The sequence below is a fragment of the Oryctolagus cuniculus genome, chromosome 14 (genome assembly GCF_964237555.1).
Source record: "Oryctolagus cuniculus chromosome 14, mOryCun1.1, whole genome shotgun sequence".
Classification (NCBI taxonomy): Eukaryota; Metazoa; Chordata; class Mammalia; order Lagomorpha; family Leporidae; genus Oryctolagus; species Oryctolagus cuniculus.
In genome coordinates this window covers 43214655-43759689 of record NC_091445.1, presented here as the reverse complement: position 1 = coordinate 43759689, position 545035 = coordinate 43214655, and the positions used below count along the sequence as shown (strand labels likewise).

Sequence of the window (545035 nt, the reverse complement as noted above, 5' to 3'; positions counted from 1 at the left end):
TTTCCATTGGTTCACCCTCCAGCCAGCGCACTGCACTGATCCAAAGCCAGGAGCCAGGTGCCCCTCCTGGTCTCCCATGCAGGTGCAGGGCCCAAGGACCTGGGCCATCCTCCACTGCACTCCCGGGCCACAGCAGAGAGCTGGACTGGAAGAGGGGCAACTGGGACAGAATCCGGCACCCCGACCGGGACTAGAACCCGGGGTGCTGGTGCTGCAGGCAGAGGATTAGCCTGTTGAGCCCAGGCGCCGGCCAACCCTTACCTTTTTTTTTTTTTTTTTTTTTTTTTTTTTTTTTTTTTTTGACAGGCAGAGTGGACAGTGAGAGAGAGAAACAGAGAGAAAGGTCTTCCTTTGCCGTTGGTTCACCCTCCAATGGCTGCCGCGGCCGGCGCACCGCGCTGATCCGATGGCAGGAGCCAGGAGCCAGGTGCTTTTCCTGGTCTCCCATGGGGTGCAGGGCCCAAGCACCTGGGCCATCCTCCACTGCACTCCCGGGCCACAGCAGAGAGCTGGCCTGGAAGAGGGGCAACCAGGACAGAATCCGGCGCCCCGACCAGGACTAGAACCCAGTGTGCCGGCGCCGCTAGGCAGAGGATTAGCTTAGTGAGCCGCGGCGCCGGCCCAACCCTTACCTTTTAATACAAATACATGAGTTCCTCGAAAGGAAGTCCACCATTTCTACAATTTTTTAAAAAGCTAATAAAGCAAACTGTAGATGTTTCCTAAGAAAGTTAAGGGTAAGGAAGAGATCCTTTATCACTTGTGGAAACCTTCACCACCTCAAGTAGTCTGATGTTACAATGATACCTCTCATATAATCCAGTCTCATCTCCATTAGAGTCGGAAGGAAGAGCATCACCCTACGACGATTACCAAGAACTCTCCACCATAGGAGGATATGAATAGGCCTGCTCCCCCTTCCAACTACTTCCTTCCTGTTTACCATATTCCCACTTTACAAGAAAAGCTTTACCTCTCAAGTACCCAGTGTGGGCCTCTAGAGCTGCACCATCCAACACAGTCACCACCAGAAATATGTGCCTATGGAACACTTAAAATGTAGCTGGGCAGAATTAAGATTTGCTGTTCGTGTAAAATACATGCAAGATATCAAGGACTTAGTATAAAAAAAAGTATGTAAAATATCATGTTTGTAATTTCTTAAATTGATTACATGTTGAAAATTTTTTGAAATATTGTATTACATAGAATGTTAGTTTCATCTGTTGCTTTTTCCATTTCTTATATGGCTACTAGAACAGTTTAATTAGCTGTTATATGGCTCACATTGTATTTCTATGGTGGTGCAATTCTAGAGCTTGAAAAAAAAAGGGGACACCTTAGATTTTGCCTTCAGAGAAGCCTCTGATACAAAGCACCAAACACTTGCATGCTGCTTTCATGTCTCTCCTTTTCTTTCCTTAAGAGTGGGTATTTTGGTATTCAAGTAGAGTACTATGATCAACATGTCAATTCAGATATACGGTAGGGTAGAGTGGGAAGGGTGACAGTGCAGGTCAGAGGGACCAGCTTTGTGACATTGGGCAACTAATTTTACTTCTCTAAATGTCAAATTTTCAGCTTTTAATTTTGCCCAAAGGGATGGTACTCTTTGGGGAGGGTCCCAGGAGTACAAAGTAGAGGGTATAGGTAGATGATATTGGGTGTTTGGTATAGCAGTTCAGTTGCCACGTTGGGTGTCCTGGCTCTGCTTCCAATCCAGCTTCCTGCTAATGTGAACCCTGGAAAGCATCAGATGATGGCTCAAGTGCTTGGCTTGGATGGAGCTTGGATTTTTCTTTTCTCTCCTCACTACCCCTACCTTTCAAATGAAAATGAATTTTTTTAAAACAGAAGAAACGTTGGTGGCATCCTCCATCATCCAGGTGACAGACTCATGCATGGCAAGGCTCCAAGCCTTACCCAGCTTTAGAATACGGATGTAAAGGGAGGCACTTTTCTTACAACACTTCCCAAAACAGAGAAAGTGATCAGCTCTAATAACCAGATAATCAATCCTTTGCAATTCAGGTGGTTTTTTTATTTTTTTGCTTTCAGAATATTTAGGGAACTGAGAGTGGCTAGCTGATGCCTGAAAATAATATTTAATGAGAGATTACTATGATATATTGGACATGTAATACAGAAATTCAAAGAATTTGTTATAACAAAATTCTATCTGTGAGAACAGTATTTCTTAATAATTACATCTATAAAACTCAAAATAGGAATAGAATTGAAATTAAATCCCATTTCTAACAATAGCATTCATTAATTTATTTTAAAGACATTATCCAATAAAAGCTTGCTATATATAACTACCAAAATGTATAATTTATTTTGTCAATGTTTATTACTAATAATTAGCCTAATAAAACTTTCAAGTAATTTTAATAAAAGACTTTCATTTTAAAATATATTAAATAATATATATATATATAAAGGAAAGGGAATAACTCAGTGAGAAAAAGGAATGATGTAAAACTATGGTCAGTTTTTTATGTACTGAATCTCTCATAACCATTATTTGTAATCTATTGGGAACCTTGAGTTTTACTTTGAAATCTCAACATTTAAAATACAATGGCAGGGCCAGTGCTGTGACATAGTGGGTAAAGCCACTGCCTGCAGTGCCGGCATCCCATATGGGCACTAATTCAAGTCCTGGCTGCTGCACTTCTGATCCAGCTGTCAGCTATAGCCTGGGAAAGCAGTAGAAGATGGCCCAAGTGTCTGAAGCCCTGCACCCACTTGGAGACCTGGAAGACATTCCTGGCTTCGGATCAGCCCAGCTCCAGTTGTTGCAGCCATTTGGGGAGTGAACCAGCAAATACAAGACTTTTTCTCTCTCTTTCTCTCTCTTTTCTCTCTTTCTCTCTCTCCGTTTCTCTCTCTCTCTCTCCCTTTCTCTCTCTCTCTTTCTCTCTCTCTGCTTCTGCCTCTCTGTAACTCTGACTTTCAAATAAATACATATTTTTAAAAATACAATGGAGGCTGGCGCCGTGGCTCACTAGGCTAATCCTCCACCTGCGGTGCCGGCGCCCGGGTTCTAGTCCCGGTTGGGGCGCCGGATTCTGTCCCCATTGCTCTTCTTGTCCAGCTCTCTGCTGTGGCTCAGGAAGACAGTGGAGGATAGCCCAAGTGCTTGGGCCCTGCACCCACTTGAGAGACCAGGAGGAAGCATGCGGCCATTTGGGGGGTGAACCAACGGAAGGAAGACCTTTCTCTCTCTCTCTGTCTCTCTCACTGTCTAACTCTGCCTGTCAAAAAAAAAAAAAAATACAATGGCAATTACATCTTTCAAAGCTGATAGAACATTTTAGGTGTCAAATTTGAAAATAAACAAAAAGATTTATTTATTTGAAAGTTGGAGTTAGAGAAGGAGAGATCTTCCATCCACTGGTCCACTCCTCAAATGGCCACAACAGCTAGGGCTGGGCCAGGCCAAAGCCTGGAGCCAGGAGCTTCATCCAGGTCTTTGATGGGGGTAGCAGGGGCCTAAGCACTTGGACCATATTCTGCTGATTTTCTCAGGCCATTAGCAGAGAGATGGATCAGAAGTGGAGCAGCTGGGACACAAACTGGTGCCCATATGGGATGCCAGCAGTGCAGGCTGCAGTTTTACCCACCGTGCCACAACACTGGCCTCCAGACCCAGATGTCAACTTTTAAATGTATCAACAGATACACAGCTGTTGAAGCTCTGGAAGATGAGAAGATGAGCAAAGACATTCAGACAACTGCTTTAGACAGCAGCTAGTCACAAGCCCTTCATGTTACAAGTATTGCCACAAAGGACCAAAATCCAAGACACATTCAATCATTGGCTCTGCAACTCCACTCCATCCCCCATGCCGGAGATGGTAGCATAGGGCTCTGTCATCTCCATGAAATGTATTTGGGTTTAGAGCCGCTGTCTAGTATCCCTGGTAGCAGACACTGCCAATCTCACCCCAGTAGGAGTCCTTGCTAAAGCAACTATTCAGGAGTAGACTTTCTTTATACATCTATATCAACAAGTTAGATTGGAATCTAACTAACTATTGAGCTTGCTAACAAGCTGGAAGCACCTTGGGGGAAGTAGATACTCACCATCTTGGTCAGCTGCCACAGGGCAATACCATCAACTGATTGGCTAAAACAACAGAAATCTACTTTCACAGTTCTTGAGGCTAGAAGCCCAAGACCAGGGTGCCAACACAGTCAGGTTCTGGTCAGGGCTCTCTTCCTTGCTTGCAGATGCCTGCCTATGTGCTGTGTGCTCATGTGGCCTCCATGTGACTTTTCCTCAGTGCAAGAGAACATATTGAAAGTGAGCCCCAGGCCGGCGCCGCAGCTCACTAGGCTAATCCTCTGCCTTGCGGCTCCGGCACACCGAGTTCTAGTCCCGGTCGGGGCACCGGATTCTGTCCTGGTTGCCCCTCTTCCAGGCCAGCTCTCTGCTGTGGCCAGGGAGTGCAGTGGAGGATGGCCCAAGTCCTTGGGCCCTGCACCCCATGGGAGACCAGGATAAGTACCTGGCTCCTATCATTGGACCAGCGCAGTGCGCCAGCCGCGGCAGCCATTGTTGGGTGAACCAACGGCAAAGGAAGACCTTTCTCTCTGTCTCTCTCACTGTCCACTCTGTCTGTCAAAAAAAAAAAAAAAAAAAGTGAGCCCCAGTCTCTCTTCCTCTTCTTATAAAAACAATAATCCTAATGGATCAAGCCGTACTCTTATGACCTCATTCAACCTTAATTAAGTCCCATGGAAGCCTCCTTTTGAAATACAGTCACACTGAGGGGCCAGGGTGGGGGAGGTAAGGATTTAACATATGAATTTGGAAGGGACACAAATACTGAGTCCATAACTTTAATTAATCTTTATTTAGGCCTTGTTCCTAACCCAATGGATGGTACACAGTGTTCCTTAATAAATTTTTTGCTGAATTATTATTATTAATCCCTGTGTATTGTAATGGGCACACAGTGTAGCGGGAAAGCTGTGTGACCTTGGGCTAGTCATTTAACCTCTTTAAGTCTCAATTTCTTCAGATATAAAATCTGGATGATAAATCCTATTTTATAGGTATGTTGTCAGCATTAAAATGTGTGATGAGTTGAAGATAATTTGCCTTCCCAATTCATGCAGAGTCTTGTGTTAATGGAGCATACATTGTAGAAACTTAATCCAAATAAACTGTCTGATGGTGGGAACTTTGGAAAGGTTGCTAGGGTGCAGCCCCTAATGAAGCGCGGTGGCTTCAAAAGGAGAGGCCACCTGGATAAGTCTGCTCCCCAGCCCCTCTCTGCTTCCTGGCTCAGCTACCACACCTTCCTTCCTCGGCACTCATTCTACCACTCACCACTCTCATCAGAAGTCAGACCGTGAGGCTGCCTGATGTTGGACTCCGAACCTCTAAACCCACAAGCCAAAATAAACCTTCCTTCAGTAGCGCCCGTGTCAGGCATTTTAGTTCTAGTGCTGAGAAGCTGACGAATTCAGAAAGGGTGCAAGTCAAGGTTCTGGAACAGTGCTTGTGAACCTGCAGCAGCACCTAACACTTGCTCCACAGTTTGCAGTTTATGAAACACTTTTAATACACCAGCCCAGTGAGTTCAGACCTGAACTCCTCTGACACGTCTGGCACTAAGCCTAGAGATCTTTCTGCCATACAAGGTGATCCAAGGCATCACAGAAATTATGTATTTTTTATTCATCATTTCTGTTTTATCAAAAAAAAAATTCATCCAATTGGTCTGATCCTCAGAGTAATCAAGAGCCCAGGCTGAGATTTGCCTGGTAGGAAGAGAGGAATATTGAGTCTTTTATAGCTATTCTCTGTGAAATCCATCTGCTACTTGCAATTGCCTTACATAAATTATTTTTCAGAGGATTTACAACCAGAGCTTTAGGGACAAGTCCAATCATGGACACTAGGTGGCCCCATAATAACCTCTCCTGGGCCAGCTAGCCCAGTAGGTTTTACTCCACATTTACAGACTAAACATCTTTAGCATTTCAGTGTGAGGTGAAAAAATAAAAATAAAATAAAAATAAAAACCTTGCAGGAATTGTCCTTTCCTGTGTAGTAAGAGTCTGTGAAGAAGTTTCTGTTTTAAGGATTGACCTCCTACTGTGAACAGTAAGTACACAGAGGAACAAGGCTCTCATGGCAAACTACAGTTCCCATTGGTGAAGTCAGCAGGCAAGCAGAGGCCCGAGCTGCCTCTCAACAGCTGGTGTTCTTGAAGAAACAGTCTATTGTCTGCCCCAGGTATGTCTCACTAGATTGCTGGGAGGACCAAAAGAATTCTTGTATGAGACTGTCAAGTATGCAATTAAAACCCAATATTCTTCCCACTTCTAAAGCATTCTTTTTCCCAGGAGGCTCTTGCTGGGGACCAGCTGTGGCCTTTATGCTACTCTCCAGGGCTACTCTGACTCCTCTAGGTTACGCTCAAACTCTTACAAAGGACTTTAATGATGAATCCATTCATTTCAACATTTACCAGGACAAACAGCTGAAACTCACAGTCCCAAGCAGGTTTCACAGGTTTCAACCTCTCTCCATTGACTCAGTCCAGTGGCTACACCCTAGAACTCTCATCTGCACATGAGCCAATCCCCCAAAAATTGTCAACTCCACATCCCATTCCTTGTCAAAAGTCATCTTTCCCTTTGTGTCTCCCACATGCTCATCAACTGCATTGTGACTTCCGGCTCCTTTTTCTCTCCCTGTTTCTAAGCCCATTCTCCACCAAACTCCCTCACCTTCTCCCATGCTGCTTGCAGTAATCAAGTGATTCTCTCATCAAAACCTACAACTCCTCAACTGCTAACCCCAAGTGCCACCATCACCCTGGTTCCACTCTGGACCAATGCATTACAATGAGGTAGAAAGCACAGGTAGGCCGGAACCGCAGCTCACTAGGCTAATCCTCGCCTGTGGTGCCAGTACTGCAGGTTCTAGTCCCAGTCGGGGTGCCAGATTCTGTCCTGGTTGCTCCTCTTCCAGTCCAGCTCTCTGCTGTGGCCCAGGAAGGCAGTGGAGAATGGCCCAAGTGCTTGGGCCCTGCACCCAAATGGGAGACCAGGAGGAAGCACCTGGCTTCTGGCTTCAGATTGGCGCAGCACGCCGGCCGTAGCAGCCATTTGGGGGGGTGAACCAACAGAAGGAAGACCTTTCTCTCTGTCTCTCTCACTGTCTAACTCTACTTGTCAAAAAAAAAAAAAAAAAAGCACAAAGAGTCTAGCTGCTGCTCTGCCAGCAGACAGCTCTGCACTCTGAATAGGTTATTAACCCCTCTGAGCCCCAGCCTTGTGAATGTGGGGGTACCAACACCTTCTCACAGGAGAATTAAGAGAGGGAACAAATGAGACATATCTTTTTTAAAGATTCATTTATTTATTTGAAAGGCAGCAAGGGAGGCATGTGAGAGAGACAGAAAGAGATCTTCCATCTGCTGGTTCACTCCCCAAATAGCCGCAACAGTCTGGGCTGGGCCAGGCCAGAGCCAGGAACAAGGAACTCCATCCTGGTCTCCCACATGGGTGGCAGAGGCCCAAGCACTTGGGCCATCTTTTACTGCCTTCCCAGGTGCAATAACAGGAAGCTGGATGGGAAGCAGAGTAGCCAAGACTCCAACTGGCATTCCGATATCAGTTGCCAGCCCTGCAAGCGACAGCTCAACCTGCTGTGCCACAATGCTGGCCAAGTGAAACACATCTCTCTGCTTTTATCTTTCCATCATTCATACTTGTGAATTTTTCCTAGTGACCCGGAGGTATCTCTCTGGAGGGTAAGCAGATGAATGAATTGGCTGAGATTATGAAAATAAAAATGCAAATAACTTCAGAACATACCTTACTTTTTTTTGAGAGAGAGAATTATATTATTTATTTGAAAGGCATAGTTAGAGAGAGAGGTAAAGCCAGAGAGAGGTCTTCCATCCTCTGGTTCACTCCCCAAATGACCCCAATGGCCAGAGCTGAGCTGATCTGAAGCCAGGAGCCTAGAGCTTCTTTGGGGTCTCCCCAGCAAGTGCAGGGGCCCAAGGATGAGGGCCATCTTCTACTGCTTTCCCAGGCCATCGAAGAGAGCTGGATTGGAAGTGGAGCAGCCGGGACTCAAGCCGGTGCCCATATGGGCTTTAACCCACTGTGCCACAGCACCAGCCCCCGTACCTTACTTCTAAAATAGACAATTGAGACTCAAAATCGAAGGCCTGAAGAAAGTAGGTCTTGGGGTCAGCACTGTGGCATAGCGGGTAAAGCTGCTGCCTCTGGTGCCGGCATCCCATATGGATGCCAGTTTCAGTCCTGGCTGCTCCACTTCCAATCTAGTTCTCTGCCGTGGCCTGGAAAAGCACTAGAGGATGGCTCAAGTCCTTGGGCCCCTGTACCCCCATGGGAAGATCGGAGCAAGCCCCTGGCTCCTGGCTTCGGATCAATGCACCTCCAGCCATTGGGGCCATCTGGGGAGTGAACCAGCAGATGCAAGACCCCTCTCTGTCTCTCTCTGCCTTTCCTTCTCTCTCTTAACTCTGACTTCCAAATAAATAAATAAATAAATCTTAAAAAAAAAAAAAGAAAAAGAAAGTAGATCTTACAATTATGCCAGAAGATAGTCTGGAAAGAGAACAAGGGAGGAGCAGGTGTACCTGCCCCTCATTTGCCCACTTAAGTCAGAGGACGACAAGGGCCAGCGGAGGGGAGCCCCGGCTGGCCATGTCTTGAAGGAAATGAGCAGGCAGAGGAGCAGAGCTGAGTTTGACCCCTCAAGAATCCAATAAGCACATAAACCAAGGAAACTAACATGGAGCCCTTGAGCACCCATTAGTGGGGACATGGAAGGAAACGCCATAGCGTGTGTTAAGTCATTTACTCCTCCACACAGCGGCACAGAACAACTCATCCACAAGACCCTCATCCACCTTGTTTTAGTGACGAAGAAATTGCCACACTGAGGACTCAAACCCAGGCCAGATGGTCTCAAAGGCCACACTCTTACCACCTTCCCCATCCTCCCCCGCAAAACCCTTCTCCAGCAAGAGCTAGGGTGAAACAGCCCAGTTAGAATAGTGAGGCTCCCCAGTGGTCCTGCTCCTGCTATGTATTGTCCTAATTCAGCTGGCCTGGCCTTGGCGTGTTTCTTCTTGGTGCACTCCCTTCTCCAACTCCTGCAGCGGGACTCTGAGGCCTTCATCTGCTGCCCTCCGCCTGCCTTTCTTTCTTTCTTTCTTTCTCTCTCTCTCTCTCTCTCTCTCTCTCTTTCTTTCTTTCTTTCTTTCTTTCTTCTCTCTCTCTCTCTCTCTCTCTCTCTCTCTCTCTCTCTCTCTTCTTTCTTTCTTTTCAGGCAAAGTGGACAGTGAGAGAGAGAGAGACAGAGAGAAAGGTCTTCCTTTTTCCGTTGGTTCACCCCCAATGGCCGCTGTGGCCAGCGTGCTGCAGCTGGCGCACCACGCTGATCCGAAGGCAGGAGCCAGGTGCTTCTCCTGGTCTCCCATGCGGGTGCAGGGCCCAAGCACCTGGGCCATCCTTCACTGCCTTCCCGGGCCACAGAGGAGAGCTGGCCTGGAAGAGGGGCAACCGGGACAGAATCTGGCGCCCCGACAGGGACTAGAACCTGGGGTGCCTATTGGGCAGTGGCGCCGGCCCTGCCCTCCGCATTTCTAAGAGTGAGTTTGCCTGTGATTCAGGTAAGATCAATGCCCTTCAGTGCATGCTCTAGGCTTCTCCCGTCCCGGGGCTGATACCTTGGAAGGCACCCATCCTTTCTCCACCCAGATTCTGGGGTTCCGTGCCATGCCCTCTTTCCCTTTCTCATCCTCCAGGATTTTTATCAAGTCCTTTCCCAGTATCTTCAGCCTCCCTCTCTCTGCTAGGTTCTTTCTTTCATTCTATAAATAATGTCTCATCTTCCCTTCAGTTCCCACCCGTAATTGTCCTAAATGTCAGGAATTCCCAAGCACCAGTGCCTCGACTCTTCCTAAGTAGTGATGAAACTTCACTGATTCATGAAAAAAAGGAGAGAAATGAGAATAACATATGGAGTTTTTCACTAAGCTAAAATAATTAATTCTAAATGATTTTTGTCCAGTTATTAGTGCCTTATAAAAAATTTTAAACATTTTTAAAGCTGTGTTTCAGAAATGTGAAGACTTTGCATGAGGATCAAAGAATAATCTTTCGTGGCCAGAATTGTGGTGCAGCAGGTTAAGCTACCACCTGTGATGCCAGTATCTCACATGAGTTCAAATCCTGGATGCTCCACTTCTGATCTAGCTCCCTGCTAATGTGCCTGGGAAAGCAGCAGAAGATAACCCAAGTGCTTGGGTCTCTCCCACGTGGGAGACCCAGATAGAATACTGGGCTCCTAGCTTCAGCCTGACCCAGCCCTGGCTGTTGTGGTCATTTGGGGAGTGAATCAGCAGATGGAAGATCTCTCACTCCCCTCAACAGACACACACCCCAGCCCCAGCCCCAGCCCCAGCTCTGTAACTCTGCTTTTCAAATAAATAGATCAGTTAAAAAAAAAAAACTTCCATTTTATCATGTTACTCACTGGAGACCTAGGGCTTCTTTGATGCTGCGCACAAGCCAATGCAGGCATTCTTACGTGTTTTGGTCTTAAGACATTTCTACATTCCATAAACTCCTAAAAATTACTAAGGACCTACACTAACTCTATTTTCCAGATTCTGATGTTCTGGTGCCTGGGCTTCTGCCAATCCAGAGAGGCTTCCCCTCCCTGGGCTGGCTGATCCCTCCCAAAGGTACCCCAAGCCCCCTGTCAACAGGTGCACCTGCCACACACAAACCAACCAGGCCTCCCCCAGCCCCACTACTCCCTTTATGGCCTCTCATAGGGCTCTGTAACTTTAAGGCAACAGTCAGGTCCTGCCCCAATCAGTCAGGACCGGGGTGACAATGCTGGGACAACCAGAGCCCCCTGAGATTATTCAAACCAGCCAACCCAAAACTCATTCTGCCTCATCTCAACAAACCTTGCCCATCGTTTTCCTCACTCCTTCCCTTCTTGGCTGGCCCCAGTGCTTCCCTGTGTGGCCCTTGGGAACTGTCAGTAACAAACTTCAAACTTCAGTAAGCTCTTGTTCATGTGAGTCCTATGTATTAATATTAGTGCAGTGGATATTAAAATAAGAAATTTAAAGGGCATATACTAGTTATTTTAAAATAATAATAAACCTATTAGCATAAATGAAATGAAACATGATAGCGACATTTTCTGAAACTTAAAAAATGGTAAGAAGAGTAGTAATGTCTCCATTTTGGCAAATCTCCTAATGCCAAATCTCTTATTGCTTAACTGAACGAAGCTGGGATTTCAGGCCACTTCAGTATTCACACAACTGCAGTGTCACCCTCTGGAAACAACACATCTATGGGTATGAAAAAGGCAAATGCATTTCTAAGGCACTAGTTTTGATCTCACAGACCCACTGAAGGGTCCCCACACTCTTGAGAAATCTGACCCAGCCCATCTTGAATATCACAGACAAATCTTTCATCTCCTGAAATTTGCACCCTAATTTGCACTCTTGATTAAATCCTTAAACTAAGAATGTCCACTGCTTCTTTTAAAGTTACCACCTTAAGGCAGGTCCTTTACAAAGCAGAGCTCTGGGAGGTGAGAACCCAGGACACTGAGGCAGGGAAAGAGATGAAGCAAAATGATGTTATGTGCTGTGGTTCAACAAAGAACCGCAGCTCATGGAGCCACACGCGCTCCTATTTCTTATTTGTCACAAGTCATCCCCCAGAGTGCTAACTCACCCACCTTTCTGCATGGTATGGGAAAGTCCTGCAGGGGGCGCTCTGGAAGCCAGATTCCATTCTGCTTACTGTTGCCTTTCATCCAGGCCCAAGTGAGGTAGTGATGTTCGGCGTTGGGCTCAAATCATGACTTCAGCCAGCCTGAGCTGCTCTGAAATGACAGATAGTCAGGGGCCCGTCTGGGAGGTGGGTGGCCCCTTGGGAAGGAAGGAAGCAGTCAGAGGCCGTCTGACCCGGGGATTTTGTGACATCTGTACAAAGGGTCAGAACTACGTTTGCTCCATCACAATATGGTAGTGGCTCTCCTAAAGTGACAACATTTCCTGCAAAAATTAAATCCTATAAAGAAAGGTCTATTTTAATAATCATAAACTCAGGGGCTGGCTCTGTGGCACAGTGAGTTAACACCCTGGTCTGAAGTGCCGGCATCCCATATGGCCGCCGTTTCAAGACTCGGCTGCTCCCCTTCCGATCCAGCTCTCTGCTGTGGCCTGGGAAAGCATTAGAAGATGGCCCAACTCCTTGGGCCCCGCACCCGGTGTGGAAAACCTGGAGGAAGCTCCTGGTTCCTGGCTTCGGATTGGTGCAGCTCCCGCCATTGCAGCCAACTGGGGAGTGAACCATCAGATGGAAGACCTCTCTCTCTCTCTCTCTCTCTCTCTCTTTGCTTCTCCTTCTCTCTTGTGTAATTCACTTTCAAATAAAATAAATAAATCTTTTTTAAAAAAATCATAAACTCAATAACCACATTTTAATTTCAGTTCAGCAACATTGAATAACTGAATGACATAATTCATCTGACTTGAACCTTGACTGATGGCTCTAGTTCTACAACAAATACTATGTTTGATATTCACTGTGTTCAACTCTCAGTACTATTAATACTGCCAATGGAGTGAATTACACTACTGCTTATTTTTCTTTTTTTAATTATTTAATTTATTTGAAATGTAGGGAGACAGAGATAATAAAGACAATGGTTCTGACAGCAGAAGTCACAGCTAATCACCTGTTGTGCCACCCTCTAAGAGCACACAGTGCATCACCTCTCCTTGATCACGAACTCCTTCTTTTATCAATACTGAAGCACCAAGATCCAATGTCAATCATCAGCCCACCCTACCAGGTTCCAGACTACATGTTCACAGTGGCATCCCATGCTTAAACGAAACCCATCATTTATTCTTGCAAACTGCCCTTTCCTTCCGTAGTTCCTGTCTTAGTTGATGATATTGCAATCCACTGATCTCTTAAGTGAACCATTTCATGCAGCCCTTCAGAAATTTGTTTTGTGTGGTAAGCCCTGGACCTATAACAGTAAACACAGCAAAGACCTTTCCTCATTGGTTCTTTTATTCTAGTGAATTGGACAATGTGTGTGTGTGTGTGTGTGTGTGTGTGTGTATGTCTGTGTGGTGGTGGTAAGTTCTATGGGAAAAATTTAAGCAAAGGTTAGTGAGAGACAGATATCCTATTTTAAAGAGGTTAGTAGGGAAGGCCTCAGACATTTCAAAGTTGTATTAGATTTTACTTGATTCTTTTCCATCTATGTCCAACTGGTTACCAGGCCCTCTCCTTGGTCTCCCTGCCTCTGGTGTCCCTCCTCTACCTCATTCTGTCTCCCATACTTTTCTCTGAGTCATTCTTTGAACATTCAAATGACAGCTGCCCATTGACTATTACTGACGTCACATTCTGGTCTCCTCATAAGGTCCAGCCTGCCTTTTATTTATTTTTTGTTTTTGTTTTTGTTTTTAAAGATAGAGTTACACAGTGAGAGAGAGACAGAGAGACACACAGAGAGAAACAGAGAAAGAGACAGAGACAGAGAGACAGAAAGATCTTCCTTCCGTTGGTTCACCCTCCAAATGGCTGCCACGGCCGGAGCTACATCGATCCGAAGCAAGAAGCCAGGAGCCAGGTGCCTCCTCCTGGTCTCCCATGTGGGTGCAGGGGCCCAAGCACTTGGGCCATCCTCCACTAGGCAGGGGTCTGCACAGTGGTCCCAGTGGTCCTGCACAGAAGCTCTATGAGCCCTGGGCCACAGCAGAGAGCCAGACTGGAAGAGGAGCAACCGGGACTAGAACCTGGCGCTGGCCCAATTTATTATTTTTAAATTTTATTTACTTTATTTGAGAGAGAGAGAGAGAGAGAGAGAGCGCTTGTATTAGCTATTTCACTCTCCAAGTGATCACAAAGGCTGGGGCTCAAATGCAACCAAAGCCAGAGCTGGGAACTCAATTCAGGTCTCCCACATGGGTGGCAGGAACCCAACTACTTGAGCCATCACCTGCTGTCTGTCAGGGTCTGCATTATTAGGAAGCTGCAGTAAGGAGTTGGAGCTGGAAATTCAAACCAGGTATTCTGATGGGAAACATGGGTGTCCTTTAATTGATAAGCAAAAGACCCACCTCAGCCTTTAATCTGTAACTTCTACCACTCCCTGGCTACCTATGAACATTTCTGAATCACCATTAGTTCCAAAAAGAGATTGGTATAAAGCGGATTTATCACTGTTTGTTTTCCATCAGTCTCCCCATTACCAAGTGACCTTCCCTTGGGTAAGGAATGTGTGATTATTTTTCAGTCTCCATATCAAGCCTAGTTTCTGGTACACAGTAAGTAACATGTAAATATTTGCTTTGTTAATTTGAAATTAGAAAGAATTTATTGAAATGTAATCTTCTCCTTTTCCCTTTAACAGAAGCTAGCTCTGGCAGAATTTCAGGGCCATCCAGACAGTTGCCCTAAGAGATGCCTGGAAGTATGAGGCTATCCAGACAACTAGGTGAGAGCAAATTCTGTTCCCTGAGTGAAACAATTATCCCAGTGGCCCTGCACAGAAGCTCTGTGAGCCCTGGGTAAGCACTGGTGGTTCTGTGCCGGCTCTGCAATTTTAGTACATGAGCCGGTGCCGCGGCTCACTAGGCTAATCCTCCACCTAGCGGTGCCAGCACACTGGGTTCTAGTCCCGGTTGGGGCGCTGGATTCTGTCCCGGTTGCCCCTCTTCCAAACCAGCTCTCTGCTGTGGCCAGGGAGTGCAGTGGAGGATGGCCCAAGTGCTTGGGCCCTGCACCCCATGGGAGACCAGGAGAAGCACCTGGCTCCTGCCTTCGGATCAGCGCAGTGTGCCGGCCGCAGCGCGCCAGCCATGGCGGCCATTGGAGGGTGAACCAATGGCAAAAGGAAGACCTTTCTCTCTGTTTCTCTCTCTCACTGTCCACTCTGCCTGTCAAAAAAAAAATTTTAGTACATGAGATGGGGCTAACCATGTTTCTGTAACATCCCCATCTCTTTGAAATAGTGTAAAGGACAGTAGCAGCCAGAAAGGGGACTCTTTAAGCCTGCCTTTTTCTTATCCTTAGTCATATGAGAGGTTTTGTTGAAGACTGAGAATTCTTCATAACCCAATGTGGACAATGATTAATAAGCAAACAAAACATATGAAGCAAAATAGTCCAACACGCACAATCAAGAAAGTGAAAATACAACTCACAGACTAAAATACCTGTAAATTCTGTATGTGATGAGACTTGTATACAGAATATGTAAAGAAGTCTTTCACCTCAACAATAAAAGAAAAAATAATCCAATCTTTTTTTAAGATTTATTTATTTGAAAGTCAGAGTTACACAGAGAGAGGAGAGGCAGAGAGAGAGAGAGGTCTTTCATCTGATGGTTCACTCCCCAATTGGCCACTACGGCCGGAGCTGCGCCAATCTGAAGCCAGAAGCCAGGATCTTCTTCTGGGTCTCCCACATGGGTGCCGGGGCCCAAGCACTTGGGCCATCTTCTACTGCTTTCCCAGGCCATAGTAGAGAGCTGGATCGGAAATGGAGAAGCCGGGTCTCTAATTGATGCCCACATGGGATGCCAGCGCTTCAGGCCAGGGTGTTAACTCACTGCGCCACAGCACTGCCCTAATCCAATCTTTTAAAAAATGAGCAAAGAATTTGAATAGACATTTATCCAGAAATAAATGGTCCATAAATACATGAAAAGATGCTCAACATAATTAGTCATTAGGGAAATGCAACCACAATGAGATATTTCCCACTTATCAGGGTATCTCAAAGCCAGCAAGTCTATTTTAGGTGTTATTCAAGAGAACTGAAAAGGATGTTTGCACAAAAACTTGTACATGGAAGTTCACAGCAATGCTACTTGTGAGAGTCTAAAAGTAGAAACAACTCAAATGTCCATACACTGATGAGTAGATGAGTGAAATATGGCCTATCCAAACAATGGAATGTCAATAACAAGTTATGAAGAACTGATTCATGTTACTACATAAACAGTCCTTGGTAACATGCCATATGAAAGAAGCTAGTCGTAAGAGGTCACATATGATTTCCACTTGGAAGAACTGTCCAGAACAGTTAAATCTATGGAGACAAAAAGTAGATTCATGGTTTCCAGAGGCTTAAATCATGGGGAATTTGATAATTAGTAGAGGATTTATTTTTATAGTAATGAAAATGTTCTCAAGTTAGATAGTGGTGATGATTCCAAAACTTTGTGAATATACTAAAATCTACTGAGTTGTATACTTTTTTTTAACTTTTATTTAATGAATATATATTTCTAAAGTACAGCTTATGGACTACATTGGCTTCCCCCCCACCCCGATGACTTCCCTCCCACCCGCAACCCTCCCCTTTCCTGCTCTCTCTCTCCTTCCATTCATATCAAGATTCATTTTCAATTTTCTATATATTCAGAAGATCAGTTTAGTATACATTAAGTAAAGATTTCAACAGTTTGCACCCACATAGAAACACAAAGTGAAAAATACTGTTTGAGTACTCGTTATAGCATTAAATCTCAATGTACAGCACATTAAGGACAGAGATCCTACATGAGGAGTAAGTGCACAGTGACTCCTGTTGTTGACTTTACAAATTGACATTCCTGTTTATGGCATCAGTAATCTCCCTATGCTCCAGTCATGAGTTTCCAAGGCTATGGAAGCCTTTTGAGTTTTCCGACTCTTATCTTATTTAGACGAGTTCATAGTCAAAGTGTAAGTTTTCTCCTCCATTCAGAGAAAGGTACCTCCTTCTTTGAAGACCTGTTCTTTCCACTGGGATCTCACTCACAGAGATCTTTCATTTAGGTGTTTGTTTTGTTTCTTTTTTTTTCTGCCAGAGTGTCTTGGCTTTCCATGCCTGAAATACTCTCATGGGCTTTTCAGCTGGATCCGAATGCCTTTAGGGCTGATTCTGAGGCCAGAGTGCTGTTTAGGACATCCGCCATTCTATGAGTCTGCTGTGTATCTCGCTTCCCATGTTGGATCACTCTCCCCTTTATTTATTCTATCGGTTAGCATTAGCAGGCACTAGACTTGTTTATGTGATCCCTTTGACTCTTAGTCCTTTCATTATGATCAATTGTGAACAGAAATTGATCACTTGGACTAGTGAGATGGCATTGGTACATGCCACCTTGATGGGATTGAATTGGAATCCCCCTGGTATGTTTCTAACTCTACCATTTGGGGCAAGTCAGCTTGAGCATGTTCCAAATTCTATATCTCTTCCCTCTCTTATTCCCACTCTTATATTTAACAGGGATCATATTTCAGTTAAATTTTAACACTTAAGAATAACTGTGTATTAATTACAGAATTAAACCAGTCATATTAAGTAGAACAGACAAAAAAAATACTAAGAGGGATAATGTATTAAATTGTTCATTAACAGTCAGGGCTATGCTGATCAAGTCACCATTTCTCATAGTGTCCATTTCACTTCAACAGGTTTCCTTTTTGGTGTTTAGTCAGTTGTCACCAATCAGGGAGAACATATGATATTTGTCCCTTTGGCACTGGCTTATTTCACTCAGCATGATGTGATCCAGATTCCTCCATTTTGTTGCAAATGACTGGATTTCATTGTTTTTTACTGCGGTATAGTATTCTAAAGAGTACATATCCCATAATTTCTTTATCCAGTCTACCGTTGATGGGCATTTAGGTTGGTTCCAGGTCTTGGCTATTGTGAATTGTGCTGCAATAAACATTAGGGTGCAGACCACTTTTTTGTTTGCCAATTTAAATTCCTTTGGGTAAATTCCAAGGAGTGGGATGGCTGGGTCGAACGGTAGGGTTATCTTCAGGTTTCTGAGGAATCTCCAGACTGACTTCCATAGTGGCTTGACCAGTTTGCATTCCCACCAACAGTGGGTTAGTGTCCCTTTTTCCCCACATCCTCGCCAGCATCTGTTGTTGGTAGATTTCTGTATGTGAGCCATTCTAACCGGGGTGAGGTGAAACCTCATTGTGGTTTTGATTTGCATTTCCCTGATTGACAGTGATCTTGAACATTTTTTCATGTGCCTGTTGGCCATTTGGATTTCCTCTTTTGAAAAATGTCTATTGAGGTCCTTGGCCCATCTCTTAAGTGGGCTGTTTGTTTTGTTTTTTGTGGAGTTTCTTGATCTCTTTGTAGATTCTGGTTATTAACCCTTTATCTGTTGCATAGTTTGCAAATATTTTTCCCATTCTGTCGGTTGACTCTTCACTCTCCTGACTGTTTCTTTTGCAGTACAGAAACTTCTCAATTTGATGCAATCCCAATAGTTAATTTTGGCTTTGACTGCCTGTGCCTCCTGGGTCTTTTCCAGAAACTCTTTGCCTGTGACAATATCTTGAAGGGTTTCTCCAAAGTTCTCTAATAACTTGATGGTGTCAGGTCGTAGATTTAGGTCTTTAATCCATGTTGAGTGGATTTTTGTGTAAGGTGTAAGGTAGGGGTCTTGCTTCATGCTTCTGCACGTGGAAATCCAGTTTTCCCAGCATCATTTATTGAATAGACTGTCCTTGCTCCAGGAATTGGTTTTAGATCCTTGATCAAATATAAGTTGGCTGTAGATGTTTGGGTTGATTTCTGGTGTTTCTATTCTGTTCCATTGGTCTATCCATCTGTTTCTGTACCAGTACCATGCTGTTTTGATTACAACTGCCCTGTAGTGTGTCCTGAAATCTGGTATTGTGATGCCTTCGGCTTTGTTTTTGTTGTACAAGATTGCTTTAGCTATTCGAGGTCTCCAGTGTCTCCATATGAATTTCAGCATCATTTTTTCTAGATCTGAAAGAAGGTCTTCGGTATCTTCATTGGTATTGCATTGAATGTATAAATTGCTTTTGGGAGAATGGACATTTTGATGATGTTGATTCTTCCAATCCATGAGCATGGAAGATTTTTCCATTTTTTGGTATCCTCTTCTATTTCTTTCTTCAAGATTTTGTAATTCTCATCGTAGAGATCTTGAACGTCCTTGGTTAAGTTTATTCCAAGGTATTTGATTGTTTTTGTAGCTATTGTGAATGGGATTCATTTTAGCAGTTCTTTCTCAGCCATGGCATTGCTTGTGTATACAAAGGCTGTTGATTTTTGTGCATTGATTTTATATCCTGCTACTTTGCCAAACTCTTCTATGAGTTCCAATAGTCTCTTAGTAGAGTTCTTTGGGTCCCCTAAGTAAAGAATCATATAGTCTGCGAAGAGGGATAGTTTGACTTCTTCCTTCTCAATTTGTATTCCTTTAATTTCTTTTTCTTGTCTGATGGCTCTGGCTAAAACTTCCAGAACTATGTTAAATAGCAGTGGTGAGAGTGGGCATCCATGTCTGGTACCAGATCTCAGTGGAAATGCTTCCAACTTTTCCCCATTCAATAGGATGCTGGCCTTGGGTTTTTCATAAATTGCTTTGATTGTATTGAGGAATGTTCCTTCTATACCCAATTTGCTTAGAGTTTTCATCATGAAAGGGTGTTGAATTTTATCGAATGCTTTCTCTGCATCTATTGAGATAATCATATGGTTTTTCTTCTACAGTCTGTTAATGTGATGAATCACATTGATTGATTTGCGAATGCTGAACCATGCCTGCATACCAGGGATAAATCCCACTTGGTCTGGGTGGATGATTTTTCTGATGTGTTGTTGTATTCTATTGGCAAGAATTTTATTGAGGATTTTTGCGTCTATGTTCATCAGGGATATTGGTCGATAATTTTCTTTCAGTGCTGCATCTTTCTCTGGCTTAGGGATTAAGGTGATGCTGGCTTCATAGAAAGAATTTGGGAAGATTCCATCTTTTTTGATTGTTCTGAATAGTTTGAGAAGAAATGGAATTAGTTCTTCTTTAAATGTCTGGTAGAATTCAGCAGTGAATCCATTTGATCCTGGGCTTTTCTTTGTTGGGAGGGCCTTTATTACTGTTTCAATTTCTGTTTCAGTTATGGGTCTATTTAGGTTTTCGATGTCTTCCTGGTTCAATTTAGGTAGGTTGCATGTGTCCAGGAATCTATCCATTTCTGATAGGTTTTCCTGTTTGCTGGCATACAGGTCCTTGTAGTAATTTCTGATGATTCTTTTTATTTCTGTGGTGTCTGTTGTTACATTTCCTTTTTCATCTCTGATTTTATTGATTTGGGTCTTTTCTCTTCTTTTTTTAGTTAGTTGGGCCAATGGGGTGTCAATTTTGTTTATTTTTTCAAAAAACCAGCTCTTCCCTTGGCTGATTTTTTGTAATTTTTTTTTATTCAATCCTGTTAATTTCTTCCCTGTTTAATTATTTCTCTTCTCCTACTAGATTTTGGTCTGGTTTGCTGCAGTTTTTCTGGGTCCTTGAGATGTGCTGAGAGCTCATTTATTTGGTACCTTTCCAATTTCTTGATATGGGCACCTATTGCTATAAACTTGCCTCTCAATACTGCTTTTGCCATATCCCATAGTTTTGATATGTTGTGTTGTTATCCTCATTTACTTCCAGAAAGTTTTTGATTTCTCTTTTGATTTCTTGAATGACCCAGTGTTCATTCAGGAGCATGTTGTTCAGTCTCCATGTGTTTGCATACTTTCTAGGGTTTCCTGAGTTGCTAATTTCCAGCTTCATTCCACTGTGGTCTGAGAAGCTGCATGGTATGATTCTAATTCTTTTAAATTTGCTGAGACTTGCTTTATGGCCTAGTATGTGATCAATCCTAGAGAAGGTTCCATGCACTGCTGAGAAGAATGTGAAGTCTGTAGATGTAGGGTTGAAAGTTCTGTAGATATCTGTTAGATCCATTTGGGCAATAGTGTTGATTAAATCTGCTGTTTCCTGTTGATCTTCTGTCCGGATGATCTGTCTATTTCTGAGAGTGGAGTATTGAAGTTCCACAGTACTATTGTATTGGAATCTAAGTCTCCCTTTAAGTCCCTTAACATATCTTTTAAATAGACCGGTGCCCTGTAATTAGGTGCATATACATTTATAATAGTTACATCTTCCTGTTGAATTGAACCCTTAATCATTATATAGTGTCCCTCTTTGTCTCTCTTAACAGTTTTTGTATTAAAGTTTATTTTGTCTGATATTAATATGGCTACACCTGCCTTTTTTTTTCATTTCTGTTGGCATGGAATATCTTTTTCCAACCTTTCACTTTCAGTCTGCTTGCATCTTTGTTAGAGAGATGTGTTTCTTGTAGGCAACAAATAGTTGGGTTTTGTTCCTTAAGCCAATCAGCCAATCGGTGTCTTTTAACTGAAGAGTTAAGTCCATTAATATTTAATGTGACTAGTGATACATAGTGACTTTGCCCTGCCATTTTCCCGGAGATATTTTCTAGTATATGCTTTGAGCTTCCTATGCTCTTTTACTGGTAGGTTTTCTTCCTTTCCCTTCTTTCATATTGATGGCCGTGTTTCTGTGTTTCTGAGTGTAGCACATCTTTAAGTATCTTTTGCAGGGCTGGACGAGTGGTGGCAAAGTCTTTCAATTTCTGTTTGCTATGAAAGGTCTTTATTTCACCTTCATTCACAAATGAGAGCTTAGCAGGATATAATATTCTGGGCTGGCAGTTTTTCTCTCTTAGTACCTGGGCTATATGTCGCCATTCCCTCCTAGCCTGTAGGATTTCTGATGAGAAGTCAGCTGTGAGTCTAATTGGAGATCCTCTGAGAGTAATCTGATGTTTCTCTCTTGCACATTTTAGGATCTTTTCTTTATGTTTCACTGTGGTGAGTTTAATTACGACGTGTCATGGTGAGGATCTCTTTTGGTCATGTTTACTGGGGGTTCTATGAGCTTCCTGTACTAGGATGTCTCTGTCCTTCTCCAAACCCGGAAAGTTCTCTGCTATTATCTCACTAAAAAGGCCTTCTAATCCTTTCTCTCTCTCCATGCCTTCAGGAACTCCTAGAACTCGAATGTTGGTTTTTTTAATAGTATCCTGTAGATTCCCAACGATATTTTTTAGATTTCTAATTTCCTCTTCTTTTCTTTGGTTTGACTGTATCCTTTCCTGATCTCTGTCTTCTAAGTCCGATATTCTCTCTTATGCTTCACCCATTCTGTTTTTAAGGCTCTCTAATGTGTTTGTCATTTGATCTATTGAGCTCTTCATTTCATTTTGATTTCTCTTCACTATCACACTTTCCTGTTCTACTAGTTTCTGCGTTTCATTTTGATTCTTCCTTAAAATTTCATTTTCACAAGAGAGATTTTCAATCCTGTCCAATAAGGATTTCTGTAGTTCAAGGATTTGCTTTTGAAAACTTCTAAATGTTCTTATGATAAATTTTTTGAAATCTGTATCTTGCATTTCTTCTATCTTATCATCTTCATAATCTTGGCTTGGGGTGTTTTGTTTATTTCAAGGCGTCATAGTGTCATCGTTGACCTTGTTTCCTCGATTTTTGTGTTTGTTGGTTGGCATTGTTAATTCTTCTTCCCTCACTGTGAGTTTTTTTTTTTTATGCTATGTCTGTGTTAAGTGGACTGTCTGCTGTTGGAGGAGCCTTGGAGGCTTGAGATGGGTGTGGCCTGAGAGCTCTGCTTGGTTCTTCTGTGTTACGGGTGTGCAAAGGTGACACCCTCAGGTTATGTGTGGTAAATCTCTCTCTATTTATCTATTTATCTATTTATTTATTTTATTTTTTATCCAGGAGGTAAGTAATACCGCATGGCTGAGCAGAATTGATGGTATTTAGCTTCCAATCTCTGGCTTCTACCCAAAGAGTCTGTGCCGGTTCAGTTTCTGCTGCGGTCTCCCACTGGGTTGCCTAGGCTACTGAATTGTAGCCTTAGCTCTCCCCTTTTGTTATGTATATCTAGAGTGGGTCCTGCTCTTTGTCTCCTGCTTGCCTTTGCAAGGTTGGCAGAGAGAGAGAAACTTGTTCGTACCAGTACCCCCCCACACCCTTTTCTTTTTTCTTTTTTTTTTTTCCTTCTCTCCTGTAGTCAGTCTGGTGAACTTTCCTGCCTCAAAGACTGCTTCCCTCTAGATTCTGTGTGTCGTTTCCCCGCCAATGTCTCTGGTTACTGAGCTCACCTCCCCTTTCAGCGCCGATGTGTGGACTCGGAGCCCTGGGCGTCCCTGCTTTCCCCGCTGGTGTCTGGGTGACATCCACTTCCCTTCTCGCACTGGCGCGCAGACCGTGCAGCTCCCGCGGCTCGGCTTCCATGCAGTGGGCAACCTTGCTCTCCCAGTAGGTCCTCCGAGTCACAGTCACTAGATCCGGAAGAGTTTCCTCTGCAATTTTTTCCTGATCCTTTTTCTGAGGCTACTGTAACTCCACTTTTATTAAACTAAATTTTACCGGACTATCGGTGCGCGCCCTCACTATTCCACCATCTTAGCTCCGCCTAATCGAGTTGTATGTCTTTAAAAGGAGAATTTAATGTTTGTATTATGCTGGATCAAAAATTTAATGAAAATGAATATCACCTTAAAAAACTACATATCTTAATTTTTCACTTCGCAATAAACTCACTTGTCAATTTCATTTTCTGTGAATTTTGAGGTATCCTCATAACTAAATAAAGCTTCTATTTTTTTAAAACAAACTCCTTCAAATTCTTAAAAAGTTAACAATATTTGATGAAATAATTTTGTATTATTAGCACTGTCACTGGCAATAGAAGTGCAGAAGATGTGTATAGCAATTTGTGACAGCCGTTCTGACTTAATTGTGTCACACCAGATTCAGCACCATGGACAGGTTCCTGGGGACTGCAATCCTTTCAAAGGTAGCATGTAAAAGGCCCCCTAGATCTGCAAAAGTTACCTAAAAGTGACATTTCTGTTACAACATTTTTTTCTTTTCAGTACTGTATATGTTAGCGGAGCCATGATTACCTTATTTGTACATTTTATAATACATCACCTCATTAGCCCATTCAACAAAATATATTATTATGTGCCAGACACAGAAAAATCACTTGCCGTTCAGTTTCATTTCCTTATCCGTAACTTGTAATTACACAAACATGACAAACTAAGATGATATCTGTGAAATAACTCATCACTTGTATTCATGAAAGTTGTCTTTATTACTGAATTCTTGATCAAGTCATCCCACTGCATTACTGGGAAATTTATTTTATTCTGGGAGCACAGAATATTCTGACATTAAAAAATGAAGGCAAGGGGCCAGCGCTGTGGTGCAGTGGGTTAACACCCTGGCCTGAAGCGCCGGCATCCCATATGGGCGCCAATTAGAGACCTGGCTGCTCCTCTTCTGATCTAGCTCTCTGCTATGGCTTGGGAAAGCAATAGAAGATGGCCCAAGTCCTTGGACCCCCGCACCCACATGGGAGACGGGGAGGAAGCTGCTGGCTCCTGGTTTCATATCGGCGCAGCTCTGGCCATTGCGGCCAATTGGAGAGTGAACCATCGGATGGAAGACCTCTCTCTCTGCCTCTGCCTCTCTCAGTGTAACTCTTTCAAATAAATAAATAAATCTTTTTAAAAAAATTGAAGGCATGTGTCCTGGATATACTCAGGCTTAACATTAATTCAATTCAAAGCCTTCATGCTTACATTCTTGAGTTTGCTTCAGATGAGTGCTTACCTCTGGCGATTTACATAAAACCAGATGTTGTCTTCACAGGAAAAACAAAGCATAAAATATTTGATGAAATTTAAAAGGACCTCTTAATGTCAATTACTTCCTTTGCTCTGGCTTACTAATGTTAGGTAAGCACTCAGAATTTCCATGAGCGTCCCAGGGTACATTACCATAAAAGGATCAACAGTAGCATATAGCACTTTTGTCCTGTGGGGAGGCACACAGAGGAGCCCCTGACATTCTGAGAAGTTAGGAGCAGGATCTTGAGTCCAAGTGTTTCAAAAACCCAAGGCTTTCCATCTCTACCCCATAACAATTCTCTAGTTTCTTCCTTATCTGTCCCTTCAGTGATTACTACTTTTTGGAATTCTAAGCCTGTCTGAAAGGGAGCCATTCTTTGGAAGTGCTCAGAATCTCAACAATCTGCTTCTTTAATGATTTCCCGAGGTTGGCAATCTGGCTTATCTTTCTCCAGTTCATCTCACCTCAACATATATTGCATTTTCAACAACTTCTTTCCCAATTTTATTTACTTATTTATTTCTGGTTAGTATTAGGGTCCTATCAGAAAACAGTAAGCATGCATTATGAGAACACTCAAAAAGAGAGACTGAAAATGAAATTGAAATTTGTTTACAAAATTCATCTATTACTTGTAAATAAGCCATTATCACAAACACTACTATGTCAATTTCCTTCAAGCTTTTAAAGGCAAATCATAATGTCTATTATAATATGGATTTGGGACCATAAATTCAACTCCCACACATTCATAGTATAAAAGCAGCATTTGCAGCTGGCACTGCGGCTCAATAGGCTAATCCTCCACCTAGCGGCGCCGGCACACTGGGTTCTAGTCCCAGTCGGGGCGCCGGATTCTGTCCCGGTTGCCCCTCTTCCAGGCCAGCTCTCTGCTGTGGCCAGGGAGTGCAGTGGAGGATGGCCCAAGTCCTTGGGCCCTGCACCCCATGGGAGACCAGGAGAAGCACCTGGCTCCTGCCTTCGGATCAGCGCGGTGTGCCGGCCGCGGCACCCATCGGAGGTGAACCAACGGTAAAAGGAAGACCTTTCTCTCTGTCTCTCTCTCTCACTGTCCACTCTGCCTGTCAAAAAAAAAAAAAAGCATTTGCAAGCCTTGCTCTTCTCAGTTTGCACCCGAGACAGGTGGATCAGGTGCTGCATGCAGACCCTGTATTTCTAGGCATAACACTCAACTCTGCACATTTCTCTAATTCCTTCTGCTTTTCAGTACCAAAAAAGATGTGTTTTGGGCACCAATGTCCACCAACATTCCAAGGAACCCTTATTTCTCTTTGGGAAATAGCCTTTCCTCCTCTGTGCTCCTATAACCTTGGTGGGACTGTATTGACAGGCAGTAGCTCTCTTGCTACCAGGATTCTAAGGTTTCCTGAGCATCTCTCAGTAGGCCCTTGGGTATACAGAGAATGGACATATCATGAGTCTAGTGCTCTATTCCAAAACTTTGACATTTGAGCCAGTGGTTTAAGTTTGGAAGTAAGACTGCAATTCATTAATGCTGCTAGGAGCAACATAATCAAACTACTATTGCATTCGGCCATTCTTGGGCTTCCTGCTTCCTCTCCCCTGAAGCAGTCTGGATTCCAAGACTACATTTCTGGTTTTCCCAATAATTTCCTTTCCTTTCAGTCAAAATCAGTTCCTGTTGCTTGCAAGAAAAGAACCCTGACCAACTCACTTCTCACTTTTGGGTGGAGCTTCTTGTCATGCTTAAAGACCCTTTACAACAATAGCTGGTACCATGTGCCAGTACCAGCTAAAATGCTAATGTATTTTAAACAGGTCTGGAACACTGGAGAATTATCACAGAGTATTTGCTTTACCTCCACAAAACTAGAGGTTCAGAAAATATAATAAAACACTAGACAAAGGGATTTAGGACATAACTTTCTGGATCTTCAGATCTCCATTTCTTTAAATGCTGGTAATTTGTTATAGAAAGTAAGTTGAGGTTCCAGAATCTAAGAATAAATTAACAACAATCTTTCCCTAAGGTGATCAATCTTTTTGTTTGTTCATGTCAATTCCTAGTCCTAATCTATGTTCTGATATGGGTATGTGTACACTTATACATACACATATACATTTATACAGAGAGATATATAAGTGTGGTGAGGTTTTAGTTTCTGCTTCCTAAATATTGTATCAAAAGTGAATCAAATTCCATACACAACTCTGCATACTGCTTTTTCTACTTCACAATACAATTCATTCTTTTTAACTGGAGGATTTCTATCGCTGACATTTAACGACATGGTTGGGATTAAATCTACCATTTATTTGTTCACTGTTCATTTTGCCTTATTTCCTGGTATTGGTCTGTTAGATATACATCTACATTTTACTTTTTAGTGGTTGTACTTGGGTTGTAATATACACCCTTAACGTATCAAGTCTATTCTATACAATAGTATTTGAACATTATTTTATACCAGTATACTTCCATTTTTCCCTCCTATCCTTTATGCTATTGTTACATCTTTTCTAAAATTTTTAAAAAATTTATTTGAATGAGAGAGAGAGAGAGAGAGAGAGAGAGAGAGAAATACCTTCAATTTGCTGGTTCACTCCCCAGATGGCCACAATGGCCAGGCCAAAGCCAGAAACGAGGAGCTTCATCTGGGTCTCCCACATAGGCAGCACGGGCCCAAACACTTGGGCCATCTTCTGCTGCTTTGCCCAGGACATTAGCAGGGAGCTGGATTGGAAGTGGAGCAGCTGCAACACAAACTGGTGCCCATATGGGATGCTGGAATTACAGGCAGCAGCTTTATCTGCTGTGCCACAATACTGGACCCACATTTTTTATTTCTAGGTAATGAGCCCCACCATACATTTATTGTTTTTGCTTTATTTAGTCATTTTTCAGAGAAGTTTTAAAATGAAATTACTTTCACAGACACCTATAGATTTATCATTTCTTATGCTCTTCATTCCTTGGTATAGATCCAAAGTTTCCATCTGGTTTTATTTTTCTTCTGTCTAAAGAACTTCCTTTACCATTGTGTATAGTACAGATCTGTTGGTGACAAAAACTCTTGGCTTTTGTCTTTAAAAAGCCTTTATTTTGTCCTAACGTGAAATTTTTAAAGGATCATTTTTTGCTAGCTTCAGAATTCTATGTTGGCAGTATTCTTTTTATTTTCAGCAATGTAGAAGTTCCATACTATCGTTTCTTTTTATATATATATATTTATTTATTTTACTTCAAAGTCAGAGTTACACAGAGAGAGGAGAGGCAGGGAGAGAGAGAGAGGTCGTCCATCCAATGGTTCACTCCCCAATTGGCTACAACGGCCGGAACTGTGCCGATCCAAAGCCAGGAGCCAGGAGCTTCTTCCATGTCTCCCACATGGGTGCAGGGGCCCATGGACTTGGGCCATCCTCATATTGCTTTCCCAGGCCATAGCAGAGCGCTGGATGGGAAGTAGAGTAGCCAGGACTAGAACCGGTACCCATATGGGATGCCGGCGCTTCAGGCCAGGGTGTTAACCTGCTGCGCCACAGCGCCAGCCCCATACTATCATTTCTAATATGCATTATTTCTAGAAAGAAATCCGTTCTCATTCTTATCTTTGTTTTTCAGTATGCTACACCCCTTTTTCTTTGGCTGATATTAAGATTTTCTCGGGGGGGGGGGCATTTGGTGCAGCAATGAAGGCATCTCTTGGCATTCCCTGAGTGCCCAAGTTTGAGGCCCAGATATACTTCTTTTTTAAGATGTATTTATTTATCTGAAAGGCAGAGTTACACAGAGAGAGAAGAGGCAGAGAGAGAGAAAGAGAGAGGTCTTCCATCCAATGATTCACTCCCCAACTGGCCGCAACGGTCAGAGCTGTGCCAATCCAAAGCCAGGAGCCAGGAGCTTCTTCTGGGTCTCCCATGCAGGTGCAGGGGCCCAAGCACTTGGACCATCTTCTACTGCTTTCCCAGGCCATAGCAGAGAGCTGGATTGGAATTGGAGCAGTGGGGACTCGAACTGGCACCCATATGGGATGCCAGCACTGCAGGCGGCAGCTTTACTGGCTTTGCCACAGCGCCAGCCCCCCATATACACTTCTAATTCCACTTTTTTTGCTAATGTGAACCCTGAAAGGCAGCTCAACTTAGGTCCCTGCAATCCTAGGAGGCTAGGATTGAGCTACAGTCTTTTGGCTTTGCCTTGGCTCAGCCCCAGCTGCTGCATGTATTTGGAGAGTGAACCAGCAGGTGGAAATATGCTAATTTTTTTTTCTGTCTTTTAAATAAAATGAAAACAAGTAAAATTTAAAAATACTATTTTCTCTTTGTCATTGTTTTTCAATTTGGTTACAATGTGCCTTTTTCTGTGTTCCACTTTGAGTTCCCTAAGGTTGTTGGACTTATGGGTTCAAAAATTTTTAATCAAATTTGATTTTTTTCAGTTTTTATTTCTTGGAATGTTCTCTTCTTTCTCCTGTACCCCTTACTCCAAGTATATTTTTCTTGGTCATCAATAAACCACATGATATCATCCCCTAGTCACTGAGGCCCCATTTGCTTTCTTCATCCTTTTTTTCTTTATTTCAGTTTGAATATTTTCTATTGCTACAATATCCAGTTCACTCTTTTCTTTTACAATGTCTATGATGCAACTAATCTTACTCCATGTACTTTTCATTTCATATATCATATTTTTCATTCTCTAGTTCTATTTGGTTCCTATATTCAATGTCTCTCCTGATTAATTTAAATTATTTTGAAGACCCTTACACATATTGAGCACATTGTAACTGTTATTTCAAAGTCTTGGTATACTAATTCCACTGGTAGATCTTTTTCTTCTGCCTGATATTTTTTCCCCTCCCGGTTATGGGAAACATTTTCCTGCTTCTTGCCTTACATAGTAAATTTTTATGGGATGCCAAATATTGCAGCTTTAGTATTTCAGTTTCCTTTTCTTTCAGCCATCTGACCTTTGCTATCTTCCTTTAGAGACTGGCTTGTTCTGGGATGCAGTTAAGTTACTGAAAACTCAAATTGGTTTGATCCTTTCATAACTACTTTATAAACTTTTTAAGGGTAGGTGGGAAGTAGCCACAAGTTTTAGTCACTACTTCTAAGGTGGGAACTTTCTGGGTCTCTTGAAAAGTCACTTTAGAAGTTTGTCCTATTGAAAGAAAAATATGGAAGTTCCCTGGCTTGACTTTGTCAAGAGAGTCATCAAATCTTCTCTCCACTAAAGTTTCAGACCAGTTACTGTAAGTCAAGGGTAGGTTGACTGCCATTGCAAAGAAGAACCAAAACCATGGTTAAATGCCTAGACATAGAATGTGCTTGTAAAGAAAAGTAGTTATCAGATAGCGTTAATCATTAATGACAAAGATGATAATTCAATATGATACTTGATTCTCTCTATATACAGGGATTTGACAGTCTTCCAACCTGCCACATAGATGATAATGAACTTCCTGGTTCCTGTCATGATACAAGGGTAATAAATACTGCAATAATCTAAGTACACATCCAATAAGGACCTTGGTCTATACAGAGGAACATTAAATCATTTTTACAATTTTTAAAAAATCCTTTAAGTTTTATCTGAGAGGGGAAGGGAGAGGAACAGGGGAGACAGAGAGATGAGAGACAGAAAGAGAGACGTCTCCCATCCACGGATTTACTCCTCAAATGCAGCCAGGGTTGGATTAGGACCAAAGCCCAGACCCAGGAATGCAATGCAGGTATCCCATCTGGGTGGCAAGTACTTGAGCTATCATCACTACCTCCCAGTATACCAGCAGGAAGTAGGAGTCAGGAGCCAAAGCTGGGCATCAAATCCAGACACTGTAATGCAGGACATGGGATTCTTCACCAGGATCCTAACTGCTGAACTAAGCATTAGCCCTATATTGTTGGAATTTTTAAGAGGTTTTTCCTCATTATTATGCATCTTGAATTATATCTAAAAACCTCTTTAAGTAACATTATATGGAAAGGTTCCTTTCCAATTTATATTTTCTTTTCATCCATTTTACACTATATTTGGTTAAAATGTTCTTATCGCCAACTCCCGTTAACATAATAACAGACTTAAAATAAAGAAAATGGCTTTGGAACCACTTCAAATTATTTCACTGTATTTGCTAGAATAACCTTAGGCACAACATCAACAGTATCTGTTTGTGAATGTCCTTTCACCTTTCCACTTAGATGTTCAACTTAGCAACTGAGGCTATTAGAATGAAGCTCTAGGTTAGTTTGTTACATTTACCCACTGCATGAGATATTACTCATCACTTGCTTGTAGGAAATATTTCCTTTTCTCTGCATTTATTTTGAAAACAAAGCAAACTAAAAGCAGATCTCTGCCAGGCACTTGGCTTATCTTAACTGCACTGTTAAGCTTTAAAATGTAGGTAAGTTTAATGTCTCTATCACAGACTGATTCAGAAACAGATTTATTGGGATTATCCCTTTAAAATCATACACCATCTTTCTTATGTATATTTTAAAAATTATTTTTTGGCCAGCGCTGCTGCTCACTTGGCTAATCCTCTACCTGCGGCGCCGGCATTCCGGGTTCTAGTCCCAGTCGTGGCGCCAGATTCTGTCCTGGTTGCTCCTCTTCCAGTCCAGCTCTCTGCTGTGGCCCAGGAAGGCAGTGGAGGATGACCCAAGTGCTTGGGCCCTGCACCCGAATGGGATACCAGGAGGAAGCACCTGGCTCCTGGCTTCAGATCGGCGCAGCGCACCAGCCATAGCGGCCATTTGGAGGGTGAACCAATGGAAGGAAGACCTTTCTCTCTGTCCCTCTGTCTCTCTCTCTCACTGTCTAACTCTGCCTGTCAAAAAAATTATTGTTTATTTATTTGGAAGACAGAGAGAGAATGAATGACTGAATGAATGAATATGCCCTGAGACAGGCTGAAGCCAGGTGCCTAGAACTCAATCCAAGTATCCCATGTGGGTAGCAAGGACCCAAGTACTTGAGATATCACTTGTTGACTCTCAGAGTGCACATTAGCAGAAAACCGGAATGGAAAACAGAGATAAACCCAGGTACTCTCTGGTGAGAGATGTGGGTATCTCAAATAGAAGCTTAACTGCTGCACCAAACATCCACCCTAAAACTATCTTTTCTGATATCTGCTATACAGTCCTTCAACGATTTTCCTCTGCTGTTATTTATTTCAATGTCCAGAAAATCACAAAATAAATTCTAGCCAACTAGAAAAGCCATCATGTTCACCTTTCTGAGGGCCTGGGCACTCTGCTTTGTTTCTTGGCCCTAGCATGTACCTTAACAAATATAACATCCTGTAGAAGCCATAATTGACAAAGACGAAACAATCTCATTACAGGAAACATAAAACTAGCCCATGGCAGCGTTGTTGGGAATTCCATGTGTGAAGTTTCAAGTCATCAGATTTGACCTACGTGTTCATGTTCAAGTGTGGAAGAGCCAATTTCCCACTGCTATGGCACAAAGAGAACAACAAATTAAGGAAGTCGTCATGGAACCTGGAGGAAGCTGACAATGACGGATGTTTGCAACATGAAGTTCAAGTACTGGAGCCAGAAAGCCTTGCAAACAGAGTTAACCAGCTGCAGGCTAAAAGTGTGGCTGAAAATGTGTTTAGATAAGGTTTTAAGGACAAAGGAGACATGTAATCCATTTTCCATCAAAACACTGTAGTAAAGCTTCTAGAGCTTTTGTCTGCATTTTAAAATTTTTTTTAAAGATTTATTTGAAAAGCAGAGAGAGGGAGAGAGAGGGAGATACTGAGACAGAGATCTTACATCTATTGGTTTATTCCCCCAAATGGCTGCAATGGCCAGGGCAATGCCTGGCTGAAGGCAGGTGCCAGGAGCTTCTTCCAAGTCCCAAACATGGATGCAGGGGCCCAAGCACATGGGTCATCCTCCATTGCTTTCCCGGGCACATTAGCAGGGAGCTGGCCTGGAAGTGGAGAAGCCACGACATGAACCAGCACCTTTACAGGATGCCAACGTAGCAAGTGGAGGTTTAACCTGCTATTCCACAATGCTGGCCCCTTGTCTGCATTTTAAAAATAGCACATGAGTATCTTTTCAGCTATTTAAGCAGACCACCACCAACAAAACTGCCACAAAGGGGATTATTCTGGGCAACTGTAACTTCCTTTCTTTCCATCTTCTACTGCAACCATTGAGGCTACTACTTCATAAGGACAACCTTCTATGACTGCTACCCTAAGACTTCCATGTCACAAGGTACTTGTCTTTGTTCTTCTCAAGTGAACTGATTAACATTTCTACCAGTATAGATGCTGGATGATGATTGGCTTTAATTATGTGTGGATCTAGACTAGTTCTTGTGCTATCATGAAAAGTTACTCTGAGTGTACATGGGCTATGAAAAGCCCAACGTGTATCAGACTTGGTTTGAGGCATGGTCCTGCTTGTGTCTGCCTCCCATCCCACACCCTGGCTACAGACGACTTGTACAGAGATGGGCATACGGTTCAAAGGTCAGATTCTACAGCTCAAGATTTTGACCTAGAGAAGTAAGATGCAACTCTTTACACTAGGAAGTAGCAGCACCATTACCTGCCAGGCAAGAAAGTTGTGGATAGGGGTAGAGAAAAACAGAGGCAGAGAAAGGATGAGAGAAGAAGGACATGTATGGCATGAGACAGAGTAGTCCTCAGCCTCTTCGTGGACTGTAACCTAAATTCTTTTATTTTTATTTATTTTTATTTTTTGACAGGCAGAGTGGACAGTGAGAGAGAGAGAGAGACAGAGAGAAAGGTCTTCCTTTGCCGTTGGTTCACCCAACAATGGCCGCCGCGGCCGGTGCGCTGCGGCCGGCGCACCGCGCTGATCCGATGGCAGGAGCCAGGTACTTCTCCTGGTCTCCCATGGGGTGCAGGGCCCAAGGACTTGGGCCATCCTCCACTGCACTCCCTGGCCACAGCAGAGAGCTGGCCTGGAAGAGGGGCAACCGGGACAGAATCCGGTGCCCCAACCGGGACTAGAACCTGGTGTGCCGGCGCCGCAAGGCGGAGGATTAGCCTGGTGAGCTGCGGCGCCGGCCTGTAACCTAAATTCTTGATTTTGTTAAGTCCCAGGTAATTTCCAGTGAAGACTGGCTGTTTCCTGCCCTGGCAGTCAGTAGGGTTCTCCCTCCCACTCGACAATCAAAAGTGCTTCAGCAGACCACACAGTATGTTAGAAGCACATATTTCTTGCGTATTTAGCAAGACTGACCTAGGACTCAGGCAATATTTCCTTCTAGTCACAAAAAAAAATTTAAGCTCATCAACATTTGTCATTCACAACAAAAACACGCACAGAATTAGAATTCATGAATCTGCTCAAAGATCTTAGTGTAGGCATTTAATGTGGGCCTCCTCTTCAGCCACAGCATTTACAAGGCCTGCAATGGCCAGGCCAGCAGTGTTTGTCTTTCATTGAATATTGAGACTGTTGGAGAACCAATAGATGACGGATGGGTCTGGGTTGATAGAGACCTGGCAAAGTCACCTGTAGTTCAAAACTCCCTCTTATCTCCTTTGCCACTGAAAGATGCTTTGCTCTGTGTTGGTGATAAGCTCCTATGGCCCTCATTTTAGCTGTACACCTTGGCCATGTTCTACTGTGCTTCCAATTGATTGCTATCTGGATACACTAAAGTGCCCTGCCATAGCCCTGCTGATGATGCTGTGTCCAGGCCTCCTGCTTTCTATCTGCCACACCAACCTTACCAGTCATTGCATCTTCAACCTGGAGCCTATGTGGAGGTGCCACAGAGCTTGGTCAGGGCAGCTGACAGGTCGAGTTAGGCTTTCTCTATAGGCAAGGGAACGTGGCACATGTATTCTCAGGACATAAGGTTATGCCTGTTTTTCAGAGTCTGTGCCCCACTAAGTAATATTCTCTTCTGAGTCATATTCATAGAACCTATTTATGAGTAAACTCAATGGCCCTGATTAATTTTAACCTCACTAGACATTCAATGTTAGCAAAATTTGGTTTGACTTCTTGAGGCCCTTCCATACGCACCAGAGAAGGGAACATGTCAGAAGCTCCTCTTCCCTAGGAGTACATCTAAAAAGTTGCTCTTCAAGTCCTGGACCAGTAGAAAGAAACTCCAGGGGTGGACATTTGCACAGTGGTTAAGATGTCGCTTTAGATGTCCCCATGCTATATCAGAGTGCCTGGGTTCAAGTCTCTGCTCAGATTCCAATTCCAGCCAGTGCACATGGTGAGAGGCAGTGGTGATGATCTAAGTAATTGGGTGCCTGCTGCCCGCGTGCCCACATGGGAGACCCCAAGTGAGTTCTAGATTCCTGGCTTCAATTTAGCCCAGCTGCTGCTATTGTGGGCTTCTCGAGAGTGAACCAAATGATGCAAGATGGACATCTGCCTGTCCGTCTGTTTCTCTCTCTGCCTTTCAAATGAAAACAAAAATAAAATTTTAAAAATTATATAAAAATAAATTTCAGGGGGAATTAATCACATTGTTAGATTCTTTGCCTCTTTAAGAAGCAGCTGAGCGGGGCCAGCACTGTGGCACAGCAGGTTAAACCATCAGCCTGCAGTGCCATCATCCCATGTGTGCTCTGGTTTATGTCCCAGATGCTCCACTTCCTATCCAGCTCCCTGAAAATGTGCCTGGGAAAGCAGTAGAAGATGGCCCAAGTCCTTAGGATGCTGCGCCTATATGAGAGACCCAGAAGAAGCTTCTGGCTCCTGGCTTCAGATCGGCTCAGCTCTGCCCATTGTGGCCATTTGAAGAGTGAACCAGTGGATGGAAGATTCTCTCTCTCTCTCTCTCTCTCTCTCAAATAAATAAATAAATAAATAAAATCTTAAAAAAGGAAACAGTTGAGTTTGGCTCTCATCAACTTGCAATTTGAAATGTCTTTTCCATTTATAGGTAAACGGTTCTAGTCACAGTTATAGAAGACCCACATCTCTTCGAGTTCAGTAAAGAAAGAAAATGTGATGACGTGTTTTCTTAAGCAAAAAGTTAATGAAATCCAATTGAGGTTCCTGACGACTTCTGAGGGACTGTAAAAAACCTACAAATGTCAGGCCGGTATTGTGGCAGAGCAGGTAAAACTTCTGCCTGCAACAGTGACATCCCATATGGGTGCCGGTTAGTGTCTTGGCTGCTCTACTTCCAATCCAGCTTACTGCTAATGTGCTTGGGAAAGCAGTAGAAGATGGCTCCAGTGTTTGAGCCCTTACCGCCTACATGGGAGACCTCAATGAAGCTGCTGGCTTCTGTCTGGCCCAGCCCTGGCCAGTGCTCCAGATAGAAATCTCTGTCTTTCCCTCTCACTCTGTAAATCTGACTTTCAAATAAATAAATAAATCTTGAAAAAAAAAAAAAAAAAACCTATGAATGTCTTTTCTAAAGTCTTACTGCAGATTTGCACCCTGGTAGTGGAACAATGTGAAGGCAGATCCTGGGAGTTCCTACCGAACAGGCAATTATGCAAATTAGTAAAAGATGACCCCACTGGCACAGGGCTTGGTCAGTAGACTGAATCTCAGATTCAGTCACTTCTGGGCAGGTGACAGCTGTTCCCTCCATCAAGGGGTCTGTGGCTTGGAGAGGAGATCTCAGACCCCATTTGCCTCCTTTTTAGTCAGCTGTCTCTGAGCAAGGTACACACTGCAGCACTCCACATAGTGACTTTGCTTGGACTAATAATAGCAAATAACAATAACAAAAGCCACAAATACCTAACCTAACCCCCTGATCTCCCACTGCAGACAAATCCTAATCAGCCAGATAAACCACATCAGAACCTGTTGATTTTTGCCCCAAACTCATATTTCAGTATTACTAAAGTATGGTGGATACACTTAGGTCACCTTTTGAGATCTTTTCTATGCATCTGCAAGATGAAGTACAGAAGTGTGAGAGTGTGGAAACATTCCTAGCAGTCTGATCTCAGCACAACACTTTTTTTTTTTTAATATTTACCAAAGTGCTAATCAGCAAAGGATTACAAATTTTAAAAATTGATCCTTCCCAATGGGTAGTTATAAAACTACTGGTTTACTATAATTTTCAAGAGGAAAAATTTTACTTCCTGCTTTAAAAAGAAAATCATGTAGCTTTTCCTTTTCCTGTACACAGAGTATCTTTCCAACTCCTTGCCCTTATAGACACACAGAAGAGGCAGCCAACAATGCAATTATTAAAATAAATTGTCTCTCAAGCAGATTTAAGCATTTCATTATTACCAAAAAAAAATTGGCTCATTTACCATTTGCTGACAGACACATGACACATGGATCAAATATACACCAGCAGTGAGTTTTTCTCCTCAGCAATACAGTGTGTTAACTAAAGCTAAAGGCAGCTTCCAATGAGGGAGATGCATTGGCTCTTCATAATTTACCCACAATAATATCAATAATATAATATCAACAACAAACCAGGCCATCCCATCATCTGTGTTCCTTTTTTATTCTGAAGGAGTTATAATCACATCATACAGACTCTTCCAGAACACTCAAGCAGCTTTTCCCTATGCACCCATATCTGGAGTCAGTTTGCAGCAGATGCCTCTCCTCATTCCCCCTGGGGCCTTTCCACCAAGCTCTCAGTTGAATAGAAAAGTCAGTACCCAGAGGAGGTCCCTGTGCAGGCGAAGCTCTGGACAGAGCCTGGACTTGACACACACTGGAACTAGTTCCCAAGTTGTGCACAGATCTCATCTTTGGGGATGGCAGCAATGACAAGAAATGGGGACAGAGTCCAAGATTTTTGTGTTTAATCTAACTCACTTGTTGATGTGCAGTAAGGCCCAGTGCAGTAAAGTCATCTACTGCCCATAGAGCATTCCAGTGTCAGAGTTGTACCTCATTCCACCTTTTCAAACTTGTGAGTGAAACGAAATCATAAGATGCTATGCTGATACTTAACTTCAGCACTCTCTTCCATCTGAGACTTTATAAATTAGGAACAAGAGGATGATCTTTGCATACCAATAGGCTATTTCTATAGGGAAAAAGATTTCCACACTTCAGGAATGCTTATTGAAGGAGGTTCCTGTTTTAAATAAACTACTTGGGCAGAAATAAGAGTTTTTTTTCCTAACATTTTATTTATTTGAAAGCCAGAGTTATGGGGGGGGGGGTCGGTATGTGGGGTGGGGAGGGCAGGCAGAGAGCAAGAGATTCATCTTTCATCCACTGATTCATTCCCCAAATGGCCACAACAGCCAGGCATGGACCAGGCTGAAGCTGGAAGCCAAGGGCTTCTCCTCAGCTCCCACTGCAATGCCTGTGTCACACGTGGCAGCTTAACCTGCTACATCACAATGCAGGCCCCTTGAAAAGAGTTTTACAACCCATCTAGACTAAAATGAAGTACTCAGAGCAAGCTCTTTTTTACTTAAAGAAACCTTCTAGCCTTAAATTTGCCAAGAACCATCATGAATAAGTGAGTGACTCTCACTGGCAGCAGCAAAATGATTTCAGTAGCAATCTAAGACCTGAGGATAGTGACTATCAGAACCAGAAGAATTCTACACAGAAATGTGATTTTTATACAGGGGAGGGCACTTTCCCAGGGACGCTAGCTAGGAAGGTCACCTTTCCATTCCACATGGAGGCCACTCATCCAGGACCTGTTCTCACTGGCTCTGGAGCCACTGCTCCCACAGAGCTCAGGCCTCCTCACACACATCCCAAGAGTGTCCCGTGTGGCCCATCCGAGGGTGCGCTGCACGCTTGTGGCCAATGTGGCTGAGGGTAGGAGTGAGGGCTTTCTCCAGTCACTTATAAATCATGTGGACACTGAGCATCAAGACGAGCCAGATGAGTGCCTGTGTTTTTGGCCTAAAGGAGTATGACAGAATTAAAACAAACACAAATTAAAGGAAGATCCAATTTTGAACAAATAACATAAAAGTGATTGCACAATTCAGACCCACTTGACTTTGTGTCTAGATAAAATCAGGATTTGTGATAAAAAAGGGATCTGAAGGACGTGAGTGGCTCTATTATTCGTCAATTAAAACGAATGAAAACTCCAAATAAATAGCTATAAAGTATACCTAAATACAATGAATAGTATTTGTAAGGTAAACAATATTCAACTATCATAAACAACCTTATAAATGGTTAAAATTTTAGATTCATGAAAAACATGTATTTTATATGTATATATATATTTAAAGATTACACAGTAATTAGTCTTGTTAAGTAGCATGAAATATGTTCTTGTAAAGAGAATCATTCAGCTCTAAGAACTTGTTACTTAAAAGAAAACTGATGCTTTCTGAATCAGACATCCCTTTATTCATATATCCATGGATTTCCACCCACTGGATTAGTGTATCAATTAAAAACACTTACCTTCGTCCGGCGCCGCGGCTCACTAGGCTAATCCTCCGCCTAGCGGCGCCGGCACACCGGGTTCTAGTCCCGGTCGGGGCGCCGGATTCTGTCCCAGTTGCCCCTCTTCCAGGCCAGCTCTCTGCTGTGGCCAGGGAGTGCAGTGGAGGATGGCCCAGGTGCTTGGGCCCTGCACCCCATGGGAGACCAGGAAAAGCACCTGGCTCCTGCCATCGGATCAGCGCGGTGCACCGGCCGCACCGGCCGCAGCGCGCTGGCTGCGGCGGCCATTGGAGGGTGAACCAACGGCAAAGGAAGACCTTTCTCTCTGTCTCTCTCTCTCACTGTCCACTCTGCCTGTCCAAAAAAAAAAAAAAAACACTTACCTTCTTTGATGTGGACTTCCTGCCACATTTAGCATATTCTGAAAGGTCAGATTTTTTTTTCCTCCCCAACACCATCTTAGACGGAATTAAAATTATCTCTTGGATCTCACTAAGGAGAAAATCAACTGGCTGAGAACAATAACAAACATTTCCATTCAAAATCCATTGCAGGAGAAGTCCTGAAAAATGAACATAAACGCCTCTTGATCTGGGCTGCCTTTCTCTTTTAGAGACAGCCCGTCCAGCCCGGCGCCTCGGCTCAATAGGCTAATCCTCCACCTGCGGCGCAGGCACCTGGGGTTCTAGTCCCGGTCGGGGCGCCGGATTCTGTCCCAGTTGCTCCTCTTCCAGTCCAGCTCTCTGCTGTGGCCAGGGAGTGCAGTGGAGGATGGCCCAAGTGCTTGGGCCCTGCACCCACATGGGAGACCAAGAGGAAGCACCTGGCTTCTGGCTTCGGATCGGCGCAGCACCATTGGGGGGTGAACCAACGGAAAAGGAAGACCTTTCTCTGTCTCTCTCTCTAACTGCCTGTCAAAAAAAAAAAAAAAAAAAAAAAAAAAAAAAGAGACAGCCCATCCAGGCAGTCTGTCATGCCCTAGAGTAGACCTTGGGACTGTCACCTGACTCCCCTTTGGGTGGAAACATCTTTGATTCAAGACCATGAAGACTCATATCCAAGAAATTTAAGTCACCAGAGTGACCCTGACTTAACAGTTTCTTAGGAACTTTTCAGATGTGTGTTCATGATTAGAACTCACAAGCCACTCACAATATTGCTCTTTTCAGGAGATGAAGCAATCTATGAGTTGTTGGATTCATTTAATCACCTAGACCTCTTTCATACTGGACTTCTCTTTCAAGCAGAGAGGAAATAGTCATATTCAAAGGGTATGATTTAAAAGAAAGGCAGTGTGAAAATAAAAGAAATTGAAGTACCAGGAAGGGAGCTGGCTCCAGTGAAGCCAGTCTTGAAGAATGGTCTGAGGATGGGTGGTAGTTATGGCTGCACAATGTGAGTGATCCACTGCACTGTACACTTACAAATGGTTAAAATGATAAGCTCCACATTGTACGTGTATCACCATGATAAAAACATGTCTTTAACTAATACTCATACACCTCTAGTAGGAACACATATGGTCAAAACTTGAGAGAGATACTTTTTAGAGTAAAATAAGAAAAGGACAAAGGGCATTATGTTTTCCTTTTTGCTCTAGCTCCCTTGTTTAAAACCTGTAAGTTAAGGGTCAACACTGTGGCTTTGTGGGTTAGGCATCCCATATGGGTGCTGGTTTGAGCACTGGCGGCTCCACTTCTAATGCAGCTCAAGCAGCAGAAGGTGACTCACTGCTTGAGACCCTGCACCCACGTGGTAGACCCAGAAAAGCCTCGAGGCTTCTGGCTTCCAGCCATTTTGAGAGTGAACCAGTGGATGGAAGAAATTTCTCTTTCACTTTCTCTCTATAATTCTGCCTTGCAAATAAACAAAAACTAAATATTTTTTAAAAACCTGTAAGTTAGAAAGAGCTTTTAAATAATAAATATGTTTTAAAAACTGGGGCCTGCATTATGGTGAGCATCTCATACTGGAGTACCAGTTTGTATCACAGTTTATGGCTAATGTGCCTGGGAAGGCAGGAGAAGATGACCCAAGTGCCTGAGTTCCTGCCACCCATGTGGGAGACCAAGATGGAGTTCCTGGCTCCCAGCTGTGGCCTGGCCCAACCCTGGCTGTTGCAGCCATTTGGGGGGTGAACCAGAAGACAGATTCATTCTCTCTCTCTCTCTCTCTGCCTTTCAAATAAATAAATCTTTTTAAAAATATATATTTTTAAATGTCAGTATCTTCAAATCATTATTGGCATTTAAATGTGTTAATTTATCTAAGCTCCTTTTGACTACTTATATTCATTACACAACTATATAAAAACAAAATAAAATTTCTCAATATCTTCACCCTAAAAATTCTTGTTTAGATGTTTTCCCAAAATATAGCAACTATTTAAATGTCTTCTTTTTGCTTTCACTATATTGAAATATTTTCCAGAATTTGGTCTTGACAAAATTCTATTTAAAGAATTCTTGCAGATCGGCACCGTGGCTCAATAGGCTAATCCTCCACCTAGCGGCGCTGGCACACTGGGTTCTAGTCCCGGTTGGGGCGCCGGATTCTTTCCCGGTTGCCCCTCTTCCAGGCCAGCTCTCTGCTGTGGCCAGGGAAGGCAGTGGAGGATGGCCCAAGTCCTTGGGCCCTGCACCCCATTGGAGGCCAGGAGAAGCACCTGGCTCCTGCCTTCAGATCAGCGCAGTGCCTCGCCACAGCGTGCCGGCCGCGGCGGCCATTGGAGGGTGAACCAACGGCAAAAGGAAGACCTTTCTCTCTGTCTCTCTCTCTCACTGTCCACTCTGCCTGTCAGAAAAAAAAAAAAAAGAATTCTTGCTCCACCGCACCCCGCCCTCCAACACACAGGTTAATAATATGTTTGGTGCTAACATTTTCTCACAACAAATAAAAAAGGTGTGTTTTAAGGGCCCTGTTGTGGCGTAGCAAGTTAAGCCACTGCCTGGGATGCTGACGTCCCAGGGCTATGGGCTGCCAGGCCTTGTGAAAGTTTTCCTTTCAGTCCTGAGTTGATGTGGAAATAATTACATTGGGTAAGGAGATCCAGGCAAATGGTAGGTACGTGGACAGGTAGGTACATGAACAACTCAAATGGAGCCAGAAGTTTAGAGAAGAAGTCTTTAAATATTAGTCACAGCAGCCTGGGGCCGGTTGTCACCATGTCTACTAGTGAACAAAAAGGATAGAGTTGATGCTTTTTTGGCCACAGTAAAATATCAACAGGGTAACATCTAACAATTTCAACTAAGTGCCAATGGTTATGCAATACCATAGAAATTTCAAGCAGCAAGGGGCTTCTGAGGTCAATTTAGAACTCTGGTTGAGGGTGGCTATCAAGGTGATGCATTTGATTTGAGCTGATTAATCTTCAACTAGAAAATGACAGTGGACATCTGGCTTAGGTAGTACTGACTGTCCCCATTGCAAAATGGAGCTCCAAGCTCCTGGCTTCAGTCTGATACAGCCCTGGCGAAGCCATTTGGCCAGTGAACCAGCAGATGAAAACTTGTGTGTGCGTGCACTCTCTCTCTTTCTTTCCAATAAAATCTTTAAAAAATTGTGTGTTAAATGCATATACCATAGCATTTGAAACACCTCTCTTCTTAAAGGTTTATTTATGTATTTGAAAGGCGGAAAGAGAGACAGAAAGACAGACAATGAGATCTTCCATCCATTGGTTTATTCCACAAATGGTCACAGCAGCCCACGGCTGGGCCAGGCAAAAGCCAGGAGCTTCTTCCAGGTCTCCCATGTGGCTACAGGGGCACAAGTACTTCCACTGCTTTCCCAGGCACATTAGAAGGGAACTAGATTGGGAGTAGTGTAGCCGGGACACGAACCAGCACCCATATGGGACATCAGCATCCCAGGCAGTGGCTTAACTTGCTACGCCACAACAGGGCCCTTAAAACACACCTTTTTTATTTGTTGTGAGAAAATGTTAGCACCAAACATATTATTAAATAAGTCACCCTTTCAAAAGAATTCGCAGGGCCCAAATCATGGTGAAGCAGGTTGGACCAAGAATTGGGGTGCATGGCAGGTTGGAGCACTTGTTCAAGTCCCAACTCCTCTGCTTCCATTTCAGCTTCCTACTAGTGTACCTGGGAAGGCAGAAGAAGACACCAAAGTACTTGTGGCCCTGTCAACCATTTGGAAGATCAGGATACAGTTCTTGGCTCCTGGCTTCAGCCTGGCCCAAACCTGCTATTATAGCCATTTGGGGAATAAATCAGTTGATGGAAGATCTCACTCTTTCTCTCCCTGTCATTCTACCTTTCAAATAAATATTTTTCTAAATAAAAAAGATTTGTGGCCCTAAAGTGACACATTATTTGCAAGATTTTTTTTTTTTTGGACAAGCAGAGTTAGACAGTAAGAGAGAGAGAGAGAGAGAGAATGAGAGAGAGAGAAAGAGAAAGGTCTTCCTTTTTCCGTTGGTTCACCCCCCAAATGGCCGCTAAGGCTGGCGTGCTGTGCAAATCCGAGCCAGGAGCCAGGTGCTTCCTCCTGGTCTACCATGCGGGTGCAGGGCCCAAGCACTTGGGCCATCCTCCACTGCACTCCCAGGCCACAGCAGAGAGCTGGACTGGAAGAGGAGGAACCAGGACAGAATCCGGCACCCCGACCAGGACCAGAACCCGGCGTGCCAGCACCGCAGGCGGAGGATTAGCCTAGTAAGCCATGGCGCTGGCTATTAGCAAGATTTTAAAAAATTATTTTATATTTATTGAAACTTTTTTTTTTTTTGACAGGCAGAGTGGACAGTGAGAGAGAGAGACAGAGAGCAAGGTCTTCCTTTTGCCGTTGGTTCACCTCCAATGGCCGCTGCGGCTGACGCACCGCGCTGATCTGAAGGCAGGAGTCAGGTGCTTCTCCTGGTCTCCCATGGGGTGCAGGGCCCAAGCACTTGGGCCATCCTCCACTGCCTTCCCTGGCCACAGCAGAGAGCTGGCCTGGAAGAGGGGCAACCGGGAAAGAATCCGGCGCCCCAACCGGGACTAGAACCCAGTGTGCCGGCGCCGCAAGGCAGAGGATTAGCCTATTGAGCCGCGGCGCCGGCCATATTGAAACTCAAAATGCTAGCAAATCTCCAAAATAAAGATTACTAATATAAACTAGAAAAGTGTTTCTAAAATAAAGAGACCAAAACTTAATCAGCCCAAGAAAATAAGTTTTCAGTTGCTACTGTAACACATGACCACAAACTCAGCAGCTTAAACACAAACCTGTTATCTCATCGTTCTGTAGGTTTGACCTGGATTTCACTGCACAGAAGTCAGTGTGTGGACCCAGCTGTAATCCCTCAGGAGACAGTAGCAGATATTCAGTTTCTCTGTCTTGATCTCTGGCCCCTTTTTCTGTCTTGAAAGCCAGCAATGGTGCCTTTCTCTCTGACTGTTCGTCAGTATTTCACACTTCCTTCTGACTCTTCTGATTCTCTTTTCCACTTTTAAGAACATTTCTGAAGACACAGGGCCTACCTGAAGAATCCAGAAGCAGTTTCCTCTTCCAAGGTAAGCAGATTAATACTGTAGTTCTACCCACAACCTTAACTCTCCTTTGCCATTTAATCTGACATATTCACAGTGTCTGGGATTAGGAATGCAGACATATTGGGGGGAATATTATCGTGCCTACTACAATGAGATTTCACACATTAAATACACATGTAATCATACATTAAATAAATCAGAGTTTAATATCTTGTGATAGTTTAATAATTGTCATTCACGTGCCTCAACCTATAGAATTTATCATTTTTATCAAAGTAGAGCATATTAAGCTGATCCAATAAACAGTAACAAAAATGTAGAGATATAGATCAAACTATATAATATCAGGAAGTAGTGATTATTTATGAGTGTCTAGATATATATATATACACAAAACTCTGCATGTACACGTTTGCCTACATAACCATATTTTTATACACATACAAATATATACATAATTTTAAAGTCAGTCAGGTGATTCTAGAAAATTAATATAAAACAAGATCCTGGGAAAGTAATGCTTATAAAATAAAGCCATGTTTATGACAATTCAAGACCAGTTCAAGACGAAATTCTTAAAGAATGATGGAAAAGTTAAACATAAAGACATTCTTTCCAGGTGAGTGGTTTTTCCCTACTTGCTTTCTTTTTTCTGTTCTTGTCCGTATTAAACTTTCGTGTGCTCTTAAAGGCCTGGCATTGGATGAAGAGACCCGACCCCAAGGTCAAACCACAAACCCCCAAATATCCCAGTGAGGCTGCTTTGGAGATCACCGAGAGAGAAAGAAAAAAAAAACGTGTGCCTTGCTCCCTCCTGAATACCTGCAATTCCAGAGAAAAGGATGCAACTCCTGCTGCTGCTACAACTCAAGCTTTGGTTTCTCAGGAATATTTCACTTGCAAGTGAGCCCACTGTCACCAGTGAGAGCCAGACTTAAAAGACAGGAATGTGGTAGTGGCGGTCGTTCTCAGTCAGCAGGGAGATCTCGGGCCACTCCCTGAGAGGCTCCTCTGGGTAGTAGATTGCAAAGTCTCTGGAGCTGAACTTGAATAGTCTGAACACTTTTATCTTGACTTCGAGGGAGTATCCAAGTACAAACATGTCAATCTGGGGACAAGAGGAGAGGGAGGTCACTGATAGAAGTTCAAATTCCTGCCTCCCACCGCAGGGGGGCTCTTGTTCTATAGCTCATGAAATAATCGACTTGTTCACAGACCCACCCATAAACAACCAAGTGGGCAGAGGCAGGAAAAAATGTCCATTGTGTGCAAGGAAGGGTGAAGCGTAGGAACATCTCCCTAGCCTAACGCCAAGAAATCACAGGAAAAAGCCATTTGACAAAAATACAAATGATGACAGAGAAAGGAATGCTCACAATTAAATGCTGCACGGCTTTCCAACCAGTTTTCTATCATTTTAAATCACTTTGTGTAAAAATGTCACATAATTTTGTTCACCTTCTGCAAAAGCAAACCCACACAAAGCAGAAACCCTTATCCAGGGGGCTGGTTCTGAGACCTGTGCCTTTTCCTCATCTCTATTTGCAATAGGTAACCAAGTGCTTTCCCACAGTTTTCTCCTTTTCTGAATGGACTTTTCCCAGCTAACCTCTTCCCAGAACCTGTTCCGTTCTGCGAAGCAGTCCATGGGTCAGAGGCTCTAGGACTCATGCCTTCCAGCCACAGGTGGGCAGAGACAGGGCCACCAGCTCAGAGCAGGGAGTCTTCTCGCTCTTCTTTCCTGCCTTTCAGAGCAATTGAAATGAGAACCACCTCTGTGCAGCTGGTTTTGTTTTTCAAATTTTTTTTAATAGAACTGGTCTATTGTTATCATTATTTTATTTATTTGAGAGGCAGCTCCTCCTCACTGGTTCACTCCTCAAATGCTTGCAATGGTCCTAGGGTGAGGACCAAACCCAGAAACTGGGAACTCAACCCAGGTCTCCTGCACAGACCCCACTACATGGGCCATCACTGCTGCTTCCCAAGGTCTGTATTAGCAGGAAACTGAAATCAGGAGCAGAGCCAGGACTGGAACCCAAGCACATCTATATGAGATACAGTGCATCAAACACAATGGGTTTTATCACCACTAAAAAGGAAACCCCTGAGTGTTCAAACACTGTCAGTATCACCCTTAGTCAAAACCACCAGGTTCTTCTGACCCACTTACCTGCTCTAGGCCACACGTGTCACCTACAGAATTCAGATGATTCATCATGAAGCTCAAAGGGTCAGATGAAGTCTCCCTGGAAAACAGCAGTCTAAAAAGACTGGGAATGACCTTGTTAGTCTTCATTTGTTCATACACCTCAGTGACTTGGTACAGCATGATGAACTTCAAAGCTTCATACAGTTTATATTCCAGAATGGCATCAGAGAAAAGGACATTGCACATACTTCCTCTCTTGTGATAATCTTTAATTTCACTAAATTCAGTCCACTGAAAACAGAGGTAGAAGTGAAATTTAGAAGGATAAAGGTGAATATATACATTATAGCATAATTTTTAAAGTGTTCATGAATTAAGCCAGAGATTAATAAATGAAGAGTGGAACTGAAGCCTTTCATTTTATATCACTTGGCACATATATAACTGTAAGTATATGGCAATGCAACAAATGTTTGTGTCCCCCAAAATTCATAACTTGAAACCTAAATCCCAAGGTGATGGCATTAGGAGGTAGGGGGTCTTTGGGAAGTGATGAGGTCATGAGGGTGGAGCCCTTATCAATAGCATTGGTATCCTTGCGAGAAGAGGCCATAGAAGCACCTAGTTCTTTCTGCAATGTGAAGACACAGCAAGAAGGCAGCTGTCTGTAAACCAGGAAGAGAGCCCTCACAAAAACCCTACTTGGCTGGCACCCTGGTCTCAGACTTGTGACCTTCACAACATGAAAAATAAATCATTATTTAAGTCATCCAGTTTGTAGTCTTTTGTTACAGTAGCCTGGGCTACCTAAGAATATTTACTTACTAAGAATATTTACTACCTAGTAACAACTAGTTTAAATAAAATACTTTAAAAAAAACCCACCCCCTACTAGGTAAAGCATTAAGCAATTCAGATTTCTAAAATGGCTTAGGACAGTCAGGTTCTACAAAGGCCAGTCCAGTGAACAGTGCTCACATTCTTTAATATCCACTGTGCACCAGGCCCCTCTATGTATATTAATGCATACAGTCCTCACAAGAACTGTGCAGAGTATATACTAGTCATACTTCTCTTTTACAGGTAAAAAAAATCTACAGCCCAACAAAGGTAAGGTAGTGCCCAGGTAACCCAGCCAGTAAGTGTGGGCTCAGGGCCCATTCCAATCACCAAATCTGTGTCACTAATCACAGGCAAGAAGAGCTCTAAGTTAAATTATTAAATCTATGTCACTCCCAAGTAATTGATAGTGTGCATTCCAGAAGGGCATTTCTGGGCACTTTGTTTGGGACTTGTACTACATTTTTTCTGGGGAAACTGCTAAAGTTTCCTGGCCACCCATGGAAGCCTCCTGACCCTGTAAAGGGCCTTGTCATCATGGTAAAAGTACCGCACTCATTCCTTATTGCAAGGAGAAAGAACAAGACAAGGAAACCACCAATTACCAGAAGCAGCATTTGTGTTTTCATTTCTTACTCCCTAACACACAGTGATATGCCTGATATTAGACAAAACTGGCTACAATTGGGATGAATATTTTTATTTCTAGTCTTTTTTTTCTTATACTCACCTGAGTTTTCAATAATTCCACACATTTGCGTAATTTCCCAAACACATTTGAACCTGTATACTTCTCAGGACCAAAACTGTATTGCTGAATCCAATTACAACCTTGTGAAAATAGCAATTTTTCAGGGAGCTTGAAAAGGAAGTAGATGACAGAATTTATTAGTATCTCAAAATTTATTGTATACAATTTGAAATATGTCACAGTATAAGATCTCATATCATTTAAAAAGACTGTAACAACAGTTAAGTTTAAAGTATATCATCATTGTTTTCTATTTGTGAATTTAGTGAAGTGATAAAACTTTAAATATAGGATTATGTTCATAGAAACAATCTTTTTGGATAAAATACTTACCCAACTCCCTACATGTAGCCCTTTAGATTTTTTTTAAACCAAACAATACATTATGTCAGCAAACAGGTGGGTTTTAGAATGATGCACTCACTCTGTGGTTCCAACCTGGCTGTTACTAACCAGCTAAGAAATTACTGACCTAGCATGGATTATTTTACTTCTCAGCCCCACCTTCACTATAAATTAAGGGTAATACTGTTCATTTTACAGGGCTTTTGTCAGTATTAAACAAGACTAGGATGTTTGTGTGTAAAAAACTAACGCATCACAGGTGTTCAATACATTCTCCCACCCTACTCAACTTGCTGAGCCCAGGGTCTCTTTGTATTCCTGTCCTCAGAACCAAGAAAAAAATCTGTAAATCACATACCTGAGAGTGCTTGTATTCAGAATATATAATGAATACTCAAAATTTAATAGTAGGACAATATCAAGTGATCAATATCTGTTCACAGTTGATCATAATGAAAGGACTAAGAGTCAAAGGGATCACATAAACAAGTCTAGTGCCTGCTAATACTAACCGATAGAATAAATAAAGGAGAGAGTGATCCAACATGGGAAGTGAGATACACAGCAGACTCATAGAATGGCGGATGTCCTAAACAGCACTCTGGCCTCAGAATCAGCCCTAAAGGCATTCAGATCCGGCTGAAAAGCCCATGAGAGTATTTCAGGCATGGAAAGCCAAGACACTCTGGCAAAAAAAAAAAAAAGGACCTAAATGAAAGATCTCTGTGAGTGAGATCCCAGTGGAAAGAACAGGTCTTCAAAGAAAGAGGTACCGGCCGGCGCCGCGGCTCACTAGGCTAATCCTCCGCCTTGCGGCGCCAGCACACCAGGTTCTAGTCCCGGTCGGGGCGCTGGATTCTGTCCCGGTTGCCCCTCTTCCAGGCCAGCTCTCTGCTGTGGCCAGGGAGTGCAGTGGAGGATGGCCCAAGTGCTTGGGCCCTGCACCCCATGGGAGACCAGGATAAGTACCTGGCTCCTGCCATTGGATCAGCGCGATGCACCAGCCACAGTGCGCCGGCCGCGGCGGCCATTGGAGGGTGAACCAACGGCAAAGGAAGACCTTTCTCTCTGTCTCTCTCTCTCACTGTCCACTCTGCCTGTCAAAAATAAATAAATAAATAAATAATAAAAAGTTAAAAAAAAAAAAGAAGGAGGTACCTTTCTCTGAAGGGAGGAGAGAACTTCCACTTTGACTATGACCTTGTCTAAATACGATAAGAGTTGGTGAACTCAAAAGGCTTCCATAGCCTTGGCAAATCATGACTGGAGCATAGGGAGATTACTGATGCCATAAACAGGAGTGTCAATTTGTAAAGTCAACAACAGGAGTCACTGTGCACTTACTCCTCATGTAGGATCTCTGTCCTTAGCGTGCTGTACATTGAGATTTAACGCTATAACGAGTACTCAAACAGTATTTTTCACTTTGTGTTTCTATGTGGGTGCAAACTGTTGAAATCTTTACTTAATGTATACTAAACTGATCTTCTGTTTATATAGAAAATTGAAAATGAATCTTGATATGAATGGAAGGAGAGAGAGAGCGGGAAAGGGGAGGGTTGCGGGTGGGAGAGAAGTCATCAGGGTGGGGGGGAAGCCAATGTAATCCACAAGCTGTACTTTAGAAATCTATATTCATTAAATAAAAGTTAAAAAAAATAGTAAGACAATAAACACCCTATTTTAAATATGGGCAAAGACCTGAATAGCCATTTCTCCAAGAAGATAAAATGGATGGCAAATACACACACTAAAATATGCTCAACATAATTATTCATTAGGAGAATGTACATCTATTAGAATGGCTAAAAACAAGCAAACAAAAAAGCCTTGCAATACCAAGTGCCTCTGACAGCAGAGCAACCGGAGCCCTCGTATCTTGCTGGTGAGGATGCAGGATGTCTGAGCCACTTTGGAAAACGGGTTGGAACTTTCTTATAAAGTTAAACATACACCTGCCACACAACCAGACATTCTCCCTCTTGGTATTTACCCAACAGAATGAAAACGAATGTTCATACAAATTCCTATATAAGAAGATTTATAACAGCTTCATTCATACTTGCCAAAAACAAGAAACAATCCAGATGTCCTTTGACTGATTAATAAACAGTGTTATAATTATATAAAAAAACATTCAATAATAAAAAGGATAAGCTACAAATTCATGGACAACATGGATGAATTGCAAATGCTTTATATTAAGGGAAAGAGGCAAGGTTCAAAAGGCTATAGGGACTGGCATTTAGCACAGTGGTTAAGTTGCTGCTTGTGATGCCTGAATCTCATATCAGAGTGGCTGGTTTAATTCCTGGCTACTTGGCTTCAGATGAAGTTTTCTGTTAATGCACACCCTGGGGCCAGCAGATAATGACTCAATTACTTGTATCTCTACCACCCACATGGAAGCCCCAGATTTGAGTTCCAGACTCCTGGCATTAGCCTGGTCTACTACCCCTGGCAGTTGTGGGCATTTGGGGAGTGAACTAACAGATGGAAGATTTCTCTCCATCTGTCTGCCTCTATTTTTATCTGCTTTTCAAATAAAATGGAAATAAATAAAAATTTTATAAAAGAAGACTACATATAATATGATCCCATTTATATGTCTTTTTGGAAAAAGCAAAACTACAGGGACAGAACACGGGTCAGTGGTTGCCAGGAGCTGGGAGAAAAACAACTAACTACAAAAGTATCCAAGAAATTCTTTGGAGGTGGTGGTTACACACTATATGCATTCATTAAAATTCCTATAACTGTGGGCCAGTGCTGTGGCACAGTAGGCTAAGCCTCCACCAGTGGCACTGGCATCCCATATAGGAACCAATCTGTGTCCCAGCAGCTCCTCTTCTGATCCAGCTCTGCTATGGCCTAGGAAGACAGGAGAAGAGGGTTCAAGTCATTGGGACCCTGCACCTATGTAGGAGACCCAGAAGTTCCTGGCTCCTGGCTTCAGATAGGCCCAGCTCTGGCCATTATGGCCATTTGGGGAGTGGAGCAGCGGATGGAAGACCTCTCTGTCTCTCCCTCTCTGTAGCTCCACCTCTCAAATAAATTAATAAAATCTTTTTTTAAAATTCCTATAGCTGCTGAATAAAAACATGAATTTGGGGCAGGCATTTAGCTTACTGGTTAAGATGCCTGCATCCCATATTGGAGTGCCTGGGTTCAATGCCTTGCTCCTGACTCCAGCTTCCTGCTAATACAGATTCTGGAAGGTAACAGTGATGATTCAACTGATTGGGTTCCTGCCGCCCTCTAATGTGGACTGAGTTCCTGGCTCCTGGCTTGCCACTGCAAGGACCTGGGGAATGAACCAGTGGACAGGAAAACTTGCATTCTCATTCTCATTCTCATTCTCTTTCTGTGTGTGTGTGTGTGTGTGTGTGTGTGTCTGTCTGTCTGTCTTCTCTGCCTCTCAAATAAAAGTATTTTTAAAAAAATGAATTTTACCAGACCATTTTACTTTTAAAGACAGATAACTCATGAAAAGATGAGGGTGTTAAAAATAGAGTATATCTATCTTCCTGAAATGGTTCATGTGCAAACTGACCTGAGAGATAGAGAATCAATGTTCTTTCAATCTCATGATCTTAAGTACAAAGCTGCCCAGAGAAGACCAGGAGCTTCGGAGTCACAGGTGTCCTCAACATGATACTTCCAGTTGCCAGTGTGAAGACATACCTTAACAATGTCTTTCTCTTTCATCCAAGATGGAAAAGACAAGCCCTGGCTGAATATCTGAAACAGCACTGATCTTAGAGCATCATAGTTATCTTTCTTTACTTGTCTAATACATTTAATATGATGCCTCCAAAACAGCTCCTCATAAGCCTATTAGCAAAAAGAGAGAAAGTTGTTTATTAGTTCCACTGAGCAAGAGGATAATGAAAGCAAATTCAGCAGACACATCAAAAAAGTATATTTTTGTGAGGTGTTCCTCCCACTGCTAAGTGAACAACAGACGCCAGGATAAATTGTGAATACGACTACAGGTGATTTTAAAATGACTCTTAGACATTAGGGTCTGTGTCATGCCATCTTAGATGACAAATCTTGGATACTCAGGGTCAGGGCAGGTCATTTTGGGCTGGGAATGGATGCAAGCTCACCACAGTGAAAAACACTGCACACTTCTATGGTTATGCTAAGGAGAACTTTAAACAAACCTCTCCCTTTTTATTGGCTTTTGCTAGTAACAATACTGGACAGCACTGCTGGAAATATTTACCAAGGTTGGCTCAATGGAAAAATTCCAAAAATCTTCAAAATATTTATATCAGGGTGCCTGACCCCTTCAAGAACAATCCCCAGTGCACATGCAAGTGTTCAATGGGCCCAGCAAGGCTAGAGCCAAGAAGAGCTTATAGCTCAAGTTTCCTGAATTATAGACCTTGAAAGCATGAGCTCTATAATAAGAAAGTCCCCAAGCTAATATCTAGCAACTCTTTAGCTTCTGAATTAAAAGTCATAACCATTTTTCACATCCCACTTGGTAGTGGATGATTTCTGGATTCGGTAATGCAAAATGTAATGTTTCCTGATTTTGACAGAAAATTTCACATCCTCCATCACCTCTATAAGTAGACACACCTTCCTCATTAGTTTGGCACGGGGTGTCTCTCCTTTCCATTCTCTCGCACAATAACTGAGCAAATCAACTTCGGCCTCCACGCTGAGGTTCCCTGGACCAAATAAAAAATTAAAAGGTAGTGAATGTTCCTTTTCCTCTCCCAACATGGGCCCCCTCTGCACCTTACAAATAAGGAAATATAAGATTGAAAATATTTACTTTTGAATTTTCTCTGCAGATATCCGATCCACCTGAAAGATGGAGGGAACAAAAATATCAAAGCTCTGCTTTAAGCAGCCTGGGTACTTTTTGAAATTTAAAGATGACACATGACCTACCATTTCAGCCGGTGTCCTACATACAAATGCATTCTCTGGAAGTAGCAGAGGGTGGCCACCAGAAAGGAGACCGCCAACATCACAGAGCCCTTGGCTATCCTCCAGGCAGTGTGCAAGGCTTGATTTGTAACTAGTGTCCAGGAGTGAACCTGGTCACTTCCTACAAAAATTTAAAAAAAAAATACTATTACATTAAGTATGGTTTAAGAGAAAAATACATACACATTGGAGAATTTTGCCAATAAAGTAGCTATCTTTGACTTGTGTATATATATATATATATATATATTTTTTTTTTTTTTTTTTGACAGGCAGAGTGGACAGTGAGAGAGAGACAGAGAGAAAGGTCTTCCTTTGCCATTGGTTCACCCTCCAATGGCCGCTGCAGCTGGCGCTCCGCGCTGATCTGATGGCAGGAGCCAGGTGCTTATCCTGGTCTCCCATGGGGTGCAGGGCCAAGCACCTGGGCCATCCTCCACTGCACTCCCTGGCCACAGCAGAGAGCTGGCCTGGAAGAGGGGCAACCGGGACAGAATCCGGCGCCCCAACCAGGACTAGAACCTGGTGTGCCGGCGCCGCAAGGCGGAGGATTAGCCTAGTGAGCTGCGGCGCCGGCCAATTTGTATATTTTTAAAGTATTCAACAATTCAATCCAAAAATTAAAGAAACACCTAGGTCTCTCACAATTGCTGTCATGTATAAACATATCTTTGTTTAACAAAATTAAAGAGGGACAATAAACATAAAGAGTATGGGCTTCACAATTTTGAGACCTGAATTCAAAAGGTTCTTCTACTACTTTACCTAACTGTGTGACTGTGGCACCCTCCTTACTTACCCTAAATTTTCTTAGAGTAAAATCAGAGTGAAAACCCTGATTTGCTACAGAAGAATACAAATTTTAAGCACTAGCACAGTGCCTGGCGTACACTTGGTCCTTGCTGAGTATCTCAGCACTGACAGCTTTGTGTGCACTACAGGCATCCAACCAGGTGGCCTATGGAAATGGGGATGGCTCCAGCATTGACTTCTACCCACTACTGTGTTTTTGAGTCATTATAGGCCACAAGTTACTTTAATGACACAGAATGAGTGACTCAAACAGCAGTCACATAGACATAATTTCCAGAAAGTGGACCACTTAAAAGAAGAGTCATGAGATGGATTTAGATATGCTGCTTGTAACACACACTGTGATTCCTGATTTGACAAGACATAAAACTGCTGCGCTCAAATGGTGCACTTGCATTATTTTTCTGTTTGGAAGATTCCAGATCATGTTATATTTGAGCATGTAAAATGCTGAAGTCCAAATGAGAAAGAGGACTCCTGAATAATGACCAAACCACCTGGGGTTCATTGCGAAATGATTTCCTCCACAGCACAGGATCTGATAAAATTCCAGTGATTAGCTATAGGAAAAATTTCATCAATGTGGAACCTACTGCTTTAGGATTTTTGATTATCTGGATATTTGATGTACATCTGCACTTTCAACAAAGAAAGAACTTCCCAGCAAATAAAGAAAAAATTACTAGCAAATAAAGTTTATAATTATATAAAAGGACATTTTCAAAAACAAGTGCTTATCTAATTAGAACAAATTATTAGCTATTCAAACCATTCTATCTTTGCACCACTCAGAAAATTAGTAAGACTTTTTATAAATGTATAAAACAAACAGCTATACTGCCTTTACCTTTATAATTTAATCTTCATTAAATCAGACTTATTTCATAGCTTTGAAAGCTATGATACATGCAAGTAATTATGGTAATACTTAAATTCATAGAACAAGAATTTTGTGAGGAGTCAAGACAGTGTAATAGGGAGGGAGCTTACTGCTCTAGTCTAAGGGAAGATAATTTTTAAGAAGTAGAGAGAGTGCAATCTAAAGGAAGAGTTAGGAAGAAAATGGAAAAGGAAACTACACAAATTAGTGGGACACTGTGAACCCACATGGAGGGTGTGGACGTGTACAACTCAGGACCCCAGCGCCAAGAGCCTCAGCACCAGCTTTGGAGTGAGGTGAGACCAGATTGCAGCCGGCCACTGGCAATAAAGCCGAGGAAAAGCCTGGTGTGAGTCTGGCTTGGAGCCCTGTGGGGGACTGCCAACCTAGAGAGAAAAAAAGGAGGGCATGTTTCTCTCTTCCTGACAATCCAGTACCAGCATCCTGAAACTTGTGGAGAGTGGGCAGGCACCATTTTGGACATATGTAACAGCTGTGCCAGCTCCATGTGCCCAGCAATCTGCTGAGAGGAGATGCCTGAGTCTGGATGGGAGAATTGACAGGGGGCTGGGAGCTCGTGACTGTGGGAGTCTTGTATGCCAGGTCTGCGGAAACACTCTGGTTGCATGGGAGTGTGCAGGGTATGGCTGGGACTTTGGGCAGTCACTGTGGGCAGTTCCACATGCTAAGGGCTCTCTGATTCTTTGGTGAGGGTAATTGTTGCAAGATCCGTGTTCACACTGAGGATTGCATGGGTCCTTTGTATGGATTTTGTGGCAGTGTGGATTAAAATTATACCCACCAGAGCTAGTGCCCAGGCATTGGTGTCCTTTGAGAAGAAGAGGTGAGCATGAGATTATACCAACAGAGGGGAACAAACCTCCCCTCTGATTTAAAAAAAAAAAAAAAAAAAAAACAGGCGATTTACCATACCCAATTTGGGTGTCACCATAGACACTCCCTTCACCCTGGAGCTCTGAACAGAGCTCCCTGACCACAACCAGCACATGCCTCTGGGTATTCACTGAAAGAGCAGACACTCCACTAAGCCTCAGAGACATAGTTCAAAGATAAAAGCCATCACGGCGGGGGGGGGGGGGGGGGAGTATCAAAGTATCACCACAAACAGCTAATAATAAATGCAGCAATTCAAGAAACAAGAAGACAACATGACCCCCCCAAAAGAACACAACAGGGTTCTCTCTCCACCCTCCCCCTTCTGCTTTCCACCACAAGATGTTGCAGTGGGACTGGCACTGTGACATAGTGGGTAAAAAATCTGCCGCCTACAGTACTGGCATCCCATATGGGTGCCGCTGGTTCAAGTCCCAGCTGTTCCACTTCTGATCCAGCTCTCTGCTATGGCCTGGGAAATCAGTGGAAGATGGCCCAGGTCCTTGGGCCTCTGCACTCGAGTGGGAGACATGGAAGAAGCTCCTGGCTCCTGGCTTCGGATCGGCGCAGCTCCAGTCATTGTGGCCAACTGGGGAGTAAACCTGCAGATGGAAGATCTCTCTCTCTCTGCCTCTCCTTCTTTCTCTGTGTAACTCTGACTTTCAAATAAATAAATAAATCTTTAAAAAAATAAAGTTAATAGAAAATAAAACTTAGCAAAAAATAAGAATGGAAATAGTAGAGAGAGGAGGAAAGGTGTGGTAATATGGACCAGAGGGCAGGTATGTTGGGAAGAATCACTTATTTCCAAAGCTGTTTTTATGAAAAGCAAAAAAAGAAAAAAATTGTGATAATTTCCTTTGTAGCTATAAACATTTCTTTAAAAATGGAATGTTACACAGATTTTATAATTTTTTGCTCTAAAAAACTAGATATCTTTCCATAGCAGTATATAATTGTTATTCTTTTCTATGAATGCACAATAGTTCAGTATAGAATGTCCTATGTATGAGCATATTATGGATAAACATTTGAATTATTGCCTATTTTTCACTTTTATAAACAATGCTGTGACAAACATTTTTTATCTAACAATGCTTATGGAGTCAGGGCAGCTGTTTTTAGGGGAGATTTCAAGAGGAGGAAAGTCTGAGTCAAAACATTTTTAGTTTCAGCAGATGTTACCAAAACACCTTCCAAAACAACTTTGCCAATTCACACTCCCTCCACATGTATGAGAGCACCTATTCCCTTCCCTAAGTAATGGCTGGGATTTCTCACTTTCTGCAGTTTTGCCCTTGCTGCCCTGGCTCAGGAGGCTGAGAGCTGTGGACTACCCAGTCACGGTCCTTCTTCTCTGAGAGCACCTGCTGTTTGTCACCTGGGAGTGAGTGCGAAGGGTTTGTGTTACTGAAGTGGGGATGCTACTGCCCTGCCCCATGGGCATGTGCACTCATCTGTCACAGACTCCATCTAACCTGCTGCATTCACTTAACTTGCCAACTACCCTTTGGGGCACTAGATATAAGATCCCTGAGCCAAGGTCACCTCTCCTGAGCATAAGGCCTCTTCTACAGCTGCTGGTCCCTTCCTGGGAACTGACTACATTATGGCTCTCCCAAGACACACACACTCTCCCTCCCCACCACTTACACACATACACACACATACATACGTTATCCTTAAAATCAAACCCTACCTACAATCCAAGAAATGGTGATATAATCAACTTAGCAACCCTAGCACACAAGCCTGTACTTCCCAACATGCCCGTATAGTTTGTTTGGTTAAGTAATTCATGCCAAGAAGGACCAAAAGAGCTGGTGTTGTGGCACAGTGGGTTAAGCTGCTGCCTGTGACACCAGATCCCAAATTAGAGGACCTGTTCAAGTCCTGGCTGCACTGCTTCCAATCCACCTCCTTGCTAATGAGCCTGGGAAGGCAGAAGATGGCCCAAGTACTTGGTCCCTGCCACCTATGTGGGAGACAGGATGGAGTTCCTGGCTCTTGGCTTTGGCCTTGCCCAGCCCCAATCATTGCAGACATTTGGACCGTGAACCAGCAGATGGAATATCTTTCTGTCACTTTGCCTTTCAAATAAATAAATAAATAGAAGAGGAAGAGAAAGAGGAAAAGTAAGAAGGAGGAGGAGGACGATGACAAAGAGGAGGAGGAGGGGAGGAGGAGGAGGAGGGGAGGAGGAAGAAGAGCTAAGGAGCACAATGATGGGGTATTGGTGGGAGGGGAGTTGGTGGGACTCACGAAGTCACTTACAAGATGGCCATTGCCACACAGAAATGCGTAAGATCCCTACAAGCCACTCCCTGATGTTATTAGGAACAGAACTTCTAAGTTAAAGGAGAAATATAATGACTTGGTAGGCTTTGCTAATCACTAAAATCGATGCAACTTCAGCTTCTTCTCTACTCCAGCCTCAGTGTGAATTTCTTCACAGAGTCACCTCATTCACTCCCAGCACCATACCTCAGAGCAGTCAGTAGGGGCCTTGAACACAGCAGCACATGATGTGGGGCAACGGACTTCACCAGTCTAAGCTTCCATTTCTGAAACTGGGAATGAAGACAGTACATGACATTGTCTGGTATGCAGCAGGTGCTCAATGCACGCTGCTTCTCATCACCACCACATAGCAAAACAGGAGGCACAGCCACATCCACCTCTCTAAGCGCTTGTGAGGCTTAAAGGAAATGTAGGAAAAGCACTTAGTATGCTGTCTGATACACCACAAGCAAACAATGAATACTGTTATTACTCTGATCAGCACCTAATTGTGCAGATGAGAAAACTATGAGGGGAAACTATCCTGGCTGGTAAGCAGCAAAGCTAGAGCTCTGAACAGAGCTCCCTGACCACTCTGCTGTCCTGCTTATGAATCATGGAGCCAGGTAACCTTCTAGTCAGTGTTGTCATAGCGAGCAGAATGGAAACTCCTTGCAAACAGTTTTAAAAAATTTATCTCCTGCCTAGCCCAATAACTGGATGACAACTCCAAAATGACAAAGAAGAAAACACAGTGACGAGACACTTTGCAGAAGAGCATCTTGAGGACAGTTCTGATAACCTCAGAAGGTTCACAGGGATCCCCTGTGTGCCACCTGCCTATCTCCCTCTTCCACCAGAGAAGTGGGAACCTGCCTAACGAGGTCCTGGTGCATGGTAATCAGGACTTGGAGGAAGAAGATGAGAGAATCTGACCTTCTATGCAATAAAAATAAATAAATAAATAAATAAGTAAAATGGAGTATGGATGGGGGCAAGTGCTGGCAAAGAATCCTTGGGAAGTGTAGGCTGCAAAAGAGAAGTACTGCTAGGGATCATGGATTTGATCTTCTATCATGCCTGCCAAGATGCAAAAAGTAAAATTCTCTTTTTAAAAAAAAAAAAGTTTGTACTAGGGCCAGTACTGTGGCACGGCAAATTAAGCCATCATCTGCACTACCAGCATCCCATATGGGCACGGGTTCCAGTATTGGTTGCACCACTTATGATCCAGCTCCCTGCTAATAGCCTGAGAAAGCAGCTGAAAATGATCCAAGTCCTTGGGCCTTCGCACCTACATAGGAGACCCAAAAAAGACTCCTGGCTTCAGCCTGATCCAGCCCTGGCCACTGTGGCCATTTGAGGAGTGAACCAGTGGATAGAAGATCTGCCACTCTGTCTCTTTCTCTCTCTTTATCTCTCTCTTTCTCTCTGTAACACTTTCAAATGAACAAATAAATCTTTATAAAAAAAGTTTTTATTTTATTTGAAAGGCAGAAGCATAGAGAGTACATGCTTTCTGCTGGTTCACTCCCCAAATGCCTGCAACAGCTAGGGTTAGGCCTTGCTAAAGCCAGGAGCCAGAATCTCTCAAGTGAGGTGCAGAAGTCCAGGTACTTCCCATGTACATTAATAGGAAGCTAGAACCAAAGTGTGGAGTAGCTGGAACTGGAACCAGGCACTCCGATACAGGATGTAGCCAACCCAAGTGGTGGCTTAACTCACTGTACCACGATACCTATCCCTGAAACTTTTTAATCCTCTGGCATGAACCACTTGGGCAGCAGCGGAAATGGAGCTAGATATTTCTGTTCTATTAGGAAGTATATTTTATTGATTAGACTTCATGCATGCCCCCCAACCATCAGCATTAAAGCAAGCCAAGACTCTAACCCACACAATCAGAAGCCATGCTGCAGCAGTTAGCATGACCTTGAGGAGTTACAATGCTAGGACCTCCTAAAAGCAACAGTGTGAATACCTGAAATTAAGATCCAATCTGTGATCACTCAGACTACATATGGCAGGCAAGACCACCAAGAGGAACTCCAAAAAAAAAAAAAAAAAAAAAAGTGGAGGCCAACTATTTTTTTGGTGGTAAAATTCTACTCAGTGTGTTTTTTTTTTTTTCCATTCTGTACAATGTACCAAAGCTAAAGTAATTCAAACACTGAAACAGGAAACCAAAGAGAAAAAGGAAAAAAAACAAACCCTAAAAACAAAACTAAAAGGCACTGAAGAGTCAGAAACCAAGAGATTATGCAGACAGCAGGTCTACACCCAGGACCTGAGGTTGCCAGTGCCCGGCCGCCCGCTCCCTCTCATGCAAACTCAGCAGCATCTGCTTTGCCTCCAACACTTGCTGGCTGTTCCAGGTCTCAGATGGTTAATTCTTTACTGTCCACTTCCCCATGAACTAGTCACACATCTTCAACCCCATCTACTTCCTTTCCTAATCTTATCCAGGTTCAGCCCCAGTACCATGGAGCTTTCTCTCTGCACACACTTGATGCCATCAACTGTGTGTGGCCTGCTAAGTTGCTTCTCAAGCAAGAGAGGGCTTATCAAGAGCTCCTACATGGTTGGGGAGGGCTTACCTCAGGCCTGGGCTAGATGGAGAGAAAAGTCTTTTTCGGTTTGTTTTTTGTTTTTTTTGTTTTTTTTGTTTTTTTTGTTTTTTTTTTTGACAGGCAGAGTGGACAGTGAGAGAGAGAGACAGAGAGAAAGGTCTTCCTTTGCCGTTGGTTCACCTTCCAATGGCCGCCGTGGCCAGCACACTGCGCTGATCCAAAGGCAGGAGCCAGGTGCTTATCCTGGTCTCCCATGGGGTGCAGGGCCCAAGCACTTGGGCCATCCTCCACTGCACTCCCTGGCCACAGCAGAGAGCTGGCCTGGAAGAGGGGCAACCGGGACAGAATCCGGCGCCCCAACCGGGACTAGAACCCGGTGTGCTGGCGCCGCAAGGCGGAGGATTAGCCTAGTGAGCCACGGCACTGGCCGAAAAGTCTTTTTCATCTACATGTTTGAGGTAGTAAAGAAACAGACAGTAAAATCACTTTGTTTAAAAATTTAAGTTAAAAGCACTACCTTTAATAAACACAGTACATATTGTTAACTAATATGGCTAGAAAAATAAATAATACATTAATACACCTTTGAAACAGTGAGACCAAAGACTTTTCTGTTTGGTGTATTAATTCTGGTCAAATAAGAAATGATGGTCTTCCATTTAGTCAAGCAATATCACAACTACAAGATTGCTATCACTGAGGAAAACCACACCCAGTGGAGGGTTTTTATCGTGCAGGTCATGGCCAGCAAGACATTCAAGTGCAGCCTGTCATGCAGCTACTCCAGCTGGGAGCTGTGGGACCCCACAGGATCAGACACATTCACGCAAGGCTCCTGTTAAATTAAAAACAACATCACCAACACAGGAAACTGCCAAACACCAAGAGGATTTGTGTGTGTGTGTGTGTGTGTGTGTGTGTGTGGTTTTAAGAACATCACAAGTCAGAGCTTGATTTCATCTCACAGGAGTATTAAACAAAACTTACCATTTTAAAGGCAAGTTTAATTTTTCTAACTGCATGTGTGTTTTTTGTTTGAAAATCAGAATTATAGTGAGAAGGAGAGACAGAAAGATCTGCCACCAGCGAGTCCACTTCCCAGATGGCTCCAACAACAGTGTTGGGCCAGCCTGAAGTCAGATCTCCCATGTTAAGTGGCACTCGGGCCATCTTCTGCTGCTTTCCCAGGCTCATTAGCAGGGCACTGGATCAGAAGGGGAGTAGCCAGGATATGAACCAGTGCTCATAGGGGATGCCGGCATAGCAGGCAGCAGCTTAATCCACTGTGCCACACCCTGGCCCTGCACATGGGGTTTTTAAAACCCATTCGGCTATAAAAGCACAACGCCATAGGTGGGACAGCCTACTATCAAAGAGTAAGCTGTAACTCCGTATCTGTGGAATCACAGAATGCCTTGTCCATCCTGCAGGCCTCATTGATCCAGGAGAGACAACTGTTTAGGTGCAGTGAGCAAAGAGCCTGGCTTCACTCCCATTTTGTAGTTTCAGGGCCTCCCTGACACCAAGAAGTCACCCTAATGGTCAATATGCGGGAATCACACATGGCTGAGGGAGAAAGCCCTATCTAGTGTGAACTATCTAGCTCCACTCCCATTACAACCACTCCACCATTTGTCACCCAACCAGTGCTTGTATTCCTTCTAGCTGGGAACTGCCTCACTCCTCTGGGAGCCCATTTCCTCTTCTGGAATGTTTTCTCTTTTTTAAGTCAAAGTCTATCATAATTCTATGAACATAGCTTGAGCTGCTGCGATGGGCCAGGCCCTGTTCAGCAAGCTGATGCCACTGTTTGGAAGGCAGTAGAACATCTGCTCCTGGTACAGATCCACAGATGTCCCTGTTTGTGGCAGTGGAGCACCACGGGGGCCACAATGCCATGGGAAAGGAACACTGCTCAGCAAGAGCTGCGATGTGGGGCTGTGACCTTCAGCAGGCTGGGGAGGATTCTTCAGGATGTAAGGCTGAGCTGAGGACAGAGGATGGACCACAAACTCCAGAGGCAAAGAAAACAAGGTGAGCCCAGGAACACCAGCCTTGAGGCCAGATCAATGGGGCCTGTGGATCCTGAGTGAGATGCCAGCATTCAATTGAAGAGCAGGCAAAGGCCATGAAGGGTTTCAAGTAAGAGGTTGATACATTCGGATTTGTGACCACAGTTCAAACTGTTATTGCTTGGGATCATGAAGCTCCAGCCTCGTTCCTCTCTCATAGGACAACCTTTCAACTCCTCCATAGACTTTCCTCACACTCTGAGCCAGAGAGATTGGATTCCACTTCTCATAGGCTTGGGTTCCAACCAGTGCTAGGTAGAACTGACACTTCCTGGGCACGTCCTCAGCACTCTGTCCACACTGCATCTGTGTATTTGTGCCTGTTTTCTCCATGCTTGCACATAACTTGATGATGAATGCTGTATCATTATTCACTATGCATCTGGTCATCTGATGAGCTGGCAGACAAATGCTTCATTTCTGAGCTGAACAAACTGAAGTTCGGAGAAAACCAAGGAGAAGTCTGAACTTGAATCCAGTGTTCTGGCTTGGGTAGGAAGGAGCCCTTTGATCTACCAGCATTATTGCCCTCCTTCAGTAATTCTCTTCCAAGAATGCAAACAATTCACACAAACTTGAAGTTCTACGTTTTCCATGTGGCATCTTCTTCTAGGTTAGAAATTCTCAATTTTCTCACCCAAAACAAGATAGGGATTGAGGACTCTCTTCAGCATTCTGCTCACTCTTCTCTGAACTCACTCCACACTTCAAATTGGAACACCCATCCTGGCTGTAATGCCATGTGGATAGAATTCAATGAGGTGACCAACTTCTTTGTTCTCAATCATGAGTCAGCAAGTTTTCTGTAATGGTCCAGGGAGCCTCCATCAGCCATGTAGTCTCTGTCTCAATAATTCAACTTTTCCTTCACACAGGGAAAGCAGCCACAGACAATATATTATGGGCCGTGCCCCAATAAAACTAGACTTATAGACACTGAAATTTAAGTTGTATCAGGAAACAGCATTTTTCTTTTGATTTTCTCCCAACCACTTAAAAATGTAAAAATTATTTTTGGGTCACAGTCATTTAAAAATAAACAGCATGGTGCAAGCATTTGGCAAAGCAATTAAGTCATCACTTGGGACACCTGCGTCCCATATAGGCAGTGCATGGTTCATGTATCAGTTACTCAGCTTTGGATCCTGCTAATGTATACCCTGGGAAGGCACAAGATAATGGCTCAAATACTTGGGTCTCTGAAACCTATGTGGGAGATCCAGATGGAGTTTTGGGCTCTTGGTTTCATATTAGTCTAGCCCCAGCTATTGCCAGCATTTAGGGAGTAAAAGAATGAACAAAAAGATCCATCACTTTGTCTTTCAAACAAATAAAACAGACAAACCAAAAAGATGGGCAGCATGCTGAGCCCTATTCTGGATATCACACTGAAATCAATGCAGCCTAGGTCTGTATTGGTAGTACACAGCGGCAAACAGAAACCAAGAAGCCACTGACTCACATTAGCTTTGCTGTCAACTTGCAAGCCTTTGGACCCATGCTGGGCATGTCTCTCATTTCTGAAAGGGAAAGGGGGTCGGAGCTTCTATCCCACTGCCCTCAAGTTTCCAGGGGCTTTCCTCAGCTCTGTTCCTCCTGAGGGTGAGAGACTGAGCTGATGGCAGGTATAGAGGACTGCTCTCTCCTTGGTAGAAAATCCTGGCACTTCAGTTTGGGCACAAGCCAAACAAGCCCATTTTGCCACACATCTAAGATTTTATCAGACGTTGGCCTGACGTTTAAAGATTTCTTTCATCTTGGACTCCTTCCCATGCCTACTTTTCAGTTCAGAACATGAAAAGGCAAGCAAGGGTTATCCAGCGGATGGGTACAGATTCTGTGCATTTGGGTGGACCTCATGAGAATGCACCCACCTGCCAGGGCTTCTGTGGCTGTGCTCTGGCTTAACTCTCAGGCCCCTAATGGGAGACATCTCCATCCGAATACAAACCATTTGTGAATGCTCTGATGGAGGTCCACTCTTTGGATGAGTAACACTTTATTTTTGCCCAGTGGTAATTTTCCCATTAATCAGAATCAGTTGGGTGCTGTCAGTAATGGTAACTAATCCTCTTCACTGTCTTGCCTTCCCTAATTCGGTTTTCCACTCTATGGTTTGTGTAGTGTAGTGTAGTGTGTGTGTGTTGAAAGCATGCACGTATCAGTTCCCATTTCAAACATTTTCCACGGTTTTTCTTATTTGTCAGAAAGACCCACATCTTGGCAGCCAGTGAAGAGAGCTGGAAATGCCCCGAAACAAGTGTGAGAAAGCTTTAAAGAATGTGCCCTCCCAGCCAGGAGCTCCAGGAGCTGGTGCTTCTGTAGCCACTACTGACTCTCGTATCTGTCAGCACTACAAGCCACGTCTCACCCTGAACCTCCCAACCAGCCTTGGGGGCCAACTAAGAAGTTGATATCTGTGTCCACTGGGATTCAGTGTGGTCTGACCAATGGAACACAGGCAGAAGGTTCCCCATCTCTTTCACAAGCACCTCTCTACTCAAGGACATAGCTATGTTTACATGGGCCAGTAGATCTGCTTTTCTAAGAAGAAACCAGTAGCTCCAAAAACAAACTCATCAAATGTCACTGAGCATTGTTACTCAAGACCCAGGGAGCAGCAACATCAATACCACCTAGAGATCTCTTGCCCAGCCCCCTGCTGCTGAATCTGCATTCCACTGGGTTACCAGGTGTTCTGTCTGCACACTGAAGACTGAGAGGGCTGTGGAACAGAGAACCTTTCTGGCTCCACCTGTGGATTGTCTCATTTGTTGGGCTGGGCCCCGGCCAGACATCTGCCCTTCTTTTAAGTTCCTAGATGATTTGCCAATGTTGAGAAACGCTGCTATGGAGGAAAGGCTTCCCCTATCCTTAGTCCTTTCTTTTATCTCAATTGTATCATCAGATGTCAGGTAATTTCCAAAGTTACCTACCATTACAAGGAATCATGCCAGGCTATCTCACCGGTCAAGTAACCCAACTACAAGTAAGCATCACTTCTGTTTTGTGCCCCTTTCCATTTGGGCAACTAGTACTCATTACTGTTGTTTGTCAATGGCTGAGAGCTAATCAAGAAAACCACCTTTCTGAAATTAATGAAGGAATGAGACATTTGACATGGTCTCTAGGGAAAGTAGCTCTTGCATTCTGGTTTGCTCAATACTGTCCTAGCTTTAATGCTGAAAATTTCATGTCCAGGGTACCCCTCAAACCCAGGCAAGCCAAATGGTAGACACTGATAACCAGTGTCCCTTGTGATGTGACCTGATCCCGCCCTCTTCCCTCTCTCCCTCTTGCTCCAAGATGATTGCTACCTTTAACTCCTCCCAGAGTCCAATCCTGCCTCCTGGCCTTGTGTTGTCTGTGCTCTTCCTTCTGTCTAGAACCTACTGCTCTCTCATAGCCTACTTCATTTTGTTTATTTTCCAGCTCTCATCTCAAATATCACTTCTTGGACTTCTCATCACAAATTTCTCTCCCCCAAGCTTGAGTAAATCCCAGTATTCCTCTTATATTCCTCTTTCAAAGCACATGGTGTTCTTTTCCCAGCACTTGTCACAGTTTACACAATCATGTTTGTGTCTGATTAGTGTCCATCTCCCTAGGTAGACAGTAAACATCTGAAGGACTGGCTCTGTTTTCTCTCTGCTCTCTCAGTGCCCAGGCACAGAGGAGACAGCCAATAAACATCGGGTGAATGCATACAATGAATTCATGTAGTCAGGATCCAGTCCATGTGGCTCCATGGCAGAGGCTGCCAGCTTCACCGAGGGTCTGTTCTCTGTTCCTTTCACAGAGACAGGAGCCTGATCTGCAGCTGGACAAGTGGCTACTTGGAAAAGGTTCATTCCAACCTCTCTCAGTACCTGTGTGCATGAATTCTGGAGTAAAAAGGGAAGTACACCTTCAGAAAGATCCATCAAGAGAGGTGAATCCCTTGCCTTCCCACCTCCCTAATAGCTGAAAAGTAAGCATGATGCCTGATGATCCAGAAGATATTCTGGGCCAAAAAGTGACTGTGTGCATGGAAGCCAAGCACTAAGAGAAGCAAAGTGGAAGGCTGGGTGCCTGATTCCATGGAGCCCATCCCAGTCCTGGGGCACCATCTCTGAACTTCAAGCTGAATGAAATACACTTATTCACTTATTTAGATATTTTTGTCTTAGTCCACGGTACCTAAACTTAAGTAAAAGTCTCTATATTGGGAGTCTCCTTCTGATTTTTAAAATGCATCTCAGAAACACTGAACCACCAGTGTATTCTCTCTTCCTTTAATCACAACATGCAGTTAAAAAGCAGGAAGCGAGACTGAAGCAGCCACCTCACAGGATGGTTTCAAGGTAGTGGAATGGGGAGGAACTCAGGGTCTGGTTCTACAGAGCTGAGCCACTCTGGACCTCAACTTCCTCCCCTAAAAACAAACAAAGGGAGGCCAGGCCATTTACCACCACTTCCCTTCCTTCTCCAAAGGCCTCCTGATTTTAATGTGTTTCTGAGTTATGCTGGCCAAACAGTCACTGTGAGGGACACAAAACACAGAATTTTAACTAAGTGTGAAACAACTGACGTCCAACTAAACTCAAAACAAAGCTTAGAGCAAGAAAGATGCCCTAAGCATGTATGGAAGACCCAGAAGATCTTGACAAACGCCAGCAGACATCCCAGACCTTAAAGGTACATTAAACCAACTGACCTGAAAGTACACCTCTAGTACACAGCCCTTTCTACAGGGGTTCCCAAGGGGGTGACCAGATTCTTTGTAAAATACAGCAACATGAAACAAAGGAAAAAGGAGAAGGAGAAGGGGGCGGGGAGGAGGAGCCAGGGAGAGGGAAAGGAAGAACTATACCTTCACATTCCACAATGAGAATAAATGAATCAATGAAGTATATATTGGAAAAGACACTGGAATATTAAAACATGAAGACCAAATGGCAGAAGAAAGACCAGAAAGCACAGGCTGTACAAATCTATCATGGCAATCAGCTAAGTACCCCAAACTGAGTTTAGCAAATATTTAAAAAACAAAACAGAGGGATATGTCATGGATAAAACTGATCTAATAAGCCCTCTTCTAATTCAAGTAATTTGTTTCCAGACTTCAGAGGAAGGAACAGATACACCCAAGTCTTGCATTGTTTCAGCTGTAAAACGGAGGGACCCAACATTTATACTAGTAATTTGTTGGCCATGTTTCCATTTCAAGTTGAGCAGTCAACATAATCCTCGGCTACAACTATACACTTATATTCATTTTGCAAATGCCAAGTAAAATGACAAGGAGCTGACCTTATCACTGACATCAGGGACACTCAGTCCTTCACATCTAGATGGTGGCTGATTACATTCAGCCTCCTCTGCTGGTACTGGCTTACCACTTCTTCCACTTCCCCTTTCCTGCCAGCCATGCTGCCCACCCCACCCCAGCTTCTCATTCCAACTGTCCCAGTGGCGCATTTGGAGGTCACAGAGCGCTCAGATTTTTACAGACAGCTCATAAACAAGTTGAGAACTTCTTGGCACAGATCAAAATATACACCCCTGATACACCAGATGCTATTGTAAGACCTAGGGAGAGATTATCTTAATCCCAAGAAAGAAAGAATCTAACTTTAGAGGTGAAATGGTACAGAGAACATTCTATGCAGTGGCTTAGAGGACACCAGTTGTTCAAAGCACCACCTCCAGTGAGTTTCCATCACCAGCTCCACTGCTCATCCTGAGCCTTTCAGGAGCTATCCACTAAAGCCTGCCCAAGCCTAGAGGGGGCAGGGAACTCATTGCCACCATGACAGTTACAAGAGAGGGTAGGATGTTTCTCTTTTCTTGAAAGCCAACTCTTGAAGTTTAATAAGATTCCACCTATCTCTGATTGGAGGAGGATTCTCTTGAGAAATGCACTACCAATTGCATGATTAGTCCCTCTGCTAAAAGACTAACCCTAATACTTAAGCAACAACAGAGCAAGAGGAGAAAGAGCTAATGAAGTAATTACTATGTGTCTACTTATCCAACAATTCCACAGACTCAGCATCACAGTGACATAGTTAATTCAATACAAAATTAACTATTCAATTCTCAATTTAGAGATTTATTGAACACAGCATTTTATGTGCTGCAGTTTCTGGGATTTTAGTTTGGTACCTAGGAATACCAGCAACAGTACTGACAATAATAGCCCTTTGTCTCTTAGAAATGAACATCAAAATTTTATCATCTCTTAATTTAAACATGATGCCACCTGTCCATTCTGGCTCCAACTAAATGGGCGAGTGGAAAAATGGAATGTGTCTAGAACAATAGGTTATTGGAAAATAAGAACACATGCAAAAACTTTCCTCTGTTGATTTACTGTGAAGAAACATTTGAATGTTCTTCTGTTGAATTAAGTACAAATCAAGTAAGCCTGTCTACAACTTCAATTTAGAAAACAGATTGTCTTACAAAGTAACCCATCATTTATCAGAGAACTCACATGGACAGGAGAAGAAAAGATTTCCTAGCCAAATATTTTGGTCCAACAATGTCTCTAAAAGTTCAGAAAAGACTTTAACAGTCAAGTATAGAGAGCCACACATACATACATGAAGTCCTAGTTCAGTTATGAAAAACTTTTCATTGTCCCTGTTCTGCACCCCAGATCTATGAGAGTTATCTTGTGCTACAAAAATAGTATAAAAATGGTAAATTGACTTTAATTCAGAATCACTTAAATGCAATAAGGTAACTTGAAAAATATGGCATGTTCTCAGGTCAAAGCTAGAAGCTCTTGTTTCTGGATACAGAAGCAGACAGATGGTTATAAGTTGAGCCCCATATTGGCATTTAAATCCTGGTCATCATTTACTAGCTTAAAACCCTGAGCAAACTAAAACCATCATGAACATCGTGGAATAGTGGCTGCAAAGATCATCTAAGACTGCCTAAGGTCAGTGTGTGTCCAGCACCAGCAAGAGAACACCTACACCTACTGTTACTGTGACAAGAATAAAAAGCTCTGGTGCTACAGGCACATAGCAAAGCACCCATTCTACTCATAGACCCAATAAAGCCTTCCAGATGAAGCCAATTCCATTTTGGGACCAGAGTCACAGGAAAGGTCATTTTCAAGTTAATACTTGTACCAATCAAGATTTTCTACTTAAGGACAGGTGTTTGGCCCAGTGGTTAAGATGCCATGTGGGATACCCTGCATCCCAAATCAGGGTGCCTAGGTCTGGGTTCTGGATTTACTTCTGATTTCATCATCTTTGAGCTCCAGGATCTTGGCCCAGCCCTGGCTGTTGTGAGCATTTGGCAAGTGAATCAGCAGAAGGCCTCTCTCTCTCTCCCTTTCAAAAATAATAAATAAAAGAAATAAAAATTTAAAAGAATTCCTACTTAGAAAAAGCAATTTTGGTACTTAACCATCTCATAGAAATTCAGATTAGAAAGAAAAAATTAGGGCCCAACTGGTAGCCAAACAATATCAACTATGGATCACTAGGTTTTAAGTATTCTGTTGTGTTATTAATTGCAGTGGCTTTTGTCTCCCTTAAGCCCTCAAATTATTTTTTAAAGAAGGAAAATAGTTCTCTTTGAGGTCATAGCTAGCACACAGAAAAATACAGCCACTCACTCCATTTCTCTTTGGCACACACTGTCCATTGCCAGTGTTCCTCATTTAAGCTCCTTGAGAGCAAAAGCTTTGAGAGAACGTATTGTAGAATAAGTTCACAATTCTCAGCACACCTTTGCAGCCCATGTTGAGGAGGATGTGCATGGGCCCTATGATCATTTCTTCTCATACCCAACCAGCCACCCAATCATTACTTTTCCCCATTTTCCTACTCTTTCTGTGAATGCATTAGTGCCCACCAGATGAATTTATCAGTTTGCCTAACGATTACCTGTGATCACCCATGGGAACAAATCAAAAATTGTTTATGGTGCGTCAGAAATATCTGCATCATATATAAAGTCAGTCATCCTTGAATGACTTTGGAATAATAAAATCCATGACATTGAAGAACGTTTGTTATTCTTAAGTTTATTTTATTTACTTGAACAGCAGAATATGAGAGAGAGCAAGAGAGCAAGAGACCTTATACCTGCTGCTTCACTCTCCAAATGCCCACAATAGCTAAGGCTGGGCCAGGTTAAGGTCCAGAGCCAGGAACTCAATCCCAGTCTCCCATAAGGGTGACAGGACTCAAGCACTTGAGCCATCTCCTGCCACCTCCCAGGATTTGCATTAGCAGGAAGCTGGACAGGAAGCAGGGAAGGAACTCAACCCCAGGCATTCTGAAATTCCGTGGGCATCCCAAGCTGTGGTTTAGTCTGCTGCACCATGTCTGCCCCAGAGTATACCTTTTAATTAGCAGAAAAGACTACATAGGAGATGGGTAACCTTGTATAAGTGTGTAATTCAGTTTTTTAAAATAGAAAAAATAACAAATACCTCATAGTGTAAGGCAATGATAACAGCAGCAGCTGGGAGGGGGCACTTACTCTAGCAGTTAGTACACAGGCATCCCATCAGAGTACCTGGGTTTGACCCTTGGCTACGGACTCCAGTTTCCTGCTAAAGTAGAGCCTGGGAGGCAGTGGTGATAACTCAAATAGCTGGATTTCTGGCATTGATGCAGGAGACCTGTACTACATTCCTAGGGCAGGCTGTTAGGGGTGCCAAGCCTGCTGATCACTCTCTCTCTGCCTCTCAAATAAAAAAGTAAAATTTTAAATACTAGCTGTTACTATTATTAAATTTTTCAGTTAGTATTATACCTCCCCCAACATATATACAAAATCTTACTCAGAACAGCAGTATAAAACAGGCAAAAGCAGAGGTACTCCAAGATTAGCTGGAGTAGGGGCCCCCATTCCACACTGGGCATTCCAGTCTCCCAGTACAACCATCAAGGAATCCTGTGGCTCCTGAGAGCATGGGTGAAAACTAAAGCCTATTCTGGGCTAACAGTAATTGCCAGGAACTTTTCCTTTCTCTTCACCATGGATGAAGGCTAACGTTACCATTCAACAAAGGAAGATGGCGGTGCTGGAGAGAACAGCACAGGGCCTGAGCCAATCAGGACCATTACTGACCCTTACACTGGCCAGAGACAAGAGGCTCTAGGACAAGTGTGAGGCACACACATTCCCCCTCAAATACACAGGTTCACCAAAGGTGATGAGAACTGAGCTTATTCAACAGTATGACCATGTTTCCTCTGTCTTCCTAGTAAGTGACAGCGTCTGCTCTGGGCTCAGGGGCATGGCTATAAAGCACCTTACTCTTCCCTGTCCACATTCAGCTCTGACAGTATCTTTCCCGTAATATTGTGCATAGTTGTTTAGACAAATGTTCTCAATATCCAACACTTTTAACAAGAAATAGTTAAAATGACTACCAAAACACTCTATCCCTACCTGTTCTGTGAGTTTTCTTCTGTTGTCTGTCGTTTATTGTCAAGCGTTACTTGGTATTTACTTGCTGTTATCTCAAAAGCTAATCTTAGTCTTAAAAAACGGGTAGATTTTAAAAAGCCATCCCCAACCTCGCAATGGCAATTGACTTTAAAAATGTTTTTAGTGTGTGTGTGTGTGGGTGTTTGCCAAACTAACTGGCAAAGAGAAATGAGGCTCTCAAGTCCTCAGAGGTAATGTTTTGGAGGACAAAGTTTTCCATAATCTGATTCTTGAATCACATTCTTCCTCGGCTGCACACCAACTGCAGACCCCACAGGCTGGAGCACAGGAAAGAATTCTCTCTCTCGGCTTCCAGCACTGGCACACCTTGAACTTGGTGCAGAGAAAGGAAAAATTCCTGACGATTATGTTAAGTCCAAAGTAGGTGCTTTTGAGCCTCCCAAACCAGTTTTCTCCAGTTGTGCCCTGACATTTATTTACAACTTTCTCTGCCAAAGAAAGGCAGAGAGAAGAAAATAACATAATAAAAAGTTCAAATGGATACACCCACGGGAAATATTTAGCTAATTCTACAATAAACCAAGGTGCAGAAAGGTTAAAAAAAAAAATGAGTTCATTCATTCTCCAAACTTCTGAGAGTGGGAGGTAAGTCAATCCCAGAATTCTAGATTGGGAGGGGCCCAGCGGATCAGCAGGCTTGGCACCCCTAACAGCCTGCCCTAGGAATTAAAAACTCTTGCTGAGAACACCAACGGCAATTAAGAGGCATTTATAGCACCTGTCAACTGCCCATAAGCAGCGCTGCAGTACCCGCAAGCCAAACTGGGTGTGTGTGAGCAGGCACGCTCCCAAAATTCACTCGTGGGCTCAGCCCTGACGGGGCAGCCAAACGGAGGATCGGGAATGCGCTCCATTCTACGGAAGCTGAGCTCCTCCGCTGAGCTTCTCTGGAGTTGGGGGTCAAGGGCATAGCTGAAGAGTGGGGAGAAAGACACCCTGCACCCGGCGGGGCAGGGGGTGGAGGGGACGGTCAGGGACCGAGTCAGGGCGCGGGGACACAGGGACCTGCGGCCATCCTACGCTGCGGCTTCGTCCTCGGGACTTTGTGGGGTTTGTTCCCCCGACCCTACCCCCTCAAGCCGGAGTTTTCTTTGTTGTTCAGCAGGTCTCGATCACTGAGAAGATGTGGACCACATCCTCTGCCTGCGAGGCGCGAAACGCCGCAACTTCCCTCCAACAACAACGGCACCAGCGACGAGGACCGCGGCCCGGCGGGGCCACGCGCCCCGGAGCCACTCCCACGCCGCGGAGCCGTCCCCGCCGCTGACGGCCACCCGCGCGGCTCAGAGCAACCTCTCCACCCCACCCCACCCCGTAAGGCCGCCCTTCTCCTCCCAGGAAACTGCCTTCGCCGCCTCCTGGGCGTCCCCCACAGCTGGGCCTGCCGCGGGGGCTGTTTCTTCCTCAAACGCCCGCCGCTGAGACCCCGAGGGTGACCGAGGGTAAGGGGCAGTCCCCACGCCCGTCCCGGCGCCTCAGACTCCCCAGCCCGGTCCCGGAGGCACGCCGGCTCCCGGGACTGCCTGAACCTCCCGAAGCCGTCCGGGGTCCCCGCCCGCCCCGACAGTCCCGGCCGCGCCCCCCGCCCCGCCCCGACTGGCGCCCACCTGCGGCGGGGGCAAGAGGCTGCTCCCGCTCCCGCTCCCGCGCCCACGCCCGCGGGGAACTCCTCGGCCCCGCCATGCCAGCCACACGCTGCGCACAGGCGCCCAGCCTCCGCCCGTGGGTCTGTCAGACGCGGCGGCCGCCCGCCGGCGCCCGGGTTCGCTTTCCCCTCAGCCACGGGCTGCCTCGCGCGGGAGGCACAGGGCGGGGACGGGCATCCGCGCTCCCGCCTCGGACGCCAACTGACGCGCCGCGCAGCCAATCAGGGGCCACGGTAGGATGGGGCGGGGCCTAGAGAGAAGAGGCGGGCGGAGCCTCCGCGGGCCGTCGGGGTCGCTGGCGGGGACGCGCGGGGGCGGCCAGGGCTCTGTGGCTCTGCTGGAAGTGGCTGTTGGGTCTCCTGGGTCTGGCCCTCGGGAAACGTCCTGAGGACTCCACCCGGACGGTCCTGCGGCCCCTTTGGTGCTTTTTTTCTCTAAGGCTCCTGGAGTGGGAAGTAGAGCCCTGGGGCGTGGGCCGAAGGGGGAGGGGACCGTTCCCTTTTTTCTGTCACGGCAGCCTTCCCTCGCTGCCCGACACCTCCCGGGTCCCGGGAGCGCCAGGCTGGAGTTCGGCTGCCGCTGTGGGCGCCGCGTCTGTCCGTCTAGGACGGGCGCGTTTCCTCGTGTTTCTTTCTCCAGGGTCAGCAGTACGGAGTTAATGCTGACTTAGAACTGGCGATTCACCCTAGGATTTATTGACAGAACTAATCCTCTTAAAAATGATGTATCAAAGGGAAAAACATTGCGGGGTACCGAACAGTAAAACCACAAAGCGGCTCAAAAGGAAAAAGGCGCTCACAGTTAAGACTCTTCGCTCTGGGATCCCTGGGCAGAGGGAGAATCTCTTCAGAAGAAAAAGGAAGATGTCCTGGGGAACACTTCCCCTTTCTGCAATTGCGCCATCCAAAGACAAACAGACTTGCGTGTGAATGTTCTGGCGCCCTTTGAAAGCGAAGTTCCCTAACGAGACAAAGATGTGGAAAACGCCTGGAATTTTAGGCCGCTGCGCTTTGCAGTGTCTACAAGCAATGGAATCACATTCGCTTTCCTCCCTTTGTTGAGTCTCCGCACAAAGGATCAGGGGGCCGCAGGTCTCCGGCCACTCCAGGGAGAGCAGCAGCAGCAACCACTGGCACTGCGGGGCGTGTGCTTTGGTATTCAGGTAGTGCTCACACTTGCGCAGGAGGCAGGGCCTGCTGTCATCCCGTCTGCAGCCAGGAAACAGGCTGGGTCAGTTCCAGGGCAGAGCTTGAACCTAGGGCTGACCTCTCAACTACTCTCCTTCAGTGACCCGTGATTCACAGAAGATAATAAAAATGTTCCCAAACTCTGCTGCATGTTTAGAAAAAAAATCACTTTTATCCAAATCAGATCTTTAACATCGAGGGGTCATGTTCTTCAGCCATAAACTGCCGCTTGCGTGTATAGAACCGTGTTACTCAAACTAAAATGCTGTGCCTAATTGAATCTAAACAAGGTTATGAGCAGGGACAAGTACAAACTGTCTATTCTAGAAAATAAAATGCCAGGGCTAATTTCTTGCAGTATAATAAAATTTACTTAAGCCCATGAGCCACAAAACAAATCAGGCAGTTCCCGCCCCCTCCTCCCACAACATAATATTTATGAACACAGCTGTTAGAGCTTGGCCTAAAATCCTTTCCATTAATTCACATTTAAGATTCTGTGGTTGGCTGTAATGTTCATTGTTACTCCGAAGGCTAAGTAAGCAGCCTTTTTGTGTGGTACTTTGAAAGACCCAAACCTCAGGACCAGGCTGCCTGGCTTGCCTGCATGCTAGCCATGTGGTTACGCACAAGTTGTTTAACCTTTCTTTGTATGCTTCAGTTTTCTCAGCTGTAAAATGGGGCTTGTAAGAGTTATCTACCTCAAAGGGGACTTATTGGGAATTAAATGACTAACGTGCAAAACCTTAGAATACTGCTTGGCATGTAAGATCAAATAAATAAAAGACATGAATGTAAGCAGAGATTTCTCCTTGGCTACCTGGTCTATAGTGTGATTTACCACATGTCTTAACAATTATGAAGTTACTGATTTCTTAAATTATTTTTTTACGTATTGGGAGATGGGGGAAGAGGGAGAGACTGACAGAGAGCTCCCATCTGCTGTTTACTTCCCCAAATGCCTCTAATAGCAAAGGCTGGGCTGAGGCCAGGGCCAGGAGCCAGAAACTGGGTTTCCCGAGTGAGTGGCAAAAGACCCAAGTCCTTGAGCTTTCACTGCAGCTTTCCAGAGGCACATTAGCAGGGCACTGGCATTGGGAGCAGAGCCAGGATTCAAACCCAGGCACTCCAGTATGGGATACGGGCATCCCAACTGACATCATTATCACTAGGCCAAACACTCAGCCCTTTTTTTTTTTTTTCTTAAATATCTGGCTGGGCCCTGAGCCACTTGAAAACACCGTCACCTAGGATCCCTATCTGTGAATATCTGTGAATAGGTAAATGGACAAAATATGGCGTGAAGCCAGCTAGAGCTCAATGAAGACTTCTGTAGTAACAGTCTCACCATACAAGTACCCAGCTTGAGCAACCAAAAACTAAGCAATGTCCAGAAGCCTCCTGATGCGACTCTGGACACTTCAGAGCATGGCCAGGGGCAAGGGCCACTCTGGTTGGTTGCATGGAAAGTTGTGTTACGGTCCAAATCAGAAGAAAGAAAAGAAAATCAATCAATAGTTCCCAGCAAGTATTTAATTATAGTTTTTGTTTTCATGAAGTTTTTTTGAGCGTTTGAGCTCTAAAAAATGAAATGCGAGCATCCAAAACCATTGAAGAAGACATTGCAAAATGCATTTTCCATTGCTGGGTCAAACCTTTCCTTTTATGCCAGGGTCACTCAGTGATTTCTGGGTCAGGCTAGAACAAGTTGACAGTGGTCCTGAGAGTATTGCAGCCCACTACATCTTGTCTGATCTAGAATTGCTATCTTCATTTCCATTGAGAGCTTCCTTGGGAAACTGACTTTCAGTGAACCATCCTCCTCTAACAGGAAATTTGCAAAGGGAGCGGCTGCGTCGCTTGCTATAATTTGCATACCGTGAATGGCGCCTTACACATGGAACTCACCTATGAGACCAGGACTCTGTACTTGAGTGAAGACAATGACATGAGACTTCCCAGCCTCTTCTCACTTCCAACAGTCCTTATCCAAACTCCTTGTCTTTTTATTTTTTTAAAAGATTATTTATTTGAAAGAGTTACACAGAGAGAGAAGGAGAGGCAGAGAGAGCGAGAAGGGTCTTCCATCCACTGGTTCACTACCCCGGTTGGCCACAATGACTGGAGCTGTGCTGATCTGAAACCAGGAGCCAGGAGCTTCTTCCAGGTCTCCCACAAGGACTTGGGCCATCTTCTACTGCTTTCCCAGGCCATAGCAGAGAGCTGGATGGGAAGTGGAGCAGCTGGGACTTGAACTGTTGCCCATATGAAATGCCGGCATTGCAGGCCACAGCTTTACCCACTACGCCACAGTGCCGGCCCCCAGATTCCTTGTTTTTTATTGTGTGCAATGTAAACTGAAATACAGATAACATAAATTGACCATTTCAGCCATTTTAAAGTGTGCACCTCAATAGCATTAAATATATTCATCTTCACAGTTGTAAACTCCATACACATTAAACCTTCCCCCAGGCCCTGACAACCACCATTCTACTTTTAGTCTCTATGAGTTTAACCATTCTAGGTACCTCATTAATGCCTCATGAATGGATTAATGTCACTATCATGGGAGTGGGTTCATTATTGCAACAGTGGATTTGTCATAAAAGTAAATTCAGCCTTCTGGTCTCTCTCTCTCTCTCTCTCTCTCTCTCTCTCTCTCTCTCTCTCCCTTTCCCTCCCTCCCTCCCTCCTCCCCTTCCTTTCACCCTCTCTTGCTCTTCTGTCTTCTGCCAAGGGATAACACAGCAAGAAGACCCTTACCAGATGCAGGTCCCTTGATCTTGGACTTCCTGGTCTCCAGAACCATCAAATCTCTGTTTATAAATTATCCAACCTCAGGTATTCTGCTATGGCAGCACAAAGTAAACTAAGACAAAGTGTAATATATGTTTTGAATTTTATTGTTAATAAAATAATTGTAAAACGTATTTTGAATGTATAATATAATCAGTCAACTGTATGACAATGCCAGCCTATTGGTCATTTATACTTTAGTATCAACAAGTTCTGGTCCTTTCTAAAAGCTGATGTTGACAGGGAGCACTAAGAGCTTAAATGCTGTCTAGCAGGATAAAGATCAGCTCAGAACAGCACAAGGTGCCAAAAGATGTGGGGGTGGTGTGTGTGGAGAAGAACTTTATGATTTTGTGTAGGTCCAGACCAGAGCCAAGCATTTCCTCAAACTTTTTTCCTGTATTTATTTATTTGAGAGGTATAGCCACAGACAGAGGGAGAGACAGAGAGAGAGGTCTTCCATCTGCTGGTTCACTCCCCAGATGGCTGCAACAGCCGGAGCTGGGCCAATCCAAAGCCAGGAGCCTGGAGCTTCTTCCAGGTGTCCCACTCGGATGCAGGGTCCCAAATACTTGGGCCATCTTCTGCTTTCCCAGGCCATAGCAGAGAGCTGGAGGAGCAGCTGGGACACAAACTGGTGCCCATATGGGATGCTGGTGCCGCAGGCGGAGGTTTAGCCCACTGTAGCACAGCGCCAGCCTCTAAACGTTTTTAACTTTGAGTAGATTAGATGGTTTGGCTCTTTCCCTGACCCCTGCCACCTGCCACGCCTGCAGTCTGCATGGACCTCTGCTCTCTCACCATCTCTGGCCTTGATGTTGCTGCTCGTACTGCCTGGCCGGGCTTTCTGCTCTCTATCCCCGGCTCACCCCCACAGGTGTTTGTGGACTCTGATTGATCTGCCCGTCTTTGAGAGGCACTTGGGGGCCATCCAAGATAAGTGCCCACGCTGGCTTCTCTACCCTCCCAGGTCTTTCCAATATTTCCACTGCCCCCAGTACCTGGCAGGATACTTGTCCAAGTCCTTCTCTCACCACTCTTGACTCTGAGCCCCTAGAGGGAAGGGACAAAGATCTCAGTCTCTTGCAAAATGTGTGTGGGCACTTAGTGGGCACTTACTGAATATGGGAATCTGGCCTCTCTGCAAGGGCTCACGGCCCAGAGTCTGCGAACACCTTCCTTCCGACTCAGCACTCAGATGTCCCTGTGGACAAAGTTGCCTTCCCATGGTGATGTCACTTCCCCTTTCATGTCTGGCAAGCTTGTTAAGACGGCAGGGGCAACAGGACCCTTGCTGCATGAAATGTACAAAGGAAGAGACGATTTTGGCAACTAACCTGGCAGCGATCAAGTAGAACTGTGTGGTCAGCTGTCACTTTGAAAATTTTGGAGATACATTAATGGGCTTAAAGGTCCAGTGAACCAACAATGCATTTTGTGTGTGTGTTTAGTCAAAGAGGAACAAACAGCAGCCTTTGTGGCTTTGTCTACTCCCACCCTGCTGTATTTTTTAAAGTAAATACAGGAGTGGGAAAGAAATCCAGGTTGTTCTTTTTCTCTTACTTTTGAGGATCCCTGGGGCTGGCACATTCTGTTAGTTGACTGATTTTCTGGCCTAATTCTGCTTCAGGGTTGATATTTAGGAGATACCAGCTGGTGGAGGGGAGTAAGTTTTGGAAGCTTCTAGTTCTGGCTCTCAACAGCCACTACTTGAAAGGCAATGGGAAATCACTTATCCTTAACTGTAGAAAGAATAGGATATACTGAATGATTTCTCAGACCCCATCTAATGCAACAGTTACAATTTCAAGATGAAAATCTCCTCAAATAACTTGGCTTAAGCACATGGGGTACATTTAAATGAGTAATTACCAGGCAGCAATGAAAACTTACTGTCTCAAAAATATTGAATGGCATTGGCTATGGTCTGAATGTTGGCGTCCTCTCAGGTTTCCAAAGTTGAACCTTAATCTCCACTGCAGCAGATTTAGGAGATGGGGCCATCTGGAGGCGTCTGGGTCATGAGGGCTCTTCCCTCATAATTGGGGTTCATCATTGTCAGGGGGATTGAAGGGAGCACCCCAGCCCTTTTAGCCCCTTCTGCCATGTGACAACACAGCAACAAGATGCCATCTGCGAAGCCGAGAGTGAGCCCTGACCAAGCTCCAGACCTGCTGGCTCCTTGGCTGTGGACTTCCTGGCCTTGGGAACTGGGAGCACCCACCACATGCACCCTTTCCATCAGAAAAAGCACAGTTTGTCCAGAAGCCTCCAAAAGATGGCTGCTTACGTAACACACACAGAATGGTGCAGAGGAAGCTGGGATAACAATCTCATTTTGTCAACCTTTGTGGCAGTGGTGGGGAGAGTGAAACTAGAGAAGGGAGCCCAGAAGAGCTCAATAGAGCTCAATAGAGCTCAATAGAGCTGGTGTAACATTCACATGACACTGAGTAGAATTCCTAAAGTCAGGCAAAGCTCTTACCCCACACCAGTGGAACGGCACTCATGCAAGCACAGACTACATCTGTCTTGGCCATTGAGCTACTCCAGCTCCTGGCACTTTCCAATAGCTCAATAAATATTTGCATAATGAATGAGTGAGTGTGTCAAAAACATGAGCTCTTGGAAGCTCACTGTTGGAAATTACCGGGTCATGGTGTGATCTACCCTTCTTGTACAATGCACAGCAAAGAAAGAACCCTTTGGTTCACTCACCCACCTCCCACCCCAAACATGGTTTGACATCATACCATATAACAGATACCCGTAGATGCAGTCCTGCCAGCTGACTCTGGCCCTAGGTTTAAAACCTGCTGAAATGCTGCCCATTCATTGATGTCTTTCTTGGCATGTGAGAGGAGAGGCACTGTTTCCATCCCCTTGCCCAGCTTGGAATGAAGCTGATTTAGTGGCTACTTAAAGCCAGAAATTGTGAGCTAGATTAAGATCAGGATAAAGATGAGAGGACACACCACAAATATACATGAGCGCTCTCTACATCCCAGACAGCATGGTAGAGAATTTGTATAGGATTATTCACATGTTACTGAGGAGAATGAAAGAGCTCACATGATGAAGTCTGAGTCCTTTAGAAATGTCATAGGTGAAATAAAATGAGATTTGAAAAGCTGTTATTGGGGGGCACTGTGGCATAGCAGGTGGGGCCGCTGCCTGCAGTGCCTGCCTCCCATATGGGTGCTGGTTCGAGTCCCGGCTGCCCCACTTCTGATCCAGCTCTCTGCTATGGCCTGGGAAAGCAGTGAAGGATGGCCCAGTTCCTTGGGCTCTTGCACCTGCATGGGAGACTTGGAAGAAGCTCCTGGCCATTGTGGCCATCTGGGGAGTGAGCCAGCAGATGGAGAACTTCTCTCTCTTTCTGCCTCTCCTCCTCTTTCTGTGTAACTCTGACTTTCAAATAAATAAATAAATCTTTTTTTAAAAAAAAAGAAAAGAATAACTGTTATTACCAAAAGTTAGAAACTGGTAGGGGGTGGTTAACAGTGGCAGACTTCCTGAGTGTATCCATCACCCTCTCTACCCTAAAACAAACACAATTATAAAAGAATGACAATGACATGGGGGCTGGCACTGTGGGGCAGCAGGTTAAAGCCCTGGCCTGCAGCACTGGCATGCCATATGGGCGCCTGTGCTCCTCTTTCAATCCAGCTTCCTACTAATGTGCCTGGGAAAGCAATGGAGGATGGCCCAAGTCCTTGGGACCCTGCACCTACATAGGAGACCTGGAAGAAGCTCCTGGCCCCTGGCTTTTGATCAGCTCAGTTATGGCAATTGTAGTCATTTGGGGATTGAACTAGTGGATGGAAGACCTCTCTCTCTCTCTCTCTCTGTCTCTCTCTCTCTCTGTCTCTCTGTCTCTCTCTCTCTGTAACTCTTTCAAATAAATAAAATAAATCTTGTTTGTTTTTTAAAAAAAGAACATGGAAAAGCAAAGAAATATCAATAGGTCAAAAACTACAATACAGTTTTGACAAAGTAGATGAAGAAGGGATAACTGAATTAGCAGAAAGAGAAAGCTTACCTCACTATGGAGAAAACCAACAAGAAGAACAGCTGATAATTACATTTATAATGCTTATGAGAGGAGTGCATTCCTGGCACTTCTCAGTAGATACAGTTATGATTCCTACTTCACAGGTGAAACTAAGATGTAAAAGGTTATTTTGAAATTAATCAGAAAACATGGAAGAGTTTTTGGAAATTAAATTATACACAGAATGCATTCAACAGTATCTGGTCCATCCATGGTAAAAGTCTAATCAATGTTAATTGTTGTTTTAGACCATTTCTCTCTGGGTCCATTTATTTTCCTTTATTGTTCTGTATTCTGCCCCAAGGTCCAAGTCAGAGCACCCTTTATCAGACAGAGGGTAAGAATTGTAGTCTTAGATTATCTTACAAACTTGAATCTAGATCTTTCCTTTGAAAAGAATGGACACTGATGTGAAGAGAGGCCAATTCGTGGGCCTGGAGTCATGGAACTATTTACCAAGTACAACCAAGAGTAGAACCCTGGTGCCCTGGCTCCCAAGTCAATGTGCTCCCATCTGTCTGTCTTGGTTCATGCCTTCAGTGGGCATGTACAGTGCGTCTGCTCAGCCCCCTCCTTTTAGTTTCATGTCTTCATAAAAGGGGATGCCAGTCACAGAGGCCATCAGAATGCTCCCATCTCTTCAGGTCAGGAAGGGAACAGCAAGCTACCTAGAGCCAGGCAGAACCTTCGCTGAGGGTGGGGTATGGACATTAGTAGAGATGGGTCACGTTTTGCTATGATTGCTTTGGCCAAAACACAAAATAAACCGTACTCTATGAAGTGTGATGCCAGAAAGACCCAGGCAATTGAGAAAGAAGCACATGAACTTGGTGACACCACTGAGTGTGAGCAAGGGAAATTCATGGATAGCAACTGCACAACAGGCCGAGGGAGCAATCAGTCCAGGCTGGCACAGGAAGCCTGAGGGGTCTGGAAGAGAGGGCACCAGGGAGAAAAATATGGAACTGGTTATTTACTAATGCATGTGAGCCTTGGCAAAATAATGTTCTGGGTCCCTGATAGATCTGATGCCACCCTTGGAAACAAAATCAAATGTGGTACACAGGAAACCTGGCACGGGAACAGAATGAGACATGAACTCCAGGAAGAACTAAGAGTTATACAAGAAGTGAAACATACATTACATTGTACCTCTTGGCTCAGCAATGAGTGACAGTGACAGAATCATAAAAAGGTCCGAAAAATTAGGACATACTATACTGATAGGTTACGGGGAGGGAAAATGTGGGAGGGAGAGTAACAGAGGCAAATCTTCATCTGCTGTTAACCAGAAGCCTAAGACAGTGTCTAAGGTGATAATGAGTAGTCAAGGTATATTACTCAGAAATATGAAAAGAAATACACAAGAATTAGGTAAAAATTGAAATTTTAGAGCAAGAAGACTCAAGGGTTCTATCATTACACTGTATCTTTTTAAACATTATATGGTTTATAAAATCATGTACTATTATTTTATATGTAATTATATATATGTGTATATATAAATATGGTACTTTATATGTGTATATGTATATGTGCATAAATGTCAAAAGGCTATGTATTTTGGAAATGTAGCACAGTTGCCCTGGGAACCCATGTGGGTGGTGGTCACGATGTGAAGAGTGTGTAAATTCTCTTATTTCATTAAAATGAGTCAGAAAATAGCACAAGAACCAAATACAGTGAAACATAAAAATATGAGAGGAGGAGAAAGGAAGAAAACAGAGTTTCTATTAAAAGCACCTCTTCTGGGCAAAATGGCCTAGAAGTGCAAGGAGAGGCCTTTATCACAGTGGTGAGCCTACAGCTTTCAACAAACAGCGAAGCAGCCTGTGGGCTGCCAGGAGCCGGGTTCCACCTATCACCCTGCAGCACATCATGTTCAAGGCAGCACTGAAATCTCAGAACATAAAATTTTAAATACCATACAAATAATAGTCATAAATGTGAGTGCCTGAGCCTGCAGCAGAGAAAAACAAAATGCCTGTGATTCTCACATCTTCTCTTCTCGCCACAATTCCCTGAGCTTTTGTCTATGACCCCAGCTTTTCAAATCCTGCTGGCAATGCAAGGGACATCTGCAACTCTGCCTGTTTAGTCCTGAAGGCTAAGAAAACCACAGGATTACTGCATGTCTTTGTGCTCAGCTGAACTCCAGGGGTAGGATTTAGGAACCCGGTGGTCTAGACTGCCTCTCTACACCTGGAGGGGATTTTCAACCTGGGACACCTTCCTGACAGCCAAAAATGTGAATGAGAATGGTGGGACCCACCCTGTGGAGTGCTTCTTGTACATGAATGGGTAGGGCAGGACCTCAGGGTCACGAGTGGCAGTATCCCAGCTGGAATTAGAGTAAGTTAGCTAGGGAGCTCACTGACTCAATAGACTAGAAGTCCAGGGGGTAGCCTGGTTCCCAACACAACTGTTTTCCAATAGTTGAGACAATGTCATATCATTCCCTCCCAACTCCATCTCTCCATGTCACTGTCACTGTCATATGTGACTCTCAGCACACACACTCTCAGCAAAAAGACTGAAGATGTGGGTAATGAGGGTGTCATGCTAGCTTCCATTTTAGAGCTATGAATCCAAGATATTTCAGAAATAGTTAATGTCAGGGTTAGCATTGTGGCACAGTGGGTTAAGCCACTGACTGCAAAGCTGGTATCCCATAACAGAGCACCAGTTCAAGTCCTGGCTACTCCACTTCAACCTAGCTTCTTGCTAATGTACCTAGGGAGGCAGCAGACGATGGCCCAAGAACTTGGGCCCCTGCCACCCACATGGGAGACCAGTATGGAGTTCCTGGCTCCTAGCTTCTTCTTGACTGTGCCCTGGCAAGTGCAACCATCTGGGGAGTGAACCAGCACATGGAAGATCTCTTTCTCTGTCTCTCCTTCCCTCTCTGTCACTCTTTCACGTCAATGTATTTAAAAAGAATGTCTTACTATCCTCCCAGGTACTGTAGCTAAACTCCACAATTCTGCAGTCTCAATGCTTGGCTCCCTTGTGAAAATCAGAATGGACTTGAATCACATATCTTTCCATTCAATAATTTCAAAACAATAAAAAGTTACATATAAACAACCATGATATCTAAATCGGTGCTACATAACATAAACAAGACTCAAAGAAATTCAGAGCCTTGACGTCTAAAGAGGTGAGGCCCCCACAGTTGAGCCTCTCGTCTTCCCCACTCCCCTCTGGGCTCGCACCACTCACCCCCTTCTTCCTTCCTTCCAACTTTCCCACAGTTCTTCTTCCTGGCCAAAGAACTGAGGGGAAATGTAAGTCAGGTCCTGACTTTCCCGAGCCACCTAGAGGGCAAGGTGTTGCCAGCCACTCAGCAGGTAGAGGCCCTGGTCCTAGCCATGTGGGCAGATGTGGATGGTGCGCCACCCCTCCCACACGGGCATTCCCCTGAGCAGGCAAGGAGCAGAACTGGAGCTTCACTTGTTTTTGTTTTTGTTTTTAATTTATTTATTTACTTGGAAATCAGAGAGTTACACAGAGAGAGAAGGAGAGGCAGAGAGAGAGAGGTCTTCCATCCACTGGTTCACTACCCAATTGGCCGCAACAGCCAGAGCTGTGCCGATCCAAAGCCAGGAGCTTCTTTTGGGTCTCCCATGCAGGTGCAGGGGCCCAAGCACTTGGGTCATCTTCTACTGCTTTCCCAGGCCATAGCAGGAAGTGAAGCAGCCGGAACTCGAACCAGCGCCCATAGGGGATGCCGGCACTGCAGGTGGCGGCTTTACCTGCTACGCCACAGCGCCGGCCCCTCACGTGGTTTTCATGCTAAGGTTGGCAGCATGACCTTTAACTTTCTGTGAGTGTGCCATGGTTCAGTCCATTCAGACTTCTCCCCACCTGTGTAGCGTGCTGCCGCCGTTGTCCTGGTCCTGCACCGTCTACTGCTGGCCTGGAGAGCTGCTTGGGCAGGTGGGGCAGTAATAAGCTCGATACCTGGCCCCCCTTCCTTAGGAAACACAGGGCCAGGATGAAGGCCTTGAGGCAGGCGTGGGGGAAGGGACAGAAGTGACAGGAGTCTCAGCCTACAGGGCCAACGGGGGCCAGAGGGGGGCTGCCCTCACCCAGTTCATGCTTTGGCTGTCAAGATTCCCCAGGAAGCAGAGACCCGTGAGCCATTTCAGCCGGGGACTCAAAGGGCAGAAAGTAGGAACAGGGCAACATGATCTGTTCCTGCACGTCCTCTGGTGCTGCATGGAGCTTTAAATTTTTTTTTTCTTTCTTTGCTTCCTTAAAAGAAGAAAAAAAAAGGCAGGTCTTAGTGACCACAGAAACAGCTCTGGTACTGGGGCGGCTTTGCGGCTTGTGGGCAGGATCGCTACTGTGTCTGTGCCGCCACCTTTTTCCTGCACCCCTCTGCCCCACTGAGGATCAGCACATTCCGGGGGGACCACAGTGACCACCCCACGTTTGCCGACTTTGAAGGTGAGAACCCACACAGGCAGCTACCAAGATATCTGGCCATTTTCCAGGCATGAGGGAGAGCCCAAGACTCACATCAGTTCTCACGGGGCTGGGGTTCCCGATGAGCCCACGCCTTCCGCTTCAGCCGGGTGTCGGTCCTGCCCCCAGGAGCAGAAAGGGGAGGAGCAGCTGGGTGCCAGGCCCTTCAGCCCGGGCTCGGGCAGGTCTGGCATGTAGGTCCCCTCTCCCTCCAAAAGTGCCACTAATCAGAATGTGCTGGGGGCTAAGGGGAGAGGGAATCTCAAGGGGCAAAGTGAGGCTGGAGTAGGGAAGACAGGACCCGCCCCACCTGCAGAATGATGGGGCTGTGTGGGCTGCTGTGTCCCTCTACAGGGCTGTTCCTCCAGCAGCTGCCTTAACGCCCCTGAGGTGGAAGGAGACCCAAGTGAAGACGGCAGAGGGTCCTGCCAGGAATCGCCCAAGGCGATGCTGTCTTCCCTGTACCCTTTGGGTGCCTGGGTTCATCTCCAGCCTGTCTTTCAGGAGTCAGCAACGCCCACTGGGTGATAAGTATGGTGAAGTTGAGATCTGTGCCAGGATATAGAAAGTTAAGCCTCCACCTGCAGTGCCAGCATCCCATATGGGCACTGTTTGGAGTGCCAGCTGCTCTACTTCTGACCCAGGTCCCTGCTAATGTGCCTGGGAAAGCAGTGGAAGATGGCCCAAGTACCTGCACCCTCATGGGAGATCCAGAAGAAGCTCCTGGCTCCTGGCTTTGGCCTGACCCAGCTCTGGCCATTGCAGCCATTTGGGGGTGTGAACCAGCTGATGTAAGACTGATCTCTCTTCCTACTTCTTTCTCTGTATGTCCACCTTTCAAATAAATAATCTTTTTTTTTTTAAGGAAGATGCAGTTACTTCCTGGGTTGAAAATCCAGCAAGTGAAAAATGGCATACCAAAAAAATGCTGTGGCTGCACCTCTGCTCTCCCAGTGAGAGCGAGACATCAGTGGTCAGGCCCAGCCACAGCCATGGCAGCAGCTGCCACACATACAGAAAGACGGCTGTTGGCAGGCTGGCTGGGAGTTTGCTATAACAGACGATTCCAGGGCCAACAGCAGCTCCTCCTCATCTTTATCTTAACCAGCAAACTGAGAAGGAGAGTAAAGTCAACATGAACAAAAACTCCAAAATTTCTTCTGCAGCACCCAGAGCTCTCAGCAAGAATGGGCAGACGTCATTGTAGCCGCTCACCCAACTGCACTGCTGCTCTCATAGGTGGTAACATCCAGAGGGCAGAGCAAGCACTCTAGGGCCTCCAGGAGCCATGTGTGAGGGGGGCATCTCCTTCCTCCATGTCATTCTGACACCAGAATATCCAATCTTAATGCCTCCCTCCATAGGTTACATTCCAGAGACAAATCTCTGGCTGCAATATTAACAATCAAGGAGTTACCTGACTGGACACACAGAAATAACTGGAGGGGTCAGCATTGTGGTGTAGCAGGTAAAGCTGCTGCCTGCAATGCCGGCATCCTGTATTGAGTCCTGGCTGCCTCACTTCCCATCCAGCTTCCTGCTGATGTGCCTGAGAAGGCAGAGAGGATGTCCCGAGTCCTGGGACTCCTGTGGCCATATGGGAGACCTAGAGGAGATTCCTGGCTCCTGGCTTCAAACTGGACCAGTTCCAGCTGTTGCACCCATTTTGGGGAGTGAATTAACACATGGAGGATCTTTCTCCTCTCTGTAAACTGTGCCTTTCAAGTAAGTAGATAGGGGACTGGAGCTGTGGTTTAGTAGGCTAGGATTCTGTCTGTCGCGCCAGCATCCCATATGGGTGCCAGTTCATGTCCCAGCTGTTCCTCTTCTGACCCAGCTCCCTGCTTATGGCCTGGGAAAACAGTGGAAGACGGCCCAGGCACTTGGGCCCCTGCACCCGCATGGGAGACTGAAAAAAAGCTTCTGGCTCCCGGCTTCAGAATGGCCCAGCTCCAGTTATTGCTGCTATTTGAGGAGTGAACCAGTGGATGGAAGACTGTCCTCTCTGTCTCTCCCTCTGTAACTCTGCCTCACAAATAATAAATAATTTTTTTAAAAAGTAAATAAATCTTTAAAAAAGGAAGAATGAATGATCACTGGAGTGCAGCACCAGCCATCTCTAAAGCAAGCCCTCCTTTCCATCTGCTCAACTCCTGCCAGGAAGGCCCCCCAGTGGACCAAGAGATACACTCCATAACTCGGGTGTCCACAGTTCTTACACTATTTGTCATGGAAGAGAGCTGCTTATGATTTTTTTTAAAGACTTATTTATTTTATTTGCAAGTCACAGTTACACAGAGAGAGGAGAGGCAGAGAGAGAAGGGTCTTCCATCTGCTGGTTCACTCCCCAGATGGCCACAATGGCCAGAGCTGCGCTGATCCAAAGCCAGGAGCCAGGAGCTTCTTCCAGGTCTCCCACGTGGGTGCAGGGGCCCAAGGACTTGGGCCATCTTCTGCTGCTTTCCCAGGCCATAGCAGAGAGCTGGATGGGAAGTGGAGCAGCTGGGTCTCGAACCAGTACCCATATGGGATGCTGGCACCACAGGTGGTGGCTTTATCTGCTATACTACAGCACTGGTCCCACTGCTTATGATTTTGCAGGGATGGGAGAGGGTGGGAGTTGGTAAACAGTAGGGTATTTCTATAACAGATATTTCTAGGTTTTATTTCTGAATATTTTGTTGTAACTAAAGGTATCTTGCTATAGTAGACACAACTGATAACTGCAACTTTTAAAATTGTCATTAGTTTCACAGTATTAGCTGAAATATAGAAAAGAACATACATCTAGCCATGCGGGTGTGCTTGCTTGTAGTCTGTAAAACAATTTAAGTTTGTACAGGTTATGCACATGGCCACTGGTATAATATCTCTCTGTGGCCACGTATTTTCTTTGTTTTAAAAAACTGGAATTTGGGGTGGCGCCATGGCTCAATAGGCTAATCCTCCGCCCGCGGCGCCAGCACACCAGGTTCTAGTCCCGTTCGGGGCGCTGGATTCTGTCCTGGTTGCCCCTCTTCCAGGCCAGCTCTCTGCTGTGGCCAGGGAGTGCAGTGGAGGATGGCCCAAGTGCTTGGGCCCTGCACCCCATGGGAGACCAGAAGAAGCACCTGGCTCCTGCCTTCGGATCAGCGCGGTGCGCCGGCCGTGGCGGCCATTGGAGGGTGAACCAACGGCAAAGTAAGACCTTTCTCTCTGTCTCTCTCTCTCACTGTCCACTCTGCCTGTCAAAAAAAAAAAAAAAAAAAAAAGTCTGAATCAGGACCTGGCATGGAACAGGAGTTGCTCAGTGGCTTGGTTATGTCGTGTACTAGTTAAGTCCACATTTGTTACTATGCTAACAAACAGCACTGTAGACAGAAGCAAGAAAAGAAAATGCATCCCATCCACCCAACCTACTGAACATTATGGTGTAGCAACCCAGGAAATGCGGAGGGTCCGTGGTCTCCCTTGGGGCCAAGGGGCTCACGGTGTGCTGCTCTGACAGCCAAGGCCCTCCATCACCAGTTTCATGGGGCACAGCACCAGCCCAGGCAGAGATCCACATTCAAAACTCCAAGGGCAGTTGCTGCTGAATGCATGTCACTTTCACAGCATCATAAATACAAAAACCCTCAAGTCAGGCCCAGCTGTAGTTCTTGTGTTACAGAGAAGCCATATTTAAATACTATCTACTGAAGAGTGACCCCAGCAGGACTGGCCCACTGTTTTAGAGTCTTCCAATTGAAATGCTTCCCAAATTGGAACCACCTGGGGACCTTTGGAAACCCAGAGCCAGATCCCAGGCCACCAGCCTCTGTGATTCTAGGGCAGAGGTTGGAGTGGGGTTGGGATTTCTGTGGCTTTGAGCTTCCAGGTAGTTCTGATGGGCAGACTGTGTGTCAAGAAGGTGTCACGAAAGCTGAGAGACCATTCATATTCTGCAGGTTGTCAGTTTGGCAGCAGGGCGGCAGGGAGTGAATGTCAATCAGGGAATGTTCCTCCTGAGCAGGCCAACATTTCCGGGATGATCATATACATACTTGTTAACAAAACTCTGCACACAAACTGGGCTTGTTGGGAAAACGAACCAGCCAGGGACACCTGCTCACCTAGGCTGTCTCCTTTACCACCCCCACCGGACTGTCACCCCTGCCAGGACTATGGTTTGCTCCTCAGCACAACAGTAAAATGCAATGATGAGCCCTCATAAGTAAGCATTTTTTTTTTGGCCAGAAATTACAGACCTAATGTGCAATAAATAAGAGTATCTTCAAGTAGAAGGTTTTATTAAGTTGGGGTATGACATCTGGGCATTAACTTTGTTCCCATAAATAAAGGCAGTTATGTGCAAGGAGTTTAAAGCTCATCTTTCAGGGGAAGATATTCCTCCTAAAAAGGTAGGGATCTTCAGTCTGGCACTAGCTGTGTTTGTCATAGCAGCCGGGAAGATGAGACATCACTGTGTCTAAAGGGCAAACCTTCGCAATGAAGCAGAAAATCATGTATCCAATTCCGTGCCAGATGTCAGTTTTCCAAAAATTAGAGTTCAAAGAAGCAATAAAATGTTTATTAAGTATGATTATGGGGAGGGGGAGAGGAGCCCAGCCCACCTCCTTCCCATGCAGTAGGCAGCAAGGACTGTGGGAGTGAGGTCCCAAGGGACCAGGGACTTTCTGTTTAACAGAAGTTCACTGTTCTCCTTAATTTCCACGTTATCTAAGTGAGTTTTCTTTTTTTCTTTTTTAAAAATATTTATTTTTTATTTACTTGAAAGGCAGAGTTACAGAGAGGGGAGGAAAGTGGGAGACAGACAGAGAGAATCTTCCATCTGCTGGTTCACTCCCCAATGGCCACAATGGCTACAGCTGAGCTGGTCTGAAGACAGGAGCCAGGAGCTTCCTCCAGGCCTCCCACATGAGTACAGGGGCCCAAGGACTTAGGCCATCTTCCACTGCTTTCCCAGGTGCATTAGGAGGGAGCTGGATCAGATGTGGAGTAGCTGGATCTCGAACCAGCACCCATCTGGGGTGCTGGTGTCAACGGTGGAGGCTTAACCTGCTATGCCACAGCACTGGCCCCAAGTTTTCAAATACATAAATACAAGTTAAATATTCTTGGCTAATGCATTTTTCTTTTGAAGGCAGGCTGGCACTGCTCATCACACACGCACTCTACCAGCATCATCTAGATCCTAATAGGTTATGCTCCGTGGAAGCATCCCTGGCAAGATGGAGAGAATTTTAAGATGAGGGCTGGGAAATTTGGCCCTCCCTCCTCCTGATGGTCTCAGTGCATTCAGGGGCCAAAGGTAGCTGGGCACAACCCAGGCTTTCCTGTAAGTGACGGGCTGGAGCAGCCAGGGTCTTTGCTTACCTTCAGGCACACAGCAGCTGTTTACTGGATGTGCACAGGCCCAGCAGCTCACCAGCCTCAGCGTCTTGCATTCTTCTCCTTCTGTCCTCTGAGTTGAGTTGCACCCTTCCTATGAATCAGTGTTGTCAGCCTCAGCCTGATTATTACAAAATTTTTTATTATTTTATTTGACAGAGTTAGACAGTGAGAAAGAGAGAGACAGAGAGAAAGGTCTTCCTTCTTTTGGTTCACTCCCCAAATGGCCGTTATAGCCGGTGTGCTGCGCCGATTTGAAGCCAGGAGCCAGGTGCTTCCTCCTGGTCTCCCATGCGGGTGCAGGGGTCCAAGCACTTGGGCCATCCTCCACTGCCTTCCCGGGCCACAGCAGAGAGCTGGACTGGAAGAGGAGCAGCTGGGACTACAATCTGGTGCCCATATGGGATGCCAGTGCTGCAGGTGGAGGATTAACCAAGTGAGCCACGGCACCGGCCCCAATTATTGCAAATTTATGATGAAATAATCATATTACCTAAGCCACCAAGCAGTAATTACAATAGAGGGTTGCCTCTATGAAGGCTTGGTCAAATGCTGTTGCTGTAAATAAATGAATTAGTTGACAGGGCTATTAATTAGGGCTGAACAAGGCAATGATGAAGGGAATGAGTAGAGAGCCCAGTGAATCCATGGAAATGCTGAACCCAGACTGCTTGGTGAGTTCTGACTCTGCTGAGAGAGAAAGGCTGAACACGGCAGATGCAAGTACAAGGATTAAGCCTTAGTCTCACACCAAAAAATAAAAAAAGGTAAATAGAGCTGGCATTGTGGTATAGTGAGCTAAGCTACCACCTCAACAACTAGCACCCCCATACTGAAGAGTATTTCAAGTCTCCGAAGCCTCCCTTCCAATCCAGCTTCTTGCTAATGTGCCTGGAAAGGCAGTGTGAGATGGTCCAAGTGTTTGGGCCCCTGTTCCCCATGTAGAAGACCCAGATGGAGTTCCAGGCTCCTGGCTCCAGCCTGGCTTAGCATTGGTCATTACAGCCACTTGGAGAGTGAATAAGCAGATGTAAGATCTGTCTCCGTGTCTCTCCCTCTTTCTGTTGCTCTACCTTTCAAATAAATAAATAACTATAAGAAAAAGAAAAGAAGTGAGGTTGTACCAGGTGTTTAAAAAAATGGGAGAATGAATGGACACTTGCACGCTCTGGATAACATTAAATGTGTCAGCAGCAGGTGTGTTTGCCCCCAGTTCTCTGCTTTAGCTGGCTTTTCTAATTGATGCTGTTCTTGGGGCCCACCTCAGTCCACTTGGGCTGCTGCCACAGAACACAAAGCTTGGGTGGCTTATAAATGAGAACATTTATCTTTTACAGTTCTGGGGGCAGGAACGTCCAAGATCAAGGTGCCAGCAGGTTAGGTGTCTGGTGAGGGCCTGCTTCCTGGTCCACAGATGTGTCTTCCCTACATCCTCACATTGTAGAGGGGGTGAGGAACTTCTCTGTCGTCTTTTATTCATTTAGGTTTCTTTTAAAAAAAGATTTATTTTATTTATTTGAAAGAGTTACAGAGAGAGGTAGAGCCAGAGAGAGAGAGGTTCACTCCCCAAATGACTGCAATGGCCAGAGCTGAGCTGATCCGAAGCCAAGAGCCAGGAGCTTCTTCCAGGTGCAGGGGCCCAAGGACTTGGGCCATCTTCTACTGCTTTCCCAGGCTATAGCAGGGAGCTTGATTGGAAGTGGAGCAGCTGGGACTTGAACAGTGTCCACATGGGATGCTGGTGCTATAGGCCAGGGCTTTAACCTACTGCGCCACAGCACCGGACCCTCTTTTATTCATTCAGTTTAAATCTTTATTTATTTATTCATTCAAAAAGCAGGGAGACAGAGACAACCAAATAGAGAGTGTGCTCCCATTTGCTGATTCCTCAAAGGCCTGCAACAATCAGGAACCTGGAACTCAGTCCCAATAGTCCATGTGGCTTGCAGGGGTCAAACTACTTGAGTCATCACCTGCTGCCTCCCAGAGTGCACATTAGTGGGATGTTGGAGTCAGGAGCCAGAGTCTGGCATAGAACCCAAGCACTCCAATGTGGGATGCATGTGTCTTAACTGCTGGGCCAAATGTCTGTCCCTGGGGTCCCCTGCAAAAGGCTGCAGCTTGAAAACCTAATCAGCCGTCAAAGACCACACCTTCTGACACCCTTACACTGAGAGTTGAACATCAGTGTATGAAGTTGGGGAGGACACAGACACTGAGCGAATAGCAGGTTCTAAGGCTCTTCTCCGGCTCTGCTCTCCCCTGATCTCTAGTTTGGCATTTCCAACAACTGAAAGTCCTTTCCTAGGCTAACTACTTACTAGGCTGAATGGGAAGTGGGTAGTTAGTTACCTGGCTGAATGGGAGGCAGGTGGTTCGCAGTTGTCTTGTTGAATGAGACCTGGTGCTTACTAGTTGTCTTCTTACAGTCAGACAGCAGGGGCTCCCATCACTCTCAGCCGCATGGCTTGGGCAGTTCACTCATGTCTGCAAATCTCATTTTCATCAGGAGAATGGGAGTAATAACACTGCCTACTTCAGAGTACTCTTGTGGACATTAAACGGAGTGGCATGAGAGAAATGCCCAGTGGTATCCCGCACACGGGCAGTCTCTAATATAGGTCACTTATCATAATGATCATTAATTATCAATAATTAATTCAGCCATCCTGACTGGAGGAGAGAAAAAAAAATGAATAAATAAAGGGAATCGGCATGGACACTGGCCTCTCTCTCCACTCACCTTACAAAGCTGAGCAAGACAAAGAGCAGGTGTCATTTTGGACATACGTAAAGTGGCGCCTGCCATCAGCCAAGCAGAAAAACCTGACTCTGGTGGGGAGAAATAACTGGAGGTTAGAACCTAGTGAAAGTGTGGAGCTAACGAACTGAGACTGTGAAAATCTAAGGGTGGGCGAGAGAACTCACCGAGTACACAAACTCGGTAACCTTGGCAACCCGGTGAGACTGCGGAGAAATTTGAGACCACACTGAGGGCTGTATAGACCCTTTGTGTGGTCCTTGTTGTAGAGCAGACTAATACCCACAGAGGCCAGATTTCATACATCAACTACCCTCAATTCCACTCAGCTGTGAGGAATTGCTTCCCTTCTGAGGAGGGAGAGGGAGAGGGAGAGGGAGAGGGAGAGAGAGAGAGAGAGAGAGAGAGAGAGAGAGAGAGAGAGAGAGAACAACCTGGGTGAGTCACCTTTGGCACACCCTTAACCCTGAAGAACCAAACAGAGCTCTCTGGCCACACCCATCACAGCCTCTAAGGATCCATCAAAAGCAGACACTCCACTTAATCTAGAGTCATAGTATAACGAGAAAAAACACCACAGCAAAGAAACAAAAGAATATCTCCACAATGCCAAACAACAAATGCAGAAATCGAGGTAACAAGAACAAGGAAGACACTCTGACACCCCCAAATGAAAAAGACACCCAATTCAAGATTATGAAGATGATGAGATAGAAGAAATGCAAGAAGTGAATCTCAAAAAATTGATAAGAACATTAAGAAGTTCTCAAAAACAAATTCTTGAACTACAGAAATCCTTAATGGACAGGATAGAAAATCTCTCTCACAAAAATGAAATATTAAGGAGGAATCAAGATGAAATGAAGCAACTAGTAGAACATGAAACTGTGATAGTGATGAGAAATCATAATGAAATGAAGAATTCAATAGATCAAATGACAAACACATTAGAGAGCCTTAAAAACAGAATGAGTGAAGCAGAAGAGAGAATATCAGACTTAGAAGACAGAGAACAGGAAAGGATACAGTCAAACCAAAGAAAAGAAGAGGAAATTAGAAATCTAAAAAATATTGTCGGGAATCTACAGATACTATTAAAAAAACCAACATTCGGCTGGCACCGCGGCTCACTAGGCTAATCCTCCGCCTTGCGGCGCCGGCACACCGGGTTCTAGTCCCGGTCGGGGCGCCGGATTCTGTCCCGGTTGCCCCTCTTCCAGGCCAGCTCTCTGCTGTGGCCAGGGAGTGCAATGCAGGATGGCCCAGGTGCTTGGGCCCTGCACCCCATGGGAGACCAGGAAAAGCACCTGGCTCCTGGCTCCTGCCATCGGATCAGCGCGGTGCGCCGGCCGCAGCGCGCCGGCCGCGGCGGCCATTGGAGGGTGAACCAACGGCAAAGGAAGACCTTTCTCTCTGTCTCTCTCTCTCACTGTCCACTCTGCCTGTCAAAAAAAAAAAAAAAAAAACCAACATTCGGGTTCTAGGAGTTCCTGAAGGCATGGAGAGAGAGAAAGGATTAGAAGGCCTTTTTAGTGAGATACTAGCAGAAAATTTCCCAGGTTTGGAGAAGGACAATCTAGTATAGGAAGCTCATAGAACCCCTAATAAACATGACCAAAAGAGATTGTCACCACGACACATTGTAATTAAACTCACCACAGTGAAACAGAAAGAAAAGATCCTAAGATGTGCAAGAGAGAAACGTCAGATTACTCTCAGAGGATCTCCAATCAGACTCACAGCTGACTTCTCATCAGAAACCCTACAGGCTAGGAGGGAATGGCGAGATATAGCACAGGTACTAAGAGAGAAAAACTGCCAGCCCAGAATATTATATCCTGCAAAGCTCTCATTTGTGAATGAAAGTGAAATTAAGACCTTTCATAGCAAACAGAAATTGAAAGAATTTGTCGCCACTTGTCCAGCCCTGCAAAAAATGCTTAAAGATGTGCTACACACAGAAACACAGGAACATGGCCATCAATATGAAAGCAGGTAAATGAAGAAAACCTACCAGTAAAAGAGCATGGGAAGCTCAAAGCATATACTAAAAAATATCTTTGGGAAAATGGCAGGGCAAAGTCACTACTTATCAATAGTCACATTGAACGTTAATGGCCTCAACTCTCCAGTTAAAAGGCACAGACTGGCTGAATGGATTAAGGAACAAAACCCATCTATTTGCTGCCTACAAGAAACACATCTTTCCAACAAAGATGCATGCAGACTGAAAGTGAAAGGTTGGAAAAAGATATTCCATGCCAACAGAAACGAAAAAAAGCAGGTGTAGCCATATTAATATCAGACAAAATAAACTTTAACACAAAAACTGTTAAGCGAGACAAAGAGGGACACTATATAATGATTAAGGGTTCAATTCAACAGGAAGATGTAACTATTATAAATATATATGCACCTAATTACAGGGCACGGGTTTATTAAAAGGTATGTTAAAGGACTTAAAGGGAGACTTAGATTCCAATACAATAGTACTGCGGGACTTCAATACTCCACTCTCAGAAATAAACAGATCATCCGGACAGAAGATCAACAAGGAAACAGCAGATTTAATCGACACTATTGCCCAAATGGATCTAACAGATATCTACAGAACTTTCAACCCACATTTAAAGATTTTACATTCTTCTCAGCAGCGCATGGAACCTTCTCTAGGATAGACCACATACTAGACCATAAAGCAAGTCTCAGTAAATTTAAAAGAATTAGAATCATACCATGCAGCTTCTCAGACCACAGTGGAATGAAGGTGGAAATTAGCAATTCAGGAATCCCTAGAGAGTATGCAAACACATGGAGACTGAACAACATGCTCCTAATGAACACTGGGTCATAGAAGAAATCAAAAGAGAAATTAAAAACTTTCTGGAAGTAAATGAGGATAATAACACAACATATCAAAACTTATGGGATACGGCAAAAGCAGTGTTGAGAGGAAAGTTTATAGCAATAGGTGCCTACATTAAGAAACTGGAAAGGCACCAGATAAATGAGCTTTCAACGCATCTCAAGGATCTAGAAAAACTGCACCCAAAAAAAAAAAAAAAAAAAAACACAGAAAACCAGACCCAAATCTAGTAGGAGAAGAGAAATAATTAAAATCAGAGAAGAAATCAACAGGATTGAATCCAAAAAAAAAAATTACAAAAAATCAGCCAAGCGAGGAGCTGGTTTTTTGAAAAAATGAATAAAATTGACACATCATTGGCTCAACTAACTAAAAAAAGAAAAGACCCAAATCAATAAAATCAGAGATGAAAAAGGAAATGTAACAACAGACACCACAGAAATAAAAAGAATCATCAGAAATTACTACAAAGAGTTGTATGCCAGCAAACAGGGAAATCTATCAGAAATGGATAGATTCCTGGACACATGCAATCTACATAAATTGAATTATGAAGACATAGAAAAACCTAAATAGACCCATAACTGAGAAAGAAATTGAAACAGTAATAAAGGCCCTCCCAACAAAGAAAAGCCCAGGGCCAGATGGATTCACTGCTGAATTCTATCAGACATTTAAAGAAGAACTAACTCCATTTCTTCTCAAATTATTCAGAACAATCAAAAAAGATGGAAGCCCCCGAAATTCTTTCTATGAAGCCAGCATCACCTTAATCCCTAAGCAAGAGAAAGATGCAGCACTGAAAGAAAATTACAGACCAATATCCCTGATGAACATAGACGCAAAAATCCTCAATAAAATTCTCACCAATAGAATACAACAACACATCAGAAAGATCATCCACCCAGACCAAGTGGGATTTATCCCTGGTATGCAGGGATGGTTTAATGTGCGCAAAACAATCAATGTGATACACCACATTAACAGACTGCAGAAGAAAAACCATACGATTATCTCAATAGATGCAGAGAAAGCATTCGATAAAATTCAACATGCTTTCATGATGAAAACTCTAAGCAAATTGGGTATAGAATGAACATTCCTCAATACAATCAAAGCAATTTATGAAAAACCCATTGCCAGCATCCTATTGAATGGGGAAAAGTTGGAAACATTTCCACTGAGATCTGGTACCAGACAGGGATGCCCACTCTCACCACTGCTATTCAACATAGTTCTGGAAGTCTTAGCCAGAGCCATCAGGTAAGAAAAATAAATTAAAGGGATACAAATTGGGAAGGAAGAAGTCAAACTATCCCTCTTTGTAGACGATATGATTCTTTATTTAGGGGATCCAAAGAACTCTACTAAAAGACTATTGGAACTCATAGAAGAGTTTGGCAAAGTAGCAGGATATAAAATCAATGCACAAAAATCAACAGCCTTTGTATACACAGACAATGCCATGACTGAGAAAGAACTGCTAAGATGAATCCCATTCACAATAGCTATAAAAACAATCAAATACCTTGGAATAAACTTAACCAAGGACGTTAAAGATCTCTATGATGAGAATTACAAAACCTTAAAGAAAGAAATAGAAGAGGATACTAAAAATAGAAAAATCTTCCATGCTCATGGATTGGAAGAATCAACATCATCAAAATGTCCATTCTCCCAAAAGCAATTTATAGATTCAATGCAATCCCAATCAAGATACCAAAGACATTCTTCTCAGATCTGGAAAAAATGGTGCTGAAATTTATATGGAGGCACAAGAGACCTCGAATAGCTAAAGCAATCTTGTACAAAAAAAAAACAAAGCCGGAGGCATCACAATACCAGATTTCAGGACATACTACAGGGCAGTTGTAATCAAAACAGCATGGTACTGGTACAGAAACAGATGGACAGACCAATGGAATAGAATAGAAACACCAGAAATCAACCCAAACACCTACAGCCAACTTATATTTGATCAAGGATCTAAAACCAATTCCTGGAGCAAGGACAGTCTATTCAATAAATGGTGCTGGGAAAACTGGATTTCCACGTGCAGAAGCATGAAGCTGGTAGCTGGATCAGAAGTGGAGCAGCCAAGACTGGAATTGGCAGCTGTAAAGGATGTAAAGGGTCCTGCAGGCAGTGACTTTACCCACTATGCCAGCCCCAAGTGTTTACATTTTAAAAACATTTTTATTTAGCCTATTTTTACTTTTTGTTCGAGAGACAAAGTGACAGAGCTCTGCTCCTATGCCATACAGCCCGGGGTGGGAAGTGGAGCAGCAGCCCATGGAGTCTGGCTTTCTTCAGCCCCTCTGCGGGGGGTGAGGAGGGGAGCATGGCACACCAGGCCCTTGGAGGGCCATGAAGGCCTCAGCCATTCTGATCCGGCCCCCGCTGGATGTGACCTGACTCCCACCCTCCCCAGGAGGGTCGGTCTCCCCACCCCGTGGCCCTCAGGAAGCCTGAAGCATGCCTTGGCCCAAGGATTGTGTGACCCACTTCAGGGTTTCGGTGCCTGTAGGCCCTGGGATTTGGTCTCCTTCCTTCCCTGCTTCAGCCTCACAGAGGCGCTCTCAGAGGAGGGGGCGGGGGTTGGGCCGGGGCTCCCACGAGTGACTGAGAGGAAAATTCCTCAGCAGGTGTTTCAACCATAGCTTCCTCCTCAGCTCGCAGCGGTGGAAACTTTCCCGGGCGAGAGAGAAGTGAGCAAATGTAGAGTGACTCAAGCCACGAGCCTCTTCCTTCCTCTTCTCCTTCTTTTTTTTTTTTTTTTTAAGATTTATTTATTTATTTGAAAGGCAGAGCAACAGAGAGGGAGAGACACAGAGCGATTTTCTATCTGCTGGCTCACTCCCCAAGTGGGACTGGGCAAAGACGAAGCAGGAGCCAGGAACTCCATCCAGCTCTCAAGTACTTGAACCATCAGCTGCTGCCTCTGAGGCTCATTGGCAGGAAACTGGATGGAAAGTGGAGCAGCTAGGGCTCCAGGGGGCACTCTGATATGGGATGCTAGTGTCACAAATGGCAACTTAACTCACTGTGCCATATGGTGATAACTATACGTAACTTTAGTAGACGCTGAAAATTTTCCAAATCTCCCCTGAATTGTTCTTTAGAACATAATAAAAGAATCTATAAAGCTGAGTGTAGAAAAAAAATCACTGGAGGACAACAAATGACACCAGCAGCCAGACCTTAGTCTCTAAATACCATTCTGCCAGAAGCTGGGGCTAGCTGTACAAGTCAGCTTTCCATGGCTTTAATGAAATCTTGGCGGCAACCGACCTGATAGAGAAAAGGCTCACCAACTCGCAGCTTTGGAGCTGCCAGTCCGAGATGGAGCAGCCCCAGCGGCTGGGATCCCGGTGAGGACGGTGGATGGCAGTGGTGGAGCACACGTGGAGGACCACAACACAAGCCAGGAAGCAGAGAGATTGCGCCTGGGGGCAAGCTTTTGTCACAGCCCTTCCAGGGCATGGCCACCAGTGACCTAAAGGCCTCTCCCAGGTTCCACACCCTAAAGGTTCTACCCCCCAGGACGCACATGGGCTTTGGGGGGTATTCAACATTCCAGCTGAAGCCCACTACAGCAAGTTTCCTCAGAGAAGTGGCTGACCCCAGGGCTGGGGAGGGGAGAATATAGGAGGAGAGCACCTTGCAGAACCAGAAAGGAAAGAAGTGCTCACAGAGCCACAGAATGGGCACCTGTCCAAGGGACCTGGAGACCACCACAAAGAGCTCCCAGCAGCCAGGGCTGGGACCATCAAGCAACAGATTCAGGCAAGTCCAGTTGACAATGTAATACGCCGTCACTAGAGTTATAAATACCAACATTGCAAAGTGCAGGCAAGCAGTTATACCGAGGGAAGAAAATAAAAGAGCAAATATAAAAATGTGTGTTACAAACAGGGGACAGCCACAAATATCCCAAATGTCAAGAGTGGGCATGTCGGCAGCAGAGTTCTTTCCTAGTTTCCATAAAGTGGTGTTGCTTTTACATAGTTTTAATAAAGACTCACCTTAAAATACTAATAATCACACTCCAATTTCTCTTAAAGTTATAGATTTTCTGGTCTGAGATTTACTTATGAGCCCTCCATACTGCAGACTGTCAAGTATAAACTTATACTCTCCTTTTTTTTTTTTTTAAATCTGTTTTATTTATTTGAAAAGCAGAGTGACAGACAGAAAGGGAAAGACAGAGAGAATGAGACCTTCCATCTGCTGGTTCACTTCCCCATTGGCCACAAAGACTGGGGCTGGACCAGGCTGAAGCCAGGAGCCAGTTCTCCGATGTGGGGAGCAGGGGCTAAAGCACCTGGGCCATCTCTGTGGCCCCCCCAGGCACGTCAGGAGGAAGCCATGGCAGAAGCGGAGCAGCCGGAATGAGTGTAAGATGTATATGTATATACATATACACTTATACTCCATATAAGACGCCAGCATCACAGGCAGTGGCTTAACCCGCTGGGCCACAGCGCCAACCCTATGTTGCTCCTTTTGACACATCGGGAAATTGCACAGGCTTCTCGGAGCTCGCCTCGGAAAACTGCCTGCCATCCCTGTGATCATACAGAGGATGCTCTGCCCAGCGAGGGGGAGGGGCTCACATCATAGGACATCTTTGCACAGGAAGACAAGCAAGCGACTTCACTCAGGTTCCAGAGGCCTGGGGAAAGGGATCGGGAACCTGGGCTGTCACCCAAGAGACAGGCGTGCTCAGGGGCTGCTAGGCACAGGAGAGGCAACATCTCAACATCTCCCAATGAGGAGCACAGCTCTGAGTGACGTCAAATGACAAGAAGTAAGTAACTTGTTGTCACATAAAATACCTTATTGACATGAGGGGAAATCAAGTCCCGCCTGGCTATGCTAACCAGGCTTGCATCGTAAATAAGACAGTCTATGAACTTTGGGGTTTGGCTGGCCTCACTTTTCCCTGTGCTGTAAGTGCTGTGCATCTGGCTTTTAAACCATTAGCACATGGCAGAAAATGCAAATAAACAACTTTACAATCCACTGGGACAAATGAGATCCTTAACTTATGAATTTACCAGAGCTGGATGGTTAGCATTCTAAAGGCAGGTTTTAATAACTTTGATTGATTGACTTACATTTGAGAGGCAGAAACAGAGAGAGATGGACATAAAGAGTTCACATCTGCTGGTTGACTCCCCAGAGGCCTGGGGGCTGGGAACTCAATCCAGTGTGGATGGCAGGGACCCAACTCCCTGAGCCATCCCTCGCTGCCTCTTGGGTGCACATTAGTGGGAAGCTGGGAACAGGAGCAGAGCTGGGACTTGAACCCAGGCACCCGAAGCAGAGCCTTAACCACTGCACCAAGTGCCCATGGCACATTTTGTTAGAGAAATACTTGTAACACTGTGGGTAGCCACTGGGTCCCAGGCCGCCCACAACATCCACTGAATCTATCAGGAGCTGAGTGCAGGCAAGGGGGTGACCTTGCCACAGGGCAAACCAGTAAAGAACCAGGGGAGCAATAACGCAGAACAACCACTATTTCCCCCTCCAGAATTCATGTTCAAAAAACAGCAAGTTAGAGTCATGCAGAGCGAGGACGGTAAGTGACAAAACCTTTTCTCTCCTCTACTACTTTCAAGGGAACTTGTGCAAGAACAACATCTGCTCCTAGATGGAGGCACATACAAGGGCACTTGGAAACATTCATGGAAAATATAATTAAAAGAAAAATGCATTTGTGTGCAAAGAACTTGCAAATTCCAGTGTAGTTTTTTTTCATAATATGCATTTTCTGTGAACTTTTGAGGAATGCTCATATATAAGATTTCAAAATTTTTATAGGAAAATTAATTTCTCTCTTAATTTCCCTTTTCCACAGTTTGAAGTGCACTGTATGTGTGTGCCAGTGGGGGTTGCTGTAGGTATTGATGGGTGGATATAAGAACTATGTGCTCGCTCCTCCATACTTGGCTGCTGTAAATGCCACCTGTTTTGTTTTCTGAGTCACATAACTAGTTTGGTCCACTCTCATAACAGAAACAACAAGGAAATCCACCCAGCCACACGGGAGGAGGAAGTCCTTCTCCATCCCCAGGGCATTACACAGAAATCCTTTGAACTTACGTTGCCCAAGGCTTACAGGACAGGGTTCCTGGAATTCCCTGACAATAGCAATGGTTGTAGTGCTGGGACCCTGCGCCTGACACTGTTCCAAAGCCTTTCATGAGATGATGCATTTATTCTCACAGTAGACTTGGAGCTTCTAGAAACAGGTGGAGCTTGGGCTCATTTCCATCATGCTGGGCCACCTCACAGGCCTTGACCTCCAGCTCACTGGAAGCGTGCAACTCCCTTGTGCCCTCTGAGTCACATGTGTCCCAGACAGGTGAGAAAAGACCCCCCTGCCACTCAGCCTAATCATGAGTCTTCTTCTTTTAAAGATTTATTTATTCTTTGAAGGCAGAATCAGAGAGAGGCAGAATTAGAGAGAAAGAGCGAAGTCTTCCATCCACTGGTTCACTCCCCAAATGGCTACAACGGCTAGAGCTGGGCCAATCTGAAGCCAGGAGCCCGCAGCTTTTTCCGAGTCTCCCAAGTGGGTGAAGGGGCCTAAGGATGTGGGCCATCTTCTGCTGCTTTCTCAGGCCTTAGCAGAGAGGAAGAGGAGCAGCTGGGACTTGAACTAGCACCCATATGGGATGCACCACTGCAGGCAGAGGCTTTAACCCACTGCACCACAGTGCCAGCCCAAAAACAACTGTACTTCAAAAAGTGATGAAGTTTTCGGGTGCATTCATATGTTATAAAATCCAGGAGGCAGGCAAGTGAAACGTCTCCCCATCACGTCTCTGTCACTCAGTCACCCTGACGGCTCCTCTACACTGTGTTTCTGTATTTTTCTCCTGGAGGCTCTCAAATGCCCAAGTGAGCAGGGGCTCCCTTTTCCACTTTATATACAAACAGGGACCTACACTGCATTCCACACCTTGTTTATACGTATGGACATATACAGAGCTGATCATTCCACGTCACCTCTGAGAAACTGCCCCAGGGAACGAGGTTGGCATAACAAATAGAACCCCAGTGGCGGGGAGCACTCCGTGAGACTCCCTGTTGCCCAAGACTACACAGCAGTGAGCTTATTTATTTTCTGTGAATAACTCTTGGGGCTTCTCCAAGCCCCAAAAACTTAAAAGAAGAAAAACAACTGGGGGATACTGATGTATCCTTCACATCTAGGAAACCATGAAACTGGTTGGGGTGGTGGGAGGAGGGGGTTGCTGGAGAACCAAGCTCTAAAATCAAAGATGTGAAAAAGTTCAGATATGGCAAACCCAGTGCCAGCTGCAGCCTTGGCTGAGAGCAGGGCCCTTACAGCCTCAGGGGAGGGCTCCAGCCCCACCCTCCTCTGCCCACCCCCGCAGTACTGGGCAAGGGCAGCCTGTGAGGTGGATGCGTGTGAGCAGGGGTATACCTGTCACCGCAGCTCTCTCCTTCTCCCTCCCTGCCTCTGCTCTGTCACTCAGGAACCTTAACACCAGGAGACTGAGCTAGGGGTGAGGCTGACACTTTGAGGCAGGCTAAAGGGTCAGGAAAGAGCTGCTGGGACGTAGTGTACAGCCAAGTGCCGGAACCTGCAACCATCGTGTGGAAGAGAAAACCACGTGGGGCTCAGGACCTTGTGTTAATGGTGGAGACCCAGGGAGAAGCTTCCAAAGTCTTCCAGCTGAGACCTCGCAGCTCTCCAGGCTCTTCCAGGGCCAGTCTCCACGAGGCCCATGTCCACCGCTGGCCCCCTGCCTGAGGCTGCTGGCTCAGCCCCCCAGCATAGATCCCCATGCTTCTGAATGGTCATGGCTCCCTCCGTCAGATGTAGTGCCTCTGCTGAGTCTGGGAGGGACGGCAGGCCAGTTGGCCGGTGGCTCTGGGAGGCCAGGGCTGGGCTCCTTCTGTTCTGCCATGGAGGTCTCACACCTGCAGGTGGGGGCCGATGTTTTGGTTTTAATGTGGTGTGAAAAGAAGAGTCTTTCCCTGTGGGGGGGGGGGGGGCATGGAGAATGCAGACCCTTCAGGGGCGGACTGAGAGAGGCTGGGCTGCTCCCTGCCTGGGTACTGGGGAGGGCCCTTTGTCTGGCACCAGGTCTCGCAGTCTAGACTTTGAAATCATTAGGATTGTAAAGTCCAGGCTTTACAGGGTCGCTAAAGAGATCCCTATGAGAGAGGATGGAAATGTCCCCAGGACGTCCTTAATGAGCAACAGGGAGCCTGCGTCCAACTGCAAGCACGACTTCACCGCCATTGCTGGAGGAACTTCCCTCAGGTACTAGTGGCCGTTCTGGAAATGACACCCTCACTCCGGAGTGGCCAGCATCCTTGACCCACAGACTCAGACCTGGCCATGGCTGTGCAGAGCCGCTGGGGAGAAGGGGCCGCGCCCATGCCAATCTGCAAACCTACTGGTTATTCCCAGACTGCAGATTGGCAGGGTAACCAGTTGTCTTGATTTGCCCCGCGTGTTAAAATTGGGAAAGCCCCCAGGAGTCCCAGGAGGAACTGGTCCCCCTAATATGACACTAAGACAGAAATGATTTCTCCGCATTTACTTGTGCCCATCCCATCCCCTGGACCCTCCTCTGTGATGTCATCAAGTATGCCAAAGCCTCCTTTGCCTCTTAATTTCTTGGCTCTCTAACAGTAATGAACTTTCTCTGCCAACTGACACTTGCCACTGGTAGGACTTTCGCACCAATCAGAACAGAAAACTCAGAGTATAATTTTGTCTTGCTTAAAGATACTTTTTATAATGCACACTGAGAAAAAGGGATGCTCAAGCCTGAAATGTTTGGATTAATTCTGCACTGGGCCTCCATGTAATTGCAATTTTATCACCAGTGCAATCAAGCAGGGATCCAGAAAGGGATGGGGAGCCCTTTGCTGCATTCTGGGATGTGAATGCCAGCATCTCGGTTATCACTCCCCAGACCCTGGCTGGCTGTGCTCTCTGCTAACACACTTTTCAGTCTCGTATTGAGACTTGAATTCCTTCCAAGTGGCTGTTATAATCTATGGATTAAAAACTCTTTTCCTTTTTGAGGACATTGTTTGATACACTGTGTACAAGTGTTCTGCTCTGTTTATCAGGCAAGATTAACAAAGCACAGAGTGTTTACCTCGCCTGAAGACATATGACAAACACACAGGACAAAGAGGAGAGGGGTGCCCAGCCCATCTGACTCACTGCTGCTCCCCAAGCTCTGAACCCCGGCTCCTAAATCTCCAACCAATTATCTCAGCACGTGTGCACTGGGGGTGCTCTTATCTCTGCCCCTCCCAGGCTCTGCTCCTGAGGGAGGCTTCATTTTTGTGTCTGTCTTCGGAGTCTAATGAAACAGCTAATAGGCAATGTGGACACGCATGGTGTTTGCCTTCCATCCATACTTAAACGAGCACATGCATCCTCTGGGGACCTTGCTCAAAGGCGTGTCCCGATTGAGAGGGGCCTGCCCTTCTGCATCGCTCCTTTTTTCAGGCTAAAATATATTTTAATTTGTATTCATCAGAGATGCGCATACACAAGCACCTGGGCCATCCTCTGCTGTGCTCCTAGGCACATTAGCAGGGAGCTGGATTGGAAGTGGTGCAGCTAGGACTCAAGCCATTGCCCATGTGGGAGGCTGGCTCACAGGCACGGCTTTACCTGCTACGCCACAGCGCTGGCCACACCTTAGTTTCTTTAGCTGATCCTATGGGAGTGCTCCTTTAGTTCAGCTTACACTTCCTTTGCTGGCTTTCAGAACACACCAAACATTTACATGATCAGTGCCCATTGCAGGCAGTGGGGTTCACTAGGCCCTCAGGTGTGGCCTTGTGAGGAACCCTGGAGTATTCTTTGCATGCGGCATCACATACAACAGTGCTACTGTAGTTGGGCCACACCATACAGTTCCCTAAGAGGAACTTAATGAAAGAAAGATTTAGAAGAAATCTTTTTGAAGTAAGAGTGGTATCACTTTCTGAACAATAAGCCCATGGCTTCAGCCCTCTCTCTCCCTCCCACACTTACTACTTTCTGTTCCCTTTTTCTTTTAGTTTTAAAAAACATATTATTTATTTGAGAACTGAGAGACAGAGGAGAGAGAGGAGACAGAGGAGAGAGGGAGAGAGAGGAGAGGAGAGAGAGGAGAGAGAGGTGAGAGAGGAGAGAGAGGAGAGAGAGAGGAGAGAGAGGAGAGAGAGGTGAGAGAGGAGAGAGAGGAGAGAGAGGCACATTCCTAACTGCTGGTCACTCCTGAAATGTCCACAACAGGACAGGAAGGTTCTGACCACACTGCTGAACATATACAATTCCTGACCCTGTCAACTTCTTAAACCCTTCTCAGAAAATATTCTACGGAGACATCTTAGATTTGCCCCATATCCAAAGTTGGGAGCACTTGGGGTATGTTGAATAAACTCTATAGCCTACTGTTGATTTGGGTTGAGCCCCAGTAAACCAAAGCAAAAAAAAAAAAAAAAAAAAATCACTCATGGGAAAATTCCACAACCCCAAACTGAAACTAAATTTATTTGATCTTCTGTGAAATCAGGGGAGAGAGAGAGAGAAAGAGAGGGAGGGAGGGAGGGAGAAGATAACCAAATCCCCAAACAGACCACTCCTAGTGGGCATGCAAAGGCAGCCCTTGTTGTCTCACTCTTAGCAAGGGAAGCATCCAGAACAGCCTGCTGCTCTCCCAGCCCTACTTGGCTCCCTGTGTCTGCCTTCTTCAGCCCTTTTCTGTCTACAGAGCCATGGCTTCTGCTCAGCTAATTTTCTGTTTTATAGGAGATTCTGTCCCCAGTCCAGGAACTGCAAATAAAAGTGAATGCCACCACTCAGCCAGATTTGTTGTGTTTTGTCTTTAGACAGATGTGAGTGCAAACGGGTTACCAGTTGTGTGAGATTTGGAACTCTTGCCTCAAGTTAAGACCTCAATACCACTCTGCCCGATGTCAAGCCCAGAATCTGTCCACTCAGACATGGCACAGAGCGGGGAGTGCTTACTGCTGGTGATGGCAGCTGACCCCTGTGCAGGGGGACAGGTTAAGAGCCGAGCAGGTGCTATCACACTGCTAATGGATGGAAACTTACCTTCTGGTCTCTAATGCAGAGATCTAAGCTATTTGAGTCTGCCATTTTTCTTAACAATTGCTCTGCTTGTCTCCCTAGTATTATCTTCATTATCAGCCTCCCCAGGGCAGCCACTTCACTTAAAACAAATGATGGCCAACCTCCCTATAAAAAGCCAGGCTCCAGGATCCTGGGTAGATCCATTCTGAATGTTATGTAAGTAAGGGCTGTGGCAGTGCATAGGAATGCACACATGGAATTCACTGCAAGGAAATGTCTCTTCCACTTGGTATTGCAACACTGATTTTTTTTTTAATTTTCATTGTATTTGAAAGTCAGAGAGACCCAGAGATAGGCTAAGAATTTCCACCCACTGGTTCGCTCCCCAAATACCTGCAACAGCCAGAGCTGGGCCAGGCTGAGTCCAAGAGCCCAGAATTGCATCTGAGTCCCCCACATGGGTGGAAGGAACCAAAGTACTTAAACCACCATCTAGTGACCCTCAGGGTGCACATTAGCAGGAAGCTGGATTGGAAGTGGAGTAACCAGGACTCTCACTGCGCACTCTGATATGGCCTCCCAAATGTTTGCTTCAACCATCCTGCCAAATGCCTGCCCTTGGATCTTGAATTTTTAAATCAATAAACCATGCTCTTATCTTTCTGGCACCTGGAAAACAAGGACCAGCTCTATGAAAAAAAATATTTCTTCAAGAAAGTTTTTTTCAGTGAACATTTCAAGCGTTTGAATCACAGAAGCAACTGATTTACACAATGCAAGCATAAGTGTAATATTCACAGCTCATATCCTCATAGAAACCTGCAGAGCCACTGGCCTGCAGTCAGCATATACAGGGGTACTTCTAAAAGCGCTTGGAAAACGGAATTAAAATATGTTTACTTTGGTGCAAAAAACTGAAATCCAAGCATAGTGTTTTCATAGCATGCATTCTCCATGCACTTTCTGAAGCCCCCTCATAATGCCTATTGTCCAGTTATTTCTGATTTTGCTCATTCGGCCATACAATTGACAGGAAATCAAGACACATGGACTCTGTGGCTCCCAAGCACCTTGCCTGGGAGTGTTTGGCGCCAGGAGGTCACTTCCTTGTTTGCAAAAAAATCCCTGCTTTGCATCTTTTGTCTCTTGGTGCAAACATTTTAAAAATAAATATGGAAATCAGGTCATTACCCTGTCTTAACAATCCAGCAGTGGTGTCAATTCTCAAGTTCTCAATAGGTGTGTCTGAGAAAAGCCCATTTCTGTCAGTTGTGTGTCATAGTCTTCCCACGTGTGCACGTGGACGCACTCATGAAGAAAGGGGGCGCTGGGTCACCGTGCGGCAGATGCGTATGTTCACCGCGGGCAGCCACTCTGGAAGAGGCAGTTAGGAAAGTCTCCATTTTCCTGGGACTTCTGTGAGAGCCTCTGCCAAGGAAACTCTTGGCCTGGCTGTCCTATTGCAGGGAGGGAGAAGGCTGCAGTCCCGGCCCTGGGGTTTCAAGAGGAGCAGAGCCACAGTCTGAACAAATACCCCAACAAGGTATTTGAATTGTAAATAAGAAATTACCAAAGGAAGAAAGAGATACTTAGGAAGCAAATGTTCTGTCTCCTCGAGTTACAGGAATCACTTGCTCTGCCCTGGGCCCCTGGCCTTGCCCGAGCACCTGGAGCGACCTGAGGTCACCGTGCAGACTTGGCTCACTTTCACGGCTTGGCAGGGGGTTCCCCCCCCCCCCCCCCCCCCCCGTGCTGGGGGACCGCTCCGGACTACGGGGCATCCCCGCTCCAGCAGGTTCTGTGATCCCATTCTCTCCCTTCCTCCCAGCAGACGCTTGCAGAGCAAGGGGGGTTTTGTATAACCCCCTCCCCAGGGCCTTGTGCACCTCTCACACAGGCAGCCAGGGTCTGTCCAGGCCCTGGCAAACCCCTCACCTCCCCCTTTCCATCAGCTCTCCTTTCCTGGGTGTTCCAGTCTGGGTACTGGGAGTCATGCAATGCTACTGTTGGGCAATGAGGATTTTTCAATTAGAAATAGGCATGCGCCAGAGGTCGATGGCAGCAAAACCTGCAGACGGGGACAGCTCCTGGCTGTGTGGTTCCTCCCTTTATTATTTTTTATTTCATAGGCAGAGAGATAGTGAAATTCCATCCACTGGTTCACTCCCCAAATAACCCCAATGAGTGGGGCTGGGCCAGGGCAGAGCCGGGAGATGGGAAATCAACAGAGCTTTTCCACATGGGTGACAGGGTCCCAGTCAATGGAGCAATCACCTGCTGCTTCCAAGGTGCACATTAGCAAGAGGCTGGAGTTAATAACAGAGCCAGGTATCGAACCCAGGCACTCTGATATGGCCAAACACCCACTCCAGGTGCTCTCGCCTCTAACTGACAAAATTGGTCTGTTTTGAAAATAAAGTCGAGCAGTTGTTCTTGTACCTGTTCCTGGAGACTAACATCATGCAGTTTGAAAGCTAGTAAACAAAAGAGAAGCACTACCACTAAACGTCTGTTTCGAGGTGTGCAGTCTCCCATACCCCTCCCAGCTGCAGTGAGAACCCCGCACCTTCTGTCCAAAGCAGACTCAAGACCCTGGAGCTGAAGACACGGAAGTAGTGGAGCCAGGGACCTCAGGATTAGGGAGCCCCAAGCAGTGAGACTCTGGGATTTTTTTTTTAATCTTTTATTTAATGAATATAAATTTCCAAAGTACGACTCATGTGTTACAATGGCTTCCCCCCCCATACCGTCCCTCCCACCCACAACCCTCCCCTTTCCCACTCCCTCTCCCCTTCCATTCACATCAAGATTCATTTTCGATTATCTTAATATACAGAAGATCAGCTTAGTATACCTTAAGTAAGGATTTCAACAGTTTGCTCCCACACAGAAACATAAAGTGAAAAATAATAGATGATTTTTTTTTAAATGATGATGAAATCAGATCAGACCTATTGTCATGTTTAATCCCAGTGAGAGTCAAGTTGGGAATTGATAATTTCTTTTTTTTTTTCTTTTTTTTTTTTTTTTTTTTTACAGAAGATCAGTTTAGTGTACATTAAGTAAAGATTTCAATCGTTTGGACCCCCAAAGAAACACAAAGTGAAATATACTGTTTGAGTACTCGTTATAGCATTAAGCCTCAGTGTACAGCACATTAAGGACAGAGATCCTACATGAGGAGTAAGTGCACAGTGACTCCTGTTGTTGACTTTACAAATTGACACTCCTGTTTATGGCATCAGTAATCTCCCTATGCACCAGTCATGAGTTTCCAAGGCTATGGAAGCCCCTTGAGTTCTCCGACTCTTATCTTGTTTAGACACGGTCATAGTCAAAGTGGAGGTTCTCTCCTCCCTTCAGAGAAAGGCACCTCCCTCTTTGAAGACCTGTTCTTTCCACTGGGATCTCACTCACAGAGATCTTTTTGCCAGAGTGTCTTGGCTTTCCATGCCTGAAATACTCTCATGGGCTTTTCAACCAGATCCGAGTGCCTTTAGGGCTGATTCTGAGGCCAGAGTGCTATTTAGGACATCCGCCATTCTATGAGTTTGCTGAGTATCTCACTTCCCATGTTGGATCACTCTCCCCTTTATTTATTCTATCGGTTAGTGTTAGCAGGTACTAGACTTGTTTATGTGCTCCCTTTGACTCTTAGTCCTTTCATTATGATCAATTGTGAACTGAAATTGATCACTTGGAATAGTGAGATGGCATTGGCACATGCCACCTTGATGGGATTGAACTGGAATCCCCTGGTATGTTTCCAACTCTACCAATTGGGGCAAGTCAGCCCGAGCATGCCCCAAATTATACATCTCTTCCCTCTCTTATTCCCACTCTTATGTTTTACAGGGATCACATTTCAGTTAATTTTCAACACTTAAGAATAACTGTGTGATAATTACAGAATTAAATCAGTCATATTAAGTAGAACAGACAAAAAAACTACTAAGAGGGATAATGTATTAAGTTGTCCATTAACAGTCAGGGCTATGCTGATCAAGTCACCATTTCTCATAGTGTCCATTTCACTTCAGGAGGTTTCCTTTTTGGTGTTCAGTCAGTTGTCACCGATCAGGGAGAACATATGGTATTTGTCCCTTTGGGACTGGCTTACTTCACTCAGCATGATGTGTTCCAGATTCCTCCATTTTGTTGCAAATGACTGGATTTCGTTGTTTCTTACTGCGGTATAGTATTCTAAAGAATACATATCCCAAAAACAAAACCAACAACCCACTTAAGAGATGGGCCAAGGACTTCAATAGACATTTTTCAAAAGAGGAAATCCAAATGGCCAACAGGCACATGAAAAAATGTTCAAGATCACTGTCAATCAGGGAAATGCAAATCAAAACCACAATGAGGTTTCACCTCACCCCGGTTAGAATGGCTCACATACAGAAATCTACCAACAACAGATGCTGGCGAGGATGTGGGGAAAAAGGGACACTAACCCACTGTTGGTGGGAATGCAAACTGGTCAAGCCACTATGGAAATCAGTCTGGAGATTCCTCAGAAACCTGAATATAACCCTACCGTTCGACCCAGCCATCCCACTCCTTGGAATTTACCCAAAGGAGTTTAAATTGACAAACAAAAAAGCGGTCTGCACCCTAATGTTTATTGCAGCACAATTCACAATAGCCAAGACCTGGAACCAACCTAAATGCCCATCAACGGTAGACTGGATAAAGAAATTATGGGATTTGTTTTTGCCGCATGTGTCCCAACCTTGGAGCTGAAGAAAGCAGCAATCCAAAAAAGTCAAGTAGATTGAGCCCTCCCTTTCCTCCCCCACCCCCAAAAAATCCCAACAAAATCTGTTCTTCCTGAAGGACCAGGAAAGGAGTCACCTCATAAGACAAATCCGTACACAGTCACTGCTGTTCTCCAGCCAAACACCGCAAACACAGCAAACCACGGCCTCCATCCCCACACACCCTGTGGGCACCAGCGCAGACCAGGGGGGAGCCCAGGCCCCCGCCAAGGTGCTGTTGCTGAAACCAAACAGGCAGCCAGCACTTTCATCCCTGCCAGTGCAGACCAGGAGCAGTGCCTGCACTTCCCTCCTTCACCCACAGTGGTAACCTGGGGCCTTTCTGCTCCCCCCTGGGGTGGCGTCACAGGAGGCCCTGACCACCATGAATGGGACAGTGACCCCCTTCCTGGCTGAAGTGGCCTCAGAGAACATCAGCCAAATCAGGTCTAGGTAAGGTCCAGACCCTCATTTCCCAACACCCAGGTGTCCCCATGTGAAGAGAAAATCAATCTGTCTTACCAGCCAGTAGAATGTCCATCTGAATAGAAAAGACAAACAGTAGACAGCCACTGTGAAACACCAGGGGATGTTTGAATTACCTGAGAGCTATTGGAAGCAGCCATGAGAAAATCCTTTCAGGAGTAGCTGCAAACACCCCTGAAATACATGAAAAACAGAAAGTCTCAGTGCAGGAACAGAAGATGGAGAGCAACCAAATGAAATTTCAGAACTTGGAAACACAACAAAGAAACTTGGTGATGGGCTCAAGAGCAGACTGGAGTGGGCAGAGGATAGAATCAGGGCTCTTGGAGACAGAATCACAGAAATCACTCAGTCTATTTTTTAAGAGTTATTATTTGCTTGAAAGGCAGGGTGGCAGATGGAGGAGGGAGGTGGGAGGGAGAGGGAGTGGTCTTCCATTCACTGGTTCACTCTCCAAATGCAAAAGTATAGGTAAATATTTCATGTTTGAAGTAAAAACTGTAGCATTGCATGATGTGGTTCTAAATGTAAATAGAGGACATATTTTTTAAAATTACAATATGATAAAAACATACAATGTTATCTGTCCGCTAAAAACAGAACCCCAATTACTAGCAGAGGATTGTAATGAGATTTAGAATAAGGTTTCTAGAATTCACTCAAAGCAGTAAAATGAAGGCAACAGAGGACTCTGATGAGTTTTTTGAGACCTAATTGCAGAGACAAATGTGTAGAACTGATAGAATGCTTCTCACATTTATATATACTTATATGAGATTTAACTTACGGGAAATAAAGCACACAATTCATAAGAATATGGCTCAGTAGGTATTTACACATGTACATTTCTGTGATGTGATCCAAAGAACAAAAAGAATTTTTCTATTATCTATATCCCTTGAAGATCTCTCTGCCACAGGTGTTCTGATTGCTATCATAGATGAGTCAGCCTTTGAAATTCATAGAAAGACTTTGAGATCATTGTAGATTCACACAAGAGAGTGTGAAATGTACCCTTCACCCAGTCACAATATCTGGAAGATCCTTCTCTGCCTCTGTGCCTTTCCAATAAAACGGAAATACATAAAACCCACAGGAAATGAAATCAGCATATGAAAGAGTGATCTGTATCCCCATGTTTCCTGCAGCTCAGTTCACAACAGCTAAGATATGGAATCAACCCAAATGGCTGTCACCTGAAGACTGGATAAAGAAATTGTGGAACATGTACACCATGGAATACTACACAGAGGTTAAAAAAAATGAAATCCAGTCGTTTGCAACAAAATGATGAAACTGGAAAACATCATATTTAGTGAAATAAGCCAGTCCTCAAAGGTCAAATATCATATATTCTCTCTGCCTGTGATAACCAATATAGCACCTAAAAAGTCATCTATACAAGTGAAATTGACACTCTGAGAAGCAATGACTTTGGACAGCCCTTGTCTCAACTGTTGAGGAACAGTTTTTTTTTTTCCATACTATTTGTTGAACTCTTTACTTTATGTTACTCATATATGTATAAAGTGAATTGAACGGCCAGCGCCAGGGCTCACTAGTCTAATCCTCCGCCTTGCGGCGCCGGCACACCAGGTTCTAGTCCCGGTCAGGGCGCCGGATTCTGTCCCGGTTGCCCCTCTTCCAGGCCAGCTCTCTGCTGTGGCCCGGGAGTGCAGTGGAGGATGGCCCAAGTCCTTGGGCCCTGCACCCCATGGGAGACCAGGAAAAGTACCTGGCTCCTGCCATCGGATCAGTGCCAGCCGCGGCGGCCATTGGAGGGTGAACCAACGGCAAAGGAAGACCTTTCTCTCTGTCTCTCTCTCACTGTCCACTCTGCCTGTCAAAAAAAAAAAAAAAGTTAATTGAAAATAGATCTCAGTCAAAATAAGAATGGAATAGAAGGAGGAGGAGAAAGAGGGGTGGGAGAGTGGGTGGGAGGGCGGGTACGGTGGGCGGAATCCTGAAGTTGTACTTACGAAATGTATGGAGTTCATATTCCTTATGTAAAAGGTTTCTGGGGGAAAAAATTAAAATAAATAGTAACACTAACTGCTGGTGGGATGCAAAAAGCCCTTGCATTACTTATATGTTGCTTGTGGGAATGTAAAATGCTACAGTCTGTAGTCTGATAATTCCTTAAAAATTAAATTTCAGTTCCAACATGAACTGTCAGTTATCTTATCCAAGAGAAATTAAAACTTACATTTGCAAAAACCTGTACATGAATGTGCATAGCTTTTTTTTTTTTTCCGACTAAGTCAAAAGCTGGGAGACCTGTTGTCCTTCAATGGATGAATGAGAATGATTCAACTACAGCACATTTGTACTGCAGACTACTAATTATTAACAGAAAGGAAAATCCGCCACTACACACAACCTCCAGGATGAATTTCCAGAGAATTATACTCAGTGGAAAAAAGCTGTCTCTAAAGGGTTACATCCTGTATCACTCCTTTATGTAACATCCTCCAGATGACAGAATCACAGAAATGAGGACCAGGTGAGTGGTTGGTGGGGTTAAAGCAGGGCGGAGCTGCAGAAGGGAGGCAGGTCGTGCTGCTGCTGGGCAAGTTCTGCATCTTGACTGCATCAACGCCGATATCCTGCTCTTGTCAGTGTCATAGCTCATCAGAGGCGATGACTGTGTGAGGGTACACTTCACACACTTGCATGTGAATCCACAGATCTCAAAATAAAAAGTTTAACCTACTCTTAAATCCACACCATATGATTCTTTCTAAGAAGTTCAAAGACCAACTTGTCTATGGGCAACAGCGATCAGAACACTGATCACCTGTGGCAGAGAATCTGTGAGGGATATAGATGATGGAAATATTCTGTATTTTGTGTTGGGTGGCACCACAGGAATCCATGTGTAAATATTTATGGTGTTATATTCCTATAATTTGCATAGTTTATTTCCTGCAAGATTAATTTCATAATCTCATACATAAGTCTGAGAAGCATTCTATCAGTTTTACAAATTTGTCTCTACAATTATCCCTCAAAAATGCACAGCTGAAAGAATCTTCTCCCAGAGATCTAAGATGGATTGTATGCCCATGATTTATACTGCTGAGACCCTGGTGGTTTTCCAACCCTTCGGACTAAAGAGATTGTACGTACTTAAAAAAAAAAAAAACCCTATAAAGAATAACAAACAGAATGCAAGACATTTGATATTTGAGGGAAAAAAACTGAGATAGTAACCATGAAAAATGAAACATCTGAGCTCCTTTTGCCAGTCTTATAGGTGAACTACTTCATCCAGCAAGTGTCCCGTGAAAGGTAAAACACTGCAGATCCCTCGTCTCCCTCTCTTGCTGAGCTTGGAACTGTGTTTGGTCCGATGTCCCAGTTGGTGCATTAGAACACATCTTGTGGGCTGGCATTGTGGTACAGCAGATGAAGCCACTGTCTGTGATGCCGGCATCTCATATGGGTTCTGGTTCAAGTCCTGGCTGCTGCTCCACTCCCGATGCAGCTACCTGCTGAAGGCCTGGGAAAAGCAGCAGAGGATGGCCCAAGGCCTTGGACCCCTGTCACTCATGTAGAAGACCTGGATGCAGCTTCTGGCCCTGGCCACTGCAGCCATCTGGGGAATGAACTAGCGGTTGGAAGATCTCTCTCTCTAACTCTTTCAAGTAAAATAAATCAATCTTAAAAACAAAACCAAACAAAACAAAAAAACAAACCACACCTTGAATTGAACACACCTTGAATTCCTGCTCCCCTCTGAGTCCACATGACAGGAATGGCCTGGAGGGGAGTGTACACGGCAAGGAGTCAGCATTCCATGTCCTGACTTATAGCCTTAGCACGAATGTCATCCTTTCCCAATGGTCTTCCATGCAGGATTCCAGCCAACAGTTGAAAGGAAAAACCCTGCTGTTTATGGTGTATGGAACAAGAAGTCACCATTCCAGAAAGGAAAGCCACACAGAATCAAAACAAGAGAGACAATATTTATTGGTCAGGAGGAAAAGCAACTGTCAGCAGCAGGGGGCCAGCAGAGCTAAGAAGCCACACTGGTGAGAGCCCTGTAGAGGAAAACCTGAACTCCAAGTCCCCCAGGACCCAGTGAACTCTGGTGCCAGGGGCTAAGAGACAGCCACCCACAGGGGGGCTGGGTGGGGAAGAGTTTTCCATATGTACAGGATCTTTGGTTTGTTCACTATATGTTGCCTGAACCCGACTGTTTCATTTTCTTGTCTTGATCTGGACATGAACTTTGCTTTCTGAAGCCTGGAGGTAACAGGTCTTCCTTGTGCTTAGATTCTGCATTCATCAGTGGGGAGGGGACACTCAGATATTCTAACAAGGATGTGCTGTAGCCCCTCAGTCAGCTGACATTCTGGTAATTACACCAGTGTCCTGAGTTTTGTTTCTGCAAACCAGTCTGCAGGAGCCTGGCTGACTCCTATTTCTGGTCCTCAACGGCATATTCCAAATGTAGAATATTCTGAACCCTCCCACCGCAAAAGGCCTCTCCTTCAGATCTCTTGTTCTGATTCAATAGTGATCAATGTAAATAAAAGGTCTAACACAAAAATCAGGCAAATATGTTTAATTTTTTAAAATAACTGATGGCAAAATAAAATATTTACATCACATCATACTGTGTAAACATGTAAGGTCTCTGTACAAAGAAATATACATGCAAAATAATGCAAAAATTTAACTGAAATAATAAAAGAAACAATACACAAATAAAAGTTATGAGGTTACGAATACACATCCAGTTTTGAATCCAATTTCTTTTAAAAAGTTTCTGTACAATTTTACAAGAAGAAACAAACAAAAACCCAACAAAAGAATAAATAAAATACATTGGAAGCTGTGAAGCTTAACGATGCCAGTTTATGGCTCAAAAGACCCAGGTGTCTGGCTGGCTTGGGGAGCAGGCTGGCCTCCTTTTAGTGTACGTCACACAGCAAAGATAAAAAGACATCCAAAAAACTCAAGTGTGCCCAGAATTGCAGCCTCTTTTGTGGAAAGGACTCCCTGCACCAGCGTTGATTCTGCCACAGTGACTCGGGCATTGGGTACCAGCCTCAGAGGGGCCAGTGCTTAATTGGCTTTTATTTCTTACCAAAAGCTCAAAATCCAGCCAATTTTTGTACAGAAAGTTGAACGTCAAAAAGTCTAAAAAGTAGTAAATGTCCAGACTGATTTTGGGACAAAAAAATAATACTTTGGCATTCTGAATAATAGCATAATAAACTTTAAAACATTACCCTATTATCCAGTTTTATATTCAGAGTATGAAATCACTTTTTACAATCTTCAAAACTGACAATTTTCACGAGGAGTTGAGTCTCCTTGAACCGATGGCACAGGGCTGTGACCCTTCCCCCCACCCCCCACTCCCACACACACACAAAACCATAAAGCTCACTATACGAAGTATGTGCTTTTTCTATATATTTATTACAGGTACAACAGAGGTCTCCATAAATAGTTGCATAAAATGTTAAAGCCACAACATTGCACATGATATGAAATAAAACAACAACAAAAAAACCCCCAATGAGTGCATTTACAGTATTTTCATCTGACTGTATACTGCTCAACAATCTGATTGACGGCTTAGGGTGGGAACAGGGGAGGGGGCAGTGGGGCAGGACCCAACCTGATGTCTCCATTTGATGGGCAGACCCTCAGACTCTGAGGAAGAAGCCCCAGGCGGGGCTGGGGAGCAGGTGGGAAGGGCAGGTAGGGGGGGAAATGACAGACCGGAGGCAGGAACAGTCTTATATACAAGTAAGGCCTACATTTCATCAGAGCAAAACAATTCATTCTATTTTATGCAAAAGTTTGAGGTTGAATGCATGTTTCGGAGGCCAGGTCTGGCGTGTGGCGGGGTGCACGCAGACAAGGCGGCTGGGAAGGCATAGTGCCAGGTGGCCACTGGGCACTGGCCAAGGGCCACCACCTGGGCGCTGCTTCCCCAGAGATGTACAGTATCTTTGTTTTGTTCATTAATACCAGTGGTTGAACATAGGCATTGTGTTTTCTTGAATAAATCTTGAAAATGTTAAATTTGCAAAATTCTATTCATGTTCATTTAAAAAAGTTATTTTTATTTTTTATTTTTTTGCAGAAACCTGAATAAAATACTGTGATACAGCAATGCGACCTCTGCCTCCGCAGAGCGTGACTGAAGTCCTCCACCCCAGGCAGCTCACTTGGAATGCAACTTCACACGATCAACACACCGGCAGCTGGTCACCTAGGTTTGTTTTCTTTTGTTTCTCTTCGGAATTCAAATGAACAGCTGATTGGCAGGTGAAAGAGAATGAGAAAGAACTTCAAGATAGGTCAAACTCGAGGCAGAAGCCTGCTCTGTAAGAAGTTTTTAATGCTCCGAATAGGTCGAACATCATTCTGGTGTTTGCGCCGCTCGATGAAGGATGCCAGTCTCGATGTGTCGAGGACGCCTGAGCCTTTGCCACTGCCCGCCTGCAGCCACTGCTCCTGCAGGGCCAGCGCAGCCGAGGGGCGCTTGGCAGGGTCCTCCTGCAGGAGGACGCACACGAACTCCTTGGCCTTCTGGCTAACTCCTGTAAAGTAGTCATCTGGGAAACTGAAGTCCAATCGGCAAATGTTCAGGCAGGTCTCCTCCACGCTGTCATCCAGGAAGGGGGACACGCCGCTAAGAAGCACGTATGTGAGCACTCCAACACTCCATGTGTCCGAGGTCAGGGAGACAGGGTTCCCAAGGATGATTTCGGGGGCTGCGAACTCGGGGTTCCCCAGTAACTGGTGGATGTAGTAGGTCGTGTTGAGTTGGACAGCATCTCCGAAGTCAGCCAGTTTAATTGTTGGCTTGGCTAAACTCTGATCCACCAGGATGTTTTCAGGCTAGAATACAGGACAAGACAACTGTCATTTCCAAAAGAACCCCAAGCTGAAGCACAGTTGTGATGGTCGGCAGGCACCTGCGGGAGGCAGAAGGCACCTGCAGAGGCAACTACAGCAAAGTGTTCAGGTGCAAATCAGGACGAAGCCTTTGGCCCTCAAGCCCGGGGAACAGAGGAAGAAGTGTTGACAACAAAGGGACCGCTGACCCAGCTCAGTGGAAAGCAGCTAGCTAGGGCCTCAGGCGTTGTCTGGGAGGCAGGGAGTTCATCTTCCCTACCAGCTCTACACGTAGAATGTGTCCTTCCTTCCTTTCTAACTGACTGTGGAACCAGTCCTCCACTAGCCCTGCAAAATTCACGGGAACTTTCTGAAAGTTTCATGAAACGCTGGGGGATCTGAAATGTTTACCTAGTATTTTACCGGCTGTGGACATCACTACCTGCAAACTCTTAGAAATGGAGGTCGGGGGTCAGTGTGCCCATCTCCCACAGCCTATATGACCCCAGTCGCCCATCTCCTGCCCTGCCTATGGAAGATGGAGTTCCATGTCCTGCATGGCTGAACTGGGGGCATGGTTGGGCCTGCTCTCATCCAGCCACAGGCCCACCCACCTTTAGGTCCAGGTGTGCGATCCTGCAGTTGTGAAGGTATCGGATGGCTTCCAGAACCTCCCCGAGGTGTGCTCTGATCTTCCCTTCCGTCAGGCTTCCCCATCGCACCACGCAGTCCAGGAGGCGACCCTGGTCAGCCCTACAGGGGCAGGAACACGCGGCTGGGTCACAAGGATGTCAACTTATACACGCTGAGCTAGTGTAAAATAAACACACTGGGCCTCTCCCGGGTGTGCGCAATTGTTTCACGAGTATCTCGGGATTCTTCCCCCATCCCAAGGTGTGACTAGGTAAGGAGGGTGACTTTCTGGACCCTCACTGTGATGATGTGAGCTGAGAATGAGGAATTTCAGTCCTGAGGGGAACTGTGGGGTAGGGCAGTCAGGAACGCAAACCCTGCCCCTGCAGGCAAGAGACAGGGACGTGGCGGGCTGGCGCCTGACACACACGGGCTCTCTGGAGGGATCTGATGAAGGGAGGGGGTCTCCCCACCTCCTGGGACCTTGGTTTTCTCATCTGTAAGACTGAACGAGGTGACAGAAGCGAAGAGCCTGCCAATGAGGCAGCTCAGCAAGTGCTTCATGCTGGACTCACAAAGTCTTCACGTTTAATACTGAAAAATCACACGGCGCTGCCCAGGGAGCAAACACTTTCTGTCAACTCACTGTATCTTCAGAAGTCTCTGAGTGGTTAACTCTCCCCCTATATTGATTGGGAAGCTAGGGCACAGAGAAGGCATGAGACTTTCCCAGTCTCCCGCAGCCTGTGAGTGGAGGAGAATTGGACTGGGGTGATCTGGCCTGGGCCTCTCTGACCACTGACCTGTACTGTCCTCTTTGTTTAAGAACAGAAATTGAGAGGGACGAGAACCACCTGATCTAGTGCTGGGGTGTCATCAGAGAGAATTTGGTAGTAATTTGGCATGAAAACAAATCCTATTAAGAGTGTGGTGAGGCCAAGCCATGGGGTCTTCCAGTGAAAAGAAATGACAGCTGAAAGCAGCAAACTTAGATCAGCACCAATGGCCCTGCGCTGGAACCCCAGTGACAGGCTCCTCCCAAATCCCCAGGGAAGAGGCACAGCTGCCCTAGGTCACCAAGTTTGTGAGCTAGAAAGGTGCCCTCCAGGGCAGGCTCTTTCACACCCTTCACCTCATTTTAGCCCTGCATCATTCCTCCAGGGAACGTGTGACTTTAAAGGACATCAGAGTGGAGAAAAGAGCAATGAGGGAGAGCAGGACAGAAATCAGGCAGAGGGCTGCGGCAAGTCCACAGCCTCCCTGTGTACACAGCTCAGTGCAGGCAGGGCCTTGTGGGCTCCCTTCTACCGCGAGATACATTTTCCATTCCAGGGAGAGGGGCTGGAAAACAAGCCTCCCACACCTAGAGGGAGGTTCTAACCGCACAGCCCTAGGTGGGCAGGCCCTCCTGAGATGTCCGCGGTCACCCAGGGCACTGGGGCTGCTGGCGGAAGGCAGCGAGGCTCACCAAGGGCTGCTTGGGGCTCTGTGGCAGACCTGTCCTGGGAAGGGAGTAAGCATTTACTGTTTCTCTGAGAGACAGAACACCATAAACAAGTGAGCCGCTGGGCTGTGCTGGTTGTCCCACTAATCCTGTACTTTTCCTCCAAGAGCACACATAGACTTTCCAAATGCAGCAAAGGGTGTCTTCCTTGCCAGTGAAAAAAAGAAGGGGAGGATCCCAGTCCTTGACATGACTCCCCAGAAAGAGGAGGGAAAGGACTTTCTAAAAAGCTAAAGACGAGCACTTATTGCAGCCACTGGGCTTGGCTGCCCTGTGCCTCGCAGTACCCACCCTCAGCTATGACAACCAAAAATCTCTGCAGGTACTTTCCAACGCCCCCGGGAAGGGGTCAGTGTGAAACTGCCCCTAGGTGAGAACTGCTTCTCACCTAAGATCATAGCTGTCAAACTTTGTCTTCATAAGACGGAATCGTCCTGAGACCTTACACAGAAGCCCAAGTTCAAGGGCCTCAGAAGGGCTGGCCTGGCTACAGTGCTGGAGCACTTTCTGGATCCCAGTCTGACCCTCCTGTCCTCGTTGGCCTTCCACTGGCAGGAGTCTTGCAAGACAGACTGCCTAGAGCTGAGCTGACGTCCACAGGACACACAAAGGCCAACTCCGAGGAGCCCATCCCATCCCCACCTAGCTTGCCCACCCTGAGCAGACAGCAAAAGAGGGGACAGCCATCAGTTTCAGAGACAGCCTGGCCTCTCTGAAGCTCTGGGAAGCAGTGGATTTCAGGTTGGCCGAGGCCCAGCAGAGCCTGGGTGGCAGGGGCTGGTCTGATTCTGGTGGTGGTTGTCCTGGATTGGGCACTACACAGTGATGTCTGTCCTTCTTTTGCTGTTGCCAGAAGACTCCAGCCCTGCAGTCTCTGACAGTAAAGCATACTTTTAAGAAGTTCTGTGAAGGCGCCGGTGCTGTGGCAAAGCGGGTTAAAGCCCTGGCCTAAAGCGCCGGCATCTCATATGGGCGCTGGTTCTAGTCCCAGCAGCTCCTCTTCTGATCCAGCTCTCTGCTATGCCCTGGGATAGCAGTAGAAGATGGCCCAAGTCCTTGGGCCCCTGCAACCAAGTGGGAGACCCAGAAGAAGCTTTTGGCTCCTGATTTCAGATCGGCTCAGCTCTGGCCGTTGCAGCCATCTGGGGAGTGAACCAGTATATGGAAGACCTCTCTCTCTGGCTCTACCTCTCTCTGTAACTCTTTCTTTCAAATAAATAAAATAAATCTTTAAAAAAAAAAAAGTTCTGTGAGGTCGGCACCGTGGCTCACTAGGCTAATCCTCCGCCTGTGGCACCGGCACCCCGGGTTCTAGATCCGGTTGGGGCGCCGGATTCTGTCCCGGTTGCTCCTCTTCCAGTCCAGCTCTCTGCTGTGGCCTGGGAAGGCAGTTGAGGATGGCCCAAGTGCTTGGGCCCTGTACCCGCATGGGAGACCAGGAGGAAGCACCTGGCTCCTGGCTTCGGATTAGCGTAGTGCACCGGCCGTAGCAGCCATTTGGGGGGTGAACCAACAGAAGGAAGACCTTTCTCTCTGTCTCTCTCTCTCTTACTGTCTAACTCTGCCTGTCAAAAAAAAGTTCTGTGAAATGTAAAAAAAAACCATTTTTGTGCTTAGATAGCAAACAGAAACAACACAAGCACTGGAAGCTTAGGCTAGGGGCTATGGGGGAGCTGGGTGTGCACGCACATTTCTAGAACCAGGATGTAACTGGTGGGGGTCTCAAAGGTGTCCAGGAGGCCAACAAGGAGTGGGTGCTGGAGGTTCTGCAGGATCCCGAGCTCATGGGTGACCTGGTCGCGCTTCATCAACTTCTTGTTCACAAACTTGGTGGCCACTGCTCGTTTGGTTCCTTTCTGATCACACTTCTTGACGACAGAGAATCTGCCCCTGTAAAATAGGTTCCAAAGGTAGTTTTCAGAGGATGCTGAGGTGTGTCAGGGAGGACAGACACTTACTCTAACTGCACTGGACGTGGGGCCACTCTGCTGGGTGGGGACCCATCCCCTGTGCACAGGGCTCTCTCTGGAGAGGCTGCAGGAGCACGGCAACCCCAAACCTGCCCGTGTCTAGGTCCCTGGCGAGTCACCACCACTCCCCTAGAGGCAGCCCTGGTTTTCCTGCACCTTGCCTGGCAGGTCCTGCTGCTTCTGACCACTGACTGTGGCAGAAGTGGGGAATGCTAAGCCTCTGCCTCCACTTTCCTATCCTTCACTGCACCTCAACCCGATCTGATGACCAGGCCTCGAGCCTCAGGCCTGAGTCTAATGCAAAACAGGATGGGATCTGGGAGGGAGAGGTAGGTACATCATATGCATGCAAGGACTGTAAAAGAGCTAGAACAGGGGTAGCCTGGGGTAGACAGGGCCCTACCTGTCCTTCTCTCACCACGGAACAAGTCTCTCTCCCCTTGAATCTAGACAGCCTGGTGACGGGTTCTGATCCATGGAAACAGAACAAGTACAGTTGCTAGTTTCTGAGGCTGGGCCTTATGAGGCTGCACAGGTTTCTTCTGCTCTGCTTGAATGCTCTTACCAGTGTGTGAGGAGGCCCAGAGTGGACATCTATGTGGAAGGAGGCCAGCACTCCCACCAGTGAGGCATGGGCGTGCCAGTGGGCGGAGCCCAGACACAGCAGATGCGCAGTAACCATCACCGTGGTTATAAGACAGCAAGTGTGGGTGGGACTAGCCACACAGCAACATGTGGCAGATACATCCCAGGAGCCACAGGACCCAGCTATGGACTCTGGAATGTAATAGGAACCACTGGTGGAGATTCTTGGAAAGCTCCTAAAGGGGCCAGCCCAGCTGTCCTTGGGCTTTCTGACCTCCTTCTTCCTGCCACACAGGATTCGAGGTGGGAGGGAAGCGGGCTGTGTGTAGTGGGTGTGATGCTGGGTGTGAGTGCTGTGTGGAGTAGGTGTGAGCACTGTGTGTAGTGGGTGTGGTGTGGGGGTGTGAGCACTGTGTGGAGTGGGTGTGGTGTGAGGGTGTGATTGCTGTGTATAGTGGGTGTGATGTAGGTGTAAGAGTGCTATGTGGAGTGGATATGACATGCGGTGTGAGTGCTGCGCAGAGTGGGTGTGATGTGGGGGTGTGAGTGCTGTGTGGAGTGGGTGTGGTGTGGGGGTGTGAGTGTGGTGTGTAGTGGGTGTAGTGTGGGGATGTGAGTGCTGTGTGGAGTGGGTGTGATGCTGGCTGTGAGTACTGTGTGGAGTGGGTGTGATGCTGGCTGTGAGCATTGTGTGGAGTGGGTGTGATGTGGGGGTGTGAGTGCTGTGTAGAGTGGGTGTGATGTGTAGGGTGTTGAGTGCTTTGTGGAGTGGGTGCGATATGGGTGTGAGTGCTGTGTGGAGAGGGGTGTGATGTGGGGGTGTGAGTGTGGTGTGGAGTGGGTGTGAGTGCTGTGTGGAGAGGGGTGTGATGTGGGGGTGTGAGTGTGGTGTGGAGTGGGTTTGAGTGCTGTGCGGAGTGGGGTGTGATATGGGGGTGGGAGTGTGGTGTGGAGTGGGTGTGAGTGCTGTGCGGAGTGGGTGTGATGTGGGTGGGGGTGTGAGTGCTGTGTGTAGTGGGCTGTGAGTGCTTTGTGGAGTATGGTATGGAGTGGGTGTGAGTGCTGTGCGGAGTGGGTGTGATGTGGGTGGGGGTGTGAGTGCTGTGTGTAGTGGGCTGTGAGTGCTTTGTGGAGTATGGTATGGAGTGGGGGTGAGTGCTGTGCAGAGTGGGTATGATATATAAGTGTGAGTGCCATGTGCAGCAGCAGGGTGTGATGGGGATATGTAATGCAGTGTGGAGCACACAGCTCAAGCAGAAATCAGTGGGAGCCTGGCTTCTGATGCATTCTGGAGCCACCCCAGCCTTGGCTGCCCATGCTGTTGACAAATCGGCCACCCTGTGTTGAAACCTCTTAGCTTGTGCAAGAGGGCCCTGGCACTCGTCTAACTGGTATCCTTCCCTTCAATCTCCGTGCACAGCTGATGTGGGAAGGACACATTCACCCCTGTCAGCTGGGACTCCCTGAGAGAATTCAGTGCTTCGAGCAGCATCAGCTATTCGCATTATCCCAGGTCTGTGCGTGGCTAGTACCATCCTAGATGCACAGGGGAGAAGTCAGCCCTGTCCACCACCAGGCCTCAGCTCTCTCCTGGAGCCCTGGCTGAAACTGGCTTCCGTGGCTCCCCAGTGCTTTATAACCAAAGGCAGCTAATCACGGGTTACACTCCCTGCACGAGACATGTCCTTCCCACCTGCTGGCAAGTCACACTGTGTGTCAACCTGCTCTACAGCGGGCTGACCTTCCACTTGCTCTTCCAGAAGGGGCTCGGATGCCCTACCTGCCAAGCTCAGCCACTTCACTGTAGAAGGCGTCAAAGTTGTCCTTCCAGGTCACCATGATCCCATCACTTCCTGGACCTGCAAGAAGAGCAGCATCTCCCCTGAGCTCCTGCTGTGCAGGGATTCGTGGCTACGGGGTCTGCAGCCTGCACTGTCCAAACGGCAGCCATGGCGGCTGCTGAGCCTCTGAAATGTTTCTTCCCTGAGAGATTTGTGCCCTAGATGTGACAGACGTACTCACTCTAGACTCAGTGTGAAAAAAGAATGCAAAACACTTCACTAATGATTTTTTTTTTTTTTTTTTGACAGGCAGAGTGGACAGTGAGAGAGAGAGACAGAGAGAAAGGTCTTCCTTTTTGCCGTTGGTTCACCCTCCAATGGCCGCCACGGCCGGCGTGCCACGCTGATCCGATGGCAGGAGCCAGGTACTTATCCTGATTTTATGCTGTAATTAAATTCTTTGGATATACAAGAATAAATCAAATGTTCTAAAATTCCTGTTTCTTTCAGCTTGTAAACATGTTTTCTAGGAAAAGTTTCAAGTTGCATTTCAACTTCCATTTTGTTTCTAATGAACAGCACTCTACAGACAGCCTTTTCTTATTCACCTAGCCACACCACCTTAAAGCTACATCTCCTTCTATAGCCCAGAAAAACAGTTCATTATCTTCACATAACATTCACAGGGCTTTATCCGGTTGCCAAATCACAGGTAGGCAGAATTTTACTATACACGTGTCAACTGAATATTACTTGTTAGTAATGAACTTAGAAGTACAAATGTCCAATGAATAAAGTATTCTTTCTATAGTCTTCCTGCAAAAAGAATCATTAAGACCCTGAGTCCCAACCAAACAACTTGGCTGCCAAATGGCAGTAGGTGTCCAGGGTGTCCGCAAGCCTTCCACACTGCCTGGCATTCTGGACTCTATACATCTGGCATCTCTCCCCATACCGTTCTGCCCACACATCTGCCCCATGTGTCAGCCCAGCTGAAGCCTCTGCTCTTCCCTATTCTCACCTGAGCTACCTCACCTCTGCCCAGGTTGTCACTGAGAATGCGTTTCCTTCAACCATCCAATCTGATACACCTTCAAGGTCCCTTCTCCATGTACCTTCTCAGAGTCCCGCATGGTGGTAAACCATCTCTGCCACCACACAAGAGCAGGATATTTACCGGGGGTGCTGTGTGCCCCTCGGCCAGCACTGTTGTTCTGGGAGCACTTGCGCCTTTACTTGGCTGCAGATGAAGCCATGTGTGAACCAGTCCTGGAGCATCACAGAAGTCAGCACTACCCACAAAAAAGCCTTAAGCACTCACTCAGGGCATACGCAGGAGGCAAAGACCTCACTTCAGTCACTAAACCAACGACACATTTAACTCTCTGTGTGTGTTTGAATTACTGACAGCCCATTCTCACTCCTTTCTGAAGCTTTATAAAAGGTAATGTCAGCAATTCTTATAGTGCCACTAACTCCTGTGGTAGGCAAACACTTTCTCAATCATAGCTTCTACTGTGTAAAAGAAAAATTACTGATAGAATTTGACTTATAAAGTTATTAGGAACTTATAAAGTTATATGGGCTGTGGCGCAGTAGGTTAATCCTCTGCCTGTGGCGCTGGCATCCCATATGGGCGCCGGTTCTAGTCCCAGCTGTTCCTCTTCTAATCCAGCTCTCTGTTATGGCCTGGGAAGGCAGTGGAAGATGGCCCATGTCCTTGGGCCCTTGCACCCTCATGGGAGACCCGGAAGAAGCTCCTGGCTTCTGGCTTCAGATCAGCGAAGCTCCGGCCATTGAGGCGATTTGGGGAGTGAACCAATGGATGGAAGACCTTTCTCTCTGTCTCTCCCTCTCACTGTCTGTAACTCTACCACTCAAATAAATAAATAAAATCTTTAAAAAAAATCTTTAAAAAAAGTTATTGGATCAGACAATTTTGTAACACCTACAAGATTCTATCAAAAAATCCTGGATTTTCAGGATGGGCATTTGGTGTACTGTTAAGTTGCCACTTGGGACACCAGCACTCCATATCAGAGTACCTGGTCTAAGACGTAAATCTTCTGCCTATAATCCAGCTTCCTGCTAACGAGAATCCAAGGAGGCAGTACATATTGAAACAAATACTTAGGTCCCAGTCATCCTTGGGGGAGAAATGGTTTGAATTCTGAGCTCCTGGCTTCAGCCTGGCCAGGCCCTGGCTACTGGGCATTTGGTGAGTGAACCAAGGGATGAAAGATCCCTGTCTCTGGGCTAGCGCTGTGGCGCAGTGGGTTAAAGCCTTGGTCTGAAGAGCCAGCATCCCATATGGGCACCGGTTCTAGTCCTGGCTGCTCCTCTTCCACTCCAGCTCTCTGCTATGCCCTGGGATAGCAGTAGAAGATGGCCCAAGTCCTTGGGCCCCTGCACCCACGTGGGAGACCCGGAAGAAGCTCCTGGCTCCTGGATTCAGATCAGCTTAGCTCCGGCTGTTGTGGCCATCTGGGGAATGAACCAGTGGGTGGAAGACCTCACTTTCTGTCTCTACCTCTCTCTGTAACCCTCTCTTTCAAATAAATAAAATAAATCTTAAAAAAAGAAAGAAAGATCCCTGTCTCTCTGCCTTTCAGATAAAATGAAAATAAATAAGTAATTAAAAAGTAGAAATCCTGGACTTCTACCTACATGAAGACAATGTTTTTTCTTGCTCTTCTTTTTCTGAAAGGGCGCATTTTCTTTTAAAGAAATGTCTTCATTCAAAGATTACTGATGTACAGAAAAGTGCATAAAACATAAATGTCAATGGGCAAGATGCAGAGCATCACAATGACCAGCAGTCCCCTCTCCACTCCACTTGTCCAAAGCACACCTCCTCTTTTCTCACTAACGGAACCACAGCTGACTTGTGCACACAGAGCTCTCTTGGTTTTGTTCTCTGGGGCACAGGTAAGGAGGGCTGTACGTGTCCTCAGGGCTGTAAGGCTGAGGACTCCAGCCTCAGATTCTCCCCTGCGGCCAGAACTGGAGAGGGGCCCTCTGACAGGCCCCGGGTGGGGCTTGGCTTCCTAAACTTCTGGGAAAGCGACTGGGGCTCTGGGAGGCAGCCAAGGCCCAGAAGAGCTCAGGCCTATGCCCTGGACAACTTGTGTACCCACACAGGAAACACTGACAGCAGAATTATCTGGCTACCAAACATACTAGAACATTAAATTATTATCACGGAGCATAATCTGGACAAAGTACAGTAACCCTAGAAGGGTCTGTACAATAGCTCCCATAAGGGCTGTGCATGGATGTATATGTTTAAAATAATCATATGCTTCCTTCTTGTTTCCCCACTCACACCATTTTCTATCTTCCTAAACTCCTTTAACTTTCATTTGTGATTAAAACAAAAAAAGTTACCTGTACCATTTCTGTGTTATCCTTTAAAAATTAGAAATTCAATGACATTTTACTCTTAGATTCACTTTTTTCTTTCTTACGTCATGATCCAAAAATCAGAACATGCCCTTCCTGAGGTTGAAATATATGGAATTTAGGTAAATGGGATAGAGGTTCTAGACATAGCTGTTTAATGTGTATACACAGAGTGCTCCAGGACTCGATCCCCCTCTTAATTTGGACTTTGTTTTAAAAAGATTTACTTGAATGGCAGAGAGGGAGAGGGTGATGGAGAGGGAGAGAAGGGGAGCGGGATGGGGGGAGGGAGATATCTTCAATCTGTTGGTTTACTCCCCAAATGGCCACAACAGCTTGGCTGGGCCAGGCCAAAGTCAGGAGCCCAGAACTCCATTGCAATCTGTTACATGGATGGCAGGGCCCAAGTAATTGGGCCATAACCCACTGCCTTCACAGGCACATTTGCAGGAAGCTGGATTGGAAGCAGAGTACTTGAAATTCTAATCAGCATTCTATATAAGATGTGGATGTCCCAAGTGGTGGCTTAACCACACTGTGCCACCACAACCCTGGCCCTTTTCATTTCTCCTTTTTCGCTTACATTCTGTGTGAGGCCAACTTGGACTACATCTAGAGTCAGCTGGAAAACTGGATAAAAGGACACACCTTGGGTACAAAGGGCACAGGAGGCATCATGGTCTGCTCAGAGGCTGGCCTCTGCAGGCCAAGTGGCCCTCATCCTTCTCAAAGTACCGGAGTCCCCAGGGGCCTCCCTGGAGCTTAGGAAAGATGCTGGAAGATCACTCCCTCCAAGACTGGCTGCCTCCCCAGCTCTCTTTCGGAGGCCCTGTGAGTGACTTACTGACCATGCCAAGTGTGGGGGACATTTTGGACTTCAGCAGACTCATGAAAGGTGTGCCCCACTGGCGTGGGTACTTACCTAGAACCCTCAGACTGGCTGAAGATGAGGCTGACCCCATGTCGTTCACAGCAATGCACGTGTAGATGCCATCGTCTTCCGTGGTCACACCAATGATCTTCAGAGCGGCCTCTCCCAAGTCACTGCAGAGTCAAGGATACACCAGGCATCAGAAAGGCTCAGTGCCTTTCCAGGTCACAGCAAGTCAGAAGCCCACAGATGGATGAGGAGTTTTTGACAGCCCCTATCACACATGCAGGTGCCCTCAGAGTCTGGGCACAGAGGGTGACCAGGAGACTGGTCATGTCTGCCACAGTGGAGGAGGTGCTCCCAGTCACCATGCAACAAGACTGTGCTCCCAGATGAAACCTACCCCAGGGTGGGTCCTTACCTGTAGGAGATGCTGTAGTGACCATCGTTGTTCAAGGTGTTGTGTTCAGGGCCCTTCCAGGTGATTGATGCCTTGGGGCGGCCACAGACTCGACATCTAAGAACAACGGTCTCCCCTGTCTCACATGTGACCTCACTCAATGGAATGACAAATTCTGGGGGAACTGCAAGAGTAAGGAGCTGGTAAATGCCAGTCCCCTCCTCTTGTCCCTGATGCCCACCACCTGTCTCTAACAAGCTATTAAGACCTAAGCTGCTGAAAACCCACTAACAGAAGCTATCCTTCTATGTTGTGAACACGCCCTGTATACCCATAATCTCCAAGACCAAACGCAAAAGCAGAACTTACCGTCATAAATGTAGTTGGGATTGAGAAGCTGCAATCAAAGAGGCAAACACGTATTAGCCAAAAACAGCAGGCACGTTCTTGATTCCAGCGCTACAGTTACTATAGAATGATGAGCAGAAACATGACTTGGCTTGCCTGGGTATCGATCAAAACAGACCACAGTTTCCCTGCCTTTTGGTGCATTTGAAAGCTTTACGTAATGCCAACTTGGGTGCTTTCTCTTCCTACCCACTGCTTCAGCTCCGAGATGTCCCCACTTTCCATCCCATGGCCCAGCTCAGTCCTGCAGTCCCTCGATCCTTTCCTAACACAGACCCTGACCCAGGGAGCTTACATTCCCTCTTAGGAGATATTTTCTTTTCATCTCCACAAGACCCCTTAGAAGCTGAGGCAATCTGATTACAGAGAGCTACTGCCAAGGGAAGTGGTTGAAGTCAGAATGGACCTGTGTCCCTCATGGTCCCTTCTGTATTTCAAAGCAGGAACAGGAAGTCAGAGCCATAGCTTCTTTACAGTCTGCGTGACTGAGAGTCTTCACTGTGCTGCACCCAGGAACCTATCCAGGGCCTCTGTGCCATGTGTGCACTTGGTGAAGTGTACAGGTGTATTTCTGGTTCTCTGGAGGGTGTGTGCATCCCTGTACCAGCCAGCACAGTCCCAGATGAGCCCTCAAATGAGACTGCAGGATGCTGTGGGTAGGGCAGGAGATTATCTCAGGGAAGCCCGGGCTCTGTGTCTGTGGAGCACCCCACCCTGCCTGACAAGTCTGCTCACAGAGGGACGACACAGGTGGCAAGAGACACACGCACCTTCACAGATACCTTATTGCTGAGTCCTTCCCGTGATTTCCGGTAACCGTTCTCTAACTTGCCTTCCCTTTTGCCGTCTTTATCTTTTTTCTCAGATTTTTTCCTTAAACGGAGTGCTGTGTGCCAAGATGTTGACTTCCTGGCAGGGGGGAGAGAATACACTTTTCATTTTATATTTTTCTAATGTTCAGCAAATGTTACCTAAACGCTTCAGAGAACAGCTGAATACCATCATGCAAAACCTCCCTGTGAGTCGCAGGAATCAAGAGTTAAGCTAACAATTTCTAAAGTCAAATCCTATGGATTAAAATATAAAGGAGTTAATGATGGCTATTTGTGTGTCAATGTGGTTAACTATCCTGAGTGTTTCTGTGAGGGTATTTTTGAGTGGGATTAACGTTTTAATTGGTAGAGCAGTTTGTCCTCCCTGGTGTGGATGGACCTCCTTCATCCAATCAGGTCAATGGTCTCTTGAGCAAGAAGGCATTCTCCAGCACATGGCCTTGGACTTTATCCTCTACCATCTGCCAGCTCTCCTGGGTCTCAAGCCTGCTGGCCCACAATGTAAATCTGGACTTGCCAGTCTCCCTAAGTGCATGAGCCAATCCCCTTTAACAAATCTTTCTACACACACATACACACAGAACACATGGCATGCCCTACTGCTTTTCTCTGAACAACCCAAAATGGGAGCCTAGGAATACAGTTTGAGGAAATAAGGTATAAAGTGGGATTTTGCCCTCAGATATCCTTATAAACCACTTCACTGAGGTATGACTGATATAGCATTCTTGAATAATGGACTAGAATAAACGATTTTTGCACATCAAGGAGAAATAGGACAAAGGACTGTCCTGGGAAGAGGGGAGCACCCCTGTCTGTCATGTGTTGAGTCCAGAGGAGGCTGAAGCTGAGATGCCAGCACAGCTCCTGCTGCCAACTGGGCCACACACGCAGACAAAGCACCTGACTGGTGCCTTTGCGTCTGGTCTCACAGGGACTCCAGAAGACAAAAAAGTCCCATAATGCTGCCAGTCCCCAGAACCATCTGGCTGGCTTCTACCACAGTGGGCATTTCAATGACATTCAGGGAAGGGAAGAGCTCAAAATAGCAAGGCTTTTTTATTTTTTAAAATAATGCTTAATGCATCAAAAGTGGTTTCAAGTTTCTTAACTCAATTAACCTTCCCACACATAAGGTCTGACAGTAATGACTTATGTAGTCCTGTACCTGCAGGTCACACAGTATTTTCCCAGACGTTTCCTAGTGTACACTTGATGGGGAGTTAGGGGTGCTCAGACAGTCCTCAGCCCCCACCAAGGCCTCCAGGGACTAAACAGTGGCATGCCCTATTCAGTGACCTCACACAGCTGCGTGCTTCTGAACACAGGCTACTGGAAGAACCTCTAGGGTTACACATTTGCCGCGATGCATTCGCACTGACAGAGGCAGCAGTATTCTTGCCAACGTGCCTCACCGTTGCCAGCACCTCTGCCTAACTTGGGCTCCTCCCCTGCTGTGGATGGTTTTCCCGTGGGGCACTCACTTGAGAGTCCCGTCGGGGTTCTCCATGATGACTGCGCTGGTGTGGCCCAGGACGAAGCCCGGAATCCAGCCCTCGGCTGCGGGGCACTGGTCAGTGGCGGCTCGGAACACCAGAAACATGTTCTGCTGGTTGCTGGCCAGAATTTGAACGACCTCTCCTTGACAGACGTTGATCTCATCCTCCTTCACTGCCGTGTAATCGTGTGTCACCAGCATGGTGGAGATGTTGCTACTGCTGCTACTTTCACTCTGTAGCGGGAAAGGCCAAGAAAAGAAAGGCAGGGGGGAGCTGAAAGGAAGCCTGGGAACACGAAACCACTTGCCAGTGTGCACCAGGGCACCAGGGCTCACCAGGCAGACAGAAGACACTTCCAACTTTGCCTTCACAGTCTCTCTAGCTAACCTTGTGCCTCTTTTTCATTACTGAAAAACAGGACTTCTCTAGAAAGCAAGTTAGGGACAATCTGAAAAACAGAAATGTACCCTGATGACTTGACTTCTGGAAGCTTGGCATTAGGACAGTCTGATCTTCCTTGGATCCTCCCAGGAACAACTGAGTCCTCACGCTGATGCCGTCTTGGGCCATACCTAACCCCGAGCGTTGAAGTGTCACTCTAATTACGGTATAAATCTACAAGCTGGAAAGAGCAGCTCTTTGGCTGACATGAGATCATGGAAAACTCCCCAAATCTTCCAGATGAAGTGTGCAACAGGGGCATATATTCTAGGATACACCCAGTTTAGCTGCTGTTGTGCCTAGCCATTTCTACCTCTTTTCCCTTCGGAAAGAACATGGGATACCTGGGAAGTAAATCAACTACTATTCTGATCTTGCAGATAGGTGCTCTTCCCCTTTATGCGTCCCTCGGTGGGTGGTCCTCTCATGAGCTTGCCTTCTGCGAGTGTCCCCAAGGTGCTGTTGCCATGTGAACGCCACTGGCACTAAGACTCAAGCTTCAGGAAGAGATCCTCATGAGGAGGTGCTTCCCCTACTCTTATCCTGCAGTCCTGGTGGCACCCAATCTCTGGCCACAGGCACTGTCAGCTCGGAGGTACTCAATATGTGCTGCCTTAGTCAATAAGGCAAGATAGCAAATGCAGAACAAAGGTGATGTCTTAAGAACACAAACTTGGGCCCACAAAGTGAGTGGCGCTAGCTCCTGAGTGGAGGAAATGCAAAAGGCAGTATCCATTCCGCACTCTCACTTAACAAGTAACCAACTGTTCTGGGGGAGTGGATATTTAAAATAAAACAAGACAAAGCTGCCCCACTCTCAGTTCCCATCCCTTGGGGATGCCCACTGTTCACCTATGGTCCCTAAGCTTAGAAGGTACAAGTGGGTGTGTCAGGTTTTAGATTCTGAATACTCACTTCTGTAACTTTAAACTTAGCACATGTACTTTAGTATTCTGAACTAGACAGCAACACCCAAGCTCTGATATCACAAAGCCAAATTTGCTAGAAAAAGTAAACAAAATCCAACTTTCATGGCACACATGCTTTTCGTAATATAGTATATATTAGGTCACATCTCATTTGAGTATCTTGCCACAGTACTACTAGCTATTACTATTTTATGAACCTCTCTGTGTGCTAGGATATGTATGAAGCACTTACAATCAATCTTACTGAATCTTTACAACTACCTGTCAGTGGGCATAACCATGCACTCCCTAGAGAGAGGTCAGCCACTTTGCATGGACCTGCTGGGAGAGGAAGACAGGGCTGGGGAAATTCCAGTGTGTGCACCCACTCAGGGCACAGAGCAGTCACAGCCACGGTGGATCCACACCTACCCCACCCCTGCTCTCAGCACACCACTGCAGAAGGTGTCCATCTAAAGAGGGAATAAGGGCTCAGGCAATGGCTTAGGCACAGCTGCTTGGCTGTAAGTAGACAGAGCGGCAGAAATGGCAGGGAGGTAGGTGGCCTCTGCTGATCCCCCAGGGGGCTGGAACCTCAAACTGGGAGGGGCTGAAGGACAGCTCATTTGAACAGGAATGCTTGAGTCTCAGAGTACACCTTCAAATTCCTTCTTTGGGCTGCTGGTGATTTTCCCAGGGCATTTCTGTAAGTCCTCTGTCTCTGATAATTTCCCTTTCCATACTGCCTAAGAAAAAGTAGGAGGCAGAAATCAAAGGCAACTTCCACAACCAAAAGCTCACTTGAACAGGCACTGCCTGTAGATGGAGCCCTCGCCTCAGGGCAAACAGCCTGGGCTACAGCTAGGCTGTGTCTGTTATTCCTGTCTACTCAGGAACACCCAGAAAATCCCAGCACCAGCTCCTTTTTAGGAGTTGACACAGACTCTGGAAACTTCTGGTTTTCACGGGAGAGTGTCTGCATTAGGATAAGCTGGAGATGCCAACAGGGCCCCGGCTGTAAGGCCACACCTGCACACTGAGTATCCGACGAGGTGCTAGCAGGCACAGACTGCCACTGGGCTGTCTGTATCCTCACCCTTTTCTCTCATGGAGATCTGTTTGGGAGGCTAACTGCCTGCTCAGCACTTCCAGACTAGCCAGCTGGGAGGCTTCTTGCTCTGCAGGATACAGCGGGGGTGCCCCCAGAAGGGGGCCAGCGACAGTCACCACAGAGCACGCCTCCTCAGGCACTTATCTTTGAGAATAAGACTTATACATAGATACATAGAGGTATCAAGAGCCATTTCTTCACTTCTTCCTTAATTGAGTTCAATATAATATATAACCAAAAACAAAAAAGGAAGAAAAGGTAAGATCAAATCAATCCAAATAAGGCATTAATAGAAATCCAGAGGAAAGAGACAGACATGCAGAAGCCAGATTTGTTTTTATACAAAGAGAGACACAGACCCTTTCTCAGAAATGTATTTAAAAATTTATAAAGCGATCAAACATACACTCGTGACAACAGTTCTATTCACTTTCGCATGCCTTCAGGAAAGTGTTACGGGCCAGGCCCCCTGTGTGGAGGACAGGGAAGAAGCCAGGACACCAGGGAAACCCAGCACAGCAACCCCTCTGCTTGGAACACAGCATGACTGACAGCAAAATGAGTCGAGGCCCCGCCGCAGAGGCGCCCCCTGCTGGGCAGACGCACAGGCGCTCCAGGTGGCCCCGGGGCAGTCTCTCTCCTCCGGAGCAAAACGTGGGTGGAGGAAATACTTCCACCGACAGATTCCTTCCCACCATGTGGCCGCCTTAGTTTGCTTTGAGTTGCTGTTGGAAGTTTTCTTGAATTTTTTTCCCAGCAGATGAGTCAAAAATGCTGCAAAGATAACTTAAGGCATAAAAGAGCAAAACCAAGCGATGAGCAAAAAGCTTAAAGTGTACAGATTCCAATTGAAATAAGAGGTAGAGAGCAGGGAAAGGGCCCCTCCAAAAACGTATTGAGGAAGACAGCGCTAAAAGGAAGATCCACGACACTGCGCTGGTCGGAAAACTGAGAAGGCTTAAAGATGCTGCATTCAGAAGGTTAATGGTCTGCTTTCTCTGATTAAGGAGACACGAACAAAGCAGGGAGCGAGTTAGTAGAGACGAGCGCGGCGCTGTCCGTCCGGCCAGGTCGGGGCGCAGGTGCGCTCGGCTGGGGCTGCGCTCAGGCCCGCGGGCGGACTCGCGCGTGCGCACAGAGGCCACAGAGCGTCTACTGGGCGAGTGCAAGGAGAACCGGAGGCGGTGGCGATTACTGCAGCGACGCCGGGGCGCCGAGTTAGTACGGAGGAGCGGAGCGGAGAGCAACGGCGACACAGGAGGTTTAGAAGAGCTGGCGCGGGCCCCCCGGGGCGGGCGCTCTTACCCCATTGCTCTGGGTGGACTGCACGGACTGCTCGCTGGCCGAGGAGCACGTGCTCATGCGGTCCGTGTCCTTGCTGGGGCCCGCGTGGCGGTGCGTCTGCCGCTGCAGGGAGTCACTGTCCCCGGGGAAGGTGAAGGAGCCGGGCCGGCTGGCCGGGGAGGCGGGGATGGAGCCCCAGAAGGAGCCCCCCTTCTGCAGGGGGCTGCTGGGGGGGAAGGGCTCCTTGCCGAAAGCAGGAGGCGAGTTCAGCGGCGACACTGCCCCAGGCCGGGGCTTGCCCAGGGGCAGGGGTCCCAGGCTGGCACGTGCGTCCCTGGCAGCGGCATCGTGGCTCGCCGTGGCCTTCCGGGGACTGTCGAGCACCTTCGTCTTGTGCGTGGGCTCTGCGGCGCCTTCGGGGTCTCTGCTGGCGGGGGGCCTGCCGGCCTGACCAGGACTGGCCTCGAGGGCGCCACTGCTGGGGGGAGGCAGGAGGGGGCCGGGTGCAGACGTACCTGACATCTTGTCTGCCTCTGCCTGGCTGGAGGCTGCAGAGGAGACCAGCACGGGGGGGTGGTGTCTGACGGGCTGCGGGATCCGGGAGGGCCTGCTCCTGCTCTGGTTGGGGCCGCCCATGGCGCTGGCACTGCCTGGGCCGCTGCCCCCTGGGCCGCTGGGGGCTGCGCCCCCGCCCCCACCGCCGCTGCCCCCGCCGCCGCCGCCCCCGCTGTGGTTCCTCTGGTACTCGATTGGTGATGTCAAGGCTGAAAAACAAGAGACGGCCCAAGACAAGTCAGGGTACCAGGGAAAAGCAAGCCGCAGGGCCTAGGGTGGAGGCTAGCCCTGTAAGAGCCATGTCCTAAAGCCCCCTGCCCAAGGAACAGTCTGCTTCCTGGCACTACCTGCCAGTTAAGGAAAGCAATGGGCCCCATATGCCTCCTCCTGCTCCCTGGGGCTAAAGATAGAGCCTCAGCATCCCCACTGCAGGGAAGAACTCCGAGTCTGGCTCTCTGTGGCAGGAAAGGTTAAACCATGGGGTCCCTGGGCAGATAAGAAACCCTCTGAGAGTTAGGCGGTAAGCCCTCGGCCTGTGGGCAGAGAGCTGGTACAGACCACCTGTGTAAACACAGGTTGGACAGACCAGGCAAGGGAAGTTAAAGAGCTCTGTCCCAGCCCCGGACCTGAGTGGTTTAGTTCCATAATCATCTGAAGACCATGGTGGGCATTGTGCCAACTCAGGTGTATGGAAACATGAGCACAAATTTTTTTTTTCATGTGTCATAGACAGTGAGAAAGACAGAGAGAAAGGTCCTCCTTCCATTGGTTCACTCCCCCACTACGGCCGGCGCTGTGCCGATTGGAAGCCAGGAGCCAGGTACCTCCTCCTGGTCTCCCATGCAGGTGCAGGGGCCCAATCACTTGCACCATTCTCCACTGCCCTCCCCAGCCACAGCAGAGAGCTGGACTGGAAGAGGAACAACCGAGACAGGAACCTGGCGCCCACATGGGATGCCAGCGTGCAGTTGCCTCCCACCTGGCTCTTGTCACTGCTACTATCCAGGTTGAGTGGGTGTCAACTTTAACATCATATCCTTATATTTGAAATTTGGGGCAGTTTATTTTATTTTGAAGACATTAGTAAAAGCTTAGAGATTTTCCAATCCTGTGCTATGGACAAGGGTTTAATTACCACTTGAGAGCAACATACTATGAGACCTGCGCTTGTTCACAGCCATAGGATCCAATCATAACTGCAGATGTAAACAGTCATCAGCCAGCAAGTTGGACAGAAACCTGGAGTGCACACCTAGGCAGCCAGCTGATCATGGCTTTGTCAGCAAATGCTGCCACTTTAGATGGTCTAGTGAGTGCTGTATGCCTGACTCCTGAATGTCATGGAAAGTGTGGAGATGGTTTTTTGCGATGGAGAACATTACGACATTCAGCTGGACTCGAGGACTGGGGCAAAGACTCACAATATGGACATGAAGGACACAGAAAAGACAGATTCATTCATCTGTCGAGTTCTCAAAGCTCTTCATCTCTGGATTAAAACTGGAGTGGAAGGTGGCGGTCGCAAGGAGCTGTCACATTTATTACGAGGCAATGCAAGGGTAGTATGGCCACTCTGTAATTCCTCAAGTCATGGAAGGCAGGAAGGCTGAAACCATCTCCTGGTTTTAAATGAAGAAGGGAGTTGTGGGTATGCAGTGCACTGGAGAACATCTCCAGCACCTTTGGCCAGTGCTCTCTTCTCCAACATCCATCTTCCTAGGGCAGGGTCCTACTGCATGTTCTGTGCATGAAGCAGAAGGGATGTGAGAGGTGCATGCTGAGAGAGTTCTAATCTATATACCAAGTGCCACCGACAACCTGTGGGATTCTGGGCAAATTTATTCTTTCACTCTGTGCCTCAGGTTCCTTAGGTGTAAAATGAGAACTGAAACAGCACTTATCACACAGAGTGGTTGTGAATTTGACATGAAGCAATACACAGACAGCGCTTCTGAACAGTGCCCATGTTCTGCCAGTACTATTAACATATAAAGGGAGAGAGAGGAGAAATTAGGGAAAGAAAACGAATCTAGTAACAGAACACACATTACCATTTAAAAAATTGCGCTGGTTTTCTAGAATTTGGTTGATTTCGTGGATCCATGTTTGCCGGACACTTGGACTGGATGAGTGCAAAATGAAGGTCTCCACCACGTCACCTGCCCTTGACGTCAGAGCAAATTTACAGGGGTCATTTTCCACGTTTTCCTCCAGGCAAAGACAACTCACCTTAAAAAAAAATAAAGCATTATTCACAATAGCCAAGAGGTAGAAGCAACCCAAGTGTCCCCACTGACTGACAAATGGATAAACAAAATGCCATCTAAGTGGGCAATGGGATATCATTTAGCTCTAAAAAAAGAGGGAAATTCTGATACATGCCACAACGTGGATGAATCTTGGAAACATCAAGGTCAATGAAATAAACCAGTCCAAAAGAGACAAAACCATAAAGACAGAACGGGGGATGGGGCTGCCAGCAGCTGTGGGAGAGGAGTGGGGATTTTGTGCTCTCGGGGTACTAGCTTCAGTTATGTAAGATGAAGAATCTGGAGATGGATAGTGCTGGCAGTTGCACAGTAACATGAATGCATTTCATGCCACTGAACAGCTGACGGAAATAGTTAAGAAAACATTTGTTGAATGTACTGGACCACAATAAAAAAGTACATTTAACCTTACTGACCAAGTGTAAAGTGAAATTCATCCTCAGTCGAGACTGGAAACAACTGGGGGAAGGCATCTGGCACAGCCGCTAAGACATGGGCTGAGATGCCCTCATCTTATATTCAAGTGCCTTGGTTTGAGTCCTGGATTTGCTCCCCATTCCAGCTTCCTGGCAATGCACACCCTGGGAGGCAGCAGGTGGTGGCTCAAATAGTTGAGTTCCTGCCACCCACATGAGAGACCTGGATGAAGGTCCTGGCTCCTAGCATTGGCCTGGCCCAGCCCTGGCTGTTGGGGGGCAGTTAACCAGGAGATGGGAGCTCTATTTCTATTTCTGCCTTTCAAAATAAAGAACATTTTAAAAGCCCTGAAACAATTACTTCTTGGTTGTGTTGGTGTTTTTACTACCTCAGAAGTCATTATTATGAATCTGTTCAATTCCTTTTTCAACTCAGGGACTTGGCAACTATCTGTTTAACAGCTTGAACAATTAACTGGAAATGTGGGCCTGGGATTACCTGCTTCCAGAACTCTTTCGTGATGACCCAGGATTGATTTCTTATTCATTTTCCCAGGAAAATATAATACCATTTTTAAAAAATCTCAAGTATCAGTAAAATGCATTGCAGAAGTGTGTGTGTGTGTGTGTGTGTGTGTGATATCATGACTAAAAATTGTAGAATAATTCTATACATGAAGAGAATTTCTGTGGTGCTGGAGAAGTTTCCCATCAAGAGACTTGCGGACGGCCGGCGCCGTGGCTCAATAGGCTAATCCTCCACCTTGCGGCGCCGGCACACCGGGTTCTAGTCCCGGTCGGGGCGCCGGATTCTGTCCCGGTTGCCCCTCTTCCAGGCCAGCTCTCTGCTATGGCCAGGGAGTGCAGTGGAGGATGGCCCAGGTGCTTGGGCCCTGCACCCCATGGGAGACCAGGAGAAGCACCTGGATCCTGGCTCCTGCCATCGGATCAGCGCGGTGCGCCGGCTGCAGCGGCGGCCATTGGAGGGTGAACCAACGGCAAGGGAAGACCTTTCTCTCTCTGTCTCTCTCACTGTCCACTCTGCCTGTCAAAAAAAAAAAAAAAAGAGACTTGCGGATAGAATTAGTGGGAGGGTCAGGGGATGGATGGGTAGGCAGTGATGTATTTTGGGACCCGTGGCTCAGATGGCCAGGCTGAAGTAGCTGGGCAGTGGCATGAGACAAGGGCCTGCAGTCCCAGTTAAAGTGAAGGCAGCCTCCTCCCTTAGCTGTTCAGCTCTGAACCTTCCTGGATACCAGTGGACAGAAGACTCCCACTGTGATGACTGTGCCATGGATACACCCACTTGTGTTCAGGCACATGGGAGCAGCTGTAGGTATGCAACAGAAGTTGCCTTGGGGAGCCAGGTGGAAGAGGATGCCATGTCCTAGTATGCTGTGAGGCCTGGATGCTCAGAGGGCCTCAGAGTCTCCCTGTCCCTGATGGGGATGCTGGCAACTTAGGGCAGTGGCTCACTAGGCTAATCCTCTGCCTGTGACGCCAGCACCCTAGGTTCTAGTCCTGGTTGGGGCGCTGAATTCTGTCCTGGTTGCTCCTCTTCCAGTCCAGTTCTCTGCGGTGGCCCGGGAATGCAATGGAGGATGGCCCAAGTACTTGGGTCCTGCACCTGCATGGGAGACCAGGAGGAAGCACCTGGCTCCTGGCTTCAATCGGCGCAGCGCCGGCCGCAGCACACCGGCTATAGTGGCCACTTGGCGGGGTGAACCAATGGAAAAAGGAAGATCTTTTTCTTTGTCTCTCTTTCTCACTGCCTAACTCTACCTGTCAAAAATTAAAAAATTAATTAATTAATTAAAAAAAAAAGAAGGCACCAAAAAAGAAAAGCACATCTCTCTTCTGACCTTGGCCTGTACAGCTGCAGGGGCAGAAAGAACATGGGGGAGGTGCATCTCCCGGGGCCTCAGGCCTTTTCTTCTGCTATTCTCTGATTCACCTTTGATTTGTTCTCGTTACAGATTTACAGCCCTGTGCAACTTTCTTTATGCATTTCTTTGTGGTTTTTCTCCCATTAATGGTGGGTGTCTGGCCCATCTCCCTTCTGGCCCCATGCATGCCTTGAGTGCTCAGTATCTCTTTGTTGAATGAAGAAGAACAAGACTCTAGTTAGTTGTTTTTTCTCGTCACAGAGCAATACTCCAGATGTGTGCTTCTGAACTTTTTTTTAATTTAAAAAAAAAATTTTTTAAATTTATTTGACAGGTAGAGTTACAGACAGTGAGAGAGAGACAGAGAGAAAGGTCTTCCTTCTGTTGGTTCACCCAAGTGGCCGCCACGGCCAGCACTGCACCAATCCAAAGCCAGGAGCCTGGTGCTTCCTCCTGGTCTTCCATGTGGGTGCAGGGGCCCAAGTACTTGGGCCATCCTCCACTGCCTTCCCGGGCCACAGCAGAGAGCTGGACTGGAAGAGGAGCAACCAGGACTAGAACCCGGTGCCCATATGGGATGCCGGCGCTGCAGGCAGAGGATTAACCAAGTGAGCCACAGTGCTGGCCCCCTGAACTTTTTCTTATATGGTCCAGGAGAGGGTGGTGCACATCACTAAAGATGAGGTCTTCCAATCATAAAAAGGAATGGCTGTTGTTACATAGAATGCCGGATTCTTTCCCGGTTGCCCCTCTTCCAGGCCAGCTCTCTGCTGTGGCCCGGGAGTGCAGTGGAGGATGGCCCAAGTGCTTGGGCCCTGCACCCCATGGGAGACCAGGATAAGCACCTGGCTCCTGCCTTCAGATCGGCGCGGTGCGCCAGCCGCAGCGCGCCAGCCGTGGCGGCCATTGGAGGGTGAACCAACGGCAAAAAGGAAGACCTTTCTCTGTCTGTTCTCTCACAATCCACTCTGCCTGTCAAAAAAAAAAAAAAAAAAAAAAAAAAAGAAAAAAAAAAGAAAGAAAAAAAGAAATGGGGTGAATTTAAAAGTTCTGGAATGTCTAGAAGGTTCCTTAAATATTAATAAACTAAACATCAAAGTATGTCATCAATAAAAAGTAAACAGTTCATCAGTATAACTGGTACATGAGAACACACACACACAGACACACACACACACACACACACACACACACACACACTCTCTCTCTCTCTCTCTCTTTACCTTGATACTATTCTTAAACAGGAATCCAGGCATGGAGAAGCCCTTTTTTTTGTCAAGTGGTTCGCTGAATATGACGATCTGCTCAAAAAGGAAGACCCGCCTCTCTTTGCAGCGAGGCAGAAGTCCGGTATCTTGGTCTGTGACCAAGAATGTGTCCTGCAAGAGCAGCTTACCCTGGGCAACAATTTTACCCTAAAACAAGAAAAAAGGGACAAAGGAAGGGGAAAAGAAAACATTGCATTCTACATTATCTGAAGTTCTTTCCTGAAAGTTTTCTCTCACAGAATAATGTATTTTTCTTCTATTAATTTACACTTAATTTTTTCTCTTTTCCTGTAATGATTCTTGAGCCTAAACAGAACAACTGTCTAAATAAATAAAATTCTTGCAAATCTTTGTGTAAACCACTGGCTTCAGTTAGAAAGTGACAGTGGAACCTTTCAGAACAGCACTTCCGGAGGCCTGGTTCTCATGCCAGCACCAACAGCAGCACCTGCCTGACCAAAGGCGCATGCACAGCAAGCTGTGTGCTCAGCAGCCTTCCCAGTACTTCTGTGCATGGTTGCATCTGAGAACCCCATCACTAGGACTTTCAATACTAATTCTTTTGCAAAATAGCTGGCAAGATAAAAATGTCTCCCATCCTCTTTACTCAACAGTCAAATTGGGTGGTGGGGGGGAAGATTCTATCTCTGAATTCTTCTTCAAGATACACAACAGGGAACACCTATGTAACATGAGTGGTCTGGCAATTTCCATGAAAATCTGCTTGACCACGAGGAACACAGTGACCCCGAAGTCAGGCTCCCTGGGATGACAGAAGGGCAGGGTCCTGCTGGCTCCTCCTATCTCCATAGCTACCACAGCTCTGAATGCTGGGGAAAAGAAACGGCTCTCATGGCAGTAGAGGACCCAAGGAAACAAAACACAGCCTGCTTGTTTCTACCAGGAGGCACTGGATTTTGAGTAGAGGAAGGTCCCCAAAAAAGCAAACCCAATGCACTGAAAAGAGGTTGAAAGGAAATATCAATCAAGTTGAAGTAGGGAAAGACAACTGAAACCCAAGCAAGAAGGATCAGTCTTCTACATGTAGAGAGAAAGAGTCCAAGACAAAAGAAACGGAAGGTGGAAGAGCCCTTTAGAAGAACAACAGCTGCATTACGTCAAATCCTTGCAGCCGCCCCACGTTCATCATGTCGTTGCATCGCTTTGGTACTATGCACATGACTTCCACGGCTCTCTGTGGGCGGGAGAAAGCAGAGTGAGAGTTCAAGACCCACTGGGGAAGACTGGTGTGCTAATCCTCAACTGCATCTCCAAGTTCAGCTCCTCTCCCTCCCCGCCCTCTAGGGTGCAGAGGACACAGCGAGACTCCCTGGATAGATCCCTGTCACTCACTGCTCACCCCTTCTCAGGGCCAGCACCTTGTGCTGGGAGACACTCAGGGCCTGGGAGAGCCTGTGGGGAGATTAGGGAAGGCGGAGCCAGTGATGCCAAGTACCTCTAGTTCTGATGTATCCAGGCTAGCCTTTTTGGAATACTTGAGGAAGTCCTGTCAGGGAAATGGAGAGAAGAGAACAGGATCAGGGTGATAAAGGCAACAGCAGATCACGTCCCTCTAGGCACAGGGTTCAGGGCTTTAGCTCTATATTGTCATTAAGTTGTACCAGTGACACAGCAAGAAACTATCCTGTGTGGGTGTCCATCTGCTGGACAGCAAAGCCACACCCGATCTGTGTAAAGGTCTGACCGCCCTCCAAGCAAGCCTCTGCTCCTCCTCAGATCCAGGTCCTATGTTTCACCAGTGAAGGATTCGCAATAAAGCAATCATTCGTGGCATGGAAAAGCATGTGACGTTTCCTTAAATGTGCCTAAGAATTTCAAGCATCAGCCAGGGGTTACTGCTGAGCCAATAGAGAGAAACACACAGGGCTTAAATATTTAGTTTTACCAAAGACGCCAAGAAGATTAGAAAAAATTTAAGGTCGGCCAGCGCTGCGGCTCACTAGGCTAATCCTCCACCTTGCGGCGCCGGCACACCGGGTTCTAGTCCCGGTCGGGGTGCCGGATTCTGTCCCGGTTGCCCCTCTTCCAGGCCAGCTCTCTGCTGTGGCCAGGGAGTGCAGTGGAGGATGGCCCAAGTACTTGGGCCCTGCACCCCATGGGAGACCAGGATAAGTACCTGGCTCCTGCCATCGGATCAGCGCGATGCGCCGGCTGCAGCGCGCCGGCCGCGGCGGCCATTGGAGGGTGAACCAACGGCAAAGGAAGACCTTTCTCTCTGTCTCTCTCTCTCTCACTGTCCACTCTGCCTGTCAAAAAAAAAAAAAAAAAAAAATTAAAAAAAAAAATTTAAGGTCAATAGAGCTGAAAAAAATTCATTAGCATTCCATGGTCTGTGGTAAGGGTACAAGTGTATTGTTACTGACATTTTGATTCAGAACTTGGTGTAAATGAAATATTTAAAAGCAGAAAAACTGGGATTGCCATGTATATTTTACAGACTCTGCTCCCTCACCTGCCAAGTCCCCTGTCCCACCCTCTAATCTTGTTCTCTTCACTAAACGAAGCCCCAATAGAAGACTCTCCACCTCCTGCTTCCTCACCTTCAGCAGCAGCTGGTACTTCATAATTCTCTGCACTGGTTTGATCAACAGATCTGTGAGTTGCAACCTGTGGCCAAGCCGCTGCTTTAAGTCCTGCGGTTTTAAGAGAAAAAAAGACAGTTCAGGCTTGCTGTTCATTACAGGGCAGCCTTTTAGTTCTCAAAAGACATTGTCAGGAAGGCTAAATGCAACACTGTCAGTAATAGTAATAATAAAAAAAAAAAAGGCCACTTTGCACTCTAACTAATTTTACAATTTCTCAGAGTTTCCAAGTAATACACTTTCACCTTTCTGAGTTGTCTGTGAAAGGAGACTTTTATGCCTGTTTAAAGGCCTTCTTTCAATCCCTTCATCCAAACACATTATTTTTTTATTTTGAAGTAAAAGTTTAGATCGTAAATTATTCTGAATTTGTAATGAGGCCTGAGCTAAGCACTGATAAAACTCTTTATTTTTAACAAGGACTCCAGTCTTCTGGATGGCAGGGGACAGGACCATAGACTAAATTGATAATTCTGATTTTCAAGAAAAGAAACACAGGCCCAGAACTCTTGCCATGTAGGCTAATTTCCTGAAGATGGCTTAGTCCCCTGGGATAACAGACATCTTAATTTTTGTAATTCAGCTGTAACAAAAGATTCACAAATGCTTTCTGTATTTTGGGGGGGGGGGGTCTTACCTCAAAAAACGTATCAATGTATTCTGAGACAATGTGCTCAGACTTTGGCTTATTTTGACAATAAACTATGTACATGTGCAACCTTCTCTCCTGAAAATGAAAAAGGCAAACAGATTAAGCAACTGGAAGCACAATTAGAAGGTAAGAGCACACTGACATTTCAGCACCTTTTTAAAGGCAATTATCTTAAAACAAATCTTCATGGCTGGAGCTCTTGGGTACATATTCCAGATTCATGTTATAGTTCAGCTGCCTTATTTGTGGTTCCAAAATCAGTCCATTATTTCTCCCTCCTGCAGACCAAACCCCTCACTATATGGTACCAAATGCCAACAAATACCAGAGGTAGTAGAAGAACACTTTCTACTAAACACAGAATTACTGCCGTCTTTCCAAATCCTGCCAGTAGCCCAGTAAACCTGGCTACTCCTAGTGAGGAAGCAGCAGCTCCTTAATCTCAACTCCTACAGGAGGGGGAAAAGTGGACAAGACTTTTTTTTAACCCACTGATCCTTAGAATGTAGTGTGCCAACTCCCAGGGCTCCCTGAGGCCTGCAGGGGTTCCAGCAGTCACAGCTGTTCTCCAAATAACACTAAGAGAGTGCATGCCTTTCTCAGGTGCTGACCCCATGCTAATGTGCAAACCAAAGCTGGGTGAAACTCCTAACCCCATGGCAAGAATTCAATGCTACAATTTTGCAGTTAAAAAAAAAATGCCAGTTTCACTTAAGAAGATGCCTGTGAATTAATAAAATAATTCATTTTATTCAAACCTAATCATAGGTTTACTGCTATTCTGGTGGCAACACAGAATTCTGGATAACCTTTTGGCTTATATAATAATTGTGTCAAGGGAAACACACTTGTGCAACTGCGTAGTGTGAACTCAAATCAACTGATCTATGAAAAGAATGATGGGGACAAAAACTATACTTAGTACACTTGTAAATCTAGCAGACATATTCTGGAATATGAAAGAAAAAAGTCTGCCATTTTGGTACAAGAAACTGGATGTGCATGTTAATAATGAAAATTCTAGCTTTCAAGTAAAAACTAAAATTTTGGAAACATGTATAATGGTACTTCGGAAAGTTCACGTAAGACGGAATTAAAAGTAATGTTTATTTTGCTGCAAAATTTTCTGTGCATAGGAGGGATTGTTAAAAACTAATAGAAAATGCATACTATGAAAGAACTATGCAAGGACTTCAAGTGTTTTCTTCTATAAACTTTTTGAGATAGCCTCATATCTGCCACGATGAACATGACAAACTTAAAATTTGCTGAAGAGATGGATGATGATAGGAAAAAATTTGACTCTTGGACATTGTGTGATGAAATGTGTCAAGGTATAGAAGACCTGCCTAAGTCAGCGAACTGCTGTCTTTCTAATTTCCCAACACAGGGCAGCACAAGACCTGTGGGGAGACAGGCCTTGAGGCGAGACAGCTCAATGTGACAGCAAGAGAGTTCACTGAAAGGTTTTCAGATTCCATGTTGCAACTAGTTTTTTTTTTTTTTTTTTTTTTTAAAGATTTATTCATCCGAAAGGGTTACAGAGCAACTAGCTTTTAAGAAACTATCACTTACCAGTTTTGGTATAGTATCTAAGCTATCTGTAATGATTAGAAGCGGCTATGAAAACACTGGTACCTTTGCAACTACACATATGTTAAGGATGGATTCCTTTTCATATACTTTAACCAGAAGAAACATCAAAATAGGCTGAGTGCGTAAGCAGATATGAAAATCTAGATATCCTCTATTAAGGAAGGCATGAAAGATATGCAAAAATGCAAAAATCCTTACCATGAATTTTTAAAAATACATTAATTTTTCTAAAAATAATCACAGACTTTAATATTAATACACTTAGATATGCACATGCATTTGGCTACTTTGTTAAACCCACTGCATTATAGGTACATCTTCACCAAATACTTGTCTGCCCACAGATAACCCAAAGTTTTCTGCTTCAGGCTGGGGTCTAGTGCCCTCTGGTTGACCTGTACTGTACTGCCAGCAAAGGAGCCAGCTGGGAGGGGCTAGTGACCAGGAGAGATCATCTGCACACAGAGGAGCAAAGTTCCATGTAACAGGGTACAATCTGATTTCATTCCTAACAGATGCACTCCTGCACACAAGTGATTTTCTTCTTGAATCTGACAAACTAATGACTAAATATGATAGTATCAGAACAGAATAGAGATAATGCTATTGTGCTTACGTGTTTAACAAAAAGGGATCCTAGTTTTTCTGGATCTTCAAGGCACTTCTCTAACTCTCCTAAAAAAAAGCTGAAAAGAGAGGGGGAGATATCAGAACCACTTCCAATTTGCTTTCTAATTTTAGATGCGGGTATACATTTTCAAAATAATCTATTTTTACATGAGCAATTGATATATTGTTAACAAATAAAAGAAACACAGAAACAATTCTGTTAGGCTATAAAGCAAAAAGATTCTGAATTTAAAAATACAAAGGAGAAAGAGTGTTCCTTGACTGGCAACTTGCCCTTCCTTCAGATAATTAACATTTCATCTTGTTGTTTTGAAGGATACAAGCACTAATATCCTTAGCTGAATACTGAGTGAATTTCAATGTTTCAAAGCAACTGATCATTTATTTCTGAAAACTTGGTCTTTATACTTGTGAGTTTCATATTTATTTTATGATACTTTATTTAGAGGCTCAAACTGGCTATCAGAAATAAAATACTAAAAATGTTAGTTGTGGAAGCTCTTTAAAGGTTTCTTAAACCTTCCAGTCATCCATCTGTTAAGATTAAAATTAGGTACCATAAAGGGAACAAAACAGCTGTGGGACACCTGCTCTTCATTTCTTCTGGGTTCTAGTTGTCTTTAAGATGTTTGTCTTCCATAATTATCACTTGAATCTGTTTAATATTTTATTAGCCTGCAGATTGGCATGCCAATTAATGTTCTGTTGAATTGTGTAGCATGTGAGGTTTTGCTACCCGCCCCAGCTCTGCCCCACTGTGACAGACAGAATCTCTGGTCTGTCAGAGACCAGACTGAGAAAGGGAAGAGACTTCTCCACACCATGAAATGCTACCACAAAATGTCCGGGTACATCAGTGTTTCTGCTGCTCCCAAGGCCACACAGGAGGTACGACAAAACGAACCAACAGTCTCCTTCACTGCTGGCCTGACCTGAGGTGCTTCAGCAAGTGCTGAGGCTTTGCACACGATCAAGCACGACATGGATTTTACGTACTCTCTGTGCCAGTCATAGATCTGATGGATGTTGCCAAACACAATCTTGTCTTTTCCTTTCATGTCATCGGGAACACCATCTTCTTTCATAAGTGCCATGTAGCCCTACAGTTGAACATGAAAAATAGATTTATTTCATGGAATAGGTTTGAATTAAGGAGAGGCTTAGTGACTAATAGTTACAAAGGACAATAGAGAAATACACACTGTCTTGTAATCAGCTTTTTATTTAAAAGCAAACAAAAATTCCTCCAAGAAAAATGGCCTTTCTGATTCTTGAAATATATGGTTACATTCATTGCTCTAATTTTCTCTCCCTGAAACATTCCACATTCATAGATCAAAATTCTTCTAAGCAAATGAAACAGTTTACATAAATATAAACGGATTCATATGACAAATAATCTTACCAGCTAGTAAATAGTAAATATTTGGTCTGAAATGGATTTCCTCAGTTTTCACTATTTATCTCATATAAACAGATTTTCTTTTTGCTTTGGATTATTTATAAAATCATAAGGATTCACCAATTTTTTTTTGACAGATAGAGTTATAGACAGTAAGAGACAGAGAGAAAGGTCTTCCTTCCATTGGTTCAATCCCTAAATGGCTGCCACGGCTGGCGCTGTGCTGATCCGAAGCTAGGAGCCAGGTGCTTCTTCCTGGTCTCCCATGCGGGTGCAGGGGCCCAAGCACTTGGGCCATCCTCCACTGCACTCCTGGGCCATAGCAGAGAGCTGGACTGGAAGAGGAGCAACTGGGACTAGAACACGGCACCCATATAGGATGCTGGCACCGCAGGCGGAGGATTAACCAAGTGAGCCACAGCGCTGGCCCCCAATTTTTTTATAAATTAGTTTTAAGAACTGCTGATTAAATATGTCTTTAAAGTATGGTTTAAAACTTCTATTAGGGGCCAATGCTGTGGCATAGCAGGTTAAAACCCCAGCCTGCAGCACCGGCATCCCTTATGGGTGCCAGTTTGAGACCTGGCTGCTCCACTTCTGGTCTAGGTCCCTGATAATGTGCCTGGGAAAGCAGCAGAGGATGGCCCAAGTGTTTGGGCCTCTTAACCCATGTGGAAGACCCAGAAGAACCTCCTGGCTTCTGGCTTCAGATCGGCTCTGCTCCTGCTGTTACGGCGATTTGGGGAGTGAACCAGCAGATAGAAGACCTCCCTCTCTCTACTCTCTACCTCTCTCTGTAACTCTTTCAAAATAAGTAAAAAATAAGTCTTAAAAGAAAACTTCTATTAAACTCTGCTGTAAAAGAATCTCTTAAGCATTCAAGTTACTTATTGTGTTGCCAAAGATGCCTGCAGACAATCAAGTGTGTTGAATCTCTTACACTACACAATTTTTTGTACACTTATTACTTTTAATGGGATGTATACTTCAAAGCTATTGCCTTACTCATATTTGTAAAGCTGAAATATTAAATAACATTTTATACTATGAAACAGCTTTTTGATGAGTTGACTTTATTAATATGTCCTGAACTTAACTGTAGGGATAAGTCTGGAAATGGTTCCTGATTCAGTACAAAAGGCAGTGACCTGGTTATGCCTACGCCATACCTGGCAACTTCCAGTCAATGAAAATAGTGATGCATTTCACCTGGGCAAAGCCATCAGAAAATGATCTGCTGTCACCACATGACAAAGTCTGACTTCAAGTAAACTCAGAATGGTGCTGAATCTGCAGCTGGAATTCATGGACTTTTTCAGCCAGTAATGTTTTCATTTCTGTAGTGATGCCACACTTGTGAAATAATTAAAGGCAAGGTTCCAATCTAATAAATATTATGATTGGATATAATCGTTAAAAACTCACTGGTTAAAAAAAAAGTACGTCAAGATGCACTATGCAAAAAAAAGAACTATTTAGAACTAAATACAGATTATTAAGATAAATGGCTAAATTTTATTTCTTAGAAATACTTCCTTGGGTTTCCTTTTAAGCTTTTATTTATTTTCATTTTATTTGAAAGGCAGAGAGAGAGGCATATCTTCCATCTGCTGGTTCACTCCCCAGATGCTTACAATAGCCAAAGCTCGGCTAGGCAGAAGCCAGGAGTTTGGAATTCAATCTAGGACTCTCATGTGGATGGCAGGGGTCCAAGTACTTGAGCCATCAAATGCTGCCACCCAGGTGTGCAACCTGGATCAAAAGTGGAGGAGCTGTGACTTGAACCAGGCTGGTCAATATGGGTTATGGGCACCCCAAGTGTTGTCTTAATTGTTGTATCAAACATCTGCCCCCTCAAAATGTTTTTTAAAGTTTCTGAGAAGGTATCAGTATTAAGCTGTCTAAACTGATATTTCTTTGGGACAATTCTTGGGGAGATACAAGGTTATTTAGTCTCTGATAATACGTACCTCTACCACATAGCCAAGGTCTCGTACATAGTCACGCTCTGTCTCCACTAATTCTTGCAAAACGTAGCTGGAAAGAGAAAAAAAAAACACAGAGTTTATCATATAAACTCTGTTTTCTAAATGAATTCTTTTTGTACTTGTCTTTTGTCAAAACAGATTCCTGGGACTACACAGTAATATAGTGTCGCTCCCCCTCTTCGTGGAGGAACGACACAGGACCCTGCGCTGTTCTTTCGTCTGCTCGGCCCTCCCCGGGTTTGCTGCTGGTTCTTCCCGGGTTGGCTACTATCCCTTCCACCTCCGTGGAAGGGCAGTTCCCCCTGGCCACATTCCCCACTTCCGCAGGGGAGCGGCACACCGCCGGCCGGCTCTCTCGGGGGCTGCACGGGTGTTCCTTCAGCTAGATGTTCCCCATAGATGTTCCCCATAGATGTTCCTGGTGCATGCCGTCTCTCTCCTCCTTTATAGTCCTCCTCCGCCAATCCCAACTCGGCTGCCCACACGCCGAGTACGCTGCTCTCCAATCAGGAGCAAGTCCTACAGTTAATTGGTTGAACTGGAGGCAGCTGTGCGGAAGCTGTTTACTTCTCTCCCAGCGCCATATTGTGGGAGAGCAGATGCATAGAATAAGTCTTAATTCCAGTAACTCAGTCTAGTCCGGTTTGCTCCCCACAATATAGTAACAAGTTGGTGCATCTGGGCCTTAAATTCCTCATGGTCCCAAATCACAAGTTCAAATGAATGACCCATGAACTCTCCACAAGGCAAAAGATACTGGAACACATGGGTGCCATCAGGGTGAACTGTATTCTGATGAATATATGGCAGCAAAGGGGAGCTTTTATGTAACTGTGTTTGTTACAAATGCAGGACATTACAAGAAGTAGTTTTCTTTTGTTAAAATAATTAAGTTGTTTGAAGTGCAACTGGACACCCAAGAAAACATTTTAATTCAGATGTTTAAAATCTTGGTTCTGAACCCTTCACTTGGGAGTTTTTATGTTGTGAAGTTTAGTAACTATTTAAGGCCATTCAGACTACAGAATATAATCATTTGCTCAGTACAGCAAATAATCTCAATTGGTCTGAAACGTTTCATTCATTTACTCGCTCACCCATCCAGCCATCCAGCCGTTCATCTGACCAACATCCACGTTGTACTTCCCCTGTGCCCAGCACTGAATGAAACCTGCTCTCCACTCTCATTGGCTGACAATTTTCCCTCTTCTCCCCAAAGGCAAGTTTAAACTTTCCACAGTATTTTTCAGGAGGCTTTCTTCTCAGGAATTGACAAACCCTACAACTAAAGTTATGCTACAAAAGTATGTAACTTTCTGGTACTGATTCTGATTTAAAAAAATTTTTTTTACAGGCAGAGTGGACAGTGAGAGAGAACAGAGGGAAAGGTCTTCCTTTACCGTTGGTTCACCCTCCCATGGCTGCTGCAGCCAGTGCGCTGCGGCTGGCACACTGCAATGATCTGAAGGCAGGAGCCAGGTGCTTATCCTGGTCTCCCATGCGGGTGCAGGGCCCAAGCACTTGGGCCATCCTCCACTGTACTCCCGGGCCATAGCAGAGAGCTGGACTGGAAGAGGGGCAACCGGGACAGAATCCAGTGCCCTGACCGGGACTAGAACCCGGTGTGCTGACACTGAAGGCGGAAGATTAACCTATTGAGCTGCAGCGCTGGCCTGATTCTGATTTTATGTTACCTTCTTTTACTTTCACAAATATGTATACAATAGGAAGTAAAGGCACTTCTCACCACTAGTGACAGAAGACATTCTTGTTTATAAAGTATAATATACCAATGACACAACAGCAATTGCATGTATGACTTACTGAGGCCTTCAGAGGTTCTGAGTGGGGCCCTCCCCGCTACCTTCCACTCCTCCCACATACAGTTTTCCAACAAGAGACCTCGAGTCTCTCCTCATTGGGTGAATTCAGCGACGAGTCCCATTCACGTTTTGGAAGGTGATAAAGGAGGGATGCCAGAGAGCATGAGAGCATGTTAGTCTTACTGCCTTCTCTTTAAAGAGCTGGATTTCCGTTCTTCCATCTCATCAATGGGCGAGGAGGAAGAGAGAAGGGAGTTGTCCGAAGGGTTGAAGGAAGGGCTGCTGCTGTCTCCTTGGTCAACAAGGAGTGAGCTAGGACGATCCTCCAGTGCCTGGAAGAAATGAGATTGGCAAGAATGCTCACTGCCCATGATCCACGATAGACTGGAACTGGGTAAGAAAACTTCTAGGCCAGAAAACACAGAAGATGTGTTTGTTAAATTATAAAATCAGCATGATTGTGAAATTAGATAATATTTAATGACATGACAATTTTACTATTAATAAAAAAAGTTAGAAGACCTGGATACAAGAGGAAAGGCAGAATGATGAGGAGAGTAAAACTACATTACATTAGTATTTTCTTTTCCCTATTATCAAATAATTAGACATGAAACAATTTGCTTGTGTCAGAGCATGCCCCCATTTCTGAAGGTCCTACATATTTCAAATCTTGCATTCTGATTACATTCTGGCCAAATAAAAGCAAGAGCATTTTCACAAATGTCTGGATCAGGTCAGTATAGTCCCTGGACACAGTGTGTCTGCCCCTTGTTGCTGAGTACTGTGGCCACATCAACAATCTATAAACAAGTTTGGTTTGCCTTTTGATTATCTGTGGAGTCTAGCTGAAATTAATCTCCCTCCTAAAATTTCCTTTCTCTCTCTCATATAGGAAGTACTTATAATGCTAGTCTCATTGTTTCTCCAAAACTCTCTCCCACACTGGACCTGGACTTCGGTTTCTGCAGGCCAGTGTTTTCATTGTTTAATTAATCTATGAGTTGAATATTGATAACCCCCTCTCTGGATTACTGTGAGATTACTTTCTACTTGGCATGTATTAACTTTGTTTCTCTAACACTTGTCCTCTGCTCTCCCTCATGGTAACGGACTGACTGTGACTTCAGCAGAGCTTTGGGGACACCAAGTCTGTACATGACATGCAGTTTTGTTAAACCGCACAGAGCTGTAAAACACATCAACTGCTGCTCTCATTTATGAGAAACAGGGCATTAAGTTAGTTGAGGACCAGAGTTTGATCCAAAAAACTGCATTTTTAAAAATAAACAAATAGCTATTGACCTTTACTGGAAGCAAACATTCTGCCATAAATAGCACAGAGTGCTTTGTGCTGCTCCGATCAGGTCATTGTTTGACAGAGGGGCTCCAGGCTGGGAGTGAGGGGAGGAGTGAGGCTGTCTCCCATCTGGCCAGCTGACGCTTGTTAGATTGAATTCTGTTCACTTGAACAGTGAGAACAGAAAGAAAAGAAAGAAAAAGGTTCCAGATGTTCCCCTTAGGCAGAGGAAGGAGTGAGGCAGTAATGTTATGGCTGGTTGGATGTCCCTGGGGGTCCTGTCTTCTACACCCAGGAATGGCTGGCTGGACGGGAAACAATGGTGTCTCAAGGCTCCCTTGGATGCTTGTGCTCAGACATGATGTGTCCTGACCAAGGTGGGGACAGATGCACTGACAAGAATGCAGTCCTGACCACAGCCACACGTTCTTGTTCCAGTCATGCCATTCACTCTCTCTCCATGCTGCCCAAGTGCCTATTACACAAATGTGTTTAAGTGAAAAGGCTCTCACCAGGAAAATACTGCCGCTAGACACCTGTACTGGGACTTGGCAGAATGAGGATGATTATTTGTATTTGCCAAACTCTCCGGGTTTGGTTATCTTTCGTGGGTAGGTCCTTTCCAATTTTCTCTATTCCTTTTATGAGGATAGTTCTGCACAGATACTCTATTTTTTCTGAGGTTAGTTTCATTAACTCGTACTATCTTAGGAAACTGCCCATTTTTACCCAGATTTCAAAGAGTTCAAAAATGTTTGAATTTCATCTGTTCATTCCTCCCTTATGCTTTATTGTGTGATTTGTGCTTTCCATTCTCTTGAAAAGGTTGTCTAGTACCTGTATTTATTTAAAAAACAAATTTTTGGGGGCTGGCACCGTAGCTCACTTGGTTAATCCTCTGCCTGCGGTGCTGGCATCCCATATGGGCACCGGGTTCTAGTCCTGGTTGCTCCTCTTCCAGTCTAGCTCTCTGCTGTGGCCTGGGAAGGCAGTGGAGGATGGCTCAAGTGCTTTGGCCCCTGCACCCATGTCGGAGACCAGGAAGAAGTACCTGGCTCCTGGCTTCAGATCAGCATAGCTCCGGCCGTGGTGGCCATTTGGGGGATGAACCAATGAAGGAAGACCTTTCTCTCTGTCTCTCCCTCACTGTCTAACTCTATCTGTCAAATAAATTAAAAAAAAAAAAAACACAAATTTTTGGTTGTATGTACTATTCTATTGTTTTCTAACTCACTACTTTCTGCTTTCATCCCTACAATTAATGCCTTATTTTTCTTTGGTTTATTTTGTTGTTCTTATTATATCTGTAATTATATGTTACTCTGATTTTCATTGTTTCTTGTATCTCCCTTTATATCTTGGTCAATGAAGAGAAGAAAACCCCAAAGCTAAGTTCAAATAGTCACTGTGGCAAGAGGCTACTATTACTCTATCTATTGCCAATGCCCAGAAAAGATGAACAACCTTTAAAATATCCAGTTTCACTAAAAATATGGAGGTAGGATGGGAAAAACTTCCAGGAGACAGGCTTTAGTGTGGCTTTTGTTTGTTACACTGAATTCTTAGCTTTTACAGGAAGATAGGTTCAGTTCCTTGTATAAAACAATACCTAACAGTTGAACATCCCTTTCCCTCTCTTTGCCAATCCAAAAAATTAATATGTAACTTCCAATAAACAATTCAGTGTTCAAATCTAATTATAATATATAATTATAAAGGTGCTACAGCTTGGCTTCAGCCTGGCCCAGCCCCAGCCATTGAGGCCATTTGGGGAGTGAATCAGCAGATGGAAGATCTCTTTCTCTTTCCTTCTCTTTCTTTATATCTCAGCCATTCAAAAAAAAAAAAAAAAAAAGAATAGCATTTGAGGGGCTGGCATTGTGGTGCAGTGGGTTAAGCTGCCACCTGCAATGCTGGCACTCCATTTGAGCACTGGCCAGTCCCAGTTGCTCCACTTCAAGTCCGGCTCCCTGCTAATGTGCTAGAGACAGCAGCAGAAGATGGTCCAAGTACTTGGGCACCTGCACCCACTTGGGAGACTTGGATGAAGCTCCTTGCTCCTGCCTCACCTAGTCCCCACTGTGGTTGCCATTAGGAGAGTGAACCAGCAGATAAGAGATCTCTGTCTGCCTCTCTCTCTCTGACTCTGACTTTCAAATTAACAAATCCTTAAAAATAAAAAAGAATACAATTTGATCAAATCCAATACTGCAAATTTATTCTACAGACATAATCATATACATGGACACTTATAATAGTGAAAAACTGGAAACAAATATATATAGTAAGGGTTTGTCAGGCAGAGTTAGACAGTAAGAGAGAGAGAGACAGAGAGAAAGGTCTTCCTTCTGTTGGTTCACCCCACAAATGGCTGCCACGCTGCGCCAATCTGAAGCCAGAAGTCAGGAGCCAGGTGCTTCCTCCTGGTGTCCCATGCAGGAGCAGGGCCCAGGCACTTGGGCCATCCTCAACTGCCTTCTCGGGCCACAGCAGAGAGCTGGACTAGAAGAGGAACAACTGGGACAGGACTGGTGCCCCAACCGGGACTAGAACCTGTGGTGCCAGCGCCGCAGGCGGAGGATTAGCCTAGTGAGCCGTGGCGCCGGCCTGTTTAAATATATTATAGTATAATCATAGCTTCCTGTGTGCCTCAGTTTCTTAATCTGTAAAGTAGGATAATAAAAGAAAGCACATGCTCCCTCACGGGGATGTTGTAGGAGTATATAAATTAATGCATGCTCAACACTTAGAATAGTGGTTGATTTAGAGTAAGTCCTCAGTGGTATTATTATCACATAATGAAATACACAGTTAATTGATGAAATGATACACAGTTATTAAGAGAAAAGAGGTAATCTCATGTCCTGACATGAGAAGATCCTATGTTGTCTGAGTCAGACACAGAGCACGAACACGTACACACCCTCCACATAAGGGTGCCCCAGCAAGGAGCCTGTAGGAAAACATATCAAGCTGTTCTCAGTGGTTGCCTCTGAGTTTTCCTTTGGGAGGGTGGCTTTTAAAAGATCCAACACCTGTACAGGGGCAGTAGGACACTCTAGCCTAAAAACTTGTTACAATCAGTGTCATTTCCATTGCATAGGAAAACCAAAGAAACAAATTAATTGATTTAAATCCATTAGAAGCAATGCATGCCCGTCTAACTTCAAAGAATCAATATTTGTTTTGAGGCTTTTATTGAGTGAATTCATGTTGACTAACCAGCAAAACAAAGGCCATTAAGAAAATAAAACCATTAAATAATAAACAAAAGATTGGAGAGCCAGCAAAAGAAAGCTGTGAATGTGTCTGTGAATACAACGACTCTGGAGGCACCTTTGACAGGACTGCTGATGACCACACTTGGCTATGCCTGCAATCGCCTTGCCCCAAGAGAGGGGTACCCTCAGCTCCAGGGAGAGAGGAAACCTCTGGAATATCCTGCCTGAGCTATGACTGAGACCTGGGGTGGGGACTCTGGGGCATGCAGTGGCTTGCTCTTTGTAGAGGCAAGCCACTAGCGTCAGCCAGGTAAGCAGTGGACCAACTGTTAGTGGCCGAGCCCAAATAGAAACTCTGCCACAGAGGCTCAGGTTGAGTGGCCACAGTTGGCCATTCTCCGCATGCATCATCACGCATCACCGCTGAGAGAAGTCAGCACTGCCTGCGTTGACTCCACTGGGAGAGGAAACTGATGCCTGAACCCTGCAGTACGCACCTCTTCCCTTGGCTGACTTGAATCTGTGGCCTTTCATGTAATAACCCACAACTGTGGGAGTGACAGCTTTTCTGAGTTCTCTGAGTCCTTCAAACAAGTTAGTGAACCTGAAGTTGATGCGTATACCAAAGCCACATTCTGCAGGTCAGAGTAATACACGACCAGGGGCAAGGCCGCCAGCAAGGAGCACATGTGAACACCTTCCAAGCCCAAGACTTGGTGTGGGAAGCCTTACCATCTTGCTTTTCACGAGCTCCTCGATTGCACTGACAAGCTCAGCCGCACTCGGTGTTTCGGAGCTGGTTGGACGCACTAACAACCGAGATGAGGCCTGTGGAAGTGAAGAAAAAGAGGGGGGAGGGGAGGCCTCCTGTTAGTAAGTGGACACTTAGAAAATTCCTCTGCAAGCTCCGTCTCTTTTTAAAAAGTAATTCCAGACAGAAAGACCACAAGTTTGTCTTTGTTTGAATTTATTTAAAATCGTCCTTTTAAATTTACAATATTCTGACATGAAACATTAAATAAAACCTGTCTGGGATACATGTGGAAAGCAGACAGTGTCTGTTTTCAATCCGCAGTCAAGTAACATCACCATGTTTCTCAGAGAGGTGACTGGGCAGGGGTATCCTAACCGTAACTTTCCCAACTGCTGGCTAGGCTCTAGGTCAAGGAGAAAAAAACAGAATCTGATCAACAGAAGAATGAGAGGCTGGAGGGCTCAACAGCGAGTCCTTAAATAATCAGGAAACAAAACAAGATACTAAAAATGGCTTACTGTGTTTATGGGATTAAGAAAGTAAGAAATGAGAAAGAAAAGGAAAGGAGCCAGGGTACGGTGACCAGACAGGGAGGAGAGGGGGACAAGCTCACCATTTTCTGTGCCATCCATTTCCCCAATGATTAGTGCAGAGTACGGAAGAGCTGAGGCCTCACAAGCTATCAGATGCCACTTATGGCTAGAATCAAGGGCGTAAAGGGGTTGACAATAAGGAAATCTGGGGGAGGGGCTACTGAGTTCAAGTTTCAGTAATTAGCAAACAGTGTGTTTGCAGATTACTTGCACCATTAATTAACTGGGAATTAGAAGGGGGTGTAATATGAACCTTGTTTCATATTAGGGACAGCAGACATGCATGCGACACATGGCCAGCTGTTCTCGTGATGCATTTCTCACGACAGACAGGTACAGATTCATATGTTTACAACAAGGCTGTTACAAATGTGGGTCAAAATATGTACTTTGCAAAACAAACGTTTGTCTAATGAAATTTGGAATATGGGGTGAAGAAAGCAAAGGAAAAGAAAAGTCAAATGGAAAGGTATGGAAACTGAGCCAAAACAGACACAGAGCACAAATCAACATAATGCTGCAGCGGAGTTCACAGAAAGAGAAAACAAAACAAAACAAAAAATTAGTCACAAGATAATATACTGTCATGGAACATCACTACAGATTTTTGTAAATGAAGAATCGCCATTGATACCCAGTGAGATAACATAATACCCAATGACATAACACAATTACCAATAAATGACTCCAGCAATCAGAAGAATATATGCAATTCATACTTTCAATGGGAAAAAATATGTCCTTGTCTGATGAGTAAGTCAATAGGGCCCAGTCCCTTACTCTCAGCATAAACACCCAGATCTAATAAATTTCAATTTTCTGCTTTGAAAAACAGTATAGTTTAGAGGGTGACCAAACAGCTCAGGAGTTGGGAAAACCACACAGCCCCTATTTCCTGGCTTGTTACTGCATGTGAGGGGGCTGAGGCCCCCTCAGCTCAGGTTCCTGCTGCTTTTCCTCTCCCCTCAGTGTGGTGCCTGCACATCATATACACATGAGATGCTGGGATGCAACCTCTATGCTAGGTTCTGTAGCTCACAGCACTCTTACTGTGGACTGCGTGGACAGCACTCTTGTGTCACAAAGAGACACAAGAGTGCTGTGGCAATGCATGCTGAGTGCAAAGACTAATGTGAGATGGGGCGTGACCTTGCAGCTGTGGCAGGTCCTGGGTCATAAAACACAGGAAAACTGACCTACTAAGTTACTGTGTCTAAAATTACAAGGGAGTTAGTGAAGGAAAAAAGGCAAAGAATGGAAGAAAAAAATGTTGAAAACACATCTATTTTAGTCAGAAAACCTAGTTACTGCAAAAAAAAAAAAAAAAAAAGCCACCAATGATAATTTCTAGCATGATTTCCAACACCTTACAATTTTCAGGGGGCACAGTGGGACCAGAATGTTAGAGAGGACTGCAAGCTCATTTATCAGGTTTCCATTCTGATATTTTACTTTTAGGGTCTTACAATTGGGATGTACAAAACGATTTTAGATTATAAGAACTCAAGAAAAAATAATTGGTTGGCTTGAAGCTGGTGTCTGTATCCTAAGAGGAGGCTCTCAGCATTCAAGAGATTGCTATGCTCGGATAACTATGCCCTGTCCTGATCCTACAAACTAATGTACGTCACGCTGGACAAGGTAACTGGACCACAACTAAGTCTTGCTTTAAAACAAAAACTGTGTGTAAAACCATCTCACAGAGGGAGCCAGAGGGCCTACTATTCATCTTCTGCCACATGCAGGCAAACTTCTGGGGTTTTTCTGATTGTTCTCTGAAGGACTCTAATCAATATATTAGGAAACTAAAAATTACATTAAAAGTAGCAATTACTGAAGCACTATTAAAAATACATTCAATATAATTATATGCAAAAGACTGCACATATTGGCCTACTGCTTATTCTCAAAGGATTTGTCATTCATACTTTTGGGTAGAACGGCTGCCTGTGCCTGCGAAAGCACCAGGCCACCCAGAGACTGTCTGTCCCATAGAGTCTCCTATCTTCTGCGATGTGGCTGGAGTGGAGCAGTTCCTGAAAGGGTGACTGCCCTGGCACAGGCATCCCAGGCCCCCTTACCTTGTCATCCTGCGAGTCTGGCTGGAGGAGGCTGTGCTGCTGGATGGCCATGGGCGGGGGCAGGGGCACGGCATCAGCCCCCTCCTCCCCTTCTTCTTCGCCGCAGCTCTGCATGCCCGAGGAGGAGGATTTCGAGAGTGTGCCACTGCTGAGACCCTCGTTCCGGCCCCTCTGAAATCAAGTCAACATTTGCTCGTTGCATTCCAGACCACTGACTGCCAATGGCATGGGCCCTAGACCCTGATGAGGATGGACAGTGGGATGGCAGAAACCAGGAAAAGTTCTTTTTGACCTTAATGGCAACTTTTCATTCCCAGCCTGCTCACTAGATGAGACACAGCCATGAAGGTGTTCTTTGAGGTGCTGCCAATCACCCACGAGGCTCTGAACACACCTCATCTTCAAGAAACCAACAACAACAAAACAGTTTGAAAACTTGCACTATGCCCCTCATGTTCATTCACTTCCTTAGGTCAAGCTGGTTTCAGGATTGGTACCTTGCTAAAGGAAAAATCACTGAGAAAATGAGGGCATAAAGAAAAATGCAAACTGAGATGCATTTTATGAATCTGTATTTTATTTTATTTTATTTTATTTTATTTTATTTTATTTTATTTTATTTTATTTTATTTTACAGGCAGAGTGGACAGAGAGAGAGAGAGAGAGAGAGAGAAAGGTCTTCCTTTTGCCGTTGGTTCACCCTCCAATGGCCGCCGTGGCCGGTGCGCTGTGGCCGGTGCACCGCGCCTATCTGAAGGCAGGAGCCAGGAGCCGGGTGCTTCTCCTGGTCTCCCATTGGGTGCAGGGCCCAAGCACTTGGGCCATCCTCCACTGCCCTCCCGGGCCACAGCAGAGAGCTGGCCTGGAAGAGGGGCAACCGGGACAGAATCCGGTGCCCCGAATGGGACTAGAACGCGGTGTGCCGGCGCCATTAGGCGGAGGATTAGCCTATTGAGCTGCGGCGCCGGCCATGAATCTGCATTTTAAGCATCCTATTCATTTACCTCTGTTCTTGCTTTTAGGGGAATAACTGTTCCACCCAGAGGACACAGATTTACAAAACAGACTCTTTCGGGCCTAAGGGCCCACACAGCACAGTGAAAATGGAGAAAACACACATCTGTCCGGTACATGAAATGACACAAAGCTAGTCCTGTCTCTCCTTGCTCTGCTGTTTGAGCTTGTGTGGGATTTGGGTGTGGGGGGTCCAAGTTAAAACTCTGGAGGCCTCTGACACCTCCTGTGCTAAAGGCTATCTGGAGGATCACCAAAGAATTCTGTTTTCTGCAGTGTAATTTAAAACCCGTCTGGAGAAAAGGAAATAGAAAAAAATTTCTGGCTTACCTACAGCATTGTACCTTTGGTGACATGGGAACAACCCAGTGTTACTTGGTCGGCAAGGCAGGTTAACCTGATGTTTTCCGCTCAGGATAAGTATAAGTGTAAATCTTGGGGAAAAATAACTGGAGGATGTAAATCTACTATAAATCTTGCCAGATTAAGACTGGGCTTTCTATGTGAAATCTTCTAGTGTTTAGCACTAACCTCAGGGCCTGCTCCCATCTTCTGCAACACAACCCAGGGCCTGGGGCCTTGCCACGAGGTGGAGTGAGCAGAGAGGGCTGCAGCCCAGAACTTCCTACTCAGCAGCCTGGGAGAGTGCAGAAGCCCTGTGTGATCTGACCAGGTTCACTGAGGAGCAGCTGTCCAGTCATCTTTTAAGCTGTTCTCGCTTAACTGCACAGCATGCTAAGCAAAGACGTGAATGAGGACATCTGATGCTGCTGTGTCCAGCGAAACACAGAGAACAGCACAAGATTAGTCCGTTCCTAAGACAAGCAGCTAGTCCTGCAACTTGAAAGAAAACTCAGAAAAGCACATGTTGGGAGCATCCTTTGGCCTCCCCTGGTTTAGGGACATACCTCTTCCACGGTCTCGTCCTGCGGAGTGGCGGCGCTGTCGTCGGAGTCCTTCTGTGAGCCAGCGTCGGCGCTCTTGCGGACCTCCCTGCTCTTCTTGTGCTTGTGAGCCAGCTTCTTTACGTGCCCATCGGCCTTGCCGCTGCTGAGCCGCCGCACAGGGCTGGTGAGCCACTTGCGCAGGGTGTTTCCTGGCCGCTTGGGGCCTGGTGAACTCTGGACCCCGATCATGTGGGGCTGCAGGGATGCGACGGAAGCAGGAGGACTGGCATCGTTACTGGACACGGACAACGAGTCTGGTGGGATGAGAACAAAGAGGGAGCTTTACTAATGATGTGCAGTCACTCCCGGGGCCAAAGGTCATGCCATCTGCTGCCCGTGTTAGTCCCCCACATTGTGTGGGAAGCTCAGTTGGATCCCAGAAGCTTTGCCTGTTGGCTTTACAAGATTGAGCCAATCCTTCTCTCTCACAGACACACTTCTTAAAGTTTATCAAACCTGGGTTTTTGCCAGATACGAGTTTTCTCAAGATGCACTGTGCCTCCAGAGACATCTGAATCACCAATCCTGAGTGCCAGCAGCACCATCGTGATAGAAGTGTCACAAATCATTTACAGTATCACAGACACTAAAGGACACACTCATAAAATTATCTTTGCCCATTTCCTTGATCAGTAAAAGCCAAGAAGACAATTTTAAAGAAAAATATGTTTTAGCTACATAAACAGACATACTTATCTGTTTGAAAAATGTGTTCATTTGACCCATAGCCAGCAAATACAACGTTGTAATTGCAACTATAAAAAATAGCACAGATTTGCCCTGGCCAGACTTTGTCACATACAACACCCAGCTGGAGACACCAGTAGCCATGGAAGAAGGCACAGCAGGGTGGTCACCTGGAGAGCCAGGTCAGCAGCTGGACCACACAGGTCCATGGCGGCTTCACCTGCAGCCTCCACAAAGTCATCTGTCATGTTGGGACAGACACATCAAAGAGGGACACAAAGCAACAGCATGTTTTAAAATCAATCAGAGGAGAAGGAGTCTTCCTCAAACAGTCAAAATATCTTACAGAAATCATATCCAAACCAAGCTTCTCAGTGGATCTTAAAAATTAAATGCAGTCCACGCTGGGTTGATGACTGCTCTGCAACAGCAGACCTGACAGACTCACGGAGATATGCGAGGTGCTGCTTCCCAACCTGAAAACAGCCGCGCACACTGTGCGGCCCCCTTCCCAAGAACGTGAGGAAAGGCTCCAGCACCGTGACAGGGACCAAAATGCTTTAGTTGGAATGAGGAAGGTCACAGTCAGCCACTATGCTTGCTATTTTCTTAAATCTTTTTTAGTCTTAAAAATACACTAAAACGAACCTTTGGAAACAGTCTTTCACTCAGACACAGGACTAATGAAGCAGATTCCCCTCTGCGGCACTGGAGACCACCGGGTACTGCGGTCAGAAGTTTCAGCAGAGCCCACGCCTGGGGCCATGACGCAATGTCCAGTAACCAGCAGGTGCCCACTACATGCTCCAGACGCCAGGATTAGACAGTGGTGCCCGTCTAACTGCCATCCCACACTTTCCTCCACCCACGGTGCAGGTTGGTACAGGGTATAATTTTCGTAAATAGATAATGTGTTTTCAGGAGAAATCAGTCATTCTTAGAAATGTATTTATTTTCTCAGAGGCAGACTTTGGTTCAAAACAAACCAGTATCTGTTAAAGAGTAATCACCACCACTGTGCTCTTCCCCCATGGATGCATGTATGTTACATGTGTGTATGGTACATTTAAGTATATTTTTTTCACAATACTTTAAATTTACTTTTAAATGAAGAGTTATTAAACATTTCCACACCAGTCTCATTTTTCCTAGGAACAATCTGGATGAGGTAGGATAGAATGACATCATCAAGTCAACCTTATTCCTAGGAACCTTCTTGGGTGCTCGCTTGGGTTAAAGGGCAAGTGAGGGAGACACAGTCCCCAGCCTCAGGCACTCTTGATGTAGTGACAACAGGAAGGACAAATGAAAGTGAGGGTTTGGATAATCACAGGCAGATGGTAATTTATTCAACTAGTATTTTATTTTTAGCATCAACTATTAGCAGGACACTGTGCTCTGCAGCAGGTGGCAGATTTCAGAGTCGTTTTACCGGGTTGTGACTCAGTGCCAAGCACAGCACTTGCACTGGACAGAGATAAATAACCACTTGTTTCTTCAGCCATGAGACCTACCACAGAGTGTTTTCTGGATCGCAGGATTATCAGATACTACAGGCAAGGTACAAACCTAGATAGGGGTTAAGAAGATGGAGACACAGGAGGGGGCGGATCACGGAAGACTTCCCGGAGGAAGCCCCAGTGCTGCCTCTGAGCGAATCCCATAGTATGAGATCAAGAGGAAGTAAGCTCCACAAGGCAGGGGGCCCCCTCTGCCCTGTGACCTGATATGCTCACAGTGCCTGGCATATAGTACATGTACGTTAAGAACTGAGCTGCAGAATCAGAAATCACCAGCTTAAAGAAACAGGGCAAGCTGAGTCACAGCCCATAGTTTAAGAACAGCTATTGCTTTGGCAAATACTCGCGAGGCTGAATAGCTACACAGGACAAAGAACCATGGAGGTGGCATATGGTAGAGGCAGAGACAACCTGTCAGGCTTGAGATGTGAGGTCTCACCAATAGATCCCTGTTGTTTCTCAGATGAAATGAAGGGGGCAAGAAAAAGACCCAGGCCCGTTTACTTTAATCACGTTCATGAGAACAGGAAAACCTCCACGCCAATAAATCAATCCACAGATGTTTCTGAGCCTAAAAGTGAGACTCTGAGGGGATTTGGCATGGGAGCAACACAGCACAGACTAGGAACCCTAAGTGAGACAAGGTGGGGAACTGTGACATGGTCCCTTTGTCCACCCAGACTGGCAGTGATGGAAGAGGGTACGTGCAGTGTAGGCAGGGAAGCCCTGATGCATACAGATCCTTCCACTGTTCAGCAGACCCTGTGGGCCTCTGCATGCAGCATAGCACGAACCACAGTCAATTAATAATGCTTTGTGGACCCAGCTGGCCATACAAGGATGATTCTCAGGGCACTTTAGCCTAGCCTGGGAAAGGAGTTGGTGGTTGTACAAATGGCTCAAAAAGAAAAAGAAATGAGACACGTCACTTCCCAGCTTCTTTCTGTGAGCTCAGCTGCGCAGGATTTGGTTCTCTGCCCTTTGGGAAGCAGGTTCAAAAGCGATTTCCTGCTCCCCTGACAAGTCAAGCATTAGAAACATGGCTGCAGCCTCAACAGTCCATCCTAGAACCAGGAAGGAACTGAGATGCCCGATGCAGTGCCTCAGATGAACATGAACAATTCTGCGCACTGCTCCTGGGGAGCCAGTGAGCAGTTCTCTTCCTGATTTCCTACGGAGCAAGTCATGGAGGTGATGTTATTTCATGTCAATGGAATATTCTATTAGAAAGATGCCAGCAGCAGTCACAAACAAAAATGTTTTGTAGAATTATTTCACTTTGAAAAACATCTTGTTTCAGAAGTCTGAAAATGCAGGCAGAAAATGTCCTTGTATGTCTCTGAGCTTGACGGAGATTCTGTCTGGTGCAAATCTGATGCATGTCATAATTTTGGTGATCAGCAATAAAAAAACAAGCAAAACAAAAGTAAAAAAATCTAATTATTGTTTGTTTTTAGTAATGCTCAATTTTTCATGCGACTAGACTCTGAAAAAATAAATTATATTTTTTCTTTTCTCTATAGCAATTCCTTTTGCATGAATCAATAGATTATAACTGCAAATGTGCTCTTTGCTGGGTTGTGCCATAAATTAGAAGTTTAAAAAGCTTCAAAAAATTTTTTAAAGATTTATTTATTTATTTGAAAGTCAGAGTTACACAGAGAGGAGAGGCAGAGGCAGAGGGAGAGAGAGAAAGAGGGAGAGAGAGGTCTTCCCTCCGTCAGCTCAGTCCCCAATTGGCTTCAATGGCCAGAGCTGTGCCGACCTGAAGCCAGGAGCCAGGAGCTTCTTCTGGGTCTCCCATGCAGGTGCAGGGGCCCAAGGACTTGGGACATCTTCTACTGCTTTCCCAGGCCAGGGCAGAGAGCCGGATCGGAAGTGGAGCAGCCGGGCCTTGAACCGGCATCCATATGGGATGCCAGTGCTTCAGGCCAGGGCATTAACCTGTTGTACCACAGCGCTGGCCCCTCAAACTTTTTCAACTTAGTACAATCACTATGCCTGTTACCATGAAGAACAGACTTTGCCCATTGGACCAGACCTGCTCTGCTGCAAATTTTGAATTAAATCACAAGTTCTGGTATTGCTAGTGGAATTAAGGCCTCCAATAGCAGTGGGCATAAAATAAGCACACAGCTTTAGAACTGTTTGCTCTCTTGGGAAAGATCTTGAGTCACTGGCAGCACACACATGTGTTTCCCAGAAGAGGCCCTGGTAGCGGCTGACACAGGAATGGGCTGTCCACACTGGAGCCAGAGCACACAGTGCAGACATTAGCCTTGCACAGGGCATGCAAGCTCCTGCCCTCCAGCACAGTGCCCTCACCTTTTCCCTGGGGATCTGTGCAAGGAGGGGACTCCCTAGAAGCAGAATGTCTGCACAACCAGCCCACGAATCCATCTTCCTACTGGGGTAGCGTCTGCCTGGAGAGGAAGTCAACCATGACCCTTAGGCTCCAGGTTTCGTGTGGGTGGGCACCATGTCTGGCTTGTTTACAGGGACACGCCCAGCTGCTAACAGGCTGCCTGGAATAGCATTAGAGCTTAGTAAGTGGGTATATGTTGAATAAATGACAAACAGGTGAGTGAACCAACCAGCTACAAACTATTTCTCAGTTTCCCTTCCCCAGCCTAAGCTCACTATTGATCATTTGGGTCAATCACTGTGAACAGTGATGTCCTGAGTTAGTGGAATAACCGGATCAGGCTGGAGATGAACCACAAGTGATATCTAAATTGTAGGCAAACTCAAGAGTTTGTTAATTACACACTTCTAAGACAATTATTCCGAGCACACCAAGGCCATCCTCCTGTAACCTGTCCTCCCTCCCTGCCTCACGCTTGCCTTCTCCCAAGGAAGAGCCCAGGTAGGTGCCCACCATTTGAGGCAGCAGTGGCAGATAAAACTGCACGACCAAAGAAGCACCATGAAACTCATTTGTGGCTCAAACTATGTTTGTTCTTGCTTCCCATTTCCAGTTACTTTTGTCTTCCTCTTAACAATGACCTTCTTGGAAGAAAAAGTTAACTCTCAATCCTGATTCTCCATGCTCCCCCTTCCCTCCAACTTTCCTGTATGGGAATACCTTCATTCACACTGGTACCAGTGTGCTGGGAAACCCACTGTTGGCAGGCCCAGAGGAAGATCAATCAGGGACGTCAGGAAGAACCCTGGATCCTTGGAGGGTCTGTATCTGGCTCTGACCCTCCCACTCGGCAGCAAAACAATGGGCATGTGAGTTCCCCCATTTCATGTGGCTGTTAACAGGACCAAAGGAAGTGAAGGGAATGAATGGACCTTAGGCACTCTAAGGTGGCTGTGCCACCAGGATGACAGTAGGTCAGAACTCAGTACACTGAATTAGGGTCAACTCCGAGTACCCAGACTATGAGTGAGTTTTATAATAATACGCCTAGGATAGTGTCTAGGATGTATTAACGATCATTTTTAGATGAAGGATGAATTAAATAAACCTGGACGAGTCACTTCATTTTTTAAAAAAGAAAGCTGTCCCTTATTAAGTGGATGAAGCAGACACAGCATTAACACAAACCATCAGCACATCAGTCACTTAGAGATGTTCAAGTGTCCACACGAGGAAGCCATTCGTGATCTGCTTGGTGCCCAAAGCAGCAAAAACCAATTCAAGATTCTCTCTTAAATGGAGGGGAAAATCCTCACATAGATGGCTTCTCCACTTAAATCAGGGTTCACACAAAGTCCATGCTAGGTTTCTTTTTAAAATAAAGAAAGAAAAAAGAGGAAAGAAAGCAAGAGTTCTGACCTTTAGCCCCATACAGGAAAGAGTTTCCCCACGTGAACACACACAATGCCAGAACTGCTGGGAGAAGAGAAATCTCCTTCTAGCCCAAGTCTGTAAACTTGGGACATCTGTGATTAATAAAAGCACTTTTTTTTTAATTTAAGAAAAAAAGGAAAAAGGACTGTGTCTTGCTAGTTGCAGACTAAGAAGGATCACATTCCATTTTAACTCTCTCGTTTTCATGCTGGAAGAGTCTTAACGGTGCCAAGTGCTGTCGAGTGTGACTGAACTGCTGGGTATGGTGCCTAACTGAACTGGAAACCCCAGCCCCCGAATTTCAAAGTGGTTCTCCCTCTGCATTTCGTCTACTTCACACTCTGCGTAGCAGGTAAGCTCAGGAGGCAGGGATTTTGGCTGACCGGTTCACACCGTGTAGCTGGAGTTTAAAGTCTCCTTTGCTCATGCAGGTGTGCAGGATTTGCTGAGTGAGCACCTGACAGATGGCAGTCAAGGCCATGGGGCCAGGGCTCCAGGGGCATGGACATCTGACAAGCCAATGGCTGTCTTTTGCTTCAGTTTCCTGATATGTAAATGACAGTGACTCCTCTTGCTTTCCCAGGCTGCTGAGGGGAAGAAGTACAAAAAGGTCTTTGTAAATTTAACAACTTTGTTTTTCACTTAGAAAAGAAAAATTGCAAAAGGCCAAAAAGGAAGTAGGACAACATGGAGCAAGGAGATGTCCCATCAGAGGGACGAGCACCCCAGGCCCTGCAGGGATGGGGAATGCCTGGCCTCTCTGGACTACTGGGGTCACAGGTTTTACAATGGCATGGGCACCATGCAGATGTGGTGACAAGCACCCCTTCACTTCACCATGCCAACAAAGTGTAAGCCACAGGATGGATGCTGACAGTCATGTCGTGTCCCATGAGGCACGGCCACCATGTAGACACATGCATTCAACGTTGGGAGACTTTCCAATAAACATGTGTCTCACATTCCAAATTCTCCCTCCACAGTCTCCCCAAATGACTTTAGCTGATTTGTTTTGAAGATAATTTCATCTTTCTGTCCATTGCAGGTGTTAAAAAATACCTGTCAAATGAACAATGCAATGCTTGATAAAATCTGACCAGGTTAAGCACGACTCAGAGGTGAAGTCCCAAAGTGGGGTTTGTGTTGTGGCCGAGCAGGTCAAGTTGCTGCTGTGATGCCGACAATCCCAACAATCCCATATGGGTAGTAGTTCTATTCCCGGGTGCTCGCCTACAATCCAGCTCCCTGCTTATGTGCCGGGGAAAGGAGCAGAAGATTGTCCAAGTATTTGGGTCCTGCACCAAAGCAGGAGACCCAGATGGCGTTCTAAGGCTCCTGGATTTGGCCTAGCCCAGCCCTGGTTGTTGTGGCCATTTAAGGAGTGAACCAGTCGATGGAAGACTGATCGATCTCTCTCTCTCTTATCCCCTCTAATTCTGCCTTTCAAATAAAAATAAATACATCTTTTAAAAAAGTCCCAAAGCAAAAGGCTATTCTGCAATTCTGGTTTTAAGGACTTAAATGTCCATTTAGCAGTTACTGCCATGTGCTCAAGAAAGAGAATTCAAAGACCCTTTGGGGCAGCTGCTTCTAATGTGTGAAAATAATTCCAACAGACTATTTGAGAATGGGCTGGGTTTAGCCAGATGTACCCAGCTCATGCCAGTTTCTCAAATCTCTGTCTCATCAAGAATTCAATGTAGCAACTGGCATTCTTGTTCAATAAGGATCTTCTATCCCAGGGAGGTTGTAATGTGCACATGAAAATCAGGTTTTAAATTCACAAGCGATAGGCAAGTTGACAGCATATGACTGTGAGTTGGTTCAAATACTCTGGAGCAAAATTTGAGTAAATGATTTTCACTGCTATACTCTGAATGGAAGTTGAATTTTTGGCTTTTAAAATCAAGATAAGTTTTCTTTTTCTTAAAAAAAAAAAAAGACTGAAGTGAACTGGCAACTGTCTCACAGATCACAGGGAAAGTGAGCTAAGCTAAGTTCTTCCTCCAGATGCATGTCCTAAGGACCCATTTTCTCTGTTTTGTGCAGGGATTTCAATCATCTCACAGGTCATGAATATTAACTTACAAAGATGACAAATGAGACAAAGCTGGGGTACTACCTGGAGAATTTTAGGAAAGGAGGAGGAAACTGACCTGCTAGAGATAAAGTTTCCTGTTAGGTGGTTTGGGATACAGAGCAAGTATTTTTATAGGATTTCTCCAAATCTAGATCTGTATTCTGTCTGTGAATGTCTGAAAGCTTTCTGGATGACTTCTGTCCTCTCACTCCAGTTACCTTGCTCTTCCATGGGCTTCACTACTGTTCGTGTGCGAGTGCTGCTGAGACTGACTTTGTTCCTCAGCAAGACAAGGAGCCACTGGGGCCCAAACACCATGCGGGTCCTGGACCCTGATTCCCAGGGACTTCTCTGCTTCTCCGCAGGGCTGCAATTGCCATGCTGATATCGTGTCAGGACAGGAAACAATCTTTTAAAACACCAGAAGCTGTCGAACAGCACTGAGTACAACTCTGGGGGATGGTAGTGACTGAAAGAAGGCAAGAGAATATTAAAAGCCAATTATATTTATATTTTACCATTTGCTGCAGAATGGGTTCCTAATGTAAAAAAATGTGAACTTCGTGTCCACTGTCAAATATGATGTGAACACAGAAAACACAAAGGAGAAAGATAAATTTCTCAGCTTTTTTTTTTCCCCTCATAATCCCTAGATTCAACCAGGGGCCCAGCACAGCATCGCTGGGGGTCACACTATAATGAAGAACACATGGTCTTTGCTGCCTGAGAAAATACACATAAATGACCAACACATCCTTGTCCCCTGCACAGCCTCTCCCAGGCATTCACACAGAGCATTCACAGCAGCCACCCCCTGGGTGACCCCTGAATGCCCACAGTGTAACCTTGGCATCAACTGAAACCAACTTGGTAAAATACAACTGCTCTACCTGTTTCTTTGGGAAGATTGAAAGTGAACACACACACACACACACACACACTGCTCTGTGTTCTAGTCTCCGCCAGTCATGTCTTGCAGACAGCAGCCTCCCACTCAACTCCCTGCATGCAGAGGGCTCTGGCTGCAAGGCCTGTTGTGTCCACCCACCCAAGAGAAGCTGCACGTGCAAAAGTATCCTTCTGACTCTGGGAGACTGTGTAAGTGCTGTTTCTGAAACCACTTAAAACATTACAAAAGGGGCAATGCTGTGGTGTAGTGGGTAAAGCTGTTGCCTGCAGTGTCGGCATCCTATATGGAAGCCAGTTTGAGACCCAGCTGCTCCACTTCCAATCCAGTTCTCTGCTATGGGCTGGGAGAGCAGAAGATGGCCCAAGTGCACCCATGTGGGAGACCAGGAAGAAGCTCCTGGCTCCTGGCTTTGGATCGGCCCAGTTCCAGCTGCTGAAACCATTTGGGGAGTGAACCGTGGATGGAAGACTTTCTTTCTCTTTCTCTGCCTCTGCCTCTCTGTAACTGACTTTCAAGGAAATAAATAAATCTTTAAAAAAAATTACAGAAGAATAAGAAAGCTTGGCTCTGTCAAATGCAAAACTTCCAGCATCAGTTTCCCTCTCACACTTAATCCTGCAGAGAATGCATACCTTTGGCATTTTAATCAGCAAACCATATCTTTTTAAAGCTTATCTTTTTATGTTCAGCACTGGAGTTTCCCATAAAGAGAAGCGATGAGTTTGAATAGCAGGAAACACAGATGGCAGAATACTGTGCTTGGCCACTCAGATGAACAGGACCCCAACCTACTGGCAAAGTGGACATTTACTAATACCTTGGAAATGAAATAATGCAGGCAATCATGAATGATGGTGGATGACAAAGAGGATGGGTTAGCCTGGGGCAACCTCACAGGACTCGACCTACCAGCTCATCTAATGGATCAGCAAGGCTCTGGGTACAAATAGGGCTGCAGAGGGAGGACAGTGATCATCAGGCTGCTGGCATCCTAAAAATAAGACCTTGGTGATGGTTTTATCTTGTGGCTAGAGCGCTGGAGAGGGCAACAGGCCAGTATAAACAGGCCAGTATAAAATTTGAGCCAACTCTGGACTTTCTCTGCATCCTCTGGATACTGGACAGAGGCCACAGTCCACTCAGACCTGCTGCCTGTATGGCTGGTCCTGCCTCTCTCACAGCTCCTCCACAGGTGGGACAGCCAGAACCAGGCGGGAGACTCCAAGGGGAGACTGCTCTTCTGGCAGACACCCAAACACTGTTCAAATCATACTGTTATGAAAAGAATTGTGTTGTAAACATTACTTCTTTTTCCTTTTAAACCCTGCTTTTATGTTGGAGCTTACTTTTTACTGTGCTCCTTCTCTGCTCTGGACTTTATCTGGGAGAGGTTCCAGTCTGTATTCCTGTCTCCTTGGAGAGATAGGGTAATTCTCACTGCTTTTCTTCATGGTAGCCAGCCCCTAAATACATTCTTAGGGAGAATGAGCAGCAGGCTTTTTCTGCCACCAAAGTCTGAGCTATCACAGACAGGAAAAAAAAATCCCTGAGCAAGAATCTGGTCAGTGATGACCAGGTGGGGATTTGTAGCCATTCCCAACCTTTGCACAAAGATAATAGCAGACACTTCAGGATAGCCTCCCTTGATGGAAGGTACTTTCCCAAAACACAACCAACCCCTAAAACCACACAGAAACAGGATCAGAAAGGTACACATTTCGGCCACACCTTCTAACCTGGCCCCATCCTCATCATCCTGTGCAGTGTATACTTCCCCAGCAAGTCTGGGGAGAAGTGAGGAGGGGAAAGGTGACCCAAACTGGCCCTTACTACGCAGGACCTTCTCCAGCCAACAAGCAGCTGCCCTGCCCATATCAGCTGGCGAGGCACTGCTCCTGGGAGAACAGGTGCCATCCCCTCCTACCATAGAGCAACATATAGAAGCTCCTGACAAGGGCTGCTCTGGGGAGGTGCAGGAGACCCCATGTCCACCCAGGCACAGCCATACAGGCAATGGTGGTGACACATTGCAGCACTGTGTTGTTCCCGGCTCTGGTCTGTTGAAATGTCCTGGACCTAGGACCTTCTGAATGCTCCTTGTGCCTTTTGGCCTTTTCAGATGTTGAGAGCTTCTTTGTTTCCAAAAAGTCCAATTTTTAAAAAAATTTTAGTTCAAATTAGTTAAAATTAATAAAAGATTATTAGGAAAGCAAATTCAGTGTGTTGACCACACTACGTAGAATTTAGTGTGCTGCTTAACTTAGAGATAATGAGATTCTCTGTTATAAAATAACGGGTTCTTGATTCTTAATTTCTCTGTTTGGGAAGTGATTCCCAAGGCAATACAGTATTTATTATTGCCTTAAATAGACAATTATCATTTGAGGGAACAGAAAGTTAATTATGGGAAATAGGCCATAGCAGGCTGCTCATGCACCATTCCAGCCAGCTGATTCTGCCTTTCAGAGTTCCTAATGCTGGTAAGAAACATGAATGTTTAACTCAGGGGCATAACAGCTCCTGATATTTAACAGTCTTGAGACTGAAAGACTGAATCTTACCTAAAGAAGATCTTCATTTGGAACAACGTTCTACATAATGAGTATTTATACCTTTGGTTCACATTTTCTTATTACTGGCTGAAAAAGTTAAATAATGCAGGCTGCCTGATTGTCGATTTTTCAAGTTGAAATACATCTTTAAACAAATCAGGAACCTCACAAAGATCCTCCCATACAAATGGGTTTAAAAGAACATTCTTCAGTTAGTGGTTTAACTGCATGATTGATTTACTTCAGTGGTGACATACATACATACATTTATTATTATTTTTTTTTTTAAATTAAGACCAGATTCAGAATCTCAGCATGGAAAAGTCTGGTACCTACACTCCAGAAAGTGTATGAATTGCTGAAGAACACAGATAACCAAACTGTGCTATAAACCATGTTCTCATACAGCCACGTAACAATACACTCATTTTTATACAACATTAGGGGGAAAAAACTGGCCTTGGAATGCTCTGCAAGCAGCTTGCCAAGCACTATCAACTTCCCACATCGTCCACGGGGCAGGTTCGCCAAGGCCTCAGTCTCAAGGGGTGGAAGATTAATTTAGAAAGAGTTACAGCTGTGCAGAATGAGGGACCAGATGACTTTTTCTCCCCCAGATTATAAAGCAAACATTTAGTGCATTACATTCTACAGTCCCTGGTTGTTTAGTTCAAAGCCAAAGAAACAAAAGTCCTAACCAATTAGGAACTCTTTCTAAAACTGTATTTTAGTAACACCTCTTCTAAAAGCAAGATGCTGCTCCAATTAAAGCTAATAAGCTCTTGAAAACATAGGATTAAAATACTAACCACAGATTGGAGGGGGCAAAAATCCTGGTGTGTGTGCAGGCATTCTGCACCACATACCAATCTATTCCCAAGCACACAAAGCGTTAAAGGCCACAAGCTCATAACTTCATCCAGGTGGATTTTATGACATCTTGCGCCCCTCACTCCTCTACAAGTACTGAATGGCACTGAATTTTATTTTGCACATTACCATTTTGTAATTTCTTGAGGACTAGAGCCCCACTTTTTTTAGGAAATCACCTACTAAAACAACAGCAATTAAGGAAAAAGAATGCCAACAAGAGGGTTGGAAGGTCTGCATGGGAGTTACCCCGTTTCCGGCATGGGGGTTGAAAGCTCTATCTCCTCGTGCCTCAGGAATAGGCAGCTTTCTAAGAATCTCCCACACCTTCTTGTCAGTAAGTCCTTCCCTGCTTGTCTGTTATCCAGGCCACTGAATAACTGCAGTGAGAAGGGAGGAAGGAAGGGAGGCTGGAGTTATTCCAGGAAGAAACAAAGCAGCCTCAGAAACAAAGGGAATGAAAAGGACGCCTCCGCTAGGAACACCAATTAACGTGCTCATCCTGCCCTGGGCTTAAATTAGTGCCCCACGTATAGAATGGGACTGCCACCAACGGCGGGAGGCAGGCAGTCACAGGAAGCAACCACTCTGAGTGGGCAGGATGGAAAATGACTGAGGCAGGCACTGTATGCCGTCTTTCTTTTTCAGCTGGGAAGACAAAGGGAGCCACATTCAATTTTTAGTTCCTGCATCATAATAAGTACATTCCCTTTTTGCCATTAGAGCCCTTATTCAACTTCACGTGAGATTCTGAATCCTTGGACCACCTCTTAAAATAATCCAGCAGCTTTAAGAGAGAATGCAGGGAGAAGTTGCTAATTGACCTTGTCTCAGAAGTTTTTCTGTGGCTGTGTCCTCATCTGTAAGATGTAAGATCTACTCATAGGTAGCAGTTCATTTCCACTATAGTACAAATAGTTCACTGCAACAAGACGCAACAAACGGAAACTTTTTTCAACTTTGCATCTGAGAAGATGGACAACAGATATGATTTCTTACAGTCAAATATTTAAAGTGCCAATAAGAGGCAACATTAGAAGAAAATGTGTCCACACGTCATCAGGGGTCGGCCCATCATGCTAATTCCCTCTCTGCTGCTCAGTATATATCTCTGAGTTTTCCAATTTTTTTTTTTTTTTTTTTACCATTAGCACATTTCGTTTCAGAGAGACTAGGTATCTTGGGGTGATACACTTACTCACACTTGTATGGTTTTATGTGAGAACTGTGCAAAATTAATGGGCCCATCTGGGCTGTGGCTTCCCAGCCCCTACCACCATTCCTTGCAGACAGGAAGAGGAAATGGAGAAAGCCTCCACGGAGGAACTCCATGGCTCATTACCCCACGCACCCGGAGGACTGCACTGTGTTTATGGACCCCTCGCTTGCCCCAGAGGCCAGCTCTGAGCACCTGGAGGAAATTCTTCAGAATGAAAAGCCATAAATTTGAGTCCCTGGGAGCCCTGGCTGAAGGGATTTAGTTAGCAAAAGCGCCCATACCAAAGAGACAGTGTGGCTGTGGGGGAGGGTGCCCCCTCCCTGTCTGGAGAGGCCGGAATTGCTCCTAACCTGGGATCCGCAGGTCTCCTGGGTGCTTTGGGGGATGGTTACCCTCCAGTCTGTTTTCAGTGTTAACTTCAAAAAGTTTTACTATTTCCAAATTATTCACTCTAAAAAAGGCTGTATTATACTACCAAATTATTTTAAATTTCTTTGCTCTTTGACTGGAAAATACACAAACTCAATGTGGAAGATTAATTTTTTCATAAATATGAGAAAACAAAATTGTAAAATGCACTTTACTTAAAAAAAATCTTTAATGTAGCCCAAAGCTACACTAACCACAGCAGCAAGCACACTCTTATTTTCGGGCAGATGAGGAAACCACATTCAGTGCAACAAAGGTCACTCGGGCCGGGGTGAGCAGGGACAGGAACACTGGAGTTTGGCCTTCTGCAGTAATCAGTGATTCTCACGGTGCCATAATGCACACCCTATCTTCAATTGTGATTCATGGAAAGACACTTAAAGGACAAAGAAGACTTGAGAATAGAATTTAGTCTGCATGGTAACTAGTGTAAAACAACACAGTACCATGATGAGTTCTGTGGTTTTTGTTCATTCATACGAAACCTGACATAGTAGGCAATGACATCCTTAATGTGATTAGGGACATCAATGTCCTTGGATGCTTTCAGAACAGGTCCACATAACATGAGTCAGCAAAGAATGGTCTTTATCCCATACCTGTATTTAGTTTTTGGGAGTTTTCCTTTCCTTTAATGTATAAAAATGGAAACTGCATTGGTGAGAATCCACCCTCCCAACAGCAAAAAGCAAAAACAAAGAAGGCTTGGAGAGAATTCAAGAATTCTAAAGCACACAGTTCACTGTGACTATGGATCTGTTCAGTGTTAATGAGGGTCACTCTACTTCATTTTTCCTTAGTGTAAGTCAGGGAACATGGACAGCACTTTGGATTTCATCAGTCCTAGAAAGGCTGTGCTTACTTCAGAACGAGACCCAATTCAATAGCTCCACTATCTTATCAGTGCAACCAGCCTCTCCCACTGGAACCTTCATGAAAGATAATTTATAGTTTTTCTTGACCTTGCCTTCTCTGGAGTTCTTTTCCTGAAAATTAATGTGCAAGGAAACTCTCCTGGATTATGGCTGAGCAGGTTTTGATGATGGCAATGTCAGCAAGTAAGACAGGCTTGCATGCACATTGCTCCAAGCAAGACTGGTTCAGTTTTTGGAAAGGCAGATGCCCCACTGAACAGGCCAGGAAGCCGAAAAACAGCTTTTACCCAAAGCGCTCCAATAAATGAAGGCCTGGATTGTTTGCAGGCATAAAAAAAGTTTTTGTAGTCACTATTTGATCTGATGAGCATTGTAAAGTGACTTTGAGATTTATTTGTTGGATATTACCCAAATCATTTTTCCTTTTCAAGTCTGATGTGTGTGTATTTGTGTGTGTGTGTGTATTTCCCCATTATCAATTAAATAGGTGGAATCAGAGTATATTAAACTGTCACTCCAATACAGTATTCAGGAAATTATCTTGGAATTACTATAAGGTTCAGAAAGGGATGGACACTCAGTTTTCTGTACATGAGCACGCGTGTGGACGCACACACACACACACACACACACACACACACTCATACTCACACAACAAAAGAATCCCCACCTAACTAGTTTTTCTTTCATCGGTCTTTAACTGTAAAGTGATAATGGCTCTCTCCCTGAAATTGCACGGGTAATCCATCTCTTTGCAAATCTGTGTTCGCTTAAAAATTTTGTGGTGGCACTTTGAAGAACATTAGTTTCCTAACAGAGAACTACCGGGGGGGGGGGGGGGGAGGACATATTTAGAGAACATTAATACCTAACAGCACAATTTTCCTCCAATAAAGCAAGTTTAAGGTAATGTTCCCTCAGAAGTATTCCAAAATAGCTAAAATGCTCCTTGTGCTCAACATTTCATGTCTTCTAAATATCTTAAGATCCCTCATTCCTTAGCAAAATTGCTCACTACAACAACTTGGTGTAAACTTTGGGGATGCTTATGACACTCAGGAAGGGTGCACTATTACTACTCCCATTCTGCAGACAAAGTTCAGTCAGAGTAGGTGATGTACTTGAGACCCAGAGCTGGCTATTGGCTGATACTCTAAAGCAGACTTTTGATGTTACCAACTGTTCTTTCCACCGCACAGAAATTATTTCCAATGAAGAAATCTTAGGCCTCCTCTACCCTAACTGGCCCAGTTCAGGAATTCCTAGTGCCCAGAAGCCCTGATGCACCTACCCAGCTTGGGCACACTTCTCACAAGACAATTCTAGAACAATTAACATAAATATGACTTTAAAACCTATGAACAGTGACATTTAAAAATGTTTTGATAGTTTTGTGAACAAAAATATGAGGAATATTATTGAAAACTGTTGTTTAACAACAAATTCAATATCCACACAGCCAACACTTACCTTCTGAAGGGCCCATGATTCAAAGATAATTTTTTTTCTTTGGTGTTCTTTGCAACACATAGAGGGAGCAGGGCCACTTGCCCCTGAGACGCTGAACACAATTTTCTCCAGTGGGTCTCTCCATCCCAACCACAGTGGAGTTCACCATGGACTGGAAGTGCCTGAACACCCCCGTTCCCCTACCTCCCCAGCTCCTCCTGGCTCTCCATGTCTCACTGCCCACTTCTGAAGTGTATATGATGAACAGCAGTTGGCAAGAAAGTGAGGGCAAACATTACAAATGTGAACCAGGTCAGGGCTGAAATTCTGCTAGAAACCATCCCTGCTGGTCTGCAGGTAAGGCCTGTGAGAAATGCATTTTACTAGCTGCCATGGTCTGGACAGATGTCAAAGGTTCCTGACAGAAAGCTGGCCACACCTAGTGCAACACAGGCAGAGACCTAAGGGGAGCCTCAGACCCAGCTCTTCCTGTATTTTGGTTCTTTTGCATCCTGTTGCATTTTCATCAAAGTACAGCCTTTGCAGGAATCACATTTCCCTTTCTTTTCCACTGGTTTTGTATATACAGTCAGAGTCTGCACATATGCTCCTAGAAGTACAACAGTGATGCTGGAAAAACCCTTCTGCCCCATCTGTCTTCATATTCTCTTATCTTTGGAAAACGAACCAGACAACCTGCATTATTGATGCCGTGACACTGCCATTTTCTCAGGTAATCTGAAAAGCCCCCAACAAAAAATTAAACCTGAAATAGGCCTCAAATCACGTAAAGTGGTAAGAATGCAACTGACAGCACAGATCACTTCAGGCTCTTTATACTCAATCTACCAGAAACTAGGGCTAATCAGATGCAGTGGCCAGATAGGAAAGCTGCTCCTCCACATCCCGCAGCTGAGCAGGGAGCACTGCTCTCAGTTTCCCTCTCACATTCAGGTAGTCAGCATGCAACACACTTCAACCTCAAAGCACCAAACAGTTTTGGTTTAAAGCCCATGTCAATCATGCGGTGGGCACCTGAAAGCACAGAAGCAGAACAAGAAGCTCAGCGCGAGCCATGTACCTAGGTCGAGGATCCAGTACTTGCAGGTGCCTGTCTGCCCGCCGCTGCAGTAGGCTGAGCTGACAGAAGAAAGCGGGTCCAGGGAGTCGATAGGCTTAATTCCGTTCGGCATGGTGAGTAGGGAGCTGACCGAAGGGTAATGGCTCAGATCGCCGATGCTACTCCTCCCTACACGGCAGCCAGAGCTGCTCACTTGGTGGCACAACCAGAGAACAGCTCAGTAAACAGGCAGCCACAGACTGGGAACACCACAGGGACAGGCACAAAGACGGAGTCGTGCAGCTCTGCCAGCGCCAGCAGAGCTGAGCAGCCAATCTCCTCCTCTCCCTCTGCTCTGAGCTCTGTGCGCAGTTGGGTTTCACATGTGGGAATATCCAGACGTGGAGAATTACATTTTACCACACTGACTCTAATTGGAGCTCAAGGAAATTCTTGAGGCTCCCTGGAAACCAGATGTCTCTCCTCTCCTGCACGAGCCAGAGCTGCGATTTCCTTACTCAGTGAGATGTGAAGTGACAGGCAGATGCCCTCCCCACACTAGGCTTTCGGGGCAGCTTCAGGGACTCAGGCTTTGTGTACATCTGGAGGGGGGCCCTCTCAGAGACAGTGCCTCCTGATGGGACATGATAAAAAAGAGGAAGGCAATGGTGCTCTGAGAGCCAACTGGTTACATCACTGTGCTACAACGCCACTCCTCACTTATTAAAAACATACCTTCTTTTCTGCTCTCAGGGAGAGCCACACAAGCAAAAAGAAGTACACTTCCATGTGATCTGGAAGGGAGTTGTTAGTAAAGTGTATCATAGAAGCTCATTTTTGTCTGCTTCAAAAACACAGTACTTTTCTCGGTTTCTACAAATTCTCTCAATTTGAAAGCTTCCTTGTGTTCTCTGCCTTGTTTCACGATGGTTTCCATGGAGAAGAGCCACTGCGTGAGGCTCACACAGAAACCCCAACTTCTCAGTTTCCAGGCTGCGTGAGCCTGCCATCCCTCACTAAGTCTCCAAGCGCATCTCTGCGCTGCACTCTGATGGCCCTGCTCTTGCCCTGGTGTCACCTGGAACGTTCTCCACACATCTAACACCACAGTGCGGCCCTTGGATTCTTTTTTTTTTTTTTTTTTTTTTTTTGACAGGCAGAGTGGACAGTGAGAGAGAGAGACAGAGAAAGAAAGGTCTTCCTTTGCCGTTGGTTCACCCTCCAATGGCCGCCGCTGCAGCCGGCGCACCGCGCTGATCCGATGGCAGGAGCCAGGATCCAGGTGCTTTTCCTGGTCTCCCATGGGGTGCAGGGCCCAAGCACCTGGGCCATCCTCCACTGCACTCCCTGGCCATAGCAGAGAGCTGGCCTGGAAGAGGGGCAACCGGGACAGAATCCGGCGCCCCGACCGGGACTAGAACCCGGTGTGCCGGCGCCGCAAGGTGGAGGATTAGCCTATTGAGCCACGGCGCCGGCCCAGCCCTTGGATTCTTAAACATTTTTTGGGGGTGTGTTTATTTGCTGACCCCTGCACTTAACTTCATGCCCTGTCTTCATGAATTCTTTATATTAACAATTCCTCTCATGTCTGCTTTACCTAGCCTTTTGTTTATTTGTTCTATTGCTGTACTAAAAAGAATGTTCTCCTTTTAACTTTCTCAGTTAAAAAAGGGTTAAATTTTGGTTCCTACCCACTCCTTGCATTTGGCACAAAGAAAATTTTAAAAATTCTCCAAGGAAAAAGAATGTGAAAACATCATGGACTTTCAGTTCCCTGTGCATTTAAGACAACGAATAGTTATAAAACACAAGATGATATATCCAGGGCTCTCCCAGAAAACTGTCTCAGATACTGTAATACTTTTCGACCACAAGCTGCCACAAGATGGGATTTGGCATTTATGGGCCCACATTAGGCCTCATATTCTTAAAAGACCAAAAGTAAAGCATAAGGCTGTTTTCCCTATAAATGGTCCCATGACAGAGCCAGATGGTGTACTTATGCCAGGACCATGGAAGAGGCAGAATTCAGCACAGAGCACTTTTTATACAAGAAAAGAAAACTTTATTACCAAATAAATAACCTCCTCTTTTGTTGGCAAAACACACTACAAATTATGACCTAAAGGAAATCAGCTTAATTGACATTCTAAGGTTTCATTTATGACAACCTTTATTAAATCATTTACTTTGTCGCTGTCCAAAAATACAGACTGCCAAACAAGAGGCATTAATTAAAAATAAAAAATGAGCTGTCAGGGAAATTAATCATTTTATATGTAGTGTAAGTTCTCTATGAAAGAGGATGGGCTTAAGCATAAAAATGAAAGAAATGATTCTGGATAATGATGTATAGGAAATTTCCCCAGTGACTGACCACTTGGAGTTTCAAGTTCACATCTGTCAGAAGGATTCAGCATGTAAGAAATGAGGTAGTGAAAGAATGCACTTTTCTCTTCACTTCCTTTCTCCTGTGCATAGAAGTTGGAGGCTGCAGAGTGGTTCACATATGGCATGGCACTTTATGCAGCAGAAGACAAGATACACTTCACCAGTTAAAGTTGCCACACGACCCTACCTTGAAGAGCGAGACCTAATCTACTTGACTGAGAAACATGGAGCCAGAAGCAATGCCACAGTTAGTACATGAAAGGGATGGGTAAGGAAAGTAGTCCAACACAATTGGCAAAAGCCACCTGGAGGCAGGTTTTGGGCTCCAAGGCTTATTTCTCTCATGGTGGCACGGCTACTAACTTGCTCTAAGCACCTAAACAGACCGAATTCAGGAAAGGAGACACAGCAGTATCCTGGGTAACCTCAGCAGGGAGAACAGAGTAGGGTCGACTCCAGTTAACTGGGAGCAAGTTTTAGAAGAGGTGACTATGTGATGTGACTGGGAAGGAATGGAGAAGTTATTGAGGGCCTTGAGGTAGAACGAGGTGAAAGCTTAGAGTCTATAATCTCATTCTGTCTGCAGTGCGTCCACTTGCAGTGTGAGCACATTATCAAGTAGGAAGGGTGGTCAGGAAATGACGACAATGTGACCATAACCTAGAAAAGGAATAGAACAGTGAGACCAGATCAGAACAGATAGTGCTGAGTTCTGCAAAGAAAGCAGACAGAAATGAAAACTAATTACATGAGATAGGCTCAAGCAAACATTTTTGGCACTTGGCAGAATAGGAGTTATGTAAAATAGAAATTAAAAAGTAGAGTTTGTGAAAGAGAACAAATTCTCTTGCTTGGTATTTTTGAAAAGTTTTTGACATTCTAATTTGATGGCTGGACATATAATTAAAAATGTCACAAAGAGAAGAGAAAACCCACTAAGACAGAGCTTTGAGGACACAGTGTTTGCCTATATGGACCAAAATTATGAGAGGCTGGGAAGATACAAATATCAGTACAATCATCCCTGACTTAAGATCGTTCAACTGAGATTTCTTGACTTTATGATGGTGCCAAAGTATACCTATGCAACCATCATTTTTTACTTTCAGTATTCAATAAATTGTGAAGTATTTAATACTTTATTTTAAAATAAGTGTTACATTATTTAGCCCCAACTCTAGGCTAATATTAAGTATTCTTTGTATGTTTAAGGTAAGACAGACTGAATTGATGTTTGGGAGTAGACTGGGTATATTAAGTACATTTTAAAAGTATGACATTTTCAACTTACAATGGGATTAAGTTAGTAAATATCTGTATTAAGAAAACTGGATGTCAACTCTTAGAATCATGTTTATATTCTACAGACTCTCAAAATAAATATTAAAATCAACCAGGATATGGGAAGTTACAGCTTGAATTGTATCTCTCCAATTCCTATGTTGAAGTTCCAATCCCTCAGGACCTCAGAGCATGACTGTATTTGGAGGCAGGGTCTTCAAAGAAGTCATTAAGTAACAACAAGGTCATTAGGGTGGGCTCTAATCCAAGATGGCTGGGATCCTTATAAGAGGAGGAGACTAGGACACACAGAGGAAGGGCCATGTGGAGACAAAGAGAGAAGACGGCCAACTGCAAACCATGGAGAGAGGCCTAAGAAGAGACCAAACCTGCCAAGACCTTCAGCTTTAACTAGTAGTCTCCAGAAAACAGATATTTATTTATTATTTTATTTATTTATTATTTTTGTAAGAAAATACATTTCTGTTGTTTAAGCCAGGTATTGTGTAGTGCTTTGTTATGGTAGCCCTAACAAACTGTGTGATATGTGTGTGCTCAAAATGGAATACAGATGCAGTAGCAAATGAACGTAGCTGAGAAACAGATCCACATTGAAGTAGATAAGGAAGAAATGGCTTTGAAAAGTGACACTTTTATTCTATGAAGGGTTTTCAAAAAAGTTAATGGAGAACATGTACTATGAAAAAATTATGCATGGTTTTCGAGGCTTTTTTTGGGACCAAAACAAACTCATCTTTTAATTCCATTTTTTTCATGAAATTTTGGAAGTACCTTTGTGTATACTATAAAGTCAAACACAAAAAGAATTGTAAATTTGCTCCTCATGAGAGTATAGGTTAGCAATTCTGAAACTACTCTAGTGAGACTAGGTGGTGTTGAGTTTTAAAGTCATAATTAATAAAGAAAACATTAAATTTCTAACTAGGAGAAAAAAAACTTTTAGACTATGATTGAACAAATAAGAATACTTTGGATAATGAGATCCAGTTGTCTCACTGTCAACAAAAGGTTACAAATAAGGAGGAAGTTTAGAATGAACCCTTTGCAGGGTGATTCCAGTTGGATGTTCCAGAGTGGTATGAACTTTTATCTACATGAATACAAATACTCACAGGGACAAATAGAGGCAGAGAGGGGAGGAGGGAGACAGAGTAGAAGAGTAGATGTTTATGCACATGGGTGGGAACACATACATGTCTGCTGGGGGTGTCCAAGTCTGGGACCACACAGTGATCACATCTAGCGCAAAGGTCTTATTTTTTAAAATCATTCTATGATAAACAGAACCAGAACGGCTTCTTAGAGAAATAGTGGAATTTTGTGCTGTGGTAGGAAAAACACAGATGAGCCTGTCACATCTTGCAGCATCAGAAAAGGGATTGCTCAAAAAATGAGGGAAGCAGATCAACAGCTCCTAATGGCCAAAGCTGGAACAAGTTGAGCAAAATATTGATGATGATGATAACATCAATAATACTGACAACATTAGATTATGAACCATGGAGTAAAATAAATATGCATGTCTCCAACTGATATAATTTAATAAATTTAAAAACTGAGGCAGAGGGATAACTCCCTTACAGATTAATTTCAACTGATAAATTTATAAAGAATGACAAAATTATAAAATACTATTAAGCAAATAATACAGTAATAACTGTTGCAGCAAGAACTATGGAGAGATGCTAAAATTAGTATGGGAAAATATGATGTGAAATGGAATACTAGCATTGTTTAAAAATATCTTTCCACAAGGCATTTATTAATTGTAAAAAGACAACCAAAAACATTACAGTGGAGAAATACTACACACTACTTTAACCAAATATCAAGGTCAACCCTCCAGCAAAAAGACATAGTGGCCCCTTCCTGTGCCCCCTGATGCAATGCACTGAGAAGTACCTGAGTTGTGTTCTTCCTCAAAATGCATATGCCAAATATGAGAAAACATCAAATTCAAATTGGGGAATATCCCATAACAAAAAGAACCAGTATATCTAAAAAGCAGCAAGGTCATAAAAAACAAAAAAACACCGTTGAGTACTACCACTAATTAGAGGATTGGATACTGAGCCAGAAAGAGGACATGAGCACAAAAGCCAGAGATAAGGCCTAGGGCTTAGTTAACAGCATTGTGTCAGGATCTCTGGTCTGCTGTGAACATTTTACTGTGGTTAACTGAGATGCTACTATTGGGGAGCCAGCTACACAGTGCACTGAAATTCTCTGTGCTACTTTTCCAACATTTTTGTAAGCCAAAAGTCGTTTCAAAATAAAAAGTTTTTGAAAATAAAGACAGTTTTGCTTAGATTAGTCAAAAAGAAACTCAAATGGTCATGGTTAAAATCAATGGCATAAAGTTTCATTTTTTCTCATATAAACTTCTCTTGTGATATTTATTCCTTGAATATTTAAAACTAAGACTTCAAGGATGGACATTTGGCCAGCGCCGTGGCTCAATAGGCTAATCCTCCACCTGCGGTGCCGGCACACCGGGTTCTAGTCCCGGTCGGGGCACCAGATTCTGTCCCGGTTGCTCCTCTTCCAGTCCAGCTCTCTGCTGTGGCCAGGGAGTATAGTGGAGGATGGCCCAAGTGATTGGGCCCTGCACCCACATGGGAGACCAGGAGGAAGCACCTGGCTCCTGGCTTCGGATCATCGCGGTGTGCTGGCTGCAGCGGCCACTGGGGGGTGAACCAACGGCAAAGGAAGACCTTTCTCTCTCTCTCTCACTGTCCACTCTGCCTGTCACCAAAAAAAAAAAAAAAAAGATACCCACATCCTGTGTCAGAGCAAATGGGTTTCAGTCCTGGCTATGCCCCTGATTCTAGCTTCCTGCTAATGTGGCAGCAGCAGAGATGGCTCAGGAGGTTGAATCCCTGCCATCTGTGTGAGAGACCTACACTGAGTTCTTAGTTCCAGCTTCTGCCTTAGCCCTGACATGACTATTACAGACATCCGCGGAGTGACCAGCAGATGGGAGCTGTCTGTCTCTCTCTCAATTTTTTTAAGTCAGATTTTTTTTTTAAAGACTTATTTTACTTATTTGAAAGAGTAAAAGAGAGAGAGAGAGAGAGATTTCATCATCTGCTGGTTCACTCTTCAAATGGCCACAACAGTCTAGGCTGGGCCAGGACAAAGCCAGGAGCCTTAAGCTTATTCTGGGTCTCTCACATGAGTGCAGGGGCCCAAGCCCTTGGGCCACCCTCTGCTGCTTTCCCAGGCATATTAGCAGGCAGCAGCCGGGACTCAAACTGGTACCCATATTGGATGCTGGCTTTACAGGTGGCAACTTAACCTGTTATGCCACAATGCTGGCCCCAATATTTTAAAAATTAAAATTAGGACTTTGGTATTCAAGCACCATTCCAACTATTATTCAAGCTCCATTTTAACCATTATTAATCTGCCCATAAATAAATGAGACATTATCATGGTTTCCAAAAGAGGTCTTAAAATAGGAAACAGTAAAAGGGCTCAAAATCCACATGGTGCTTTCAAAATGAGAACTGGAACTATACTTAAAAGAGAGCTAAAACTAAGATGAGCTACAGGATCTGATCTTCCCACTTATATACTGCTTTTTGAAGAAGAAACATATTCATAATCACACAGTTAAGGTAGGATGGAAAGACCTCCAGGGGCCACATTGTGGTGCAGCAGGTTAAGCTGCCACCTTTGTCACCAGCATTCCCATATGAGTCCCGGTTTGAGTCCCAGCTGCTCTCCTTCCAATACAGCTACCTGCTCATGCACCTGGGAAAGCAGTGGAAGATGGCCCAGGTACTTGGATTTCCTGCTACCCGAGTGGGAGACCAGGATGGATTTCCAGTATCCTGGCTTCGGCTTGGTCCTGTATTGCCCTGCGCTGGCAGTTGCTGCCATTTAAGGAGTGAACCAGCAGACAGAAGATCTCTCCCACTCTCTGTAACTCTGCCTTTCAAATAAATAAATATTTTTAAAAAAAGAAGACCTCCAAAATTGAAAGCAAAAGTTCCAGTATATGAAACAACCTAACACAATGTCTGAGATTAGATCTTGAATGATATAACTGTTGGGATGATATAACTATAATGATGTAACTATAATTTCCTCTAAAAAGCAAACCAGCTTATGTTTTCTTGTGACCTGAACACGTTAACAATTATACTGCTGTATTTCCAGGTTTCTGCCTTCCAGTCAGTCATCAAACTGCAGTTATCAAAAGGAGCACCCAGTGCAGTGGCTGGGACTTGCTGGCCTTTGAAAGATAACTCCCTTCCAGGAAAGTGTCAATCCTGGACTGGTTTCCTTTCACTGCCTCCTGCCCTCTTTTTCCCCGGTGCGTTTCCGCCCTGCACAATATGTCCACAGTGCTGGCCGGGGCACAGCTGCGCCATCACGGTGGAGTCTCTCATGTTCCTTGCACAAAGATACTCCTGTTCGGATGAAGTTTTCTCCAGTTTCTCTACCCTGCAGATAATTCCTCCTGCTCTGGAGGGACAGGATGACGAAACCCCTGCTTCTCAGAGCTCCATTCAGCACGTGAGTTCCTGCTGCTTTCTAGCAGTTGTCACCCCACAAAAGCACCTTTATGGAGGGACTCAAACACTTCATTTGGGTGCCAAGAATTCGATAGGCTCCTTTTCATGGCTTTATTTACTATCTGTTCACAAACTATGTGCATTTTTCTTTTTAACAAAACAAACATTCAGATACTTCTTTTTTACATCTCACTGTAACTCAGATGTGACATTCTCTGTTTGCATCAGCATTGTGGATTAGTTGCTGAATTGCAATATGAGACAGTCACCTCACAAATTGTATTCTCTCTAAAAAAATAACACAAACAATAGTATTCCAAAAATCAGAGCAGTGTGGCCAACCCTGGGTAGCCAATATGTGCTTATGTGCTTGTGATGTCCTAATTCTGTGAAACTTCATTGAGTGACCAGAGGCAGGCCACACATTCCCTGGGGATGGGGGTAGGGGAGACCTAACAGGAAGTTTAATTTCTCAGCTCTTTCAAGAAGGACCAAGCAGCTGATTTTGATTTTGGGAAAAGAGGCAGATAGGAGTTTTGGAGCAAAAACCTTTTTGATTCCTACAAAAAGGTTACTACTTTGTGAGTGGCTTCTCCCATTCATTTACTCACAAGCCCACTGCCAGGGAAGTACTGTGAATCACTGGGGTGGGATGGCAGGGGGTGGCGTGGGGGAGAGTGGGGTAGAGACACTACCCAAAGAGAAGGAAAGACAGATTTGCAGTAAGAGGACCTCTTTGGAATTGGGGGCTGGGGGGGGGGGCACTGTGGCATAGTGGGTAAAGTCTTTGCCCCTGGTGCCAGCATCCCATAAAGGGTGCTGGTTTGTGTCCTGGCTGCTCCACTTCCTACTCAGTTTCCAGCTAATGGCCTGAGAAAAGCAGCAGAAGATGGCCTAAGTACTTGAGTCCTTGCCACCTACATGGATACCCAGAAGAAGCTCCTGGCTCCTGACTTTGGCATAGCCCAGCTTTGGCCTTTGAGGCCATGTGGGGAGTGAACCAAAATCTCTTTCAAATAAAAATAAATATTTTTTTAAAAGGAAGACCTTTTCAGGCAGTGGAAAGCATTTGGGATGATCATAACATATCCTTTTTCAAGGCAGAGAGCTATACATTGTTCCTGTTCCTAGAGGAGGCTGTTGGAGGGCCACAGAGGGGCAGTGGGTCTGCAGTGTAGTGGACTTTGGACTCCAGTTTCTATAATCAGCTCCTCTATAGCAACCTCAGGCCTGGGGTAACTGAGCTTGTCTATACAGCTCCCAGGTTCCTCCCTGCAGCAAAGCACTGTGGGCAGAATTGGAGCCTGGAGGTTTGGAGGTTGATGGCTGCTCGTAAAACTTCATTTCACATTCCCTGCTAGGCGTAGTAAGGTTACTGATGGTGATGATGCTGGTGAACACACACACACACACACACACGGCTATGTGGGTTTCCTGAGGATGAAAAGAAGTAAAAAGCAGCCATAGTGTTGGCACCTGCAAGTCCTCAACACATCCTACCTCTTTCTATCATTCATTTTTTTAAGGGTTCAGCAGCTCCTTGGTCAGGGGCTGAACTGTGCCTCACCACCCCTTCATCCTCTTTCCGCTCCCCTAATTCTTAGGCCGAAGGGCAATCCTTCCCACCTCAGAATGTAACTGAATTTGGCAATAAGGTCTTTAAAGAGGCGATTAAATGAAAACAAGACTCATAGAGTGGGTCCTGATCCACTCTGACTCCTGTCCTCCTAGGAGAACTGGACACAGATACCAGGGGTGCACAGAAAGGGATGATTAGATAGAAGTTGTAGGAGGCTGGGTTGCAAGTCAAGGACAGCGGCCTCACAAGGAATCAGCCCTGTGGACTCCTTGATGTTGGACTTCTGGCCCCAGAACTCTGAGAGAATGAATTTCTGTCATGTAAGCCCCAGCCTGTGGGAGTCTGTTAGGGCAGCCCCACAGCCTAACGTGCCCTCCTTTCCACACTGCTAACAATCTGCTCCATAACCCAGACTGAAATGGCCTTCTAATTCTGAGTCAATAGGAAATTGATTTGTGTCTAGGAACAGAACTTTAATATTCTTTCCTTCTAGAAAATTCTAAGTTCTACAGATGCAGGAACAGGGGCAGGGGGTGGTTTTAGGGGTGGAGGGGGATGTGACCAAATACACAAAGCTTCATTTCCAACAGTTTAAAATAATAAAGAATTCCAGGCTGCTTTGCAATGCAGACAAGATAAATGAGCTGCTTGCTGTCCTCTCAAAAAATGTCTGAAAGGCCTTCAAACAGTAAACACTCTGGGTCCCCTGTCCCATGCTGGACTAGACAAGTTCTGGGAAAATGCCTGAATAACTAGGAATGTGAAGTGACTGAACGATCTCAAGTATTCCGGGTACCACTGGTCAGACCACAGTGTAAAGGTGCATTCTGTGAAGGATCTCCCATGATTCTAAGGTAGCTCAGCCTGAATCCACACAGAGCACAAGGAGGAAGAGTAGCTATCTGCTCCTTGTCACTGACTGCCAGCTCTCTACACCCTCTTCAGTCCCTTGCAAGGTCTTGCCACTGACTTCCAAGTGAGTGGAGGACTCATTTGTATCCCTTGACTACATCTAAAATAAAAATGGAGAACTTGAGTAGAAATATTATTGACAGAAATATTTCATGGCATATGCTCCTGTCTAAAGTTCTGTGGTAAAATTTCCACAAAAATTTCACCCCAGGTGAGTTACTCAGAGACTCATGATTTAATTTTGATTAATAATTTTAAAGAGCAATTAATTTTTCTCAGCTCCTACAAAGGCTACTTAGAGTGAATGCATTTAAAAGGGAATTCCTAGTTTGTCTGACTAACAAGGTCTGATATCTACAAAGTGTCAGAAATGAAAACTCCAGTCCTCAGAGGGTGAGGGGCAAGGGTCACGCCTTGGTCCCACACCTGCAGCCGGCCTTCGAGCCCTCTGCAGCGCCCACTCCAGGAACCCTTGTAAGCTCCTGCACTGCTGCTGTTGCTATTGCTTTCCCTATCACTGTGTCATGGCCATTTCAAGCAAGTGTGGGAAGACAATTTCTCATTCATTGTTTATGACTACCATACATATAATTTTGTGATGATCTAATACGGATGGTGTCAATACCTGCTCATGGCTTGCTCCTGTTTTAATAAACACTCTCATGTAAAGCCGGAATGTGAAAATGCCTCAAACCCGAAGCATTCAACAGAGATAATGGCCCACTTGTGTGGATCCATAATTATACGCTCCATAGGAAGTGTTCCCTAATCACAGGTCTGGGACCGATCACTTAGTGCTCAGGAGAGGGATAACAGCTTTGTTTTTCATTCTGGGGGCACCTCCATGTTCCCCTTCTTCCCACAGGGATTTACATCAGCAGCTGTTCAAACTGAATAACACAGCTCTTTCCCAGCTGATTTTCAAAACTCTATATAGAGATCTTCCATTGTATCTATATATTTTAAGAATATGTGGGCAGGTATGGGTTTAAAATGTCTAAGCATTAGTGTGCCTGGGGTGTGTTTCCTGATAACAGTGGCAATTTGGCATGAAGCAAAATGTCTAACTAGATCAGAATTACGATATATTCAACCAAAGTTTTTAACGGCACTAAAGCCTTTTTAATACCTGACACTGTTTGAAAACTTAACAGGTCACGTGAAAGTCACAGCAGTCTGCGTCTCCTCTGAGGCTGGAGACGCAGATTCCCGGGGGGCAGGTCACTTCAGGAGAGGCTAAGACCACATTAGGAGTAAACAAATACTCTGGGGAGCTGCTGGAGGCCTCAGACTGGGAGATGGTCAAAGACTTCTAGAGAGGCAGAGAAGTGCCTTGGCTTCTGCAGACCAGGTGCTTTTGTGGGTGGGGGGATGAGAAGTGCCCTTGCTCAGAATGGGCCCATTCCTGTCTGAGTGGCCACACGTGAGTGGCTGCTCCCATAGAAGCATGAGAAGGCAGTTCTGCAGCCCAATCCACTTCTGATCAGAGGAGGGGACCTGATCTGTCGTTGGTGGCCCAGCCTGGATCAATGTGTCATTTCAGACTCAACATCCCCAACTCAGAGAATTCACTGATGCTGGGCACCTTCACGATGAACTGGCTGCCAGGAAAGGGCAGAGGATGACTCTGCAGTTCTGGGAATAGATGTGAGGCTGCCTCTCCAAGGAGGACATCCCTCTGTCAATGGCAGAGCTGATGCCATTCTGGGAACTGGGTAAGTGGTGGTGAAGTACCTTTGGTAACTGCTTGTATTCTGAGGAGGGACACAGTCTTGGTGCACTGTCCATGTTGGGGGTTAGCTGGGGGTGCAAGGAGTGAGGCTGGGCTAGAGTTCATCAGAAGGGACACATCTGGTGGCCCTGAGTCCTCACTTCCATAACTTATAGACCTCATCTGGATGACATGGGGATGTAGGGGACATAGAGGCTAAGGAGAGAGACCTGGCCTCTTTCCACATCTGGAGGGGAGTGATAGGGAGGGTAGACACCAGCAACCAGGCAGAGTTACGACCTCACAGTCCCGACAGTAGACAGGGAGACCTCAGAAGAGAGTGCAAAGCATCTACCCTGGAGGGATGACCCAGCAACAGGTTCTGGATTTCGTATTCACATAGTAGTGATACCAGTGTTTCTGCACTGGAATCAAATGGGGAAGCTCATAACCTCCACGCATGGAGTCTGGACTCATTCACTCGTTCATTCATTCATTTTAGGGAAATTACAGCTGATTCTAAGGAGTAACCCCTGAAGTAAATAGTATCACCATGTCTCTGAATTCCAAGTGATGAACTCAGTGAACAAATCTATATAAAGCATATGACTTTTAGGTTAAAAAAGCAAAAGCAATCCCCATTCAATCTGACAGTAGGGTTACAAGTGACCTGTACTCATGTTTCGCATTTACCTCTCTGCTCAGACACCAGTCCTGCTGTGGAGCCCCCATGCTCACAGCCCACAGCTGGAAATACTCTCCCGGGGTTCCCATTCCAGGGCCCATTTCCTCAGTTTGTTGCCAAGCTCTCGGTGCTCACTCTACAAGGTTCTTTGCTTCTATCATTAATCCTGCAACTTAGAACCTATGTGATCTGGGGTTCCTGCATCTCACTTCTAAATTCAGCACTGGACCAGAAGTCCTTACCCCTGTTAAAAGCTGATTACAGTACCTCCTGTTCAGGGCCTGTTGCTGGAGTGCATCTCATTGGGATGGTCCCTTTCAGGTTTTTCTGGTGTCAGCATTGGTGTTAAAACACTCAGTAACTTGATCAAGGTTATTCTGGATAAATATTTTCCTTTTAGAATGTTTCATTTTTTAAATTTATCTAGTGAGATGGGATAAAGAGTGTCAGGGAGGGGTGGGTGCATAGGTGTGGGGAGCAACTGGGACTAGGCTAAGTTACTGGAATTAAGACTTATTCTATGCATCTGCTCTCCCACAATATGGCGCTGGGAGAGGAGTAAACAACTTCACAGCTGCCTCCAGTTTGACCAATAACCTGCAGGAGCTGATCCTGCTCCTGATTGGAGGAGAGCAGCGTGCTCGGCGTGTGGGTAGCAGAGTTGGGATTGGTGGAAAAGGACTATAAAGGAGGAGAGACAACATGCACCTGGAACATCTATGGGGAACATCTAGCTGAAGGAACACCTGTGCAGCCCCCGAGAAGAGCCGGCCGGCGGTGTGCCGCTCCCCTGCGGAAGTGGGGAATGTGGCCAGGGGGAACTGCCCTTCCACGGAGGTGGAAGGGATAGTAGCCAACCCGGGAAGAACCAGCAGCAAACCCGGGGAGGGCCGAGCAGACGAAAGAACAGCGCAGGGTCCTGTGTCGTTCCTCCACGAAGAGGGGGAGCGACACATAGGAAAAAGCCCTCCTTCTTATCTTGGAGGACTGCAGGCAGCCTAATCAAGAGATTGACTCTGAGGGTCCCCACTTGCCTGTGCGGGTTAGATTTTGGTACATGTTTCATAGTAAGTGCAGTATGCTGAGTTACAGCCCCTGGCTTTACTGGTTCAAGTAACCAACAAGCAAGAGGTTTTATTTCTCATAATGTTGTCCTCTGTTCTCAATCACTGTAAATAAACCATGCTTGTAACTCTTTCACTGTAAGATGCAGGTACCGAACTACCAAGACCCAAAGGGGAAAACCCATCATTCTGAACAACTTTTAGAGAAAAGGTGAGTTCTATGAGTGCTTTCTTCTAGACATACCAAAGCACTGGCAAAAAGACCACCTGCTGTCTCACTGAGACACCACACAATGAAAGGTGGGAGGTTTGGAATTAGACTGCACACTGAGAGGCTTCCTAAGAAATACAAGCTCAGAATGGCAGAGAGCTCAGAGTTCACCCATTTTTGCCCAACCTCAGGCCCAGGTTGCACAATCACCAAAGACAGAGACAGAATCCAAACTCAGGCCTCCTGACGAGAGAATCACACCCTGCCAGCTTGACAGGGCCCCTTCCTAAAGCTCTCACCACAAACGCCAGCTTTACCACCAGAAAGTCTTCTCTTCCTCAATTCTGTGAGGGCTGCAAGTGACCTTCCAGACTCAAGTCATTCAAATATGCTGTTCCGGGTAGCAGAAGACTGTTGCTGAGTGGTACACGTGAGGCCACGCACACAGGCAGGCAGCGAGAGGACATTCAGGGGTCTGCCAGACATGGGGGCTGGTGAGGCACTATGAAAGGATCTCCCACCACTAACACTGGGTCCTCATCATACTGTAAAAAAGCTAACAGTTAAGAAGATTCCTGCCTGGCGCCCAGACGTGTACCCTGCAGAAAGTGACTCTGACTTGCCTTGGTGAGTGACACACACCATTCTATTTTTACTGAATATTTTCAACTCCAATCACCACCAGCTCTAGGCACTGCTGCCCAGCACATGCTCCTGAGCTCCTCCTGAATGGCCCTGGAGCTGAGTGCATGAACACCACTGTGCACGGCATCTTTGGGATGTGAAGGAAGCTGGGGAGAGCAATGACTCCAATAAAGGGGCTTAATGGAAAGGAGATGCTTTGAATTTGCCATGTCAGAAATATCAACATTTATGACATTTTGGTTACTCTCTGGGACAGATCGACGTGGCAGATTTCACGTGCTGAGACATGGACAGGGTGAATCCTCTGGGGCTTACTGGGAGATTAGAGCTGATTACCTGACACACATTTCCCTGGCCAATCAAGGCTTCTTCTCCAGGGAGTGCTTGGAGGGCAGTGGTTCTCAGCTCAGCTGCACGTGAGACTCACTGAGGCACAGCCACAAATCCCTTCCTGGGTCCCAAGCCCAGAGCATGCGAGGTCACATGGACAGTATCAAGACAACACAAATGAGACTGGCTGTGCACGAGTGGTGAGTGGTGCTGAATGCGGGCTCTGGTTGCAAACTGCAGTGTCTGCTTAGTCACGACTAAGATGCTGTGAGAAAGAGGAATGGCAGCTGGAATGAGACCAGTAGGGGCCATCAGACCTTAAGGCTGCCTATCTATAAAGGATGCCGGGCTTGGACAGCAGTCTTCTAAAACGAGCTTTTCCCACAAAATAGAGGATGTTTCTCAACGGAGCAATGTTCACGGTGGAGTCTAGTTTCAAACACAAAAATATCTCCCCAAAAACAAATTGTGTAATTAAATTTCTTGTTCATTTTAAATAAATTACATTTTCATTCTCTTTTCAGGTCACCTTTAGGATACACTGTGTGGCTGAACCAAAGGAACCTGGTGCCATGAATGCCAAGCACATGGCCCTTCAGCCCACAGCCACAAACAGCAGCGCAGGCTAGGCACCACTTACACTGAGTATTGGGCCCTTCTTGGCTGATGTATTTATACTCATTAAAATCCTTAAAACAGCTTCACATTTCCAAGCAAGTAAATACACATTTGATCTTAATAGGTATATTTTTCCATTTAAAATTTACATATTCTTAAATTGTTTAGACAAGAAAGTTATGGAACAATTACTGAGGCACTAAGGCTGAGAAAGTTTTGGACATAGATACTAAGGAATGTGCTCCTTCCTCCTATGTTTTCACAGCAGAAAGAATAAGAGACATTTAAGAAAACATCTTTAGAGATTAATAACAAGTGACAAGAGACAAACATGTAACGGCAGTGCCTTAAAGTTTGTATGTTTTGAAGTGTGGAAGGCAAGACACCTTGCTGATCTGACTTTGTTGAGAAGGTCTGGCCCAGCCACAAGGAGGATACACATTGACTTCTGCAAGTTAATTTGCTCAATGTCACATTTGTCAAGCCCAGAATGTTCTTAAAATGACAAGGGGTTCAGAATGCGATATTAGATGAGCAGATTCAAGTGGATGGCCAACAGCCTGGCACACACCAACGTATTAACAATCAAAAGGGCATGCACCCCTTCCACACAGAGGGAAGACAGGCAGAGGAAGGTGTGGGCCCAAGGTGGCAGAGGCCTCTTGCTCCCAGGGTCTGCTTGGGCTCCATTCCAGGATCTTTATCCCTTGTTGCTCAATGCTGCCTGATTTCCTGGACTTGAACCTGGACAGTATTCTCTGCCAGAGACTTGTCATAGAGCCCAGAGGTAATTTTCCCTCCCCCGACCTATAGTCTGTTACCGCCCTGGTCCTAACATTGCAATGGAACAGCTAATCTTCACTGCTTCCTTACATTCCAAGAAAAATAAACAAAACTAAGGAAGTAGGGGGAAAAGAAGACAGTTCCAGGTCCCCTGGAATGAACCACTGATGGCTGTTGGTTCCCTCAAGTCTTGCTCACCAGAGAAACAGCACCTCAGTGAAGAGAGCGCCCTAGAAGGTTTGGGAAGGACAGGGAACAGACTTTCAGGTCAGAGAATCAGAGAACACAAGATGGAACTGTCACTCAAAGAAAAGTGGGAGCCCAACCTCCCACAGAAGTTTTCAGGAGAAAAATCAACTGTGACTAGCGCTTGGTTCTTTCTCCTCTGTTAGCCAGCAGCTGTGAACACCAGCAAGTAAGAGTACACTGCAGGACAGGCTGTACAGAGAGAAAGTTTTCAGAACAAGCGTTATTTGTAGTATGCTTTACCAGGGCTCCTCTGGAGAACAGATTAACTCTAGGGGAAAAGTTGTGCTTTATTTTCAACTCAAACTCAAGGACAACTGTATGATGTAACTCTGGAAACGCTCTACAATGGGCTGAGACGGCACAGCATGGGTCTCTGTCTGAACTAAGAGTACAGGGGAAGTCCAATGATGCTCTTCACACACAGACAACTTGACCAAAGTGGACACGTCAGTTTCTGGTCAAAATCAGAAAAATCTCTGCCTTTCTCTTCAGATCTCTGGAGAAATAATAGCTTAATTCTTCCCATTGCTTACTGAGGTGACAAATTCCTATTTGGGTGCCCAGAAACCTGGAACGTGGTTGGGCCTATAATTAATGAGCTGAGCTGAGCAGTTGCCATGTTCTGTGCATGTGTCACTGGGGCCAATGGAGCTAGGGGATGGCCTCCAGGACGTGTCATGATGAACAGGTGATAAACAAAGGAAGCAACTAGAATGTTCCAAGGCTAATAGAAAAGCAATTAAATAAAGCACGGTATAGAAATGTTTTCTCAGGAATGGAAATGAAACTACAAGCACCCAAACCAGGAAGAACTGGCCACTATGCAAAAGTCTAGACCAGTGATGATCTGGTAACATTGTGTGGCTCACAGAACACACACTCCACCCTTTCTGCACTTCTGGAAGCTGCAGATCATTTCTTAAAAGTTTGTAAAGTCTTAAGTTAACTTTTTACTAAGATAAAAGATTAAACATGCACTGTACAACAAAAATAGAATGCAAGCTGCACATGTAGTTTAAAACTTTCTAGTAGCCATATTTCAAAAAGTAGCAAGAAATCTATGATTAATCCTAATAACACATTTAACTCTATGAAATACATTAGTATTTCACACATAAAGACTATGAAGTAACCATGCATTCTTCTTTGCACTGACATATGGTGTATACTTTCCACATGCAGAACACCCCCACCCCAACCGTCTTTCAAATGCTCAAAAGCCACATCTGTATACCGCTGCCACAGAGAACACAAAAGGTAAACATATACACTCTATAGGAAGATTCATCCAGACCCAGGGAGAAGCAGTCTTGCTCCAGTTACCATTATCTAAAGCAGCTGCCTGAGAATGCCAATGTTGCTTTGTTCAAATGCCCAGTTATCTCACTTTAAAAGCCTTTCTTTCAACAGTCTGACTGGGCCCCCAACTTTCTCAGGGTCCAGCTCAACACCCTCTTCCTGCAAGCTTTGCTGCCTGGGCCCTGATGATTTACCTTTGTGGTTGAAGATGCCCTCCATCTCCATGCTGCTTCTGGAGTGGGCGATGCACAGAGAGCCACAGGGGACCAGGCCTTCTGCTGCAGGGGACCGGTCGGTGGTTCGCACCAGGCACCAGTCAGGCTTGTCATGCGGCCGCTCCAGGACCTCCACAGTCTGGCCACGCCGGATAGTCAGCTCGTTGCTGTTGCAAGCTGTGAAGTCGTGGATCACCACTGTCAGCTCACAGCCACCAGAGAGCTGGGAGGGACAGAGGAAGAGGAACAGGTCAGTGAGCAAGAGCCAGTGGCCCACCCCAAGGGGAGCTGTGAGCAAAACCAGGAATTCCAGTTTCCAGTCAAGGTATCACTGTGCTGGTGAGAGCCCTGTGGCTGTGCTGCCCTTTTGTATCTCAATGCATCCACTGCAGAGCCCTGTACTAGCCCAAGTTCTCACCCGTGACTACAATTTTATAATGGTTTCACGTTGGAATCAGATGTAACTTCTCATGTAAGCCTCCAAATCCTTCTGCACCTGAGACATTCCATCTTCCTCACTAAAGGCTGTAGCTTTAGTTCTCAACTATGGTACATTAACAAATTCTGTGTAAAGGCTACCTGGGGGGACGACTGGGAACTTTGGTGATAAATGAGCTCAAGTTCTGCTCCCAACTGCCCTCCCCTAGTGGAGCATTCAGTCTCTCTGAGTATCACTTGGAACAGGAAAGTAGCAGCCCCCAGAGCAGGAGGTTGGAGCGACATGGGCTGGTAACCCAGGTAAGGGCACCATCTCATCTTGGCATCCTTAGCAAGCCCCCTCCCCACTGCTGAGGGTTCTCTTTGGTGCCACTCCCATTTCCCCATCCTAGGGCTCAATTCCCACTGGGCCTTCCATGAACCACTCAGAAGCTCCATGGCCATAGCTCATTTCGAACGTGCAGCATACCTTCTACACTTCCATGTCTGCATATGCCTCCACTCCTACCTGTTCTCTTCTGGTCTTGTCTTTTGAGTAAGAGAATCACCATAAAGACACCCCCGTTAAACAAGCCTCACTCTTCCCCTCCAGGGGCTGTCAGTCAGGCAGCTTTCCGAAGGTGTTCACTTGGGTTTCTGCAGTGGCCTCCTAAGAGGTTTGACTGACCCCACAATCTTCTTCCAAACCATCTAAACTCTACTGTCATCAGGTGACTACTTTTTTTTAAAGATTTATTTATTTATTATTTGAAAGGCAGAATTATAGAGAGGTAAGGGCACAAGCAGTGGCGGTGGGGAGAGGGAGAGAGTGAGAGAGGGAGAGAGATAGCAGTCTTCCATCCACTGGTTCACTCCCCAGATGGCCACAACGGCTGGAGCTGTGCTGATCCAAAGCCAGGAACCAGGAGCTTCCTCTGGGACTCCCACACGGGTGCAGGGGCCCAAGGATTTGGGCCATCTTTTACTGCTAGGCCATAGTAGAGAGCTGGATCAGAAGTGGAACAGCTGGGTCTCAAACCAGCACCTATATGGGATGCCGGCACTGCAGGCGGCAGCTTTACCCACTAAGCCACAGCACTGGCCCCAGGTGACTCCTTAGGATGTAGATCCTGTGATCCAGACACATCATCCTCCTTTCCAAAACCCTCAGACACAACCTCCTTAGCACAGGACTCACGTTCCCATGGGTGTGTGTCCCTCACCTTCCTGGGCTCATTTGCTGACAGCTGGAATTACCCATCTCTCACTTCTGAGATGGATCCTGAACGCCCCTGGCCCACGCTATCCCTATACCTGGAGCCCCCATGCTCCTACTCTGTTTATTCTAAGCTCTTCATCAAATCCCTCTGGAGGGGCTGGCATCCCATACGTCTGCTGGCTGGAGTGCTGGCTGCTCCATTTTAGATCCAGCTCCCTGCTAATGCGCCTAGGAAAGCACTGGAAGATAGCCTAAGTGCTTGGGCTCCCGCATCCATGAGGGAGATCCAGAGGAAACTCCTGGCTACTGGCTTTGGATTGGCCAAGCTTCAGCTGTGTAGCCATTTGGGGAGTGAATGAGTAGATGGAAGATCTCCCCTCTCCATCCCTGTAACTCTGTCTTTCAAATAAATAAATTAATCTTTAAAAAAAAAAATCCCTCTGGAAAGTCTCTTACCAACCAGTTTTCAGCAACTAATATTCAGTTTTGAAATAAGCCACATCGGGGGTGTGTCTGTATTTGTGTGAATGTGTTCTGTGTGTGTGTCTGCTTGCCCTCATCACCAGAAAATGGGTTTGTATCACTTCCTTGAACTTCCCATACCTGAACCCTAAAGACAGGACAGGGTCAGCTGTTACCACCAAGACCCTAGGGCCAACAGTAGGCTCACAGCTTGTACCAGCAGTTGATGGACAATCTAGATTCCCCTGAAGCCTGCCTTGCACAGTGTTGGTATCTAGTAAGAACTCAAGCATTTGCTAAGTGAAAAAGATAAAACAGGTTTTCTGTAGTAATGAAGGTCTTGCATTTGAAAAACTTAAACCATGGCTCCTTCTCTCTGACTGTGCCTGGGTTCGAGCTAGGCCAGGCCTGGTGGTGCAGCCACCTAAGGGCATCAGCACAGGCAGCCCACAAAGACAGAGGGTGCAGCTGGGCTGCCACAGTGCTGGAGACCATCCTTGTGGTGAGTGGGAGAAATTGTCCCTGAGGTGGGGGAGGAAAGAACTGGCTCACACTGGGAACACCCTTGTCCCAGACAGCCCACTGGGCACAAATCCACATGCAGAGAATGGGAGATCTGGGTGTGCTCCAATGGCTTCCACTCCTGAGTGTGCTCGGGGGCCACCCGCCATGCTGAGAACTGTCAAGTCTGTGCTGTCCATAACCCTCCCAATCTAAGTGGTGACTTTTAAAGAGAAAGTTTAGATAGTTGGGGGGGGGGGGGAAACATGACAACCACAGAGAAAACAAAACAAAACTCTTCCACAATGAAGCTCTAATGTCAACAAAATGAAGCATTTTTGCAAAGCCACAAAGAAAACTTCTACAAATGTTTAATCCCCTTGTAAATTATATAAACTTCCTCGTAGGGAACCATGATAATTTTACATAGATCTCTATGAACAAGGAAAGATGCTAACATTCAAAGGTCCAAAGTAGAGGGGTGAGAGATGTGGCCCAGTGGGTTGAATCACTGGGACCACTGCATCCCATATTAGAATGCCTGGGGAGCCGGCGCTGTGGTGTAGTGGGTAAAGCCTCCACCTGCAGTGCTGGCATCCCATATAGGTGCTGGTTTGAGATCCAGGCTGCTTCATTTCTTTCTTTTTTTTTTTTTTTTTTTTTTGGACAGGCAGAGTTAGGCAGAGAGACAGAGAGAAAGGTCTTCCTTCCGTTGGTTCACCCCCTAAATGGTCACTATGGCCAGCGCACTGCGCTGATCCGAAGCCAGGAGCCAGGTGCTTCCTCCTGGTCTCCCATGCGGGTGCAGGGCCCAAGCACTTGGGCCATCCTCCACTGCCTTCCCGGGCCACAGCAGAGCGCTGGACTGGAAGAGGAGCAACAGGGACAGAACCTGGTGCCCCAACTGGGACTAGAACCCAGGGTGCCGGCGCCGCAGGTCGAGGATTAGTCAAGTGAGCTGCAGCACCGGCTGCTTCATTTCTACCCAGTTCTTTGCTATTGCCTGGGAAAGCAGTAGAAGATGGCCCAAGTCCTTGGGCCTCTGCACCAGCATGGGAGACTCAGAAGAAGCTCCTGGCTTCAGATTGACACAGCTCTGGCCATTGCAGCCATCTGGGGAGTGAACCAGTGGATGGAAGACCTTTCTTTCTCTTTCTCTGTCTCTGTCTCTTTCTCTGTCTCTGTCTCTCTCTCTGCCTCTGCTCTGTATAACTCTGCCTTTCAAATAAATGAATAAATAGATCTTAAAAAAAATGCCTGGTATCCAATCCTACCTCTGCTTCTAATCCAGCTTCCTGCTAATATGCAATTTGGGAGGCACCAGATGATGGCTCAAGTACTTGGGTCCCTACCATCTATGTGAGAGACCCAGATGAAGTTCCAGGCTCCTGGTTTCGGTATGGGCCAGCCCTGGCTGTTGCGGATATATGGGTGGTGAACCAGGCAGATGGTTCACTCTCCCTCTTTCTCTGTTGCTCTGATTTTTAAATAAACTTAAAAACAAACAAAAGCAAAAGTGGAGGTGTGGGCTGGAAAGAACCTCCCTCTATAGCCTCATGCTTGTACAGCCCCATGCTGTGGAAGTGACAAATCCTTGAAACACAGAGGGAGAACCTTCCCACTCCAGGGAACCAGTGCCAAGCAACGACTGGCCACACAGTGCCGCTTGCCCAGGGGCCCCAGGACTCTGCCCTTCTCTGGAGCCTGTGGCCCAGCCACTTAGTTCCTTCATACAGCTTGTGCAGAGTGTGAGGAGCCCCCAGCCCGACCTTGCCAGGTTTCCCTCACAGCCCAGCCTCTGCTTGCCTTATCCTCCACAGTCTCACTCACTTTTCAGCTCTGTGATGGGGGAAGGGTGGGAAGGGGAGCATGGGGCTGTCCGGGAATGAGAATTAAGTTAGACTTTACTTCTGGCATTCATTTTTCTAGCCCCTTACAGAGTAATCAAAAAATATTGGAAACATCTGTGTCCTTGACAGAGCATAAAGAAATCCATCCTGTCCTCACAAAGAATCATTTACTATATTAAAAATCTCTTTTAAAGACTTTTGAGAATATAAGAAAACCCAGAACCAGAATAATATTTCAAACAGTGTTAAAATTATCATTAAAAAAATCTTCCCAATTAAACAACTGATTTTTACCTCTAAGAATAGGTAAGAAACCTATCATTAAGGGAAGAACCAAATGGGTGTTTTCTAGATCACAGAAAAGCTGTCCTGTGGATTCCGTCTCAGTGCACACACTTGAACATCTTAAACTTTTTAACTACAAAATGCCTCTTAAAAATCAGATCTATCTATGTAAAAGAAAATCTTTTTCTTTTTGTATAAAAATACTGTATTAACTATTTCAGGGAAGCAATGCAAATCATTATAGGATGAGCATCAATAATCCCAAAATCCAAACTACTCCAAAATCTAAGCCTTTTGGAGCTCTGATACGATGCTACGAGAGGAAAACTCCTCTCCTGGATCTCACATGTCAGGTCCCAGTCAAATCAAAGGTGAATTAGAAATACGATATGGAATTACCTGCAGGCTGTGTATAAGGTATACATGAAATCCTTGGATCAATGGATCCATGATTGAGACATGGGTCCTATCTCTAAGCTATCTCACTCTGTATATGAAAGTCTTCCCCAATCCCTCCAAAATCAGAAATTTGAAACACATCTGGTCCTAAGCATTTCAGAAAAGGGATATTCAACTTGTACATTGTCTTTGAAAAAGAATTAAACTTTGAACTAGAAAAAGTTCAGATAACTGCACATCATTAAGTATGGTTGAATTCTTAACAGCTGCATGTCCAGTGAACTAATGTCATTACTATATTGAAACAGTCAAATATTTCACTTATTTAGTTAAAAAAAAAAAACACTGTTCTTTCCATCCATATTTTGTGGAAGTTTTCAGAGACTTCTATCCTGGGCTTCTAACCACATGCATTTACTTTAGGATTGCAAATTTTGTGAAAAATTTCAATTTCCATGACTCACACTCACATTTGTAAAATTCGCACCAGAAGACAGATTTTTAAGAGATCTTTCAGCTTTCGCCTTTAAAAAATTAATGTGGCAACTAACAAACATGACATTAAAATAAGACCATGGGCCACTGGCAGCATCCGTTGCTGTGTCTCTGCCAGAGAACATAGCATGCCCCTCTGAAAAGGGCTACCAAGGAGACACTCATTACGCAGACACATGGATAATTAGCCAGATCACACCAAGGAGACTTTGCCTGCATTCCCTCCTTGAAAATAAATCACTGCTATGTTTTACCCAAAAGAAGGAAATATTCCTTTCTGATCACAGGCACATGAACCACACAGAAGAGAATTTACTTTCTTGTTTTCTGAAGAAACCACACCACATGCTTGCTTTCCCTGAAACTGGCTGCCATTAGTAATGAAGCAGACCCATTGCTGGGCATTTCTCCCGCTGCAGCTTGGGCCATATAGTCTTCCCTCGCTCTTCAGAGGTCAACAGTACACACCCGCCACACCCTGGTATACTGTTATTAGGGAGTTGTGTGTTACCAGACCATCCAGTCCTTGACAGACAACAGCAAACACCTGGTTTGAATGAGCAAGTGCAGAGGGGAGTTCTGGGCTGGTTCCACCAGGGAAGACAGGATTCATGGAACATGAGGTGGCAGATGGTTCTACTTCAAGGACCCAAAACTAATGTGTTAAAGATCAACTGCGGGTGGGTATCTGGCTAGTATTTTGAGAGCAATTCAAAAGGAAAAGGGGAATGTGGTCTAATAAAAGCCATTTCCCCCTGAAGAACAAAGTGTATCGACTCTTGTGAACAGTCACATCCTGCAGCCCACTACAGTTCAGTCACTCAGAAACCTCACAAAAGGGTCTTGTGGCTTCATGAAGGTTTCACACAGAGTAGACCAAAAAATGATTCCTTGGTTAAACAGGATTAGAGAACACAGCTCTGTTATTGGCAATGGTTACATAAAAAACCCGGCAACCGCAGGCAGCCAGAACAATCCCCCAAATAAACGCTCTTACGCCCCAGGTTCTCACCGCCCAGGCTTCTCCGCTGGGCAACTTCCCAGAAACTGGGGCTTATTAGCGGCCCTCTTAACAACAGGAACAACAGGCTTCCCACACTCACACCAACGCCGAGGCTGATGTGCACAGGGCCAAGCTCAGCAGAGAAGCATTTGCTTAACTCTGCAGCTTGGAGTTTCAAAGAGGGCAACTGATGGGCTCTGACACACTGGGGGCACAAAAAGAAATCTGTGAGAACTGAAAAATGGTTATGATGGTAAAGTTTGTTATGTGCTTTTGTCAGAATTAAAAAAAAAAAAGTGAGAAAATACCCTTCAAAAGCAGTGGTTGCCCACGTTCATCATTTCATCCAGAAAGGAATCAGTGCAGCTCTCAGGGACGTCACCCCCTCTCTACTAACAGATCACACATCTGTTTCCAGATGTGGAGGCCTGGAAGGCTTCCTGAGTGTGTCATATACATGAGCTGGAAGGGCATGCGATGAAAAATGGCTACACTGAAAAAATATAACTACAAAGGTAAGGTAAAATTTAAATCTAAAAGGTTGGGCAAATCAGCAAGGACAGTCTGTATCAGCCGAGCTGGACCCATGCTGGTTTCCCCCTCACATTCAGGCATTAGAATGGGTCCTGCAGGCAGTACTGGAGCCTGTAAACTGAAAGCTTTGTTGGCTGGGCTGAAAGCAAAATGAGAAAAAAGCTGAAAACCACCTGTCTCACTTTCAGTGCACTTCAGTGCCTTGAAAAATGAGACCCTGCTCAGGACAATTTAACCCAAAGATACCTGGCTTGCTCCATTTCCCGAGTGACCATTATTAAGAAAACTTAATTTGAATTGGCTTTTTGTCTTTAATGGAGCAACACACTCTGAAGAACTGTCCTTAAACAGCTAATGTTAACCAGCTGATTGGGTGATTCAAAAGGGAAGAAAAACAGTGAAAATAAACCACCTGCCTCAAGTCTGGATGAAAGTTCATCGCCATCCTCAACAGTAAATTTGACCATATCCTGTAAAGTTTATGTTAAGTACCTCCCAGTGTTCCATCAATTTCATAAATAGTTTGTTAAATTTCTAGCCAAATTTTATTTTCTAAAAATCTGTATTTTCTTGGAAATGAGGTTTTCTACTTTACTGTCAGATTTTGTTTTCCTGATTGGGTCAAGTTATCAAAGATCACATTCAACTTGTGGTTTCATGACAGTACTTTAAAAACTCCTCAAAGAAAATACTTCAGAAGGCCATGGTCACAGAGAAAAATAGAAAATGAAGATTAGTAAAAGAAGAAAAGAAACATCCAGAGTAAGCCATCTCACAGCCTACCAGAGAACAGGGGGTTCTGTCTCCTTTGTTCATGCCTGTGCTGTGCCCTAGGCACCTACCACAGACAGCATGGGCATGGGCCATCAGTAAATACCTGTGAATGAATGCATCTCCCCAGTAAATGCCACAAAGTCATTGTATATGCATGAGGCCAGGCAGTAAGGCTCAGCAACCTGTTCTTAGGACAGCTTCTGGCTTCTCCAGAGTACATTTACACTCTAAAGCCACGGGTGCCACAGGTACCCAGACAGAGCAAAGGGAGGCAGTAATCTGCAGCAGCATAATAGAAGTCAACGGCCCAAGACTGAGGCAGCAGAAAGCCATTTTTATAATGAAGACACAGAAATAGCTAACATTTATTTCAGGTTCAGTACTTGCTAGGCACTGTTCCAAATACATAACACACTTCCAAAGCTCATGGCTCTATGAAGGGTGTAGTATTTTTGTCGCCATATACAGATGAGGAGATTGAGGCACAGAGAGGTTAAGTTACTTGCCCAAGATCACCAGCTATTGAGGCCCAGAGGCCAGCACAACCTTCTTTGACCTAGATATGCCTGACACTACTAGTGCTGAACCTGGAGCAGAGAAAAACCCAAGTCCAGAGTGCTCTGAGGACATGAAAACCATGCACGATTCCTTAGAAAGGCTTCTGCACTAAATAACTCAATTTCATGCTTCAGAGGGTTTGAGAAGGCAAAGCCTACACAAGGTCCTGGCAAACTCAGAACTCTGGACAGACCAGCACCAACTCTCTTAAGCACCTCCGGCCAGAGGGGAGGGTGTGCAGTGCCCAGGATGCATCCTCATCCAGGCAAATTTTTTTTCTGGGCCAGGAATGCAACCAATGAATTGGGGCAGAATTTGGGAAAACTCAGTTGTCCCTCAGTGGGTTGAATGCAAGCATTTTATAGAAATATTTCCCTTCTCGAGACTGATGTAAACCATGCATTAAAATGGACTGGCATTAGCTGCTTTACACACTACCTGGACTCTGCAGTTTACCTATGTGCCACAAAGTTCCTGCATGTAGAAGTTCTCCTGAAAAAAATGCTGATAGACTTTCCAAACTACATAGAATATCACATTCCCAGCACAGTGCTATTGTATCATTATGGATATCTGCAACCACTTACTGTTTTTAAAACATGTGGATTCATATATTCATGTTCTAAGCTTGGGAGAGCTCATGAAGACTGCCAGTCTCACTAGAAGCAAAAACCTGCTACCTTAGAGCCTCTGGCCAGCACACAGCTGAGCTCTGCAGCCCAGACGGGCTCTTCCATGGGACACCTCATCTTGCCTTGGCTATTGTGTCTGATTCCTTTATTTAGTTAAAGGAAATATATCACAGACCAACAAGACAGAGAGTGGTGACAATGATCTAAAAAGTGTTTCTTTAATACATTAAAAGTAATTACCTCCAAATTCAGCTCTAGTGTGAAATAAGGTCTAGAAAACGAGAGGTGATGAACTCCACATCGCCTGCTTCTGGCTCTGCAGGGGTCATCAAGCCTGATCCCCTCCCTACCTCAGGGACACAGCTCAGGACAAATGAGGTAAGAATCTGGAAAGCATCTGATTCCTCTGCAACTCAAATTATATTTTCATAAGATCTTTTTGTCAGCCACAAATATCAGCAATAATCGATGCTAACTCACTTTTGGAACAAACAGATGGCATATTTTAAAACTGATGTTTTCCCAGCAGGAAGTGAGCCTGCAGAGGCATGGGGCAGTGTCTGTGACCAGCCCGACAGGGCTCTGCTGACCGAGCTCCCTGGAAAGAGGTTGTCTCAGAGGCTCTCCCTAGCCGACTCTTTTCCTAACCCTTTTGTGCCTCATCTGAGAATTACTAACAGCCCTGGCAGATAACTTTTTCCTTAAGAATTCTCCAAAAGGCTGAGTCAAAAACATCTCCCCACCCAGTTTCTGAAATGGAACCAAATTCCATGATAACAACTAACTCATAACAGACATCATAAATTAAGTTGAATAGCAGAACGTTGTTAAGTGCTTTCTCCTGCCAGACCCATCTGCCGGAGTCATCAGGGGCTGCTTGAAATATGCAGGGTGGGAAAAACCATGAGACACATGAGAAGTTACTGTCACAGGAGACAGGGGGTCGCTGGTTAAGAGGAGGTCACAGAAACAGTGCATTTGGCAAACTGACTCAAGGAAGGATGTAGTTCCCTAATTTTCATAACATAGTCTCTTGAGAGTCATCCAGTGACCCTGAAATGCTCTATCAGAGAAGCATAAAAAGGGACATGGCTGAAAGAAAACCTTTCAAAAGCAAAGGGCACAAGAGTACAGCAAGCAACTCTTTCACGGTAAGGCCTACTCAGTATGTCCCCTAAACCCAAACATGGGTCCCAAGGACACAGGCAGCCAATCACGGCAGTTCTATCACCGCAGAGAGACACTTCCTGCCCTTTTTGTACTCTGGAGGACATCGCAGACCTGGTCTCAGCAATGGGCACTGAAGGAAATGTACGCCACGTGTGCTTACACAGTGCAAGTCTGGTGCATTACTGCTTCAAGAGGGTTAGGAATGGGGACATCAGGACGGGTGCTGCTGAGCACGAGGCTGTCACTGCCACATGCTTCACCCAAGGCATCAGAAAGAAATGAACCCAGAGGCCCAGGCAGAAGGAGCCAGGCCTGCACAGGCAGAAGGTGTACAGGGTAAAGCCACCGCCTGCAGTGCAGGCACCCCATATGTGCGCCGTTTTCTCTCCTGAACAGTCATCAACCCACCATTGATGATATATAATTTTTGAGATCCACTGAGGGGGCCAGAGCTGTGGCGTAGTGGGTAAAGCTGTCGCTTGTAGTGCCGGCATCCCATATGGGCACCGGTTCGAGTCCTGGCTGCTCCACTTCCAATCTAGCTCTCTGCTACGGCCTGGGAAAGCAGTAGAAGATGGCCCAACTCCTTGGGCCCTGCACCTGTGTGGGAGACCCAGAGGAAGCTCCTTGCTCCTGGCTTTGGACTGCCGCAACTCTGACCATTGCAGCCATCTGAGGAGTGAACCGGCGGATGGAATACTTCTCTCTCTCTTTGCCTCTGTCTCTGCATCTCCTCTGTCTAATTCTCTCAAATAAATAAATAAATCTTAAAAAAAAAAAAACTCATGGGATTTCTGCGCTCAGGAATGAACTTAAAAATAACACATTAGCTGAAATAAACACATTGGTGAATTACCTGCTCTGATAAAAAACACTTAATAGGTAGATCTTTAAAAATTTCCAGTAGACTTTTAGGGTAAAATGATTCATTTCTGCAAACACAGACTTTCCTGTTGGTGATGGATTCTTTCTTTCTCAACGGGAACAAATAAAATCTGCATTCCAAGTTCATGTGTGCCCCACTCTGCTCATCTCACCATTGCTACTACCAGGGTAGAATCTCATTTTTGTGGAAGCCCCTGTGAAGGCCAATGAGCCACCTGCCTCACAGCCCAGGGCTGCACAGGGTGAGAGCAGTAGGGTTTAAGCCAGAGAGGCCCCACTAGGCCAGAGGCGATTCCATCTCAGACTGACAAACTAGAAATGGAGGCCCTATCCAGGACAGAGGGGGCGTTTCCTTGGTGCAATGGCCCACCTTTCCTGCAAACTGCCTGAAAGTGCAGTCACACCTGCTTCTTAGATAAACCCCAGAAGAGTCTTCACGAACCCCTGAAGAGGTAATTTCTTTTGTAAGATTTATTTTATCTATTTGAAAGGCACAGTTATAGAGAGGGAGACACAGAGAGAGAACTTCCATCTACTGAGTCACTCCCCAAATGGCTGCAATGGCCAGGGCTGGGCAAGATGGGAGCCAGGAGCCAGGAGCTTCCTCTGGGTCTCCCTCACAGGCTGCAGCTTCACCTGCTACACTACCACACCAGCCCCCAAAGAGGTAACTTCTTATGTTCATCTCTTTGGTGATTCCATCCAAATGATGTATTTAATTTTTTTTATAAATCTTTAAATGTATATCTAGGGCAAGCCCAGAACAGATCCTTGAGAGTATGCCTTGCAAGACTGAATTTGGGACTTGATGGAGATTCTTTAGAAGGGTGTGTGAACAATCTGAATGAGGCTGGCCATTCCCCTTCACACTCCAGCAACTATCATTTCTGACTGTTCTTTTAAGTGGCACTCATGTAAACTGACTAGGAACTCAATCACTCTGATTATTTTTTCAGAAAGTAAAACTAATAAGCATTACTATAACAAAATGTTCCCAAGTTCAAACTTCAATTTCTAAAATAAATGGCCATGAAGTAGGGCCCCAGAGAAATGCTATTAGACCCAATGTCTGAACATGTCATTTATCTTATTTCTTATTATTATTCCTGGCAAGAAATATCTGCTAGACACTAATAAGAGCACAGAGTGCTGAACAAAATAAGATAATCTTTTTACTCTCCAGCTCTGACATGCTAAGTACTCTAAGTTCTAGGCATTATTATTTGGTGAACTCAAAAAGTAGCATGAAAAAAATCTAGTTACTCAAACTAGAAGGATTTAAAAATGAAATCGTCATAGCAGAGCAATATTTTACACTTCTTGATTGTCCTGGAAACTACAGAACATTTAATACTATGGATTCTTCCACAAACCAAGTGAGAAGAAACTGAAGGCTAGGATTCTAAGAGGTGTCATCTGAAATAACCTCCTAAAGCCTGGACTCTGTTCTCTGCCAGCCATTATGTCCCCAGACACTGTTCCTTCCCAAGAGCAAATGTGCTATGGCAGTCCTGGCCAACAGCACACTCCTTCAGCGAGCACCAGGACCAGGGTCCCATGCAATGCAGGGCGAGAAACTTGGGATTCTGATTTGATGGTGACGTCAATAAAACCCCTACTTATTGCCCAAAGTTTTAAATGAAGAATTTGCTCCCAGCATTCCAGAAATACTTATCTCTGTGGGAAGAGGACATTTCATCGCCATCAGTGCCTCCACTGGCTTTGACAAGTTTCTTAAGGTCTGCCATCAGTTAAACCCAGGATTCCAAATTTTACTGTCAGTCTCTTCTGTGGGTTTTTAAATTCTACCAAGATAAAATCATGGGAAATTGGGCCACTTCTGAAGAAGGCACACCCACACAAACAGTATTGATACAGCCAGCTTGACCATTGGGGGTCATCACTGTTGCAGGCCGAGGCCAGGGCAGGTTCTCTGTGCCTTGCTGCATTCAGGTGCTGGCAGGGTACCACAGGGCTGCCACAAAGGATGCTGATAGGAAGCCATGTGACTGTACTAGGAATGGGAGATGGAAAGAGTGGAGCAATTTCTCTTGAATCCTCAGAGTTTAAATCCTCTCAGCCTGGCCCACACAGTCTCTGCCCCTGCCATGAGGTCTAGGCACCAGTCTCACACAGAGTGACTATTCAGAAATGCTGCTAATGAATTGTCATTTACTGATTGAGAGAGGCCATTCACCTCTCTGTTGAAAGTGCTGGTGACAGCTCACCTTATCACTGTCCAGGGTGTTCTGAGAGGTGCGGGAAGCAATTGAAATCGTATCAGGCTGGCTGCTGCCATCCCCTTGGCTGTCCAGGTCCTCTCCATCCCTGCAGTACAAAGAAACTTTCAATTCTTGACACTGCTAGACTGGGAAAGAGCATCTATCAGTTGCTAGATAAATAATTGAATTGCTGAAAGCAGTGCACACTGGCCTGTGTGACTGCACACTACCACTGCTACATTAAAGACAATAAATCACACTCCATTAAGCGCAAGCTTTTTGCTACTTGTTGTGTTAACCATCTAACACATATCATTCCAGTGGATACTCAGCACAATAAAATATGAGTGATTTGGTTATCTGCATTTTAGAAATGAGAAAACAGCAACATCTACATGCTCTGTAACTTGGTCAAGGTCACTCGCATGATTCACACAGGCACAATCAATCTTGCTTGGGGCACAAAGGGGAACCCAGTGAGGGACACACACAGCCTTTGAGCCAATGGAGTTTATTGTCTTGACACAGCAGTTTCATTACTAAGAATGTTAAACACAATCGGTATCTTTAAAAAACGTGCTTTATGAAACTGATTCTTGAAGAATGGTAAGTTAAAGCTGCCTTGTTCACTCTCAACCAAGTAAACAAACTTACAAAAGAGTCCCCCTGAATACTCACCTCCTTCCCTTCTGCCTTGTAGTGGGAGCTGTTTTGGGGATGTGGATGGGTTCCTTCAGGGCTCCCTTCAGGTGGATTGTCCGCTCCTGGATCACTTCACGGATGTGTTTTATCCAGTCTTGCTTGTTCTCTATGCTGGAAGCCTTAACAAGGTGTCAGATCATTCAGGAGACAGAACGCCCTTGCTACTACCTGTACCAACCACACGCAGGTCTCCCACATTCTTTGAGTTTCAAATTCTCAAAAGGACACTAGCAGAAAAGCAACCACATCCCATGGTTAATGTGCCAACAAATAATAAAATTTTTTTAAATTGAATTTTTTATTTTCTGGATCTCTGACTATTCTACCAATCAATCACTCTCAAATCCAAGATCTACAGCAGCCTTGGGTAAATGTGAAAATAGAGTCACCCCCAAACCAAACTGTCTCTGAGCCTAACTGGGCAGAGACCAAGCGTTGGTCAGTGACACCTGCTGCCTTGTCCACTGGCCTCATCAAGCAGCAGCAGAACACCTTTCCCCAATGCCAGATGAGGTCTTCAGGTACACTCTCTCCATCACCCGGCAAGGGCTCCAAGGAGTAGTGCCCTTGGTCATGCTTGTTTAATGCTAGGACTTCAAAAGTTTGTGGAAAACAGAATTAAAAGAAAGCTTACAGGGCTAGTGCTGCGGTGCAGTGGGTTAAAGTCCTGGCCTGCAGCACCCAATGTGGGTGCCGGTTTGAGTTCCAACTGCTCCATTTCCAATCCAGCTCCCTGCTAATATTCCTGGGAAAGCAGTGGAAGATGGCCCAAGTGCTTGGGACTTTGCATACATATGGGAGACCTGGAAGAAGCTCCTGGCTCCTGGCTTCGGATTAGCTCAGCTCTGGCCATTGTAGCCATTTGAGGAGTGAACCAGTGAATGGAAGACCTCTCTCTCTCTCTCTCTCTGTGTCTCTGCCTCTTTCTGTAACTCTTTCAAATAAATAAATAAATCTTAAAAAAAAATGAAATCTTACTTCACTGCAAATTTTTTTGAAATCTATGCACAGTTTTTTCATAATGTGCATTTTCCATGAACATTTTGAAGGTTGCTCATATGTACAAATATGAAAAATTTCTTGCACCAAAATAAACATCTTTTAATTCAATTTTCCATGAACTTTCTGAAACATCCTTGTAAAAAGACAAATGAGATGCGGACACTAAGAAATGTGCCCAAGGTCACCAACTGCCCAATCATCCATGGTGGAGTTGCATGAATTTGATAAAGCTTTGGAGAACAGTTCTCTGGAAATGGTTCAACACACATCTGCTGCCTGCACACATTGGCAGCACATTTTCCAGGCATTTTTTTTTTTTCACTTTGCCTCAAAGGAAGTATCATCTCTTTTCACATGTTCTGGGCCTTGGTAACAATTTTCTGATTTCCTCACAGAAAACACCAACTCCCTATGATATAAGCATAATTCCCTGTAAATGATTAATGTAATTGTCAGTGGGATCATAGATGAGATCACGAAGGGAGGGGAGCCCAACATTTCTCATTGTGTATTCTGTGTTTTTAAAACAGAAAATCTGAGCCCATGCTGGGAAAGGAATTTAAAATTGATAACATTCTTTCCTATGTAAAACGTTCAAACCAGAGACCAGGTCTATAGAGTTACTTAGAGGTTATACCAGGGAAGTGAATGTCAGATCAGGGCAGCCTACTCTCCCTTCTCCCAGTTCTGAGGGAGGAGGCAGAAAGGTGGTTAGGGAACAGAGATGCTATGTACACAAGTGTCTTAGGAAAGAAAAGTTTGAAAGCTGCAGAACTGTCACCAGAATTTAAATACCTGATACAAACATTTGAGAGGTTACATGAGAAGTATCTGACAAATAACATTTGGCAGAGTTTGTAAATAATGGAGGAAAACTGCTCATGTGGTTCAGAAACAGAAAATGGCATGTGAATTGATCACTATGCTGATGGGCAATAATTTTCTTAACCTTAAAGAAATTAAACAAGGAAAAAATGTCAAATTTTCACAACAGTAAGAGAAAGGTGTCTACAGTAAAAAGTAAAGTAAAGTAAAAAGTCTGACTTGGTTAAGGCAAGAGAAAAATCTGTTTCACACTGTTGGAAGTCTTGACCTGTAAGGACTTAGAAATAAAACTCTCCCTTCCAGACAATAAAAGTAAAAAAGACCAAAATTTTGTTTTACAACTACAAGGCCATTACCATTGCTGCAGTTAACTAATACCATCGTCTTCACCACCACCACCATTACCACCACACCTCCATCTACACCCTTACTACTACTTCTACTACCATCTACATTGGGACCACCACCACCATCTGTATCACCACCTTCACCATCTATACCATCACCACCCCACCCTCAACATCACTTATGCCACACTATCACCATTACCTAAACCGTCACCACCAACATCTATACCACTACCACCAGCAAAATTTATACCCTTACTTTCTTCTATATCATTACACTACCAACTGTACTATCACCATTGCCTCCACTATCACATCTCACCATCACCACCACAGAGCCATCCCTGAAATTAAGGAGGATATCATTCCCTTTGGTCTCTCCTTGGAAGTCAGAAGATTATATCAAACGGCCTAGAAAATGTTCAACTGGAGAAGCCCACAGGAAGTATTACTTGTCAGCTGTCACATGAGCACTTTATTATGTCCTAAATGGACACAGTCCATTGCTGGCTAAAACACCTGGCACTACTTCTCAGAAGCACATTTCAGCATCTGCCACTGAAGCTAATTTGGATAAATACATAACATACGTAAGATGGAAGTTTTTTTCATTTTTTTAAGCCATAGTTCCATTTATCATCCTGCAAACAGTAGGAGGACTAGGAAGAGGGGCCCAGCCTGGATTCTCTCCCATTATTGCCACGGGTTCCAGTTTGCTTCCTCAACCTAGGAGGCCAGAGGTACTTAGCCTAGGGTTAGGGTAGACCCAGACACTGACCATGAGGACACAGCAGAGTCCAGCTGGTAAGCTGGAAGTTTTAAGGTCCTGAACCTTAAAATTTTTACTCCTCAGAAAAATTCAGTTACCTAAAATGTAGCTATCAAGGTAATCTCTGCACAATAGGCCTTTATGGCAGTATTAAAAAGAACACATTGGCTTGGTACTCATACATTCACTGCAAAACACCCCACTGTTCATAAGTGAAGACCTCAGAAACATGATGGCTTCCACAGCCAGCAGCCATTAAAGATTGGGCTCTGAGCAAGCAAAGTTCAGATGAATAGCTCAGAATGCTGGAACTTCTGAGGCAATGAAAAGGCATGCAAGAGACAATAGCCGACATGCAGGTTCACACACCAGAGTGTCCTATTATGCCCTCGGCTCATTGCTCAGTATCCTACACATCCTCAGCTCCACTTCCCCACAGCAGCCCAAAGCTTTTATGGTCTTTCCAGACAGCAGGTTCTATCTGCACTTTCTCAACCACAGAAGGAGGGAAGACATCCTTGGGCTCTTCACCATTCCTGGGAGAGGTTAAGATAATGAGTTCAAATCAAATGTTCAAAAATATTGTCTTCCCCTAAAGGCTGTAACACCTAAAAAATCCTTAGTGTCTGTGATCTGCAAATGCTATCAGTACCGACACTCTCACCTCAAACTACAAAGTACCAGGGATCTGCAGAGGCTGTGGGCATGTCTTAGTCCCTCAAGTGCACCCAATTTTTTTTTTTCCTTTGGAAACTCAAGTGTACAGAAAGAGTTGTTGGCTTGCATTTCATTCCTCCTGTACCTCCACTTCCTGAATGTATTACACAATCAATTATGTCTAAGACTGGACAAATGGAGTAAGTCTTAAGAGGCCACCTTTCATTTGTTCCTTTAGGAGGCATTTGGAAGTTTAGGTCAAGACTGTTTACCACCAGACAATTTGTTCCAGCAGTCACCAACCCCAACAGAACACATCAAGAACAAAGAAAACAATGTGGACATGGGCAGGAAGATAAAGCAAAGAGAGGCACAGTAGGAGTTTTGCACAGCGCATCCCCAGCTTCAAATGAACGTACCTTAAGGACAATTTTATTATCCGAAGTTGGCGTCCTCCCCACCCACAGTGCAAATTTGCAAGGATCTCCTTCAACATGTTCTGTGACACCCAACTCTGATGTCTGGATAAAAAGATAATTATGTAATTAGGTGACAGTAAACTTATGGCAGGATGTACAACAGAGCCCCAGAAAATAGTTTTTGGAGACTAGTGGCCATGCTAGGTTTTAAGAAACATAGTTCCTTTACACTGGTAGGTAACCATATTTTAGCTAAAATGAGAAAATTCTCTTCTCAGACTATGTGTGTTAGGTTTCATTTGCTTCCTCCGAGCTCCTCTACTGCAAATGCCAACAATGCAGGTCAACAAGCAGAAGACTCAGAGGAAGGAAAGCCAAAAGATCTGAAAGCCTGAACAACCAAAGGCTGGCCATCTTCAGTCTCATCATCTTCAAAGCTGTTGCTTTGTTAAGCAAGCCTACTATGCATTCCAGAATGGTGCAGTGACTGTAAGCTTTCAGCATGAATGACTTAGCTTCACAGAAAACAGAGCATGTTTTAACAGCTAGGTTATTTTCCAATTTCTTTGTCAATGGCATTAACTTTTAGTATTTCACTGGTAACATTGAAGGCAAGGAGACAGAATCCTTCTTGTGACACATGCAGACCACAGGGGAGAGCAGGAGGCCCACACTTCAGCACCCCCATCCCCCACCTCCAGAGCAGCCCCAGGGCATTCTCCCTCCAGCCAAGGAAGTGATTCACAATCTCCAGCTCCAGAGGTGGTCCCTGAGGGATTCTTAACTTTTGGAAGATAAATTAAGTGAAGATGGATCAGCTCCTAAAACAGACCAGCTTGGTCTCCAGAGGCAGGATAAAGCCAGCTTGTAAAATTACCAGCCAGCAGTGTTGCATTTTTTCTTTGCAGTTAGAATGTGATCTAAAATGATGTAAGGCAAGCTCTGATCCAAAAGATAATCTCCAACAGGGGGTCAGCCAGAGAAACGGGTAGGTACAACCACCATTTGTTTGAACTTGCAAATTTCAGATTATTAAGATGATTTCTGTACTTAGGAGTATTTATTACTTTGAGAGTTAGATTAATATACAGATGTAAAAATGAACAGTGCCTAAGCTGTCCAAATTCTAAGCATCTACCCACATTTACAAGGCATCTGCCATAAAGAACCTGATAGCATTTTCTCTTCTTTCTCAGGTGGTTATTTCTCCTCAGCCTGACTCCCTGGCCCTGCTCAGCAGGTCTGCATTAACACCCCCCCACCCCCCACCCCCGGGTGGAGATGCCCCACTAAGGGAACAGGCAAGTGCAGGGAACAGCCTGGCCTCAGTCTTTTCTGGGAACAGACACGCGGTTTTATGGAGGCCATCTGGGAAAGCTGGCACAGTGGAGAAACAAAATGGTGCCAAGGATATTTCCACTGCCAAGAATACATCAATAGGTTAAATTAAGAACTAAATTGCACACTGGATCTGCCAGAGCTCAAGGGTGCTATTTCCACACAAGTAGGGCTGTGGGTCATTCAAACTTCACTTCTGCTTATCAATATTTCTCTGATATTTTGCTATTGTAAAAAAACAAATTTATTGGTGCATTTGATTTTAATGAAAAAACTCAAGTTCCATCATTAAGTTACAGTGAACCACCCATTAAGACTGTTTGAATATATTCCAACGTTGATGGGTAAAAAATGATCATGTAGGAGAGCTTAATCACAGTCAATTTATTGATAAGGCTAGCTGAGTCACAGAGGAGACAAACGGCTTAAGTTTACTTAGAAAATGTTTTTTTTTTATCCTGCTGGTGGATGCTATGGGATTTAGAAAGGACCAAGCCTCTTAAGTCAATGAGACTCCAGTGCTCCCTCTAGTGAACTCCGGGGTAGCAGAGAATTTCACATAACAAGATGGAAATGTTTTCACAGTTCAAACGTTTTAAGACAGTTTGGGAGGTTAAACTGAAGGCCATAAACAGTAACTTTTCTCTACATACAAAAAGGTTAAAACTGTGTTTCCTTTAGACTTACAAGTTTGAACACCTATACTTACAAACAATTTGCTTTTGTAAAGATACTTGCTTCTCCCACTGGAATCTTTCACTTCTTTACTAAATACTAAGGACATTTCAAAAAGGAAGAGATGTCGTTCTCGACCCTTTCGAATTAAGGTTTTTGGGTCCCACACTTGGAAGGATTCCTGCAGGATGAGTTCTCCCTGAGACTCAATGTTTTCATCAAATCCTACAACATGAGAAAAAGGAAGCCAAGTCAATTGAAAAGACAAAAAAATGATACACAAGAAAGCATCAGTACTCTTTCAATGTTTGTAAAATGCCCATTAAATGGGCCTTGGAGAAGAGTTTTCCCTACTATCCTCTGACTTTTCATCGCTGACCTGCCCTTAAGAAGATTCTTTCTCAAACTACATACTACACATAGGTTCCCTTGCTCAAAAAACTCAGGGATTCCTCATAGCTTTATCCTTTAAGCTCTGTCCCCTACAGCTGGCATTCATCCACTTGAGACCTGCTTGAACTCCCTAATTCTCTCTGCCCCAACATGGCCTCAGGGTTCCTCCATGTAAGCCCCTTTTCTGTCCAGAAGGGTTCACCACTCTCCTCTGGATCTATGTTCCACCCTGGGTATTGACTTTCTGCTTCCTCAACCCAGGACACCCTTCCCAGTGAGTCTGCTCAAGTCACAGCCTTCAAGGGCTTGATGTGGTCTGCCTTCTTGGGGCTCTTCCCAGCTCATCCTCTGAGAGTTTGGAGACCTCTGCACTGAGTCACTCTCGCTCCGGCCACTTGCTGGTCTTCAGGCTCCTCCTGTCCTGGTGGAGGCAGCCTGCTTTATCACTGCAAAGGCTTAGCAAAGACATATCTAGGTGAAGCTGCTACAGATCCCAACTTCTACCCTACCTCTTTCTCTACTGCATAAGCTCCCTCTAGGGCTCTTCACACCCAGCCCTCCTCATACCCCCATCCTGGGTAAGTGAGTAGGACAGTATGTGGCACTGGTAGTCTCTTGTTTGTCTGGGGGCTCCCTCCTGTCCTTCTCCCTCACTTCCCACTAGATGGAATGGTAATGTTGTCCTAAAACACGCTGGATGGAGCCAACAGGGTGACATCAAGGACAGAGCACAATCTGAGTCTTTGATGATATCATGAGAGCTGCCAAACTAGCTCCACATTTTTGATCAAAAAACAATCAGTCTTGCCTGGCCTCTGCATTTTAGTCTGTCACTCATTCGCCAGAGCAGGTATGCTCTAACATATTGCTCAGTGTTACCCATGATCATGACACAGGCTAGTGAAAGTATTTGAAGCAGAAGATTTTTTAGAAATAATTCTGTGTATAGAAGCTGTGTAAGAGTAAGTTTTGCAACACCGAATGGCTTTCTTTAAAAGAAACATCCATGTAAACTACAACTGACATAGTAATTTTTAAAACACATTTATCTAATTTTCTCTTTACTGTGTTACATACAGAATTCAGGTGCGTGAGCAGGTATCTGATACCCACTATGCCCAAGGCTCTAACAAGTACTGAAATGGACATAGACATAGATGAAGTTCTTTGGAGGAGTTCCTAGTCTTGGAGGTCAATCTGTCCATCCTTCCACCATCCAATCAACAGAGACCAGATGGCTTAAGCAAGAGGCACCAAGTTCTTTTGGAGTTCAGAGCAGGGAGAAGCTATTTAAAGGCTTTTAAACAGGTAGAGGTAGAAGCATTTTACGTGGTCCTCAAGAAAAGCAATAAGCGCAATTTTTTAAAAAAGAAGATATTCATATCTAAACTCTTAACCACTAACTAAAGAGGGAGGTGTGAAGCCAAGATTTTTAGGGTTTGAGAAATCCTTTTACAAACAGCACTGATGGAAATCCTGAGTGCTGTACCTTCCAGCATGCTGAGGTGCATGGCATCGTTGGCTCGCTTGGGTACACTGAGCATCACCTCAAGGCCATCTTTGATCTCCCCTTTCCCTTCCTCACAGCACGTCAGCAGCTCCTGTAAAAGACCAATACTGTGAACCAGGGGAAGACTGTGAAATGTCTGCCAACACTATCTTTGCAGAAATGAAGGTACCTATGACATCCACAGTTTTCAAGATGAAAATAGACTATGGTCAACTGGGCATATAGTCTCAGAGAAAATGAAAGACTGTGGATGGCATCAGGTAAACTAGATGTGATCATACTTTAAGATGAAATAAGTAGACCTTTCAACTACTATGCCTCAAAAACAATACATAAAAATATGTGATTAGGACAGCAATGATCATCAGCACTGGTTAGAGCTGACAGCCACACTACAGTGCAATTGTCATGTTCACCACACGATCTGGGCATCAGCATGAACTCTGGTGCCAGGAATGCAGAGCCCTATCTAACCTGGAGCAGTCAAAGCCATGCAGCAGGTGGCTGGACTACACTTACCCAGGAAGCTCTAAGAGTACGCCTACATTTCAGAGCTATTTGGAGTGATACCCATTACTAAAGAAAAGACAGAAGTAAGTTCACATGCTGGTGTCTCTAAGGTATTTTCTTATTAATTTTTTACTAATAATATCAGTCAGGAACAATAGTCTTTCGTGTCTTTGTGTTCAACAAAGAGGGACATGACCTTGCAGTCAGTGCTGGCTTCTTCCTGGATGATTCAAGTAACTCAGTGACCTGCTGAGCACCTTGACTCATAACTAGATGGTGTTGATCTATGATTCTAAGCAGCGTGGCAAAATGCAATTGTGTTGAGACTGACTTCACTTGCAGGAAACCTTCCTCACTGGGAGGTTCAACCCAACTTATCATTGTTCCCTGAAGCACCTCTGGGCAGAGTATGGTAGGTTTTATAAATTGAGGCTCAGCTTAGTGGAACCACATTAGAAACGATATATTTAAATCTTCAGACACCAAGATACAAAACGCCTTTGTAGAATTGAAAGCAAAGGGCAGATCTGAATATGACAGATTAGCCTCCTTATTTTATATTCACAGCAGCTACTCATGTTTGCAGGGATGAACATAGAATCAATGATACAGGAGAGCTTGTTCCTAACAGTACCACTTTCACAAAACAACATAGCCATTTCATACCGCTTCTCGATTTTCCTAACAGAAATAAAGATTTTTTAGTTAACTTTGCCTTTGAATGTCTTTTGCATTCAGAGAAATCATATAAATTTAAAAAAAAAGGAAAATCACATCACATCCTCCTGATGCAGTGCCTGAGACAACACCTACAGCATAGCAGGACTCAGGAAACACTGCTGTGGGACGAAGGGAGGAAGTCTACGTCCTGATGCTGAGTAAACATCACCAGTCAAGGCAATGAAAATGTGTACTAATGACAAATAATGCCTTTAGGACAAGTGTTAGCACAAATTCTTAGATTTTACAAGCGTGATTTTAATGATAATTGCAACAAAGAAAAAGTAGACGTCAGTTTGACTTAAATACCTATGACTTGTGCGTGTGACATGCTCCATAAGGTGCTTGGGGTAATGGACCAACTGCATGGATGCAGGGTCTTTGTAGATTCATCGGAAAACCTGAGCATCTGCCGGATGTGGACTCAAAGCCCAGCCAAGAAAATGCATCAGTGATCATTCTGGGCACACTCCTCACCCTCTGAGGCTGGCTGCCACACCTGTCCATAGACTAGCAGTGATATGACAGTAACATATGGAAAGCAGACAACAGCTGGCCCACAGTCAGTAAGCCATTACTGGGAACCAGGTATTAAAGTCACAAGCACTGACAACATCTAGTTCCTATCTCATGATGGACTTGGGTCCATCAGGGCAGTTCAGGTGAAAAACAAGGGATATCAGCTGATATAACTGCTACAATGACAAATAAGGCAAAGCAAGAAATGGCAATGAATCAAAAAAAGATAAAAATGAAAACTTCCAAGTGTTATTAAAATTCAGGGTAATACACATAACTATAAGGAAAAAGTCAAAATAGTAATGCATAATTCATAAACTTTTGCAGGCTGAAGACATTTCATACATACTTTTAAAAGGAGCTGATACTTTGTTATTCGCTGAACTGGTTTGATAAGGTAGGAAGAGATGGAATTGGCTAATCCATGCCGCTGCTGGATCTCCTGTATTTAAAAGACAAACTTTTATCATATAGCTGCACTACTTTATTTTAAAGACTTATTTAGTTATTTAAAAGGCAGAAATTTACAAAGAGACAGGCACAGAGATCTTTCATCCACTGGTTCACTCCCCAAATGGCAGCAATGGCTGGGGCTGTGCCAAGCTGAGACGAGGAGTCAGGAACTCCATCCAGGTCTCCCACATGGGTGGTAGGAGCCCAGGGATTTGGGTTATCTTCAGCTGCTTTCCCAGGTGCGTTAGCAGAAAGCTAGATCAGAAGTAGAGCAGCTGGGACTTGAATCAGTACCCATCTGGGGTGTGGGCATTGTAGACAGTGACTTTGCTATGCTGCAATGCCAGCCCCAGTAGCACTATTTTTAAAAAATGGCTCTAAGACTGCATTTCTATTCCAAATAACTGAAAAGTGTTTAATCCAACTGAAATAATGAAGATCTGTTTTCTCAAAAGGCTGTTAATCCATTAGCTAAAACTCCTTCGCTTCTAAAACTTTACCCTGGGCTGTGAAAAAGCAGGGTGAAGGGGAGGACCCACAGTACTGGTCACATTTAATGATATGATCACCACTTGGAATTCTGCAATGATGTCATCAACAGGCAACAGCTGCTGGCTGTCAGCATTCCCCACACTGAAGGTGGGTGCCCTGTCCACCTTGTCCATGGAGTGGCGCTACTCACCACTCCATGTTAAGCACCTGCAACAGAGCTCAGAGAGTGAAATGAGCAACTGGTAGATGTTCAACGCTGCCTATAACTGATTGTTAACAGACATCTCAGACAGGAAGTTGTAACTGGAAGCCTATAAAAAATCAAATCACTGACAATAAATATTGAGGGCACACAACTTCTAAAATCTCTGAAAAGTGTGATTTCCTTTATTCTTTTTTTTTTTTTTTTTTTTTTTTGATAGGCAGAGTGGAGAGTGAGAGAGACAGAGAGAAAGGTCTTCCTTTTGCTGTTGGTTCATGCTCCAAAGGCCGCCGTGGCCAGCGCACCGCGCTGATCCAATGGCAGGAGCCAGGTACTTATCCTGGTCTCCCATGGGGTGCAGGGCCCAAGTACTTGGGCCATCCTGCACTGCACTCCCTGGCCACAGCAGAGAGCTGGCCTGGAAGAGGGGCGACCGGGAAAGAATCCAGTGCCCCAACCGGGACTAGAACCTGGTGTGCCGGCGCTGCGAGGCAGAGGATTAGCCTAGTGAGCCGTGGCGCCGGCCTCCTTTATTCTTAAAGATAGGTTTTAGGATTTTAAAAATGGCTTTGAATCTGAACATTAAATGTGACATACATTTCTCGCTGCTTAATCCTTAAGAAGTCTAACACTGTGTGGTGTGGGTTTCAGTTGGTGTCCAAGATCCAGGGCCATGGGGAATATTAAAAGGGAAAGGCAGTATTGGGCAGGGAGTGGGCTCCGCATTCACACAGGCAATGGTGCATCTTTGCCGCTCATGAGAATAACAACCACAAAGAGTCATCTCCCTGGAGGGCTTCCTCTTAAAGATGGAAACTGAAGTCTGTTCTAATTTTCCAGACTCTCAGAGAACGGGTTATCACACTTGTCAACTCCTAATCTAAAGACAGGAGCAAGTCCAACATCCTCAAAGCTTCATGCAGCACAGCATACACACCATTCAAAAGTGCCTCATGAGGCCGGCACTGCGGCATAGCGGGTAAAGCCACCACGTGCAGTGCCGGCATCCCAATTGGGTGCCTGTTTGAGTCCTAGCCGCTCCACTTTTGATCCAGCTCTCTGCTATGTCTGGGAAAGCAGTAGAATATGGCCTAAGTCCTTGGGCCCCTGCACCATGTGGGAGACCCAGGAGAAGCTCCTGGCTCCTAGCTTCTGATTGGCACAGCTTTGGCCATTGCAGCCATCTGGGGAGTGAACCAGTGGATGGAAGACCTCTCTCTCTCTGTAACTCTGCCTTTCAAAAAATAACCTCCCTGCAACATTTCTCAAAAAGTAACCGACCTGAAGCATCATTTCCTCCAATGAGAACGTAAATTATTGAATCTTCTTATGGGTACCAGGTGTTAACAGAGCCATTTGTAAAATTTTACTAGCTCACCTTTGGAAAGTCATACCATCACAGAATTAAAATAGGAAAAGTACATGAAGTACAGAAGAAAGTAGGCTCAGTTCAGTAGTGTACACTTATATGCATATGGTACATGGAAAAATCTTAATGATTACATATAAATAGTAAGTAATGACATACAGAAAGGTACTTCAAAATTTCATGGAAAATAGAATTTTAAAAATTTAAGTTTATCTTGGGGCAAAAAAATTTTAAATCTATTCATATGAGAGGGTCTTTAAAAAATTCATGGAAGAATAGGAAAAAAACTACATGGATTTCCAAAAAAAAATTTTGTATCAAAATAATCATTTTTAATTCTATTTTCCAGAAACTAATCAAAGTACTCTTGTATACACACATACAAACATTTCTGTACTTGAGTAGGATCTTATAAAAACAGAAGAAAATATAACATAAACATGATAAACACAAAAATAAAATGCCACACTGACAACTGGGTGAAAGCTGTGAGTAACGTCGTTATCTTATATATACTAAACAGAACTGGAAAATGTCACAGCGTCTTTAGTAATCAATTACTTACGTCAAAGTAGGACCCCGCATGCTCCAGTATCAGCTGAGTAGAATCAGGCTTATTTTTGCAATAGGTGACATACATCTGAAACTTGTCTGCCTATAAACAAAACAAAAAATGAAAAACAAAACTCCATTAATTAGAATATCTCTTTCAAACCACCACAAATCACAGCATGACAAACTTTCATACAGGAAAGATGCTGTGTGGATAAAGAAAATTTCAGACTTAAACCAAAGAAACTCTATCTTAAGAAGAAAATTTGGGGTGGCCCTGCACTATGGCGCAGTGGGTTAATTAAAGCCCTGGTCTGCAAGTGTCAGCATCGCATATGGGCGCTGGTTCTAGTCCCATGTGCTCCTCTTCCGATCTAGCTCTCTGCTATGGCCTGGGAAAGCAGCAGATGGCGGCTCAAGTTCTTGGGGCCCTGCACCCACCCTTGTGGGAGACCCGGAAGTTCCTTGTTCCTGACTTCGGATCAGCTCAGCTCCGGCCTTGTGGCCATTTGGGGAGTGAACCAGTAGATGGAAGACCAATCTCTCTCTCTGCCTCTCCTTCTCTCTCTGTGTAACTCCGACTTTCAAATAAATAAATAAATCTTAAAAAAAATAAATCTTTAAAAATAAAAAAAAAAGGAAAGTTTTTGAAATGAGAAATATCCTGCATATACCACACATTCCCAGAAGTCTCTTCCTCAGGCAATTGGGCTGGGCAACTGTCCCTCTGCTCCCACAGGGGCAAACCTCAGCTGTAGGCTTTTGGCAGCACAATCTTTGCTCTACTCATCTGCCTCCATTTTGGACTGGGTGACCCTCTGGCAAGACTAAGCACTTACCTATTGATCAGTCCCCCAGGTCACACAGAAGCCTGGCACACTCAGTGTTCTATTTCAGCCATCACTATGGCCAATAAAAACCCATCCATGGGGCTGGCATTGTGGTGTAGTGGGTTGAACTGCCATCCAGCACCCCATATGGGTGCCAGTTTGAGTCCTGGCTGCCCTACTTCTGATCAAGCTCCCTGTTAATGTGCCTGGAAAGGCAGTGGAGGATGGCCTAAGTCCTTGGGCCCCTGTACCCACATGGGAGACCCAGAGGAAGTGCCTGGTTCCTGGCTTTTGTCTGGTCCAGCTCTTGCCATTATGGCCATTTTGGGAGTGAACCAGAAGATGGAAGATACCTCTTTCTCTCTCTCTCCCTCTAATTTTTTCAAATAAATAAATAAATCTTCCAAAAAAAAAAAAATCTCAACCTAACAATGAGTTGGAGAAAGCCATTCTTTGAGGTTAAGTCTGTTATCTGACTGAAAAGAAATGAATATCACCCCTGTTGTCAGTGCATCCACATAACACAGAACAAGCATGTGAGGCATCATTACCCAAGTGACAAAGCAGTGTCCAACATCCTCTGGCAACTGTTCGTATTTTTCCAGCTCCTTCAGGAAAATGCTGCAGAAAACAAAAACATTGTCATACAGGGAGGATGTTTTAAAGCATTTACTAGGGGATATGTCAGAAACTGAAAAAAGGTGTGTACCCTGTAGATTTTAAGAATTAAAATAAGTAGCTCTTATCTAGGGCTAAGTTATTGAGATTTTGAAGCTTCTAACCAGTTTATGCCTTCAAACACTAGAGCAGCTTAGCTCTAGGAAAAGGCTAGAGTTTAGAAGCCAAGGATCAAATTCAGGAACACTAATGTTCAGTAGGAGGAAAATCCACTTAGCATCTTTATGCCTTTTGCTGGGCTGGGGCCAGAGAACTGAGGAGACCCCACCAGCTCTGGCTTCTGTGTCTTCATACCATCAGCTACTGGGCTGCCCAAGCTCAACCTACAGGAGCTCCTGACACTGCTGTTTTTAAGATCTTAAAGTAAAATTATGTGCCTCCTTTTGCACTTTTGGAAAGTGCATTTTATCTTGGTCAGACTACACATCTGATCCTTCCTCAGTTTCTGTTTCCCTCTTACTCTGAAAGAAGAAATAACACTGTTCTGTGGTCCCATCGGGGACTCTTCTTTCTTTTATCCCTAAGAAGTAACTGACATGGCAGCTAATGACTTAGCTGGAGAGAAGGTAGAATTCCTACAAAAACACTTTCCTAGCTTTATTTCTGCAGAAAAAAAGTCCAAATACAAAGCTGAGTCTGTGCAAAGTCTCTAGAATGTCAGTTTTTCAAAGACTGGTAAGCTCCCTTCAGATTTCAACATAATCACTGAAAGAAATTTGCATCAGACTTGAATTTCTCACCATGAAATTTGGGCACAGTACCTGGGTTTTAAGAGTAACCACTCCCCAAAGGGAAAGCCACTCACTTATGATGGAACTCATAGATCTCCTGCATGTTTCCGAAGATAATGAGCTCCTTGTTGACAATGCCAGGTGGGATCTCCTCCACGCCGCTGGTCATCTCCCACAGGTAGGTCTGGCCAGAAGGGAACAGGGGGATCAGACAAAAAACAACACCGCATGTTCCAGAAACAGCTACCTCTGACATGTGTAAACACACACTCAGAGTTAACGTGTAAATGAAAATATGAAGGATGGAACCTTGTATAGAACATTAAAAGATTCTTTTTGAAAAAGCCCTTCAGTTGCTACCAAACCTTTAAGGAGTTTCTACACATTTTAGCTCTCAAGTTATTCCTAGCCTCATATTTTGGAATGACACTACTCCACAAGGTCCAATAAATATTCATGAACCACTATGCATATGTTGCCAATCATAATTAGTAGGCGCATTTCTGGGCAGCTGCTGAAAAACTCCCTCCACAGAGAGCACAGGCCAGGGCGTCATGTGATAAACGGGCTGAGAGGATTACTGCTGCATCATCCCTGTCATGAGCGAAAAGAAGCCTAGAACGTCACAGAAATGTAGAAACACTAAACTGGCTGCTTAAGCACACTTTACATTTCAAAATAACAAAAACATTGTGATTATGCTAATAATAACCAGTCAGTAAAAATAAAATAGCAAGGTTATACTCTATATAAATAAAAAAGCAAAAAACAAAACAAAAACAAAAAAACTTACTTACATCCATACACTCCCGCAGGTCTCTTACATAAGCCTTCTCAGTTTGAATTAGCTCAGCCATTATGAACCTGAAACACAGTAACGTATAATCAGGAGGCGTGGTTATTATATTATCTGCTTTTATGGATTTATAAAATAAGGAGCAGGGTCTAAATGCATTGGTACTAAAGTAATGGTTTTGAAGAATTAAATCAAGAACAGAAAGAACTGTTATCCAGCCACTAACTCAAAAAGAAAAAAAGGACTTTGGAAAACTTTTCACAGAGGTACCTACACATCGGAGGTTCCCATGCCAGCAGGCACCTGGGCCAGGAGACTCGGGTGGTAGGGGTCTGTCCTGTGCAGTGTAGGATGCTCAGCAGCTTCCCTGGTCTCCACCCATCAGATGCCAGCAGCTCTCTCCCTGCTCCCCACTGTCTGACAACCCAAATGTGTCCTCACACTGCCAAATGTCCCTGGGGACAAAACCATTCGCAGCTGAGAACTACTGGGTTAGAGCAGCCTTTTGTCTTTATTTAGACATAGTAAAGATTACTAATTGGCAACTTCTAAACTCCCAGATTTGTGTTATTAAATGTCCTCTCTTTAGTCTTACCATCTATCAATGACAAGCAATTTGTCAAACCCATATGGAATGGAGGCACAAAAATAAAACCACAAAACCCTTCTCTAAACCAGGTGGCAAGACGACTACGGTCACAACACAGTCCATGCTGCAGAAAGTAAGCCAGAGCAACAGAGCGTGCCAGTGCCTCTAATTTCAAAGCAGGCAGAGAAGTCCATTTGTCCAAATGGCGTTTCCTTCCCTTCATTCTTAAAAGCTGGCTTACTCTTTCCTGCGGGCAGATTTTCGTTTTTCTTCATTCAGCTCATGAGCGGCATCTCGAAGTTTCACCTCTGACCCAGGGATGCTGGCTGGAATGATATCGAGCTGAAGGCTTTTACTCTGTGGAACAGGAGAGCAATGAACACCGTTAATTAAGTAGCAAAGAGGACAGGAGGAAGAAGACTGTGATTATTCAGTTTGCACAAAGCAATTCACCGATTTGTTGGAATCTGAAGAAATCCCCAGGGCTTTTTCCAAAGAGGTCCTGTACTTCTCCATGCGCAGAGAGAAATCTCTGTACCTCTTATCCACAGCAGTGACACATTTTTTTATCTCTGCTGCATGGGCATGCCCCTTTTCACAAAAGCCATCAGCCAGCTGTATCAATAGCTTCACTCTCTCTTTGGTTTGCTGCAAAAAACAACAGGAAAGTATTGTGAAGCAAATGAACTTGACTGCTACAAATCCAAACACAGAGGTGACCTGCCTTCAACTCTGAGGGCTGGACAGGAGGAGATTTTGGTAGTGGAAACTTAAAGGGAAGGCCCATGTCCCTTCAGTGCATGACTCAGATCCTAGACTGCTTTTTCTTCAGCTCTTTCAAAATGAATGGCAGTTTTATGACCTCAGAGAAGAAAACTAGACCACCTTTCAACAATGTCTACATCAGGTGCTCAGCAAGAGGAGCAAATATCCATTCAGAATGTGCTTGTTACCTTTCAGCTGCTCTCTTCTTCTGAAGAATGCAGGGTATTCAGCTGTGCCAGGGAGGTCCTGGCTGCAGGCAAGTGTATTCTATGTGCCCAGGGCAAGCAGCCACCTGATTTCTCAGTCTGCCTAAAGTCTGAGTGGCAAAGACTGTCCCCATGGCTGGGACTCTACAGCATCCCTGAGGAAGTGTCTGTATCACACACCCCTTCGTTTTTTAAATTCTCAATGGAGGGGTCAGCGCATCAGCATAGTAGGCTAAACCTGTGGTGCCTGCAACCCATACGGGCTCCAATCCACGTTCCAGCTGCTTGTATTCTGATCCAGCTCTTTGCTTTGCCCTGGTAAAGCAGTGCTTGGGCCCCTGCAAGCACGTGGGAGACCTGGAAGAAGCTCCTGACTTCGGATCAGCTCAGCTCCAGCCTTGCGGCCATTTGGGGAGTGAACCAGCAGCTGAAAGACCTTTCTCTCTGTCTCTCCCTCTCTCTGTCTGTAACTCTTTCTCTCAAAAAAAAAAAAAAAAAATCTTTAAAAAAATTTTTAAAATAATGATTCTCAGTAAAGGAGAGAAGTGTACCAGCCAAAGGTACTTTATATTTCATGCCTATGTGAGAACTCTGCCTCAAAAAGATTATTCTCTATGTACATGGAAAAGATCTTTTAGTAGGATAACCATGACTTTTTTTACAAAGTTAAGGAGGACTATACAGCAATGGTTATATGGATATATTTGGCATCGATTTTTTTCACAACAGACCTTCTCCTCACACCCATTTCACTAATTACTGTGGTACCAGGCTCCCTGCCATTTCCAGTTAAGTAAACTACTCTTCTACTATGAAATTTGCCTTTCTCAGGTTTTACTAGGAATTCTTTATGATGAATACTCAGGAAATTGGCTTAAAAATCCCTAAAAGAGAAAGAGTTCAAAACCCAGAAAAATTATCTGTTTGTAAAATGCAAGTTTTGAGCTACAGTTTACTGGACAACTTGTGAAGTTGGCTGTGAGGATACTTCTGGTTCATGAGGCTTGCACCCTCGTCCGTCTGCATGGTATCTCCATGGCTGCTTCACATTTGCTCTCAAACACCGGCCCACCCTGGAGCACCTAGAAACTGTCTTCCAGCCCTCTATCAGAGGGCATAGTTGTGTATCTGTTAACCTGTCTATCTCTCTTGTGAGAATGTCACCTCCATGGCCCAGGGATATCTGCTTGTTTTACTCATTTATCTCTATTGTCTATCACAAGTGCCACTTGCAGAGGGCACTGCAGAGCTGTATGTGTGTGTTTTTAGGGGACTAAGAAAGGCATGTGGTGTTCTAAGTGCTGGGGACATGGAAGATAATATAGAAAAGATAATGCAGCCTGCCCATAAAACAGAAAACACTCATCAGCAGGAGGCTTGAGGAAGGTGTTTGTCTATGAAGGACACACACTAGGAAACATACCAGGTGCCAGCAGGTGGCGCCAGAGGTGGCACCAGCATGCTGACACTGAATGTAGATGCAACACAGAGATTTCCCACAAGCCAAGTCTGGGGGAGTAAGTCTTCCAGAAGCAAACTTCATTCACACATTTAAAGAAAGTCTGCTGTTCAGATGAGGACAAAACACTTCTCCAGAAGGCCTTCCTTGGCTCTGCAGAAGAGTGCAGGTAGCCTTTTCTTCCACCATGCCTTTATTTTTCTTCCTACTTGTCATGTCTATGTAGATACCTTTTATCTACTTACTGTGCTACTGTCTGTCTACCTTAGCAGGTCCTCCATGTGCCCAGCACCAGTTCTGAGGACAGGGTTGGGGCTCCATAAACAACTGATTGTAACTAAACTTAAGTACTTAAAACTCAAGAATTTGCTAAACTACAAACCTGACATTTTAAAGATATACTCATGGGGTTCAAAATTCTAAAGGCAAAAAAGGATACAAAATAATCACTCTTCTCACCCCACCTGCTGTCACCAACCCCAATATCAGGGTCACCCTACATACTTGCATACACATGTGCAAGCAAGTGCACGCATGTAAAAATGCATGTATTTTTCTCGCTTACATGTATATTAATGTTTCCTACAATAAACTATGCTCTTACCAGAACAAAAGCAGCACCCTTGCTCATGTTTGAAGCCACCTTTGTTATGGAAGATTCATAAGCTAACAACCCCCCACCAGTGGGCTTTATTGTGGCTTCTAATCTCCCACTGCTGACAGCAGTCATGTAAGAGTGATCCTTAGCACCTGTGCTTTGACATGTGTCTGAGCATGAGGCTGGAGCACACGTTTCAAGGTGTGTAATTGCTGGGGCAGACAGAAGTTTTCTGTGTGCATTATGCTACGAGATGCTGCCAGAGACCCCCACAGAGGTCAACCCAATTCACATCTGTCCCACCCTTCAGGGAATAGACTCTTTTCCACTGGTGTGATTTAACTTTTTGATCTTGGCCAACCTACTGGGTGAAAATGAACTCAGTGTAGCCTTGATTTTCACTTTCCTTATTTCAAGTAAAGCTGGCAATCTCACATGCTTAAAAGCCACTCAAGATTCCTTTCCTGCAAGCCATCTATAATATCTTTTGTCGATTTTCTTGGTCTTTTTTTCTCTTACTCATTTGTAAATGTTCTTACTAAGCCCTTTGTGATATGAATGCAAGCATTTTTCCTTACTTGCTTTTGGTTTGTGGTGGACTGCCCTTTAGAAATTTTCATATTTTTTGTATAGGTAAATTTTCTAATCTTTTTCTTTTTTTGATTTTGGATTACTGAGACAAACTTCACTACATAAGGATATATACATATATTTAAAAACTCTGTTATCTCTACTAGTACTTCTAGGTTTTCACTGTTGATATATAAATCCAACTTAATTTTTGTTTTCAAAAGGCTACCCAACACTATTAAAGAGAATTCCTGTCTTTTAAAGAGAAATACAATAAGGGTTTTCAAATTTATTCTATTTGTTAATTCTAGAGATTGTTATAAAAGCAAATTTTTACTTAAGATTATATAAAATTATAATTGAACAATGTCATCTATAGGCATAATCAAAGAAATAGAAAAAAATAAAAACAAACTGAATTCTTAAGGCCACAGGCTCATTGTGCAGCCGTAGTGAAAAAAGCAAATCTTAAATCTCCTTCAGAGTACTCCGTCGCGCATTTTCTGAATACCTTCATAATTGAACCCTAGAAAAAACAGAGCTCATGTACTGCATATAATGACTATGATTTACTAGCTAAATAGTCACAATAATGAGAAGCACACAGCCAAAGTTGTGGTGCATCTGCAGGATGGAAGAGCCATGATCCTTACCTGGAGAGGCAGGACAGGGCAGCTCTTGAGCGCTCATCGCCTCCAGAGGCCAGCCATCCACCCAGCTTCCCTGAACGCCCCCACCCCCGCCTCAGGGTTCTAGCATCCACCCAAGGCCAGGTCCTCTTGTGGTGCCCCAGCCTAGGCCCCTCTGCAGCCCCACTGAACTGCACAATCCTGAAGAACAGAGCCCACTGGTTCTGCAGAGGGGCCTAGTACCCTCTAGGGCTGAGGGGAAAGGAAGGAGGCCAAGAACAATGGGAGGAGTCAGAAATGGTTACAGAAAGTAGACTCACAATGTTACAAAGTAGTGTTGTCACTCAATGACTTTGAAATTGCTCTTTGATAGGCTGTCAAAGACAGTTTGACAATCTTGTTGCTTTAGAGGAAAATATCCAGCTGGATCACTTATTTTTCTATTCTTAAATTTGAAATAACCTTTGACTTTTCCTAAAAAGACATTGTATCATGAAAAAGAATGGCACTTCTGAAAATACTGCCAAGGATGTATACTCAAAACCTCTGAACAAAGAACTCCACAGGTTGTGAGCATAACTCTAAGAATTCCCAGACCATTCTGAGTTAAAGAAGGAGAATCAGCCTCTGTGGGAACATGCTTTGACCTGGAAAACAGTCACACCAGGGTGTGGGTTCTCACCTATTACCTTAAAAACTCAGATTTACTCATGTATACTGCATACACCAAAAGATGTACTTACTTCTATTTTGAGCTTCAGGATCAAAGGGCAAACGCACTAGCAGGATGCTGACATGCATGCTGCCAACCACACACAGACAAGCTTAAGACTAGGCCAAGTGTGAGCACCACCCTTCATGTGTTCCACTAAGGACAAGGAAAGAAGCAGTCACAGGATACCTGAGAGTCTAGCTGGCAACACTGGCGAGTGTGTCACAGAAGTAGCAAGAACTCAAAAAATGCCTTGGAAAAGAAAAAAGAGAGAGAAAAGGCAGGGAAGGAACAATGGAAAAGACAAAGAAAAAGAAAGGGAGGAGATGTTCCACTGTTTACAGAAACTCAAGGGACAAGAGGACACAGGTACCTAAAGTGGGTGATGAAGAGGAGAAGCCAGGGACAGGCAAGGAAAGCAGTAGGAAGCATCATCTGAGTTACGTAATGTGCAGCTGCCCACTGGCACTGGCACAGCCCGTGTCTCCATTCTCAGTAGGCACTTCTCAGTGACACTTTTGGGTGTTGCTTCACTGATCTGAAGCATCCTGCTCCAGTTTTAAGTCCACTCCAACTTTGTACTCACCTTTGCTGTTATCTGAAACTCCTCATGTTCCTTCAGCAACTCCTGGGTGTGCTGGATACTGGAACCCGTGGAAGTGTGTGTGGAAAGGTAGAACTCCCCGTTGTCATGGATCCACTCCAAAGCCTGTGGAGGGAGGAGGTAGGAAGTATCCACCTTGAAACCCCTGTGAAGGAAGCTCTGTCTCCAAGGAGCTGCGCTAAATGTCAATTACAAGCAAGGCTGGCCTGATCAAGAAATAATCCCTCAAAGAGAGAAGCATTTCTGAAATGAAAATCACAATTCCAAAAAACAGAAGCATTCTAGAAAGTTCTAAGCATGTCACTTATATAGCAACAATAACAAGTTCTTACCACTGTGCAGCAAAAGGCACAATAAAAGGCCTTAACAAATATTTTTTCCCAAGAATGCTGAGAAGCTGTGGGCACAGGGGCAGTCTGAATGCCTCATATGGTGAGGTACCCAGACATTCACATCACCAACACCTAAGAACCTTACTGGGGCATTTTAATTGAAAAAGGAAAACAAATGTGCATTTCCAGCTCTCAGGCCTTCTGTCTACTCCTGTGTCCATCTGGGGTGCCTGGGCATGTACCCACTTCACTTGCTTTTGAGGGCTCCTGCAGAGGACCCCTCAAACATTATGCATAAATACACCACTGGCAGTGCAGAGAGGAGGGGCTGGCAAGAGATGCAACTTAACCCTTCTGGTTGTAGGACAGAAATTTTCTCATCTGGAAAGAAGGGGTGCAGACTGCATTGGAATGCTAGTTCTAAATCATTATTCTCTCACATTTTTATGTGGAAGCTGACTTTTTTCTGTTTTTATATATCTGAAGTGAAATCAGACTTCTTTAAACATATGAGCATAAAATAATCAAGTTATAGAAAGAAGCACAAAAAAAGGACAAGTGTTTGTATTTGCCCTTGGTAATCTCTGAGTCACCTATCGTAATTTGCTGTTTTTAGAGAAACACAGACTGTCTCTGTTAGATACATCCTAACATCTGTGGCATTTTTGCGGGGAAAACAGAAAAGGAAACCTTGACCCCTGTGAATCTTCAGCTTACTGGCTGGGAATTTGTTTCCATGCTGCCTGAGTTTGGCTACCCTGTCCCTGAAACAATGCTAACACTGCTTCCAAATGAAGGCCATTTCCCTAAATCTATTCCAAGTACCCACTTTCTCCACTCTTGAAGCACATTGTTTCCAAGTGTTCACAGTGGAGTCACTGCTATAAAGCCCAGAGGAGTGAGAAGTCCAGACCTTCCGCCTGTGGGCGGGGAAGGAGGACACAGAGGAAAACTCACAAGGGACAGCGGCAGTGACTGTCGGGAGATTTGTCACAAGGGACATCAAGGAAGGCTGGACCTGAGTGGACCTGAATGGGCCCAAGTCGGCCTGCTGCAGGACAGTCAGATGGGTGAGGCCGAGGAGAGGTCAAGGAGAGGCTCTGGTGGGTCACAGACACAGCTAGCCCTTTTATCCTAACACTAAAGTGGCTGCCATGTGGAAAGGAATTGAGGCGGAGAGCAACAGCAGTCAGCAGCCTGGAGTGCAGGTCCGCAGGCCCCACACAGCTGGAGTTCCACTGGGTGAAGAGGGGCTGGGAGCTCAGCACTACTAGATCAGAAGGAATGCAGGTGAGAAGGTGAGGGAAAGGCAGGGATCAAGAAAAGTCGCCTGGTCGTCCTGAGAGGACTGAGATGAGCGGGGCTGGGGACACTGGTAATCCTGCATGCTGGTTTGCTTTGGGGAGGCCACATTGAGAGGTATCAAGGAGAGACCCTAGATTTATAAATCCGGAAACCAGAAATGGAGGTCAGGGCTGGGCAACACCAGAAAGACAGATAAAAATGAGGAAAGAGAGACAGGAACAAGTGTGAACTGTGCCCAGAGAAAGGCAACCGTCAGCGGCATCCATTTTGGAATCTCATTATACTGCACAGACAAGTGAAATCCGCAGCACTGTGGTTCTGGAATGGGACAAAACTCTATAGGGCAGTAGGGCTGCCAGCGTAAATTTACACTATCTGCAATGGGACAAATTTATCTTCCATGTCCAATGATACTATTTTAATTTTCCTTCTTGGTAGCTGAATGATCCCTTATCTTTCAACCCACAGATAATAAAGATACTCAGATGTAATGAGTATGAAACCATCTCTAACTAGAAATCAAAGTAAGCTGCTAATGATTCTGAGGTACGGTTGAGCTTTCTTTAAATAAAGTGAAGGAAATGTAAGTTAACAGTAGACAACGGCACTGCTTGCAACCTTGCTATTGGGAATGTGATGGTACGACCGGGTGAAGTCAGTCAAGGTGAGAAAAGGGTGGAGTCAGGGGCTGGATCCAGGACGCCTGAAGCTCAGTTTATGGAACTCTGAGGAACTGAGGAGTTCTGGGTCCAGGCCGCCAATTACAATGACAACATTTGCAACCCAGGAACAAAATCTGTTCCCTAAGTGGGAAACCTATGCTGAGGAAAATTTAATTTTTCTTGGGCTAAAAAGGTTTTTTGAAATGCCTACTCTGTGCCAAGTTACCAGGTAGATGCAGAAGATAGCCTGGGACTGAGCTGACATCAGGACGGGGGTCACCACCAACCCACTGCACTGAGGGTCCCAGTGACTCTAGGCAGGTAACACACATCAAGCCCAGCTGGGGCCTGGCCACACACAGGTGTTCAGAGAATCTGTCTGTCTTCTCTCCCATGTTTTCCTCCTCAACCCTGGATTCTAGACAGCTTGTGAATTCTTATGCTACTAAGATGAAAGGGAAGGGATAAAAATCTTAATGTTTAAGACAGGGATAAACTTTTCCTTACAGCAATTTTCCATGACTGATAATATAGGTAGGATAACTTCAAGCCAAAGTGACTTAAGGTGGGAACACTCCCAATGTATTCCCCTTCATGTCTCTTGGCAAAAGGCAGAACTTTTTTTCCCCTTTAATTATACTGAATTATTAGAAATTATGTCTTATTTCTTCTCTAGTTTTATTTTAAGAGGCAAATTATGCATTAGCAGGAAGATAGAATCGGTAGCAATCTAATAAGAGATGTGGGTATCCCAACCGGCATCTTAACCACTAGGCCAAATGCCCATCCCTGTCATGTTTCTTAATTTTAGTTAAATTTGTCAAAGATGGAACAGCAATATAAAAAAACTATACATAAGCACAGAATCAAGATTCCACAGTGACTATGAAACAACTATCATAATTATTTGTAGGTAGCAGAATGGTCCACTTGTGAAAAGTCAAGGTCACTGAGTGACACACCTTTACCAGGCTGTGGGGATTTCCCCTTTGCATCAAACTGATCATTAAAAGGCAAGACTGCTTTGTTCTTTAGAAAGTTGTCAAGGTGGCTGAAATGTCAAAGTCTGCCTGATAGTGGTGGTGGTGTGAAGATCAGGTGTGAGTCTGACCTGCTTGGCACTCCTCTCGAAGACCACGTACTGCTGGCATTGATCCAGACGTCTCTTCCTCATGGTCCAGTAATGCAACACCCTGTTCTCCCGCTGGAAGAGTTCATTCAAGATATCTGAGAGAAAAAGGACAACACATACGTTGATGCTTGCAACCAGGTAAACACCTGTAAAATCCCACCAGTTTTTATTACAATACAATGAAAAAAAAATCAATACAAATTTTAAAAAACGCCATAAAACCTTAGGAGAGGGAAGGACGTGACATAGAGAAAAAGGGAAAAAAGAAGAGCTATACAAGCAAAACATCACAATCACACAAAAACTAAAAATATCACAGCCACATAATAACCACCATAAAATTATTACACAAAATAAAAGCCAGGAAGAACTTCAGCAACAGGTAGGATGTAGACCTAATTTATGTTAACAATCAACTGGACAAATGTGAATAACCCATTAGAATAAAGTACACAAACATGAAGTTCACAATTTAAAAAATATGACCACTAAATATATGGAAACATGCTCAACCTCAATGAGACCATCTTTCACTGTTTTTGACTGTGTTCTTCCCTTTTTTCCTGGCAAGACTGATACCATCTGGTGCTAGAAGTGGTAAGGGAAACAGGCACTCATGAGCCTAGCATTCTGGGGGAGAACAATGGAGTATAACTCTTGCAGGGGGCAATTTGGTAACAGGTGATTGTGGGGAGCAGCCCGGACTAGACTGAGTTACTGGAATTAAGACTTATTCTATGCATCTGCTCTCCCACAATATGGCGCTGGGAGAGAAGTAAACAGCTTCTGCACAGCTGCCTCCAGTTCAACCAATAAACTGTAGGACTTGCTCCTGATTGGAGGAGAGCAGCGTACTCGGCGTGTGGGCAGCCGAGTTGGGATTGGCGGAGGAGGACTATAAAGGAGGAGAGAGATGGCATGCACCGGGAACATCTGAGGGAACATCTAAGGGGAACACCTGTGCAGCCCCCGAGAGAGCCGGCCGGCGGTGTGCCGCTCCCCTGCGGAAGTGGGGAATGTGGCCAGGGGGAACTGCCCTTCCACGGAGGTGGAAGGGATAGTAGCCAACCCGGGAGGAACCAGCGGCGAACCCGGGGAGGGCCAAGCAGACAGAAAGAACAGCGCAGGGTCCTGTGTCGTTCCTCCACGAAGAGGGGGAGCGACAGTGATGACACTGAAAGTGTGCATACCTTTGAGCCAGGAATTTATCTGTAAGACAAACAGTACTTATACAAGTACTCAAAGCTATCTGTACTAAGATGCACAGTGCTGTGTTAAAGGGTGAAAAACAGGTACCAACATGTGAACCCATTAGTGGGGGAAGATTCCATGACAACTACGCTATGACAGATACCCAAAAGAGAGCAGATCTTAAATTCTGATCTCGAAAGACAATTAGGATGTGGTATTAAAGTCAAAGGAACGGCTGGCGCCGCGGCTCACTAGGCTAATCCTCCACCTTGCGGCACCGGCACACCGGGTTCTAGTCCTGGTCAGGGCGCCGGATTCTGTCCCGGTTGCCCCTCTTCCAGGCCAGCTCTCTGCTGTGGCCAGGGAGTGCAGTGGAGGATGGCCCAAGTGCTTGGGCCCTGCACCCCATGGGAGACCAGGAGAAACACCTGGCTCCTGCCATCGGATCAGCGCAGTGCACCGGCCGCAGTGCGCCAGCCGCGGCGGCCATTGGAGGGTGAACCAATGGCAAAGGAAGACCTTTCTCTCTGTCTCTCTCTCTCACTGTCCACTCTGCCTGTCCAAAAAAAAAAGTCAAAGGAACAAGATGCAGGGCAACAGAGTCCCATTTTGTAAAAAAAAAAAAAAAAGGAGAGGTAAGTGGAAAATTATTTCTGTACATATACACATTTATATGCATAGACAGAATACACAAATAAAGTCCCAAAAATAGATGCCAGAGGCAAAGAAATCAGGCAATTTACATGCGCTTTTTGAATTTTTTTTTGCAGTAGGTATGCTTTACTTCAGAAGTTTATAAAACAAAATATCTTTAGAAAAAAATTCCCAAGACCAAAATTGCAAATGAAATAGGTGGGGTCAAGGATATAACTTCATTATATTGAAAAACTTAAATACAGTAAGTTTCCCATAAGCATTTCTTGAATTCTTAGTAGGCTGTGTGCTCTGTGAGGAACAAGAACTAACAGCTGCATTTCCACACATGCTCTGCAGTCATGCTATGTTTTCTTTCCATCCCTGAAAATGTGAACTATTTTAATGAAGTAAATTAAGATTTGAAATTTGAGGTCAAATAATTGAGCTACCAGTTAAACAAATAACTTGCAAGAAAATGAATGTAAACCAAAGGGTCTCTTCTAATCTCTGCTTGCCACAGTATCTGCCTGAGCCTGTGTTAATTTTTGGCCAGTGGGCAGCCAAGCACAGTGTAAGTCCCCAGATCCTGGGCCTCCAATCCTCATCTGGGGCTTCCTTACACTCCTGAGGACTTTGTGACCACGTGGTCTCACTCCTCCTTGGCTATGACCTCTGCAGTTTGACAGTCTTTTCTGTCACTTTCACCCTTACAAGGATTCACCGCACTGCCTCGTGCACACACCTCTCGCCCACAAGCAGCTGGTAAGGGAAGCAGGACATTTCTAATTATCCACAGAATCAGATTAGAATTACAATACCCTGCAGCAAACGCATGAAGAAGGGCCAGTAAGTGAACAAACACACGTGACACCAGCATTAGAAAGGACCACTACACCTCTGATAAGACAAAGAGCAATATGACCAATAAACAAATGCAATGCTGAGCGGTGGGAGAAAGGAAATTATTTCATGTGAAATGGGCCAGGTGAACTGGGTCTGTGCAACTTGCTGTCAACAAAGATTGTTCACATTTGTGCTGAGAAACTGCTCACTTATTGATTGCTCATTTTCCATAAGGAAAAGCCTAACAATTAATAAATAAAAGGGTACATCAGGAAGTTTAATAGTAAAATGGAATTAAAATAGAACTTGGGAGGATTATACTCATAGTACATTAAGAGAACATGATTTTGGGACAGCTACAGATGAATCAGATGTATGGAGAATAGGATGTAATGGAGTTTTTGTCGATCATTTTTTAAAAATGTGACAATCTTTTGTTAATTGATTATTATTTTTTCCCTATAAATCTCAACTTTGGCTGTGTGACCACGTTCAAGGTGTTTACCTTCCCATCTATGTCAGTCTCACTCTCCACAGTTCAGTATATTACACCTTTTTCTATGCACTTACAGATAATGTATGTATAAACATGGTTTCACATAGATTTTATACTAGAGTGATATTACACTATATAATATTACTTTGTCATTTGCTTTTATTAAGTATATCTTAGGTATATAATTAAGACTTCATAGCAATTACATTGGTACCAAATTTATTTGAATTTTTGAAAGTATTTTGCATGTAGGTAACTCTGGTTTTAATGTATTATTCATAATATTTTTGAACAAAATAGCCAAAGGCAATAAAATTATCTTAATTGTTGATTTTCTTCTTGTTAATATTCTTCAAGCTATCCAATGAATTTTCCATCCATTCACTATATTACCAGTTTATTCATTTATTATTTTTATCACTAAACTGAGATAATTAGTGAGGATCTCACTGATATGAAATGGACATTGAGCATGAGTTCAGAACATCAAGAGTTCAGAACCTGGTAAGCTCCCACCACTGGGCGCCAGGCACCCCCGGCCGACCCTGCTGGTTCCCAGCTGTACTCACTTTTCACTTGCTGCTCAGGAGCTTTGATATGCGTCACCATCCCTGGCATGTTCACGCTGTTCCTGTGCAGGTACTTCAGGAAGACATCTGCATTCCTCCTAGCAAGTGTGCAAGCCTAAGGAACAATGGAGAGCGCTGTGTTTGTTAATTGGACTTAATAAAATCAACACTGTGTGGCCTTGACGTACCTCTTCCCCTAAAACACACATCTGACTGGCTTGTGATAGTGAAAATCCATGGGTTAAACCCTGTTTCATTTAAAAGAAATCTGTCTCTCTGAGCCCTTGCTCTGATGATGCCAGCTGCTATGAATGAGCTGCTCAACACACAGGCTTACAAGGTAGGACCACGGGCAGCACTGTTGTATAGCCAGAGAGGAGGCAGAGCACTTCCCCAGTAGAACTTTGAGAAATCTGCATCCCTGGCCAGCCTCTCAACTAGTCTTATGAGAAATCTGAGCCACAAGATCCAGCTAAGCTGGACTTACATTTATGTGAAGGCCAAACAGAAAATACTTTCAGCTTTAGGGGTCATCATACTGTCTCTCAATAACAAGTATTCAACCCAACCATTATAGATGAAACCAACTCTGTTGGATCTGTGAATCAGTGGTATGGCTAGATTTCACCCTCGGGTAGTGGTTTGCCAACCCCTGGCTTTAAGCCATCAGAGTTTTGGGGTGGTGTATTTTTGTAGTACTAGATAATTGATATTACACATTTCTGTAGTAGGCTAAACAAATAATTTAATCAACGTGGTTTAGAAAAAAGTTTATGCAACAGAAAAGGCTACAAATATAAAACTAAAAGTGTCATATTTAACAATCTTCCACTTTTCCTGCCCAGATCTTAGATTAATATTTAGTTTAAGGAATTCTGTATTATGGTATTTAGAGATCACAACTGGCACTAGGGGTGCTCCGTACCACTGGGTTGGCCACTGTTTCTAGGCTTTTCCAGTAGATGGAGCTAGAATTATTTTTTAAAGTAAAATAAATCATGAGTCCCTACTGATCATTATGAAATTTCAAGCTGTCACAGCATGAATGACAGTGAAGACTGCTATGGCACACCTAAAGGACGTTCAAGCCAACCTAACTTGAAGGGGCTCCCATGGGCAAGACAAGTTGAATATTAAAAGATATATGACAACTGCTTGAAACACAAGAAATACATTAAAATCCATGATGATACGAAAAAATACATAGAAGTTGATAGGACAATTCATTATTATGAATATGGCAAGCAAACAGAAAGAAACAAGCAGCTAAGCCTTTTCTGGACAAACTCCATTGTAGAGTAACCAAACAGCTAATCAAGGCCAAAGGAATGACAGAAGTACAACTCCCCATGAAACAATATCACCACCAGCTACTACACCCTTCAGAGGAAAGGCTGATATAATGGATGAGTTGCACTCACCACATCTGAACCACCAAAATATCTTATATTGCAGAGACCAAAAAAAAGCACATTAATTATGTCTCTTGATATAATCCAAATGGAAGCACACAGCAAGCACTCACGAAGTATTCTTAGTTCACCAACAAGCTTTCTCCCTGGCTTCCTCCCTATCTCACTTTCTCCCTCTCTCTCAAACCTGAATCTGATAAAGGGTCTCAATCTGGCAGAAATGTAAAGGGTTGTAGATGGTGCTAAATCACTCACCAAATGCAATTAGGAAAATCCAGAATAGGGAAAATCAAATAGTATGAATAATCTATTTCTTTAGTTAATAAATACTGTCAGATTAAAACGGATTTTAGGAGCCAGCAGTGTAGTGCAGTGGGTCAAGCCACTGACTGTAACACCAACACCCCATATGGGTACTGGTTTGAATCTCAGCTGCTCTACTTCTGATCCAGCTCTTTGGCTAATATGTCTGAGTAGGCAGCAGAAAATGGCCCAAGTGCTTGGGCCTCTGCCACCTACCAGAGATACCTGGATGGAGTCCCAGGCTCCTAGCTTTGGCCTGGCCCAGACCCAGCCATTGCTGCCATTTGAGGAGTAAAATAGTGGATAGAAGTGGAGGCTACAATGGTTTTCCCACCCTGATTCACTTAAAAACAAAATGTTGTGGTAGACACTCAAGACAAGTTGCCAGATACAATATTCAAAGAGTTACATTTCCTGCCCCCCCCACCCCCCACTAAATGATAGCTCTGTGGGATGACTGCCAATGTAGCAGGAAATAGTGCCATCGGGGCCAGAATGGGTCAGAATGTAAAAGCAATGAGAAAACTCCATCAGGTAACAAGAAGTAATCACCCTGCCCGTTTTTAACAGATCTGACTGGCGATAACAAGTAGTCTTTGAAATTCTGTTTGAAGAGTCCAAGAACACAAGACAAGAGCATTCGGTATCAAGTGTTTCTAACCATTGTCACCTTTGAAATTTGGTTCAAAGCACATCTGTGAGTTACATACAACCAAATATGATACATACTAAAAACAAGGCAACCTTTCTTACTCAAACCTTCTCAAAGAGAAAATTCCCATCTCAGTCTGAATGAGATGTGACTTCTCTCACAGGAATTGTTCCCTGAGAAGGGCGTTAGTGACTGGTCCCAAATGCCACAAGGTGCCCAGGCTTTGTGTCTGGGCTGTGCTTGTCTTCTGACATAAAATCTTCTTTCCTAAATAAGTGGACTTTAAAGATTATCTTATTATTTATTATTCCAAAGATTATTTTATAGGCAGTGTGTTTCACCAAATCAATCCATCCATCTTGTTCACTGTCTCCAGAATCAGATATGACTTCCAACCAAGCCTATTCACACATATTTCTAGCTTTTTCTCTGTGAAAACTACAAAGATAGTGTACATCACACATGACAAAGACCTAACATTTTCTTTAATGAACTAACTTATCTCTGAAGTTGTCACCCCAATCACTTTTCACCCAGGATAAGAGCTGTGAGGTATGAAGGTCTCCTTTGGAAAGCATAGGTCATGCACCTGTGTAGGGCCAGCAGGGGCACCTGCAATCTACAGGTTTTACTCTCAACTTACGGTCCTGACATCCTCTACCATCTGAAAGTGGACCCTCTGGATTTCTGCAGGGTACAGTGATACAGCAGCACCCAACAAAGCCAGCTGCCTACCTTCAGGAATGCTTCCTTCTGCTCAAGGTGCTTGCTGATCATGGGAGTGACATGATCCGTCTCAGAGTTGGGGCCCAGCTTGTCGGCTCCACCACACCAGTCTTCCTCTCTCTTGTATTCCTGTTCCAAGCTCTCAAGGACACTGCAGACCTGGGAGTGGAAGAAAATTAAAGACTCAGTACCCACCTGGCCTCTCTGGGAAACACTTTCAGTTTGGCTGTGGGGAAGAAGGCACCACTGGAGGGACCAAACAAGCTAAGGAGTCATAGGCTTTCCTTGGTCTGAGGGCAAATGTGGGGTCTAGGCAGGCAGGACTTTCAGAACAAAAACAAAACCCAAGCTGCATTTCCTGTTTCCTTGTGACATGTTTCCATCACAAATTTTAGGAGAAGAAAAGTGGTATCCTCTCAGCTACTTTCAAACCTACTATTTTTTGCTGCCTAAGGTAGTGAAAATAATTATATTAATTAAAATTTTTAATAATTTCCAGAATGTGCCTTTCTTTTTGCTTGACTTGGATCTGACTGGTTCAATAACGACAGACATGTTAATAATGACATAGTTGTTCCATCAAACACCAGTTGGGAGCCCACGGGTCGGAACGGCTCTCCCACCTGCTCTGAGGTCTTATAGAAGGCCACGGATGCATTGACGAGCTTGAGGCGGTCTTCCATCTTGAGCATGAGCTGCTGCCAGTGCGAAGCCACCTTCTCGGCACAGTCGCGGATCAGGTCCATGTCGTAGTGGTTGGCCTGCAGCATGGCCTCTGCCTTCTGCTGCACCTGCAGCGCACTCTGGTGCGTTTTCTGGTCAGACGGCAAGGGAAGGCTGATGAGCAGGGGTCACGCAGGATGGCTACGGTAACTCTATTCTTGGTGACTTCACAGACACAACTTCAGTTAATGCTCATTAGGTTGCTTCTAAAAGCATGGCAGGCAGTTAAGTAACATGCTTCTATGCCCAGCAACAACTGAATTATGTCTAAGTCAACTAACAAAGGATGAAAAGCATTCCAACTTGCCAGATGGGTCTCAATCGTGGGGTTCTCAGTTCGAGAAATCTCAAGAAAGACCCTTAATGGCCAATATGCTAAAAAGGCTATTGAAATGTCCCCCACCTATTATTCCCATTGGCCCTTCCCCTAACAGCTGCTGGAAGCAAAAAAACATGTGGAGAAAGGGTGGCCAGAGGGAATGCTATTTTCTACTTAAACTCTCGACCCTAGTGAAAAGTTTTCAAAATCTACTGATTTTAAAAAGGACACACAAAAATGACTGGTAATTAAGGATGAACCAACTGTGTTCTGAGGCCCATGCCATATGAGAAACACATGAAAGCTTAGGGTGAATCCAGTGTATCACCCTAGAAGTTCTGTGAGGGGCTGAGGTCACAGTCTCCCCAGGAACTGAAAAGCGGCCAGAGCGGCACTTGGATCTCTATGGACACAAGTTTGTTTGCTTGTTTGTTTTAAATAGAAAAATTGTACATTTCATTTGAAGAGTGCAAATGGTCCCAGAAAACAATATACCCTTGAAAATTCAGCCCCATCCTTGACCCAGACCCAGAGATTTGATGTCGGCAATGTGCCCACTAAAAGTCACTTGCCCAGCAAGTTATAGGTTCTTAGAAGCTGCTGGAGTTGGCACCTCATGAAGAAGTGTTAACAGGTATTCACGGTCTACCGTGCAGTTGGAAATAAATTATCTGGGAATAAATGAGTGGTGCCTGCTATGGCTTTCATCTCTGGCTAATAAGATGAATGTAAGGAGAGTAAGACACAAGTGTTCAGTCACCAAAGCTCCAGTCTCCTTGAGGCCACCATACACAATTATTATAGCAACCTCCCCCCTATCCCCTCAACTCCCTCCCCCAAAAAACCAACATAAAAGCAGCCAGTCCAAGGCTGAGCATGAAGGGGAGTGTGGCTAGACTGGCCCAAGCTATTCTGCGGTAGCACTTTCAACAGGGCAACACCCCTGGCCGTGGTGAACAAAGCTGCTTATAAGCATGGCTCTGAGGACTGTGTCAGCACGACCTACTGATAACAGGGTATTTACGGCTTGCGTATGGTCTTGGTGAGTCCCCAGCACTCTGCTTTGTGGAGGGAGTAGTACACATAGCAGGAAACGCCTACAAGATCAGAAAGATGTTTAAAAAAACCTCTAGCAGAGACTGCACTTTGTTCTCCCTGGTCTCGAGGTGTTTCTGACTGTTCTTGACGGCAGGAAGTGCATCCTGCCAGGGCCCTCACAGGTCCCTGACCTCTGGGACCCCTACAGTGAGGCTCCTGGCGGGGGTGGGTATCCTCACTTCATTGTTTCCTCCCCTGTAGGCCAACTGCTGTTTGATAAGCACTGCATTACCTAAAGCTGAGCCTCCTGTGGTCCCACAGTCATTGGCATGTCAGGGTTTAGCAGGCTTGTCCTGTGGATAGAGACCCTGCTCAAGACAGGGCCAGGCTCCTACCTCAATGGCGTGCTGGAACTGCTCATGCTCACGCTGGAGCTGCTCGGCTTCCTGTAGTGAGCTGGCGGTGATGAGCCCGGCATTGAGCATGGACTCTCCATTGCGGATCCAACCCAGCACCTGAAAAATGGCACAGGGTAACTCCGAGCAGAGGTTTCTCAGTGCACCCTGCAGGCCATCAGGAATGAGAAATGAGCCTGCAAGGTGGTCTAGCGGCTTCTGGCAGGTGTGAAGGACTGATTTCTTAACAGTTCTAACACTAATGGCATACTCTCCTAGAGTGGTACCTGCCTATTTTTAATTGATTCTGTTATTTTAGTAATGAATGGGAGATGCAAGGTGGAGGGCTCACTGAATTGTCAATGAATCCACAGGTCAAAATAGTTTGAGGATCACATATTGGAAAGCCTACTGACAAAGAATTCCCTGATAATCAAGAGAACTGTTTTTATTCTCTTTCAGTCCCAATGAACAAGCAAGACTGGCAAACTGCCTGACAAAGGAGAATTAATTCACTTCACTAATCTATTCTCCAATTTATTTTGCACATCAAACGGCATGATAACCAAAAGTGCTAACTAATTTGTACACAATGTTCAAGGTCAGACTGAGATTCTCAGCTTCACACACGAACAAAAGGGGGAGCCAATTTCAATGGTGAAAGAAATCATGGAAAAATCATTCTGGAAAGTTATTTGTAGCAGAAACCTCCAGTTACCTACATGATAACGCTTCTCTTCTTGTTCCCTCAGAAATCCTTTTGAGGACTGCTTAAGAAAAAGACCCTCTAGCTCATTTTACAGCTTCATTATAGCTATGACATGATTCTAGCTTCAAAGCAGCAGTCTCCTGGAGGAGTTTGTGAAACTACTTCTTTTCGGAAACAGGTGCCTTCTCCTTGCCAAGGCCTAGGATGTGGGGGTGATGGGCTGAGTTATATCAGCTATTCAGCATTGATAAAGGAGAGGCCATCTATCACCAAGATCTCAGCCTAACATACAATGAGGCCGCTAAACAGACACCAGCAACCTACTATCCCCTGACCTGTTAGCTAGGGCAAACGCTTGATCTAAGCCAGCATTTTTCAGTCTCTGCTACTCACAAGTAAAGCCAATTCCTAAGGGAAATACTAGTTTGTTCCTTTATTTCTTAAATGAATTATTTTGTTTTTGGCAAGAAAGAACTGTTTTATCAGCAGGTCACAAAACTTCACTTCAATGTTTTGTAAATACATGCTACTGATGGCACAGGGGAGCCAGTGGGAGCCCTTTCAGTAAGAACGCTTCTGAACTGATGCCACGAGCTGCCTGCCTCTGCACTACACCTGGCTCCAGAGGCTCTCAAGATTGCTCTAATCAAACCAGCATTTGCTGTCCGTGCGCCCACCAGAGCACCGTGAGCCCTATTTGCTGCCACCAAGCCAGTTTCACAGAAGCAGACTGCCTGCCCACTGGATAAAATGCCATATCCATGCAGGGAATCCCTTCTACATGTCTACTTTTTATCTTACCATGCCACCCAGCATGTCCTTTACAGTATCTTGCTAACACAAGAAGGGAGTCCCAGCCATATGTGATCTGAGATTAAAAATCAAAGTTAATTAAACCAGGAAGCAAGTTGGTCAGGGGTTCAAACAAGGCTCCACCAACAGCTACACAAGCTAAGGGTATTATTCTCAAGTGCTACCCTGCTGGGCACTATAGAGCAGACAGTGCCAGGCCACAGGCTCTGATTCTACACGAGACACACCTATACCGGGTTAGGAGAACCTCGTCTATCAGGACAGCAGTGATTCTACTCAGGGACAATCTTCCCTGGTACTTACAGAAAAAGATGGAATTCCCTCCTGACAAGGCCCATCCCAACCTCCCAGCGCCCTTGGCTCACCTGCTTCACTTCTGCCTGCAGGTGGCGCAGCTGCACACACTGCTCCAGGTGCTTACGATGCTGTTCTGCAGCCAAGTCCAACTCCTGCTGCTTCTCATGAAGAAACTCCAGCAGGTCCTGGACCCGAGTTGCCATATCCACATCTCTATCACACAGCAGTTCCACACCTGCAGACATCAACCAGCCCTTCAACCTCCTGTTCTCAAACACTGGATGGCACACAACCTGCTTGGGTTATAACCTGCTGCACTGAAGGTCAGGTTCAAGGAGGGCATAGGGGAACATGTACACCTGAGAGGGTGTATAAGCCAACAAAACCCATCCCTATCTACTCCTACCTTAATAACTAGTGAAAATGCAGCATCTTTACAAATGAGTGAACTCAGTTTTCCTTTCACTGTTATCTTCAATATAAGCAGTTTATTCTTCTACTGAAGCATTTAGTTTACTTTGTGCAAAATGAATAACACAGTATACATGTTATTGCTGCCTCTAATACAATTCTGAGACTATAGTGACATCTGCTGGTAAAATGTAAACTAAGAAAAAATGAAGAGTAGGAAACATTTTCTTGGGATTTACATTTCATTCATAGAGCTACAACGTATCACTTTGTAAGTTCATGCTACTTGAAATAATATGTGGGAATATAAACGGCAAGTACTGTAACTGTAATGTGACTGTATTATTGCAGGAAAAATGCAAAACATTTCCTTGCAAAGAATAGATATCTATAACATCTATATCAGAAGGTCCAAAGGGACTTGGCAGGCATCACATTGAAATAAACTGAATTCTGGCTTGGGACAGGAGGGGAGAAGTGTTGTTTAGAAAAACCTTGGCTGACCTGGGACAGAATGACCCTTCTTACCAGAGGCCTGGACTTCGTTGACGTATTGCAAAAGATCTTGCCCTTGGTGGATGACATCAAAAGTCAGGTTGTTCATTGTCAAGGCTTTGTCTGCGTGGTGCTGGAGCCGTTGTTCTGCAATGGTGAGGTCTTCTGTGTCGAAGTCATTCATTTGCTGAGAAAGCTCATCGTTCCAAGACTCCAGGTCTGAGATGATCTGAAAGAAGGAAGTACCGTATAAGATCAGGAGCAGAAAAATAAACATGCACTGCTATATCTCACCGTGCCAAGCAAGAAAGGACTAAATGTGCCAAAAGGACACAGAAAGTGTGCACTGGAGATGGGTGGGTTGTGTGACACATAAATTATAGCTCAATAAAGTTGCTGTTTTCAAAGATATTTTAAAATAAATGTATACAGAAGCCAGTTGAAGGAGTTCTCACTAATCAAAGCTGGGACAATTAGCCATCCCCCCAAAAAATTACAACTGAATATGGTAAATACACAAAAATCCACTGATTTCTAATGGTGTCTTTAAATAAAGGAAGAAGAGCTTAAAAAGCCAAAAAATAAATGAAAAACTCTTTGGAGCCTAGTCTTTATTATGCAAATTAGTAATTAAAGGAGACATGATTATTTAAGCAATTCATGATGAAAGGAAGTACCTTCTTATAGGTAAATCCAACTATTAAATGTGCACAGAATAATAAATTTAGAAAATGATCTACTTCCAAGTTGTTATAAAATAACTGCCTCAGGCAATGATCACCCATGCAGTCAACTGTGATGGCAAAGGCTTGGAATGCCAGTGCCCCAGCACCACATCAGTCTCAGTCTCCCTGCTGAGCAGTGCTGATAGAGAGCTCCTGGAGTCTCTCTGCACAAAAATGGAACTTCAGTATGAACAAGTTTTGTATCTAACTGCTAAGTTAAGGGAAATATCAAAGAAAAACAGTTTAGCAACTTAGGGACATCCTGTGAGCAAACGCAGAATGTGGGACTTGTTCCTTTACCAATTGATCCAGTTATCCTGACAAGTCATGGCATGACAAAAGGGAGTGGAGCAGAAAGACAGACAGTTCTGGGAAGGGAATTAGCCATCCAATGCAGGCACCTACATGAATCTGAACATGAGCTGGGTATCAGAAGACAGTCAGAAGTGACTGCCTAGTTGGGGAGGCTGGGTGCTCTATGGGTAAGTACACAAATCTTTTAGACACTTAGGAAAGTCTTTAGGAGTGAAATGATTAACTGGCAAAGATTTTCTTTAAAACATTATACCTCAATAGTAACAAAAGAAGGGATATTTGAAGCAAAGGAGGTCAAATCTTGTTGAATTTGGAGAACAAGCATATGCATGTTTCATTGTACCATTTCTGGACAGGTTTGAAAACTTATATAATATGATTTTTTAAAATTAAGAATACAGCCAGCACCACGGCTCACTTGGCTAATCCTCCGCCTTTGGCGCCGGCACCCCAGGTTCTAGTCCTGGTTGGGGCGCTGGTTCTGTTCGGGTTGCTCCTCTTCCAGTCCAGCTCTCTGCTGTGGCCCAGGAAGGCAGTGGAAGATGGCCCAAGTGCTTGGGCCCTGCACCCGCATGGGAGACCAGGAAGAAGCACCTGGCTCCTGGCTTTGGATCAGTGCAATGCACGGGCCGCAGCGCGCCAGCCGTAGCGGCCATTTGGGGGGTGAACCAAAGGAAAAGGAAGACCTTTCTCTCTGTCTCTTTCTGTCTAACTTTGCCTGTCAAAAAAAAATTAAGAATAAAATTATAGAATCAAGAAAGGAGGAAAAATACTCCTTGTGAAAGCATACTATATACTCTAATGGAATAGTATAACCCGTGGATCCCAGTTTATTTACTCACATGAACATTGATCAAGTTAGTACAGAAATTGGGAATGTGAGGGACTTTACATAAAGATTCAGGTAAAAGATGCAAAAAACTTCAACAATAAAGACCTAAAACTCCCATCACTTCTCATCCTTCTGGCTAGGATCAAGTGTGAAGACCCAAAACTCCTAATGCACAAATCTTCCTGATTTACTTTTATTACTGGGGCATCCAATGTGTGCTATTGAATTGCACTGTTTTATAAAATTAAGCAAGTTAAGTAATGCCAAGTCATACATACACATGAAGTAACTGAGAGAAAAGAAGAAAAAAACCACACTGTAACTTTAATCTTTATTTCTCCTCTAAGGAGAATTTTCATTTCCTTGGCATTGTTTTCTGGCACTGAAGGAGAAGAAATTCAGGTTGCTACGGGCTAGCAATAACTCTCATGGGGACACCATACTCAGACAACATGAGTAATTCTCCCAGGGACACCAGTGTCAGACAACATGCATGCACCTAATGGATAATAAACAAAGATCAAGGTGCTGAAGCCAGCAGGATCTACAAACACTCATGGAGCAGAAAGAAACCCCGAGGACGCCCATGATCAAAGGGTCATCAGAAGATCTTGCTCTAAAGTCTAGCACTACAGCTTGTTGACAGCTCAGCAAAGAAATCAATGAAAATAACAAAACTCAAAAAAGTGAAAGTCAGTGTTTGAACTGACTTTTTAAAAAAATATATTAGAATTTGTAGAAAGTCTAAACTTCTCTTCCTGAATTTACAGGTAATTATGACTCTTTATTTTTTTTTTTAATCAAACTGCCATAGCATACTACATTAATGATTTTGTTAGTCTAGATTAAATAAGATTTTATTTGGAATATCTGTACGCTGAAATGTCAATATTCTAAAAAGAGGATTCCACAAAGCCATAGAAAACCTCTATATGCCACTGAGAAATGGTGATGGCCACACCAATGGGAAGAAGGGAGATGATGACGTTGGTTTTTTGAAAATTAGGCGACAACAGATGAATTCCTACCATAAGCTTAACCCGGTGCATCTCAGGGAAATCAGAGAGGAGATCCCAAATCCCTCACTGCTCAGATTGTTCACGTTTCAGGTTTATTAGAGGGTGGAGGTTCTTGGGCTATGACCTTTTAAAAGCTTTTAAACTACATTTGATGCTGGCCTCTAAGACTAACTGCAGATTTAATTTCCTGGGCTCTCTGAAACACACTTACCAGGGGCTTGGCACACAGGTTTTATCTGGGCACTTGCAAATTTGTGGCTCCAGGGTGGGGAAAAGGCATGAGAATGCTTTGTTTCCTGAACTGACTTAATGAAAATGAAAATATAATTTAAAAAAAATTTTCCCTTTAAAGTATCATTAATGCAAATGTCCTGGAAGAACTTCAATTATGCTTCTGATTGCTGTGCTTCTTAACTGAAAATACTCAGTGAGCAGCTAAGTTTTACAAAATCAAGTCATTTCACGTCAGAGGAGAAAGCAGGCCTGCAAAGTCTCCTGTTTATACTGTGCCACTGCTTCAAGCTGGGTGTAGGCTCAGGCCTTGTCGGTCCCTGGTGGGCAGGGACTAGTAGGTGTGCCTTTTATCTCCTTGCCTTCAAGCAGATCCAAAGGTCAAGACTCTTGACAGAACTCAATAAGGCACTGTATTGAGGAGGTAACTTCTTTGTTGTTTTTAACTGAGGATGACAATGAGAAGAATCAAGAAGGTCTTCCTGTAATGCAAACAGTGCTGGAAGTCTAGACTGGCAGTCAACCAAAGGTGCCTAGAACGGCCAGCCCTGTGCTGCCCCTGTCCCACATGCCATGCAGGTGGAGTATGCGGTCAGGCTGGGAAGAGCAACAGGGCTACCACAAGCAAAGTCCCCCTGAATCAAGTTATCCAGGGCAGTCAATGCCCAGCCCTGTCAACCCTGATTTTTGTGGCACTTGAGAGTCAGGGCCTGCCTGATGTCCTCTAAGCACTGTTGGCAAGTTCAAAACCAGGACAAGTAATGAGTGTTGAGAGGGTGCGCTCTGCAGATTCCACTCAGAGGTGCTCCAAGCAGGCCTACGGTCACTCATGGCCACCAGCACGCCATCTCACACATGCCCAAGAGAGTTCTGGTTTCGTGTTTCACAGATTCAGTCTCATCCAATTATACTTACCTTTGCGTGCACTATGTAAAATTAAAAAAGACCTAATCTTCCCTAGCACTCATCTCAGAACCACTCTCTTTATGTTGAAGAAAAATAAAAGGAGGCCTGTACTTCCTACTCCTGCTCACATATGAGAAGCAAAGGTCAGAATTTAGATAATGGGAGAGCACCTCTGTGGGGTTTCCTACCGTCTAGAATGTTATCCCTACAGGCTCAGCTTAGCCACTCTCCTGGTGGGAAGAACAGGAGAGAGGGGGATGGAAAGAGAAAGGGAGGAAGTGGAGAGGTGGGGAGAGAGAGGAAAAGGGGGGCAGGGAGGAGGAGGGCTCAGTGCCTTTTGTTCCTGTCTCTGCATCAGGACAGGACAGTGCTATGCAGCCACCCAAGGAAGGTGGAGGCGCACCAGACCAAGGCCCGCTTTCTAAGAGCCCCGTCTTCCATCACGCTCTCAGCCCTCACTCTGCTCCACTCCTGCCACTGAAGCTGTTGCCCTTGTGCTGCCTCCACAGCAGGATCCCACCTCAGAGTCCATGCTGAGGAAGCTCTGAGCGCACCTGGGCCTTCTTGATTCTTCTCCCCTCAACCCTTCTAGGGAGGCTGGGGGTGTGGGGGACTCACGTCAATGGCGTCCCTCTCGAACACGCGCAGCTGCAGGAAGAGCTCAAGCTTGACCTTGCGCTCCTGGAAGAGCTCCTCCATCTGCGCCTGCGCCTCGTCCAGCTGCTGCAACACCGTCTCGATGTGGCTGATGGAGCTGTTGTGGGGGGTCTTGTTACTGGAGATGGCGGAGTCCCTGAGGAGGGCACATGAGGGAAACGGGATTTTAACAAGACAAACAGGAATTGAGTGAGAAAGTCACACATTGTCAGACAGCAGATCCAGCAACTCAAGTCTTCAGGAGGAAGAGAGCTGGCAGGAAGTTGGACTTTGTCTCAGAAATGGAAACTGCTGCCCCTCCGGCAAAACAATTTAGGCTCTTCCTCTAAGCACGGCGTGCTGTCCATCTGAGGACGCACTGAAGAATTCCTTTGGCATTTTCTGTACTTCACTTGTGCAAGAAGCCTAATAATTACAGGTCATTACTCACTAGAGTTTAATTTTAGTCACTTTTCTCCTTAAGTAGAGAAAACAGACAAAACCCATTTAGTACAACTGCAGTCACACATTGGTTATGAGATTAAACTTTGGTGCAATCACTTAAGTCTTGATTAAGACACTTCTGCCTGGCTCTCTTTTACCAAAGGTAACCTCAGGCATGGTTATCTGTCAATCATTTGATAAACTGCCCTCTGAATGATAGGTTTGGGGATTAAATTTATGTAAATAGTACCCGCAACCTAGTAGAAGGAATCTGCTTACGCAGGCAACAAAAGCATCCCAAATAGCCGCAGCCAGAGGAGCACTCTAGGATGAGTGTCCCACCACATCCTGGCCTGGTCTCTGAGAGATGGCCTGTACCATCCGCTAGCCAGGCAGGTGCCTCAGCACCTCAGGACCCAACCCCAGGAGGTTCCAATTAATTTGTTTACAATAAATTTTCAAGGTTAAAAGTGTTAAGAGGAAGCATTGACAAAAGCTAGATTCTGAGGTTTATTAATCAAGGTTGTGGTGAGAAAAACTATGGAGTTAAAAACACTGTAAGGGAAGAGGGAGAAGGGAGAGAGGCAGGAAAGGAGGGCTGCCTCCCACCCCGGGGCAGAGGTACAGCAAGGGGGTCACACCCAGCAGGTCCTCAGGAGGTCCATGTTCCCACCTCAGCTGCTGGATGAGGTCCTCGCCTTCCTTGATCACGTTGACCGTCACCTGCAGGGTGGTCTGCTGCTGCTGCCCGAAGCGCTTGATGAGGTCCTGCACGGCCTCCACTGACTCGGCGTACACGTCGTCCAGCAGCTCCTTCTGCAGCTCCTCCAGCCATGTCCACAGCTGGGCAGGGGAGAGGGCACTGTGAGCCGGGGCGCCAGGCGGCTGCTCCCAGAGAGAGAGGGAGGCACGGCAGGAAGGGAAGGCAGGCAGAGAGGGAGGAGGGAGAAGCATCCTAAACAGCCCGACAGCCCGGCTGCTGAGTGGAGAAAAATAAACAGGCAACCAGGCGGAGGGACGGTCACAAAAGAGGAGGAGGAAAGGGAAGGGAAGCCGGTCTTTCCCCTTCCTCCGAGGCACTATCCGGAGCGAGATGGAAATAGGACAGGACCCCCTCAGGCAACAGGAACATCTTCTGAATCTCAGTCAGTAGGGAGAGAGTTTCAGTTTATTTTTAGCAGAGACACTACAATCCATTATTAATCAGCAAACTGTGATTTACAACACTCAGAACAGAAGGAAGCGTGCAACATGGTGAAAAAAACTCAGTTCCAAGCCCAGGAAGACCCAGAGGTGGTACCCTGATGCAATCACACCCAAGCCAGCCCCCCCAGAGACAGCCAGCATAGCCCAGTCCTTCCAAGGAGAGTGTGTCCCCCCTCAGCACTGAAAACACTGACACTCCTTCACCGCCACGACCGTGAAACATCACCAGAGGCCTAGGAGAAAACAGACAGTGTGGCAGAGGAGAAGCAAGGTCTACTTCAGGCCTCGCAGGAGCCAGGGAAAGAGCCCTGCCCGCTTCCTGGAAGTCCATTAACTCCTTAAGATCTCTGGGGTACCATTCAGGGAACTGAAAAAGAGCAATTAATGAAACTGAATGGACCCTGGTGGCTGGCAGTGGTCTGTACGCGGAGAAAATGCTTCCAGCTTCCTAGGGGATGGAAATGTCATCTTGCAAGTGCCTATTAAGAGAGCTGCTCCCATCAAGGGATCTCCTCCTTGACATTTTGGCCAACAGTCCTCACCTTTAGGGTCCTTAAGTTGAAACTGCACTTCCTCTTCCAATCCAGCTATCTGCTAATGTGCCTGGGAATGCAGTGGAAGATGGCCCAAGTGCTTGGGCCCCTGCACCCATGTGGGAGACCCAGAAGATGCTCCTGGCTCCTGGCTTTGGATCCACCCAGTTCCGGCCATTTGGGGAGTGAACCAGTAGATGGAAGATCTCCCTGTTTCTTTCTCTGTCTATAACTCTGCCTCTCGAATAAATAAATAAATAAATAAATCTTAAAAAAAAATAAAGTGTCTACTGTAGTAAGTTTGGATGTATGCCTCCAAAAGTCCACAGAAATTCAGAATTAAAGGATAATGTGCATTTTCCACAATCTTTTGAAGCCTATGTCTGAACTCCTGAAAAGTTCACAGTTATGGAGATGGTGGGCAGCTCCCCCACTCCAAAAGCTTGCCTAGGCTCTCTGTCATCCTCCCACCCTGGGGTCACTGATCTGCTTTTAGTCACTAGACATTAGCTTGCACATTTAAAAAGATGTATGGAAACTGAATCATACCAGATGTACGCTCTTTTTATCTGACTTTTTAAAGATTTATTTAGGGGCTAGCACTGTGGTGTAGATTAAGCCTGTGTGTGCCGGTTTGAGTCCTGGCTGCCCCACTCCTTTCTCTGTAACTTTGCCTCTCAAATAAATACATATTTTAAAAATTATTATGTACTTGAAAGTCAGAGTTCGAGGGGCCAGTGCTGTGGCCAGCAGGTTAAGCTGCCGCCTGCAGCACCGGCATCCCATATGGGTTTAAGTCCCAGATGCTCCACTTCTGATCCAGCTCCCTGCTAATGTGCCTGGGAAAACAGTGAAAGATGGCCCAAGTCCTTGGGACCCTGCGCCCACATGGGAGACCCGGAAGAGGCTCGTGGCTTCCAACTGGCCCAGCTCTAGCCATGGTGGCCATTTTGGGAGTGAACTAGAGGATGGAAGATCTTTTTCTGTCTTTCTCTCTCTCCCTCTGCCTCTCCCTTTCTGTAATTCCACCTTTCAAGTAAAATAAATATTTTTTAAAAATTTACTTCCCCATAAAAGCAACGAGAACCCTGGAAAAAGTTGTCACATACACAAAAAAAGAAAATGAGAAAAAGAGGGGAAGAGAAAGGTCTTTCATCCACTGGTTTACTCCTCCAATGACTGCAATAGCCAGGGCTGGGCTGGCCTGAAGCCAGTAGCCAGGAACTTCTTCCAGGTTTTCCAAATGGGTGCAGGGTCCCAAGCATTTGAGCCATCCTTTGCTGCTTTTCCAGGTCATTAGCAAGTAGCTAGATCAGAAGTGGAGAGGCCAGGACATAAACCAGCACCCATGTGAAATGCCTGTGTCACAAGAGGTAGCTTTACCCACTACATTGCAATACTGGCCCCTGTCTGACTTCTTTCAGACAAATTACTCCAAGATTCATCTAGGCTATTGTGTATATCAATAGCTTGTTCCTTTTATTGTTGAAAGCATACCCCTGTATGTATAAACCATAATTTGCCCATTAATCAGCTAATGGGCTTTTGACTAATTTCCAGTTTGGGACCCTTACAAATAAAGCTTCTATGTACATTTGTGCACAGTCTCTGATGAAGTTACATTTTCTTTTAGGGAAATACCTAGGTGAAGAGTTGCTAGATCTTATTCTGGGTATGTGTTTAACTTTTTAAGAAATTGCCAATCTTTTCCAAAGTGCGCTACCATTTTTTACATTCCTACCATGTATGAGAATTCTATTCTCTATTCTACATCCTCACCAATAATTGGACCGGTCAGTTTTTTTAACTTTAGCCATTTTAAACGAGTAATATCTGACTGTAATTTCAATTTGCAATTCTCTAATGACTAAAGCCAATCTAAGCTTTTCAGAGTGCTTTCATTACTAAGCGAATCTTTAGCTGAAAACACAGTATCATTATGTGGTTTTTATTTCTCCCAAATATGCACAAAGAACTTGCTTCTACTTTTTAATACAGAAAACCTTGAAACATCAATTTCACACTATAGTTTATTCACTGAGCAAATCTAAACACATAAAAACACACTTTTATTGTTATTTGCAGGTCAACAAACATTTTAAATATGGCAGGTCAATCTAAAAATATGAAAAGTGCTGGCAAAGGACTTATTTTTGCCCAGGTTCTATGAGTTCTATGGATTAATTTTACTGGTCAACCTCTCGCTGAGTAAAGGAGGCTCCAGGTCCTGGAGTAACACAGTGAGAGGCACAGACCAGGAACTGGTACATGTGGTGTCTATTTTACCTCACCGTGGAAGATGCTGTACAAGTCACCAAATACTGGCTGATGCTCTGCACGATTTGTAAAGGGCTGATAATCAGCAAGATCCATTCTTTCTTTCCTGGGTTGTTTTTTTTTTTTTTTTTTTAACTTTCCTCTAAATTCTCCTGAGCACGGCAGTGACATTCATAATAACAGGAAGGATGATAGCATCATGACGTTCTGAATACTTCCAACTTACTCAAACATCTCCCATGAGAAATATTCCATTGCTCTAGGTTACACTGGAGAGCAATACCAGCATTCTGACATATGCAGTGAGTCAAACTGAACAGTAGTACCAGCATTCGGACAGGTGCGTCAGTCACACGGCACAGCAGTACCAGTACTATGACATGGAGTAAGGCTCTGTGGACCTGAGAAGCACTGGGGAAAGTATTAGCTCTGTGACCCAGGAGATTACTTAACTTCTCTAATGCTCAGTTTCTAGAACACTGATCCTGAGAGCCTCAACACTTCCACAAGGAGCTCCTAATAGGAGTAGATGAAAGAGGAGCAGTAGGAGGGCTCTAGACACATGTTAATTACCCTAATTACAGGGATGGACTAAAATTGACAGAGTAGGCAAGACTCACTGATTGAAACCAAATACCCGTCAGTTAGGCTGCTCTGATAATAATGAATAATTTACCAAAAGAAGACTGTAATATTTTAACAGAATATATTAAGAGTAAAATATTTAACCAAAAACATCCCTGACATATCACCTCATCAGTCACTTTTCTACTTAACATGGTAACCTGCCTTCCACATGCCAGGGGGCAGGGTGAAAGCAGGTGATTCGACACACGCAAGAGCCACCCACTAGCTTCCCATTAAGAAAAACTCCTTCCACAGCATGTGGCCATTCAGCCCTGCCTCTGGCTGACTGATCTCCTAGAGGAACATATGTGAAAAAGTAGCCCTTTGCGGCCGGCGCCGCGGCTCACTAGGCTAATCCTCCGCCTAGCGGCCCCGGCACACCGGGTTCTAGTCCCGGTTGGGGCGCCGGATTCTGTCCCAGTTGCCCTTCTTCCAGGACAGCTCTCTGCTGTGGCCAGGGAGTGCAGTGGAGGATGGCCCAGGTGCTTGGGCCCTGCACCCCATGGGAGACCAGGAAAAGCACCTGGCTCCTGGTTCCTGCCATCGGATCAGCGCGGTGCGCCGGCCGCAGCGCGCCGGCCGCGGCGGCCATTGGAGGGTGAACCAACGGCAAAGGAAGACCTTTCTCTCTGTCTCTTTCTCTCTCACTGTCCACTCTGCCTGTAAAAAAAAAAAAAAAAAAAAAAAAAAAAAAAAAAAAGTAGCCCTTTGCAACTGCCTTTATGTTGCTGGGAAACAATACAAAAACCGTTTCCTTCACTCCCTTCTCCCAAGATTCAACTGCATCCTTGCCTGATGAGGCTGTGCCCACCCCTACCCCACCCCCCACCTTTTTACTGGAACCCAGGAAAAGGAACGTGAGCCTTGAGCAGACTCAAGTTAGGACCCTTGCCTGCAGGGCAGGAAAGGGCAGGCTGCCTGTCTGGGTGGAGATGTCTGCAAAACTCTGCTTTTCCAGCACATTTGACAAAAATACCATTTAAGTTATGAAACCATGTTAACTCATCTTTACATACTACTGAAGAGAAGACCAAAGGTAACTCTTATAACTCATGTGATGGCCAATGTGTAGTTGTGGGTCTACCTCCATATGGACGCCGGTTCGAGTCCCGGCTGCTCCATTTCCCATCCAGCTCTCTGCTATGGCCTGGGAAAGCAGTAGAAGATGGCCCAAGTCTTTGGGCCCCTGTACCCACGTGGGAGACCTGGAAGAAGCTCCTGGCTCCTGGCTTCAGATCAGCACAGCTACAGCTGTTGCAGCCAATTGGGGAGTGAACCAGTGGATAGAAGACTTCTCCCCCCACCCTACCCCCCATGCAACTCTTTCAAGTAAAATAAATAAATGTTAAAAAAAAAAAAAAAAAAGAGTGTAGGTTCTGAAGCAAAAATGCTTGGATTCAAATTCTGATAACATTCTAGCCCTGATGAGTCATTTATTTCGATGCATGTCTCAAAAAATTTTTTTACATATTTATTTATTTATTTGAAAGGCAGAGTTACAGACAGAGAAGGAGAGACAGAGAAAGATCTTCCATATGCTGGTTTATACCCCAGACGACCACAAATGGCCTGGGCTGGGCCAGGCCCAAGTCAGGAGATGGGAGCTTTTTCCAGGTCTCCCATGTGGGTGCAGGGGCACAACTACTTGGGCCATCTTCCTCTGCTTTCCCAGGTGCATTAGCAGATAGCTAGATTTGAAGTGCAGCAGCCAGGACTCAAACCGGTATTCATATGGCATCGCAGGCAGCGGCTTTACCTGCTATGCCACAATGCTGGCCCCATTTCTGTTTTTACATCTCTAAAATAGGCATGGTGACAATGCCTGCCTAAAAAGTTGCTCTGAAGATTAAGCAGGATGATAGACACATAGAGTAAAGAAATAAATATGTGGCAGCTACTATTATAATATATTTGTTCTAAGAAATCTTACAAACAGAAATATTACAAAGTTTAAGAACCTTCTTTCTCAAGGTATTTTTCACAACATATCCAGGTTCCTACCAGTTGTTCAATATATGTCACTTAGTCTGGTAAACTTAACATCATACCACATTTAAGCCCTTTTACTCCTAGAAACAGCAGAGTATGAGAAAAAGGTATCAGAAGCAGTCCATCTGGATTCTATAGAAAATGCTTCTGTCAGGTTTTAGGGAAGTAGCATGAAGATTTTGGGGTCAAACCGTTTCCATTCTATCTGGTATTATTATTATTTTTAACTACCTTCTCCCCAGGACATCCTAGACATTCCAACATGTGTCCCCTGAGGCTGTCCAGTGGGGCTGGGGGCATATGGGCCCCTCAGACATAGGCAGAATGTCCTTCACAAGTGGGCTGCCAGCTGTGGCTGGAAAGCCTGTCTCTAGACCAGTTGGCATCTCCCCCACTGTAGCTTCTTGTGCTGTATGTGTGACCTTGTGGCTTTAAAACACACCTCCAGGGTGGTTGCAATCTTTAACCAAGCGCTGGCAGAAGGGGCTGAGCCCCTGAGGAGAGTTGGACTGACTCTAGGAGATCCCAGCTATCTTGTGTGACCCTTGTCTTTTAAATCATGCCTTCAAGTTAGCTGCAATCTTCCACCCAGACTGACTCCTAGCAGAAGAGGGGACTCAGCCCCTAAGGGGGAGATAGGCCATCTCCAGGAGATCCCTGCTATCTCCATGAGCCCAAGCCAATCAAGTACAGTATATGAAATACCTGTCCAATGGCATCCCCACAGAATGACCCAATGAACAGACAGTAATGACTTAAAATCCCAGGACACTTCCTAAAAGCTATTGTCCCGCTCAGGCACTCTGCCTGGTCTCCTCTCAGACCAGACACTTTTTCTGTCACTTGCCAAGCAAATATAAGTTCCTTTTCTGTCTAATAGAAGTTTCTGCCTCTTTGCAAATTGTTTCCCAGCTTTTTAATTCTATACTAAATGGAGGGAAAGAACGCATGAAGACTTGCTCTGGCAACTGCCCTCCCCTCTGCAACCAGTAACATCCTCGGCAGAATTCATTCAGCCCACCTGGCTGGCCCGAGAAACCAGGAAAGAGTCACAAGGCGGGGGGAGACTACATAGGAAATGGTCTTGGGATCAAGCAAATAACAAAGGAAAAAACCAAATGAGGCAGAAGAGGCAAGGCTATTTATATTAAAACCATGGTGCCTGATGCCTGTAACTTCTTTGCCAGTGTACAATTCGTATGCTCCTACAGGAAATTTTCTCATTTGATTTGGAGAAAAAGAGTCATAAAAGTCATTTCCAATGTCAACTGGGGATGAAGCAACAAACATCAGAATGCAACATGATTCAATCAGAGTATATTTTTAAACATGTAAAAGGGTATATGGAATGCCTAAAATATCCCTGAACAAAGAAACAAGAAAGTCTCTGGGATGTCTGTAAATTTCTTACCACAAAATAAGGGCAAGAAACAAAACAACAACCTAAAACTTCTGTGCATGTGGCTGACTTACAATATAATGATAAATCCTTGCCCAATGGCAAGAGAAGAAGCAGGAACCTGGATTCCAGTTTTGAGATCCATGGGCTGGTCAGGCAGCCACAGGCTTAAGCAATGCTGCCCCCTACAGGCCATCTGAGCTGTTGCTAACAGTCTCAGCTTGGAGATGTCCAGAGCATTCTCTGCAGGAGAAACTGAACAGCTCATAACTGGGTTGCTGGCATGTATACACCTGGTTCATGGAGAAGGATCCACAGAGAAGGCTGGTTTAGCGACCGAAATAGGCTTCTGTGGAGTCAACCCTTGTGATAAAGACATGGGAGGGTCCTATCATGCACGGTCTGATCAAAGAGGACAACCATGCCTTGCCGCAGCCCCTCCTCCACAGGATTCCATCTGAAGCTTTTAAAAATGCATCAAGAAGAGCAAGCCCCTTCCTCACCACCTGGGGAAGAACTCACTGGGGCTATGGGACCCTGGAAAGCAGCAAGCTTCTAGCTGATTAAGCGCATATTAGGATCAGAACCCTGAGACCTGGCAAAGGCTGTGGGTGTGACCCCTCTGTGCTCCTGAGGGCGAAGATCTGATTCAGTTTGAATGCAGGATACAAGGTGATGTCCATCTAAAGGTAGGATATGTAAGGAGAAGCACACACACTCACTGTGGCAGGGGGCTGGGGGGACAGGACGGGGTCTCTATCCCACATTTGACTTTGGGGAATACATGGTAGGTAGGCTCTATCTTCAGTTTCTCCTGTATGAAATGCTATCTTTCCTAAGTGGTAAAGCCAATCTGAAACTCCAGTGAAGACGACCACTGACATAAGGAAGTGCTACTTATCACAAGCCCCGTGTAACAGAAGCTACATAGTCGGTACCCGTTTCCCTACTTTTGCACTCAGGTACATGGTGATGGGCACACAGTCAAGTCCAGCACAGGAAGTATCAAAGCCACAGTTGCCCGTAGCTGCTGCAAGCCAGAGGCAGAAGTGGGCAGTTTCAATCTAGCAACCTGTAAGTGGAATCTTGGAGGGCAACCACTGTGTGACTAAGATATGGTTCAGTTTCAGGTGCAGCAAACAAGGACAAAGAGGGAACTGTTGCCACGTGCACAGCACATCCTGCCTGAAATGATGAGCTGTGTTCATGGCAGCTCCACCTGTGAGGAGGGGGCAGCATGTGACCTACTAGCATGTGAGATGGACGCCCTGCAGAGTTGCATAAGTAAGGAGAAGGATAAGGTGAGGACTATGTGATACAGGAAGAGACAAGAGACATGATGTGACTGACACAGAGCTAAAGATTAGTGTGGAAGTGAGAGGGACTTCCCACTATTCAGATTTACATAAAGTCCAACACTGCTTAAAACGGTTTGACATTAGGAATTTCTGATTTCCTTTCATTCCCCCACAACCCCATTGGGTTAGACACTGTCTTCAGCAAGAGTTACTACTTGGAAGTGGTGCCAGGTTCAGGAAAAGTTGCTGTATGTCACTGGGTCATGTGGAGAATGACCACCCTCTAGTGTCCCTGGAACACTTGGCAGCTCATCAGAGTACAATTCCTCTCACCACACCTCTGGGTCCCTGAAGACGGTGCATATGCCCCTGCAGTCTGCCTGGCATTTCCTAGGCTAACATTTTACTCTGTGAACTCCACAGGCACGGCATGACCTGGAGCTCCTTTGACATCAGAGCACTCAGCACCCCTTCCGTGTCTCAATGTGGGGGCCGAATGCAGTACCAGGTGATCCAAACAACAGGCAGAGAACAAGATGACTGCTTCCCTTTGTCACAAGCCTTATCCTTAATAACAGACCAGAGAGTTACTTGTGGGTGTGACATGTCAATTAACCTATGTAACATCATTTCTTTGTTAAAACACATGCTACTGCCACCCATGTGACCTTATTCTGTTATAATTCAAAACAAAATGATGTATTAAAACCTGTGTGAAATTTCTGTGATAAATTTTAACTTATTCCTGCTGATATCTGCTGCGATCCCAATTCTACCGTGGACACATTTGACAGACCCTCCCCTAGAGTTGGGGACACAGGCCATCCCCATCAGCCCAGCCAATGGCAGTCTTTGTGGGGAGCAACTCGGACTAGACTAAGTTACTGGAATTAAGACTTATTCTATGCATCTGCTCTCCCACAATATGGCGCTGAGAAAGGAGAAACAGCTTCTACACAGCTGCCTCCAGTTCAACCAATAAACTGTAGGACTTGCTCCTGATTGGAGGAGAGCAGCGTACTCGGCGTGTGGGTAGCAGAGTTGGGATTGGTGGAAGAGGACTATAAAGGAGGAGAGAGACAACATGCACCAGGAACATCTATCTGAAGGAACACCTGTGCTGCCCCCGAGAGAGCCGGCCGGCGGTGTGCCACTCTCCTGCGGAAGTGGGGAAAGTGGCTAGGGGGAACCGCCCTTCCACGGAGGTGGAAGGGACGGTAGCCAACCCGGGAAGAACCAGCAGCAAACCCGGGGAGGGCCGAGCAGACGAAAGAACAGCGCAGGGTCCTGTGTCGTTCCTCCATGAAGAGGGGGAGCGACAAGTCTTCTGTGTGCAGACAGGTCTGCAACATTCCACTGACAGTCTCACTTGCAAGGGTTTTAACGCAGCAATGATGACTTCTGTTATGGTACCAAGTCTGCCCCCTCTTTGTGACAGTCAACATTACAAAGCATTCAGGAAGCCTGAACGGGGAGGAGCAGTGCCTCTAGTTGCCACCTATGGACAAAAGTTGCAAATGGGTAGGAGTAAGTGCCAAGATGTGGCTGCAGGGCTTCTCTATACAGAAGGTGAGACCACATGATTATGCATCCTGCCCCATTGGGCCTCCTGCCCACCTAGGATGATGACTAGTCTGTCATCTCTGACATCCCCTTAGCCAGCAAATCTGACATGCCATAGCTCAGAACTGGCAATCAGTCCCTTGTTCAAATACTGCACATAAGCAGTCTCTTACTATTGGATACTTTCTTTCTGCTGCATTTGGCTCAAAGAGCAGTACCAGGGGATATGAAGAGCCTTGGCCTTGCCCTCATACCCAAGCTGATTTTTTTTATAGGCAATCAACCATCTAATTCTAGTAACTGCACTAACAGACAGCCTGCATTTTCCTGTCTTGCCTACACACTAAGTAGTGAAAGCCTTGGTCAAATACGCACCCACTAATTGCACTAGATGCCTTTTATCAAACCAGAAACCTAATAAGGAATGAAATACAGTTAGCACATTGTAACATGTTCATTCACTTCTTTCTTTACTAGCAGTTTAAAAATCAGCTTCTCTACACTTGTACTTAAGACCAATCTCAATTGAGCATGGTGAAATCTATCCTTTCACTAAAGCAGCCTCTGGTATCTTTCATTTCTCATAGTCCCTGAAAGGTGTACATGTCAGGGGCAGGCGTTGGCTCAGCAGTTAAGACACCACTTGGGACACTTGTATTCTATATCAAGGGTGCCTGGATTTGAGTCCCAGCTCTGCTTCTGATTCCAGCTTCTTGCTAATGTGTAGCATGGGAGGCAGCAGGTAATGATGGCACAAGTATTTGGTCCCTGCCACCCATGTGGCAAATCCAAATCAGGTTTCAGGCTTCTGGCTTTGGCCTGGTCTAGCCTTTGTTGCTGTGGGCATTTTTGGGTAGTAAACCAGTAGATGGAAGATTTCTCTCTTTCTGAATCTGTCTCTTTGCCTATTGAGTAAAAATTATTAAATAAATACAACACACTTAGAAGACATGAGTCCTCTCCTATAAAACCTTCACCAATTTTGGCTGTGGACTCCCTGAAGCCACATACAAGAACAGCCTCCCAGGGGAGAGCCAGCAGCAGCAGGAGGGTGGCTAAGTCTACTTTCTGCTGGCCCACTGCCATCTGCAGGCCCAAACAAAGAAGGCCAGTTCCTTCCTGATCTTTTCTTTCTGAATATTCTACTTTTTTTTCTTTTTTGGACAGGCAGAGTGGACAGTGAGAGAGACAGACATAGAGAAAGGTCTTCCTTTTCCATTAGTTCACCCCTCAATGGCTGCTGTGGCCAGTGCGCTGCCGCCGGCGCACCACACTGATCCAAAGCCAGGAGCCAGGTGTTTCTCCTGGTCTCCCATGTGGGTGCAGGGCCCAAGGACTTGGGCCATCCTCCACTGCACTCCCGGGCCACAGCAGAGAGCTGGACTGGAAGAGGAGCAACCAGGACAGAATCCGGTACCCTGACGGGGACTAGAACTCAGGATGCCAGCGCCGCAGGCGGAGGATTAGCCTATTGAGCTGCGGCACCAGCCTGAATATTCTACTTTTAAAAAGTAAGAGAAATCAGACATTATAGAACCCGAAAAGCCTTATCAGTCTCTACAAGTCTAACTTATATGACGCTTTCAAAGTGTCCAGGTAAAACTCTAGCTAATAAATGGCTGGTGAGAGCAACAATCAACACAAACAATACAAGTGAGGAAGACACCCAAATAGTTTAATTCCTTCCAATGGACCAAGACCGTGATTCCTTCATAATAAAATGAAGTCTTGTATCAAAATATCAAGACTATTAAAATGTCCTTTAAAAAGAAACATAAATAAGTAAACAAGACTATCTAGGTATATCCATTTCCATTTGTGCATTTTAAGGTCTATAACTGCAATTCTCAACCTTGTGTTGAAGAATCTCACCTTTTATACCACACTAATCAAACAGATAAAGATATATTTGGGAATCTCCTTTTAGAGATGATCTTTCAACAAAGAAACTATAAAATATGGAGTCAATGAACAACAATATATTTTCAATCCCTATTGTAATCCTGAGTTAAAAATGAAAATATATGAAACTCATTCATCCAATAATCATACACTAAGTAACTATAATGTATGAAATAAGTTAGAGTGCTCTATGATTTTCTACAATTATTTCTAATTTCTCTCTTGGACATATAAATTTTCTCTACCTGAAAACAAACAGAAATTTCATGTGCTCCAACATGGGATGCCAGTGTCATAGGTGGTGGCTTAACCCACTGCACAATAATGCCAACCTCTAATATAAATTACTTTTACAAAAGGACTTTCCTTTTGTGTAACAACATAACATCACAGTTTTCCTACTAATCAACACAAAATATTCATACCTATTTATCTGGTGGAGGAAAAAATATTCATTTATTTTTAAGTTCTTGCTAGGATTGACAGTATTTATTTATACGTATAAAATAATTTATGCCAATATGAATGGAACCACAAGTAAGGATTCTTTTTTTTTTTTTGGACAGACAGAGTTAGAGAGAGAAAGGTCTTCCTTTTGCTGTTGGTTTACCCCCAAAATGGCCGCCACAGCCAGCGCACTGTGCCGATCCGAAACCAGGAGCCAGGTGCTTCTTCCTGGTCTCCCATGAGGGTGCAGGACCCAAGGACCTGGGCCATCCTCCACTGCTCTCCCGGGCCACAGCAGAGAGCTGGACTGGAAGAGGGGCAACCGGGACAGAATCCGGCACCCCAACCGGGACTAGAACCTGGGTGCCGGCGCCGCAGGCGGAGGATTAGACAAGCGAGCTGTGGCACCAGCCCACAAGTAAGGATTCTAACAGATGGCTTTGCTCTGAGTGACTGAGGGTGGAGACAGAACTGGCTTGTGTAAATACCAAGATAGGTTTTCAATTTTGTTAAGAACAGAGTCACATGACTGAGAAAAGGCAACAGAAGTAGATTAAGCAGTTAATCTTAGGTGATTAGTGAGGCAGGGGTGGGCATTTGGTCTATTGGTTAAAATGCCCATTTAAGCAACTGCATCCCATGTTTGAATACTAGGGTTCAAGTCCCAGCTCTGCTCCCAATTCCAGCTTCCTGCATGTATACGCGGGGAAGCAGCAGGACACTCATGTGGGAGACCCAGACTCATTTCCTGGTTCCTGGTTATCACCTGGGCCAGTTCTGGCCTTTGTAGGCCTTTGGGGAGTGAATTAATAGATGGGATATATGTATTTTTCTCTCTCTTTGCTTTTTAAAAAAACAAAAAACTAATGAGTCACAGACCAGATTCAACTACATAGTTACATTTTTACAACTTATTTTCAAATTTGTATTATTTTATCTATATTGAGTAAGTTAAAATAGGGGTCAGGAGGAAAAAGAGAGTCATTTATTGGCAGCAACTACAGGAAAAGCATTATGGTAACTGCTTCATATCTGCCATTTCTTAACTATCTCACATCCCTTAGAGACTTTCTTATCCCATTTTGTAGTTGTACATGCTTACGTACTTCAGAGTAACCTGTTGCAGCTCACTCAGCCAGTTAAGGGGATATGTTATACTATACATATGTTCTCACTGATTTTAATAGTTTATATTCTTATGGAAAGAAATTATAAATAACTACATATATGGGTGGTTCCACATTTTTTTATCAGTATGCCAAACCAGAAACCACAGTCCATATAAAGACACAGTGCTACAGGAGCAGGAGGCAAGTGATGCCCCAGTCAAATCCAATGCTCAGTCACACAAGGGCTATGATGCAATAGATGGTTCTGCAATTTCACAATCCTTTGGCTTTACTTGCTTGTTGCCAATCATTCATTTGTACCTACATCAGATAAAAGTTTAAGATGCACATAGAGAATCTGATACACTAAAGAATGCACCTATGGAAAGTAATGGTAAACGTGAATTACTATGATTTGATCATATAAACTTTCTACCCTAAAATACCAGGCATTGGAGATTAACTTTGCTCATTGACAAATTTCTTAAAGAAATCCTGGATTTCTGAGATGTTAAAACAATGGAGATGCTGGCATTGTGACACAGCAGGTTAAGCCACAGCCTGCAACACTGGTGCCCTATATGAGCACTGGTTCAAACCCTGTCTGCTCCCCTTCTGATCCAGCTCCCTGACAATGTACCTGGGAAAGCAGAGGAAAACGGCCCAATTACTTGGGCCCCTGCAACCCATGTGGGAGACCTAGATGGAGTTGCTGGCTCCTGGCTTCAGGCTGGCTCAGTTCTTGCTGTTGTGGACATTTGACGAGTGAACAGCAGATAGAACACCTCTCTATATCTGTCTCACCTTCTCTCTCTGTAACTTTGTCTTTCAAATAAATAAATCTTTAAAAAAACAGAAAAACACTAGAGATAATGCATGCATCACTGGTGGTAGTATAACACAGCATACTCATTCTGGAAAACAGTTGGGAAGTTTCTTTTAAAACTAAACATGTACTTAACCAAAGACCAAGCACAATGACATTCTTGGGCATTTATCCTGAAGGAATGAAAGCTTTTGTTAAACAAAACCCCCTAACATTATTGTTCATAGCTTTTCTTTCTTATGATAGCCAAGAACTGATATGGCTTTCAATGGATAAATGGTTAAGCAAACAATGTTGCATCAATGTTATGAAATACTGGTCAGCATTAAGGAGGAAAGAACAAGTCACACATGCACAAAAGTGGACAGATCTCAAGGAAATCATGCTGAGTAAAAAACGCCAATCTCAAAAGTTACAGATCATATGATTTCATTTATGTAACACTTCTGAAATAAAATAATAGACATGGAACAACAGAGCAGTGGTTGCCAGGGGTTAGAGATGGGGTAGGGCATGTATAGGACTATAAGAATATAGTACAATGGAGCTTTGTGGTGATAAGATAATTCTGTAGAAGTCTGTATTTTGAAAGTGTTGGTGGGGCCTGCGCTATGGCGCTGCGGGTTAACGCCCTGGTCTGGAGTGCCAGCATCCCATATGGGCACCAGTTTGAGACCCAGCTACTCCACTTCCGATGCAGCTCTCTGGTGTGTCCTGGGAAAGCAGAAGATGGCCCAAGTCCTTGGGCCCCTGCACCCGTGTGGGAGACCTGGAGGAAGCTCCTGGCTCCTGGCTTTGGACTGGTACAGCTCCGGCCGTTGCAGTCAACTGGGGAGTGAACGATCGGTTGGAAGACTTCCTTCTCTCTCTCTCCCTCTCTCTGCCTTTCCTCTGTGTAACTCTTCCAAATAAATAAATAAATTAAAAAAAAAAAATGTTGGTGTTACATGAACCTAAAAGTGATGAAAGCACATGGAACTAACTATGTATGTGCACACATAGGTGAACTTAAACTGAGTAAAATTGGAATGAATCAGCTCTGTGGGTTGTAGCACAGCCTTCTTCCTGGTTTGACAGTTACCACCGTCATAGAAGATGTTGCCAGTGCAGGAGACTGGGTGAAGGTTCCTGGCACCTCCTTGTTCATTTCTGTGTGTGCGTGTGTGGGGGGGGGGGGGGGTGGCAACTTTAGTTTTAATACAAAAGGTTTTTCTAAAAGCTGGGAATACATTTAAAGCTATGGCACTAATTTTTGTAGTTATGTAGATGGGTACATATAAGAATGAAATAAATTGAAGAAAGTTGTCACTGGGGAGAATTTAGGCAGATGACTTCTCTTCAAAATATCCTTGAGAAGGAGAAGAAAGGCTCAGAAGCTGAGAACCAAATTTCTGAGAACTCTCACAGGAGACACAGGGATCTTGAAGAATCAGATGCTTGAGAGAAGCTGGGATAACTCAGACAACAGTGTTCTATGGCCTGCAGTTATTTTTCTGAAGAACAGAGAGACTCACATTCTCCGTGAATACACCAGGGAAGGAAGCCAGGCTTCCCAAACAGGTTCTGCTCTGCAACCTCAAATAATTATAATTCACTGGAGGATAGCTATCTACACAATGAGCCCTAGGTACCTTTAGCCGGTGTTTCTGTTTTGGTTTAATCATCAGATGCCCAGTGAGTTCTCCAGCTCCACAAGAAGAGAGAAGAAATGTGTGTCTGTGAAAGGGTGGTTGCTTGAGAAACCACCGGATCTACCTTCAGCACACTCCTGCAGCAAAGGCAGCAAGTGCAGACAGACGGCAGCTCAGAAAGCTCCACCTGCTGTTGAGAAGCCTTGACAGCTAACAGGAGCACTGGCTCTAACAAGCCCACCCCCGCCACCCTGGACCCAGTAAAAGGTGCCTGCTGGCTCTTTCCCTGCTGTCCCTAGGAAGGCTGAGCACAGGCCCCAACCAAGAAAGAAGTCTGACTGCTCAACTGTCAGGCATAAAAAATCAAGTCACACTGCTTTGCTGATAAATAATTGAATAAATAAATAAAAATCTCCAGGTGGTTGGGAGGCCTTTAGTTTTAAATTCTGAATAAAATGAAAAGTTCCTCTTTTTCCAGGCATTACTCAAAACAAAAACCTGTCCCAGTTCCATCTCTAAGTTTGCAAAAGCAGAATCAAAAGGCTTCTTCACTTAACCCGGCAAGAGTCACAGCCCAACTCAAAGGGGAGTGAGCTTTCCTAGGAAACCATGGATTCTGAGAACAAAAATCAATGCAAGGCCCCTGAGCCAGGTCCAGAAGCAAACTGTGGCCAGAGTTCCATGTTACCACCTGGTTGCCTCAGATAACCCAAAAACTGCAAAAGTAATTACAAATTAACCCAGGTCCCAACATTGAGAATGATGTTGAATGAGTGAGAATGGATGGAAATAATTTTGGTTTTGCTATATTTGAAAATGGAAATGACATCCAAACACTAAATCTATCACTAAATCTCAGAATGATGTGCAAGAAATAAACACTTTTTATTCCACTGGCTTTTACGGAGCATCTACTAAGTTCTGGGGGTGGGCTAATCTGTGGGAATGAGGAAGGTCCCAGCCTTCCAGAAACTTCAAATCTATCCAGAGAAACAAAATACAGAGGTCTACAACGTGAGACATGCAAAAGAACAGGTACATGTTGCTCCTTTGGTCATTCATTTTGGTATCACCTTCTTGCACATGACATTGGACTTGGAAAGCACTTTGGAAGGAATGAGAGAAAAGAATAAGTGAATGCGGCCAGCACTGTGGCTCACTAGGCTAATCCACCACCGCCTTGCGGCGCCGGCACACCGGATTCTAGTCCCAGTCGGGGCGCCGGATTCTGTCCCGGTTGCCCCTCTTCCAGGCCAGCTCTCTGCTGCGGCCAGGGAGTGCAGTGGAGGATGGCCCCAAATACTTGGGCCTTGCACCCCATGGGAGACCAGGAGAAGTACCTGGCTCCTGCCATCGGATCAGCGTGGTGCGCCAGCTGCAGCGCGCCAGCAGCGGCGGCCATTGGAGGGTGAACCAACAGCAAAGGAAGACCTTTCTTTCTGTCTGTCTCTCTCACTGTCCACTCTGCCTGTCCAAAAAAAAAAAAAAAAAAAAAAAAACCAGAATAAGTGAATGAAAAACAAGTGAAAAAGTGCATGTAAATGGGAAGGAGGGCAGACAGTAATCAGACAAATGTGAGTAAATGCCATGAATAACACTGCAAGGAACAGTAAGAGTAAGAGATGGAAGACAAAATGTAGGGGAATAATAATCTTCCCAAAATAAAGCCAAAAGTCATGTTGGGCCAATCAAGATTCCTTCTAAATAGTCAAAGACGCTGTGAAAAAATAGGACAAAGAATTAGTAGGGAAGCTTTTTGAAAGTAGGCTAAGCATTATATGATTCTTTCTAGAGGAAACAGGGCCCTAGAATGCATCCAAATCTAAGTTTGAGGAGAAGCTGAGGCTGAGATCTCTACCAACAACCTGCTGCATCTAACCTCAGGGCACAAAGCATCTGTTCACTATGAGAATGTCTCTTCTCTCTTCCCCAGAGCAGGTGACCTCTATTCCATCCTCTGTCCTCTGGACAGTTAAGAGTCCAGAGGTCTTGGTTTGCAGTGTAAATGAAAGGTCTGCAATGAGACTTCCAAGCACCAACCTTGTTCCAAATGGGATTCCTAGAGAGACCCCTAAGCTATCAGAAAGTGGACATCACCTTGATCCAGGACCTGTTTAACATGAGTTATTTTGGGATCGCCTTTGTTTCACTTGTTCATCAGAGAGCCAGAAATTTACTGCAAGATGAGAGGACAACCATCACACTCAGAGGAAGACACAGGAACACTACGCCATCTGGCCATGAAGAAGAATGACTTGTGTACTGGGTACCTCTAAAAAGCTTCGCGAATTTACCTAAACAGAAGTGCTTCCATTTCTATCTTCCACCATGTAATTTTAAGTTGTATTATCTGCTGGGGCCAGTGCTGTGGTACAGGGGGCTATGCCTCCATCTGTGGTACAGCATCCCTTATAGGTGCTGATTTGTGTTCCAGGTGCCCCTTTTCAGATCTAGCTCTCTGCAGGGACCTGGGAAAGCAGCAGAAGATGGCCTAAGTGCTTGGGCCCCTGCACCCACATGGGAGACCCGGAAAAAGCTCCTGGCTCCTAGCTCCTGGCTTCAGCCTGGCCCAGCTCCAGCCATTGCAGCAATTTGGGCAGTGAACCAGCAGATGGAAGCTCTCTCCCCGCCCCCCCACCCCGTCTCTTTCTCTCTCTCCCTTTTTCCCCCTCTATCTGTAACCCTACCTCTAAAATAAATAAAGTCTTTAAAAATAGTATGATGTGCTTAAGAACTGATTCAGATAATGTATATCTCTTAGAAAGTTTTCATTCATCTGATATATTAGTGACTTCATGCACTCATGAGAATAGAATTATTTCTTCCCCTTAGTCCTTTGCCTCACTTTTTTTGTTGTTTAAAGATTTATTTGAAAGAGCTACAGTGAGTCAGAGGCAGAGAGAGAGAGAAGGTTCTATCTGCTGGCCCACTCCCTAGACAGCCACAACAGTCAGAGCTGCACCAATCTGAAGTCAGGAGCCAGGAGCCTCTTCAGGATCTCCCAGATGGGTGCGGGGGTTCAAGAACCTGGGCCATTCTCCATCACTTTCCCAGAGAGCTGGATTGGAAGTGGGATAGCCGTGACTCGAACCAGTGCCCTTACCCGCTACGCCACAGATCGGCTCTTCCCCCCCCCCCCCCCCCCCGCTCCGTGTCTCACTTTTAATTTTGCTTTAAAAACTAATCAGGAACCAGCGTTGTGGCACAGCAGGTAAAATCACTGCCTATGATGCTGGCATCCTATATGGCTGCCAATTTGAGTCCCGGCTGCTCCTCTTTTGATCCAGTTCCCTGTTAATGGACTGTGAAAAGCAGCTGAGGATAGCCCAGGTGTTTTGGGCCCCTGCCACCCACATTAGGAGACTGGATGAAGCTCCTGGCTTCTGATTTCGGCCTGGTCTAGCACTGGCCCATTGTGGCCATCTGGGGAGGGAACCAGCAGATGGAAGATCTCTCTTTTTCTCTCTCTACTTTAACATAACTTTCTACGATTTCTACCAAGAAAAGCATATACAAATATATATAAGGCATATTTAGTATCTACCCATTTTTCATACAGCGAATAACACACTTTCTCTCACCATGAGAAAGTTCTTTAACGAGAACATACTTCATATATTAGCATCAATATTACTTGTACTATGTTGGCCTTGGGGCATTCAGATTCAGCAGTACATAATACTCACTTTTTTAAGTATGTGACAGTGACCTAACAAAGTCAGAAGGCAACATGACTCAGCCACATGACAGGCTACTACCAGACAGAAACCTCACAACTCTGACTACCACATGCTGGTCCCTTGTTTATGCTAACTGAGCATGCTCAAATTCTCCAAAATTAAAGGGATCTCATTCAAAGTTGAAGGGATCTCATTCAGTTTCTTTTCCCCAGCCCTCATGAGTCCTCTCCTGTAGCCACCCCTGCAAAGGCAGCACACAGTCATATGACAAGGAGGGCTGGCACAAGAAGCTCGCTTCTTAACTATCCACACCAGGCTACATCTCGTGACTTGCCAATCTGGTCCACTTTCTCACAACCAAATTCAAATTCCTTCCGAGGAATCCAAAGATCTTTCCAGACAACAATTATGCTTTTGCCTCCTCGTGCCTACCTCTTTCACATGGGTGTGAAAGGACACCGACATGTCCAGTAGGATCTTGCGTTGCTCAACTCGTCGAACAAAATCTTGTATCCGGTCTTCAAGCTGGTGAGCAGCTTGGTAGATCTCTTCTGGATCACATTCCCCGGTCTGAGCCAGCTGTTCTGCTGCTTCTAGTAATTTGTCTGCATTGGTGTATGTGTTCTGCATAAGAGAACATCCAGAGAAGCAGAAGGTGAGAAACAGATCGCACAGTCACAATGCACAGTGACACGGAGTCAGCTGATGCTATTTCTGACCATTCACATAAACCAACAGAAAAAATATGATTGGCAGAGATGATATTAGGAGTCCTACCCATCCCTGTCAGCAGCCTTTTCCATTATCATTTTAGATAGTCGATCCTTGGCCCTCACGGCAAAGCACCGACATCTGAAAGGACGGTGGTATTTACAGGCAGTTGCTGTCTTGTGACTCAGAAAAGACTTTTGGATTTTTGCCAAGGAGAAGCCAGGAGACAGTCTATAGCCACAAATGCCCGCTTCACTTTTCTCCTGGTTTTAAGACAGGGTGGAAAGTCTCCGTCCTGTGTCTTTCAGTATGAGACACTGCTCTCATAACTCATTCCCTGCAAATTAAAGGTGAAGTTCCAAGCAAATTTAAGTTGCTGTCTCTTTTCATGTTTCTATGAATATTGGTGCTTCTGTGCTTATCTTTTTTCTGTTTAGGAGCACACTTTTTTTTTTTTAAGAAAAAGGAAAAGAATCTGTAATGGCTAAAACGTACACAGAGTTTCAAAGAGCTGAAAGTTAAGTGCAAATATGTATCTAAGATATTTTAAAAGTGATATTTTATTCTTCATAAATCTGACACTACAAATGGGCTCCTCAAATAAACAGAAACGCTTTAGGGACTCGATAGTGTTATAGGAAACTGCCAGTGAGGACAGTTTCTGATCTGGAGGGGGGATTGCTCAGACAGGCTGCAGGAGTCAGTGCAGCAGCAGAACAGCCTATTCCCCCTTAAAAAACAATGTGAGCTGCCTTCTCCTCCTCAACTAAGCCCAGAAGCCGAGCAGGGTAGGTGTTTCTTCCATGAGGATGGGAGGCGGCCACACGTGTGACAGAGTGCCCCCATGGGGAGTCAGAGCCAAGTAAGGTGATGAGGGTGCCCTTGCACTGGGCAGCCTGGTACGAGAAGTGAAGGTTCAACCAAACACGAATGATGAGAGTCCACCTGGGAAGGGGGTGGCCTCCAAGTCTGGAGATGGGGTATATCCAAAGGACTTAATTAACTAAGTCAACACATTAAGGATAATGAGATCTGGATTTTTCATTTCAGAGAAGGGAATTATTATAAGTACAGAAAAGGGGACACTTGAGTTGAAACTGGAGGTAATAGTCTTCCTCAGGCAGACATAAATGAGTATGCATGCACAGTATGCTCGCTCACATTCCTCTCCTTCCCTCCATGTGCAGAAAGGGCTGGGGAGAAGCACTGGCCCCAAAGCAGATTTTTACTTCTCAGCATCTCCCTCCTCTCAAAGCAATCGGGGCTCCATGGAGGAATGGCTACCTACAGGCCTGGGGTGGGACTGAGGATGACAGGAGCCTGAAACATCTTACTGTCCCCAGAGTAAAGAAGTGCTCAAGGACAATGTGGACAGGTCAGGACATAGAAGCCAGTCTGAGGAGGCTCCCTGACCACATCAGGGACAAAATCAGCATCACAGGGAATGAGGGGTGTCACATAGTCATCGGCTGAATACAACAAAATCAGCATGGATGCTGACACAGATGAATAAGTACCTCCCCACAAAGTACTTTTCAGTTAAAAAGGAGAGAAGCCTAGCAGGCACATTAACCCAGGACCAAAGTGAACACACAAGTAATAACACAGATGAAAGTCATGAGTCACCTGACAGGCTACTACATTGGCCACTCTGAAATCGTGCCCAGTGGCAGACTGTGGTCAAGGGCAAACCAAGGCACTGCTCAGGGACACTGAGAACTGTGACAATGAAGTAGCACAGGTGATTCTGAATGACAGCCTTTGCTATAAAGGGCATTACAGGGCCTAGTTAGTAGGTGTGTCAATGTCAGTTTTCTGACTTCAATAGCAGCATTAAGTTTCCACAGGATAATGTCCTTTCTTGGTAGGAAATATACACTAACGGAAAAGGTTCAAGGAGAAGTTCTTGTGCTGTACTTCCAACAAATTAAAAAATAACTGAACACAGCATGACAGGAGAGAGTGACTCAATAACGGTGGTAAGGATTCACGTTTACAGAGCAGACAGATACAGGCACTCCCTGTCTCTCGCCACATCATGTTCGGTGCCACCTCAGGGCTCTGCTGGTAAGAGGGCCATTGCTAGATGAAGCCCTAGACCTTGCACCTCCAGATGAACTAAAACAAACCCCTAGATAAGGCAGGTTGCCTCAGGTATTTTGATATAGTAATAAGAAGGGCACTAATACCTAGAGCAAGTGGCATACATCAGGTGCAGCTGGTAAGGGGCTGTATGTCTACTGAGGATTTTACCATCAGTCTGCTCCTCCCACCACCACAGGCTGAAAGCCAGCCCTTGCCTCACCCCATCCCCCGGGGTGTGAAAAGATCATTGCACTGTGTGTTGTCATCCAAGTGGCCTTCTTGTACTAGACCATTTTACCACAGCCTATTTTACAGGTAAAAAAATGAGGGCTAGAGGGCCGTTGTTAACCCTAGGCGACAAAGCTTGCGGGTGGTAGAAGTAGATTCAAATCCAGGTCTCTCTGACACGTAGGCCTGTTGGGCTATGAAACAGTGCATCACAGGGCCCTGGTCACCTGGGAAACAAGGCACACAGTTCACTTTTCCTCCCTGTCAATCTCGAGAACCATTTGCAGTAGACTTCTCTTCTGGTGCTATCCAATATCTCATGAGAAAGTTCTGAAACATTCAGCATGATACTGAGTGCATAATTAGCAAAAGATCTTTCAAAACTCTTTATAAATGTATGAGGAGATGTCAAAGAATCCCTCAAAATTTCTTAATTAACAACAACCAGACTTGAAAAGTAGATATCCATATATACATTTATATATTATTTGGAATCAAATTATTTGAAATAGCCAGAAAAGTATAGCTGTTTCCTAGTCTGGGTATAGACCTTAAAAGCACAATTAGGCTAGCGCCGCAGCTCACTAGGCTAATCCTCCGCCTGCGGCGCTGGCACACCAGGTTCTAGTCCCAGTCGGGGCGCCGGATTCTGTCCCGGTCGCTCCTCTTCCTGTCCAGTTCTCTGCTGTGGCCAGGGAGTGCAGTGGAGGATGGCCCAAGTCCTTGGGGTCTGCACCCGCATGGGAGACCAGGAGAAGCACCTGGCTCCTGCCTTCGCATCAGCGCAATGCGCTGGCCACAGCGGCCACTGAGGGGTGAACCAACGGAAAAAGGAAGACCTTCCTCTCTGTCTCTCTCTGTCCACTCTGCCTGTCAAAAAATAAAAAAATAAAATAAAAAAAAAAGCACAATTAAAGGGCTTGTGAGACCTTAACATAATATGTAACAGTAACTCTTGCATAGAGCAAACAGAAAAATTTCCCACTTCAAAGGCATCTGTGACAGCAAGGCAATGTCCTATAAACATCTGTTATCAATGCTCCAGGGCAAATACATGTCCACCCTCCAACCTGTGCAACTCCAGGCCTGTCCCCCACCATGCAGTCTGGCAACTTGTCAGCAGGGGCTGTGGTGATAAGAAGCCCTCAGAGTTGGGACCTGAAGATCCAGAGCTGTATCAAACCACCACAGTGCCTGAGTGATGGCCAGGGGACACTGGCAGAGCCAGCACTGCAACACGTCTTGTCACTGAGCTCTGTGACTATGGGTAGGCTCACCCTCTGAGCCTCCCCTGCTCGCGACTAGCCCACCTTATAGGTGAGTCAAGGTGGTTGGTAAATCAGATAATGCACAGAGCAGGCCCCAGTCCATGTGGTGTACCCTTCCTCCACAGACCAGGGATGAGAACATGGTAGGAAGGACAGAATGCCATTTAGAATAAAAAAATAATGAAGATAGTCTCCAAGTCAAGAGAAAGCTAAGGGGATAGGTCAACTAAATGCAGTATGAGGTCCTGGAAGAGAAAAGGGATGTCAGGGAAAGACTAAGGAATTCTGGACAGTGGATGGACTGTAGTTAATAAGACAATACTGGTTCACTAATTACAACAAATTCACCATATTAATAAAAGATATTTATAGAGCAAACTTGGGATAAGATACAGGAACTCTCTATATTATCCTTGAAGTTTTTCTTTCAATCTAAGATTATCCTAAAAAACAATATTTATTTTAAAATACATGTGTACATATGTATGTATAAGTGTATAAGTTTATAAGCTGTTTTCAAAAAGTTCATGGAAAACGCATATTTAAAAAATGCTTGAACTTCAAAACATTTTTGTACCCAAGTTTTGAGTCCATTTTCCACAAACTTTTTGAAGTATCCTTGTGTGTGGATAGATGGACTGAAGGATGGAACAGATTTGAAAATGAGTTTTCACATATAAACAATACTTGACCATTTCCAGCACATCTCATCCAGACCTTCCCCTCCTGGGCTAGCACTCGGGGCAACCTGGAGAAGCATGGCCTCCGGCCCCAGGAGAGGCTTCTCCTGCCTGCTAGGGTCAGGATGGAGTTGTACAAACACTTGGCCACCAAGGTTCCCCAAGTTCCCCAAGGTGACTCTACCAAGATGATGAGTTATGGAGACCCAGCTCCCCTCAGAGCCTCACCTCAGAGTCCCAGTCTGTGTCCCCAAGATGGACACAAAAGGGCCTCAGAGCCAACAGTGGAGGGGCTGTGTGCAGAGCAGAGTGCTGTGGACACACACTGACTATCACCATAGCTTTGCAGTCCTCTGCTTCCCACGTAGCATACGCAATCTTCAGATGACAGCTTCCCCGACATTTCTGAAAGTTTCCCCGTCTCTCTGATGCCACACAAAGACATTTACAACATAAATGCCCCAAGGAACACTCACATTTTTAAATGGCCTGGGGCACTAAACAGCAATTATGCATACCACTTCTTTTTTTTTAACTTTTTTTTTTTTTTGACAGGCAGAGTGGACAGTGAGAGAGAGAGACAGAGAGGAAGGTCTTCCTTTTGCCGTTGGTTCACCCTCCAATGGCCGCCACGGCCGGCGCGCTGCAACCGGCGCGCCATGCTGATCTGATGGCAGGAGCCAGGTGCTTCTCCTGGTCTCCCATGGGGTGCATCCCACTTCTTATCTTACACTTAAAGAAAATGAAGTAGCAGAAGCATGGGCAGGAGGGAGGGTAGGGTGAAAAATATTACTAGGCTCCTAAATCTGTATATATGAAATGCCTTTAATTAATTCACCTGAACAAATTGAAAAGAAAAAAATGAATTGGCCATAATAAATGGACAAACCTTAAAAAAAAAAAAAAAAGAAAGAAAGAAAATGAAGTAACACAAAAGTGCCAGGGGCTTCCCTCAGCACAGTGCCAGGTGCTAGTGGGGTGTGTCAGCACCTGCATGCCTGACCCCGGGCCAGGCTTTCCCAAGAACAGGCCTAACCTGGACTCTGCAATGAAGAACAGAGATTTGCACATGCTGCTACTAAACCCTGCTGATCAAACATGCTAACTTTTGAGCACTTGCTCTATGCCTCACAATAGCCCTATCACATGGCTGCTACTTCATTCCCATTCCACAGCAGAGGAAACTGACACACAGAGAGGTAAAGTAACTTGCCTGAGTCAGCCAGTGGAGCTAAGATGGTTAAAACAGCCCATGCCTGGGCCAGGATTTCTCTTAGAAGGGGAAACTTAGTCACTTGACTTGGGGCAGGAGGGTTTTCAGGTAAAAGCATACTTTAAAGTCTGAAGAAACTAGACAGTGCCTCAGGCTTCTCTCTCTAGGCCCATTTCCTTGTCTGAGGGGTGGGAGTCATCCTTGCCAGGAGGGCTAAGGAAGATAAGGCAAGGGCCTGGCCAAGGTAGGGATCCTGATAGTCTCCTTTTTATTGAGTGATTAAAACCACCTAACTAGGAGGACTCAGGGAAATACTATTTATCTGGAGAGTATTTCTTACCAGTGACAGCCAGAGGCTACATTTAGAACCTAGAGGATCTTGAAGCAGATAGGAAAGACAAACACTGATAGGGCTGAAAATTTATTTCTGTTCTATTTCTCATAGTAAAATGACAACAAGCAAATCAAAGCCTGTAAATAAGAAACAACCAAGCATCTTAACATGGTAGAAATGTAATGGGGGAAGGCAGGACTGGCAGTTAACAGGCTACTTGGTTATACCCATCCCATACTGGAGTGCCTTGGTTCAAGCCCTGGCTCTGCTCCCAATCCCAGCACCCTGGGAGACGGCAGGTGATGGTTCATGTGGTCAGGTACCAGTTGCCCAATCAGGAAACCTGGATTAGGTTCCTGGCTCCTGGTTGGGAGAGCCTCAGCCAGGGGGCCACTGAGGGAACGTGGGGGGTATAAGCCAGTAGATGGGATTTCTGTGTCTCCCTCAAATAAATCAATAAATGTCATGAAAATGAATGATAGCCAATTCCACAGTACAAATTAAAAGCCCAAGATCATCTGAATTGTCAATTAAAAGACACAGAAATTCTCAGATTATCTTTTCATCCATGAAGAGAAAACACAGTATTCACATACACGTAACAGAGGTGACAACTTCAGCTTAGGTACAGCATGGTAAAATTGAACACGTGAACAACAGATTTGGGTCCAGCAACATACTGCCTACTATCTATGTATGTAAGCATTTACCATGGATACACGTTCATTCTGAGGGGCGCATGGGGGTCCAGCAAGGTAGGGTGGGTCAGAGGTAAAGCACCTGCAACACCTCCTGGAGTGATTCCCACATGCTGTTGGGTAGTCTGAAAACACAAGGTTAGTATTCATCGAGGTATCTGGACAATGTGAATGATCCAAATGTTCTAGGCTAGGGACTTGGCATCCTGAGTACCTGCAAAGTGTCAGATATTTTCATATGTATTCTTATGATTGCAACCTGATAAGGAGAGATAGTAGATATTATTTTACAACTAGGAAAAACTGAGGCTCATAGAAATCAAGTACCTTGCTTCTGGTCAGACAATCATAAAACAGTGGAGTCATATTACTAAGTTTTAGAAGTGCTTTTAATAAGGAAAACAAAAAAGCAGGAGAGAGAATTTGATGGTATCTGTTAAATTCACATCAACCTAAAGGAAATTCTTGGTAGCAAATAATTTGCCCTGAATCTTCCACTATCAATTTATTTAGACTAAAAAACAACATGACTTATGTTAAAAACTTAACTGGCAGCCTGCTGTATATATGCATGGCTCTAGGATCTGTAATACAGAAATGAAGAGTGTGCTAACAACGGGGAAGATTTCCGTAGGTGCATGTGGTGGGATATAGACTCCTCCTTGCAAAAGATGAATGAGTTCAGAGACCAGGGAGTTAGAGGGCCAGCTTATCTTCTGGAGCATTTCTCAAACGAATGTAAGGTCTCCTGCTTTCCTAAAGAACACATTCTTCTGTCCAAGAAAGCAAGATAATTACTTGGCTCATATAAAAAGTGGTTGACAGAAACGCTTTCATGGAGAGTAACTTCACAAAAGGCTACATCTTTGGGTGGTAATTTGAGTCCCAGAGAATAAAAGGCAGTTTAAGCATGCAAAAACCAGGGCATGTGGAAAGATGTTCTTGCCAGAGATTTACTGGCAAAATTTAAGGGATCTACTGTACTCCCTAAGCCAATTTCTTCCATGAACCAGAATTTTCTGGGCTTACTAACTGTTGTAATCACAGCTTTTTAAAGGTAAAAAGGAATTTTAACTTAGGTAACTATTTGAAAGTAAACAATCATTGTTAAAGAACATCTTCTTTGCACTAATCATTTGCTTTAAGTTGTGGTTTTTTTTTTTTTTTTTTTTTTTGCTACTACATGAAAATGCACTATGCTACACACATCACACTTTAAGTCGATCAGCATGGATTTATTCAGTAGGCTCCATCTACACACATCACTGTACAGGATAAAGGAATGGACCTTCAGATTAGTCACAAGGTAGTTCTCAGCTCTATAATTGGGTGCAAAAATGATTCAAGAGCTTTCTTAGTGGCTACAGTTGTGTCTGAAATGAATCCTGAAATCTAGGCCCTGGAGCAAGGCCTCATGCCTGCAGAAGTTATGCTGTGCTGCAGGGCTCACATCCACCAAGTAAACATGACGTTCCTCTGGGTTCCTCCTTCCCAGAACACTAGGATTGTTTTATATAGCAAATCTGTGTTTAGCACATTTTCTATGAATTCAACCATAGACTTTCACCACTTCCTTTTTGAATCTGTTACGTTACTTCAGCATGCCACAGCTTACTATTTTAAAGAAGTTCACTAAATTTTATTTTTTCAAGATTCATTTATTTAAAAGAGTTACAGAGAAGGAGACACACACACACACACACACACACACACACAGAAAGAGAGAGAGAGAGAGAGAGAGAGAGAGAGAGAGAGAGAGAGATCTTGTATCTACCAGTTCACTCCCCAAATGGCCGCAACAGCCTAGGCTGCCTAAGCTGAAGTCAGGAGCCAGGAGCTTCACCCAACGTGGGTGGAAGGGGCTCAAAAACTTGGGCCATCTTCCACTGCTTTTCCCAGGCCATTAGCAGGGAGCCGGATCAGAAGTGGAGCAGTTGGGAGAGAAACCATAGCCTATACCGGATGCTGGCAGCAACTTAACCCACCACACCACAACACTACACCTAGAAAAATTTTGTTAAGTAAACTGCTTATTTAATATCTCTAAACTGAAAACAATTTATAACTAATTTTATAAAGGAAGCTTCAAAACACAATCCCCAGAACAAATTGATCAATCCAGAAATAACTTATAAGTAAAAAGAAAAAGAAATTTGTGTCAAACTTTGTTGTACCTTTGTGAATACATTACAGAAAATTAAGTAAGACCCCTCCCCTCAGTAAGCACTAAAGATCCCTCTGTTTCCATTTATGAGGTGTCTCCAAAGACTATTCTGCCCCTCCAGAAAAAAATTCTAAAATAGGAAGACTGACACTTGCCAGGAGGATGTCTACTGCAACTTGTTATGACAGAAGGCAGGCAAAAGTAGGGAGGGCAGAAGGGGGAAGGTGGCCAAGGTAATTCATTGATCTTGGTGGGCCCCATCCTTGTGGGCTAAAGTAAAACTCCAGTCCTGTCTTCTTTATGAAGGGCTAGAGGGCTTGCAGGAAGGAAGTGAAAAATGCATAGTGCACTTTTACAGTCCATGCAGACTATACCTAACTACATGTGGTCTTCATAAAGCCAGGTTCCTTATGGAGCCCCCTAACAGCCATGATTCTTCTGGCTGAAAATGTTACTAGAGGGGCTGGTGCTGTGGTACAGGGGGTTAAAGTTCTGGCCTGCAGTGCTGGCATCTCATATGTGTGCTGGTTCAAGTCCCGGCTGCTCTATTTCCAATGCAGCTCCCTGCTAATGTGCCTGAAAGCAGTGAAGGATGGCCCAAGTGTTTGGTCCCCTACACTCATGTGGTAGACCTGGAAGAAGCTCCTGGCTCCTGGCTTTGGCCTGGCCCAGCCCCAGCCATTGTGACCATTTGTGGAATGAACTAGTGGATGGAAGACCTCTCTGTCCCTACCTCTCTTTGTAATTCTACCCTTCAAATAAATAAAACAAATCTTTTTTTAAAAATGTTACTAGAGAGCTCAGATTAAACAAGGTTGAGTGGCAGAGAAAGAGAGTCCACCATATTTCTTCATGTCTCATAGCTCCATGGCTACCTTACCACATTTAATTATGGTTATTTCCTCTCCTACAGGGCGGTCCCTCTGTTTACAATACCTGATGGTGTCATTTTTGTGGCAGAGCCAAATCCTTTTAGAATGAGTCTGAAATGGGGGCTAGTGTTGTGGTACAATGGGTTAAACCAACACTTAGGACATTGGCATCCTGTATCAGAGTGCAGATTCAAGTTCCAGCTGCTCCATTTCCTATTCAGCTCCCTGCTAATGTGCCTGGGAAGTCAGAGGAACATGGCCCTAGTGCTTGGGCACCTGCCACCCATACAAGAGACCTGCATGGAGTTCTTGGCTCCTGGCTTAAACCTGGGTGATCCCTGAGCTGTTATAGCCACGTGGGGAGTGAACCAGTTGATAGAAGGTCTGTCTCCTTCTGTTTCTCTCCCCATCTCTCTGTCACTCCACTTTTCAAAATAAATCTTTTTCTTAAAGATTTTATTTACTTATTTGAAAGGCATAAATTCAGAGAGAGAAGGAGAAAGAGATCCATCTTCCATCCACTGGGTCACACTATAGCTAGGGCTGGGCCAGGACAAAGCCAGGAGCCAGGAGCTTCTTCCAGGACTCCCATGTGGGTGCAGGGGCCTAAGCACTTGTGCTGTCTTCCACTGCTTTCCAAGGCACATTAGCAGGGAGTTGGATTGGAAGTGGGGCAGCCAAGGCTCAAACTGGAGCCCGTATGGGATGCTGGCAAGAAGAGGGGTATTATATTAACAACTGGGTCCCAGGTCCCCATTAACAACAACTATTCGCTGAATGTCTCCTCCAAGCAAAGCATCTAGGTCTGCCTGGCAGCTCCAAAAGAGAGGTCTAAAGTCAGCAGTGGCTGCTTCTGAAACCAATAACTGTCTCAAAAATATAACAGAAGCAAGTCACATTCATCAGGGAGAGAGAGGAGTGGGCCTGTGGGCATTCAATGCCAGAAAGGAAAGAAGTACATGAGGGAGAAGTTGAAGATGCTGGGCAAAGAGGTTATAACTGATGGGACCAGCATCAGCCACTGGATTTGAGGAGAGGGTAGGGAAAGAGGTGGTGCTGAGGTGAGACATCAAGAGATCACAGGCAAAGCCACATGCTGGGGTGCACACCTGATGGAGACTTGCAGGGGAGAGTGGTACAGAGGGGGAGAGCCTAGTGTCCATGCAGGTCCTAGCCCTGGAAGACCAGATCCACATACTTGCCTTGCAGGCCACACGTCCTGCTGCTCAGGTCCCACCTGTTGCCCCCATTGCTCACTTCTAAAATCCTCTTCTTCCTTTGACACTTGCTGGGTTTTATTAATAGTCATGTCTTGGCTTAAATGTCAAGAACTACACTGGAAAGCCCCCTGACAGCTAGCCATGCCTGCTAAGGAGGTCCAGGTTTACAGCCACATGCTGTGGCTCCCCTTGCCTGGCAGAATATCTGACACATAATAGATGATTCTTTGAAAAACTAGATAAAAGGTGCACAGATTGGTCAAATGAACAAAATGTGTTTATAACTTTGATGCACAGTTCAGATTAGGGCTAAAGCACTTGGAATTTGGGCAAGAGTCAGGCATTCCTTTGAATCCCAGGGACAATGAGCAAGAGCAATGAGAAAGGACTGAAACTCAGAGGAGTAGCAGAAGGAGCAGGTATTTAAAAGATGACCACGGAGCAGGTACTACATTACTCTTTGCCTGCCCCCAAACCTGAAGGCAGAAATGTTTCCAGGAAAGACTGTTCCCTACTCTTGCTATTTGCTGAGAGCTGTGCTGACAGCTGATGATTGTCTAAGACTTGAGGCTGTGTTAGACATGAGATGACAGGGGAAGATCAACCACAGAAGACACTGTCTTCATTTAGAATGGACAGGACCACAGGAACTGGAAGGAGGGGACTTCATTACTTTGGTCCGTCACATTAGAAGATGCACAGAAATGTGTGAGGCAGAGGTGAGGGTGACCCCACTGGTAGTCATTTTAAATATGCTGCCCAAGGCAAGAGCCTCCACATCTCCAGAGCTTGGCTGTTTGCAGTTCTGCCTCTAAATTCTTTGGTGCCTTAAATCTTTGGTCATATAACCCAAATTCCACATTCATCCTCAAATCACAGTAATTACAGCATCAGTTTATCTTAGGAAAAAAGTGAAGGAGAGATAAGAGCACATTTCCCACATTTTTTTCTGCTACAGGAAGGCAAAATATTTCCTAGCAAGTGAACATAGAGAGGCCACATGTAATGTGAACAAGAGAAGGGCCCCAAAGATAAATGAAGTGAATGTGCCAAAGCTGTGGAATTCAATCTTCCCTACTCGTTTCTTGAGACTGATAAAGCACAAGGTTGAGACTTGCATTTTTACTTTACAAAATGAAGATATTCAAGGAATGTCATTGTTTACAGGAATTTTCATGGAATCAGACTTAAGTGTAATTTGCTTATTATCCTATAATTCCAGCCCATATTTTAGTGTGCAATTGAACCTTTCATCACGTAAAATGTACTGATCACAAAGTCATGGTTTAACGCACATTTTTAAAACAGATTATGAGGCTACGTTGTTAGAGCTATATTGATAACTCTTCTTTTTATGATAAACTTTTCATGTTTTCAAGTCTATGCTCTAGTATTAATATTCTTTTACCAACTTTCTTTTGTTCAATATTTTCCTGGTGGATCATTTTCTAATATTTAACGTACTTTCAAACTTCTTGGGTATCTATGCTTTAGGTATACCCTTTAAAACCAACAAATAGCATAGCTTTAAGAGCTATTCAAACTGAGAACCTGTTTTTGATGAGTATAATCTACTTTCCATTTACTGTAATTACTGATATTTTTGGACAGATTATTTACTTTGTGATTTCTACCATGATTTTTGTTATTTCTTTTGCTTCCTCCAGATCCATTTTAGCGGCTTTGATTCCTGGTTTTTTATATTTCTCTACCTTTTAAATTTATTTGGAAGTAATGTTTTCTATCTGTACTTCCAGTGGACATTCAGAAATGTTAACAGGCACAGCTGACTTATTCATCCAGGATGGACACAGTGGCTCCTGCCATCCTCTTCAGAACACACTTCTCCCTCTCACAGCAGGGCAGCTGGCACTGTGGTTTTCATTTGTTTTAGCTACCTCTCAAAGTTTAATTGGTCAGTCCTTTATCTACAGCCATATGTCCCAATTTCTTTGCTCTTGTTAATTCCAGTCCTTTCTTGTCATACCCCCATTTTATTCATTGAATTAATTCATGGAAAAATTTTGCCAAATACTTAAAATATGCCAGACATTGCCCTACATGCTAGTGATACAGGATTAAACAAAGCCTCTGTTCTTGTAGAGTGTAAATTACATGGGACACTTAATTATTCTTAGTAAACACTTCAGTTTTTCTGATGAAATAGTCTCGGTTTTGGTCTACAGTTTATCCTCACTATTGAATGACAGTTGAGCTAGGTACAGAATTCAAGGTTTAGAGTTACCCTCCCTCATTCTCCATTCCACTGTTTTCTGAAATCTATCATTACTGATGAAACACAGGTTTTTCTTCAAATAGTCATTCTCACAGGTGTCATTTTATAATTTCTGTGTTCTTAAGAATTTTTTTTTATGTTCCTCAGTTTACCATAAGGTGAGATTGGTTTTGTCCTACTTAGATGGTTTCCTTTTCTCTGCCTCCCTTTTGGTTCTCTTTTACTCTGGTTCTCTTTTTCTCTCTCTCACCCTTCATCTTTCCCTCTTTGTGTTGTGTGTAGGATTTTTCAGATCAGAAAGTTAACTTTAGAGCACTTTTAATGTATCCAAAGTCACACACTTATAATACAGCCAATGTTTTTTTTTTCCATTTTTTTAATTTAATAAATGTGAATTTACAAAGTGCAACTTTTGTATTATTGTGGCTTCCCCCCCGTAACCTCTCTCCCTCCCCCAGCCCTCCCCTCTCCCACTCCCTCTCCCATCCCACCCTTCATCGAGTTTCATTTTCAATTATCCTTATATACAGAAGATCAACTTAGTATATACTAAACAAAGATTTCAACAGACTGCACTCACATAACCGCACAAGATATAGAGTATTGTTGGACTAGTAGTGTTGTCTTAAACTCTCATAGTAAAACACACTAAGGACAGAGACCCTACATGGGGAGCATGTGCCCAGTGACTCCTGTTGTTGATTTAGCAATTGACACCCTTATTTATGATGTCAGTAATCACCCGAGGCTCTTGCCACGAGCTGTCAAGGCTATGGAAGCCCCTTGAGTTCACCAACTCTGAACTTGTTTAGTCAAGGCCATATCACAGTGGAGTTTCCTTCCTCCCTTCAGAGAAAGGTGCCTCCTTCTTTGATTATAGCCAGTGTTCAAACTCCACAAATCCAAGGCTCTAAACAAACTAGACTAGAAGTTCCTGGTCCCTAAGGAAACACATTTAATTGAAATGAAACAGGACAACAAATGCTGTCCCATCTTTAAAGACATGCAAGAAGGACTGCTATTCTCTGAATATGATTTGAAATTCCACAAACTAGTCAGCAGACACTGGTACAATAAATATGACAAAAGCATCCAAGATGTATTTCTGATTCCTGAACACCATATTTTACAAAAGAGTCAATGGACTAAATCATGTTTCTGCCTACGCAATGACAATTTCACTCTGGAATCTGAGTATTTGACTTTATCTGAGTCACCTCAAACACTTCCAGCTAAGACAAACTCACCTCAGTTGCAGTTAACATTTTAATTCAAAAGCAGTCACACAGATCTTTAGGGGAGAAAACAATGAAAGTTATTGTTTTACCTGTGCTACTTCTTCAAAATCTTCATGACGCTTCTGCAAAGCTCTGGCCCGATGAAGAGATTTCCCTACACCTGTATGTTTGCTCAGGAACGCCTCTCCATGGTTCTCGATCCAGTCCAGCACCTACAATGAAACATACCCACATAGGCCATAAAACAATGTCCTGCCTTGTGCGGTGTCTAGCTCTGTCCAATGAAGACACTTGGGACTTTGGCATCCCATATTGGAGTGCGGGTTTGGGTCTCAGCTCCTCCACTTTAGATCCAGCTTATTGTTAATGCACTTGGGAAGGCAGTGGAAGATGGCCCAAGTGTTCGGACTCCTGCCACCAAAATGGGAGACCAAACGGAGTTCCTTGCTTCTGGTTTTAGCCTGGCCCAAATCTGTGTATTATGGCCATTTAGGGATTAACCACAGGATGGAAGATGGATCTCACTTTCTCCCCACTTTTCTGTCACTCTTTCAAATACATGAGTCTTTTTTAAAAATTTTTTAAAAGATTTATTTTATTTGAAAGTCAGAGTTACACAGAGAGAAAGAGAGAGGCAGAGAGAGAACTACATGAATCTTTTTTAAGAAAGTGTACATCTTTCTGTGTACAAATGTTACATGTAATAATCATTAAATTAAATCTTGCCTCATTTTATGCACAATTGAGCCACCAAGCTGATGGACTTTTATGAAAGGTGCTGGTGATTGAGTCAGGGCACCACTTTAACTTTTAATCAGGTTCAATGCTTCACAACTCAGGCATTTTAAATTTAACTACGGCATTAATTTTTTTGTATCTCTTCTTCAGAATAATGAAAACACACAAGCAAAACATAAAGCTAAGAAATAAACATTTAATACATCTCCATCCTGGTCTTTGAAGGTAATTTATCCCATAAACTACAATGTTGCAAAAGCTAAGCATTCCATGAGTGTAATGATTTAAAAGTTCTTGGTAGCTGAAATCCAATTCAGTGGGGAAAAAGAGTAAAACAAGTGAGTGCAATCTGATGTTTTAAAGTTCACAGTTGCAACTCAGTGGTTCACTGGTTCAAGTACTTAAGAAAACAGAGAACACTGCCAATATCTAACAAAACATTTACACTATATCCAATGTACGCTCTGTCTCTCTTTGATGGAAAGGGGAAAAACAGCAACAAACTAGGTCAGTGCTGTCTTCAACTAAAAACTTTTTTTTTTTGACAGATGGAGTTAGTGAGAGAGAGAGACAGAGAGAAAGGTCTTCCTTCCGTAGGTTCACCCCCCAAATGGCCGCTATGGCGGGAGCTAGGCTGATCTGAAGCCAGGAGCCAGGTGCCTCCTCCAGGTCTCCCATGCAGGTGCAAGCGCCCAAGCACCTGGGCCATCCTCCACTGCCTTCCCAGGCCACAGCAGAGAACTGGACTGGAAGAGGAGCAGCTGGGACTAGAACTCGGCGCCTATTAAAAATTTCTAAAGAAGTTATTTAAATATTTAAATATAGCTGTTAATATGCTGCTAACATACTGAAGGTTCATTCATATTCTGCATGTTTGCAACCATGATACCACCTTAGTCCATTCCAGCTGCCATAAAAAAATACCACAGGATCAGTAATTAATCAACAACACAAATTTACTGCTTACAATTCCCAGAGGCTGGCAAGTCCAAGATCAAGGTGCTGGAAGGTGTGCTGTCTGGTGAGGGCTTGCTCATCCCAGACAGCCTTTTATACATCCTCCAGGGTGGAAGATGGAACAAGCTACCTCAGGCCTCTTCTATGAGGGCACTAATTCCATTCATGAAGCTGAGGCCTCGAGATCTAGTCATCTCTCTAAAACCCCGCTTCTTAGTACCACCACATTGTGGATTACATTTCAACTTTTGGATTCTGAGGGACAGAAACACAAGAGTCCACATCAGGATACCTAAGTAAACAGATCTAAACAGTTTTGGAATAAAAGCACATGCCCAGGAAAGATGGATCTACAGGGCAGTAGACCAGTTATAGCATTCCACTAATGATAAAATAAAACAACTTGTTAACTTGTGGTTCACTGCTAAGCAAGCATCGTTTGCTCTTTAGTAGCTACACTACAGAGAGATATGCTGACAGGTACCAGAGAAAAGAGAGGCAGCTGGCTGGGCCAGACTCAACCTGTTCTCCATTGACCCAAACCAGTGACTCTCAAGCTGAAGGCTGGCCTGAATATCCTTTCTGCATTAGCAAAGTTGGTTATTAGGCAAAAATAAAGTTGTTGTGATCCTTTACAAACCTACGGTCCTCCGCAAAGTCATGTAGAATTGGTAGCAGCTGAGATCAGAAGTGTGGGCACTGTGGGGAGGGGGCAAAGCCTGGCCAAAGGTGCTCAGACCATGGCCACATATCTGCTTTATAACTATATTTCATTTCTGAATCTTTCTAGCAATACACTCTCCCTCCCAATCATTATTAGCAAAACAAGGAAACTATTAGTGGGTCCATCTATATTCTGTAACTCAGCTTCCTCCATCACTTAGTTCTCCTGATTCTCTTTCTAAGAGCTCTTTCACTCAACCCCTTCATTGCCAGACCCCTCCACACAGACACAAGATCTGGCTGTGTGCTTTTGGGCAAGTTCCTCAGTCCTCCTGACTCCCTGCTCAGTGGGGAACATCACGGGGAGTGGTGAGTATTCAATCATCATCTGTGCACAGCATCTTAGCACCTGTGCTGACCCCACCCATAAACAAGAATCCAAGGCAGGCTTCCATCTTATTTTAATCACCTTGAAAAATATTTCACTGCTTTTGAGCCAGTGAGCTTAGTGGACTATTTCACCATTTTTCTGGAGAGAAAGATGCTCTTTAAGGCACTGCTGCATTTGCCACCTCACTTCAAGGCAGATGGAAAGCCCCTGAGTTGCGTGCATGACAGCCCCTTAGTATATATTATAAAGCACAGGTCCTCTTCTTCTCCTAAAGAAAATGTCTCAACCTTTGAATCAGAGAACGAATCTTCCATCCACTGGTTCACTCCCCAAATGGCCGCAATGGCCAGGGCTGGACCAGGATGAAGCCAGCAGCCAAGAGCTTCATCTGAGTCTGCCATGTGGGTGTAGGGGCTCAAGGACTTGGATCAGAAATGGAACAGCCAGGACTCAAACTGGCACCCATATGGGATGCAGGCACTGCAGACAGAGGCTTAATTTGCTATACCACATTCCAGGCGCTGGGGGTAGTGACCATTTTAAGAGACAATACATAGTAAGTTATGCATGTTTATGTCATATTAAGAGCTCCTTATAAGTCACATTTTATAGCCACAAAATTGAAAACAATTGCTCTTTTGAGTCTAAAATCAGTTTAATAAATACATAAAGCAAATAAAAACTAAACATAACACTCTAAAATATTTTAAATTTGTTCTTTTTATACAAATCAAATTTTTTTCCTGTTGTATAACATAAATTTCCTTCCTTCCTACCCTGCATTCTCTGTGAAATCAAAATCAATCATCTGGTTTTTATTATTATTATTATTTTTTTAGTTTCTTTCTTGTTCAAACACCAATGCCTCTTATTTAAGTCACTACAGAAACCAATCTGGAAATCTATGTGTGAGTGTTGCATGTCAAGAGCTTCTGACTCTGAAACCAATGGCATTTGGGGATTTACAAAACCCCTTCTGTAACTTGATTCCCAATGTAACAATATTGAGAGATGCTGGGGTGCTTAAGAGGCGGTTAGGTCACTAAGAGGGATCGATGCCTTTGTGGATGCAGTAGTTCCCTCTGAAGGTTTTGCAGTTGGAGGAGGCTGCCCCTCACATTTTGTCTCCTTCACTAACATCTGCTTGCCTTTCTGCTTTCTTCCACAAGATGAAGCAGCAAGAGGTCCTCACTGGAAAGTAAGGAAGGGGCTGGTGTTGTGAAGCAGTGGGTTGCAGTTGGTTAAGTCTCAGCTTGTGACACTGGCATCCCATTCTGGAGTGCTGACTTGAGTTCTGGCTGATATACTTCCAACCCAGCTCCCTGTTAATATGCCTGGGAAGGTAGTGAAAGATGGCTCACATACTTGAGCCCTGCCACCTACATGGGCGACAAGGATAGTTTCTGGCTCCTGACTTTAGCCTAGGCCTAGACCAACCCCAGCAGTTGCAGACATTTGGGGAGTGAATTAGCAGACAGAAGATCTCTTTCTGTCACTCTGCCTTTCAAATACAATAAATAATCATTCTAAAAAAAATTTTAAAAGCCAAGTAAATGCCAATATCATACTCTTGGACTTCCCAGCCTTTGAATCCATGAACCAAAATAAACCTCCTTTCTTTATAATTAACCACTTTCAGGCTCATTCTGTTATAGCAACAGTAAATGGATCAAGACATTTGACAAAGCAATATCATTTCAAATTTGGTAAACAGGAGCAGTCATATTTGGCCTAGCAGTTAGGATGCCACTTGGCACACTCATTTCTATATTGGAGCATCTGGTTTCAAGTCCTACCTCCATTCCCATTTCCAGCTTCCTGCCCATGTACACTGTGGAAGGCAGTAGGTACCGCTTAACTACTTGGGTCCCTGCCACCCATGTGGGAAAGCTGCACTGAGTTCTAGGCTCTGGCCAGCCCAGCCTCAGCTGTTGTATTCATCTGAGGAGTGATCCAGTGAGTATGAGCTATCTTTCTCAAAAAAGGAACAATTTTTTTTAATTTTATGGCTATCTATAAGTAGGTGACCAAAAAAAGGAGGATAATTTTCACTTGCTGTTAATTTTTATCAAAGGCTAGCTGGTGTTTAGCATTGCTGAAGGCTATTCAATATTGTGCTACACATTAATGGAATTTACCTATGAAGTTAAAAATTACAAACGAGTTTAAATTACTGGAATCCATATACTCATCCCATCTCAAGCTGGCTGATACTCTTTTTCCTAGAGCTGCTAAAACCAGTGTCTGCGTCATGGTCTTCCCTTTCTAGCAAAGGCCAAGTTTTTAGGGTCTGAAATCACATTATTCATGCCAAGCTACTGATCCCTGTACTGAGAGGCAAGCTAAACTCAAGGCAGCTGTGAAGAGCTGGGCCAGGGGTCAGCACGGGCAAGCACTTCTCACTGATCAATTCCTAGAAGACCAAAATCCTCTGAAGACATTAAAAAACAAAACAAACACCACCGCTCTTCTTAAGCAGCTACTTCCTGCACAGAGGCAGCTGCAGCTTCAGAAAAAGCCCTTTTCTACCTGATATACTTCTACCTGATATACTTCCAGATATACTTCTTGAGCATCAAATTCACCTTACTCTTTGATTAACTCATCAGTAGTTCAGCATCCAGGACGGTGAACTAGCAAACACAATGAAGCTTCTTGGAACTTGAGCCAACTTCTTCATCTTATCCAAGGCTTAGTTTTATTACCTGGAAGATGAGGGGCTCTGACTCCAAATTCTATGATGTGCAAGACATAACTCTTAAAAGTGAAACCTCGGGGGCCGGCGCTGTGGTGCAGCGGGTTAAAGCCCTGGCCTGCGGCGCCAGCATCCCATCTGGATGCTGGTTCTAGTCCTGGCTGCTCCTCTTCCAATCCAGCTCTCTGCTATGGCCTGGGATAGCAGTGGAGGATGGCCCACGTCCTTGGGCCCCTGCACCCACGTGGGAGACCAGGAGGAAGCTCCTGGCTTTGGATCAGCTTAGCTCCGGTCGTTGCGGCCATCTGGGAAGTGAACCAGCGGATGGAAGACCTCTCTCACTCTGTCCCTACCTCTCTGTGACTCTGACTTTATATATATATATATATATATATATAATATATATATATATATAAAAAATGAAACCTCTCAGAAGCAGAATTCAAGCCCCATCTGTGGACTCTTGAGGACCTACAGTAAGATACTCACTCCATCACCCTTTCTTTCTCCCCGCTAGCACCCCAAACTCTGTGTTTCTTCATTCATTATATTTCAAAATCAGAATTAAGTCTGCTCTTAAAATACACACTGATTTTTAATACAGAAAGAATAGTTTCTAAAACATGCCATAGCATATCAAGCCCAGTGCTCACAACTGGGGGCAAGTCATTTAAACAATACCTGAGGTAAGTCACGCACAACAAGGGTATGATGCAGACCCCCGCCATGCCCTGCACATGAGAGCTGGTTCTGCTCAACTAAGGGAATGGGAAACGCCAGGCAATCGCTCCATGCACACTTCCTGGACAGGAAGGGGGTGTAAGAAATCAGAGAGGGGTTCATAATGAGGAAGACACGCCTTCCAACTTCACATCATCTACCCATCTACTTTACTTTTTTTTTTTTAAAGATTTATATATTTATTTGAAAGGCAGATTTATAGAGAGGCAGAGGCAGAGAGACAGAAAGGTCTTCCATCTGCTGGTTCACTCCCCAGATGGCCACAATGGCCGGAGCTGCACCAACCCAAAGCTAGGAGCCAGGAGCTTCCTCCAGGTCTCCCATGCAGGTGCAGGGGCACATAGACTTGGACCATCTTTCACTGCTTTCCCAGGCCATAGCAGAGAGCTGGATCAAAAGCGGAGCAGCCAGGACTTGAACCAGTGGCTTTACCCGCTATGCCACAGCACTGGCCCCACACACTTTACTTCTAAAACAAATATAATTCACCAGTTCTCCTGTTTATTACTCCAGGTTTAATTATATACATATATATGTGAAATCTCTTCACAAAAACACAGTGGCTTAATGAGGGGTGGTGGGCGGGGCAGAAAGTTATTATTTGCAGAGTCTCATCTTGGATATTCTTATTAACCCTGAGCTAAACCAACCCTCTCTCATCACTAGTTAGCTTTTTTCAGTAATGTTCCAAACTTTAAAAAATGATATTTTTTGCATTCTTAGTTTGGAAGTAAGCATAAAATAGCCCAAAGCTGTCCAAAAACTCTTCAAATGTCCAGATGTTGATATAGGCAGGCAGACAGAATAAAACCTATTAGGTCTGTAAGCTGGAGACCACGCCCTCCACCACATTCCCTGTGTGATCTCATGCCCCCTACCTGATCTCCCCTGAATGCTCATCTGCCCACTAGACTATGTTACCACTCCCCTTTGGAAAGTATATAAAATGCAAGGAGCGCCCCAAAATCTCTCTCTGCCTTCGCTTCATCACCCATGCTAAGCTGCTTGTAGCTGCTCATAAGCATTTGCTTACTATTGCGGCTCCTGGCCTGCTCTCTGCTTGGTATGGATCTAGACTTCCCTTTCTCCCTCAGATATAGCTCTCACTCTCCTATGCATTTCTCTGACTGAATAAAATCCTTAAAACTTACCATGTTGTCTGGTTTATTTGAGCCAGTATTCAGAATTCTTCTCTGAATTCGTGGCGAGAACCCACGCAGCTTATTAATTTCGGAAATACTGACAAGAAAAATGGCTTCAATATTATCTGGGAATCTATTATGTATAGCTTTATATCTAGTCATCGAGCTACATAAATATTTATTTATATGTTTATGCACATATATGGGCTCACAAACAATATACACATGCATGGATGCAAACATGCTTACAGTATTCCCTTTCCAGCTAATCCCTAGGCATTGTCATTCTAGGTGACCCTGGCCATGCGCTGGTGCTCAATCTAAGGAAGCCCCCAAACTCCTTGGCTTTGCCCACTCCTGTCCCTTGGCCTCCTCAAAGGCTTGCTGGGCCTCAGCTCCCTGTTCACTCTCATTTGCTCTGGTCCTAAGTGCTCTTATCTTCCTGGCCCAAGGTTACACTCTACATTTTTTTTTTTTTTAACATCCATTATGAGCTGGTGGGGATACTTTTTGCTTTTCCGACTCTTCATCTTTCCACTGTTTAACTTCCTGAGCCTTCTGTTCTGGTCCCTAAGTTACTGGATCACAGCGTAGCTTCTCCTTTGTGGAGGGAAATTAGGAGTACTTCCAACTGCCCTCTGATCCCAGCATCCTCCCACTCCCAAGCCAAGTCAGTCCCTTCCTCCCTCCCTCCAGGGCTCCTATGTTCCCTAATTCCAAGTCCTGCAGCAGTCTTATCAGGAGGCACAATCAAAACCACAAGTGTGGGAATGTAAACAGGAGAGGGAGTTAACTAGCTAGGGCTCCCTAATGATCCCGTTGAGTGGGATGAGAAAAATTCCCCCACTCAAAAATGAGCAGAGGAAACTCAGGAATCCAAAATTCTCTTAAAAACTCAGTCTAATGTAGACAGTACTAACCTAGAACTTGTGAGTCAAGCATCCTAGAGAATAGGTTTTTACTGTCTTGAAGGGCAGCAGCCTGGGACCCAAGGTCAAACTCAAATAGTTTCTCTATGGAACAGAGCCCTGTTTTCTTTCCTTTTTAGGCATCTCCTGACTTCCCTCCTACAACTGAAACTTAGCACAAAAACCCTGGTTTTGCATTTAAACGACCAAAAGCTTTACTAAGGGTTTCACCACACTTCCAAAACCTCCCTGCACTGAAACTAACCTTTTAACTTTGCCTTGAGTACACGTCCCTTGCCATTTGAAAAGAATACAAAGTAGTTAGGAACACCCACTTTACAAAAATCACTGCAACAGCTATGCTGTACAGAAGGTACGTAGGTTACACGGATATGGCAGCTGGCTTCACTGATCACCTGACGGCTGACAGCACCTTAAGAGGCATGATTCAAATTTATTCCTTAGCAAAATTACATCTGACAATAACCAAAGACATGCATGCTACATCTGAGCATGGTTATGTTCTATTTTATTGAGCTACTAAACCATCTGCTTAAAAAATATGCTCTTACTAGATTATGAATTCCTCAAAAGGAACTTGACACTGTTCAACATATTTCCTTCAGTACTCTCAGAGCATCACACATTCAATTAGGATATTCTGAAATGAAGAAGGATGTGTGGACAAGAAGAATCTGAGAAGACTAGATTTGTTTGTTCATTCCCAGAGGGAGTTCTCCCAAGAGATCCTTCCTTGGGTGCCATTTACACACAAGGGCTGCTGGGGAAAATGGGTGGCCTTTTGAGAAGAAGGTCTCCTGCCCAAGGGACTTCTCTCAGGGGTGCCAGTCTGCTACAGCAAAGCAGATTTACTGCTGGAGTAACTGACCCCCAACAATCCAAGACCCAGGCAAACTGATGGGGACTGGGAGAGAAGGAAGAAAAACAAGTCCAACTGCATGCTGCTTTGGACTCCTCCTACCACCAGGAGGGAGCTTCAAAAAGTTCAGGTAAGATGGAACTGAACGGTAAGTTTATTTTGGTGGGAGGAAAATAGGTGAAATCCGTGAAAAGATTCTTTCACGATACATACCTTTCACAAACTCTTTGAAGACCCCCTCATATTACCCCATTTGAACACGAATAACAAAAAGCTTTTTCTTACAGAACACTAATGTATATGCTAAACTAGTATACGGAACCACTTAGCATGATGCAATCACCCATTTATTAACTCAACAAAATGGTGAAACAAACCTAAGGCAATGCAAAGACATTATATGATCATCAGGAGATGTGACACAGAGTTTGTATTCTAAGTTAACAATGGCTAAAGCCAGTATTTGCCAGCAGCCAACACAGGGCCATCTTAAGTGGTCTCCCCACACACCACCAGGGCTTACCTTAGACAGGTGGTAAGCACTCTGCAATAGTAGTGAGACCATGCCACCACACCCCTACTAACATCCCTGATACCTTCCATACGGAAATTACGAAATGGTCATGCTTTATGAAGAAAAAAAAACAACCTTAAATTAAACATGTTTTTAGAACTCAAACTCCCTATGCCACTCTCCCACGCTCTGCTCTTCAGGGGTGTGCTGTTAACAGCACACGTTCTTTCAAGTATTGCTCAACAAACAGCACACACTTTTGGAGGGTTGTTTTCATAAAGCTGTAACCATCCCACACCTATTGTTCAGCAAGTTGCTCACTCCCTTCTCTTTCAACAATATTTACAGGATTCTTTTTCATCATCCCAAACAATCGAACGAAAAATACTTATGGTTTATCTAATTGCTCATTATGTTCTGGTGGATTTAGACCATTTTTGTTTTTACAATTTTATCTTGTGCTGGTAATGCCCTTCAAAAGTAAGGTTTTTCTTTTTCTTTTCTTTTCTTTTTTTTTTTTTTTTGACAGGCAGAGTGGACAGTGAGAGAGAGAGACAGAGAGAAAGGTCTTCCTTTGCCGTTGGTGCACCCTCCAATGGCCGCCGCGGCCGGCGCGCTGCGGCCGGCGCACCACGCTGATCCGATGGCAGGAGCCAAAAAGTAATGTTTTTCCTCATTTATTCTCATCTTAATTCTCCTACTCTACACTTAACATGGCAAAAATTCCCCTATGTGTTATTAATTTCTTGAACTGCAGAAGCACGTGTATGGTTATGATTTCCTATTGTCGGAGTGTTTCTTTGGTTAATCGCATCGAGCTTTGTTCCTTGCTTCACAAGTCAAGCCAACCTAGAGTCCTTTGTTTGCATTCAAAGTTCAAATCATTCCAGATCATTAACTAAAACATGAGCCTTAATGAACAGTATTTTCTATGGAATGTCCATAGGGCAATATATGCAGTGTGTATATTGCGAAACACTTTCTCCTGCTGACCGCCAATGCAATATCCTGTTCTTGAGGGGAAAAAAACCTGGCTTAAAGAACTGGTTTCATAATTATAACAACCCTTCTACATGACGTTTGCTGTTTTCAAATGCAAGCAAAAAACTTAGTGCCAAATCAGGTGGCTGAACTCCCCAAAGGACTTCTTTTCACATGCCTCTCCTCAACCTGCACACCTATACAGTCCAATGGCTTCTTTGTAAATGCCCCCAAAGAGCCTTGTGAAATGAGGTGAGGGTAACCCACACCACCGCTCCCTCAGGTAAGGAAATGAGTTGTTCCTTAGAAAGTGTTATCAGTCCACAGGTGTAATGAATCTTGGTTCAAGGAACCAAGGGACATGAGGTAGGTTAATAATTACATGTAAACTATTAACATCTAGTGGTCTATAAAAGTTGGAGACAATGAAAAGAGAATAAGCATCTGAGCTTCCTACCTTATAAATCGTCCTCTTCAGGACTCCTCAGCATTGGCTCCACCCTCCCCTCTCCCTGCTCTGTCTTCCTCCCTTGGACTAAAGAACACTGTGAAGAAGCATGAATCCTACCAAAATGATCGTTCCTCAGGCACTCTGTATATGTAACCTTCCTAGGACTGAAAATATAAACTCAAAGTCAAAGAATAAATTAAAAGGTACAAAATCACTAAAGATATTCTGAACTTACCAGAGTCACACTAAGTGAAGACCTTTGGTCAATGACACATGCAGAAGCTTGCACTCATCAGGAAACAGTTTGAGTCTCCAAATCCCAGCCCCTCACCTCCAGACGACTCTCAGGGAGATGGAAATCTTAGAGCCACATGCCTCAACAATGCACAGGCTCAACGATGCCTGGAGCAGAGAGGGTTCTGCAACAGACACATCACTGTGGCTCCAGGCCAACTTCCTAGGTGTCGGGGGCTTCCTTCCCTGCAGAGTCCAGAATCTCAGATCTCCAGCAACATCACCCTGCACATTCCTTTGCTTTTCTTTTTGTTTTCTTTATTAAGATTTGTTTTTTTATTTAGAAGAGCAATGAAAGTGTGGGGTGGGAGGGGGAGCAGAGAGCAAAAGAGACAGGAAAGAGAGACCTTCCACCGATTGATTCACTCCTCAAATGGTTGCAACAGTCAGGGCTGGTCCAAGTTGAAGTCCCGAGCCAGGAATTCCATCCTGGTTTTCCACATAGGTGCCAGGGGCCCCAAGTACTTGAGCTATCTTCCGCTGCCTTCCCATGTGCATTATCAGGGATCTCGATAAAAAGTGGAGTAACTGGGACTGGAAATGGTACTCCAATATGGGCTTAGCTCATTGCACTATAATGCTGGCCCCTGTTTTTCCTCTATTTTGGGCAAAAAAATGACTACCGCCTTATTTGTTACTAAGGTTATGTCATGCATTCTATGCTCCCAACAGCTTTTATCCTTAAAATCCCATTGTACAATAAGGAAAAATATGGGAAAATTCATTCATATTTGCTCTTATTTCTGTCAACAACAATGGCAGCAAAAGAGATGTCAACTGCTTAGAAATAAACAAACATTGGGGTCTGTGCTGTGACACAATGAGTTAAGCCACCACCTAAGACACCAGCATCCCATATGGGGGATGGTTCAAGTCTCAGATGCTCCACTTCCGAATCAGCTCCCTGCTAATGCACCTGGGAAAGCAGCAGAGGATGCTCCAAATCTTGGGCCTCTGTACTCATGTGAGAGGCCAGGATGGAGTTCCGGGCTCCTACTTTGGCCTGGTCCAACCCTAACTTCTGTGGCCATTTGGGGAATGAACCAGAGATGGAAGATGTCTCTATCCATCTCTCTATAACTCTGCCTTTCAATAAAAACCCTTAAAAAGAAAGAAATAGACATTAAAGTCTACTTTTCATCAGTGAGATAATGATTAATGATTAAGTTCCTACTATGTACCACAGACTGTGGTCCAACAGCTAGGGAGAGGAGCATGAGTAGCTCATGAAGCAAATGGAAAGCACAACAATCTGAAATTCTAACACACTGGTAGAAGTACCACCAGCATCCTCCCCACAAATAAATATACCTGGGAATGACCTGTGAGAACAAAATGCACAGCCTCTCCCACGTGGTTCCTCCATCACCTCAGGCACTCAGGGTACCCTGTGTCCCCCATCTTCTCAAATGTTCACTGCACAGGAGTTAATGGCTGTGCATCCTAAACACACATTCTCAGAGCCTTCTTTCAGTCATAGTCAGCAAGGGAGCTCCATTCTTGTCTGAGGCTCACTCACTGCACAAGTATTTCAACGGCACAGCACTCACCATGATCTTTGAATTTGCCTCCAGCCACCTCGCATGAAGGGCACAACACAAAACTCACCTGCTGGACATCCTGCTGGAAAACGCAGAGCTGCAGCCTCTGGTGGAGCCGGACCTTGCGGTGCTGCCAGATGTTCTCGAGCTGCCGCTGGTGATGCAGCACCTCGTGGATGACATCCAAAACGTGGTGCACAGCCTTGGAGTAGTTGGCAGAGGCAGTTAGGGAATCAGAGCTGCCAGGAGTCAAGGGCCGCTGGAGCTTGTCAAGGAGTGACTTCCCATCTTGACTCACCTGCCCACAAAATAAATGTGTGATTATTCCAGACTTATGGCTTTGTCTTGGCTGTGCTGCCACAGTGTGAATATGGTTTGAGAGTGTCCCCCAAAAGGTTCATGTTCTAGAAGCTTGGTCCTCAGTCTGGCGCTGTGAAGATGGGTCAATCATTAGATCAGTGGGGGCAGGGCACAGCCTTGGAAGGGAAAGCATTAAGAGAGCTCATGGGACCTGGTCAAGCTCCGACTTCTTGTCTTGACCTGGTATCTTTCCCTCTTGCAGGCACTCCTGACCTCATGGCACCTGCCATGAGCCTTCACCAGAGCCAGGTTGATGCTGGCCTTATGCCTTTGAAACTCCAAAATCATGAGCTAAATAAACCTTTTACTTTACAAATGACCCAGCCTCAGTTATTTCATTATGGTAATGGAAAAAGAACTAATATAAGTATGTGTCCATTTGTCTTAAATGACATAAATTAGCTAATATAAATTGCAATGTTAGGATATCTACAAATTAAACTTTAAAACTAATAATTTTCGTTTGAGGTATCACGTTAGACTATAACAGATGAGCACAATTTTAGCACTGAATCTTAAAGCCTCCATTTAAAAAAAAGTCAACAATCTAGGCAAGGAATATGAACTTTTTGATTTGGATGGGCCACAATTTTACTTCACAATATTACAAGGAAATTTAAGGGGCCGACGCTCTGGCGTAGTGGCTAAAGCTGCTGCCTGTAGTGCCTGCAGTGCCGGCATCCCATATGAACACTAGTTCGAGACCTGGATGCTCCACTTTTGATCCAGCTCTCTGCTATGGCCTAGGAAAGCAGTGGAAGATGGCCCAAGTTCTTGGGACCCTGCACCCATGTGGGAGACCCGGAAGAAGCTCCTGGATCCTGGCTTCAGATTGACGCAGCTCCTGCTGTTGCAGCCATCTGAGGAGTGAACCAATGGATGGAAACCCACCCCCCACCCCCCGCCACCGCCGCCTCTCCTCTCTCAGTGTAACTGTGACTTTCAAGTAAAATAAATAAATCTTTAAAAAAATGAAATTTAAAATGTTGATTTATTTCATACACTGACTTTAAAAAGTACATGTAATTAAGATACTATCATTTTATGGCAACTAAATGAGCATCTAAAAGGAAACCCATTGAAGTGAAATGGACACTATGAGAGACAATGACATGATCAGCCCTTGTCTAGACTGTTGAGGAACAACTTACTATTTTATTCCTTTTAGTATTTTTTGTTGTTGTTGCTCTGTTTGTTCTACTTAATACCACTGGTTGAACTCTGTAATCAATGCACAATCATTTTTAGGCGCTTAAAATTAGCAGAAAAGTTATCTCTTTTAAATATAGGAGTGGGAATAAGAGAGGGAGGAGATATATAGGTTGGCACATGCTCACTCGGACTTACCTCCAATGGTAGAGCTAGAAATGTGCCAGGGGATTTCAACTCAATCTGACCAAAGAGGCATGTACACAATGCCAGCACACTTGGTAAAGTGATAAGTATAAGTACATAACTGATCAAAAAGATAGGGTAAGTGCCGAAGAGATTTCACAAATAAGACCAATGTATGCAAATAATGAAGGATAGTATTAAAAGGGAGAGAATGATCCTGTGGGGGAAGCAGGACACACAGCAGACTCATAGAATGGCAAACGTCCCAAACAGCACTCCAGCCTCATTATCAACCCTTGGGGCATTTGGATCTCACTAAAAGGCCCATGGAAAGCCATGACATGGTGGCAAAAACAACCTAAATGAAAGATCCTGGTGAACAAGACCTCAGCAGAAGGAACAGGCCATCAAGGAGGGAGGCGCCTTTCTCTGAAGGGAGGAAGGAAACTCCACTGTGATACAGCCTTGACTAAACAAGTTCAGAGTTGGTGAACTCAAGGGGCTTCCATAGCCTAGACAGCCACAGCAGAGAGCTGGATTGGAAGAGGAGCAACCGGGACTAGTACCCGGTGCCCCAACCAGGACTAGAACCCAGGGTCCCAGCACCGCAAGCAGAGGATTAGCCTAGTGAGCCGCGGTGCTGGCCAACTTTTCCTTTAATCTTCTTATGGACTGTAATTTTGCTGGAATGCAACATATTGTTTTTTTTTTCTTAAAGAAAAGTGAATTTACTTTTATCTAATTGAAAAGCAGAACGCACACACACACACACACACACACACAGAGAGAGAGAGAGAGAGAGAGAGAAAGAGAGAACCAGAGACAGAGACAGAGACAGAGTCAGAGAGAGATCTTCCATTTTCCAATTCACTCCCCAAATGCCTGCTACAGCCAGGGCTAGGGCCAGGTCAAAGCCAAGAAGTTCTGGTCTCCTGGATGTGTGTGTGAGGGGCCCAAGAACTGGAGCCATCATCTGCTGCCCCCTAGGGTGTGCATTAGCAGGGAGCTGGAATGGAAGTTCAGGCCTTGAACCAGCACTCTCATGTGGGTACAGGTGTCCCAAGCAGTATCTTAACCTGCCACACCACATGACGTTCATTTTTCAACATCTGATTTTGAGAATTTATTGGAAGGTTTGGTAATCTCTTTTGAAGGCTTCTAAGTTTAAAACTCATCTAATTCAAGATGAAACAAGGTCAGCTGACAAAATCAAATATAGTAGTATAAAAAAAGTATCAAGTTACCACTGAGTTAGTTCAGCTAAAACAAAGTACGCTCAAAGATGGGAAACTCAAGAGTTCTCTAGGGGCCAGCGCTGTGGCGCAGCAGGTTAACACCCTGGCTTTAAGCTCAGGAATCCCATATGGGCGCCAGTTCGACACCCAGGTGTTCCACTTCCGATCCAGCTCTCTGCTGTGGCCTGGGAAAGCAGTAGAAGATGGCCCAAGTCCTTGGGCCCCTGCATCCACATGGGAGACCCAGAAGAAGCTCCTGGCTCCTGGCTTCGGATCGGCATAGCTCCGGCCACTGCGTCCATCTGGGGAATGAACCAGCTGATGGAAGACCTCTCTCTATGCCTCTCCTTCTCTGTGTAACTCTTTCAAATAAATAAATAAATCTTTAAAAAAAATAGTTCTCTAAAACACAGGCTCCCATTTGCCCCTGAAGTCACTGATTTTGTGTGGGGACTGTTAATAAAACGATTTTTTTTGTGGGGGAGGCACAATGACCAATTTGCAGAAGGGATTCATTGTGATGAAATGAAAAGAGGCCTGGCGCTCTGAAATGAGCAGGATATTACCACATAAAGAAGAACTGTCTTGAATCCTCTAATCATCTGTGCTAAGCTATATTTAACATATAAACACAACTTTTTTTGTTTTTTTGCCTACTGTAAACATCACTGATTTTTTTTTCAGGAATGCAATGACCATGTCAATCATGGGAAGTCAGAGCTTGGTTTTCTTTGGAAATTTGCCATAATGATGCCATTCTTGGCATTTGTGTTGTCAATATAACACAGGTCTACAGTACATCTACAACTGCTATGTTCACAGGGGTATTACATATATGGCCAGCGTTTGAGTATCTCCTACTTTATTTTCTGGTGTAGATGTACTTGAGACTTTATGGACTGACATGTATTTTTTCATAAATACATTGCTGCAGTCCATGACTTACATGTTCATGTAAAAATTATATGTGAACATAGATTAAACTACCTATACATTCTGTTTCAGGATCATAAAATCTATTGCACAATGGAGAATGCGCTGCACCTCTTAGAACTGAGAATCACTGATCCGAGTTACGCATTTCATATTGTACAGACTCCAGGAAGAGTACTTATAAATATCCCCACAAAGTTTTACTCCTTATAATACCCACAAGGCACACCAGACAATAAGACTTAGTCAAGATTTGTCAGGAAGATACAAATCAGAAGAGGTGGCAGAAACTGACTGCTGTCCCCACCAAGTCCACTCACAGCTCCTTGACAACTAAACCCCTAAAGCCAGGAACAGCAGAGCTCCAGGCTACAAAGCTGCATTTTCCAGCCTTGCTTATATGAGAGTGCGAATGTACACAGGTAAAAAATGCTGAATGGAAATTACAGGAAAGCTGTCAGGATACTAAGTTGGAAATATGTTCACTCCTCCCCTAGCCCCTATCTGATGTCAAGAACTTGGATGAGATGGCTGTAGCTTCAGCAACCATTGATGAGATTGAGGCAACTTGAAAAACAACAGCCTGCCTGCTAACAAAGGCAACATACACAGAAAGAAGAATCTAGAGATTCTCTTAATAAGAGAGCTACCATAAAGCCCTGAAATGCAAGCCTTTAGACTTCTTTTACACAGGCAGAAAGTCAGTCTATCATTGTTTTGTAACTTAAACCATCAATGCAAAATAAAAAATGGGTTCCTAGCCCTCACCAAGTTTTTAAAAGGCATCCATGTGACACTGTTCAAATTCTACTGAGAAGCACTATCTCAATGACCCTCTTTTTTTAAGATTTATTTTTTTATTTGAAAGGCAGAGTTACAGAGAGGCAGAGGCAGAGACAGAGAGAGAATCTTCCACCTGCTGGTCACCACCCCAAATGATTGCAACAGCCAGAGCTGGGCTGATCTGAAGCCAGGAGCTTCTTCCGGGTCTCCCATGGGGGTACAGGGGCACAAGGACTTGGACCATCTTCTGCTGCTTTCCTAGGAGCATCAGCAGGGAGCTGGATTGGAAGTGGAGCAGCTGGGACTAAAACCAATGCCCATGTGGGATGCAGGCACTGAAGACAGCAGCTTTACCTGCTCTGCCACAGCACCAGCCCCTCTTTTCTTCAGTATCTGCTTAACAGATCTCAAGAACACATATCCTGACTGGATTTAGACTCATACTCCCTCATGGGGGAAGTGGGTGGTAGGGAGCACTTGCTGCGTTAGTGAATGAACAACCACGTTAACATAAGGGGACATGGCATTAGTGCGTGGCATACTGAGTAAAGTTGCCATCTGCAATGCAGGCAACCCATATAGGCACCAGTTCCTGTCCTAGCTGCTCCACTTCCAACCCAGCTCCCTGCTATTGGCATGGGTTAAGAAGTACAAGATGGTCCAAGTGCTTGGGCCCATTACATAGGAGATCCAGATGAAGCTTTTTTTTTTTTTTTTAAGATTTATTTATTTACTTGAAAAGCACAGATAGAGAGAGAGAGAGAGAGAGATCTTCCATCTGCTGGTTCACTCCCCAAATGGCCACAATAGCTGGGGCTGGGCCAGGCTGAAGCCAGGAGCCCATATGGGATACTGGAGCTGCAGGTGGAGGCTTAACCTTCTACACCACAGCACCAGCCCCCAGATGAAGCTCCTAACTCCTGCAGCCATATATATGGAAGATTCTCTCTCTCTCTCTCACTCTCATTCTCTCTCTCCCTCCTTCTCTCTGTTAACACTTTCAAATAAAAAAATAAATCTTACATATATACATTTACATATTTATATATGCATATAGATAGATAAACACACACACACACACACATACACACAGAAAGCAAAGCTGACTTTCCGGGACTTTATCACCAGGGATTAATGTCTGTACTGCCACTGTCATTTAAGTGATGACTACAACAGCAGTGACAGTAGCAGTAAAGAGCCTGGTTAAAAAAAGAGCTGATGGGGCTGGCACCACGGTGTAGTGGGTTAAGTCACTATTTGCAATGTTGGCATCTTATATGACTGCCAGTTCGTATTCTGGCTGGCTGCTCCACTTCCAACCCAGCTTCCTGCTACTGGCCTGGAAAAAGCAGCTGAAAATGGTCTGGGCCTCTGCTACCCACATGGGAGACCTAGAAGAAGCTCCTGGACACTGCAGCCATCTGAGGAGTGAACTAGCAGATGGAAGATCTTTCTTTTTCCTCTCTCTCTCTCCTTCTGTTTGTGTAACTCAAATAAATAAATCATTCTTTAAAAAAAGAAAACAGCTCTTGCATGCACTAAAACCAAGCATCATGGGACCTATCGCACATTCACCAATACACCCCTTTCAGAAACGATTCTACTTTATTTCAGGAAAGCTTCTGTTAAGCAAAGTATGTGTATGTATGTATACATATATATATATATACACATATATATAAATATGAAGGATGCAATGCATATTTTATTAAGTTTTAGCAAAATGTCTTTCTCTAATACTAGGTAAAACATGCTATAATTCTAAAAAGACAAGTTGTTCTATTGTACATAAATGAAGATTTTTAGGTGAAAAATAATCAGAAGAAAATCAATGAAGATTATTATAAAGTTTATAATATCAAAAAAATTAATACATAGTTTAAGAAGTTAAACAAGTAACACGAGTTTATGGTATGTGATATAGTTTTGGATTTCTTTACCTTAAGAATCAGGTACATGCACTGATTTCAATATTGTTGAATACAATTTTTCTAGCTTCCAGGCAAACTCTGTCCCACAAAGGGATAAAAAGAAACTTCATTATAAAAATTATTTTCCATAATTTACTAATAAAATCAGCTAATTTTTCAGCCTGGTATTTATTTTTCCTGGAATATAGGACTGGGAGACTTGCAATCAAAATTACAGCTTATAAAGAATCAGATTTTATAAATACATGAATTAATATGCTTTATTATCTAGATAAATTGAGAAAAAAATACAGGTACCAACTAAAGGAAAAATATTAGCTAAAGATAGACTTAAAATTTCACCATATCAAATGTATGTTTCTCCTTAATCTTTATGAGGAAACTTAACTGTTTAACATCTACAACAATGGCCCAGTTCATTTTTTATTTTTTAAAGATTTATTTATTTATTTGAAAGTCGGAGTTACACACAGAGAGAGAGAAGGAGAGGTAAAGAGAGAGAGGTCTTCCATCCACTGGTTCACTCCCCAATTGGCCGCAACAGCCAGAGCTGCGCCAATCCAAAGCCAGGAGCCAGGAGCTTCCTCCAGGTCTCCCATGCAGGTGCAGGGGTCCAAGGACTTGGGCCATCTTCTACTGCTTTCCCAGGCCACAGCAGAGAGCTGGATCGGAAGTGGAGCAGCTAGGACTCGAACCCGGCACAGCAGGCAACAGCTTTACCCACTACACCACAGCGCTGGCTCCCCAATTCATTTTTTAAAAAATTTTATTTTCATTTGTAACTGAAAGGCAAACAGTGAGAACAACAGAGAGAGCCTCCATCTGTTGGTTCTTTCCCCAAATGCCTGCAACTGTCAAGGCCAAAGCCAAGAGCCAGGAACTCACAGGTCTCCCATATGATGGCAGTAACAAGGACATGAATCATCACCTGCTGTCTCCCAGGTTGCACTAGCAGGAACCTACACCTGGAAGTGGAACCAGAACTGGAATTCAGACACTATGATATGAGATGCTGGTGCCTCATGCAGAGACCTTCCTTAGCCTGGTTCTTCAATGTTTACTTTTAATCAAAACTACACATAAGATTTGAGACTTGGATTTTTGCATGCCACCCTAAAAAAGAAAAGTTCCTTAAGATTTCAGAGAGACTTGTTTATTCATACTTCTGGTACCTGCATGTCTACATTTGACATTAAATGAGATTAGACCTAATAGTCTTTAGTAGGAATATTCTTCACTGAACAAAGTAAGAATGTCATTCAGATGGAAGAAAAGCAAATAGTATCTGGACATCATTGCTCAACACAGCAAAAGCAACAGCTGTCCAAACAGATAAATATGACCTATGGACACAACAATGACATAAAAGTCCTGGGAAAGGATATTCCCAAGATGTAACAAAATCAGGGACATACACAAAGTCACCTGGCTTATCATTAGAAATGGCAGTCCCTCAAACTCTTATGAAAGGAACTGCACTAGCTGCACTGCCTCAAAGCCAGCAGTGCTTGTGTCAATCTCAGCAGGCTTTAACCACGTGACCTCAGAGCACAGACCTCCACAGGAAGCCCGGGAGTGACGTCACCATCCTCCAATTCTTGCTGAAATTGTCCTTGAGTCAACACAGCAGAAAAGAAAGGAAAGGCTGGCAGGTGAGCACCCAGCCTGATACTCTTCAGCCACTGGCTCAGATGTCACCTTTGCCTCTGAGGAAGGAAATCAAACCAGACATGAATGGTGCAAGAAGACACCAAGAATCCTTCCTGAAGAGCAGCGCCTTGGATCCTGGCAGCTGGCGTCTGCGCCGCCCCGCGAAGCCACCCAGTAGAGGGGAGACTGACTATTTTCAGGACGAACCTGATTCAGCTATTCAGATTCCTGCTCAAAACCAGATCAATCTAATCTTGTTTGACACTTGGATACTTCACTTGGGAAACAAGTCCAAGTCAAGAAAGTGCTGGGGCAGCCCACTGCAGTGAGTCAGGTGTGTGCGCCTAACAGCAGCGTTCTGTGGAATGCACTCCAGCTTGACTTTCGTTGCTCCTCTATATCAAGCACTTGCAAGGCTGAAGCTGAGTTTGGGGTTAGGAAGAGAGAGCTGCTGCTGGGATAGCTGCCCTGGTGCTGTGGCAGAAGATGACTGTGGCAGGTGCCAGCATCGTGCCCTCAGTGAGGCTTGGAAACAAGTGATTGACTCCGCAGTAGGCAGCTGAGCTCCACACATGTCAGAGAGAGGGTCTCAGTGAGTTTCCTATCCAAGAGATTTATTTTGCTGATTGCTTCTTTTCATGCTAATAACACTGATCATACTATCATTCATTAATACAGTGCCTTACAAAGGAGATCAACCAACTTCACAGGCAGCAAATCAGTCACTTTCAGAGGCCCTGTGGATGGACACACTAAACAGCACATTTGTGATACTGAGAAACTGGCGCAGAAACCAAGTCACAGGGGATCAGGGCAAGTCAAGGCCATGTGGTAGCCTCTTCCTCCTGTTCCAAGGCTGCAATGTATGCATACTATGCAGTTTCCCTCACATTTCCAATAATGCAACACAAGCATGTAGAGATTTAGTTTATGGAGAAATGAGTCGACAGGATGGCTTACTTAAAATGTGAAAAAAGAATACTCTGCATACCGATTCTAAACCTGCATCTCATGTCAGGCATCTGCACATAGCGTCATGCTCCTGTGAACTACAGTGTTGGCCCCAAACCTGGCAAGCTGAAGCAAGCACACGTTTACAACGCACAGGTATGTGCCTGTTGCTAAAACACCAAAAGCAGCAACGCAGAACAGGTCTAATTAAAATAGTAAGGCAGGTGTATGTGTCTTGAAAAACAAAATGCTGGGCAGATCTCCCACAGCAAATGTATGTCGACAGAGAACAGGAACTATAGACATGGTTCACAGAAAAAGAACTGTGGAAAAAGGCAAGCAAGGGTGGAAAGGGAAGGAAGGGGAAGGAAGAAGGCAGGGAAAGGAAGAGCAAGACCTGTTTAGATTCTAGTCCCCCAAATTGAGCCTGCATCCACAATGAGGTCCACAGCACAGCAGTGCTCAGCATCTGGGGGATGAACAAGACTTCCGCTGGCCACACTCTTCAGAAACAGGATAGGAGTTTCTCCGTGTGTGCTTGGTAAGTACCTGCAGCACACACAGTCCCTGGGCTGCTAGGGAAGCTGCTGAAAATGGAGATGCAATGTCTCTAGGGCTAAGGGTATTTTCAACTGGCACACTCAAGTTCGAAAAACATGCATGGGCCCGGCGCTGTGGCACAGTGGGGTACAGCCCCAGCCTGCAGTGCTGGCATCCCATATTGGCAGCAGTTCAAGTTCACTTCCTATCCAGCTCTCTGCTATGTCCTGGGAAAGCAGTGGAAGATGGCCTAAGTCGTTGGGCCCCTGCACCCACATGGGAGACCCAAAGGAAGCTCTTGGCTCCTGGCTTCAGATCGGCTCAGCTCTGGCTGTTGCGACCATTTGGGGAGTGAACCAGCAGATGGAAGACCTCTTTCTCTCTCTTTCTCTCTACCACTCTATATAACTCTTTCAAATAAATAAATAAATCTTTAAAAAAAGAAAGAAAGAAAGAAAGAAAGAAAGAAAGAAAAACACTGGTTTACGGAAAGAAAAAAAAATTAGAAAATCAAAGCAGTCTTTCCCTCCTGTCTTCTCTCCCGAGCTCCTCTCCTGGCTTGAAAAAATGAGAAGGAGAGGCCTGAGGGGCAGAAGAACCAGACAGAATGGTTGGAAGACGGCAAAATCTGCCTATTGCGCAAGGAAGTTCAGACAAAGGAAGCCAAGCTTTTTGTTGTCTGAGAAAGGATTTATAAACATGGAAATGAAACATTGGAAATGCCAGAGATACTGGAATAAATAGAAGAACCAATATGAACACATATGTTTTAAAAATATGTATAGGGGGTGGCGCTGTGGCTCAGTAGGTTAATCTTCTGGCTGCGGCACCGGAATCCCATGTGGGTGCAGGTTCTAGTCCCAGCAGCTTCTCTTCCAATCCAGCTCTCTGCTATGGCCTGGGAAAGCAGAAGATGGCCCAGACACTTGGGTCCCTGCATCTGCATGGGAGACCCGCAAGAAGCTCCTGGTTCCTGGCTTTGGATAGGCACAGCTCCAGCTGCTGGAACCATTTGGGGAGTGAATCAGTGGATGGAAGCCCTTTCTCTTTGTCTCTCTCTCTCTCACTGTCTGTAACTCTACCTCTCAAATAAATAAATAAAATCTTTTAAAAAAATTTGTAGAGACAGATACAGCAGGTGTGTATGTACAAGGATGCAACTACCTCTCAAATAAATAAAATCTTTTTAAAAAATTTGTTGAGACAGATACAGCAGGTGTGTATGTACAAGGATGGATGTGTGGATGGATGGATGGATGGGTAAGTAGGCCAATGTGTGGGTGGATCGATGGATGGATATATAACTAGAAGAATGGATCACTGGGTGGGCAGATGCAGTGGGCAGACAGGTAGATGGGTGGGTGGGTACACATCCATATAAATGCTTCCTGACTCTGCTTAGAGAGCCTAGAGGCATTGACACTTCACAAGCAAACAATACATTCTGAGCACCCAGGACTCAATTTGTGAATGCCATACTGCACTGCAAGGAACCATCTCACTGTGAGACAGCTGATCCCAGGAGTGGGCAATAGTACCAGCTGAGCCTGGACAATCTTGTTACATCAGAAGGTAAAGCAGCACCTAAAAGATGGTAAGGACATATCAAGAGCACAGGCATCAAATTAGAGTCTCAGTAAATAATCCCAATGAATATGGTAAGATTTCATAATCTATACAGTAATAAACAAATAAGGGAGAAAAGAAATAAAACTCTTTATGGAGGAAAGCCACCAAATGCATGTAAAGAAGGAATGATAGGAGGAGGTGATCCTCTCCAGCAGTCTGTGTGGTAGCTGATGGGAAAAAATCCTCAGTGGAGATGAAGGCTGTGAGGGGTCAGATGAGGAAAGACTACAAATGTCCTGGTTGGAAGGAGACTGGCAAGATATGTTGACAAACTGTAATGCAAGGTGCTGGACAGCATCCATGAGCAGGAAAGGGTCCTGTTGGAGCAGTTGTGGGGATATGAAAGGGATCTTGTGGGTAGGACAGAGGATGAAGCAAACATGAAAAGCTTAAAAATTCAGAAATTCTGGTAAAGGAATGTGAGAGTTTCCTGTACTATTTTATCACTTTTCTGTAGGTCTGCAACTATTTAAAAATTAAAGTAATTTAAAAGGCAAGAAATTAATTATGTTCTACAGAAAATCATTTCAATTCATCCAGTTCAAATTATTATCTCCTAGGGTGTATGGCTCAGTCCTTAGGCTAAAAATTGGTGGTCAAAGATTTCAGCCTAGGAGGTGGTTACTTCTCATCAAGTTACTTTCAATTATTAATATCAATGTAAATTAAGCACAGCTATACCATAGGTAAACATAAGTTCCCACATCAAAATGCTCATCTTTACAGAATGCAGTGGATAATCAGAGATTATGTGCTTAGTCAGAAGTGCCAAGGTCCACCAGCAGGCTGGACAGGCCAGCAGGGTCTGAGATGACACCAGTCAGGTCAAGGTAATTCCAATGTAAGTCAAGCATTTTCTCGGTTGGTCCCACAGGAACTGTAATCCAGTTCTTGCCAATAACCTTGTGAATAAAGGCTACTCAGTCCCTTCTTGGCCTGGCAAAGATGTGCAAAAAGCAGCCCCGGAGAAAAGGATTCGGTAAGTAGATGAGTGAAGGCCCCATTACCTGAGAAAATAATAAGGTTGTTCACTTTTCATATTATGTCAAATTGGACAATGCAAAGAGAGGGTGCACTAGGAGAAGGAACTTAAGGATCACATAGTCATCGTGAATCAATGTGATAAAAAAATATTACAAATCTGTTCCATTTCAGGCTACAATGGAAAAGGCTATCACTTCAACAGTTTCTAATAAACTAGATAACCAAATTAGTTAAGAAACAGTAGATGCAAAATCAAGAACCTTCTAAATTCCATAAGCTATGTAAAACAGTGCTGGAAGAAAAGGAGTCTTGTCAGGCAAAAAAAAGTGACTTGGGGAACAGATAATTAGATATCCATGTACATGGGGAGGAAGGACTGAGCATGTTCTGAACAAATACAGCAGTGTAGCACATACATGGACACCAGAGGGTCAGGAGACCCGGGGCCAACAACATCAGAGTGACAGATGCTCAGTGAAGCTCGACAGGAACTGCCAGACTGAAATGCAAATGGCTAATTCTCCCCACAGCTTTGACAAGTGTGGAGATGGTTCAGGGCAAGGAGATTTAGATTCGAATACATTATGCCTTTATTAACACCCAGCCCTCTGCTAGGTGCTTTGAAAAGTACCCTTGGAGGCAGAGTTGTGGTGTAGTGGGTTAGGCTGCCACCTCAACACTGGCATCCCATATGAGCACTGCTTCAAGACCCAGCTGCTCCACTTCTGCTCCAGCTCCCTGCTAAGGTGCCTCAGAAAGCAGCGGAGGATGGCCCAAGTGCTTAGGCCCTTGCCACCCATGTGAAATTCCTGGAAGAAGTTCCAGGCTCCTGGCTTCAGTCTGATACAGCCTTGGCAATTGTGGCCATTTAGGGCATGAACCAGTGGATGGACGATTTCTCCCCCATCCCACCCCCAATTCTGCCTTTCAAATAAATAAACAAATCTTAAAAAAAAAAAAGAAAAAGAAACAAAAGTACCCTTAACTGCAGTCTCATAGTTACTGCTCATATCAACATGAAATGTTACAGATGCTTCCTATTAAAAGAGAAAAAAAGGAAACTTCAGGGGAAAGTTCCACACAGAACTCCCGCCCAGCCCCTTCTCACCTCCAGGAATGTAACCATTACCATAGAGGTAGACTGGTCTGCAGGGCCACATGAACATGACATGGGCAGAAATGACAACTGTCAACTCATTTGTAGCTGTGGTCACCACCATGGCTACCACTGGCATGGCACAGAAGCAGCTGAGCAGTGACTGAAAGGGTGGAGCTGCCCACTGGGGCTCACATCCTGCTCCGCCAGCTGCTGCCCTGGCACACCTCCCTTCATCTCTGAGCTTCGGTTTCCTCACTTGTGATGGCAGAGACCATACAGGATGTGCTTCCAAGTTGTGAGCATTAAGTGAGTTATGACACAAAGTCCTGACAGCTGGGCCTGGCATAGAGGAGGTAGCAGAAAATAAAACAGGGGTGCATTAAGTAATGTAACATACCCTAAAATCATAAATAAAATGCTACACTGAGGTTTCTGCAACATGCTTAAAAACCAGCGTGTTCCCTGCAATCCAGACCAGGAGGCTAAAGTACACTTCCTCTCTTTCCTAAAAAGTTCCATTCAGGAAGAATAAGCTGAATTCAACTAGACTGAAGAGCACACAAAATATAGGACCCCTAAAGATATGTCAACAAGATTGGAATTTCATTTTTGCAGATGAAAATATAAGCATTCTGAAGGAAATCTACAAATGTCACAGGGCCATGAAAAGTACGCTGGCTGCCCACCCCTCTGCTTCATTCAATACACACATGGGAGTTTAAATGTTAAATGGTTAAATTGCAGTTTTATCTACAAACTTTTCAAGTTTCCAGTGCTGTGACTCAGAAGTACCGCTTCCTTATAATTCAAGTAGAACAGCCCCATACCTCTGAGTAGGCGAGAGTGATGTGCTCGTATATGCCCTGGTGGTGATGAATGGCATCTTCTAGGTCCTGCAGCTCTGAGGGCAGGTCGACCTCACCGCAGGCTTTGCACCACGAGTCCACGTTGCTCATATACTTGAAGGTTAGAAAAAGGGGAAAAAAAAGATATTTCTACCAAGGACAACTTACATTGAAAAGTGGGTATTTTTTAAACATGGGTTTGAAATTTAGGAAGTAAGGGAGAGTCTAAGAATGTCAAGCATCCATACCAGGTAGCAACAATAGTCAATTCTCAAACTTGATTGTTAGATTGCCCATCCCACCCTCAAAGATTAGGTTCTGGCAGGGTTGGCCTGGGGCCTAGGAACCTGCTTTGATATGAAAGCCTCAGGGGACTGTGGCCCAGTCTAACCCTGGGTTAGTCTAACCTTGGGCTGGCTAACCTCTGTAGCAACACTGTCTTCATTGTGTGGGTATCCTCCTAAGTCTTCCCAGCCCATCTCTGAAGCCACATTTCTAGCTGCCCCCGCTCCAGCAATGCAAGCATAAACGTCACTGCACACATCCCTGTTAGTTCAACCACAGCTCAGCATCAGGTCTCTGAGGATGTAGCTTGCTGGGGAGCTGCTTCCCAGCCTTACTTCTTCCCTCTTACATTAAAATGTTAATGCAAGGACTGAGGTATCTGAAATCATTTACCTAACATTAGGAAGAGAAGCCAGCCCATTTTCCTACCCTTTCAAACAGAAATTCACATAGAAATTAAAAGTAAACCATGGAACAGAAGCTAAGCTCCTCAGCTGTGAACCTGAGCAAAGGCTTATGAGTAGTGGCTACAGGCATCATCGGAATCTTTGAGGTCTTTCCCAATCTGTATGCGAACGAGATGACTCTGAACCACACCAGGCTTCTGGCTGCTGTTAGCCATTCCAAGCTGGCTTCAAGTCTTCATTACCACCCACAACACGGGGACTCATCAATAGCTGACAAATCACTGCCAAATTTCCTAGGGAGATCCTATCCAAATCCAGAATAAATCACGGTTAAGTGTCAAAGGCAAGCACAGGAGGCCCAATTAAAGAAGCTAATTCAATTATTCCAGATAGATGTAATACATTTCCCTGGACTTTAGCCTTTTTCACCTCAGTTCTTCTCGAGTCTACACAGTAGAGATTACAGAAAATGGCTACTTAAAATTCCAGACAGCAGTGTGCTAATTCTTTCAATGTTTAATGAGAACATTCTCCCAGTTACTTCTGGTGTTTTTAGGACCTTAAAATAGACCAGTCACCCAAATAATAACTATGTAAATAACTTTATTATTAAAGTATTGGTTCAGAAAAATACTTGCATGCAAGTCTCTGGACTTGAATCCAATTCATATGGCATTAAGTACCACTTGATAGCAATGACTTCAAATAGGACTAAACCACCATAAGCTCCAGGTATTTATATTGTCCTCTTTTATGATGTCTTCCAGACACCCTCAAGGTGATGTAAGTACTAACACAATTACCTACACCTCTCCTCTGCTCACATACATACATACAAGGCCACTAATGCATATTTCTAAGTATTTCTTGGGTACAGTGTTCTATAAATGTCAATTAGGTCAGTTGGATGACTCTAAGAGTTCTTAAGCTCTATTTCACTCTATCTTCTTTGATTCTTGCATTTAACATGGATTATTAAATTACAGTGAACCTTTTTCAAATGTGAATTGACAGAGGTTAACAATCATTATTAATAAATCATTAGGTCCACCTCAGCAATTAAATGCTTCTCCTGGACAGTGGCCATTGCAAAACAAAGAAAAGTCACAACACATTCCTAAAAAGAGATAAAAAAGCTTCTTATAGAACAACGTGAAAATGGGTGTTAGCTATACAGTATTTCATACTATAATGAGCACAGGTGTCAGACTATAATCTATCACTGTATCAAAATCACACACATGCCTATAATTAGAAGTGAGTGACTTAGTCCTTAGAGGGTACTGATCAAACACATTTGGAAAAACTGTAGTCTGGTCTAAATATACAGGAAAGATGGCTTGCCACATAGAAATCATAAGGAAAGGGGATTCTGCCCATCTAAATTCACTGGGTTAACACAGCCCAAAGACAGAAATAACCCCAGCCTGTGTGCTATGAGGACTTGTGCTCAAGCACTGTTTCTCAGTCCTTTATTTATAAGGTACAACACTAGACACCAAAGGGCAAGCCACATGCCTTGACTGCTCTGAAGGGATGAGCAAAAAGGTCTAGACTCATTGCCACCAGTGCAGCAATCTTCACTCAAAGACCCAGCAGAGAAGAGGGTGGTAAAATGAATTCCACAAGGAAAATGCATCCTTATCTCAGGTTTGGTGTCAAATTAAAATACCTATGTAAGAGAACCTCTGAAAGCCTTTTAAAATGATAACATGCATTCTGACTGGGGGGCTGGTATGTCTTTTCCCAAACCGCTCTAGAATACACATCTTCCAAACCCTCCAACACCTACACAAACACACCCCTTTGATAGTTTGGGATGGCAATGTGAGGAGTTAGATGTACTGGCAGTTAGGTCAGGTCCCTGTTGGAATGAGAAAAAGGACAGAGTCTCTCTGTAACAGAGTGGACAAAGTGGGGCTGCTATTGGCGTTGTGGCACAGCAGGTTAAAAGTGGACAAGGTGCTTGCCTCCTCCCAGAGGCTGCCTGTAGCAACATTTAGGTTTTTTATCATGAGCAAGTTAGACAAGATTACAAATCCCCACTCCTCTGATGTTTTTTTTTTTTTTCCTTGCCTCTGACTGGCTGTTATCCCAGCCCTCTGATTGTTAGCTGTTATTCTGTTTCTCCCCTGATGGGTTACATCTAGGTAGCCACTTTTTTGTATGAAAAGACCCAGCACTGGCAAGTTTCCTGGAGCAACTCCCTCCTGGAAGCCTCTTTTCCTGACTCCTGCAGCAGGAGGCTTCCCACTACAATAAATCTTGCTTTTGTTCACTGTCCCTATCCACGTGGAAATTCTTCTTCAATGTGAGACAAGAACCCAGATCACCTTCACTGGGGGGCATATATCTATCACAGAGCCTGATAACACAGTAAACAGCAATGTCAAAAGATGGCTAATATAGCCTAATGAGATCAGAGCATCCCACTTAAGTGTCTGATGCTTTAAAAACTCGGGAAATAAATAGATGAACATATAGCATCTGGCTAGAATGAGAACAAAGATAGAAGAGTGAAAGAATATTAAACATTGCTTTCTGAGTTCAGACCAAGTGCCTGCTTCAGAACTGGGGATTTGATGCTAGGAAGAATAGCGATTTCCTTTTTTAAAACACTGCTAAATGAAAGATAAAAGTAGTTTGGGTGGGGCTGGCACTGTGGCTTAGCGGGTAAAGACACCACCTGCAGTGCCAGCATCCCATATGGGCACCAGTTCGAGACCCTGTTGCTCTACTTCTGATCCAGCTCTCTGATGTGGCCTGGGAAAGCAGCAGAAAATGGCACAAGTGTTTGGGCCTCTGCACCCACATGGGAGATCCAGAAGAAGTTCCTGGCTCCTGGCTTTGGATCAGCACAGCTCTGGCTGTTGTGGCCAACTGGGGAGTGAATCAGTGGATGGAAGACCTCCCTCCCTCCCTCTCTCTTTCTCTATTTCTGCCTCTCCTTCTCTGTGTAACCCTGACTTTCAAGTAAACAAATAAATCTTTAAAAAAAAAAAAGTAGTTTGGGTTAGTCAGTTTGCAAAACTGAGATGAGCAGATGAGGGATGCTGCTTTAAAGAGAACCTGAGGGGGCCAACACCATGGCATAGTGCACTAAGTCACATGCATACCATACAGCCTGCAGTTCCAGTCCTGGTTGCTCCACTTCAGATCCAGCTCCCTGCTAATGTGCCTGGGAAAGCACCAGAGGATGGCCTAACTGCTTGGGCCACTGTACCCACAAGAGAAACTCAGATGGAGATCCAGGCTACGCTTTGGCCTGACCCAGCCTTGGCCACTGTGGCCATCTGGGGAGTAAACCAGCAGATGGTAGCGCTCTCTCTCTCTGTAACTGTCTCTCAAATAAATAAGTAACTCTTTTTAAAAAATGTTTTAAAAAGAGGATGATTGATTAGCAGACTACTTTTCATATTCAACTACTCCACTAATCTCAATTTGCTTTGGGGGTAGGAGGCTCCAGTCTGGGAGCCACTTGACCTGCCAATTCCTGGAATGTTCTGGGCTGGTGAATTTCACTTGTACCCATCATCTCTCACCCCAACACATGACAAACCTTTAGCACTGCACAGGTAATTAGAAAATAGAAACTTCGTAAAATACAAATTTTAACATATTTATATAGAAATATTTTATCCTCTTTGGAAAAACTGACATTGGCTGAAAAATTTCTTTCTCTCTCTCATACACACACACACACACACACACAGGACTTCAACCTTCAGAGTTCGTTTTTACTTTTAATCATCTTCTTTCCCATTTCTAGAAAGTATTACCCTACTTTTGTTCTTTCACCATGCCTCTCCCTCTCCTGGGCCCCTCCTCTGTCCAGGGAAATCACCTGCTGGATGAAGCATCTCCACTTGTGAAGCAAGAAAGCAGCTCTGACATCCCCAATAGAGAAACTCAAAGAAAGATTCAATTTGAGCCAAAATGTGTCAATGATCAATCTCAGTAATCAAACTTGTCTTCTTGTTGGGGCATATATTTTTTAATCCCAATTCCTTTCCCACATTTTTATTTTTATCAAAAGTTAAGAATTTGTTCACAAAAGCTTTTATCAAAGGCATAGTCCAAAGTATAAAGTGAAATAAGGTTAAAATGGGAATGATTACACATGTGCTACATGTCTTAGAGTGTCAAAGGAAATACCATAGCATTCTTATTTTGCTATGAATTTTCAAACTACGATAAAATTGTCCAAATGACAGCTATCACCTATAAGGCATACTGATAGTAAATATTACTTCTAAAATTTATGGAAAGTAAATTTTCCTAACAATATTAACATAAATGCAAAGTGGCTTGTTATTATATCAGAAACTGAATGACACAGTCATAGACCTCAGTAAAAGATCCTATCAGTTCCCAGTTAGAGCGTAATAGCACTAGCCCTATCTATCCCCAGGGGATTACTTTTTTTTTTTTTTTTTTTTGGACAGGCAGAGTTAGACAGTGAGAGAGAGTGAGAGAGTGAGAGTGAGAGAGTGAGAGAGAGAAAGGTCTTCCTTCCGTTGGTTCACCCCCACAAATGGCCACTACAGCCGGTGGCACTATGCCAATCCAAAGCCAGGAGCCAGGTGCTTCCTCCTGGTCTCCCATGTGGGTGCAGGGCCCAAGGACTTGGGCCATCCTCCAAGGTACTCCTGGGCCACAGCAGAGAGCTGGACTGGAAAAAGGGCAACCGGGACAGAATCCAGTGCCCCGACCGGGACTAGAACCCGGTGTGCCGGTGCCACAGGTGGAGGATTAGCCTAGTGAGCCATGGCGCTGGCCAGGGAATTACTTTTTGTAAGATTTATTATTTATTTGAAATTCAGATTTACAGAAAGACGGAGAGACACAGAGAGATAGAGGAAAGAGAGAGAGATCTTCCATCCACTAATTCACTCCCCAAATGGCTGCAATGACCAGGGCAATGCCAGGCTGAAGCCAGGGGCCAAGAGTTTCATATGGGTACCCCAAGTGGGCAGCAGGGTCTCAAGCGCTTAGGCCATCCTCTTCTGGTTAATGCTTTCCCAGGAGCATTAACCAGAAGCTGGATTGGAAGTGGTGCAGCTGGCATGTGAACTGGTGCCCATATGAGATGCTGGTGTCGCTCCCCCTCTTCGTGGAGGAACGACACTAAACCCTGCGCTGTTCTTTTGTCTGCTCGGCCCTCCCCGGGTTTGCTGCTGGTTCTTCCCGGGTTGGCTACCGTCCCTTCCACCTCTGTGGAAGGGCGGTTCCCCCTGGCCACTTTCCCCACTTCCGCAGGGGAGCGGCACACCACCGGCCGGCTCTCTCGGGGGCTGCACAGGTGTTCCCCTTAGATGTTCCTGGTGCATGCCGTCTCTCTCCTCCTTTATAGTCCTCCTCCGCCAATCCCAACTCGGCTGCCCACACGCCAAGTACGCTGCTCTCCTCCAATCAGGAGCAAGTCCTACAGTTTATTGGCTGAACTGGAGGCAGCTGTGTAGAAGCTGTTTTCTCCTCTCCCAGCGCCATATTGTGGGAGAGCAGATGCATAGAATAAGTCTTAATTCCAGTAACTTAGTCTAGTCCGAGTTGCTCCCCACAGCTGGCATCACAGAGGCAGCTTAACCAGTTCTGCCGCAAGGTCGGCCCCCACTAGGCTGATTTGAGGATGAAATAAGATTCCATGTTAAAGAGCTCTATAAATGTTAAAATAGCTATACAAACACTAGATGCCATTTTATTTGGGGTTCTTAAAGTACAGAAGCCGTTGGAGTCATAGATAAAATAGGTGGTCATGGTTCTGACTCACAGTGAAGTGCCTCTATGAGCAGCCCAGATGCCGAGTGACACAAATGTGTCCTTGCTGTCTATTGCAGTAGCTGCTGGCCACCTGTTATTGCTGAGCATAGGAAATGTGGATGCTGTAAGGAACTGGTTTTAATTTTATCTTTTAAAATTATTTAATTATTAATGAAATTTTTTTAACCTCGAGTAGTTTCAATAGCCAGAGATGGTGATTGGCTACTACCTTGGACAGTACAGCTCTACTTTATTGCTTTTAACAGAAAAAACTGGAGATTTTAAGGTACAGAGATATCAAGTCACTTTAGTTCTTTATTGTTACAAAAATATGCTAATAACTTGCATTGTGAAAGCTTCTTAGTATAAAAGGATTACCAGTGAAATGGCCAAGAGTGAAATCTCTTAACCGCTATTTGCAAACTGATATTCTCATCCTAAACTGGGGGTGAGAGAACATGGGGGAGATGAAAGCGTGAGAGAGAATGGCGCTGCCATCTTTGGAAGGTCTCAGAGCTGTGACATATCTTTCTCCTCTGTTTTATCCCCAAGCTTTATGTTTCTAAAGTCATAAGCAAACACTAACATAAAAACATCCATAGAGATGGAGGTACAAGGCTGGCAGTTGAACCCTTGCAGAGAAGGCTGCTTCCATTAGTAAGACCATCAGTTGTGAGCTCACATAATTGAGCCTGATGTTCCCATAATCAGGTTTAAATCCCTCATGGCAACTCTGGATGGGGTCCAGACAGGTGGCTAAAATGGAAACCTAAGTTTTGACATATGAGTTGCCTTCCCAGATGGAGCTGGGATTAAGCATAACCAGAAGGCAAAGGATTTAGAAAGAGCTCTTCCTGTGACTACTCTAATGGGAATGAAACTGTGCTCCTCCCGTGACTGTTCTCCTGGAAGAGGAAGTGACGTCAGAAGACAAGATCTGCTTCCAAGCATTAGAATCCAAGGATCTCGCTTCTGTTCAGCGAGCCAGGAGACATATACATTTCTGAGTAAGGAAACACTTTCTGCACATTTCTGTGTCCAGGTGCATGCCTAGAACATGTGCAGGACTCCTTCTCTGTAAACTCCTATTCAGCGTCTCTGGCCACTTCGTGTGTGGAGAAACCCCAGGCACCTTTACAGTATTCAGGAGCCCATGAAATGCTGTTCACTGATGTATTCATCTACTTCAGCTTCCTTCAAAAACATAAATTACACCATTCATGTTATCCAAATAAAAACACCTTGGGCTCTTTCAACTTTGTTTGCTACATGTTTGAGATTCTTGATAATAACACATTGGAAGTGAAATGCCCCATGGCACCCACATTTCTAAATGATTTTCAGGCACATCAGAGCAGCAAGTAGTCCTCTGGGTTTATTTATAATTCTGAATCCCGTCATGTCTGTGAAAGTGGTTTTCCTTCTGGGTTATGCTTAAGTCCGCCTTTCACTCAAGGCTGTCCTGCATCAGATTGATTCCTATTGTCTTGTACTGCTCTGGGTCCACTACCAATTCACACGTCTCCCATTTTACCATTACAGAAGACACACATGTACAGGTACACAGCTCATCTTTCCACTGACAACAACGTCAAATGATTAAGTACATCATACTCTGAACAGTAATACAATAGGATCAGAGGTGGACAGAGTCATGAAGACAGTGCTATACTGAGAACAGGTTCTGTTAAAAAAGTAACTGTTGGGCTGGCACCGCGGCTCAATAGGCTAATCCTCTGCCTGCGGCACTGGCACACCAGATTCTGTCCCGGTTGCCCCTCTTCCAGGCCAGCTCTCTGCTGTGGCCCGGGAGTGCAGTGGAGGATGGCCCAAGTCCTTGGGCCCTGCACCCACCTGGGAGACCAGGAGAAGCACCTGGATCCTGACTTCGGATCAGCGCGGTGTGCCGGCCGCAGCACGCCAGCCGCAGCGGCCATTGGAAGGTGAACCAACAGTAAAGGAAGACCTTTCTCTCTGTCTCTCTCTCTCACTGTCCACTCTGCCTGCCTAAATAAATAAATAAATAAAAGAAAAAAAAGGAACTATAAGGAAGGGTTCTGTTAAAAAATTGTTTCATGTTTGGGTTTTTGTCTTTTATGATGAAATTAGACCAATGCATAAGGTTGGTGAGTAGAAGTATCCTTACCACTGAAAAGCTCAAGTCCTTTATGTGATGCTATTACGACTCTTTTCTCTTTATATTCTGCTCAGTTTCCTTTCATGCTTCACACTTTAAAGGTTTCTAAAGCTGATATTGCTGCTAATCTGCATCTTGTGCAACACTCTGAATGCCTTGCTGAAATTCCAGGTACACAGGGCCTCTGACTTACTTTTATTAGAGATTGCTTCCAAATTATACAGATTCTACTGCCTTTTGGAAGTGTAAATCCTTATGAACGCAGATTTGCACCCCCTAAAACCATCCCTAAGAAAGTTAGACTAAAGATCTTTCCCTTTAAATAAAGCAACCATTTGCCTCATTCATACATACATATGCTGCTAGCAGTCAAAAGTCCTTGTGCTCTCTCCACATCTGACAGGCATTCCGCCATGCAGTCTGAGTCACAAGCACATCCCTTGCTGCCTGCACTACTGGTTTAAGCAAGGAGTTTGAGCAGAAGTGTGTGGAGGTGTGGGGAGTGTTACAGGCATATAACATACTGTACCTGGTAAACAAGATGCTCTGAAACAATACACCAGCAGAAGGAATCCACGGGAAGTCAGGATCCATATAGATAACTTAACAACTGTGAACAGACACTCAAACTGCCTGCCCAGAAGCCACTTTCCACCTTAACCCTTGCTGGTTGAGACTTGCCTGTGGCTGGAGAGGTTGAAGGGCCAGATCTGCCCTTTTCCTTCCACTGCAGCGGACATGGGCACAGAGCCCAAGCCTGGCCAGTGGGAACCGAGGGAGGTATGCTGGGCCTGCTGGAAACATTTCCCTGACATCCAGTGATGGGTGAGTGTGGGGAGCAACCCGGACTAGACTGAGTTACTGGAATTAAGACTTATTCTATGCATCTGCTCTCCCACAATATGGCGCTGGGAGAGAAGTAAACAGCTTCCGCACAGCTGCCTCCAGTTCAACCAATTAACTGTAGGACTTGCTCCTGATTGGAGAGCAGCGTACTTGGCGTGTGGGCAGCCGAGTTAGGATTGGCGGAAGAGGACTATAAAGGAGGAGAGAGACGGCACGCACCAGGAACATCTATAGGGAACATCTAAGGGGAACATCTAGCTGAAGGAACACCTGTGCAGCCCCCAGAGAAAGCCGGCCGGCGGTGTGCCGCTCCCCTGCGGAAGTGGGGAATGTGGCCAGGGGGAACTGCCCTTCCACGGAGGTGGAAGGGATAGTAGCCAACCCGGGAAGAACCAGCAGCAAACCCGGGGAGGGCCGAGCAGATGAAAGAACAGCGCAGGGTTTAGTGTCGTTCCTCCACGAAGAGGGGGAGCGACAGGTGAGGATACTGTCTTCATCTCTGCCTTCTCTCACTGCCATTGAGGAGCAGGGGCATACGTGTTATAACTATGATGGGAGGCCAGGCAAACCCCAGAGCACCCCAGCTGATGCTGTTATACAGCCAGAAGTGACTAAACCTCAGCAAGCCCCTGTGCTAAACCACAGGCAGGCATTCCATTGGTTCTGTTCCTCAATCTAAGCATCCTAACAGGAATAATAAAGGGAAGTGATGATAAGGAAGGGGTAAGAGAGAGGAGGAGGAGTGGAGAAAGAATAGTAACCACCATTCATAAGTCCAGACTGAGCAACCCTAAACTTTTGAGATCATAGAGGCACTCGAAGTTTTGGATTTTAGATTAGGGATCCTTGATCTGTAAAGTCCACACAAATACTCCAGAATCTGAAAAACTGCAAAATCTGAAACATTTCTGGTTGCAAGCATGACTCTGTATACATTATATGCACCCAACACAAATGCTGTTTATATAATAAACCAACCCTCTCAAGCAGATGCTGTTATCTCTACTTTACAAATAAAAAAATGAAAGAATAGAAAGAGTTAAATAACTTGCCTAAGGTTTCATAAATAAGAGTAAGCCAGCTGGGATTGGAACGCAGAGCTGAAGGACTTCAGAGCTCATAGTAAGTGTGACACGAAAGCTCTCCAAGGATTTGGTACATACAAAGATTCCTAAGGGAGGAGACACTCTGGTTACCCCATTCTGGGCTGCAGGTTCCAAGTACTAACCTTTTCAGCCTTCTGGTGGAAAATGGAGGACATGTCCAGCAAGGTGCTCCGCTCATCCAGTGCAGCCGCAAACGCCTTCCACTCCTGCTCAAGCTGATTGGCAATCTGCTTAATCTGCTGAGAGGCATAGTGGCCGGACTCCACAAGGCGGTTTGCCACCGACATGATGCGGTTTATATTTACATACACGTTCTGCAAGAATGGAAGAGCCTGTGTTAGGGGAAAGCACAAGGGGGCTCCTTTCTAAGAAATCTGGACTGCTCTTTGCAAAACACAGTCTAGTAAAAGTCATCATGTTGTTAACAGTAGAATCACCTGATATACCCTAATCTACATGTTCACTCCTTGGATTTCCAGAAACTGGGTATTGGCTCCAATTTCTATTTTTAAAATTATAAAATTACAAATCAACTAGCTGAAAGGCATAATTGTTAAGCACAAAGCAATCAAATACACAAGTGGGTACACACAAATATACTATTACTCACTTCTTGGCTTCAAAAACTGAAAAGGGTCCAGATGGCAAGCCAACTGACAGGCAGTCACGCAGAACTGAAGGGACCCGGCGTTTCAGTTTTAGCTAGAACCCAGAAACTGAAAAATATGTACTTAGCAACCAAAGGCTATTTGTGTGAAAACAAGCTCTCCTTTCTACAAGAGCCCAAGTCATTTTTTTTGGTGCCAATAAAAAATCTTCTGTAAATGGACCCACTTTCTCCCAGGAAAATGAACTGAGGTAGAAACATAACAATGTTGTATTCAAATTTTAAATAAAGCTTTTTTACCCTGTTGAAATTCCTATCTTCAAGTCTACCAGTTTACTGCAACACACACACACACATACACACACACACAAAGACAGGAAGCTTTCAGAAAACAGCAACAAAACTACCAATCTTTCTGAAAAACACTTTTTCACTGTGGCATTTCCTTGTCCTATTCCAATCTCCTCTAAGGCTCAGTTTTCTATCTCAGGTGGCTGGGATGGTTTGCATGTGATTGGATCCCAAGGGTTCATGTGTTCCAATGCAGCCATTTGAGAGGTGGTGGGACCTTTAGTAGGCTGGGCCTGGTGAAGGTAATGAGTGAGAAGGTAAAGGTGAGACATGGCCCTAAGAACAGATGTAGTTCTCGTGGGGCCCTTGTTACCTCTTTCAAAACAACTTGTTTTGAAAGAACTAGACTGTCCCCTGGAGTTGTTCTCTGCTTCCTGCCTGCCATGTGATGATCTCTCACCCTCATATATTCTCCTGCCTATCATGCTGTCCTACAACAAAGCCCTCACCAGAGTTCAGCTGAGGCAGGATCCTCCAGAACTCCGTGCTAAACAAACCTCTTTTCTTTATAAAGGTTTTTCATTACAGCAGTGGAAAATGGGCTAAGGCAGTAGAGGAGTGGGGAGGTTGCACACCTTCAACAGATCCTCTTGTTCTTCATACACTTGCATTCATTATTTTTGTGATATTGTCCCTACATAGTTCCTCTCAATGGGTCTCCCAACATCACATACATGTCTCTGGCCCCTCCAATCTTGCCCCTAATCTAGTTTTACCCGATCTGTCCAACCTCTTCTACATTTTCCTCCCTTCCCTCTCTTCCTCCCTGGATCTTTCTCCCAAATATGGACCTTGGAACAGTTTCCTCACTGCCTGGGGTGTCGAGGGGTCTGCAGTTCATCCAAGTGAACCTTCTGAAGAACTCACCTGTCTACTGTTTCTTTGCACATTCTTTTATTCACCCTTTCCCTCTATTTCCAACCCAAATCAGAAATGGAAGCTATACTAGTCAGGGATTAAGGAGCTACAGAATGAGTCTATGTTACTTTACTGGACTCTATCTGAAGGCTACAGTCAGCAAACAGACGTCACACGTCTGGAAGTAGCAGGGGAGAGGGCCCTTTTGAGAGGCTGTGACAGTCAAGATCGAGATCATCTGAGAAGACCCCAGTGACTTTTGTGGTACTCATGCTCTACCTGTGTCCTTTAAGTTAAAAGCAATGCCTATACATTCTCCTGCACTTTCTCTTTTTTGCCCCTCCTAGTAAAGTGGATGGTGACTAGATTTGCTAATTTTGCTGTCTCTGTATCCTTAAAGAGGAAACAGCAATCCAAAAGCTCTGTTATAAAAAGCACCACAAGACACTCTTTGTTAGGATCTGGAAAACAGTGTGTTTTTGGATGGCTCTACTGGGGGAACCACTGACTGTACTCATTTATACTTCAGTTTTTAAGTATAAGTGTTAGAGTCACAATTTCCTGAGATACTTTTATATTCCAAACAGACTATACCAGTCACTAGCAGCACACACAAAGGAGTATGGTGGCACACAACCTAAATAAACAGCCTGTACATGAATATAGAATATACAGTCCTCTACGTGAAAAGTAACAATCACAGATTCTTACCATCAGAGCTTTTATAAATGTCTGATATAGCAGAAACAGCATAATTGTTGGTATTCCTTAAAATGCTTTTTTAAAGACTGTCAACTTTTCATATTTAGTATTTTTATTTTAAAAAAAATCTTCAAAAAACTACAGATAGCAAGAAAAGGGCTGAAGGTTGATAGGCATCACTCTACATAAATAAATGGATACTAAGAATTAATGGAAATGTTCAGAACAAGGGTGGACATGAAAAGCCCCCTCAGCAGCCCTCACCTAGCACACTACAGAGCTCACATTCTCAAATGAAAATTTTAACTTAGAAAAATGATAGTATATTACAGAAAGAAAATACAGATAATCTAAAAAAAATGACATTACCCATAATTTTAAGGCTTTCTTACCTGCTTTAATTATATTGTAAACCACGCTGATAAAATAATCACAGCATTTACTGAGCACTCACTATGCAGCATGCAGAGTGTTTACTACTTTACAGGGACAGAGCCAATAACCAATGCAACACCATGTACAGTTGATATTGACCCCACTCTACTGCTTCAGTGCTCGTAACATGTCACAAGGCCTAAAAGCAGTTCATTATCACAAGGATGGCTTAGAATCCAAAACAAAATTGCTTGTCCCTGAAAAGGAACTTTCCAGAACCTTGACTGTCTAAAGAAGCACATGTCCTCTAGAACCAACATACGCTTTTATTTTAGTAACATTAACTAAAAATGTGACAGAAGTGCCATTCAAAGATCCAATGTTGTTTTGTTGATTTTGTCTCGCATGCAGTCTTAGGGCAACCCTGCCTGGTCTACAGAATCCTGAAACCTGAAGGTATCAGATGCATCAACCTCAGATGGCTGGGGGTTCCAAGCCCAACTGAAGGACTCCCATGCTGCCATTCAACAGGGAAGGAAATCTGTTTTAGGAGAATTGGAGTGTGCCCTTGGGGTAAACAGCAGCTGGCCTCTTTTGTGGTCATGCATGGTGTAAGCAAAAGAGCAGGGCCATTACAGAGACTCACTGTGAGCCAAGAAGGCCTTCCTAGAGCCCCTGCAATCCCCTGTGAAATCAAGCCCAGGAGGTGGCACCAAACCTCCAGGATGAACAGGTTCAGGCTTCACTGATCAGGTGGTTTGCTTTTTAAAAACCGGTGCTGTGGTACAGAAGGTTAAAGTCCCAGCCTGCAGTGCTGGCATCCCATATGGGTGACAGTTTGAGTCCTGGCTGCTCCTCTTCAATCCAGCTCTCTGCTATGCCTGGGAAAATAATAGAAGATGGTCCGGCCAGCACCGCGGCTCAATAGGCTAATCCTCTGCCTGAGGCGCCGGCACACCGGGTTCTAGTCCCGGTCGGGGTGCCGGATTCTGTCCCGGTTGCCCCTCTTCCAGGCCAGCTCTCTGCTGTGGCCTGGGAGTACAGTGGAGGATGGCCCAAGTCCTTGGGCCCTGTACCCGCATGGGAGACCAGGAGAAGCACCTGGCTCCTGGCTTCAGATCAGCGCGATGCGCCGGCCGCAGCGCACCGGCCGTGGCGGCCATTGGAGGGTGAACCAACGGCAAAAAGGAAGACCTTTCTCTCTCTCTCTCTCACTGTCCACTCTGCCTATTAAAAAAAAAAAAAAAAAAAAAGAAGATGGCCCAAGGTCTTGGGCCCCTGCACCCTAGTGAGATCCGGAAGAAGCTCCTAGCTCCTGGCTTTGGCTTTGGATCAGCTCAGCTGTGGCCACTGGGGTCACTGGGGGAGCAAACCAGCGGAAGGAAGACATCTCTCTCTCTGTAACTCTGTCTTTCAAATAAATAAAATTAAAAAAATATATATTTGTTCAGTTTCAAACAAGCTGCACAGATCTTCAAACAGTAGAGAACTCCCTACACACAGAGCTACACTGCTGCAGTCAGGACTCCAAGCACCCTGCCTGATCCACTTATGCCTCCCATCAGCTGCCACAGCTCCCAGACAGGGGCACTGCTCTGATGCTCTCTTACCATACAATTCATGGCAAAGTGATTGTGCTGTGTCTGAAGCTCCATAGCATGAGGATGGCTGGTCCCAATCTCCGTGTAGCTGTTTAAAAACAGGCCTTTGTTGTGTGTGATCCAGTCAAACATCTACCAGAAGGAAAACAAAACAAAACAAAACAAAACAAAACAAGTTAGCATCACTCCAGAAAGAGAATGATGGATGGCCATCCCAAAAAAGAGTGATTCCCTCCCTTTCTGATGTCTCAGGGATTACGCGTGGAACAGTCTTTACTTCTAAAAGGCCAGCAGTTCTGAACTTGCAAAATGTACAAGAAAATCTTACCTAGTGGTCCTCTTATAGAGGAGGATTTAAGAATCAAATCCCTAGGACTGCTTGGTAACTCTCAACCCAGCCGCCCCGTAAGCTAAACAGTTTCATTTGCCAAACTACTCATATTTAAGGCCTGTTCAGTGATACCAGGGATTTACAGGCCTCTGGATGGGTTTTGCTCTGACTACAGAACACTGACAGCAACACCAGTTGACTGAAATGTTATGCTTTTTAATGCAAAAGGTATACAGAAGCCTGTGAAAATGCAAACAATAAAATTTACTATAAAAATAAAAGGAACTTGGGGAAAAATTTAACAATGATACACACACACACATATTAAAGTTCAATAACAATGGTACTTAGATAAGGATGTCTATTAAGGAAATAGAACTATCAATCAGCTTTGTTACCATGACTTGAACCAGAATCCCAGAGACAGTAACCTGATTTTCTAGTAACTAGAAGGAAAATTTGTCTAACGTCATTGACAATGTACTACTTAAGACAAAAGTACACTGACAGATATGTTTAAAGCTTACCAAATAATAATCATGGATTTTCATCTTTCAATAGGTCCTTTTATGTCAAAGATCCCTAATGCAGCTTTTTACTTTACAAAAGATTCTTCTGTACATGTACAATCAATGAGCTCAAATTAAGAATTTAAAATTAGCCCAAGTTCAAGTTTGCGATGCTTTCTTGTTTGCAAGTGCCCTGTTTTCACACTCTAAAAGTGAATTAGCCAGTAACTGACAAGAATTCACTTTGACCAGCTGGTTAGTCCAGTGCAGATGAGTACAAGACACACATAACTACTGCCTGTACTGCTCAGAAAGAATATATTATTTTTAATGCACACTTACCTTTTATTTTTAAAACATAATGGATCTGAATAGTGTTCTGTCACTGGATTTGTAAAAGTAAAAAAGCAGGAATGTGCAAAATACATACACACTGTATTGTTTTCAATAACACAATCTCACAATATTGTCAGGCATCTTGTCTATCTGGACCAAGTCAACAGTAATTTAAACTTGAAATTTCTAAAGTAGCACCATTCTCCACAATGATAAAAGCTGCAAACCAGAAAGAAGTGCTATCTCTGAAGTGGCTCTTGCTTGCTTAGAGCAAACGCAGTGGGTGGAGGCCAGCCAGTCTCCACCCACTCTCTCTTTCCTTCACCTGTCCACACAGAGCCCCTGACTCAGAAGCTTCCCTCCATGTCCCACTCATCTCCCCCCTTTACCTTCTCAGCATCCTGTTCAAACAGCCTTAGCTGAAAGCACTGGTCCAGCTTCAGTTTCCTCACGTGCCACATCTGATGCAGATGCTGCCGGGTCGAATGCAGCCGGTCCAGCATGGTGGACACCTTGGGCAAGAGGTTCTGCAGGTCTGCGTTGCCTGACCCCGAGTTCTTTTTGGGAAAGCTATCACTGCTCTGAATCCTCTGAAGCAGCTTCTGCCCCTCCAAATCCAAGTCCTCAATGGGGGCCTTAATCACCTTCTTTTTCAACTGGGAATGTTCTTCAATCATATTACGTGCCCCCTCTAAATCCTGAGGCAACTCCTTTTTGGCTAGCATGTCCTGAAGTTCCTCTAGTCGGGAGAGCATGTGGGTTGCATTGCTAATATAGTCTTCAAAAGCAACTCTGATTTCAATCCATTCCTCATGGTTGTATTCCAGGCAGCCATCAAACTCGGGAGTGAGCTGAGAAGGGTCAACTACTTTGGTGAGGCCTTCTAAAGAGACCATGCTTGTCTTAAGGAAAAAAATCACATATGAGATGAGCCAGTCTTAGCGGGTCTTACCATAATGCAATATGCAGTGTTTAGTCAGATTCTCACAGTTAATCTATTCATAGGAAACACAACATACCTGGTTCTGGCCCCTTAAAAATGAATGTAGATGAAATAAGCATTATGAACACAAAGAAAGAGAAATCCAGGACAGTAACACATACATGTTAGAGTCATGTGTATTTCACAAGAGGTAAAAGAATTAGTTTTCTTTCCAAGACCATGAATATTAACCTACTCTCTCAGGTGCATCAAAGCAGAGAATATGTTAAACTGCAAATTCAGAGCAGACAATTCAGAAATTTTACTTTCATCAATGCATCCTTCTACACCGTCTTTCCTCTGTCCATGACATTCCATCATCACATTCCCAACAGAACACTCTGAGAGGCTCCCTACTATCTGCTGTCACACTAACAGTCTGCTCAAGGGCTTCAAAATTCTTTTTAGTACTACCTCCTTATACACAGACTTACTTGTATGCTGCTTATTAAATGATAATTGCAACTCCTACAAGATCACCCATATTATTTATCTTGTGCTTTCTCCACTTCCCATTAAGTTAACAGGTCATAGTAAATGAGACTTCTTAAAAATTTAATAAACATCCAAGGGTTGGGATCGGTGCTATGGCATAGTAGTTAGCCTCCACCTGTAGCTCCAGCATCCCAGCTGCTCCTCTTTTGATCCAGCTTTCTGCTTCAGGACTGCGAAAGCAGTGGGAGATGACCCAAGTGATTGGACCCTGCACCCACTTGGGAGACCTGATAGAAGTTCTCAGCTTCTGGCCTTGGATAGGCCTAGCTCTGGCCACTGCAGCCATTTAGGGAGTGAACCAGCAGATAGAAAACCTTTCTCTGTGTCTCTCCATCTGTATAACTCTGCTTCTTAAATAAATAAAATCTTTTTAAAAATTAAAAAAAAAAAAGATCCATGGGTTAGCAAGGAAGCTGGCAAAGTCTCTTTCCACAGTGCTGAAGTCACAAGTAATATTTTACTCATTGTAATAATCTGCTGTGCCTGTGAGCAGCATTAATGTTGGACATGATCTGCCCTACTTTCTAATTTAACAGGAACAAAGTTTTAGTCAGTTACAGTCTAAACAGGAAATTTTGCCCTACAAAATATAAAACAGATTAATACTAGTATGATGCTTCAAGTAAAACATGGGACAGGTAACCAAATGCAAAAATAAAAGTAAATAAAAAAGACAAAACAGAGAAGGGCTGGTTTGGCCTCCGTCACCTTCAGCCTTATAGAAACCTAACACTGGCATCTCTGAGTTGTCTGGCATAAGAAACAGCAAAAAGCAGCAGGGTTAAAAAAAGACAGGCTGGCTCCTAACCCAGTGTTGTTGCCAGCAATGCTCCTGTAAGCTCATTATTATCACACCTGTTGGACTCAGTAACTGTTGGGGAGGCTGGCAACAACAGGAGACAGGTATAGGTATCTTTATGTGCCCAGAGGGAGACGGTGAAACTAGACAAGAAAACTTGCATGAACTATATTGCCAAACCATTACTTTTACTTAAAATATGTAATTAAATCACTTCAAAATTCTGCATCAAAAAAAATCACTAAGGCCCAACAAACTGTCCTCCAAAATCACTTCTTACTGTGTGTGACAAAAAGACTTACTGGTTTCATCTTTCACCTAAACCTAATGTGTAGCTTCAAATTTAAGTTAAAACCAAATTCAGATTTCAGATAGAGAAATCAGTACCATGGAAAGGGATTTAGAAATCCAAGTAGCACAATGTGGGAAAACATTTCATAAACAAGAGATATGAAACAAATGACACACAAATTTCACACCACTCTCCCCATAATCAGTGGTAGATAGGCCTTTGTGTCACCCTATTTTTTCCTCAGGAAATCTGAAGTTGGGTGTTCTTCCCAAATGCTGCTTTCTCATCCCAGGACTGAGACACAAGGATGAATCTGGAGCCAGGCAAAACCACTTGTGTGCTGGCTGGTGAAGCTGTTCCATCAGGTGAAGTTCAAGAAACATGCCTCTCCCTAAGGCAGACACCCCCAACTCCACAGCCCCATCTCCCCCACCAAGAGAAATAAAGCCCAACCCCCTTGCATAAGACAACCCACTTGGATAAGGAACACAACCGTATCATGTTCTGCACAACTGATTTCACATGTCATATGTGCATAAGATATTCAGTTCCTATTTAAAAATCTATTGGCAGCCTAAAATGATGAGGCTACAACAGCTTTTAATAAACCACAACTACTGGCTTAGCGAGTATGGCCACGCAGGGGAAGTTACCTCAAATTCAAATTTAGAACTGCCAAAATTTGTCCTCTGTTTCTGCCAGAAGTTGTCTGGCTTGATGATGAGGGCGACGTGGATGCAGCAGGGGAAGGACTCCTGCAGAATCTTCAGCAGGGGCTTGATTGAGTCCCACTTGGACCCACGCATGTCCACGATCACTGTGAAGCCTCGCTTGCATACCTCCTCACTGCGGAGCAAGAACACACAGGCTGAGGACAGGCTCTGTCCACCAGAGTCCCAGGGAGGGTGGGACTCCACTCCCCTCCCCAGCCTGACATGTGGGAAGGAGCACAGACACCCCTGACATTGAGAAGCAGACAGCCAGAGGCTCCTGCCAGCTCTGCTTCAACCCCCACTCCCTCATGCCATAAAGGAACAGAACTGGGCTGGGAATAGAAGCATTCAAGAACACAGATGTATCTAAACAGGGCTGAACTTCAAAAGGCTTTATAATTTTAATTCTGTTTTTATGGTTTTTGTACCCTGTCCTGGGCAAAATGATATCCACTGTGCCCATTTCTCTGCTCTCTGGGGTATTGCCTGAATGAACATTCTTGCCCATAGGTACCAAGGGGAAAGGTCTCTGGGGAACACTGGAGCACTGAGCCCCTGGGGGAGGCAGAGCCCATGTGAGGACAGCCGTTACCCCAGGATTCCCAGAAACACAAGCTCTGAAAACGACCCCCCCCCTTATGAAGCTGACATGGTAAGAGTTTTCCAATGTCCTATTTTGTTCCCTTTATCGCGCCCTTGGCTCTTATGCTATTTCAGTAAGTCTCCAAGGGCAGTCTAGCTACACTAGGAGCTCTCATGGGAGCTCTTTGGGGGCAAATCTAGTCTCAGAGTGGTACAAAGACTGGATTGACCTTTTTAACTTAGTTATACTGATGCACAAGCAATGACTGGCCCTTGGCACAAATTAAGATGGTGTTAGGAGGCTTTGTATTCTTCTCTTCATGTCTAATCCTATTAACATTCAACCTCTGTATATATGGAAAGTACATGCAAGGCACTTTGGCAAAAAAAAAAAAAAAAATATATATATATATATATATACACACAACAAGAGTCAAGACGTTCTTAAATACAGTCTTACTAGGTGGTAACATCAACAATACAGGTGGACGTTTTGTGCTGGCTGTCAAACAGGCCCTGCAGCTAAGGAACAACTGTCACCTGCACTGTTATGGTGGGCTCCAACAGTCCAGGCTGTTGATGCCAGCGCCAGACACTAACCAGGTGTGAATGCCTGCAAGGTCTCTGGAAATAAACTTAGGATCTTATGAGTACTCAATGAGAATGTGAAGTTTTCACTTAGTGTGAACACATTGCCACAATGGGTGAGACATTTGACACTTTTCTCCTTCAGGAAATCATCCTGAAAAATCAGCTTCCACTAAAAACCCAGAACACTTCTCTCAAAAAGAAAAGAAAGAAGGAAGGGAGGGAGGGAAAAAGAGTGTGAAGGAAGTATCATTATATTCTTAGAATTATATTTATGTACTTCATTAAATCTTTATATTAATACCACATTTTAAAAACCCAGAACATTAATTATAATCACTAAGTAATATTAGAAAGAAAAATAAAGTCAAAATTAAAACCAGTATCATGTTTTCTTGACTTAGTATTTTCTCTTAAAAAGTCAAGTCAAAATTAAAACCAATTTTTATGTTTGCTCCCTACTATTCCTCCCACTTTTCTCACATATCCCATTCTCTTCCTTATCTTGAGTCCCAACATCAGAGTAGGTGGCATTCCAAGTTTCACTGATATAAAGTGACATTGACATCAATATGAGAAGGGGCATTACATAAAGATCCCAAAATCTCTGTGGCATAAACCCCTACCAGATAAGCAGCTCACAGGGATAGGAACATGGTGCTAAGGCCATGGAGGGAAAACCAACTGATGCAGCAGCCCAGCTTACCACTCAAAAGTGGAAAACTAACTTCTGACTACCTCCATATGAATGCAAAACTGAAAATGAGCTAACATTTGGCCCAAATGTGCCACACTTTGTGCTACTACATCTCCCCATCCCAAGAAGGTCCTAGACCACAAACCAGGTAACATCACAGGCAGGGACATCCTTTGTTTGCCGTCCTCCTTCACAAACCTAGAGTCAACAGGGATGACATGTCTTCTAAAGTCTCTCAAATCCTGGAAATTAAGTATTCTGGACTTTCTTGGGCTCTAATGGGGTTTGTGACCCTGCAAGAGTCTACTCCACAGAAACTCCAGGGCTGCAAACATGCACCTTCTACTCCAGACCCAGACATTCTGCCACCCTATACCACAGCCACACTATAAAACTGAAGCACTGTGTTTTGTTTGTTTTATTAGTCACTGTATGGTAGCATGCACTTTCAGCATCAGTCTTCACCACATCAAGACAAAATTCCCATGTTTTCCTCCACAAACTACAAAGACCCCCTGCTTTAAAAGGGGCTTAAAAGAGATCCCAGATGACCCCAGGCTTAACAACATGAATGAGAGGTAAAGCAACAAAACCAAAAAAATGTGCTTGGTTCCCGTGGTTTACAGGAGGATTAACTAATTCTTCCTCCAGGATCAAACTGTCACCGCCCAGTAAGGAAAACAGCACATGCGCTGGGCTGCGAGTGCACAGCCTTTCAGCCATCTGTCTTCATCAAGCTAAAAGCCATCACTATGAACAGAGCAGGGACTTACAAACAGCCCTGAAGCTGGCTCCTTTTTGTGAGTAGCTAATGAACATGTTCAGCTGCCTACAGGAGAAGGCCTCCAAGCCTCTACTCTACCTGGAAGACAGGAAGGAAACAGGGTGCCTCTTTGGAAAATGTGACTGACTGCCCGGCTATTTTAGTTGTATAAACTAAGAACCTCATGTCATTGGTGAGATCAAGAAAATCTACATAAAACTGAAATCCTCTTCTCTACACAGTCTCCAATAAAGAGGAAGTCTACTGTCCTGAGTTCCTGAATGAAGAAAGTACCTTCGGGGCCGGAATTGTGGCGCAGTGGGTTAATGCCCTGGCCAGAAGCACCGGCATCCTGTATGGGCAACGGTTCTAGTCCCGGCTGCTCCTCTTCCGATCCAGCTCTCTACTATGGCCTGGGATAGCAGTGAAAGACGGCTCAAGTCCTTGGGCCCCTGCACCCTCGTGGGAGACCCGGAAGAAGCTCCAGGCTCCTGGCTTTGGATCAGTGCAGTTCCGGCCGCTGCGGCCACTGGGGAAAGAACCATCGATGGAAGGCCTCTCTCTCTTTCTGCCTCTCCTCTCTCTGTGTAAATCTGACTTTCAAATAAAAATAAATAAATCTTAAAAAAAAAAAAAAGTACCTTTCTATGGCAATGTTCATGAATCAACTAGAAACCTCACATTATTTCATTAGTGACAATAGCCTCAGAGTGGTTTATTCAGTTAGCTACTACTATAAATCATTCTAAAGAAGGCAACATGTTTTAGAACATAATTAGCATAAAATATAATCCAAGCAGATAGAGTAGTAACTACCTAAAGACATTTCAAGCCTTGCTGTTTCCATCACAGCAGGAATTCCAATGATAGCATCAAAAACTGCTGCCATGACTTGTTTCTGCTAAACAGAGAATAGAATGTTTCTTTGCAAATTAAGCCAATGGATTAATCACCCTATTCCTCCAGCTGTTCATGTGCATGTTTGTTTTTTAAAAAGGAAGGGGGAGGTGACCCAAGCTTAATACCTAAACTACTCATAGCTATTCAGGTCTCACTATGTTCAACCATGAGAGGCACAGACAGTCGGCAGGGCATGTACAAGAAAACAGGGAAACCTACCTCTAGAAAGCATGCACAAGGAAGCAACTGAAGGAAAGGAGAAGAATGAACAGAAAGAAGGAAACTACTGTATGCCTTCTGAGATGAGCAGAAGCACATAAATAACCTCACTCAATATTCTCAAGGATACCACAATGCACAGATTATCATCACATTTCATAGACCAGAAAACCAATAAAGGTAATTAACTCATTCCAGGTCCCAGATAATCTGACTCTGAGCCCCATGCTCCCATAGCACACTTTTGTTTGGTAGCAAATGGAATGCAGAGCCCTGTGACCACTTGGCTGTGGGACAGCCAGAGGGCAACCTTCAAATCTGGAAAGGAGGTAGAAGGTCCGGAGTAATGGACAGATAAAAAGATCTCACAGACCCCCAGGTCATAAATCCCACTGGGAAGCTGGGTTTATACTACTCTGAAACCACAACAAGCAATCTGATTCACAAATTACACACAAACAGAGCTTGTCCAAAAACACACCACACACCATTAACTGGCTGCTGCTGTTTCTGACCCTATCATTTGACTAAAACCAAACAGCACAGGTCTGCTGAGGGCTGCCTGGAGAATGCGAACCTGCAGGACCATGGGTGGGCAGCAAGGGGACTCATTTTATCTCTACTTCTCTCTGAACCCCCATGAAACCGTCTCCATTACCATTTAGCCAATGCATCATTTGCAACTTAACTCCACCTCTCTCACTTGCTCATGAACCAAGGACAAGCAAACCGGCATCTGAAACTGTAAATACAAAAGCAAGTCTAGGTAACGAGATGAAGTGACTGTTCAGTCAATGAAGGAACATCCTACATACTTGAGTGTTTATGAGCAAACTTTTATCTTGGGATTTGTTATAAAATATTCCAGGGGAAAATGAGAGAAAAACAAGACTGGCAGAATCTGACCAATGCTGAGGCTGGGCAAGCACTGTTTCAAAAACAGAAGGCAAGCTCTCACAGTTACATGTGTATATAGTATTCTAAATTTTTTTTTAAGTCACCTGAATACCAAATTCATTTTTTTAAAATCAAACTATATGACAAATATCAGTTCAGCTGGCAGGGATTTTTTAAATTTTTACATTGTCCTATGTATTTCCCTATTTCTTTTTCCATCATCAGCACAGAATGTGACACACCCAAACTTGGTAAGCAGTAACCATAAAAGAGACTGCTATTCATAAAGGCTGGTGAGTGCTTAAAAAAAAACCTTCTCAATTCCTTTCTAAATCTATGGTTCCAATAGTTCAGCAGCCCAAGAAAACACCAGAATCAGAGGAAAAGGCAAACTTCCTTCCTTGTAAAGGATATCCTCACAGAAAAATCCAGGGATACCTCAGCAGGTCAAAGCAGCCAGAACAAAAGCTGATCTTCCAGTTTCAGTTCACAATTGATCATAATGATAGGTCTAAGAGTCAAAGGGATCACATAAATAAGACTAGTGTCTGAAAATACTAACTGATAGAATTAAAAAGGAGAGAACGATCCAACATGGGAAGCGGGATACACAGCAGACTCATAGAATGGCAGATGTCCTAAACAGCACTCTGACCTCAGAATCAGCCCTTAAGGCATTCCGATCTGGCTGAAGAGCCCATGAGGGTATTTTAAGGCATGGAAAGCCATGACGCTCTGGGGGAAAAAAAAAAAACAAAAAAACAAAAAAAAAAAAAAAAAAAAAAAAAACACCTAAATGAAAGATCTCTGCGAGATCCCAGTGGAAAGAACGGGCCATCAAAGGAGGAGGTACCTTTCTCTGAAGGGAAGAGAGAACTTCCACTTTGACTATGACTTTGTCTAAATAAGATCGTGCCAAGGATGCACTGCTCCTCTCCTTGAGGTCTCTCTGGAAAATGAAACATTGCTTGATCTTGGTGTTCTTCAGCATTCACACTAAAAATCTCCCAGACTATCACTAATGTAGTCTCAAATTTGATGCCAGTGTGTAAGCCAATAAGGACCTCTGATGCCCCACCTACTTCATGCTACAAATCAAGAGAAACTCAGCACAGAGACAGTAATCTATTATCAAAAACAGTACCTCATGTCTGATCATTCAGTCCACTGTCTTTTATCAGAAATACCAGCAATTACTCTGCTTGATTTCTAACTTAGGCTTCACATCCTAAAATCCCAGCTTAGTGAGTATCTCAACTTCACCATTAACACACAAAGCGCTTCCCTACAAAACACCTGCCTTCTTGTCCCTGCACCCAGTATGTTTTAAACTAGACAATAAAATGGAAATAAGGACAAAGATCATAGTTGACTGCTTTGTTGGCTTGGAATGTAGGCTTCCATTCAGCTGTTTTCTAAAGAATACATTAGCACATCTCTTTAAGAAAAAAGTGACAAATCATAAGCAACACAGAACTTACCTAGGAATACAGGCTAGATATGAAATGAGTCTCCTGAGATCCTCCTGTCGTATTCTGTCATGATTGCTGCGTGCCGGGAATGTTAAGATGGGACCTCCACGTTTATCTCTACCACCTAAAATGAAAATATCGGGAACACACTAAGAAACAGGCAAGCTGGGACATGCCATCAGAAGTCTAGCACCATTGTCAACTCACTCTGCAGAAACCCCACTTAAACCAGCTACACAGTCAGGAAGGAAGGGCTATCCAAAGGCAAGAATTCTTTCATCTGAGATAGGGTGAGGTTATTTATCCCCCAAGGGATTCAAAGGAAATCTGAATTGTGCAAGCCACATGCCTTTTTCTTCCAACATGTTGGAATAAACTCTTCCATTTCATGTTTGGCGATAAAAAAATATATATATATAATATATATATATATATATAATTCCAGGTACACTGTGCTTTGTATACCGAGTTCTCAGTCTTTTCTTTTTCTTTTTCTTTTTCTTTTTTTTTTTTTTTTTTGACAGGCAGAGTTAGTGAGAGAGATAGAGAGAAAGGTTTTCCTTCCATTGGTTCACCCAACCAATGGCTGCTACAGCTGGCGCTGTGCTGATCTGAAGCCAGGAGCCTGGTCTCCCATGTGGGTGCAGGGGCCCAAGCACTTGGGCCATCCTCCACTGCCTTCCCAGGCCACAGCAGAGAGTTGGACTGGAAGAGGAGCAACCAGGAGAACCCGGTGCCCATATGGGATGCCGGCGCCAGCCCTGAGTTCTCAGTCTTAAGAGGAAAAAAAGAGTGTTTTTCAAACTTTACACATACATAAAGTGCTAATGAAGTCAGCCTGGGATCATTGAACACTTTTTGCAAAACTCACATTTATTACTGTCATCAGGACTCTCAGGAAAATACAGAAAGAAAATTTCACCTTTTCAAGTGGACATCTGAAGTACTTTTACAACTCTGACCATGTTACTTGGATCTCAGAATTCAAGCAATAGTATAAAGCTCAATTATCTTTTGTGCATGAAAAATTGTCAGGAAAGATAAAAACAGAAAAGCAAGCAACTAAAGAAACAAACAGGGCCAGTGGTGTGGCTCAGCAGTAAAAGCTGCTGTCTGCAGTGTTCAAGTTCCAGCTGCTCCACTTCGTTCCAGCTGTCTGCTATGGCCTGGGAAAGCAGTAGAAGGTGGTCCAAGTCACCTACATTCAAGACCCGGAAAAAGCTCCTGGCTCCTGGTTTCAGATCGGCACAGCTCTGGCGTGTCATTGTCGCCATCCGGGGAGTAAACCAGTGGATGGAAGACCTCTCTCTCTGCCTCTCTCTAACTTTGTCTTTCAAATAAATAAATAAATCTTTAAAAAAATTATTTCCTTTAGGAAAACAAAAAAAATGCAGGAAAGCTAGTAATTTAGAAACATATTTTACCAATACAGATTTTACAGTTTCCTACAATGACTGAGTACACCCTCACATTCTAAACAGTACTGAAACCTAAGTCTGATTGCAACTACTAAAAACATTCCATGAGTACTGGCCAGTTATACAATTTAGTCAAGTCTTAAATCGTTTGTAAATCCAGTAATTCAAGTATAAAATGGGAAAAGTCATAGGAACCAATAGATAGATACAGGTAGGTAGCATGTGCTCCACATTTACCTTATGATGTGGTCCTTACAACAACTCTTATGTTAATGAGCTTTACATTCCAGCTTATGTACAAAGACATGTAGCCTCTGAGAGCTAAAATAATGAAAAGGTACTTATGCCATATTCTCACAGCCAATCCTTTTGTCCGACAAGGACCAATGTAATCTTTCACACTAAGGTCTTGAGTTTGAGGTTTTTGTTTAAGTAACACAAATGTCTGAAAATTAAATAATGGGCTTTGAAGGCCTTTGTTGGAGGCAATGTTTCTCAATGAAAAGTACAATTAAAAATAATAATCAGTATTGCCATAATGGCTGTTAGATCAGCGCCAGTCGTCATCTTAAATATCTAGTGCTATTTTTAGGATAATGGAAATTATGCTAAATTATTCCATTTTTTTTAGAATACTATTTTCTCCAAGACAAACAATGGTTTCAATATTTCCCATTTTCCAAGATCTTTTATTCTAAGAGTCGATCTCTTTTATTAAAAAAAACCATAGATCAATACAAATTATAGACATATTATAGACACCTTGATTTCTTAAAAAACTATAGTATATGATTTTTGGATTAAAGCATTTCCCAGTTTTGGAAAAGACAAGACCAACATTTTTTCTGGACAACCATTCTGAAGAACAAATGTTTCTGAAATGCAACATCATGTTTGATTCCACAGGAAAAATGAAATGCCAATGAGCCATGTTAGACATCCTGCCCATGTGTATCTGATGTCAAACCCTAGCCTCACAGTGAGGCAGTTAAGATAGAAGTCAGCCCAGTTTCATAGATGGGAAACTCAGCATCTTGGTTTCCAAAATGCAAAGAAAAGGGCAGGAAATGCATTTCCTTACCTGCCAATGTTACAAGAAATCTAGGCATGTGACCTCTATCTTCTATACATATTCTATATATTCTATCTTCTATATCTATATTCTTTTAATTTATTTTTTGCCAGGCAGAGTTAGACAGTGAGAGACAGAGACAGAGAGAGAGTTATAGACAGTGAGAAAGAGACAGACAGAAAGGTCTTCCTTCCGTTGGTTCACTCCCCTTAATGGCCGCCATGGCCGGTGCTGCGCCAATCCGAAGCCAGGAGCTGGGTACTTCCTCTTGGTTTCCCATGTGGGTGCAGGGACCCAAACACTTGGGCCATCCTCCACTGCCCTCCCAGGCCACAGCAGAGAGCTGGACTGGAAAAGAAGCAACTGGGACTAGTACTCGGCGCCCCAACTGAGACTGGAACCCGGGGTGCCAGCGCTGCAGGCAGAGAATTAGCCAAGTGAGCCACAGTGCTGGCCCCTGTATCTATATTCTAATACAGCTCAGTAAAATTATCCCCTAGCCAAATGCTGCCTTGATGAAAAAGCAGGAAGAGGGATGAGCTAGCAGTTATGACATTAGTTAAGACAACATCCCAAATTAGAGTGCCTGGGATGGATATCTGCCTCTGGCTCCTGAGTCTAGCTTCCTGCTAATACAGAATTTGGGAGGCAGCAGTGATGGTGGGGGTACCTACTATCCATATGGGAGATCTGTACTGTGACCTGGTGCCCTGCTTTGGCCCTAGTCCAGCCCCATCTGTTGCAGGTACTTGTGGAGTGAGCCAGTGTGGGGAGGGTAAAGGTTGCTCTCTTCGGCCAGCACCGTGGCTCACTAGGCTAATCCTCTGCCTGCGGCGCCGGCACACCGGGTTCTAGTCCTGGTTGGGGCGCCGGTTCTGTCCCAGCTGCCCCTCTTCCAGTCCAGCTCTCTGCCGTGGCCCGGGAAGGCAGTGGAGGATGGCCCAAGTGCTTGGGCCCTGCACCCGCATGGGAGACCAGGAGGAAGCACCTGACTCCTGGCTTCGGATCAGCGCAACACCCCGGCTGTAGCGGCCATTTTGGGGGTGAACCAACGGAAGGAAGACCTTTTGCTCTGTCTCTCTCAATTCATATAAATATTGCATCACTTCTACATTCCCTCTTCAATAGCCCATTTTATTTCTCTAAAACACTTCTCAACAACTAGAAAATGATATAATTTATATATTCTTTTTGTGTGCCTGTTTCCTCTGCTTAGAAAGTAAGCTCTGTTAGAGCAGGCACTTTGGTTTCATTTGTTGATGTTAGTATATGAGGAGGTCCTCCAAAAATTCATGTAAAATGTCTATTTTGAAAAACTAATTTCAAAATGTTTTATACCAAAATAAACTTATGATTTCCTTCTTCCATGAATTCTTTGAAGTCCTCTTGTGCTCTCCCTCAATGCCAACTAGGAGACTGGTATGTAAAAGGCACTCAATATTTGCTGAATGCATTCTTCTTCCATAGTCCAAACATTAACTAAAATACCTACTATTATGTATTTGTTAACTTCAACATGGAAGTGCTTGATGAGTATTCTAATAAACCAGACACTGAATGAACTGAGGCTTATTTTGATAATAGAAAGAAGGCTGAAAAGGACCTACATTATGGCCACAAATGCCTATTTTGACATTGATGTCTTAAAACCAATTATCTCATTTCTCTTGGTAATTTTTTAAGATTTATTTGAAAGGTAGAAATGTATTCTCTCTCTCAGCAAAATGTCTGCAAGGACAGGGCTGGCCTAAGTCAAAGCCCAGAGCTAGGAGCTCTAATTGAGTCTCTCACATGAGTGGCAGGAACCCAACTACTTGAGCTGCCACCTGCTACCTCCCAGAAAGTACATCAACAGAAAGCTGAAATTGGAAGGGGAGCTGGGATTCAAACCCAGGCAGTCCCATATTGGAGGTGGGCATCGTTACTGCTGTGCCACCCCCATTTCCCTCCTCTTAAATAAATGGAAAGCTTCAGATGACTTTCTTGAGCCATGTGGCCCTGTCTGATCCAGTCACCTCTTTTTCTTTGAATGAATTAAGAACTCTACCTTTCTTCTAGTTAGAATGAACTTGCAGGAAGGCACTTTGAGGAGTACAATGAAGATTTTAATGCACCAATTCTACTTTTCTCTCTGTGGCCCCAGGGTCAGTGTGTGGAGTAAAGCACCACCAAGAACTATTCCTAACAACCCTTCAGGCACAGTCCATCTCCCACTGACCATGAAAAGCACCTCTTACGGATGAAAGCTCTGGAGAGAAATGATGCCTATTGTCTACTAAGAGTGCAATCAAATAATACAACTATGTCAGGAGGATGCCCACCAGCCTTCCACTCCAAGAGTAACCAAACACCTGGCCAGCCCATTCTTTCATGTGCTCTCCTCTTTGCCTGGTCCTGAGAACCAGAAATTGGCTCACAGAATGTTTCTCATGAAGATGCCAAAAGAACTCTTGATGGCCTGATGGGAAGGCCCCAGCAGGCCCTGCTTCTCAGTCTGGTGTCTCACACTGCGCTAGATGCTAAGGAGAACGTGAAAGATGGACAGAAAGTACCCTGTTCCCTTCCCACAAGGTGCAGCACTTGGCAAAATGGAAACAAAAAGAACTAAGGTTAAACAGCACTCTGGCCTCAGAATCAGCCCTAAAGCCATTCGGATCCGGCTGAAAAGCACATAGGCATGGAAAGCCAAGACACTCTGGCAAAAAAAAAAAGAAAAAAAAAAAAAAAACCCTAAATGAAAGATCTCTGTGAGTGAGATCCCAGTGGAAAGAACAGGTCTTCAAAGAAGGAGGTACCTTTCTCTGAAGGGAGGAGAGAACCTCCACTTTGACTATGACCTTGTCTAAACAAGATAAGAGTCGGAGAACTCAAAAGGCTTCCATAGCCTTGGAAACTCATGACTGGTGCATAGGGAGATTACTGATGCCATAAACAAGAGTGTCAATTTGTTAAGTCAACAACAGGAGTCACTGTGCACTTACTCCTCATGTAGGATCTCTGTCCTTAATGTGCTATACATTGAGATTTAATGCTATAACGAGTACTCAAACAGTATATTTCACTTTGTGTTTCTATGGGGGTGCAAACTGTTGAAATCTTTACTTAATGTATACTAAACTGATCTTCTGTAAAAAAAATAAATAAATAAATTAGCAATTCCCAACTTGACTCTCACTGGGATTAAACATGACAATAGGTCTGATCTGATTTCATCATCATTTAAAAAATCATCTATTATTTTTCACTTTATGTTTCTGTGTGGGAGCAAACTGTTGAAATCCTTAATGTATACTAAGCTGATCTTCTGTATGTAAAGATAATCGAAAATGAATCTTGATATGAATGGAAGGGGAGAGGGAGTGGGAAAGGGGAGGGTTGCGGGTGGGAGGGATGTTATGGGGGGGAAGCCATTGTAATCCATAAGCCATACTTTGGAAATTTATATTCATTAAATAAAAGTTAAAAAAAAAAAAGAACTAAGGTTAGCAGTCAGTTATGACAGGAAATCTCCATGTACCAAACCCCACCTTATTGTCCACAGCCTCAGTTATTAAGGGTGGGTTTTCATCTTGCTCCCTAAAATGCTACTATAAAAGAGGAACATAAATGTCCATCAACAGTGAACTGTGTTCTATTTACACAGCAGAGTAATACGCAACTTCATGAAAAGAAGCCAGGACTATGTGTGCTGAGGGCTACAACAGTCTCTGACATGAGCTCAACAAGGTTGAGAAAATGGTACGGAATACATTATGCCTCACAGAAGGGGGCATGAAAGTAGATGGGTAAGAGTTGGCTGGTAACCCAGCATCCTCAGAGAGGTTTATAAATGCCAGAACCATTTAACTGGTAGTTAAATACCTTAAATACCTTCTTGCACCAACATCTTCATTGGGAAGAGTTCAGAAAAAGTAGCAGATAGGAGAGACTACACTCATGTGTTCCTTGGCTAAACCCATAATGGTGCTGGACTCTGATCTCTTGCTCTATGGCCGAGGTCACTGGACAGTGGGCTGTTTTAAGCTGGATAATGTTACTGGTGAATACTTGATGTCCATGTATGGTTTTCCTCAGCAGTTCATTTATTACTTAGTACGGCTCTTGGGAGCAAGTCTTTCTAGATCTATTCAGCGATCCAGGGTTATTAGCCCAAAAACACAGATCCATGCAGCACTGGGCTTTCATGCCTCAGGGTCCTTCCAGACTTGGATGGGAGATGCTATTGGAATCAGTCTATGATTCTCTATGAGTCGTTGCATTGTCAATGTTGCCGAAAGGCTTCTGGAAAGGACCTCACAGTTCATTTGCTTTCCAGCTGATGAAGCCTCTGTGAAAGCTCTGAAGGATGAATTCTACCAGCTCGCAGGGATGCCAGGGGTAACAGGAGTAGTTGACTGTATCCATGTGGCAATCAAGGCACCCAATGCCGAAGACCTCTCCTACATGAACCACAATGATCTGCATTCTTTAAACTTGCTGATGGTGTGTGACATCAGAGGGGCACTGACGACCATGGAGATGAACTGGCCAGGCAGTCCACAGGACTAGGCTGGGCTGCAGCAGTCTTCTCTAATAGTCAGTTTGAAGCTGGGATGCAGAAAGATAGCTAGATTCCTGGTGACAGCTCCTTCTTTCTCTGCACCTGGCTCATGACCCCACTTCATATTCCTGAAACATCAGGCAAATATTGCTATAATATGGCCCATTCTACAACGCACATGGTTATCAAGAAAACCTTCTGATCCTGCTGCTCCCACTTCCACTGCCTGGATGGCCCCAAGAGGGCACTGCAGTACTTGCCAAAGAAGTCCAGTCATTTCATCTTGGCTTGTGTCCTCCACAACATCTCCCTAAAGCATGGGATGGACATTTGGTCCTCTGCAATGACAAAACCCATAGACCAGCCCTGTGCAGAAGAGCGTGAACACATGTGCTCCTGGACTTAGATGCTGACCGTATCCAAAAGGAGCTGATGCTTGCTCATTTTAGCTCATGTGCTAGAAGGTACAGAAGGGGGAAAAACTTTCCAGAAGGCATTGTGACAGATTTCCCCCACTCACCACCTGCACACAGTGCCATGACCTAACCTGACTGAGTACACAGATAGTTGTCATACACTGTCATTTAATCTGTGTTTTAAAGGGATTGGGTCTATCCCAAATATCGTGAGTCATTTGCAAATACATTAACTAAACTAAAACCAAGACAATGGTACCCTACTATCCAATGAACTCCACTCATCTGAAAGCTCACTGGTTGTAAGCATTTACAATTATGCCAGCAAAGTCAGAGAAAAGGGGAAAATAGAAAATAACCAAAATAGTTTTTTAGTTTCAAGTATCTAGATTTCAAATGAAAGCAGCATTTGTTACAATCTGAGTATATTTTAGTTTTTCTACTTTGTGGCATAATCTGAGGCAAGTATATGGAGTGAATTTAAGCTGGGAAGTCACTGGCTAGTAATCGGAGTTTGCAGCTTTGTGTTTTTTACTTTTTAAAAAAGTATTTATTTTGAGAAGCAGAGAGACACACAGAGAGAGCTCACATTTGCTGGTTCGCTTCCCGAATGCCTGCAAAAGCTTGGACTAGGCTGGGCTGAAGCTGGGAACTAGGAACTCAATAGTGGGTGGCAGGAACTCAATTACTTGGGCTACCACCACTGCCTCCAGGGTCCACGTTAGCTGAGTACTGGAATCAGGAGCCAGAGCTGGGATTTGAACCCAAGTTCTCTGATGTGGGATCAGACCAAATGCACACCCCAGGTTTCTGCTTTTGAGAGGCTGTTAAGAACAATCTGAAACCTCTATCTTTTGCCTGTCTGCAACAATTGGACTGCGACTTAGGAGGAACATCCGAACTCCAGTCCCATGTTTCCAAAACTGAGTCAGAGTTAGAGGTTAAATGGGCCAAAGAACCAACACAGCTTAAAAAAACAACTCAACTGAAATTTTACAGAGAGTATAAAGACCCCAACAGATTGATGGGCATAGGAAATTCTCCCAGGTTACATAGCTCACATCTAACCAGTGACTGGTCATTCTATTTTGAAATTCTTTGTATAAAAGGAGATTTATTGAATGAAGTAGGCACGTGGAAGTATTTAAAATGAGAGATAAAAGGAATGTGATTTCTGGGTTTGAAATTGATTCTGGAGTTAGATGTTGGATATCTTTTATTCAGTGATGGATGGAATTTCCCAGGAAATAAATAATTCATAGCCAAAAAAAAGCAGATAAATCAATCAACAGAGTTGCTCACCTTTTAAAAGCAAAAGAAATAAACCAGAAACTTTTTTTATTTATAATAAAGGTTTACTAAAGGAGAAGGAAGGCACAGGGTAGAGAACACAAGAATAGAAACTACTTTTTTAAACCATACCTTTTAATTTTAACCATATCTTTTAATTTTTTCTGTTACTATCCTAGAGTAGTGTGTTTTACTTAATACTGAAGCAAAATTAGGGAATTTTTTTTTTCTTAAAAACCTTAAAAATGTAGGGGCCAGCGCTGTGGTATAGCAGGTAAAGCTGCTGCCTGCAGTGCTGGCATCCCGTATGGGTGCTGGTTCATGTCCCAGCTGTTCCACTTCCCATCCAGCTCTCTGCTGTGGCCTGGGAAAGCAGTGGAAGATGGCCCAAGTGCTTGGGCCCCTGCACCCACATGGGAGACCCAGAAAAAGCTCCTAGCTCCTGGCTTCGGATCGGTGCAGCTCCAGCCGTTGCGGCCAACTGGGGAGTGAACCAGCGGATAGAAGACGCCTCCCTTCCTCTCTCTTTCTCTCTCTCTCTCTGTCTCTCTCTCTCTCTCTCTGCCTCTCCTTCTCTGTGTAACTCTGCCTTTCAAATAAATAAATAAATCTCAACAAAAAAAAAACCTTAAAAATGTAAAGCAACATGAAACCAATGAACCCGAGTTCCATATTGGTAGCATATCCACATGGAGAGAAATTGTTTCATGTGGCTTTAACATTTACTACTAAGACTGTATGACCCGAGTGAAGATATACACCCAGATGTCCTCTCAAAAAAACCACACACATTTGTATCTATATAAATTATATTTTATAACTATACCATGATAATAACATTAATATTCCAAGTTAATAATTACATTGCGAAGAATAGAAATTAAGATTTGTAGCTTAAGGAAAAAGATAAAATATAAAACCAAAGATTTACAATAAAATAGCTATAAATTCTAAATTTGAACTGTAAATTTTAGATGAAGTCCTGGTATCAGTTCTCATTTAAAAAAGTGTATGGGGCCAGCGTTGTGGCAAAGTGGATAAAGCTGCAGTCTGTGATGCCAGCATCTTACATGGGCAATGACTGATATTTCAGCTGTTCCACTTCTGATTCAGCTTCCTAAGAGTGGCCTAGGGAAAAGCAGGGAAGATGGCCCAAGCATTTGGCCCCTGCCACCCATGTGAGAGACCTAGATGAAGCCCCTGGCTCCTGGCTGTGGCCTGCCTCTGCTCTGGCCATTACAGCCAACTGTGGAATGAACAAGCAAATAGAAGATCCCTCTAACTGTCACTTTCAAATAAATAAATAAATCTTACATACACACACACACACACACACACACATCATATAACACCAACAGAAAAGTACTTCAAAAAGTCTTATGGAAAAATGAAATTAAAAAGTAAACTATTTTGGTGCAAAATTCTTGAAACCTATAATGTTTGCAGAATACACATTTTCTTTATATGCATGGATTTCAAAACTTTTTGTATAATAAACTTGTCTTTTAATTCCATTTCTCACAGATTTTTTTGAAGTTTCCTCTTATACATACTGTCAATCTGCCCACTGCAGAGGCACAGAAACAATGTGCATCCCTAGCAACCTGCACCATTTCTCATTCAAAAGAACCAGGTCTCTTTAGAGCAGGGCTGGGGAACATCCAGCCTCCAGGCCATATAAGGCCCACAAAATCATCTGGTCTGGTCCCACCAGGGAAACCACAGGCAGTCCTTGAAATTCAATAAATCTACAGCCAGATAATTTTTTAAGTTGATAATTTTATATCGCCTACAAATGATATTATAAATATCCAAACAGCCTATGGCAGAAAAAAAGTTCCTCACTTTTTTTTTTTACAGAAATGCTGGTTTCAGATAGGGAGCAGGACACATAAACTATAGTCCTGAAATATTTTGTCACAACAGCAAACAAGGAAGTTGGATTACTATGGTGCCCCAAAGGACTCAGGAACCAATTTGAAGAAGTGTTCATTGGCCAGAGATCAGAAAAATCTTAATCTCCAAAGAGAAAAAAGTGTGCAATGAATCAAAACACTTTAGATATATTTAAAAGCATGAGTTTTAAATGATATATTAAAAAAAAAACTTAGTGGTCACTTTTCACTGGTCTGTAAAGGATAAGAGTACATCAGTTATCTTGCTTTGCCTACACTAACCGTATTCTCAGAGTAACTAAGGAAGTGAGAAGGGGGCATTTTTCTCCATCAAATACCCAAGTCAATAAATGACAGAAAAAGGATATAAATAGATTATCACCATTTTACAGCCCTAATAAAATACCAGATCTGAGCAATGACCATGAGTAACTGCTTCATGTGGTAAAAAAAGACAGCCAGACTCTCCCAGTAACACTCCCCGCCAGAGGCAAAAAACACTGCCCATTCATACTCTACCCCATTCCCTGGAAGTTAAGCCCAGTCTGATCAAACTTTAAGAGTGTTCAGGAGCTACTCAGTGCATGTTAAATGACCACCCAGGGACATAAACAGTAAAAATCAGAACATAGGGTAATCTACAGAAAATAATTGGCTTCCTCATCTAACAACAGCAAGGAGGAAGAGTCGACTGTAAAGCTGTATAGTTCTGCATACATTCTTACAGACTTCTTTTTAAAAAAAATATTTATTTATTTATTTGAAAGGCAGAGTTACAGAGACGCAGAGGCAGAGAGAAAGAGGGAGGTCTTCCATCCTCTGGTTCACTCCCCAGATAGCCACAACAGCTGCAGCTGCACTGATCCAAAGCTAGGAGCTTCGTCTGGGTCTCCCACATGCATGCAGGGGCCCAACAACTTGGGTCATCTTCCACTGCTTTCCCAGGCCATAGCAGAGAGCTGGATTGGAAGTGGAGCTGGCGGGACTCGAACCGGCGCCCATATGGGATGCCAGTATTGCAGATGGCTGCCTCACCTGCTACACCACAGCGCCAGCCCCAAACTTACTTCTAAGTGTGCAGATTAAAAACTTTCCATGGGACCCTAAATCCCATTAAGCTTGGTGGTAAAAATGCCATCTTAAGTGTTAAAGTGAATATATAGATAGGATTAAGTGTTAAAGTGATGATATAAATAGGATCAAGCGTCTGGTAATAATAATATATAGAATTTAAAAGGAGACAATGTTCTAACCTGGGAAACAGTCCACACAGCAGACTTACAGAATGACAATCACTTTAAGTAGCACTCTGACCTCAGAATCCTTTAAGTCTCCCTGGTCTGGCTGAAAAGCCCATGAGCGCATTTCAGGCATGGAAAGCCAAGACACTGCAGCAAAAAAAATGTCCTACATGAAAGATCTCTGTGAGTGAGACCCCAGTGGAAGGAAGTGGCCATCAAAGAAGGATGTACTTTTCTCTGAAGGGAAGAGAGAACTACCACTTTGCTTACGGCCTTGTCTAAATACTGATGGAGTTTGTGGATTCAAAAGGCTTCCATTGCCTAGGCAGCTCATGTCAAGAGCCTTGGAAGACCACTGACATCATACATAAGAGTGTTAATTGTTAAATTAACAAGAGTCACTGTGCACTAATTTCCCATGCAGGACCTCTGTCCTTAATGAGTAGTATTATGAGAGTTAACTGTACAACTTGTTCTCAAATAAGTGGGGTATGTATGTATGTGTGTAAAATGTTGAAATCTTTGCTTAGTATAGAGTTGGTCTTCTATGCACAAAGTTATTGAAAATGAATCTTAATGGAAAATGGGACTGGGAAAGGGAGAGGGAGGGAGGAAGAAAGGTGGAAGTATGGATGACAGGGTGGGTATGGTGGGAAGAATAACTATATTCCTAAAGTTGTACTTATGAAATTTGTATTCATTAAATAAAAGGTTTCTTTGGGGAAAAAAGAGACTTATCAACCATCTCAATCAAGTGCAATGATAACCTGTTTTTAAAAAAAGAGAGAGCTAAGTAGTGAAATGTGAATATTGACTGGCTTTTTATGATATTAAAGAGCCACTACACAATATCTTGGTACTGTTAATGGTATTGTGAGTTTTTTTTTAAATCTTTTTGAGATATATTCCAAATACTTATAAAAGAAATGGCATAGGATCTGGAATTTACTTCAAAATTATCCAGAGCAAAGAAGAGTAAGCAGGAGGGTAGAAGAACCAAGACTTCTAAAGTGAGCTAGGGCTAAGGAAATCCTCACAATGCTCTCTTTCCTTCTGCATGCTCAAATGTGCCTCCAAAAACTGTTTCCCAAAAATGACAGTGTTCTGAATTCTGGTGGTTGTTTTGGAGTTCTGTCTGACCCAAACCTTTGTAGCATAGGACCACATGTAGTAGTGGACATTATATACAACTGCTATTGAATGCAAACCTCAGGACACTTGTATTACTGACCCTCTTAGCCCATTCATGCTGCCGTAACAGGATACCACAGATTGGATAATGTATTTGCCATGGTGCTGGAGGCTGGAAGCGCAAGGTCAAGGCACTGGCAGGCTCCATTCCCTAGGGAGGCTTGCATCCTCCAGAGAGAAGACAAGAATGCAGTGTCCTTCTCACACGGAAGAAAGGGCAGTGTGAAGCTCCTTTAAAGCAGCTTAATGCCCTTCACAATAGAAGAGCCCTCATCACCCAACCACCCCTTAACAGCTCCAATCCTCACCACCATCCCAGAGGTTCACACAGGAGAAGACACATTCAAACCATAGCATCCTCTGGCTTCAATCATGGCGTCAGAGGTGCCATCTAACCTCATCCAATGCATACTAAATGGAAGAATTAGTCTGTTGTTATCTTAACTGCAAAGATTACTTTTTAAAATACCTAGAGGTGGAACAAAGGATTAGTAATATTAAATTGAAGCAATTCTGTTTTTTTAAGACATCTTCACCTAACAGATATCTCTTAGAATCACGAATCTTTTGATCTGCTATTCCACTCAGATTTAATTACTACAAGCCATTCCCATGGAGAGCTTTCTAAAGGTACCCCAGTGTTCTCTAAATGAGGTCAGAGCAGAAAGCGCATTAGTGGTTTCCTGGGCTGGGGGAAGGGGGAGCAGGTATGGGGTTCTCTGACAGGTAATGAAGCATTCTGGAATTAGGAGTGATGGCTGTGCAACCTTGTAAATATGCTAAAATCCACTCAGTCAACACATTCTGCAAAGGCAGATTCTATGTTATGTGAATTATATCTTAATAATAAAGACAAAGAAAAATGGAGTCAGAGGTTAAAAATTACCTCTCAAAAAAAAACCAAATAATGAATTTCTTCATAACTTTTTTCAAAAAAAAACCCATGTAATCAATTTCTTCTTAATTTTATGTTTTTTCCCTCCTTTTCCATTCCTAATGAAGACAACAATAAGCCTAAGATAATCAGTAATGAGCTCATGCTAATTCAGCTTGCCAATTCTGGTGGTAAATGAGGCAAGAGAACAGAAGTGTGGCAGCATCTACTCACATCACATGGCCAATACAGCTGGTGGAATACTACTATTACTAGTATTTTAAAACAGTTGCATTTTAATTTGCAGCAACTGAAAAACTTCCCTTCCCATCAAAGGTATCCAACTCTAATTAACTCTGCAAAATTTAAGGTTTTTAAAAGATGTATGAAAAACTGTGAAAGACTGATTTTATTTCTCTGGTTAGTTAGGATGTAGAGAGTTTTAGTTGTGACAGATTAAAATATTATTGCTAATAAAGCCTGTATTACTGCCTAATAAAAGAATGGACACAAATAAAAAATAGCAAATTTAACCTTCACTTCTCTTTATGTGTTCTTCTACAAGTGCTCACATTAAGAAATAGAACAAGAGGTTTAGAAACACAAGAGGAAATGGAAGGAATGGTGCTCTCATCACAGACCCAACATTAAAATAAAAACTGATAAACAGGACCGGCGCTGTGACAGCTCCTGCAATGCCAGCATCCCATATGGGCGCCAGTTGAAGACTGGCTGCTCCACTTCTGATCCAGCTCTCTGCTATGGCCTGGGAAAGCAGTGGAAGATGGCCAAAGTCCTTGGACCCCTGCACCCGCATGGGAGACCCAGAAGAAGCTCCTGGCTCCTGGCTTTGGATCAGCACAGCTCCAGCCATTGTGGCCAGTTGGGGAGTCAATCAGCGGATGGAAGACCTCTCTCTTTTTCTCTCTCCCTTTCTCTTACTCTGCCTCTCCTCTCTGTGTAACTCTTTCAAATAAATAAATAAATCTTTTTTTTAAAAATTGATAAACATGTGGAATCAGCATTTTTTAAGCCTTCCTTACAGAAAATTCTAATATGTAAAAGTAGAGCTTTCTAATGATATTAACTTTAAATTTATCATAAACCATGAAATCAGGAGTTCACAATATTGACACAAGTCCATATTACACAGTTTGCGAGTAAATGATTACAAAACAACAAATAAATGTACTTTTAAAACTCAGTGTATCAGGCTGAAGCTGTGGCGTACTGGGTAAAGCCACACCTACAGTGCTGGCATCTGATGTGAGTGCCAGTTCTGAGTTCTGGCTGCTCCACTTATAATCTAGCTTTCTGCTGTGGCCTGGGAAAGCAGTAGAAGATGGCCCAAGTCTTGGTGCCCCTGCACCCATGTGGGAGACCCGGAGGAGGCTCCAGGCTCCCAGCTTCAGATGGGCCCAGCTCTGGCCATTGTGGCCATTTGGTGAGTGGATCAGCAGATGGAATATCTGTCTCTCTCTGCTTCTGCCTCTCTGTACTCTGTCTTTCAAATAAATAAATCTTAAAACAAAAAACAACTCAGTATGTTATAAGGCAGGAGGTTATTTATTTTTTTAATCTTTACCATGCATTTCCAATAATTTAAAGCACTTTCTTCTTATCATGTACTTCTTAGACTCTTCTATTATACTAGTTACCTTCCAAATGTGTGGCAAATTAGATTTACTTCTGCAAATTCATCAAATATTATTTGCTAGGGGCCAAGAAACACTGCTGGACAAGAAGCATATCAAGATTAGCAAAACACCTAGGAAACGACATCCTAAATATATACCAGTAACCCATGCCCAAAGGACATATAAAACATATAAAAGCAGCTAACAGTGTTACAAATTAAGATGAAATGTGTTCAAGAGGATGCGTCAGATCAGTAATATTATGCCCGCCTGAGAGAGATAAAAATTTATCAAGGGAAACACATCTAGGAAGACTGTCTAAAAGCATGGGGCAATCTATAGATTTACTTCCTGCTAAAACACAGCGGAAAGTTCTGTAAACCTTTGTTTTGGAATCAGTGGACTCATGCCCAAAAGGTGTCATTAATACCAGTAGCTGTGTGTGCTTGTGCACTTGTGGGTGGGAGTTCTAAAGGAGGGAGCCGAAAGTGAGGCCTAAACCCAAGTGCCTGTGCACAGAGGAGGAGTAGGTAGGTAGGTGCCCCACAGCCCATGGCTACCTGTGTCTGTGCTGCAAAGGAACAGGGTCCACGCGTGGGTTTTACAAGGAAGTAAGGACTCAGCTTTGTTGCTACCTCTGGGACTTTATGGTTCATGCATTGGTTCTGGTAACCCCAGGACCAGACAGCCCCTAAGCAGGGGCTTACTCAAAGGTAAGCAGGCTTCTTCCCCTCCCCAGAGAGGAGGCAACAGGAACTACAGGACAAGAGGCAGGGCACAATCATATTCGGTCATATGTTCACCATCTTTGCTTAAGATGATTGAATTCTAAAAGCCAATTGTTTTACTTAACTCATTAGTGCAAAATAGCTAAATGCTGAATGAGTGACACATTTTCATCACCAAATCTACCTAACTTATGACTAGACACCAACTTGTCAGGAAAATGCCATAACAATAAAGCAGGTAAAATCTAATGAAATGTTCTATGTGGTGGCAGAGGAGCTGGTATAGTATGTCAAACTCTGACACTGTGTCGCAGCAGGAAGATAAAGCAGATTAGAAAGTTTACCTGAAAGGTATGCAACTTTTTCCTTCAGAATTGGCAACACATCCATAGCTTTCATTTCATCATTTTTTCGAAACCCTGAAAAATATAAGGAGAAAATAAAATTACTGAGTTGCTTGAGTGACACTGGATTTCTTAACCATTCTATCAGATGCCAACACACCAACTTTCTTCACACCCATTCAGTCAGCTTAAATGACTGACTCACCACATGAAAACGTTAAGAGCTTATGAAGAACAGTCTCTCATCACAGAACTCTTTTATTTTAGTGCTGAGTGATGAGGTATGCACAAACGCAAAGCCTGGTGTCCCCAAAAGGCTCCCAGCCATTTCTAGCCACAAAGATTCATTCTCAACAAAACAGGATATGAAATCAGTCCAGATCATTTACCAAATCTTCATTTTAATCTTGCAGATTAATTTAGACACTGGCAAAGAAAACGGCAACACTGCTTTGTGAAAACTGCTATTTGTGGCACATTAAACCCTCTAGGGGGAGCTCAATGCCTCCTCCTATCAGCCTTCAGAGTGTGGTTAAAAATAAGCAGAAGTTGAGTACAGGGAAGGGATTATAAATAGCCAGCGACTGGCCACCACTCTCTTTGGATCTCTCCTTCTAGGCTTTCTGGGTCAAGCCCCCAGGAGGAATATCATTGCTGATGTGGTAAGACAGTCGGGTATTGCTCCACCTTCCACGGTGGCCAAGGACCTGTTCTTACCAAATACCAAACTCTCCCCAAGCCCCACAATATCTCAGAAGACCAAGCAGGACTACAGTGGGAAAGAAAGCATGCAGCAGGCAATTTTGGCCAAGTCAATGTCCACCTATGCACACAGAATTCTTGCAGCCCAATCAAGTTCTGTCCAGTTCACCAAGCTAATTATCTATAAGGGAATCTGGGTTCAAAAATGTTCATACTCATAATTAAGTGACAATATTTCTCTTGAAGGCCTCTAACAGAGATGCAGGGACACTCATCCAAACTATTGTCAGCAGAACAAACTCTAGAGAAAAAAATAAATGACTACTTCCCTATCCCCATTCTTCTGGTTTTTTTGTTTTTGTTTTATTTTTCCCAAAATAGTATAAGAAAAGCATCCTAACTGTGAGCTTGGTAACACAACAAATTCAACAAATAAACTCAGAGTGAGAAAGTAAGAAAAGTACTGAAAGTAAACCAGTGGTCATCTACTCCTGGTGTCACTAAGCAGTTTCCCCTGCACCAGCCTCACCCCAGATAACACAATGACCCTCTCAAAGCACTGGAAAGTGACCAAAAGCAAGGAGACAGTCCTGGAAAAAGGAAATAATACTGGGTATACTTGCTGTTGTTAGGGCTGTAGGCTGAGGTTAACAACATGGAGTTGTTGAAAAAGCAAGACACACTCAAGGCTACCTCAACAGCTGAAACGGAGAGGAGAAATCTTGGAAATGAAAAAGAGACTCATATTTTGTGTATCACCTTGGCCCAAATCTCTGCTATCCCCCAAGCCTGAAAATGCACGGCAAGCTCCAGCAGCCGGGCTAATGGATTAACCATCTGAACCAAGATTCTAGTTGCTGCTCATACCACAGAGTTTGTAGTTTGGGATCAGTAGTTGTCTGCTAAAGCAAACAAATAAACAGTAAAATCAATACCTCTGGGAAGAATATAACAGAATCCAATCTCTATGTCATATCATTCATAGAAGCAAAGAATTAGTGAGGTAATGGTGTGATTTAAGTAAATCTTTCCTTTATGTGTACAAAGAACCCAGTTTAATGAGATTTAACTATGACGCTGACAATTATCACAGACTTTGCAGCAAAACACATTCTGTTGAAGGCCCTGAGGTTCTGCAGTGCTGAGTGGCAGTGCCTTGTCAGGTTACAGATGCACTCGAGAAAGCTCAGATCACCAGGCCACTTCCTTTCCAATGCACCATGCTTTGCACTGGCAACCCACCAAGCTTTGAAATCAGTAGCTATTTATAAAAGGCCAAACGTCTGAGCCAGGAATTCTGCAATTTCATCCTCAAGTTCCTTCAAAACTCTTGAATGGAGGCAATCCAGTCTCACCAATTCACCGTCAGTCATGATAATTCACTGGATGTGCCTACAAAGACTGAGTCCATGCTGATTTCATCTGAGATGAATGGCACTTGTTAAATGCAGAGGAAAAATGCTCCTCAGAGGCCCTCAAAGACCCATAAACGCCTATAGGGGCTATGGCATGACAGGTTAAGCTGCCACCTGCAACACAGGCATCCTATTTGGGCACCGAGTTGAGTTCTGGCTGCTTCACTCCCAATCCAGCTCCCTTCCAATGCACTGGGAAGGTAGAAGATAGCCCAAATCCTTGGGTTCCTATACGCGTGTGGGATATCCAGATGAGGTTCTTGGCTTCTGGCTTCGGCCTGGCCACTGCAGTCATTTGGGGAGTGAGCTGGTTTATGATAGATCTCTCTCTCTTTGTAACTCTTTCAAATAAATAAGATAAATCTAAAATAAAATAAAAAGAAATACCTATAAAACAAGGCATATTATGGAAATTTTATTTATTTATTTGGGAAGAGAGTGAACTTTCATATATGGTTTAGTACCTAAATGGCCACAATAGATGGGGCTGTGCTGGGGCCGATGCTAAGAGACAGGAACACGATATAATCACTGAGGAAAATAGCAGAAAACCAATTACTTGAGCTATCACAACTGCCTCTCAGGGTGCACATTAGCAGGAAGCTAGAGTCAGAAACTGGGCATGGAATCAAACCCAAGTACTCTGATGTAAGAATCAGGTGTCTTAACTTCTAGGTTAAGCACTCACTCCTGGAGCTGGCATTGTGGCATAGTGGGTCAAGCCTCTACTACACTAGCATTCCACATAGGGGCTAGTTCAAGACCTGGCTGCTCCAGTTCTGATCCAGCTCCCTGCTAATGCACCTGGGAAAGCAGAGAAAGATGGTCCAAGTCTCTGGACCCCTACTGTGGGGAGCAACTCGGACTAGACTAAGTTACTGGAATTAAGACTTATTCTATGCATCTGCTCTCCCACAATATGGCGCTGAGAAGGGAGAAACAGCTTCTACACAGCTGCCTCCAGTTCAACCAATAAACAGCAGGACCTGCTCCTGATTGGAGGAGAGCAGCGTACTCGGCGTGTGGGTAGCAGAGTTGGGATTGGTGGAAGAGGACTATAAAGGAGGAGAGAGACGGCATGCACCAGGAACATCTAAGAGGAACACCTGTGCAGCCCCCGAGAGAGCCGGTCGGCGGTGTGCCGCTCCCCCGCGGAAGTGGGGAAAGTGGCTAGGGGGAACCGCCCTTCCACGGAGGTGGAAGGGACGGTAGCCAACCCGGGAAGAACCAGCAGCAAACCCAGGGAGGGCCGAGCAGACGAAAGAACAACGCAGGGTCCTGTGTCGTTCCTCCACAAAGACGGGGAGCGACACCTACATCCATGTGGAAGACCTGGTAGAAGCTCTGGGCTCCTGGCTGTGGCCTGTCCCAGCCCTGGCTGTTACAGCCATCTGAGGAATAAATAGCAGATAGAAGATCTCTCTCTCTCTCTCTCTCTCTCTCTCTCTCTCTCTCTCTCTCTCTCTCTCTCTCTTTCTCCTCCTCTCTAACTCTGCCTTTCAAATAAATAAAAATAAATCTTAAAAAAAATCTTCACCACCCCTATGGGAAGTTTTATAAATAGCAGAAAGTGGCCGGCACCGCAGCTCAATAGGCTAATCTTCTGCCTGTGGTGCCAGCACACAGGGTTCTAGTCCCGGTCGGGGCGCCAGATTCTGTCCCAGATGCCCCTCTTCCAGTCCATCTCTCTGCTGTGGCTCAGGAGTGCAGTGGAGGATGGCCCAAGTGCTTGGGCCATGCACCCGCATGGGAGACCTGGAGAAGCACCTGGCTCTTGGCTTCGGATCAGGGCAGTGCACCGGGCGCAACGGCCGTTGGAGGGTGAACCAATGGTAAATGAAGACCTTTCTCTCTATCTCTCACTGTCCACTCTGCCTGTCAAAAAAAATAATAATAAATAAATAAAAATAAATAAATAGCAGAAAGTGCTATAGGATTATGACAAATGAGGAGGAGACATAATAGAAATACTAGAAGCTATAGATACATAAGGTATCAAATCTACAGGTATTTGAAAAGATTCCTCTTTTCTTGCTCAGATGACAAAAATACATGTGATTCACACAAGTCCATGCCTACATGTGCCCTGGCCAGAGAACAGTCATCACTAACTGCAGTCCTAGGCTCCTACACTGCAGAAACAGAATTCCATCTGTGAGTTACACAACTCTGACCAAAAAGAATGTCCTAATCATAGTACCGTTAGTATGTGGCTTGAGTCACAAGAATTCCAAAACTATTCTTGATTATCACAGCTGACTTTGTGAATCATTCCTCTTTACTGATACCCATGATGGTGGATGACCCAAGTTAGGGTTGCCATACTGCAAGCCACCTTTCAGGAAGGCTATCATACTTACTTGAAAACAAAACTTAACGATGAAAACCTCAATTTTCTATGCCCTCTATAAGCCACAGACACATGTGGCCTTACCTTTGCTCTCTTACATCTGAAGTTCTTCTAGCCTACCAGTTCTTCAATTTCCTCCCAAATCAAGTAACAGTCTTTTTAGAGCAGGAAAGGCATGGATCAATGACAAATTAGTATGGAAAGGTGTTGCTTTTTTATGGTGACATAAATATGTCCAAATATGGACTAGAATATAAATTCTCAACAGTTTCAATGCAATGTTTTTGTTGAATCTGGCACAATAAAAGAGATGTAACTTGATTTAAATTGTCAATAAAACTTCTAAAATACAAAAAAGATAGCAGAAATATAAAGGCACACAAAAAAATTAGAATTTGTGGCTATAATGGTCACCTAAGTTTAAAAAACTTAGCCAATAAGCAGAGGACTCAGTAAGCACATTTAAATACTAAAACCAGATTAAATATATCATGTAACTTTCGATGAAAAGCAGGAAGAACCCCACCATGAAAGTTCCTCAGATTAAAAAGGCAGGTTCTGTTCCATGCCCTGGAGAGTTATTTATAAAACAGAATATGTGGCTATAAAAAATGTTTTTCAAAGTTAAAAATAAATGGCTTCTGTGCTATTCCAGTGATTTCAGATTACACAGCAGATAAGACTCAACTCCTAATGCTTTCTGGGTTCTGCATTAAAGGATCTAGCTGTGGTTCCTGTTAGAACGACAGCAAGCACATGGTGCTCTGCATGACTGTTGCCTGGAAGCACTCACTCTGCCCATGAGCACACAGAAGTTAAAGAACAGTGAACTGCATCTTGGAGAGTTGCTTCCAAGGTTCCAAACCTTGCCTTTGGGCCACAGACCAGGCATCTAAGTGATTCCAAGTGGGGTTATCATTATATTAATAGGTAGATGCAGGTGCCAGAAAGAGAATGTTGGTAAAATTAGAAGAGGATGCAGACAAAGGGTAGAAAAAAGGGCAACTTGAAAGGAGATAACAGTAAACAACCAACAATAGGGAATATTTAGCTGTACCCATTTTCTTAATTGCAAAATTTTTAATTATATAGAGCTCATAGTAAAGCATGCAGAAAGAGTGAATTCTTTTATAATTGAAAATAAATTTCACTACATGAGATGGAGAAACCAGTGAAGATTTTAATGAAATGCTAGCTTCAGGGGACAATGAGCACAGCACAGAATGGAGTTAGTCAAGGCTACAGTGAATGTGTTTTGAACACTCACAGATAATATCTGCCATTACTCTTCAGATCTTTATACCAATATTTGTAAAATGCTATTGGGGAAATCAGACTTGGATTCTAAAAAATAGGATTTCTATAATTATTAACTGAAAAGAAATGTGTCAACACACACACACACACACACGAAATCACCTTTCCCTAAAAGAAATAAATTTGAAGATTTCAGTATATTTATATTAAAAACATCCCAACCCCAAAGTCAGCATATACAATAATATGAAGTAGCATGTTAATCTGAGAATGTTAAGCCCCTGCTCTCAAATCATTCCTGAAAGGCAGAGTGACAGAGAGACAGACAGAGATATCTTCCACCTGCTGATTCACTCCCTAAATGCCTAAGCCATCTGGAACCAGGAGCTAAGAACTACACCAGAGTCTCCCACCTGGCGGCAGAGACCCAAATATTCCAGTCATCATCCTCTGCCTTCCAAGGTACCAGGAGGAAGCTGGATCGGAGGCTGAGCAAGCAGCCGGGACTGGAACCAGACACCTGGTTATGAGATAGGAGCACCTCAAGTAATGGCTTAACTCACTGCACTACAACATCCAATTTCCTAAGACAATAAACATTGTGTTGCCCATCAAGTGGACTGTCTTAATCTCTCCAAATTAACCAATTTGCCAGAGGACACGTCTGTTTTGTTCCAAGCTGTATTCCAGAAGCCTATGACAGGTTAATGCACAGGGTGTTCAATTAATATGGAATGGCAAGGTAGAGAAATGAATGAGTGAACGAACAAACCAACTACTCCAATCTTTTGCCCCTGACCCCCACTTAAGCACTCCCAAATTCTTTGGCATTTTCTATTTTAGATTTGTAAAAACTGTTATGATTTATACTTATTAAAAAAAAAAAAGAAAGAAAAGAAAACCAACCTTTCTGCCCTAAGAGGAGTTATTCAGCAGTGGAAACCTTTTGGTTGAATCAATGGTCTGGAACTTCAACTACTAATACCCTACTGGTCAAATCAATTACTCATTTTTTTTCCTGAGACTCTCCAAGGAGATGCTGCATTGCTATGGTGACAAATACCTTTCTAATTTAGTCACAAGGATCAGAATGGTCACTCATTTTAGTCATTTCCATGGTATTACATTTAAAAGAAAAAAGATATCACACACACACATACACACTTATTTAAAAGGAAACAAAGTGCCATAGAAATATTTTCACCATGAGAAAAGGCTTCAGGCTACATATCATCCCAAAGGTCTGTTTTACAGAAGTGGAAAAAAAAAAAAATCAGACGACTTTAAAAATAAATTAAAGGTTTAAATGTTAAGCCAATATACAGGTTAGTGTTTTAATCCACATCTGTCCCAGGCAGGCAGTAGTAATTTGAAATTGCACATAATGCTCAGATAAACTCGTCACGTGGGTTTCTTAGTGAAAACGGTGTTAGAGCAGCACTCTGCGCTGCCCACGCTGCCTGTCTCACCTCCACAGACCACCGTGCCCCTTGCACGCACTCCGAGCTCTCACGGGGCTGTCAGCTGCCACATTTAACTATTTACTAATGAGAGACTGTTCCAAAGAGAGACTGAAGAGGGGGGGGTGGAAAAAAACCTATACTTAGAAAAACACAGGTTGCAGCAGTAATAAAAATGTGTTCATGAAAAAGGAAAGTGCTTTGAAACCAGAAAAAACAGTAGACAGTAAGCTGGCTTCCTACCAGTACTGTCTTGGTGGTAATTACCAAATTGTACTCATTAGCTAATTTGGGGAAACGGAGCACACACGCACTCAAAGCACAAAGAGCCAGGCGATAAATCTGCAACCAAGGTGCCGGCGCCGCCCTCGCATGGCCCGCGCCCTGCATGCGCAGGCGCAGAGGGGTGACGTCACCCTCTCAGGTCGGCGCTTTGATGCAGCCCGCAGGATTCTGCTCAACGCTTGGGAGCGGCAGCACCCGGCTGCTCCGGGTTCGCACTGTGAAGCTCTTCAGTTGTGCAAGCATGGAGACGAGGGATGCGTGGGAAGGAAGAACTTTAGCCTTGATCTTCTACAAACATGATAAAGGGAGGAGTGATGCAAGGTTATAGAGTCAAGGCTATAACTGTCATTTTTACTACTATGTGTTTTAAAAAATAAACATATTGCAATGCTTGTATTATTTTTATATAAATATATAACCATAACATGCACTTATAACACACATATAAAATGAATAAAGTACTTATATGAGGAATATACACATGTTCACCATCACACAAGAATATGGATAGGTTTCATGGCATAGCATTTTAACTTTTACTTATAACCTTTATGGCTATAATAACCTTCTGATGGATTAATTATTACTTCACATGATTTAAGAACCAACAGTCTTACTTTTAAGAAAGAAATGGTAGCATATGTTTGCAGGGCAGTAAAGGAATTTCAACTTAAAACAGCTTTGGCTTTTAATGTCTTATCAACAGAATACCAAGAACAAGCTAAAATAACCAAAAAGATTGTAACCAAAATGTTTTTAAGTTAATACATATCTATTAAAATAAATGTTTTTAAAATTTAAACCTTCATTAACTGTGAACTGCAAGTTAGTTAAAAAGCATAATAAACCAACAGAAGGGGATACTTCAATAATCAAAGTAGTGCTAATACAAAAGGAGACTACCTTGTTATAATCCCAAAAATCAAAGAGGAATCATGTATCATCTTTGCATCCCCAGGGACCAGCAGCTATTTACAGAGGAAAGTTAACCTCCTGTTTGTCTTGTGCCAGAATAAAGAACACATACACATTTGTCTGTTGGTGAAGCTCCCCAAGGCTGGGTATTCTGGGACCCTGATCACCCCCACCCTAGTCTACATACACATACACACAGGCACATGCATTTATGTGCATATACAGGGTTCTGTGATGCTGACCTACTACAAAGACCTGTTCTGCATAAGAAGTCTCTCAGGAAACTGTTTAGAAATTTAGTTTTAATCAGATGAATGAGTGATACAGCTGACATAATTTGATCATTGTAGCCAAATGATGTCATAATCTAGCAAATCAATAAAGGTTGACTAACCTAAAAATCCTGTTAAATCACAATACCAAACATTTCAAATATTTTCACACCTTTAACCTCTGTGAAATCAGAAAAGAAAAAAATTCGTGGCTACATTCATTTTTATAAAACTACAGGGCACAATCATATTCTGTAAAAGGTTCTGGAAAATAAAGTTATTAATTCTACTTTTCCTTTACATAGTATCATTTTTGGTTATTATGTAAGGAATAGGGGGGTAGATAAGCTGTCAACTTCAGAGGAAGGTTAAAAACTGCACTCAGAGAACATGGATTAGCCCCGCAAGGGGCAGGAGTGTCATGGAGAGCCCTTGTAGAACTCAGTCTGTGTGGTAAAGCAACATCCTGGGGGGTCAGCTATGTGGTATGCACAGCCACTGGGTCTCAAAAACAAGGGCCAGGGGTGTAAGAATAGACAATGTTCTGACAGGTGAAGGATTGTGCAGTGTGGAAGAGAGAGATGTCCATAGCAGGCCAAGGGCAGAAGAGAAGCCAAACAGCTTCAGCAGAAGCAGAGAGAAAAACACAGAAGAACAGAGAAGGTAATGGAGACTGGGTTATTCCTGCCTCCTGACAGGCAGGAAACCTTGCATCACCAGAACAAAGAGCACTGAGAAGAGGGCCCTGCATGCCTATGGGGCAGCCATGCTCCTCTGAGGTTTTTTTTTTTTTTTTTTTTTTTTTTTAAATAAACCTCTGGGTTTCTTTCTCTCAGATTTATTTATTTATTTGAAGGGCAGAGTTACAGAGGCAGAGGCAGAGGCGGAGAGGGAGGGGGGAGAGGGGTAGAGGGGGAGAGGGGGAGAGGGGGAGAGGGGGAGAGGGAGAGAATTTTATCCAATGGTTCACTCCAGTGGCAGGAGCTGGGCTGATCTGAAGCTGGCTGGAGCTTCTTCCAGGTCTCCCACGTGGGTGCAGGGGCCCAAGGACTTGGAACATCTCCTACTGCTTTCCCAGGCCATAGCAGAGAGCCGGATTGGAAGTGGAGCAGCCAGGACTCGAACCGGCACCCATATGGAATGCCTGCACTGCAGGCAGCAGCCCACTACGCAGTGTTGGCCCTGCTCCTCTGAGTTTCTAACCCTCATTTCTAAACCCCAAATCTTCTCCCTACTGTGTGGGTACCAGAGCAGTACCTGCCTGGCAAACCATCCACTCCAGTCCAAACCCAGAATCCACACTTCTGCCCTTCACCCTCTCACAACCTGCACTCCATGGACTTCATGGTTCAACTTCCTACCCCACACTACCCCAGCCAGCATCTCTCTCATGTGGACTGTTCCTGCCATTTCTTAACTGGTGTTCAGGATTCCCTCTAATCCATTCTGCCACTGTCCCCAGAAAGATCTTTCTAAAACAAGCATCTCATCATTTCACTCCTGCAAAAGTTGTCAGTGGCTTCTCAGTAACCTCAAATAAATAAAGTCCAAACTCCCTGATCTGACACAGTAACCTTCAGAATGCAATCTCTGCAGCCTCACAAACTCGCCAGAGCGCTCGCTCATTCTTTCAATCTCTCTCTCTCTCACACACACACTCCCTTCAACATGTGCTGCTCCTCCACTTGCCTAAAACACCCTCTTCCCTCCCCATCCCCAACACAACTCCTACATACTTCCTCACCTTCCTGAGTCCCCCACTGCTAGATCACATACCCGGAATTCTGTATTTCCACAATCCCAAACCTTACCACACTGTACAGTAATTATCCAAATACTTGTCATGTCCCCATGAGCAGGGACTGCTTTGTGTCCTGTGTGTGGTTCCAAGTCAGTGAGCTGCAGATTGCCACAATGCAGAGCAAGAACTCAACACCCAGATGCTCAGACCTGGAGACACACAATGCAACTGGGGTGGGGGGGTGGTATTTATAGGCAGACAGAGACACAGGAGGTAAGAGGGGTGGGAGGGGCAGGTGTGCTGGTTCACTCTCCAAATGTTCACAAGGGCCAGACTGCACTGCAGTCTAAGCCAGGAGCCAAGAACTCAATGCATTCCCACATGGATGGCAAGAGCTCAAATACTTGAGACTTCACCACTGCCTCTCAGAGTCTACGTTAGCAGGAAGCTGAAGTCAGAGTCAAGTACTGAACCCAGGTACTTCAATATGGGACATGGGCATCTGTCCCACACAATAAATTTTAAATGATCATCCACAATGTGGAGCTCTGAGCTCACAGTATCCATCTAGCAGGAAGTTAGCAACAGGTGCCAAAGCAGACAACTAACCACACAAACTCCTTCGAGCGAATGAAGTGACTAAATCCTTTCTCTGTCTAGTATAACTAGTAACCAACTACTACACAGAATAATGTTTACATGTTCTCATTATATATTATATATTATATGTAACATATATAATATACGTGACATATATAATATACAAAAGTTTCACCTTAAGGTTTTACAATGTAATTGAAAAGAGGAAAAGGAAGGAGGGAAAACACACAAATTTCTCTGCTGGAAAGGGCAGCATCCTAATAACTTCAGGGAAAAGTTTCTAAATATGCCTCACAGCATTGCCCTTTTGTAATCAGTAGTGTTTTCAGCTAAGAATGGAAGGTTACATCAAAGTATGTTAATTATGATATTTTATAAACAGACCAGGCATGTCAGAACCAGCAAAGTAGCTCAGGTCCACACAACATAAAACTGAATATCTTCCTTTCGTTCTTTGGGCAGGTCTGCTCATAATGGTGTCTCAAGTCCCTTGGCACCAGAAGGGACTTGTACAAGTACAACCTGAGGCAGTCTACTGAACACTCATATGACTGTGTTTCTTGATATATCAACTGAACACAAGTTAAGCCTCTGTGTCACATGTCACAGTGACACCTTGTATAACTTTACCTACAAAATCTTGGTGCTGATCAGGAGTAAGAAAAGCCTAGAACACACACAAAGAAGGAGGGCTGGGCCAAAGTTTTGTAACTAGTGTATGAGTGTCCAGACTGAACCAAGATTTGGGTTTAAACTTTGGTTTATTCCAGCTTATCTCCATATTAACATCCCCTACTGTAGTCTTACCTCTTGCTCACACTAAAACAAAGACCTGATTCTGAGTATTTCTTCCTATCCAGGGAGAAAATAGGGAGGGTACAGAGAGGGAGGTGCAAGTGCTGGATCATTCACTGAAGCCACAGGGGACTTTCTCCCTGGCTTCATGGGCTCATCAACAAATGCCTATCATCCCTTTTACTTTTCCCTGGGGAAATACAGCTCAAGGTTGAGTATCTTAATATGCAACCATTAAACTGAGTGACTAGTAACTATATCTAAATTAAAATATAGTATTTAGAAATTAAATCTCATATGCAGATCAAAGTTTCTCCTAACAGACTGAGCACAGCTAGGATACTGATCCATTTCTGCTTCAAAAATCTTCAATTATTTTGAAACCCTTATGGGGCTAGCCTGTGGCGTAAAGGGTAAAGCTGCTGCCTGTGGCCCCAGCAACCCATATGGGTGATGGTTTGAGTCCCAGCTACTCCACTTTCAATCCAGCTCCCTGCTAATGCACCTGGGAAAGCAGTAGAAAATAGCCCAAGTACTTGGGCCCCTGTACCTACTTGAGTAACCCAGAAGATGCTCCTGGCTTCTGGCTTCAGATCAGCCCAGCTCTGGCTGTTGCAGACATTTGGGGAGTACACCAGCACATGGAAGAATCTCTCTCTTTCTCTCTCTCTAACTCAGCCTTTCAAATAAATAAATAGACCTTTTAAAAAAAATTTAAACCTTATTAATTTATCATATAAGGCAACCACCACAAAAGAAACATAATTTAACTGAAGAATTAAAAAGTTATTTCTACTTCAATAAGCATTGACATAATTCCAACACAGAATTCACTAGAAAGATGTTATCTTTAATAATATCCAAGAATTTGGCTGAAATTTCTATCAGCCAATCCATGACAAAGCTTAGAACTGTGTTTTTAATAACTTAGCTTTCAAAAAAGGACATATTTACACACAGTGCTCTCCTAAGCCGTAAAGATTTCCCCCCCCAAAAAGGCCCATTCCTGATTTAAGCTTATAATCTAAAACAAAATAAAAGACACATTAAGCCAAACAGCAGCCTTAACTCTGTGTACACAAGAAAAATCTGACAAATATTTATAAAAGATATACAGATAGCTGTTATTAATTATAGACAAATTCATTTAAAAGTATTACTTGTCACTGAAACATTGTAACAATTACTGGCACTAAAACTAAGTCCTACCCTTGCTGTAGGTATTAAGAACACAAAGCACAGAATAAGTAACATGTTCAAAGATGAATACTGTGATGCCTTATCATTAGAAACCTCCTGGCTTTTACACACCTGCTTACTTCAGTTAACCTGCATTGCACCGACAACCTCATTCCTTCTCTCTGAATGTACTGGCTGTACCCAGGAGGACTGAGGATTGCTCAGGAGCCAACGGAGCCATCCTCCAGAGGTCTGCTGATCAGGGCTGGCAACAGACCCAAGCATCCTGTATAAAACCTAGTAGGAGCAGTTATGTTACCATTAAGACAACTCAAAATAAGTGGTACTTTGTACCCTGTTTCTAGGCTGAATTCTGAAAGCAATCTACAATTAAGTTAAGTGTTTTCTTCTAGGTCCTATTTGGTGGAAAAATTTATCTGTTCAGCAAGCACGTTAGCCCTCAGACTATGACACTAGGCAGTAGGTTCCAATGCAAGGAGCAGAGCCAGCCTGATTTTGGTCACAGATAATGTTCCTGTCCAACTGTCTCAAGATTATACCAATGCAGGCAACCTACATCTTTAAGGATTCCCTGACTTTGATGGTTTAATGTTTTGTAACTCAGGTGCTTAGAATCATGCTCACCTCCATTTTTAAGCTGAAGGAAGGGAGGGAGGGAGGAATAAGTGGATGGGTTCCTAAATTGAAAGGTAAGAAATTACAGAGGATTGAGAAAAGTGATGCATCTGCTAATGTAAAAAACAAAAAATTCATTTCAATTTTCTACCTAACCTCTCCTCCTACCCTTCTGCATACTTAAAAAAAGTAGAGTTTATTTTAGTCCTGGTTTAAAATGAGTTTATAAGGCCCAATAATTTTACTGATTGAAAAACAATTTCAGATGTAAAAATTACTTACTATGTATGGACTGACTCATCTCCATCCCTCTTGATGTTTTTACACTTATCACTGACCAAGAAAGAAAGATGCAGAAGTACAAAGCAGAGGACAGAAGTGCCAAGAGAAATGCAGAGAATCTCAGGGAACACCAGTAGGAAATAAGTCCTGCTTGGGGGACCCAGGTGACCCTGGGGAATGACAAGCTCACACATAGTGGGCTTCCCATCTTGGTTCACTGGAACTCAGTCACAGAAGCCAGCAAAGGCTCAGAGGAATACACCAAGAATCCTCATGATGCACTGACCCCTGCCAGTCAGGGAGTCCCTCATCAGCCAGGGTAATCCTCTGTCTTCAAATGGCTGGGGACAACTAATTGAGTTACCACAAAATGTTTCACCTTCTGTTTTACCACAGAAGGAACACCGACTGCGTAAGTCTAACTCTATCCCACTAATGAAGAGCAGGAGGCTGAGTCGATTTTGGCAGCGGGGCAGGGTGGAGACACACAGCCTCCTGAACACTGGAGAGGGGAGGGAGCTGGATGGGAGGTCAAACTCTCTCTCAAGTTTACATCTTTAGGCTTTTGCCCTGCAAAATCCAAGGAAGGTAAAAACCAAACAGCTTCTGAGCTGAAGGCCTTATAAACTAACAAATCTGTTCTTTTTCTAAGCTAATTGTTATGTTCCAAACTTATCCAATAGGAAGCATATCACAAACATATGAACAGTAACAAACTAGCAATGCAATAAGGACACTTCAGGCAAGTTTGGCTAAGTGCTTGAAATACCTGGATTTGTAAAAGTTTTATTCATTTTCCTGCATTCTATAAGGATGTATCTTCCTTTAAAAAAGAATATGACTGAAATGTGTAGTTGTTATCAGAAGTCACAAAAAATAGATTTTGAAAAATCAGTTCTGTCCTGGTAAATTAACCTCAGCAATTTTCCTCCCAGGATTGATTATAAATAATTTAAGAGACCATAAGGAATTCAAAAGTCAGAAAGCGTTCTATATCAGCAGCCCCTTCGTTGCACATCCCTGGTCCCAACTCCACTTGCATCTGAGCATTCCTGGAGTCCTGTTTACCCTAGATCCTATCTGGAGTCCTGTTTACCCTAGATCCTATCTGTGGAAAAGGCAAACCTGAACACAATTAAACATGGAAACAGATGAACCCAAAAATTGCCTAAACAGAACAAAGTTCATTTTTTGGAAGAGACCACTACCTGTCACTAAAATGGTGGCAACAAAAACTGTAATAACCTCAAGGGGCCTTCCCCCTCTCTGCCATCTTTTCCCTTCTGAGCCTTCTCTTAGGAGCTGGTGAAATGGTGTTAAGAATTCCACCTCTCCTGAAGGATGGTATATGAGGGATAATAGCAGGTACTGTTACGGTTGCTTCAGCAGCTGGTCCTCGATCTTGCTGGTGTCCCCTGAGTCTCGTGGAGGTGCCAAGGTGAGTTGTTTGGAACCCATGGAGAAGACACCTGGTTCCCATATGCCTCCCCATGCACCTGCCCTGCCTGTGGGAAACCTCTATTCAGACAGCAGGAGGTGGTGCTCTCCCTGAGAAGCTCCCTGGCTCAGGCCTAAGGCCAAACGGCACAAACATGGTCTGCTTCCACCTTTGGTGACCCTTCTCAATAGACAATCATCTCTCATTTTAACAGATGATCAAAAGAAACAGGATCTTTCCAGTCTGCCTAAAGAAAGAGCAAACAAGAGGCTGGCTGAACCTGTACAGACAAGGTGTTGACCTTAGTACACACACTGCCTTCAGCAGCACGCCCTCTGTCCCTCTGTTGAAACCAGGCCTCATGAGAAAATAATTTTTTAAGTGATGAAAAACCACACTCAGTTTACCTTCTTTACTCCTTGTAAAAGCCAGACCAGATGGTTCTGTGGAAGCTAACAGCATGACATCAGTAAACTCGGCATTCAAAACACCGTACCACCTTCTAAACCTCAAAACAGGAGTGCCGAGTACTTGCTGTTATAGTAAGTAACTTTTCAGGGCTCTGGTGGTTTTAAATACTCAATTATTCACTTTATGGTAAAACAAAAAGGCTTTTCAATCAATTCTTATAATTCTCTTAACTACTAAAATGAAAGCTTCAACAAAATAGGCCTCAGACTTGGAGGAGAATTCTGGACCGACCTAAATGAAGGTGTGCATCTATGTTTGGCATCACCAGCTTGTTTAAGAACCAGAACATGGCTAATATTTTAGGAGTCTTCCCCAGGCACCTTCTTAATGGAGCCCACTGCCTAACTCTAGATGTGACCACTATGCGGACTTTTTAGGATAGCCATTCACTCCCTTGCTTTTCTTTAGTTTGGTCACTTATGAATCTGTTGCTACATAATACACAAGTGTTGCTTCATTTACCAAATGCCATCAGACCACCTGCTGTCACCTGCCACTTGTCCCCTTTTGGACAGTTGGTCTATACTCGTGTGCATGCTGTGCCTACTCAGTGCAGTCTCACTGCTGCAGTGTTCATTCTGACTGCACTAAACTTATTTATGTAATCTTAGTGGATGTTTGAACTGTCTCCCATTTTTGCAATAATAAATGAAGAGACCATGAACAACCTTGTCCCCAGATCTCAGAACACACTGCCACAGTATGTCTAGACCCAGGGATATGCCTGGGAGTATAACTGTTAGGTCACAGTTTACAAACCTTTTCAAGTTTATAAGTTAATAGTAAACTGTTTTCCTAAATGGTTGTACAACATCCTTTCTAAGGCCTATATTGTATGTAAAATGAGTCTATGTTTTAAGGATATAATCATTTGCTACTTTTTACCAAAATGACTTGAAAAATCAAAGAAAAACAAGTACATCAGTGAACAAGAGATCAATCTGAAGTCAATTTTGGGCTCTAAACTCTCTAAGCTAACAGAATAGTAAGCTAGATTCTAGATTTCTTTTTTTTTAATTTCACTGTAAAAATGTGAGACTCAAAAGTACAGGATATCCCAGATGTTTCCCTTTCTATTTCTATCTCAACTGAATTCCCCTAACAGTTCCTCCCATTTTTAAGAGTCCCTGAAAGTAAGGGCCAAGAAGGAACTGCTGCATAAAGTCAGCCTCCAATGGCCTCAGATCTAAAACTTGCTAAGTTCGTTGTTTCTCAATTTCAAGAATGGATTTTTGAACAGAATAACACTGGAAATTGCTATTTTGGTTTAGGGGAGCCCATAAACACTGTTCAATTCATAATAACCCACCTATGCTACTGGTCCTACAGGTTGGAGCATACAGGGCAGAGGGAACAGTGGAGACCAGAAGTTAATAGTCTTTCTACCTGCTCCTAGAAGGCCACTACTCCTCCCACAGCACTCCCCACAATTCCGCATCCTCCTTCCCAGGCACCTTACTGGACTGTATTCCCCAGATACAGCTCTCACAGCCTCAACACAGCAAGCAGTGCCCAAAGGTCTGGTCAAGACTTTTTGTACACTTAAAAATCCTTGAAGATCTCAAAGGCTTTGCTTTATGTGGGCTCCATTATCTATCGTTCTACTCAGGTAATATCTAGAGATCTAATCTAGATATTTACTTAATTAGAAAATAAGTGAGAAAAATTTAACAGAATATCTACTTCTAAAATTACAATAAATCCATTATCCGATAACAAATATTTTTATGAGAAATATCTATATTTTTAGGGGTGGGCATTTGGTCTAATGGTTAATCTACTGGTTGGGATGCTCACATCCCATACTGAAGCAACTGGGTTTGAGTCCTAGCTTCACTTTGTATTCTAGCTTTCTGCTGATGCACTTCCTAGGAAACAGCCAGTGATGGCTAAAGTAGTTGAGTTCCTGCCATTCACATTGGAGAGCTAGATTGTGAGTTCTCAGCTCCAGCTTTTTCGAGCATTTGGGGAGTGAACCAGGAGATGGAAGATCTCTCTTTCTCTTTATCTCATTCTCCACCCGCTCCTTTCACTCTACTGTTGAAATAAATAATAAATATTTTAAAAAACAGAACCACAACTGATTTTTTTTAAAAAATGAAAGAAACAATGTTGGCATTGTTTCACATTTTTGAGACTCCCTTTAGTGTCTGGCTTAATAGAACACATCTAAATTTCCATGTATGCTTCTGTCTTCATTCTGTTGTGATGTTACATGCCAGGTCACTTCTGGAAGACCTCAATACATATTTCAGAGAGAATGGCAATGAAAAAAAAAAAAAAGCCAAGACTTTATTTGCCTACAGTGAAAAGAGCTTTAATTCATAGATTCCCTGAAAAGATCTTGGGGAGCCCAAAGGTTCTGCGACTGTGCTTTGAGAACTGCTGCTCTAAGTCAATAGTCTTCAAATGCTTTTGATTAAGAATCCCATCACTAAAGAATTTTGCTACATATCCCTCAATTCTAAGTTAAAAATGAACTATTATACTAGAACATTATCTAAGTAATGACACATATGTCCTCCAAACAGACATCTGCAAATAAGTAAATATTTTTAGAAAGGTTTTGATACTTTCTTCTCACATCCAAGAGGTCAAGGCACACACACACCACTCATGAGAAGGCAGAACTCCCTGGAATCAGCATTTCCTTTTCTGCAGTAAGTTCCTCTTAACTACAGCTGAAAGACATGGTACGAACAGGATAATCTGCACCAGTGACTAAAGACTGTGCTGCTACAAAGGATGTTTCACTGAGCAAATGTGAATGATGGCAATAAGCATGGCACATCTTTGAGCCCCAGAGTCTTGAGTAAGCCATGGCAGCTTCCCACTCCCCACTATGAGCAACACTCAAGGAATTTGGCTAAGGCAGAGAAGACTGCACAACTTTCCCTCTGTTCCCTGGTAATGTGCTGCAGGAACAGCCAGGGTCAGCCTGCTCCAGGGGTGTTGTGTCTGGCTTAGAAATAACTTAAAACCTATATAAGCAATCCAACTGGAAGAAATTAACTCTGGTCTTGAAGGGTCAGTTTTTAAAATGTCTGAGAAATGGCTTTAATAGTTTCTTGGGTTTTCTCTGCCATCCTTTGATCTTTTTAAGAGGAGTGGCAGCAGAAAGCACAGAGCACAATTTGAAAGCTGCACCTTGGAACAGGCCCCACATCAGGACACAGGTGAAGTTCTCAGGAATGCAGGTGAGACCACCTGAAGCAGCTCAAGTCAGCCTGAGGAAACAGTCCTACCACCCTGGCATCCCAGGGCAAGCCAGTCACAACACCTGGCTCTCAGCGAGTAACTAACACTCTAAAAATCATACAGAAGGTGGAGAGCCCATGAGCAAGACAGTAGCTGGGAGCTCAGTTAGTCTGTGGCTGGAAAGATGGTGAGAAAGGAATCTAAGTAAAATTATCATGAAGGAAAAGTAATCACATCTGTCAATAGAAATGACATGTAAAGCAAATGCACTGGCTTACTGAAAATGTTCCTAAAAGTCTTGCACAAAAGATGCCTAATTTTTTACAAGACAAAATCTTGAAAACACAAAAATTACCAGAAGTTTACACAATAAGTAACCTTTTCCCACTATATAAACAAGTATAAACAAAGCCAACCTAACCATTTTTATTTCAATGTCTCATTTTCCAGGATCTGATTAAGGCTAAAGATATGATGGGCCAGGAAGGACCTCTTTGAAAGGTTGCCCCTTTCAGTCATGTGGAAAGGCTTTGCTGTCATCTCCCTGGTAGGCCAAATGCAATTGGGGGTCTGGATGGACCATCCCCACAAACAAAACCACACACACAGCAAAGAGTCAAGCGCAGAGGATAACTAGCCCTCTGGGGCGCTTGAATCTCAGCAGTTCTTCCAAACTCCTCAAGCCCTCAACCTTACCTTAGCCTTCACATCCTACGCCACCAAGAAAACCAAAGTTTCCAGGTTCTAACTCACTTCATTTCCTCCCCTTCCACATCTCAATTCTTCTAAGGCTTTCTTTCTTTCTGATTTTAGAGAGGAAACAGATGTGTTTTTCCTCCAATAACCTGTCCCTGATCCCCCAGATTCCCTTGGCAACTGCTCTGTATGTTAATTAAGGCCACCCCACCCTTGGGAACTCAAGAACCCAGCTGTCCCCTTTCCTGGGACAGCAGTGAGGTGACACAAAGAGACCACCAAAGCCTCTGCAGTGGCAAGGACTCAGGAAACAGGAGGACCACACTGTCCTGAGGAAGAAAGAGGGGACCTTTTTCAGAGAGGCTGCTGGCCTCTGGCACCGCAGGATGGAATGTGGCCATGGAGAGGGACAAAGAGACACAAAGGCCAGGCGTGAAGGTGGCGATAAGGACAGCTGCTCCCTGCCATTTCCAATTCCCACCATCATCAAATTCTCCAAAGAAAAGGCACTTTAAGAATCTGGGATTCAGGCACTATGACTCTTAATTATATCGGAGTTATGTTCTGTCACCTTTGTGTGCAGCCTGCAAGTGCTAATCAAAATTAGTCCTGACACAACAGAGAGGTTGCCAGAGGAAGGGAGCCCAAAGCCTGGCCCATTGGGTTTCTAAAGGGTTGTTGCATTGACTGATCAAGACACCTTTACTTCAAAAATCATTAACCCTAAAATTCAGGAAATAGCAACTAATCACTAAAATAACACCCCAAGAAAGCCAGGCTGCCTCCCCTTTACTAAGCTTCAGTGGCCAGGGCCTCACACACCCAGGGACCCAAAACAGCTTCATCTCCTGAGGAGAAGGAAAGTTCAAACCCAGTGCTTCCTCTAAGGAAAAAAATTACCGATCAAATTCAAAGTGTTCCCCCAGCCCTGCCCAGTATTTGGGGAGGCCTTTTAGGCACAACAGCTTGAGCAGACCTGTTCCTCCTCTTCTTGCTGTAGTTTCTTCCCATATTTTGGAAGACTGATGGAGAATTCAATGAGAAAAATCCAAGTACAGTGTTGATTCTAGTGCCAAGCCAATCCAGACACAATCCCTGGCAGCTGTCATGCGGCTGTGACCACCCTAAATCTAAAGAACAGAATGACGACCACACAGGAAGGCAAAACCAAAGGTGGCATCGGGGGTTGAAAAGAATGTCTTCTGTCTATGCCTAGCCATGCACAGTACAATCTTCTTTATCCCTCTCCCCGGTACAGGACTTGGTTGGGCTACTCTCAAATCTCACAAGAAAGCAGAGGAAGGAATGAACAGCCTGAGCTTCCATCATTTCACTGCTCTAACAAATAGGCAAGTGGTTGCTAATGGCAACAGAGTGTCACCACCCCCAGTGTTAATATGTGGGCATGCAGTCTCCATATCTCTGTATAACAGGCTGCACTGGTTATTTCTGTGCATAAAAGTCACAGGTGCAATTTGGTGGCGAAGCCACACTGCCCTCATTAACACACATGTGTTCTGAGGTGAAGGACGTCCCTAGCCAGGGGAGCAGGCACAGCCAGAGGAGACAATTTAATTACAAATGCACAGTCGTTGGAGCCAACACAGCATTGGCAGTGCAGAGGTGTCTGCATGAAGACAGTGACGGCATGCTGGCCACGTGGCCACCGCTAAAGAGATTACATCATCTCCTTTGTGCAAAGCCTGACTGTGGGAGGAGCAAGTGCTCCCTGGCTTAAGCACCACAGAGTTGTGCTACAGACGCTGCAGCTTCTGTGGGTGTAAATCGTCCTTACTTCTCCTTTGTGTCAAAAATAAAACATGCCCCAAAAAAGATACAATCAAGCAGCTTGGATTTTGGTAAATTCACATTCATTATGTCCCTGTTTCTTAACATGACAATTGCTAACACTAAAAAGATGGAAAAATAAGTCTTTCTGTAGGTAAGAAAAAATCAGCAGAACACTCATTCTCATTCCAGATCTACTTGAGTTTTCCATGCTGGGCGAGGGGATTCATACCCAAACTCCACGTTCTTTCCCTATAAAATGAATCACAGGAGTGTCAGGGAGCCCAGCTCAAGCACACAGGTTTTTAAACAAGTCCTCCTGCAGGTCTGCTGCTGCTGGGTCCGGGATGTTCACAGTTCTGCTCTTTTTAAAATGATTCTACTAAATGAGTAAGCCAAGAGTCAGCTCAAAATGATGTTGCATCACTAAGAAACCTGTTACAAAACGTGTCCTGTGAGCAAACACACCTGCCCTTTACAGGGACTTAAACTTCACTGTCCAGCCTCAACAACACAGTATCTGTGCTAAGAGGTCTGTCCAGCTATCTGACCTCAACATACACAAATTCAACTCATATAAAGGAATAAATGAGGCCTGAACCATATGAATATGCTGTCCACTGGCAACCAGCAATTCCTTCTGCCGAAACCCAAAAGTTCAGCTATCCTCCAAGCTGAGATAATGATCAAGGGTGTCAGTCTTCCCCTCCCCCCTACTTTGTAACTAAAAAGATGGAAAAGTCAGTCTTTATGTGGGTAAGAAAAAATCAGCAGAACATTTATTTTCATTCCAGACCTACTTCAGCTTTCCATGCTGTGTGAGGGTATTCATACCCAAACTCCATGTTCTTTCCCTATAAAATGAATCACATTTAGCATTTGCTAAACAGTGGGGGTAGTCAGCAAACAGGTAATCTCAACCAGTGGTTGACTATCTTGGTTTCACACCCAGTCTCTCTCAGAACCCAGAATTCAACCAAATCAGAGTTCATTTTCAGCATTTCCAAATCTGCTTTACCAGCCAGACTCCACTTCTACCTCTCTTGCACATGTCTGCTGACTTCTAGGAAGAAACCACGCATTGGGTGGGGCTATGGCATAGTGGGTAAAGTCGCTGCTTGCTGTGCCAGCATCCCATATGGGCACCGGTTCAAGTCCCAGCTACTCCACTTCCAATCCAGCTCTCTGCTATGGCCTGGGAAAGCAGTAGAAGATGGCCTAAGTCCTTGGACCCCTGCACCTGTGTGGGAGACCCAGAGGAAGCTCCTAGCTTTGGACTGGCTCAGCTCCAGCCGTTGCAGCCATTTGGGGAGTGAACCAGCAGATGGAAGACCTCTCTCTGCCTCTTTATTAACTCTGACTTTCAAATAAATAAATAAATCTTTAAAAAGAAAGAAACCACTTGTCTCTGAGAAACAATCAACTGGCCGAGCTGCAGCTAGCCAAGGACAGCATCCCTAAGACTGTCTTCCCAGCCTGTGAGCCAACACCACAGGACAGAAACCTGGGCTGCATGTGCACCTCATTTCTGTGGGGTGCTCAATCATGTGAGAAAGATCACTACCTTCATGAAGTTACCAGGCTGGGAACCAAATCACAAGAGTACTGTTAATATAGTCCTTAGAACTTCTGGGCTGTTGTCTATCAAATAGGGATAAGAATTTTTTATCTACATGCTTAATCTGAAAATTAAAGACAACGTATGTCAAGCACTGAGCACAGTGCTGGGTATGCCTACACCACAGTATCCAACAACGCCAGTTCTAAAGATGAACATTTGTTCAGGAGCAGAGCCCAGCACGGCACTAACAAGGCGCTCACCCTCAGGACTGACTCACAAGCACCAAGCTGTCTTCTGTTCCAGGCATGATTTAGGGCTCCTATATTCTCCTACTTACAATACTAGCTAGTACAAGGATACAGTAACATAAAACTGACCATTAATGAATGGTTCAAGTTGATTTTACTTTCCTAATCAATGCCACATTTCAAATTAGTAGATATTATACATCTAACAAACTTCACAACAGCAACAGTCTTAACAAAAGGGTTATAAACAGAATTTAAGTTACCTAAGGTTTGACATTTTATTTCTAACTTTTTTAAATGCTGGAAGGCACAATCCCTTTGAAATTCAACTTGGCATATTACCAGTTTCTAGCCTTGAAATCCTAATACACCAATGATGTACAAACTCCATTAAAAATGCCCATGCTTAATATTTATTTACTTATTTACTTGAGAGGTGGAGATATAGACAGAGAGAAGGAAAGACAGATGGAAAGGTCTTCCATCTGCTGGTTCACTCTCCAAATGGCCACAAAGGCTGGAGTTAGGCTAATCTGAAGCCAGAGTCCTGGAGCTTCTTCCAGGTCTCTCATGTGGGTGCAGGTGCCCAAGCACCTGGGCCATTTTCTACTTTCCTAGGCCATAGCAGAGAGTTGGATCGGAAGAGGAGCAGCTGGAACATAAACTGGTGCCCATATAGGATGCTGGCACCTAAGGCAGAGGTTTAACCTACTATACCACAGAGCCGGCCCCCAAAAATGTCCATGTTTATAAACTAAAAACAAAGTAAGGCAAAAAGGCAGCAAATAGTTCATCTTTCCAATTAATATGTCTAGGTCCACAGATCTTAACATATGAACTTGATTGTCAAAATATTGTGCTGTCAAACTCAGATCATGAAGCCTCGGTGGGGGGGGGGATGCATTTTAATTTCTTATTTAGGCTATAGATGCAAGGACAATTTAAAAAGTTGGTGAAAACTGCATAATAAGAAAAAAACTATATATGGATTGCAAAAAATTTTTTGAAGATTTATTTATTTGAAAGGCAGAGTTATAGAGAGGCAGAGCCAGAGAAAGAGGGGTCTTCCATCTGCTGGTTCATTCCCCCAAATGGCAGCAATGGCCAGAGCTGGGTCGATCCGAAGCCAGGAGCTTCTTCCAGGGCTTCCACTTGGATGCAGGGGCCCAAGCACTTGGGCCATTCTCCACCACTTTCACAAGCTACAACAGAGAGCTGGATTGGAAGTGGAGCAGCTGAGTCATGAACTGGCACTTGTATAGGATGCCAGCACTGAAGATGGCAGCTTTACCTGCTATGCCACAGCACTGGCCCTTCAAAAAAATTTTAACAAAATAAACTATCTTTAAATTCGATTTTCTTCCAACTTTTTGAAGTATCCTCATATAAAGTGTGCATGAAAGTCCCATAAGAAATCTTCCACAAAATTCAATGAATTTTCCAAAAATCAAGTTTAAATAATAAAGAATTTCTTCAATATAACTTAAATTTCTGAGTTAATCTATAAGAATGAATTGCTTTAAAAAAAAAAAAAGCTTTAATAGGGGCAAGTGCTGTGGTGCAGTAGGATACACCTCCAACTGTGGCACTGGTCATCCCATATGGGTGCCAGTTTGAGTCCCAGCTGCTCCTCTTCTGAGCCAGCTCTCTGCTATGGTCTGGGAGAAAAAAGGGGGGTGGGTTTGAACTTGAAAAGACAGTACTTTGGATAGATGAAAAGGCTACATTTTGGAGCAGACTGGTGGTTTGGGCTCTTAATCCCTAGAGCCTAAGAGTCCTAACATCCAGACGATAACAGACAGCTATGGGACCTGCCTGGGAAGTTATCAATAGGTACAGCTAGGCAGGGACAAACAAGACCCATTCTTGGTCATGCCTTCCTGCATCCCATTCATTCAGTCAACCGACTGCATGACTTTAGTGATAGGCTGCCACTTAAGGACAATCAGTGCCAGAAACAGGAGGGCCTCCTAGATCAGCATAATGCTAACCTGACAATTCTCCGCTAGTTTAGCTTGAGTAAATCACTCTGAGCTCTACTAAATCGCCCCTTGTTCTCAGTGTCCTGTGTGCACAGGTGGACGGAGCTTCACAGTGAGTGCACTGAGGGTACAGATGCAATAAGGAAGAGTATGCTGAGCATACAGGCACTGACCCGCACACAGAAGGCTCTTCACACCGAGGCATCTCCAATTCATTTAAAAATTGTCACCAGCTTGGTCTGACATACACTATCATTAAGCAATGACAAGCACAGCTCTTAAGAAAACAAGATTTCTGTTTGCAGCTGCCTCAAACATAATATAAGCCTGCCTTTTCTCAATTCAAACGAGGAGGCGGGCAGCGAAAAGAACTGCAAGTACTCCCTGAATAAGAAACTTTGTGGCTACAGAAAAGGACTGAACAATTTGAAAACTGTACCCTGATCCAATCACACACTCGCAAAGAATGCTCCAGTTGAAATAGGAAACCTCAGTGAAAGAAGGACTCAAATTTCTGGGGTTTACTAATGAAGAAATTGTGCCAGCATTTCAACAGGTGCAGCTGAGCTTTCACAATAACCTAATTTAAATAGTGGGAACAAATGGATAGACCACAAGACGGGAATACATGTTCAAAGTTGAGAATGGTGAGACAGTCACATAGGAACAATATCAGAGACGCTTACCACAGCAAATGCTATCTTCTCCCTGACTCAAAATATTCATTGGTTTTTGGCAGCCTTTATGTCAACAATATTTCCCTGTTTGCTGTAGTTTTACATGGATAGCTACCAAAGCTAAAGAACTCAGTTGGAGCTCCCACCCCCCTTGGCCATCTCAGATCCTCTGTTCCTGGGCTCTCATTCCCCTGATGCCCTTATGTGGGGAGCAACCCGGACTAGACTAAGTTACTGGAATTAAGACTTATTCTATGCATCTGCTCTCCCACAATATGGCGCTGGGAGAGAAGTAAACAGCTTCTACCCAGCTGCCTCCAGTTCAACCAATAAACAGCAGGACCTGCTCCTGATTGGAGGAGAGCAGCGTACTCGGCGTGTGGGCAGCCGAGTTGGGATTGGCAGAGGAGGACTATAAAGGAGGAGAGAGACGGCATGCACCAGGAACATCTAAGGGGAACATCTAAGGGGAACACCTGTGCAGCCCCCGAGAGAGCCGGCCGGCGGTGTGCCGCTCCCCTGCGGAAGTGGGGAATGTGGCCAGGGGGAACTGCCCTTCCACGGAGGTGGAAGGGACAGTAGCCAACCCGGGAGGAACCAGCAGCAGACCCGGGGAGGGCCGAGCAGACGAAAGAACAGCGCAGGGTCCTGTGTCGTTCCTCCACGAAGAGGGGGAGCGACATAATGGTGCCGTGACTCGGATATGAAGCCTAGGCAGGGTTTAGTGTCGTTCCTCCACGAAGAGGGGGAGCGACACCCTTATACACCACTCCTGCCCAAGACCCCTGAATGTCCCAAACCTCATTCCCCTGTACTCCCAGTTCTAGCGACTGCAACCTCCCTATGAGAGCTTCACCCAATCCTCAATGCCTCCACCTAAACCCCCAGGGACCCAGTGCCCCCCAGGCAGATGACAAAGAGCACTGTGGGGTTTGAGGGCTAGGGTGAAGGGTGCTGCCTCTTGTCACATGGGGGCAAGGGCAATGAGAAAATGTGGTCCCATAAGCCCATCAGAACTTCCAAGCTCTTGTGATCATTAATGCTCCTTTTCTCTAACAATCTTAGTTCTACAGTTCAACTACATTACAACATAGAGCAATTTCTAGTGCTGACTTAAGGGTCTAACCAGTATTGATAATGATTCATCACATCCTAGAATATAATTTCAGAAAAAATGGCCATGGTGCTGTAAGTATGCTATATACCACTCTGAAACCCCAGCATCTCCAAGAGCCTTAAAGGAAAGCATTTGATTTCTCTATTCTCTACAACTTCAAGTGGTGGGTCAGACTTTTCTATAATATTTGCCCTGTTTATCGCAAACAACATAGAAGCATAGACCAGAAGTTCTGTGTTGAATGCTGTAAATTGAAATGAAATCATACCTTATAGTGTATGCCTAAAACTGGCAACTTTAGATGCACAATGTTGTAAACATCTTTACAAAAAACAGGTTAATACACTATTAGAGCCCACTTGAACGAAACAACAATCCTTGTGTTAAAGTGTTCCCACTAAGGACCTCAAAATGCTCCTGTGGTGTTTTCTTTCCTTATTTTAAATAACAGACCTAAAGTATAGCATTCCCAGGTGCTTCCCCTTAACCCAGCAGCAGTGGAACAGCACAACCAGCACAACCCAGGTTCAGGATCCAGGTCACTCCTACCCGGGAGGAACCCTTCTGCCAGGCATGGCCCTGCATATGGCATTGCTATTGCAAAAGCTGGTTAGCTAAACAGAAAGTAAAAGCTCTGATGAGACCTTTGCTACTTTTCTAGAAATACCCTCTATTTGATGAATTAGGAAGCTATAGGCTCAGGCATCCCTGCCCCCAAAACTAATCACACTAGACCAAAACTAATGAAAAGTATACACAGGAAAAGAAAATATTGCCAGCACATACAATTCAATATGGTCTTTCAATGCATCTAATCATTTTCATGGCATGTTTGCCTTATAAGTGTATGAGAAAAGAAAATACTGGGAAAGCACTAGTTTAACTTCCATCCTTCTGCTGAATAAATTTTCTGACACAGATTTCATCATAAGGCACAATGTTCAGTCATTAGTATCTCATTTGAAATATATACTTCCAAAAACCATTTTTTAATTAATTCAAAAGTAGTAAAAAGTGATCATTAAGAGTAGATATATGGAAACTCATTTTAATCTAGTACCACAAACCTAAAAATCAACCAAGCATATTATAAAGTCAAAAACTACTTGGTGAGGAGAGGGGATATTTATAAGCATCAGGGAACATAACCTAACCTCTAATCAAGCTTAACTTTTTAAAACACATCTCATTTCTAAGGTATGGACCAAACATTTAGAGGAAGAATATGCTTGAATGAAGATGAAACAGGGAGCGACCAACACACCCCCCAAAGACTACAGGAGACAGAAGCAGGAGGAAAAGAAGCACAATGGCAGTGGCAACAGTGCCCAACTCTTCACTTGCTCATTCAGCAACAAGGTGGGCTCCAGCCAGGACCTGCTGGCTTTCTGCCACTGGTGTGGCTAGGCGGAGAGGGATGGTCCCCGCTGGCTCACTAGCCACTGTCAGGGTCATCTTGAAAGTTCTCTCTGCCAGAACTGAATAGCATCCTGTTTCAGGATTCACCTGTCATTTACCTTCCTCAGAAGAGAGGGCACTGACAGGAGGTGAGACTTCGTTTCCTGATTCTGGTTAATCCTTCAATAATGCAGAGCTCAGAAGTAATTTAATCAAATAAGAGAATAACAGATCAATGCTACCATCTGCTATGGTTTGGATACGACTTGTGTTTCCCAAGGGTTCCTATGGTAGAGGCTCAGTCCCTAGTATGAGGATCTGAGAGGTGGTGAACCTAGTGAGAAGTCTAAAAGGCCTATGTGGGCATCTCCCTTGGAAGGGATTAAGATCTTTTTCATTGGATCCTGAATTAGTTCTTATGAGAGCAGGTTGAGGTAGGAGTGGGCCCCAACCCTGAATTGCTCTCTCTGGTTTCCTAACACGATCTCTCTTTCTCACATGCACTACTGCCACTGTGATCTGCCCTGAGGGCCCTCACCAGAACCAGGGATATGCTGTTTGGACTTTTACCTCCAAAATTGTGACCTAAATAAACCTTTTTTTTTTTTTTTAATATAGTTAATGTGTCTCAGGCATTTCAATATAGTAATAGAAAACAGACATAATTTCCTCAAAATACATATTTGTGTGAAAGAGTATGAAAATAAAACTAAGAACACCTCTATACCTGGCAGATAACACTTTTCTTCTTATGAAGATTCCCTAAGGAAAAGCTATAAAGAAAAGTTATCAACTTTAATAATACTTTTTTTTTAAAGATTTACATATTTATTTGAAAGGCAGTTACAGATAGAGAGACAGGGAGGGAGGGAGGGAGGAAGAGAAATCTCTCATCCTCTGGCTCACTCCCCAAATGGCCACAACAGCCAGGGCTGGGCCAGGCCGAAGCCAGGAGCTTCATCCAAGTCTCCAATTTGGGTGGCAGGGCCCCAACCACTTGGGTCATCTTTTGCTGTTTTCCCAGGCACATCAACAGGAAACTGGATTGGAAATGGAAAAGCAGGGACATGAACCGGCACTCATATGGGATGCTGGCATCACAGGCTACTATGCAACACCAGCCCCAATAATATTTTTTAACATAAGATCTAACAAGGGGCTGGCACTGTGGCACAGCGGGTTAAAGCCCTGGCCTGAAGTGCCGGAATTCCATAGAGGTGCCGGTTTTAGTCCCAGCTGTTCTACTTCTGATCCAGAAGTATGGCCTGGGATAGCAGTGGTAGATGGCCCACGTCCTTGGGCCCCTGCACCCACGTGGGAGACCCGGAAAAAGTTCCTGGCTTTGGATTGGCACAGCTCCAGCTATTGTGGCCATCTGGGGAGTGAAGCAGTGGATGAAAGACCTTTCTCTCTGTCTCTACCTCTCTCTGTAACTCTGTCTTTCAAATAAATAAAATAAATCTTTAAAAAAAAAAAAAAAAAAAGAGCTGACAAGATTTCATGGGGTGGGCATTGTGGTCCAGGCAGTTAAGCTGCTACTTGAGATGTCCGTATCCCACAGCAGAGTGACTGAGATCAAGTCCCACCTCCACCTCTACCTCCAATCCGACTTCCTGCTAATTTGGTTGGGAGGCAACAGATGATGGCTTAAAGCACTTGGGTTTCTGCCACATATGTGGAAGACCCAGATGGAATTCCTGGCTCCTGGTTTCAGCCTGGACCAGCCCCAGGACCAGCTGTTGCTGGCATTTCAGGAGTGAACCAGCAGATGGGAAATCTTTCTCTAACTCTGCCTTTCAAAAAATAAAACTCTGTCCCTCTGCTTTTCAAATGAAATGAAAGTGAACAAACAAAACCTTAAGAAGACAATTTAGCATGTTTTATATGTTTTTTTTTTCATATTTGATACCATACTAAAGTAACAACTTTCTGTCAACTAAAAACATCAAGGAGAGCAGAACACCTAGAAAGTAACAGCACAGGAGAATGACCACCCTCCTCGAATTCTAGGCCTGGCTTTGCTACTTAGGGGCTGAGTGGCTTAGATAAGTTACTCAATTTGTCTGTGACTCAGTTTCCACTTCTGTAAGATAGCTTGTTGGGCTACTGGCGATGCAGGAGAATTAGAGTTTGGACCAGTGTTTGGTACATGGTAAGTCCCATTAGTGACAGTGCTACTGGAATAAAATAATTTACTTTTAATTTTGTTAAAAATTATAGCACTCAAATTATTGAACTACTACAACTAAATGTTCCACACTTCCAGCAAAATATAATTCATCCCCATCTTTGGCATTAGCAGACTGCCCTGCTAATATAAGTGGCATATCCTAACATGTAAAACTAGAAGCAAATCCAATTATAAAGTGTCTGAGGGAAGAGAAGAGAAACAAGAATCCAAAGTGAACAAATTCATGTTTGACTTGTAACTGTTTTGCCTTCTTCAAAACTGTGCTATTTAAAATGATGACATAAAACACAAAACATTCTAAAATCAGAATTTTAGAGCTGAAAATGTGTCTATACCCACAATATAAAATTTAGCTTATAGTAGAATCAAATTTCAATGAAACAAAAGGTTCTAAGAACTTCACATTACTACATTAAGTGGGGACCAACAGCTGATTCTATTCTTCTCTGACTGTTCCCACACATCTGATGTTGAAAAGCCTGATTCAGTAGCTTGTCCTACTGTATACAGATTAGTTAAACAAATGATGATTAGAGTATGAAAGCTGGGGCTGGCACTGTGGTGTAAGGGGTTAAGCTACCAGCTGCAATGCCAGCATCCCATATGGGTGCCAGTACAAGTCTTGTCTGCTCCACTTGTGCTTCAGCTCCCTGCTGATGCCCTGGGAAGGCATCAGAAGATGGCCCAAGTACCTGAGCCCCTGCAATCCATGTGGGAGACCCTGGCTCCACCTAGCTGTTGTGGTCATTTGGAGAATGAACCAGCAGATGGAAGATTCTCGCTCTCTCTGCTTTTAAAATAAAAATAAATCTTTTTTAAAAATTAAAGCTTCAGTTTACTCCATAATTTCTAATTTCCGTAAACCAGTATCATTTAATTCACTCTCATGATATAAGGCAAATTTATGATGCTCAATGGACACACTAACTATGAATTTGAATATAAATGATCAAAGAGGCCTACATTTGTGGTTAATATGGAAGAAAGGTATTTGGAAAGCATTCTTTTTTGAATAAAACCCTCAATTTGTTTCAACAATCTCACGAAAACAACATCAGAATTTTAAAATGCCCAGTCCTAACACTGATAAATAACAAAAAGGGGACTCAAAGTGGCATTTTTGCTTCTTTCAACACATGGAGATGCCATGCTATTTCCCTAAAAAGCTACCACTAGTACCTTAATCACTCACTCTAGGGACCCAAAAACTACTCTTAAAAACTTTTTTCACAATCCACAAGAAAATAATATAAATCTCTAACATACTTATATTATATTCCAAAATGGGTTTTGGCAATAGCTTTAATGAAGAAGAAATCCCATCTAACGGTAAAAAGGAAAAATTTTTTAAAAGCCAGTAAGGTGGAAAATCCAGATTTATTACCCTTAAAAATAGAAACCAATTAGCAGATTTGCAGAATCTCATTAGACACCAGTAACTGAGGTCTTGATTTCTGTGACTTGGAACTTCAGTGAACCACAAACAAGGAGTCCAGGAACAGAAGTGACCCTCCAGAGAATGCCGACAGCAGGCCATGCTCCCCACACAGGGAAGGATGCCCACCCCTGCAGCTGAGAGGGTTTTGGGAACTGGCCCGCTGGTTAACAGATGCTTGGCTTGGATTTCCTTCCAAATATGTTTTTAATGCTGATAATGCTTAAATGCAACTGTTCACAGCAAGGGACAGGCGGAGATAAATGAAAATCTATCATTAAGTCAAAGGGGAAGAATGGCCTGGCATAATATCTTAGTTACAACTTTACAGGGATTTTCACCGAAGAAAACATCAGTCCTTCCCAACCAAGAGCCCCCTATTTTCACCACCAAGAACTCCATTTCTTCAATTACCTCCACTGTGAAGCTGATAATTGGAAAGACTCTCTCTACTGAACTGCGTTTAGTAGATAACTTACTCCATTTTTAGAGTAAGCTTATCTGTTAGAATAAAGCAATGTAAGCACATTGAATTCATAAAAGCAAATAAACTTCATGCCTCACTTAGTTTCTAAAGCCTTATTCCAGAAACCTATAGGGTTCCCATAACCATCTTATTATTATTTGAAAACTTATTAGTCATAAACTAAAATCCTGAAAAACAGCAATACCTAGGTTGTAAAATAAGGAAAGCAAAGTAGAGTTTGAGAAGCAATAGTTTAAAAAGACAGGAAAACCCAGGGAACATTCTAGATGAGGAAAATGGGACATCCTCAATTTCTAAATTATATGTGAATACATGGAAATCAAGCAACTATTCCTTCTGCTGTGTTGCTGCTCCCTTCCCTGAAACGACTCTTCTTTCAAGGCCAGTCTCAAACTTCACGCAGCCTTTACTGGTAATCAAAAATGAATAGGCTTGGACTCTATATGGTCTCTGTCCACTCTTTCTTGTCGAATTGAATCTGGTACCCCATTCATGTTTCTATGCTGTCCCTCTGCTCCAGAAACACAGACAATGGTGGAAACAATGTGGCTTTTTGAGTTGGCTCAAGCTGATCAGAATTCAGTTCTGCAATTAAGCTGCCCTGGCAGGCTAGTAAGTCTCCTGCCTCAGACTGTAAAACTGGGTGGCAGCACCAGAGGAAATCAATCACTCCCAAACCAGTGGCCAATGAATACCAGCCATGTGAATGACATCTCTAGGGACTGGAGAGAGTGGGCTGAATGCCCTGGCCCCCACACTGTCACACTTTCAAATTTATTTTCACTAAAAGACCAAAGATTCAAACTCCTTCATACATAAAGTTGACAGCTTAGACTGAAGTGCTGCATGCAATCATTAATCCTGTACATTTCAACAAGTACAGAAGAATAACTAGTTGTATTTTGTATTTTGAAAACCACTGATATTAGCTGGGGGGGGGGGGGTCCTGCAATTACAACATAATTATTGCACTTGCTATCAGAAACAAGTATTTATGTGTAATATTTCAGAAAACCACTTATATATTCTGTTATTTTTCGCATGGTTTTTTGTTTTAAGATTTTATTTATTTGAGAGGTAGACTTACAGTTAGTGAGAGGGATAGACAGAGAGAAAGATCTTTCTTCTGCTGGCTCACTCCCTAAATGGCCACAACAGAGCTGTGTCAATCTGAAGCCAGGAGTTAGGAGCTTCTTCTGGTCTCCCACACAGGTGCAGGTGCCCTAGCACTTGGGCCATCTTCTGCTTTCCCAGGACACAGCAGAGAGCTGGATTGGAAAAGGAGCAGCTGGGACTAGAACCTGAGCCCATATGGGATGCTGGCTCAGCAAGCAAAGGATTAACCTACTGTACCACAGCACAGGGCCCCTTGGCATTTGAATATTTGATATTTTGAAGAATGGTTATACAAAACACCTGGGCATTCTGCTCTGTATCTCAAGTCTACAGCCAATAATTTTGGCTTATGTATAACCTCTTACCACCTTGTGTGAAAAGCCAGCCCAAAAACAAGAGTATCATTACCATAATCATCAGCGTCAGCATACACTGCAGTGACAGCAGGGGCAATCCTATGAAGTACTTGTTTTATACTGACTCTCTATGAGAAAAGTAGACATTTACAGCAGTGAATTAACTTGCACAGGTACAAGATAGCCAGGTACCAAAAAGACAGCATATGAAATCAGGTACCTCTTTGCTCTGTGCAATATTATTAAGATCAAACAGAAAACATTAGAAAATTATTTTCCATTTATAAAGTACCATCCATTTAGATCCTACATTGTACAATTTTAACTTAAAGGAGTACTATACAAATTCGTTTTTTAAAAATGGACATTAAAACTATGAACACTGAATGGTTTCTTTAATACAGTCTGGAATTAAGTACAAACAGAACATAAAGAAGAAAGGGTCTGAACTGATCCACAGCTCTAATGTTCTCAGGCATCCCAACTAAGAACTGCAGGAATTGTGGCAGGACTGGTCACAAGGATGGGCCAGCAGATTTTTATGGCTTTTGCATTACTTATCCCTCCATTCTGCCTAGGGAAGAGACCCCATCTTTGACATTTCAAATGTTTTTTAAAGTAATGAGCAAACGAATGACCAAGTTCAAACTGGCATCAAAGAAAACAATGAGATGCTTATCTTCACCACCTAATTAATTACCTTCTCAGCTGCAGAAAGTCCTTCCTGGCATGCAGTAGTCACTTCTATCTTTTCTTAACTCTTATTTCTACTGAAATCTACTCCATTCCTACTATTTCAAGACATTTGACATAGACTTCATTTTCACATGTATAAATCTCTTCTATATGTCTAACTTCATCTGAACATAATTAGTTTTTATTTATTTATTTGAAAGGAAGAGTTAGAGAGAGGAGGAGGGAGGGAGGGAGAGAGAGCGAGAGAAAGAGAGAGGGAGAAATCTCCCATCTGCTAGTATACTCCCCAAATGATTACAACAGCCAGAGCTGGGCCAATCTGAAGTCAGGAGCCAGGAGCTTCTTCTGAGTCTCCCATGTGGGTTCAGGGGTCCAAGCACTTGGGCCACCTTCCACTGGTTTCCCAGGCACATTAGCAGGGAGATGAATCAGAAGTGGAACAGCCAGAACTTGAACTAGTGCCCACATGGGATGCCAACACAACAGGCAGTGGCTTTCCCTGCTATGCCACAGTGTCAGCCCCCATTATAATCAGTCTTTAATTCACACAAAATTAAAAGGGGAAATGTATCTTAGATGTCTCTTCCCACACATTCAAATGCATTACAGGCCAGCAGAATAGGGATAGTGGTTATAGAACATCTGAAGAGTAACATTTTTTAAGGTAAATTGGTTCAATAGATCATGCAAATTTTAGAGAAAGAAAAGAATTTATTGGGTAATGAATTCTACTTCAGATAGCAGTGACCTCCAAATTAAAACAAGGCAAGAAAGTTTGGCTCAACCTGTAACCCATTTCTCTTTCCCATATCTAGCCATCAAATCTTGACCAATATTATCAACCAATTAATTATCTATCACAGGATCTATTTGGAGGTAGGCAGAAGAAATAGCTAAGTCTGGGCATCAGTAAAGGCATTTTAAGCACCCACTAGTCAATGAATCCAGTAACTATGCAGAAGGTTTTATGCCTCAAATTTAACTGGGTCCACGTTCACTCCATCTGTGTCAAGGCTACAACTGTTATTTCCATCCAACAACAGCTGGTAGTAGCAGGTGTATGCACACTGCATGTCCAAAAGCATGTGGGCACACATGCCAGGGCAGTCTGCCTTCACTAGTCCCCATTCTCTGACATCCAAGGCAACATACAGCCATATCTTATGAACCCCAATCATACCACACCTTTTAGAGCCCCACCCCCCACCTCCCGCACAGTATCACTGTCCCTGTCCTTAATCAACTGCACTGAAAAACACATTAGTACCTTCAGGAAAACACCTCTCAGCTACTGTACAGGGAAAAGTAACTCTAATGCTGACCAAGCAGGTCCCATTCCATGTAGGGGCTTATAAAGATGCAGCAGATTACTACGTAATGCAACAGGAAAGGCCAGGAAACTTTTCTGGTGATACCTTTCTCAGGGTGAGAAAACAAGTTGTTTCGTAGGTACCTCCACAGAAACAGAAAGGTGGGATGAGGGCTAAGGATCACTGGGGTTTTTTCATTGTTGAGAATGTTCAAAACTAACTGTGATGCTGGTTACACAACTATGTGGATGAGTATACTAAAAGCCACTTAAGTGTACACTTTAAATGGGCAGATTGCATGCTTTGTGAAGTACACCTTAATAAAGCTAGATAAAAACAGGTTGTTTGAAAATGTTAATATGACATTGCATGTAAAATTTTATCCTGCAATTGATTATCAGAAACATACATATGGTCCGTGGGAGAAGTCCTTTTAAATAAATATGGTATTACTTCTTCTCTCCTAAAAGCACACAGTTTTGGCATGTACAATAACTAAAATAGAAGTAAATGTTTCATACCTTTGTCACATACTACTCTGGCTGCTGGCACTGTGGCATAGTGGGTAAAGTCACTGCCTGCAGTGCCAGTATCCAATATGAGCACCGGTTTGAGTCCCAGCTGCTCCTCTTCCAATCCAGCTCTCTGCTATTGCCTGGGAAAGCAATGGAGGATGGTTCAAGTGCTTGGGCCCCTGCACTCACGTGGGAGACCAGGGAGAGGCTCCTGGCTCCTGGCTTCCGATTGCACAGCTCTGGCCGTTGTGGCCATCTGGAGAGTGAACCAGTGGGTGGAAGACTTTCTCTTTCTCCCTCCCCCTCCCCCTCCCCCTCCCCCTCCCCCTCTCCCTCTCCCTCTCCCTGTCTAACTCCGCCTTCAAACAGATAAATAAATCTTTTAAAAAAATTCTACTCTGGAGAAATAAGTGCATATATTCTAACTATTTCTGAGCCCACCCACTGAACAGAAAGATATGTACAGAAATATTCATTACCTTCACTTTAGCAAGCAGTTAACTATGAAATTAAGCCCTAAAAAATAAACACATGAGATTTTTAAATTGGGACAATTTTTTAAATAAAATATTTTTGTGAATCCCTGGAACGATAAGTTTTTTTCCTCTGGAAGACCTCTGACACTCTGGAGGAAAGCTTTAAACTGCCTCCCCCTTGGGGGTCAAGCTACCACCACTCCACAGCATTTGGACTATCACTCTGAGAAATAATAGTTCAATTAAAACTAGCTTGGTTCCTACCATGATAGGTATTAAACAGGTGACCTACCTAGCCAGCTAATGCCAATTGGTTGAATGTATACTTTTAACTTTTTTCATTAAAAACATATCAGCAGCCAGCACTGCGGCTCACTAGGCTAATCCTCCACCTGCGGCGCCGGCACACTGGGTTCTAGTCCCAGTCGGGGCACCGGTTCTGTCCCGGTTGCTCCTCTTCCAGTCCAGCTCTCTGCTGTGGCCTGGGAAGGCAGTGGAGGATGGCCCAAGTGCTTGGGCCCTGTACCCGCATGGGAGACCAGGAGGAAGCACCTGGCTCCTGGCTTTGGATCGGCACAGTGCGCGGGCCATAGTGGCCATTTGAGGGGTGAACCAACGGAAGGAAGACCTTTCTCTCTCTCTCTCTCACTGTCTAACTCTGCCTGTCAAATATATATATATATATATATATATATATATATATATCAGCATACTTCAAAAAGTTCATGGAAAATGGAACTTAAAGAAGTTATTTTTGGTGTAAAAAACCTGAAATTCATGTATACAAGAAGTCCTCAAGAAGTTTGAAAAAACTATACCTGGATTTCAAAATATTTTGCACCAAAATATATTCAACTTTTTATTCTACTTTCCACATTTTATATTATATATGTATATTACATAAACTAGCACACACATTAAAAATATATAAGCTTTCTTTTTATGATTCAGTGTGCAACTTTTTAAAAGTTTGTTTTCCACAGTTGGAAAGATTCATCTTTCTCTTGAAGCATTTCTCAATTTCCACTTTATGTATGGAAGGGCAGGGAGGTGGGGAGATATCTTCCATTTGCTGGTTCAATTCCCAAATGGCTGCAACATATATAACATCAAATATGCAGAACAAAAGTGTGAATGTTCGCTCATTTTTTCATTTAATAATAACTATTTTTTGTACATTCACTGTGTGTCATGCACCATGCTAGGCAATGATGAGAAACAGTTCCTGTCTACAGCCACACCACTCTGATCTGAACGCACCCAATCTCATCTGAGCTCAGAAGCTAAATAGGGTCGGGCCTAGTTAGTACTTGGATCGAAGAGACAGTTCCTGCCCTCATGGAGCTCACAGTCCAGGAGAGCAGATACATATAAAACAATAAATACTACAAATGCAATCACAGTAAATACTGGAGTTGTCATGGGGGCCAGGAAGTGCCTGTCTGCAAAATAAAATTTAAGATACAACTTAAATGATGTGGATAACTTAGCTAAGAGGGTGAGAGGGTGGGAATGGAAGGCAGGCTCATTGAATCCAGCAGAGGCAGAGGCAGAGGCAGGTGCATGACTCAGTCAAGGAACAGAGAAGCCAAGGACAATGGAAGTACAAACTCCAGAAAGACAGAAGCAAAATGACAAGCTTGCCTCTACCAGCCACATGACCTTAAGCAACCACTTGTCTCTTTATCTTCAGTCTCTAGAGCTATAAAATACAGGTAACAAAACCAACCCTTGAAGAAACACCTACATGCATTGCTCTTATCATGGGCCAGATGTAGAAGTTGCCACTGCTGCTATAATTAAGTCATTATATTCTCTGCTAGACTTCAGCACCTGCAAGGCCAGAATCTTTACCTGGATGATCTTATACATATAAATTCTCAACAAGTATTTGCTTTTCTCCTCTCAAATGACTTACGAGAATACGAGGAAAGAATCGGAAGAAAAAACTCAACAACTGTGATGCCTATAAAAGATTCTCCAAGGAAATACAGGACGTTCTCAAGATCAGAAAGGATGTCTTTCCCCTATCTATTTGAAAGGCAGAGAGAGAGAGAGAGAGAACTTCCATCCAATGGTTAATTCCCCAAAGGCCTGAAAAAGCCAGGGCTGGGCAAGGACAAAGCCAGAAGCCTGGAACTCCAGCCAGGTTTCCCACCTGGGTGGCAGGAACCCAAGCATCTGCGCCATCATCTACTGCTTTCCCAGGTGAATTAGCAGGGAGCTGGATCAGAAGCAGAATAGCAGGGACTGAAACCAGCACTCCATTATGAGATGCAGGTGTCCAAGTGGCAGCTCAACACATTGCACCACAATGGCAGCACCAGAATGGATCACTCATCTACAATAAAATGTCTTTAATTCTGCTTAGTCAAAGTTTTAAATAACTATGTCATTCATCTTATTCATGCATATTTTGTGTATTCTAACCACATTATTAAATTAAACTCATAAAGGTAAAAATGAAGCTGGCAAACAATTTTACGCTTTCAGTCCAGATGATGGGGGCAGAGATCCTAGAATTAGATCCACTCAGGGGACAAAGGTTGGCTGGGCAAGAGGTGTTTTTCAGTCTTAACCCAGTGAAATATTTTTCCTCTTTATGGACAGCCTGGAGGGTGCAAGAACAAAATGCCTCTGTCTACTCCCTGGACTAAGAAAACAGTGATTATGACTCTTTAGTACTGAACTGTAAAATCCATAAAAGTCAACTGGCAACATTTGTTGAAAATAGCCAAAACTGCTTCATGAAATCGTCTTGTCTCTTGCTTCAGACACAGCAGTAGTGCCACCAACCCCTTTCAACAAAAGCTTCAGTAACTCACATCCAGGGACCACTAGAAGGCCTGTCCTACGGCCTGGGGAGGTGGGGGTAAAGTGGGGGCTGACTGTCATAGATCCATCATTTCAAAATGGACTTGCTCAGTAATACTGAATGTAAGCTGGCGCCGTGGCTCAATAGGCTAATCCTCCGCCTTGCAGCGCCGGCACACCGGGTTCTAGTCCCGGTAGCGGCGCTGGATTCTGTCCCGGTTGCCCCCCTTCCAGGCCAGCTCTCTGCTATGGCCCAGGAGTGCCGTGGAGGATGGCCCAAGTGCTTGGGCCCTGTACCCGCATGGGAGACCAGGAGAAGCACCTGGCTCCTGGCTTCGGATCAGCACGATGTGCCGGCCGCAGCGCACCGGCCGCGGCGGCCATTGGAGGGTGAACCAACGGCAAAGGAAGACCTTTCTCTCTCTCTCTCTCACTGTCCACTCTGCCTGTCAAAAAAAAAAAAATTTTATTTATTTGTTTGAAAGGCAGAGGTATAGAGAAGGGGAGAGGAAGGGTGGGGAGGTGGGGAGATATCCTCCATCTGCTGGTTCAATTCCCAAATGACTGCAACAGCTGCAGTTGTGCCAGTCGGAAGCCAGGAGCCCGGAACTCCATCCAGGTCTCCCATATGAGTGCAGGAGGCCCAAGTATTTGCTGCTTTTTCAGGCACATTAGCAGGAGCTGGATCAGAAGTGGAGCAGCTGGGATTAGAACTGGTACCATAACGAATGCCAGCATCAGAGGTGACAGTTTAACCCACTACACCACAATGTCAGCCCCTATATTGCAAATTTAATTTTCAAACTATCCTATGTGAAAAGGAATGAAAGGTATTCTATCCATAGAATTAACTAAGCATGAGCCAAAACTCAGTCACTTTCTTTCAAAGCTTAAAAAAAAAAAGGAAGCAAGCAAGTGATATTAGAAAAGGTGGCACATTCTGAGTAAACATGCTGCTTTCTAATAGTAAAGAAAAATACATTTTTATTAGACCTACATGTAAATACATGAGTACATGGAAAAGCCTCAGCATAAATGCAGAAATTAAATGTTTTGAAATAAAAATGTTATTAATTTTTTCATTCAAACTTTTTAAAATTTTACACACACAATGAAAAGGTACATCTGTAAACTTCAGTGCTTCAGTTAACAATTGGTAAAATATTCTTTTCAAAATACCTTACAAATGACTGAGACTCACAGTATGTTGGAACAAGACAAGAAATTCTACCCTAGAGAATGACACAAAAGAGGGATGACCACAGTGGGCAACACTGGGGAAAGGGATCCGGGATGGAAAAGGGAAACATAAAAGATAAACAGAAGAGACTCCTCGAGGAGACAACTCAGAAGCTCTGAGGCAGCAAGGGCACAGCATCACCTGCTTTCATGAGTTCTCTGCAGCTCATCCCATTCTGGTGATGAGCACTCCTCATCCATCCTTACCTATGCGTTCCTTGACCTACTTCATGTTTGGAAATCTGTGTGGGCATCAGTAGTAATCACAGTGATGGGTCCACGGCCCCTCTTTTGACCTCCACATCTCTGTAATCATCCTGCCTGACTTTCCAATGTCCTACCAGACACTCCCAACCAAGGAAAAATCCTGAGCCTAGACCTAATTACACTTTATATATAAACAGAAACCAAGTATACAGAGGCACAGTTCTTATATGGTACATTTTTCAGGACAACAACTAACACATAAATGGAGGAAACTTCTACTTCAGTTTGGAAATGCACCCAGGGCCATTAACCACTTCAGAAAATCATGTCACTAACAGCAGTGCAGCTCATGCTGAGTCACAATATGACACAGAGGTAGCTGCCTGGCCCTGTGGATCTCATGGCCGTGGGGACAAGCAGCTGAAAACATCAATGCCTTTCTTATAGTTGAGTTCCCAAAGTGTGATCCAAAGGCTGGCCAAGAGTCCACAGATTGGTCAGTAACTGTCTGAGGTTAGAGGAGGAGTTTGTACCTCTTTAACCCAGGTTGTTGCTTCATCTGTTTCCTAAATAAAAATTATTAAGGAAGGAAGTTACTAGGTGATTATAGATTAGATGCCCCCCACCCCATCAAAGCAGCACCTCCAGTGCCACTGTTCTGGTATACAGTCATACCTAAGCATTCAGAAACCAGGGGTCTCCAGAATGTTAGTGGAAAGTGTGTATTATGAGAAAGCTATGCATGGATTTCAAGTTTTCACACCAAATAAACTTATATTTTATTTCCACTTTCCCATTAATTATTTGAAGTATCCTTATTCATCAATGTTTATAAATTATATTTCCCTTCTTTGTTAAAACAAAATTTTTATTTTTCTAGTATGTGTTAATTACATTTCAGGACAGTAGTACACTGAACACTACAGGGGAGGTGGGTTTTACAGTTACCACTACTATGAACAAACAGGAGATCTGCCTGGCTCCAGCCTTGAAAGCTGTGTTCCTAATGTAATGCAAAGGAACACCAACAGAAGGGGCATGATCACCTGTACTGTTCTAAGGTGAGCAAATTATACCAACCTTAACATGAATTAAACTCCTATGATAGATTCTGGAGACTATTTGCTAGTATTCTACTTTCAGTTCATTCAAAAGCGGTATAGAAAAAGACTTCTCATCTCTGGAGCCTTAAAACAAGCCTGCAGAAGGGAGTGGCAAGTGAGAACTGGCCAGCCACAGGGACTCTGCCAGCATTGGTCAACAGAGTTTCACTGAAGGCAGCCCTGTCTGTCTTTATGTAAGCTGCTTCCAGGCTACCACGTGGCTGCTTCTGAGCTTCAACTCTTAGTTTGTTTTATATCTATTTTCATTTTAAATATATAAAATCTATACATCATAAACATTATAAATTTAGATACTATGAGATTAGCAGGATAGTTTGAGCTTCCGTAAACACCCCTAAATCTTAGTGTCTTTCAATTTGTGAACACGTATCTAAAATTCTCTGCCTCATTTTAGTTTGTCACAACCAACAATGAGAATGGTCTGATCCCACCAATTACAATGTTACAGAGTCAAACAACATTAGTAAGAGAAAAAGCTTTTTTCCTACCAATTCTTATAAAGTCATACAATAAAGCAGATATTAATTTCATTCTAAAGAATTAGTAAAAATGATGTCTCTTTCTTATGCAAATTATTTGTTTAAATCCCCAGTCAGTCCCTGTGATGTAATGTGCCAGCCTTAAAGGTTCACATGACTGCCAAGAATGAGGTAGGCACAGTGAGGTTTGTCTACTCAACAGCTCTTAAGCCCAGCAAGTTCATGGTCTTGTACTCCTCAATTATGCTGTGTACTTTCTCTCCAACATTCCCAAACCATTTGTCCTCCCATCTCCTATACACACTCCCAAACGCCTGACATACTTTCTCCCATGTTTGCTGCTGAAGATGATCATTCTGTCCACTTCAAAAATAGCTTAAGCTCACCAATGAGGTCGACGACACCAGAAACATCAAGCAGGAAATGTCTCAAACTCTGGCCCATTTTCTCATTGCCACAGCTATTACAAATGGATTTCTGTCCTTGATATACAGCCCCCCCCCCCCCCCGCAAAACATGCCAGAAGGAAAGCTCTAGGTGTAGAAAACTCCACTGAAACACAAACAAAAACCTAACCAGGCAGCAATGAAAACAAATCTTTTCTTTGTTTTTCTTTACTGGAGGTTGCAGGGGTGTGGTTTCCTCCACTGGGAAAGGGGCCAGAAACCATGACAGGGCCCAGGTCACTGGCCACCTCCCACCACAGGTCCCTACAACCTTCCTCCAACAAACTCTAAGATAGGGCTCAGAGAGCTCAGATATACAAGAGGACTTCAAAAAGTTCATGGAGGGGCTGGTGTTGTGGTGACATGGGTGCTGCTAACATCCCATATTGGAGTGCTGATTCAAGTCCAGCTGCTCTGCTTCTGATCCAGCTCCCTGCTACTGTGCTTGGAAAGGGAGCAGTGGTTGCTCCAAGTGCCTGGGCCCCTGCTATCCATGTGAGAGACCAGGACAGACTTCCTGGCTCCTGGTTTCAGCCTGACCCAGACCAAGCTGTTGCACCCTTTTGAGGAGTAAACCAGAAGAAGGAAGGTCTCTCTCTTTCCTACTCTCTCTGTTGGTTTGCCTTTCAAATAAATAAAATAAATAAACTTGTTTTTTAAAGCTCATGGAAAATTGAATTAAATAAGGTTATTTTGGTGCCCAAAATATTGAGATGCATGAATGTTACTTTTCATCATAAGCATTTCCATGAAATTTTTGAAGACCCCTTGTTACGTCTCAGAGATTTCTATTACAGAATACTCCGCTGGATTTTAACAATGAAATGTGCTCATTGTGAACTTCAAGTATATAACAAGTATGACAATAGCAAAACTAGATTCAGATTTTACTGTTAAGAGACTTTTCCATCACACAGAAAAACTCACTTTATTCCTATATCACAACCTCTCAGTTGGGATTGAGGAACACAAAGCTATTTGCTTAGATTTCCTATCTAAATTAAGTAGCAGTTTAATCCTTATCAGATGGCTTAACCTTCCCAATAGGATTTCATTACAGCCAACACAAGGCACTTTACTTTCTTGTATACCATGAACTCAAGGACTGGACTGTGTCTGTTACACACAAGTCTCCTAACCAAATTCTTCCAACATCTGGTTATCTGTTATCAGCCATCTCCTACAGAGTTTAGATATACATAGCCCCAAGATCACAACAGATAAGAAAAGTCCTCTTCTCACTGACTACATTAAATACAAAAACTGGAGTAAACTTAGATAAACTTCCATTCAACCACCACAAATCAGGCAGATGCCTACACTACACTCTAGCGGCTACTCTTAGGCAGATTGACTTTCAGAAGGCACAGGAGGATACCCCTGTCATGTGTCCTGTGTGCTATTTCTCCACTTTGTACTGCTGCTAGAAAACTTCCAGGTGGTGACCTCAGTGTCAACCCCTTAGCATTAGTGATTGAGCTGCTGTTATCCAGGCACCACCAGAAGGCTATGAAGAGGCAAACAACCACAACGAAATACCTCAAGGATCCAAGGGTGCAAAACAAAGCAAACCTGAGAGTAAACAAGTTTGTAGAATTACACAGCATTTCCCATTTCTACACATTTTCCCTAATGCTCTGCCTGGACTCCTCACATCTCAGGAGCTGTGAGTTCACTAAAACATTTCCTATTATCTTTCCTGTTCAGAGGACACTTAGCTTTGCCACTGCACTCCCCCTCATGACTCTAACACTAAGCACAGGGCAATACAGATACCAGAAGAGGGGGCTTCAGAGGCCACCCACTGCCCTCCCCAGCCTGGTCACTCAGCTATGCATGGTTGAGCCCTGGGAAGATCTGCAAACCACTCCCCATGGCGCCTCAACAGCGAGCCTCAGTTTTTCACAATACTGGACCACCATGGCAAATGACTAGCAGGTTACTCACTGAAGAGAAAGAAGACACTGTCTCATCACACTATGACATTGTGATTATCAGGAATTCCACATTTTATAGACACAGACTCTTATAAACAATTTGGAAAATAACCTTATTATGTAAAAGAAAGCTATTTATATACACTCTTACATCTAAATTACCCTTAGCTTCAGAATTGACAATCAGATTCCTGGTTTTTTAACTTGAGGCTTTTAAATAAAATTATTCTGCCTGTGTCCCAGCCCCCATAGGACTCTTGTACGTGACAGAAAGCGCTATAAAGCTGGCAACACTCTAGTTCTCTAGTTCTCAACTCCCACAGGTTCTTTTCTTTAAAAAGATTTGTTTATTTGAAGGGGTGGGGGAGGGGGATAGAGAAAGAGAGAGAAAGACAATCTTCCATCCACTGGTTCACTCCCCAAATGGTCACAGGGCTGGGCCAAAGCCAGGAGCCTGGAACAGTGTCCATGTCTCCCACTGGGTGGCAGGGGCCCAAATACTTACAGGCCATCTTCTGTTGCTTTCCCAGGCACATTAAAAGGGAGCTGAATTGGAAGTGGAGCAGCCAGGACTTGAACTGGCAATCTGATATGGGTTGCTGGCATCATAGGCATTGGCTTAACACCTCTGCACCACAACACTGGCCTCCATAGAGTCTTCTTAAAACACAACTGCACTCATAGGGCTGGCAAGGCTTGGATTTTACAGGAAAAAAAGGACTATAAGTTCTCTTCCTCTAATTTTATGACACTGATCAGACAGGCAGGAACAGCACCACCATCATCAAATTATAAGACAGACTAGAAACTTCCATGCTGGTCACAACGACTCACCCATAAAGAGGTACCCAGCTACAGTCTACAGGAACTCTGCCCAAAGCCTACCTCCTTATCCTTGTGTGTGACCCTTGCATTTACCAGCTGCCATCACTGAGACACCCACTCCTCCCACTCAGTCAAATGTACTGTGCTCAGCAACATGGAGGTAAAAGGACATGAAGTATGGGCTCCAACACTGAAGAACTCAACACTGACTTCCATTTCCCTCTTTTTCCTTCCATTCAGATCAATGTGTTCCGAGCACTGTGGTAGGCAGAACTCTAGCATGGCCCATGGCATCTACCCTATGTGGCATTCCCCCATATAATCCTCTCCTCTTGAAGATGTGTGGGTCCAGTAAATATAACTTCCACTCCTGTGATTGGGTCATTAATGAGCTGACTCTGAGTTCAGGTAATGGGAGATTATCCTGGGCAGGGCCCTTAAAAGTGGATGAAGTGTCAGACAGACTGATCTGCTGACTCCTAAAGAGCAAACTGCCTTTTGGTACAATGGGCCATGTGGCAAGAACCCAAGAGTGACCTCTAGGAGATGAGAGTCATCCCTGCCAACAGCCAGGCAGGAAAACAGGACCTCAACCCTGTGCTCACAAGGAAGTATATCTGCCAACAGCTGGAATGGTCCTCAAGAGGACTCTGAGCTCCAGGTAAGAGGGCAACATGGATGACTTTTGGAGACCAGAGAGAATACAGCCATGCTGTGTGCAGACGCCTGCCCTAAAGAAACTGTGAGATAAGCAGAGAATATTATTTTAAGCTGAGACTGTGGTTGTTGGGCAGCAATAGGAACTAATACAAGAACTTAATTGGTTTGTGGTTTCATAGTATTTTATCCCATCTGCTTTTTATTTATTTTTTTCAGAAGTGTATCAAATATCTTCCTTCCTGTCTATATCACTCACCTCATCCTGGATCCACACAACAGCCAATTAACACTTTTGGTCAGGATGTTACAGCCTACAATGCTACCCTGATTCCTTAAAACTTCAGGAAGCACAGTGTTTGGCGGCCTATGAGGTCCTGTCACAAGACACATGTCATCTCCATTATGCTTTCTAAAACAGGAAGGAGCAGCTAACTTTAGCCTAGCAATTAAGATGCTCACTTCCCACACTGGAGTACCTGGGTTCAATGACCAGCTCCAATTCCTGACTCCAACTTCCTGCCAATGCAGATCTGGGAGGCACTGGCTATCTCTCAAGTTAGTTGGGTTCCTGCCACCCATTTGGGAGACCAGAACTGAGTTCACAGTTTTCAGGTTTTGCCCCAGGCCAGCCTTGGCCATTGCAGGCATTTGGAAAGTAAACACTCAGGTAGGAGTTCTCTCTCTCTCTCTCATTCCCTCTTATATATGTAAATTAAAATTTTAAAACATGAAAACTGGGAAACAGTGCTATAATATATCAGCTAAAGCTGCTGCATGTAGTGCCAGCATCCCATATGGACTCTGATCCCATCCCAAATAGGTGCCGGTTCAAGTCCCGGCTCCTCCAGTTCAGCTCTTTGCTATAGCCTGGAAAAGAAGTAGAAGACAGCCCAAATCCTTGGGCCCCCTACATCCATGTGGGAAACCTGGAAGAAGCTCCTGGCTCCTGGCTTTGGATCAGCATAGCTCCAGCCAAGGCAGCCATTTGGGGAGTGAACCAGCAGATGGAATACTTCTCTCTCTCTGCAACTCTTTTTCAAAAATAAATAATTAAACCTTTACCAAAAAATTGGTGGCTAGGTCCATTTCTCAGTTTATTGTTATTCTTCTATATGCATAATTTCCATGTCCATGCCTAGCTACATAAAAACAAACTAAAAGATAATTTTTCTCAGATGAAATATATGTATTTTTTAAAGCTGAAATATACTTTAGTTACTGAGTTCTTCTACTCTGTTCTATAGGAAGGTTCTCTTTATTAGTATTTATTTTAAATATACTGCTAATAACTCAGGATCATCCCTGATAACTCATCCATGAAAGCAAATCACCATTCACCCTTCCAGTATTACTGTGCAGTTTTTAGAAACCGCATCAAATCGAGCCGGCACCACAGCTCACTAGGCTAATCCTCCACCTTGCGGCGCCGGCACACCGGATTCTAGTCCCGGTCGGGGCGCCGGATTCTGTCCCGGTTGCTCCTCATCCAGGCTAGCTCTCTGCTGTGGCCCAGGAGTGCAGTGGAAGATGGCCCAAGTACTTGGGCCCTGCACCCCATGGGAGACCAGGATAAGTACCTGGCTCCTGCCATCGGATCAGCGCAGTGCGCCGGCCGCGGCGGCCATTGGAGGGTGAACCAATGGCAAAGGAAGACCTTTCTCTCTGTCTCTCTCTCTCACTGTCCACTCTACCTGTCAAAAAAAAAAAAAAAGAAAAGAAACCGCATCAAATAAAAATGACCCAAGAAGGTGATACTAATGCCAACTGTGTTGCCCTCAGATAGCCTTTAGCAAATTCTTTCATTACTTTGTCCCATCTTCACCAGAAGACCACAGGTTGACTCAGTTATATCTTCTCAACCAGGAGAAAATCTCTTTATTACTCCAGGAGTAACCTAAAATTCTCAACTAGCTTGTAAATGATCAGCTTTGCTTCACCTTAGAGGCTACAAAAAAGAAAGGTCTGGAATTGTTGTATAGCAGGTGAAGCCACCACCTGCAATGTCATCCCATATGGGTGCCGCCAATTCAAGTCCCGGCTGCTTTACTTCTGATCTAGCTCCCTGAGAAAAGCAGCAAAAGATGGCCCAAGTATTTGGGACCCTGCCACACACATGGGAGACCTGGATGAAGTTCCTGCTCCACTGTGGCCATCTGGGGAATGAACCAGTGGATGGAAGATTATCTCTCGCTCTCTCTCGCTCTCTTTCTCTAACTCTGATTTTCAACATAAATAAGTGAATCTTAGAAAACAAAGTGAAGTGCTAGAAATAAGATTCAGACAGCACATACATGGCTAAGCTGAAGGTGTCATTGAGTTTTCACTTCATACCCTTTCAGGATATTGAGCACAACAAATTTAATCACTTGTGCATCCAAGTCAAGTCTTTGGGAATACCAATCATCGAATATCTGTAAAGTATTATATTAACAGGGCATGTACCTCTATAATCCAAGTTAGATTAAGACTAAAATTAGATGGGAAATTAAAAATAATGTTACACATTTTAAACGGGAAATAAGCACATGTGCCAGAGAAAGACAATAACCTTCAAATCAAAAATAAAGTACCTCTTCAAGGCCACAAAATACACAGCTGCACACCAGCCCAGCTTCCGGGAAATGTGGCGATTTCCTTTTGTTTGCACAAATCCCACTGGATATGACTTTCTGCCTACACACTATCAGAAGGGGTTGCCTAGTTTTGAAAGAAAATCATTCTCCCTCTCTTTACATAATGAGATTAACTGGAGGCCAAACAGGGTCACCAAGGAGCTAGAACCGCTACTGTTCCAGAGCCTTCCTCTGACGACAAGGAGGTCAAGGCAATGGCTGTAATGCAATTCATACCAGCTAATCCAAAGCAGAGCTTGCTCCTGGGAGGCCTCTCAGAGCGCACAGTGTGCCCTGAGACCTGCAGCACCAGCACACAATCTAAAATACACTGAAGGCGCTAGCTATGATTCTGTTACATCATTTTCCTGGAGGAGCTCAAAGGATTTGCATGTGTTTTGTTTAGCCACTCAGTATCTGTCGAGGTAAGAGACAGGAAATATTACTTTTTCAAAAGACAAAATCACAGAATTTGACATCTGGAAGAACTTGTAAGGATAGATGACATTATATAACCCTTTCATTTTATGAAGGAGGCAGTCAGGGCCCAACTACAGAAGCCACTGACTAAGCCTCCAAAGCTGGGGATAGAGCTGGGACTAAATTTCCCACACAGTACTCATAGAGGCCATCATCCTGTTCCCTATCTCCAGGTGCACTCAGGAGGGGACAGGTATCAAAAGCAGAAGTAAATACTTTGTTCCCAAAACTGAAGGCTTTTCTCTACAGCTGTCACTTCAAACATCCTGTTTTTTTTGTTTGTTTGTTTTGTTTTTTTATTTCCCCTAATTAGGGAGACTACCTCAATCAGGAACAAGTACCTTGTACCATAGTTGCCATCTGCTGCCCTCTAAGGAGGTAGGGCTTGAGGAACTCATACTGACCTGCACTGGAGCCCAGGCCCTCCCCTTACAATCTCTGGGATGCTACAGTCAACGAATCTAATCAGCTGGGACTGTAGCATCCTTATTTGCAAAATGGGGAGCAGGGAATCAACTCACAGAACAGTTTCAAGGTTCAAAATTTAACATCAAAAGTGCTGCACAGGGTAGGCCAATATTTCTAACAAGGTGGTCTCACAAACATCTGCCTCAGAATCCTATGGGCAATTACATAAAATGCAGCCTTGTCCCAAAGACACCAAGAAGAGAGTCCCTCACTTCACCTCCGACAGCATCAGAAATGGAGGCATTTGACTTTCAAATCATGTAAACTAATCAAGAAGGTGCGAAGCAACAGGGAGGCAGCTGTGCAGTGCCACAGTGGGCTTGAAAATTCTAACACCAAGAAGAATGCCAAGCTGTAGCTGTGCTGCTGCACTCTTTAGGGTCCTACTTCATGGCTTAGGTCCTGTTTACAGGATTTTAGTGATCTCAGAAAGTTCATTGGTTTTTGTAAGTGACAACCTGTCAGGTTTTAGCACTAATTGGTGTTCTCTCTAATGCAGAACAGGAGAGAGGGTAGTGGCGGATGGTGGCTAGGGAGCCCACGTGGCCCAAGGCTTGAACTCTGGCTGTAACAGTTGTGTGCCCTTGTGAGGCATTCAGGAACTCATGCCAAGCGGAGAGCAGGTGCCGGGTCAAATACGCCGCTGCTGTCACACCCAGGCAAGGCTCTGCCCAGAACACACACAAAACACACAGCCTGCCTGCCCTCATCTCCTATTTTTTCAGTCTTGACTGAGATATTCTTTTCCCTTACAAACTACTCTTATTTACCTATTTATTTAATTTCAGAATCAATGTTGTGTTACAGCTGACTCTCATAAATCCAGTTAGCTCAGGTCTTTGGATGCTAATTGTTGAAAAACTTGAGATTTTTTTCTTCAAGTTAAATGGCACTAGAATGTTGGAACAGTATTTCTTCTGTGGTTTTAATACCAGCCTTCTATGTGGGTCAGTATGGTCTCATAACAAAACTAAGGACGTTAACTTTAATGATCACTGGATACTTATTCTGTCCCAGGTACCACCCTAATCTCTACACAATCAGCTTCACTAGATCAACCTGCCAAGATGAGTCAGCTGCCATCTAAGGCACAGAGAGGACACGAGGTTGCCCTGGATCACACAGCAGAAAGCAGTCCAAGTCCACACTTGCCCTCTGCACACTTAGTACACTGGGTTCTTTGCTTCTTGTTGATTCCTCTGCATTTGTAAAACTCTATTTGTCTCTGCTAAGAGAAAAATGCCCAGTACCTTTTATTAAAATATGAAGCTAGGCCGGTGCTGCGGCTCACTAGGATAATCCTCCACCTGAGGCGCCGGTACTCTGGGTTCTATTCCCAGTTGGGGCACCGGTTCTGTTCCGGTTGCTCCTCTTACAGTCCAGCTCTCTGCTGTGGCCTGGGGAGGCAGTGGAGGATGGCCCAAGTGCTTGGGCCCTGCACCCGCATGGGAGACCAGGATAAGCACCTGGCTCCTGGCTTTGGAGCAGCGTGGTGCGCTGGCCGCAGTAGCCATTGGGGGGTGAACCAATGGAAAAGGAAGACCTTTTTCTCTCTCTCTCTCTCTCTCTCTCACTATCTAACTCTGCCTGTCAAAATAAATAAATAAATAAATAAATAAATAAATAAATAAATAAATAAATAAAAATGAAGTTGATGATTTCTGCTAAGGAGAAAACATGTCCCCACAGTGAATTTACATTTTAAAATCCAACTTGCACATGAAAAAATGCTCAGGATCACTAGCCATTGAAGAAACACAAATAAAAACCACAATGAAGTTTCACCTCATCCCAGTTAGAATGGTATCACCAAAAATAATAAAAATAAATAACTTGTAGAAAAGATATTGGGGGAAAGGTACCCTAATACACTGCTAGTGGGAAAGTAAGCAAGTACAACCATTATGGAAGACAGCCTGGAAATGCCTCAGAAAACTGAAAATAGATTTACCATATGACCCAGCCATCCCACTCTGGGAATTTACCCAAATTAAATGAAATTAAATGAAAGAGTTATCAAGACCCCCATGTCTACTGCAGCTCAATTCACAATAGCAGCTCAATTCACAATAGCTAAGACATGGAATCAACCCAGGTATCCGTTAGCTGATGACTGGATAAAGAAAATGTAGTATCTATACACTATGGAATACTACTCAGCCATAAAAAAGGATGAAATCCTGTCTTTTGCAACAAAATGGATGCAACTGGAAACCATTATCTTTAGTGCAATAAACCAGTCCCAAAAGATAAATTTCATGTGTTTTCTCTGATATGTGGTAGTTAATATAGAATACCAAAAAATGCATAGGAATAAAACAGACATCTTATGATTTGATTGTTGTTTTTAGCCCTTGTTTATATTCCTGTGGAACTGTGGTCTTACTACTTTTGATTCATTGAATATTATGGTTAGTGGTGCATTAAGCCAGTGATTACAGAATGGATTGAAATTGTGTTTTTGCAAAAATTAAGAGAAAAAAAAGAAAGGAAGTACGGGTATTGAGGGAGAGAGGGAGGGAGGGAGGGAAGTATAGTTATCTTCTTAGAATTATATAAAATACATGAAATTTGTTCTCTTTATATTAATAAACAAAATTAAAAATTCAAATGAAATCCAACCTGGGAGGCAGGTGTTTGCCACACAGGTTAAGACGCTGTTTCAGATGTCCTCATCCCATACTGGAGTGCCTGGGCTCAAGTCCTGAATCCACTCCCAATTCCAGCTTCCTGCTAATGTAAATTCTGGGAGGCAGCAGGTGATGTCTCAATTATTTGGGTCCCTAATGTCTATGTGGGAGATTGGGATTGAGTTCCTAGCTCCTGATTTTGACCTAGTTCAGTGTTCGCTGCTGTGGATACTTGGCAAATGAACCAGGGGATGAGTGATATTTCTGTCTCTATCTTTCTGTCTCTCTGATTCCAAATAAATAAAATTTTTAAACACATAATCCAGCCTGTTTTGAGAAGTAGGCTCTTACCTATTGAAAGTCAGCTCATTAAAAATATTTTTAATAAGAAATTGTATCTCAAATAAATAAATAAATAAATATTTAAGCCTGGGTGATCACTGACATAAATAAGTTTCAAATGTTAAATCAACAACAGGAATCACTACGCACTTGCTCCCCGTATAGGACCTCCGTCCTTAATGTGTTTAACTATGAGAATTAACGGTAAAACTAATATTCAAACAGTACTTTATACTTTGTGTGTCTGTGTGGGTGCAAATTGTTGAAGTCTTTACTTAGTATAGAGTTGGTCTCCTGTATATAAAGATAATTAAAAATGAATCTTAATGAAGAATGGGATGGGAGAGGGAATAGGAGGTGGGACGGTTTGGGGGTGGGAGGGCGGGTATGGGGGGAAGAACTGCTATAATCCAAAAGTTGTACCTGTGAAATTTATATTTATTAAATAAAAGCTTTCTATAAAAAATAAATAAATCTTTTTTTAAAATGCTGGTCCTATTAGCACTTGCCAAATGGAATTACTCAGACAATAATAATATGATGCCGAGCGTCTTAAAAAACCAAAAGGTATGACTGAGATTCACAGTACAGATGTTTACAATATGCACAGGAACAAGATACACTGATGTCGGCAATGTAAGGATAATACTAGAGCAAAGTCATTTATTTAAAAAAAAAATTAAAAATCAGGGGCCAGCACTGTGACACTGTGGGTTGGGCCACCATCTGCAGCACTAGCATCCCATATAGGCACCAGTTCAGGTCCAAGCTGTCCCATATCCAATCCAGCTCCCTGCTAATGTGCCTGAGAAAGCAGCAGAGGATTGCATCCACTTGGGAGACCTGGATGAAAGTCCTGGCTCCTGCTTCAGTCTGGCCCAGCCCTGGTCATTGTGGCCATTTGGAGACTAAATCAGCGGATCAAAGATCCTCTGCTCTCTCCATCTCTCCCTCTCTATATGTAACTCTGATTTTCAAATAAATGACTAAAAAAACTTTTTAAAAAAATAAATAAAACATAAAATAAATCAACACTCCAATTAACCACTTAGTCTTCTCCAGATGACTGGGTACTCAAAAGCTAACTCCAACAGTCAAAACAAAGGTGAAGTCAGCTCAAGGAAGAAGATAAAAACCACCTACCTGTTTCAAACACCACTTATTTTTTCAAACAAGCAAATAAATAAATGGGCAGGCAAAACTAACAATGATAGACAAGTGTCAACTCTAGGGGTATCTTGCCTATACATAAACTCCCTAAGAGAAAACAGTTAAGTATGAGTCTGCACAAACTACTTATTAGGGCTACATGCTGTGGGCAGACATGACTCTGACAAACTTAGGGAAGGAAAGTGGTCCATGCAGACTTGCTGCCACCACAAGAGAGTGCTGACCACAACCCAAGAAGCCAACCAAGCTTGGTGTGAATTATCTCCCTGAATGCTCATGATAACTGTAAGGAGGAAAAACCAGTATGATACATCTTGTGCAGATGAGAAAATTGAAGGACAGAGAAGGGAAATAAGATGTCCAAGATCAAGAAGTCACAGTGTCTCATAGAATGACAATTGCTTTAAGTAACACTGACCTCAGAATCAGCCCTTAAGGCTTCCTGGTCTGGCTGAAAAGCAAGTGAGAGCATTTCAGGCATGAAAAGCCAAGACACAGTGAAAAAAATGTTCTAAGTGAAGGGTCTCTGTGAAACCCCAGCAGAAAGAAGTGGTCATCAAAGAAGGATGAACTTTTCTCTAAATGGAGGACAGAACTTCCACTTTGCTTATGACTTTGTCTAAATACTGAAGGAGTTTGAAGATTTAAAAGGCTTCCATAACCTAGGAAGCTCATGTCAAGAGCCTTAGGTGGTCACTGATGTCTTAGATAAGAGTGTTAATTATCAAATTAACAACAGAAGTCACTGTGCACTAACTCCCCACGTAGGACCTCTGCCCCAATGAGTTGTATTATGAGAGTTAACTGTAAAACTAGTTCTCAGTTCTTTTGTGTGGGTGTGTTGCAAATTGTTGAAATCTTTACTTAGTATAGAGTTGGTCTTCTGTGTACAAAGTTAATTGAAAATTAATCTTAATAGAGAATGGTACTGGCAAGGGGAAAGGGAGGAGGAAGAGGGGTAGGAGTGTGGGTGAAGGGCAGGTATGGTGGGAAGAATAACTATATTCCTAAAGTTGTACTATGAAAATTGTAAAATTGTATTCCTTTAAAAAAAATAAAGAAACAAACCAAAAAAGAAGGCACAATGTGGAGGGGATGGGGTTCAAAGATGGCTCCAGAACACAAGACCTTACTAAAATGTGAACAAATTAAAAATAACCAAATCATCATAACTCAATGACCATGTCTCACTACTAGCTTCTATTTTCAAAACTCAGTTTAGTTAGAAAGAACAAAAACTCAGAAACTGGCTTCCTCATTTATATGTACTCTGTGTCACTGGTGAATTTGCAACTAAAGAGCTGAACACGCAAGCAAGATCACATATTTCAGGAAATCATAAGATCATGAAACTAAAGAGACTTTAGAGATCACTCAGTACAAAGTTATTTTATAGATGGAAAATCAAAGTTCAGAGAAGTTAAATAACACCCTCAGGGTCACATGGAGGAAAAAAATATGGAGATCTACACAAAGAAAATCAAAGGGAGAAAAAGAGCAAGTTTTTATCACTAAGCATGTTCACTACTATTCAAAAGTTTACGATACAGTGTTATATGCTTCCAGGTCATAATAAAGATTTCTCATTATATAGCTATAAGCACTAACAGGGTATATCAGCAAATATTCACAGCAAATTCACTATAAAAGAAATGTGGTAAAAACAAAAGCTACAGTTTAGCACTCTTTTAAGATTTATTTATTTGAAAGCCAGAGTTAGAACAACAGTCAGTGAGAGACACAGAGATCTTCTATTCACTGGTTCAACCTCCTAAATGGCTGCAGAAGCTGGGGCTGCGTCAGGCTGAAGACAAGAGCCCAGAACTCCGTCCAGATTTCCCACATGGGCCCAGGCACTTGGATCATCTTCTGCTGTTTTCCCAGACATATTAGCAGGGATTATCACTTTCTTAATTAACAGTATATAAGAAAGATTCATGCCTTCCAGTTAACAATATTTAGCTTAAAATAATTATAAAGATTTGAGATCCCAAAATTAAAAAGCTAGTAAAACAAACTTCAAATTCTCTTGTCCAATGTAGAAGCACAGAAAATCTAGATTACTTAACTAAATTCACTTTTTCATACTAATTATTGAATTAGGCATTGTAGTTCTTTTTAAAATTATATACAGTAGTGGCCAGCGCTGTAATGCAATGGTAAAGCTGCCGCCTACAGTGCTGGCATCCCATATGGGCGCCGATTCTTGTCCCAGCTGCTCCACTTCTGATCCAGCTCTCTGCTATGGCCTGGAAAAGCAGTAATGATGGCCCAAGTGCCCCTGCACCCATGTGGGAGACCTGGAAGAAGCTCCTGGCTCCTGGCTTTGGATTGGCGTAGCTCCAGCTATTGTAGCCATCTAGGGAGTGAACCGGCAGATGGAAAAGCTCTCTCTCCCTCTCTCCATCTCTCTGCCTCTGAATCTCTGTAACCCTGCCTTTCAAATAAACAAATAAATCTTTTTTAAAAATTATATACAGTAAAAATTATGTAAAAGATAATCTTCATCCAAAATTAATTTCTCATTTTAATCTCTTCCTCAGGCACTCCTGCTATTGTTATCTGCCCAGGCGGGTATTTAAACTTTAGACAGGTTTTGTAAAACATACCACATCCCTGAGAAATGGAGGCTCAATGAAAGCAACACAGGCACATGGCTGAGCATGTGTGTGTGTCTGGATGGGAAAGGAAAAGCCATGCCAGGACCTTCTGCAAGTCAGTGCCCAAATGACTCATCTTTGGGGACTCTCAGAACTGCAGACACAACTCTCAGAAACAGCAGTTGGTTTCCATTCAAGGAGATGGAAGGAGGAACACAAATCAAGGGACAAGATCAAGAACATTGAAAAATAATTTTAAGAAGGAAGGTCATCTTTCAAGTGGCATTATAAGCACATTAAAACAAGAGCATATTTTAGGAAGCAAAACATTTTAGAACATGCAACTCAAAACTGCCGTTTTTCCAAATATTTAACATTTTAATATTCTATTTTAATAGCAATCTTCTAGCCAAAAGATGGATTTGCTCTTCCTCCTGTGTAAGTAACTGACTTCTGTGCATTCCAGTTTAAACACTTAGTTACGTCCTAAAGAATACATCTGAAGGCTGTATCCAATTAGGAAGAACAGGGTGTTTCTCCTTTTCCTGCCAAGGACTAAGGACCAGACTGATAGTATCAAGCTGCTTCTTACAGAAAAGATACATTATTAATAGTTTATTTGACAGTACAGAAAAAGATAACAAAAGCACTTTTCTGTGTTTCCTGATAATTTGTTTTTCATTCCAAGAATTGCATGCAGTGTTTCCCCTCCGCAAATACACTCTAACCAGCATTCAACAGAGAATTGCCGACGGAGAGCAGGCACTTAGGGATAAAGCCTTGTCCAACTCCAACCCTGAGGTCATGAACAAGTGAGCCAACAGGGAGACTCATCAGGTGCAGAGAAGGGTGGTGCAGCAGGAGCCCAGGTGGCTGGGCTGGGGCGTGACTTCTGAGGGAGTCAACCACCCAGGCACCCATCAACACACCTTCATGAGCTGGAAGGCCCTGGTCCTCAGAAACCTGCTGAAGATACTTGAAGGGATGGAAGCTGCTCCAAGCCACCTATTTACAGTTCTAACCTTTATCAGCATTCTACATTCAGTGAAAATAATACATTCAAACCACTATTTTTACTTTTAAATATTTCTTATACCTTATTTCACTCAGAGTTTTTTCCTTCATAGTACTGATTTAAAAGGCATTTCTGTTTCTTAATAACAATCTGTTGATGTCTGCATGCAAATTTAGACAAAAGACGACCAACCCAAGAGTTGTTCTTGTGGCTAAAGAACAGAGCTTAAGGGACTGCATTGAGGCATAGCGGATGGGGCTACCGCCTGCAGTGCCAACATCCCATTAAGGGCGCAAGTTCCTGTCCTGGCTGCTCCACTTCCAATCCAACTCCATACTCAAGTGAGGAAGCATCCTCAGGCTGACTGTAGTTTAAGGCTCACATCACTCCCAAAATTCCCCTTGTGTCTACTTGCAGCCAATCCTCTCTCCTGTACCTAGCACAAGGGAACGGATGACCTGCAGTTTTGACTTCTGTAGAAATTTCACAGAAATGGAATCACACAATACTTAGTATATTATATCTGGCTTCTTGACTCAGCATGATGTTATTGAGGCTTACCCAGGATGTGACACATGTCAGAAGGTTGTTCCTCATTGCTGAATAGTATTAAACTGTATGGACGTGATACACCACATCTTGTTTATTCATTCTATTTGATGGATATCAAGATCACTTTTGGCTATTAGGAGTAAAACTGCTGAACATTACTATAAAAGTCTTTTTGTGTGGACACAATTTTCCTTTTCTTTTGAGACAGGTATCAAGGGGTGGAACTTCTGGTTCATATGGTAAGTTTATGTTGGACTTTTAAACAAACTGCAAATTGTTTTCCGAAGTGACTGGAAAATTTGTATTCTCATCAGCACTTTAATGAGGGTTGAGTTTCTCCATATTCTCATCAACACCTGTCAGCATAAATTAAAAAAAAAAAAAAAAGGTTTGTTTACTTGAAACAGAGTCACAAAGAGAAAGGAAGGGGTGAGGGGGAACAGATCTTCCATCCTCTGGTTCACTTTCCCAATTGACTAGGTTGACTGGGGCTGGCCAGGCTGAAGCTAGAAGCCTGGAACTCAATCCAGGCCTCCCACATGGGTGGCAGGAGCCCAAGTGCTTACTGCTTTTCCAGGTGTTTTGCATGGAGCTGTACCAGGTGTGGAACACCTAGGACTTGAACAGGCACTCATACAGGAAGCTGACATCACAGGCAATGGCTTAACCCAGTGCACCACAACACCAGCCCATCAGTCTTTTATTATTATAGGGACTCTAAGAGGTAAGTTGTGATATTTTACTATGTTTCATACTTGTACTCTCCTAAGGACTAATAATAGCAAACATTGTTAGATGTGTTTATTTACCCTCCATGAACCTTCTTCAGAGATTTTCTATTCAAATCTTGTACTCATTTTTTATAAAATTTGGTAGTTTTCTTATTACTGAGTTGTATAAGTTCTTTATTTATTCCGGATACATAAAATCTGGATATATTATTTACAAATATTTTCTCCTGGTCTATGAATTGTATTTTAATTTTCTTAATGGCATATTTTGAAAAGCAAAACTTAAAATCATTAATACTCACTTTATCAACTTTTTGTTACTTATGATTTGTTTGCTTAACCCAAAACCACAAAGATTTTCTCCTTTGCTTTCTTCTAGAAGTTCTGTGTCAATAATATGTTCCTTAATGGAGAAAAAACTATCCCAAGCCTTGCAAAATGATCTATTTTAAAAATATGTAAAGCATAATTAAGTATATATCTGCTTATGTGTGATTTGAGATATACAAATACAAATAGAGAAAAGCCTAAGTGGTCAAAAAACAAAATAGCAGATAGGCAGTTATATTCCAGGAAGGTTTTTGCCCTTCTTTTTTGGCATTACACAGGAATAACATATAATAAAGTGGTTTTAAAATGCTACACTCTGGAGCCGGCGCTGTGGCGCAGCGGATTAACGCCCTGGCCTGAAGCGCTGGCATCCCATATGGGTACCAGTTCGAGACCCAGCAGCCAGCGCTGTAATGCAGTGGTAAAGCTGCCGCCTGCAGTGCTGGCATCCCATATGGGCACCAGTTCGAGTCCCAGCTGCTCCACTTCTGATCCAGATCTCTGCTATGGCCTGGGAAAGCAGCAGAAGATGGCCTAAGTCCTTGGGCCCCTGCACCCATGTGGGAGACCTGGAAGAAGATTCTGACTCCTGGCTTCGGATCGGCGCAGCTCCAGCTATTGCAGCCAATTGGGGAGTGAACCAACGAATGGATGATCTCTCTCCCTCTCTCTCTCTCTCTCTGTCTCTCTTCTCTCTGTGTAACTCTTTCAAATAAAATAAATTTTAAAAAGTGCTACATTCTGAGCTTTAATCTTGTTCACCCAGACAATGAATATATACTTTACTCATGCACAGTTTACAGAGATATGATAAAGCAGGATGACAAATCTCGGGCACAAGGCAGCTAATTGTCAAGTGATGAGAGTGTCACAATAGTGGGGATAGCAGAACAGAGCTACCAGGTCCTCAGAGTCTCATGAGAGAAGAGCTGAGCTGAACTCCCGATAATGACACACAGCTGGAGAATTTGGCTGCAGGATGAGTTGAGAGAATACAAAGTCCTTAAAACTAGACCAAGAGTCTAGATGAATTCAGTCGAACACTTAGTTTTTTAAAGAGGTTCCTTCTTCCCAACAGCACATTTTAAATGGAAAAATTAGTCTGTTCTAGAACAGTAGTGATTTTTATATGTTGTGTTTTTAACAATACAGTAGCCAAATAATTTTTTTAAAATAGTAAATTATTATGTAATGTGGCATGCAGCTTTTCATAAATTAACTCAAATTAAGACTATAGCTGTCAGACTCTGAATCTCACCAGAGGCTTCCATCCTTGACCAATGACACATAATTGGTTGACTGTCAACCAGAGGTAACCCACAGCTTATTTACTATAAGGTTAGACCAAAAGCTGAGTAGCTTCTGCTTCCTGCTGTGAGTACTTCTCAAAGTCACAACTGCTTCATTATGCTGATGTACTTTTAACTCCTGTTTATCCGGATCTATTTTCCACACAACTTCCAATCCACAAAAGAAAAAGCAAAGCAGATATGCAAAGGTGTGCTCAGTCAGCTCCCCCATCTCAACCCCCTACCCCAGGCCCAGGCCACAGCACTCACTCCCTGTAGCTACCGTTGACACAAGCATGTTGTTTTAACTTTTCTGGAACAGCTGATGATTTAAGACAACAAAATCCTGCACTCTCCTTAATCTGTAGGCATTTCCCTTTGCACCACAAACACTGGCATCTGTGGTCACTACAGCCATGGAGAGACAGCAGAAGTGAAAAACTGAAAGAGGAGCAATGCCATGGTCCCTATGTTTCCCTCACGTCTGATGGATGCCCCCTAGCAAGTATTATTACTAACATGTATATAGGGCTTATGCAGCAGCAGGACCTATTCCAAGCACTTTACAAATATTAACTTTACAAATATTTACTGAAACAGCAAAACAAACCTAGGAACAAATATTCCTATTATCTCCATTTTATAGGGAGAAAACCAAGGCAAAGAGAAGTGAAGTGACTTTCCCAGGCCAGGGTCACTACAGCAGTATACTCTCAGGTTAACCTTTCATGTTACACAACATTTTTGTCCCCAAAAATATGAGTGGCATTTCAATGAGAGACAGGGTTCAGGACTCCACAGACTACAGTCACCCCTGAGGACTCATGCAGGAATTGGTTATAGAATCTATAAGGCAGGTGTTTGATCTAACAGCCGAGTTGTCACGTAGGCTGTCTCATCCCTTATCACAGGGCCTGGGTTCAAGTCCTGGCTCCACTCTAGATTCCAAATTGCTGCTAATGTGTACCCAGGGAGGGAACAGAAGATAGCCTAAGTAATTGGGTTCCTACCTGCTATGTGGGAAACCCAATTTGAGCTCCTGGCTTCACTCTAGCTGTTACATGCATTGGGAGAATGAATCAGTGGATGGGAGTTCTCTCTTTGTCTCTCTGTTTTTGTGTGTCTCCCTGTTCCTCAAATAAATAAACAAAAATTTTAAGTGAAGTAGCATTTGCATATAACATATGCATATCCTTCCATATACATTAAATTATTGCTAGATTACTTACAATAAATAGTGTCAATGTCATGTAAATAGTTGTTTTAATGTATTGTTTAAGGGATTAAGACAAAAAAGAGACTTCCATATTCAGTACAGATGTATCTTCCCAAAAATATTTGCAGACCATGGTTGGTTGAATCTGCAACACAGAACCACAGATGCTGAGAACGGACTGTGACACACTATAGTCTGGTTTCTGGCATCCATTTTTCCAAAGTATTTGTTTGAAATAATCAGTCTGTCATCCATTTCTCTACAGAGAGATTTTTTTTTTTACTGCACTCAAATATACTTGCCATATGACATGCCACCTACACTGACCATACAAAGTTGGTCCACTCATAGAAACTGGGCTACCAGAACCTTGCTTCTCACCGAGCTGCCAACAGTCATGAAGACAAAAAATAATCTGCAAAGAAGTAAGGTCACACTGCTCCTCTGTGTCACTGAACAAGGAGAAATGTGGTCCCTTTCCTCTCATGTACCCCACTTTAGGCTGGCAACACAGAACCCCACTCTCCTTGTACCCACCTTGCCGCTACTAAGTTACGTCTGCAGTAAAGACAGGTTGGTGCTTTCAAAATCAATATTTTATAGTGAAGTCAAGGAGAGATGTAACAGCAGCACAACCATAGATGACCCTTGTTTGGCTTAAAACAAGACATGCAATTCCAAACAAGCGATTCCCAAGAATCAAAGCTTAAGCTTTTAAAGTCTAAAGCTATTGACAGGGTCAAATATTTTTATCAAAGTCTAGAAATATGTGAGCTATCCATCAAGGTCCTAAAAAGAAAGCTGCAATTCTTCCTCCAAGTGTTGCTTTTGCTTTGTAAAAGCACCAAACATTGTCAGAGGTGCAAGGTAACCACAACAAAACAACAAAGAAAAGCCTACCAGTCCCTTGGCAGCTCACTGCGGAGGGCAGGGATGTGCCTGTCCTAGGGGGTAAGTCACAAAAACATGGCAAGGGCTCACTCCTAGGCTTGAGGACACCAAACATCACCTGATTTTCCTTGTTCACACACACACACACACAAAGTTAAAGATTCTTAGAATCTATTACATTTTATTCTAAGAATATAAAAAGTTAACTGCAATAAAACTCACAGAGGAACCTAAGAGCTCTGTGTGAATATGCTTCTTCCATTAGTATTAAATCAGAAATCTCTGACCAAAAAGCATGCTCTTTTGGAAATCACCTCCCACCTGGCTCCACAGAAACTGAGAATCAAAGTAAGATTTACAAGGCCTTTGCGTTATTTGGAGAAGTGTTTCTGAAAACAAGGAAGGGATCTGTTTATATTTTCTTTCCTTTGCATTTTTGTTACAAAGATACCAAAAGAACTCTGGCTTGGGTTACCCTAAATAATCACCTTGGGATGCTCTATACCACTTTCAATGCACACTTCAGGAATGCAGCCAGAACTCAAAGCCATCTGGAAATCTCTCATTTCAAACTGCACATATATATATATATATATACAGGGCAGTCTGAAATACAGCCTGTGATACCTTCTCTAGAAAGTCCTCCATGCAGCAACAGTTACCCTAGAACAGATTAGAACTCGGAAAATAAGTAAATTATTCAATACCATGTACAGGTGAACAGAATTGAACTTGGTTACTCTGGTTTTTTTCTTAAGTTATTAAGCTATCTAGGGGAAGCACTGTGGCATGGTTGGTAAAGATGCCCTCTGCAGTGCCAGCATCCTATATGGACGCCGATTTGAGTCCTGGCTGCTCCACTTCCGATCCAGCTCTCTGCTATGGCCTGGGAAAGCAGTGGAAGATGGCCCAAGTCCCTGGGCCCCTGTACCCATGTGAGAGACTGGAGGAGGCTCCTGGCTTCAGATTGGCCCAGCTCCAGCGTTGCAGCCATTTGGGGAGTGAACCAGCGGAATGGAAGACTTCTCTATCTCTCTGCCTCTGCCTTTCTGTAACTCTGCTTCTCAAGTAAATAAATAAATCTTAAAAAAAAAAAAAAAGATATCTAGTGTGTCGGTATCCAATTTTTTTAAAAGATTTATTTATTTAACTTGGGCCATCTTCCACTGCTTTTCCAGGCCATAGCAGAGAGCTGGATCAGAAGTGGAACAGCTGGGACTCAAACCAGAGCCCATATGGGATGCCAGCCCTGAAGGCAGTGCCTTTACCTGCTACGCCACAGCATGGGCCTCCATTGAGTATCTAATTTTTACATTAAAAACTACCCCAAGGGCCGGCGCCGCGGCTCACTAGGGTAATCCTCCACCTTGCGGCGCCGGCACACCGGGTTCTAGTCCCGGTTGGTGCGCCGGATTCTGTCCCGGTTGCCCCTCTTCCAGGCCAGCTCTCTGCTATGGCCCGGGAGTGCAATGGAGGATGGCCCAAGTACTTGGGCCCTGCACCCGCATGGGAGACCAGGATAAGTACCTGGCTCCTGCCATCAGATCAGCGCAGTGCGCCAGCCGCAGCGCGCCGGCCACAGCGCGCCAGCCGCAGCGGCCATTGGAGGGTGAACCAACGGCAAAGGAAGACCTTTCTCTCTGTCTCTCTCTCTCACTGTCCACTCTGCCTGTCAAAAAATAAAAAAATTAATTAATTAAAAAAAAAACTACCCCAAAATTCAGTGGCTCAACACAATGAGGGCTTACAATTTCTCATAAACATTTCAGTTGACTGAGTAGTTCTTAAAAATTCTAAATAAAATTAGAAATAAAACTTACAAGTGGCTAAAAAGGAGCTATGCTATGTAAAAATTACAGCAAGGTGGGTACAGTACCGGTCCTTAGAATTGCCTAAAATTGCTGGGCTATCTCTATACTACTTTCACAGCATGAATGTAGCCCTTTCATTTTCTACCTTTTTCCCTGAAATTGTCAAAGCAAAGTAAATATGGTAACCACTTAAGGTCCACTTGAATATCTGGGCCAGATTGTCAATCACTTCTATGTTTTTGTTTTTATTCAAATGTAGGCCTTGGATTTGCAAACAACTTATTCATTTAAGAAAAAATGAGAATTAAATGTCAAGCAGTCTTTAAAACTACACAACAGGAGAAGAGTATTGAACTAGCAGTTCAGTCACCAGTTAAGATATCCATATCCCACATCCAAGTATCTGGGTTCCAGTTCCGGCTCTAGCTAAGGACTCCAGTTTCCTGCTAATGTGACCGTGAGGAGACAGTGCTGACAGCTCAAGTAATCAGACTCCTATCATCCAGCTGGGAGACCTGGACTGCGCTGGCTCCTGCCTTCCTCCCCACACCACCAGCTGTTAAGTAAACCTGAGGATAGAGCATGCTCTCTCTCCCTCTGTCTTTCAAACAAAACCAAAAATAAAAGCAAACAAAAAACAATAATAAAAACTACAGGGTATAACCTGAGCAAAGTACTATACTTTAAATGCAATGTATTCTCCAATCAGCTTAGTGTCAGAAGTCCTATTGTGTTTTAGTTTAAAAAATAAAACTGCTATGACTCAGGTATAATTTTAACTCCTACTATACTTTTGTTATAAGGTAAAAGCAGCAGCAGACACTTCTTACTCTAAAAAAGATTAAAAGACCAGAATGTTTTTAGATACAATCATTTTTGAAAGAATACTGATTTTCTAAAATATCATGTAAACAGCTAACTCTGAAAATAGCAAAAAAATAATGTTTAACAAAAGAAATATTAGTCCACTAAATGAATAATTCACTCATACGCTGGAACTGAAAATATCACCCAACACCAGAAAGCAGAACTAGCAGAAAATAAATGGAGGAATACTCTTAGTTGAAGAGTGACTTTATTCTGTATTAGGGACCCAAAAACCTGGTATTTTCACTTAAGGCTCTCCCTTATTAAACTTACATCTGCTGCCCCAGAAACAGTGCAGCTATAGGTTCTGTATGTCATCTACCGCCAGGTCCAGCTCTCTAATTTCCACGTCAGAAAAATACTAAGTCCAATCCACAGCACCAACACGTACTGGGCACAAGGAGCACAGATGTGAGTGACAGACAATTAATCCCTGTCACAAGAAGCATATACCTGGTTTATAGGGGGGAATGAAATTAAATAATCAGCACAGTTAGTATTAAGTGACAAACACAATTGACAATTAGGGACAGGAACCTGTGAAGTGTCCAAGGGTGAGTTACCTAATCTGAGGGGTCAGAAAAGTCCCCCAGGTCCAAGTGACAATAAAGTTGTCACCTAAGCATGGGGCTAATGGGAAGGTGAAGCGAGGCAGGACCCTGAGAAGGGAAGAACCATCTTTCCTAAACAGAAGGGAGGCCTGAAGGACCTCAGAGCAGGCACAGGCAACGCAGGGCCATCTGAAGGAATGACTCACTCTGCTAAGCTCCTGGCACACAATGCCTGGCACGCAGAGGATACTGTTATCATGGCTGGTTCTCCTGTCCGAGTCCAAGTCCCTTTCTAGTGGCAAAGGCACTGCTACCACGACTCTGCTGTCAGCAGAGAACTATGCCTAGACCCCCGGCCAGCACTCCTTTAGCAGGGCCTCCTACTCAAAACCATATACCTTAGGCACTTCATGGCAACCCCTCAATGCCGTCACAGCCAACCCCCAAGGCCGGACTACAGTCTCTTCTTCTAGTCTTATCTTGACTCTTCCTGATAGATGACAGACCTGGCTCCAATTCCTCCTCTCCAACTCTCTGTCTTAGCATAAGCACAGCACTACCTCCAGCTTAAGAAAACAGGGTCTAGCCCAGTGAGTGGCAGACCCTAGAAAAGAATCATCACAAGATGCCATCTGGAAATCAGACTCTCTTCAAGGCCTGCAAACTCTGGTAGTGAAAATGCCATCACTCTATAAATCTCCTGCTCTGGAGTAACAGGGGAAGACGTGACAAGCAAGAGAAAAGAGAAAGTCATGAGCACTCAGAATGCCACAGAAGTGCCATCAACAGAACAAGCATCTTCTCTGTGTACAAGGGCAAGAATTTGTTTTACTGTTTGATGGCCTGCATACCCTTTTAGTTTGTCCAGAACTAATAACATCAAATCATTCAACAAAGAATATTTTCTTGAACACAAGACATCTTTGTGCCTCTCAAAAGAAAGATATTGTTCAAAGACATTAGCAATTCTGCCATAATCCAAAATCTAATAGTACTTAATTTCTTTTAAAGCAATGTAAAGTCTATTAAAATAAATGCCACACAACTACCTTTAATGGATTATAGAAATATGAGTACTTTACACTTTGAGTAGGAGGTTTAGGATACAGTCTTCAAGGTAAGATTTTTTTTTTTTTTTTTTTTTTTTGACAGGCAGAGTGGACAGTGTGAGAGAGAGAGACAGAGAGAGACAGAGAAAGGTCTTCCTTTTGCCTTTGGTTCACCCTCCAATGGCCGCCGCGGCCAGCACGCTGCGGCCGGCGCATCGCGCTGATCCGAAAGCAGGAGCCAGGTACTTATCCTGGTCTCCCATGCGGGTGCAGGGCCCAAGGACTTGGGCCATCCTCCACTGCACTCCTGGGCCACAGCAGAGAGCTGGCCTGGAAGAGGGGCAACCGGGACAGAATCCGGCGCCCTGACCGGGACTAGAACCCGGTGTGCCGGTGCCACAGGTGGAGGATTACCCTATTGAGCTGCGGCGCCGGCCCTCAATCATTTTTAATAAATTGCAAGAAAGTACATATCTGGAAAGGAATTATCTCATTACCATTCACAAGGATTTGAATCTGATTGGATGAATAATTCTAAAAACCACCTCCTGTTTGAGCAAGTACTTCCTATGGCACTTTATGCCAATTAGCCCCAGGATGACCATTCTGAATCTGTAAGTCTCTTATGTTACAGCTCTAAGCCAAAGTGGGCCTTGGAGTTCAGTCCACTACAATCAACTATGGGCTTGGCTGGGCAACATCAAGACCCCAGGTTTAGACACTGCAAAGGTCCTCATACTCATGGTGAATGTTAAGAGAACTGCCCAAGTAATGTAGTAGCTCAGCAACTTCTTACAATGCCCCAAATTCCCACCATGTAAGTTCCACAATAAGGTTTTATATTGCTTCCAGAAGGTTCTAGTGAAATGTGATTATGTTAAATGAGAGAGTGAATACATTAAATGAAATGGCTAGACCACAGAATCTGAAATCTCCACCCTCAATCTCTAAAACTCCAATTCTTTACTTTGCATGGTTAAGTGATAGATAGAGAGCAGAGTCCAAAAGAAGAGAAGAAAGGGCAAAGACACTTCACCAAAGAGAGGGGAGTAAGCATGACACAGTGGCAGGTGAAAATAATCATGTTATAAAATGGAATGCTTCATACAAACATTATATTTATGGAGATAAAACTGAATGTGTATTTTAAAGTATCAGCAGTGATAGTAGTAGGACTGGACTGACATATTCTTCATTTGTTTTCTAAATTTTCACAACGCAAGTTGTTGCTGGGCAATTCTCCAGGGGTCTCTTCTGATTTTCCGCATCCTTCAAGCAGAAGCAGAAGTCTTGGCCATGGACTATCAGTACAAAGACACTTTTTCAGCAAACTGACTTAGAGACAGAGATGGTTCCTTCTTCCAGAACTATGGGCAGATTTGCTTACCTTGGAAGATGAGATAGTATCTTCAGAACAAAAAGCAGACATGCTTACAGTCCAATATAAAAGATCTGGGAACCCTACATCTGGGGTTCCTTTCCTATAACACAACTATGTTTGTGTCAACTGTCCGTCTGTGTGTTGCCCTGTAGGAATCTGGGCTACCTGAACTGCAACAACAACAACAAAGCTGATACCATGACTGCAGTTACTGGTATGGGTAATAAAGTCTTCTGTCTCTGACCCAGGAGTCTTATGTCTTTTGCCAGGAAAATGAGATGTGCTAAATTTCCAGGCAGGATGAAAACAAGGTATAAAAGCTCATATCCTAAGGCTGGTGTTGCATTTTAGTAGGTAAAGCCACCTCCTGTAATGCCTGCATCCCATACGGCTGCTCCACTTCCAATCCAGCTCCCTGCTAAGGCCTAAGAAAGCAGCAGAAGATGGCCCAAGTGCTTGGGCCCCTGTCACTCACATGGAAGATTCAGGAGAAGCTCCTCACTTCCATCTGGCCCAGTCTTGGCCGTTGTAGCCACCTGGAGGGTGAACCAGTGGATGAAAGTTCTCTTCCCCTCCCTCCCCCACCACTGTAACTTTGACTTTCAAATAAAATAAATAAATCTAAAAAAATAAAATAAAAAAGACACTCATATCCTTCACGGTTCTTTACCCATGTGTAATGCTGCCATCTGAGATGCTTATAATTGGCTAAGGACAGTTTCTATTTCTTATATCCAAAAGCTCCAACTGTTAAATTTTCTTAGAAAACAAAAGAAGGGGAAAGGAATCAAAAGGAGCCCTACCTTTATAAGACAGGGCAAAGGGCATTCTCATTTTCCATGCACTCCTGTTGTGAGCAAGGTACCATGCCAGAACTAAGGACACAGCTGGGACAAGACAGATGGAAAGCACCTCAGTAAATCATATTTTATGTGACTACTGCCACAGTAGGTGCAACAAACCAGTACAAGGTGCTCTGACAGGGCAGGAGAGGAAACTCAAAGAGAGCTGGAGGGTTCAGGAGGGCTTCCTTGGTGTTCTACAGAGACCACTTAATGATGCGCAAGTGGACTTTCTTCCGGCAATCTTCACTCCAGAGAAAGTCTGTAAATTTAAATTACCAGTACAAAGTAATCAGGCCTCCAGTCTTTTAATCCAACTATGATTTTACAGTTACAGTATAGCAATGTAATTACTAGGCAGGAGACCTATCACAGCATTTCACAACTTTGGTCTATGAATAACTCAATTTAAAGTCACTTGAAGTTAATCATCAACTATAGCCAAAAGGACTTTGATAACTTTTGGATATAAACTTTAGAAATATCATTCAATGAATGGCATGTGTAAATTTAAACTTAAGACTCTTTTAACACCTCATCCTGTACCCTGTAGTTACAAAGCACTTAACAGACACAGAGAAAAGTCACATTATGGGTTGTCTAAGAACACTACCTTCAGAGTTAGACCGTCTGCTAAATTTACTGTGTGTGACGGTGGGCAAAGATGACTCAGTCATAAGAAAGAGTTACATGTGCAGGCTATTATGACCTGTTAACTTCTAAAGGTAATTATTTCAAGTCATTACAATGATTTAGTGTCAATGACCCATGTCACATGTAACTGTCCTAAAAAACATGAATGCTCCCAAATAATGGGCAAAAATGTAAGATAATTTCAGTTAGGCTTACATTTGCACGATTTCCAATTACAAGAAATCTGCTGTGTTTTAAAAGAACTTTCTTCCCCGACACAAGTACATGCTAGATGGCCAATTTAAAAGAAACAAAAATAGATTAACCAGTAGTCTTACACACCAAAGGCAATCATCATAAACATTTAAATAATGCCAACTTCAGAGTTTTAGAAATGTATATAAATAAAATCTAGTAAAACAATCATTCTACAAACCACCCACACCCGTGGAAATAAAATGGACAAAAAGGAAATGATTAGAAACAACAGACAAGACCTATTCAGGGCAAGTTGAAACTTGAATGAACAGGCTCTCACTGGCTACCCTAGAATAACTTGAACAAGAAAATGACAATAATAAATTACAATTAGTAGGATAAAAGAAGGATCAATGAACTTATTCTGGAACAAATAAGTCGATGAGAAAGGAAAGCTTTTTTATATGGCAGAATCAAACTACTAAAAATAACCAAAGTTAACGTCACCAGTCCTGGGACTCCTGATAAAATGCACTAAGAATACACCACCACTTCTTTAGCACTCTGAATCTAACCACAAGACCACAAGGATGCAGGACACTAATCCAAATTAGCTGTAATTAACTAACTTAGGTTCTTCCAAACTGTCAAGGTCCTGACAGTTAAAAAAAAAAAAAAAGAGTTGGGGCCAGCACTGTGGTGCAGTGGGTTAATACCCTGGACTGAAGCGCCAGCATCCCATATAGGCACTGGTTTGAGACCCAGCTGCTCCACTTCCAATACGGATCTCTGCTATGGCCTGGGAAAGCAGCAGAAGATGGCTCAAGTCCTTGGGCCCCTACAACGACGTGGGAGACTCGGAAGAAGCTTCTGGTTCCTGGCTTCAGATTGGCACAGCTCCGTCTGTTGCGGCCAACTGGGGAGTGAACCAACGGATGGAAGACCTCTCTCTCTCCTTCTCTCTGCTTCTCGTCTTGCTGTGTGTAACTCTAACATTCAAAAGAATAAAATAAATCTTTAAAAAGAGAGAGAGAGCGAGAGAGAGACATACAGAGGGGTTGCGCTGTGGTGCAGCGGGTAAAGATGTCGCCTGCAGTGGCAGCATCCCATTTTGGCACCGGTTGTAGTCCCAGCTGCTCCACTTCCAATCCAGCTCTCTGCTATGGCTGGGAAAGCCATAGAATATGGCCCAAGTCCTTGGGCCCCTGAATCTGTGTGTGCACCTGGAAGAAGCTCCAAGCTGTTGGCTTCAGATCAGCCAGCGGATGTAAGAATCTCTTTCTCTCTCTCTCTCTTTCTTCCTTCCTTTCTTCCTTTTTTCCTTTCTTTCTTCCTTTATTCCTTTCTTCCTTCCTCTTTCTTCCTTCCTTCCTTCTTTTCCTTTTTCCTCCTTTCTTCCTTCCTTTCTTTTCTTCCTTCCTTCCTTTCTTGCTTTTTTTCTTTTTCTTGCTTTCTCTTTCTCGCTTTCTCTATTTCTCTCTCTCTTTCTTTCTTTCTCTTTTTCTTTCTCTCTTTCTCTCACTCTCTCTCTCCTTCCCTTCTGTAACTCTGCCTTTCAAATAAATAAGAAACTCTTTAAATAAAAAAAAAGACATGCAGAGACATGCAACTAAATGCAGCTATGATCTTGGAAGAGATCTGCATCCGTTAAAGGACAATTACATGGATGAATGGCAATAGCTTAAATGGCATTCTGAACTCAGAATCAGCCCTTAAAGCATTCTGGTCCATGAGAGCATTTCAGGCCTGGAAAGCCAAGACACTGTGGCAAAACACTGTCAACATGAAGGACCTTAGTGGGTGAGATCCCAGTGGAAAAAAGTGGTCATCAAAGAAGGAGGTACTTTTCTCAGAAGGTAGGAGAGAACTTCCACTTTGCCTTGGCTACATACTGACAGAGATTGTGGATTCAAAAGGCTTCCATCCCTAGGCAGCTCATATCAAGAGCTTTGGGTTATCACTGATATCATATATAAGAGTATTAATTGTTAAATTAATAACAAGAGTCATTTCCCATGCAGGACCTCTGTCCACAAAGAGTTGCATTATAATTATGTCTAAGTGCTCCCAAAAGATGTATCATTCTTGGGTGCTTCTTTAAAGTTAATTAAGTTTCAAAAAAAAAAAAAGTGAAATTAACTTTAAGATGCGAGGACTTTGATCAGCCCTTGTCTTTACTGTTGAGAAACAGTTTTTTTATTTTTTTGTTGTTGTTGTTCATGCAAACTGTTGAACTGTACATTGTATAAGAGTTGGTCTTCTGGCCGGCACTGCGGCTCACTAGGCTAATCCTCCGCCTTGCGGCGCTGGCACACCGGGTTCTAGTCCCGGTCAGGGAACCGGATTCTGTCCCGGTTGCCCCTCTTCCAGGCCAGCTCTCTGCTGTGGCCCAGGAGTGCAGTGAAGGATGGCCCAAGTGCTTGGGCCCTGCACCCCATGGGAGACCAGGATAAGTACCTGGCTCCTGCCATCGGATCAGCGTGGTGCGCTGGCCGCAGCACGCTGGCCACGGCGGCCATTGGAGGGTGAACCAACGGCAAAAGGAAGACCTTTCTCTCTGTCTCTCTCTCTCACTGTCCACTCTGATTGTCAAAAAAAAAAAAAAAAAAAAAAAAAAAGAGTTGGTCTTCTGTGTATAAAGTTAATTGAAAGTGGATCTTAGTGGAGAATGGGATTGGGAATGGGGGGGGGGGGAATATGGTGGGAAGAATCACTGTATTCCTAAAGTTGTACTTATGAAATGCATGGGAAGGGGGGGGGTGGGGGAATGGTGGGAAGAATCACTGTATTCCTAAAGTTGTACTTACGAAATGCATGGGAAAGTGGGGGGGGGTTGGGGGGAGGGGAGTATGGTGGGAAGAATCACTGTATTCCTAAAGCTGTACTTACGAAATGCATGAAGTTTGTATTCTTTAAATAAAATTTTTCTTTAGGGGAAAAAATAAAACAAAATAAAATTTAAAGAGAAAAAAACCTTTTTATACTGCTAATAATAAATTACATAACACATGTCTTATTTCAACTTCCAGATACAAATTTTGAAGAGAAAAGAGGGAGAGTAGAAATACAAAAGAAAAACTACCTCCACCTGTTTAAACATAGAGACATCAAACTGTATAACAGGAACAATATGAATCAGATGCATTTGTAAAATTACAAGCCGTGAAGTTAACACACAAACTTATATTTCAAGGAACTTCGATAGGTAGAAATAACAGGTAGTACTTTCTGGCTTTGACAATGCAGGGATGAAGATATGCTCAACCTGAACCTCAAGAGGGCCTGCTGAATCTGGGACTGGACAGACAGAAGAACTGCTGAGCAAACCGTCCTTCTGAGAATACTGAGATGGCCTGAGGAAGATAAGACAGGCTCTTCGGTGCAAAACGGAGCTTATGAAGATAGGTGTTTGGGTCTTTACCAGGCACATTACTATAAAAACACACGGTAAATAGTCACTACTATTTTCAGTAACATCAGCATCCTCATCACCATTAAGTATAGATTTGTGGAGGCTGAAATAATGTATGTGAGGTCTTATTAACTAGTTTCAAACCAATGAATCAAATAAATGTATGTGGAAGTAATCAAAAGGAGCCTGTCCAATGGGACACACTCTGGGAGCTGAGTGTCAGTGATGAACCTGGACATTAACATTCGGCAACCATATGAATTCCTAACTGCTTACAAAGCATTCTTTGCATGACATATAGTGACTTCTCTGTTGGTTTGGCCATGAGAATGAGACAACAGTGAATGATTCCATTATCTGAAAGTACTATCTTTAACATAAAGAACAAATCAGTTTCTGAACACATATCTTCACTTTTATGAAGGGATAGAGGTTAATTTTTTATGGTTTCATATTTTATTTTATTTAACGTTTTTATTTATTTATTTGAAAGGCAGCTACAAAGAGAGAAAATCAGAGACAGAGAAGGAAAAAGATCTTCCATCTGCTGGTTCACTCCCCAAATAGCCAGAACGGCCAGGGCTGGCCCAGGCCAAAGCCAGGAACCAGGAGCTTTTTCCAGGTCTCCCACATGAGTGCAGGGGCCCAAGGACTTGGGCCATTTTTCTCTGCTTTCCTAGGTGCATTAGCAGGGAGCTGGATTGGAAGTGGATCAGCTGAGAATCCAACCAGTGCCCTTATGGGATGCCGGTGCTGCAGGCAGAGGCTAAGCCTTCTATGTTGCAGCAATGGCCTCTAGATTTTGTTTATGCATATTTTAAAATATGAAATCAGGACTGCCTTTCAAATAAATAAGTAAATCTTTAAAAAATTTAATCAATTCATCATCAATTAGAAGGAAATTAATTCTGCAAATCTTCAAATAAGCAACTGAATTTATTAACAAATCTGGGCACTCTCATCTGCATACATGTGCCCACAAGTGCATTTTTCCTAAAACAAAACATGGAAGCAAATAACGAAACTGTTTTTTTTTTTTTTTTTTGACAGGCAGAGTGGACAGTGAGAGAGAGAGACAGAGAGAAAGGTCTTCCTTTGCCGTTGGTTCACCCTCCAATGGCCGCCATGGCCAGCGCGCTGCGGCCGGCGCACCGCGCTGATCCAATGGCAGGAGCCAGGAGCCAGGTGCTTTTCCTGGTCTCCCATGGGGTGCAGGGCCCAAGCACCTGGGCCATCCTCCACTGCACTCCCTGGCCACAGCAGAGGGCTGGCCTGGAAGAGGGGCAACCGGGACAGAATCCGGCGCCCCGACCGGGACTAGAACCCGGGGTGCCGGCGCCGCTAGGCGGAGGATTAGCCTAGTGAGCCGCGGCGCCGGCCCGAAACTGTTTTGTAAACTGCTTCATTTATTCATAGGGAACATTACTTTGTGTCACGGTATTATTGTTATAGTATTTCTCTACTACATATATCATTTTAATGACTGTATAAGAATATTTTAAACAAAAATATGTCCCACATCCTAAACAATAATTCAAAACATGACTAATAAAAGTTGCAGAGAAATGCAGTTTTCTAAACAAATTTTCCAAATCTGAACTCTCATCATAGAAGCAATTACTGACAGATTTCTGAGACCGCTTCCAGCAAGGTGTGCACTTCATTCTAGCCACCAACAGAAAGCTTTCAAAGATACCCAGTGTGGGGAGCAATCGAGACTAGACTAAATTACTGGAACTGCTAAGACTAATTCTATGCATCTGATCTCCCACCATATGGCACTGAGAGAGAATAAGCAACTTCCACACAGCTGCCTCACCAATTCGACTAACAAGCTGCAGGAGCTGATCCTGCTCCTGATTGGAGGAGAGCAGCGTGCTCAGCGCGTGGGGAGAGAACGCCAGCAGAGTTTGGGATTGGTGGAAGAGGACTATAAAGGAGGAGAGAGACAACATGCACCAGGAACATCTGAGAAAAATCTGAGCAACCCCTGAGAGAGCCGGCCAGCGGTGTGCCGCTCCTCTGCGGAAGCGGGGAAAGCAGCGGGGGTGCCACCCCTCCGTGGAGGCGGAGGTTGGGGGGGCGGCGGCAGCAAACCCGGGAAGGGCTGGGCAAAGAGAACAGCGCAGGGTCCGGTGTCGTTCCTCCGCGAGTGGGGGAGCGACAACCCAGAGTTCTCCAAATCTCATCAGCTGTTAACAATAGAACAATACCGCAAGTGGCATTTTTCTGTAACAAAAATCAGTTCTTCATCTTCAAAATAAACTGTGTCTTGCAAAGGGATCTTTTCTAACTTGTAAATAATTGTGAAAATAAACTGATACCACACTAAAATTTAAGAACTTTGATTTTAAGGGTGGTCCCAATTGGGCTCTGAGGATGGGTAATCTGAGGATGTGGTATTCAGAATGTGAACTCAATCAATTTCATAGCAACCCAGATAAAGTCAGGGCACTGATGTGAGTCCTTCATTAAGCACACGTTGACACCTGTTCAGTGAGTAAGGTCCTCCTATATTCTGCTCTGTGTTCTGATCTATACTTGTAGCCCCAGCATAGTAATTAATAGTGCACCCCTCCCCATTCTTAAAAGTATTCTGGTTTGCACAACAAATTATTTGGTGACCTACACTAGGATGCCAAGAAATTACTGAAACACTTCCATTCTATTCAAATAAGATGATGTATATATCACTCAATGAATTCAAGTCAACATCACTGTCATTAATTAATGGTATTTTTAAATACACTTATTTATTTGAAAGGCAGAGTGGCATAAAGACAGAGAGCTCTTCCATCTGCTGGTTCACTCCCCAAATGGCTGCAAAAGCCAGAGCTGAGCCAAGCCAAAGCCAGGGGCCAGGAACTCCATCTGGGTCTCCCATGTGGGTGGCAGAAACCTAAGTACTGGGGTCATCATTTGCTGCCTCCCAAGTGCATTAGCAGGAAACTGGATTGGAAACAGAGGACTGGATCCCAGGCACTCCAGTATGGAATGTAGGTGTACCAAGCAGTGGCTTCATCTGTTGTGCGTGCAACAGTGCCTGCCCCAGCTACTATTATTATCAACACTAAATATAAGGGTACTTCAAAAAGTTTGTAGAAAATAGGATTAAAATATTATATAAGTACCAAAAATAATAAATATATTTCCCATATCAAAAACCCCTCCATGCAGATTCCAAAATTTTTGCTGCAAAATGAACTTATCTTTCAATTCCATTTTCCATGAACTTTTTGAAGTACCCGCATATGTTCCCCTTCTTTACGATGAAGCCAGTGCAACATATTATCTCCTGAAGATCTGATGTATTACCCTCTCTAATTTCCTTTGACTTTTTCAAATGTTTGATATGACAACATCTTCTAATATGTTTGGAGAGAGGGAGGACAATAAATGAGCAATTTTATTTAAGGTTGTTCTTGAACACAAAAAGGCTAATCAACCAAAACAGTGTTTCACGGTGAACGAGCAACACCATGGGTTCAGGGAGAAAAGGAACCATGAGGACTGAACTAATAATCACCTTTATCTTCTGCAACTTTCCTGACTGCTTTACTTCTCAAAGTCCTGATCATTAGCCATTGTATCATTAAAACAAATTTCCCTATCACTCACCTATGAGTTTAGTCATTGCTCTAAGAAAATTTCACAGCTTCTATTCTAAATATTAATGATAACATGAGAAGAGGACAGTGGCCATGCCCTTTCTAAAAGCAATGATAACTAAACATTAAATGTACAAAGAAAGCCCAGAGAGTTCTCTGTGAGCAATAATGAATTCTTATGAATTCCCAGAAAACCCATTTAAAAGTTGGGGAAGATGGAGTGCCAGATGGAATGCCAGATAGATATGGATAACAAAAAGGTCAAATTGGGCTTTTGATAAATAATATCAAACTTTAACATGCCAGCCTTATCCCACTGGGAGGGATCCAGCCTCAGTCATGATGAACACATTGGGCTGCAACAGTGTCCCCCACATCCTTCCTACTGAAACCTTCGAGAAGACTTCTCCTAGCATGACTGCAGACAGAAGCTGTGGTGCTTTCTCTGCCCCTTTACTGAGCTACCTAAGTAATGATATGGGTGTCAATCACAGGGGAAGGGTATTGTTACCTCCTGTGTGAGGGAAATCCTAGAATCACTTGTGTGGATACAAACTGATTAAATGACTATGCAACAATGTTATCTGGCTTCTTTTAAAGGCCTTAGGTGTCAAATGAAGGGGTGTGTATGTAAATCTGTCCTGAGACACTTCGAGTAGACTAGGCCAACCACTCCAGGATTTTTAAGACATTAGTGAGTTTTTTTCATGGAAGAGCCAGGTATCTGCAAAGAATTAGAAGTGCTACAATTCACTATCCCTGGCATCTGATTCAGTCTTCAAATGAATAAATAAGGGCAGGCAGAGAAGCAAATTAGAACAGCATTTCTACTGTAATTTCAAGTGCCTGAATCACTTACACAAGCAGGAGCTGGTAAAATGCCAGCCCCTACCAACAAAGAAGCTGGTGAGTTTGTAGAGTCTCAAGCCCAGAGCCCATCCACTCTCTACTGGTCAGACTCAAATTGCCTTATAGGAAGAGAAGCATCACCAACTCTGCTCTACTGGATGAATCTGCCTCTACTGGATGGCTCTGCTGGATGGTGCACCGGCAGCCCTTGCTCTCATCAGGTATCCCAGTAGGGTCACGTTAGCCGCGGCCCTGAGGATGAAGGAAGCAATCCCTTTGGAACAGGCTTTTCCCCTCTGCTAGTAGTCTATGTAAGATCACACCTGAGGCAAGCATTGTGGCGCAGCAGGTTAAGCCACAAATTGCAATCCCCACATCCCCATACCAGAGCTCCAATTCAAGGCCCTGCAATTCCACTACCAACCCAGCTTCTTGCTAATGTGCCTGGGAAGTATCAGATGATGGCTCAACTATCACCAGAGCTCCAATTCAAGGCCCTGCAATTCCACTACCAACCCAGCTTCTTGCTAATGTGCCTGGGAAGTATCAGATGATGGCTCAACTATCGGAGTTCCTGCCACCATGTTGACAGACCCAGAGGGAGTTACTGGCTCCTGGCTTCAGCCTGGGCCGGCCCTGGCTATTGTGGCCATTTGGGAAGTGATTCAGCGGGTGGAAGATCAGTGTCTGTCTGCCTTTCAAATAAATAAAATCTGTTTTTCATGTTAACCTTTTATTTTGAAATAATTATTAATTCAAGGGGTTCTAATATAGCCTCCCCCAAACCTAACTAGAAGAAAATCTTTTTTAAAACTCGAAGCTGTAACTTTCTCTCTCCACCATATCCATTCGCCATCTACCATGTAAACTAGTTCTGGCAACTGAATGGTCTATACCCAATGCCTATAATCTTCTCAAGACATTCAGAAGGTCAGCTCCTCAGGTCCCCCTTTAGTACAAAGTACACTTCTAGGAGCATTAAAATGGTCTACACTCACAGGTGCTTTCTCCAGCTCCTTGGTCCTAAGATGAGAATTACCCAACACATTCTCCATACCACAAACTTACTGTGATAAAAAAGACCTGTTATTGTTCTGTTTTTCAGGATTAATCCTTCTATCACCCTCCTGCAATCCAACAGAAACACTAGATACTCCGGCATTGTGGTGCAGTGGGTTAAGTTGCTACCTGCAATGCCAGCATCCCACATTGGCGCCAGTTTTAGTCTCAGTTGCTCCACTTCTGATCCAGTTCCTTGCTAATGCCCTTTGAAAAACAGCAGGAGATGGCCCAAGTGTTTGTGTCTCTGCCACCCAAATGAGAGACCTGGATAAAGCTCCTGGCTCCAGCCTGGCCCAGCCCCAGACATTGAGGCCATCTGGGGATCAAACCAGCAGGTGGAAATAAAATAAATAAATGTTTAAAAACAAAAGAAATGCTGGCAAGTTTGGAGGTGATTAAATTTTTGAAAACATTTTACTCATACGTGGGCTACTAATCTTCATTCCAAATTTGATGATAAATAAAGCATGAAGGGTGTTAGATGCTTTAGCAAACCATAGGTATTGCAGCTCTGCACATACACAAAAGCAGACTCATACTACAAAGTAAAGGGCAGTCACATGTCAGTATCTTCTTAAAGCTTGGGCTGAATATAGATTAGTTTTACATGTAGACACATTTCTATAATACTACTACAATATGAAGAAATAACACCAACACTAAAAATAGAAAAAGTATAATTCAAAAGTAATGTGATTCCACAACTCTTACACCAAACTAGGAATTTGTATGAGTTTTTTCAAGGGAAAACCATACCCAGACTTGTAACATCTGTAGTAAAAATCCCAGACCAACATTAAAGAATTATTCATGGAAAAACATTTTTATAATGAGCCAAAACTCAACTGCTAAAAATATATTTAAAGTGCACACAAGTGCATCAGCTTATGAAAGTATTCATTTCATGGTATTCTGGCTGGAATTACATCACCAGGTTCTCCCCACCAAAAAGTTCCAAGGCTATCTCAAGCATAAACAACATTGAAACATAGCATTTGGTCCACAAGACAAATCTAGAAACACCTGACACCTCATGGTGAGAAAATGGGAAAGTACCAATGGGGGAAGGAGGAAAACAGCACAGAACCCAAAGTTACAACTGCTGGGCCTGTCTCTGTCCTTTATGGCCTTGGTGTATAGGTTACCAATAATGCTGCACAGGAAAATGATGAAAATAATAATCATTCAAAATTAAAAGCACATTTCATAACATTAGACTCTAAGGCCTGGAAAATTACCTAAATTTTAAAAGTCATACAAAAATCAAATTGCATGAATTTTGACTCATGTCTGTGGATGTCACTGTGGCCTAGTGAGTTAAGATACCACTTACAACATAGGCACCCCATATTGGAGTGCTGGTTCAAGTCCCAGCTATTGTGCTTCAAATCCAGCTTCCAGCAAATGTGCCTGGAAAAGCAGAGAAAAATAGCCCAAGTACTTGGGCCCCTGTCACCTACCTGGGAGACCAGGATGGAGTTCCTGGCTCCTGTCTTTGGACTGGCCCAGCCCAGACAGAGCTGTTGCAGTCATCTGGGGAGTGAACCAGCAGATGGAATGTGTCTCTTCCCCTCCCTTCCTCTCTCTCTGTCACTCTGCCATTCAAATAAATAAGTTTTTTTTTGTTGTTGTTGTTGTTGTTTTTTTTTTTTTTTTACAGGCAGAGTGGACAGTGAGAGAGAGAGACAGAGAGAAAGGTCTTCCTTTGTCGTTGGTTCACTCTCCAATGGCCGCCGCGGCCGGCGCACCGCGCTGATCCGATGGCAAGAGCCAGGTACTTATCCTGGTCTCCCATGGGGTGCAGGGCCCAAGCACTTGGGCCATCCTCCACTGCACTCCCGGGCCACAGCAGAGAGCTGGCCTGGAAGAGGGGCAACCGGGACAGAATCCAGCGCCCTGACCGGGACTAGAACCCGGTGTGCCGGCGCCGCAAGGTGGAGGATTAGCCTAGTGAGCCGCGGTGCCGGCCAATAAATTCTTTAATAATGTATACTCATGTCTACTGTTACTTAGTTAACAACTTTGTGGCTATTTAATAACAAGTTTAGTGGTTAAGAGCTAGTTTCAAACCATTCTAACCCTTAACTAATTCTAGATCTTGGGCTACTTAGTACTACCTATTTAGTACTATCTTTTTGTACTTGTACTTCCTTATCTGTGAAATGGGGATATTATTACATTTATTAAATAAGTAATACAGTCAATGAAAGTAGTACATGTTGCTGAGTTGGCTCAAGGACAGTTAGCTAGCACTGTGATTCTTCTAAGATCACTTAAACATCTCAAAATATTTACTCCAACAAATGTCTTCTTCACAAAAATGTTTCTCAAAACTTTTATTTTGGGTAACTTGGTAGATATCACAAATGAAACACAAATGTTTTACAAAATGTGCATTAACAGACCAAAAGTTCCAGTCCATCTTGATGATGTTCCAAGCTAACTTCTCAGTTGGCAAGGAGAAAGTGAGGTTATGATCATGAAAAAAGCAAAGACAATCCATGCTTTCTACCAGCAAATCTAACAGTGTCTGCTCTCAACTCAATGGGGACTAGGTTGGCAGCAGAACAAACAAAAATGATAAGACATTTACTCCTGTGAGAAAGGCATAAGCCTTTCTTTTACTGTTTCATTAATTCTTGACCCCAGTATGTGTCATTCTGTCATTGTTTTACAAATATATCACTCTAATAATCAAGAGACCTTATAAAATACAACTTAAAAAAATCCTTCAAAGCAATCAATATAGAACATTCATGTCACCTTTTACTCAACTGGAATTCTATGTGGAATGTATTTCAGACAAAGATTCAAATGTCAAATCCTAGTGCAAATGTTCACTTTTGCTCATAAATTCAAAAATCCTAATAAAAGAAGAACTACAACTAAAGATTTAACTGGAATGGTTGTGACTGCATGCACACTCCTTGGGACAATGATTTTCAGAAACCTGCATTCAAAGGTATGGCCTGACAGAGTCACAGACCAGCTGTCGTGCTTCGGATTGCAGGGAATACAACTGAGTCAAACAGAGCCCACTCTGCAAATGTTTACAATTCCACAGTAACATGGGGGGAACAGCAGTTTTCTTTATAGCTTAGAGTTCCAAACACAGAACAAACAAAACAAACAACAAAACCAACTGGTAACTTTAGCTTTTTCTTTAAAGCCCTCATTGCCTCTGCTAACTGCTGGCCAGGCATTAGACTTGCAGATTTTGTTAATATTATACACTACATTTTGAGATAGTGGGGGAAGAAAAGCATGTGACACACACCAGTACTTACTGACTTGTTGTATTTACCAATACAATTAGCCACAGGAAAGACAGATCAAAACCAACAGTCCATAAAATACTACCATCAAGTTCTCACTCATCACTTGAGGCTGCTGTGACCAACGTCTCATCATCTTACAAGTTTCCTACCTTTATCACGTTGATATGACCAAGCACTCACACTGAAAGTTGCCCACATGTTACTAAATGTTAATATAGAACTTTAAATAAGTCTGGATTTATCCACCATGAAAACAGGGTAAGAGTTCACACTGACAAGACACAATCATGGGGCACTGTGCTCAAGATTCTCCACTATCAGAAACTGGTTCTTGATGCAGGAGCAAGAGCCTGTCTCATTCAGAAGTGCCCTCACACAAACCCTGTTTGAGTCCCTGACCAGGTGAAGCCGACCTGCCCCCCACCTCGGCAGCTCAAAGACAGTATCACCCAGAACATTCCGTTGGGGCACCAAGGAGATGGCCTTTTACTTCATTTTCAAATGAGTCCAAATTTAGACTATGCTCTGGAACAAGTGAAAAACTATCTTGAAGCCTGTTTTTGCAGTTCTTTAATATCCACTGGGTGACTCATGGTTATGTATCATAGAGGCCAGGTACTTTTATTTCTAAAAAAGGACTACATGTGAGCATTAGGGACACCAGCCCAGAGCTCAAAGGCTTGGTGATGAGGCAAGAAAAACAGGGAGAAGCAGGGGGTGTCCAGCTCAGGAAAAGTAGTTGTAAGGACGGAGGGCCAGTTTAAAATGCCTCACTTGACTCAAGTTTGCAGTTTATTTTCCAGCATAGTCTCATGAATCTAGTCAATGTTTAAACACTACTCGGGAGTGCTAATTGGGTCTACCTCTTAAAAGTCTGTTTTACAAGCTATTCAAAAAACCGTGGTACCAAGCTGCCTAGAAAAATATTCTGAAAATACTTACTAGGGCATAACTAGGAATCAGTCTTTCCAGCAGTTCTTCACAGATTGAGGTGCTCAAAAGAGCTGAATAGTCTTCTCCGATTGGAAGATGAAAAAAATTCCACATTCCCCATCCCCTAACCAGTCCTGGTCATTGAGGGAGGTTTTGAGAAGTTTGAATGAGTCACCAAGAAAGTAACGGTTTCTATTTCACTTTACAAATGAGAGAAACCAACCCATTTGAAAGAGGAGCAAGACAGATCTGAACACTGCAGTGACATGTCTACAGGTGTACACACTGTAGACTATTGACTATCCAAAGTATTCCAAACACAGTATGTGAAATACAAATGCAACACCAGCTCGCCTTCTGTTAAATTAAATCCCCTGTAGTAAAAAGCAATTCAATTCAAAAAACAGCTTTGGACAAGACCCATATAACAAATCAAATAAACATCAGAGACAAATCTCTTATTAAAGTTATATCGCTAGCCACAAACTCTTTGACATACACACATAATTTCAGGCAAGACAATATAAAACTCAGTGATAATGCAAGGCTTAAAAACTGACCAAAGAAAAGCAAAGTCCAAACAGACATCTTTTTTTTTTCCAATTGGCAGTAAGAAAATATTTCATTTACATGTTTCTGCTACACAAACTCACATCATAAATTATTCAAATTCAAAGAGGCTTGCTTCTCATCAATCAACTTCAAATATGTTTCAACTTTCCTAGCTACACGTCAGAAGTCATTCACCTACCACCTTCCCACCAATGTTGCCTTTCTCCTGTGTTTTTCTCAATCATTATTTCCATTTCTCTTTCACATACACACCCTTTCCCCCTTCCTAGGCATTACGGCAGAGAACAGCAGTCACCCTAATTTCTCCCTGCTCCTAAGCCAAGGAGCCATCTCTGCATGAGTTCAGGAGACAGACGCGCAGGGGGCTCTTGCCAGGCTCTGGTGGCCACTCTGAGTCTGGCAGCACACTCAGAGACCCACAAATGTTGTTGCTTCCACATGTTAAATAACCTTACATGGTTATGTCCTTCAGTTGTTCATCAGAGCTAGCCAACCACACACAGAATGCCCATCCTATTCAGGACAACCAAGGGCCTCTATGGATCAGTTGTCAGGACTCAATTTGGGCAAATCACATAGGACCAAGTTCTCTTTTAATGCTCTATAACGGTTTTGGTTTCATATGTGAAAACTCACTAATGATTTCTAAAAACAAAAGGAAGGAAAGGAAAAGAGAGGGAGAGGAGGGGACAAGGACCCTAACTTGACAGGCAAAGCAGAGAGGCCCAGGTTTCATGATTCAGACTAAAAATGACTAAAAATGCCTTTGGGACAGAGCAGTCCACTTAAATATTAGGGAAATCAGCCACCTGAGCGTGTCTGTCTCTTGTAATCTCTCTTACACCCACCCACCCACGCTGGCTTCTACTGATCATTTGCCTAAGAATCATTTCCAAAGCTGCATTTTAAAAATCTGCTCAATTTTTCTCTAAAGCACTTCAACAAATCATTTTTTTTAATTTTATTGACTCAGGATACTACAGATTGTAAAACACATTGAAGATTTAACTAACAGCTTTATACTGGAGGGTAGAGAAAGTAACACCAAATGAATAGCCTCATTGAAGGATACACAAAGATCTCAGAAAGTTACAGTATCTGTAGTTACTCTCAGATACTGATGAAGACAGATTCAATACTGGAGTCACTACAGCACTGATAAATCTTCAGAGTAAGTTTTCAAATCAATGGAATTCATAGGCAGTGACCTACAGACCACAGCCATGAAAGTCAAACCACAGGAATCCTGGGTAGAAAAATCCCATGTGCTGGGCAAAAACTCTTAAGCACATGGAGCAGAAGCAGTTCATAATTTTAAAATCATGACTAAACTCATGGCAAGTTTACCACAAGTAAGTTCAGATAAGACCAGATCACAAATGGTTTTAAATAAATGATCTTTCTTCCAAACATCTGTATACGTCATTTAACCATACTCACCAATAGGACAAAATCTAATATATCCAAGACTCCTAAAGTGTTTTCTGTGTGTGTGCACACACACACACAAAGTGGAACCCAACAGTCAACAAGAGATGAATAATATTTTAAGTTATAAACAAGTCTTATTAAAAGAAAACTGTTGAACCATCGAATGCTACTGGGTTATAATCACACAAACGGATTATAATGTGCCTTACTCCATATGGGGGCCTACCTACAACCAACACAACCTACAACACTGGCTTGTCCATGAGACTGGAGGGTTGGAGTGGAACCTCATAGAGAGGTGGGGACAATGCCCCCACAGCCTGTTACAGGTATTGCACTCCATACAAAGCTCAACAAAAGGGGGCTGCTCAAAAGGTAAGTCCCATTTGGGGTTAGGGTTCAGAACAGCAAAAGTGATTCATGAACAATAAGACTGCATTCATGAAGAACAGAGTGAAAACCCCTCAGGGCGGCAAGGGCCCACAACCACTGACACTCTGTGTGAACTCTGAACCCAGAAGTGCAGGCTCTTGCTCCCACTAACCTAATGTTTTTCCTGAAACACCAAAAACACCCATATTCAACATGTACTGAAAGGAAACACCATAAGACAGGTATCTTTTTTATTTATTTATTTATTTTGACAGGCAGAGTTAGACAGTGAGAGAGAGAGACAGAGAGAAAGGTCTTCCTTCCATTGGTTCACTCCCCAAATGACTGCCAGGGCCAGCGCGCTGTGCCAATCCAAAGCCAGGAGGCAGGTGCTTCCTCCCGATCTCCCATGCGGGTGCAGGGCCTATGCACTTGGGCCATCCTCCACTGCCTTCTGGGGCCACAGCAGAGAGCAGGACTGGAAGAAGAGCAACCGGGACAAAACCGGCGCCCCAACCAGGACTAGAACCCAGAGTGCTGGCGCCGCAGGCGGAGGATTAGGCTAGTGAGCCACAGTGCCGGCCCATAAGACAGGTATTTTAAGACTTTGATTCAGGAGCATTTACAAGAGACTAACATGCATTCTTTTCTGTAAAAGTACATGTGTTGATCACAGGAGGATATAAATAATTAATTAGCAAGGGAAATAAGACTACCCAACTCCAATGAAGTCCTGAATTGTAATAGAATAGAAAGCAAATGTGAACATTTCTGGCACACTGAACTATAATTTTTTCAATGTTAAACAATTTCAATGTTAAAAAAAGGGGGGGGGGACTCAAGTTCAAATCTTCAACAGAATTATCAAGCTCTGTGGTAGATTACAGGACAGGGACAGGCACCTTCCAGTACTGAAGCTCTGTGACCAAGCAAAGCTCTTTTAACAAAAATGCTGCAAAATCTCCACAGGATAAACTGCAAGGTATGTAGTCACTAACCCTAAACTGCTGTACTTCCAGTAGTTATGGAACCAAGCTATCTGAACAGGCTGCTTCCTCCAGCACAGCTTCTCTCTCAGCCTAGGAACTCTGCAGAAGCAGTCAATCGGCAGTCCTCCTAAATAAACCCATTAGCCACATCAGAGAGTTGGAATTACAACGGCATATTTTCTAAGTCTGCGATCCATTTTTCCATTAGAAGCCATGTTCTCTAGCATAATATTTTTGAAAAACAAATGTTTACCAGTAAAATAAATTCAATGTAAAATAGTCAATGATTCCTCATTGGCAGTGTCCCTCTGGAGTCCAGGACACCAACAAACAATGTTCAGAGATCCTGTAACGTGTGGCGAGTGTCCTCATGTCCATGCCTTCCTGGCAATGGCAAACAGGACAGGCAGAAAGTAGAGACTGTTTTGAAACTAAGCCTATTGGCCAGCACTGCAGCTCACTAGGCTAATCCTCCGCCTGTGGCACTGGTACTCCGGGTTCTAGTCCCTGTTGGGGCTCCTCTTCCAGCCCAGCTCTCTGCTGTGGCCCAGGAGTGCAGTGGAGAATGGCCCAAGTGCTTGGGCCCTGCACCAACATGGGAGACCAGGAGGAAGCACCTGGCTCCTGGCTTCAGAGGTGCAGCGCGCCAACTGTGGCGGCCATCTGGGGGGTGAACCAACAGAAGGAAGACCTTTCTCTCTGTTTCTCTCTTTCATTGTCTAATTCTGCCTGTCCAAAAAAAAAAAAAAAAGAAAAAAAAAGAAAGAAAGAAACTAAGCCTATTACGGAGGAAGGAAAAAGAGAGATTCTGACAGTTAAGTAGCAGAGTTTACTTTTTTCCTCTTTTTAAATAATTATGAGTTTTGTTGTTAAGGGAGGGATTTTTGTTTGTTTTGGGTTAAAGAAAAATATTTAACAAGTAATTTTTTAAACTTTTAGTGGATGTATTACTTATTCTGAAAGTATTTTTTCGCTTCAAACAGCTTTTTTAAAAACTTTTTTTTTTTTTTTTGGCAGGCAGAGTGGACAGTGAGAGAGAGAGACAGAGAGAAAGGTCTTCCTTTTACGTTGGTTCACCCCCCCAATGGCCGCTGCAGCCAGTGCACCGCGCTGATCCGAAGCCAGGAGCCAGGTGTGGAGTTCTAGGCTCTTGGCTTTGACTTGGCATCATTCCTAGCTGTTGCAGGAGTCTGGAGAGTAAAGTAGCAGATGGAAGCTCTGTTACTGTCTTTCCTCCCTTTCTTTCAAATAAATAACAAATAAAAAAAAAAAAAAAAACAAGTCTCTAAGGACATATTCTCTCATTACTTATATTTACTAGACACCTATTAAAGGAAGGGGAGAGAGAACACCTCTGTTCAAGTCACCATCTGGTCACAGAAAGTGACTACCACACATGATACACTGCACACCTATACACACCATAGAGCCACAGCAGCTCGGGGACCTGAGCAACAGCTGCCAGCAGAGGGAATCAGGCTGGCTTCAGCAATACTGCCAATTCCCTGAAACAAAGTCCAGGGGAGTGGCAGCAAATCTGGGCATGACAGAGGTTAATCCACAGAAAGAAGAGGGAGCGAAGACCTCTGAACCCTACCGAATACGCCTCACATCCTCAGCTCACGCAAGGAGGCCCACTCTCATCAACCCTGAGGCAATCACCCTTGAGGCCCACTCTCATCAACCCCAGCACAGCCTGGAGGCCTGCAAGAAGGACTAGGAGACAGCCTTGACTGAGAGGTAAAGGTCCAAACTCACAGCAGCCAGGACTGGCAGGAAGAACATCGGGGCCTGTGTTTGCCATGCCTGCTCCAGAACCAGGTACAGGGCAAAGAGAAGGTTCTCGCAGTATCCAGTCCCATTTTCCTTAACAACTCTCTAACAGCATCAGGGAAGGACTGAAAAACATCAACAGAAACTCAAATCCACACTTAACCTCACCCATCAGGAAAAAGTGAGTGAGCTCAGAAGGGCTAGGTAATGACTTAAGAAACAAAATACAAAAAAAAAAAAAAAAAAAAAACCAAAAACAAAAAAAAACTCTCATGTTCTCATGTTTAATCAGGCAGAAGCACATAAAATACCTGCAAATACTATCATTTTTAATGATAATTTCCTCACAGACCAAACATCTACATGTGAACTACTCAGTAATCTTTATACTTCAATTCCCAACTCAATTGCAGCACAATGTTTAAACTACCAATCATGCCTCTATTATCACAGGGGAGACCTTTTGGCCATGTCTATGGCAAGTGAGAAGAAACTACCCACTGTATTTGCTATGCCAATCCTTTCTAAAACAGCTATTCAGTCACACTCTAACAACAGCTTCTGTCAGGTACCTGTGTGACCCAAGGTTGAAGCATCTCTGTCAATCAGTCCAAGGACTGATATGGAGACCTGGGGGACCAAGGGCTGTCTCCGTGAAAGACAGGACCTAAAGAAGTAACAGGAAGTCATCTGATGAAGGTAGAGCCCTCTGTCACTGAGCCCAACACACAGGACAAGAGACAGTGAAGCACTGGGGCCCTACACACTGCACAGATGAATGTCTCCTGAGCCTTAGGCCACAGAGCTCAGAGAAATTATTACTGTGTTGGGTGGAGGGGAAAAAAAAAAGCCCAAGGATTTAAACAGGAAGAACGGAAATAAAATTCAACAAATGTTATAAGTCATGTTTATATTCAAAATATTAGATTCTTAAATACAAGTCAGAAAGAACCTAGGTAGAAAAAAAAAAGATTAAGAGGAAAAAAGAGTACTGGGCACTCTGAAGAGTTCTGCAAGGAGGATCCACATCCAAGTGAAGTGTGGACATCAACAGAGGACAGGGGAAAGCCGGGCATTACAGAGCTTAGGCCAGGAGGCACCACCTTCCATTTTTCCAAAAGCTCAATGGAAACAGCTTTTCCAATTGTGCACACTTGGTACAAACGGCCAAAGCTGGAATTAACTGATAAAGTTTTACAGAAAGACTCTTCAAGCTCTAATAATGTTGGGATAAAGGAAGAGATTGAATATAAGGAACAAGGTGATCACAATAAGCAGTTATACTTATCTTTAGGAATTTCTTCCCCTTCTAGGCCGAGGTGTCTCCTCAGCCTGTGGCATTTTTAATGCCTTTCCCCATCGTCATAATGAACGCTTTCAACCTTTGCCTCAGAAAATGTCCACATATACATAGTGTTGGCATGATTTCAGGGGATAAGAGACAATGTACAGCCCTGAAGTTTTAAGCCGAGGAACGAAGAACAAGGTGACCCAGTTCTCCAGTGTGCTCTCTTCTGGGGGCTAAAGAAACTGCTAAGTACTGCAGTCTACAAAGTGACTCCAGCAATCATTTCCACCCACCTTTTCTGTTGCCGTAAGACCTACCAAAGTCTTTTCTCATGAAAATTAAGCTCACCTGTTCCAGCTACCAACTCTTTACACTGTATAACTGCCATGAGCCCTAGAAAGTGTTAAGGATATGGCTGGAAGAGAAAACCACATTACTTATTGGAAACAAAGCCAAACTTGGATAGCTTTCCCTAAAAGGCTGTAATCACAAAAATTTATACACAGTCCAAAGTTCATGGACCAAAATACACTTCTGGCAATATCAGCCACCACTAATACACATGAAGAACAATAAGCTAATTCCCAAAAAGGAGTTCAACTTCAGCATTCTTCACATGTGTCATACAACTGGTGTCTCAGACTCCGTGCGGGGGTGATGGACCCACGCTCCTCCCTTGTCCCCCTCAGGGTAAACACAGATAAAATGGGTAGTCACGGGCATCACTAAGAAATGGTGCTAGCCTAGCAGACTGCCTGTGTTCCTTGCCTGGCACTGCCTCCCTCTGACAATCATACACACCAACCAGCTCGCAGGGCCTGCACAGATGTACTCTGGCTAGTGGGGGTCCCCCGCACTAGGTCCTCAGGCACTGCCTTACATTCCCAGGCTGAACCACTACTCCCCCCTCTAACAGTCTGCCTGCTTCTCAGGACCTCTCCTTTCTGTGCCATATTAACCATGCTGGAAGCTCCAGGTCTCTATTTGTTGTTTTATATACCTCAATCACACCTCTCCACACACACTCCAAGTTTGAAAGCTGAGCTGGAAGGAACACAAACTTCAAAAAGAAATACAATACCAAACTAAACACAATAAGCTTCAGAGTTGGAGCCAGACCCAGACCCCAAAAATTACCAGCAAACTAAGAGGGTGAATGCCTTAGTTTGTTCACCTGTATAATGGGAGAGCAAACCCCATACATCAGAAACAGTGGGGAATCCAACTAGATCATGCACAGAAAAGGCTCAGGAGTGGATTCCCCAGGGCTGGAAACCTGGACACTGACTTCTCTCTCTCACCAGGCAAAGCAGGCTTGGTAAACAGCAGTTCCCGTGCCAAGTGCAGCCCCACGCAACACTTCAGTAACACAGCCATAACATGAAACGCTCTCCTCTGATCTCTTCTTTCCACTGTGCCCAGCGACTTCTCCTGCCATCCATTCAAACTCTGAACTTGGCCACAATCCTCTAATCTGTCTTTACATACCAAACACTGGTCGAAGAGCAAATGAGAAGGGGGGCTAGGGTACTTTAGGGGGCTCTGAGAGGGCCTCATCATGGCGTTCCAGCTTTGTAAGTGCCCAGGGGCACCTGCAGACATGTGTGGTGGATAAGTGGTCTTGCTGGCAGCAGTCACATAAGACAGCCCGCCTCCAGAAACACCCACTCCCACCACAGGCTTTAGTAGCCTGCCGGAGACCCACCCTAGATTCTGAGACAAGAAACTGAAGAATTCTGGTTCAGGAATCGCCTGGGCAGGCTGAGTCCCAGGGATGGAGGAAGACAACCAGTGGCACAGGTTGCTCTGTATGGGAAAAACCCATTCCAACTTTGGCTCCAAAAGACACCAAAAAAACCAGAAAGGCACTAACACATTTCAATTGAGCCAGTATCTGGGAAGACTTTTCCTTTTCAATACTCTTCTGCTACATTGTAAGGCAACTAAGAATAATAGGGCATCTGTAGAAAACATCCAACATTCATTGCATACCCCTTACATATCTTTTATTATAAAAAGGGTATCATGCTAGTCTACAAAGAGGCTGAGAAACAGAGCAAACAGAAAATTCATTTTAAAAAAAGTCTTGTAATACATTGTTGATGAGTTTTTATAATCCATTTAACAGAACCAAGGAGAATTCTAAAAGTAAATATGTATTAAAACCATTTTCTTGCATGTTCTTTACGCCTTCTTTCTGAAGGATTTCACTGGACAAAATTTAGTATTTTAACATATGCAGAAAAATAAGCTAGCTCAAATTATAAATTTCAAGGGAAAATTAAAACTATTTTTATTTTCATAGCCAAATTTAAGACAGTTCTGATGCATATTCTACCTTTACAATTTTTTCAAAGCTAAAAATGATAGACTTATAAAAGTACAATTTAGGTTACATTTTTAGAAAGCAAACATGCCCTAGTTATATAAAATACTGACAGCTTTCATTGAACAATACTCTTAGCATAATTTAAAAAAAAAGAATGGTAAAGCTAGTTATCCTTTTTTGCCCCATTCGCTTCAAAATAATCTTTTTGTAATCCAGTGAGAATAGGAAGCTGCAGGCAGCATGTAACGATCTGCTGGAAATTCAGGCCACATAGACTGGAATATCAGCATAACCAGCTTTTATCTAGGTTATTTCAAGAAGTTGTGCCAGAAAACCAGGGAATATAAGCAATACATAGGCTTTGCCACGGATTACAGCTGGTCACTGATTTACCAATACCTCTTGGAAAATCAAGTGTATTTAAAATATGTATAAAAATCCACATTATGAAAAAAAGATGTTTCAAAACATACTGCTTTTGATTTGTTCAAGTGCTTACACTACCAAAGAATTAAGAGCAGAAAACATTATTGAAAGATTGTAATAGTTTTTAAAGTGCAGCATAGCATTACAGAACAATTAACCATTACAGAACAGGTCTTCTGACACAGAGTTTTATTCAGGGGATCTGGCCCTACAGGGTTTATTCCTCATTCTGGAACAGCAGGCCCACTCCAGGGATGGGCAGGAACGTAGACCTGCTGGCCAGGAGCAGGAGGGGACTGTGACCAAAATAACTATTCCTTCATGCCAAACGGAAGACAGTGAAAAAGCCTATTTCACCACCCTCTTCGGTGATCCTGTGGGGGTAGGGGAGGTACAAAGACCCCCTTCTGAGCTCTCTAAAGAAGGTCAGGATGCAAGCCAGGTCCCAGTGCTGACAAATCCTGATTCAGGGCTCCAAGTCACACTTAGCTCACACACAAAATGAGTGAGTCAGCCACCACAGGCACTGAGAGGAGGGGGTTTCTTTGACTGCACTGCAGTTCTTTTTTTTTTTTTTTTTTTTTTTTTTTTTTTTTTAACAGGCAGAGTGGACAGTAAGAGAGAGAGAGAGAAAGGTCTTCCTTTGCCGTTGGTTCACCCTCCAATGGCTGCCGCACCGCGCTGATCCGAAAGCGGGAGCCAGGTGCTTCTCCTGGTCTCCCATGGGGTACAGGGCCCAAGCACTTGAGCCATCCTCCACTGCACTCCTGGGCCATAGCAGAGAGCTGGCCTGGAAGGGGGGCAACCAGGACAGAATCCGGCGCCCCGACCGGGACTAGAACCCGGTGTGCCGGCGCCACTAGGCGGAGAATTAGCCTATTGAGCCGTGGCGCCCACCGGCGCAGGTCTGCTTTTAAACAGAACACTATTAACAGAAGCTCTGACTCCCCCACCACTCTTGGCCAATTGTCCCTACTTCCATACGTCCAGAATTGAATGGAACAGCATTTTATCCAAGTGAGGGATGAGCCACAGACATTTATCAAAAGGAGTTAGAGTATCTTCACATGATTCCCCACCTCTATAGACTGAAGATTATAAAACTATGACAAGCCCAGTTCCCATACTATCCTGGCTTGATGGGATGCTCCCAAGACATACCCTCATTCACTCTCAGGAGCTTCTCTGTGTAGACAATAAATGTCAGGCTATCAGCAAGAAAATTCAGCATCAACCTGTCACCTTCCCAACACCACAGCCTTGCCCAAACCCAAGACTAACAGTCCCAGCTCCTCAAGTTGAACATCAAACATCTCTACATCAGTAAACTTGGACATGATTCATTTTCTCTTTGGACAGCATCCCAGAATTCATGACCATTCCAAAAACCCTGGCCATTTGGTATCAGCACCACACGCACAACTCACTTCTGTTGGGTGAACCTACAACAGTAAGGGCTAAAGGCAATCCCTGACTTAAAAGAGGCATTTTTAAGAAAGAATAGCAGCCGGCGCTGCGGCTCACTAGGCTAATCCTCCACCTGCAGCGCCGGTACACCGGGTTCTAGTCCCGGTCAGGGCATCGGATTCTGTCCCAGTCGCTCCTCTTCCTGTCTAGCTCTCTGCTATGGCCCAGGAGAGGAGTGGAGGATGGCCCAAGTGCTTGGGCCCTGCACCCGCATGGGAGACCAGGAGAAGCACCTGGCTCCTGCCTTCGGATCAGTGCAATGCGCTGGCTGCAGCAGCCACTGGGGGGTGAACCAACGGAAAAGGAAGACCTTTCTCTCTGTCTCTCTCTCTCACTGTCCACTCTGCCTGTCAAAAAAAAAAAATAAGCCATACATTCAACAAACAGTAGTCTATGATATTGAAGAATAAACAAACACAAAATAATCACCTAAAATAAAAAAAGTAGACAATGTTGATAAAAACACATGCAGTACATTAGAAACAGAGCCAAGCTGTGGTAAGGTAAAGGCTACTTTTAGGGTTTTGTTGTTGTTGCTAGTTTCTTTAATCTGCAATAATGCGCCTGTGGAAATTCCAAGAAAGTCTATTTGCATAAAGACGCAAAGCAGCTGCTCCTTCCTGCTGCCAATGGATAAGGAAGTCAGGAGGAACACTTCCAGGGGCCTAGGATGACAAGTTGGATTCTTCCTCTCCTAATAATCAGGAAACGTCCACAATATCTGCTCATACCCCAGTTATTACCAAGACAAATTAAAATGAAATGTTTAGGGGCCAGCACTGTGGCGTAATGGGTTAAGCAGCCACCTGTAATGCTGGCATCTCATATGGGCACCAGTTCGAACCCTGGCTGCTCCACTTCTGATCCAGCTCCCTGCTTATGTGGCTGAGGTAGCAGCAGAAGATGATCTGGGTCCTTGGGCCCCTGCACCCATATAGGTGACCTGGATGAAGCTCCTGGCTCCTGGCTTTGGCCTAGCCCAGTCCTGGCCATTGTGGCCATTTGTGGAGTGAACCAGAGGATAGAAGATCTCTGTATCTCTGAATTTCCCCTTCTCTCTCTAACTCTGCCTTCCAAATAAATAAAAAATAAATCTTTAAAAATAGATACATAAATAAAAATGAAGCCTTTAAATTTATGAAATATAAGCTTGGCTTGGCTTACACTTCATAAATTTAGCTAAAAGTTTTCTTCAAGTATTTAACATGAATATTAATTTGTTTTCAACTCAAGTGAATCCCAGAATAAAACATCTGTCCCACACTGGCTTCATGGATACTTGTGATTCTCAAACTGTGAGTGCCACTGCTTAAAAACCTTAGGGCAGAGGCCCTGGGACATAACCAATGGGTGTATCATAGGGCATAAAGTATCTGTAAACAGGATGGTTATTATCTAAAAATATTTCTATAAAAGTTAAATACTCAATTACTCCAATTCTCAAATGAACTATCTAAAATCAACTCTGTAAATGTTTGCCTAACATATGCAATGGCCATAAAGACAGAAGCTAAAGCCAAATGTTCAAGTGACTATGCTTTAAAGAAGCAATATTAAACAGCTGGGCTCTCTCCATTTACTTGGCAATAAGCAAAAACTATTACTTTTGAAAAGTTGAATGTTTCTAAATTTTAAAATCATTTTTAAAGCATGAACTGGCATTAGGCCCTTTTATATGAAGAACTGGCATAGGATGAATTTTTAAAAAGAATTATGTTTGATATTTGTTATCCCAAAATGTATGAACCTCCAGAATTTTTTTTTTTTAAGATTTACTTATTAACTTATCTGAAAGGCAAAGTGACAAAAAGAGAAAAGGAGGCAGATCTTCCATCTGCTGGTTCGCTCCCAAATGCCTACAATATCTGGAGCGGGGCCAAGTAGAAACCAGGAGCCAGGGAACTCCATCTGGGTCTTCCACATGGGTAGCAGGGACGCACGTACTTGGGCCAACAACTACTGCTTTACCAGGCACATTAGCAGGCAGCTGGCTGTTAAGTGGAGCACCTGGGGCTCAAAATGACACTCTGATATGGGATGCCATTGGCTTAACCCAATATGCTACAATGCTGGTTCCTCTCCAGAAATTCTTCAGAATTTTTGATGGAAAGGACACTCTTAGTCCTGAGCGTGACAATTTATGAACTTTCCATCATAACGCATGTCTTCCCACCCCAGCACAGTAGTGACTCCAGCAGGTTTTGCTGAGGGTACTATAAGGCTTTATAAAGCACAGTGGTAGAAATGGGCTGCACTAGCATAGAGGAGGTTAGAAGATATGCATAATTTTTACTGAGTTAAATTTGTTTTATTTAAAATGCCTAGTCATACTTAAGTGAGCTTTTATCCCAGGCTCATTCATTCCCAGCCTTGCAAACACACTGCACCTCCGCAGCCTGAGGGGAGCTGTAAGATCTAATTTTACACAAGTATATCTCTAAATCTGAATACTATACAATCTGTAATCTTCGGCTCTAAAGTGTACATTTTGTGCAAAGGACAACAAGAAGTAGAACTCATTTCTAGATACTGAAACATAAAATGAAACAGGAATTGTGGAATGGGACAAGGGAGTTCTAAATAAAGAGTGGAAAAATGGGAAGGAAATTGGAAAACTTCTACAACACATTTGAATCCTGATAGACATAAGGTAAAAAACCATAATCTCAATTCCAAATAGCAATTTTCTGGGAATAGTGCATATTCCTAACTTGTGACAGTCTGTGTAATGTAGGGACCCCCTTCTCAGCATACTGCTAGGAGCATAAATGAGAAAAATGTATAGAGAAAACCAATATGGCTTTAAAAAATAATCAAAGAGATTTTGAAGTAGCTGTACATGGAAGAATGACCATAATTTTGAAGTGGTGATGAATACGCGTATTTTGAAAGTTCTGCATTAATGCGTATAATTTGAAAATATCCAGAGATACTACCAGAACTACTTCATTACATTGTTAATTGATGAAAATAATATATTTTGTTAGCAATGCATGAAAATAAAGATGTCTTTAACTAATTCTCATCCAAATTCATAGGTCTAGACTCCAGACTAAAATCCCTTACTTTAAATACTTTGCTATTTATTTGGCTTTTTGATCTCTATTGTTGAAGGGAATGTCCTAAGAAAGTCACCAAAAAACAAGATCTTAACCAGGGTACCACCAACTCTGCAGCAGAATCTTCTCCTGGATAAAAGCCAAGCAACGCTATGTGTGCTTCGAATACCCCAACAGCTGACCAGATGGACACTTGACCCAAAATGTGACCTCAGAAATATGAAACTTTTCAGAGTGCTAGCCAATCCCTTCTTCACCTTCCCAAGAAAGGTAGATCTGCCCAGGCAAACAGGCAGGCAGGCATAAAGTAGATCCCTGGGGAAAAACAGGAAACAGCAATTCTGCAAGCAGGTCCCACTCACAGCAGTTCCTCTGGGTGAAGCAAGGTGACACCACCTTCCTCCCTCAGATTAACCAGGTGGCCCCTCTGCATTGAGAATACATTCAGGCACCAAAAAGTGTGGGACAAACTCTGTGTATATCTATTCAACACAAGAACCATTAACAACCACAACTACAGACTGATGGCAACTGGAATTCATTTGTCCTTAAATCAGCAGCACTATATAGCAGTCTTCTAAAAAGCACATGAAGAATCTGCACTTCAGTGATGCTGAAATATCAGCTGACATACTCCTTTGTCTTACTTTCCTACAACAACCACACATCAGGTCTCTTGGAACCCTTGGTGTACACTGCTAGTGATTTTGACAGCATTATGTTTTATTTTAAGAGCACAACCAAGACTTACAGTTAGCATATGGCCCTATAATTATACTGACCACTATAGCAGGACAAGAATAATAAACACAAAATCTTCTAATTTACATATGGAAAACAAAACCAGACCTCAGAGCTTTTATATTAGAGGTAATAATTTTAATTAGCAATAAGCAAACCTAGAAAACCAGAATTACACTATTAGTGTGAGTGCATGAAGCTAGTCTCTTAATTTGTCACAAATGCAGAGCTCTACGATTTTGTTCCTACTGAAATGAATGATGTTCCCAGCTCTTATCTAACTATTCTTAATAATCCTCCTAACATCCTCTAAGTAGTACTTTGATTTCTTCTATTGAATGAAGGTGATTTTTACTAGTGGTTCACAGAACTAGGGAAGAAAGAGCATGGTTGATATAACCAGTGAGATGACTGCTCCGTGATTCAAAGCATGTTTCAGTTTCTCCTAAGAGCCAACGAGACAGGAGGCAGAGGTCCTGCCACAACGCGATCATAACATTCCTAACAATACATAATGAGGGGCTGTACCTAAAACAAGTATTTTTAAAAGGGTCTGTTGCTCGTACAGGTTTGGAAGCCACTAGAGGTACTGACAGGTGGGCCACCTCTTTCCTCCTAGAAATGCAGGCTGGAGACCTTCCATGCCACAGCTGATCCTTCTAGATCCCACTCAAAGGCAGTTCGCCCAGAGTCCCTTGATACCTTCAGCAGGCTCAAGAATGTGACACTTAACCTCAGTTTAGAACCCCCATCATTGCTGTATATTGCAATTTGCTGTATCAATACTCCAACTCCCAAAATATACCCACCCTTTAAGGCTGGAACCTTCTTATCCCTCCACTGACTCTGGTCTAAAACCCATTTGCTTAACTGAATCCAGTGGTCTTCAAATGCCCTTGCCCTCAGGGACTCAGAGAAGTGCTTCATCTCTAATTCTGCACTTCTCTGTGTAGTCACATCACTCAGCTCTAGTATCATTGCTCCTTTATTGTGGCTTCTCCCATTTCTGCCCAGTCAGTTGTATTTTGGCTTCATTAACTGTTGTTTGCCTATCATACTCCATTAAACCAGTTCTTCAATAAAAGCAGCTTTATTCTGCACACTTAGTCACCAATTGAGTGTAGCTGTCACCCAGAAGACAAGAGTCACTTCATCTGTGATCAAGGATCTCTCTCTGTTCACCGTTTAGTTATCTTGGGACTTAACAATGATAGATTTTATCCATGCATTTCTACTCCCAAAGTTGTTTCATTTCCTTCTTCTCACAAGCAAATGTTGCCTGGCTATCCATTTATTAATGTATTTTTAAAGCTCAAAATCAATCCTTGAAACAGAAATATGGGCCGGCGCCGTGGCTCACTAGGCTAATCCTCCGCCTAGTGGCGCCGGCACACCGGGTTCCAGTCCCGGTCGGGGCGCCGGATTCTGTCCCGGTTGCCCCTCTTCCAGGCCAGCTCTCTGCTGTGGCCCGGGAGTGCAGTGGGCCCTGCACCCGCATGGGAGACCAGGAAAAGCACCTGGCTCCTGCCTTCGGATCAGCACGATGAGCCGGCCGCAGCGGCCATTGGAGGGTGACCAATGGCAAAGGAAGACTTTCTCTCTCTCTCTCTCTCTCTCTCTCTCTCTCACTGTCCACTCTACCTGTCCAAAAAAAAAAAAAAAAGAAAAAATATGCACGATCATTTTTAATCATGACTGACATTCACTTAAAGTAATTCACAGTTTGCTTATGGTGCTATGGTTATTATCATGATGAATACAAGAAAGAAGACTGGTTGGCAAAAAGTTAACAGTTGCTAACTAAGTAAATGGCAGGCAGTGCTCACTGTATTATTTCAACTTTTCTGTACGTGTGATTTTTTTTTCTTCAAAACACAAGTTAGAGGAACATGACTATTACACCTTGTTTACAAAAAAAATCTTTTCTTACTTTTGTAAAATGTAAGGTATGTACATTTATAATTGTGTATCTGCAGAACTTGGCATGGAAATGCCCACAATCCAGATGGGTGAAAGTCTACTCGAGTCCACACATCTATTTACGGCCAATTATCTTGTTCCCCCACCACAAACCCATCCCTATTTCTTGTTTTACCAGAGAAGAAGCCTGACTGAAAAATACCCAGGAACAACAACTAAATCATCCTTTAAACACAGTCTAGCTTCAGATACCCAACTACTTAATGATCTACTAAAAATTATTCTGTGGGGCTAGCACTATGGCATAGCGGGGAAATCCACCGTCTGTGGTGCCAGCATCCCATATGAGTACCAGTTTGAATCCCAGCTGCTCCACTTCCAATCTGGCTCCCTGCTAATGTGCCCAGTAAAGCAGCAGAGAATGGCCCAAGTGTTTGGGCACCTGCACCCACATGGGAGATCCAGAAGAAGCTCCTAGCTCCTGGCTCCTGGCGTCAGACAGGTCCAGCTCCAGTCATTGTGGCTATTTTGGGAATAAATCAGCAAACAAAAGACCTCTCTCTCTGTTTCTCCCTCACTCTGTAACTTTCTTTCAAGTAAATAAATAAATCTTTTAAAAACAAATTATTCTGTGATAGTTCACCTACATCTCTGTGGTGATTTCTACTGTACCTCCACCAAGTGACAGACATAAGAACAGTTAATGGCTGAACTTTTCCTTTGGCTCTTATCATCCCAAATAATTTAGAGTTGGCTAAATTTGACCTTAGGCTTTTCAGTTTATGGTCTACAATAAAATGTTACAAAGTTTCATTTGCCAGTATTACTGCAAATGGTACAATTTTAGAGTCTTTCAAACAGAAAAAGTTTAGATTTGCATTTCTGCAAGTTGGGTCAAAAGTACCAACTACTTATAATGATCAATGAGAGACTTAGCCAACAGGCTTTTCTTATAATGGCACTGTTTTTGGTAAATGATCATAAAATATATTTTTCTTTAACAATAATTTTCTGTACATACAATTGTTGCTGAATATAAATCAGTTCTTTGTGATCATGCACACTGAAGTGGTAACAAACCAGATGTTGTATTTACTTGTTCTCTTAGGCAGCTGAGCATTGGGTGGGCTCTTTTAAACATTCTTAGTATCTTTAATAATCTAGGACTGTAAGAATATCCAATTCTCCCTCAATATCGTCATGATATTTGGATTTTAGGATAAGACTGGATGACAGAATTTAAGAATTAAGATCCTGAAATAGGGTCAAATTTCAATAATTTCTCATTATTTATAATTACTAATATCCTATCTTTACCTATCTCATGTAACCAGGAAATTATTTATTGTTAAAAACAGTCCCTCCGGCGCCGCGGCTCAATAGGCTAATTCTCCGCCTTGTGGCGCCGGCACACCAGGTTCTAGTCCTGGTCGGTGCGCCGGATTCTGTCCCGGTTGCTGGTTGCCCCTCTTCCAGGCCAGCTCTCTGCTATGGCCCGGAAGTGCAGTGGAGGATGGCTCAAGTGCTTTGGCCCTGCTCCCGCATGGGAGACCAGGAGAAGCACCTGGCTCCTGCCTTCGGATCAGTGCAGTGCGCCGGCCGCAGCGTGCCGGCCGCGGCGGCCATTGGAGGGTGAACCAACGGCAAAGGAAGACCTTTCTCTCTGTCTATCTCTCTCTCTCTCTCTCTCTCTCTCACTATCCACTCTGCCTGTAAAAACAAACACACACACAAAAAAAAGATAGTCCTTAAATTATTTAATATTTTCAATGGTAATTATTGAATAAAGTGATAAAATATATTCTACATATATTTATGCATTTTTTTTCCTCCTTCAAGAACCTGAAATCATCTTTATAAGTTTTACTTTTAGTGACTGCTTAGCAAATAGTGGATACTTAATAAATGTTAGCTTTGATGCATGAATGAACATCAAAGATTGTTATAAATCACAGTTTAATTGACGGGTAAAGGGTTCAGTGACTAAAGATTACTGAAAGCAAAACACATGTATCAAAGCTTTCTAACCACAGTATATGTAAACTACTACAGCCTCTCAACTGAAGGTTTTTTTTTACTAATTAAAAAAAGGTAAATATTATCCACATTATAAAGCTATTAAAGAATTTTTCTATTATTCTTTCCTTTATGGCTAATGAAAACCTTAAAAATAAAAAGCCTTCCAAATCTGTTACAAAAACAGAAATAACTGGTTTGGATAAAATGCAGAAAATTCATCCAGTAGTACCAATGAGTTCTCTAAGTCAGCAAACAGCCTAGCTCCTTTCTTTGCCTTGTTATTCCCCAATTTCATCTGCATTCCTTTAAACCACCTGGACTCCAACTCTTCTAAATGACTTTGTCATTGCCTATGAAGACAGGTTACCATTTGCTTCTAATAAAAAAAAAAAAATTAAAAGAAATTCCTTCTAAAATACTTTGTCTAATGCCCAAGTCACTCTATAGCATGGTCACTATGTAACTGTACAACTGACTCAAGTACTAACAATTTGCAAATATTTTCAAAGTAATCCTAAAATATCAGTAATTGCTCACTGCATTTAATCTTTCACAGGCTGCATCTTCTGCAGGATACCCTTTAAGAACTCATGAAATCCAATATGGGAAATCATAATTAAGAGGTTTTTAAAACTGCCTCATTATCACTACTGCTCGGAATATACTGCATTACATAAATATGCATTTTATGGTAACTCAAGCAGTCCAGTGGAATAAAACAACAGAGAATGATAATCACCCACAAGAGAAACCATTAAGAATTTGTGAAACTGAACAAGCCAATCTCTGGAACTTCGTGGTAAAGTTGGAAAAGCAATCCCAATTTTCCAGCTTGAAACAAAATCACATCAATCACTATTAATTACACCTGTAATCAAAGGGAAGCTACTTTGTATATCAACCAGTGAGCATCAGAAATGACACTGTCCTTCAAAAGGAAAGGAAATGGAAATGTGAGAACACTTTCTTAAAAATACAACTCACATTTTCAAAGAAAACTCAGACAAAGAACATCTAAAAGACAGAAAAGAGGCAGTTTTGTTGCCCATGAAGAACGGAGTGGAGGTGACAAAAAGTAAACCGAGATGTCTTACTGCCCAACACAAATTTAAACCATCTGTTCAACTCAAATAACTCAAGCATAAAGCAAAAAAACACATAGTAGCAGTCAAAATACTAACTCTCCAAGGAGACACTCTGAGGAAACTGACTTCAGAGGTGAGTGGGAAAGCTGGCAAGGCTTCCCAGCTCCAAGGCGCCCTCCCCTCCCCAAGGACAAGGATGACAATTTCCCCTCTGACCCCCACCCCCAGAGATACTCCAGGCAGACTTGGTTTCTGTGTTTCTTAGTAACACTTCCAACAACATACTTGAATTTCAACACAGGTTATTCCAAACACAGATCAGTAATTAACACACAAAGGATAGCCACAGATGTTCAAGTAGTAACAGGAATTCAAGTATTTAAATAGGGTAAGCATTTGGCTCAGAAGTTAAGCCACCACCTGGGATGTCCGCTCATCACAAGAGTCACATAACATCTCAGTGCCTTATCTGTGTCCCAGCTCCTCTACTTCAGACCCAGCTTCCTGCTAATGTGCATCCTGGCAGGCAGCAGGTGATGCCTCAAGTACCTGGGTCCCTGCTACCCATGCATGAGACCTGAACTAAGGTCTTGGCTCCTGGCTTCAGTCTGGCCCAGCCTCAGCTGTTACAGGCATCTGGGGTGGAAGATGCAGGCAGCAGACAGAAGATCTCTGTCTACCTTTCAAGTAAAATGAAAATAAATAAAAGTCATTTAAATAATTGAAATGGTAAATGATAACATAACCCACAAACCATGGCACCCATCAACAAGTCAAAGAAGTCTAATGAAGCTAAAAGGGCAGAATTCCAGATCAGAGGAAGAGGAAGAAAACATGCACATAAACTTCCAACACTATAAAAGAAAACCCAAAACAATCCAAAATCAAGTTATTCTTTTACACAGAAACAAGAACTTGGACACCAACCCTCCTGAAAAATCAATGACAAGGAAAAATGAACAGATTTATACTACAGGCGGCATTGACACCATTCTGGTGTCAATGTTCAGATTTATTTGGGAAATGCTTAAAAACATGAGTACAATATGTGTAAAAAGTCTCTATTTAGTTCACCTATGCGAAGCCTCTCTATTTGGAAGACTTTAGAGTAATCTTTTAAGAAAAGAGTATTTCGGCCGGTGCCGTAGCTCAATTGGCTAATCCTCCACCTGCTGTGCTGGCACCCTGGAGTTCTAGTCCCGGTTGCTCCTCTTCTAGTCCAACTCTCTGCTGTGGCCTGGGAAGGCAGTGGAGGATGGCCAAAGTGCTTGGGTCCCTGCACCCGCATGGGAGACCAGGAGGAAGTACCCAGCCCCTGGCTTCGGATCAGTGCAGTGCCAGCTGTAGAGGCCATTAGGGAGTGAACCAACGGAAGGAAGACCTTTCTCTCTGTCTCTCTCACTGTCTATAAAGAGTATTTCTTATACTATCCTATGTAAACAGCACACAAAATTAAATGCGTGCATCTTCTGGTGGATTGTAAGGCCCATGAACAACTGCACTAATCTGGGGATGGCACACCTGGTTGTAAGGCTGTAAATATTTACACCTGTGAGCACTGTTTCCATGGCTAATCTGGATTCTTCTCAATTTCACAAAAGGAAGACAGAGTTCTGGAAACTTTTCTGCCAATGATGCCAGAAGTTACTACCATTCTTTAAAAGTATCTATTCTCAGATAACTCTGAAGAACGACCTTGCAAATTTCACCTTAATGTCTTCCCTTCCTGATGTATGATGGTGGGAAAATCTACTCAGTATTGCAATACTGTTATTTGATTCAGATAAGCAGATAAAAAGCACAATGATTAGCAAAAGGAACTTAGAGGGGGATTTAAGTCACTCTGTTAACTAAGAAATCAATGTTCAGCATTTAAGTAAAGCAAGAGCACGTGTTCCACTGGGAAGAAAAATCTGTTACCTGTTTGAGGCAAATGCTGCTAGTAATGACTCCTCTTGGTGCCCACAATGAATCCAGCTGCTTCTAGGAGACCGGGAGCTCCTTCTAGGCCTTCTCAGTCCACCCATCTGAGGCCTCACACCAAGTCTGGCCCTCGGAAGGCTCTCCCTCAATAAAGCCTTTGCCACATTTTGGTTCCTCCAAGGTAGGTCCCAGAAATCAGCCTTTTCTAACGCTGGCATTCTGACAAACCCAAGCAGCAGGGTTAAGATTTCAACAATGGTCATCTTTCCTTAAAAGGAAGACAGTGTTTTTGAAATCCTACTTTGTAGAAACAAGTTGACCTATTTATGAAAACTGGGTTGGCCTCATACTGATGTGTATAATTTTAAAAGGCCCTGTGGCCTTCTTTCAGGTTCATGTAAATAAAGCTTTGAAGGGGTGGTAGGTGGGGAGAAGCACCAAAAATGGAAGTGAAACACAGAAAAGGGGAGACAAAGAAGGGCCTAGAACATTCTAAACAGGTTATAGAAAACATTCCTATAAAAATACCCGCAGGGCTTAGAAAATCTTACCATGCAATCTTCCTCCAAAGTTACTTTTCCACAATCTACTTGTCAGGAAATCAACTCACTAAAATAAAAATGTTCAGAGGCAACTAGATCTTAAAAAAGATTTATTTATTTGAAAGGCAAAGATACAGAAAGAGAGGGAGAGGAGACAGACACAGAAATCTTCCATCCACTGGTTCATTTCCCAAATGACCAGAATGTCCAGGGCTGGGTCAGACGGAAGACAGGAACCAGGAGCTTCACTGGGGTCTCCCACTTGGATGCAGGGGCCCAAGAACTTTGGCCACCTCATGCTGTTTTCCCAGGCACATTAGCAAGGAGCTGGATTGAAATTGAAGAAGCTAGGACTAGAACTGGCACCTATATGGAATGCCAGCATTGCAGGTGACAACTTTACCCACTACACCACGTGCTAGCCTCAGCCTGAGCAACTAGATCCTAAATCTCAAAGAAGAGCCCCTTCCACCCACATGGCAGACTTGGATGAAGTTCCAGACTACTGAATATGGCCTGGTCCAGCCCCAGTCATTGCAGTCATTTAGGGAAGGAACTAGTGGATGGAAGATCTCGAGATCTCTCTCTCTTTCTCTCTCTCTCTGCCTTTCAAATGCACATACCTGTGAGTACACACAAACATGCATATGCATGTACACACCTCCACTCCCCATCTGCAAGAACTCATTGTCTCCCTTTCTCCTTTCTATCCTCTCACAGATTTCTCCTGGAGAATACATTGCATCATAAAAATGTCTAGGCATCCAGGCCAAGTTTGTTGACTCAGCAGTCAATGCCTGCCATCAGCCCCCTACCACAGAAATGAAAGCGGGCCACTGCATTTGCGCATGGAGCCATCACTTGTTCATTCATTCGGCAAACATTTACAAGCACTGACTGTATGCTGGGCACTGGGTGCACAATATAAGTAAGATTAAGCCTCAATGTAAATTACAGCTCAAAAAAAATCAGGAAGAAATTACATTATGGTAGGACAACTGTGAGCCAAATCTATTTTTTAGGAATAATTACCAGGACCACCAAAATAAGAACCATCAGGTTTATTTGCTAAGCAAGTTTATCAGAATCATCACACATGCAAATTTTAAATTAGATATAACTGAGGTGAATTCAAGCAGAATGAGGTCAAGCAGAAAGAGAATCAGGAGATGCCATCAGGCAAAGAGGCAGCTGAGCAGAGACAGGAAAGGGAATGTGGAAGACTGGGCTTGGCCCAGGGGCCTGGGGCAGAGGGAAAAGAGGGCACCTCCCTGGTACCACTCTACTCGAAACTTCACACTAAAGTTATAGATCAAAGAACCCAAGAGCCTCTCCCCATATGACGTCTTCTAAAATCAAATTCTTATCTCTGACTGTCCCTTGCAATGGTGAACAATGGCCAAAAGTGGCACTGTTAAAGAAGAGACAAGAGAAATGCAGGAAAAGGGATGGAAGTCAGGTAGGGGTAGGAGGTTAAAATAGAAGGCCAGTTCATTTAGAAAAGAAAGCTGTTCGTTAATTCAGCAAATCTGGATTCAGTGCATGCACTCAAAGCAGCCCTCAGAGGTTCCATTCGGGTTGCCATCACTATCTCTGGAGGCTGGGAAACCCAGAAACTCAAGGTTAAGAAGGATCCACTAGAGGGTAGGTTTGGCGCAGTGGTTAAGACACCACCAGGGATGCCGGCATCCCAATAGCCCAGTGCCTAATTCAAGTCTGAATTCTGGGCACCTGGCTTCAGCCTGGCCCAGCCCCAACTGTTACAGGCATTTGAGAAGTAAACCAGTGGATGGAAGATCTCTGCCTTTCAAATAAGTAAATAAATAAATTGTAGGCTTCACAGTTAGAGTTAAAAACGCTCTGAAGGAGGGCTGTATGACTGCTATGTATAGGATTTTTAAGCCTGCTTCCAAGCAGATGGGGCTCTGTTTGGGAAGGGCTGGGCAAGTCACTCTCCAAAAGAGAGAGTCCCTTGGAGGGGTACACAGAAACACTGAACCTCAGAAAGAAAGATGGGTGTCAAGAGGAAGAATAAAAGAAAAACTTAGCTCCTGAGAATCTTAAAGGGGCAGCACGAGGTGGGAGGAGACTGCAAGGATCCCCATGTTTCCTTGACAGAGCCCTTCCTTCACTTAGCGGCAGGGCTCAGCTCCACAACCAGTGCACCCAAGGACCAACTGGAAAGGCACATCCGTTCTGCTGCCGTTGTGTGGTCCAGGCCCCTGCTTCTCACAGGCTTTATGTGCCTCTGGTGATTTTAAAATAACTCAATTGGCAAAAGGACCTATCTGCGAAAAACTGGACTTGACTTAAACATACAGACATTTCAATGAGGAAATTCTTCCCACAGAGGTCACTGACAAACAAGGGACTGATGGCGGGAAAAGACAGCGCATCCACACCAGCGGATTAGCTTAGACGGACAAAACTCTGTCAAAGGTAAAAGTTTATACTTCCCTACTGAGAATTAAGATCATGGACAGCTACCCCTGACTCTAAATCCAGGTGGCACCGTAGTCAGAAACAATCTCAGAAAAACAAGATCCTGGGCCTGGGCATAAGCGAGCCCTTCTGCTCTGGTACCACTAGGATTCTTGGGCAGATACTTCTGTCTTGCCTCACAACTAGCTCCTCCTCAAACCATGCATTTCAAAAATGGGCCAATTTCATCCCCATTCATTCCATCTGATATTTATCTACTTTGCTCCAAGACAGTGACCAGGAGATGGAGCCACTTTACTGTGTGGTGTGACATGCTCACCAAAGAACTTTTTATTAGATTTTTAAAATTAGACCAATAGGATTATCATTTCAGTAATTTGATGTGTTTCAAGTGCATGGCCACCCTGGCCACCTACAGAGTAAACAGTAAGCAACAGTTTGCATGTGTGTCTGAATTTTCCTGAACTCCAGTCAAGCTGCAGCACCTCGCAAGAGGCAATAACTGCCCTACAGTGTTTACCATCTTTAGCAGTTGTTCCTCACTACCAGGCCAGGCTAGAAGAGAAAAGAAAATATTGCAAAGAGGTATCCATATGGAAAATACCCTTTATCTTCATGATCTTATAATACTTTGTGAACAGGACTGGGCTTTGGCACAGCAGTCAAGACACCCTTGAGACATCTGTATCAGACTGCCTTGAATAAAGTTCCAGCTTCATTTCCAATTCCAGCTTCCTGCTCATGTGCACCCTGGGAGGAAAGAGGTGATAACTCAAGTATTTGGGGCTCTGCCTCCCAAGTGGGAGTCCTGGAAAGAATTCCCAGCTTCTAGCATCAGCCTGGCCTAGTCCCAACTCTTGCGGGCATTTTGGGGATTGAAGCAGCAAATGGAAGACCTCAGTGTTTCTCTCAGCAGATGAAAGATCCTCAATCTCTCTCTCCCTTCTCTCTGCCTTTCAAATAAAATAAAATAAAAATTTTAAATAATGTTTAAGTACTCCTTTGTGAGCAAAGCTGTGATCTCTCATTTCAATTGCTGTAAACCTTGTAGATAAAAGTTATCACAGATTGGTGTTACTAAAATAATACAAGAGAGCATGAAATCTGTAAGTAGAACTTAAAGAAAAAAAACAATTGTGGCATTATAACACAGTGGGTTGAACCACTGCTTGGGACTCCTGAATCCCTATCAGAGTGCCAGCTCCAGTCCTAGTTCCTCTGCTTCCTATGCCTGGGAGGCAGAATATGAAGGCCCAAGTACTTGGGTCCTTGCTATGCATGTGAGACTTGGATGAAGTTCTGGGCTCCTGGCTTTAGGCTGGTCCATCTCCAGGTGTTGTGGCATTTGGGTAGTGAATCAGAGGACTGAAGTGCCCTAGCTTGCTTTCTCTGTACCTCTGTCACTCTGAAATAAATAAATAGATCCTTCAATTGTTTTAAGTAACAAATTACATTTGGGTTCTAAGATAAAAGTTAAAAAAAAGGTCATTCTTAAAATATTTCAAATATTCTCCCCCTCCTTACTTAACCACCACCTTTTACTGTGTATGTGGCATTTATCATACCTACATATCTTACTGTATATGAACTCTGCCATCTTTACAGGTAACAGAACAAAGTAGGAACTGATATTTTCAGTGTTCTCAACTATCAGTATAAAAATATGGACTAGGAGAGTGTTAAAATTACATGCCATCTGCTCTGATAATTTACGATGTGATTTCTCTAATCTCCTTCAACACTACACAGCATCTCTATAGCAACACAGTAACTTCAAATGAGAATTTGGAGGGCCAATTGTGCCTTCAGTCTGTTCACATAGCAGAAGGCTCCTCAATGAGCCAGGACCTTCTCCATCACAAAGCACGTCCCCTTCCATAACTGGACTGTATCAATTTTCTCCATACCTCCAGATAAGAAAATGAATGAACTGCAGTTATCACACCTTACTCAACACTGGCCATAGTTCCATACTCTACAACTAACATGTGTGGTTTCTAAACTAGCTGTGCATCTGAATTACCAATAGGACCTTTGCAAACTACAGGTTCCAGGATCATATTCTACAGCAACTAAATCAGAATCTCTAGAAGATTCTATATTTAAAGCAATCACACACACACACACACAAACTTCCCAGGTGATTCTATCAGCCTAAGCTAAGCAACCACAGGCCTAAATCACAAATCACAAGCATTCACTGTGCTTCTTCTAATAGAAACTTGCACTGGGCCAGCGCTGGGTTGCAGGCCCCAGCAGCGGACACTCACAAGTGAAGGAATAATTTCAACTCAAAGGAGACAGTACTAGAATCCAGTTCTACCCACAGTGCCAGAAATGTGTCTGGTGCTCCTGAATGTCCCTGGTTACAAAGCACCAACCTAGACCATGCAAACTAAAAGAGGCAATTCAGTGGTAAAAAGGGATGAACAGGGAAAGAGAACTCAGAATGATTCTGTCTCTGGCTTCACTGAAATCTTCACCGTAACAGCAGAAATAGCACACGTATTGATAAGTGACATGTGATAAATGGGAACGGATACACTGTCTTTTCAAGAACATCTCAAAATTCAGATGAACTTCATTTTATTTTCACCTTGAAGACAATTTCAACCTGGGTAGTTGATCACTTCTGATAACTTTAATTTCTATACTATTCCCTAACACATTTTTAATAGAGGCCAGAGGAGAATCTGCCTAACCATCTTGCCTCTTTAGACCATGAACTCCCATTGGATGTGGTATTATTTGTGTCCTCGCTTGCTGCATGGCACCTGGCATATTGACTTGGCTCAAGGGATAAACAACTCATTCATCACACAGTGTCATGTATATTAAATAATGCCCATAAAGTCCTTTGAAGATGAAAACTACTTCAAGCGCTAATTCTGAGCCATAAAGATGAGTATAAAGATGACAGACCAAACATCATAAAAAAAGGTCACCACACAGCAGGAGGCACTACCCTCAGAGGCTCAAGTCCCTTTGCAGACATTCTATACAGAAGGCAAACCCCAGCCTGCTTCACATGTGTTTAATGTACATAATCAGGGAAGAAGGTTTCAAAATGCTGCAAAACACAAAGTCTTCAGCAGTTCATTTCTTTCAGGGACTATATTCAAAAGTAATTTCAAAGCCAAACAAATTTGTCTTCCTCTTGAGGTGTCTTCTTTCAAGTGAAGCTAAAATACTTGCTATGAAGTGTCAACTCAGTTCTAAAACAGGCATAGTTGGGGTCAGCGGTATGGCATAGCAGGTAAAGCTGCCGCTTGCAGTGCCGGGATCCCATATGGGCGCCAGGCTGCTCCATTTCCAATCCAGCTCTCTGCTATGGCCTGGGAAAGCAGCAGAAGATGGCCCAACGCCTTCTGCCCCTGCACCCACGTGGGAGACCTGGAGGAAGCTCCTGGCTCCTGGATCGGCACAGCTCCGTCCATTGCGGCCAATTGGAGAGTGAACCAATGGATGGAAGACCTCTCTCTCTCTCTCTCTCTCCCTCTCCCTCTCCTTCTCTATGTAACTCTTTCAAATAAATAAATAAATCTTAAAAAAAATTTTAAAAAGAGAGGCACAGTGAAAATCCTTGCAAATCAGTGTATGTGGTACGAAATTAATAGCTCCTGTTTTTTAGTCTAACAATGTACTGTATGTCTCAGTACCCATATTCTAGTGAGTAAAGGTGCCTCCAATAGTCAGGAATACAAAACCTAACATAGCAGGAAAATACTGGCTACAATTTGTAATATATAAGATCATTTTCAGCAGGATCTAGACAGAAAGCTGCCTCTCCCTTCAACTTCCCAGAATGCTCATTAAAAAAACTAAATCATCATCAGTTTCAACTTTCTCAGCTATGCCCTTCACTATCCCAAAATATCCCACGAGTTCTGAAACAGTCTGTAAAGAAGCAAAGTCCTGCCTTTTCCTTTTGACTAACACTTCCTAAAAAGTTAACACCCAAGGGACAGTGTTTGGCATGGTGGCTGAACCCATGTCCCTATCAGAATGCCTAGATCCAAGTCCTGCTGTGGCTCCTGACACCGGTTTCCTGCTAATGCACATCCTGGAAGGCAGCAGTCATGGCTTAAGTAGGTGGGGTCCTTACCAACCAAATGTGAGACCTGGATTGAATTTTCTGGCTCCTGATTTCAGCCTGACCTAGCCCTGGCTGTTGCAGACATTTGGGGAGTAAACCAACAGATAGAAGATATGCTTCTCAAATAAATAAAAAGCATGTTAATAAAAATTAAAAAGTTAATCCAAGGTGTCCTACAAAATTTCCTAATATGCCATCAGATCACAACTGAAGCCTGATTAGATCTTATCCACAATCCCTTCTTCAAGTAAAAACTATTTCATTATTATCCTCTGATACCAAAAACACAGACATAGAAAACTCCCAAAGTAGAGTGAAACACCTCAGTATGTGATACTTGTCAGGTAGAAGAAACCATCAGCAAACTCCTACTTCCAGTCAGGCTCTGAGTAGCCTTTATTGAAGCACCAGTGAGTGTGGTCAGTCAAGCATCTGTCCCTAACAGCCACTGGGTCAGTAGCAAGGCCTGGCTTCGATGTAGCCCAGCTCTGGCCATTGTGGCCATTTGCAGAGTGAACCAGAGAATGGAAGATATCTCTCTCTCTCCCCTCCCCCTTCTATATATAACTCTGCATTTCACATAAAATAAATAAATCTTAAAAAAAAAAAAAAAAAACTCTGAGCTCCATTTCTTTGAGGTATAAAACTGCAGTATCACTGCCTACCTTGTAGGTGCAGTGGAAACCAAGCAGCTGGTACACAGTAAGCACTAAATAACGGAAGCAACTGAATAATCTGGAATGTACTACAAATCTAGCCATGACGATTTTCTCCTTTTTTTATTGATATGCAACTTCACACTACAAATTCACTCCCTTTCAAGGATGTAAAATTCAATGATTTTACTATCTTTTCAAAGTTGTGCAACCATCACCAATATCTTAATTCCAGAACACATCCATTACCCCAAAAGCTTTCCCAAACATAGCTGACCCATTAGCAATCATTCCCACTCCCCTGAGTCATGACTCTCCAAATTTTCTAAATGTCAAAAGCCTTCCCTCTTAGAACATTAACAAATGAATTATGATTCTTCTTTCTTGCTAAAATGCCTAGTAGTAGGAAGGGCTTCTAGAATTACAGAGACCAAACTTTCCAGAACACAATCAGGTAACTATGAGAACACTTATGCAAAGCACAGAACACAACACGAAACTGAGACTGTCTCCACAAATCAGGTTTCATGTCATCACTTAATGCAGAAAAACAGAGAATGGCAAATACTTTGCCAGTAACGTGAGATCTCATCCACTGTTGCATGATTTCTGGAACTAAGTGCACACACTCACACACACAAACACTCTTCCCAGAAATGCCGTACTGAAGCATAAACATAGCTGCATTACATTTACTGCAGGTGGTTTCTGGGAAGAAATACTTAGTCAATGAAGGGTAGCAAGCAACACTCTTTCAAGTCATGAGTCATGACTTACTCCCAACATATGAACTTGGCTTCTTTCCCTCCCTGCTCAAAGAATGTACTGGATTCCTGAGAGGAGCTTGGGCCCAGCCCATCATCATGGATCACACACCCATGTTCATCCAGGTCTTACCTGCAGATACCTTGTTCTTATTAGCTCAACACCTTCTTTTGTATTGCTTCTCTTTAGCAATTAATAAGTTGAGATGAAGATGATAAACCTGCCTTTCCCACAACAAGTGTCATTCTCATAAACAGTCTCTATTAGAAATTAATCTGCCATCTCTCTTCTGGCAACTCCCTGTTTTTCAGTTTTGTGCTTCAACACCAGCAGAAAGTAAGCTGTTGAAGGAGTCTGGCAGCTCTTTTCTTAAACATGCCTCTGGGGAGTGCAGAGCATGACTTCATCTGTTTTGTTTGGATGACTAACTGACAAGGCCCTGAGCTGAACAGAAGCTGACCACTAACTGCTGATCTGAACAGTTTAAACTTGAAGATGGAGGTTAGCATTCTGAAAGTACTTTCTGAATATTCAATAACTGTGTCAAGAGGTAAAGATGTTGAACATAAAGAAAGCCAGATTTTTCACTGTCAGAGAAGAGAATTACAAACCTGGAAAGAAGACTGAAACTGAAGGCATGGGCATAAACACATGGCTTTTATTGAACTAGACAGGTGCAGAATGTGATCAATCTGTGTACACATGTGTAATCCTTGTATACACGCATGCATGTACACATACACACATGCATTTCCCAGCTTTCTCCACTGTGACAGTCTAGAAGCAGCAATAGCTCTGTAGTAATGAACACACCTAGTTCACAGATTGTGTGTCAAAATACTGTTCTCTTCTAAAATGAACCAGAGAAATAAATGGCTGATCCCAGAGCTGGGTCAAATCAAAGAGAGGAAATGGGAAGAGAAAAAGGAAGAAGGGAAGGAGATAGGTCACAAAAGATAAAGGAGCCAGCATGAAGGGATCCACCACCTCCACCTCCAGTCAAACCTAAGATCATTTTGAAGTAGGCAGACATACAGGTTAAAATTGATCAGATTTGTGAACTGGAAGACCACGCCCCCGTGTGACCTCATGCTCCTACCTGATGCCTTTGCCACGCCCCTGTGTGGCCTCATTCCCCTACCTGGCCACACCGGGGTGCCCACCAGCCAATCAGGTTAATTAACCACTCCCCTTTGAAGTGGGTTAAAAACTTAGGGCACAATGTGCCTGAGCTCTGCTCTTCTTCCCTGGCCTCTTGCCAGGACAAGGCTTGCTATAGCCCTGTGCCTCCAGGGTGCATGGCCTTTGGGCCATGTGCTCTAGGCTTCCTGGCCTAGATGCTGTTCCACTTGGCTGGTTCCTGGTGCTTGGTATGAACCCCTATTCACCTCTCTCCCCCCAAATAAGCTCTCACCCTTCTATGCATCTTTCTCACTAAATAAAAGCTTAAAACGTACCATGCTGCCTCGTTTATCTGTGCCGGTATTTAGAATTCTTCTCTAAATATTAGGCAAGAACCCTCTTGGGCTTATTAATATCGGGGATTTAGTAATAAGCCCGTGGTGAAATCATAAGGCACCCCAAATTCCAGTAGCGCATGTGGCACCCCGGATAGCATTTCTATGGAACTTTAAGGGGCCACATTTCAAGGTAAATTTTAGAGGGTCTTGTTCAATTTCATCGCATCAAACAAAATAATGATAGCAAGGAATTTTAACTCACTGCATAAAACAGGGAACCAAGAGGACTTACACATACAAATAAATAAACTGAGAAGGAAAAGCTCCTCCTTCAATAGAAAGCCACCTAAAAAAAAAAATGGAAGAAAGAAATTAGGAAAGTCACAATTAATGTGATTAAGGTACAGATCATCAGTGAATGCTACAAACAGCAAATGAAAGGATGGAGAAAGAGGACTTTACAAAACCTCAAACTGTCTCCCCACAAAACCCTAATTACAGAGACAAATACAGTGCAGACTGATAGTCACTACCTGAACCAACTGATCTGAGGATCACTGCAGTGGTTGGCAGGCATCACACATTCCCAGATGCAATGCTCATAGAGGACACTGCCCTCTGCCAAAATCTAATTGTGAGGAATCATGGAACTGAGGGCTAGTCTTCAAAATAACTGCCCTGTGACCTTCAAAAATCCCAATGTTAACAAGGGAGACAGGCTACAGAGATGTTCCAAATTAAAGGAAACCAGAGACACAAAAATGAAATGCAATATTGGTCCTGAATGGGATCCTGGATAATTTTTTAATTGCCGAAAAGGACATTTTTGGGACATTTGGGGAAATTTTATTAAAGACAGTGGATTTATATAATGATATTATATCAAAAGTAATTTCCTGATCTTGATTATTATGTAAAAGCATATCCTGGCTCTTAGAAAATACATACTGAACCATTTAGAGGTAAAGACCATCATCACATCTGCAACTCACTCACAAATGATTCAGATAAAAAATAATATGTACACTGCATCTATATTCAGAAAGAGTGACAGGAAGACAAAGCAACATAGTGAAATAGAAACAAGCAGAGATCTAGTCTGTGTTTCTGCTTGAGTTATGACTTCTGGTTTCCAAAATAAAGTCTTTCCCTTCCAAAAAACAAGCAAATAAAATTATTTAAATGTAGTCAACAATGAGGACATGAACCAATAGCGGAACACTGAGTAAAATGACAATTCACCTAGGCTGATATGAATCTGAGTTTTGTACTATGTTTATTTGTTTAAAAAAAAAAAAAAAGGGGGGCCGACTCAAAACAGGTAAAGCCGCCACCTGCAGTGCCACTGGCATCCCGTATGAGCACTGGTTTGAGTCCTGGCTGATCCAGCTTCCTGCTAATGTACCTGGGAATGCAGCAGAAGATGGCTCAAGTTTATGGGCCCTTGCACCCACATGGGAGACCTGGAAGAAGTTCCAGCTCCTAGCTTCAGATCAGCTCAGCTCCAGCCATTGAAGCCATTTGGGGAGTGAATCAGCAGATGGAAGACCAACCTCTCTCTTTCTCTCTCTCTCTCTCTGCCTCTGTAACTCTGCCTTTCAAATAAATAAATAAATCTTACCCAAAAAAAAAAAAAAAAAAAAAAGACAAAGCAACCCATAACTGTACATCAAATGCCAGGCCAATTCTGCTTTTTTTTTTTTTTTTTTTTAATTTTAAACAGTTTCAAAAAAAAAAAAGTAAACAAAAATCAAAGAACCTGAAACCAAGAAAAATGGAAACCTCTAAGTTTTTACAGGGCCTTATATACCTTCTGGTTAGATAATGTTTGCCCTCAAGCAACCAGCATGTCAATCATCCTCTAACTGAAATACTAAGACTTCCGGCAAATGTGGAGTCACACAGACACACAGAACAACAAAAACATGTCCCCAGTGTAGAAACGATGCAGGGGAACTAACGCTTAGATGCTGTATGTGGTATAAACTTAAGCAAGCACCCCATAAAATCGGCTATCAATTGTGAAGGGAACCAGACCCCACAAACAGAAAAGTCCAGAATGCATGCCTCAGTTATTTCACAAAAAAAGTACAGTGGGAAGTAACCCTGCTCTCAACCAAGTAAAGCATCACATTACCCCCTGCACATTTTGATGAACATCAATAGCAACAACAAGAATATCTGCAACAAGGCAGCTATAAAGAGTTCTGTACCCCTTTAAAAAAAAAAAAAAAAACAATTCCCAAAAAAGCATCTCAAAAGCCTCCTGCAATCTCACTCCCCAGGCCTATTCTTTCCTTTGTGAGGGAGGAAGACTGGGAATGGTTACAATGTCACACAAAGCAGAGGGTTGACCCAGCTCCCCTGGTGGCTAACCACGCCCACCCTGTCCACACTGCCACCCCACCCCTAAATTACCACCCCAGCACCGAAGTCCAAGTCCAGGCAGCCAAGAAAACAGAGGACCCACATTTCAGCCAGGATGTCTCCCCAGGCTATGAGGCAGCTTCCAGCCAGTAAATCTCAACATAGCCAACACACCTCAACTGGAAAGCTGGGGCTACTAGAGTTATTTATGTAAAAAGCAACACCAATTTTAAGTAGGTGAGAAGAGGAAAGGAACAGAAACTAAATTACAGGGCCCAAACCAAAAGAAGAAAAATACTTGGTCTATGCTGGAATCTTTCACTCAACTTTTATTTGGTGTGAGACTTGTAAATTATAGCTTTGATTCTCCACACACAAGGACATACACATTCAGTTTAGACTTTAAAATGACAATGCAGAATCTTGTGGATGCTGTAAAGAGAAGAGAGCCACTTCTATTCTCTCCCTCCACTAGGGAGGTAAAGGCCCGGACAGCTTTGTGACTGGACAGCACTTGGTGTAAAGTCCAGCCCTTAAAGAGCACACTAAGGCAGGTCATTTACCCTCAGTGAGAACTGACACTGACATCCTCATGTGTCACGAAAGAGCATCATCCACCTGCTGATGGGTATTTGCATCCATAAAAGTATACAACAGGGTCCAGGAGGAAAATGCCAGCGGCGGCAGCTGGGTCCAGGGTTTCTAGACTTTTAGGTCAGTCCCACCTGCGCCCACGGCGAGGAGGGATCAGCTCACAGAGGGAAGGCCCTCACTTGCTTCCTCACACTCCCTGGCATGGGCGAGAGCATGCTAAATGTCTACCTGAAGTCGTACCACGAAAGGCACAAGAGACCCAAGGGACCCAAGTTCATAGCCTACCCCCATCTCCACTTCAGGTCCAAGCCTTTTCCATGGGTAAATGGAAATATACTCTATTCCATAACCCTCATGTGAATCTACTTCCAACTGCCTATGAAGATGAATAATGAGAACCTGGACCCTTATAGCCACTGGGGACCACAGCTCTGGTTTGGACCACCACTCAACAAGCAGACCAGAAAGGTGTCTGGGACCTTAAGCTCACCTTCCTTACTTGTATCAAATGATGACCATTATACTGATCTTCCATCTCTTTGCTTAAGGCAGGAGATGGCTTAAATAAATAATTTAAACTAAACAAACAAAAAAGGTATATAACACACCTTGCACAGTACCTGGTAGCCACCGGCACTTGAATGGTGGTAACCAGTGGTGGCAGTAGTCTGAGTAATAATTGTGAGAAAGATTTTTCTAGACTTCCTTAAGAGGATGGCATTAATGGCTTTTGGAGAAAAGGAAGTAAAGATACTGTATCCTCCTATGAACCACAAGCAGGTTACTGCCTCTGGACGCACTCATTTCTCAGGAGATCTACAGGTTTACACCCCAGTTCTGCATGGGCCCAAACACGGAAGTTTCCAGCTCTTTGGTTCAGGACCTAGGTCCCATCTCCCAAACAGGCTCAAGTCTACTACGAAATCAGCAACCAGCAGAGTTGAAATTGGACCTAAAAATGCCAAGACATATGGAAAAAATGCCCAACAATCAATCAAGCAAATTTTGCGATTAAATGCTGGGAAACAAAGACACCAACAACTAACAAAATGCTGGATTTAAATGACTACAATGAGGCCTCTCCATGGGGAGCAGCAATTTATCAAGGTATACTGATCTGAACTGACACAGGGTAGAGGTATGACCTGAAAACCAACAAATTAACATGATTCTGCAGGCTCCTGGACCCAAGATATATTAGGAAAGTTGCAACAAAATTGAGACAAAGGCATAAAGACACTAAAATCAAAATACGAGACATATCCTGCACAAGCTATATTTCCGAGCAATCAGTGCTCCCTCCTGGCATGCCAGCCACCATCATGTGGGACGCAAAAGGAAAGTGAGTGCTGAAAAAAATTTCTCATAGTCATAAACTTATATTTCTAAAATGTTACCTACACACAAGAAAAACCTATTTGTTTAGCATGCGATTAATGAAGGAATTATTCCAGTTATTTGGATGTCAAAATACAGGTGATTCAAGCTTTAGAGATTTTATTGGGTAAGGGAGACAGGGTTAAGTGAAAGTATTTATAACACTCTAATCAAAGTGTTGTTTCCCAATACCTGTGTGGGAGCTTCTGAATAAATATTACAGAAATTGTATTTTATGGCCCTTATCAGTTCAGCTATCCAAAAACAATTTTAAAAAAACAATAAGCCGGCGCCGTGGCTCAATAGGCTAATCCTCCACCTTGCGGCGCCGGCACACCGGGTTCTAGTCCCGGTTGGGGCGCCGGATTCTGTCCCGGTTGCCCCTCTTCCAGGCCAGCTCTCTGCTATGGCCAGGGAGTGCAGTGGAGGATGGCCCAGGTGCTTGGGCCCTGCACCCCATGGGAGACCAGGAAAAGCACCTGGCTCCTGGCTCCTGCCAGGATCAGCGCGGTGCGCCGGCTGCAGCGGCGGCCATTGGAGGGTGAACCAGCGGCAAAGGAAGACCTTTCTCTCTCTCTGTCTCTCTCTCTCACTGTCCACTCTGCCTGTCAAAAAAAAAAAAAAAAAAAAAAAAAAAAAAAAAAAAAAAAAAAAAACAATAAATGTTTTATGTATTCCTTCAGATCCTAGCACATCTGATAAATAAGGAAAAACTTTCAGAATCCATTTGACCCAGCAGCACCCTCACGAGCTTCAGCGGAACAGCAGCAAAGAAAGGAATCTGTGACCATGGAGATAATGTCAAATGGACATGAGAAATGAAATCAAAGAAAACAATTTTCATATACACACATACACAGTTCTCACCAACACCTTGGACAATTCATATGCATTATTTTCAAATTACAATTAAAACATTTTTCTCTAAGATATATCACTTTACATGTTACTTCATATATACTAGGGAATATTAGCTCTTCTAATATAGATTTCAGATATTAGTCTCCGATATGGCTATTTCTTCTTGCACTAAACTACCTACTCCACCGAATTCCAAAGTGGGTTATTTTATGATTGTTCCAAGATACATACTCATACATACACACACACACACACACCCCACAAACCCTGTCTGAAATATTGAGGTTTCTACATTTATGTGAAATGTTTCTCTCAAGCTGAAGAAGAGTTTATTTTATGGTTATGAGTCTTAAATAGGGAGGAGACTAATACCTTACAAACTAATTCATGAGTCCTCAACATATGTTAAGGTCTAGGAGCTGAGGGCAAATGACCACCACTACCACTACCACCCAGCCCCTGCAACTAATGCAGGAACCACTCCTCCCACCAAATGAAGCGTAGCCCTGGAAATTCCTCGTTTAACACCAGGACTGTTGAGCCACTGCAGAACCAGAGCATGTGCGCTTTTCATTTTCTATTTGGACAGCAGCAAAAATCACTGAAATGGGATATTTTGCAGCAGAAAAAAATGGTGACTGTCCATGCCGAATGAGTGTTTTAACTCAGTGGACTTGACTTACGCACCCAATGAACTGCCAAGGGAACACTTTTCACAGAATCACAGGGAGAGATTTTATTTGCCCTTATCTGTCTTAGGGTTCCCCTAGAGTAGCCTTAGCAGTTATAGGAGGCTTAGACCTCATAGTGCAGACTGAGCAACTATTACTCTCTCCCAAATCCACAAAAAAATCTTTCCAAAATGACTCAATTTTGTTACAGTTTACTTGGAGAAACAACTTACACTGGCTTCGGTTTCTGTAGGTATTTTGTTTTTATTTGAATTTCTCCGATTAGTAGTGTGGCTGAGTATTCTGTTGGCCATTCACACTTCTCTGATTGTCTGCTTGCCTATTTTTCTTGCTAATTTGAGAAAGGCTTTTGTTAACTGTGCATATATGTAACTCTTTGTAAGAATGATTTTCTTCCAGTTTGTTATCAGCCTTTTTTAATATTGTATTTTAAAGTAACTACAGTTAACTGTTGTGGTTTTTTGATTTGTGTCTATGTGTGTGTATAGGTCTATGAACTTTAACATCTGTAACCGGCACCACAACCAGGACACAAAATAACTCCATGGTCCCCCATCTCCTCTTCCCATTATCCCTCTGTGGTCACATTCCCCATCCCAACTCCAGGAGACCAGCCACGGATCTGTTACTACAGCTGTACCTTTTTGTGAATGTCACACATCACATAGAAATGGAACTATGCAATAGATAGCCTTTTGAGACTGCTGTCATGGATGTACTACAATTTACCTGCTCACACCTTTGTTGTTTTAGTGCTAAGAGCAGTCAGGTAAGGAGACAGATGGCAAAGGGCCCCAGCCTTTCCTAGCAGCAGGGCCATGATGGAACAGCACAGCAGACAGGTCTCTGCTGCAACTGAGGGAGGACAGCCATTCCAGAAATCCTCTTAAATGGGAAAACATGTGCGATTCATACCTATCCATAAGAGGGCCACATACCAAGGAAACAAGCCTGATAAACTCCCATGGACAGTGCTAAATTAATGCACCACAGACCTAGAACATAGTCTTTGTGTTGGCTAACTTTCATGCAATGTTCTGGTATCAATCAATGGCTAAAATGTGTTCATTTATGACAATGCCCAAAATGATGCTTCCCCAACACCAGGTTTGCTCTATTCCCTCACCTTCACCAGCAAGAACAGACACGTGGCTCACTAAAATAAAAATAAGAATCTAAAACTCAAGTACATTTATCATCAAAAGCAGGTGTTACATTTCCATAGCACACCTGCCATCAGACCAAATAGGCGGCTCACTACCAAGGCGTCCCAGGTGCCCCAGGGAGAAACCTCAGGAACCCTCCCACTCCTGCAGCTCAACTCCCCCCACCTCTGCACATACTTTGTATCCCTCACTGACAGATAATTTTTCCCAGGGGACAAGTGGTTGTTAAAAGTTGGGTTTCAAGGGACTTCCTTACAAGGAGAAGAAACAAAAAAGAGGAAATTAAAGTAACAACACAACTATTCAGTAAGGAAATTGTTTCCATTGGTGAATAAGAAGTGAAAACCAGTAATCAGGCACTTACTAACCATTAAATGTGAAAGCAAGATTTCCAATAAACAAGCATGTCTGTCTGTGAGGCTTAATATCCACAACAAGCTAGGAGACCACACTGGGAAGACCAGACAGAAATCCCCACTTCTTTTAAATTCCGGAGGCTAGACCCTGGGGTGAGTGAGGAGCCCTAGTCAGTACTGGAGGCACAGGGCAGGGGAGCAAGAAGGCCTCCCAGGGCCTTTTCCACTCCTGTGTGCTCCTTGTCCCCCAGTTCAGAGGTTCAGCAGGGAGCATTCCCAGAACGGCTCCAGCTGAATGACACTGCTGTCAGAAATGCGAGGGTCACTGAGAAGTCTCCCAGGGCCTGCTCATTCCCTTTCCCACCGCCCTGCTGAGGAGCTGTCAACAGAATCTGGAACAGGACCAGAGAGCTCTGTGGCTGCACCATGTACACCTGCTTATACCTTGCTCCCATTGCGGCCCCATCAGCTTAAATGGGGGTGAGAAGATAAGGAACACAGCATATCCATGCAGAATCACCCCTAACAGTTCACCTAAGCCTACGGGACCAGAAACTTGGAAGAGGAAGAAATGAGGGAAAAGTGGTCAGTATAGACCACTGCCTTCCACCAGAGACCAGTTGACAGTCACTAAACCCACTGCCCCACTTCCATGCAGTAGCTACCACCTCCTGCCAATGGCACTATTAAAAATGTGTCAAGACAATGCACTTAAGGAAATCAAACCTAATTCATTATAGAACTGAGGAGAGAGTGGTGATGGAACTTCTTTTTATAGTAAAGCACAGCTCATTCACATCAACACAAGTGATTTTACACGCGGTCAAGTGTGGCTGTTGATTAGGAGTTTGACTTTTCTCTGGAATTCTGCCAAGGATGTGAGATTAAAACTTACTTTCTCAGAGGAGTCATCAAATAGATATCAGATATAACCTATTTTGATTATAAAGCTCCAAAACATCTTTCACTTTCAGTTATGAACAGATCCCAAATCTATCACATTTAAAATGCCTAAAAAGACCATCCTAATGACATATTGTTAACATCCATTTCAAGAACATATCTAAAACATGCTCCATTTTGAACCCCAGCACTGACCTCATTTAAATCCTGGGTTAGTTATTTAAAGAGTTAAAATAGCCTCATACAAATCTCCATTTGAGTCCCAGATTGCTAAGCTGCAAAAAGGAAAATACAATATCCTACATCAGTCAAGACAGTTTACAATGATTACTTTCCTATTATTCTTTGGTTTTTTGAATGTCACTTACAGGAGTTGTTTGAGAAATCTGGCTTTTCTCTAAAACTGAGTGTGACTGTACCACCTAAGAAGGAGAAGCCTACATTCACCAACAAACCACATTTTCTCCAGCCTCCCTTTTCAAAATACCAAAGGTAATGAAGACACACCTCACAGCCATTATTATTGGTATTCACAATGTCCAGAGCCGCCAGGTCCCGACTGCAACAGATACAGATAGCATGGTGAGCTTGGGGGCCCACGCCTAAGTCGTATGGAAACACAAACAGCAAGAAAAGCTCCCCTTGCACTCCAGGTGGAAAGCCTCACATCAACACATAGGAAGGTCCCAAGCCGCTCCCTCACCAAGCAACAGACTCCATGTTCTTCAACATTGCTTGGAAAGAGAGGGGCTTGTGGCCACGAGTCCAGAACGAGATTTAATGACGAAAGAAACCCAGCATGGCAGATCATGGCTCCGGAACAAGCATAAACCTTTATTCTCCACATTCATTTAACGCCAACCTAACGCATGCCAGGCAGGTTAAAAATAATGCATTTATGTAAGCACCCCTCCCCCCACATGGCTGCAAGGTTAAATAGGGAGCTCTGAAAGAACGATTTATTGCCACAAGAACAGGGCCCCAAAATAGATTGGCAATAAAAGTGATTGGTCCCAGTGGGGCTGAGAACTAATGTAAGCAACATCCTGGCCATGAGAGTCATCTGAGAAAGAGCATCCAGGGCAAGCTTCCTGGCCCTGACCCCACCTCTACCTGGGTCCCATTCCAGGGGTGGGGTGGGGGGGTGAGGATGGGGGGGTAAGTAATGGAACCTCCCTAGAAATCTGATTCCTCATCCATAAAACTGAGAAAACTGGACTAGCTCATTTCTGTGATTCTCCCTTTTTTCTCCTTTGGCTTTGAAAACTAGAAATTTACTTTCTCTTTTCCAGTGCTGAGCTCTGTACAAAGGAGAAAAGTGAAGTCTAAAATTCACTAACACTTGCAGAAAAAATCTCTTAGCTGCCCTTTAACACACAGTCACACACATTTCAATTCCAGCCACTTGAACACAAATTGGCCTGCCTGCTATGCTCCAGGTCTGTATATGGGTGTTCAGGATCATCGAAATGAATAGGGAGCTTCTGTGCAGAGGTCCTGGGGGAAAATGAGACAACAGCATACAGGGTGAGACCTTGAGCAAGGTGGACACCGCAGAGCCCTCAGAAGGGCAGCCATGGCTCCGGAGCCCTAACCTATTCAAAGAAAAGTGGGGAGGCCGGCGCCGCGGCTCACTAGGCTAATCCTCCGCCTAGCGGCGCCGGCACACCAGGTTCTAGTCCCGGTCGGGGCGCCGGATTCTGTCCCGGTTGCCCCTCTTCCAGGCCAGCCCTCTGCTGTGGCCAGGGAGTGCAGTGGAGGATGGCCCAGGTGCTTGGGCCCTGCACCCCATGGGAGACCAGGAAAAGCACCTGGCTCCTGGCTCCTGCCATCGGATCAGCGCGGTGCGCCGGCCGCAGTGCGCCGGCCGCGGCGGCCATTGGAGGGTGAACCAACGGCAAAGGAAGACCTTTCTCTCTGTCTCTCTCTCTCTCACTGTCCACTCTGCCTGTCAAAAAAAAAAAAAAAAGAAAAGTGGGGAATAAAGTGCAGAGTGAAAGGGAAGTATTCCCCAGTACCATCTACCTTCTTGACCCCTCTCCAGGGAAGGTGTTCAGTCCCCAGCGACCAACTCCAAACCTTGGCAAGGGGCAGTGCCTCTCCTTGAACACCTGCAGTAATGGAGAAATCCACAGCAGCTCATTCTACTTCTGAACTGCTGTAATTGCTAAAAAGTTTTAACAAGCCAAATTTTTTTTTCCTTTCATTCAACCATGGGTACCAGTTTTCAACCTGTGGCTATGAACATAAAGTTGATTACAGAAGCCATGAGAAGGATAACAAGAAGAAAATAAGACAGACAAGCAAACATGGTGTCAGAGCTGAGAAGAGAAAGAAAACCATCAAAAAGCCTTTGTCTATGTCATCTTAGTTTAAAAACACTCCGGAAAAATGTTTACACCCTGATCAAAGAGAACCTATTTTCCACATTTCCACATCTTAGAAAAGACTGTAGGACAGATTTGGTTGCTTCATTCTCCTCAGCCATCACATTCAATCTAAAGTGCCCAGGAGGGTCCCTTTGGTTGCTTCCCTCACAGATGAACTCCCCACCCAGGGTCCCCCTGATTGATTGGTCCTGACTGTGCAAACCCCTCCCCACCACACCCCACCAAGGGAAAAGCCCCTCTCCACCCTCTGCTAGATACCACTGGCCTAGATGCTAGAAGCAAGATCTAGGACAGGAATTCAGAGCAGTGGAAAAAAAATTAAGATATATTTGAAAGAGTGACAGAGAGAGCAGAGGCAGAGTGAGAACTTCCATCCACTTGTTCGCTCCCCAAATACCCTCCAACAGTTGCACCTGGACCAGGCCAAACTCAGGAGCCAGGAAAGCCAAATGGGTATCCCAGGTGGGTGTCAGGAACCCAAGTACTTGAGCCATCAGCACTTCTTTCCCAGGTCCATCAGCAAGAAGCTGGATCAAAAGTGCAGGGTGGCTGGGCCTCGATCAGCACTCTGACAGGGGATGCAGGTGTCTGGGCAGTGGTTGAACCCTCTGTGCCCCAAGCCCATCCCAGGAGAAGCACTTTTAAAAGAGATTCCATTCTATCCCTGGGATGGGCCGCTGCAACTGATCCTACCAAAAACCTGGCTGCCCCACTCCTGGTTCCAAATCAAACAACTAAAGGGGAAGTCTGTGAAGTCAGCACCAAGCCAGGGAGCAGCATTACCTGGTTCTGCCTCAAACTGAACGCTAACAGGAGCCTGGGCGGACAGGTACAGCCAGGCCTAGGCAAAGAAAGAGCAAATGCTAACCCCTCAAGAGCCGCTAGACAGGGAACAAGTTTTCTGTGCCAGTCCAGTTCGACCTGATGTCTTCTGGGGCGCTTGGCAGAAAAGGAAGCAAATTCTGTAGTATGCATAATAGAGCTGGAATAAAATCGGTAAAATCGGTCTCACGAGCACCAAAAATTCCATTCCCGGGGCACAACAGCCTTTCTGACAGAGTGGAGTTCAATTCTGCACGGATTCTATTATTCTGTGACAGGTGGTAGAGACAGAAAGGAGACAGGCTAGACTTTAGCTTCAGGGCATGAAGGAAATACGTCCCAGTTCTGCTATAAGAGGTAAGACGGGGTTGCCTTACCAGGCTGGTCGCACACACGCAAAAAGAGGCTTTCCTTCCAAGGAGCCCAGGGTGTCCTAAACCTTTGCTTTCTGCGGGGACCTCTCCGGAGGAGCACTGGTAAGTCTATTAACCCTGAACTGACACTGCAGAGCCAAGAGTGTCACTCCTAGGCACAACCAACCTGTTAAAACTGAGTCGAAAATAACCCCGCCTGGCAGACCCAGAAGACAGGGCAGCCAGCGCTGAACTAGGTTTCACCCGCACAGCAACTTCTGCCTCCGACACTGCCCTCCCCTGCGGCTGCTCCTCGCCACCCCGGGTGCCGAGAGGTTCTCCCCAGATCTTAAGCTCTGGTTCTGAAAGAAGCCACGGAGAAAGAAACGCGAGCCGCCGACCTCCCCCGCGCCTCCCGGCTCCTCGGGATCCCCGACCCGGCCGCGCTTACGGGGACCAAGGTCAGCACCCCGCACCGCCCGGTACCGACCTGGCGCGCCCTCCTCTGCTCTCCAGCGCCGGCTCTGCATCCTCCCCGCCCCGCCGGAGACTGCGCTCCGGGCCGCGGACAGCTCGGCCGCCTCCCGCCGCTCGGCAAACGCCCGCACGCGCGAGCAGACGGGGCTGGGCGCGGGGGCGCGGGGCCGCGGGCCCCGCTCGCGCGGGATCTGCGCTGGGCTGGAGGCGGCGCCGCCGCCGGGATCCCGGGGACGCCCTGTCACGCCCCCTGCGCCGCACACCCACGCCCCTCCCGCAGCCGGTCACGGCGCTCGCCTCTCCCGCGGCCACCCCTCCTCGCCTGGGCGGACCCGGGGCCACCCACGCAGGGCCGCGCGAGCCTCGGCCCCCGAAGCCCCACATGCCTCTCCCGGGCCGCCCCCGAGACAATGGCTCACCAAGCCCCCTGACGCCCTCCCTAGGTGACGGGGTACCACGGCTGCCCCATTTCACAGAAGGGTAGATTGAGGCCGGGGATGACAGGCTCAAGGACCGAGCACGAGAACCCGGTTGAATTCGCCAGACACACGCACAGAGGAGCGCCGGTTTCCCGGACCCGGAGTGACCCTGACCGGGTCTGCTCGGCCCCAGGGCAGGGGCCTCCGCCCACGCCGTCCACGCCGCCGTCTCCCTGGCCCTCCCGCAAAAAGAGACAAAGAGCCGGCGCCCCAGCTCGCGGAGCTGCCGCCGCCGCCGGCAGAAAAGGGGGGATTTAACCCAGGACCTGGGGAGGGAGCGAGGAAAGCGAGCCCGCGAGCGGGGCGGCGTGGGCAGCGAGCAGGACGCCGGGCGGGTCGGATCTGGAGTCCCGGCGCGAAGGTGCAGTGCCGGGCGGGAGCGCGCGGGGCCCGGAGGGCGGGCAGGCACCGGGTGCGCCCGGGGCCGCCTACCGCGCTGGGCAGCGCCGCCAGGGCAGGCGGCCGGCCGCGGTAACACTCACCGGATCGGAAGAAGGCCGCGATGTCGGCCAGGTCCTTGGCCGCCTCCTCAGCCCCCTCGCCGGCGCCGCCCCCGCAGCCCGAGCCGGCCGCGCTGGCCGCCGCGGCGGGGCCAGAGGACGCGGCGGGGGCGGCGGCACCGCCGCTGCTGCCGCTCATGGCTGCGGCAGCGCCCGCGGCAGCGCCCGCGGCCGCGCCCGCCTCAGGCCCCGCGCCCCTAGCGCCGAGCGCCGCCCGTTCCGCGCCGGATCTGGCGGCGCCGAGCGCCCAGCTGCCCGCGCCCGGCGCGCGGACGCAGAGCCCCGGGGCGGCGGCGGGCGGCGGCGGCGACGGCTCGGCCCGAGGAGCGCGCCCACATAGACGAGGACTCCACCCGGGAGTCGCGAGCCGACCGCGCGGCGGGGGCGCGGAGCCACGGCCTCGGCGGCGCCGGCCGGAGCGCGGGCAGCAGCGCGCGCCGCGCCGGACACGCAGTCGCGAGGCGGGGGGCCCGTGGCCGGCGGGAGCTCCGGGATCACGGACGCCGGCGGCAGCCACGAGCCTCCATCTTGATTTCAAATGGGGAAGGAAGGAGGGGGAGGGGGTAAATCACGGCTGAGGGAACCCGGGTGAAAGGAAAAGGGAGAGCAGGGAAAGGAGAGGAAGGAAAAAAAGAGGGGCTTCGGGAATTTCCGGCGAGCCTCGTCAGGGGCCGAGCATGGGTTCGGCGGGTGGGCGGGGCCTGCTGGAGGGGCGGGGCCGGCGGGCAGCCGCGGAGTGCGCAGCCTGGCGGTGCTGTCAGCCGGGCAGCTCCGGGCCGGAAAGCGGCCGGAGAGCTCTGACTGGCCGTTCTCGCATGGCGCCCCAGTTGGGCGCGAGCGCCGGGGCCATTCCCTTCTCGATGGCGTGCCCGCGGGTGACTGGCCCGGACAGCGCTGAGGGGACCAGCTCCGGCGCCGCGCGGGCACTGGCTCCGCAATAGTCGCCGAGGTAGCCGAGGGGTCGTCGACGTGGGCGATCTGTCCAGTCCCCTCGGCAGTCAAACGAGACTCCTCTCGGACTTCCAACTCCCCAGTCCTGACCCCGCCACATGTGTGAGGGGAAAGGATGGGGACCGTAACGAAAACCCAGGTCAGACCAGTCCTTGCTCTAACGTGCAGGTGCAAGGCGCCTGTGCCCTGGCGACGGCCGAGTGCCGGAGGGGGGAGGGGTCAGAGGTTAAAGAGCAAACGCAGAGGAACCGGAGATGTAGAAGAAAATATGTGTAGCCTGGATGCGAACAATTAAATAAGAGGTTGGTGGACGGTCGCCGGCACGCCTGTCACTGTTGAGTGGCAGGTTACAGAGGAGCAAGGGGAGGAGGCTAGAGCCAGCCACGTGGTACTACTGGATGAGAGGTGAAGACATTATACCAGCTCCCGTCTGGCTTAGCCACTTGCAGGTGGGTACTTGAGCAGATTTATGGGGGTGGGTGTGGGTGTGTGTGTGTGTCGACGCAGGGCAGAACAAATACATCCGTCTCCTTGCTGTGTCAGCCAGTACACTGTAGAAGCAGCCCGGGTGGCGGCAAACGTGCCCAGCGCTCGCATGTTTTAAATACCATTCTCCAATAAAAGAAATCAGGGCTTCTTGGGGAAATGGCTGATTCTAGGACTGGGACCGGAAAGATTTAATCAGAAGCTAAAGCATCCTGTGGTGCCAGAAGATAAGGAAGTGCCTCTCCCCCACCCCCACTTTTTTTTTTTAAAGCAACAATAGGACCTGCATTGTGGCCCGGCAGGGACCATTCATGCCATATGAATGCTGGTTGGAGTCCCGGCTATTCCGCTTCCGATCTAACTCCCTGCTAATGCTCCAGGAAAAGCTGCAGAAGACGGCCCAAGTACTTGGACCCCTGCCAGCCACAGATCAGAATGGAGTTCTTGGCTCCTGGTTTCTATCTGACCTATCCCAGCCTTTGCAACCATTTGGGGATTGACCAAGTAGATGTAAGATCTTTCTCTCTCAGTCTCCCCCTCTCTCTGTAACTCTGCCTTTCAAATAAAATAAGCCCTTTAAAAAATAATTTTAAAAAACAATCACAACCATGATGAGAGTGTGTCAAAGGCATACAGGAGGGCCGGCGCCGCGGCTCACTAGGCTAATCCTCCGCCTAGCGGCGCCGGCACACCGGGTTCTAGTCCCGGTCGGGGCGCCGGATTCTGTCCCGGTTGCCCCTCTTCCAGGCCAGCTCTCTGCTGTGGCCAGGGAGTGCAGTGGAGGATGGCCCAGGTGCTTGGGCCCTGCACCCCATGGGAGACCAGGAAAAGCACCTGGCTCCTGGCTCCTGCCATCGGATCAGCGCGGTGCGCCGGCCGCGGCGGCCATTGGAGGGTGAACCAACGGCAAAGGAAGACCTTTCTCTCTGTCTCTCTCTCTCACTGTCTACTCTGCCTGTCAAAAAAAAAAAAAAAAAAAAAAAGGCATACAGGAACCCATCGACAATGCTCCCAAAGTCCAAAACTGGAACAAATGGAGCAAGAAAATAAATAAAGCACTATTTGATTATAACTGAAATTATAAAATAAAAATACCCACAAGTCCAATACTGATATCAATAAATTATTAAATGGAGAAAAGAGATGAAACACCCATGCAGAATTCTGAATAATAGATACAGACGTTTTTCTCTCAAGGAGATGGAAGGGAACCTCCATCCGCTTAACTGGGGCCTGACATAGTAACCCCTGGAGAAACCTGCCAAGCACTGCTTCAACCTGGTGGCCACAGGGAACATCAGAAACAGTGGTGGATCATTTAGTAGTGTGTTCACTTGATGAGATGCACCAGCAAAGCCATCTTACCTCTCCCAAACTGTAACTTCAGTCCCATTATGAGAAAGACATCAGATGAATCCCAGTTGAAAGACATTCAACAAATTACCTGACCAGTACTCCCTCAAACTGTCAAGGTCATCAAAAATAAGGAGAGTCTGGGAAACTACCCAAGCCAAGTGGATCCCCAAGAGACACGGCAACTAATTGCAAAATGGTTCCTTGATGAGTGTCAATTTGTAAAGTCAACAACAGGAGTCACTGTGCACTTACTCCTCATGTAGGATCTCTGTCCTTAATGTGCTGTACATTGTGATTTAATGCTATAACGAGTACTCAAACAGTATTTTCCACTTTGTGTTTCTATGTGGGTGCAAACTGTTGAAATCTTTACTTAATGTATACTAAACTGATCTTCTGTATATATATATATATATATATATATATATATATATATATATATATAAAAGTGGTTCCTTGATGTGATCCTGGAACCAAAAAATACATGAGGTAAAAACAGAAAATCTGAGTAGTATTATGGATTTGTTAGTGACAATTGCTGCTTCCTTAATAGTGAGAAATATTCCCAACTAAGAAAAGATGCTGACAACAGGGTGGACTGTGTGGGAGTGTATAGAAATCCTCTGCTATTTTCACAATGTTTTTTATAAATGCCCTTCCATTCTAAAATGTTTTCTAAAGTTTTTTTTTTTTTTTTTTTTTTTTTAATGGATGTGCTTTATCTCAAAGGAAAAAAAAAAAAGGTTACAGGGTCTGGGCATAGTCACACAGCCTGCATCTTACATGAGCACTGGTTGGAGTTCCTGCTGCTGCACTTCTGATCCAGCTCTGTGCTAATGCACCTGGGGAAACAGCAAAGGATGGTCCAAGTGCTTGGACTCCTGCCACACACAGGGAAAACAGGATGAAGTTCCAGGATTCTGGCCATTTGAGGAGCGAACCAGCAAATGGAAAAACAGTTTACAACACAGTAGCTGATGACCTGCTCAGGTGTGCTAACAATGTTTAGTTTCCTTATATCTTTCTCAGTTAATTTCTATCCCCAGCCCCCTATCTCCCTCATGGAACAAAACTTAATCCCAGTTCAGGGAAAACCCATCCTCTGAGGGTTTTCTCTGTTGAATGCTTTTCCCCCTGTCTTCTTCCCAGGGTTGTTTCCCAGCTCCTTGGGGCAACAGAGTGGGAACAGTGGAGTTGTAGCTGGTCCTTGCTCATCATGGGTTCATGCTGGCACCAATGTAGATGAGTGCCCCTTTATCCTGCATGGATTACAGGAATTGCTAAGGCTTTGCCTTCTGCTTTTGCTTCCTCCTCACCCAACTATGAGAACTCTGCAGGTTTGCTGCCAGTGAGTGCTCCCCAAACTCCCCATCTACTCCCAGCCACACAGGAAAATAGCTGCTCACTGGAGGCTCACACTCCCCTCCACTGCCCAGCCCCAGAAAGCGAGACCAGGATCTCTGCTCTCAGATCCCTCAAGTCTGCTGGGCACAGGTTATTTCCTCAGACACATCCAGGCTTAATGTGTTCCATCTCCTTTTGCCCAAATTGAGCAATACTTACTGCCTCTCTATAAAGAAAGCTTCAGTTTTGTCATGCTTTCTTTCCAATCTGTTGTTTTTGACAGAACTTTTCTGTTCTTGGGAGATTTAATTCAATATTCAACAACTTTTTCCCCTTAGTTATTTTTTTGTGCCATACATTCTAGAAGTGTCTCTTAAAATTCTATAACCGAGGTCAGGTTTCCTTCTTTCTCACTGCATCCCTCACATAATAAGCACACCTTGCAGATGGTGATTGTACAGAGCCCCGTCCCTGCTGGCAAAATGGTGGAGAAAGGTGGAGAATTTGAAAAGCTAAAAACTGCTGGCAGGGAACACCAGATCAAATAATACCATGCAACCACAGAAAGATTGGCAGTGCCTTGCAGCTGGCATTGCAAAAGGCTAATAACTCATGTTGGAAGATTCTTGGGGGCCCCAAGTTCTTGGGTGTTAGGAGTCGGCCTGAAAAGAATGTGAGAGGTGATGAATGGGGTAGGCATGGAAAGGTTGCTGTGTGTTTCAGCAATAAGATCTCTCTAGGGTCAAGACCTACATATTGGCCTGTTCTCCCATCTTCTGGTAGAGTCTATGCCAAGAAAGTGATATGGAAGACTTGTATCTGAGTGTGGGATGTGCATGCAGCTCACCCAGATTGCAGTAAGAGAAAGAGGCTGCACACAGGTTTTTTTTCCTTTCTGCCATCTGAGCATGTGTAGGGGGATCTAAACAGGGTTTCATGACAGCTGCTGTTGATCCTACCCAACCCTCAAAATTGAGCTCGAATTTCGTCCCCTTTCGTGAAGCTCCTACATAACTCAGATTACTTTCTGCCTTCCCTGGATTCTATAGCACCAGGCATTTGGGCATGTGATCATGTACTGCATCATATTATTCACATGCTTTGTGTTCAGTGTCATCTGTACAACAGGGGGAGATCCTTTGCAATCAAAACCCAAGTGTGGGTGTGCCTCCAATGTTCCTAGAACCTCACCAGACCCAGTGGTGTGAAGCAAGATCTGCAAGTTGTCTACTCAATATCCTTTCCCTCTTTTGAGCCAGAGCCCATGTCCAGCTTCAAAGCCATGTCTTCTAGTCCAGCTGGTCTTGTGACAAGGTGTTGGCCAATGAGATATAAGTGGAAAGAGTTGGGCAGGGCTTACAGGAAAGGGGACAGACAGCATACACATGCCTTTTTGCCTTTGTCCTGTCCTCCCTGGAACACACACAAGATGCTGGAGGTGAAGGGATACTGCCTAGATGAGGACAGAGCACACAGCACGGAGGCTTCATGAGCAGCCCACCTGCAGACTGCTTGGTCCATCAGAAGAATCTGATTTAGTTATGATCCTCTAGGTTGGGTGTTCGGTTGTATACAGCCAAAACTGCTCCCACCTAATTTGTCAGTCACTGTTCTTCATCAGCGCTTCTCTTCACTACCAACCAAACCACAAAGATGGAGGCAAGCGAAGAAGCAGGTGAAAATTATGCGCGTGAGTGCCTGGGAGGGGTTTCCCAAACAGCCACCATAGGAGGAACCTGTCTTTGACATTCCTGGCTTTTTTTTTTTTAGAAATGCACATGAATTCCTTTCTTCTCCACATAGGTCTGTAGTAATTTTAAAATATAAAAAATAGCTTCTTAACTCATTTACCAGTTGTTATAGGTTGAATTGTGACCTCTCTCTCCTTAAAAAAAATTGTTGAAATCCTAACCTCCAGTATCTTAAAATGGTATTTTGGAAAAGGGTCATTTCAGGTGTAATTAGTTAAGACAAAGGCCATGCTGGTATCCATTACGACTGGTGTCCTTATAAGAAGACAGCCAAGTGAGGGCAAAGAGACACACTGAGAAAATGTCACATGCAGATGGAAGATCAGAGCCTTGCATCTGAAAGTCAAGGGACACCAAAGATTGCTGCTAGAAGCAAAGAGGAAGCAAGGGATTTCCTTACAAGTTTCAGAGGGACCGTGACCCTGCAGGCATCTTGGTGTCAGACTTCCAGCATCCAGAACTCTGAGTCCATAAATTTCTCTTTTTCAGAAGCCACCCATTTCCAATACTTATAGTTACACCAGCCCTAGACAACTAATACAGAAGCAAATATACTTATCTAGTACAAATTTCTGAGTGAAACTGTCATTCTAGGGAGAGATTATTGTTTTTGTGGACAATATTTTATGGGTGCTCTAGATAAAATAAGCATCCAGAGGAATATGGAGAATTCTGGCTTGAGTGGCTGTTGGAGTAAACAGATGTGGATGAGAACATACCATGGAAATATCCAGATGTTAGCTTGAGATTTGGGGCCTGACCTCTGACTGGAGGTTGGAACTCTGCCTCTAAATTGAACTCAAACACATAAAAATACCTGGAGCATCTAAACTTGATCTAGTTTACCAGGAAGATGAATATAAAAACTGAGATCAAAGGCGGAGTCTTTAAGCCATACATTGTGTAGTAATAGGAATAGATCTAACTTGAAATATTCCATGGGCCCTTTATTTGTCCTGGGCCAGGGCCAGATTAGGGAGCATCTGGAAGAGAAGGGCATGCCCTGGGGGGCCAGGGCATCTCCTAAAGCCCAGATGATGACACTGGATTTCTTTGATTTGGGGTGACCCCTAAGCCACAAGGCCAAAACCTTACCCCCATTCTGAGTTCCTATTCACAGGTATGAGGCCCTCAGTGTTGTTTGGCAAAGAGCCATTTTTAAAAGTTAATCTACTCTCTTATTTATTTGAAAGGCAGAGAGATTTTTCATCTGCTGGTTCACTTGCCAAATGCCTACAACAACATGTTCTGGGCCAGACCAAAGCCAAGGAACTGGGCACTCATTCCAGGTCTCCCATGTGAGTGGTGTGGACCAAAATACTTAAGCTGTTACCTGCTGTTCCCAGGGTGCACATTAGCAGGAAGCTGGAATGGGGAACAGAGCTGGAACTTGAACACAGGCACTTCAATATGGGATGTCAGCATCCCAAGCAACATCTTTTTTTTTTTTTTTAATTTATTTTTGACAGGCAGAGTGAACAGTGAGAGAGAGAGAGACAGAGAGAAAGGTCTTCCTTTGCCGTTGGTTCACCCTCCAATGGCCACCGCGGCCGGCACGCTGTGGCCAGCGCACCACGCTGATCCGATGGCAGGAGCCAGGTACTTATCCTGGTCTCCCATGGGGTGCAGGGCCCAAGGACTTGGGCCATCCTCCACTGCACTCCCTGGCCACAGCAGAGAGCTGGCCTGGAAGAGGGGCAACCGGGACAGAATCCAGTGCCCTGACCGGGACTAGAACCCGATGTGCCGGCGCCGCAAGGCGGAGGATTAGCCTAGTGAGCCACGGCGCCGGCCACCCAAGCAACATCTTAACCAGAGAACCAAATGTCCTCCCCATAAAGACTCCTCTGAGCTTCTTCACACCAGTATTTTCCCAGCCATGTAGTAGCTCTGAGCAAACAAACCAAGCAGAGAGGACTCAGTGAGAGGTGGAAGAGGGAAGTGGGTAGGAGGAACCTAGGAAAGGAAGAGGGAGGGTGGAATTCAGGAGCATTTGAGATGGATAGGTAGCGTAGATGTGTGTGTGTGTGTGTGTGTGTGTGTGTGCTTTGCTTGCTTGCATTTGAGGTTGGAGTTGATGAAGATCCTGATCTGGTAGCAGGGAAACCCAACCAATACTGGGCAGGGGTGGGAGTGGTGGGGTGGAACCAAGAAAGAGGTAGATTTGGCTTTGAAATGAACTTAAACTTGGATTTGCAAGGTTTCGTTGCTAGTACATAAATGGGAGAGGTGTATAGGAGAGTGAAAAGATCTATATTTGCTGCCGTGTCTTCAAACAGATCAATAGCCCAGTCCTGTTTCTTAAGGACTCCTGACTTTCTGTTCCAGCTCCTAAAATCAGGCTCTAAAATTCTACCTGATGAGAGTCATTCATTCTGATCCTGACCAACTTTCGGTCTTCAAGATTTCTCTTTAACGGATACTCTGGAAGTGCTAACACCTTAAACCTTTGCCTCTTAATACCATGGAGAAAAGATTAGTGGATTAGCTGAGCTCAGGGTAATGCAGGATAGAAGAAGGAAAAGATTAACATAAGGCACCCATAAAAATAGCACCTCTGTTGCTTTTACACAGAGCTGGCTCCACAGCTTCTGTCCATTGCAGAACCCAAGAAAGGTCTACTCTGGTCCATTTGCAGAAGTGGTAAGGATTTTTATATGTAAGGGTTACTGGCTATTCACTGAATCTTCAGACCTCCCATTACATGCAGAGAATTATGTGAAGATGCCACCATCCAGCTTTGGGCAGTTCTACAGTATTGATTTATTTATTGTATAAACATTTATTGAGCCCCTAGTTTGTGGCAGGCACTCCTTAAGTGGTAAGGTCACAAGACTGAACAAAACAAGCCAAAATCCTAGCCCTTGCAAAGCTTACTTCCCTGTAGGGTGGGTCATGACAGACAATTAACAAGTAAGTAGAAGGTGTCATGGCCAAATCATATTAAGTGCAATACAAAAGACTAAGGAGACTAAGGCAGGAAAGGGGAGGAGAAATCTGGGGCAGAGTATATCACTAGATGTGACATTTGACCAAAGATAAGTAAAGGGTGAGAAAATGAAAGAGTATATCTAGGGAGGGGACTTCAGGGAGCAGAAACAGCAAAAGCAAAGGCCCTGTGGCAAAAGCCAAAGAATGCTGTTTGGAGAACATGAGGCATGCCACTGGTGTGGGTAGGGGGAAAAGTAAGAAATGCAGATGGAGGGGCAAGCACTGTGGCGCAGCAGGTTAAAGCCCTGGCCTGCAGCGCCAGCATCCTATATGGACACCAGTTCAGATCCTGGCTGCTCCACTTCTGATCCAGCTCTCTGCTATGGCCTGGGGAAACAGTAGAAGATGGCCCAAGTCCTTGGGCCCCTGCATCCAAGTAGGAGACTTGGAAGAAGCTCCTGGCTCCTGGCCTCAGATCTGCAGCTCCAGCCATTGCAGCCATTTGGAGAGTGAACCAGCGGATGGAAGATCTCTTTCTCTCTCTGTCTCTGCCTCTCTGTAACTCTGCCTTTCAAATAAATAAATAAATCTAAAAAAAAAAAAAAAGTAAGAGAGCGAGAGAAAGAAAGGAAAGAAGGAAGAAATGCAGATGGAGAGAAATGGGAACTTCATTGTGTGAAACCTCCTGGGTACCTTGCAAAGACTCTGCCTTTTAATCAGAATGAGATTGTGGATGTAGATTGCTACATGGGAAAAATTCTAAGTAGTTTTAGAATGAAAGTAGAACATGATGTGGACTCATCAGAATATTAGAAAATAAAGCAGAAATTTGAGGCCGATGTTATGGTGCCATGGGTTAAGCTGCCAACAGCATCACCAGCATCCTATATGAATGCCTATTGGAGCCCTGGCTACTCCACTTTCAGTCCAGCTCCCTGCTAATGTGCCTGGGAAAGCAGCAGTAGATGGCCCAAGTGCTTGGGCCACTGTCATCCAAGAGATTCTGATGGAGTTTCAGGTTCCAGGCTCCTGGATGTGGCCTGGCCTAGCCCTAGCCATTGTAGCGATCTGGGGGGTGAATGAGAAGATGGAAAATCTCTCTCTGTAACTACGACTTTCAAATTAATCTTTTAAAAAGAAAGCAGAAATTTGTTAAAAGCTTTGGAAAAATGGAGGTGAAGTTTTCACCAGAACCCCACTGCAGTCATCTCTCTTGGAGAAGGCTTAGTAGGATATTTGAAGTCTGGGGCTGGTGCTGCAGCACAGCAGGTTAAGCCCTGGCCTGCAGTGCCAGCATCCGGTTTGAGCCCCGGCTGCTCCTCTTCCAACCCAGCTCCCTGCTAATGCTACAAGAAAGCAGCAGAAGATGCCCCAAATCAATCCTTGTGCCCCTGCACCCACATGGAAGACCCAGATGAAGCTACTGGTTTCAGCTCTAGCCATGGCAGGGAGGGATAAACCAAGGGATGGAAGGTCTCTCTCTCTCTCTCTCTCTCTCTGTAAATCAGCCTTTCAAATAAATAAATACATATATAAAAAAAAAAAAAGATAGTTGAGGACAGCCACACACACCCAGGGGTCCCACCAGGCACAGAAAACCAGGAGAACAGGGATTCCGCATTGGAGGTGATGCTGAGTCTGCCCCATGGGACCCAGTCCCATCACTGCTGACCACCCCAGAGCTGATCCCAAGCCTTCTGCAGCCACACCCAAGGTCTTCCTTCAGAAGCAAAGGAGACCTGCCTATGAACCTCCTGTCCCCACCCCCCTCACGTGCCAGGTTTCAGGGACTAGAAGGCAGAACATAGGCCCCACAGGAAAATCACCTCTTAGAAAGCACCTCCAGACTCTTTTTACTTTTTGTTCATCTATCACATGGCCTCAGGGCAAAATCATGGACTATAGGAAGCAACAAGGCAACCTAATTAGGGGACTGGATTTCTCTCAAACCCAGAGTAGTTGACTTTCTTCTTCTGGAGGCACCAGGGCAGACCTTTTCCAGAGGGAAAAGAATCCCCAACAAAAGCTGGTTGTCAATCCTGGCCCTGACACTGCCCAGCTGGGTGACCCAGGCAGGGGAAGTGGGGAAATGGATCACATGTCTGAGGCCTGCCTTTGCCATCATCAGTCAGACCAGGCAGCCCCGCCAGCCCCTCCTCTACCTACCTCTTACCTCTTTCTATCAAGGGACAGGAAAGAATGGCTGTTACCAAAATGACAAACACTGGTGAGGAGACAGAGAAAGGGGAACCCTGTACCCTGTTGGTGGAGATGTGAATTAGCATACCCATTATGGGAAACTGTGGAAATTCCTCAAAAAACTGAAAATAGAACCACCATAGGATCCATCAATCCCACTACTAGGTATATAGCCAAAGCAAATGGAACAATTACATTCAAGTGATACCTGCACCCCCCTGCTTGTTCCAGCACTTTTCACACAAACAAAGGTATAGAATCCATCAATAGATGAATGAATAAAAACTCAGAATATAGACACCATAGAATATTATTCAGCCATAAAAAAGGAAGAAATCTAGTCATTTGTGGCAAGAGGAATATAACTGAGGATGTGATAGTAAGTGAAGTAAGTCAGGAACAAAAAGACAAATGCTGTGGAGACAAAAAAGTTGGTCATGTAGGAGTAGAGAGCAGAAAAGAAACCTCCGACAGCAAGGAAGGAAGGGAAGAAGTGAGACAGGACAGGTTGAACCCCAGGTACCAAAGTGCAGTTAGATGGAGGAATTAGTTCTAATAGTCTGTAGCACACTGGGGAAACTAATCTGTAATACCTTATACATTTAAAAACTAGAGAAGAATTTGAAGGTTTTTTTTTTTTTTACAGGCAGAGTGGACAGTGAGAAAGAGAGAGACAGAGAGAAAGGTCTTCCTTTGCCATTGGTTCACCCTCCAATGGCCGCTGCGGCCGGCGCACCGCGCTGATCCGATGGCAGGAGCCAGGTGCTTATCCTGGTCTCCCATGGGGTGCAGGGCCCAAGTACTTGGGCCATCCTCCACTGCACTCCCTGGCCACAGCAGAGAGCTGGCCTGGAAGAGGGGCAACCAGGACAGAATCCGGCACCCCGACCGGGTTCTTAATACATAAAAAGGATAACATTTGAAGAGATGGAAATGCTAATTACCCAGATTTGATCATTATATATCATATACATGAATTATAATACTGTACCCTGTGATCACAACTATTATATGTTGATTTTTTAAGTTTATGTGTTTATGTTTATTTATTTGAAAAGCAGAGCAACAGAGAGAAGAGAGAGAAAACTTCTATCAAAGGTTTCATTGTTCAAAGGCCCACAATAGCTGGGACTGGGTCAGGCCAAAGCCAGGAGCCAGGAACTCTACCAGGTTTCCCATGTGGAGGCAGGGACCCAAGTACCTGAGCCATCATCAGTTGCCTCCTGTACATCAGCAGGAAGCTGGATCAGAAACAGAAGCAGGACTTGATCCCAGGATCTCTTTAATATAAACTAGACTGAACTCACTCCCATGTGGAAAGAGGGAGAATATTGAGGCACAATGGATGAAGCCACCACTCGGGATGACCACATCCCATACAAGAATTCCTGAGATTGAGTCCCACCTCCATTTCATTTCAGCACACCCTGGGAGGCAACAGATGATGGCTCAAGTACTTGAGTCTCTGCCACCCATGCAGGAGACACCAATGGACTTCCTCCTGGCTCTCGGCTTTGACCCGGCCCAGCCCTAGCTGTTGTGGGCATTTGGAGAGTTAGCCAGCAGATGGAAGAGTCTCTCTCTCTCTCTCTCTGTCTCTCTTCTTTCCCTTCTCTCTGTTTTTCTGTCAACTTGCCTTTCAAATAAACAAATGAATATTTTTAAAGGTATGGAGATTGGATGCAAGGAGTTGGGCAGCATGGCGGCAGTGAGTCCTGCTCCAGTCCCTGGAACAAATGGGAGTGGGGAGGTGGAGACTGAGCACTGCCTATGTACCAATCCCCTTCCTGAGATCACTTGGAAGTAGTCAGGGGATTTCTAGCCTAAAGCACCTTACCAGAAAGGAAATTAGCTCCTAACTAGAAAGAGAATGGATTTCCTTGTTGCATGCAACAGACTCTTACTGAGCCAATGGCTATGGCCTAGGAACAGGACTGGGGAGAGGGCAGACAGCCCCTTACCATATCCTGGGACAGAACTTGTGTTGCTCATAGTCAGCAGTTTAGAGAGAGCTAATGAGCTTTTTATCACTTGTGTTTTCATACGGACTGGCCCTGAGGCCAACAGGGAGATTCACACCAGGAGCAACTTAAAGGAAATAACGAAAGTGAGGATGGCTGTGCGTTTGAATCACCCTCCTTATACCCCTGTTTTGTACACTGTTGATTTACCAAATTTCAGCGTCAGCTGGATTATCTATCTTTTTTTGCTTCTACAACTATAGTTAAAGATTCTGGAGAGTGCAATGGATATCTGGAAGTTACTGTAGGAATTAACACTACTACTACCACCTCACTGTATGGAACTCTTCCTGCACCCTGGCTCCCTCACTGTCCTGAAAACACTGCCAGCTGCACCTCTTTCTTTGAAACAAGGTGATCTCAACCATTTCTGAGGCAACCATGGGACTAGGCTAAGAATACCACTCAGGTCTGGGGAGGATGCAGGCAAAACCGGAGCAGGGAGGAGAGGTGGCTTAGGTTCTTGCAAACTGCTCCCCACGGGGCCTGGGGAGGGTCCCTGAGGAATCACACTAGAGAGGACAGGGAATCATGGAGGAGCGGGGATGGTTGCCCAAACCAGTCTTAACTGGAATCCAAGACCACATACAGGTGCTCAGTCCCTTCTTTATAGTTCCAAAATCCAAAGGTTCTACTAGCCGATAGTTTTGTGTAGCTCATGGGCTGGTAAAAACTGACTTCACATCACATGAAGCTGTATGTTTTATCCCATTTGAGTTGAAGCATTGTATTTTTGTAGCAGAAACCTTGGAGAATGTGGTTTTGGGTACTCCAGAGCCTATTGGGGGCATTAAGCATTTTAGAGTATACCCACTGTTATCTTTCCGTGTCTGAAAAAGTCTTAAGCGTTATATTTATTCAGAAGAAAGAGAGAGAGAGAAAGAGTTTTCCACCTATTGGTTCACTCCCTATGTACCTACAACAGCCAGAGCTGGGCCACGGTGAAGTCAGGAACCAAGAACTCCATCTAGGTCTCCCATGTAGGTGGCAGATACCAAGCACTTGAGCCATCACCTGTTGCCTCCCAGGGTACATCTTAGCAGGAAGCTGGATTGGAAGCAGAATATCCAGGACTTGAATCAGGCTCTCTTACATGGGATATTGATGTCCCAACCAGCAACTTAATTGCTGAACTACAATGTCCACCCACCAGAATTTTTAAAATGTTAACGAACTTCAGAAAGAGTGAGGATTCTGAAATCTATCTGATTCCTAAGACTTTGGATAGAGAATTCAGGACATACAAATTATATACCTGTGACCCATAATACATGAAAAGATGCTTGACATCAAAGCTACCAGGGAAATTCAAGCCTAACCACACTGAGATACCATTCCCTGTGCACTAGAATTGTTGAAATAAAGAGAACCAGTAACAGGCAACAAGGGTGTAGAGAAACGGGAAGCCTTGTTCATTGCTGTTGGGAATGTAAATAGTGCAGCCACTTTAGAAATTAGTTTGGAAGTTCTTGCAAAGTTTAACAGAGTTGCGGTATGATCTAGCTATTCCACTTTTAGCTGTTTACCCAAGAGATATGAAAATATGTTTACACAAAAGCCTGCACGTGGGGCTGGCACTGTGGCATAGCAGGTAAAGCTGCCACCTGCCACACCTATCCTATGTGGGTGCCAATTCATGTCCTGGCTGTTCCGCTTCTGATCCAGCTCTCTGCTAAAAGCCTGGGAAAGCAATGGAAGATGGCCCAAGAACTTGGGTCCATGCACCCATATATGAGACCTGGAAGAACTCCTCACTCCTGGCTTTGGATCAGCCCAGCTCCAGCCATTGCAGCCATCTGGAGAGTGAACCAGTGGATGGAGGATCTCTCTCTCTGTCTCTCCTCCTCTCTCTCCAACTCTGCCTTTCAAATAAATAAATAAATCTTTATTTTTAAAAAAGCCTATAAGTGTTCATAGCAGCATGGTTCATAATAAACAAAAAATGGAAACAATATGGAAATCTTTCACCTGATAAGCATATAAAGAAATGTTGATTCATTGAATATTTCAAATAGCAAATAGAGAATTTTGAGTGTTCTCAATACAAATAAAATGGTGTACATCTGAAATAACAGATATACTAGTCACCCTGATCTGATCATTACATGTAACATACATGTATTGAAATGTCACACTGTACCCCATAAATATGTATATTAAGATAAATATTTTTAAAAGGAAATGTTGTATGTCCATGCAATGGAATACTGTTCAATAATAAAAAGGAATGAAGTATTGACACATACTATAACATGCATGAATCATGAAAGCATTATGCTAAGTGAAAGAATCAAACACAAAAGACCATAGTGCATGGTTTCATAAATATTAAATTTTGAGAATAGGCAAACCTATCAAGATAGAAAATAGATTAATGGATGTTAAGGACTGCGGAGGGAAGAAAGGGGAATAATGCTTAATGGGTACAGATTCTTTCTATGAGAAGGGCAAAATTATTCTCAAATTAAATAGTGGTGAGGGTTGTACAACCCCATATATATACTAAGAAGCATTGAACTGCATATTTTAAATGGATGAATTGAATGGCATATGAATTATGTCTCAATCTTGCTATTGAAATATGAGTAAATAAAAATCCAATCAGGTGACAGCAGTGGCTAATTCAAAGCAAGGCAGCAGAATGTCATGACATTTCAGGAAATTCTCAGGCCCTAACATAAAAGATAAAAAGGTCAAAATAGCCAGAAATGGACTGATGTGGTAGCAGAAGCTATCTTCAAGATTTCCTCCCGGTAGGCAAAACATGGCAACAATCATGTACTTGAGCCAAACATGTACTTCAACAGCATCAAAGGACAGGCCTCCTAGGGCCAGCTGGGAATCTCCTGTGGCATGTGCTGTCCTTGACCAGCCGCAGTGTGTGGAGCTTCCCTCCTATAGCCAGAAAGTGTATGGGGATCCTTCATCCATTTTCCTAAAGGAGAAATAAGTGTCAGTTGTTCCACTGAGCTCTGCAGTTTGGTGAAGGGTGTGCAGCTGGTGTGGCGTTCACTCTTCACTCCAGTGTTGAAGAAGTTGCAAAATAACAGGAGTTGCGTAATGCCACCTAAGGAGGAGAGGAGTGTGTATTCCCAAATGCTGTGGAATATATGAAGCCAATAAATGACTCTTGGAATGACTCTTAATAGAATTTTTGGATACAGTGGTTTAGCCAGGAGAATGTACAGCTTGTAAGCGACAATCCAGGGCACTGAATACCCAGACCTCTTCTGTGCCCAGTCAACAGACACTCGGCACCTCTTTGAGCATGACACTGTGCATGGAACCCTTAAGTGGCCAGACAGAGTTGGAAAGATAAGGCCAGTCACTTGACAAGGCAATTATGATTACAAAACAGAGTATATGTTCAAATGAGCAGATGATACAATAAATGCCAAAAGAAAACTCAGAGAAGGGAGAAATCCTTCTTGCAGTGGGTTGATGAGAGGAAAGTTCCTAGGTCAGAGTTTAGTTGCTTTTGTTCAAAGGCCAAGACTCACAATAAAAAGAATATACAATCTTATTAATAAACTATGAAGATGAAAACTTTCTTTGTAGGATAAGAGAAACTGGACTTCTGGAGACAAGTGTTTGGCCTAGTGCTTGAGATACTGGTTAGGATGCCCCCATCCCATACTGGCGGACCTGGGTTCAATTTCTGGCTCTTCAGCTTTTTACTAATGCAGACCTTGGGAGGCAGTGGTGATGGCTCAAGTAATTGGGTTCCTGCCACCCACAGGAGACCAGGATTGAATCCTCAGCTCAATCTAGATTTGGCTATGTCCTATCCCCAGACATTCTGGGCATTTGGGGAGTGAACCAGTATATGGGTATTCTCTCTTTCTCTCTCTCTTTCCCCTATCATCTCCCTGTCTCTCCTTCTGTGTGTGTGTGTATGTGCATGTCTCTGTGTGTGTACATCTCTCTCTCTTTCTGCCTCTCAAATAAAAACATTTTTTAAAAAGCCATATAATTTCTTTCCTTTTTTTTTTTTTTTGACAGGCAGAGTGGATAGTGAGAGAGAGAGAGACAGAGAGAAAGGTCTTCCTTTGCTGTTGGTTCACCCTCCAATGGCCGCCACGGCCGGCACACCACGCTGATCTGAAGGCAGGAGCCAGGTGCTTCTCTTGGTCTCCCATGTGGGTGCAGGGCCCAAGCACTTGGGCCATCCTCCACTGCACTCCTGGGCCACAGCAGAGAGCTGGCCTGGAAGAGGGGCAACCGGGACAGAATCCGGCGCCCCAACCGGGACTAGAACCCGGTGTGCCGGTGCCGCTAGGCGAAGGATTAGCCTATTGAGCTGCGGCACTGGCCAAAAAGCCATATTCTTTCATTCATTCACTTGTTCCCCTACACCCATCTCCATATTACTGCCATCTTCCTGGGCCCCTGATTGTATAGCCTTTCTGTCTCTTCACTCTTTGATGGTTTCTCTTTTCCACGATAAGTCAAATGAATGCTATGCTAATAATAAGGTGGAAGATGAGACTGTATTGAACAACAGGGTAGCAGAAGATCATACATTGCTAGATATCTTCAATCCAAACTCTAGAAACTACCTTAGAACCTATCCAGATTATATTACCCTGAAATCCTACAGAAATAATGATAATTTAACAATATGCACACTGCCTTTATGGAGCTCATTTGCATTGAAGATGTTGGCCTTATGTTATTTAATTTTCCTTTATTAAATAAAGACCCATGTGTTAGCTGTTTCAGACATTGGTAGTAGGGAAAGTGTATCTCTGCTGACAGATGGTTGTGCTTCCTTTTATGAGCTAATGCAAACTATGCAACTCTCTGTGTTTCTTTTTATACCTTGGAAGTCAAGATGCTCAGAATTAATTTATGTGCATATTTCCATCAGTTTACAATAATCTACTTCCCTTTTATTCTTCTATCTTTATTTTTAAAGGTTTTACTTCTCTGTTTATCCTAGATTTCCTTGAGTTCTTTCCTGAAGATGGTTAGGAATGGATGGATGGATGGATAGTTAGGTGATAGACAGACAGATAGGCCAACCAATTGGACACAACTGTAGCAAAGGAATAGAGTTCCTCTTCTTTCTGATCTTCCTTTTTGTCATGGACCTACCTTGTCTTTCAAGGATCTGGTTCTTCCCATTTTCACCAAAATCTTGAGAGGCTGTGTAGCTTAGTAACTAAGAATGAGAGTCAGGTTCAAGTTTTACCTTAGTTACTTGGGGCTAGTGTTGTGGCTTAGTAGACTAAGCCTCTGCCTGAGGCGCTGGCATCCCATACGGGCACTGGTTCATTTCCCAAGTGCTCCTTTTCCGATCCAGCTCTCTGCTAATGGCCTGGGAAAGCAGTGGAGCATGGCCCAAGTCCATGGGCCCCTGTACCTACATGGGAGACCTGGAAGAAGCTCCTGGCTCCTGGCTTCAGATCAGTCCAGCTCAGGCTGTTGCAGCCATTTGGGGAGCAAACCAGAGGATGAAGGACTTTTTTCTGTCTCTCTCTCTCTCTCTCTGTATGTAACTCTGCCTCTCAAATAAATAAATAAAATTTTTTAAAAAACTAATTACTTTCTCTGTAAGAACATAAGAAATTTACCTTCCATTTCCCCATGTGTAAAATGAGAATAACAGCATTTCCTACATCATATAGTTTTGCATGATATTGTAAATAGCCTCATATGATCTGTCTAGCACATGGTAAAGGCACAGTGGATATTGGTTATTACGATTATTCAGTTAGGTGACCTTCCTATAACCTTCTCTGATGTCTCCCTTTCCAGGTACATCTCATGTGGACTATTGAAGTGGCCTTCTAGTTTGTCTTGGCATTTAAACTCTTATAGCTAAAAGACATTACCTAATTCAATACTCCCATTTTGTATAGACAGAGGCTTGACAAGAGAACTTCATGCCTACAGTGACACAGTCATATGATATGGATTTCAGCACACCAGTGGCTTAGCTAAATCAAGGTGTATCTGCTGAACCACTGAGAACTTTAAATATTTAACAAACAACCTGGGAAGTGAACTCAACCTGTGCCCACTGCTAAGAGACTTCTGACAAACATGAGGTAACCTACTGGTAAAGAGTATCTAAGAATCCTCCAGTACCAGAACTCACCCACAGGGCAGAAAGGTCCAGGTGTGATGAGCTTGGACCAAGAGGTTAAAGAGTTAAAGAAGAGAATGAGCTGCAGTGAGGTCTCCTGGGTGCAGTCCTGGATTCCAAGGGCAGAGAGGATCATAAGTGAAAAGTGAGGGAGCCGAGCACCAAATCTGTCGCAGGTGAGTTCAATATGTGTGGGTGTGAGAACTCTTAGCGCAAATAGAAAGTGGTCATCTGTCCTCACTCTACTGTAGCCCGCAGCCTGGGTTTGTCCTCCCAAGGGCATGGACTGGTTGCTCAAGGGGTGGAGCTTCAGGAGGGACCATGGCAGCAGGTGAGGTGCACTGGACAGAGGCAGGGCTCGCCAAGCTTGGTGCACCTGCACACCCCTGGAACTTTCCTGAGTACTAGGGGCAGAGGGCTGCTTTAAAGAACATGGGAGACTGCACTGCAGTGATGGGCTAACCAGCCAATGAAAGGTCGATATTCACCATCAGGTGACATAGTTTGTCTCTGCAGGTGCCTGGGGCCAGGAAAATTTAGGGGAAATCACATGGGGGTAAGATAGATAGCACCTGACTCTGAGGAGAGGCCCATTCCTCTCTCCATACTCTGGTCTTCCCTAACCGTTTGATCCCAAGCCTGATGAGCTTCTCGAAGGACAGGTTAGATTGTGAATTCTTTCTCTTTGACTCACACTCTGCCCTTCAGAATGACCTTCAGACTCCTCAGCCTGACATTAAAAGTCCAGCTTGTCAATGTTGCGAACCTCAGGATCTTTGGGGGGCCTTTATTTTAAATCTACATTCTGGAGCCCACGCCAGACTGTCTGATGATGTTCCAGGCACCCTGCAGTTCCAAGGCCTTTATCCATATCTGGTGTGGGATCTGGCCACTATGCCAGAGCCGGTCAGTATAGGACCTCCACCATTTATGCAGATAGGCAGATAGATGAGGTGCAGCCAAGGAGCACACCCTATCCTGTAGTCTTCCACCAAACCTGTGCTGACCACAGGATCTCTGCACTTGATGGTCTGAGTAAAATCCATGCTACCTTTTCTCATCCTTTTCATTTAGAATTTAATGAAACGTGTAAATAGCTGCGTTTTCCACCAGCTCCTTGAGAACTTGGAGTAGCCCACTCTTTTCTTATAACCTCCACTGTATCTGGTACAATGCTTTGCAAATTTAGTAAATGTTCAGTGAATGCTGTTTGAAATCATGAATTCAAAATTTGATTTTCATCGTTTATTTTTAAGCAGGAATGTTAGTCAAGCTCTTGCTTCCCATAAGACGTTTTCAACTTTTTCCTTAATTACTTTTCTCCAATTATGCAACAGAATGTTTTAAGGAGGTTTCCCACATTAGCAGGCGCTGAGGAGGTCTCAGCAGCTTTGGAAGCCCTGCTCAGAGCCCAGAGAACCCACATTCCTTCCTTCCAAAGAGAAAGGTCAAAGAGCAAGGTCAAACCTACCAAAACAAGACTTGTTAGCAGCCAGTTTTAACCCAGACCAACCATCCTGCTTTTCTAAGCCTCTCTCTCCCTTGCCCCTGATTATGGCCTCTAGACCAGCAGCCAAAAATAGAGGATGTGGGAGAATTGGAGCCAGAGAGCAAAACCAGAATGTTTTTTGCCTTTGGTGGGAAAAAGCCTTCTGTTGTTGCTTCTTTGTTTCCCCCTCTCTCTGTTCAAGGTTAGACTTTACCAAGTATTAGCTAAATTGATTGGGATAGTCACTGAACCCTTTGTGCAAAGTAAGGTGCTGCTAGTGATCTTATACTGTGGATAATACCCACTTTGGGGGCGTTGATTTCTTTATACCTACTGGAAAAAAAAAAACTCCTTAAGGCCAGTAAATCAGCTTATCTATGTAAAATTTTCATTTTTTAGAAGATTTATTTATTTATTTATTTGAGAGGCAACATTACAGAGAGGAAGAGAGAGAGAGAGGGAGGGAGAGAGAGAGAGAGAGGTCTTCCATCTGCTGGTTCACTCCCCAGACGGCCAGAACTGGGCCGATCTGAAGCCAGGAGCCCATAGCTTCTTCCAGGTCTCCCACATGGGTGCAGGGGCCCAAGGACTTGGGCCATCTTCCACTGCTTTCCCAGGCCATAGCAGAGAGCTGGATTGGAAGTGGAGCAGCTGGGACTCAAACCAGCACCACTATGGGATACTGGCACCACAGGTGGAGACTTAACCTACTACACCACAGCGTTGGCCCCTAAATTTTCATTCTAAAGTGAATCTACTTGGTTCTCACCATATCCATTTTTATCCTCTTTGAAGGCCCCATAGACTTCAATTCCCAGCCTCCCATGCAGTCAAGTGGGGCCCTGTGACTCTATTCTGTCTGCTGTGGTATATGCATCTCATTTTCCCTTCCTCATTCACATCAGCCTCACTGGCCACATGTTCTAGGGTAAAGTCACCCAACTTGCAACAGACAATTACACAAATGGATGGACTTTTATTTTTGTGAAGTCATGAAATTTGGGAGTCTATTTGCTAGCATGGCATTTTGACCAATCTATAGTCTTCAATTCAGTCCAATTATTTGGTTTGCTTGTTTGGTTGGTTGGTTGGTTGGTTGGTTTAAATTCATCCTGAAGGGCTCTGTGTCCTCTTTCCCCCTTCCATGAATGTGGTACAAGGAAGCATCTCAGGAAGGTACACACGTGCATTAGTCCCCAGTGCTCTTCCCCAACTCTTTATTGACTTGACCTCAGGTGGTTTCCTCATTGGTGTGCTGGCCCCAGTCCACACAATGCCCATTTTCATGTCTTGTGTCTTTCCCTAGGAAGTTTGTCAGGAACTTATTGCAGCTCCTCAAGCTTGGATATTCCTAAAATGTGCGAGTGGGATTAAGTGGACCTCTGCAGACACCAGCTCTACCCTGAAGGAGTGGTCCTCATGACAGAGCTCTTTGAAAGAGCTGCATAACTTGCCTCCCTCCCTTACCTCTGCTTCTCTCTGCAGCCCTCTACAATCCAGCTCCCCTTCCTGCAACTCTATGGCGCTCACTATCACCGGCATCACCTAAAGGACATTCCCCAGTCCTCAATGTACATGTGTGTGTGTGTGTGTGTGAATGAGAGGGGTGGGGGGACTTGTTCCCCAGTCCTAGTGTTTCCTCCCATGGATGTCAACTTAACCTTCTTGATGCTTTTGGGAGGAGGAACTGGGCAGGTGCAGTCTTGCCCTTCCCCCCTTTTTCTGTTGGTAGCAGCAGCTACGAGGAGCTGGTATTCTGCCCTGCCTTCCTCCTTCCCTCATGTGAGGAGGTCTGCCTTGGTCCAGCACTGCTTGTGCCAGGGCGAGTAAGGAATCCAGGTTTCAGCATGAAAGACTCTCATTACTCTCATTACTGCCATACACTCAAGCCAAAGCCTCCATTATCACTTTATCAGTAATGAAGGTGCTAGGTCAGTGCTCCAACTGTCTACTCCCTTACTTCTCTCTTAATCAGTCTAGAGTGCAATTAGGGAAAGCAGCAAACATTTGTTGAGCCCCCACATACCCTGGTATGGTTTACCAACCTCTCTTGATCATTGCTTTCTTCTCTTGGCTTGTGTTACCCTAAACATTCTTGGTTTCCTCCTAACATTTTCAAGTCTTCACAGACTCTTTTCTCCTCTCCCTACAACCATTCCTTAAACATCTATGCCTCCTTAATTCTGATAATTCTAGACCCTATCTCTGCTTACTGCTTACATAAATATATAAGCAACTTCTTCCCTGTCTGACACGTCTCTTCCAATATAGATATTGGTTTTAGTGTAGGGATCACTGCACTAAACCTGAGCTTCAGATGCACAAAGCAGCCAGCTGCTCAGTGGGCAACTGGCAGGTGTCTAAACTCAACATATCTAAGTTATCACCCTTTTTTTCACTCTAATCTGCCTCCATTTCAGTGAGTGCCATGATCACTCACCAAGACATCTGGCCATCATCATGCCCTCTCCCTCAGCTACAGCTCCTACATCTTGTCTGCCTTGTGATTCTCTTGATATTACCACTTAAATACCCTTTTCATCTTTCCACATCCTTCCATCCCTACAAGCCACCATCATTTCTTAACCGAGTTACTACAACACTCAAAATCCTTAGGCTTCTCCTGGAGTTACAGCCTCCACTTTATTCACCACACTACAACGACTACAACCCTTCCAAAGTGCACTTTGATTCATGCCACTGCCTTGCTTAGACTCCTTCAGTGGTTTGAATCTTCACTATGGCAGGCAACACCTGAACCATATTTCCCCTGCAGCCTTTCCCTGTCTCCTCCATCATCTTGAGCTCCATACTTTTTGACCTTTCGCGTGTGCATCTCTTTTTACATGCACTGTTGCTGCAACCCACAGTACCCTTCACAGCCCAGTTATATGAGACTTTCTCAAGAAGCTTCCTCACCGCCCCCCCAAACTGTATACACTAAGTTCCTTAGCTGTCCCTATAGGCGCTGTATTTAACTCTATTCTACTCTCATCATTGTGTGTTATGATGGCCTCTGTATTCACATGCATCGATGGTGGACTCTGTGTTGCCCCAGTTGCTGGCAGCACTGTCAGCAGACAGCCTCCAGCTGTCACCCTCTTCAGGACCTGCCTCCTCCTATCTGAGACCATAACCACTCCCAGGGTAGCCTACATGAAGATTGACTCAGGAGTGTGAGGCCTTGCCATTTCAGCAAAATTTAGGATGACTCTGATGGACTACTGAGTTTGGCCAAGGCTGTTCTTGGGCCTGCCTCACAGCTGATAAATATCTGACAGTGTTTCATGTTATTAAAAAAAAAAAGAGGAACAGATGGACAATGTCATTCACTCTCAATCAAAGGGTCATTCTCTTTGGATTATAAGGCAGCAAGATAGAAATAAAAAAACTATTTGTATTGCAATAATCATCCTAAATTAGGTAAAGTTAAGTCTGCACTAAACAATACCTGTTCTCCCATTATGCAGCAAGCTAGCTTCAGGACAGGGAAAGACTGTCCACTCTAAGTATTTTGTTTTGGCACATGTCCATGACTAGTCTAGGGCTGCTGACAGCTATTTTACTTAAACACCATCGCCGATGTGGCTGAACTGATTGGCTTTATTTTTCAGACTTGCAGATAATGAGTACACTCAGAACACTATCAGTTAATTAATTAACAGCTATGGCACATTAAGAGTGATGCTTTGATTTGAACTCAGGTCTTTTAAAAAAGTAACAAGTTTCTCCCAATTGAAATACAAACAAAATGAAAACCAGGAATGATTATTCAAAGTTGGAAAACAATATAAATGCTGAGGGCAAAGACTGTACTTTACTCAGGGTTGGATTTTTTTTTTAGAGATTTTATTTAGTTTGTTGAGAGCTAGAGTTACAGAGAGAGGACAGAGAGAAAGGTCTTCCATCTGCTGGTTCACTCCCTAAATGGCTGTTAACAGCTAGAGTTGGGCCAATCTGAAGCCAGGAGCCAGGTGCAGGGGCCCAAGCAATTGTGCCATCTTAACCGCTTTCCCAGGCCATAAGCAGAGAGCTGGATCAGAACAGGAGCAGCCAAGACATGAACTGGCACCTGTATGGGATGCCAGTGCTGCCTACTGCACCACAGTGCCAGCCGCTAGGGTTGGAATTTCATTAGTTACAATCTGGGGGCCAGCCTTGTGGCGTAGTGTGTAAACTGCTACCTGTGACGCCAGCATCCTATATGGGCACTGATTCAAGTCCCAGCTGCTCCACTTCCAATCCAGCTCCTTGCTAATGTGCCTAGGAAAGCAGCATCTACATGGGAGACCTGGATGAAGCTCCTGGCTCCTGGCTTCACCTTGGCCCAGCCCTGGCTATTGCTGCCATTTGGGGAGGGAACCAACAAATCGTAGATCTCTCTCTCTCTCTCTCTCACTCTCTCTCTCTCTCCCCTTCTCTCTATGCAACTTTGCTTTTCAAATAAATGAATAAATCTTTTTTAAAATAAAAGGTACAATCTGAGAACTTCCTGTATGAAGTAAATACTTTAGGTGGCAATATGACAATATGCCTGATTATTATTAAAAGAAAAATATGTTAGAAATGGACATGCTGAGGCTGACTTGCCCCAAGTGGTGGAGTTGGAAGCATACCAGGGGATTCCAATTCAATCCCATCGAGGTGGCATGTACCAATGCCATCTCACTGTTCCAGGTGATCAGTTTCAGTTCACAGTTGGTCATGGTGGAGGGACTGGGAGTCAAAGGGAGCACATAGACAAGTCTAGTACCTGCTAACGCTAACCAATGGAGTAAATAAAGGGAAGAGTGATCCAACATGGGAAGTGAGATACTCAGCAGACTCATAGAATGGCAGATGTCCTAAATAGCACTCTGGCCTCAGAATCAGCCCTAAAGGCATTCAGAGCTGGCTGAAAAGCTCATGAGAGTATTTCAGGCACGGAAAGCCAAGACACTCTGGCAAAAGATCTCTGCGAGTGAGATCCCAGTGGAAAGAACAGGTCATCAAAGAAGGAGGTACCTTTCTCTGAAGGGAGGAGAGAACCTCCACTTTGACTATGACCTTGTCTAAACAAGATAAGAGTCGGAGAACTCAGAGGGCTTCCATAGCCTTGGAAACTCATGACTGGAGCATAGGGAGATTACTGATGCCATAGACAGGAGTGTCAATTGGTAAAGTCAACAACAGGAGTCACTGTGCACTTACTCCTCGTGTAGGATCTCTATCCTTAATGTGCTGTGCATTGAGATCTAATGCTATAACGAGTACTCAAACAATATATTTCACTTTGTGTTTCTATGGGGGTGCAAACTGTTGAAATCCTTACTTAATGCATACTAAACTGATCCTCTGTAAAAAAAAAAAAAAAAAGAAATTATCAATTCCCAACTTGACTCTCACTGGGATTAAACATGACAATAGGTCTGCTCTGATTTCATCATCATTTAAAAAAAATCATCTATTATTTTTCACTTTATGTTTCTGTGTGGGAGCAAACTGTTGAAATCCATACTTGATGTATACTAAGCTGATCTTCTGTATATTAAAATAATCGAAAATGAATCTTGATGTGAATGGAAGGGGAGAGGGAGTGGGAAAGGGGAGGGTTGTGGGTGGGAAGGACGGTATGGGGGGGAAGCCATTGTAATCCATAAGCCATACTTTGGAAATTTATATTCATTAAATAAAAGTTAAAAAAAAAAGAAATGGAAGACTTTCAAGAAAAAAATCATTGTACTTATGGAGTATGTCTGTTTCAGTTACTCTAATAGAATTATTGGAACTGGGTAATTTATAAAGAGAATAAACTTATTTCTTTTAGTTCTGGAGGCTGACGTCCATGGTCAAGAGGCATATTTCTGGTGAGGGCCTTCTTGCTGCAACAACTTTTTTTTTTAAGATTTATTTATTTATTTGAAAGTCAGAGTTACACAGAGAGGGGAGAGGCAGAGAGAGAGAGGGGGAGAGAGAGAGAGAGAGAGAGAGAGAGAGAGGTCTTCCATGTGCTGGTTTGCTCCCCAATTGGCCGCAATGGCTGGAGCTGCGCTGATCCAAAGCCAGGAGCCAGAAGCTTCTTCTAGGTCTCCCACATGGGTGCAGGGGCTCCAAGGACCTGGGCCATCTTCCACTGCTTTCCCAGGTCATAGCAGAGAGCTGGATTGGAAGTGGAGCAGCCGGGACTTGAACCGGCTCCCATATGGTATACCGGTACTGTAGGTGGTGGCTTTTTTACCCACTATTCCACAGTGCCAGCCCCACTCCAACATCTTGTGGTGGAAAGCAGAAGGAGTGAGAGAGAGAGAGAGCAAGATTAAAAGCTTCAAGTCCTCTCATAATCACTGTTAAGCCACTCAAGAAAGTGCATTCTCATGACTAAATACCTCCTATTACGCCTTGCCTCCCAACACCAGTGCCTTGAGGATTAAGTTTCCAACACATGCTTCATATGGCACACATTCAAACTGCTAACAGGGCATGATGGAGGCCAGTTCTGCTTTTATTGATCACTGTCACTTGATAATCTTGTTGCAGATGTGAGAAAACTTTTCCTTTCCAATGCAGGGTATAAAACATGTTATAAAAAGGGAGAGAACGATCCAACATGGGAAGTGGGATACACAGCAGACTCATAGAATGGAAGATGTCCTAAACAGCACTCTGGCCTCAGAATCAGCCCTTAAGGCATTCGGATCCAGCTGAAAAGCACATGAGAGTATTTCAGGCATGGAAAGCCAAGACACTCTGGCAAAAAAAAAAAAAAAAAAACAACAACAAAAAACAACAACAACAACAACAAAAACACCTAAATGAAAGATCTCTGCAAGTGAGATCCCAGTGGAAAGAACAGGTCATCAAAGAAGGAGGTACCTTTCTCTGAAGGGAGGAGAGAACTTCCACTCTGACTATGACCTTGTCTAAATATGATCAGAGTCGGTGAACTCAAAAGGCTTCCATAGCCTTGGAAACTCATGACAAGAGCCTAGGGTGATTACTGATGCCATAAACAAGAGTGTCAATTTGTTAAGTCAACAACAGGAGTCACTGTGCATTTACTCCTCATGTAGGATCTCTGTCCTTAATGTGCTGTACATTGTGATTTAATGCTATAACTAGTACTCAAACAGTATTTTTCACTTTGTGTTTCTGTGTGGGTGCAAACTGTTGAAAGCTTTACTTAATATATGCTAAACTGATCTTCTGTATATAAAGGTAATTGAAAATGAATCTTGATGTGAAAGGAAGGGGAGAGGGAGAGGGAGAGGGAGAGGGAGAGGAAGAGGGGAGGGTTGCGGGTGGGAGGGAAGTTATGGGGGGGAAAAGCCATTGTAATCCATAAGCTGTACTTTGGAAATTTATATTCATTAAATAAAAGTTAAAAAAAAAAACTGTTGGCTGGCACCGCGGCTCACTAGGCTAATCCTCCACCTAGCGGCGCCGGCACACCGGGTTCTAGTCCCGGTCGGGGCGCCGGATTCTGTCCCGGTTGCCCCTCTTCCAGGCCAGCCCTCTGCTGTGGCCAGGGAGTGCAGTGGAGGATGGCCCAGGTGCTTGGGTCCTGCACCCCATGGGAGACCAGGAAAAGCACATGCCTCATGGCTCCTGCCATCGGATCAGTGCGGTGCGCCGGCCGCAGCGGCCGTTGGAGGGTGAACCAACGGCAAAAGGAAGACCTTTCTCTCTGTCTCTCTCTCTCACTGTCCACTCTGCCTGTCAAAAAAAAAAAAAAAACTGTTATACTGAGACTGACACATCCATGTGGAAACACTATTTCTCCCATACCTTCTTTGATCAGTGACAAAAACTTCAATCCCTGCACAGCTAAGCAATCTAATAAGGAATAATGGTATCCTAATAAGGACATTTTCCAAAAAGCTCTTCCTTTTGAAGATCCAGTTCTTCCCAATGAATTTGAAGGACCTTGGGGTTTTCCTTGGCTCCACCTCAAATCATGTTGATCCTACCACCTTTTCTATGAATGTTACTTGAATGTTCTACAGCACAGACTTTTCTTTACCCAGCAAAAAGTGTACTATGAGTAGCTGTCCACTCTTTGGTAACTTTTGGATCCAAGAAAGTCTTTTTTTCTTTTTGATAGGCAGAGTGGACAGTGAGAGAGAGAGACAGAGAGAAAGGTCTTCCTTTTGCCTTTGGTTCACCCTCCAACGGCCGCCGCAGCTGGCGCGCTGTGGCCAGCGTACCGCGCTGATCTGATGGCAGGAGCCAGGTGCTTCTCCTGGTCTCCCATGGGGTGCAGGGCCCAAGCACTTGGGCCATCCTCCACTCCTCTCCTGGGCCATAGCAGAGAGCTAGACAGGAAGAGGGGCAACCGGGACAGAATCTGGCACCCCAACTGGGACTAGAACCCAGTGTGCTGGTGCCGCAAGGTGGAGGATTAGCCTAGCGAGCTGTGGCGCCAGCCCAAGGAAGTCTTAAACGATATATAAAGTCCTGCCATTAAGTGTAGGTATAAAGGTAGGGTTGATAGATAAGAATGACTTGATGATACACCATAGGGGCTGCATTTCCCACAAATGACCTCTTGAGGGTACCTCAGGAGAACACTTGCGCTGCAGGCACTGCACAGGTTGTCTGGGCCATGCTTGCTCTCTGGGAGGCCAGGTTGAGGGGGCATGCAAGGATGGGCCTTGGGTGTGGCAGTTCTTGTGAATCTGCGGGTGCCCCTCTCCCAGGCAGGCAGGTGCCAGGCTGGCCCTTGGAGATGACACCCTTGGCTTTAGCACTGGGAGGGTTGGAAGCAGTGGAGAAAGGGGGAGCAGTAGCAGCGGGTTTGCAGCCTGCCAGCCAGCCCAGAAACATGTCATCATCTCAGCTGCAGAAGTAACTTCACCACAGCACGCTCTCAAAACATCAAAAACGCCTTCCGAGACTCTTCCACGTGAAGCGTCCTCTGTGCATTTGTAATTTCTTACGTTGTGGACACCAGAGCTTCCTTTCACTTAAGGTGGCCTTCCGCTTTTAGATTAGACCTCATCACGAGGTCCTCGGGGTGCTGTTAGCTCCTTCTCCCTGGAGGCGGTGTTCAGATGCATGGGCCTGAGGTTTCCACCTACAGTCGGTATGGGAAAGGTTTATGTGTTAGTGTTTGTTTCAACCTGATTTCCCTCATCTCTTTTTAGGAGGCGTTATTTTAGGAACTGCCCTCTCCCTCAACCCCAAATAAAAATAAAAAGCATTAGGCTGAGCCCATCATCAAGCATGAGGTCATTCCCAATTTTAAACCTGGAGAGCGTGAACTGGACCCTTCTCCATGCCAACTTCGAGACTTGCTCTCTTGCCCTAGTGGCCCACTTCAGCGCCTGTATCACTTGTCATGGGAAGACATGTGACGAGCTGCAGAAACTGTAGGGAAAGCTGTAGACAGAGCCTGGGGACGATTTTTCTTTTCTAACATTCCTGCGATGCCTGTCTCTCTCCAGCAAATTCGTGCTCTCTTCCTCCTGAATATTCTGCATATTGATGTCAAATACTCCTACTTATCAAAGAAAGGGAGCGTATCCAACCATGAAAACATGTGCCCAGTTCAAGACTCCTGAAACATGTTCTGCATGGCTCGGGCCTTACAGAGGGGACACAAACAAAGTCAGACTCTTGGCTAATTTGTTCACCCCAGGAGTGCCTGTAGGTGGCTGCTGAAAAGTTTTCCCTACGGTTTACTCAGTTTCCAGGGAGTCCTGGACCTGGGAGTAAATGCCAAGGCCCGGTAGAGAGAGAGCTAATCACCCATTGTCTGTGGCTGTCATGGTCCCCTGGGGCCAGGCCCTTTCAAAACAGAGCCCTGGCTCTTGGCTGTGGCCTCTCAGCTGCTCCGTCAGCCGCTGGCAGCCCCTCTCAGGGACACAGGCGCTTCTGTGTCCCTTTCCTTCCACAGGCTGAGAGACTGACCCGGAATCAGCAGCAGCTTTCAACTCGAGGCTTTTGTGACTGAACAATGGTTCAGCGCAGCTTTCAAAGGAGCTCGAGGCAGCTCCTGTCACAGTGAGATTTCCTTCCTCGTGGGTTTTCCCAGCTGTCTCCGTCTTCATTCGTGTCTAGCAGATGTCTGTGGCCTTGGAGGAGCCTTCGGAAACATCAGCGACAGCTTGACCCTGGGGGCCTTTCCCGGAAGTCTGCAGTGAGGGCCCCTTGGTGGGTAGCTGGGGCCTGGGCTTCAGTAGCTTTGGCAGGTCGAAGGACGTCACTGGCCTCTCTGTGTCTTTTTCCTCGGAGGGTTGCAGAGAAAGTTAAGGGAGAATGAAAAGGTGCCATCGGGTGGAGATAAAAACCAAATTCCAAGAACGCCTCTGTTGGAGGCCTCCTCAAGCAGGTGAGACAGGAAACCGCCGTGTTCAGAGTATTGTTTTCTTTATTTTTCTTTTTTTTTATTTTTTGACAGGCAGAGTGGACAGTGAAAGAGAGAGACAGAGAGAAAGGTCTTCCTTTGCCGTTGGTTCACCCTCCAATGGCCGCCGCTGCAGCCGGCGCACCGCGCTGATCCGATGGCAGGAGCCAGGTACTTATCCTGGTCTCCCATGGGGTGCAGGGCCCAAGCACTTGGGCCATCCTCCACTGCACTCCCTGGCCACAGCAGAGAGCTGGCCTGGAAGAGGGGCAACCGGGACAGAATCCGGCACCCCGACCGGGACTAGAACCTGGTGTGCTGGCACCGTAAGGCAGAGGATTAGCCTAGTGAGCCGCGGTGCCAGCCAGAGTATTGTTTTCTTGACCCAAGGTGACCAGCCTGCTATGTCCAGATCACAGCTGCCCAGCAAGAGCACCCGGGAAGTGGTGACTCATTTCAAGGATGGCTTCACCACTTCACACACAAGTGGAGCCCACCCCCCACCCCCCTTGGGGAATTGTTCTCTTAGTCAAGTCAAGGAGTAATAGTGAAAAGGCTGCCAACAACAAAGGACCAATAACAGGCAGTGGGGTAAGGAAAGAGAGGCACATTCTGTGGTCATTGGCATACTGTTCCTAAGGACTGTGGGACTATTGTGAAATATGAAGTGAGAACGGAATACATGAATATATGTGAGTGACTCCAGAACTAGAAAAAGTAAAGCAGGCACAAGAGAAAGATGGGGAGAAAATGCTAACAGTAGTTGTGGTAAGCCAGTGGAAGGATCGGTGACTAATTTCCTTTTTTCTGTTTTCCAAGTTTTTAGCAGTGTGATTACATGCCCATGTAATGTAGAAAATGTATAATTTTTAAGAAGTCCTGTGAAAATTATTGCCTCGGAGGGACTCGTTTAATTGACTTTGAAGAAAATGACTTAGAATTTCAGCTTACTGTGGGTATAAACTGCTATCATGGAAATAATATGACTTTTGGCTACTTAGGAAACTCAGGCCTACTTTGAAAAGTGGTAGACTTTGCCACCACCAGATATTTCCACCAAGGCTCAGCTTTTTTTTTTTTTTTTTTTTTTAAACAAGGATGCATTTCCAGGTCCAAACGTAGTTCTTGGCACACAACAGGACTCAGTCAATAGTTGCTGAATGAATGAACAGACTGTAGATGGTAAAAGGGGCCAGAATGTGGAACAGAGAATGGAGGGTATGCAGCAAAAGAGCAGTCTGAGAAGAGAATTCCTGGGAATGTTTCGCAAGTGACAACTGGGATGCCACTGCAAGGCTTCCAGCTGCTCCCTTCAGCCCCCTCTGCAGGCCTGCTCACCCCTCCCTGGTTCCAGTATGCTTTTGCCTTTCAAGGTCCACACCTGCCACTCTCCCCTCTGTTTGCCCCCACTCCCCTCCCCACCTCCCGTGCACCACCCCCAAGGACTGCCCTTGGGCCACTGGAGCTCCAGGAAGAGAGCTGGCAGTGCCAGGGAATTCTCTGTCCCAGGGAGCCCCACACTTGCGAGTTTCCCCACGGGATTAGACCACACCTGCCATTTCTGTCCCAGGGTCTATGTCTGAGGAACAGGACCTTTCAAAGACGACGTTATCACAACGTAGTTTGTGCGCCTTAGTTGGCTTTCTTTGCAACTCTAGAATCAGACAACATTTCATTCCACAAAACAGAATGAGTATTCCAATGGGCTGAGCAGGGGAGGCTGGTTTTACAGGCAGAAAAGGGCTGAAGAAAGCAGAAGCAGAGAGCAACAGTGGATTGGGCCTTTCAGAGTTACTGTCCTTATAAGGCAGGAATAGGAAAATCAAACAGTAACTGGTTAGTTAACACTGGGTTACTTTTATTTTATTTTATTTTATTTTATTTTATTTTTTTGGTAAGGATTAAAGCAGAGGGGAACTTCATTGTCATGCCAACTGGTCTGTTTGGTTAATTTGGCTATTATCTGTCTCCTAATTTCTCAGATTAGATAACTTAGTATTGGTTTGGATGAATTTTGAGTGACTCCCTTTGTGTTTTTGGTCTGGTCTGCTGTGACCCAGTCCAATTATCTAACAGACCCCAAACAATCACTTAACAAGAACACCTAGCACTTACATACTGCTTTCTATGCCCAAGGGTGCTGTGGCACACTGGGTTAAGCTGCCACGTGTGCAGCATCCCATATCCGACTGCTGTCTCAAGTTCTGGCTACTCTGCTTCTGATCCAGTTCTCCATTAATGTTCAAAAGAAGGCAGTGGAATAGAGCCCAAGTGCTTGGGTCCCTGCCACCCATGTGGGAGACCAGGGTGGAGTTTCTGCTCCTGGCTTCAACCTGGCCCAAATCTGGCTGTTGTGACAACTTGGAGAATAAACCAGCAGATGGAAGATCTCTCTCTCTCTCTCTCTTTCTCTCTCTCTCTCTCCACCCCCCCCCCCCATCACTCTGCCTTTCAAATAAATCTTTTTTTAAAAAAAGGCATAGTTATAATGCATTAGTATGTTCTGTCACTGAACACTCTCCACGACTGTATGGAAGAGGGGCTCTCATTAGCCCCACATTCTCTGGAGGAAAGGGAAGTTTAAGAGTGATATTGTGGCTTACCCTAAACCTTTGGATATTTAGTCTCACCCTAAACTGACTGCTTATGACTGTCTTTGCCTCTGATGGTTAATTCCACACACCAACTTGAGTGGCTTAAGGGGTATCACATAGCTGCTGAAACATTATTTCTGGGTATGATTGTGAGAGTGTTGGTGGAAAATACTAGTATTTGAATCAGTGAATTTTACAAAAACAAAAAACTCATCTTCACCATTGTGGACAATATCCTTTCCTCTGTTGGGGCCTGGAAAGAACAAAAAGGTAGCAGAAGCGTGATTCATTTTCTTGCTTCTGTTTCAATGATTTTACTTTTCTCCATTGTGTGTTCTTCTGGAGTGGGACCACCTATTTTCTCTCCTCCATGGGCTTTGGAGCACTTGCACTCAGACTGAATTCACCACCAGCCATCTTGACCTGAAAGTTTGTGACTGGCAGGTCCTGGGACTCCTTGGCTTCCATAACCATGTGAGCCAATTTCTATAACAAATCTCCAGTGAATCTATATTTGAGCTTATTGATTCTGTTTCTCTGGAGAATCAGGAACTGGGACTCCTCTTGTATCTTTTCTCCTGGTGTAAAAACAGACCTATAAGAAAGTAGAAAAACTAACTCAGAGAGTGGGATAGGTTGGCAGTCCTATAAGAAGCATGGGTGAGTCTCTGTGGCCCAGCATTGATGGAGCAAAAGCAGAATCATGAAGAGTCAACAATGCTGTCCATGATTTGTATATGTGATTGGAAGGATATTTGTCAGGCCTCCCAGGGTCTGGCCTGCCAAGGGCATGTTGAGTAGAAGGAAAAAAAGAGATAGGTATTCAATCTAGCAGTTACCATGCCAACTGGGATGCCAGCACCATGTATCTGAATGCTTGGATTCACGTCTCACCTCTACTTCTGATCCAGTTTCCTGCTAATCACACCTTAAGAGCCAGTGGTGAGAGTTCAAGTACTTTGGTCCCTGACACCCATGTGGGTGACCTGGGTTGAGTTTCTGGCTCCTGAATGTTTCAGACATTTGGGCAGTAACCAGTGGATGGGAACACTCGCTGTCTGTCCCTCTCTGTCTTTCTGCCTCTTAAATAAATAAAGAAGATAGGAAAATGTGGATCTTCCTGCACAAGCTGCATTCAGGTCTTTGTGGACAGTTTGGTCTAGCTCCAAGGGATGTCTGTTTTAGTCTGTAAGGGGCCAGAATTGGAGTAAGCATGTGAAATGTGATGCTTGTTTCTTTTGGTAAAATACTTTCAGTTGTAGAAATAGAACAATTTAGTGAAAATCTAGAGCTATGTCCAAACATCCTCTTGGTTTAACACATGGACTGATTTAGCCTACTCATTATTTGTTGACTTGGTGAGTGATGAAGGGATAAAAGTGAATGAAGCTCCCTGTGAGTGAACAAGGCCTGGGGCCACTACAGGCAATGCAGCATATTGAGAACATTCCTGGAGGCTCCAATTCCATGCAGATCCATGGAATGCTTTTCGTGTGGGAGGTGCTGTGCTGAGTTGTGTAGGGAATGAATGCAAAGGTATGGGAAGGAATTAGACAAGCCCAAACAGGACTTGACTCCAAGCAGGGAGGAGCTTCAAAGTTTTGAAGGAGAGCAAGGACACTGGTCAGGCAGGGACATTATTAGGAAAGACAATATATAGGAGGTGTGTTGGAACTTTCCATGGGAGAGTAATATTTCAACAAACAGGGATGTGGAAGTGTAATCTGAGCTGGGGTGGGGGAGGCAAATGTTGAGAAAGTAAAGCAAACAAGGTTGGATAGTGTAAGGGGAGAAGCGTGGTTTGGTTGGAACATGGGGACTGGTGAGAACTCTCAGAAGGAAAGGTTGGACTGAGAGATGCTATGAACTTAAAAAAGTGAAGCTTTTCATTACTGTGATGAACTTGAACTAATCTGATTACGTGTTCTTGTCTGGTCCTTTCTGAGAGGCTGAGAACTGGCAAGGGGTGCATATGATTATTGTGAATGTCAATCAAATGGTGGTAGTTTCAGCCAAGCACTAACCCCCATGAGTTCTCTTATCATTGGGCTTAAATACCTGTTTGAATTAAAATAGTCTTGGAAGGTATAAAAAAGCATGAGGTAATAACAATTAGCCCCAAAATGTAACCTTGGCAACAGTTGAAAAAATAAGTTGGACATTATTCAGTGCCCAATTAACACGGAATAGCTGGGTGGAAATGGAAATTTACCCACAGCTGGAGGGTTTAGTTGCAGGTTAATAATGAAGCCATGGATCATATTTTCCAAAAATGGAATAACAATCTCTCCCAACCCATGTGCTTTACGGTCATAGGACCTTCCCACTCTGCCATCAAGAGGGGGAATTGACTTCTCCACACCCCGAAATCCGGGTGGGCCCCGTGGTTACTTTGATCAATGTGAAGAAAATAATGCTGTGACATCTCTGGCCCAGCAGCTTCTGTGCTGCTGGGATGCTCTGCGGGAACCCCAGAAATGGGCGTGAGAAGCCCAGGACACAGAGAGTGGCGCATGCAGGCCAACAGCTCCAGCTGAGGGGTCATGCGCTGTAGGCCGTGTGAGTGGGCCTCCTACTCGAGCCTTCATATCACAGCAGCACCAGCCACCAAGATGTCATGCTGTATCACACAAGGAGGGTTGAGTCAGAACCACTGGGTTGAGCCTGGTCAACCCACAGAACTATGAGTTAATAAATTGTTGCTGTTTAAGTTGTGAAGTTTGTTGGTGCCTTGCTATTCCACAGTAAATATCTGGGACACCAAGTTTAGAAGTTGGAGGCCGGCGCCGCAGCTCAATAGGCTAATCCTCCACCTTGCGGCGCCGGCACACCGGGTTCTAGTCCCAGTTGGGGCGCCAGATTCTGTCCCGGTTGCCCCTCTTCCAGGCCAGCTCTCTGCTGTGGCCCGGGAGTGCAGTGGAGGATGGCCCAAGCACCCGCATGGGAGACCAGGAGAAGCACCTGGCTCCTGCCTTCAGATCAGCGCGGTGCGCCAGCCGCAGCGCACCAGCCGCGGTGGCCAATGGAGGGTGAACCAACGGCAAAGGAAGACCTTTCTCTCTGTCTCTCTCTCTCACACTGTCCACTCTGCCTGTCTAAGAAAAAAAAAAAAGTTGGGTTGTGGGCCAAGAATAGCTGTAAATGCAGGACCATAGTCATGAAGGGCATGGGGCAGTGGAAGATGAGTGGTCAGGGGCCTGGGTAAATACTCACGGCGCAGGGGTGGGTGAGAGGGCATGAGACTGGGTTGTCGCTGTCACTGGAGCCTCAGTTTTCTTATTCATGAAGTGGAAATAAAACCTCTGAGGTGGTTATGAAGTTTAAATGAAATAGTGTAATTGAGAGTAGTTTATGGCTGAATGCTAACAATTTATTAGTATCAGAAGGTAGCACATTCCATGCAGCTTTATCGTGAGCGTGTTTTTCCTTGGACTGGACCGCTCATGGCAATTCCAAAAAGCATTCACAATCATAGTCCCGTCCCCCCAGTCTGGGAGTACTGAGACATTTGACTCATTCATTCATTTCTTCATTCATTCAAAAATCACTCAAGTACCAATTACATGCCCAGTAGTGCTCTAGGCTCTGGGCATAGAGCAATGTACAAAACGCAAATACTCGTTCCCTCCTGGAGCTTAATCTTCATATGCTGGCGCTCGGCGTCATAGGGGGACACCCCCGATTTAAACTGCTGGGAGCAGGAGGGTGTGGTTGTTAGTTGTTTACATTGGGGGAGAAGGGGTCTAGCAGACCTGGTTTCACATCCTCACTCCACCAGGAAGGCACCATGAGAGTTTGGACAAGTCACTTCAGCATTCTGCCACTCACTTTCTTCATCTGTTATGGTAGTAACACCAGCTTCAGAGGCTTGGTGTGAGGCTCAGATGAGTTCATACATGTGAAGCACTCGGAACAATGATGGCGCAAAGCAAGCTGGGTCACAATAAGCATTATGCAGTTACTGTTTTCCTCTGGTAGCACACAGTTTGCCTACATTCCTTCTTGTGTTATGATCAGAAACATGCTTTTCATTCTGTTCAATGTGGAGCTTTTCCCTTCCTTCTTTTTTCTTTTCCTTCTTTCTTCCTCTTCCCCTTGGCTTTCTCTCAGTGGAAAGAAGTATGGTTCATGGGATTCATTATTTGCCACAGTGGCCCATGGGTCGCAAGTTCGACATATCTAGATTAAGTAGCAAGATTATAAAACCACAGATTGGTGGGGCTGGCTCTGTGGCGTAGCAGGCAAAACCACCACCTGCAGTGTTAGGTCGGTACTGGTTCGAGTCCTGGCTGCTCCATTTCTGATCCAGCTCTCTGTTATGGCCTGGGAAAGCAGTGGAAGATGGCCCCAGTGCTTGGGCCCCTGCACCTGTGTGGCAGACCTGGAAGAAGCTCCCTGGCTCCTGGCTTCAGATCAGCTCTGGCCGTTGTGGTCATCTGGGGGCGTGAACCAGTGGATGGAAGACCTTTGACTCTACCTCTCTGTAAATATTCCTTTCAAATAAATAAATAAATCTAAAAAAAAAATCACACACACACAAAACCCACCACAGATTGTACTAGCCAATATCTGCATGTGAAAAAACATTTTTACTTGCTCTAGGAGTTCCATGAAAGTAGGGTCAGCTAGCACCACAGGGCCCAAGGCCCCACTCACACTTCCATCTATGGTGTACATGGTGCTCTCTGGATGCCTTGGTGAGTTTTTCTGAGGAAGCCAAAGACAGCAGTAGTGATTGTGCTTCCTCAAGATTCAAGGGCAGTTTCAAAGAGAAAGGAGGTTTGTTAAGCCATAAGGGCCATTGAGTTGCCTGTGTCAGTGAATAAACAACGAAAAACTCAAATAAGAAGGCTTCTATTATGTCAGAGATCCCATTAGGCTCTTCAAGGTGGTGATGACATCATGTGGTAATCAGGAATGCAAGTGTGAGGGTGCCTTTGATCTTTCTTCCGCCACCCTTAGAGTCCAGTTTCCCTTCTCAAGGTCTACCTCAAGATATGAAATGGCTGCTCTGTCTCCAGCCATCATATTCACATTTCGAGCAGGAAGGAGAAATGGGTAGAACAGCACAAGAGGGCCTTTCATAGTCTTCTTTGAGGAACTTTGCCAGTGGCCCTCTCCAACAAGTTCCACTTACATCTCACTGATGACTTTAGAGTTGAGAACCTGTGCTCCTAGGCTGATGCACTGCTTTGGGGAAGAGTAGCCTGAACCCCCTGCTGCAGGGCTGAATGCTTCCTAGGGGAGAAAGGTTGTGTCAGCTGATGCTTTGCCCTCTGAGTTCCTTTGAAGTCAAAACCCATCAGATTTAATATAAAATATCTGAAGTGCCTAATTATCATGACACTTCAGGTCTTGAAAGTGGGGAATCTTTCTCTGATTTCAAGTGAAAGTCATAAATATTTGAACAGCCTTTCTCTGCTTTCTTCTTCCTTCCTCGTTGCCTCCCACCCATCCTCCCACTTCATCCCAAACTTGCATTCCTGGTTTAATTTTTAATAGTGCTTGTTCAGGGAAGGCAATGTTAGCCTCTGTATTTGTTTCTTTTTAAGTCACACCCTGCACCCCTGGAGATGCTTTAAGGAAAGTTTTTTAGATGAATTTCATGTTGAAAGCCAGAAAAGTTAGTACTGCCTCTGAATGAGCATAGGACTTTTCATGAGGTCAAATCACTTTATTTAATTAGAATTTATATAAACTTATTCCCTGGAGGTTTTTAAGCTAATTTACAAAATTAGGTGTGATCAAAACTAAAAATGTTAGGACTGGAAAGCAAACTTGCCAGACAGGTTTTAAAAGGCAATTGTTGGGCCGGCGCCGCGGCTCACTAGGCTAATCCTCCGCCTTGCGGCGCTGGCACACCAGGTTCTAGTCCCGGTCGGGGCGCCGGATTCTGTTCTGGTTGCCCCTCTTCCAGGCCAGCTCTCTGCTGTGGCCAGGGAGTGCAGTGGAGGATGGCCCAAGTCCTTGGGCCCTGCACCCCATGGGAGACCAGGATAAGTACCTGGCTCCTGCCATCGGATCAGCGCGGTGCGCCGGCTGCAGCGCGCTGGCCGCGGCGGCCATTGGAGGGTGAACCAACGGCAAAGGAAGACCTTTCTCTCTGTCTCTCTCTCTCTCTCTCTCTCACTGTCCACTCTGCCTGTCAAAAAAAATAAAAAATAAAATAAATAAAGGCAATTGTCTTTCTGTTCTCCAACTTAAGGAAATCACACTACACTACTTTAGTGTTGAAATGTCAAGAATGTTTGCCAAGTGCTTTGAGATCCTCCATGACCAGTGTTGTAAGCCTCAGGTATCATTGTTATTAGGCACTGTCACTGAGAATAGCTGTTAAAATATACATCTGATGGCACATCTGATCGCAGGGAAGCTGTAGGCACAATTGGAGGATACAAGGGACAAATAACTGCCTAGTATAATAACATGTTTGGGTTGCTTACTCCACCCAAAAATAATTCCAGGAGAAACGAACCGGATGTGTGCTGACACGTGCAATCCGCAGGGTGGGCGGAGCTGGTTTTCTTCCTTGATGACGCCTCTCACAAGTACTTTTGAAAAGGTGCCAATGTGGCAGTCTTGAGCTGAAGGTCTGACTGGTTTCTTGGAGAAGCCTTGTTCAAGCTGATCTCTGTGCTGTTTTCTTAGTAGATAGCAAAAAGCATCTCTCCCCTCACCTTGTTTATTTATTTTAGTTAGAAAGGCAGAGAGAGAGAGAGAGAGAGAGAGAGAGTTTCCATCTACTTGTTCACTCCCCAAATACTTGGAAAAGCCAGGGCTGGCTCCTGACAGGCTGAAGTCAGGAGAAAGGCACTCCATCTGGGTCTCCCTCCATGGCTGACAGGGATCCAAGTACTTGGGACATCATCTGCTGCCTCACCAGCACATTAGCAGGGAACTGGATCAGAGGCAGAGGCGGGACTTAAATGCTGACACTCCTCCCACCCCAAGATAGCATCAATTGCTGACACTGCAAGGAAGAGCAATAAGCAGTGTTTGAAGATAACATCCTGTGTGAAAACAGGTGCAAGGCGTCAGATTCCGGTGTCTGTTTTGTGGCTCTGTTCCCCTGATTTCTCACCACTTTCTCCTCTGTGAGACACTGATCTTCTCTAGCATTTTTAGTGGATAAGTGGAGGAAACACTGAACTTCACAGAGTCCTGGTGAGATCCCTGCCCCAGGGTGAGAACAGGTGGGCCCAGCTCTTTGTCCCTTGGGGTGCCACACTGTTGGTGTGAGACTGTTCATGGCTGCTTTGTGACCAGTGTGAACCAATGATTAGCACTCAAGGCAAACTAAATTCCATGCATCTTAAACCTAGCACATAAAAAATAACTACCACGTGGTAAACTCTTACAAAACACACTTTTAAAACCTCAATGGAGGGAAGGAGTGCGGAGATAAAGGAAGAGGGCAGTGCACATTTTAAAAAAACTAATTTGTTTAACAAAAGAAAGATATTTAACTTTCCATTCCTGGTTCCTGAAACAGATTTCACACTCTTTCTATGAGCACATTTTATTAATTTTTGTTGTAATTAATGAGGATCAGAGATTAAAAATGGTGGATTGGTTTTAGCTATTTGGATTTGGGTGTAAATAACTGGGCTCAGGTGAGTGGAGATTTCTCATAGTTTGTGAATGATTAGAGGAAGGGGAATGCTGACTGCTGATTATTTCTTGAAATCTATGAGAGGTCTCCTTCAGCACAAGAGCCTTCCCTAAAATCTCCATGTCTATGGGAAGGCCTTGGATTTAATGGGAGATTATGGGGACGTCTCCCCCTACTGGACATAATCTGTAACTGAACGGTGTGTGGATGGATCCCTGGAAAGAGAAACCTTGAGATTCTAACCCTTGTTCAGAATAAACATAGTTAGGGTGTGTGTATGTTATTTCAGGCAGGAACGACTTCACAAAGGAGGCATGCAAGCCAACAAATAGATGCATTTGACTGGAGTAGAGGTACTGTGTATGAAGAATCACAGATACACAGCTAGGAAGCTAGGTTGGAGCTGGCGAGGTTGTGTAAGATTTGGAATGACAAGCTCCGTGATGGGGAGCTGCTGAAGCTGCTTTTGAGTGAAGCAATTCACTTGCTTATCTACTCAGTGATGTTTGCTGAGCACTTCCCACTGTCAGTCATTCGTAAAGTGCTGTGTACCAGGCAAAGGTAAGTATTACTTGGATCCTGATCTCGGATCCAGCTTAGAGTCTAGTAGCTGACATTAGATCTGTATATGGATAACCATAAAGCAAAGTAGAAATTGGGATGTTGCATGAGAGAAAACTGGGAGGCTAGAAGGACCGTGGCCAATAGTGGACTAGGACAAAGTGTAACAGATGATCCAAGGAGAGGAAGACTGATCTTGGCAGTGAGACTGTATTGCTGAGTAGGGCAAGAATAACCAGTTAAGGGCTACCAAAATCTTTGGTTTATCATATCATATGTGCAATTTTACAAATGTGACAGTTTATACGATTTATATGTATGGAATGTATGCATACAGTAAATTGTGGTATAATTAGATGATGAAATGCTATTCAGTTATAAAAAAGAATGAACAAATGATTCATGCAACAATAAGATGAACTGGGGCTGGTGTTGTGGTACAGTGGGTTAAACCACCACTTGCAATGTTGGCATCCCATACTGGAGTACTGATTCCAGGTCTGGCTTCTCTGCTTTTGATATTGCTTTCTGCTAATGAGTCTGGGAAACCAGCAGAAGATGGCTCAAGCACTTCCATCCCTGTCCCCCTTGTGGGAGACCAGGATGGAGTTGTTGGCTCCTGGGGTAGCCTGGCCCATCCTGCCTGTTGTGAGCATTTGGAGAGTGAACCAGTAGGTGAAAGATCTTTTCTCTCTCTCTTTCTCTCTTACTCTGTGTCACTCTTTCAAATCAACCAATATTAAAAAAACAAAAATAATATGAACCTCCCAGACATTATTCTGAACAAGAGAAACTAGAGGCAAAAGAGGGAAGATCATATGATTCTATTCATATATGGAGATTCTGGATCAGGCAAAGGAAGGTAAATCGACATAAATCAGAGAAGGAGAAGTGGTTGCCTTTTTTTTTTTTTTTAAGATATATTTATTTGAAAGGCAGAGAGGGAGAAAGAGAGCGAGTGAGCAAGAGGGAGCTAGAGAGAGCGAGCCAGCTTCCATCTGCCGGTTTATTCCCTAAATGGGCACAACAGCAGATCTGGGTCAGGCCAAAGCCTGGACCCAGGAACTCCATTAGGGTCTTCTACTTGGGCCATCTTCTGCTGCCTTCCCAGGCACATTAGCAGGGAGCTGGATCAACTGTGCCATTGCCAGGACTCCAGCTGATGATAATGGGATTCTGCATTGCAAGCCACAGCGGAACAGGCGACACTACAACACTGGCCCCGGTTGATGCTGATTGACTTCAGGTGAGAAACTTTCTGGGGTGATATTCTATATCTCAAGTTGAGCATTGACTACAAGGATGAATACATTGGTCAGAATGTATCCATTTCCACTTAGAATTTATAAATTTCATTGAAAAATTATACTGTAATAAAGTCTACTTAAAATTAGAGTTGATAAAGCATATCAAGTTAGTATGGAAGGCAAGGTACTTTTCAATTGGTCATATCTAATTTGTGCCAATAGCTAAAACACAGTTTACTTTAGTAAAATAAATAAATGCATAAATCTGCTCTAATAAAGAATTGTGATTTTACTTAGGGAACAAAAGAGAGACCCTAGTGGATTAAGTGAGGCACTTTCTTATGTTTCCCGAAGGAGCAAATGGAAGAAGGAAGTGAAGAAAATGTTCAAAGAAAGAAATAGGGATTGGGGAATTTTCCAGAATTTATGAAAGAACCAAATCTACAAGGCACACAAAGCTCAACACAGACTGGCTAAGAAAGAATGCTCATCTTCATTCACAGGTTTAAATTACCACAGGAAAATAAGGAACACTAGGGATTTTTATGGAAATTAAAAATAAACTGACAAAATTGAGGGAGCCTGGAGACCGCAGGTTCAGTTATCAAGCAAATTCCTTCCTGATGACTCCAAGAAGGGATTGTGGTTATGGCTCATCTGGGAGAAACGTGGTACTTTCCATTCTTAGGTTCCAAAGCTCTGCCGAGGTCAGTGTGCCCGTCAAGGGCATTGGGCAGATCTTAGAGACTCCTGCTTCCTTTCCTCAGGACCATGAGAGCTTCAGGAAACCACCCGACTTGGAACTGGTGAAACTTTCCACCAAAGGACGCAGTTTCTTTTTCTTTCCTGAAAAGAGCAGCTTGCCTCCAGACACATGGGATGCACATGAAGGGGACCTCTGTGCCCTGTGTGGACAAACCCGGAGACTGCACATTCTCACAGATTCTTGAGTTTATTTTGTTTACTTCCAACTCATAATTCCACTCCAGTGCTCACCCGTCAGAAATGTGAGAAATGTATGTAGTTTTATTATCCCCTTGGTAGAAAAAAAAAAAAAGAATAAATTGTGGATAAACCCTTAAAGGGTTTAAGGGTAAACTCTAAAAGTATTTTCCTTCTACTATAAACATATTCTTGAAGTTACTGGAATCTTTTTAGGAGCCCTCCTCTCAATTCCTTTTCACTTTTTAGCCTTTGGGTTGCTCAAAGTCTACTTGTATCAGCGATGTAGCAATCTGTTTCCTTTCCTCTCCTCTCCTCTCCTCTCCTCTCCTCTCCTCTCCTCTCCTCTCCTCTCCTCTCCTCTCCTCTCCTCTCCTCTCCTCTCCTCTCCTTCCTTCCTTCCTTCCTTCCTTCCTTCCTTTGCATTAAGAGAATATTTTTAGCTTAACATTTTAATTCCTTCAATAATTGTGGTGGGGTAAAACCTCTGCTTGCGAAGCCTCCAGCATTCCATGTGTGTATAAGTTCAAGTCCTGCTGCTCCACTTCTGATCCAGCTCCCTGCTAATGTGCCTGGGAAAGCAGTGAAAGATGGCCCAAGTATTTGGGCCCCTGCACCCATGTGGGAGACCCAGAAGAAGCTCTTCGCTCCTGGCTTCAGTGTGGCACAGCCCAGGCCATTGCAGCCATTTGGGGGAGTGACCCAGTGAATGGAAGATCTCTCCCTCTCTCTATCTCTCCCCTCCTGCCCTGAAACTTTGCCTTTCAAATAAATAAAAATCTTTTTAAAAAATAAGTCTTTTACTATTGTTTTGAGTTGTAAAAATTGATTTCTTTAGCGATTACTATAAACATCTTAAATTTTCAGAGTCTGCTTCAGATTTGTACTAATTTAATTCCACTTAGATACACACAAATGTTACTTCCATATAGCCCTAGTCCCTCTTCCCTTTTTTGGGGGGATATTATTATTTTATAGTGTTTATATATACACACATATGTTCTATATATATGTTAAAAACCTAATAATATAATAATAAAATTATTACTTAATTTTATGTCTTTTAAAGAAACTTAGAGAAAAAGGAATAGGTATATCTTTAGATATATTTATAGAGTTTGTTATATTTCCCTTCTTGTTTATTGGTTCTAGTTCTTTGTTTCTGTGGGTTTGTGCTATTATCTGGTGTCATTTCCTTACTCCAACACAACTTTGCTCTCAGCTACTTCTTTTATGTTGTTATTATTACTAAACATGCTAAAGTCTATGTGTTACAGATCCAACGATACAAAAAATATTTTTCTGTAATTGCTTTTAAAGTTTGTTAAGTGAAGAAAGGAGAAGAAATGTGCACATATACTTTCATCTTAAAATTATTATCATTTAGGAGACAGACAGCAAGAGAGAGCTCTCTTCTTTTGGCTCACTCGCTAGATCTAGGTGGCTGAAGCCAGGAGTTGGGAACTCAACCCAGGTCTCCCATGTGGGTGGCAGGAATCCAAATATTTGAGCCATCTCCACTGCCTTCCAGGGTCCACATTAGCAGGAAGCTGGAGTCAGGACAGGAGCCGGGTATCTAACCTAGCCACTCCAATATGGCACATGGCGGCTTAACCACTTGCCTAAAAGCTGATCCCTATAATGCCTTTTATAATGACATAATTATGTTTATCTGTGTGGTGGATGAGGGCAGGAGTGGGAGTGGCAAATTCAAGTTACCATCGGGGATCTTTCAGCTTGAAGCACTTCCTTTAGTATTTCTGCTAGCAGTGAATTCTCTCAGTTTTTGTTTATCCTGGGATGTCTTTATTTTGCCTTCATGTTTTGCGAGATAGTTTTGCTGAATGTTACATATTCAGTTGACAGTTCTTCTGTTCAGCACTGTGGATATGTCATCTCACTGACTTCAGTTCCCTTGTTTCTGATGAGAAGTCGGTTGGTAACATTATTGGGGTCCCCTTTTATGTGACAAATCATTTTTTCTCTTGCTGCTCTCCAGCTTTTTCTCTTTTTTTGTCTTGCAACATTTTTACCATGATGTGTCTGCCAGGGTACAGATCTCTGATTTTATCCTGGTTGGCGTTCCTTGAGCTTCCTAGATGTGATGATTTCCACCAAATGTAGGATATTTTCAGCTAATATTTCTTCAGAATGTATGAACAAAATAAAATATAAAAAATGTATTTTTCCTGCTCCCACCTCTGTTCTTCTCATACTCCCATTGTATGTATGTTGCCATCTCATATTTCTCCTAGGCTTTGTTCTTTTTTCTTCATATTGCATAATATTGCATAAATAAAAATTGACTTATCCCTAAGCTCACTGATACTTCTTTCTGCTAGTTCAAATTTACTGTTGAGCCTCTGTCATGAATTTTTCATTAAGGTTGTACTTTTCTTAAAGATTCATTTTATTTATTTGAAAGGCAGAGTTACAGAGAGAAGTAGAGACAGAGAGAGAGAGAGATCTCCCATCCGCTATTTCACTCCCTCAGTGGCCACTCTTCTGGGCCTTCCACGTGGGTGCAGGGGCCCAAGGACTTGGGCCATCCTCTTATGTTTTCCAAGGTGCATTAACAGGAAGCAGGATAGGAAGTGGAGCAGCCAGCACTCGAACTGGTGCCCATATGGGATACTGATGCTGCAGGCCAGGGCGTTAACCTGCTGAGCCACAGTGCTGGCCACTTAAGTTGTACTTTTCAACTCCAGAATTTGTATTCACTTAACTTTTTAAAAGTAATTCATTCATTGGTAATTTCTGTTTGACAAAACATTGTCATCATACTTTCCTTTACTTCTTTAAGCATGGATTCCTGTAGGTCTTTGAGCCTGTTTGTAATGACTGGGTGTCACGTGGTCCTCTCACAGGCAGTTTTTGCTGCTTATATTTTACCAGGCTTACACTTTCCTAATTCTTCACATATCTGACAATTCCTTGTTGAAAATAAGAACTTTGTAGTTAATGTTTTGTAGCAATTCTGGATGGCTCAGGGCTTGTTGTAGTTGTTTATTTGTTAAGTGTCACGGCTAGATATTTGTTGAGTTCTATGTCACTGGAGTGAGAACCCTCTGATGGGAGAGGGCACAGCCTTGGACATGTACATTGTTACCTTGGAGTGACAGTAGTTTTACCAGGGCTGTCTCTGTCATTTCTCCTGATTGCTTAGTTAAGCTGTCTGCCTATACTGGTATCACACCTAACTGTTGGGCTCCACAATTGCCTGCTGATTGCTTTACTGTTTTGACAATGCCTGGAGCATAAATTGCTCCACAGTCTGATCCAATTAAATTCAGACCTCTTTTGGGGGGTGGTTGTTTTAAAGACATATATTTTACGGAGATTTTTAAAAAATTTTATTTATTTATTTGAGAGAGATTTTCAGACAGTGAGAGGGAGAGACAGAGAGAAAGGTCTTCTGTTGGTTCATTTCCCAAACGGCCGCAGCGGCCAGAGCTGCGCCCATCCGAAGCCAGGAGCCAGGAGCTTCTTCCAGTATCCCACATGGGTGCAGGGGCCCAAGGACTTGGGCCATCTTCTACTGCTGTTGCACATCATAGCAGAGAGCTGGATTGGAAGAGGAGCAGCCAGACTAGAACCGGTGCCCATATAGGATGCCGACGCCACAGGCAGAGGATAACCTACTGCGTCACCACGCTGGCCCCTTACTGAGATGCTTAAAAATGTTTTATTTATGTATTTATTTGAAAGAGAGAGAGGGAGATGTTCCATCCACTGGCTCATTCCTCAAACGCCCACAACAATTAGAGCATGGCCAGGCAGAAGCCAGGACCCTGGAACTCCATCGTGGGTTTCCCATATGGGTGGAAGAGACCTAAGTACTTGGGCAATTATATTCTCAGATGCATTTACAAGAACTGGATCAGAAGCAGAGGAGCTGAGGCTTGAACTGGTTCTGCCATATGGGCTGTGGCTCTCCCAAGTAGCAGCTTAGCCCACTGCGCCAGGACACCTGCCCCCAGGAGTAGTTTTTGAGGCCAGGCTTTGAAGTTTGCTCTGACCCCAGATATGCTGTTGTTAACTTCTCTGTCCCTGGTTTTCTCTGGGAAACGAGTTGGCCTATATTTCACTTTTCACTCTCATGAAGCTTCTAGCTTCCTCTTAATTGCTTACCACCAAGATATCCATTGTTTTTGGGAGGAACCTATGAACTTTCCTATGTTTTGTTTCAAATAAAATCAGATCTTTTGGGTAAACCCCTCCTCCTGGGTGGTTCCAGAGCTGAAGGCATGAACAGCGGAGTAACGCCCCTGATTTAGGAGCTGGGCGGAGATGCTAGGCTTGGTTCTTCTCAGTTGGCCTGTCTTGGTGTGGACCTCTGACCCGTGTGTGAACTAGAATAAGGGCAAAGGGAGCTCCTGTATGCTCAGCCTGTTGCACTGTGGACCAGACTTCTGACCCACGAATGCGGTTATAGGGGAGGAAGGAACCTGGACCTCTCAGCTATTGGTACTTGGAAGTTAGCCTTTGCAACACAGACTCTGGGGTCAGAAATGGGAAATGCTGGAGGCCTACTCCTCCCATCGACTGGGAGGGGTGAGGCCCATCTCCTCACACAACCATCTGAAACAGAGCCTCCGTCGTGCTATGCTGGACATAGGGAGCAGACCAGTTTAAGCACCACAAATTCATGCTGTCCTTGCCAAAATCAAATAGCTGCATTGGATACATGGTTCTTCATTTCCTCCTTGTGAACATTAAACAACAACAATGGTAACAGTGTTAATTCAGGCCCTGAACACAATTTGAGATTGCATTATTGTTTCATAGCTAAATTTTGCACAATTTAAGTCAAATCATATTTAAAACAGTTATATATTATATATATAAAGACTTATATAACGATTATGAGGCAAGTGTAAATCCCACGCCTACAGCTTTACAGACTCAGTAAACAATCATATGTATTTCCAAGCACTTCTTGGTTTCTACAAAGACAAAACCTTTAAAGAAGAAAAATGGTGATTTTCTCTCAGAATTATTATATCTGTTTTTGTACTATGATTTATTTCTTGCTCACTTCTAAAATAACTTCTCAAATTTTTACATGGTGAATGGTAAGATACCGTTAAAGTTTTCACAAAGAATAGGCAAAACTAGTTAAGTGCTGACTTCTGGTTGTTAGTTTGAACCCAAGGGAACAAAATAATAAAATATTAACATCTGGAAGTAGAGCTGCTGGAATTCATCTTCTGTGTGAGAATGAGTTTATGATCTTTGTGTAAAAATTAAAAAGCATGTAGAATTTGGAATTTTCTGAACTGCCTAGTCGGGGCTCCACTTGATACCTTGCCACTTCTGCTTCCAAACAAGGGCTGGGCAACCTTCTAATTCACTTCACATAGAAGAGGTTGTTTCTCTCATTGAGCAAGGTGCTGCCTTCTAATACTCTTCACTGACAAGTGCTAGGCTTGTCTTTAAAAAACTCCAGATTAATATCACCTTGTCTTCTAAAGAGGAATGTTGGAACAAGACTGAGCATGTAATTTTATGAGAATTTACAAGTCAGTCCATTGAAGAGAAAATGTACTGGAGCCAGCACTGTGGTGTAGTGGATAAAGCTACCATCTGAAGTGCCGGCATCCCATTCAGGCAGTGGTTCTAATTCTGGCTGTTCCAATTCTGATCCAGCTACCTGCTAATGTGCCTTAGGAAAAGCAGCAGAAGATGGCTCAAGTATTTGGGTCCCTGCACTCATGTGGGGGACCTGGAAGAAACTCCTGGCTCCTGGCTTTGCTCTGGCCCAGACCCATCTGACTTTCAAATAATTAAATCCTTTTTTTTTTTTTTTGACAGACAGAGTGGATAGTGAGAGAGACGGAGAGAAAGGTCTTCCTTTGGCCGTTGGTTCACCCTCCAATGGCCGCCATGGCCGGTGCACTGCAGCCGGCGCACCGCGCTGATCCGATGGCAGGAGCCAGGTGCTTCTCCTGGTCTCTCATGGGGTGCAGGGCCCGAGCACTTGGGCCATCCTCCACTGCACTCCCGGGCCACAGCAGAGAGCTGGCCTAGAAGAGGAGCAACTGGGACAGAATCCGGCTGTCTCGGTTGCTGGTTGCTCCTCTTCCAGGCCAGCTCTCTGCTGTGGCCCGGGAGTGCAGTGGAGGATGGCCCAAGTCCTTGGGCCCTGCACCCACATGGGAGACCAGGAGAAGCACCTGGCTCCTGCCTTCGGATCAGCACGGTGCGCCGGCCGCAGCACCCATTGGAGGGTGAACCAACGGCAAAAGGAAGACCTCTCTCTCTCTCTCTCACTGTCCACTCTGCCTGTCAAAAAAAAAAAAAAGAGAGAGAGAGAATGTATCAATCAGCTGCAGTAAGTAGCAATGGGGCTTATCGATAATGAGAAGTCTAAGCAGGTGGTTTCAGGGATGGCTAAGGCAAGGGGTGGACAGCATCTCTGTCCTCATAATTATCTCTTGACCAAGGCACTCAGAGTTACACTTCCTCATGCAGTAAAGTCTAAAGTCAGGGCATACGGGGGTTTTTCCCTTTAATCCACATCTTCTTAGCCCACAAAGACTAATAGCCAAAGACTCCTCTTTTGTATCAATGGCTGGGACTGGGTCACAGTGAAGATGCCATTTTTTTTTTTTTTTAAGATTTATTTCATTTATTTGAAGGACAGAGTTACAGAGAGAGAGGTAGAGAGACAGGTCTTCCATCTTCTGGTTCACTCCCCAAATGGCCACAATGGCTGGAGCTGAGCCAATCTGAAGCCGAGAGCTAGGAGCTTCTTCTGGGCCTCCCACGTGTGTACAGGGGCCCAAGGACCTGGGCCAACCTCCACTGCTTTCCCAGGTGCATTAGCAGGGAGCTGGATTGGTAGCGGAGCAGCCAGGACTTGAACCGGTGCCCATATGGGATGCTGGCACTGCAGGCCAGGGCTTTAACCCACAGTGTCGGCCCTGCCATGCTGTTTTGAGTTACATTAATTACTACTCAACAGTTGGGTCACACTGTTGCCTCTTTTTCTTTTTTTTTTTTTTAAAGATTTACTTTATTTATTTGAAATAGAGAGTTACAGAGAGAGGTAGAGACACAGAGAGAGGTCTTCCACCTGCTGGTTCACTCCCCAGATGGCTGCAATGGCCAGAGCTGTACCGATCCAAAGTCAGGAGCCAGAAGCTTCTTCCTGGTCTCCCATGCAGGTGCAGGGGCCCAAGGACTTGGATCATCCTCCACTGCTATCCCAGGTCATAGCAGAGATGGATCAGAAGAGGAGCAGCCAGGACTGGCACCCATAGAATTGGCACCCATAGAACTGGCACCCATATGGGATGCTGGCACTTCAGGCCAAGGCTTTAACCCGATGCGCCACAGCACTGGCCCCTCTGTTGCTTCTTTACTAGACAAAATTAGGGTTCTTCTCTCCAAAGCAAAAGGTGGCTGGTGGTTGGTAGTCAGCTCACAGTGGCTACCAAAATAACTGAGATTTGAAAATCAAGCTCTGTGATAGACTGTGCTTTTTTTTTTCTAATAGATCCTGTGTTATAAGTATGCTTTTTCAAAAAATTCATTGAGATGCATTTCACATACCACAAAACCCTCCAATTTAAAGGGTACAGTGGGTTTCAGCATATTCCCAGTCATACCATCATCACTGGCACCTAGTTTGAGAATGGTTTCCTTGCCCTGGGGACAGTGTTGTGATATAATGGGTAAAGTTGCCACCTGTGAAGCCAGCATCCCATATGGGTATGGGTTCATGTCTTGGCTGCTCTATCTTCTATCCAGCTCTCTGCAAATGGTCTGGGAAAAGTAGTGGAGGATTCCTCAAATGCTTGGACCCCCTGCCACCCATGTGTGAGACCTGGATGAAGCTCCTGGCTTCTAGCTTTGGCCAGGCCCAGCCTTGGTCATATCAGCCACCTGGGGAGTGAACCAGTGGATGGAAGATCTTACTCTCTCTGTCTCTCTCTGTAACTCTAACTTTTAAGTGAATAAATAAATCTTTTTTGCTTCTTTAAAAAAAAGAATATTTTCAGGGATGGCACTGTGGTGTAGTAAGTTAAGCCTCTGCCTGTGGCACCAGCATCCTATATGGCCCTTGCTTCAGGTCCCGGATGCTCCACTTCCAATCTAGCTCCCTGCTGATGACCTGGGAAAGCAGTGGAAGATGGCCCAGGTGCTTGGGTGCCTGCACCTGTGTGGAAGACCTGAAAGAAGTTCCTGGCTCCTGGCTTCAGATTGGCCCAGCTCCAGCTGCTGTGGGCATTTGGGGAATGAACCAGTGGATGGAAGACCTCTCTCTCTATGTCTCTCTCTCCCTCTGTAACTTTGCCTCTCAATTAAATAAGTAAGTCTTTTTTTAAAAAAAAGAATATTTTTATCACCCTAAAAAGAAACTGCGGGGTGGGCATTTGACTATCAGTTAAGCTGCCAGTGAGGATGCACGCATCCTGAGTTGAAGTGCCTGGGCTTGACACCTGGCTCCAGCTCCTGACACCAGCTCCTGCTAATGCAGATCCTGGGATGCAGTGGTGATGGCTCAAGTAGCTGGCTTCCTGGGACCCACCTGGGAGACCTGCACTGAGTTCTCATCTCCTGGCTTCATCCTGGCCCAATCTCAGTGGTTGCAGGTTCATCTCTCAAACGAATGAAAATAATTTTTAAAAAAGAAACCACATATGTATTAATCTTAACTACCCTTTCCCTCTCTTTTCCCTCTACCTTAGCCCCAAGAAACCACTTACTATTTTCTGCCCCTGTGGACTTGTTTATTTTGGACATTTCACATCAGAGGAGTCATATAACTTATGATCTTTGTGACAGGCTTTTTGTACGTAACAAAATGTTTTCAATGATACCCATTGGAGTGGGTATCATTCTTTTTTTAGTTGCCAGATAATATTTCATTGGAAAAACCCTCACATTTTAATTCATCAATTGATTGGCATTTAGATTGTTTCTACATTTTGGCTATTATAGATAATACTGCTATAAACATTATGTGGAAGAGACGGTGAGAAAAGTAAGAGGCATAGGAGGCAGGGCCGGCGTTCCGGCATAGTAGGTAAAGTCTCTACCTGTGATGCTTGCATCCCATATGGGTGCCGGTTTGTGTCCTGGCTACTCCACTTCCAATCCAGCTCCCTGCTGAAAAAGGGAAAGCAATACAGAATGGCTCAAGTCCTTGGGCCCCTGCACCTTTGTGGGAGACTTGAGAGGCTCCTGGCTCCTGGCTTGGGCCTGGTTTCTCCCTGGCTACTGTGGCCATTTTGGGATTGAAGTAGTGAATAGAAGATTCTCTCTGTCTTTCTCTCTCTCTCTCTGTCTCTCTGTAACTCTGACTTTCAAATAAACAAATAAATCTTTTTTTTTTAATTGATGCCAATGCCACATGCAGAGGTGTAACCTACTACACCACAGTGCTGGTCCCAATAAATAAATCTTAGAACAAACAAACAGAAAGAAAATTAAGAGGCAAAAGGAGGCCGTGGGGTGGGTGCTTTAGTCCAGCAGCTAAGACACCAGTTAGGATGCCCACATCCCACCTTGGAGTGCTTGGGTTTGATATCCAACCCCCGCTCCCAACTGCAAATTTCTGCAGATGGAAACCCTGGGAGACAGCAGTAAAAAGCATCCTGCCACCCACATGGTATACCTGGGTGAGTTCCTGACTTCCAGCTTTGGCTCTGGTCTGGTCCCAGCTGTCGTGGGGTGTTGGGGAGTGAATCAGTGGATGAGAGCTCTCTCCCTTCTACCCACCCCCACCTCTCGAAGAAATATATAAAAAAATTCTTAAATAAAAGAGGGTGGGAGGACTTGTGCTTTTTCAATGGCATTCATTTCACTTTAAAGATCTCACCTCTTAATCCTGTTGGCACGTGAGTTTTGGAGGGGACAAACATGGGAACCATAGCAAAGGGATAAAACTTTCAAGTCGCTGCTAGCCAGAGTCGTGCATATGAAAAGATTGCAGGGGGAAAGCTCTGAAATCACGTGCTCTAG

General features: G+C 44.2%; 2 protein-coding genes and 1 long non-coding RNA gene across 12 annotated transcripts; all 3 read right to left on the bottom strand.

The window, feature by feature from the left end:
• Window positions 1–37068: 37068 nt before the first annotated feature.
• LOC103349585 (uncharacterized) lies at window positions 37069–39526 on the bottom strand. The gene is made up of 2 exons (XR_011381974.1): window positions 39348–39526; window positions 37069–38463 (listed from the first exon to the last, which is right to left on the bottom strand). It is a non-coding gene; the product is annotated as an uncharacterized lncRNA (long non-coding RNA).
• A 5122-nt stretch (window positions 39527–44648) lies between these two features.
• On the bottom strand, window positions 44649–74329 carry OTULINL (OTU deubiquitinase with linear linkage specificity like). 4 transcript variants are annotated; one of them, XM_051853558.2, is made up of 9 exons: window positions 74091–74264; window positions 58575–58660; window positions 53465–53624; window positions 53346–53377; window positions 53147–53238; window positions 52238–52387; window positions 48188–48316; window positions 46639–46908; window positions 44649–45573 (listed from the first exon to the last, which is right to left on the bottom strand). In XM_051853558.2, exons 3-9 carry the CDS (start codon window positions 53542–53544, stop codon window positions 45400–45402), a joined length of 927 nt encoding a protein of 308 aa, XP_051709518.1. In that variant the 5' UTR covers window positions 53545–53624; window positions 58575–58660; window positions 74091–74264; the 3' UTR covers window positions 44649–45399. The 4 variants fall into 4 exon arrangements, with proteins under 4 accessions (XP_051709518.1, XP_051709519.1, XP_008260297.3 ...); XM_051853559.2 differs by having other exon boundaries at window positions 58575–58788; window positions 74091–74257; XM_008262075.4 differs by lacking the exon at window positions 58575–58660 and having other exon boundaries at window positions 74091–74329.
• Window positions 74330–118535: 44206 nt separating this feature from the next.
• On the bottom strand, window positions 118536–491829 carry TRIO (trio Rho guanine nucleotide exchange factor). Of its 7 annotated transcripts, none has more exons than XM_070056594.1 (57): window positions 491147–491829; window positions 362896–362970; window positions 346259–346373; window positions 340072–340264; window positions 337240–337752; window positions 335684–335806; window positions 331303–331494; window positions 320622–320753; window positions 306432–306662; window positions 293558–293680; window positions 278954–279145; window positions 258708–258877; window positions 257573–257747; window positions 252960–253155; window positions 252089–252255; window positions 250202–250321; window positions 248350–248541; window positions 247736–247885; window positions 244634–244748; window positions 240878–240993; window positions 237450–237572; window positions 232378–232572; window positions 232166–232281; window positions 231337–231403; window positions 230614–230723; window positions 229682–229751; window positions 228314–228403; window positions 225582–225674; window positions 223463–223574; window positions 221615–221805; window positions 219568–219669; window positions 215525–215667; window positions 214853–214952; window positions 201420–201663; window positions 165435–165727; window positions 163513–163683; window positions 160817–160912; window positions 155747–155895; window positions 153723–153789; window positions 151347–151450; window positions 150337–150406; window positions 148110–148199; window positions 147431–147523; window positions 146326–146376; window positions 145987–146064; window positions 144825–145016; window positions 141081–141258; window positions 138496–139238; window positions 134716–134963; window positions 133169–133307; window positions 132360–132387; window positions 132012–132174; window positions 131642–131763; window positions 127317–127395; window positions 124671–124871; window positions 121459–121597; window positions 118536–120847 (listed from the first exon to the last, which is right to left on the bottom strand). In XM_070056594.1, the coding sequence occupies exons 1-57, from the start codon at window positions 491301–491303 to the stop codon at window positions 120305–120307; spliced, it is 9240 nt and encodes a 3079-aa protein (XP_069912695.1). In that variant the 5' UTR covers window positions 491304–491829; the 3' UTR covers window positions 118536–120304. The 7 variants fall into 7 exon arrangements, with proteins under 7 accessions (XP_069912695.1, XP_069912696.1, XP_051709525.1 ...); XM_070056595.1 differs by having other exon boundaries at window positions 133181–133307; XM_051853565.2 differs by lacking the exon at window positions 491147–491829 and adding an exon at window positions 490199–491076.
• Between the last annotated feature and the right edge of the window lie 53206 nt (window positions 491830–545035).

Bases quoted from the DNA above. Each gene is read 5' to 3' on its own strand.
- OTULINL (XM_008262075.4), bottom strand. From the start codon at position 74,166: ATGGCGGGGCCGAGGAGTTCCCCGCGGGCGTGGGCGCGGGAGCGGGAG. The intron at 53,625-74,090 runs GTGGGCGCCAGT...AAATTTTTGTAG, and splicing joins GCCTCTTGCCCCCGCCGCAG to GAAGTGACCAGGTTCACTCC. The intron at 48,317-52,237 runs GTATGTCTTCAC...TTCCTTTTCAAG, and splicing joins AAGAGAAAGACATTGTTAAG to CTCCCTGAAAAATTGCTATT.
- TRIO (XM_070056594.1), bottom strand. From the start codon at position 491,303: ATGAGCGGCAGCAGCGGCGGTGCCGCCGCCCCCGCCGCGTCCTCTGGC. The intron at 253,156-257,572 runs GTGAGTCCCCCA...TCCTTCTTTCAG, and splicing joins TCGAGAGGGACGCCATTGAC to ATCATCTCAGACCTGGAGTC. The intron at 132,175-132,359 runs GTAAGTTCTGCT...TTACTCTTGCAG, and splicing joins TCCCAACTACATTTATGACG to TTCCCCCAGAATTTGTCATT.